General features: G+C 41.2%; 5 protein-coding genes across 10 annotated transcripts; 3 read left to right on the top strand and 2 right to left on the bottom strand.

Moving 5' to 3' along the window:
• Window positions 1-54621: 54621 nt before the first annotated feature.
• Window positions 54622-88172, top strand: nmu (neuromedin U). 5 transcript variants are annotated; one of them, XM_072579702.1, is made up of 10 exons: window positions 54622-54994; window positions 56781-56839; window positions 58655-58702; window positions 58787-58846; window positions 69166-69195; window positions 69298-69348; window positions 73824-73893; window positions 75464-75517; window positions 79643-79681; window positions 87682-88172. In XM_072579702.1, exons 1-8 carry the CDS (start codon window positions 54736-54738, stop codon window positions 75514-75516), a joined length of 630 nt encoding a protein of 209 aa, XP_072435803.1. In that variant the 5' UTR covers window positions 54622-54735; the 3' UTR covers window position 75517; window positions 79643-79681; window positions 87682-88172. The 5 variants fall into 5 exon arrangements, with proteins under 5 accessions (XP_072435803.1, XP_072435783.1, XP_072435813.1 ...); XM_072579682.1 differs by having other exon boundaries at window positions 73824-73898; XM_072579712.1 differs by lacking the exon at window positions 58655-58702 and having other exon boundaries at window positions 73824-73898.
• Window positions 88173-95741: 7569 nt separating this feature from the next.
• LOC140478730 (phosducin-like protein 2) lies at window positions 95742-125331 on the top strand. Its single transcript, XM_072572045.1, has 7 exons — window positions 95742-95795; window positions 98000-98026; window positions 102262-102382; window positions 108306-108396; window positions 113152-113295; window positions 118746-118951; window positions 125186-125331. Exons 1-7 carry the CDS (start codon window positions 95742-95744, stop codon window positions 125329-125331), a joined length of 789 nt encoding a protein of 262 aa, XP_072428146.1.
• A 5968-nt stretch (window positions 125332-131299) lies between these two features.
• Window positions 131300-274847, top strand: clocka (clock circadian regulator a). Of its 2 annotated transcripts, XM_072569528.1 has the most exons (21): window positions 131569-132114; window positions 147474-147567; window positions 148947-149006; window positions 153252-153400; window positions 162694-162785; window positions 166161-166250; window positions 167082-167202; window positions 167901-167931; window positions 187401-187570; window positions 194281-194394; window positions 203800-203909; window positions 204032-204114; window positions 206779-206885; window positions 229433-229580; window positions 232925-233000; window positions 237794-237932; window positions 244555-244658; window positions 254955-255101; window positions 262024-262220; window positions 263470-263704; window positions 268859-274847. In XM_072569528.1, exons 2-21 carry the CDS (start codon window positions 147545-147547, stop codon window positions 269003-269005), a joined length of 2343 nt encoding a protein of 780 aa, XP_072425629.1. In that variant the 5' UTR covers window positions 131569-132114; window positions 147474-147544; the 3' UTR covers window positions 269006-274847. The 2 variants fall into 2 exon arrangements, with proteins under 2 accessions (XP_072425630.1, XP_072425629.1); XM_072569529.1 differs by lacking the exons at window positions 131569-132114; window positions 167901-167931; window positions 187401-187570 and adding an exon at window positions 131300-131520.
• A 78-nt stretch (window positions 274848-274925) lies between these two features.
• tmem165 (transmembrane protein 165) lies at window positions 274926-305636 on the bottom strand. The gene is made up of 6 exons (XM_072569533.1): window positions 305400-305636; window positions 290393-290618; window positions 283632-283807; window positions 279296-279478; window positions 278209-278314; window positions 274926-277925 (listed from the first exon to the last, which is right to left on the bottom strand). Exons 1-6 carry the CDS (start codon window positions 305511-305513, stop codon window positions 277849-277851), a joined length of 882 nt encoding a protein of 293 aa, XP_072425634.1. The 5' UTR covers window positions 305514-305636; the 3' UTR covers window positions 274926-277848.
• A 6347-nt stretch (window positions 305637-311983) lies between these two features.
• srd5a3 (steroid 5 alpha-reductase 3) lies at window positions 311984-320943 on the bottom strand. The gene is made up of 5 exons (XM_072569526.1): window positions 320713-320943; window positions 320077-320228; window positions 315371-315562; window positions 314674-314805; window positions 311984-313577 (listed from the first exon to the last, which is right to left on the bottom strand). The coding sequence occupies exons 1-5, from the start codon at window positions 320916-320918 to the stop codon at window positions 313318-313320; spliced, it is 942 nt and encodes a 313-aa protein (XP_072425627.1). The 5' UTR covers window positions 320919-320943; the 3' UTR covers window positions 311984-313317.
• Between the last annotated feature and the right edge of the window lie 219044 nt (window positions 320944-539987).

Raw genomic sequence — 539987 nt, 5'->3', positions numbered from 1 at the left:
TATGACTCCAACCCCCATAGAGTTTGCCCCTGAAACCCATTCTTTCCAGTTTTGCCAAGGTTCCTTGGCGCCACACTTGAATGCAGCCTTGATGTCAAAGGCTGTCACGCTCACCTCACCTTTGGAATTCAGCTCTTTTGTCCATGATTAGACCAAGGCTGTAACGAGGTCTGGAGCTAAGTGGCCCTGGCAGAACCCAAACTGGGAGACACTGGGCAGATTATTGCTGAGCAAGTGCTGCTTGATAGCACTGTTGATGACACCTTGCATCATGTTCCTGATGATTGAGAGTAGACTGATAAGGCGGTAATTGTCTGGGTTGGATTTGTTCTGGTTTTTATGTGTTCTACAAGCTTCCCTCAGTATATTTGAGGCCTGCTGCTTGTGACTAAATTCAGACCACATCCGATCATTTATCTCCCTGTGCTAACTGACCTGCATGGACTCCTTCAATGAGCCCAGCCAGCCCCAATGGGACAAGTGAATGCCTCATGATCTTTTCAGCTCATCTTAACCCAGTACACCCCAGTCATCAGTACACATGGCACAGCTCTAGAAGCAATTGCTAGACCAAAAAGGAATTCCAGACTGGATCTGTCATTGCCTCATATCACAAAGAGAGAGACAAGCTGATTCTTCTTGGTGATTTCAATGCCAGAGGTGGGAGGAACACAAATGTCTCAAAAGACATAACAGGAAAGGAAGGCAAGTGGGTAGGTAAACACCAGTAGTGATCTCCTCCTGACAAAGTGCCTACAATGTGGCTTGGTTTTAATAAACAGTAAAAGTCATTGTAAACATCCTCCTCAATGACGTCCTCCCAGTGTCTGAGTCCCATTGTGACTGGAGTCACAAGGCAGATTCAGTCCATTGGGAGGCACAGTGGACATGATCTTCATACCAAGTTCAATTCAAAGAAGTGCAGAGAACAGCAGCTACCTCTAAACATGACCTTCTTTGACATCACAAAGCCCTTCAACTCGAGCAAACCAGGAGTATAGTGTGTCCATCTTAAATGTGTTTATATGCCGAAATTCATCACTATCCTTTGCCTGCTGGACATCAGTGTTCAAGCCATGACCCTCACAAATGGATCCAGTTCAGACCTAACAGATACTATAAATTGGAATCACCCCAAGCTCTGGTGTCATACCACCTGTCTCTTCTCCACCTTCTTTGCTGCAACATTCCATGAGGTTTCCGGCTGCTGTGAAGCCAACATATGGGACAAATGGGTTCAACCTGCGTCACTTCTGGCCCAAAACAAACCACTCTCACCTCTATCACTGAGCTTCAGTGTTTAGATCACACTTAAACGGTACATTCTCAGTCTCCATGAAATCACTTCCCACCCAGAGTGGAATTTGGGGTTTTGAATTTTCTACCAGAGAAGACATCACGGTTGTCTGTGAGATCCTTGACATTGGTATCTGTAACCAGCACAGCAGTAGTCCAAGCTGCCATGCCAGCAAGCTGACCTTGCATGACAACAAACAGCTCATTCTGAGTTTGCAGCCCTGGATGCTTTGTGTCATATCATCCACCCTGCTCTTCAGATGAGTAACTGATCCTCTCCAGTGGTAAGTGCCTACGTTCTTCAGTTGTGGGTGAATTTGTTCCTCAAACAGTGAAATAGAAGGATTGAGTGTGATTACAGGAGGTCCAGGATCATTTTATGAGAATATCATGCCAATTCCTGAGCCCTCCCCAGTCAGTGCATTGCCCTGGAAGAGTTACAACCTTGATAGCATAAAGTGGCTGTTACCTCTTCAGTGCACATTATTCATGAGGTGCTGAGCTTACACATGATTGCCCCATGTGACAGACCTCTGCACTGGCACATTAGACTGACTGATGACCCAATTTTATACGTTATTTACATTAGGAAGATGGTGCCACTTACTCTTGTGGAGGCAGGAGATTGTCGGCTCAATTTCTGCACTGAATCCTGTTCTGTGACCATGCTGCAGGATACCTGGGTCTGTTGGTAAGGCTTCCTGCTGTCTCAGGGGAAGAGAATCTCATTTCTCTTATGGATGATCCTCTAGTGTGGCACCAGTAGACCATACAGCTGGTTTCTGCTTGGTGTGAGGAGAAAGGGGGCATCCATCACAGGTTCCAGAAATGGTGCGAGCTTGCAGCAAGGAAAGGGCTGCTGAGTATTGATTAAGTCTGCACCCGTAACTTTACCACAAAAGGTCATGGTAGTGGCAAGGGCTTCCTGGTCACCCCCCTACCACTGGTAAGAATTGCTCTGACCCTAAGCACAAATAACAACATCTAACATGCCTCTTGCCATACTTGGATTCCAAAATGGAAGATTCTACCCAAAAGTCAAAGTGAGTAGTGATGATACATCTTCATCAGACCTTGCTCACACCCTTCAGGATGAGGTTTTAATAGCTGACCAGATGAGACTCCCTGTATCTAAAAGCAAATGCGCAGGAGAGAAGGTGGGTTACTGGGAAGTTACAAATTCATGGTCACGTCATCTGGATGCTGTCGGCAATGTCGGTTGCAGTACCCAAAGCTACTGCTGAGGTAGGAATTCACAGCATCATCTTCCCCAAGGGGCTCAGGAGATGTCAGTTAATGTCTGCACCTGTCAGGTCTCTGCTGCTGTCCATGGTTGTGTGACTTTGTCCTGCATCAGGGAGTGTGGTCACATGGGGCAATCATGTGTAAACTCGGCACCACATGAATAATGTGTTTGGGTGATGTCTGTGTCATAACTGAACAGTTGCAAGTATGTGGGGTGTGAAAATGGGGGTGTGAGGCTGGCAGCATTGGTAAGTGTGTACGGGTGTTTTGGAGTATATGAGGAATAGATATAAGTTTTGATTGCTGACTGATGGGATGTTGGGTACAGTACAGATTGAGAGATTTGTTTTGAAGTTCAGATATGGTGTTTAAGATGAATCTATATACATACACTTTAATTTTATGATTTTTTTTCCCTATCTGGTTTGAAAGCAACAATGTTTTGTATGAAGTCAACAAAATTTGAAATCCAAATCACTTGCTAAAAGCCACAAAATTTCACGTTTTATAAAAGAAAATTCAGCATGCAAGAGTCTACAAATCAAATACTGGTGTTTAAGGAAACATCATTGAACATTTCACAGCACCATAAGGAGAGTCTATGGGCCACTTGGAGGGCTTCATGTTCTCCCATGGGAACACTGGCTTTCTTCTTCTTTCCAACTCCGGGAATAAGGCACCTAGCATGTGTCAGAGAACCTTGAATCTCTCTCTGGCTTACTGCTTTATTAAATCATCTCATTCCTTCTCTGAAACACTGTCACAAGCTGAATTTCAAAGAATGAATGCACCTTAGTTGTTCAGGCTGCCTAAAAGGAGTATACACTTGATTTATTTCATGTTAGTCACGTACGCCCCTGGGTTCCTGCTGAATGTGCAGCCAGTCACCAGCATGTTTAGTGGTAGACTGCACACCGCAATCATGCTGATAAGCAGCAGCACAAAGCTTTTGTGTTATCGCGACCTGATGTAGAATAATCACATTATGAGCCCCGTGCAATGAAACGGGTATTATTGAATTTTTAGCTCCCTGTTTCTTTTTGAATAGTAACAGTGAATCACTAGCATCCTCTGATGTGAATGAACAGTTTCTCAGTTTATTATCTAAGTTGAAGCAAGAGCAACCTGAATAAATTAATTCTCATTGCAGGGTTTTTCAAATGTTAGCAACTTAAAATAGTAAAGTCACATTTTTTCAAAGCTTTTTTTGTGAATAAAGTTACTTCATTACTATCAAAATGTTTTGTCTTTGCTTACCCACTACTGCATGAAATGCATCTCTCCAAGTGCTTGTGCTCCTTGCATCTGTAAGACATAACGGGGGGCAAAGCTCTCTGGAGTTGCTGAGGCCGGAGTTGCTGAGGCCAGGTGAGTTCAACAGCTGCACATCTTTTGCTGCCTGAACAAGTTGATTTCTGGAAAGCAATAATTGTCACAGATGCTGGTTGTCCTTTGCTGCCAGTTTAGAATGATCTGTGTTGGCTCCCTGTTTACAGGACTGGCGTCTGTTTTGGAGCTTCTGAAACAACAAATCATTGTAGTGGCAAACTGCTGTCTATAGTTGTCATATGTTGCAGTACCAACCACGGGTGACCCGTGACCTTGGGTAGAGTGATGCCACTAATCTTCTTCTATTTTAGAGTTTAAAAAAAAACTCAGTTTTGAAAACAGCTCCTAAGGACTACTGCAGTAAAAATTAAAATTTCAGAGGAAACTTAACAGATTTAAATAGGAATTGGCCATTCAGCCCATTGAAGCGGAAGTGAGGACTACAGATGCTGGAGATTAGAGACAAAATTAGAGTGGTGCTGGAATGCTCAACAGGTCAGACAGCATCTGAGGAGCAGGAAAATCGATGCTTCAGGCAGGAGCCTTTCATCAAGAATCATCAGGAGCCCATTAAGCCTGCCTTGCCAGTCAAGATCATGGCTGATCCAATCCCCATATTTCTTTAAGTCATTGGTAATCAGAAATCCATTCATCTCTACCTTAAAACATACTCAAAGCTTGAGCTTCCCCATCCCTTAAGCCGAGAATTTCAAAACTCTCTGAGTAAAATTATTGGTACTCATCTCAGAACTAAGTGGCATCCTCCTTATTTTTAAATTGTGCTCCCTGATTCTAGGGGAAACGTTTTATCTTTATCTACCCTGCCTATCCTTTTAAGTGTTCTATAGATTTCAATGAGATCACCTCTCATTGTTTGAAACATTAGACAGTACAGGCCTGGTTTGCCCAATCTCACTTCATAGGACCGTTCCGTCATCCCAGGAACAAGCTCCCAAATGTCAGCCACTAATCCTAATGTGGGCCAGGGCAGGGGGGAGCTCTGGACTGAGGTGACCATGTCTTAAATGTAAATCAGGGCCTGACAATAGACAGGTTTCTCTAATAATAACTTATGAAGAATGGCTCAGTCTACAAACAGGAGCTGCATCATCATTGAAACCTGTGGCCAGCAGAAAGAAATATGTTGCCAGGGCACACCATCCAGGAAACTTGATGTAAAGGCATTGCTACAGACTTTCTGAATACTGAAAGTTGTCATTTTGGCAAAGGCCTGACCACCCTCCCAAGCCAGAAACTCAGAACTTAAGCAGTGACACAGTGCTGCCTTTGGTGCCAGAAGCAATCTGTATGGATCTTTGTGGCAACATCTTTGGGATGAATCAAAATGACCAATAAGTGCAATCATATGTTTACGACCAACACTCTACCCATGCAGGTCAACACTTTGAGTTGCCCTGTTTAGCAGATTAGACAAGTGGTAACCTTAGCCACCAACTCTTGCCAATTTGTCATCCAGGATTCTTCAGCTGAGCTAAATTAGACTCCCAAGTAGAGGAAATGGTTGGTGTTCTTGGCATTAGCCCTGAACTTCTCTGGCAGGGAGTCCACCTGTCACCGACTGACCAGGAGTATGGAACATTTTCTCTAATTGATCCTTGCAGGGTATATTTCTTCACAATCTTACATGCTCCATAAATAGCAGTGTTTGTGAACCTGGTGAGTACGTCATCAAGGTAAGACCTAAGAACTACCTCCAATCCTGGGCCACAGAGAGCCAAATCCAACAGTGTCCTTACAAGAGCCACACAAATGGCTTCACATAAATTGAATATGATGTGGAGATGCCAGTTTTTGGACTGGAGTTGGACAAAATTTAAAATCACACAACACCAGGTTATAGTCCAACAGGTTTATTTGGAAGTACTAGCTTTCAGAGCTCTGTTCTTTCATCAGGTAACTAGTGGGGCAGGATCATAAGAAACTGAATTTATAGCAATAGATCGCAGTGTAATGCCATTAAAATTATATATTGAACAAACCTAAATTGTGTTAAGTCTTCCATCTTTTGGAATGGGTTGCAGCTTGCGTTTCATTAACGTGTAAATCCCAGAATTTTTTTAAAGTCACATTCTCGAGATAGCTTGAGGTTTTATTTGAAAAAGGTGACATCTCAGATCAGACGATCTATTAAAGGTGTGAGGTTAGAGTCTGTCAGCATCTCAATCTTGAGTCAGACTGGTTCTATTTCCAAAGTAGGAATTTACAAAATGTTACGTAGATTGACTGCCTGCAGGTTGTGTGCTTTTTGAGCAAAAACAGAATGCATCTGCAAAAACAATTCTGCAAATGCAAATTCACTCCATAGTGTGTGTGTGTGTGTGTGTGTGTAGGTAAGAGAGAGAGAGAGAGAGAGAGTGTGTCAGTAAATTGATTAAAATAGGCCAGATAAGGATAGTCCTGTCACACTCCTCACCAAAACAAAAGTGTATCATTAAGGATCTGTTATCCTTCATTAGGTGCTCTGTGGCAGTGTACATGTACTTGATTCAGGTGACAAACTGCATCACACACCCATACATTTGGCAGATTACCAAATAAATGTTCCTGATTCACCCTGTTGAAACCTTTTTCATGATTAAGGGACAGGAAGATGAGTATGGAGCAGTCCACTGGGAAAGGTGGGTCAAGCTCCAGAGAAGCTGGGTGATATCCATTACAGTTTGGCCTGGAACCAAAAGAGAAAATGCTGGAAAATTTCAGCAGGTCTCGCAGCATCTGTAAGGAGAGAAAAGAGTTTTCGTTTTGAGTCTAACTGATCCTTTGTCAAAGCTCTGGCCTGGGACAGTTTAGGACCGATGGAGTGGACCATGTGGTACAACACCATGTCAAGCCAAGGAGACATTGGCCTGGGCAACATTTTGTAATCTGTACTGAGGAGGGAGACCTGGCGCCTTGTTAAAGAAGGCAGAGATCAGCCTACTTTAGTAGAAAAGTTAAAATGACCCAGCGACATGAGAGGGCCTTAAGCATTTCTCCAGCACCCATGCAAAGTCATTCCTCAGAACGGTCCAGAACATCCTATGAAAATCCATGGTCAGCCTGTAAAGTCCTAGGGATTTGTGTCTCAAGAGTTGGTTGAGGGTACGAATGGGCTTTTTCAGACTAAATGAAGACCTAGGTGCAATAGGATCTCCCACAGAACTCTGTCGGCATGCTCACTGGGCAGAGTCTGAAAGAACAGAGCAATGCAATTGTTACAATGAAACCCTGGGAGAGGTTTCCCAATTGTTACCGTTCCAGAGTAGGATAGCTCAAACTGTTAAGCTCCTGCATGAGGAGGGGTGAACTAACTTCTGTTCCTTATTCACGCATCCCTCAGTTGGTCACAAGTTAATTTTAAAAGGTTCCCTTATCTTGAGGACATCTTTTTCTCAGATCTAAAGTAACTGTTTTAAAAGAAACTAATTTAACCAGGCTTTCTTGACTTAATAGAAACGGTGAATTTATTATTTACTAAACACAAGAACACATAGTAACATAAGACGTGTGAACACAGAGATAAATCCTAAGCTAAAAACAAATAAATTGACCAATTTAGAATTCTTCATGTAGAAAAAACAGTTGAATATCAGGTTCATTCCTCATTCCACCCCCTCCCCCCCCACCAATATACAGATGAAACAAACCTCATTGCTTGGTCCTGTGGGTTAGTTTGTTGTTTCCCTACCTGTTTTGCTATTCAGACAAAATTGTCAAATGCCTTTCTCTGTTCATGGTCTGAGCTCAATGTGAAGTGACAGGTTGACTGCTATGACAGATCCAAGCTAGCAGACGCTGCTGATTGGTTGCAGTGATGTGCTGGTTGTATGAGTACAGGTGGAGATACATAACATGGTTCAATAACTAGAGTTGTTCTTAATCTGTTGGTATGATGAATATGACATTGGCATGGGATAGACAATCCATGAGCTTTTGGAAGTGACCTTCTGTTGAGACAACAAGTGCAACTTCAGGACATGCTACAACTGTGTTTTCCTTCGCAGCCTTTGGTTGAGACATTTCCCATCTGCGTATGTTTGAAAGTACACTCCTTCCATTTAGACAGGCAACACAGGTCAGTATGCCCAGGATAAAGAGAAAGACACCAAACAAAGTCAGGGTTAATATACAGCTTCATTTCATGCCATTTTTTGATCTCAAAATGGTCAGAGATGCTTGAATGGGATATGCATGTTCTCATGGAAGGATCTTCTGAGACTGAAGTTTCAGGAGAATAGCTGATTTTCCTGAGTGTCTGGTAGAAATCCATCCTGCTCATAGTGTCACATATTTTGTGAGATCCGCAGAGCAAGGTGCAATGGTATTTGCTGTTCTCTGCACTTGCCTTAAAGCTAATGTGAGGAAAAGTTAATGTCAATCTTTGATCTGCCTGCTATCAATGGAGCCTCATTAGAATAATTCTGTCAAAGGCCTTCCCACTGATGTGTCAGTACAATCCCTTTGATCACTTTATTCTTTTATCGCATGAGCCTATTTGTGTTACCTGCATCTTATGAGGCAGAATGTTTCTCCAGAACAGGAATATAAGGCAATAGAGGTGTAGTAGCAGGTTAGACATTTTATACCTAAATAGGTCAGATGGTATTGTGTCCTTACTGGGTGGTTTCCTTGCTTTTAGAGAGTCAATAACCTTTTGAGTAATGAGGGCTTTGCATCCAGCCCCTACATGACAGAGATCCGCATAAGATCATCAGATATTAGCGAACAGAGATATCCAACTCACGTGATTACATCTTAGAGTAGTAGCGAGTTTTGAGAAGATTTGTAGCTCAGGTTGAGGTTCTGGATGTAGGTTTGCTTGTTGAGCTGGAAGGTTCATTTCCAGAAGTTTCATCACCCTACTAGGTAACATCTTCAGTGGACTCCAGGCGAAGCACTGCTGATAATTCCTGCCTTCTATTTATATGCTTGTATTTCTTTGGGTTGGTGACATCATTTCCTGTTATATCCAGAATCTCAGAGTAGTGCTCTATCTGACATTTTGCTTATTATTATCAGGGAGTACTTTCCAATTCCAAAGGAGCAACTTGGTGGGGTCAAATACTCTTTTGGTGTCACCATAGATAAAACAAATGTTAGTATTGCCACTAACAATTTGTACCTTTGGGTGGCACAGTGGTTAACAGTGCTTCCTCACAGCGCCAGAGACCCAGGTTCAATTCCTGCCTCAGGAAACTGTCTGTATGGAATTTGCATATTCTCTGCATGGATCTCCTCTGGGTGCTCCAGCTTCCTCCCACAGTCCAAAAATGTGCAGGTTAGGTGAATTGGCCATTCTAAATTGCCTATAGTGTTAGGTGTAGGGGAATGGGTCTGGGTGAGTTGCTCTTTGGAGGATTGGTGTGGACTTATTGGGCTGAAGGGCCTGTTTCCACACTATAATCTTAAATCTTTTCACATAAATTGTCTAGATATTTGTTGGCATGATACTTTATTGTCTACCTTATAACTGCCTGCTAGCATGAGATAGTTATGGTCTTAAGGGTTAGATAATAAGTAATAATCCAGGGGAGCTGTACTCTTTACTTTAGTGACAGGAGCTATTTCTGCAAAACTTTTGGTTGTTTCTTCCTTTGCCAAACTGGTTCCTGCAGCTACATAGGTGATTGATTAAGAAGGTTTCCATACTTTGTCAAAGGAGGAAGGCACTGTCCAAGAGCTTCTGAGAACTTCTGACATTTGTCATCTTTTCTCATATTTGGAATGTTGATGCATGAAATGCCAGTGAGTTTGCACTTGTATATTTCCATGTTTGGAACTTCACCATGTTATTGACAAGTGACTGATTAGAATTGCAGTCTGCACTGTGAACATTGTGGTACAAAGAACACTAGACAGATCACAACTTAAATTCATAGAGATATACAGCACAGAAACAGACCCTTCGGTCCAACCTGTCTATGCTGACCAGATATCCCAACCTAATTTAGTCCCTCTGGCCAGCACCTGGCACATATCCCCCCAAACCTTTGCTATTCATATACCCATCCAGATGCCTTTTAAATGTTGTAATTGTACCAGCCTCCACCACATCCTCTGGCAGCTCATTCCATACACGTACCACCCTCTGTGAGAAAGTTGCCCCATAGGTCTCTTTTATATCTTTCCCATCTCACCCTAAACCTATGCCCTTCTGGTTCTGGATTTCCCCACCCCAGGGAAAAGACTTTGTCGATTTATCCTATCTATGCCTCTCATGATTTTATAAACCTCCATAAAGTCACCCGCAGCCTCCGACGCTCAAGGGAAAACAGCCCCAGCCTATTCAACCTCTCCCTATAGTGATTATCGAGTCAGGTTGGTGTCAGTGCCTAGATTTTAGTTGGCATCATGGCACCTTCTGCCAATGTTTGCCCTGGAAGAAGTTAAAAATCACACAACACCAGGTTATAGTCCAACAGGTTTATTTGGAAGCACTAGCTATCGGAGCACTGCTCCTTTGTCAGGTGGTTATGGAGAATAATCCTGATGAAGGAGCAGCGCTACGAAAGCTAGTGCTTCCAAATAAACCTGTTGGACTATAACCTGTTGCTGTGAGATTTTTAACTTTGTCCACCCCAGTCCAACACTGGCTCTTCCACATCCTGGAAGAAGTTGGTATTGAAGCAAAGTCCAAGATGTGCCCCCCACCACTTTCTCTCATACGCCTAACCCATTTGCCAAGTAACTATCTTAAAAATTGAAAGAGCTTTACTAAGTGCACAGTTTTAGATACAATGCAGGCATACTGTCAATCACCATTCCATATGAATGCATCCACAAAACTTACTTAAATCAAAATTCTTTAAGCCTGAGTTTTGTTATTTGCATTTCCAATGGTCTGTGCAGACATTGATCTGAAGGTGCAATTGGAAACATGAAAATGTCAGCGTTGATCAAAAGAATGCCATTTGACAGTTGCTTAATTGAACTCTCTAGTTCAAATACTTTGATGAGTGGATAGTGACATCAACAAATTTTACTTGTTTAAAGTTAATCCAGTCATACATAGCCAATTTCTCAGCAATAAACAAAACATTGAAAATAATGTAAAGCAGTCAAAGTTGATAAAATCATGAAGGGCATGCATAGATTAATCGACAAGGTCTTTTCCCTGGTTTGGGGGAGTGCAGAATTAGAGGGCATAGGTTTAGGATGAGGGGGGGAGAAATTTAAAAGGGATCCAAGAGGCAATTTTTTTTTTACACAAAGGATGGGGCGAAAATGGAATGAGCTGCTGGAGGAAATGGTGGAGGCTGGTACAATTACAGCATTTAAAAGGTATCTGAATGGGTAAATGAATAGGAAGAGTTTAGAGGGATATGGGCCAAGTGCTGGTGAATGGGACTAGGTTAGGTTAGGGCATCTGGTCAGCATGAATGAGTCGGACTGAAGGGTCTGTTTCCGTGCTGCACATCATTGTAACTCTATGACTCTAAAAAATATATTGGAGATAATGGTCATCAATTACATTAATGATAGACTTTTCTTCATGGCCCAGAATACAGGAAAAATCTTTTAACTCAAGACCTGGTCTGATTTCTAAGTCTCTTTAACAGAATAGTAGTATATTCCTTTTCAAACTCATCTTCAATATGCTAAAATAAGCACCTTGTGTGATCAGTCTCTGGAAGGTGAATAGATCATAGTGTGGAATCAGGCCATTCAGCCCAACATGTCCACACTAAATCTCCACAGAACAGATTCACCTCCCATAAGTCTTCATCCCCTTTACAGTCAAAAACCTATTTATCTCCATCTTAAATATACTCAATGACCTGGCCTCCACAGCCTTCTATGGCAGTGAATTTCATAGATTCACCACTCTGGCTGAAGAAGGTTCTCTATCTCTGCTCTAAAAGGTGTTTGCTTTACTCTAAGGCAGTTCCCTCAGGTCCAAGTCTCTCCTAACAATAGAGACATCTTCCCAGCATCCACACTCTCTAAGCCATTCAGCATTCTATAAATGTCAAATAGATCAACCCTCATCCTTCTAAACTCCAACGAGTATAGACCTAGAATCTGCAAATGTTGCTCTTATGTTAAACGGTTCATTCCTGAGACCATTCTCGTGAATCTCCTCTGAACACACTCCAGGACCAGTACATCCTTCCTGAGATATGGGACCCAAACTGCATACAATATTCCAAATGTGTCCTGACCAGAGACTTACACAGCCTCAGAAGTACACCCCTGCTTTTATATTCAAGTCCTCTCAAAATAAATGCCATCATTGCATTTGCCTTCCAAACTACTATTTACAGTACAACCTACAGGTTTTACCTTGGGAGAATCTTGGAATAGAACTCCCAAGTCTCTTTGCACTTCAGTCTTCTGAATTTTCTCCCCATTTAGAAAATAGTCCATGCCTCTATTCTTCCAACCAAGGTGCATGACCTCACACTTTCCCATATTGTATTCCATCTGCCACTTCTTTGGTCACTCTCCTAATCTGTCCAAAATCTTTTGCAGCCTCCCTTCAATGCTACTTATCCCTCTACCTATCTTTGTATCATCTGCAAACTTAGCCAGAATGCCCTCAGTTCCTTCATCACAATTGTTAAGGTCTAAAGTGAAAAGTTGTGGTCCCAACACTGAACTTTGCAGAACACCGCTTGTCACCAGCTGCCACTCTGAGAAGGATCCTTTATCCCATTGTCTGCCTTGTCAGATTGGAGGCAACACACTGATCAAGGCACCTGTCTACTGCTTACACAAAGATCAAGCAACCATATATACAGGCAATAAAACAATTTTGTGCTGCATTGTTAAGCCAGTCATTTATGATGGTTCACCTATTAGTATATGCAAATTTTTCCCTTTTGCTTTGCTCATATTGGTAATCATGCTGATAACACTAATGATTAGGCAGGCTGAGGCTGCATTGAGGTATCATTAATAATGTTTGGTGGTCAAAACCCTGTTTCCTGACCACCATCCTTTGTTTCTTCATGGGTGGATTGGCTTTAGAAATAAGTAACTGGTGATTAAAAACTTCCTTCATCAGATACTAATACAATTTCATCCAGTTGATCACATTTCAAATTTAAATGGAATGAAATAATATTAAACAACAAGTCACCAAATTCTTATTAGAATTAGAATGAAGTTTATTGTCATGTGCACTCAAGTACAGGGATACAGGAGTATAGTGAAAAGTGTACAAAGTTGCCATTCCTGATACTAAGGTATCTAGTTACAAAATCTTAGATGTAAAGTAGAAAAGTAAAGAAATAATTTAAAAGTTAGACATTACAGTACTTCTTATATGCTTGAAGTTATAAAAGCAAAAAGTTTGAAAAATGTGAATAAAAACGATCACATATTTCAGAGAGTTTTGTATATTCTATAGAATTTTGTACCATACAGCATTTTGTTGAACTAGACCACATTTCAGGCAGGATAAAATCTTGGATAGACTCCGAACAGGTTTGTCACCTGTAATGCATCTAATACTCACAGGAATTATTTGGAAATCGTCAGGGAATCACTATGGGTTGACTTGCTGAGTGGGATATCCTTCAGAGAAGCCAGTTTGGACTTGATGGGCTGAATGGCCTGCTTCCACACTGTAGGGATTCTATGATCTTATTAGAACCTGTTAGTGGCAATGGAGGGGAACTTCCTCTAACCTTCTCTTCTCCTAGCCAGTGACAATCCCTGTGCTCCCATCCTGCTCTCACTGACCTGTGGCCTGAGTCTCTTGCTGATCTTAGACCTCTGTGAGGCACAATGCTGGCAGGTACCACCACTTCCATTGCCAATGACTGTAATGAGGAAATCTCAGTGCACTAGGACTTCTGCCCTTGAGCTTCTTGATCTTGGGCCATCTAAGTGCTGGACTAAGGTCTTCCTCATGGGCGATAACTCGAGGTCTTGCCAGCATTCCAGCCAGTCAGCGAGGTCCCTGTTCCCTGGAAATCGAAAACGTCCAATGTTTTACAGCAAGAAATACTAATGAATTAAATTACCAAGTTAAGCGAAGACAAGCAACCTGGCTTCAGTTCAGGTGACAATGTTTACATTTGTTCAGATTTATCAAGATTAATTTAGAATAAAGTAAACAGTCTGTTTCCTCAATGAGGTGAACTCAATGTTTCCAAAAGCAGAGATGTATCAAACAGTGATTAGGTTAATGAGGTGAACTATAAATGTCACATTAATGTTGTTCAGATGAGATGAGTTAATCGTTCACTTTTGATACTCACTTGTTTTCATCTCCATGTTGAGAAAGGGCATGACATTTTAAGGTTCAGTCTCATGTTCTAGATGTCTCTGACGCAATGATATGATTTTGAAATATCAATATACACTTGGCAAGGACAGTTAATTGAAAAATAGTTCTTAAAATAGCTTATAGACAATAGGAATCTGCCTTCAATTGTTCCTTTCACAAATGTAATAAATACCTTTTAAAAAGAAAAAAAGTAATATTTTTATGAGAAACACAAATGAATATGTTTTGCATTTAAACAGTCTTATCATTCAGCATTTCTCACTGTCTGAGAATGGTGAGTAGTTTTTATGTGTGAGAAGCACGTTATAGGGCATTATGTTTAACAAAATGAAGGGGACAAAATTTCAAAGATTAAGGCAGGTCTTTTAACCAGTCCACTTTGACACTTGACAAATACTTTTGTTGCCTCAGGTTTGCGTCCAAGGGAATGTTAGGATCATCTCCATCCTGTACCTACCCCTCTGGAAAGTAACACGCACAATTCAGGGCACTTTCTTTCCAAAGTGAGTGAGGTGAGTTGAAAATGTTCCCAGTTCTGTTTGGGAGAGAAAATTGGGCCATTAAGCCCATTTCTCTCTCCACAGAAATAGGTGACCTGCTGGACCTTTAGCACGGTATGTTTCTCCAATTCAGACCTTTCCCAGAGTTGGTGAATATACTTTCAAAGGCCAAAAGGGTCTCAGATCTGCAATTGTCTCCCTCACATCTCTTCACCACTCTGATCTTCTTTAAGGAATATAAAGATTGTGTCAAATTTGAATAGTCTGTGAATCAAGCTGATCTTGTACATTTTGGCCAACTTTTCAACTTGACAATTCGCATTTTTTGAGCTGAATGTAGTGGTTTAGTGGTGTTCCTAATTACCATTCCCAGATAGTGAGGTCTATGATGCTGTGAGCCAGCAGTGCTAACCACTAAGCCACCATGCTAACCTTCAAAGGGATTGGAATACAAAAGTAAACAAGCCTTACTAGAGCAATTTAGTGAATTCACATGCTGGACTACTGAGAGCAGAGTTGGTCATCATATTTAAGAAAAGTTCACTTAAATGAGAAAACTAGAAATATAATTGTAACAGAGGGAGAAACTAAGGGAATTGAGTGTAAGTTTAAAACGATACAGTCAAAAAAGGAGAGAATATCCTGGTTCCAGGAAGCCAAATTGGAATATAACTTGTTGTCTTTACCAGGAGTAGTCAGGATCGTTAAGATATTTTCTGTGCATAGAATTGATTTACTCTTGTGGAATGACTTCACAGGAGTCTTGTCTATAGTTATGAAGGTCCAGAGGAGGTAAAAGAGACGCAGCACAAAATCAAGTCACAGAAAAGTTTCCATCACAAACTGTGACCAGAGCATTGGCCACCAAAGGTCACCACAAACAAATGTTAGGGAAGGTGAAACTCTATTTAAGAATAATGATAATTCAAAAGCATGTTTGGCATGTCTTTATCATTAAGTCTCAGGAAGCAGATTCAAAGTTAAATAAGTTAGTACAGACAGCTCACACTAAACCTGAGGCCAAAGAAGTTCTGGAGTGCTATTATATTCAAACAGAATTCTGATGAAGTCGGGATATCCTTATTGACTTGTGAATGATTGTTTATCAAATAGTGGTATGACTCATATAAGGAAATGTTGATTTTTATTTATTTGTTCACTTGTAGGACATGGACATCACTGGCTGGCCAGCATTTTTGTTGTCCATCCCTAATTGCTCTTGAGAAGGAGGTGCTGAGCTGCCTTCTTGAACTGTTTCAGTCCACATGCTGTACGTTGACCCACAAAGCCATTAAGGAGGGAATTTCAAGAATTTGACCTAATGAACATCCCCACTTATGAGTTTATGATGAAGGGAAGGTCATTGATGAAGCAACCGAAGATGGATGGAACGAGGACACTACGGAGGAGAAAGTGAGGACTGCAGATGCTGGAGATCAGAGTCAAAAAGTGTGGTGCTGGTAAAGCACAGCAGGCCAGGCAGCATCCTGATGAAGGACTTATGCCCAAAATGTCGACTCTTCTGCTCTGAGGACACTATGCTGAGAAACACCTGTAGATATGCCCCGGAGCTGAGATAACTGACCTCCAGCAACCACAACCATCTTTCTATGTGCTAAGTATGATTGTAACCAGTGGAGCATTTTCCCCTGATAGCCATTGATTCCCATTTTGCTAGGGCTCCTTGATGCCATATTCGGTCAAATGTGGCCTCGGTGTCAAGAATTGTTACTCTCACCTTACCTGTGGAATTCAGCTCTTTTGTCCATGTTTGAACCAAGGCTATAATGAGGTCAGGAGCTGAATGGCCTGGTGGAACCCAAACTGGGTGACACTGCGCAGGGTATGCTGAGTGGATTCTGCTTGATAGTACTGTTGATGACACCCTCCATCACTTTACTGATGATTAAGAGAAGATTGATGGAGCGGTAATTGGCTAGGTTGGATTTGTCCTGCTTTTTGTGCACAGGATATACTTGGGCAGTTTTCCAAATTGTTGGGTAGATATCAGTGCTATAACTGTACTGGAACAGCTTGGTCTATTAAAATTGATCAGGGAAACATTTTTGAACCAAATAGACAAATCCTAAGTGTTACGTTATGTGTCCAAGTTTCAAAAAAGACTCAAAGACATGTACGAAGTATCACTACAGCATTTGAAAGTTTCAAAAGCAAAACTGATAGAATGCACAGATAAATATTGCACAACGTAAAGTTTTCAAGCATTAGTTTGAAGCATTAGTGTTCTTGCCTTTGCGAGGTGAACCTCTGAAAACAAAATGCAGTGGCCTAAACAAATGCATTAGGAGAGTTGGAAAAGTTACTTATCTGTTAAATACTCCTGATCATAGGAAGAAAAAAAAGTTATGTCACATAAACATGTGGAAAAGCAATCATTGTAGAGAGGAGAATAAGGAGGAATATGTTTGTTGAGTAGCAAGCATAGTCCAAAATAACAGACAACAAAAGTGAGGTAAAAAGATGGCTAGACTGTTCTCAAAGCAAACCTTCTAAAATTCAACTAACTAACAGAAATAGTGGGATACTAAGTTCTCACATTTGGATAAGGCAGAGTGGGAGGATATTAATAGGCTACTTAGAAAACATTAGATCTGTAGAGATATATCTGGCTGTATTACTGTATATTGCTTAGACATGCTGTGAACATAGGACATCAGAATTTGTAATACCAATGTTGAATGATTCCATTTGAATTAAAGAAGATCTAGAAACTTATGAATTAAGTTATAGCTGGTAGCTATGACTGTGGAGTTTATTTCAATGATATAGAATATATTGGAATACGTGGGAAGAACATATGAGGCAACTAGAAATAATTACAGTTAGCTGGCTTAGTAATACATTCAGCCAAAAACATTATGTTAGGCACATTGTGAGACAAGGACAATTGTTGACAAGGACAGAGAAAGGGCAAGCTTCAATAGAATTTCCTGTGCCTAAGACTAAATACAAATTTTTTATATTTTGAGAATTGTGTTGGTTTTGCCAGAGGTTTGCGTTTTACATTTGTCAAACAAACAAAAGTCGTATATGCAGTGATTGTAACAAGGTCAACCAGGTGGATATCATAGAATATGGGTTCCCTGATTGGGGCTGTTAATCTGGTCCATTCAGAGAGTCCTGGCTGACAGAGAAAAAGGAGTATCAGAGGTTCTGCTCACTGACAGCAGACTCTGAGGAAGCTGGACCAGTGTCAAGTACTATGCATCTGTAAATAATGGGAGACTTAGTAGTGGGATTCTGGCTTCTGTGGAGTGTTTTCAGTGGCAATAGGAGAAAAAAAATACGATCCAGAAGAAATTTGCTAGCAACAATTATCTTTGAGTTGGGGTATGTATTCCTGGCATCATGCCGTTATTTGGGAAGTTTACTGATTGGGCAGATTTGGTTAAGGAACACTACGACCCCAAGCCTCCTCTAATTCTGAGATGCTATCAGGTTTACCCGGCAGTTCAAGAACCAGGGGTATCCATGTCAGGATTTTTGATGAGGTTAAGACGACTGGCAGAGGCAAACAGGCACCACAACTGGCTTTGTCATTAGAAAATGTGACAAGTACAGCAGGATATGCCGATGGAGGTAGATACTCACGCCAGGCTGACTGAGCTTGGGGGACACCACTTAAATGAAGACAACTGCAAAGCCTCACTTAGGATGTATTTTATACAGACTCTTGGTCAGCACAGAGCAAAGCCCCAACACAAAGCCTTGCCTCAGCCAAATGTTTAACATTTACTTCAGGAGCCGGGCCGGCAAGCCATTGTAGTTGCTGCCAATATGAGGACTTGAGACAACAAAAGAGTCTCACTGAACCTAAATTGAGTAAGAAAACTTAGCCTAGTATCTAGGACAGTGCACACCATGGAAAGTACACCTCAATCTGGTTTGGGACAGTTAATTTGCTTAGCAACATCTAAATTAGAACCAATCAAAATAAACATTGGGATAAATGGTCACTCGGTTCTAATGGATGTCAATACTAGCGTGGCCATACCAGTTTTCGCAGAAGCAATTTTTAACAAAGTCAGTTCTGGACCCCAACCCTTAAGTTTGCACAAGGCCTTGGCTAGACTGAATCTTCACCAGGGAACCTTTCCAGATTAAGATTCCAGTCTCTTATCAGAAGCAGCTGGTTCAGCTACTGCAAATTGTTGTAAAAGACTTGGGCTCAAACATGATAAGGTGTAATTAAGACTGATTCATTTAGACTCAATATTTTTCCATTATATAATGGCTCCCTGAATGAAGTCCTAATTAAGTACCCAGAAGATTTTCAGAAAGGTCTTTGGACTATCAAAAAAGGCAAGGCATTTTGACTAGGAAGCAATTCCATGGTTCTGCAAGTGCCATTTGCCTTATGGGCTAAGGTAGAGGCAGAAATCAGGAGGGTGGGAAGTGACAGAATTATCAAACCAGAAAGTCTGTTGAATGGGCAGCACTGGTCATACTGATTTTTAAGCTCAATGGATTGGTTTGCCTTTATGGGGATTTTAAATGATAAACCGCTTCTTGCAGCTACATGAATACCTAATCCCTCTCAGAGGATTTATATGCAAAACTGGTGGGAGGGTTGTCCTTTAGGAAGCTGGACATGAGGCATGAATATTGCATTTGTGGCCAGTTGAGGATTCCCAAATGCATGCTACAATTAATACCTGTAAGGTTTGTACCAATATACGAAACTACCATTTGGGATATCATCAGCTTGTGCCATTTTTCAGCGGATGGTGGAGAACATTTTACAAGGTATACCCCAAGTTGCCATTTATCTGGATGATATGATAATAACAGGGAAGACAAATAAAGAGCATTTATGGAACTTGGATGTAGTCCTTAGAATTATCTCCAAGTCAGACAGATACCTTAGAACGGAAAAATGTGTGTTCCAGGCACCCCAAGTGACCTACCTGACCTACACAGTCCACAAGACTAGGTTACATCCATTGGTAGATAAACTGAGGATGATCAAAGGTGCCCTGGCTCCCATGTCTGTACCAGGGCTTAGGTAAATTATTGGATCGGTAAATTATTACAGAAATGTCATATATAACCTGGCCTCAATCCTGGCACCTTTATATCTACTATTGACAAAGGGTCAGCCTTGGAAATGGTCTCATAACCATGATGTAGCCTGTAGGGAAGTGAAGAATCAGTATCATGATTGTAGGTGTGGCACACTGATCCCAAGCAAGATCTACTTATTTTATGCTTTACCTCCCCATATGGTAACTTGGTAATTTTGGTTCATATGTGGCCCTATGGAGAACTTTGCCTGCAGGGTGCAAATACACCTATAATAAAGGAAGGAAGGTTTGGCGGTCATCTTTGGCATGAGAAAGTTCTACCACTACTGCTATGGGTGTAAATTTGTAAAAGCACAAATCCCTGCTAGTGCTACTCAAAGAGGACAAGCTGTGCTGCCTGTAGTTTTAGGTTGAATTCAGTAGTGGGCTCTCATTCTAAGTCCCTACAATTACAAGTTGGAACACCGTCTGAGGCCAAGTCACAAATGCAGATGCCTTGAGTTGTCTCCCGCTGGCAGATACACTACCAATGGTGCTTGCACTGGAAAAGTCCATTCTGGTTTTACAATTTTTGGACACCTTTCTGTTCACAACTGACAATATCAGGCTACTGACACAAAAAGAGCTGGTCTTGGCAAAATTTAACTGGCTGGTGGCGATGGGAGAAACAAAAAGGCCATCACAACCAGAAATGAAACCTTTCTGGACCATGCCAGATCAGATCACTGTCGAGGATGGAATTTTATTTTGTGGAGTAAGAGTGCTTGCCCTGCATAGAGTTCATTTGTCAAACAGGAGGACAATAGAAAAGCTATGAGCATCTTTTCCAATATACTGACTCCTGGAAGTGGCAGTCACAGACATCATTTACCAGCAGGGAATTTGAGTATTTTCTAAAGTCGAATTGCATTCAGCATATAAGGACTGCTCCATACCATCCATAATCCAATTGTCTGTTGGAAAGAGCAGTCCAAACGTTGAAGGCAAACTTAAACAGCCTACAGCTTTACCACCAGATTGATGGCTCCTTCTTAATTAATGGATGACACCTCATGCAACTACAGTGATAGTTCCAGCAGATTTGCTAATGGGGAGAAGACTTTGCACCAGGTTAAATTTGATCTTCCCAGACATGGGATGGGGGTGAAATGGCATCAGGAATGCCAATGTCAGATGCAAGATGCTTCCAAGTGACAGAGACAGTTTATTTCAGGGGACGATGTTTCGTGGAAAAACCATGGAAATGGCCCTGCGTTGGTAAGAGATCAATGAGAATTCACGTCCCATGATGTACAAAGTTCAGGAGGTGAGATGGTTATGAACAAGCACATGCACCACAAACTCACAAACTGGGCAGGAGTAAGACATAGCCAGCCACAAAGAGCAGCTAGAAAGTCTACCAGAACCTGTAGGTTCTCCCACCTCCATCTAGCATCAAAAAAACCTTGGAAGTCTGAGATGGACATGACAGATGTTGCAGCCTCAATGCCCTCATCACCTTTACCATTTCTTCTGAGATGCTCCAGTGACAAGCAGTGGGCTATGGTCTAGTAAATGCAGCCCATATCCAAGGCTGAGTTGGAGGAATTAGACTTGATGCAAAAATGCCCTACAAGAGAGAGACTACAAGAAAAAGAACAGGCCTGTGTTCCCAGAGTTAAAGGGGGATAGATGTGGTGATAATAAGACAGTCAGCCAGGTGGACTTGATGGAAGATGAGTTCTCTAATTGAGGCTGTTAACCTGATTCAATCAGGGAGCCTTGGTTGACAGCAATAAACAGTAGTATTTACAATTAGAGCACGGGTGTCCTTGGGGAAGGAGCACGCGGTGTCCACCGACACCCTGGAGTTGTTCAGGGAGAGGTGGGCACCACAGGGACTGGAGTGCATTATTTCCCCCTCCAACTCCATTTTGATTTAGTCCCTGCCCTCCCCTTTACTGTTTGATCACACAGCATTGCCCTTTGATGGAAAGGGCACTGCTTGTCACTGGCCACTCGGGTGTTTTCCCTATTGAGAGTTGATCAGTGAGAGTGTGAGTGTGCATGTGTAAGGACTCTCCTCCTTGAAGGGGTCTGTCCCTGGACCAGCTGCCCCACATCGAGAGAGCTGAAGGAAGGAAGAGGAGGAAGAAGGAAGAAGGAGAAGAAGGAGGAGGAGGAGGCAGAAGCAGAAGGAGGCAGGAGCTTGAGTGTCTGGGGCCTACTTTTGGAGCTGCAACCTGGACCTCACCCAGGTCAAGGGAGTGTTGCTGCTGACCTGGGGCCCACTCCCACTGCTGGTCTCTGGGACCTCGCCTGGACCTGCCTCAGCTGTTGCTGCTTGGGGCCTGCCTCACTGCTGCTGCCTGGAACTTGCCTTGGAGCCTCTCCCAGGACCTCCATCACTGCCGCTGTTAGAGGCCCACCTCCACTGCTGCTGCCTGGGACTCAATTTTCAGGCTACCTGGAACTTGCCTTGGGGACCTTCCCCAACAGGTCTTCCCCCACCGCTGCGACCAAGGGCCTACCTGGGACTTGTCCGAGGTCTGCCTCCACCGCTGCTGTTGCCTGAGGCCGGTCTGCACTGTCGCTGCCTGGGACTCGCCTTGGGCACCTCCCCAGGACTTCCGCCACTGCTGCTACCAGAGGCCCACCTCCACGGCTGCTGCCTGAGGCCTATTAACATTCAGCAGCAGAGTATGGCGAGCCTGAAGGTCACAGGGCCCAGCTGCAGTTACACCAGGGTAGCCGCTGCCTTAGGCTCGGCTGTCCCAACCCCGGCCGCAACCGCAACCCCCTTCAGAAACCTAACTAAACGCCTGGGGGTAAAGGCCTATCCCTACCCCAATATGACCATAGAGGCCTGCAGCAAGGTCATGGCTAGTGTGGTCGGCCAACTGGCCATTGTCGCTGTGGCCCAGATGTATGGGAAGGCCGTCTTTTTCCTGAAGACAGAGCAGGCGGTCCACCTGGCCATGGAGAGGGGGCTCACTGTGGGTGGGACACATTTGCCCATCAACCCTCTGGAGGCTACAGCCCACCCTTCATTGCCAGCGAGCTCCTTCTCCCCTACCTCACCACCCTGGGGGAGATCCAGTCGGGTGTCCAACCACTCCTACTCGGTCTTAAGGACCCCACACTCCAACACAAATACTCCTTCCGACACCAGGTGTTCATTCACCCTCCTCCACGAGGGCGCAGCCTACCACACCTTCTGGACAGCAGACAGCGTGCAGTGCCACCTGTGCTGCAAGGTGGGGCACATTAGAAAGAACTGCCCCACCAAGAAGGCTGCCCAGCCCACACCAACAGCTGATGGTGGTGCCACCACACCCATTCTCACTCCCCTGAAATCAACACCACAAGCCCCAACACCAGGCACTAAGCCGGAGACTTCCAATGCTTCAGCCTCTGGCAGGGAGGGGATGAACATCCAACCGGCCAGAAGGTGCTCAGGAAGATGCAACGCATCAGGCCCGCCCACAGGGAGACCACCCTATCCCCTTCCACAACAATGCCCCTGCAGCCGTGCCAGCGTTGCCCCAGCACAGGAACCCTGACCCCCAAACCTGTACCTGATCCTGGCCCCACTAACCCCACACTGAACCACCATCCCTATACAGAAACCCCTGGGGCTTCAGCCCCTACCCCTGGCACTGCAACACCTCACCCAGGGGCGCCTGAGCACCGCACCGCACCGCACCACACCCTAGCATGAACCTGGGGGAAACCACCACTGCAGCAGCAACCATGTCCCTCCTCCCTGGTGAAGGAAGTGGCCCCCTACCCACCATCACCTGATAAACTAGGGTCAGGGCAGGAAGTGACACAGCTGACCTGCCCCACCCTGGCCACGCCCCCTGTCTTCCCCCAGCCAATCGTATTCTGGGAAAGGCTGGGGGGGAAGAGAACCTCAGGCCCCATGACCACCAAGGTGGGCGGGGAGGGGAAGGCCCATAAATTTCCCCCATCCCCCTTGGAGGGGAGAGACACTCCAGTAGTGCTGCCCCTTGCCTGTCCCACATTGCAGCCTGACCTACCAAATCCCCAGGGGCTACAGCAGGACTGCCTGCTGCCTCAACTCCCTGGCCCCTGGGGAGGACTTTAATAAGCATATGGGCTGTTGTGCGGGTGACAATGGAGGACCCTCTGCTGGGTTGTTGAGCAGGGGAGGGGAGGAAGGTGTTATCCTTGCTTGTCCCTCCCAGACTGTTTTTCTGGGGGTCTTGGCCCTGGGGGAGGACCTTTCCCCTGAGGAGTTGGGCATCCCAGTGTCGGGAGAGGAGCGGGGCCCTGAGCCTCTGCTGCTTGATGACCTGAACTCGGGGTGTGCTGAGGAAGGTACTGCTGGTGACCCTGGGGGTGGGGTCGCTGGGGGTTTGAGGCCAGTTGGTGGTGCTGGACCAGCCCCCATCCCCTCGGTGGGGGAGGGGTCGGTGACTGAGGGTGACCTCCCAGAGGAGGGTTTGGGATCGGTGGAGGACACAGGGGATGACGCAGACTCTGTTTGCAATGACATTTGAGTCCCAGGTGCCCCCTCCCCCACTGGGAACTCCTGGGAGTTTGTTGAGGAAACTCTAAATCGCCGGGATAGAGCCCAACTAGCGCTCGACAGCTGGAGCTCATTCGGAACAGTTTACTGGTCGGCCCATGCTGCTACCTGGGCTCGATGTGAACGAGTGAAAACGAGTCAGGAACTTCCTGGGGGCACTCCTGGTGAGGGTGAGGGACTTCTGTGCCCCTCCCTTATCCTCCCAGTAAATGTGTATATAGGTATTAACTGTACTGGTGGTAGTTGCACAATGCTTCTGATATGGAGACGACTATAGCCAGCCTCAACATCAACGGCAGCAGGGAGTCACAGCTCAGATTCCAGACCCCCTCGGTCCTTCGGGACGGGAGGTATGCGGTGTGCTTCCTGCAAGAAACCCACACTACCCCGGGAGACGAAGCCACCTGGCTCCTGGAGTGGCGAGGGAGGGGTCTACATGAGTCACCTCACCCGCAGATCTGGCGGGGTGGCTATCTTGTGGCCCCACATTTTCAGCCGGAGATCTTGGGGGGGGGGGGGTGGTCAGGGAGCCCATGCCAGGCCGTTTGCTTCACCGGACGGTTCGGCTGGGGGGGCGCAGTGCTTCACTTGGTGAACGTCTACGCTCCCCTGGCCGGGCCGAGGCAAGCGAGCTTCTTCGAAGAAGTGTCCGCTCATCTCGCTTCCATCGACGAGAACCAGTGCGTCGTCCTCGGGGGGAGATTTTAACTGTGTCCTCGAGGGCAGGGACCACGGCGGTGCCCGCACTGGCTGTGCGTCGGGGAAGAGGTTGGGGGACTTGGTCAAGTCCTTCGACCTAGTGGACGTCTGGCAGAATCTCCATCCCGACTCCATCGCCTTCACCTTCGTGAGGCCTGGGGTCGGAGTGTCCAGAATCGGCCGCCTGTACGTTTCGCGGGCGTACGCCTCCTGTTTTCCGAAGGCCTCCACGCGGCAGGTGTCGTGCACGGACCATCACCTGGTGTGGGCGGAATTCCTTCCGTTCGGTGCCAGGCTCGGCTCCATGTACTGGCACTTTAACAACCTGCTGCTGGAGGACGAGCGGTTCCGGGACTCGTTTCGTTGTTTCTGGGCCGGCTGGAGAAGGAAGCGGGGAAGCTTCCCCTCCCTGAGGCTATGGTGGGACGTGGGCAAGACTCACGTTCACGTCTTCTGTCAGGAGTACGCGAGGGGGTCGACCAAGAGGCGGAAATCCAGGATCGTGGAGTTGGAGAGGGAGATGCTCGACCTGGAGTCGTGCCTCGGTCAGCCCGACACGGACCCAGCCCTGCGCGGGGTGTACGAAGAGAAGGACGTGCTCAGGAACCTGCAGCTCGTCGGGGCTCGGGGCGCGTACGTGAGGTCGTGGATCCAGCTCCTCCAGGACCTGGACCGCAGCTCCCCCTTCTACTCGCTTGGAAAAAAGGCGTGGCACCCGTCAGCAGCTCCTTGTGCTGCTGGCCGACAACGGGTCCTTCATCTCAGATCCAGAGGGGATCAGAGCCCACGTCCGAAACTATTACACGGCTCTGTTCTCTCTGGATCCGTCCAGCGAGGATGCTCGCAGAGTTCTCTGGGAGGACATGCCGCAGCTCAGCCTGGAGGACGCCGGAAGGCTTGGCGTTCCCATCACTTTACAGGAGCTGACTGGTGCCCTCGACCAGCTCTCGGGGGGGGCAAAACCCTGGGGCTAGACGGGCTGACTGTGGAGTCCGCCTCAGCCCGTACCACAAAATCTTCGCCAGGGTGTTGTCGTCTTGCCTGGCCTCCATGCTGGCCCACATGATTCACCCGGACCAGTCCTACACACTCCCGGGCCGGAGAATACACGACAACGTCCACCTGGTCCGGGACCTGATCCATTTCTGTCGACTGGCTGGTCTGCCGAGCGCCTTCCTGTCTCTCGACCAGGAGAAGGCGTTCGACAGGGTCGATCACGAGTGCCTGCTCGGGACTCTGCGGACATTCAGGTTCGGGACGCAGTTCGTCGCCCGGATCCGACTTTTGTACACCGCCGCAGAGTGTCTGGTTAAAGTTAACGGGTCCCTGACGGTGCCCCTTCGCTTCGGGAGAGGAGTGTGTCAAGGCTGCCCCTGTCCGGCCGGCTGTATTCCCTGTGCGTGGAGCCTTTCCTGTGCCTCTTGCGGAGGAGGTTGTTGAGGCTGGTTCTGTGTGGTGCGGGCACGGGGATGGTCCCCTCAGCCTACACCGACAACATGCTCCTCACTTTCACCGACCCGGCTGACCTGGGGAGGATGTGCGAGTGCCAGGCCGTGTACTCAGCAGCGTCTTCCGCCAGGATCAACTGGGCCAAGTGTTCCAGACTAGTCGGTCCGTGGCGGGTGGACTCTCTGCCGGAGGAGTTACGGGGGTTCAGCTGGAGTACCACCCATCTCGTCTAGCTGGGGGTCTACCTCAGCCCGGCTGAGGAATCCTGGCCGGCCAACTGGCAGGAGCTGGAGGCCAAAGTCTCGGCTCGCCTAGGCCGCTGGACAGGACTGCTCCAAGTGCTATCTTACAGGAGTCGAGTGCTGGTCATAAACCAGCTGGTGGCCGCTATGCTGTGGTACCGGCTGCTCACTTTGGTCCCCCCTCCTGGCTTTGTCGCTGACATCCAGAGAAAGTTGGTTGACTTCTTCTGGGACAAAAATGCACTGGGTCGCTGCACAAGTTGAGTCTCCCTATTGAGGAGGGCGGTCAGTCGCTGGTGTGCGTCCGCACCCAGGTTGCGACGTTCCACCTTCAGATCTTGCGGCGATACCTTTACGTCGAGCCTCCTCCTAGGTGGTGCACCCTGGCGACGTATTTTTTCCGCCAGGTGCGTAACCTCAACTACGACACGCAGCTCTTGTTCGTCAACCGTGACGGTTTGGAGGTCGCCCTCAAGACGCTGCCTGTCTTTTACCAGGACCTGATCACTGTTTGGAACATGGTCGAATCGCGTCGCACCTACCCTCCGGCTGGAGTAGCAGCTGTCATCAGGGAGCCGTTGCTCAGGAATCTGCACCTCCGTACTCGCGGGTTCGAGTAGCTGTCGGAGGGGAGGGCCGTGGCGGCGAGGGTGACCAGGGTCAGGGACGTGCTTGGTTTCGGGGGCCTGGGCTGGACGCTGCCACAGGACATAGCTAGCAGGGCAGCAGTAGACGTCCGGTACGTGGCCACCGCCATCTGACGCCTTAAAACGGCGGTGCTCGGACCCGACGTAGTGCACCAGTTGGAGGACGCTCAGGTGTGCGGTGGGATCCCGTCCGCGCTCACCCCGGCCCGGACGGAATTTCACATTGGCCCCAAGGTCCCGTACTTCCCGCGGGAGCCTGTGCCCCACAACCTGAGCCGCCTCCGGAATTTTTGTTTTGTTCCTTTCAAAGATATAAAAAGGAGGGCCCTGTATCGACTGCTGCTGCACACCGTCCACCTCTTCTCCCTCATCCACCGTCCGGACACGCCTTGGCGTGCCCATTTGCCACCGGGCGGTGGAGATCCCCAGTGGAGGGCTCTCTACGCGGGAGTCCTCCCCCTTTCTCTCGGGGATCTGGGGTGGAGGGTGCTGCACGCAGCAGTCCCCTGCAACCGCAGATTGCGGTGGTTCACGGACTCCCAGCCCAACTGCTTGTTCTGTGGCGCTGTGGAGTCCGTGGACCATGTCTATATTGGGTGTGGGCGTTTGCACTCCCTTTTTGATTTTCTTAAGAACCTTCTCCTCTGTTTCTGGCTGCACTTCAGTCCCACGCTCCTGATCTTCGGGCACCCGGTACGGAGGAGGGAGGGCAGGTCCGAGGACCTCCTCGTGGGTCTGCTCCTGGGCCTGGCCAAACTGGCCATCAACAGGTCCAGGCAGCGGGCCGTGGAGGGGGTCGTTAGGGCCGACTGCCTGCCCCTCTTCCGGGGTTACATTAGAGCCCGGGTGTCCTTGGAGAAGGAGCACGCGGTGTCCACCAACACCCTGGAGTCGTTCAGGGAGAGGTGGGCGCCGCAGGGAGTGGAGTGCATTATTTCCCCCTCCAACTCTATTTTGATTTAGTCCCTACCCTCCCCTTCACTGTTTTGATCACACAGCATTGCCCTTTGATGTGAAGGGCAGTGCTTGTCACTGGCCACTCGGGTGTTATTCATATCTTCCTGGTGGTGGAAATTGAATAAAGATTCGCGCACTTTGTGTCTTTCACTGTGTTTTACACCTGCACACACACACACCACGGGTGCTGGGGAATAAAAATAAGCACTAAAAAAAATTAAAAAAAATAAATAAATAAAGATTCGTACACTTTGTGTCTTTCACTGTGTCTCACACCTGCACACACACACACCATGGGTGCTGGGGAAAAAATAAACACTACCGCAGTTAGGCGGTAGTGTGGGGGTTAAATTTAAAAGAAAAAAAAAGAAATAGGAGTGTTCCGGGAAAAAAAAAATAGACTGCTGCTGCACACCGTCCACCTCTTCTTCCTCATCCACTGACTGGACACGCCTTGGCGTGCCCATTTGTCACCGGGCGGTGGGGATCCCCAGTGGAGGCCTCTCTCTCTACACAGGAGTCCTCCCCCTTTCTCTCGGGGATCTGGGGTGGAGGGTGCTGCACACAGCAGTCCCCTGCAACCGCAGATTGCGGTGGTTCACGGACTCCCAGCCCAACTGCTTGTTCTGTGGCACTGTGGAGTCCGTGGACCATGTCTATATTGGGTGTGGGCGTTTTGCACTCCCTTTTTTGATTTTCTTAACCTCCTCCTCTGCTGTTGGATGCACTTCAGTCCCACGCTCCTGATCTTCGGGCACCCGGTACGGAGGAGGGAGGGCAGGTCCGAGGACCTCCTCGTGGGTCTGCTCCTGGGCCTGGCCAAACTGGCCATCAACAGGTCCAGGCAGCGGGCCGTGGAGGGGGTCGTTAGGGCCGACTGCCTGCCCCTCTTCCGGGGTTACATTAGAGCCCGGGTGTCCTTGGAGAAGGAGCACGCGGTGTCCACCAACACCCTGGAGTCGTTCAGGGAGAGGTGGGCGCTACAGGGAGTGGAGTGTATTATTTCCCCCTCCAAATCTCTTTTGATTTAGTCCCTACCCTCTCCTTCACTGTTTTGATCACACAGCAGTACCCTTTGTGAAGGGCACTGCTTGTCACTGGCCACTTAAGTGTTTTCCTATCTTCTTGGTGGGAATTGAATAAAGATTCATGCACCTTATGTCTCTCAGTGTGTCTCACACCTGCACGTACACAACATGGGTGCTGGGGGAAAAATAAGCACTACTTCAGTTAGGTGGTATTTTGCGTTTATATAATTTAACAACTCCTGGTTATATTTTTTAAAATTATATAAACCCAAAATACCACCTAACTGCAGTAGTGCTTATTTTTCCCCCAGCACCCATGTTGTGTACGTGCTGGTGTGAAACACAGTGAGAGACAAGGTACATGAATCTTTATTCAATTCCCACCACCAGGAAGAAATACTACTTTATTTTTTAGTGCCCTTCACAAAACAACTCCTGGTTATTTTTTTTTGTGAAGGGCACTAAAACAAAACAGTAGTATTTCTTCCTGGTGGTGGGAATTGAATAAAGATTCATACACCTTGTGTCTTTCACAGTGTCTCACACCTGCACACACAAGATGGGTGCTGGGGAAAGAATAAGCACTACTGCAGTTAGGTGGTAGTGTGGGGGTTAAAAAAAAACAGAAGGAAAAAAAAAAGAACAGGTGTGTCAGAGGTTCTATTCACTCTGAGATCTGGCTCTGAGGGAGCTGGATCAGTGTCAAGAATTCTCTATGTGCAAATAAATTGGGGAAAAAAAAATAACAGGAGTATTGGCCAAACTGGCCATAAACAGGTCCAGGCAGTCGACTGTGGAGGGGGTCGTTAAGGCCGACTGCTCCCTCTTCCTGGGTGTTTCTGGAAAAGGAGCTCACGGTATCCACCAACTCCCTGGAGTTGTTCAGGGAGAGGAGTGCATTATTTCACACCCCCCCCCCCCCAACTCTATTTTAATTTAATCCCTACCCTCCCCTTCACTGTTTGATGTGAAGGGCACTGCTTGTCACTGGCCACTCGGCTGTTTCTTTTCTTCCTGGCGGCAGAAATTAGAATAAAGATTCGTGCACTTTATGTCTTTCACTGTGTCTCACACCTGCACACACACAACATGGGTGCTGGGGAAAAAAATAAGCACTACCGCAGTTAGACGGTAGTGTGGGGGTTAAATAAAGAACAGGAGTCTCAGACATTCTCTTCTCTCTGAGAGTTGGCTCTGAGGGAGCTTGATCAGTGTGAGTGAAGGACTTTCCTCTTGATTGTGTCAGAGGAAAAAAAAACAGGAGTATCAGACATCTTATTCACTCTGATAGCCCATATCCCTCCAAACCCTTTCTATTCTGGAACAGTCCATCTTCTGCAGCTACACTGGCACCACATTTTCCTCCGCTACATTGATGACTGTATTGGTGCTGCCTCGTGCTGCCACAAGAAGGTTGAACAGTTCATCCACTTTACCAACACCTTCCACCCCGACCTCAAATTTACCTGGATCGTCTCAGACTCCTCCCTCCCCTTCTTGGACCTCTCCATTTCCATCTTGGGCGACCGAATCAACACGGACATTTACTATAAACCGACTGACTCCCACAGCTACCTAGACTACACCTCCTCCCATCCTGCCCCCTGTAAAAACACCATCCCATATTCCCAATTCCTTCGTCTCCGCTGCATCTGCTTCCAGGAGGACCAGTTCCAATACCGTACAACCCAGATGGCCTCCTTCTTCAAAGATCGCAATTTCTCCCCAGACATGATCAACGATGCTCTCCACCGCATCTCCTCCACTTCCCGCTCCTCCGCCCTTGAGCCCCGCCCCTCCAATCGCCACCAGGACAGAACCCCACTGGTCTTCACCTACCACCCCACCAACCTCCATATGCATCATACGTCGTCATTTCCGCCACCTCCAAACAGACCCCACCACCAGGGATATATTTCCCTCCCCTCCCCTATCAGCGTTCCAAAAAGACCACTCCTTCAGTGACTCCCTCGTCAGGTCCACACCCCCCACCAATCCAACCTCCACTCCTGGCACCTTCCCCTGCAACCGCAAGAAATGCAAAACTTGCGCCCACACCTCCCCCCTTACTTCCCTCCATGGCCCCAAGGGATCCTTCCATATCCATCACAACTTCACCTGTACCTCCACACACATCATTTACTGCATCCACTGCACCCGATGTGGCCTCCTCTATATTGGGGAGACAGGCCGCCTACTTGCGGAACGTTTCAGAGAACACCTCTGGGACACCCGGACCAACCAACCCAACCACCCCGTGGCTCAACACTTCAACTCCCCCTCCCACTCCACCAAGGACATGCAGGTCCTTGGACTCATCCATTGCCAGACCATAGCAACACGACGGCTGGAGGAAGAGCGCCTCATCTTCCACCTAGGAACCCTACAACTACAAGGGATGAACTCAGATTTCTCCAGTTTCCTCATTTCCCCTCCCCCCACCTTGTCTCAGTCCCAACCCTTGAACTCAGCACCACCTTCCTAACCTGCAATCTTCTTCCTGACCTCTCCGCCCCCACCCCCACTCCGGCCTATCACCCTCACCTTAACCTCCTTCTACCTATCGCATTTCCAACACCCCTCCCCCAAGTCCCTCCTCCCTACCTTTTATCTTAGCTTGCTTAGCACACTCTCCTCATTCCTGAAGAAGGGCTCATGCCCGAAATGTCGATTCTCCTGTTCCTTGGATGCTGCCCGACCTGCTGCGCTTTTCCAGCAACAAATTTTCAGCTCTGATCTCCAGCATCTGTAGTCCTCACGTTCTCCTATTCATATACCCATCCAAGTGCCTCTTAAATATTGCAATAGGACCAGCCTCCATCACTTCCTCTGGCAGCTCATTCCATACACACACCACTCTCTGTGTGAAAAAGTTGCCCCGTAGGTCTTTTTTATATCTTTCCCCTCTCACCCTAAACCTATGCCCTCTAGTTCTGGACTCCCTGACCCCAGGGAAAAGACTTTGCCTATTTACCCTATCCATGCCCCTCATAATTTTGTAAACTTCTATAAGGTCACCCCTCGGCCTCCAACACTCCAGGGAAAACAGCACCAGCCTGTTCAGCCTCTCCCTATAGCTCAAATCCTCCAACTCTGGTAACATCCTTGTAAATCTTTTCTGAACCCTTTCAAGTCTCATAACATCTTTCCCATAGGAAGGAGACCAGAATGGCACACAATATTCCAACAGTGGCCTAACCAATGTCCTGTATAGCCACAATATGACCTCCCAACTCCTGTACTCTATACTCTGACCAACAAAGGAAAGCATCCTAAATGCCTTCTTCACTATCTTATCTACCTGCGACTCCACTTTCAAGGAGCTATGAACCTGCACTCCAAGGCCTCTTTGTTCATGAACACTCCTTAGGACCTTACCATTAAGTGTATAAGTCCTGCTAAGATTTGCTTTCCCAAAATGCAGCTGTGGCTTTTAAGCCAGGGACTTTATAATTTGTGAGTCTGTCATTCTGTGCCTCCTGCAAGGAAGTGAAAGTATCTGGAGAAGAATGATTGAGGGTCAGAAGTCCTGGCCAGCTATAATGATTAACTCAGTGAACCCTAGGGTCAGGGCCCATTGAACCTCCTTCATAGTTGTTTGCTTCCACCCATAATACCAATTGTTGTGTGTGTCTGAGTGTGGTTATCTGGATGTATGTGAATGAGGAGTTTAAAAATGAGTTGGAGTCCGAACTAATTGAGTTATATATCAACAATCCTTAGTTGTTTACCAATAACAGTACCTGTTTATTTGCAATAGTCATTCTTATAAAATACAGAAATAGGTCCATCCTTTCTGTTAACCTGGGTATGAAAAGATAAGTAAATTGGAGGAGTTTCATGAACTTTAATTTTTGTAATGACTCTGGAACTAGTGGGGCTTGATTTTCAGTGCACTACTCCAGTGGGGTGTGAAAATTCCAAATGGAAGAAATGACTGTCTACAGGCCATGTAAGTGTAGCTATACTGAAGGACAGAAGATAATGAAGGCATGTGAAAAGGCACTGTAGGGGATTCACAATTTATAAACGTCCGGCTTATGAATGATCGTACTTACAAATGCAACTCTATAGATGGTTGTAATTTTAAAGACCCAGCATATGAACATTTTCTGTACTTATGAACAACAGCTTTAAAATGCTCTGCATTATGTTCTGACTTGTAATTTGATTTGTGAACAGAATCCACAACAGAACCTGTTTGCAACCTGAGGACTATCCATACCTTAATCATGAGTGACTTTAATCTTCATGTAGATTTGGAAAATTAAACTGACAGAAGTAGCTGTATTTGAGACAGTTTCCTGGAACAATTTGTTGCAGCTCTGATCAAAAATTAGGCTATTTTGGATCTGGTCATTTGTAATGTGGCAGGTTTAATATGATATCAGAGCACAAAATCCCCTTGGAAATAATGGCCAGAACGTGGTAGAATTTAGCATTCAGTTTGAGAATAAGGAACTTGGCTTAAACGACAGTGTTAAACTTAAATAGGTAGAAATATAGAAAGAATGAGAACAGAATTGGCTGGAGTGGATTGGGAAAGGAGGTTAGCAAAAAAGACAGTTGATATTCATTACTCATAACAAAGAAAGATTCCAACAAGGAAGATGAACCAACCATGGTTAACCAAGGAAGTTAAGAGAACAAAACTGAATTGGAAACATTCAACATGGTTAGTGACAAAGATTAGTGGCAACCCAGGAGATTGGGAATGTTTTAAAAGCCAACAAAAGATGACAAAAAAAGGTAAAAAATAAACTTTGAGGGCAAATAAGCTAGTAAGACAAACATGGATACAAAAAGTTTCTTTAAAGATATAAAAACAAGAGAGAGATCAGAGAGAACATAAGCCCCTGAGAGAATGAGACTGGGGAAGTAATAATGAGAAACCAGAAAAACGGGCGAGAAGTTGAAAAAATACTTTGCATCAGTCTTCACAGTAGGGGATACTCTTAGAATTCTAAACAATAAAAGGGAAAAAGCAGGGATCGAAAATAAAAACAGTAACTATCCCTAAAGAAAAATTATTAAGGAACCTAATGTGGTGAAATGCTGCTAAGTCCCTGGAGATGATGGGTGAATACTAATGGAAGCAGCTACAGTGATAAAGGATGCACTGGTAGAAATCTTCCAATAATCCTGAGATTCTAGAAAAGTTCTAGAGGAATGCAAAACTGCAAAATGTAACAAACTTATTCAATAAGGGAAGGAGACAAAAATAGGTTACTTCAAGCCATTTAACTTGGCATCTACTATTGGGAAAAAATTAGTTTATTACTATGAATGTCAACACAGAGTAGTTAGACATAGGTAATATAATCAAGTAGAGTCAGCATGACTTCATGAAGGGGAATTGTGCCTGACAAATTTATTAGAATTCTTTGAAGAGTTAACAAGCAGAACAGATAATTATAAGCAGTAGGTGTGATATTTTGGATTTCCAAAAGGTGTTAATTTAGGTACCACATATGAGACTACTTCATAAAATAGAATTCCTGGTGTTAATATACTAGCTTGATTAGAGGATTAGCTAACTAATATGGACAGATGGCAACTGAGACTTAGTGGAGCAACACAGGCATCAGCGCAAGGGCACAAATATTTACAATATATGTCGATGACTTAGATGAAGGAAGTGAATGTACAACAGCTAAGTTTGACACAAAAATAGATAGGAATACATATAGTGCAAGCGCAACAAGCAGTTTGCAGAGGGGTATAGATAGGTTAAGTGAGTGGGTTGGTAAACAAAATAAAATATGGGAACATGTGAGGTTTTGCACTTTGGCAGGAAGAATAGAGGAGTTGAATACTATTTAAACGGAGAAAGCTGCAGCACAGAGGAATTTGGGGGTCACTGTACATAAATTACAATAACCTAGCATATAGACTCATTCAGAAATAGGGCAAGCAATGCCAATCACAACAACATTACAAATAGTAGCAAGAGGGCGTCATTCAACCCTTTGAACATGCTCCACCATTCAATAGGATCATAATTCTGGAGTCATAGAGATGTACAGCATGGAAACAAACCCTTCAGTCCAACCCATCCATGCTGACCAGATATCCTAACCCAATCTAGTCCCACCACCAGCACCCGGCCCAAATCCCTCCAAACTCATGCTATTCATATACCCATCCAAATGCCTCTTAAATGTTGCAATTGTACCAGCCTCCACCACATCCAGCTCATTCTATACACATACCACCCTCTGTATGAAAAAGTTGCCCCTTAGGTCTCCTTTATACCTTTCCCCTCTCACCCTAAACCTATGCCGTCTAGTTCTGGACTCCCCAACCCCAAGGAAAAGACTTTGTCTATTTATCCTATCCATGCCCCTCATAATTTTGTAAACTTCTATAAGGTCACCCCTCAGCCTCCGACACTCCAGGGAAAACAGCCCCAGCCTGTTCAGCCTCTCCCTGTAGCTCAGATCCTCCAACTCTGGCAACATCCTTGTAAATCTTTTCTGAACCCTTTCAACTTTCACAACATCTTTCCAAATTGCATGCAATATTCCAACAGTGGCCTAACCAATGTCCTGTAAAGCCGCAACATGACCTCCCAACTCCTGTACTCAATACTCTGACCAACAAAGGAAAGCATACCAAATGCCGCCTTCACTATCCTATCTACCTGTGACTCCTCTTTCAAGGAGTTATGAACCTGCACTCCAAGGTCTCTTTGTTCAGCAACATTCCCTCGGACCTTACCATTAATTATATAACTCCTGCTAAGATTTACTTTCCCAAAATGCAGCACCTCGCATTTGTCTGAATTAAACTCCATCTGCCACTTCTCAGCCCATTGGCCCATCTGGTCCAGATCCTATTGTAATCTGAGGTAACCCTCTTCGCTGTCCACTACACCTCCAGTTTTGGTGTCAACTGCAAATTTACTAGCTGTACCTCTTATGCTCGCATCCAAATAATTGATTCAACATTCCTCACATCCACTTTCCTTTTCCCTGTAACCCTTGGTTCTCATACTGATCAAGGATCTATCTATCTCAGCCTTAAATTGACACAAGAACTTTGCCCCCACAGCTCTCTGGCAAGGAGTTCAAAGGAATCCTTATCCTCTGAGAGAAGCACTCCTCACCTCAGTCTTAAATTGGCACCGCTTTGTTCTTAAACTGTGCCCTCTGGTCCTGGACTCTTCTGTAAGGGGAAACAATGTCTCAGTGTTTACTCTGTCAAGCCCCTTTACGATTATTTATGATTGTAAATATTTTAATGAAATCACCTCTCGTTCTCCTGAACTACAGTAGAGTCTCAACCTGTTTATTTTTGCTCGTAAGACAATCCCTCCATACCAGGATCATCTTAGTGAATCTTCTCTGAACTGCATCTAATGGAGGAATACCTTTCCTCAAATGAGGTGACCAAAACTACACACAGTATTCCAGATTTGGTCTCAGCAGCAGCTTGCAGAGTAAGAGTTCCTTATTCTTATTATCCAACCCTTTGAAATACAGGCCAACATTCCATTAGTCTTCCTGATTAAGTGCTGCACCCGGGGTGCTAACTTTCTGTGTTTCAATTCTGGTCTTCCTGCTACAGGAAGGATGTTGTGAAACTTGAACAGACTCAGAAAAAACATTTACAAGGATCTTCACGAGGGTTTGAGCTATAGGAAGAGGCTGACTAGGCCATGGCTGCTTTTCCTGGAGCTTTGGAAGCTGAGGGGTAACCTCATGGAAGTTTATAAAATCATGAGGGGAATGGGTAGGGTGAATACTCGAGGTCTTTTCCCCAGGGTAGACGAGTACAAAACTAGAGGACATAGTTTTAAGTTGAGATGGTGGTACATGTATGGAATGAGCTGCCAGAGGAGATGGGGGAGTCTGATACGATTACAACATTTAAAAGACATTAGATGAGTACATGAATAGGAAAGCTTTACAGGAATATTGGCCAAATGCTGGCAAATGGGATTGGATTAATTTAGAATATCTGGTCAACATGGACGAGTTGCACTGAAGGGTCTGTTTCCATGCTGTGCATATCTATGACTCTAAGTCACTTTGTGTTAAATCTTTCTACAATTTTTCTTCAATTAAATAATATTCAGTTATTTTGCTCCCCCTTCTAAATGAACAATTTTACATTTTCCAACATTATACTCAATTTGCCAAAGTTTTGTCCACTTACTTAACCTATCAATATCTCTTTGTAAATTGTTTGTTATCCTCTTGCAAGTTTTACACCTCTTTGTGTCATCTGAAAATTTGGCAACAGTATATCCGCTACTTTCCTCCATGTCACTAATATATATAATAAACTATCAGCACTGATCCTTATGGAACTTCCTGTGGTTGTCGGAGTAACCTGAAAAAGAGTCCCTTGTTCCCCCCCGCCCTCCCCCCTCCCCATTTCCTGCCCATTAGTTAATTCTGTATCCACGTCAATGTACTACCTTCAACACCATAGTCTCTTATTTTTATGATTTCATCTTCTGTGAGGTAACTTGTCAAATGCTTTCTAGAAATTAAAATACAACACATCTACTAGTTCCTCCCTATCCACTCTGCTTGAGACTTCCTCAAAAATCTATCGTAAATTAGTCAGACGTGATTTCCCTTTTTATGAAGCCATGTTGACATAGCATGGGCCATTGGCTTTATTTTTAAAGGAAACAGAGCATAAAAAGCAGAAATTCTTGCTAATAGTGTCAAAGGCACTAGTCAGTTCACATTGAGAACATTGTACAATTTTGTTCCCCTTGTCTGAGTCAAGATACACTGACATTAGAATCAGTCGAAAGAAGGTTCATCAGATTGATCTCAGGTATGGAGAGATTTTCTTATAAAGAAAAATTGAATAGACTAGGCTTATACTTATTGGAATTTAGGAGAAAGGGAGATGGCCTTATTGTAACATGCAATATTCTTAGGGGGCTTGGCAGGTTACATATGGAGAGAGTGTTTCCCCTGTTGGAGAGTCTGGGACAAAAAGGCATAATCTCAAAGTATGTGACACTCCATTTAAGAAAGATATGAGAAGAATTTTCTTCTCTGAGGGTAATGAATGTGTAGAGTTCTTTACTGCAGAGCTGCTAATGCTGAGTTATTGAGTCATAGGGTCATAAGGCACAGAAACAACTTTGGTCCAACTAGTCTACACTGACAATAATCCCAAACTAAACTTGTCCCACCTGCTTGCATTTGGCCCATATCCCTCCAAACATTTCTTATTCATGTACTTATCCAAGTATCTTTTAAACTTTGTAACTGTACCCGCGTAAAGCACTTCCTCTAGAAGTTCATTCCATACTCAAACTCTGTTAAAAAAAGCCCCATGCCTTTTATAAAATCTTTCTCCTCTCACCTTAAAAATATGCCTTCCAGTCTTGAAATCCTCTACCCTAGGGAAAATACAACTGTCATTCATCTTATCTGCACCCCTCTTGAATTTATAAACCTCTATCAGGTCACCCCTCAAATTCCTGCACTCTCGTGAAGAAACGTTCTTGCCTATCCAACTTCTCCTTATAACTCAAACCCTCAATTCACAGCATCAACCTGGAAAATTTCTTCTGACCCCTCTCCAGCATTATAATAGCCTTCCTCTAACAGGGCAACAAGAACTAGATACAGTACTCCAGAAGAGGTCACACGAATGTCTTGTACAACCTTAACATAATGTTATTAAGTATATTCAAGGCTGAGACAGATTTTTAGATAAAATGAAGAACTGTGGATGCTAGAGATCTGAAACAAAATAAATCGTTGGAGAAACTCAACAGGTCTGGCAGCATCTGTGTAGAGAAAAACAAAGTTAACATTTTGAGTCCAGTGGTCCTTCTTCAGAACTGAACAGATGTAGACTGATTTTTAATCTGTAAGCGAATCAAGGATTATGGGCAAAGGAAGGAAAGTGGAGTTGAAGTTGATCAGACCTGGCATGGTCTCATTGAATGGCTGAGCAGATTCATTGGGCTGAATGGCTTCCTTATGCTTTTATGTCTTCTGTTTTTAAGCTTTCCAAAATTTCCTTGGTTCTGGAAAGGTCCCATTGGAAAACAGTAAAAATAACTGGTCTGTACAGGAAAGGAAGGAAACAAAAAATCAGGAATCTACGGAACAGTTAGCCTAACATCTGTGGTAGGGATAGACTGGAAACCATTATTAATGAAGATAAAGCAGGACATTCAGATAATCTCAATTCAACCAGGCAGAGTTGTCATTGTTTCATAAAATGGAAATTATGTTTAGCCAATTTATTAGAGTACCAGATTTAAGCTCTTCAGTACTGTCACATTCAGTCATGAATGATGGTGGACAATTAAACAATGGACAGGAAGTGAGGATCTACAAGTATCTCCATCCTCATTGAGAGGAGAGCCTAACACACCAGTGCAAAAGACAAGGTTGAAGAAACATCTTCAGTCAGAAATGTCAGGTACATGATTCATCTTGGCCTTCTTCTGAGGTCTGCAACATCACAGATGCCAGCTTTCAACCAATTCGATGTACAGTGTACACTGTGTGATATCAAGAAACAGCTAATGGCATTGGATACTGAAAGGATACAGGATTTGATAACTGCCAAACATCCTGAAGGCTTGTGGTCCAGAATTAGCTGCTCTTCCTACCTGAGCCATTCTCATATAACTGCACTGTGGAAAATTTCCCAGGTATGTTCTGTGCACAAAATTGAGGATAAGTCTAACCCAGCCAATTACCATGTTACCAGCCTACTCTCAAACACCACAAAGTAAAGGAAAGAGTCAACAGTGCTATGAAGTGGCACTTACACAGTAATAATCTGCTCACTGTTAATTATTTAAGTTCCACAAGCACCACTCAGCTTCTAACCTGACTGCCACCTTAGTTGAAACACAGAAAAAAAGCTGAAATCCAGAGGTGAGATGAAAATGACATAAAGGCACTCGTCAACAAAGTGTGACACCAAGGAACTTTAGCAAACATGAGGTCATTGGAAATGAGGGGAAAACTCTGGACTGATAGGAATCATACTTAGAACAAAGGAAAATTGTTGTGGTTGTTAAAGATCAATAGTCTCAATTCCAGAACATTACTGTAGGATTTCAACAGGAGAGTGCCCCAGGCACATCTTCACATGTTTCATTAATAATCTTCCCTTGATCATAACGTCAGAAGTGGGGATGTTTACTGATCGTGCAATGTTCAGCATCATTCACAAATCCTCAGATACTGAAGCAGTCCATGTCTAAATGCAGCAAGATATAGATATAATATGAAATAAAGAACTGCAGGTGCTGGAAATCTAAAGGAGGGTCACTGAACTCAAAACATTAACTCTGCTTTATTTCCACAGATGCTGCCAGACCTGCTGAGTTTCTCCAGCAATTTCTGTTAAAGATCTGGATATATACAGGCTCGGGCTAATGAGTGGTAAGTAACATAAATGCCACACGTGTCGGGGAACGACCACCTACGTTGATCTCTTTAATAATAAATGGAATTCCCTCACTGAATATCTTATCATCAACATCCTGAGTTTACCATTGGCCAGGTACCAAACTGAATACTATGGTGACAGTGCTAGGTTAGAGGCTATGAATTCTGCAGTGAGTTGTTCAACACCCTTCTCCCTAATGCCTGTTCACTATCTACAAGGCACAAGTCAGGAATTTGATGAAATACATTTCACTTGCCTGGGTGCCTGATCAACAACATTTGAAAATTGTGACATTATCCAGGGCAAAGCAACTTGCTTGATTGGCACACTATCCACTACTTTCACTCCCTCAAGTAATGATGCACCTCGGAAGCAATGTACACTATCTACAAGATGCCCTGCAATAACTCACCCAGCCTCCTGCAAAAATATTGTACAAACCTATGGTTTTCCCATCTAGAAAGACAAGGGCAACAGGTGCATGGGAACACCACTACCTGAAAGTTCGCCTCCAAGCCCACACCTCTTCCTGACTTGGAACTATATCATGGGTTGAAATCCTAGAACTCCCTTCCTAACTGCCCTGTGTACCTATGATACATGGATTGCAGCAGTTCAAGAAGATGGCTCACTACCGCCATCTCCAGGGCAATTAGGGATATACAACAAATGTTGTCCTAACCAATAATGTGCATATCCTGTGAAAGAACAAAGCAAAAATAAACGTTAGCAAATGTTAGAGCCTGTCCATTCCACTCTAAGTTGATTTTTAATGATGTAATAAGTCTTAAATACTGCCAAACAGCTTCACCAATGTATCTATAATTTTACGATTTTGCTGAAAATTAACATTTACAAATGTGAAATCTCATTCATTCATACTTCAATGTGTTTGGGAGATTTTCTAATCCAAAAATGTTTTGACAGTTTTGCTTATCTTTTATTTTTTGGACCTTTTATCTCTCTCTCTCTATCTCAATACCATTCGATTTCTTTATGACACTTTCTGAATCTGATTGGACATAAGTATTTGTATTGATACTTCTTCGTTCTGACCCTTTGCTGCTTGTTAATAATACTTCATCTGATTGGTGAAAGAAGTACACAGTTACTTGCCCTGTTCATAAAAATCCCAGATTCTCTGCAGAGAATGGCCTGATGTAATGAATGACTCACATAATTAATTCACTACGGAGAACTCATTATTCTTGATTCTCCATCTCAGCAATAGAAGATGTATATAGCAGCTCTGGATTTACTTCAAGTAGCTTCTTGTGACAATGAAAAGAATCACAGCAGTGTACTTATTTCTGAAAACTAAACAGTGGCAAGACAAAGTACTCCAATTATGGCACAGACATGCAGCCACACAGTTTAAATTATTTTGTTTCGCTAGATAATACAATGTGTATATAAATTTTAATCACACTGCAAGGATTAAATATTTTTAACCACAGGAATTGTAAGAAATATGCTTTCTACAAGTGTTGGAAGTTCTATTATATTTTTAAATATGGATGATGTTGCTGATATTTGAACTGAAAGACAGTGCAAGAAGTTAACAATTTTCATATTATTTTGTAAATATCATCTACTTGTAATGAGAGGCTGAGTGTTGTAAAGGAAGATATTAAACCTTATTGGTAAACCATTGGTTAAATCATGCAAACCTTTGATACATTTACTTCATAATTACAGATTGGGATTAACATTTAATTTATCTTAATCACTCTACTCAGACAGCTAAGAGTGGGAGCTGATTAAGTTGGCACATTGCACTCCAGAATGGGAATGGGAGATCAGCTTATGTTATTAGACAATAACAAAAGTTGATTCTGGATTAGTGGTGCTGGAAGAGCACAGCAGTTCAGGCAGCATCCGCTGCTCGTTGGATGCTGCCTGAACTGCTGTGCTCTTCCAGCACCACTAATCCAGAATTTGGTTTCCAGCATCTGCAGTCATTGTTTTTACCTCAATAACAAAAGTTGAGCCAGTTTCTTGGATTGCCTGTGGCAATCAGGTCAAGTAATGCCAGCAGGGGGACCAGGCAAAAAGCTGGCATTTTCCTGCCATTAATTTCACAAGCTTATGAGATGGAAATGGCCATATCCTGAACACCCATGTTATTCAGCTATTTCATTCTGACACAACAGTATTCAGCTAATATTTTGTCCAGACCCAGCACCACCTACTCATGGGTCTGCTATAAGCCGTTAAACGCTCTGTTAGCCTGACTACAGCAATTCTACATTTGTGCTTTTTGGCTCTAATAAAGGCAAGATATTTCAATCTCCTTTTTTAAAACATTCTTAAGCTAGAAAGGAAATTTTTAGGCATAAAAATACAAAACAAAAAGCCAAAGTAAGTGGTTTTACTTTGATTTTGAGATTAAGAACGTTCAACGGCATTAGCTAACATAGTCCAAATCAGATTTTCCTTCATTAGTTTAGTCAAATAATACATATTTAAAAACGAAACTAAAACTTCAGAATGGGAGGGTGTTATTCAAGTTGCAATACTGAGGAACAGCTGAAATCAATCTTGTTTATTTGGTATAAGTACATTTAAACATTAATATCCATTTTTCACAGTAATTTTCAAGTACCAGGAACTTGCAGTAGCACCACAAACTGTACTTTGGAATAACAGTGAAGAATTTGTAGAAAGGAGACTATTTAGTTACGTGTGTCAAGATGTACTGCTATTGTGATCCCACTACGAATTCCCTGCAAACTGTTTATGGTTTAACAGATTTCACATGTGTTGTTCTTCCAATTCCACTTTGAAAGTTATTGAATATGCTTCAATTATACTTTCTTACAATGCATAGATAGGTTAAAGAACATCAATTTATCAATCCTTGGAACTTTCAGAAAAGACAGGATCCTAGAAAGTCAACATAATAACACTAGCAACTAGCGTCTTAATTTCTCTGAATATCTTCAAGAGCCTATTAATCCTACTACAAAATAAAACACTCAAAAATATTTCTGCTTTAAGCTTGATGTGGGAAAGATGAATGATGTCTTGAAGTAGAACTTCCCAACAACTGCACAGCAGAATAAACACAAAATCAGAAATTGCTGGAGAAATTCAACAGGTCTTTCATTGGAGAGAAAACAGAGTTAATGTTTTGAATCCGGTGCACATACCTGCTGAGGGTAGAACAGGGAATAAGGCAAGCTAAAGGGATAACAATTTCCATCCTCTAAATACTTCATAAACTCTCATCTCCTTAGAGATGCATGACCAAAAAAGTGGTCACACCTTCCAATCCACACACAAGTTATTCACTCTGGATACTGTTGTAAGAGGTCACAAAGTACACAGTCAATCTCACATAGACATGTGCATTAGAACTAGCATGTGAGCTCCCCCAACTCGCTTACTTGGATTGCAAAATGGGCAAAGATCTCATTACTCCACAGCAGTTTGGCATTCTGTCTGTGGGAGGCAGTGCACAGCTATAATGTCACTAGACAAATAATCCAGTAAACCTAGCCTAATATACAGGAAATATTGACTCAAATCCTATCACAGAAGCTAGTGGAATTTAACTTGATTAAGTAATCCAGAATTTAAAACAAAATGGTGACTATGAAATCATTGTTGTAAAAACCTTACTGGTTCAGGAAGGCACATCTGTGGTGGTCTGGTCCACATATGATTCCAGACCACAGCAATATAGTTGACTCAACTAGCAAAAGCTCCATTGAAACTACAAAGTCCTCCTTACTGAGATCTGGATGCTTGTGCTTTACCAAATTGGGAAAGCTGTCTTACAGACAAGGAAAAAGTGAGGACTGCAGATGCTGGAGATCAGAACTTAAAAATGTGTTGCTGGAAAAGCGCAGCAGGTCAGACAGCATCAAAGGAACAGGAGAATCGACATTTCAGGCATAAGTTCCTCAAGAAGGGCTTATGCCTGAAACGTCAATTCTCCTGTTCCTTTGATGCTGTCTTACAGACAAGTCATGCAACTGCCTGACAAGGGCATACGTAACATCAAACTTACGTACAGAGGAGTAAGGAGTCTTGCAGTTCACCCAGAGTCTTTGGAAGGACTCAAGGGGAAGCTTAATTGGCCATGAGGCCAAACTTCAGATTACCATCTGCCATGACCAGGGCCTCCAGGCCCTACATTCCTTCCTCTCCCGACGTCCCTACCAGCACCTTTCCACTGACACTCGTATTCGTTTGGCTGAACTGGCCCTCACCTTCAACAATTTCTCCTTCAAATCCTTCCACTTCCTCCAGACGAAAGGGGTAGCCATGGGCACTCGCATGGGCCCCAGCTATGCCTGTCTTTTTGTTGGCTACATAGAACAGTCTATCTTCTGCAGTTACACTGGCATCACTCCCTACCTTTTCCTTTGTTACACTGATGACTGCATCAGCACCACCTCGTGCTCCCACGAGGATGTTGAACAGTTCATCGACTTCACCATCACATTCCACCCCATCCTTAAATTCACCTGGACCATCTCTGACACCTTTCTCCCCTTATTGGGCCTCTCCATCTCCATCAACAGTGACCGACTCAACACTGACATTTTCCTCAAACCCACCAACTCCCACAAGTACCTAGATTACAACTCCTCTCACCCTGCCTCCTGCAAAAATGCTTGCCTCCTATTCCCAATTCCTCCGCCTCCGCTGCATCTGCTCCCAGGAGGACCAGTTCCACCACAGAACACACCAGATGGCCTCCTTTTTTAAAGACCGCAATTTCCCCTCCCACGTGGTTTAAGATACCCTCCAAAGCATCTCATCACACACCCCCCACCTTCGCCCTTGAGCCCCACCCATCTAACCACAACAAGGAAAGAACCCTCCTAGTCCTCATCTTCCACCCTACCAACCTCCATATAAATTGCATCATCCGCTGACATTTCCACCACCTACAAATGGATCCCACCAACAGAGATATATTTCCCTCCCCACCCCATCCGCTTTCCGCAAAGACTATTCCCTCCATGACTATCTGGTCAGGTCCCCGCCCCCCCAACATCCCACCCTCTCCTGCCGGCACCTTCCCCTGCCATTGCAGGAATTGAAAAACTTGCACCCCACACCTCTCCCCTTATCTCCATCCAAGGCCCCAAAGGAGCCTTCTACATCCATCAAAGTTTCACCTGCACTTCCACACATGTCATTTACTGTATCCGTTGCTCCCGATGTGACACCTACTCATAGAGCACTTCAGAGAACATCTCCAGGACACCCACACCAATCAACCACACCGCCCAGTGGCCGAACATTTCAACTCCCTGTCCCACTCTGTTGAGGGCATGCAGGTCCTGGGCCTCCTCCATCGCCACTCCCTTACCACCCAACGCCTGGAGGAAGAATGCCTCATCTTCTGCCTTGGGACCCTTCAACACCAGGGCATCAATGTGGACTTCACCAGTTTCCTCATTTCCCCTCCTCCCCCCCCCCCCCCCCCCCACTTTACCCTAGTTCCAAAGACCTTATGACCTGTTCCACCTGTCAATCTTCCTCCCCACCTATCCGGACCATCCTCCTCTCTGATCTATCACCTTTACCCCACTCCATCTGCCTATTGCACTCTCAGCTACCTTCCCTGAACCCAACATCCCCTCACTCACCCGAGACTCCCAGCCTCATTCCTGATGAAGGTCTTTTGCCCGAAACATTGATTTTCCTGCTCTTCAGATGCTGCCTGAGCTGCTGTGCTTTTCCAGCACTACTCTAATCTTAACTCTAATCTCCAGCATCTGCAGTACCCACTTTCACCTTCAGATTACCAATATCAAGCTAAAGCTTTGGAACCAAGTTGTCAGAAACTTTTAGACAGCCTTCTTGATCATAATAGTCAGGAAACTCTTTTGCACCTATCAGCATATCACAAATATTCATTAGCACCCAGCCCACTGGAATTACTGTAATCTTATTAGTTAATAGCAAGTACAACACGCGTTTACATATCTTACTATGGTTGTAGTTGTTGGAATTCAATCTCCTCACCTCCAGGAACTCTCTGCAGGCATCCATGGGAATATAGTCTTAATTGCAACCATCTTCAACTACTTCATCAATTAACTTCCTTCTGTCATAATGTTTGAAGTGGGAAAGTTTGCTAATGTTTACACAATGTTCAGCAGATACTGATCCAACCAATCTTATCCAACCAGTCTTATCCAACCAATCTTATCCAACCAGTCTTATCCAACCAGTCTTATCCAACCAATCTTACCCAACCAGTCTTATCCAACCAGTCTTATCCAACCAATCTTATCCAACCAGTCTTATCCAACCAGTCTTATCTGCAACAGAGCCTGGACAACCTTCAGATTAGGGATTTTTTTAAACTTCACTTGTGTGGACAAAGTAAGACCTTGGCATACTGCTGCATGATAGGATACTTGACCAAGGTAGAAGGTGACCTGGCTCTCAGGCTTGCAGCTGTATTGGAAAAATACTGCTGAGATAAAGACTGAGGTTGAGGAATTATAGTTTGATGAAATATAGAGTGTATCTTCAGCTTGTTAGTCTCTCTGTCCTTGAACAACATTGGGAACAAAGGGAGTAGCTACACTGTGCTTTTCTTTATCTTGAATTATTGTATTTAGCATTACTTGAGTGCTGAATGTAATCTAAGTAAAACAAGCAAAGTTTTTGTATTATTGCATAAATATAGGCTGACTGTTTGGCTCGGGAGAGTGCTGTGAGACAGTGAAGACTATGGCATCCTCTCTGTGAATTCACAAAAAATAAGACTTCTTGAAAACAAGACTTGAAGTCTCACACTAAGTAATTTTCTCAACAACTTGTGCTATATGGACATCACGGGCTGGCCAGCATTTTTATTGGCCTTCTCTAGTTGCTTTTGAGAAGGTGGTGGTTAGCTGCTTTCTTGAACATTGCAGTTCACAAGCTGTAGGTTTACCCACAATGCCCTTAGGGATCAAATTCTAGAATTTTGACCCGGCCACAGTGAAAGAACAGTGATATATTTCCAAGTCAGGAGGATGAATGGCTTGGAGGGGAACTTGCAAGTGGTGATGTTCCCATGTATCTGTTGCACTTCTCTTTCTAGACAAAAGAGGTCATTGGGTTTGGAAGGTGCTGTCTGAGGATCATTGGTGAATTTCTGCATTGCATCATATAGATAGTTCATACTGCTGCTATTAAATGTCAGTGGTAGAGGGAGTGGATTTTTCTGGATGTGGAGCCAATCAGGCTGCTTTGTCCTGGATAGTGTCAATTTTCTTGAATGTTGTTGGAGCTGTATCCATTCAGGTAAGTGGGGAGTATTCCATCACACTCCTGACTTGTGCTGTCTAGATCGTGAACAAGCTTTTCACCGCAGTATTCCAGGCCTCATGATAAGGATGATAAGTGGCAAGTAACATTTTGCTTTTGTCTTCACTTTCTAGGATACCAAGTAAAATTCCAGTAAAGTTATAAATAAGTAAGTAGAAGAGTGAGTGGAACTTAGCGAAAATACAAATCCTTAGAGAAGTGGTACTGAGCAAACTAATCAAACTGTGAGCTAACAAGTTCCTATATCCACAGGGATTTCATCTTAGGCCCTTAAAAGAAGTGACTAATGAAATAGTAGATGCATTTGTGCTAATGTTCCAACATTTACAAAATTTTAGAATGTGCCATCAGATTGGAAAGTAACAAATATAATCCCTCAGTTCAAGAAGGGAAGGACACAAAAAAATCATTTAGTTTTCTATTCATTGTGGAGATAGCATTAGAATTGATCATAAATGAGGTTGTAACAGTACGTTCAAAAAATCAAGGTATTATGGTGGAGTCAGCATAGATTTGTGAAACAAAAATCATGTTTAACCAATTTCTTGGAGTTATTTGGACGTGTTCTACAGACAATAACAAGTGTTTGGATGTACTGTAGTTAGATTTCTAGGAGGCATTTATCAAAGTGCCATAGAAAATGTTATTTCACAAAGCAGGAACTCGTAGTGTAGGGTGTAGCAAGTTAGTGTGGATAGAAAATTAGCTGGCTCACAAAAAACAGACAGCACTCATAAATGAGTGTTTTTTCAGATTGGCAGGATCCGACAAGTGGAATCCCACATGTTATGGCCTCAGCTTTCACAATTTATATTAATGACTTTCATGAAAGACAGAAAGAAATGGTTGCTAAACTTACAGATGACAAAAGGTCGGGAGATATATTCTTAGGAGGAAATAGTGAGGATGCAGTTGGATATAAATATGTTGAGTGAATGGATAAAAGACTAATGGATGGACTGTAATGTGAGAATATGTGAAGTTGTTCTCTTTTTACTTAAAGAGAGAATGCGTTACAAGATCTAGTATGTGAATTACAAGAAGTTAGTATGCAGACACAGCAAGTAGCGAAGGCTAATGGAATTCTATTCTTTATTACGAGAGGAAGTGAACATATAAATAAGGATGTTGCTTTAGTTTTATAGGGCACCGCACAGACTACAATTCAAACACTGTATACTGTTTTAGTCTCCTTATTTGATGAAGGATGCATTGGAGGTAGCTCAGAGGAGGTTTATTAGATTGATACCTGGAATGTGCAGTTTTATGTGGATATTTGGACAAACCACTGAAATTTAGAAGAGCGAGGGGTGACAAGTATATTCAATCCAGAATGATTTGACAAGATAGAGATGGAAAGGATGTTTCCTCTTGTGTGTGAATTCAGAACAGGGGGCCATAATTTGAAAATTATGTGACATCTTCTTAGGACATAGAAAGGATTGTTTTTCTGTCAAATGGTTTGGAGTACTGCCTCAGAAGGTGGTGGAGGCAGGATCATTTGAAGGTAAGGGAATTGTTGATCATGGGGTGAACTGAGTGCGATAGATGGGAAGGCAGAGTTCAGAGCACAGAGAAGCCATGAACTTATTAAATGTCAAATAGGCTTGAGTGGCTGATAGCCTATTTATGCTCCTAATTTGTGTGTTTGTCAAGTCTCTTTTGACAGGTACTGACAGAAGACAAGTGCATAAGATAAGTGAGGGGGTAAGTTGCCAGGAGGGTGGAATATAAGTTATAAGTTGGATTATAGGTTCATATGCCAGGTAGGAGAGAAATATCAGGTGTGCAGGGAAGAAGTATGCCAAGTGGGTGTCAAATAAATAGGGGATAGGGTGACACATGAGTGCACAGTGTCGTTGCCAGTTTAGGTGAGGGTACAAATGACAGGTAGGTGTGAGATTAAAGTGATGGGTAAGTAGGATAAGGTTAGGATACACCAGGGAAGCTAGATTGAGGAGATTGGGGCTGTGGGGTCTGGGCAGATGGGGTACCAATGCAGGAGTTGGGTTATTGAGATATGAGAGCTGGAAATCAGTCCTGTTGGGGTAGGAAGGGAAAAGTAGTGAATGGATCTGGCAGTATCTCAGTGGTGAATCCAGCATTCAGGAGGGTAGTCCGGAGAATAGTTGTGAATGGGAGTCAGTAGTGAGTCAGAGGGTGTTGGAGAGAAGGGTTTATTGTGACAGTTCTCTTTGGAGAGAAGAGGGCTAAGAATAAATCATAAGTGGATTGGATAGAGTAGGTAGGGAGAAGCAGTTCAGGCTGCTTGGAAAAGGAGCAAGAATAAGAGGGCATAGATTTAAAGTGATATGCAAAAGAAGCAAAGGTCATGCGAGAGAAAAAAATCTGTTCTGCTCAGAGAGTAGACAAGGTAAGGAATGCTGTGCCTGGAAAGTGGTGGAGGCAGGTTCAATTGAAATATTCAAGAGGGCTTTAGATGATTTCTGGATAGAAATAGTATGCAGGTTATGGGGAAAGTGTGGGAGATTGCCGGTAGGTAATGATGCTCATTTCAGAGCTGGCGTAGGCATGATGGGCTGAATGGTTTCCTTTTGCATCATGACAATTCTGTGTTCCTGTAATTCTACAACTACTGTCTTCTATCTGAACCCGTGGTCAACAGTTGAACAATATTGGTGGTGACAGCAAAGAAGCTGGAACCTTGAGGGTTACACTTCAAGGGATTTTTGGAAAAAGGAGTTAATGCGTCAGTTTAAAGCAGATGTGAGAAACCAGTGAGAAACTGTCTTGTGTATTCTTTAATCCATAACTCTGTTCAGCATTCGTGGGGAGATTAGAACAAAAGAGAACAAAAAAGAAGTACAGCACAGGAAAAGACCCTTTAGCCTTCCCAGCCTGTGCTAATCATCCTAACTAAATTAAAAACAAACATGTACCCTTATTTGGTCTGTATCCCTCTATTCCCTCCTTATTCATGTGACCATCCAGATGCCAATGTGTCTGCTTCCACCACCTCTTCTGGCAGTGTGTTCCAGGCTCCTACCACTCTCTGCATGAAAAAAACTTCCCTTCCATATCTCCCTCAAACTTTCCCCCTTCACCTTGAACCAGTGTCCCCATTGTATCTGAAACTTCAACCCTGGGGAAAAAACCTATCTACTCCTGTCATAATTTTGTAGACCTCTATCATGTCTCCTCTCAGCTGCCATCTTTCTAGTGAAAACAATCGTAGTCTTTTTAACCTTTCCTCATAGCCAATGCCTCAAGACTAGGCAACATCCTCATGAGTCTTCTCCACACTCACTCCAAAACTTCCACATCCTTCTAGCAATGTGGTGACAAAAACTGTACCCAATACTCCAAAGGCAGCCTAACAAGGGTTTTAAATAGCTGCAAGATGTTTTGCCAACTCTTGTACTCCATGCCCTGGCTGATGAAGGCAAACATGTCATATGCCACCTTAATCAATTTGGCTATCTGTGTTGCCACTTTTAGGGAACTGTGAACCTGCATGCCCAGATACGCCTGTATGTTAATGTTCCTAATATTCTGCCATTTACAGCACAATTCACACCTTTGATCCTCCAAATGCATCACCTTGCATTTGTCTGGATTAAATTCCATCTGCTATTTCTGTGCCCACGTCACCAATCTACCCATATCCTGTTGTATCCTTTCACAGTTGTTGGCACTATCAGCAACTCCACAAATCTTTGTGTTATCTGCAAACTTACTAATCAGACAACTCACATTTTCCTCCAGATCATTTATATATATTACAAACAACAGAGGACCTAAGACTGATTCCTGTGGAACACCACTAGTTAGTAGTCTCCATTCTGAAAAGCATCATTCCACTGCTACCCTCTGTTTTCTATGACCAAGCTAGTTCTGTATCCATCTAGCCAGCATATCCAGAATCCCATGTGATTTTAGATTTTATACCAGTCTGCCATGTTGGACTTTGTCAAATGGCTTACTAAAGTCCATATATGCTACGTCCACAGCCCTTCCCTCGTCAATTATCTTGGTCACCTCTTCAAAATATTCAATCAGGTTGGTGAGACATGACCTTCCCTGGACAAAACCATGCTGCCTGCCACTAACTATTCCATTTCCTTCCAAATGTGCACATATCTTGTCCCTCAGTATCTTCTCCAAGAGCTTTCCCATTATAGACATCAGACTAACAGGCCTATAATTTCCTGCATTATCCCTGCTTCCTTTCTCAATCAAGGGAACAACATTGGCTAATCTTCAGACCTCTGGAACTTCACCTATGGTCAAAGAGGATGTGAAGAAATTTGTTAATGACCCGGCTATTTCTTCTGTTGCCTCTCGCAGTAGCCTAGGATAAATCCCATCAGGCCCTGGGGACTTGTTTACCTTAAAGCAATTTAGGATACCCAAGACCACCTTTTTCAATATATTGACATTCTTCATAGTGTGCACACATTCATCCCAGGCCTCAACCATCAGTCATGTCCTTCTCCTTGGTGAATACTGAAACAAAGTACTCATTAAGGACCTCTTCCACTTAGAAAATAGAACCTTACAGCGCAGTACAGCCCTTTGGCCCTCGATGTTGCATTGACCTGTGGAACCAATCTGAAGCCCATCTACCCTACACTATTCCATTCTCGTCCATATGTCTATCCAATGACCATTTAAATGTGCTTAAAGTTGGCAAGTCTACTACTATTGCAGGCATTGCGTTCCATGCTTCTTCTACTCACTGAGTAAAGAAATTACCTCTAACATCTGTCCTATATCTATCAACCCGTAAGTTAAATCTATGTCTCCTAGTGCTAACCATTGCTATCTGAGGAAAAAGGCTCTCACTGTCCAAACTATCTAACCCTCTGACTATCTTATATATCTCAATTAAGTCACTTCTCAACCTTCTTCTTTCTAACAAAAAACAGCCTCAAGTCCCTCAGTCTTTCCTCGTAAGACCTTCCCTCCATACGTAAGACCTTCCCTCCATACCAGGCAACATCCTTGTAAATCTCCTCTGAACCCTTTCCAAACCTTCCACATAATTCCAATAATATGGTGACCAGAACTGTACGTAATACTTCAACTGCGGCCACACCAGAGTTTTGTACAGCTGCAGTATAATCTCATGGTTCCAAAACTCAATCACTCTACCAATAAAAGCTAACACACCGTATGCTCTCTTAACAACCCTATCAACCTGGCTGGCAACTTTCAAGGATCTATGTACCTGGGCACTGAGATCTCTCTGCTCATCTACACTACCAAGAATCTTACAATTAGCCCAGTACTCTGCATTCCTGTTGTTCCTTCCAAAGTGAATCACCTCACACTTTTCGGCATTAAACTCCATTTGCCACCTCTCAGCCCAGCTCTGCAGCTTATCTATGTCTCTCTGTAAACGATAACATGCTTCATCAATTTCCACAACTCTACCGACCTTAGTGTCATCTGCAAATTTACTAACCCATCCTTCTATGCCCTCATCCAGATCATTTATAAAAATGACAAACAACAGTGGACCCAAATCAGATCCTTGCAGTACCCCACCAGTAACTGAGCTCCAGGATGAATATTTCACATCAAGCACCACCGTCCATCTTTTTTCAGATAGCCAATTTCTAATTCAAACCGCTATATCACCCTTAATCCTGTGCTCTGTATCTTATGCAACAGCCAACCATGGAGAACCTTATCAAATGCCTTACTGAAATCCATATAAACCACATCAACCACGTTATCCTCATACACCTGTTTGGTCACCTTTTCAAAGAACCCTGAAGTTTGTGAGGCACGTCACAAAACCGTGTTGGACTATCCCGAATCAACTTATTCCTTTCCAGATGATTATAACTCCTATCTCTTATAACTCTTTCCAACACTTTACCCGCAACCGAAGTAAGGCTCACAAGTCTAGAATTTCCAGCAGCTTCCTGTGGCTCCCCGCATAACATCCCTTCTTTGTCTTTGAGTGGGCCTACTCTTTCCCTTGCTGCCTTCTTTCTTCTTATATATGTATAAAAGGCCTTGGGGTTCTCCTTGAACCTGTTTGCTAATGACATTTCATGGCCTCTTTTAACCTTCCTAATTCTGTGTTTAAATGCCTTCCCAGTTTATCTATATTCCTCAAAGGCTTCATCAATTTGTAGATGCCTAGACCTATTGAATGCTTCATTTTTCCTTTTGACTAAGCTTAAAATTTTCCTTGTCATCCATGGTTCCTCAATCCTGCCATTCCTATCCTTCAGTTTTGCGGGGACATGCATGCCCTGTACTTGAATCAACTGGTCATTAAAAGCCTCCCAGGCATGCCAGACGTGGATTTGCCCCCAAACAACTGTTCCCAATCCACATTCCCCAGTTCCTGTCTAATTTGGATGTAATTGACCTCTGCCCAATTAACAACCCTCACTCGAGGGCCACTTTTGGCCTATCTACTCGACATCGCATGGTATGTGAGTCTCCAAGCAACTGAAGGTAAAAGCGCAGGAACGCTGGCTGTGCAGAATTGAGTTAAAAATCACACAACACCAGGTTATAGTCCAACAGGTTTAATTGGAAGCACAGAATTGAGCAGAGTAACTGCCCCAGGAAATAGCAAGCCAACCCAACTTTAATAGCTGAGCGGACTTTGGACAACAAGAAGATGGATGGGTCCGATTTGAACTCTGCGTTAGTGGGTGGCTTTTGAATGAGACAAAGCTTCGCCCACCTACAGGGCTGCCTCAAATATCCTCCCGAGCTATCGGGTTGAAGGAGAGGGCTGCTGCTTTTGAGTAGAAACAAAAGATTCCCCCCAGAAAGAAAAGGGGTGCTGGTTAGACCGGAACTTCTTCAAAGTCAGATTTGAGAGTGGATGCCAGCACATAGTGTGTTTGTCTCACCATGTCCTCAGGACACATGACGTTCGGACATGTCGATACTGACGTGGGGGATGTTTTTTTTAAGAGTGGAGATGCACAAGCAGTGAAAGTCCACCAGGATCTGAATTGTCGAGTTGAGATCGTGTGGACCAGCATGCTGGGTTTCAATCTGTGTCAGTGCCGAGGAGAGGAAAGACCGCCGCGGAAGATCAGTATGAGGCACCCTCCCTGCATACTCGCACTGTCCCTGTTCCTGCTCTCCTGCTCCTGTGTCTCGCAAGGTACCAGTGTTACTTTCCACCTCTCCGCCTCCTCTTCTCCTTTGTTCTTTTCTAATTATATTTCTGACAGCATTGTCTTACTTGGTTCCATTCAAAGTGTTTTTTTTTCAATTCCTTTAAACTTCAGTCTTTCTATTCTTTTTAAATCGTTTCTAGTTTTATTCCGTTACAAAAAAAACACCGTCTATTACCGTTGATTTCACTCTTAAGTTTTAGAGAAAGCCTTTGATTTGTTTATGCAATAAACAACGCGTACCTCGGCATAAGTAGTATTGCTTAACAAGGTGCAATATTGTACAATATCAATGATTAGTACTTAGTTATAACATAAAAGTAGCATGCAAAAAACACACTATTCAACTAACTTATTTGATGTAGTCTTGAAGGAGAGGAAAACAAATCACTAAATTCCAGGAAAGGACCATGTTTCTTTCGGTGTGAAATCTCATTGTTACATGCTTCAGGAGAGAACTACATTTAGTGTATTCGTTCTAACTAAAATCTGGTTTACAGTTTTGGTTTCAAATTCATAAAATATAATACTATTTTTGTAAGACATATTTTTGTGATAACATATTTTTTTAAATCTGCATTTGAGTAGTAAACCTAACACTGGATTTCAAGTTGAAGCAATTGTAAATTCAATCTGTAATCTAAACTAACATTTGAGTTTGGTCACCCTGTTTTGCCACTTTACAGACAGATGGGAGTACAATGTGGCAACAGGATTCTTCAGGTCAGAGAACTGAAAGTGCAACATTTACTATCTTAATGATAGTAACTATAGACAATATACAGGATCAATAGCCAGAGGCAAATATACAATAACAGTTATAATTCTCAAATCAGCCTTTCAGTATGGTGTACATTCCTTTGTAGTCAGTTTTTCTTTAATGCAAACATATTATAATAGTTCTACTCATGGAAGTAAAATGTTCTCACCTTGAGAATGTTATATGTTGTATCCTCAATTCACAATGTTTTCTGAGGACGTTTTTCACATAACTTAGAAGAAGGCAAACCCTTAGCTATCTATGGTTAAACAGAAAAAAACCTGATAGTTCTAGTTTGTCTAGCTCACCTATTTCTTGAAATTAATAATCAAAATAAACGTGCTAAAAGCCAAATTCATAATCTGTTTTATTATAAGTCACTTATCCAAAGTTTATAGTCTAATGGTAACAATTTTTAGTAACAACTGTTTCTTATAGATTTCTTTGATAGATTTCTCCAAAGAATGAATTGCATTAATGCCTATATGAGATTACACTAAATCTCTGTTTCTCCACCTCTCTGCTATTCTCCAAAATGGAATTATAATTTACTTCTTTATCTGAACTTCTTAACAAGTGTCAAGGGTCCTAATGATTCCATCTTTGATTCAGTGTCATTTTTTGTCTGATTATATATTTTCAAAGTGTTTTCTAATATTTTACCAAACTAGAGGCGTTAAAGCAAGATGTTATTATTTTTGAATCAATGCTGGTTAGTAGCAAGAAGCAAAAAATGTTTTGGGATAATTTTAACTTTCTCTGGCAATATTAAACTGGTGATAGCAAACCAGTACCCTTATTACATCTCACCTTTTATTTACATTATTGTCATTTGCTATTGGCTGCTTTATCCTATCACACGGAAGCTAAAATTACTTCATTATTCTTAAAAATAATAATAAAAATTGAGTTAAAACCAAGTATTAAATTTTGTTGTATCAGCTATTGTATGACATTTGTAGTTTCTGGTATATTGTTGGTGTACACAATCTTATGTCTAACTTATTTTGCAGATGTTCTTGCATCACCCCAACGGTTTCCAGCAGAACAAGAGCTACGTCTGCGGAGTGAGGTAATTGTAGCCAAACTGAAATTGAATGAATCAATGAACCAAACCCAGTTCTATTAATGAAAATGAGGAAGCAAGGGGTTAAAAAATGTGTTGTGTGGCACACTGCAAGTAGTGAAAACTGTTGATATGGAAGATGTGATTATCTGGGAATTATGTCCTACTGGATTTGCCAGATTGAAGAACCACATCTATAATGCATTTGTTCACAGTTCTTGGACAATAAACAATGTAGTCCTCCTGTAAATATCACAGATATGCCAACTCCATCAAACACTTCATGAGTTTTAGCAGCTATTTTACAAAAAATGTAAATGCTTTAAAAAGTAATCATTATTTTGCATTTTAATAAATGTGATTAAGGCACATCTTAAGTATTGAATATTCTGAGAGATCAAGAGAAATACAACAATCAATGTAAATGTAAAAGTTGTACTCTATACATATCCTCTCATTTTGTATTTATCAACATTATATTTGCTTAAAGTCATAGAGATGTACAGCACAGAAACAAACACTTGGTTCCAACTCGCCCATGACAAACAGTTATCCCAACCTAATCTAGTTCCACCTGCCAGCACCTGGTCAATATCCCTCCAAACCCTTCCTATTCATATATCCATCCAAATGCCTTTTAAATGTTGTAATTGTACCAGCCTCCACCACTTCCTCTGGCAGCTCATTCCATACATGCACCACCTTCTGTGTGGAAAAGTTGCCCCTTAGGTCCCTTTTATATCGTTCCCCTCTCACTCTAAACCTATGCCCTCTTATTCTGAACTCCCCCACCCCAGGGAAAAGACTTTGTCTATTTATCCTACCCATTCCCCTCATGATTTTATAAACCTCTATAAGGTCATCCCTCAGCCTCCAACACTCCAGGGAAAACAGCCCCAACCTATTCAGTCCCTCTCTATAGCTCAAATCCTCCAATCCTGGCAACATCCTTGTAAATCTTTTCTGAATCCCTTCAGGTATCACAACATCCATTCGATAGGAAGGAGACTAGCATTGCACATGGGACAATTAAAAAATCCCACTGACCATCTACAAATTGAATGAGTAACTACAATCAGTATACAAATAAAATCCCACATATATTCATTAAAAGCATAATAATCACAAGGTGAGTTCTTTTACACCTTCAAGTTAAATAAAATCTATCAAGGTTAGTTCTTTTTTTGCATTTTAACATTCTTTGTATCTCCGTGGACTTCTTCTATTTTCATAGTCATAGAGATTTACAGGACAGATACGGGCCCAACTTGTCAATACGGATCACGTTTCTTAAACTGAACTAATCCTATTTGCCTACAATGTAGCCCATGTCCCTCTAAGCCTTTCCTACCCATATACCTGTCCAAATATCTTTTAACTGTTGTAATTATATCTGTTTCTTTCTCTTCCTCTGGCAGTTTGTTCCACATGTGCATTACCCTATTAGTGAAAAAGTTACCCCTCAGGTCCCCTTAAAATCTTTCTCATCTCACCTTAAACCTGTGCCCTCTAGTTTTGGACTCCCCACCCCTGAGAAAAAGACCTTGACTATTCACCTTTTTTGATGCTTCTCAAATTTTGTAAACCTTTATAAGTTCACCCTTATATGCTATGTTAAGATCTTTTTTGTTATATTGTGTGCAATATATTTATAACCTAACGTTGCATAGATCCAAGTAGCTTCATCCTGTTTCTCTTTTAGAAATTCTCTGCCTATTTCTTGTTGTAGTGCTTTTGGAATGTTGCTAAGCTGAATTAAGCAAAGTTCTAGTAGAGGCATGCCTTATTTGCCAATGCTAATATCTCAACTATTTCTTTTAGATAGATGACCTGTGTTCTTCCTTTCTTTCTGCAGTTCCTCAGTCACAGGTGAGAACCAATGTGTCAGTCCAATCATACTTACAGAAGAGTTAATGAAACTGTTTCTGAAAAATTTTCCCTTTGTTTTTTCAGCCATCCAGTACACTCAAAGAACTGTGTTATATGGCCTTGACAATCCTGGAGCGGCCTCAGGTAGTTATTTCTTTATATCAATGTGGCAGGAATTTTGTGAAATAAAATGTAAGGAATTTGAACTTATTGTATACTTACCATTGACCCAATTGATGCTTTTAATTTTAGAAACAAGCAACAAAGAGGTCACTTAAATGGACAATTGGGAAAAACGATTTATATGATTATCCTTCTCTGTCAAAAAGGCCCTACCAAATATTTGCAGATCCAGACTACTACTGTATCCAGTTTTAGAATGTTGTGCCATTGGGAAGATTGTAAAACCATAAGAAATAGGAACAGGAGTAATTCACCTGCTCCCTCGAGCTTGCTCTGCCATTAGGTCCATGGTTGTTATGCAATTCCTCACATCCACTTTCCAGGCCCTACTCTGTAACCCTTGTTTCCCCTACTGAGCAAGAATCTATTTCAGCTGTAAATATATACAAAGATTTTGTCCCTACAGCTCTCTGTGGCAAATGATTCAAAGACTGCCAACACTCAGAGAAGAAATTCCTCCTCATCTCAGTTTTAAACTGGCACTCCTTTATTCTGAGACTACACCCTCTGGTCCTACACTGTTACAAGAAAAGAAATATCCTCTCCATATTTAACCTGCCAAGACCCTTAAGGATCCTATATGTTTTATGAGGTCACTTCCCATTCTTCTAAACTCCAATGAGTAGAATCCCAACCTATTTAGCCCTTGCTTATAAGACAATTCCCCATACTGGATATCATCCTATCAACCTTCTCTGAACTGCCTCCAATGTAAAGAATCATTCCCTAAATGAGGGGACCATAACTGCTCACAATATTCCAGTTGTGATCTCACCATCACCTTTAGACAGTAGCAATAAGACTTCCCAACTCTTACACTCCAACTCCCTTGAAATAAGGGCTAACATTACATGAACCTTCCTGGTTACCTGCTGCATCTGGGTGCTAGCTTTCTGCGTTTCATGCACAAGTACCCCCAAGTCCCTTTGTGTTGCAGCTTTCTGCAGTTTTCTCCAATGAAATAATACTCTATTTTTGTGTTCTCCCTTGCAAATTTAATTTATTTGAAATCACTAGCTTTTGAAGCGCTGCTTCTTCATCAGGTGGTTAAGTGGCATTTTGAAAGCTATTGATTCCAAATAAACCTGTTGGACTATAACCTGGTGTTGTGTGATTTTTAACTTTGTCCACCCTAGTCCAACACCAGCACTTCTAAATCTGTGTAAATTGTTTGTAAACTGTCTGTATCCCTCTCATAACCTGCCTTTCCACCTATTTTTGTGCCATTTACAAATTTGGCTACAGTACATTTACTTCCTTCCTCCAGGTCATTAATATATATTATAAACAGCTGCAATTCCAGCTCTGATCCCTCTGGAACCCCACATTTTGCAAACTGTAAAAGAACCCATTATCCCCATTCGCTGTTTCCTGCCCACTAACTAATTCTCTATCCATACAATATACTACTTTGAAGACTATGGGCTCATATGATTTATCCTTTCGTGAGGTACCTTGTTGAAAGCCCTCTGGAAGATCAAATACAACACATCAACAAGTCCCCCTCTATTCATTTTGGTTGAGAATTACTCAAAAAATTCTAATAAATTCGTCAGGCACGACTTCCCTTTCATGAAGCCATGCTGACTCTGCTTGATTAGATTATGATTTTCTGAATGTTCTGCTTTTACTTCCTTAATAATTGATTCCAATACTTTTCCAACAATAGATGTTAGCTAATTGGTCAATTGCCAATTGACCTTTCTGAATATGAGTATCACATCAGTAGTTTTCCAATCCTTTGTACTTCTCCAGACTCCTGTGAGTTTTGAAAGAATGCAGTCAATGAATTTACTATTTTAGGACCCCAGGAGGAAACCATCAGGGCCAGGGGACTCATCTGCCTTTAGCCTCATTAGTTTGCCAATACTACTTGTTTAGTGATTGTGATGGTACTTAATTCCTCCCCTATATTCTTTAATATTAGTAGGATTTTGAAGTATCTTTCATCATAAAGTTTTTATATTCCTTGCTAGTGTGCCCTCGTATTTTATTTTCTCTGTCTTTATTATCTTCTTTGACTTCCTTTGCTAAATTCTGAATCTATCCCAGTCTTTCCTTTCACTCTTTCAGGAATATACTTTATCTGGATTCTTGTTATCTCATTTCTGAAGGCTTCCCATTTTCCAGCCGTCCCTTTACCTGTGAACATCTGCCCCCAATTAGCTTTTGAAAGTTCTTGCCTAATACCGTCAAAATTGGCCTAAATCCAATTTAGAGCTTCAACTTTTAGATCTGGTCTATCCTTTTCCATCACTATTTAAAATCTAACAGAATTATGGTCACTGGCCCCAAAGTGCTCCCCCACTGACACCTCGATCACCTGCCCTGCTTATTTCCCAAGAGTTGGTCAAGTTTTGCACCATCTCTAGTAGGTACAGCCATACATATTCCGCCTCACTTGACCTGATTTAACATTAAACAGGCACTTAGCTGGTTGACAAATGGGTCCTTGGCAGCTGCAGTAGACTGAGACTGAAGATCACTGCGGGAGCTCTGGACAAATAATAGGTGAGAAAGAATTACTAGGACCAGCTAGAGCAGCCCTGATGGAATGTGGGGCAAGAAATCTTCACATGTGCAGTCCTTGCCACTGGCTGCTGTTTTATTTATTGAGCACAAGCCACAGGCTTGCTTTACTGGAGGCCTGTCACATTCAGAAATTCAGAAGAGGCAGAATAAACCCTGAAGTGGACCTTTTGGGGCAAAAGGCACACCAGAAATAATTGGTCATGAGTGGAAGTGTGATGGGGTCTCCACTCTTACCTTCCTGCCAAACTATATGATTCCCCCTTCCAGATGTCCTTCAGAGGAACACTATGTTTAGTCATTGTGTCAATACTAGTGGAGAAATAGCCATCCAGACTCAGCCTATCTTCCTGCTTCTGCTATGAAGGGCTGGGGATTTCAGCATTTGAGGGAGACAGTCATGTATCATAGAATCCCTGCAGTGTGGAAGCAGCCCATTCAGTCCATTGAGTCCACACTGAGCATCCCACCCAGCCCCTCCCCATCCCTGGATCTATCATGGCCAATCCACCTAGCCTGCACTTCCCTGGTTACAATGGACAATTTAGCCTGGCTAATCCACCTAACCTACACATCTTTGCACTGTGGGAGGAAACTGGATCAACTGGAGCAAACTCTACACAGAAAGTCACTCATGTTCCTGGCACTGAGGCAGTAGTGTTAACCACTGGACCATCATGCTGGATGTTTTAAGTATAAAGCATATGTTTTAAATGTATTGAAAGTTTCTACTTCTAACACCCTGTCAGGCATTGAGTTCCAGATCCACGATCTTATGACGATGATCACTGCTTAAGTGCCAAGTTTATGGTCATAAATTAGACCTCCATAAATTACATATTTCCTCCACCATATGTAGTAAATTTTAAGTTTTAAGTAAGTTCCTCTTTAAAACACGACTCCAAGATTTTTGGTCAAGAGTCACACATCACCAGGTTATAGTCTAAGAGGTTTATTTGAAATCACAAGCTTTTGTGATGAAATAAAATTATGCATTAACATGTATACGTTTTTAAAATTTTAATTTGCTTTTATGTTTTTTTTTTGCTTACATTGTGCTTTAAGATGGAATATGTTTTAGTTGAAAATACCAAAATAATAGATAAGTATTTTGGAACTTTGCTCAGTGTTACTTGACAACAAGGGTGTGCTGGTATTTATACAGAATTTTGCTTAAGCAATCCACCTGTTTCAGTTGTGGTCTATCATAGATTTGGTCATGCAGTGCTATAGAGTCATATAGCATGGAAATAGGCCCTTTGGCCCAACTCATCCATGCCAGTCAGGTTTTCTAAACTGAACTTGTTCCATTTGCCGACATATGGTCCATTTCCCTCTAAACCTTTCCGATCCATTCATCTGTCCAAATGTCTGTTGGAACAGTACCTGCCTCTACCACTTCCTCTGGTAGCTCATGCCATACGTACACCATGTGAAACATTTGCTCCTCAAATCCCTTTCAAATCTTTTCCCTCTCACTTTACACCTATGCCGTCTTGTTTCAGACTCCCTGCCCTTGAAAAGACCTTGGCTATTCATCCTATCCATGCCACTCATTATTTTATAAACCTATATAAGGTCACCCCGATGGAAAAATGTCCCAGCCTTTTCAGCCTCTCCTTATAATTCAAGCCTTCCAGTCTCAGTAACATCCTTGCAAATCTTTTCTGTATCTTTTCCAGTTTAATAACATCCTTCCTCTAGCAGCATGAACAGAATTGTATGCAGTATTCCAAAAGTAGCCTTACCAATGTCTTGTACAGCTGTAAAACATAGATTCATGCAACACACAAAAAGCCCATCGAGTCTGCACCAATATAGCTACCACTAAAGGTACACTCATCCCAATTGTCCCATGTTCTTACATGTTGCTGCATTTGAAGTGCTCATCCAAATATTTTTTAAAGCTTATTAAGGTTTCCAGCCTACACTACATTCCCAGGCAGTACATTCCAGATTCCCATTGTCTGCTGAGTGAATTTTTTTTTCCAAAATCCCCACTGAATTTCCTGCCCCTTACTCTAAACCTATGCTCTCTTGTGATTGACCCATCATCTAAAGGAAACAGTTGTTTTCTATTTACCCTGTCCAGACCTGTCATAATCTTACACAGTTCAATCATGTCTCTCCTCAGTTTTCTCTGCTTTAAAGAAAACAATCCAAGCCTATCTGGTCTCTCATTATAGCTCCAGTTCTCCATCCTAGGCAACATCCTGGTGAACCTTCTTTGTACCCCCTCACGCTTTCACATGTAGTGAGGCAATCAGAAATGCACACAATACTCCAGTTGTGGCTTGACCAAGGCTCTGTACAACTACAACATTATCTCCTTGCTTGTACACTCAATGCCACAGCTGATGAAACCAAGTATCCCATCTGCTGCCTTACCTATCTCATTCATGTGCTCTGCTGACTTCAGGGATCTGCAAATAATTACTGAAAGATCCCTCCGTTCCTCTAAGCTACTCAGTATGCTGGCATTTATTAAATAATCCCTTATCTTGTTTCTTCTTCCAAAGTGCATCACCTCACACTTATCATGGTTAAATACTATCTGCCACTGGTCTGCCCATTTGACAAACCTATCGATATCTTCCTGCAAGGTATTTCTTCACTATTAACCACTCTACCAATCTTGGTGTTGCCTGCAAATTTGCTTAACATTCCCCGAATGTTTTCAGTTGTATCGTTTGTTAAAAAAACAAACAATAAGGTCCCAGTACTGATCCTTGTGGTACACTGCTGTCGCTCAAACAGCCTTCTACTACTACCCTTTGTGTCTTATTACTGAGTCAGTTTCTGACCCATCTCGCCAAGTTTCCCTCAGTTCAATGTGCTTTAACCTTCTCAATCAATCTCCCATGTGGAACCTTATCAAAAGCATTGGTAAAATCCATATAAACTACACCAATAAAACTTCCCTCATCCACACACTTGATCATGTTTTCGAAAAACTCTAACAAATTTGTTAGGCATGACCTCCATCTTACAATCCCTACTTAACTCTTACCTTTCCAAGTGGGTATTAATTCACTGCTCCAGAATTTTCCCCAATAATTTCTCGACCAGTAATGTGAGACTTACCAATCTGTAATTTTCTGGTTCATTTCTATCATCCTTCCTGAAAAGTGAAACCACATTACCCTTCCTCCCAACTCCTCTATTCAATGCTCTGATTGATGAAGTTAAAAATCACACAACATCAAGTTATAGTCCAACAGGTTTATTTAGAAGTACAAGCTTGCAGAGCGCTGTTCCTTCGTCAGGTAGCTAATATGGTAGGGTCATAGGACACAGAATTTATAGCAAAAGCCTCCACGTCCTGATTGATGAAGGCCAGCATGTCAACTGCCTTTTTCACCACCCTGTTTACTTGTGACCCCACTTGTAAGGAACTATGTATCTGCACTCCTAGGTCTCTCTAACCAAAAAAAGAGAAAATGCTGTAAAATCTCAGCAAGTCTGGCAGCATCTGTAAGGAGAGAAAAGAGCTGACGTTTCGAGTCTAACTGACACTTTGTCAAAGCTCGGAAGAGAAAAGAACTGATGTTTCGAGTCTAACTGACCCTTTGTCAAAGCTGAGGAGCTTTGCAGATGCTGCCAGACTTGTTGAGATTTTCCAGCATTTTCTCTTTTTCCAGCATCCGCAGTAATTTGCTTTTACCCCGAGGTTTCTCTGTTTGACAACACTCCTGGGGCCCTACCATTAATTGTGTAAGTCCTGTCCTGGTTTGGCTCATCAAAATGCAGGTGACGTAATTACAAGCTATGGAAATGTTTTGTTTCCATGCCTATCAAAACTGATTAAATAATGATGAATTGGACTACTCAAAACAGAACAAGAACCAGTGTGGGGCATTAGAACATGGAACATAGAACAGTACAGCACTGAACAGGCCCTTCAGCCCACAATGTTGTGCCAACCATTGATCCTCATGTGAGGTAAACCTAATGTACGAACCCTCAAATTTCTGTGACCATATACATGTCCAGCAGTCTCTTAAATATCCCCAATGACCTCGCTTCCACAACTGCTGCTGGCAACGCATGCCATGCTTCCACAACTCTCTGCGTAAAGAACCCGCCTCTGACATCCCCTCCATACTTTCCGCCAAACAGCTTAAAACTATGACCCCTCGTGCTAACAATTTCTGCCCTGGGAAAAAGTCTCTGGCTATCAACTCTATCTATGCCTCTCATTATCTTGTACACCTCAATTAGGTCCCCTCTCTTCCTTCTTTTTTCCAACGAAAAAAGTCTGAGCTCAGTCGACCTCAGTAAGATAAGCCCTCCATTCCAGGCAGCATCCTGGTAAACCTCCTCTGAACCCTCTCCAAAGCATTCACATCTTTCCTATAATAGGGCGACCAGAATTGGACACAGTATTCCAAGTGTGGTCTAACCAAAGTTTTATAGAGCTGCAATAAGACCTTACAGCTCTTAAACTCAATCCCCCGTTAATGAAAGCCAAAACACCATATGCTTTCTTAACAACCCTGTCCATTTGGGTGGCAATTTTAAGGGATCTATGTACCTGCACACCAAGATCCCGCTGTTCCTCCACACTGCCAAGAATCCTGTCTTTAATCCTGTACTCAACTTTAAAGTTCGACCTTCCAAAATGCATCACTTCGCATTTATCCAGGTTGAACTCCATCTGACACCTCTCAGCCCATCTCTGCATCCTGTCAATGTCACGCTGCAGCCTACAACAGTCCTCTATACTGTCAACAACATCTCCAAACTTTGTGTCATCTGCAAACTTGCTGACCCATCCTTCAATCTCCTCATCCAAGTCATTAATAAAAATTACAAAGAGTAGAGGCCCAAGAACAGAGCCCTGTGGAACACCACTCACCACTGACTTCCAGGCAGAATACTTTCCTTCCACAACCACTCGCTGTCTTCTGTTGACCAGCCAATTCTGTATCCATTCCCTGCATCCCATTCCTCCTGACCTTCTGAACGAGCCTACCATGTGGAACCTTATCAAATGCCTTGCTGAAGTCCATATACACCACATCCACTGCTCGACCCTCACCAACTTGTCTAGTAACATCCTCAAAGAACTGTTTTTAAATTTTATGTCTTCCATTAATAAATTAGTAATGAGAATCTTGTTCAACTTATATATTATTCTGGCTGAATTAATATGCGCCAAGAGTCGTGTTCTTGGATACTATTGAGTATTTCATTTCTGATGCTATGATTTTCTGATGTCATAGTGTTTGTGCATTGTTCAATGTATCCACCATGTGGCCTCATTCTATAAATATCTATGAATCTATGAATATATTTGGATTTCTGAAAGGCATTAGTTAAGGTACGTTACATAAGGCTCCTTAATAAGATAAGAGCCCATGGTTTTGGTGGTGATGTATGAACATGTATAGTGGTTCGGTTTAACTCATAGGCGACACAGAGTAGACAGATAGGGCACTTTCGAGATGACACCTTGTAAATAATGAGTAACACAGGGATCAGTGCTGGGGCCAGAATTATTTACAATTATATTAATGACTTGGATCAGAGAAGTGAATGTAATACCTCAAGTTGGTCGTCATACAAAAATAGGTGGGAAGGCAAGAGGTGAGGACAACACAAAGACTTTACAGAGGGAAATAGATAAGTTAAGTGAGTGGGTGAAACTCAGCAGATGGAATGTAATGTGGGAAAATACGACCTAATGCACGTTGGAAGGAGCTGAAATAATTTAAATGGAGAAAGATTGCAGAAATCTGTAGCATAGAGGGTTGGGGATCCTCATGCATAAATCTCAAAAGGCTAGCATCCAAGTTCAGTAGGTAATAGGGAAAGCAAATGGACTTAAGATGCAGAGAAACAAGCTGAGCTTGAGTGACTTCAGAGTCATGTAACTGCAACACTAAGATGTTGGCTTTCCACTATATGTGATGAAGTAGAAACTGAGACATTGGCTATCTGATGTTGAATCATGCATTTATTCACATGAAGTAGGCCATCACTTTGAGAAAAAAAGGATGAAGCTAAAGCTCTGTGCAATGCCCTTTGCCAGGTTCATCCTGATACATCCATGCTTTTTGGTAGCAGAATTTCTGACAGCCCTGTCAAGACACCGCACATTTCTATGTGCAATTCCATCAGGCTTTTCATACAATCTGTCCCATTGAAATCCTCATCTGAGTGTTCAGCAGAAGATCTCTTGTGCAGTGTCACCTTCCATTGATCTGCCATCTCCATTGCCCTTTTCCTCTAACATAGCTGCAGGCTACTTGTGTCTCATGATTAAGCTAATACTCATTTCAGCTCTATGCTATCTTCTGAAGTATGAATGATATCTGAGGTGATGGATACAGGTATAAGGTTGAGTGGAGTGTTTCATCACTATTAGTCTCTTTTTCCTCTTTTACTTCTCTCCTGTACCACTTTCTGATCAGCTGGCAGGTTTTGGATACCTGGAGACAGAAAGGTTGCTATGGCTTAAAAATTGCAGCGACCAGGAAAGGATGATTTGGCTAGGTCTGTTGACCTTAGAACTGAAGATGCTGAGGGTTAACATTCTGACATCTTTCAGCCCATTCCTTGCCCATAGCTTCAGTCAGTATGGTTACAATGATCTTGAGAATTGTCTCTTCCATTACGATGAAGATATGCAACTGTTCCCATTTCCCTCCAGTTAGCTACCCCTGCCTTCATACTGCAGTGGAAAGGAGTGTGCATCAGTGAGTACACTGCAATGGGCTTGGGTCATGTCTCTGTCATGATTAGGTATGATAGGAGATAAGAGATATGGGTGAGCTGAAGCTATGCATATTAGGTATGAGTTATGATTGACAGATTGTGACATGGTAGTTCAGTGGTTAGCTGCCACATAGCGCAGGGACCCTCAGGTGACTATCTGTGTGAAGTTTGTACATTCTCCCTGTGTCTGCGGGGTTTCCTCCAGGTGCTCCGGTTTCCTTGCATAGTCCAAAGATGTACAGATTAAGTGGATTGGCCATGCTAAATTGCCTTAGTGTCCAAGGATGTGCTGGCTGGGTGGATTAGCAATGGTTACAAATATAGAGAAGGGGGATGCATCAGAGCGGGCTGCTCTTCAGAGGGTCAGTATGGACTCAATGGGCTGAATGGTCTGTGTCCACACTGTAGGGGTTCTATGGTTGTTGCTAGGTGAATGGTGTCGGTGTGGTGAAGTGTATGAGACTAACGTGCAGTTGGTAAGATATGGCATTTGAAGGTGTATTGACTGACCTTGATTACTTGCGTGAAGTTCATTGAAATTTCAGCATTGCCATTACCCCTAAGGGCAACATTGCTAACATTGCCTTCTCAGAGTTGGTTTGGTGGATCTCCTGCCTCCCTGCGGAGATAAGACCTCTTACTTTTTCTATTGATACACAGCACTAATACTTTCAGTAGTATGTAAAAGAATCTTGGAACCTCCTCTCTGCCATGATGGGCCATTGTCATCTCTTTTCCAGCTCCAAGTCATTGGTGTGATGAACCCCAGCACTTGCTGCAGCCAAAACTTACCATCACTCATTGCATGCTTTGTACCAGCTGGATGTTACAAAGATAGAGATGAATACATAACCACAGAGTCTACCTGCTGCTTACTTTGGAATATCAGGGACTGGTTACCTGCATCCATTTTCAAGCCTTGTCCAATCTTTCTACCTATGTATTACTTTCTATGGATTGTCTTGCTTGATAGATTATAAATTTAAGTATAACTAGTGGTCCAACATTAATACCAGGCAATCTATTTACAGGATTCACAAGACAAGGGTGAAAACAAAAGGGTAAGCATTATAAATTGCAGACTTTAAAACAGAGTATGTATATATGAGTAGTCTTAAGTAATTAATATATTTGACGATAAAATACTTCTTTTTTTTGTGCAGTTCTTATTTCATTATTCTAAGACCCATGACACAGGCAACTCTAATTTTATGGTAAGTGATGTGGAGGACATCTTAAACTGTCTGGTAAGATTGTGTTAAAGCCTAACTTTCACTCCACTCTAGACATTAACTTCCAAGTTAGTGATCATTAAACCATACCACCAAGGCTTAAGGTTATTATTTTTCTGTTTATTGCAGAAGCTATTGTCACTACATTATTACAGCTTTGCTGGCTCAATCGGTGAGAGGAGATTTGATATTGCTTTTTAGAATTCCTAGCTGTAATTCCAGAAGAACATAACATTAACTCAGCATTCTGCATCCTCTGAAGATGCTAGCTTTTAATTTCTTCATCACAATAATGAATATTGAATGTGGGAACACATATAATTAAAACATCAGAAACTAATTATATTCAGACAAGCCTAGAGACCTTTTTTATTATTTTTCTTAAGGCAATAGTCTTGTGACAACACTTATCACAATGAAGTCCAGCTGCTCTACTTCAGAAGTTGCCTTGGTCCCAGTGGTGGCTACTGCTTGAATTTGGTGCTGTTGGGACTGCTGGCTAATGTTGACAGCCCACTGAGCATTAAATAGCTGCAGGTAGCTCATATTTGCAGGGATAGATTCCCTGACAAATCTTCAGAGGGAAGTATAGGAAATCCTGTCATCTGAAAAGTCTGACAATGTGTGTTTATAAGATTCAGAAACATTCTCTCACTTTGCAAATGCTGGGAATATTAAAGGAGTCATATCACATTTGCTTCTTCTGACTTGAATTTAGGAACTTACAAGCGTATGTCAATCTCTAAATGTTGTCAGGGTTTGTATATTTACAGTAATTAATTATTGTAACATAGAGGCAAGAGGTGAGAAATTGGGCTCACTATAACTGTTTTTTGATTGCTACATGTGACTTTCAAGCTCAGACATGATGCTGCTGGCACAGATCTATAGGATCATGCTGGACATCTTTGCCATGATGACAAGAGTCTGAGCTTCCACTTCAGCATCCAGTCATAAGTTAACTGCTGCAATGTGATGAAGCATACGGCATCAGCATTTATCCCCAAGTGTGCGAATTGCGTTGGTTACCATTTCAGTGTTGATAAAAATGGAATTTAAGTTGAGTGCAAAACTCTGTTCTAAGTTGATAATGGAACACACCTTGATAGTGATTGTAAGATTTTTGTCCAGTTTCCTAATGTATCACCTACCTTTTGGTCCATACCCATCAACATTATTCTGCGGATTGTCTCATCAATGTTCATATCTGAGTCTTCTGCAGTAGAAGTTGTTTGCAGCATGATACTCCAGAACCTGCACTGACTCCTCTGGCGGTCTATGGCTAGTGTATGATCACATGTTGATCTGTTCCTATGTTCTATTCAGATACATTTAGTGTCAATATCTGAGCTAGTAGCTGTGAGCACAAAATGTCTATGATGCAGTCGGAGAGATGAAGAAGGAATGGGAATAGGAAAGAATTATGTATGAGGAATTATATATGAGGAAACCAGCAATGATGGTTTTAGCCCTGCCATTGTCCATTCCCTAATTATTGGGCATTCTATTAATACTTAGCATCATCACTTCCATTGTTGGGTTAGGATCCACACGTGCACTTATTCCCTCCGGTTAGCTCCTGCTGCTTCCAGCAGTGTGTGACCTTTTGCTCTGAAAGAGAGCAAAGTGTATGTAAAGTCACTGTTATTGTTGAACAGCTTGAAGTGTTTGCAATCTGTGAGAAGTGGGTGTGAAGTTTATAGCAATGCTAAATGTGTGAGGATGATTTAAACTAATGTCAATTATGATGGATAGAAAGAATTGGCAAGTGAGTGGTGGGGCTGGTGTGATTTGATCAGTATATAACACGAGTGATGCAGTTGGCGGGGTATGACATTGAAAATTGACTTTAAACCTCTGGCATTGTCACAATATTAGTCCCCTGCTGAAGTGTCCAGTTACTGAACAACATGGTTATTCTGGCTGAATGCTGAGGTCATGGTAATGACCAGGTAGCTCAAAGGTTTGTACTGCAAATGTTGCAACTAACAGCATGAATGAATTGTGCATTGTGATTCCCATGTTTGTTTTCAGAAAGTATCCAAATTAACCTAAGATGCAATTGTGCTTAATTCTAATTAATTTCATGATAGTAATGTCTTCTCCATTATTGTCAATGATGACAGATTATGGTTCGTCACCAATTTATGTATTTTGTGAATTCAGTTCTCATGAAGAATTATTCTCTGCACATATTATCGTACTGACCTGGTAACAATCTAGTAAATCTTCTCTGAATGACCTCCAATGCATTTACATCTATTCTTAAATAAGGAGACCAAACATTCTCACAGTATTCAATGTATGGTCTCACTAATGCCCTATTTAGCTGAGTATACCATCCTTAATTTTATGTTCAATACCTCTCATGATAAAGGATAATTTTCCATTCATCATTGTACTTACTTTCCAACTTGCTAAATTACTAAATTTATGCGACTCATGCACCAGAACAATTAGATCCCTGTACACATTGTTCTCCATTTAAGTAAGTCTTTCAAATGTCTGACTGGCTTTAAATAATTTACGGTTCACTTGACCATCTAAGAGGAAGTGAGGACTGCCGATGCTGGAGATCAGAGCTGAAAATGTGTTGCTGGAAAAGCACAGCAGGTCAGGCAGCATCCAAGGAGCAGGAGAATCGATGTTTCGGGCATGAGCACTTCTTCAGGAATGAGGAAAGTGTGTCCAGCAGGCTCAGATAAAAGTAGGGAGAAGGGACTTGGGGGAGGGGCGTTGGAAATGCGATAGGTGGAAGGAGGTCAAGGTGAGGGTCCCAGGACATGGTATTTCCTTGGCAACTCAACTGGTCCACTGTAGGCAGCATAATATGGGTAGTATGTAATGTGTTCATAGAGCAGGCTTCTATATATATCTTTTGCCTTTTTCAGTCTGATAGGGGCAGGACAAATATCATATAAGCATCTGAAAAATGTTGCATGATGACTTGGAAACCCTCTTCTATTCAACTGTGGCACAGTCCTCAGAGCTGTCAAATAGCTTCTAGTTAGCATGTTCCCAGTGCAGGAGAGATTATATAATTTTTCCATATCTTGAAGCAAATATATTCTCCTTTATTCAAGATTGTAAAGCATACATCAGCATTGAAGTAAACAAGGTATTAAACAAAAACAAAATGCAGTTACTGGAAATCTGAACTAAAAATGGAACATATTGTCAGTAGTTAGCAGGTCAGGTAAAATCTATGGAAGAAAAAGCCAAGTTAACTTTTCAGTTTAAAGAGATTTCGTCAAAACTGTAAAAAGTTAGAGCTGCAACAGATTTTTTTTAAGCACTAAAACAGGGAAGGGCAAGGGGTTGGGGAGGAGGCAAACAACAAAGGTACAGTATCCTATAGGGTTTAATGTCTAAGATATCAAATGGCAAAAGGGATGATGGTGCAAGTTAATGGACAAGTAAATGCATAAAATATGTGTCCACAGGAAGCATAATGATAATGTCAGCATCATCACAAACAGTTGTGCAATAAAATAGGAAATGTGGCGATGATCTGAAATGTTTTGAACTGAGTTTTGAATCTGGAAAAATGTAAAGAGCCTAAACATAAAAAGAAGGGTTTTGATACTTGAGTCTGCTCTTAGCTTCACTGAAATGTTGTATAAGTATGAGGACAGAGAGGTCAGAATTGGAGTGGAGTGGAGAATTAAACTGGTAGCTGATTGTTATGCATGCAGACTAAACAGACATGTTCCACAGAATGAGTACCCAACCTGTATTTATCTCCCAGTGTATAGGAAACTGCATTGTGAGTAGCAAATACAATACACTAAACTGGAAGAAGTACAATTCTTTGATTAAAGACAAAATACTGCACATGCTGGAAATCTGAAACAAACAGAGAAAGCTGAAGAAACTCAGCAGATCTGATGGCATCTGTGGAGAGAGAAACAGAGTTAATGCTTCAAGTCCAGTATGACTGCTCTTCAGAACTCAGTTTCTCCAGCATTCTCTGTGATAGTTACAAGTCCTTGATATTTTACCTGAAAGAATTTTCTGGGGCTGTATGCAGTGAGAAGGGATGAAGTAAAACAGCAGTTATTTAATCTCTTGTGTTTGTTCAGGGAGGGACTGTGAGAATGAAGATGTGGTGTGAGGTGATTGAAGCATGGATCAGGGTGTTTGAAAGAAACTTTAAACAGATGATATGAGTCTTTTCTACTTCAATCTTTCAAAAATCAATCAAAGAATATTAAATTTTTGGTATTGCATTCTCATTGTATGTGTCACTTTAAAAGAAATCTCTGCTGCTCGTCAGTAACAGATTTATAATCTGCAGGAAATTTTTATGAAAGTGAATTTTCAGCAAGAATCATTTCAGCTTGTCTGTTCTGTTTTGTTCCACATCATGTCGACATGGTTTTCTTTGAAAATGTACTGTTGTGTCACATGATCAGTTGATCATTGTTCCTCATATGTCCTTGTTCATGTCCTCTCAGTCCTCTGTTCTGCATCCTTTGCTGCAACTTGTCCCTGAGCTTCATGAGAGAAGAATGAAGAAAGGCAGAGGTGATGTACGTAATTCTTTAGTAATCCTGCCAGCACTGTCTTGTGACATTAACCTTTGTTTATTTTTCCAAGGAGAGATGGTCATTTGGGCCAATGAACAGCTGTAAGTGTGAATAGGTTGACATCAAATGATGAAGCCATTGTCAGGTGGTTTCTGCTTTCGTGAATTCAGACAAACTAGTGTTTGCCCTAAATTTGTCATTTGCAATGTTTAAGGAGTCCAATAGTCAATTTTCAAATTTTGTGCTTAAAAATTGTTCAGTGTTTTCTAACTTTAAGATCATAGCTATTCTTCAACCTTACTTCCATACACTTATTAAAAATGAACTCTAGGCTATGGCTAAACTCCAATTAGTACATCCATGTGTAGGTAGTTCTTTATGAGTTAAATGATTTGATTGTACTAAACTTATGACGTGGAGTGTTAAGCATGATAGGACTCTCTGTGGGAAATGAAAGGGAAAGTTCAGGACTGCTGTATCTGATCTTCCAACTATCAGTTTAAGTAGGCGAGAAGCTAGAGGCTACAATATCCTACCCAGTATTCTCTGTCAGCGTCGTACCTCCCTGAAAAGGATCCAATCGGGTACTATATTTTTTATTAACGATAGGTATACATCAATACATCAAGAAAGATTCTTCAAATTTCTCTAAGCTGAGATATTACTTAGATGAATCTGTGAACGGAATAAATATGTGATATCAACATTGCTTTCTCTCAATGAAAGACTTTGCAATATTCTAAGGTTGTAAAAGACATTAAATAAATGCAAGTTTATTCTATTACAATAAATGGATGAGACTTCTGTAACTTAGTGAGATGTGACAGTTAAGTACATTTAATGACTGCTTTTACGACAGTTAAGAATTAAGATGGTGTAATTGATTAATTCCTTCAAATCCCTATTATGTGCAGACATATTTTACAATCTTCTGCATTTTGGGACACTACAGATTAATATATTGATAATGGATAAGTACAGAGTAATACTCTATTAAATTATTCTTTGTCTGACCTATATTAAAATTCTCACACACCATTAAAGTGCTGACTCACTTGACTGCCAAAGCACATTACTGCTGCATTAAATGCTTCATTTTAAAAGTACTTTGTAGAAAATCCAATTAGACCTTTTGTTTAGGAAATGTTGCAACTAAACTGTGACATTCCTATATTAAACAGAAAGAATTTGAGATTTGTATTTTCCAGCCTTTCATAACTATTTCCATGACTAGATACTAAAGCTAGACCCCAATCATCGAGGATATAATATCTACCTTATGGGGTATCGGTTACATGGATCTCAAGATAATATCAAATTAAGACTGAACATTAATAATAAGGACCTTGTTGTAATCTTTTTCTCAATAACTTCCTGCTTGTCACTATTGGTAACAATCAATGGATAAGTTCTAATCATCAACATTGGTGCAGATTGTTACTTTCATATATTTCACAGGATAAACTACAGTGCCATTTTAACCATTGTCTGGAAAAAGTGCAACTGACTAGAAATACATATCTCATTCATATTATGGATTAATTCAATTCTTTTTGTTCTTGTTTTAGGAAGAATTTCAAGGACCAGGTGGAATTCAAAGTCGAGGCTTTTTTATGTTTAGGGTATGTGCCACAATCTGTAAACTCACATAACAATTCTGCAAACCTCTCAGCATTTGCATCCAAACTTAGATACATTAAATGGCCAGGATATGCTCAGTGGGGGACTTGGATTGGAATGGGGCATGGGCTGAAAACAAGGTTATGATGCAGCAACATAACTATGTTAATTCATCTGAACTTTCATTGAAAAGAAATTGATCAAAGTATCTGTACAATAGGTTTTCTGATAATTCTGCTATTAAAGTTCTTATAATTGGCATAATTCATCAAAGTTTGAGCTTATTGGTGTATATTAATGGGCTTGATGTAAGTTTGCTCACTGAGCTGGAAGGTTTGTTTTCAGATGTTTCATCACCATGCTAGGTAGCATCATCAGTGAGCCTCTGGTGAAGCACTGGTGGTATGGCCCGCTTTTTATGTATGTGTTTAGGTTTCCTTGGGTTGGTGACATCATTCCCTATGGTGATGTCATTTCCTGTTCATTGACTACAGTTCAGCCTTCAACACTATTATCCCCTCGAGACTGATTACTAAACTTACTGATCTCGAACTAAGCCCCACACTCTGCAACTGATCCTCAGTTTCCAGACATACAGGCCTCATTCAGTGAAGATTGGGGACAATATTTCATCCTCACTAACACTCAACACTGGGGTGCATACTCAACCCCCTACTGTACTCACTGTATACCCATTACTGCATCACTAAATACCAGTGGAATGCCATTTACAAGTTTGCTGATGCCACCAAAATAGTCAGTCAAATCTCAGATAGCAATGAAACAGACTACAGACAGGAGGTGGAAGACCTGGAAAAATGGTGCACTGAGAACAACCTAGCTCTCAATGCTGGCAAAGCCAAGGAACCCATTATTGACTTTCGGTGGGATGTTACTCATGCCCCCGACACATTAACAGCACAGTCGTGGAATGAGTGGAGAGAGTGTCAAGCTCCTGGAGTGGTCATCCAAAACAAGCTTTTTTGGACTCCTCATGTGGACAAATTGGTTCCAAAGGCCCAACAATGTCTCTTCTTCCTCAGACAGCTAAGGAAATTTGACATGATGGCGAATATCTTTGTCAACTTTTATAGGTGCGCCATCGAGAACATTCTGTCTGGATATATCACTACCTGGTACGGCAACTGTACCATTCAAGGTCGGAGACAGTTACAGAGAGTGGTGAACTCAGCCCAGTCAAACGCAAAGGCCAACCTCCCATCTCTTGAATCTATCTACCAGGCCCGTTGTCAAGGAAAGGCAGCCAGCATTCTCAAAGATCCATTCCACCTTGGCAAATGTTTTTCTACCACCTCTACCATCGAGGCGAAGGTGCAGAAGCCTGAACATATGCACCAGCCGCTTTTAAAACAGTGTCTACCCTACTGTTGTTAGAGTACTGAATGGACTCACAAACTCTTTACATTCGCCCGGACCTATGTTTTTGTTTTTGCCACTGTTTACTTATTTACTTATCTATGCTACTGAACTATGTGATCTGCCTGTATTGCTCTCAAGACAAAGCTTTTCCCTGTGCCTCAGTACACATGACAATAAATTCAATTAAATTTTTCTCAGTGGGTGGTAAATGGGATCCAAGATTTTTGATAGAGTTCGGTTGGAATGCCATGCTTCAAGGAATTCTCATGCGCGTCTCTGTTTGGCTTGTCCGAGGATGGATGTGTTGTCCCAGTCAAAGTGTTATCCTTCCTCAATGGTATATAAGGATACTAGTGAGAGTGGCTCATGTCTTTTTATGGCTAGTTGATGTTCATGTATCCTGGTGGCTAGTTTTCTGCCTGTTTGTCCAATGTAGTGTTTGTTACAGTTCTTGCAAGGTATTTTGTAAATGACATTAGTTTTGCTTGTTGTCTGTGTAGGGTCTTTCAAGTTCATTAGCTGCTGTTTTAGTGTGTTGGTGGGTATGTGGACTACCGTTATGCCATCTGATACCTGAAAAAGTCATCTTAGTGAGAGGATTAAATTACAACTTCCAGGATGTGGACAAGAAAGATTTCTTAGCAACAATAGAAACAACACTGAAAGACAACAAACTCACAGAAGAAATTCAGGATACCATCGGACAGATAATCACACCAACATTAAGCAGGAAAAAGGAGGGAAACATATTCAATACACAAGAAAGGAAAGCACTAGACAGACTAAAGAATGATAAAAAAAATTGTTATCCTACCTGCAGACATAGGATGCTTGACAGTCATTTTAAATCAAAGAGACTACATTTAGAAAGCAAATGCACTGCTTGCAAATACCAACACTTCCCAACAAGTGATATAGATCCGACCCCACAACTGGAGAACTGAATCACAGCCCTACTCAAAAGACTTCAGAAATCTGGAGAAATAAATAAAACTGACTTCCAAAAAGTGAAACCAGATGGATCCAACACACCACTCTTCTATGGATTACCCAAAATTCACAAACCAGGAGCCCCCTCAGACCCATAGTCTCGCCACCCAGAACACCAACTTACAGATTAACCAAAGAGCTATACCACATACTAAAACACTTAGGAGAAGACTAATGCCACTCCATCCACACCACCAATGAATTTCTGAAGACCATCAAAGACAGCAAGGTAGAAGAGAATGAAATAATGGTCTCCTTTGATGTAACAGCCCTATTCACATCCATCAACATCAATCTGGCCAAGGAAATACTGGCTACACTATTAGAAAAACCAAAGACACAGACACCAAACACCACCAGCTTCATCAGCAAGGACAATATCAAGTTAGTGGATCTATGCCTTACCATCCACTTTATCTTCAACAACAAAACCTACAGACAAACCAACAGAACATCCATGAGATTTCCAGTATCATGGTTCTTAGTAGAGACAGTTATGCAGAGACTCGAACAAGCAGCTCTGCCAACCATTCAGCCCAACCTTTGGGTCCGCTATGTGGATAACACCTTTGTCATCATTAAACAAAACAAATTAGAGGAGGAAACGTTCAAGACCATCAACAATACCCTTACTGGCATAAAATTCACTAAAGAGGAGGAAAACAACAACAAACTGCCATTCCTATATGTTGTACTACAGCAAACAGCCAATGAGGAACTTCAAACCAGCGTCTACAGGAAAACAACACATATAGAAGCAATCATCTTAACATCCACAAACGAAGCTGCATTAGAACATTATTTCAACAAGCCACCACACACTACAGCACAGAGGAACTACACAGAGCAGAGGAATTTCATCTATACAGTATATTCATGAACGGGTACCCAATGAACACAGTCTGCCGATTTCTCAGCAACAAACCGAAACAAGTAGACATAACGTATCCAGAAACCCAGGCCACTGTATCCTACATCAAAAACATCTCGGAAATGACTGCCAGATTAATCAGGCCTCTTGGCATCATGGTAACCCACAAATCCACCAATACTCTAAGGCAGCAGCTAATGAACTTGAAAGACCCTATACAGGCAACAAGCAAAACTAATGTCATTTACAAAATATGCAACACTACATTGGACAAACAGGCAGAAAACTAGCTACCAGGTTACATGAACATCAACTAGGCACAAAAAGACATGAACCACTCTCACTAGTAACTTTCACACGTAGGTGAGGAACGATACCACTTTGAGTGGGACAACACATCCACCCTCGGACAAGCCAAACAGAGACATGTATGAAAATTCCTAGAAGCGTGGCATTCCAACCGGAACTCTATCAACAAACACATTGACTTCGATCCCATTTACCACTGCCTGAGAAAAAATAGCAGGAAATGACATCACCACAGGAAATGACATCACCAACCCAAGGAAACCTAAACACATAAGTAAAAAGCGGGCCATTCCACCAGTACTTCACCGGAGGCTCATTGATCATGTTACCCCGTATGGTGATGAAATGTCTGAAAACAAATCTTCCAGCTCAGTGAGCAAACTTATATCCAGAACCTCAACCTGAACTACAAATCTTCTCAAAACTCATTAATGTATCTTAATACAGATTATTAGTGTTGAGTCTGACTGTCTTTGACTAACACTATGACAGGCAATCTCAGGGGCCCTATGGTTACAGTTTCAAAAGCTCAATTTTCCATAGATAATTCATTATTTGTTTTATATACTTTCTCTAGCCACGCAACGGAAGAAGATCATCTAGTTTTCGCTAGCAGGTACTTTTCTTCAAATCAGTAATCTAATCTCACGTGTTGGAATGATAGTTACAAAGTGATCATTTGAATCATTTACAAAATTTATTTGTCAAGATCTAATTATTCTGTTTACTTTATTGCCATTTTCTAGTGCAGTCTAATGATTTTTTTCCGTAATTCAGGATATGTATTTTGTTTTCACTGCGAGCTTTGTTTTCTGTTGGTGATAAAATTTGAAGTTGATTTCTGTTTATGGATTCATAGCAACTTCCAGTTGTATTAAGCTTTAATATCTGATATTGTGCTGTGTCTAAGTTAGGATCACTGGTCCGTTCCATTCAATCATAGAAAATAATTCAGTTCCTTCTGCTATCTACCGGCAATGATTCTATTGGGAATAAGTTTGACATTATATTATCGTATAATTTTTTAATCACTCATGGATGTCGGCATCATTGGCTAGCCAGCATTTATTGCCTGTCCCTAGTTGCCTTCGAGAAGGTGGTAGTGAGCTGTCTTTTTGAACTCTTGCAGTCCATGTGCTGGAAGTAGACACACAATTCTCTTAGGGAGCAAATTACTTGGGTGAATCTTGCTGTTGTTTTATATTCTTCCTGATATTTATTTCCCTTCTTTTGGACAGAGAAATTTTGACCAATGTCAAATAGGCTGTTTATTCGCTACCATTCTTTTACAATATCATACCAAGTAAATTTTATCTACAATTAGATTTTAGAAGATGCAAATCCAGAGCAAACTAAACAGTAATGGAAAAGTCCTGGGGAAAATTGATATACAGAGAGATCTGGATGTTCAAGTCCATTATTTCCTGAAGGTGGCAACGCAGGTCAGTAGAGTGGTCAAGAAGGCATACGGTATGCTTTCCTTCATCGGGTGGGGTATTGAGTACAAGAGTTGGCAGGTCATGTTACAGTTGTAGAAGACTTTGGTTCAGCCAAATTTGGAATACTGCATACAGTTCTGGTTGCCACATTACCAAGAGGATGTGGGTGCTTAGGAGAGGGTGCACATGTGGTTCGCCAGGATGTTGCCTGGTATGGAGGGTGTTAGCTATGAGGAGAGGTTGAGTAGATTAGAATCATTTTCATTGGAAAGAAGGAAGTTGAGGGGGTACCTGATTGAGGCCTACAAAATCATGAGAGGTGTAGACAGGTGGATAGCAAGAAGCTTTTTCCCAGAGTGGACGACTCAATTACTAGGGATCACAAGTTCAAAGTGAGAGGGGAAACGGTTAGGGGAGACATACATGGAAAGTTCTTCACACCGAGGGTGGTGGGTGCCTGGAATGCGTTGCCAGTGGAGGTGGTGGGGCGGGAACCATAATGTCATTTAAGATGTATCTAGACAGATACATGAATGGGCAGGGAAAAAAGGGATACAGATGCTTAGAAAATAGGTGGCAGATTTAGATAGAGGATATGGATTAGCACAGGCCGAAGCGCCTGTTTCTGTGCTGTAATGTTCTTTTGTTCTTTGTTCCAATCTCTTTCAAAACTCTCACATTTACTCCTTAGCTTAATTTATTGTGTATTCTCATCCCTAAATATGACCTCTGCACAACTTATTTCACTCCTGAACTTTTAAACTCTTTTCTCACTATTATTTCATTCTTTAATATGATATTTATTTTCACATTTACTTCAATCATTCTACTCATATATTATCTCTTGTTTCTTACTTTTATACCACAAGAAAGCTAATGAATGTTGCCCTTTATGTTTAAAAGATTGGAGTACAAAGACACGAGAGTTATACAAAACTCTAGTTAGATCACACTTGCGGTATTGTTAGCAGATCTGGGCACCACATTTAAGGAAGGATATATTGGCCTTGGAGAGAGTTATGTAGGTTTACAAGAATAATACTTGGACTTCAGGTGTTAAGAGAAGAGATTACACAAACTAGGTCTGTTTTCTCTAGAATTTAAAAAGTTAAGGGTGATCTGATCAAAGTTTTCAGGATATTAAAAGGATAATACACGGTAGTTTAAGATAAATTATTTCCACTGGTTGAGGATTCTAAAACTGGAAGTCATTGACTGAGAATTAGGGCTAGACTGTTCAGGAGAGATATTGAGGAAGCACTTCTACACACAAAGGATGGTAGATGTTTCAAACTTTCTTGCACAAATAGCTGTGGATGCTGGATCAGATCTGCGATGGACACATTTTCTAAAGCAAAGGAATTAGGGGATATCAGCCAGGTATATGGAGTTAGGCCACAGATCAGCCATGATCTCACTGAATGGGAAACAGGTTGATGGGGAGGCATGGCTTACTCTTGATCCTATGTTCCACTTCATTTTATGCAGTTGCCCCATTTGAGCAATAAACTGAACATTTAGAGCAGTGAACAGGTAAAAATCTCTTTTTATACAGAACTTCAAGGCTGTGAATTTTACATTTATGGATACTGGTATCTGATGGGAATGCCATTTACAGCAAGAATATCAAACTTATGCTTCTTTCCCATGGACATAAGGAATAAGATCATAATATCCTCTGAAGTAGAAGCAGGTATAGATTATTGGTCCTGAGCTGCCATTGAATGTGGTCTTTCTCTACTTGGTGCCTGCCTGCCACAGACTATAAACTCTTTATGCATCAAGAATCTATCCAACTTAGCACAGAATATAAATTGGAATATTGATGAACAACCTCAGGAAGTCTGGCAGAATCTATGGAGAGAAAGCAGAATTAACGTTTCAGGTCCAGTGACCTTTCTTCAGAATGTTCTGGAAATTTTTTTTTGAAAAATAATCAATGGAACCCAAAATTGATACGACTGTAGCAGTGATAACATTTCTGTTTTCCAGACACCAGACCATGTTTCCAGGATTCTGAATTAACGACCTAAATGCACAAATACTGATGGGTTTACATCAAATTAAATAGAAGGCACATTACCTAATTAATTTGCAGGGATGGCCAGTGGCAGGTAAACTAATCCACAAATCCCTTCAATGCAATCAGGACTTTACATACATTGTTTATTTGAGTAAAGGATTGATCTGATAGTTTCATAGATTGAAACACCAAATAACCCCAGATTAAATTATTGATAACATTATCTTCAATATAATACATAATCCTCTTTTAGCCCCTTATTCCCATAACAATTATTTTCCATTTGTCTACCATGAACCAATGTGAATTGCATTCACTATGTATTAAACATGGTATCTACCAAATTCTTAAGAAGAAACATTCAATAGACTGCCTCTTGTTGCTGCAATGTGACTGCTTTATATTCTCAATCCCTCTGCTGGCATATTGCACATGCTTCTTCAGATCAGTATAGAGGGCTGAAATGAACAATAAAAAACATTGCATCCTTCCCCTTCTTTAGCAATGATATGCATATTTTCTTTACCTTGAATCAATAAACTAAATAAATTGCATTGAAAGTAGAAGTCAAACATAATTTAAACATTCAACTTCACCAATGTATTATATCAATAATTTTTTCACCATTTCCTTTTCTTAACATTAATATGTGGTACAGAATTTATGCTTAGTCATGTAGAATGAGATAAAAGATTTGCTAGGATTGAAAGTAATTTACTTTGCAGCAAAGTAGCTAAAGCAGGATGGATGTAGGAATTGAGTCTAGCATCAGGGGTTGTCTCACGTTCTCCATGTGCGTTGTTGATATTTAAATCAGATTCCATGCTCATGAATGGTGTTTTCAGTGCTTTGAAGAATGATATATTCTTGGTGATGACTTGTGAATCATACATAGCAATGATCATTGATCCCTTTCCATTGACCACAACAAACGACTGGATGTCACACAAGATTATTTGCTTTCCAACATGACCCACTATGTTGCACAAACACTCTACCTTCTGGCTTTAGTGGTACAACTTTGACTTTCATCTTATACTGTGTTAACTTTCATGTGATCCTTCTGTACGTAGTCATGCCTGTTTGCCTATTGATCATTAGTTATGGGAGATAGCTGTGGGAAGATGTGTGAGTGTTGGATGTGTGATGTTGAGCGTAGCTGGACACTTCCAGAAGTCACAAGGAGGCTTGCTTGCAAAGTCATAATTGCAAAGAAAATAATCCAACCTCAGCTTCCACAGTTTACTCACAGCACTTGTATGCGCTGTGTGTATGAATGTCTTGAGTTATCCATTATTTCTCGGCCAGCAGGGTGCGATTTTTCAATGAGTGCACTCCACATGGTTTGTGAAGTTGCTGAACACAGCTCTGTTAAGTGGGAGTTTATTGTCACTTCTCACTGTCTAAGGGATTCCAAATAAAGTGAAAATCTGATCAAGCTTTGGAATTACTACCTTCATTGAGATAGACATAACTATTTCCACAACTGTGAATCATCAGTGATAACAAACAAGCATTTGCCCATGAGAAAATCTGTGAAGTCAACACGAACTTCACTCCATTGGTGAGCAAGTTGACATGTTGAATGAATCATGAAGATTTAACATTTAATTGTTTGACATGGTGAATGCCAAACTAAGTTTTTGGTCAAATCCAGGAACCATACCCTATCCTGAAGGAATTGTTTGGTTTTGACAATTCCCCAGTGATCTTCATGTACTATATCTACACCATATTCCCTCCAGGATAGTAGATTGTCAGTGCTATTGCTTTGTAACACAAGACTGGTGAGCTCATTTCAAATATTGTGAAGATCTTGTCTGTGAGAGGCTTTGCTTGTAAACAGGCTATCAGTAGCTATAATATATAGTTGGGATAACTCATCTTGTTTTATTGACGCTGTGACATCAGCTAGTTTTAGTGACTTTGACCCCACATTTAGGCCTACATTGTTAGGATGTTGTTCAGTAATCTTTTCCACATTACTGGAACTGACAGTGGATATTGTGAAGGGCATCTAACTGGCTTGAGTGTGCCTGGCTGACACTCAAAATGAAATTCATGCTCTTACAGTTGAAAAATCCAATGCTCTATTAGAGTGGATGATTTCCTACAAGAGTTGTTAAACAAGACTGTTGTCTGTAATCAATTATAACTTTATACTCACTTCCATAAAAATGTGAAATACTGAAGCGATTGACAACACCTCTCTCTAGTTGCAAATATTCCTCTACAACTTTAGTGGTTAGTTGATATTGTGGCAATTGATGTGTTTCCAGCTTTGTCTCTCTGCACAAACACTGCACCTAAACCCACTGGGCTCACAGCCTGGGTATTTTCTTTTGGACCATTGGAGGCATTTGTGCAACTTGCTCATAACCACTGGTTTATCCAATGTGCAGCCTATTTGAACAATTTAGTCAACTCCAACTTTGCGAGTTCTTTCATTAGATCGCAGGTGGAAACAGACAACATAAAAAGGTCAGGATTGAAATGACCCCTAACAGGCTCTGGACTTTCTGCACAATCACAGGATTTGCAAATTTGCAATAATTTCAATTTGATCAGTTGATAATCCACTGAACGCTATGATCAACAGTGCTGTTTCTGGTTTCATTCAAAAAGCACTTATTTTCGTACAGTGTATGGTGAAATTTCCCAAGACATTGTAAACATGTATGCAAGTGTGTTGGAACTTCACTTTCAGTTTGACTTTAGATGAGAATGTCATCATTAGTATTCAGCGTGCCTTCAAGTCCTTGGAATGCAGACTGAATTTGTGCAGAAAAACTCAGCTACTGAATTGACTTCAAAGTTGAGCTTCTTGTTTAAACAAATTTTTCATTGCGAATAGAGACCACTGATTTCCTTCATTCAGTGACAGTTCATGTGCCAGCTCAGCTTTGACACACCGTGCCTGCAAAATGATACATGTGCAACCACTGGAATAATGCAGTAAGGGAAGTCTGCAATCTCTGTAACACCAATCAACCTAAATATGTCTGGCAAGAAAAGACAACAATATATAGTTCGCTCTCTATGAATGGGAAGTCTCAGTCACCCCCTCATGTAACATTGGATAGTAAACTGTATGACATTGCAAATATCTCCAATTCCAGACTGAAAGGAGCCTGATGCTTAAAACCTCAGTGCCAAGTCAAAGATATTGGGACCCTGAATGCCCAGTGATGGGTAGCATTATTGTCAAAGGCTATGTGAATAAAGGGTAATTGTGTGTGTGTGTGTGTTTCTTTATTTGTTACATGACAAATCTGGCTGCCTTGTTTTGACATTGAGCTAAATTTGACAATCTCACCTCCACTTTTAAATTCAAAGCTTTTCTGACCAGTGGAGGAGTCGGACATGACAGGAATCAGATCACCCCTCCTAACTGGGTTATAACAGGAACAACCAGTACAAACCCATTAGTCACTGACCCATAAATAGTTGATGATCCCTTTCAGTAGAGTTAGTGGGAACCTTTTCTGCTGAGTGTGTGTTCAGCCATGTGTCATTATTGGATGTACTGAACCAATGCATTGAACTGCAAAATGGCAGAACCAGGGTCAACAGTATTGCAGTGAATCAATGTCATGATCTGTTTGCGCTGCATGATCATTTCAGGTCTCACCAATATAGAAACTCACACAAGTATTCACACAGGAGTATTCTTCCACTGAAAATGCCATCTGCTCCTTCAAAATCCTTCCTGGGATTCAAAATGTCCAAGCAACCCAGTGCTATGGATGCACATTTTCACTGATAATATGACTAGGTGTATCATCATCTAACCTACTTAGACTCATACAACATGGAAATAGGCTCTTTGGCCCAACTCATCCATCTCAACCAGGTTTCCTAAACTGACCTAGTTTAATTTGCTTGCATTTGGCCCATATCCCTTGAAACATTTCCCTCTAAACATTTCCAATTCATGTACCTGTCAAAATGTCTTTTACATCTGCCTCTACTACTTTCTATGGCAGCTCGTTCCATATACGCACCATCCTTTTGTATGAAAAAGTTGCCCCTCAGGAAGATGTTCAGCCATGATCTCATTTGAATGGTGCAGTAGACTCAAATGGCTGAATAGCCTGCTCCAGTTCATATTACTTATGTTGTTGTGAGATGGAGCTCCTGTTTCATGTCTTCTGTGCTCTGATTTTGCACAAATGATCCAGTATGTTTTTTTTTAGAAAGGGGCAACAGACCTTTGTTGATGACATTCTAATTCTTCTACATGACGTCCCTGAATTTGAAGCCAAGCTTTATGGGAGTTTAAATCCTGCTGTCCCACAGTGAAGGACAATAAGGAGTGTAGTGGAACAGAGGATTCTTGAAATTAAGGTTCACAGTTCTCTGGAAGTGGAGTCACAAGTCGACAGGGCAGCGAAGAAGGTTTTTGGCACACTGGCCTTTATTAATCAGGTCATTGAATATAGAAGTTGGGAAGTTATGTTGCAGTTATACAGGATATTGGTGAGGCTGCACTCGAAATATTGTGTTCAGTTTTTGTCACCTTGTTATAGGAAGGATGTTATTAAACTGGAAAGAGTGTAGAAGAAATTTACAAGGATGTTGCCTGAACGCAATGGTCTGAGTTATATGTAGAGGTTGGACAAGCTAGGACGTTTTTCTTTCAAACTTAGGAGACGGAGGGGGGAACTGTGTTGTGGTGTATGAGATCATGAGAGGCATGGATAGGGTGAATGCACTCAGTTTTTTTCCCAAGGGTTGGGGAATTGAGGACAAGAGGGCATCAGTTTAAGATTAGAGGGGAAAGAGTAAAGAGGAACCTGAGGGGCAACTTTTTTTTGCAGAGGGTGGTATGTATATGGAAGTGGTATAGGCGGGTACATTAACAACATTGAAAAGGCATTTGGACAAATACATGGATAGAAAAGGATATGGACTAAGTGCAGGGAAATGGGGTCAGCATGGATGGACATTTTGGTTGGCATGGACCAGTTTGGACCAAAGGGCCTATCTTCGTGCCGTAGGACTCTATGACTCCCTAACAGTGTTATGCCAGTGAATACCATTTTCAATTCTGTGGAGTTGTAATTAATTTAAATGGTTTAGGTAATTTGAAAACTAATCTCCAGTGAAAGAGATTATTTACTGTGTAACTATTACAATAATTTCATTTTGCAGGAAGACGAATACCTGTAGCAATGATTGACATACATGATGATATTGGTGTGCAGACAGCAATGTACAAGCAGCCATGTATACGCCCTTCTACACTGGCCTGTTTAATTGCTTAGTTTTGTCTTTCAAGTACTGCGCATGCTAACTTAATGTGCTTTGTTAAAAAAAATTGTTGTTTTCCTTATGAGATCATGAGAGGCATGGATAGGGTGAATGCACTCAGTTTTTTTTCCCAAGGGTTGGGGAATTGAGGACTAGAGGGCATCAGTTTAAGATTAGAGGGGAAAGACTATGAATTGTACCAGTAGAATTGAAAGTAAATCAGTGAAATGTTACAGTGTATTTTAGTAAATTATGGCTTAACTATAATTAGTGTGTAAATACCACTTTAAGGCCAAACATTGATGTAATATGCTGCATGTTACTATATTCCATTCTCTGTTTACAATGCCATCACTACATGTACAAGTTAAATTAAAATTCTTAATAACGATTTTGTTTGTCTTTATCTTAAGAAATTCCCCGATTTGATGATTTATTCTTTAAAAGTGCTGTGAAATACCTGCAGTGTTTTATTCTATGCCACCATACTATTTTTTTGCAATTAAGAAATTATGAGGATAGTTCTCTCATTCACCCCATCTGTGGCTGTCCTCCAATTGCAACAGGTGCCAGTCTTGCAATGAGATCTTGGGTCATCTACAAAAACTTTGGTTCTTTTCTCCATGATAAATTTCAATCCCTAGTTACACCATTCCTCAAACAGCTGTAAGAAGGCTAGTTACAGTGGACAAATATAAACTCTCCTCCTATGCACTTTCCTCCACTCCCATCTATTAAAACTCAACCCCATATACTTTATGATGGAGAGGCAATGTTATGACAACTTCTGGATTGCTGCCAATTACTGATATTTCCAAACAGATTGCAAGTTGGTTTCTTTTATCAAATTGCACTGCTTATTAACTATATATCAATTGGGTATTTCATTGCATTAAATATGGTGGACATCACCTGTGCATATATATATATTACAGGCTAAAACTATGTTGGACATGCACAATATGTAATGTGTTTCTTTGTTAATAAACGCTTGTAAGTGTGTAATGATGATGCTATAGTTCTGTCCTCCACTGCCTAGACATCTGATTTCTAATTATGTTAAACTCACCAGTTTGTAGTTACTTTAAAATACAGCAAAGACAAATGGCAGGTGGTTTCTTCATTATTTGATTATGTTGACTTCTTCAGTGGGATTGTTAGTTTTTGTTGCAAAAGATGAGAAATCTAGAGCTTACTCTTTAAATGATCCTAACATTATGCTCATCAAGTATTTTGCAAATCCTGAAATGCTCAAATACCAGCTAACGGCATTAAGCCAGTTTCGGGAATCAGAAACTAGGAAATTAAATAGATCAGTATATTTTTGCAGCTCAAGTGATTGACACTGCTGTCCCGTCAGGTTTCCAACTTCATCATCGTTGGCTTTAGTAACATTTCAATACAAATGTATTGAGGAGGGAGAATGATCAATTATTAAGATTGAATTGAATAATTTATTGTCACTTCTTGTGCTCTGCTTGACATTGGTGGGGTGGTCTCGACAATGGGCTCCAATCCCACCAACACCACCAACTCACAGTCTATTCCAGGAGTATCACACCAAGCTACTGCGTTGCCATCAATGCAACCAGTGCAAATGCTAAGCAAGAAAAATATATCTGCAAACGTTTATGCTATGTGGCACATTTGAGCTAAATGCCTGAACTGTCCCTTGGACGGGGATTCTGACTTCATGTATTCCAACCAAGTGGTGCCCTTTCCTTGAGGAAATTCTTTGAAAGGGTGGAATGTAGAAGAGATTAAGTACCAAGAGAGATGATAGTGAAAGGCAAAAGAAGACAAGTAGCAAAGCAAAAGGTAGGTCAACAGCAGGTTTAACATATGTAAAAAGTTTCAAAATAGCAGTAGAAGTAGACCATGTGGCCCATCGACCCTGCTCTGGGCATTTGATAAGATCGTGGCTGATGTATCTGTGTTCTGATACCTGTCGAAAAAGGTGATACAAAGAAGAACAAAGAACAGTCCAGAACACATACAGGCCTTTCGGCCCAGCAAAACTGCACCAACACCTGATACCTTTCTAAAAGTAAAAAATCTTTTACCTCTAGTATCTCTCTATTTCCTATCTATTCATGTATCTGTAAAAATGCTTCTTAAATGTTGCTATTGTATTCGCCTCCACCATCTCCTCTGGCAGACACTCCAGGTACTTACCACCCTCTGTGTAAAAGCCTTGCCTCTTACATCTCTTTCAAACTTTGCCAATTCCTCAAAAAACTCAATCAAGTTTGAGACATGACTTTTACCGTACAAACCCCACTGCCAAATGCTAATATGTTCATATTTTTCCATATGTAAGTAAATCCTGTCACTAAGAATTTTCCCTATCACTGACGTAAGGCCTGTAATTTCCCAGATTATTCTTGTTGCTCTTCTTAAACAAAGGAATAACATTGGCTATCCTCCAGTCTGCTGGAATCTCTTCTGTGAATAAAGAGCATACAAAGATTTCGGACAAGGTTCCAGCAATTTCCTCACCTACCTCCCTCAGCATTTTGGAATAGATCCCATCAGGTCCTGGGGAATTGTATACCTTAATGATTTTCAAAACACCCAACACCACCTCCTTGATATTGACATGCTGAGAATATCAACATACTCCTGTCAAGACTCATCATCCACCATGTCTTTCTCCTTTGTGAATACCCACTTCCTCAGGCTCCACACAGATTCCCTCCTTTGTTCTTAAGTGGATCTATTCTTTCCCTAGTTACCCTCTTGCTCCTTGTGTATGTATAAAATGCCTTGGAATTTTCTTCAATTCTGTTTGCCAGAGACATTTCATAGTTCCTTTAACTCTCCTAAATCCTTGTCTGAGTTCTTTCCTGGTATCTTTATATTTTTCAAGGGCTCTGTCTCTCTTCAGTTTCCTAAACCTTATGCAATCTTTTTGACTAAGCTCTCAATTTCTTTTGCCATTCAATGTTCTGAATCCTGCCACCCTTATCCTTCACTTTCAAAGGAACATGCTGGTTCGGAACTCTAATCAACTTGGCTTTAATAGATTCCCAAGTGAAAATTTGGATTTACCGTCAAACACCTGCCCCCGATCTATATTTCCTAGTTCTGAACTAGTATTGTAGTAGTTAGCCTTCCCTAGTTTAGTACTTTCATCCAAGGATTACTCATCCATATCCATTAGTAGTTTAAAATTTACAGAATTATGGTCACTGTTCCTGAACTGCTCCCCCACTGAAACATGGATCACCTGGCCAATACAGGTTTGATATGGCTCCTTCCCTAGTTGAATTATTTACATATTGCATCAACAAATCCTCCTGGACATATCTAACAAACTAGCCCCCACTCCTACTCCATCCAAGCTCTTGACAACAGTAGATTCCCAATAAATATATGGAAATTAAAGTCACCTATCACAACAACCCTGTTGCTTTTACATTTTTCCATAACCCAGTACACATACCTATTCCTCTATTACAACACTGGCTGTTGTGAGGGCTGCAGTACAACTCCATCAAAGCGATTGAACCCTTCCAATTCCTGAGTTCTATCCATGAAGCCTTGCTCGATGAGCCCTTCAAGGTGTGCTCCCTCAGTATAGCTGTGGTATTCTGCTTTATCAACTAAGGCAACTCCGCCATCTCTTTTATATCCTCTCTACTTCGCCTGAAACATCTAAATCCTGGAATGTTTACATCAGCTTTCAGAAGGCTTTTGATGACATTTCACACAAGAGATGTAGGTTGTGTTCTGACATGGATAGAGAACCTCAGTTACTCACAATAGGTACTCATGGTTTAGATGAGGGAACTACATAAATAAAAACCAAAAGAACTGTGGATGCTGGAAATCAGAAGCAAAAACAGAAATTGCTGGAAAAGCTCAGCAGATCTGGCAGTATCTGTGGAGAGAAATCAGAATTAACATTTTGGGTCCAGTGTCCCTTCTTCAGAACTAAATGTAATATCACTAAGCTTGCAGATAACACAACGCTGAGTGGGTGGGTCAACTATGACGAGGATGCAGAGGAGTTTCAGTCTGATTTCTACAGCCAAGAGAAAACTTGGACAATACAAGTCAGATATGAGAGGTTAATGCATGGCTCAAAGACTGGCATGGGAAAGGACTGTTCCAGTTCAGGGACACTGACACCTGCACTGGGGAAAGTGGCATCTATACTGTCTTGGAGCCTATATTCTTAACAACCACATGACTAGAGAAGTAGAGAAGCTTTTAAATCAAATAGTGAAGGCAAAGAATCAAATTGGGGAAACTGGTAATCCAAAGAATCAAGGCCAAAGAGAAAGATACTAACAGTGGAAAGGTAACCTAATTGTAACAGGAAGAGATAGAATACAAATCTAAAACTCAACCAACAGATAAGACTAGAAATTACAAAGAGTAAAAGGATAAAATTAAATCTAAATGACAAAATGTTTGAAAAAAAAATGAAGTGAGAGTGAAAATAAAAATAAATAAGTATGATCTAGCACCCAGTACAGAGACATGGCTGTAGGATAGCATGTATTAGGACCCGAATCTTGAAGAGTACAAGACATTATGAATAGCAGGAGATTAGGAAAAAGTGGAAGGGTGGCTCTCTTAGCTAAAGGTTGTATTGGTACAATAGAGAGAAACAACTTGAAGTTTAAGAAACGGTGGAAACAGTTTAGATAAAAATGAGACATAATAAAAGCAACAGTCACTTGTAGGAATGGTGCAGAGGCCACGAACAGTAACCACATGTTCGGGCAGAGCATAAAGGAAGAAATAATGAAAATGTAACAAAAAGGCCCAGTCATAACTATGGGAGAGTTTATTGTATATATCAACTGGATAAATCAAATAGGCAAGGGTAACCTCAATAAAGAGCTCATAGGATACTTTTGGGAATACTTTTTTCTTAAAACAACAGTGAAACATAAAAGAAAGGAATAGGAGTATGACATTCAGCCCTTTGAGCCTATTCTACCATTCAATGTGATCATGGTTGATTATCCAGGTCAACAATCAGTTCCCACTTTGCCCCCATATCCTTTGATTTCTTTAGCCCCAAGTGCTTAATCTAACTCCTTCAATATTTTGGCCCCATTGCTTTCTGTGGTAGCAAATTCTTCACGGTCTGAGTGGTGTTTTGAGGGCAATCATACAGCAAACATCAGTAGACCTGATGTAGAGTCATAGAGATGAACAGTAAGGAGACATACCCTTCAGTCCAACTCGTCCATGCCGATCTGATATCCTAAATTAGTCTAGTTCCATTTACCAGCATTTGGCCCATATCCCCCTAAACCCTTCCTATTCATATACTCATCCTGACGTCTTTTAAATGTCTGAATTTAAGATGATTTTAAGGTCAGAGGGAGAGATTAAAAATGGACTTAAAGGGCAACTTTTTTCATGTGGAGGGCGGTGCATGTATGGAATGAGCTGCTGGACAAAATGGTGGAGGCTTGTATAATTACAAGTGAAAAGGCATCTGGATGAGTATATGAATAGGAAGGATTTAGAGGGATGTGGTACAAATGCTGGTAAATACTCTAGTTTTGGACTTGCCCAATCCAGGGAAAAGCCCTAGTCTCTTTAGCCTATCCATGCTCCTCATGATTTTATAAACCTCTATAAAGTCACCCCTCAGCCTCCGTGCTCCAGGGAAAATAGCCCCAACCTACTCAGCCTCTCCCTTTAGCTCAAAGCCTCTAACCCTGGCAACATCCTTGTAACTCTGAGCTGTTTCAAGTTTCACAACATCCTTACAAAGCAAGAAGACCAGAATTGCATGCAGTATTCCAAAAATGGCCTTACAATATCCTGTACAGGCGCAACTTGACCTCCCAACTCCTATATTCAATGCATTGACCAATAAAGGCAAGAATGTCAAATGCCTTCTTCACTATCCTATCTACCTGCGACTTCACTTTCAAGGAACTATGTGCCTGCACTCCAAGGCCTCTTTGTTCAACAACACTTCCCCAAGACCTCACCATTAATTGTATAAGTACTGCCCTGATTTGCCTTTCCAAAATGTAGCACTTCATATTTATCTAAATTAAACTCCACCTGTCACTCCTCGGCCCATCCTGTTGTACACTGATGTAATTTTCTTCACTGTCCAGTACACCTCCAATTTTGGTGTAATCTACAAACTTACTAATCATACCTCCTATGTTCACATTCAAATCATCTTGAAAAGTGTCCATATTACAGAAGAGTAGGTGCTGGACGTCTTAAAATGCATAAAGGCGGATAATTCCACGGGACCAGACCAGACACACTACACAACTCCACATGATGCCAGGGAAGCGACCATTGGCCACTCCCTGCTGAGAAGTGCTTAATGGGATAGAATTAACTAATGATCATAGTGGAGACACTCCTTATGTAGCAGCAATCATTATACAGTTGAACTTTACATTTTGTGTGAGGGAGAGAGAAGGCTTAAGACCACTTTTTAAAAAAAAAATTGAATAAGAGAAATTGTGAACGGCATGACAGCAGAGTGAATTTGCAAAAGAGGTTAAAGGATAGGTCAATAGCAATGCAGTGGCAGACATTTAATGGGATAACTCAGAGTATACAGAATAAATACATTCAAGCAAGCAAGAAAAATTTCAAGGGACAGACAGAGTATCCATGTTTAACCAGAAATGTTAAAGATCCTGTCAAAGTAAATGAAAAAGCCCATCAATGTGCAAAGACAGGTGGCAAGCCAAAAGTTGAATGGAATTGTAGCAACCTCCTGGCTGCTGAATCACAGATAGATTGCTAACTTGGCCAAACTGCAATGGATGCTGGTTACATACGCCAAGTAAAACTGAAATCACGAAACCCATACAGTAGACACACTACAAACACAGCAGCCAAATGCTAATGACATTAGTATAATGTAAAAAGCAACAGTTATTCTGGACAGACATATCCCCCAACAACTTATCCACTAAATAAAGGAATGCCCAGACAGAAATACACTGGGTCCTGCTACACAAAGAAGCTAACAGTACGTTGCCATCTAAGTGATTGGCTCTTGTTTCAAACTATTAAGTGTATTTCCCTGATTGGTCAGAACTATAGAACGTTCCAGAAAACCATCGAAAAGGTATAAAAACAGAGTTTACCTGTCGACCTCTGTCTTGGGACTCTCTTGAATCGTCTGAGGCCTTCTCAGGAGAACAGCATGGCAAGAGGCAGAGACCAGGTGACCATCCAGAGAGAGGAAGAAAGCAGCTTTGCAGACCCAGAAACTGAGCCATAGAGAGACCGACTGCATAACTTTACAATGACTCCAGAAGTATTGTAACCTTAAGGGGCCAAATTAGAATAGGGATAGTATGTTTGATATTAAAGATTATTGTAATTTTATTCCTAATAAAATGGACTGTTTTACTTTAGTACCAGCTTGTGTTTGTATTGATTTGGGCGCTTTGGTATTGTGGGACACCTGGGCAAATTCATTCATAACATTCTGGTTGGAGTTGTCTGTAACTTGTTTCAAGAGGAACCAGACAACAGAATATTAAAAACAGCAAAGAATGACCAAAAAAGTAAATAAAGCCAAAAATTAGAGTTGTATGAAAGCTGGCCAGAACTGAAGAAACAGAACATGAGTTTCTGTAAATACTTAAAAACAAAGAGTTAACAAAGTGAGTGGTGAACCAATAACAAGTGAAACTAGATAATTAATAACAGAAAATAAAGAAATAGCAAATGAATTGAACCATCAGTCTTCATTATAGAGGATACAAACAACATCCAAAACCAGTGATAATTCAGGAAATGGAAGGGAGGGAGGAACACAGGAAATTGACAACCAGGGTCCTTAAAATAGTGGCCAATGAGCTAGTTGATGCATTGGTTTTTATTGTCAAAAACTCCCTTGATTCTGGAAAAATCCCATTAGATTGGAAGAGAGTGAATTAAACTCCTTTATTCAAAAGAAAAGGGAGACAGAAAGCTAGTTCAAAAATATCTATCATGGGGAAATGTCAGAAAGTATTATTAAAGAAATTATAGCAGGGCACTTGGATAAGCTCAAGGTAATTCAGCAGAGTCATGTAAAAGGGAAAATCATGTTTGACCAATATATTGGAGTTCTTTGAGGGTGTAACACTTCTTTGAGATAGAAGAACTGGTGGATGCATTATACTTCTGCTTTCCAGAAAGGTTCTTGCAGAAAATAAAAACTCGTGCCATAGGGGTTAGGATATTAGCACGGATAGAAAATTGGCTGGCTTTACTAGGAAGCAAAGAATTGGCATAAATCAATCCTTTTCAAATTGGCAAGCTGTAATGAAGCAGGAAGCAGAGGGTGATGTTTTTCTAACTGGAATCTGGAGTCCAGTGGGGTCCCATAGGGATCAGTGCTGGGGCTCTTCCTATTTGTGGTATGCACTTGGGCAGGACAATCAAGGTAAGGGAATACATGATGAATGGTAGGAATGTTCGAGGGACCAAGGATCAGAGATGCATTGGCATGCATGTCCACAGGGCCTTTAAGGCAGTGGGATAGGTAGAAATAATAGTTAAGAAAGCATATGGGATACTTGCTGTGGGATATAGATAAAGCAATGTTGCTTCTGAAGTTATAAATGCTTCTGCAAGGTAATGAACTAACTTACACAATTGTATAATTGTTTCAGCAAAGATCTGGGTTAGCTAAACTTGCATGCAAAGATGAAACTATATGAAGGGAGTCAGTTTAAATTAGGATGAGCAACAATGGAATATGTTACGGACAAGTAGATAAGGAGGATAGTAGGAGTGAAAGGACACTGAGCCATGGCAGCTCAGCAGATTGCCTTCACGTAGGCACCAGAACGAGCCAAGTTAGTTGCAAATAAGGGATTAAACAAACAAGAGTAAGGGGCGCCAGGCTTAGAGTAGTGGGAGAAGTAAACACGGGCGGAGCGCAGCTAGTCAGGGGTGGAATACAATAGGGAATAGTGCTAGGTTTGACACATAATATGTTAGGCCAATGAAGTTAAATGGGGAAGTACCAAGAGAGACTCAATTAAACTGTATAAATTGTGAAGTAATTTTTGGACCGGTGTGCCTTCTTGTTAGACACCCGTCTTGCAAGAACGTTTCAATAAAATTTGCTGCTTCAGAATTTGACTTGAACTGAAATTTATTGATACGTGAGCTTTGTTTCTCACACTTGCCTTTATTAGCTGAAGCATAGAGCTTAAGGGCAAGGAGGTGATGCTGGAACTGCAAAGAATGTTGTTCAGACCACTATTAGAGTATTGCGTGCTGTTCACAACTCAGGAGATTTGATACAATCAGGACAGGCCAGGAAAGCTTTATTTTTATCTTCAGAGTGTTTTGCTAGAATTAATACTAAGCTTTTGGTGTAGCAGTTAAAAATAGACCTTGAATCCAAACGTACATATGCCGCAGAACTTACCGGACAATTGCCCAGTTAATATTCAGCTCAACTAGACAAGTCTGTGAGCACTACACAGAATTTCTTTGCGTTGGCATGCCTTAAGCAATTATTCAGTCATTGGAGAAACTAACCAGCCATCAGATGTTTAGAACACCAGTGCCAATGCAGTTGCACCTGCTTTGGAAGGAGGCAAGTACATTTTTAAGATAAACCATCACTTCTTAAATGTAACTGCTTACAGTGTATAACACATATAGCAGACATATCATGAAGATAATGATAACTTTCCAAAGGTGATTTAGACACATGCTTGTAAAGGAAAAATGTGCACAGATATGGGGTAATCAAGGGAGTGAGACTAATTGAATAATTATTCGAAGGAAGCACAGATACAATAGGAACAATGACTTTCTTCTGTATCCTAATATTCTATGATTCTCAAAAATAGCTCTGGGTGTTTTTGAGGTGATTTCTGTCAGGTAATTATTCATCAGAGGGATTATTTTGCCTCAATAGTTGTAACACTGTCACCATAATATATTGTGACATCATCGGGTAAGTATAAATTCAAACCAGGATTGTTGTGATTGCAGAGATCTAGGATTGGAATGTTTCATTGTGATGTACCGTATTTATTTACAGTTATCGGACAGTTACTTGACAACTTAATCATTTGATGAAAAGGTTTCAGTGGCTCAAGTACTATTGCTTTCCAGTGATTTTAGTACTTTTGAAATGGATTGCATTTTGTTTAAAGACTGTTTCTGTCTCTAGCCAAAACTATTTTTACACAATTGCATAAGTTTTCACACTGATTCTTTAATAATTTTCTGCTGTGGATAAATCTTTCAGGAAGAAGAAAGGGAAAATACAATGCAGGTAACAAAATGAATTGAATTGTCTAAAAACACGTTATGTGCACTGGAGTACAGCACTATCCATTAATCCCTCAAACCTTTAGTAGAGTGAAAAATGTCCTTTTCTATATGCATTCTAATTGAATTATTTGGTGTCATCCAAAATCTGATTGTCACATTTGAGTGGTTCGTAAATAAGAAATACCAACTGGATGGTATTGGTGAAGAATTGTTTATATGGTTCAGTCAGATTGCAATTATTAAATCAAAGGCGTGATTTCAATTCTGCCCACCTGTCAAAACTGGGAATGTGGGCTGTTACGCTTGCCTGTCGTACTTAACTATGCTCATATTTTCTTTCTGGCTTTCTGATTTGGTGGTGGTAGAGGGTTGTTTTTTAGACAGGAAGCCTGTGACCAGTGGAGTGCCACAAGGATTGGTGCTGGGTCCTCTACTTTTTGTCATTTATATGAATGATTTGGATGTGAACGTAAGAGGTAGAGTTAGTAAGTTTGAACATGACATCAAAATTGGAGGTGTAGTGGACATCAAAGAAGGTCACCTCAGATTACAACAGGATCTTGATCAGATGGGTCAATGGGCTGAGAAGTGGCAGATGGAGTTTAATTCAGATAAATGTGAGGTGCTGCATTTTGGGGAACAAATCTTAGCAGGACTTATACACTTAATGGTAAGGTCCTAGGGAGTGTTGCTGAACAAAGAGACCATGGAGTGCAGGTTCATAGCTCCTTGAAAGTAGATTGCAGGTGGATAGGATAGTGAAGAAGGCGTTTGGTATGTTTTCCTTTATTGGTCAGAGTGTTGAGTACGGGAGTTGGGAGGTCATGTTGCAGCCGTACAGGACATTGATTAGGCCATTATTGGAATATTGCATGCAATTCTGGTCTCCTTCCTATCGGAAAGATGTTGTGAAACTTGAAAAGGTTCAGAAAGGATTTGCAAGGATGTTGTCAGGGTTGGAGGATTTGAGCTATAGGGAGAGGCTGAACAGGCTGGGGCTGTTTTCCCTGGAGCGTCGGAGGCTGAGGGGTGACCTTATAGAGGTTTACAAAATCATGAGAGGCATGTATAGGGTAAATAGACAAAGTCTTTTCTCTCAAGTGGGGGAGTCCAGAACTAGAAGGCATAGGTTTAGGGTGAGAGAGAAAAGACATAAAAGGGACCTAATGGGCAACTTTTTCAGGCAGAAGGTGGTACGTGTATGGAATGAGCTGTCAGAGGAAGTGGTAGAGGCTAGTACAATTGCAACATTTAAAAGGCATCTGGATGGGTATATGAATAGGAAGGGTTTGGAGGGATATGGGCCAGATTCTGGCAGGTGGGACTAGATTGGGTTGGGATAACTGGTTGGCATGGACGGGTTGGACCGAAGGGTCTGATTCCGTGCTGTACATCTCTATGACTCTATGACTCTAATTGGCAACCACTCGAAACCTGAGAGGTACAGATCAGGCTCCGATGATGTGATAAATGCCCAAATACTTTTTCATTTCAAGTCCTGCATGTGAAAGCTATTATAGTTTCTCTTCCAGTTCCATCATGAGAGACTATGTTCAGGAGAAGCTGTAAAAGATAAGCACTTTTCCTTGTTTTGTCAGGGAAGAAGGGGTGCCCAGTAGTGGCCTCCTGCTGCCTAACACTATTTGTTTGTCCACTATACATCTGCTCCTTCCTGATCTCATGGTAGGACTGTGATGGAGCCCATGCTCAGGAATGCTGCAAGAGGCTCATTAATAATATTAACAGAAAACAGCAGTTTTTGTGTGTTTGCAAGCATTTGTTTTGACAATTAATGTAGAAATCTTGACACCAATGGTCTTTGCTATGTAGATTCCAAAAAAGTTGACAAAACTATCCATGGATTTTAAGAATCTGATAAATAAGAGCCTTGATTTCTGTAAGATCCTGCCAACAAAGCTTTTATATCCTCACCATAGTGCCACAAGTTGCCACACGTCCTGTTTTCTATCATGGTCTTTACAACACAAAAGCTGCTCCAGGTATTGTTTTCAAACTCTAATGATGCGCTGTAAAATTAGATTACTGTTATTTTGTATAAAATTGAAGAAGAATTGCGTATTTTAAAAATAAAAAAACTGAATTGGATCATATGTGAACTCTGTGTCTATTACAATCCTATAGTGCATTTTAAAGTATTTTCTTTGTTTATCATTTTTGGGTTTTTTTTGTCCTACACGGCATACTCTTGAGAAATTATTGAAAATTTAACTGAGGAACAGTTTCTTGCAGTAGCATAGTGGTTCACTGGTTAGTACTGCTGCCTCACAGCAGGGGACCTGAGTTTGATTCTACCCTTTGGTGGCTGTCTGTGTGGAGCTTGCACATTCTCCTCATGTCTGTGTGGGCTTCCTCCAGGTGCTTGGTTTCCTCCCACTGTCCAAAGATATATAGATTAGGTGGATTGGCCATGGAAATGTGGTATTACAGGGATAGGGGTAGAGGTGTGGGTCTGGGTGGGATACCCTATGGAAGGTTGGTGTGGACTTGATGGGCTGAATGGCCTGCTTCCGCACTGTAGGGAATTTATGATTCTAATTATCCTTATGTGCACACTTCAGACACAGGAATAATCTGTTACATAACTCAAAGCAGTAGGCAAAGGGATATTTGCCAAATTAGCTGTGAACTAATGAATGCCATTCCTCTATCACTTCTCTCTGTATTCTGGATCAGTTTCTAGAAGTTGTTCAAATACAAAGTACTTAATCCTGAGCGGCAGTAGCGTTCAGTAAATTTGTGATTTTGCACAAAAACTGCTGAACTCTCATGGCACAGTTCTACAGGGTAATTATGGAGCAGTGATCCTGTTTTTTGGATGAAAGAAATTTGAAAATAGCATTACAATGCTGTCATACAATATTACATATTATGTAGGTTTCCAAATTGAGCTGTTAGTTCTTGACTCATTGCCAGATCATGAAATGCATCTCGGAGGAAAGGATGATGTGAGCACACTGTTTGGTCCAAAGGAGCTCCATTTGGACACTGGCATCAACATTTCAGGGATGTTCCATGGGCACCAGCCACATGCACCCTACGTTCACGGACTTTGGCATCAGACTTTTGCAAGTCGCTAAGAACCCTCCTCTCTGGTCCACTTACAAAATGCTCTTGTTCTTCAACGCTGTATCTTGGGTTGCTGTAGCAATAATCATTATAATGCTAATGCAAGGAAACTGTGCACACAGGCCATGGACCCAGCTTGTAGACTGGACCATGCCACATCTCCAGGCATCCCCTTGCTTTTATCGCACTCACTCACTCACTCTGAGCCAACCTGGATGTCTACAGCATCCCAGTCTTGCATTGTCTAACCTTACTTTTTTACCACTGCGGTAGATATGATCTAATTAACCTATTCGGAGGTGTTCTTAAACAGCTCTAAAGCAGGTGGATCCTAACCTCCTGGCTCAGAGGTAGGGACACTACATTGCTGTGTTCTTTAGTGCAGCCTCAAAATTAGGAAGCTTGTCATGATTATGAGCAGTCCTCAGTCAAGGGATAGTCTTTGCTGAGGACTTGGCACAGTACATCAACGACAGCCCCCGATACCAGTCACTTGCCAGTCAGTCAGCCACTTAACAGATAGAGTCAACATGCCCACGAAAGGGGTGAGGAGCTGAGTGCCAGATAGCTCACCACCCGTCTTAACTCTCTCTGCCCCATTGTGAGCTCTTTTCTCCTTACAATGAGAGAAAGGCAGGCATTGAAGGAGATGCAAGTGCATGGCTAAGCAATTTCTGTTGGTGCAGGTAGGGAGGCGTCCCAAGTGAGTGAGTACACAGTGCGCAGTACATGCAGTGTTAGTGGTGTCTGGGGTTAGGATGGGTAACAGGGAGTGAGGAAAGATGTTGCAGGTAATAGAGACAGTGGTAGAGCATGAGCCGTGGAGGGAGGTGGACGCTGTTGCAAAAATAGACATATAGAGACATGAGCGCTTAAGCTGGCAGAGTGTGAAAAGCCATTGACCTTCCTCCTACATTGCCGGGTATTCCTCCTGATAACTAAGACTATACTGATCTAGATGGCAATCTCAGACAAGGTTGGCATAATCTAGTGGTTTGCCTTCCTCCATTGGTCCTAGTAGAAGAGGATTACTTACAAGTGATTGTTTAGTGTACACTTCATAGAAAAATGTAAACTTGGTCTGACAAGTATTACTATTAACAATTTTAAAACAAAATAACCCTATAATTTAGTTTACTTTTGCTCTAGGATCCCAATGAAGATACAGAGTGGAATGATGCCTTACGAAGTTTTGGCATTATTCCTCCAAAAGAAAAACCAAGGGATGAGGTTGAAGAAATAGTCTTGCGTTTAAAGGAAGAAGCTAAAGGTGAAAGTTTAATTTTGTCTAAAGGTGCACTTGAAAACAGTATGTTTTAATAATTGAGATAAGGACTGAAATCCATGACGTTATGATCTCAGCTGATGTCACTAATAAACAAGTCAAATCCCAGAATCAAATCTGGCTTGATGGATCATATTTTGTTTTTATTAATTTGATGTAGAAGAATTTCACTTAAACATAACGTGCCAAGTTGCAGATTTGGCTTTCACAATAAAACAGAAATTTATTACGCAAAAGAAATAAAAATAAACTAAAACAAAACAAGCTATCGACATGTAATGCTACTTAATTCTTTTTCCGCTACTTAACTTTTTTTTCCAAAACCTGGCAAAGCAAAATGTAATCTATTCTTTAGAATCTAGATAAGTTTTTCTTCCATATTTAAATTTGTAGCTTTGGCTTAACCACTTCTTCTCTCACTTCATTTCCTGTGAGCTCCGATATCTTTTATTTGAATCCTCATATCACTGAGATCTCAGAATCCCTCAGTTTTGAGTAACCAATTCAGATTTCTAACCAAACCCTTCCAGTCTTAAATGCAGTGTTAATGCATTTCTACCATTGCTTTTAAACATGCTACTTATACATACCTATTACAGTAAAGAATGATGGGACACTAAGTAAATCTTTCACATCATGTGTACTTTGTCTAAATGCTAATCTTTGCTCATAATCTGATAATACTTCAGCCTGAGCTGTTTTCTCCACTCTCAGGGGCTGGACAAGGATGCAGGTCTCAAGCTGGAGCAGGAATTGAATTGGGGTTGTCATTGGCATTATTCTCAATTACATGCCAGACATCTATGCTAACTGCTCCTCTATTGGATAAATATGCCAAGAGTATTCCACAGAACTAAACAATTCAGTTTCAAGCTCTGCCAGGGCAGTAGTCAGAATTGTCAAATTTGGTGTTTGTGTCAATGACATATGATCGTATTCCACTTAATTACAGTTTTAGGGCTCTGCTGAGCAATAGGGAACAGAGGTTGGCTGTGATGGTTATCATGACTGTGTAGACTGCTGACACCTGCTGCATATTTATTACCTGCTGTAGTCACACTGTATCTTGATACCTTCTTGGATTCAGTGCCGTCAACTGTTCCCAAAAGAAGTCTGAACATTTTATGTTTGTAGGAATTGGCTCAGCTAGCCCCTTATCTATTTGCTCAGTGCTAAATCCTAAGAGTGTAAAGATAGAATTGCTTTGTTACCTGAACCAGACTTATTTCCCTGAGAAGTTTATGATTTGCATTTCTCTAATGTGAGATCAAGAGATATAGATCATTAGCTGTTTTATTTTACAATGTAGTGAATGTACAAAGCAACAGTTAAAAATAGGATCACTGGTTTCAGTCACAATTGTCTGTGTGTAATAATTCAAATTTATAAGCATACAAGGCTTCCACACATCCATGGATTTTTTTTTTTGTTCTCTTCAGGATGCTTTTCTATGCCTGGCATATTCCTGCATCTCTGTGTGCCTTATTTCCTTTTGTAGTTCATTACCAGAAAGGATTCAAAAACTTTATGACACATTTGCTGGCAAATGAGCAATTGCTAATTGTAACCAGCTCATTAGCATCCTAACTATAATGCCAGGGTTGTTGAAAACCTGCAAGATGTACTCTGGAAGGGGAATTATTTTGCACCCAGAACAATGGACAGAAGGAGATGGGTAGCCTGGCAAAATGACAGGAGAGCACTTGGGCTGAAAGCTTTTAAGGTTTGGCCATTGTTGAAAGCTTACTAGAGCTACCTGTATTGCCAGGTGTACACCATAATTATCGGCTGCAGGAAGGCAAATTGATCCTCTTTGAGACCCAAGTCACAGATATTTTCCAGACTTTTCCAGAATTTTCTATGGGCACATATAAAGAATGGAGCTCTAGAGCTTTGACAGAGCTAAAGAGATGAGAGCTCAGCAACAAGCCAGTATTGCTACAGATGGTAATCCTTGCAAGGAACAACATTGAATTAGCTGGAGGTTGAGATTGAATGAAATGCCTGTAAGAAAAGCTGTAGGCTGCACTAACTCGATGAATATATCGGAGCTATGGAGACTAATGGGCCTATCCGAGATGGATCTCACCTATGCAGAATTAGGGAATTTTGAAAACCTAACAGGTGAAGTCTGCAAGTAACATTGGATTTCATCTCCTCCAGCTCTGTGTGGCCTCCCTTTCAGAGCCTTTGACTTGCACTACCAAACTGCTGTGAGCTGCCTCCCCTTGAATTACAGCATCTGCTTCTCAAATATCAAGAACTGCTCAAACTGCTGGATTGGCTCCCATGCCTGCTGGCCATTAGTTGGATGGCCCTTATAAAAAGCAAAAGTGGCATATTGGTAATGTCACTGGGCCTAGTGATTTAGGGACCCAAGCCCGAGCAGGATATGGGTTCAAAACCTACCATTTAATCAAGTTAATTTATTGAAATGACAGATCTGGAATTGAAAGCTAGTCCCAGCAACAGTGACCATGAAATTATCATTGATTGTTGTAAAAGCTCAGCTACTGTAGATCACTACTGCGCTTTAGAAATGTCAAATGCAGCCTGTATTAGTCTAGTGTATTGACTCCAGACCCATAGCAATCTGAGTCACATTTAACTGCACTCTGAAAAGCTGAGCAAGACACTATACTATATAAAACTGCTCATTCCTGAGGGACTGCAGCGGTTCAAGAAGACCACCTTCTCAACAGTAATTAGGGATAAGCAAGAAATACGAGTTTTGTCAGTGACATTTGTATCCCATGATTAAATAAAAAATGCATTTCCTCTTCCACTGCCCACCCATGTGACTGCTCCATCTCACTTTGGACACTTTAAGTGTAACATTGTTTCGGAATCACTGTTTCAAAGTTTACTCCTTGTTCCAAAACCTATTTGTTCGGAAAATTGTTCAAAAGATCAAAGTGTCAATTTCAGGGAGGTTCATGGAGGGTTTCTCTCCAGGAGCTCTAACAAATATCCTCGCACAATCTTACAATGCTCAGCTCATTAAGCGTGCACAATGTCTCCATGGCACCACTCTCGCACAATCATGCACTTTCCAATGTCAGAATTTCTCACTGTTGCTAGGGCCTTCTGAGTTCTCCGATGCTAGATCCATCTTTACAGACCAGCTATGAACCAGGTCAAACCCTGTTGGCCAGAAAATGGACTTTACAGTTTCATCATGTGAAAAATTGCAACAGAAATAGTCAATAAAGGTAAACTGGCATCCTGCTTTGCTGATGAGAACTTGGAAGTCCTGGTAGGAGGGGTGGTAGACTGGAAGGCTGTCCTCAGGACCACCAGTAAAAAGCATGACATCAGTCCCAGCAGCATGACCCAAAGTAATACAGAAGAGGATGAATGATTTTCTGTGCTCTAAAGTGGAAAATGCACTATTTTTTCTCAGATTCACTAACTTTCCCACTGCACATACCTCCCACCAAGGCTCTTGGTATCCCATTCCCACTGTTGAATGCAACATCTTCCCTCAATCACCCGAGCTCCAAGCTACTAACCCTTCCTGCCATCTACATATCCTATTCATTCACTTGGGACAGCCTTCACCAATTGCAGCAACACTAACAGGTGTGCCAGGCATATTAATCTCACTCAATCCCTGCCTTTGTCTCATTCCAGTATAAAAAGACACACAATATGACAGATATCACCAAGAGAGCTGATGGGGCACTCGACATTCATCTGCTCATTCCCTTTGTAAACAGAATCCTTGCCTTTCTGGGAGAGATCACAACTACTTATATTTTGTTTCGACAAACAACTGTTGTCAAGTACTGCACTACTCTTTCATTGCCACTACTTTAAATATATTCTTAACATACGCAAGTATTCTACCCCTATTTTGCAGATTATTCTCTTGCTTGTCTTCTACAGGCACAAGTATCCTGCACGCAGCCTCTGCCATGAAGAGACCAGCCTCTCCAGCTAACATCTCCTCTTCTACCTCTGAGGAAGAGGACATAAATCAATCAAGGAAGCATCAACAAGGCTGCCTCCTCCATTGGCTCAGATACTGATTCTTTAGTGGGTATTTTAGACAGATTAAAGTTGAGAGTGCATTCTGATAAACACATTGGTGGCACATCACCGTAGCTTGCAGAGGAAGAAATGTCCCAGACTGCTGGCACTCAGTGGGCTGCCGAAGATGAAGCAACCACTCAGTCTGAGGTAAAGGAAGATCCTGTGCTGCTGGCCATTAATTACTTCCTTGAATTGGAGTTCTTGCAAACGCCTTGATGAATGCAAGATGAAACGTTTTGACAGAATAATTTTTTTTCCCACCAATACTGTTTGAAAGTCTTAACAATGCACTTAGAAAATCATAACATGATCAGATAGAGTCAACATGATTTACAAAAAGGGAATCAACATTTGATAAATTAATTAGATTTTCTTGAGGATGTAAGTAATAGTGTAGATAAAGGGAAATTAGGAGGTGTAAAACATTTTGATTTCCAAAAGACATTCAATGCGGTACCACGCAAAATGTTAATTGTCAAACTAAATGCTCATGGAATTGGGATAACAGACTAATATGGATAGAAGGGGTAAAAACAATAACTGCAGATGCTGAAAACCAAATACTGGATTAGTGGTGCTGGAAGAGCACAGCAGTTCATGATGAAGGGCTTTTGCCCGAAACGTCGATTTCGCTGCTCCTTGGATGCTGCCTGAACTGCTGTGCTCTTCCAGCACCACTAATCCAGTGATATGGATAGAAGGTTGGTAAAGATTAGAAAACACCAAATAGGGATAAAAAGGGCAATTTCAAGTTGGCAGATTGTAACTGAGAAGTGAGGTAAGGAACAGTGCAATCAATGCTTAGGAATTTATCCCTGACTCAGATGATGAGACTGAGAGTAATGTATTGATTTTGTTATTGGTACAAAGCTAAGGGAGAATGTAAGCTTGTGTGAGAATGACACAAAGAGGCAACTCAAAAAGGTGACAAAGGGCTATAGATGTTAGCTTAATAGGCTACAAGGAGATGGACAGAGCATAATGGGGGGGAAGGTAAGGTTGTTCGCTTTGGTAGTAAGCATTGAAAAGGAGAATATATTATAAAAGGTGTGAAACTTCCTGATGAAGGGCTTTTGCCCGAAACGTTGACTTTCCTGCTCCTTGGATGCTGCCTGACCTGCTGTGCTTTTCCAGCACCACTCTAATCTAGACCTTATTGCCAGGATATAGAGTATAAAAATAAGACAGTCTTGATATAATTGTATGCTTTGTTGGGGTCATGCCTGGACTACTGTGTACAGTTTTAACTGAGGGTATACTTTCAATGGGAGCAGCACAGCAAAGGTTCACTATATTGGTTCGTGGGATGAAATTGTTATTCAGTGATGACAGGCTGAGTAAATATGGTTTATATTCTCTGCAGTTCAGACAAAGGAGTTGCTAAGATACAGTGTTTCTCCCAAATACACAGACTCAGAATAAGAGGTCAATAAGAGGTGAAATGAGAAGATTCAATAAGAGGTGAAATGAGAAGAAACCCCTCACCAGAAGGGTAATAATCTTTGGAGTTCTCTACCCCAGGCTTGTAGATGCTCCATACTTTATTATATTTAAAGCTGAGATAGTCAAATCTTGGTTTCTTAGGCTATCAATGGAGATTTAGAATGGGAAGAGGACAAAGAGAGATGAGGTTGATGGTCAACCATGATCAAGTTGAATGGAGAACAGCTTGAGTGGCCATATGGTGTTCTCCAGTTCCTATTTCTCATGATCTTATATTCTTTTGTCGCATGCTCACGCACATAGATTCTTGTAATGCTTCTGACAAAGTTACAGGGACACTGAGCAAAGTTCTAACATTGGGCATCATCAATACATTAGTCATTTTGAGTCCAATGTCAAAAAACTACATAGAAGCTTTTGCTTTTCACAGTTAAACCCTATGAACGGATGAACCTTGCAGAGTTAAAAGAAGCAGAGGATGAGTTTGATGGGGAGGATGAACGTGCTGTTGAAATGTACAGGTTAGTGCAAAGAAGTCTTTTTCTACAACAATAAAATAGCACACAGGAAGGATCTGTTTCAATTGATTCACTGAGCCTTCAGATTGTAAAGTGGAGACCTAGTTTTGTACATTTTAATTTCAGATATATTGTAATTGATGAGCAATGATATTTCTATACATACACAAAAAATTGAAATTATTTTGCAGGAAATTAATACACTAAATATTATAGACTGTATATAAAATCTTAGATACTCAAATGCAATTAATGCAGCATCTGCAAATTCTTCTCCATAAGTATATGGGGAATACTGAGTAAGTACTACAGTGAGGGTAAGGATGTGTTCCTGCTACTTCTTGAACTGGTTCTGTGATTCCATGGGTCCTTTTAAGGAAAAGCTCTTGTCTTGCCTCAAACAATAACGTCATTGACTAAGGAGTAGACAGCTGTGATTGTCAAAGCTCACTCATTCTCAATATCTCTACCCATTCAAGGTGCATGTAAAGATTTGTAGCTCGGGTGCTGGTTGGCGTAATTGTGGGTATGTTTGCTGAGCTGGGAAGTTGATTTGCAGATATTTTGTCCACTGTCTTGGTGACATCTTCAGTGCTTTGGAACGTCCTGTGAAGCGCTGCTGTACTGTGTCTTCGTGAATTTATTTGGTTCCATTCCTGTTGCTTCTGGTTACCGGTTCTGGCTGTTCGTTGTAGTGGTCGGTATATTGGGCCTAGGTCTATGTGTCTGGACAGATGCCTATCAACCTCAACACCAAAGAGAAAGAAGCCCTAAAAATACTCAAAAATGACAGGAACATAATCATAGTACCAGCAGGTAAAGGCAGAATGACAGTTATTATGGATAAGACCAAATATATTCGGAAAACAGAGAAACTACTTGCAGATACTAATGCCTACCAACAGAGGGAGTGTGACCCCATGCCACAGCTAACCAATAGAATAAACAATACATTATGGAACTAACAAAAAAAATGGACTGATAACCAGGATTGACCAACAAAGAATGAAACCAGAAACCAGAACCTAGACTCCAAGATTTTACGGACTACCAAAGGTACATAAACCAGAAAAACCACTTAGACCCATTGTTGCACTTTCAGGAACTCCATCACAGAAACAGGCAAAAGAACATCAGCAAAAACTGAAACATCTTATCAGCTGATCCAAAATCCATACAATCATCACAGGAATCCCTGGACAACATCAAGAACATAAACATAGGCAAGGACGAAGCAATAGTCTCTTTCAATATAATGGCACTGTTCACTTCAGTTGACAAAATTCTAGACAGAGAGACAGTAGCCAACCTCCTGGACAAACAGAACAGATGACACGATGGGGAACCTATAAACAAGGACTGCATAATCAAACTACTAGACCTGTGCATGACGGCGCACCTCAAGTTAAACAACCAAATATACGAACAGATCAATGGGACACCTATGGGCTCACTCATCTCCAGGCTCATAGCAGAAGCAGTGATGCAAACACTGGAACAAACAGCCCTCCTACAAATCTGATCCAAACTCCGGATCAGATATGTGGACGTCACTTTTGTAATTATTAAAAGAACTGAAATCGAGAATAAACATGGGATCATCAACACTATACTCACAAATCTGACAACCTCTACACCAAAGACAGAGATGCCCTAAAAACACTCAAAAATGCCAAGAACATAATCATAGTACTAGCGGATACAGGCAGAATGACGGTTATTATGGACAAGACCGAATATATTCGCAGAGCAGCAAAACTACTTGCAGATACCGATTTATGAGAGAGGAGGAAACCAACAATCAACTCCCATTCCTAGATGTGATGGTAGAAAGAACACAGATTGGTGAATGCACTACAACAGTGTGCAGGAAAGCCACACACACCAACCAGATCCTGAGCGACATCAGCAACCACCCAAACGCACACAAGGGACACACTGCAGCAGTCCCAACCTGTGAAGAGAAGAAGAAGAACAGCTCTACAGAGTCTTCGCCAAGAACGGATTTCCCCACAACTTCATCCGCAGATGCCGAACAGACAAACAACGCGGTGAGGACATGCCACAACAGTATACACTAACCACTCTACCTTATGTAAAAAATGTCTTGGAACTGACAGCCAGACTTCTCCGACCACTTGGGTTCATGACAGCCCATAAACCAACAGCCAAGCTCAGATAACAACTCATCAGGACAAAAGACCCTATACCCATCACGTTCAAGACAAAAGTAATTTACATGATTCCATGCAAAGACACCACAAAACATTATACAGGACAAACAGGCAGACAACTGGCAATCCACATCCATGGATACCAACTAGCCACTAAAAGCCAGAAGCAGCTGTCCCTAGTAGCCATATGCGCAGATGACAAGGACCACACATTCGCCTGGGGCTACACAACAATCATAGGACAAGCTAAACAGAGGACAGCCAGAGAATTTCTAGAGACATGGCATTCATCCATGGACTCCATCAACAAACACATAGACCAAGACCCAACATATCAGCTGCTACAATGAACAACCAGAAGCAACAGGAAAGGAACCAAATAAATTCCAGAAGACATAGTATAGCAGCGCTTCACAGGAGGCTCCAAAGCATTGAAGACAGGGGACGAAACGACTGCATATCATCTTCCCAGCTCGGCAAACATACCCACAATTACGGCATCTCTACCCATTTCTTTACTAAAAGATATTTCCAGAAGGGGAAGAGAAGGCAATGCATTTCCTTAATCCACTATATCGTACATGTCTAACTTTTTCATATGAAGGGCCACTTCTCAATTCTTTTTCATTCAGAGGGTCATAGACCAAATTTTGGAAATGAATTTCACTTTTGTTAAAAATAATCAAAAAATACTTTCTCATAAAAATGTGCCCTTACCTCTTTTCTTCCCTTTCAAAATGCCAATAGGATCCCCCTGGTCCTCACCTACCATTTCACCAGCATCCATCTTCAAAGGATCATAGATCGCCATTTCCACCACCTCCAGTGAGATGTCACTACCAGACACATATTCTCTTTCCCTCTCTTGTCAGCCTTTCATAGGACTGTTTCCTCTGGAACACCCTGGTCCACTCTTCCTCCATTCCCAACACAGTCCCACACTCCCAAGGCACCTTCCCCTGCAATTGCAGGTGTAAATCCTGTCTGTTTACTTCCTCCCTCTTCACGATCCAAGGGTCCAGACACACCTTTCAGGTGAAGTAGTGATTTACCTGCACTTCACTCAATCTAATCTGCTGTATTCATTGCTCATAGTGTGGTCTCTTCTGCACTGGTGAGATGAAACACAAACTGGATGATCGCTTTGCAAAACACCTGTCCACAAAATGATTCTGAGCTTCCCGTTGCCTTTTGAAAAGGCAAAACACTGCCTTGAAGCCAGGGTGCACCTGACTATGGATAAACTCACTTCCCCATTTCTTTCCATCACAGATCCAGGTGCATCACTCCATGATGCCCAGCACCAAATAGTACCTCAGATGATGGCCAGCCATTACAAGCTGCATACATCCCTCATCCATGGATATTGATATCTGACATTTGCAAACTCCCATGACCATCATGCCACCTCTCCAATCCTTGCTCAGGGAGCATAGACTTGTACTTCAGGGCACACAGCAATGAGCATCAAAGGGCTGCTGCAAAGACACCATGTCTTGATATGTCAGTTAGTGTGTTTATAAAATAAGAAGCCTGCTTTGCTGGTCAGCAATCCTAAGTAAGGGGGTGGGCTTCTTGCTGTATGGTAGTGTTGCGATCAGTCTCATTTGCAGCCTTTTCCTGTCACCAGCAAAGAAAGTCAGACATTCACTTCCTTGCAGCTTCTTCCATCCAGGAATCTTTCCCCACTCCATCTAAACTCACTATCACTTCCAACATCAAGGCTAAGGCTGAATGTGGCCACTCATCATTGCTCACTGATCCTCCCATCATAAGCTGTTTCGGTCCTGTGTTTGCTTGTGAGCTAATCAATAGCAAAGCACAAGAGAGAAAAAGTCTGTGATTGGAAGAACAGATACTACCAGACTCTGTCACTTCCATTTGTGAGTATTTTGAAAATTGGTGGTGGCCCAGATGGAAGCACAGAGTGGGCTGGATTCTGGCCTGTGGGCTGCATATTGGACAAGTCCAATAAATTGAGGCAAATTTCTCTGCAACTCAAATTCTGCCCAGCAGGGCCTTAACAGAAATCCTAAAGAACTGAAGTTAATCTATGTAGGAGGGTTTGGGCTAAAAATGACTACTTTTCAGAGCCAAAAAAGTGTGTGTACATTTTCTCTGGCACAAAATAAAATCTCAATGGTATTTATGATGTGTTAGCTATGCCCTAGTCCATCTTACAAGAGCACATCATCCTCGGCATTGCTGCAGAGTCCTTGTAAGCACCTTTCACAAAAATCACTCTCAAACTTTTGCGACTAGTTCAGGCTTGATGTCAGGATAGATGAGTACTTCAATTACTGCAGCACAATGGGACCTCATGCATTCAGTTCTTGAAGAATGAAAGAAATGAAAATATGGGAAAAAGAGAAAGGGAATTGTAGAAAAGAGTTTCAGTTTGGAGTTATCACTGGGGAGCCACAGAGGGATAACAATCCTCCTTCCATAGACATTTCTAATTGTAAATACAGGAACAATGTTTTCTGATTGATAGGTATTCAGATGTGAATTCAAGAGCCATCTTTGAAACGAACATTTAAGCAGACCACTGCCATATTGAAAGTGACTCATGTTTGTGTTTTAGGCGCAAGCGTCTGGCAGAATGGCAGGCTTTACAAAGAAAAAGTAAGTTTGGTGAGTTGGCTGAACTCCAAGGAGATGAGTATGTAAAGCAAATTACTTATGCGGGAAACGAAATATGGGTCGTACTTCACCTTTATAGACCTGGGTATGTAGCTAATCCATTTCACAGACATAACAGACTTTTTAGTTGTGTTATTAACTTCAGTGTTTCAACTTGCAGCAATGATAAAATCAATATTTAAGACCATAGCATCTTGCATCATATTTATTACCAATGGATTTTTTTTTACACTCGGGAAAATTTACTAGTATTATTGAAATGTTTTAAATTGCAGTATAGTGCCAAGAGAACAAAATTAATGGTCTTGGTTTTGTCCATATTACAAAGTCCTTAACTTGGAAGTTTCTGGAAGCCATCTAAATATATAAAACATGTGACTGGTTACAAAGTTCTATAGGAATTAATCAAATCATTGAGTAGAGCTGAATTCACAAAACAACCAAGATCTAAGGCAAAAATCTATGGTGAGAGAATTAGAAAAGGAATGTCTCAGGCTTTACAATTCCAAAAAATATTACTAAATCTATTTTTCACTAAGTAATATTTTTAATAAAGTATACATTGAGATACTCATGAGACAAACAGAAGATACAAGCGCACTGTTAATGCATATTCTTGGAATACTAATTAATTTAAAAGATGGTTCTGACCAGAAAGCCATCCTGAAGGTTCTAAAAAATTAATACTAAAACTTTAAATCCAGTTTTGGAAATGAATTTTTGCCTCCCACCCAATATGTTTCCCTGTCTGCTCTGCTAAGAGCTCTGATTGGGTCGGAGCTGTTACGATGCAGAATTCAAGTGACATACATGGTATTAGGATGTTGTGGTAGAGTCCTTACTTTTGGGCCAGGTAGGCACAGGTGTAAGTTCCACTGGCTCTGGAGATGTGTCATAGCATATCTGAACAAGTTGATTAGAATATTACACATGTCCATTTATTAGTCGTGACACATGGATCTTGCTGCTTATCCAAATATTTACACACCCCTGTGGGATATACATAGTCGTTCAATGTTAACTTGTATAGCGAAGTGGATATGGAAGCCTAAACATGACAGGTTTTCAGGATTAGTGGTACTCAATGCAGTACACTAGGCAGTGGTTTATTGTCCTCATCAAACACTGATTCAATAGAAGAAAGCATTTAATGTGAACACATTAATCAGTTTGCAAAAGATATGCAGTACAAAATGAAAATTTGTGCATCCACCAGATTAATAAAATAAAAATCCAATTTTTGTGGCAAATCGTCATTGAGGAGTTCAAATTACGAGTAATTAACTTTTACATAAAAAATTAACGGCTTCAAGTTCTACAATTGAATTTTATGATTCAATCTCACAATATCAGCAAAAACATCTGAAATCCATATAATTTAAAAGGAATTTGGTTTAACATTGGATTTTTGTCTATGCTTAATTAAGCCCATACATCATGAAATAACATTTTATACGTTCTGTATTTCTTTTCAACTGTAACAGCCCACCAACTAATATTATTGTTTCACACTGCTGGAATTAGTTCAATCAACAATCTTGGCTACTAAATGTATTATTTTGCTTAGAACACCATCTTGTGGTTAGGCTTCTCTCAGGTGCCAAGGAACAAATTACTGCAGATAGAGTTATAGCACAGGAACAGACCTGTCGGTTCAACTCATCCATACCAACCAGATATGCTAAATTAATCTAGTCCCATTTTCCAGCGTTTGGCCCATATCCCTCCAAACCCTTCCTATTTATGTACCCATCCAGATGCTTTTAAATGTTGTACTTATACCAGGCTCCACCACTTCCTCTGGCAGCTCATTCCATACATGCACTTCCCTCTGCATGAAAATGTTGCCCCTTAGGTCTCTTTTAAATCTTTCCCCTTCACCCTAAACTTATGCCTTCTACTTTTGGACTCCACTACCCTGGGGAAAAGAACTTGTCTATTTACCATATTTATGCCCCTCATGATTTTATACACTTCTATAAGGTCACCCCTCATATTCTGATGGTCCAAGGAAAATAGCCCCAGCCTATTTAGCCTCTCCCTTTAGCTCAAGCCCTCCAACCCTGGCAACCTTCTTGTAAATTTTTTCTGAAACCTTTCAAGTTTCACAACACCCTTCCCATAGCAGGGTGACTAAAAGTGAATGCAGTATTCCAAACATGGCCCAACCAATATCCTACACAGTTGCAAAATGACATGCCAACTCCGATACTCAATGCATTGACCAATAAGGGCAAGCATACCAAATGGCTTCTTTACTGAGCTAAGCTTTGTAGCATCCCCACTTCCCCACTCCACCCCCACCCACCCTCTCCACTCTCCCTCTTCTCATTCTGGGGAGCTTCACCTGTCATGCACACTCTCTCCCCGTCACAGAAGACCTGTTCAAAATCATGCTTACGTCTCTAACTTGTCACACGAGCATGTGACATCACTGCATAGAAATGCATAGTTTCCAACATCTCTGTCATCAAATACTGCCTTAAAAATAAGGGTCTCCCACTTAAGATGAATGTTAGGACAAATTTCTTTACTCTAGTGGGTCATTGGTGCATAAAAACAAGGCGGGGAAGGTTGTTCATGCCCTCACGCTGCTCCCTCATTTAGTAGGATCATGTCTGCTCTGATTAAAACCTCAAATCCATATTAACAATTACCTGTGAAAACGCTTCATCCACTTGCTTAAGAGTCAATTCATCTTTGCCTTAAAAATATTCAAGGATTCTGCTGCTACCACCTTTTTAGGAGTTCAAAGACTCTCAAACCAAAAACTTTTGCCTCATCTGCCTTAAATGAACAATCCCTTATTTTTAAACAGTGACACTTAGTTCTTGATTCTTCCACAAGAAGAAACATCCTCTCCATATCCACCCTGTCAAGAATCCACAGGATTTTATATGTTTCAATCAAGTCACTCTTAATCTTTGAAGCTCCAGCACATCCAAGATTAGCCTGTCCAACTTTTCCTCATAACACAACCCACCTATTCCAGTTAAGCCTGGTAACTTTCTATAAGATGTTTCCAACACATTGAATTCTTAAGTAAGGTAACCATTATAGTGGTTAGGACTTAAAACATGGTCTCACCGGTGAGCTGTATTTTTTTTGTTCACTTTTGGGACATGAGCATCGCTGGCTGGGTCAACATTTATTGCCCATCCATAGTTGCTCTTGAGAAGATATTGGGGAGCTGCCTTCTTGAACCGTTGCAGTCCAAGTGCTGCAGGTAGACTCTCAATACCCTTAGAGAGGGAATTCTAGGATTTTCAACCAGAAACAGTGAAGGAACAATTCTCTTGCAGCCACCATGTTATTTGGCGAGTCCGGTTGAGACTGTACTGAAAAAAACCAATGCTCGAGATCACAGCAGGTCAAATAGCATTCAAGTCTAGATGACTCTTCAGCAGAGCTGCTATCTCCCCATGGATGCTATGTGACCTGCTATGATCTCCAGCATTGGTTGTTTTCAAGCAAGTGCTGAAGATTTGTCACTGAACTGAGGACACTAACTAATCTAAACTGGAAAGAAACCTCATGAGATTAATTGAATGGTAACCTGTGAAATAAAGACTAAAATAAATAACATCTTTACGCTGAGGCACATGAATATGGATGAGAAAAATTGCTTTCACTTATACAATACATACAATATAATAAATATTTCAAAGAAGGCATTTGTCACAGAATGTCATAAAAAAGAAACAGAACAATAGCAAAAGAATTAAGGATGTGATCATAAGAGAAAGCACAATGGGAACCTATCGGGACGTGTCACTAGAGGAGGATAGTAGATGTATGCTGCAAACATAATAGAACAGAAAAAATTCTTACTTTTAAGATAAAACCAAGACATATAGGATGAAACTTTCCCCTCTCAGGTGTGGTGTGGGTAATAGCCAAAAGAGTGGGAAAATATGGTGAGAATGCAAAAATCAAATTCCTAAGAATAAGAAAGATTTTCCAAATTTTCCTCTCAACCCTCAAGTGGCAACTTCAGAATATTGCCACTGAGCATTACCTACTTTATTTCCACACATTTGAATCTCATTAAAGCCCAAAATCACGTCATTTCTATGCCACTCTCAATTTTCCTCTCCCTCACCTGGACACTAGGTGACATAAATTCCTAGCAAGCAAATGTGAATGGGTATCTGACAAATGCAGCTTGCTGAATGCTTGTCTTGGCAACATTGCAACTGCTTCTTTTGACATCCTGTGTGATCCATGACCACGATCCTCTTTCGTCCATGTAAGTTGTATTGGCCTACCATCGGACCCTTGGACCACTGCAGACACCACTTCAGCCCTTCACTGCTTTACCTTAGGGCTCAAGAATACTTAGAACTTGCATGTTGTTCCAAGGTCAGTTTGAACACAGGGATGCACGCATCTCATGCATCTGCACAGGATGCATCTATGACTCCTAGCTTACTTTCTTAGTGCTCTAACTTTACTCTTGCTTAGAGTCTATCTGTGTACTTCATTTGCTTTCTCAGCACACACTCACTGACTTCAGCACTAACTTTATAAGCCACAACCTCTATACCCCTTGAATTGCTTTCTTAGTGCACAGGGTCTTTAAAGTTCTCAGTTACAGACTGCTGGTCTCTGTGCCTTGCATTTCTTTTTAATACAGATGTTGAGGCAGGCAGATTATAACCATGGGGAGCACTAACCAGTCAATATACCAGTCAGGTAAAGGGTAAACATGTTACTGTGCAGCATTATGCGATATCAATGTCACACCTGCAGCATGAGAAAGCAGTTTAAATGGCAAACATACTGCATGTGCTTCAAGCAAATGCACAAGCAGCAGAGTTGCTTCGTATCCCCGGTGAATGAGTAGGAAGAGCAGAGAGCAGGAAGGGTTCATTGTTTGGAAGAATGAGATGGGTAGGAACTGTTGAATGGACATGATGCATGAAGTAGTAAGAATAGCAATTTTATGATATGTCTGTTAAGTGGCAGATTTAGAGTGAGTGGTGCCCTGTGAGTGTAAGAACCACTTCTGACTCTCCTACCACATAATTCTCCTGAGAAAGGTTCCTGAGGACATGGTTATATAATTTATAGGGTGAAGACATTGAGGAAAGTCACTCTGAGCCATGGCAGACTAGACACTGTGAATCTCACTCAACAAAATACTTAAATTGAAAATGCGAAAAGTTTACCTTTAAATCATAAGTATAATCCCTTTCAAGCACGGTTGTTACACTGTTAATAGTTAATACTTTGTATGTATTGGAAACATTTTAAGGAAAATACGAGTTTGCTTTAATTCTTTAGTCTCACCACATTCGAGGTTTTTCAAAATGAAGACAACTGCAGGTATTAGGAGTGAGTTACATCAGGATTCTGTTATTTGTCTTTATAATTTGAATAATTTTCCAGATGTTTTCCTAGCTCTTCTACTGACACTCGGATGGATGAACTGGATGACTCCTCTGGAGAATTACTCAACAGTTCAGCTTTGTTAATTTAAATGCAAAAATTAAGCCAAACTATAATTTGTTCCTTTCTTTATTACAACAACAGCATACCAATGTGCATTTTGATCAATCATCATTTGAGTCAACTAGCTAAGAAGTATCCAGAAACAAAATTCATGAAGGCCATTGCAAACATTTGTATTCCTAACTATCCAGATAAATATTTGCCAACAATTTTTGTGTATTTTGAGGGCCAAATGAAGAGCAGGTTCATTGGAATGGAGTGTGGAGCTCCAGATCTGAAGTTGGAAGGTAAATTATTTGAAGTACTGCTTATAGTTACAACATTTTGTGTTGGTATCATCAATTTGATATAATAAAAATATGATGATGTTGGCAATTTTTGAGAAGTTTTGAAGCTCAGGTTGATGATAAGTATATAAGTTAGCTCGCTGAGCTTGAAGGTTTGTTTTCAGACGTTTTGTCACTATACTAGGCAACATCATCAGTGAGAGTATGCAGTGAAGTGCTAGTGGTATGTCCCACCTCTCTATTTATACATCTTGGTTCCTTAAGGTGGGTGAATCATTTCCTGTTTTTTTTCTTTTCAGGGAAGGTAGATAGGATCTAAATCAACGTGTTTATTGATGGAGTTCTGGTTAGAATGCCATGCCTCTAAGAATTCTCATGCGTGTTTTTGTTTCGCCTGTCCTAAGATGTGTGTGTTGTCCCAGTCAAAGTGGTGTCTTTCTTTGTCTGTATGTATAGAAACTAGTGATAATGGATCGTGTCTTTTGGTGACCAGTTGGTGTTCACCTGTATGTTCTCTTCGCCCTGACTTTCTGTTCTTCTTTAAAAACACAAACGTTTTGTTGGGATACAGTGTTATTAACACTGGTTGACATCTAATATGTCAGCTGAGTGAACCTTTTTCATATGTGAGTCCTGGTGATGCATTTACAAGCTGTTGAAACCTGGGACATTATGGTTAAATCCATCGTGCCATACTTTTATAAGCTCATTGACTTGTATGTACAGCCAAACAGTACACACATATACATGCTCACCTATTCAGAGTCATACAGCATGGAAAAAGACGCATTTGTCCAACTTATTCACGCTGACCATATTCCCAAACCAAACTAGTCCCACTTGCCTGCATTTGACCCATATCCCTCCAAACCTTTCCTGTTCACATGCTTTTTAAATGCTGTTCAAAAATAATTTAAAATGATTTTTTCTGCTATATAAAAAAAAACAGACACATACAATTTATCAGCAGCCCATTAATATCTCATTAAAGTGCCTTCATGTGTGAGGCCAGATAATGAAGAACTGATTTGATGAACATATGCTATTGATCAGAAAATTCTGGCAGATACGAGTCTCAATTACTTCATCTAATTTATTGATATACATCGTGAAAATCTATATATCTTTAGTTGTTGAGGGAGAAGCACCCCAGTGTAATTATCAAAATAAGTAACAGAGTACCAGGAGTAAGCAAGTATCCAAATAAAATATTATTGTTATTTTGTCTCTCAAATGGCCTTTAAAAATTCAAGTCATTTGCTTTCAAAAATTCAGTGCTTGTTGGTTTAAAAATATACATCACATTAATCTCCAACACGATATTTAATACCTACAAAACATCAAACTGAATTTGTGTTCATTGAAAAAACATTCACCCTATTCCTGCAGGATCTCAGTGTCAGTCCCACAGATTTGTTGAGATCAAGATTTGTTAATTTATTTTTGCGAGATGCACACAACAAATACGCACTTACCTGTAGCTCATGAGTTTTCAACCTCAAAAGGTGCATACAATTGCAAGAAGAATCTGTAAGTCACTGATATGTGTGGTGAAATGTTGATATGCTACTGCATTTTCCAAACTTTGCCAATCTGGGGATGATCCCTTTATCCCCTTCTGTACCCAATCAAGTACCAATCCACGTCATAGTTTGTCATTGTATTTCACTCAATTGAAATCACATGAGCAACCTTATCAAATGGCCTTTGAAACGCAATACAAACAACCTACAAGTCCATAAGACCATAAGACATAGGAGTGGAAGTAAGGCTATTCGGCTCATCGAGTCTACTCCACCATTCAATCATGACTGATGGGCATTTCAATGCCACTTACCCGCACTTTCCCCGTATCCCTTAATTCCTTGCAAGATTAAGAATTTATCAATCTCTGCCTTGAAGATATTTAATGTCCCAGCCTCCACTGCGTTCCGTTGCAATGAATTCCACAGGCTCACCACTCTCTGGCTGAAAAAATGTCTCCTCATTTCCGTTCTAAATTGACCCCCTCTAATTCTAAGGCTGTGCCTACAGGTCCTAGTAACCCCACCTGACGGAAACAAATACCTAGCATCCACCCTTTCTAAGTCATACATTATCTTGTAAGTTTCTATTAGATCTCCCCTCAACATTCTAAACTCTAATGAATACAATCCCAGGATCCTTGGCCGTTCATCATACGTTAGGCCTAAATGTAGGCTCACTCTAGCCTTCACATTCTTGATCATCTCAAAATGTTCAACCAGATCAGTCAGACATGACTTAATTTTCATAAACATATGTTTACTTTCTTTGCTCTGCCAGTCATGCTGTCTGATGATATTTTTCCTTTAGTCTGTGTTAAACTAATAGGTCTCGATTATCTATTTTTTTCTCTTTTCTTTGTTTGCAAACTTCATAATCAAAATTTCTTCCCTCTTTTAAGCACACAGGTGAAATACTTTTGATGTTAGAAAATGTCAAGTCTCATTATTTTCTAATACAATTTTTAAAGTTCATATTAAATACAAAAGTTTCTCCCCTTTACCTATTTTAAGTTCTCTTGTTGGACTGATATTTAGCTCTCTTCCTCTGTTATAAAAACTCATATTTTGGCCCAGTTCTTCTGAGCAGCATCTGAAGCGTTTGATGTTGTTTAGTCAGAAAAGCATAACTGTTTACATTTAAAATTGTTAACCTCCAAGCAGTATCCATGGAATGATTAACATAAAAATTCAGAAGTTGCTGCCAACTTCTGAGGGAGTGTTAGTGAGACATTTTCCAGCATGTAATCACTGGAAATTAATGAAGTTGTTGACAATGTGGACTTTCATCTAAACTATACAAGTTTTTGAAAAATAATACATTGTTGAATGAGATTTAAATTGGTATGCAATGATGGATTAACTTAATATAATTACTAATGTACACACTGATATTCTGATTTTATATTTGTGGAATGTCAAATTTTACTATAGCTATATAAAAATCACACCACATTTTGTCTTATATTTAAAAATATTTGTTTTTTGTTACCTTCTATCTTCATCCAAACAAAAAAATCATTTATTTTGCCATCTGAAATTTTAAATTAGAAAGGAAGGATAATTAATTGCTTTTTACATCACGATTTGCTATTTATTAGAATACTTCAATGTGATTGGTTGCTTACATGTTGGCTGTTAACGTTGCTGCAGATTAATACATCCTTTCGATTTCGCATCAGATTTAACTTGATGTTATTAAAGGGGAAAACCATGTCACAGTGCTGAACAACCTTGAAAATAAAATCTGGGTCTTTAGCACTGTTTTACTCTTCTATATGTTTGCCAGTCTATTTCTAAAATTTATATTCAAGATTTGTAGCATCTAAGATTTGCAAAGTGACAGCATGAGCACCTGAAACGCTATAGCATACGAGGCTATGGGTGAAGAGCTGGAAAATGGGATTAGAATAGATAGATGCTTAATGACTGGCACAGACATGATGGGCCAAAAGGTCTCTTCTCTTCTGTAAAAACTCCGTGACTCTCAAGTAAAAAATCTGCACACATTTTGACAATCATATTTCAGATCGCTTCTGAAAAGCCAGACATTTTAACAAAACTTTAAACAGACAATACACCTCGCTTTTTGAGCTTCATTGCAATGCTGATCTACTGGACTTTCCAGATAATGGAATATCAATAATCATTGACAGTGAATGATACCTCACAAAATGTTTTGTTTATCTTTAGAATATTATAGGAAGTTACGGATATTAGTTTGACATATGCAGAATATAAGATGAAAGAGAAACGAGTGTAGAAAAACTAACCAGAACAAAACAAAACAATTTTGAGTTCTTAGTTATACTGCGTAGAAGGCAGGAAATAAAACATGATTATTTGAATAATAGTAAAAAAAACCTCATTTTCAGCTATACTACATTTTAAATATTTTTCAGGTCAATCTCATAGAAAAAAATCGAGTCCCTGTTTGGAACCATAAGAAACAATTAGCCCAGATAATTGTAGCCTCCATACATGTATACATACCACCCTCTGCCTGAAAAAGTTGCCCCTTAGGTCCCTTTTATATCTTTCCCCTCTCACCATAAACCTATGCCCTCTAGTTCTGGACTCCCCCACTCCAGGGAAAAGACTTTGTCTATTTGTCCTATCCATGCCCCTCATGATTTTGTAAACCTCTCTAAAGTCACCCCTCAGCCTCCGACACTCCAGGGAAAACAGCCCCAGCCTGTTCAGCCTCTCCCTATAGCTCAAATCCTCCAACCCTGGCAACATCCTTGTAAATCCTTTCTGAACCCTTTCAAGTTTCACAACATCTTTCCAATAGGAAGGAGACCAGAATTACATGCAATATTCCAACAGTGGCCTAACCAATGTCCTGTACAGATGCAACATGACCTCCCAACTCCTGTATTCAATACTCTGACCAATAAAGGAAAGCATACCAAACACCTTCTTCACTATCCTATCTACCTGCGACTCCACTTTCATGGAGCACTTCCAAGGTCTCTTTATTTAGCAACACTCCCTAGGACCTTACCATTAAATGTATAAGTCCGATTAAGATTTGCTTTCCCAAAATGCAGCATCTTATATTTATCTAAATTAAACTCCATCTTCCATTTCTCTGCCCCATTGGCTCATCTGATCAAGATCCCATTATAATCTGAGATAACCTTCTTTGCTGTCCACTATAGCTCCAATTTTGGTGTCATCTGCAAACTTACTAACTATACCTCTTATGCTCACATCCGAATAATTTATATAAATGAAAAGTAGTGGACCCAGCACCGATCTTTGTGGCACTCCACTGGTCACAGGCCTCCAGTCTGAAAAACAACTCTCCACCACCACCCTCTGTCTTCTACCTTTGAGCCAGTTCTGTATCTAAATGGCTAGTTCTCTCCCTGTATTCCATGAGATCTAATGTTGCTAATCAGTCTCCCTTGGGGAACCTTGCCGAATGCCTTACTAAAGTCCATATAGACCACATCTACCACTCTGCTCTCATCAATCCTCTTTGTTAATTCTTCAGAAAACTCAATCAATTTTATGAGATATGATTTCCCACACACAAAGTCATGTTGACTATCCCTAATCAGTCCTTGCCTTTCCAAATACATATACATCCTGTCCCTCAGGATTCCCTCCAACAACTTGCCCACCACTGAGGTCAGGCTCACTGGTCTATAGTTCCCTGGTTTGTCCATATCACCTTTCTTAAATAGTGACACTATGTTAGCCAACCTCCAGTCTTTCAGCACCTCACCTGTGAGTATGGATGATACAAATATTTCAGTAAGGGGCCCAGCAATCACTTCCTTCACTTCCCACAGAGTTCTAGAGTACACCTGATCAGGTCCTGGGGATTTATCCACTTTTATGTGTTTCAAAACATCCAGCACTTCCTCCTCTGTAATATGGACCTTTTTCAAGTTGTCACCATCTATTTCCCTATCGTTTATATCTTCCATGTCCTTTTCCACAGTAAATACTGATGCCAAATACTCGTTTAGTATCTCCCCATCTCCTGCGGCTCCACACAAAGGGCGCCTTGCTGATCAGGGCCCTATTATTTCCCTAGTTACCCTTTTGTCCTTAATATATTTGTAAGAACCCTTTGAATTCTCCTTAACTCTATTTGCCAAAGCTATGTCATGCATTTCCACTCAGCATCTCCAGAGATGCTGACAGAACTGCTGAGCTTTTCCAGCAATTTCTGTTTTTGTTTCTGCTTTATAGCATCCACGGCTCTTTTGGTTTTTATTGACTTTGTTTCTTGTTGCAGAAAGCCCATCACATCTCATTCCCACTGTTGCTAAAATTCCCCGAAGGTAGGGCATGTTGAAGCTCCAATTTAGTATGGTTAATTGTAATTTTACCAAAACCCCTCCTTCTGGCCTTGACTCACCTTGCGTTGGTTAGTAAAGTTCTCCCCTACATGCGCATCAGCGAAACTATATTGCATTTCTGATTTTAAAATGAGAGAATAATGTCTTCGTATTGTACACAGACACTTAAGATTGAGCTGCTTACAATTTTTGGATATGCAACCTTCTGTTTCCAATTATTTACACCAAAGATCTTCTATAACGATAGAATAAAAAATTAGTCACACCACATTAATTTAAAACATAAAAACTCTGAATTATCAAATAGTGATTTTAATTTCCAAAGCCAAATGGAAAACTGCAAGATATGGCTAACATCCAAGATAATGCAAAGCACTCTAATTTATTTTCAGAGCTGGAATGGAAACTAGCAAACACTGGTGCAATAAAGACCAATTTAGAAGAGAATCCCAAAAAAAAGGTTGTGGACATGATGACATCATCAATTCGAGATTGTTCTGTTCAACATTGTAAAGAAAGTGACACCGAACAAACTTGATATTAACAATAAATATCACAACCTCAACTGTACTGATTAAAAATGTTTTATATATAAGCAGTTTGACTTTCATTTCTACTTTGCTATAAACCATGGTTTGAGTGTTAGCTTTATTATGTCTGATAGGTCATTCAAATACAGAATTCGATACAATTTCAGATGAGATTATGTGAAGTCTATGGAGTAATCACACCTGAATTTACAACCTTTTTTCTTAGAGGGAAGAATCTTACCACTGAACCACTGTTGACATCCAAATAACACCATGAGTAGAATCTTCTGAGGCACTGAACCATGCATGCATTGGTGAGAAAGTTGGGAAAATCATATGAGGTGTCCAGCAAGGAACTTCTCAATGTTGAGAGCAAAATATCTCATTTTCCAACTGTGTTGAAATTTGAGATGGAATTCTCATCAGTGAATGACACGAGGACTATTATCATTATTAGTTAATCTTGTCTCATTAATATGTGGTTTTGCACCATCACAGATCTATATAAAAACAAGATAGCGTCAGTTCCTGATATGAAAGTCAAAACATTACCCGGCGACTTCAGCTCACCACCTCTCCTACAGACCTCCATCTTGGGACACCAGTCACAAAGCATCTCAAAGCACATTTCCTGGATGTTAGTGCCTGCATTTCCACATTCACAGACATAGGCATTGGACATGCACCAGCATCACCAAAACATTATGGTGCATTTCTGATGCACGTAAAATAAAGTTCAGCATTTCAATGTTGCACTTTGGAGTGTACCAATACCTTTCACTGCAATGCTACCACCAGGACACATTGCATGCAGGTACAAACACTCAACTCATGGATTTGACAAAGATACATCTCAAGGTTTCTCACTTGTTCTCTTAGCACTTACTCACTTCTGTGCCTACTTGGATGCTCACTACATCTATCTTGCATCCCTTCCATTTTTGCACTTTGCTTGCTCAGCCAGAAGCTCATAATACCTCTGCTTTGATTTGCCTTTTAGCACACACATAAAGCCAGGCATCTTGTCAAAGGTTATTAGCAGCCATTAGACAAAAGTGGTGCACATTTCTTTTGTTATTGATTCACGTGGTCAGTGCTGGTTCAGCCAGAAGTTATTGCCTTTCCTAGTTGCTCTCAAGAAAGTGGTGGTGAGCTGCCTTCTTAAAAGCTGGCAAACCATTTATTGCAGGTAGATCCAGAATGCTATTAGGGAGGATGTCAAATATCAGGCACCAAATCTCTAGTATGTTAACCCTGTGACACTAAAGGAAGAGTGATATATTTCTAACACAGGATACTTGGTTTGGAGGGGAACTTGCAGCTAAGTTTACCTGTGCTTCTACTGCCTTTGTCCCTCTCGGTATGAGGGTTGGTTTTGGAAGGTTCGGTCTGAGGAGTTTTAGTGAATGTTGCTGTATGTCAATCTCACACCTGCACAATGTGCCAGCAGTGTCTGTGGCAAACACACTGTACGTGAAAAACCAAATGGCCATATCTCAAAATGTAAGGGGAATAGTTCTCAGTCAAGTCAGACAGTCTTCAAACAGAAGATCCTGGCACATGAAATCAATAACAGTCTCCAATGTCACAGAGGTGGGGAGTCATTAGGTTTTAGAGTATTTGGGATTCTATACTGAATGTGGGGAAAGTACAGAAGATGTTGCAGGAGGCATATCAGCTCTATTTAAGTAGGGATAGAATCACGTAAGGACAGTTTCAGAGAGCTGTATAATGCAGGAAAGGCATTGTAGGTGGATGCCCATATCGAATACTCTGGAATGAATGTGGACAAAACAGAGCAACAGTGAACTGAAAGAATATGAACATATTTGAATGCTGCATGAACATACATTTACAATGAGATGTATGCTAATGCTTGACTTTTTGCATATAATTTTGGCAACTGGGTTTTAAAATTTATTTAACTTTGTTTTCAGAAGACAATCCATGAAAACAAGTAACTGTAGAAAATAGATCCTTAACTTCACAAAACTAATCCCATGTAAAAAAGAAACTAAAAGATTCTGCAAAGGGATGGGGTGAAGGGTCGTGGTTAAAGGTTGCTCTTGTCATTCTATCCTTAAAAATTGTGGAAATATTCACAGGGAACTTCAGTGGCAAAAGTTTCATGTCAATGACCAGTCATCAAAACATGGAAACTTGGAAACAAATATCAATATTGATTATTAATATAAAGAGATGTAAAAAGCAGTGAGGGAGGTGAACAAGATGAAAGGGATTGATATTTTAATTTTTCATAGTATTTCAGCTGGCACGGCAACTGCATCTCAATGTACTAATCTTTATTTCAAATCCAATAAAATTATTAAACATGAATTCTAATCCATTCTTTTTACTTCCTGTTTGCATCTGAGGATTCTTTAACCTCTTTGAAAACTGGGTTGAAAACTCGATTGTTCTTGGATCCCAGAGATTGCTTGATAAAGGCACCCAGTTAAAAGTCATAGTAATATGGAAGAAATTAATACAGTGGTATCTCAGTGGGCAGCTTTATTCAAGATCAGCAGTAAGAGCTAGCCTTCACTGTTCACCACAGAATCCAGGCCAGTTGCAGGAGAGAAGAATGTAAGAAATAGGAGCAGGAGTAAGCCACCTGGCCCCTTGAGACTGGTCCTCCATTCAATAAGATCATGGCTGATTTTTCTGTGGACTCAGCTCCACGTACCCACCCACTCACCATAACCCTTAATTCCTTTACTGTTCATAAATCTATCTACCCTTGCTATAAAAACATTTGATGAGGTAGCCTCGACTGCTTCACTGGGCAGGGAATTCCACAGATTCACAACCCTTTGGGTGAAGAAGTTCCTCCTAAACTCAGTCCTAAATCTGCTCCACCTTATTTTGAGGCTATGACCCCTAGTTCTAGTTTCCTGGCAGCGGAAAAACCCTCTCTGCTTTTATCTTACCTGTTCCCTTCATAATTGTATTTGGTTCTATAAGACCCCCTCATTCTTCTAAATTCCAACGAGTCGAGTCCAAGTCTACTCAATCTCTCCTCACAATCCAACCCTCTCAACTCCAAGTCAACCTAGTGCCAGTTCATTCTTTCTCACGTAAGGAGACCAAAACTGGACACAGTACTCCAGGTGTGGTCTCACCAGAACTTTGTATAGCTGCAGCATAACCCCCTTTGTAAAATCCATTCCTCTTAACAGTGAAAGGTATTATTCAATTTGCTTTCTTAATTATCTGCTGCATATGCAAACCAACTTTTTGTGATTCATGCACAAGGAGACCCAGGTCCCTCTGCACAGCAGCATGCTGCAATTTTTCACCATTTAAACAACAGCCAATTTTGCTGTTATTCCCATCAAAATGGTTGACTTCATATTTACCAACATTGTACTCCATCTGCCAGACCCTTGCCCACTACTATATTCCTTTGCAGACTTTCAATGTCTTCTGCACACTTTGCTCTATCACTCATCTTAGCGTCATCTACAAACTTTGACACACTTCACTTGGTCCCCAACTCTAAATCACCTATGTAAATTGTAGACAACTGCAGTCCCAACACTGATCCCTGAGGCACAGCACTAGCCTCTGATCACCAACCAGAAAAACACCCATTTATCCTGATTCTTTGCTTTCTGTTAGTTAACAAATCCACTATCCATACTAAAAATTTCCCACAACTCTATGCACCTTTATCTTATGCTTCAGTTTTTTGTGGGGCACCTTGTTGAATACCTTATTGAAATCCAGAGACACTACATCCAAATGTCCTCAAAGAATTCCAGTAAATTAGTTATACGTGACCTGCCTTTAATGAACCCGTGAAGAAAGTGAGGACTGCAGATGCTGGACAGTTAGAATCCAAAAGTATGGCACTGGAAAAGGCAGAGCATGTCAGGCAGTATCTGAGCAGCAGGAGAGTTGAAGATTCGGGTGTAAGCCCTGATGAAGGGCTTATGCCTGAAACGTCAACACTCCTGCTCCTTGGATGCTGCCTGACCTGCTGTGCTTTTTCCAGCGTCACACTTTTTTTCTCATTCATGAATCCATGATGTGTCTGCCTGATTGAACAATTTCTACCCAGAAAGAAGTCAGATCTCTGAAAAAACAATTCACCTAATGTCTTTCCATGCTTTTTCCCTGTAAAAGTACCCCATTTGTCCTTTTCAGATAATGCCATAGGTCATGGCAGATTTGGCACTTCTGGTTTCTATTTTGTTTGTTTGTTATTGTTTCAGTTAGTGAGCTAGTACTATTGCCTTCGCATGCTCTGTGGTTTTCACTAGAATGGTTTTCAAACCGTTCTATTCCACAGTTATATTTCTGGGCATATCAAAATTTACACACCTTTCATCCCTGTTGCCAGTGTGACATAATAAAACATGTTTTTTTTGGCTCTGTCTGATGATGAATAGTTGGAAATCGGTTAGTTTTACTTTGTGCTCTTTTGGTATCTTAGTGGTCTTTTGCCTCAACATTAAGCATTTCCATTGCATGAAGTGGCCACACCAATAAGCTATTGTTTGGAAATCTTTGCTGGACTCAGTTTGATTTGGTGTACTTAAATGCCTACATGTTGCATTTCTAGTGAAAATGAAACCAAAGATACAATTTTTTGAAACTCCAAACTTGAAATATTCTTTGAGATATGGTCAGTGAGCTGTACTGTTCTCAAGGTATATTTGGTCTTCAGTATCTTCGGGTGTTTCTCACTGCAATAAGTTCCCCAGCTGCAGCAGAGGTTCACACATGTTGTAATTTTTTTCTTGAAACGAGCTTTCCACTTCATTCTGTTTGCTGGAAGCTCTCTTCTTGTTACTCATTTGCTATCCATGGTGTGTTCTGCGTAGGCTCATATCTTGGAATGTGAAACATCATGATTGCTTGATCTCATACAAGGTGAGCACTATTAGCAGAAATGGAGTTTCCACTGCATTGTCTGGCAGTGCTTTTCAAATCCCAACTATTCAATGCTGAAAATGCTTTAAATGTGGTTCATGCTTCTTTGCGAATTACCATAAATATATGCCCACTGATTCTTGATCGTTTCACCAAAACGATTTGATTTGTCTAAATTCTTCAGATTTTGAATACCTCAATTGAACTGCCTCACAGCGTTCACTGCTCCAAAACTTGCAATTTCTCCAATACATATGTAGCTGAAATTTCTTACTCGTGGAACCATTCTTGTGAGTTTTCTGCACTCTCTTCAATGTCTTCACATTCTTCTTGAAGCTTGGTATTTATACTTCAGTTGGCTGCAGCATTATTTTATACAGTTAAACAAAACACTTTCATTTTTGTACTAAGAATATGGCCCAGATGTTGTAGACTTTGTTAATGATTCTCTCAACCTTAAATTATGTATACAAATTTACATTTTGATCCCTCTGCTCCTTCATTCACTTTAGAATTGTCCCCTATATTTTCTATTGTCTTTCCACATTCTTCCAACAAGAATTAATCAATTCACTCCTCTTCATTAAATTACATCTGTCACTTGTCTCATTTCTCCATCTTGTTTATATCACAATTCTACACTATTCTCCTCATAATTCACAGTATATCTAAGTCTTCATCCTCTATCAACTGCTTTCTTCATATGTCCTGCCACTTTTCGGTGATTTGTGCAGGTGTATATAAGGTCCCTCTACTCCTACATCCCCTTGCATTGAATTGAATCTCGTGGTTTACATTGTCTCTCAACCTTCTTCCACCAAAGTGCATCACCTCAGGCTTGAATGTCACCAGCCACCTATCCTCCTAACTTGTCAATGTCCTTTTGGAGTTTCACACTGTACAATTTCTCAATGTTGACAGCCATCTGCAAACTGTGAACTTCCAACCTGCATAGCAGCATCCAGATTGTTAACATAACCTACATCAACAAAGACCACGGCAAGAATTGGGTCAGTGGGACTGTCTGTGCAGCCAGTGGCCCCGCCTCTCCCACAATCACAACAATGGAGAGAATTGGGTCAGTGGGACTCTCCCAGCGAACCTCGCGCACGGGGCCTGCGCAAGGAGATCGCGCTGAGCTCGAGCAACGTTGGCAGTTATTGCAGGAAGGAAAAAATGCTCGCGACTGATGGATGACCGGTAAATTAAATCATGTAAATTATTACAGAGGCCCAACCTCCGTTTCAGATACCTTCCTGATAAATCAGGGTAGGAGAAAAAAAACCAGGACATTTCCAACAGCAACATTGCATCGTTATGTAAGTGTTGGATGAAAATTATATTCTATATGGAAAGCAGTGCGCAGTATCCTGTTTCTTTTAGAAAATCTGCCGCGTTTTACAGATTGCAGTTCATTTTAATTTTAATCGGCTTGAGCATTGATGATTTTGTTTCGAGGATAGCACTTTTTTTTGAAAAAAAACAAAACGGATCGGTGTGATTTAGTGCAGCCCCGCAGACGCGGTGTTGACTGGCTGCCCGAGCTGTCTATCACCACGGCCGCCGAGGATGGACAGTCGCGGCTCGGACAGAACGTTTGATTGCCAGCAGGATTTTAAAAAAACCCAAAGAACTGCGGATGTTGGAAATCAGAAACAAAATATCCCCCACCCCCCCCACTTCTTCTGCCCCGGAAACTGCCGTGTAAGCTGAGCTGGTCTGGCAGTCTCTGTGGAGAGAAATCAGAGTTCAGGTTTCGGCTCCGGTGACCCTCCCTCAGAACTGGGGTGATCCCTAACGGTCTCTGGGCATCAGTTTATTCGTTAGAATGAAGAAGAAATGAGGGGGTGGGGGTAACAGCCTGTATGTGTTGTGTGGTGGTGCAGGCGAAGAGAGAGAGAAATTAAATAAAGGTAGGTATTTAAATGGGATATGGAGTCCTTTATTTCAAGTTTATATTATTTGTTTGTTCAGTGTTTTGTCCTCAAGTACTTGCCTGACTTGGGGCTATCGCGTACTGCCCATTCTGTCTCTTGTTGTTGAGGCTCCGCACTGCGCATGTGTGGAGCGATGGTTCCTCCTCCTCCTCCTCCTCCTGGGGGGGGGGGGGGGGGGGCAGTTGTTATTTTCACCGCATTGTTTTTCAGTCTTTTATTCCTCGTGTGCAGTTTCGCGAACATATGAAAGGGTTTTTCTTTTCTTAGCAATGGTATTAATTACTCTTAAAAAGAATTACTCTTCGATGTCTGGAGGTTTCGTTCCCGACTTAATAAATTGCTTGCATGCATCCATCCAAACAAAACAACGTAAATTAATGTATTTCTTTCAGTATTGTGTAATTGATTTTAAGCTTCCCCAGTTCGAAGAACTTAACGACACCAATTTATCAGCAGTATTGCCAAATGTCTAGATAAGAATAGTGCTGGAAAAGCACAACAGGTCAGGCAGCATCCAGGAAAATCGACGTTTCAGGCAAAAGCCCTTCGTCAGGAATGCCTAGTATTGCCAAATATGCTGAATTGATTTAAGAAAAATACTCATTCAAGGATGTGGACAGCATTTATTGCCCCCATGTTCCCTCGAAAAGAGATGGCGTGAGCTTCATGAACCATCACAGTCCATGCGGTGAAACGGCATCCACATTGCTGTTATGAAAGGTATAAATTTCCAGGTTTGGGCTATTTGGAGGGGAACATGTAGGGTGATGTTCCAAAGTATCTACTTCCCTTGTCACTGGTTTCGAAGGTGCCACCAAAGGATATTACATATTCTACTTTAAATTGTCATAAACAGGGGTTCATCTATATACGCAGTTCACTAGCTGATCATGTTGGATCTCGTGTACATACTTTTTAAATCAAACTTGCATCAATCAATTTACATTTTTCATTTGTAGATGTGCACCAAACATCCTAATTGGATCTGACATGTGAAGTGGTACATGTAGGATAGATATGTGACATTGATGTAGGTTGACTTTTACAATCATGGTTGCTATATCACTCATCTTCGTTGTGGCGCACATGATGGCTAATGTCTCCGAAGTGAAAATCGATATTTTGTCCTTTATTTTGTAGTTGCAAGCTGTAATGATTTTAATGAGGTCAGCCAGGTGGACCTCATAGAATATGAGTTCCCTGATTGGAGGTGTTAATCTGATCCACTCAGGGAGCTCAGGCTGACAGATAAGTGCTGCAATTTAGGAAATTGAATTGTAGCAGGACTTGTATACTTAATGGTAAGGTCCTAGGGAGTGTTGCTGAACAAAGAGCCCTTGGAGTGCAGGTTCATAGCTCCTTGAAAATAGAGTCGCAGGTAGGTAGGATGGTGAAGAATATGTTTGGTATGCTTTCCTTTATTGGTCAGAGTATTGAGTACAGGAGTTGGAGGTCATGTTGCGTGGCTGCACAGGATGTTGGTTAGGCCAGTTTTGGAATGTTGTGTGCAATTCTGGTCTCCTTCCTATCAGAAGGATGTTGTGAAACTTTAAAGGGTTCAGAAAAGATTTACAAGGATGTTGCCAGGGTTGGAGGATTTGAGCTATAGGGAGAGGCTGAACAGGCTAGGGCTGTTTTCCCTGGAGCTTCGGAAACTGAGGGGTGACCTTATAGAGGTTTATAAAATCATGAGAGGCATGGATCAGGTAAATAGACAAAGTCTTTTCCCTAGAGTCTGGGAGTCCAGAACTAGAGGGCATAGGTTTAGGGTGTGAGGGGAAAGATATAAAAGAGACCTAAAGGGCAACCTTTTCACGCGGAGGGTGGTGCGTGTGTGGAATGAGCTGCTAAAGGAAGTGTTGGAGGCTAGTAAAATTGCAGCATTTAAAAGAAATCTGGATGGGTACATGAATAGGAAGTGTTTGGAGGGATATGGGTCAAGTGCTGGCAGGTGGGACCAGATTGGGTTGGGGTATCTGGTCGGCATGGACGAGTTGGACTGAATGGTCTGTTTCCGTGATGTACGTCTCTGATTCTGAGTCTCAGTAGGGCAATGCTTGTCATTGGCCCCTTGGGTGTTTCCTTTCTTCTTGGTGGTGGACGCCGAATAAAGTTTTATGCATTCGTTCATTTACTGTGTCTTATACCTGTACACACGCAACGTAGGTGCTGCGGTAAACTAAATGGTTGTAAGCAAGGTCAGCCGGGTTGACCTGATAGAATGAGTTCCCTGATTGGGGCTGTTAATCTGGTTGAATCAATGGGCCCTGTGAACAATTGATTATAGTGTAGAAAATCCAGACATTCACAGCTTTTAGGCTAAGTTTTGAAACAAAACTGATCGGAGTTGGGCACATATATAGTTTCTCTTCTAGTCTGACCTATAGGTAAGTCAGACTAACTGCATTATGGTTGATGTTTAATTGCTCTGCAGGCAATTAGGGATGGCCTGTGAATGCTAGTTCAGCCAGCAATGCCCAAATCATGTGAATGAACACTTTTTTAAAAAAAAAGGACAATGCAGAGAAAGCATAGTTGCCTTGGTGTAAAAGTTTACCTTGTGAAATGTTCAGACCAGGAGGATTTTGTTTGAAAGTAGCAAAAGACTTCACACTTTACAGATAGTACTGGGAAGAAGCATGTGATAAAATGTGATATAGAAAGGCAATTAATCAAGATTTGAAAAGCTTTAAAGTTTTGGATAGATGAGATAGTTTGTGTTTTGAGATTTTTCAAACTGTGTTCTATATTCAGCTTGTCTTTTTTCCATTTTCATATACAAAACAACTAATAGATTTAAACATTGCTAGAAGAAGACAAGATTTTGAAGCTTTTTGCTTTGTACTCATCAGAACAAGGCTGCAAGAAGGAGATTTGAAAATGGCCTGTGATTTTATACAGCATGAGAAGAGGATGCTGATTTGTTTGGCCTGTTTATGCTGACAAAAGGAGCTTTTCGTACTTTGAGCCTTATTTTTTACACAAAACGAATGATTGGGATGATCCTCATGATAATAGCCTTAACAAACAATATACCTTCCTGGTCTGAAAATTAAGATAGGCAGTTAATTCTTCTTGCTGTATCATCATATCAATGATGGCATAACCAATCAGCGCATCTTTTTATAAAATTGGGTCCTTTTTCTTGTGTCCTGGTTCTAGTGAATACAAGATGAAATGCTTCAGCTTGTTTCCTTCTGGCAAAATTTATTTTTTGTACTACTAAGAAATTATTTTTATTGTTAGGTATACATAGCTGAAGGTTTTCTTATATCTGGGATTTGATTTGTCCAGTAGCATAATCAGTTGGGTTCATAACATCTCTCTGCAGTGATGTGAGTTTAAATCAATGTAAGTGTTTCAGTTATGGTGTTCTTCAAATAAGGCAAAAGTGTTACAGGAAAGTGACTCACTGTCTCCTTAGGGCAGTGTGAAGCAAAAGTGGTATTAGTGAGGGAGTGTCAGTGTAGAAAGCAGGGACGCTTGAAGGGTGTGGCATTGTCCATCCAAGGGTACAATAGTGGACATGGCATCATGTCTGTCCTGTTCTGGGTCATTCAGGCTGACAGCAGGTCATTATGTACTGGAGAGTTTGGTCTTTATGGAGTGGGTAGTGATATTGGACTTTTGTCTGGTGTTCTAAATGGTGATACTGTGCACTAGAGAGCTTAGTTGCAGTCAGGTGGAGGAGTTTGAAGTGATTGGGTGAGGTCACAGATAAGTATTGCATTGTTCCACAGAGGTTGACATGAAAAGTTGGGGGTGGCACAGTGGCTCAGTGGCTAGCACTGCTGCCTCACAGCGCCAGGGTCCCAGGTTCGAGTCCAGCCTCGGACGACTGTCTGTGTGGAGTTTGCACATTCTCCCCGTGTCTGCGTGGGTTTCCTCCGGGTGCTCCGGTTTCCTCCCACAGTCCAAAGATGTGCAGGTCAGGTGAATTGGCCATGGTAAATTGACCACAGTTGTCAGGAGCATTAGTCATAAGGGGGTGGGTTACTCTTCGGAGGGTCGGTGTGGACTTGTTGGGCCGAAGGGCCTGTTTCCACACTGTAGGGAATCTAATCTAAAAAAGTTAAGGTGCAGGGCAGTTTAAAAGTGATGGATCAGGAAGGGCTTGAGATGTATATCATAATTGGCTTGAGGAAGAGTAGGAAAATCGACATAGAAAATGATGGGATTAGTGGAAACATGTGAGTTAAGGGCTAATGAGCAAAAAATCACAGTGGTGTCAGTGAAGGATGATGGGTGGTGTGGTGACATTGATGGATTGCAACGCACAGGTGAACATTGGTCAAAGGGAACCATCTTTTCAGAACAAACACCATCACTTCAGAACCGACAGCGTTGTGTTACAATGAGGTCCCATAAAGGCAAGGAGCTACAATACCTTGTGGGCTGATTGGCATCTCCTGATGTTCAAGGTCTAGACTGGCATCTTTCGATGTTTGAGATGTGAATAAAATCATAGAGGGAAAGAGAGAACTATACACCTTAAGGAACCTAGCCGGAGGAAGTAACAGGCTCCAGAACAAGAACTTCCATTTTCCAGCTAGAAGCTTATGACAGACAGGATATCTTCTATTCAAAACAATGTACTGTAGATCAGTGGTGCTCTATTTTGAAAAAGCCTGGGAATTTGAGAGTTTTACTTTACACTGCCCACACTCTCTGCATCCAATTTGCTGCATTAGCACGTTTGCCATCAGGGAAGGTGCAATAGATTGCATACAAATTTCTGTCACAGCTCCCTGGGATCAGTAAGCTGTCTTTCTCATCAGCAAAAGGTTCTACTCCCTGAATGTGCAGCTATTGTGGGACTACACTGATTGAATACTGCCAAATTTATGCATAGTATCCAGTCAACATTCATGATTCCTACATCTGGATCATGAATTAATGTTTTCAGTGCCCCTCAATGGTTACAGGGCTGTCTGCTGCTCTGACCCCCCACCCTCACTCAACAAAGTGTGAATGCCTGTGAAGAGGAAGAGTTGGAGGACCATGATGTCTCCTCCAATCAGGAAGGAAATAGTATTGGTCATGACATGGACCAGGAGGTTTGTTGTGAAGAAGAAAAAATCCAGGCAAAGCTTAAATGAGGTATATGTGCTGATTAAAGAAAAAAATGTGACTAGATTCCAGGCTGAATGATGAGTGGATACCTGTTTTTTTTGGTTGTGCTTCTTAAAAATCTGCTTCCTGCTTGAGACATACACAATTTACTTATTTTGAGGTACGCTTTGATTAAGTACAGCATCCTGTTCTATTTCTACTACGTAGTGTGATCCCTCGTCTATATCAAACTCAAGAGAGAAACATAGCCACTAGGCTAATCATGGGCAACAGTACCTACAAGGCACTATCTGCTCATGGATGGGAATATACTATATACCTAACCTTGAGCAAGCCCATATGCTGCCCTTCCTCAGCGTGTTGACTCATGTCGTCCTGGTACCTGCTCCAAATGAGAATTATGCCTTCTTGAGAACTTTGCAAGGCTAATGTAAGAACATGAGAGAGGAAAGACAAGCGTGATTGGGCCAATTGGACTGCTATTTTGATTCTGGAGCATGCTCTGCTGTCTCTAAATCATTTTTGATGTAACTCATTGCCTTGTTTCCTCACTATCCCTTTAACACTGGAGAGCTTTGTCTTCTATAGCTCTTAAGGTTGCTTTTGCTAAGAATATTTGATGGCTGTACTTCCACTGCCCTATGGCCAACACGATGCCAAACACTTCACTTCATCTCCTGAAAAAAATTAAGACTGTCATCTCTCTGTCGTGTATTGTCCACTTTTTCTAAGGATGGTCTATCTGATTGTAGAGATCCTAAAAGGGGGATATTAGTCTTTCTTCCAATCCACAGAGCTCTGTCTCATTTCTTTATTCCTTATGTCAGTTGTTTCTCTGTTCGCTGCAATGAGTGAATACAAACTTGTTATCTTCACTTTTTCAGTTCATTCAACATTATATTGTCCCTGAAATTGGTCTGCCAACCTTGGCTGCAATCCACAAATGATAGATCTAGTTTTCCCTCGGTACTAAGAACAACATGTGGCGTAAACATGGCAGATGAAGTGATAAATGCGCTATCAATGGAAGATTGCCTTGCATTTTGATGTGGCAATGCTCCACTTCTTTTGCTGCAGCAAACTATATCAGCAACTAGTGGTGTAATGAAACTGTGACAGTCCTGTATGCACTGCAAATAAAAATATGTTTACACAAGTGTACATTGTAGGCATTGACCATTGTGGCACCCTTGTAACCTCAAAATGTTGTCTTTGTCTTTGTCTATGTTCAGGTGTTGCCAGGATATCCAGAGCTGAGATGGAGACAGCCTACTACCTGCTATGACCTGTTAACTGTGCTGAGTTTGCTGGGTGTACTTTGTGAATTTGAATCCGGCCTGGATGGCTATAGTAATGCTGAGGTTCTCCTGTGCAGATGCACCCTCCTTGGTCTGACTTGCTGGAGGCATTAGGCTCACACAGAGAGTAAGCTGGGTAGCTGTTAATAAAACATAATAGTCAGCAGGACATTTCTGGAGTGTTTTGAGATGGGGAGTCATGACAATGCACTGAACCCAGATGGACTCCTCCAACCTGCACTCTTAAGTCTCTATTACTGCTATGATGCATGAATGCTTCATGAGGTGCAAATGCATGTTTAATTCTGAGCCCTTGCATTGCATTGTCTAGGAAGTGGTAGAATTTTAATAGCATGAGTTGGTGTCCTACAGCCAGTGCAGATATTCTGTGTGGTGCTGAGGCTTATACGCTATTATCTTAGGAACATAGGCCAGGAGAAGACCATTCACCCCACCAAGCCTGCCCCGCCATTCATGGCTGACTGACCACTTCAAAGTTTTTTACCCACCCTCCAATGGCCATAATCCTTTATGCCACTGGTAACCCATAAAAAGTTAATGCCTCTTGTAAACATGCTCAAAAGAATGAACTTCCACAGTTGACTAGTAGAGAATTTTGAAAGCTCATAATCCTCCAAGTAAAGAAATTTCTCCTCATCTTGTCCATAAGTGGCATTCTCCTCATCATTAAATTGTGCTCCATGGTTCTAGATTCCCCAGCTAGGGGAAATTTCTTGCCTGCATCTAGTGTGTTCATCCCTTTAAGTGTTTCGTAAATTTCAATGATTTTATCTGTCATTCTTTGAATGTTTAGAGAATACGGGCTCAGTTTGTCCATTATTTCTTCAAAGTTGAGGGCCACCATCTGTGGTGAACTTTAGTTGCACTCCCTTGACAGCAATAATATCCTTCTATGGTAAAGAGATCAAAACTGCGCACAATATCCGGTTGCAGTCTAACTAAGCTCCTATGGAACTGAAGGAAAACTTAATTACTTCTGTACTTCAATCCACTCACAAGAAATGGCAACATTCCATTAGTCGTCTTAATAACATGTTGCATTTGCACAGTAACCTTCAGTGACTTATTAACAAGGACAACTGGGTCCCTTTGAGCATCTACATTTTCCAATGTCTTACCATTTAAGAAGTACTTTCCGTTTCCAGATAACCTCACATTTTTCCAAATGCATGTTCTAGCTCAAATCTGTCCAACTCCCCTGAAGCCGATTTATACCTTCCTCATAAGCCACGTTCCTACTTTGATTTGTATCATCCGCAAATTTGGAGATATTACATTTTGTTCCCATCTCCAAATTATCAATATATATTGTCAACTGGGGCTCAAGTACTGACCCTTACAGTACCCCTCTACTCTCCGTACTCTCACTACTCTATCTCCAGTCTCACTCTCGTAAAGTCTACCTCGCTCTGACCACATGGCTCACTATCTGTTCTATTTGGTATCCCTTTAAACTATTTTAGTTGGACCAAGTGTGGCCTCAAAGAAGGTAAGTTTACATTGAGTAAATGAGGCCATTTCCCGTTATAGTGCTTCCCTGTGCTGCTATATTAGTCAAGGGTGCACTGGTCCAATGGTAGGGCTGCCTCCTGTCAGCTTTGGGGAAGAGATCCTCTTGTTTTCTTTAGATAGCTTGGCTCAGAACCCCGAGTGAGGTGTTGCTCAACTGCATCGCTGACTTCTGCTTGGAGCTACCCATCTTTTGCAGTATGGGAGTGACCAATAAATGTTCTCATAATGTTTCTGGTTTACAATGAGTGAATCTTTGTCTGCACGGCCTTTAAATATGTCATTGAGACCTTCAACTTCGGAAAGCCCCATTGGGGAAAGCTTTTTGCCCAAACTGGTCTCTAAAATTCAACATTGTAATCATGCAAAAGCCCCATGGATTATATAATCAGCTGAGAGCTGATGGATTGCCTAAGAAATTCTAATCCTCTCCAGTGCTGTAATTACTGATTTGTTCAATATTGCTAGTACTCCTTTCTTCTTTTCATACATATATTCATTAGCTTTAAGCAGAAATATTAGTTATTACATCTTTGAGTTAGCTTTGTTGCCACTGTATCATTGCTCTTTCTGATGATTTATGCATGTTTATGTCTAATTTCCTTTGACATGCTCTATGCATTTGTGCACAAAGGTGGCGTGGTGGCTTAGTGGTTAGCACTGCTGCCTCACAGCACCAGGGTCCCAGGTTCGTTTCCAGGGTCGGGCGACTGTGTGGAATTTGCACATTCTCCCCGTGTCTGTGTGGATTTCCTTCGGGTACTCCGATTTCCTCCCACAGTCCAAAGATGTGCAGGTCAGGTGAATTGGCCATGCTGAATTGCCTGTAATGTTAGGTGCTTTAGTCAGAGGGAAATAGGTCTGGGTGGGTTACTCTTCGCAGGGTTGGTGTGGACTTGTTGGGCTGAAGGACCTGTTTCCATACTGTAGAGAATCTAATCTAATCGAATATCAAATGCTATTTCTCTTTTGCCTTGTCTTACCCTTGAATTTTTTTTTATTCCAGTGCTGTTTGTCACTCCGTTATTTTATGCATTTTGTCTTTCCCACCCTGGAGGTCATACCCTCACACATTGGTTTAAATTTCACCATCACTTGTTAGCCTTCCTACAAGGAAGTTTGTTTTTAGTTCTCTGGAGGTACAACCCACACAGGTCACTTTTGCTATATGTGAAATCTTCTTGCCTCCACCATTTCTTCAGCTGTGTTGTAAATTGTTTTCTATTTTTTCTGTGTTTATTAGTGTGTGACACTGGGATAATCCAGAGATTTTTTTTGAGGTCTTTTAATTTCCTTCTATAATTTCCTCCTAAGATCCTGAAGTGCTGCAGGACTGTATAACTCATTTTATTTCTATGTAATTGGTTCCCACATGGACCATGACTTGTAGCTGTTTCTATTCATCTTCACTCACCACCATCACCACCACCCAATTCAAACTGCTGTGCATCTTTGTGGTGTCCTTTTGTCATAATATCAAAAAGGCAATATACTGATGTGGGATTTACATTGGTGCTTTCACCTGTTCTTTGTTAAATTCATGTATTAAAAAAAAAGTACATTTCCTGCACCCTTTGTACAGTTACTGCCCTGTAGTGCCATGGATTTACACCAGATTGAATAACCCTAGATGGTTCCCCCTGACATTCTCATCCTTACTGTGTTGTTCAGAATTGTATTAGCTGAGTTGAAAGTACCATACTACTGGAGATTTCATTCATGTGCTGATTTCTTGTACTCTGCATGGCTAATCACTTATTCTGTTTAACTTATTGGTGGTAGGGTGACCATTTCCTGAAGCTTATGCTTGAGGGAGGTTTCCAGTTTGCTGTGTAGTGATTCCTGTCTCTCAAGTTCAGAAATCTTGAACTCTCACTTATACTATTTCCATAGCTATTCCTGGCACTATGTTTTTACTTCTGTCAGAATTGTTTAAGGTATGGTAAAGCTTGAAATTATAAACTTGTTACCTTTATAAAAAATTAACCGAATTGTCCAGTCCAATTAAGCAGAAAGATTCTGAAACAAACAAGAACGGAAAATTGCTAGAGAAACTAAGCAAATCTGGTAGCATCTGTGGAGAGAAAACAGAGGTTAATATCTTGAGTCCTCTGTGACCTTTCTTCAGAACCAGAAGCAGCTAGGAAAACATGGTATTTATGCCAGTGACTGGGGAGGGGGAGAGGAGTGAGTGGATAGGTGGGGCTGAAGCTCAGAGTGAGAGAAATATAGATATGCAGGAAGATGGATTATTGACAGTAAACTCGGGAGGAAGTTAAACTATATAGGTGATAATGGATACCGAGTACAAATAGTTGAAAATAGTCCATTTCATGCCAGATCCTGTGATTGTGTGAACAGTTAATGGACAACAATTCTCTGAAATTGTTAAAACTCTATGTTGAGTTCTGAAAGCTATGAGGCACCTAAGCAGAAGATGAAGTGTTGTTCCTCCAGCTTGCATTGATCTTCACTGGAGCAGTAGGCCGGAGAAAAAAATGTTGGCCTGGGGACAGAGTAGTGTGTTGAAGTGGCAGGCAGCAGGAGACTTGGGGTCACTTTTATTGACAGAACATGAATTATATACAAAATGGTCACCCAATCTGCATTTATTTTCCCTAGTACAGAGGAGACTATATTGTAAGTAACAAATACACAGGAATAGGAGTAGGACGTTCAGTCCCTTGAGCCTGTTTAACCATTCAGCGAGATCATGGCTGGTTGGAAGCCGAATGCCGTATACCTGCCTTTGACCCATATCCCTTAATACCTTTGCTCAACAAAATTGTATCTGTCTCAGACTTAAAATTAGAAACAGATCCAATATCTACGGCTGTTTGAGGAAGAGAGTTCCAAACAGCTACCACCCCTTATGTGGAGAAGTGCTGTCTAACATATCTTCTGAATGGTCTGGCCCTAATTCTCCGACTGTGGCCCCTTGTTCTAGAATTCCCAAACAGTAGAAATACTTTATCTTTGTCTACCCTGTCTTTTCCTATTAATATTTTGAAGACTTTGATCAGGTCACCTCTTTATCTTCTAAATTCTAGAGAAAACAGGCGTAATTTGTGTAATCTCTCCTCATACCTGGATTTCAAGAATTAAGTTAACATTCTTGTAAACTCACATTGTATACCCTCCAAGGCCAATATATCCTTCAGCAGCCTCGATTGAATGAACTGCAGGAAATTGCTTCACCAGCAGATTGTGTCTGGAATCTTGAATGGTGAGGAGATAAATGAGTAAATCTGCATCGCATAGGAAGGTACTATGGGTTGTGGGGAGGTGTTGCAGTGGACCACGGTTTCCCAGAGGAAATGGTTGTTGCTGAATGCTGACAATGGATGGGAGAGGAATATGTGGTGGCATCCCAATGGACGTGGTGCAAATAGTGGCTTATGACCTCTTGGTTACAGAGGTTGGTGGGGTGGGAAGTGAGAAGGGTAACCCCCTCATTGTTCTGGGGGGGAAGGGAAGGGAAGGGCTGATGGCAGAACTGCAGGAAGTGGGTTGGACACATTTTAAGGACCTGTCATCCAAGGTAGCAGGAAACCTTCCAATGAGGGGAAAAAAGAGTGACCATATTTGGGGCCCCTCTGCGGAAGATTGTGTCGTCAGAGCAAATACAGTGGAAACAGAGAAACTGGGAAAATGGAATAAGTCCTTACAGGAAGCAGGGTATGAGCATATAGAGGTAACTGTGGGAGAGAGATTCTGAATCTGTTCTTTATTTTGTCTCTGAATGAGCATGATATGAGCAATTTGATGTGCAGTTAAAACAGCATTCCAATAGTTAGTTTTATTTTACCAATATTTAAATCTTGGAGATTATAATCGAATTATACATGTTCTTTTGAAAAAAAATTACTCATGGAATGTGGCTCCCTCTGGCTAGGCCAGCATTTATTTCCATTCTTAACTGCCCTCTGGGCAATTATGTGTCAACCACATTGCTGTGGGTCTGGAGTCATATGTAGGCTAAATCAGGTAAGAATGACAGATTTCCTTCCCTAAAGGGCATTAGTGAACCATATGGGTTTTCTGACAATCAACAACGGCTTCATGATTCTAATTAGACCCTTAGTTCTAAATTCTTTATTGAATTCAAATTCCACCATCTGCCATGGCGAGATTTGAACCTGGGTCCTCAGAACGTTAGCTGAGTTTCTGGATTAGTAATCTGGTGATAATACCATTAGGCCATTGCCGCCTCTATAAGCCTTTTTAGACCTGACTTTTAAAATCAAATTTTAAGGAATGGTAATTGTGGGCAAAACTTTATATTTTTCATACCAGTTATGCTTGACTTGTATTCTTCTCGTTTAGTTTTGATCTGCATGAACTGTTACAAGAATTATTATAGCTCAAATTTGGGCTGATGGTGAGCAGTGTTTCATGATGGACTTTTGTGTAGAAATAAACAATGAATGTGCAGATGACAGTTAACTAAAATAGTTAACTTCTTCACTACAGTGGAATGAAACAGTCTGGAGATGCTCTTGAAGGTTTTTTGAGCATGGTTTTGTGTTCCAAGTTACAACTTCGGCAGTAAATCCACAAACTGGTTCTGAAATTGTTTTTAGAAGTGGAGATACTTGAACCCCTCCCCTGTACAGCACCTGTTGTGTACAAGCCAGTTGATGCTAAGGTTGCATGGCAACCCCTGAGCCTTACTCATACTGAATTGATTCTGCTTTTTGTGGTCTGGTGGAACGGAAGATGGATTTTGTCAGTACACTGATGTCTTACAATCATATATAAGATACGCCCATTCTTGCACAGGAAAATAGTGAATATTAAGACCATAAGACATAGGAGTGGAAGTAGAGCCATTTGGCCCATCGAGTCCACTCTGCCATTCAATCATGGCTGATGGGCATTTCAATACCACTTACCCGCACTCTCCCTGTAACGCTTAATTCCTTGTGAGATTAAGAATTTATTAATCCCTGCCTTGAACACATTTAAAGTCCTATCCTCCACTGCGCTCCGTGACAATGAATTCCACAGGCCCACCACTCTCTGGCTGAAGAAATATTTCCTCATTTCTGTTCTAAATTGACCCCCTCTAAGTCTAAGTCTGTGCCCATGGGTCCTAATATCCCCGCCTGATGGAAATAAATTCCCAGCGTCCGCCCTTTCTAAACCGTGCATTATCTCGTAAGTTTTTATTAGATCGCCCCTCAACCTTCTAAACCCTAATGAATACAATCCCAAGATCCTCAGTCATTCATCGCATGTTAGGCCTACCATTCCAGAGATCATCCATGTGAATATCTGCTGGACACGCTCCAGTGCCAGTATGTCCTTCCTGAGGTGTGGGGCCCAAAACTGGACACAGTGTTCTAAATGGGGCCTAACCAGAGCTTTATAAAGTCTCAGAGTATTGATTAACAAAGTCTGAAGCTTGCTCCTTCGATGCATTTGAGACAACGTTTTGACTTGAATTACTGCTGTGTGTCTCGTGAGGATAGAAAAGATGATGCCAAATGACCTGGCAAAAGAATGTTCAACTTTACAAATGGAAACTGAACTATACCATTGATTGAGGATACTGCAATAGTGGGAACACTTATAAAGCCCTGGCATATGTGAGGGAAAATGATTTGTCTCATTTCAAAATAAACTGAGGTCCTGGAGTATAATAGCATTTTCTCTTTCATTCCCTTATAAATATCTCACAAGTTAGCCTTTCATTCTACAAATCAGGAATGGTGTGATATGTAGTCGAAGTTATCTTGTAATAATTCAAATGGCAGGCTAAAGGTATGTAGATTGGATACCGAAATAAGCTGGACCTTTTTAATCAATTTTTTAATCAATTTAATTGAAATATCTTTTTGACTTAATTGAGGCCTTCAAAATGGTATTGGGTTACTATCTGAAGGCAAAAAAAACATACAAGGGTCTGGAAAAAAGATAAATGAGCCTGGCTAGGAGATTTATTCCTGCAACGAGCCAGTATGGATATAATGAACTTTTTGACCTCTTTCCATGCCATAACCATTGTATATCGCTTTCCTAGTAAACTGATCAGCAAAGCAGCCCAAAACCCTTTGAGGAACTGAAAATGGGATAAATAAAATGAGAGCCGGAAAACATTTTGCTCTTTATATGATGGAGGTTTAAATAGAGTACTATTTTTATTTAATTTTTTTCTGAAATAAGTTGTGGTCTGCTGTTTGGATCAACATCTGAGTATTGCTTGTAAGCAGTTGACCATTTTAAAACATGGTTTATAATACCTAAGCTCCCAGTGGGCATTCATGCCCTCCTGCTGACACAAATAGAGTTAGAATTTGCATATAAGATTATCATAACATACTGTTCAGCATCAAGAAAGCACTCACTCTACTATTCATAGTCATAAATGCAAACAGAGCCTTGTTCATATCCAGCTGAAAGAAAGGCTTGCCCTCATCTTCTGAATATATATGTTCATCCTTAATTATTCCTGACTGATGTAACTGCATCATTTTATGACTGTATAATCCCCAACTGGTCATTTCATCTATTAAACCTGCAATAATGTTTTATTTACATGAGCCATGTATTTTCACAGTTAAGACCCTTTTTAAAGTATTAAAATCTTCACATTATTTATAAACTCTACCTCAGTAATGATTTGTGGCAGTGAATTCAGAATTCTAACCATGTTTACGTAAAGTTTTTTGTTTCTTTGGTCTTAACCGTGTGTAAGATTTTAATGTCCTATAATAATTGAAGCTATGGGGGGGAATGAAGCTGAAGAAACAGTTGAGCAAAATCTTCAGTAATTGACAAATTGGATCCAGAGAGTTCAATGGATGCACAAGAATTTTAACATCAAAAAGAGATCCAAGATTCTTGTGGGAATTGGAGTCCTGACCTTGAAAAAACTCCTAAACCCTATTATGTTATGTCTTATCTGACTCCTCAATTGGTAATCCAGTACTACAATAACCTGAATCTGGCTCAGATATTGGAGCAGTAATAGGAGAAACACATTAAGAAAAATTGTCAGATGTTATTTTTTCCTAAAGCATGTAAACCTTAGTCACTGGGAAAGAGGTATTTTGGCAGATAAAATAATAACGGAAAAAGTGGAAGACGAATTTAGTGAGAGTCCATTGGATCATTTTATGTTAAAGCTGAAGTAGAGCTGAAAAGGATCCAATTATCGTTATTGCATAATGTGAAATCTTTCAAACTCGACTTTGGTCCATAAGACAATAAAGAGTTGTTAGACCTATTAATATTGATCAATGAAATTTTTTAGCAGACGCCATAAATATTTTTAAAGGTAGAATGGTTACTTTTGAGGCATAATTTGGCTTAAACATGGTGCATACAATTTTTGATTTCATCATTTTTAAAATGTCTACAATGCTTTTCAGTTTTGATCTTTGTAAGTTCCAAGTAAAGATGCATTTTTCATTTTTTTTTCCTTTGTAGGCAGTTGACAAAATATCTATTATAACATGAAGTATCTCTGCCAGCCTAAACTACCATAAAAAGGGAACAAAATGAACTTGAGCTGTGCTGACAGGTAAGAGATTTATATTTTAATTTTAAGTTATTTTGTTTATCACTGAGTAAAATTAACCAATAGTAATGTATTTTATAACCTAGAACATACTTTAGAGAAATAAACCATTAGGCCTGACCAATCTACGGTAGCACTTTGCTATCAAATCTCCTCCCAGTTTCCTTCATCTAACTTTATTAACACAGTCGTCTATTTACTTTTACCTCATGCTTATCTAGATTCCCCATTAAACTCAACTATACCTTTTGTATGTATTGGAGGAAAACTTCCAGATGGTGATGTTTCCATGCACCTGCTGCCTCTGTCTTTCTAAGTGATAGAGGTCATAGATTTAGAAGGAGCCTCAGTGAGTTTCTGCAGTGCCCTTTGTGGATGGTAAAAACTAATGCCATGTTGCATTAGTGGTAAAGGAAGTGAATGTTTAAATTAGGTAGATAAGTTAAAGTAGGTAGTCAGTTGCCTGTTTCGTTTGGATGGCAATAAGCTTCTTGAGTGTTGCAAGGTACTTAGCAAGTATGTGAAGAGATGTGTCTGTTAAACGGTGGACAGGCTTTGAGGAGTCATGAGGGTGGTTACTCTTCTGCCCCTTTTCCCCCTCATCCTCGAAAGCAAATATAAGAAGCTTATGAATTTCTTTCCTATTAAGACTAAGACTATTTAATAAATTGATTCTGTCACATTCCTCAGTTTCATCAATCAACCTGGCTGAACTTCCTACCACTGGCTGTGAGCTCTCATCTTTCTCTAGTTTCTCTGCTATGTCCTTTCACACCCTCACTGTGCTCATCCTGCTCGTGAGGCCCACCTCCTTCCCATAATCATGTTCCCATGTAACAGCTGATCACTGAACTTTCCTGCTGCCAGCTATGTTAGCTGTCATTGTAAATAATTATTGCTCATCAGTTCCCTCTATTTAAAATTGCTTTCTTGGAAAATGTAATTTTCCATTTGTTCCATTAGTTGTTAATTTTGAAAGAAAATTGTCACCTTTTCTTTTTTAGTACAGACTGAAATAAGGAGGAAATGCAAATTTATTTGATCCTTGTGTCTGTATACATACGTGCTCCTAGATTAATTGGCTCCAGAAGAAGCTAATTCAAAACTAAAATACTGTTGATGCTGGGAATCTGAAATAAAAACAATCAATGTTAAAAATACCAGGTCAGGCAGCACCTGTGGAGAGGGAAACAAGTGTAAATGTCAGGTCGCTGATGTTTCATCAGAATTAACAGAAAATCATTTCAGTTCAGAGTATTCAAACCTTTAGTTTTGTAGTAAAAGTGTCTGTAAGACCTTTTACAAATCCAGTTTTGTTATTTTTTCGAAGATGAGAGGATGATTTTAAGAGGCCATAATTTTTAAAAATCTTGTGTTATCAGAGATGACAGTAGCATTTTTGATGGGGTAATGGATGAAGATGACAAGGACAAAGCAAAAAGGTGAGTTGACAAATTAAGGTTTTAAAAATATAGCTGTGATTGAGGTATAATTAAATAAACAATTCTGAAAATTTTCTTTATATTCTTTTCAAGTGCTAAAAAGAAAACAATAATATTATTGTTTCAGCAGAAACTTTTGTATAGCTGGATGCACCAAAGAAAATGACAAAACAGTTAAATTAGTAGCCTAAGAGTATACTTTTCCTTGCCCAGTACCAGCTGATTCATTAAATTCATTCTTAAATAAAATCATGAGATGCAAGATTCAAATCACCCCCTGCCTTAAATTTAGAGAAATCTTTGCGTCCATCCATCTGTCAGAGATGATGAGCTTGCAGCAAACAATCCATGTTGGATGGGGTGTCCTCATATGGTACACCTTTGAGTTTTAAAGCTTGGAACAAGGCCTTTTGATACATTGTCTCTTGACTGGTCATTAAACGCTTGTCCACTTTATCCGCTGACAAGCCTCCTCACTATCCACAACTGCTCCAATCTTTGTATCATCTGCAAACATACTCATTAGACCAGCTCCATTTTCCTCCAAATCAATTATGTAGACCATGAATGTCAGAGATCCAAGCACCGATTGCTGTGGAGCACCACTTGTCACAACCCTCCATTCCAAAAAACACACTTCCACCTCTACCCTCTGTCTTCTATGACAGAGTCAGTTGTGTATCCATCTTGCCAGTTCACCACTGATACCATGTGACTTCACTTTTTATACCAGTCTGCCATTAGGGATCTTGTCAAAGGCTTTTCTGCAGTCCATGTAGCCAACATCAACCGCTTTTCCCTCATCAATTGTTTTCTTCACCACCTCAAAAAACTTGGTCAAGCTAGTGAGACATGACCTCGCCTGCACAAAACTATGCAGTTTATCACTAATAAGTCCATTTGCTTCTATATAGATCTTGACCCTGAGAATCTTTTCCAATAATTTCCCTACCACTGACAATGGGACAACTTTGGCTATTCTCCAGTCCTCTTGGCCTTCACCTGTGGCCAAAGAGGATACAAATATGTCTGTCAATATTTCAGCAATTTGTTCTTTTGCCTGCCTCAATATTCTGAGATAGATTCTATCAGGACCCTTGGACTTAGCTACTTTTAATACCTTTTAAGACTCACAACACCTCTTCCTTTTAATAGCAACTTAGCTTGGAAATTTCACATTCCCTTCCCTGAGATCATCCTTCACCAATTCCTTCTCTTTGTTGAATACTGACACAAAGTATTTGTTTAGGACCTTACCTACTTGTTCTGACTCGACACATAGATTCCCTCATTTGTCCTTGAGTGGGCCAACGTCTTTCCCTGGCTACCCTCTTGCTTTTTATATATGTATGAAAAGCCTTGAGGGTCTCCTTAATCCTGTTTGTTAATGACCCCTTTTAGCCCTTCTAATTCCTTGTTTAAGTTCTTTTCTACTTTCCTTATATGCTTCAAGGGCTTTGGCACTTCCCATCCTCCTAGACCTTATGTGACCTTTTTCTTTCTGACTAAGGTCATAATATCCCTGGTCATCCAAGGTTCACGTAACTTGCCATACCTATTCTTCATTTTCTCAGGCGTGTGCTGTTCCGGAACTCTTATCAACTGCCGTTTGAAATACTCCCACGTGTCCAATGTGAATTTCCCCTCAAACAGCCAACTCCAGTTATCCTTCTCTAGTTCCTGTCTAATATTGTTGTAGTTTACCTTCCCCCAATATAACACCTTCACCCGAGGACTGCTGTTATCCATAGCCTTGAGTATCTTAAAACTCACTACATTATGATCACTACTCTTGAAATGTTTCCCCACTGAAACTCCACACACCTGGCCAGGCTCATTTGCCAAAACCAGGTCCAGTATAATCCCTTCCCTGGTTAGACTGTTTACACTTGTGCTGCTTTTTTCTGTGCAAAATACCCATGCAGTTTTTCACAATGCCAGGTAAATGCCAGTGTTGTAGCTGTAATGGAACAGCTTGTCTACAGGGGGCTGGCTAATTCTGGAGCACTCATTTTCAGTACTGATGGTGGAATGTTGTCTGGGTCATTGCCTCTGCAGGATTCAATACTTTTTAATTGTTTCTTGATGTCATGTTTAGTGAATCAAATTGGCTAAAGATTGACATCTGTGATGTAGGGGACTTCAGGAGAAGTCTTATGATTGTGGTAAATATACACAATTTTGACTTTAATCTTCTGACTTTTTTCCATACCTGGGGTCTTTTATGCATGAATCTGATTTTAAAAAAAGGAAAGCCACTGAAGTTGAATGGCCACAGTGCTAATCTGACAATAGGTTGAGATAGTTCATGAAACCATCTCCAAACAAGATCTGGTTTGCACTGAAATTAACTTCATCAAAATGACTGAATGCAGTACCTCAATTCTGTACCTGCTGTTTCATTTACATCTTTCTGGAACTTTCACATATTCAATTGAAAGTCACCTGCAGAATATACAGCTGAGGGGAAAGGAACTAACAAAACCAGACATCGGAATACAAAAAACAATTTATTTCTGTTGAATACTTTTGATCAGAGCGGAGAGAGAAGGAAATAACTTTGTCCAGCAAGACTGGAAAGCGTGCTCTCAGTCTCTTTATTCTCTCAGCCTGTCACAAATTGGAGTAACTTCACTTCTTCAAAGATTTAAGCATATGCAGAAATGTCACCATTGCTGAGGATAGAAAATATCAATTAAACAACTTTGGTCTTGACTTAAAACTAATGCTTTCAATGCTGTAAGGATTTTTTTTCAAGTAGTGTCATGACTGATATGGGAGGAGTGCACTGTTTCTTTTTGGTCTCACTACTCCATAAGATCATGACATAGATTTAATTGTCATGATTTGGAGATGCTGGTGTTGGACTGGGGTGTACAAAGTTAAAAATCACACAACACCAGGTTATAGTCCAACAGGTTCAATTGGAAGCACACTAGCTTTCGGAGTGATGCTCCTTCATCAGATTTAATTGTGTTAGACTGGTACCCAATAGGGCCTATTGTGTGTTTTTCCTTCACATCTAAAATAAAATGGGCAATCAACTAGTTTTGTTTAATGAATACAGAGTTGTTGATTTATTGTAAACTAACCTATTACATGAATGTGCAAAACTGATTACACCTTCAGTTCAGGAAAGTATCAATGTTTACCACTTTAGATATCCTACAATACTTACAAGTACAGCCAGGCACACTGGAAAAGGATAAGTCATTTTTGATGCAGAGATTCATATTTTTAAAAAGACACAGCTTTTAAGTCTTCGTTCTTGAAGGCTAAGATGATAAGGCTTGAGATGTTCTGGTGCACAAAGATTGATGTCACTGAACAACTGCAGGTGTTCAGGAAATATCGACTAAATCTTCCAGAGGCCTTTCTTACAAAAGCATCTAGAACAAGAGCCTGCAAATATTTCACTAGACCCACATTAAGGATTTTTTTTTACCAAAAACTGGAGACCTGAGTTGGGAAGCTTATTTCTTCAACAGGCTTTTCCCAAACTGCTCCGAACAGCATCCAAAGCAGAAACTAGAACCTGACAGGAGATCTCCAGTTTTTTCAGAAAAAAGCGGTTCTCAGGAAACGTTTCTACCAATCAACACCTTGTTAACAAAAAAGTTGTTCCAATGTTCTTTCATTGATCTCTTTTGAAAAAAGCAATAAAGTCCATAATCCTTTAAACTCAAGGCAATAGAAATTATTAATCTGAAGCATTCATAAAACTGCCTATTATTGATTTTTCTTTCTGTATTTTATCCTCTTTCCTTTTCCAATTTATACCTTTTGTGTGTGTTTGATGTTGCATTCTGTTATTCTCACATTTTATTCTTCTTCTTAGTAAATAATTTCCCTCTTTATGCAAGAAACTTGTAATAGACTTTGTTTTACTTCTAGTGCTATGACATCTGATTTGGCTGTATGCTTTTTAAAAAACCTTTGTTCTGGCTAATTGAGGGCATTTGAAAGAAGGAAGCTGATTAATTCCTCTCTATCAAAACATAAACAAAGCAGATTATCAACCCAGCGCTTCTAGCTAAAGATGGATCCAAATGCGGTGAATAGAGATAGTGGGCTTCAGTAAACGAGTGTGACCTTTGAACAGATTTCTTTTCATTACAAAATTACTTACACACAATGTCGCAATCCAAATTCAGGTAATTACTTGCATACATTTTTAAGGCCTAAAATGTAAAATTTGTTAGAATCGTGGATGTCATCTTTTCATTTATTTACTTGTGTCTTTAGGGTGTCAAGGAACAAATCTGAGAAGAAAAGACGAGATCAGTTCAATGTGCTCATTAAAGAGCTTGGTTCCATGCTACCTGGTAATACTCGGAAAATGGATAAATCAACAATATTACAGAAAACAATTGATTTTTTACAGAAGCACAAAGGTAGTTAATGTGTTCTATGCCAACAAAACCTTGTTTTGATTTTATAAAATAATTGTGCTAATTTTATTGGGGAGGGAGAAGTGGAAATTGAGGCATTCATTATTTCATGCAAGTAATTTGGGGGTTTTACTTTTAATTTTTTAATTGGTCAAGATCATAAAGGTAAATTTTATTATTGTATTATTGTTTCAATAGCTGGGTTTACCAATGAGCCAAGGACCAGGATGAAACCACATGACCAACAGACCAGGCAGAATCATGCTATAAGACGACACATGCTTAGTTATCTGGATTTGCAAATTGTAGTCTGAGCTATTAAATAAACCTGTATGAGATTTTCAAGATGCACCTTCCCTGTGTTGGTATATTTGAAATGAAATGCAGTTATGGCAATTCAATATTTTTTGCTAGTAGACATGAATGGATGGCCGGGAATGTTTGAATCTCAATATTGTGACAGTCCATGGGATCACCAAGAAACCGATTGCAAAAGAAGAGATGAAGAACACGCTCATTGAACAATGTACCCAGACAGATTGAACTCTATAGAAAACTTGATTGCTCCTTGGAAATGGCATGATTTCATCAATAGTCCACTCCGTAGTAACCTGGAGGAGCAGTTCATATAATACTATTGAAAGGGTTTCTTAGAACAGCAACTCTGACCAGAAATCAAGCTATACTAGACTTGTATTTGTGTAATGTTGTAGAATTAATGACTGCACAATAATGTCACATCTAGGTAGTAGATATGAGTGAATTTTGCATCCAATTTATAAGAGAGACGATAAGGTCTGGGTTTAGTGTTTTACATAAATAATGGATACTATGTGGGCGTGAAAGCTGAGCTTGGTTAAATGAACTGAAATACCAGGCGCTAGGGCACAGTGGCGGAGATTTACAAGGATAGTTCAGAATACACAGAATAAATATATTCCTACAATAAAATACAATTCTAAAGGGTGGACTCACCATCCGTGGTTAAGTAAAGATGTTAGTGAAGCATCAAACCTATGGAATATAACATATAATTAAATAAAGATGAATAGCATCTTCAATGATTGGTGAGAAGGTAAAGAACAGCAGAGAACGACTAAAAGGTTAATCAGGAGGAAGAAATTAGAGTATGGGCAGAAGGTGGCTAAGAATGTAAAACAAAATAGAAAATGTTTCTACATTTATTTAAAAATGAAAAGAGGAATTAAATTATTATTTGTCTAGAGAGTGAGAATAGGACATTAATAGTCAATACCAAGGAAATGGCAGATGGAATGGACAAATAGTTTGCTTCTGCCATTACCATAAGTGATAAAAATAAAGCATTTCAGGAATGAGCGGAGTTGAGGACATGGATTATAATCACCAGGGAAGTGGTACTAAGCAAACTGATGGAGCTGTGGACTGACAAGTATCTAGGTCCAGATGTATTTCATCCTAAGATCTTAGGTTGCAAAGAGGCTGTTAAGTTTCCAGAATTCCCAAGATACAGGCAAAGTTCCATCTGACTGAAGAGTAGCAATTGAAGTCCCTTTGTTCAAGATGCTAGGTAAGAAACAGGAAACTATAGCTCAGCTATGTAGTTTGAGCCTAAGGGAAGACACATTTAAAACAGAGATGAGAAGGAATTACTGCTCTCAAAGGGTGATGAATTTGTGCAATTCACTACCAGAGAGTACCGTGGATGCCAGGGCACCAAATACAATTCAAGGAGGAGATAGACTGAAGAAATTTGCCAAAGATAGCACCTTCCAAACCTACATCACTATCATCTCAAAAGACAAGGGCAGCACCTACATGGGAACACACACCTCAACAAGTCAAATTGCAGGTGTTATAGTTTGTAATGTTGTAGAATGGCAGACAAATCACCTGAGTGGACCCTTCTTTGGAAAGTCATGGATCCATTTCAGATCTTTGACTAATACATTTGCAGTCAATACCATTTGCTGTTAAAGCTTGAACTCTGGTTCCAATCCTGAGTTGCAGCTGGAATAACTGTATTGCAGCTGTGAGGCAAAGAATTAAATCCTACCCATTTAACATTTAGTTGCCATTAAAGAGCCATGCTTACATGAAGATTGTGGCTTGGAATTGAATATTTATGGATATTTGTCATTTCAGAAAGATAGTTAGAAGGGGAACAAAGAAGGCAGTTGCACTGTTAATAATGGATGGGATCAGTATGTTTGTGAAAAGTAATCTTGGATCAAAGGGTCAAGATAGGTAGTGTTAATAAACACCAAGGGGCAACAAACATTGATGGAATTGCAATGTTGGGCACAGTTTAAATTAGGAAATTAGAGCTCTATCTAACATGCAGTAATATCATAGTAATAGGAAACTTCAGTTTACACACAAAGTGGGTGAACTTAATTAGCACTATTGCTGTGGAGGATGAATTCCTTTAGTATGTATGAGGTAGGTTTCCAGAGCACTAGATTAAGGATCCAATTGGGTATCAGGCTGTTTTAGGTTTAGTTTAAAAAAAACTGTCCTACAGCAGCTGTTTGGAAATGGTGACCATAATGTAACATAATTTTAGATTTTTAAAAATGATACAGTTTAGTTTTGAAAGTAGGATGTGCCCTAAATCTAAACAAAGCCAACTATAAAGGGATGGGGGACAGTTAGTTTATGATGGATTGGGAAAGTACCTTATAAAAGATTGCCAGTTGACAGGCAATGTGAAGGAATTTAAGGAAGTACTGCATTGTCTACAACAGTCATCCATTCCTCTAATCATCAGAATATCCAGGAACGATGAATCAGTCATGACTATCAAAATAATTTGGAAAATGAATTAAATCAAAGAAAGTCCTTAATAAGGTTGCCAGGAAAGATGGTAAACCTTTGGATTGTAAACCGTTTCCAATCCTGCAAAGGACCAAGAAACAAATGCAGGGCAAAGTATGAATGCAAGCTAGCAAGAAACGTAAGGCTGGACTGTGGAAGTTTCTTTTGGTATGTGAAAAGTAGAAGATTAGCGAGGAAAAATATGAGCCCATTACAAGTGGAGACAGGAGAAGTAAAGCAATTATTTTGAGGCTGTGTTCATGAAGGAAAAGCAGAACCTCGAGAAATACTTGGGGTTTGATAATTCTTTTAAAACTGATGAACTGAAACAAATTAGTATTAAGTGAGAGCTAATACTCAAAACTTAATTGGGTTGAATGTTGATAAATCCCCAAAGACCAGATGAAGTATATTCAGGCGTATTGAAGGAGCTGATGTTTGCATTAGTAGTTATCTATCATAATTCAGTAGATTCTGGAAAGACTTTACAGACTGTTAAAGTAACAAATGTTAACCAGTTATTTAAAATGGGAGAGAGAGAGAAAACGAAGAACTATAGACCTTAGTTAGTTTGATAGCAGTAGCCATGCCAATGTTAGAATCAATAACAAAGGATGTGGTAACTGGGTATTCAGAAAACTATAATATAAATAGGCAGAGTAAATATGGATTTATGAAAGGAAAATAATGTTTGACAAACCTGTTGAAGATGTTACTTGTAGTGAAGGTGAGAGGAGACCAATGGATGTGGTGTGTTTGGATTTTCAGAAGGCTTTCAATAAGATCCCACACAAGCGGAGTAGTAAACAAAAGTAGAGCACATGGTATTGTGAGTAATACACTAGCATAGATGCAGAATTGCTTCACAGGAAGTGAAGAAGAATAGTGGATTATTCTAAGGATGGCAGGCTATTGTCAGTGGGTTACCTCAAGAATTACTGCTGGCTTCAAATGTTCACAATATAGATAAATGAGTTAGATATGGAGACAAAAATGCAATGTTAAGTTTGTGAATTGTGAATTTCTATTTGGCTAAACCTTCTTTCTGGAAACTTTCAATCCCATCTAAAGCTTTGCTGTCAGTTCAGGGCAGCACGGTGGCTCAGTGGTTGGATTGCAGTCTCACAGCGCCAGGGACCCGGAATCGATTCGAATCTCTGGCGACTGAGTGGAGTTTACACATGTCTGCCTGGGTTTCCTCCAGGTGCTCCGGTCTCCCCTCACAATCCAAAAGATATGCAGGTTAGGTGCATTAGTCAGAGGGAGATGGGTCTGGGTGGGTTGCTCTTGTTGGGCCAAAGGGCCTGTTTCCATACTGTGGGGAATCTAGTCTAATTATTTAATTTATTATTGTTACATCTACCTGAGTAGAACAAAAGTTTTGTTTTGCAAGCAGTACAGGCAGGTCAATACATAGAAGGACATACAGATCATGGGATGTTTAGACAGAGCAAGGCATACAAAGTTAAACAAAGCGAGTTGAGAATGCAAGTTATAGTGAGGATGCAAAGAAGCTTTGAGGGAATGTGGGCAGACTAAATGAATGAGCAAAAGCACTGTGGATGGTATATAAATTCATTTTATTTTTTGTGCACATACAAGATGCAGACTATTCTGGCTAGGTCAGTATTTATTGCCCATCCTTAATTACCCTTAAGAAGGGTAATTCTTAATGATGAGCTGCCTCTTGAACTACTGAAGTCTATGTGCTCTAGACACATCCAAAGTCTGTTTATGATGGAGTTCCAGTATGTTGACCTAGCAACAGTGATGTAGTTCCAAGTTAAAATGGTAAGTGGCTTAGAGGGGGATTTGGAAGTGGTGGTGTTCCCATGCATCTGATTTCTTTGACTTCTAGTTCGTAGAAGTTATGGATTTGGAAAATGCTGTCAGAGAAACTGTGGTGCATTTCTACAGTGCATTTGTAAATGGTATACACCAGTAAAATCCGGTGTACTTGTCTCAGCTTGTGGATTGCTCAATCTCCAGCTCTTCCTTATTCTCCCCCATTCCCTCTTGTCCCATTGCTCATTCTCTTGCTTACCCTTTCTCCATTGGTGTCAACCCTTCCTCTTGCTTTGTGCTCTCTGTCTCTGCAGTCAGTATGTTGCCACTCCTGTGCTACCCTCATTCAATCTTGCTATTATCCCTTTTGCTGATCTGCTAACTCTCTCATTGCTTTGCCTTGCCCTCTCACTTTTACCTCCACTCTCCTCTCTTCCCTGTTCTCTTGTCCACTCTTTGTTTTTACCTCTTTCTCTTGTCAGCTGTCCCTTTCTCAACCCCTCTCAAACTATTCCACCATTATCTTTTCTCACTTTCTCTCACATGCTTTCCCTCTGTCTGCACTTTGTCCTTCTTACTTGCAGACTGAATCCATGTGCAATTCTTGGTTGTATTTTAGGACAAACTTGCAACCCCAATCTACAGTGGCTACCTGTAGACTCTTTGCCTCCTCAAAGTCCATCTCTATGTCAATGTCATATGAGTTTTGGATCCAGCTACATATATTAATTAGCTATCCTCCACATAGTCTAAAATAGAACAAAGAACCATGGATGGTGGAAATGTGGATCAAAACAGAAACTGAAAAACACAACAGTTCTGAAAAAGGGCCACTGGACGTGAAAAAGTTAACTCTGCTTTCTCTCCAAAGATGCTGCCAAACCTACTGAGTTTCTCCAGCAATTTTTGTTTTGCTCCAGAAGGTTTATTTCATTCCAGATATTTTAACTGACCTATTTAGATATGTGATGACATATATTTGGCACATTTGGGACTTGAACAGGGACCGTCTGGCCCAGAGGTGCTGTTTTGGATGAGGCCAGACCCCCTCAAAATATTTTAAGAAGCTAGTGTAGACCCTAACATTTTCTTATTTTAAAGGCAGATGTGAAGAGCATGTTCCAGGTGAGATGCAACTGGTCAAGTCACTCCGTTTTAAGCAAAACAGAATTTATTTAAACACTGCAGTTGAAACATGAAACAAAAGATGGAATTTAGAGTAACTTAACTACTGGAAACCTTAACCAACCCAATACAGTAACTTAATTAATTAACTGTTCTAAGATTTGGAGGTGCCAGTGTTGGACTGGGTGGACAAAGTTAAAAGTCAGACAACACCTGGTTATAATCCAACAGGTTTATTTGGAAGCATTAGCTTTCGAGGCACTGTCTCTTTATCAGGTGCTTGGGGAATAGGACCATTAGAGACAGAATTTATAGCAAAAGGGTTACAGTGTCATGGAGTTGCAATGGTATGTTAATTAAGTTTAGATTAGATTACATTCCCTACAGTGTGGAAACAGGCCCTTCGGCCCAACAAGCCCACTCTGACCCTCCGAAGAGTAACCCACCCAGATCCATTTCTCTCTGACTAATGCACCTAACAAGATGGGCAATTTAGAATGGCCAATTCACCTAACCTGCACATCTTTGGACTGTGGGAGGAAACCGGCGCACCCGGAGGAAACCCACGCAGACACGGGGAGAATGTGCTAACTCCACACAGACAGACATCTAACGCTGGATTTGAACTTGGGTCCCTGGTGTTGTGAGGCTGCAGTGCTAGCCATTGAGCGAATAAGTCTTTCATCTTTTAGAATGAGATGTGTTAGTTTCAGTTCTTTAAATGTAAATCTTAGAACTACATTTAAGTTACATTCTCAAGATAGCTTCAGCTTTTCTAACAATAGGTGCCATCTCAGCTCCAACAACACATTAAAGGTTAATGAGGTTAATAGAACATAGAACATAGAACAATACAGCACAGAACAGGCCCTTCGGCCCACGATGTTGTGCCGAACTTCTAACCTAGATTAAGCACCCATCCATGTACCTATCCAAATGCCTCTTAAAGGTCGCCAATGATTCTGACTCTACCACTCCCACGGGCAGCGCATTCCATGCCCCCACCACTCTCTGGGTAAAGAACCCACCCCTGACATCTCCCCTATACCTTCCACCCTTCACCTTAAATTTATGTCCCCTTGTAACACACTGTTGTACCCGGGGAAAAAGTTTCTGACTGTCTACTCTATCTATTCCTCTGATCATCTTATAAACCTCTATCAAGTCACCCCTCATCCTTCGCCGTTCCAACGAGAAAAGGCCGAGAACTCTCAACCTATCCTCGTACGACCTACTCTCCATTCCAGGCAACATCCTGGTAAATCTTCTCTGCACCCTCTCCAAAGCTTCCACATCTTTCCTAAAGTGAGGCGACCAGAACTGCACACAGTACTCCAACTGTGGCCTAACCAAAGTCCTGTACAGCTGCAACATCACTTCACGACTCTTGAATTCAATCCCTCTGCTAATGAACGATAATACTCCATAGGCCTTCTTACAAACTCTATCCACCTGAGTGGCAACCTTCAAAGATCTATGTACATAGACCCCAAGATCCCTCTGTTCCTCCACCTGACTAAGAACCCTACCATTAACCCTGTATTCCGCATTCTTATTTGTTCTTCCGAAATGGACAACCTCACACTTGGCAGGGTTGAACTCCATCTGCCACTCCTCAGCCCAGTTCTGCATCATATCTAAGTCCCTCTGCATCCGACAACAGCCCTCCTCACTGTCCACAACTCCACCTATCTTCGTATCATCTGCAAATTTACTGACCCACCCTTCGACTCCCTCATCTAAGTCATTAATAAAAATTACAAACAGCAGAGGACCCAGAACTGAACCCTGCGGAACTCCACTTGTAACTAGGTTAAAGTCTGTCTCCGTACCAGTGTTGAGTCAGACTGGTTCTATTCCAGCCTTGGGCGACTGTCTGTGTGGAGTTTGCACGTTCTCCCCATGTCTGCGTCGGTTTCCTCTGGGTGCTCCAGTTTCCTCCCACAATCCAAAGATGTGCAGATCAGGTGAATTGGCCATGCTAAATTGCTCCTGATGTTAAGTGCATTAGTCAGAGGGAAATGGGCCTAGGTGGGTTACTCTTCGGAGGCTCGGTGTGGACTTGTTGGGCCGAAGGGACTGTTTCCACACTGGGGAATCTAATTAATCTATTTCTAAAGTGGGACTCACAGAATCTTACATGAATTTGTACTGTTTTGAGCAAAATAAAATGTAATTGTGCAAATACAAATTCACCCCATAAACTTTTGTGTGTGCATACAGGAGAGACAGAATGAGGGTGTGCATGTGAGTGTGTGCGTGCGTGAGTATCTGCAGAACATTTAAAAATTACATTCTCAAGTGAACTTTAATAGTTGCTGTCATGTTGGTCCAGATAATGCATTTAAGGCGCACAGAGTCCCACACAGGGCAGCTCACTCCTTAAATGCATTATTTGGGCCGACATGACACCAATTGTTAAAGTTCACTTGAGAATGTAACATTTTAAATGTTCTGCGATTTAGATATGAAAGAACTGAAACCAACATGTTCATTCTAAAAAATGAGAGACTTAACAAACAATCCAGGTGTTTTTCAATACAGAGGAACCCGATCATCTGAACGAGATGGGGGAGCACTATTTTGTTCGGATAATTGATTATTCGGCGAATTGATTCAATGCCTTTCCTCTGGGGCTTGGAGTTTTCTGAAGTTTCCTTTTTCCTTGCTCTGCCTACCTTGCTGCCTCTCTCTCTGTCACAGGGTTTGGTTCTGAGCAGCTATAAGTTTGTGTGTAAGGGACCTGCAACATTGTTGAAGTTTCTCTCTTCCCCCCCCCAATCAGTTTGATGAGATTGAGATTGACACAGCGAGCACTTGCTAAGTCCCCCCCCCCCACACCCCCCATTCAGTAGACTAGGCAGCAGCACACTGCGCATGTGAGCCCCCACCCACCCAACCCCATCCAACACTGTGCCACCATTCCTGGGGGCAGCCGAGTAAGACTGCTGCCGCCTTTGGGGGTGAGTTTCAAAATACTGTGCACACATGCAACCACACGCACAACATTTTACTGCAACCTTTTGAGAAGCTCCACCTTTGCCCTGTGCAGAGCAATGTTGGAGAGATTATTGGGCAAGGGAGGTTTAGGGTACACCCCTGTATAGAACTCCAGGGAAAGTGTGGGGAGAGAGAGAGAGGTGGTCAGTTATTTGGAGGCGGTGCCTAGACTCCCATCAATGGCCAGGACTGTTCTCAGCAACTGTACAGAGAGCTGAATTCATTTTTAATCATTGTAAACAAAAGATGCAATCAGTGTTGAAACAGCTCTTTGATGTAATGTTTCTATCGGGACGTTGAGATCTTCTTCGGATAATCTGAAATTCGGATAATTGATATTTGGATAATCGAGGTTCCTCTGTATGTAATTGCAGTTATATGGCACTGTAAACATTTGCTATAAATTGTGTCTTACAATCCTATACTCCACAACCACCTGATGAAGGAGCAGCGCTCCGAAAGCTTGTGCTTCCAAATAAAGCTATTGCACTATACCCTCTGTATGCTAGTTGTTCTCATTTAAAGAAGATAAACTATTGTGGGCGTCAATTGTCCCGTGTGTTCTTATTTAAATATGCTTTCTGTTATAGAAATCACAGCACAATCAGATGCTACTGAAATACGACAAGACTGGAAGCCTACATTCCTTAGTAATGAAGAGTTTACTCAGCTCATGTTAGAGGTGTGTTATTTTGTTCAGAATCACTATTGTACAGCCAGAAATAGCTGTAACAAGATCAGTGTTTTATAATAAATGGGAGTGTTATCTCATGGAACAAACAATTTTCTAAGAGCCATTTATTTACTGTGATTAATTTTGAAATCTTGTTTTCACTGCATGGTATTCTGGGACTTGTGGGAATGTTTCAGATGATGTACAAAAACTGTCCTAGCTTGTGCTCTTTCTTCTCTCTTTGTTCTGTTCTTTCACTTTGCTTGCTCATGGGCTCTCATTCTATTGCTAACATGCTGTCCTCCTCTCATTCTCTCTATTTCTCTGATCTCTCTCCCTCTATCTTGTTATATTATTCAACACAGGTATTACTCTTGCTTGTTGCAGCATGACACAGGTGTTGTTCAAGAAAAGTGCCACAAAGGTATGTCAAATTTGTGACACAGGGAGAAAGTATGACAATAGAAAGTGAACTTTAAAAATACTTTTAGTACATGTATTATATATGGAAGGTGGAGACCTAATGATATTCTCACTGGCCTAATCATCAGGAGACCCAGGGTCTGGGACACAGGTTCATGTCCCACCATGCATCAGACGAAATTTAAATTCAATTCATAAACTTGGCATTTAAAAGCTAATTTTGGTAATAATGACCATAAAAATATGATTAATTGTAATTTTTAAAAATTCATGTAGTTGACTAATGTCTTTTGGTGAAAGAAATCTGCCACCTTACATGTGACTGCTTACCTACAGCTTTGTGGTTGACTTAACCAGTCTTTGACATAGCCTAGAAAGCCACTCAGTTCAAAAGTGGTTAGGGATGAACAACAAATGCTGACTTTGCCATTCATGATGGAATTTTTAAAAAGTAATTCAAAACTTCTACTGTCACCGTGCTCATTCAAAGCTATATATGGGCTTTTTTCATTAACTGTCCTTGTTCTTGTTCTTTGATCTATATTGTTACTTGCTTTCAATTACATTTCACATAGTTTTTATAATAAATCCAGGAAGACTATTCCCATCTGTTTTACTCTCAGTTATTTGCAATTTATATTAACTGTAATTCAAATAATAATGCCAACTCTGAAATTAAATGCATGTATTTGTATGCTGTTGTATGTGTTCTTACTTGAAAGGTATATGGCAAGGCCACTAATTGTTGCTTATCCCTAATTGGTGGTGAATTGCCACCACCTTCAACTATTGCAGTTCATAACAACATCAGAATAGGAGCTGGAGTAGGCAATTCAGCCCTTCAAACCTGCTCCACCATTTGATATAATGGGTGATTTCATCTCATCCTCAACTCCACTTTCTTTCTTGTCCTCTAGAACCATTTAACCCATTACTACTTAAAAAGCAGTCTATCTCCTCTTGAAATTTACTCAATGATCCAGCATTCATTGCACTGTGGAATAGTGAAGGCACACCTACAGAACTCTTAGGAAGGGAGTTCCTGGTGTAATGACCCAATGAAAATGAAGGAACAGTCATGAATTTCCAAGTCAGGATGTTGTGAACTTTCAGGTGGTGGTGTTCACTTGCATCTCCAACTCTTGTCCTTCCAGGCGATAGAGTGTACAGGTTTGGAAAATACTGTGTGTTGATGTTTGAGGGAGTAAGCCTTTCTTTTAGGTAGTGATAGAGGATGCCAATCAAGTTTTACTCTGATGGCATCAAGCTTCTTCAGTTGTATTGGAGAAGTGCTAATCAAGACATGGAGAGTATTGCATCACACTCCTGACTTGAGCCCTTAGATGTTAAAACACCACATTCATGACTTGTAGCCTGCAAATGATGGACAGGCTTTAGGGAGTTGGAAAGTGAGTTAGTTGCTGCAAAACTCCCAGCTGCTAATCTGTTCTTGTAGCCACAATATTTATGTGGATAGTCCATTTGGGGTTCTGGTGAATGGTAACTTCCCCATCCACCCTAAGATGTTGATGGCATGGATAGGGGAACTCAGCAATCTCAAAGGAACAAGGATAGATTCTGCTAGAGTTCATTATTGCACTTGTGCAGTGCAAATATTTCTTGCTATTTATCAGACTAAACTAGAATGTTGTGTCCAGGTCAGCAAATCAGCCTGACTTGGTACTAAAGTGCTGAAACTCTAGAAAGTGTAGTGGTCTAACTATATCTGTCATCAGTTATGAATTGGATTTCCTAATAAATTTCCTAATCTTCAAACTTCCTAATTTGAAAAGTCTCAAATCTCTGATTTGTAACTGTGTTCTGCTGTAAGTTGAAAAATATTCTATTCTGACTTCAAACTGTTTCTAATGACATTTTTATCAACCTTCTTTGATCTTGGTGCATTCATTATAGTAGAAAAATAAAGTAATGGAATAAAAATAGGAATAGGTAAGAATAAATGAATTATTTGCAATTATATATGTCGATAGCTCCATGTTAAACTCACATCTCCGTTGTTTGCCAGTTTTAGACAGTGAAAAAAAGGCAATCTTAAAATTTAGGATGGATATGGTGGGCCTCCAAAAAAGTGTTATTCGGCAAAATTTAAAGCAACTGCCCTTAATTCACCTTAGCGTTAAGTTCCACTCATTGTACTGGGACTATAACAAGTGAATTGATTTCAAGTAATGTGAACTTATGAATTGTTGTTAATACCATCTGATAACTTTGTTCATTACAAGCATATTTCTTAACCATAAGAAGTTTTGCACTGATTCGTGTTTAGATTAGGTGACAGGACACTCTGTATATGGCTCCACAAACCTACATTCCCGAAATAATTTCCTTATCTCTGAATCGTACATTCCATTCTTGAAACTATCAATTTTTCAGTGTAACGTCATCTAGAATCTTAAATATGTATAGTGATGAAGAAAGAGAAATTATTCATATTCTGGGTTTAGTTTTAGTACTTCAGCTTGCATCCTTTGGATGCCTCATGCACCTCTCACCAATATTATTGTCATTTTCTGAATAATTAAGATATATATGCATTTATCTGATATTATTTACATGATTTATTGTGGTTACTTACTCCAGTTTCTGAATTTCCATTTAAAATTGAATTTCTATTGAAAAATTCATGCTACTGAAAAGGCAAGTGACACAGAAACACATATGACTGGAACTAGATTGTTGACTTTTGCAGTTCTTTGCAGTTCCTTGCAGTTGTATGTTCACTTATGTAGGAGTGCTCTGATCACCAGTATCAATATGCTGATTATATTTGCTGTGAAAATTTGGTATTACCAATACTAACAACTAAATAGAGTATAGTTTATAAAGTTCTATCGTGGAAACTGCAAAGTTCAAATCATGTGAAATTAGTCTCTCTTCCATTTTAAGAATACAAGTGCTTGACTGACTTCTTATCACTTAAGCACCTTTTCTTTGTTGCAGGCATTAGATGGATTTTTTATAGCCATAACGACTGATGGAAGCATAATACATGTGTCAGAAAATGTGACTCCTTTACTTGAACATTTACCGGTAAGTATATTTTCATGTTAAACCTGTATGCACAGTGGGTTTTTAAATTGAGACTTCTATGCAGTTTTAAAAGTGCATTGTTCAAAATATTGCATGTTTTGATTGGTGCTATAAAAAACGATGCCAAGCATTTAGTTTGCTTAATAAGGAAAATGTTTGAATAGCACAGTACAAAATTTTAGAAATGAAAGTATTAGCACATAACATGGCTCCCCAGCATCTTGCTTCTCGGCGCCACAGGTGTCAGTTTGTCCATGAAACCATTCAGCAGTGTGTTTAACATTGGCTAAACAAAACTATCATGCAGATCAACAGGCATCAGAGGTTGGCTTGCCATCTGTACTAGATGTAGTGGGTACAGTGAGTGATGTATTCTGCTAACCACACCCAATTTTGGACCCTGTACAATTTTGTCGCTTACATTATGGGTCAGCATCGTGGCTCAGCGGTTAATACTGTTGCCCCACAGCGCCAGGGATCAGGGTTGCATTCTGGTCTTAGTTGACTGTCTGTGTGGAGTTTGCAAGTTTTCCCTATGTTTGTGTGGGTTTCTTCTGGATGTTTCGGTTTCCTCCCACAGTGTAAAAATGTGCATGATAGATGGATTGGCCTCGCTAAATTGCTGTGGTGCCTAGGGTGGGTTAGCCATGCGAAGTGCAGGGTTACAGGGATAGGGTATGAGGATGGAATGCTGTTCTGGGGGGGCAGTGTGGACTTGATATGTCGAACGGCCTGCTTCCACATTACAGGGATTCTATGATTCTATATCATCAAGGGATTTGAATTATAACATTGTGCATTTTATTTATTGTGTCTCATTTTTCTTCATAGTCTGATCTTCAGGACCAAAATTTATTGAATTTTCTGCCAGAGATGGAACATGCAGATGTTTATAAATTCCTGTCTGCTCAAGTATTGGAAAGCAATTCTTTGGTCCCAGATTATTTAAACTGTAAGTGATAGATAATATACTAATTTCCAGTGCTTAAAAATATCCCTGTTGAAATTGGCCAATATGTGATAAATAAAGGTTTACCAAAAAAACCCTGAAGTAGAAACTAATTCTGATGTTGTACTGGCTTCTGTTTTTTTAGCTTGAGCATTGGTAAAGATTGCCAAACTAGTTGTGAGATTTTGAAAAATATGTTGGCAGTTTTTTAAAAATTAGGATTGTAAATTCAGTATAAAATGTATTTATATTATGGCTTTTGCATGTAGCAAATAACCATTATTGCTATGTTAAAATTAAGCATATATGAACTGCCCAGAATCCTGCATTTTCCTTTTTAATTACATCATTCTACAAAAAACTTTTTGGTCTGATGAAAGAGATGTTTCGTTTCAAAAACAAAGTTATTTGACTTAAAAATTTAGTTTGGGATAGATTCTGTTTTTTAAATGGTCTTCTTATATTTCTACAATGTATCTTTCTAAGACGGTATCCTGTTTTCACTCAGTTGAAGAATAATTCAGTTGAATGGCAAATATTTTACACAGATATTTATTGGTCATGGAATACCTTGATAAAAGAATATTGGTTTGTTCAGAAACAGTAAATTATTCTTTTGTGTATTTCATCATGTGTTGCTTTTCAAGATGAATGAAATGATATGCAGAGCAAATATAACCAGATCTATGTTTCTCCTTCAGTTCAGGTCTTCCACACACAGACCCTCAAGGGGTAAGGTCTGCACATGTGAAGATTGAAAAATCTTGCATGCCTTTTTGTGTCTTCTGCAGTCAGTGCCCATTCTATATTAATGCTACATAAAAGCCGTTGACTGTTATTTCTATTCAACCTTGCAGATAGTGGTTGACATATTATGCTACCTATTACACATTCGACTATCTTTAAACAACTTTGAAAGATTGTACTTGTTTGCTGTAATGCTGTGTTCTATATTATGCTTAGGAACTCCCCATGATCCTTATAGGGAATACATTTATACTTTGCAGACTGCTACCTGGTAGAGATACTTGTTACAGAGCTCAAACAAAAGAAAAGCGATAGAAGATTTCACAGCCTTGAATCTCTATCTTGAAACACTCAGAATAGGGATTTCAGCATAATAGTTACCTAACCAGGACTGGAATTTTATTGCCAGATTTTGGACATGACATATGTCCAATTTAGGCCAAAGAATGCAGCAGTGAAATTTCCAGTGGGTATGTACCATGGCCATGTACTTGGCTCAGCATTTTAGACTCATCACCAAACTGAGTCATCTTCCTGCCTAGTATATACATGTCCACTATGTAAGAATGATGAGAAAAGTATGGAATTAATTCTTTTGCAATGGACTTAGCATAAATAATCAATCCTAAACTCACGAGCTTGATAGGGATTGGTTGGTCAACATAGTTTGCAGAAAACTGTTAGTACAGCAATGCTCAGCTGTATCAAGCTATATTGTTCAAGTGCCCTAATCCTTATAACTGACAAAAACCAAATGATTCTCCCCACCATTCAGGTTAGCAGAATTATATAACAGAAAAGCCATGAAATTTAATCTTTCCCCTTATTCTTTCAGAGTCAGATTTTGAGATGCTTTCAAACAATTAGCGTTGTCTGGTTCTGCCCATTCTCTGTGCAGGAATATGTCTGAGTGAAGATTTATGGGGCTCCGCTATGGAAAAGCAGCAGATTGCATCTTACTGTGCAGTTACTTTATAAACCGTCTAAGAGGAGCTTAGGAAAATTTGGAGGTGAGAGAAGGTAGTAGTAGAAGTTAATTGGGCAAAAGAAAAATTTTGGATTGTTAGTAGAAATAATTTACTCAAGTAATGCTATCTTGCAAAAGTTTGACATTACATTTTTCTAATCAATATTGAATTCAAAGATAACCATGAAGAATTTACTGAAGTTGTTAAATTTGAGGGGAAAAAGATTGGGCATGTTTCAGCAAAATAAGTTTTACAAAGCTCTGGGGAAAAGAAGATTAGGGAAAGAAACCATACCCCTCTAGCATTTTGGAGCAATGGTTTGTTTTTAGAGTAGCATTCAGTGCTAAGTAAGACTGATGTGTTTGGATTTTATAAGAAGCAGTTTAGAGATTAGGGTTCATATTCAGATCTCTTATTCATAAACTTTAATATACAAGACGGTGGCACTGTAGCAGGGCTGTGTTTGGGCTCCTATGCCTGGGGCTCATCTGCTTCTGTCTGCCTTTTTATTTTTGTTTTTGCTCTTACTCTTTTTGTTTTTTCCTCCTTTCATTTTCTTTTATTTGAAGACATTTGCATGGGGTCGTCAGCATTGGCATGGCAGCTAAAGTAGGTTGCATGCAGAGTGGTGGCAACCTCCCAGCAGTAAGAGGTGGTTGCGACTCCTCCTGGGGCTCAGGGGCAGCAGCAGAGCGGCAGTAAGTTCACGTCTCCCCCTGGTATTTAGAGGCAGTGGCAGCAACAGCAATGGCAGCAAGATTGTGACTCCTAGCAATCTCGTCGGTGGCTGTAGTAACAGCAAAGGCAGCAGTAGTGCAAAGATTGTCTCAAACCTGTGTTGGGGCAGCAGCAGCAAGAATGAGGCTACTCACAGGCTGATTGAGCATTCCGTACACCTTTTTGAAGATGCGACTTCAAAAAGATCTGGGTGTTTTTCATTAAAGTCTGAACATGTCCTTTCCTTGTGGTTCTGTTTCTTTTATTTCTGTTGTTTTAATTCTGCTCTTGTAATCAAGATGGCGCTAGAGAATGGCAACTTTGTGCACTTCTCACTGAACTCTCATTCCTATACTGTACTCTCGACAGTAAAATCTAATTCTAATATATAGTAGATAATTCAGCTATGTGATCAAGAAATATTCATCAACAGTTAATTCGTATTTGGTCAGCTCAGTGCAGCATTTGAATTACTTCCATAGTTACTTGCTACCTTTCCTTTACAATCCTGCCTTACCCAGTTTATTTCTCCTGAATTTGTTCTCCTTCTCTCTCTCATTATTCCAACATCAGCATATTGTTAACAAAATTGCTTCAAGTTGAATAGGGAAACATTTTAGTTCCTAAGGAAAGCAAAATACTGTGAATGTTGGAGATCTGCATTGTGGGTCTGTGCTTGTGTCCCTACCCTGAACTGAGAGATACTGTTTCAAATCCCACCTGCTGCAAAGGTGTTTAATAACATCTCTGAACAAGTTGATTATAAAAAGAGGTTAAAAATATCAAGTGCTAGGGAGACTCATTGGGTCTGCTAGCATCGGTTGAGAGAGAAATAGAGCTAACGTTTCAAGTCCAGTGACTGACCTTCAGAATACAACTGGCATTAAATGATGCTGCTTATTCTCTTTTTTTAAAATCTCTTCAACTTGAAAAGGGTCAGCAAATTTCTGATGGCTTACTTTATATTCTGATTACAAAACTGTTATTTTCAAAACTTTTGCAAGATGGCTTTACCAGTGAAAATTATTTTCCTGTTTCTTTTCATTTGCTTCACAGATGTAAATTATTCTGAATTTAGAGTGTGATTCAGTTTCATTTATTGTTAATGCTGTTCTAAGTTCTTGGCACTGATCTGTACATGGTTGTTTATCATGTAGCTTTTAATAAACTATTTCAGTAGGCTGCATTTATTTCATTTGAATCAGTGAGAAAACCTAATTTTTCTAGTACCACGGTTTTTTCAACACCTGGGTAAGAAATCTCTTCATAGAAGTTGGCAAAAATCAAAGAAGTCTAATTTATCTGCATAAGACCACCAAGATCAGAGGGAGCACCTAAAATTCACATATATGCATACTTAGTAAATCACCTCACATGCCATTTTTATTCTTTTGCTGAATAACTGAAGGTGACTTCAATTTTGAGCAGAGATTTGGCATACATTTGCAGTCATTCCTCCGCGTCCATTCCTGAGAAATTTGGGAGTGTAAAGCTCATTAAAAGTAGGTTAAAAATCACGGAAACATGATTTTTGCCTGCATGCAATGATTGTTTTTAATTATTTTTTGGCATAGACAACTTTGTGATTTTGGGGATACAGAGGATTTACTGTATTTAGTATACGTAGACATCATGATAATCTCAGCATCAGATACTAAATAGATCTCAAGCTCTCAACTCTGCTATTTCCAGTCCACTTGAAACCATAGATTTATGCTGGAATGGCTACTCTATCTGATGCAGGTAATGAGTGGTGATGATTTAAGAACCAACTCCCTCCTCTCAGCTTTGCAACATAAGATTGATGAGAAATATCTATTCTGTTTAAATTGACATTTATTCTCTTTATTTTAACCTGTAACCTGAGAATGGGAAGAGGAAATGTTTTATTTTCTGTTAGCCCTTTTGTCTCATAGAATCTCTGCAGTGCAGTAGAGTCTGCAGCCTTCAAAGAGTATATACTACCCAAACGCAGCCTCCTACCCTATCCCTGTAACTGAGTATTTACCATGGCTAGTCCAGTTAGCTTGCAGTTCCTGAGACAGTATGGACAATCTAGCATGGCCAATCCACCTAACTTGCACATCTTTGGACTGTGGAACAAAACTGGAGCACCTGGGGAAACCCACGCAGACATGGGGTAAACATGCAAACTTCACACAGACAGTTGCCCAAGGCTGGCATTGAACCTGGGTCTAATGCTGTCAGGCAGCAATGCTAACCATTGAGCCACAGTGCCATCTCTAAACAATGTATTTCAAAAGCTAATGGATAGATTTCAGTGATAATTTAGATATAAATTGATAATGGCCCAAGGAAGAAAATATTTATTTTTGACCAATGTATAGAACTGTATGAACATTGGAAGATCAACCAAATTGCCTGTTTTTCCAAAATGTTGTGGGTTGTTAAATTTAAAATGTTATGGATGTCTCACCTACCGTGGTGCAGTTTGTTATAACTATTAATCAGCAAACAGAATATCTATAACAGGTTGTTGGATGTGGATTGCCCTGAAGCATCCATTGTGAAGCAAATATTCTTAATGAAAAGATTTCTTTTCTCAGCTTATAATTACAGATTTTCAACCAGGTAAAAACCTTGAGGAATTGAGTAATTGTAATGTTGAGTTACCCACAAATGCCTCTTGTAGATGTGCAGATTTTATACATACATTTTAATGTGGTCAACTTATCACATCAACGTATCAACTGCAGTATTCAAAATAAAGCACAAAAGTAAATTTAGGTATTTCCATAAATGTTCTAGTTCATTTAGAATCATCTTGTAAAATAAAGGCTGTTATGACCATATTTATAATCATAGAATTAACAGTACTTACCATTATTTAACATGGTACTGCTTATGTTTTATCTTTGACTTCAATAATGTCTTTAATTAGTGCAATATTAGATATCTTGTGTCCTGTTTTGGTCACAGGGCTATTTCATTTTTGATAGAAATCCAAAACATTTGTCTACTTGATACAGACATTGATAGTGCCTTAAGTGTTATAATTTGAAATCTCTCTCTTTCTTTCAAGATCGGATGTTTTAAATTCTTTGTTTTAAAATTGGAAGGATCAATGTACTCTGAGACACATAAGGGACATATAAGTAGCACTCTTAAGTCATTGCAGAAAATTATCAAGTCAAAAATTTGATTGCTGGAAACATCATAACAGGAATACCCCCATATCATATCTTTAATTCAATGCTGAGAAAATTCAAATTTGGAAACTCTTGTAAGTGTCGTCTGGATAATGTGATATCAAAGGAAATCAAAACCTTTGCAGCAAGTATTTTGTCAAGTTTATGATGCAGTTCTTGAAACATTCTGATTTTATTTCATAAAAACAACTTTAAATACAAAGTTAAATGAACTCCTAGGCAAGATTGCAATGCTTTGAGAGGTTAAACTTCAAAGTAATGGTTTATCATGTGTACTTGGATCTCCTATTGAGGTCCTCCAGCATCACAGATCCCAGTGTGATATCAAGAAATGACTGACGATAGTTGACACTGCAAAGGCTATTGGTTCTGCCAACATTTTGGGAATGGTTCTGAAGATGTACACCAAAACCAGCGGTGCCTCTAACTACAATATTCACGTCTGTGTGACAATTTGGAATACTGCTCACATATGTCCTGTGCACAAAAAGCAAAACAAATCAAACTTGGGTAATAACCACCCTATCAGTCTATTCTCAATCATCAGCAAAGTGATAGAAAATGTCGAGGCAAAAGTGAGGACTGCAGATGCTGGAAACCAGAGTTTAGATCAGAGTGGTGCTGGAAAAGCACAGCAGGTCAGGCAGCATCTGAGGAGCAGGAAAATTGACGTTTCTGGCAAAATCCCTTCATCAGGAGTAAAATGTCATCAGCAATGCTAGCAAATGCCATATGTAAAGGAATAACCTGCTGACTGATGCTCAATTGGTTTCTGAAGGGCCACTCACAACCTGACCTCATTACAGCCTTGGTCCAAACACGGACAAAAGTGCTGAACTTCAGATCAGAGGGTAAGAGTGATAGCCCTTGACATCAAGGCAGCATTTGACTGAGTATGGTGTTAAGGAGTCCTAGCAAAACTGTAATTAATGGGGATCATATAAAAAGGTTTCCTCTGGTTTAGTCATACCCAGTGCAAAGTAAGATGATTGAGGAAGATTATTATTACTGCAGGAATTCATCAAAATTGTGTCTTAGGCCAACCCATCTCCAGCTGCTTCACCAGTGACCTTTGTTTTTTGATGAAGTCAGAGATGGGGATGTTCACTGATGATGACACAATCTTCAAGGCCCATTTTTGACTCCTCAGGTACTGATGCAGTCTGTGTCCATATGCGGCTTAGACCTAAATAACAATCAAACTTGGGCTGATAAGTGGCAAGAATCATTGACATTGTGCAAATGTCAGGTAATGATGCTCATTCCACACAAGTACCACATTATAACCTCCACCAACAAAAGAGAATCTAACCTTCATCCCTTGACATTCGTTGGCATTGTCATAATTGAATCCCCCACCATTACTATCCTGAGCGTTACTGTAGACCTGAAGCTGAACTCAACCAACCATGTACATACTGTAGATTAGAGCTGGTCAGAGGCTAGGAATTCTGTGGTGAATAATTATGCTCCTGACTCCCCAGTGCCTGTGCACTGTGTACAAGGCACAAGTCAGCAATGTGATAGAATGCTGTCCACTTTCCTGAATGAGTGTAGTTCAATAGCACTGATGCTTGACACTGTCCAAGACAAAGTTGTTCACTTGATTGACAACCCATCCATCATCATTAACATTCCATTGCTGCACATTGGCACCGTGACAGCTGTGTATTGTCTACAAGTTTCACTGCAGTATTTCAGCGAGACCTCTTTTGCATCATCCAAGCCTGCGTCCTGAAACACAGAAAGACAAAGTTAACTGCATCCTCTGAATACCATCACCTGTAAGTTCCTTAAGTCACACACTGTTCTGACTTAGAACCATGTTGTCCACAATGTACCAATAAGGAGAAAAATGGTCTCTCAATTTCAGCTACTTGATTCTGAATTAAGCATCATTGCCCATACTTATTAATGCGGTTTACATTTTAGTTGTGTGGCAGTATAGGATTTGATATTTCTGAAAGAAATAGCCATCGTGTCAAAGCTTTTTGTCTGCTGTCATCAGGATAATCTATAAGGAATATCAAAGTAAAGGGAACAGAAAGATTATACTATATGAGGGGAACAGTGCTGATTGATTGTCAAGTGAACTCTGGAAGAGACATGACCATGATAAATTCTCCAATTAATCAAGACTGAAAGTTAACTTGCAAAATTGTGTTTGCAAATAGGAAAGGATTATGGGATGAGAAGGGTGGGGAGATGTCTGAGAGGATTGTATATAGGATTCCTTTATCTTTGGTTTCAGCCCTGTCACTGTGCAGGGCCTGAGTTACAGCTGCTCCAATAACAGCAAGCACTGACTCTTCCTTTGGAGCAAAGACATGCAGCTGAGACTGTAGGTCCAGTCAGGTGGTGTTACCTGCAGTCTTGTCCTCTAAGAAAGTGTAGCATATCAGTGAGTGTAATGTAACTTGTTTAAGTGATGTGGCTGTCATGGTTGGACAGCTGATCATGTACACACTGTGAAATGTGTGTGAGCTTGAAGCAGTGCTTGAGAAAGTATTTATTACTATTAGTCATGGTTAATGAAGATTGATTGGAGAGTGATGTGATTGTTCTGCATTGAGGAATGTGTAAAGCTGACAGTGCAGTGGCTGTGATATGAGATTTGAAGCCAGATTTGCTGTCTTTTTCCACTTGTGAGATACAGATAGTTCTTCTATAATGCAGCAGTTGCATTCCCATGTGACACAGTGTTATAGAAAATTGTGCAATATCAATAATGGGGCCTATGGGGAAAAAAACAGGGTTGGGGGCAAACCACCAAAGATATTAGTAAAAATCGAAACAAAAATTATAGTTAGCTTAGCACAAACGATAGCATAGTCTAAGTAAATCTTTAAATCATATCTTTTAATGAAATAGTACAGTAAATTTAACGCTTTAAAATAATTGACTACAGCACTGTACCTTTCACGGAGCTCTTCATAAAATGTGCAAGCTGATTGGCCATGTGATGCCCATGCAGAAATCCAGTCCTTAAAGATTCTCCCCTGGTTTGAAATAAAGTTCCTTCTAAATGTAGACTGCAGTTCCCAAGTTTCAAGGCTAGCAAAACTGATTGCATTCCTGTTTAGCTGAATACACTGAACTTGCATTTTGCAGACAGAGGGTCCTGAGGCCGGGGTTCGCTGTTGCCGCGGATGGAATTGCTTAACAGCGAATGGGAACAGCTTTATTAAAAAAAGGTCTGCAATTCACAAATCACATTACATCCAAATTGAGTTTCCTAAGCACATGTTATAGGAGAATTACCTGTAATTGAACTTTTTGCGTGGCATCCAGATCCTCTGATCTAGTCTCCTCATATTCCCCAACATGGCTATCTAATCCCACTGACCTCACTGAGTTTGTCATATATCTCCTCCTCTTCTTTCACCAAAGCCTGAAAAGTCTTGGAGCCTGTTCTTTTCCACATTGCATCATTCTGATGTCTTTCCCTGCTCAGAATCAGCTGCAGAATGGCTTCCAACACCTTCCCCGACTGCAACACCCTTTCTCTTTAAGAGGTGCAAGTAGAATGTAAGTTACGTAGTCCAACTCCTAACTTTTCCTGATCTTGTAATGCATACTCATGAGCAGCAATTCAAAACCATATTTGGGGCTACAATCATTAAATTAGCAAGGATCATAAAGTTGTTGGCTGCCTACATTAAACACCATAATAATAAATGTTGGGTAATCTTGCTTCATGATATCTGCAGCTGTTTATAGGTCTTTTCAAATTTCACAGTGGCTAAGTTATCCTAGTCTTTGCACTTTAAATCTCTTTTATGCAAGAAGAGCAATTGTATGGCTTGACTTTATGTACATTTGAATACATGAAGGGCAAGAATATAATTTTCCTGGCACACATTCTGCAAATGTTAATTTACCTTTGCTAGTGGCCATGAAATATCACAAGAGATGTCTCCAACTAATCAGTAGGTTTTGTTGTAATTTGTTTTGGAAATTCTTTTAAATGGTATCTTTTGTGCATTTGGCTGTCTCCTGTGCGGAAGACCTGATCTGAATGAGACCGCATTCTGTATTTCTCCAAAGCACATTCTTCCAAGTTCATGTCTTGTACCCATTTTTCAATTCTCTGTTGTTGATTTACTTTGGTTTGCTGGTTCTTAACCACTTGTTGCAAAGTGCTCTTAATCCTGTTTGACCAGGTTTGTATGCTGTGCAGTAATGTTCTTTTGAGCGCAGAATTTTTTAATCTATTGGTGAGTTCTGTATGTAGACTTAGCTTAAAGCAGAAGAATACAAAACCTGCTTCATGAGTGGCTGTGTATGGAAGACCCTCATTCACATTATGAGAAAATTTGTAATAAGTAAGTGCTTGTCTATAATACTTAGTGTGTTTTCTTTAATTCACTCATGGGATGTGGGTGTCACTGGCTAGACCAGCATTTATTGCCCATCACTAATTGCCCTGACGGTAGTTAAGAGTCAGCCACATTGCTGTGGGTCTGGAGTCACATGCGCTGTGTCCTTGTAACAAACGGGATGAAAGAATTGTTGTTTTGTACTCCTTATCTTAAAGAACAATGATGGGTGACCATTATTAACTTTATTTCAAGTAAATGTTAGGATTATTTGTTGCTTAAAGAGTGCTGATAATTTGGTGTCCTGCTTTTGAAATAATAATGTTCAAGGAAGCTTTGGAATGGAGTAACTTTGAAGAATGATATTCCCATCTCACTTAACCCTCAACCCAAAATTTAACATTATGTGCAATCCTGTATTTAACTGTTCCATTAAAAACATTATGTACAAGAAGCCACAGGTATTACTCAACAAGGCATTTACGTAATTTATATTTGCAAGTTTTGCATTTGATTAAATAAGACATAAGCTGTGGATCTGAAGCTATTATTTCCTTCATTTATTCAGCTTAGGCAGAGGGTGCCACATGTATGTATGCAAGAGGGAGTAGTGGAGGTGGGTACAAATATAACATTTAAAAGGCTTTTGTGACCATGCCACCTTGTTTTCATGTTTCCTGTTTGAGTTGGGCTTGCCTCTGGGAGATGTAGTCAACTAGATTAAAAAAAAGGTCCACTTCCATTTGCTGAGACAACAGTTCGTTTTTAAAATATTTTTATTAATTCATGGAATGTGGGTGTTCCTGGCTGCTCTGCAGATCAGTGATTTGGAGGAACCAGTGTTGGATTGGTGTGGACAAAGTTAAAAATCGCACAACACCAGCTTATAGTCTTAACAGGTTTATGTTGAAGACCACCTGATGAAGAAGCAGTGCTTCAAAATAAACCTGTTGCACTATAACCTGGTGTTGTGTGATTTTTAACTCTGCAGATCAGCGTAAGTTCTTTCTTCAACCTCCTTCAAGCTTTTTCGTCCTGTCCATCCCCTTTTCCCCTTTACCCACTCCCTGTATATAGAGAATTTACATGTCTGTTAGAATATTTGCAGGCTTTGGAGGAGCTCATAAAGCTAAGCAAAAGTGTAGACTGCAGATGCAGGAGATTAGAGTCGAGAGTGTGGTGCTGGAAAAGCACAGCAGGTCAGGCAGCATCCAAGGAGCAGGGGGTTCGACGTTTCAGGATGAAGGGCCTTTGGCTGAAACGTGGACTCTCCTAGTTCTTGGATGCTGCCTGACCTGCTATGCTTTTCCAGCACCACACTTTAGAGCTCATAAAGCTGTCAGCTGTACAGGCAAACCCTACAGTGCTGATCTAATTGTGGTTTAGAACACAGCTGAGCTATTGAATAGGCATGTACACAGCTCTGCTTTGGTTAAAAAAGACACTCTGTGGTACAGAATCCATTAGTGCTTTTGAAAGAAAGCTTTGATGTAACCTAAAAAAATTCTGTGTGATATCCTTGAAAAATGCATGAAAGCCATCTAAAGAAAGCTTGAAATAGCAAGTGCAATGTGAGATCAATAACTATTCTTTCAATCGAATAAGTTGTAGGATAATACTTTATTCAATAGTGATCTAATTTTGCAAATCTGGAGAATTTTCCATTGTAGTATGCAGTTTTTTCACCTGACAATGTGTCACTTGTCAGAATTAACAATCTGGCAACAACAATATTACAACTCACTTTTTTAGAAATTGAGATAGAACTCATACCACCCCATTTTGTGATTAACTGTAAAAGGGGCAACATTATTTTTTTCTCATTTTTATATTCTTAACATCTCTGATCCAAGTTCACACTACCATACATCGTATATGATTCAGAAAGACTTCCAAACTCTGGCTGCTTGCATAACAATTGCAGAGATACTGAAATGCCTACTTCCAGAATGGTACTAACAAAGTCTGAACAGTAATATATATATATTTCCAACCCTTTTTACACCGTTGGAAACTTTGTGTGGGATTTCTAGATCTGTGCTCCAGCTGCCTGATCCAGCCCAATCTGTCAAACAGGAAGAATAATTAATGAATGGATTGAAACAACTACCTTACGCAAAAAAAATGTTTCTCGGTATACTTATTAATTGATGTAATACAAGAATGATGTCTATTTGAGTGTATCACTATGTGCGAATTTAATTGCTAGTAACTAAATTATAGATTTACTAAATAGCATCTTGCCAATCTTTAACTTATTAATAATTTATAATTATTTAGTGGACTCTTTGACAGTTTGTCGCAGTTCCCAACTCTACCCCAGTCCTGAAAGATTGCATATAGTTCCATAGGTCACCTGGAAATGTCCCTTCATATAAGTTGTGGAATAATGTTAGCTAGGAATCTGAGAGGTAGAAAATGGGAGCCATGGTTAGACCATTTGATTCTTCCATTGCTCTTCAAATTACGATGAGGGCAATTTTATGTCTATCTGACAATTTAGATGTAGCATTGGTTTAAACATTTCTTTCAAATGGGATAGAATTTCCTTGTTGGCATAATTGGAAAATAGGGCACAAATTGCAATATTTAGGTGACGGTGAGGTGCAGTTCCATGATGCATGGAGCAGCATGATCAATGTTATAAAAAGTCATTGATATTTCTCCCCTTTTAATTTAAAAAAACTTTATGTATTTAAGAGTGTTTACTTGGTATAGTTTTAATATATCAGCTTAAAATGGCAACAATAGCTTTTTCACTAAGTGTCTAGTCATCCAACTTTGGTAAATTGATTTGTTTTTAATTGGAAAAATGGTTTCAAAAAAACCACACTGAACCATTTACTACCTTGAAATATTTGATGTTATCTGTCTACCTCTTCGCCTTGCACAATGAACTGAACACCAAACATTATCCATTGTTTGCAAGTTCAGCACTGACCTCATGTTCTCTGAATATCAACCCTGTGTGACCTTCAGCTGCTTTGACCCGAACTCTAGAAATCCCATGTTTGGTTTTTGAGGTGCAGGGAGAGTGTCCCTACCTCTGAATAAGGAGGCTTAGGCTCAAATCCTAGCTGTTCCAGAGGTGTACAGTAATATCTCTGAACAGGTTGATTAGAAAATATCTTTAATGCCCACATCTATCAATTTGCCATACAGACAAATAGGATTATACTGGTAGGTCTTTCTAGCAAAGCATGTCTTGCCCCATGGAATTTATAATTCTTCTGGTTACGCCCTGTCCCCCTTTTTTTAAACAGGTTCCATTTTCTTGGTGTTAACTGTGTCCTTTCATCATGGTCATCCAAATCCTGTATACCTTCATCCATCACCCTTTTGGCCTAAGGCCGCCTTCACTCCAGTGAAGCCAAACTAATCACTATCCTCCAGTACTGTCTTCTGTATGGCTGAACTAGATTAGCCATAATCATATTGAATAGCTGAGAAAGTTGTCAGGCAGAATGGCCCACTTTTGCCTCTATATGAGCATAGGCAATAGGTGCAGAATAGAGTCATGGAGATATACAGCATGGAAACAGACCCTTCAGTCCATCCCGTCCATGCCGAGCAGATATCCCAACCCAATCTAGTCCCACCTGACAGCACCCGGCCCATATCCCTCCAAACCCTTCTTATTCATCTACCCATCCAAATGCCTTTTAAATGTTGCAATTGTATCAGCCTCCGCCACTTCCTCTGGCAGCTCATTCCATACACGTACCACCCTCTGTGTGAAGAAGTTCCCCTTAGGTCTCTTTTATATCTTTTCCCTCTCACCCTAAAATTATGCCCTCTATCTGCACTCCCCGACCCCAGGAAAAAGACTTTGTCTGTATATCCTATCCATACCCCTCATGATTTTGTAAACCTCTATAAGGTCACCCCTCAACCTCTGATGCTCCAGGGAAAACAGTCCCAGCCTGTTCAGTCTCTCCCCATAGCTCAAATCCTCCAACCCTGGCAACATCCTTGTAAATCTTTTCTGAACCCTTTCAAGTTTCACAACGTCCTTCTGATAGGAAGGAGACCAGAATTGCATGCGATATTCCAACAGTGGCCTAACAAATTTCCTGTACAGCCACAACATGACCTCCCAACTCCTGTACTCAATACTCTGACCAATAAAAGAAAGCGTACCAAATGCCTCCTTCACTATCCTATCTATCTGCGACTCCACTTTCAAGGAGTTATGAACCTGCACTCCAAGGTCTCTTTGTTCAGCAACACTCCCTCGGACCTTACCATTAAGTGTATAAGTCCTGCTAAGATTTGCTTTCCCAAAATGCAGCACGTCACATTTATCTGAATTAAAGTCCATCTGCCACTTCTCAGCTCATTGGCCCACCTGGTCAAGGTCCTGTTGTAATCTGAAGTAACCTTGGTCACTGTCCACTACATCTCTAATTTTGGTGTCATCTGCAAACTTACTAACTATACCTCTTATGCTCACATCCAAATCATTTATATAAATGAAAAAAGCAGTGGACCCAGCACCGATCCTTGTGGCACTCCATTTTGAAAAACAGTGGGCGGCACGGTGGCACAGTGGTTAGCACTGCTGCCTCACAGCGCCTGAGACCCGGGTTCTACTCCCGCCTCAGGCGAGTGACTGTGTGGAGTTTGCACGTTCTCCCCGTGTCTGCGTGGGTTTCCTCCGGGTGCTCCGGTTTCCTCCCACAGTCCAAAGATGTGCAGGCCAGGTGAATTGGCCATGCTAAATTGCCCATAGTGTTAGGTAAGGGGTAAATGTAGATGTAGGGGTATGGGTGGGTTACGCTTCGGCGGGGCGGTGTGGACTTGTTGGGCCGAAGGGCCTGTTTCCACACTGTAAGTAATCTAATCTAATCTAATCTAATCAACCCTCCACCATCACCCTCTGTCTTCTACCTTTGAGCCAGCTCTGTATCCAAATGGCTAGTTCTCCCTGTATTCCATGAGATTGTGGGCGGCACGGTGGCACAGTGGTTAGCACTGCTGCCTCACAGCGCCTGAGACCCGGGTTCAATTCCCGCCCCAGGCCACTGACTGTGTGGAGTTTGCATGTTCTCCCCGTGTCTGCGTGGGTTTCCTCCGGGTGCTCTGGTTTCCTCCCACAGTCCAAAGATGTGCACCTTAGGTGAATTGGCCATGCTCAATTGCCTGTAGTGTTAGGTAAGGTGGTAAATGTAGGGGCATGGGTGGGTTACGCTTCGGTGGGTCGGTGTGGACTAGTTGGGCCGAAAGGCCTGTTTCCACGCTGTAATCTAATCTAATCTAATCAAACCTTGCTAACCAGTCTCGCATTGGGAACCTTGTCGAGTGCCTTACTGAAGTCCATATAGATCACATCTACCACTCTGCCCTCACCAATCCTCTGACTTTTTTGAAGGAGTAACAATCAAGTTTGTGAGACATGATTTTCCACACACAAAGCCATGTTGACTATCCCTAATCAGTCCTTGCCTTTCCAAATACATACATCCTGTCCCTCAGGATTCTTGTCAACAACTTGCCCACCACCGACGTCAGGCTCACTGGTCTATAGTTCCCTGGCTTATCCTTACCACCCTTAAACAGTGGCACCACGTTAGCCAACCTCCAGTCTTCCGGCACCTCACCTGTGACAATCGATGATACAAATATCTCAGCAAGAGGCCCAGCAATCACTTCTCTAGCTTCCCACAGAGTTCTTGGGTACACCTGATCAGGTCCTGGGGATTTATCCACCTTTACCTGTTTCAAGACATTCAGCACTTCCTCCTCTGTAATATAGACATTTTGCAAGGTGTCACCATCTATTTCCCTACTGTCTATATCTTCCATATCCTTTTTCACAGTAAATACTGATGCAAAATACTCATTTGGTATTTCTGTGGCTCCACACAAAGGCTGCCTTGCTTATCTTTGAGGGGCCCTATTCTCTCCCTAGTTACCCTTTTGTCCTAAATGTATTTGTAAAAATCCTTTGGAAAAAGGCTATTTGACCTTGATTAACTTGATTAAATCATGGCTGATTTGTTTGTCTTTCAAATTACATTCTCCCTTTTCCAACCAACAATTTCCATACTTCTGCCTTAAAAATACTCAGTAATTCCATCTCCACTGCCTTCTGAGGTACAGAGTTTCAAAGTTACACAAGCCTTTGAGAGAAGAAGCTCTTCTTGTGTCTGTGCTAAACCTGACCTCTAAACCAGTGCTTCTAAATGGCTTTTCATGTCCACCATTTAAGATCTTTGAGGACTGTATAAACATGAGCCACGTTACCCGTAATTCTTTGAAATTCCAATGGAAAAAGCCTAGCCTGTCCTATCTCTTGAAAAGGCAAGCTACTTATTCGAGGTGTCAGTCTAGTTTCCTTTGAACTACCTCAAATGCATTTACATTTGCCCTTAAATAAGGGCACCACAACTGCACCCAGCATTCAAGTCACCAATAACTTATATAACTGAAGCATAACATTCTTATTTTTATGTTCAACTTTTCTTGTCATAAATCAAGAGCAACTTTAGTTGTCTTGATTTCATGCTGTACCTGCATGATAACCATTTGTGATTTATCTGCTGCTCTTCAAATTTCAGTAGTCTTTCTCCATGAACTAATATTCTACTTTATCATTCTTTCTGCCAAAGTAACAACTAAACATTTCATACATTACACACCATCTGCTCAACCTTTGCTCACTCATTCAATCTATCTATATGCATCTGCAAACTTTCTTATGTCTTCTTCATAACACACTTTCTTATCTTGGTTCATCTGCAAATTTTGTGACCATGTCTTTTCTTTCCTCTGCATCATTGATATAAATTGTAAAAAAGTTGAGACCCCAGCACAGACCTTTGCGGGACTCCTTGTTGCGTTCTACCATCAGGCAAGACTCACTTATGCATACTCTCCATTTTCTGCTAGCCAGTCAATCTTCTGTCCATGTTATTATCCTACCCCTTATGGCATGAGGTTTTATTTTCCACAATAAGCTTTTATGTGGCATAAATGTTGTATGCAAATCCACGTACAGTGTGTCTACAGGCTCCCTCTTAATCAGTGTATTTCACTCCCTCAAAGAATTCCAATAAATTGGTAAAGCATGATTTACCAATAAGCGATGTAGGCCTTTAACCTCGGCCTTATGCTCCGAGCTGCTCTGTTGCAGCTCCCGCTGGCTTTCCAACTCCCAAAGTAAATGCTTTCCACCTTTGCATAGTTTCGTATTGGAACCATAAAAATGATGCAGCACAGATGGAGGCCATTTGGCTCATCTTGTCCATGCAGCCAGAGACACTAGATGACCTTTCTAATCCCATCTTCCTGAACCCAGACTACAGCCCTGCAGCTTACAACACTTAAGGTGCAGATCCAAGCATTTTGCAGTCTCTGCCTCCATCACCAACTCCTAAGTGAATTCCAGACACCCGCCATCCTTCGCAGAAAAAGGTTTTTCCTCACATCCCCTCTAATCTTTCTGCCACTTAGCTTGAATCTATGACTCCTGGTTTTTGAACTCTCTGCCACAGTAAACCAGTTCCTTGTGTCTATTCTGTCTCTACCCCCCACAATTTTGTATACCTCAATCATGTCACCCGTCAGCCTTCTCTGTCATGAGCAAAACAATCCCAAACTCTCCAATCTCTCCTCAAAACTACAATTCTCCAACCTTTGCCATCTTCCAGTACATTTTCTCTGCACTCTTTCCAGAGCAATTACATCCTTCCTGTAATGCGATCACCAGAAGGGCTCATGCCCGAAACGTCGATTCTCCTGCTTCTTGGATGCTGCCTGACCTGCTGCGCTTTTCCAGCAACACATTTTCAGTTCACTAGAATGACACACAGTACTCCAGTTGTAGCTTCATCAGTGTTTTATGCAGTTTCATCATCATTATATCCCTACTTTGTATTCTATACTTCTGTCAATGAAGGATAGCATTCTATATGCCTTCTTATCACTTGCACACCAAGATCTCTCTTTTCATTTACCCTTCTCAATATATTCCTGCTTATTGCATATTCCCTCTTGCGGTTTGACCCCCCCTAATTGCATTACCTCAGACTTATGAGAGTTGAATTCCATCTGTCGCCTTGTTGCCCACTTCACCGCCCCATCTGTATAATTTCAAAGTTTATGGCTATTCTCTACACAACCAATTTTTGTGTCATCCGCAAATTTCCCAATTTCCCCCATGTTCAAATTCAACTTGTTAATCGGTAAAACAAATAGGGATCCTAACACCAAGGCCTCTGCACACCGTGTCAAGAGCAGCCATCGACCATTACCCTTGTTTCCTGTTACTGTCTAACTTTCCATTCTATTTGACACATTACCCTGTATTCCCATGGGCATTTACTTTTTTGCCCAGTCTGTCATGTGGGATCTTGTCAAATGTCTTACTAAAATTCATGAAGACGACGTCCACTGCACTACTCTTATCGATCCTCCTTGTCACTTCATCAAAGACTTTAATCAAAATTATAAAGCATGACCTTCCCTTAACAAAGCCTTTCTGACTAGTCCATGCATTTTTAATTGACAGTTTATCTGATCTTTCAGAATTGATTCTAACAATTTGCACACCACAGAAAAAAAACTACCCTGGCCTATAATTGTTTGGAATTTCCTTTGTACCCTTGCTAAACAACAGGACCACATTTGTATTCCTTAGTCCTTAGTTCTTCACCTGTGCATGTACATGTTGGAAAGTAATCCTCAGAACATCTGCTGTTTACTCCCTGAACACGTTCTTCATTCTAAGGAGCAATCCATCCAGCCCTGGTGACTCATTTACTGCAGAGGATTTCAACTCTTTTAACACTTGCTGTCTCATTGTAATTATTTTGTCTAATATTTCACATTGTTCCTCTTGGATTGCTATATCAACATAATCCTTTTCCTTTGTGAATATAGAGACAAAAAAATAATTTAAATTTCTTCCCACTGCCAATTGACATGCCTCTCAGTCATGTACAACCCATTTGGTGAATTTCTGCTCTCACTCCTTCTCTTCCCTCCCACAACAACAGTAGTGTCCTCCTGGATCTCATTTTCCAGCCCATCTGCCTCCGCATTCTAAAAAATCATAAGCCATCATTTTTGCAACCTGCACTGAGATTCCACAATCACACACACATTCCCCTTCTCTCTCCTGCCTTGTCGCCATTAATGCTTCCTTCTTTGTCTATTACCTACCTCCACAACCCCAGGTCCTGTCATGAAATGGGTTGCTTTCAGCACACCCAACCCATGTTCAACTTCTCATATTCTCATTATCACCTATCTAACTTCTCCTCTTGCCTGGCTTACTATCAACAATCCCTTTGTCTGCCTCTCCTTTTTTGCTTCCACTCTGGGCTCTGTCTCTACCTATCTGCGCATTCCTTTCACTCACCAGCCTCCATCTTCAGCATAAATATTAGCTTTTTCTAGCTATTATAGTTCTGATGAAGGATTTGAAAGGTTAAGTAAGTTTCTGTCCACAGATGCAGCCAGATCTGCTGGGTTTCTGTAGCAATTTTTGTTTCTGTTTGTTTGTACCACCTGTTTGTCTTTTAGTATGTAACATCTTGCACCTGGTTAATTTTATCTGACTTAGTTGTGCAAAGTTGCAAATTTGCCTCGGATCATATGTCTCTCGGACCATATGTGTGTGTGGACACATGCGTCTCCATCAAGGATGGACACCTCAGCACCACACTCTAACACAAACCCACAGACAACCTCACAATGCTACACTTCTCCAGCTTCCACCCAAAGCATATTAAAACAGCCATCCCCTATGGACAAGCCCTACGCATACACCAGATCTGCTCAGATGAGGAGGAACGTGATGGACGCCTGGAAGTACTCAAGGATGCCCTCACAAGAACGGGGTACGATGCTCAACTCATTGACCGCCAGTTCCAATGTGCCACAGCAAGGAACAGTAATGACCTCCTCAGGAGACAGACACATGCTGCAACTGACAGGGTACCCTTCGTTGTTCAGTATTTCCTAGGAGATGAAAAATTATGCCATGTTCTTCATGACCTGCAACACATTATCAATGACGATGAGCACCTCACCAAGACCTTCCCCACACCTCCACTACTTGCCTTTAAACAACCGCCAAACCTCAAACAGATCGTTGTTCGTAGCAAGCTGCCCGGCTCTCAGGACAACTCCATACAACTCTGACACGGTAGACGCTGCAAGATGTGTCAGAGTGTGGACATAGATACCACCATTACGCGTGGGGACACCTCCCACCTTGTACATGGCAGGTACTCATGTGACTCAGCCAACGTTGTCTATCTTGTACGTTGCAGGCAAGGATGCCCGGAGGCATGGTACATTGGGGAAACCGAGCAAAGGCTACGACAACGGATGAATGGGCACCGCACAACAATCAACAGACAGGAGGGTTCCCTCCCAGTTGGGGAAAACTTCAGCGATCCAGGACATTCAGCCTCGGATCTTCGGGTGACCATCCTCCAAGGTGGACTTCGGGACAGGCAGCAGAGAAAAGTGGCCGAGCAGAGGCTGATAGCTAAGTTTGGTACCCATAGGGAGGGCCTCAACCGGAACCTTGGGTTCATGTTACATTACAAGTGACCACTATTGCACAATATACACACACACAGATACTCCTAAACGCAAACACTCTCACACACACACACAGGCACTTCTATACACACATACACACAGACACCCACACACTCACACATGCACCCCCTCACAGACTTAAGACACTCTGCACTCACTACACACACACATACACTTTTCTCACACTCACAACCCCCAACCCAGACAGACAGACACACACAGACATACAAAGACCCACATGCACACACATATTTTGTGGGGTGAATTTGTACTTGTAGGGTTACATTGCACTTTGCTCAAAAACTGCATGCATTCATGTAGAACTCTGAGCTCAAAGGTTGCATGAATTTATGTAAAACTCCGTTATCTCACTTTTTAGATTAGAATCAATCTAAACATCATGGCATAGACAGAGAACACAGGGGGCTAACACCTTCAACATATTGTCTAGCTGTCACCATTGTTAACAGCTAACCCGAGAATGCAACTTTTTTTAAAAAAAGGTTTTGTGATTTACATATGAAAGAAGTGAAACTGTCATGGTTTCTAACAGATGAAAGGCTTAACAGACAATCAATTTTCAATGTATAATTTCAGTTACATCACACTGTAAATTTTTGCTATAAATTCTGTGTGTTAGGATTGAGCCCTCCACTACCACCTGATGAAGGAGCGTCGCTCCGAAAGCTAGTGTGCTTCTAATTAAACCTGTTGGACTATAACCTGCGTTGTGTGATTTTTAACTTAATTCCTAACTGCTTCTATTTTTTAACTAATTCCTTTATACGCTAAGAATTATCGAGCATATCCATTACATTGAGCTTATGTTTCAGTCCTTAACATTTTGAATAGCTTTCATTACCTGGGGTGACGTTCCCTTAAAAAAAAGGTCAAGGGAGTTGGAATTTGTTCTCTGAAATATTGAATATTGTAAGAATGCTCTCTGCTAGATATCTTAGAGAATTAATTCTAAACAATTTCTTCTTACAGAGCTTTATTAAAACCCTGAAACTTGTATATTATTGCATTCAGCCTACAGCAATGACTGGTTGAATCTGAAGTTTTCTGGTTCACTGAACTTAGAAAATTAAAGTCCATGGAATTTTATTAAGCTCACTTCCCACTTGCTGGTATTGCAAAACCAGCTGATTTTTTTTTCTTTGAGTTGCTTTATTAGTAAACAGAAGTGTAGAATATTTTAGTTTCAGTTTGACAAGACGCTTTTTACATAAACCCTAGAAGTAACTTCTTGCAGCAGATGTTTAGTTCAAACCTAATAAACAATGCAATGCAGAAATATCTCAGGCTATATTATGAAAAGAATGGTGTGTTTTCTCTAAATGAATTGGGAAGAGAATTTAAAAATGAGGGTAGTGATTTTAATGATCTTGGTTTCCAAACAATCATGATTTTTCTGAAGAACACTCTGAAGGTGATACTGCTTTGTATAATTTCTAGGATCCATGGTTAGATTCCTACCTCACCATTGTCAAACTTGTATATATTTTCATACGCGGGTCAGACAAACTAGAGGAATAAATTTTACATTCATTTTCTAGTTGGCTTATTGAATGGCTTATCTCTCGACTTTGTTTCTTGGATCATTCACACAAAAGGCTTTAAAGTAGTTGATGTCCTGTAATAACAGCATGAAAATCACTGATACTGCACATTTTGGAATCTGCAGTGTGGGAAAGTGTGAGGTCATGCACTTTGGTAGGAAGAATAGAACCATGGACTGTTTTCGAAATGGGGAGAAAACTCAGAAGTCTGAAGTGCAAAGAGACTTGGGAGTTCTAGTCTAGGATTCTCTCAAAGTAAACCTGTAGGTTGAGTCAGTAGTTAGGAAGGCAAATGTAATGATGGCATTTATTTTGAGAGAACTTGAATATACAAGCAGAGATATACTTCTGAGACTCTAAGATTCTGGTCAGACCACATTTGGAGTACTGTGTGCAGTTTTGGGCCCCATATCTTAGGAAGGATGGACTGGCCCTGGATTGTGTTCAGCAGAGGTTCACGAGAATGGTCCCAGGAATGAAAAGCTTAACATGTGAGGAACGTTTGACAACTCTGGGTCTGTACTCGATGGAATTTAGAAGGCTGAGGGAGGAAACTAATTCAAACTTACAGAATACTGAATGGCCTGGATAGAGTGGATGTTGGGAAAATGTTTCCATTATTAGGAGAGACTTGAACCCGAACTTAGACTAAAGGGAAAACCTTTTAGACCGGTGATAAGGAGAAAGTTCTTTAGCCAGAGAGTGGTGAATCAATGGAATTCACTGCCACAGATGGCTGTGGAAGCCAGGTCATTGAGTATATTTAAGACTGAGATATATAGGTTCTTGGTTGAAAAGGGGATCAAGGGTTATGGGGAGAAAGCGGGAGAATGGTGTTGAGAAACTTACCAGCCATGATTTAATGGCTAAGCAGACTGAATGGTCTGAGTGGCCTAATTTCTGCTCCTATACCTTATGATCTTCTGAATGAAAATGAGAGTGCTTTCATAGCTTGATTTGAAATGAAGCTCTGTGGCATTCATGGGTTGTTTAATGTTTTGTTAATAGTCATCCAGCAAGCATTGAAAATTATGAAATGAATTTGGTAGACTGAAGCCATTAGATTTCCTTTGGTGCTTGTGTGGATTTTATATCCAATTTTTATTGTAGGTTGTTATATCCACAGTTTTGGATTATTTTGATATTTAAATCCTGGCATGGAAAGTAAATTTGCTGCTTCGTATTTTTGGTTCAGATTACAATGACTTCCTGACAATCATCCTTGATTAATTGCTCGAAAGTTTACCTTGAGAATAAATTTGTTTAATTATTTCATTTTAGTTATTCCTTAAACAAATGATTCCTCAAGTAATCACACTTACAGTCACAAAGTCATACAGCACGGAAACAGACATTTCAGTCCAACCAGTCCATGCCGAACATAATCCTAAACTAAACGAGTCCCACCTGTCTACTCCTGGCCCATGTCCCTCCAAATCATTCCTATTCATGTACTTATCCAAATGTCTTTTAAATGTTGCGATTGCACCCACATCTACCACTTCCTCCTTCCACCACCACCTTTCTAAATCTCTCTTTCGCCTTAAAAATATGCCCCCAGTCTTCAAATCCCCCATCCTGGAGAAACGACTGCCATTAACTCTATCTATTATTCTCCATGTGACAATGTGGACTTCAACAGCTTCCTCATTTCCCCTTCCCCCACCTCATCCTAGTTTCAAACTTCCAGCTCAGCACACTCTCCTTGACTGGTCTGGACTTGTCGAACCTGCCTATCTCCTTTTCCACCTATCCACTCCACCCTCTCCTCCTTGACCTATCACCTTCATCTCCTCCCCCACTCACCCATTGTACTCTATGCTACTCTCTCCCCACCCCCACCCTCCTCTAGCTTATCTCTCCATGCTTCAGGCTCACTGCCTTTATTCCTGATGAAGGGCTTTTGCCCGAAACGTCGATTTCGCTGCTCGTTGGATGCTGCCTGAACTGCTGTGCTCTTCCAGCACCACTAATCCAGTATTATTTGTATAAGCCTACCCTTGTTTGTTGTACCAAATACAGCACCTCACATTTATCCAGATTGAACTCTATTTTGCCATTTTTCAGCCTGTTGACCCATCTGATCAAGTTCCTTTTGTAATCCTGGAAAACCTTCTTCACTGTCTACTATGCCACCAATTTTGGTGTCTCTTACAAGCTGACTAACCATGCCTTTCTCATCCAAATAATTGATATAACTGATAAACAAAAATGACCCAGAACTGATCCCTGATGAACATCTCTTGTGACAGGCCTCCAATCTAAGAAGTAGCCCTCCACCACCACATGCTGTCACCTGCCGTTAAGCCAATTATGTACCCAATTGGATACAAAGGTTGACTGGAATCCCTGTGATGTAACTTTACTAATTAGTCTACCATGTGGAGCCTTGTGGAAGGCTTTACTAAAGTCCAAGTAAACAACGTCAACTGCTCTGTCCTCTTCAATCTTTTTTGGTAACTTCCTCAAAAAACTCAAGTTTGTGAGATATGATTTCCTCCTTCAAAATCATGCTGACAGTCCTTAATCAAGTTTTGCCTCTTCAAATGTTCATAAATCCTATCATTGATAATTGCCTCCAATAATTTACCCACAACCAATGTCAAACTCACAGGTCTGTAGTTCCATGTTTTCTCCTTACAATCTTTCTTAACAAAAACACAGTATTAACCACCCTGCAGACGTCAGGCACCTCATGCGTAGTTATAGATGATGCAAATATTTCTGCAAGAGGTCTTGGAATTTCCTCCTTTACTTTCCACAATGTTCTGTGAGATATTAAATCACATCCCAGAGTTTTATCCACCTTTGTATTCTCTAATCCCTCCCAAATTTCCTTTTCTGTAATGTTAATGGTTTCTAAAACATCAAAATTTGTTTCTCTGCATTCTCTAGACTCCATTTCCTTCTCCACACTAAAAACTGATGTGAAATATTCGCTTAGTATCTCTCCCATCTCTTGGGGTTCAACAGAAAGATGACCTCCTTGATCTTTAAGAGGCCCTACCTCTGTCTAGTTTCTTGCTCTTAATGTATTTATAGAATCTTTTTGGATTATCCTTAACCTTATTTGCCAATGCAAACTCATATCCTCTCTTTGCCTTCCTTAAAAATGCCCTTGCACTCTTTATATTGATTCAGTTGAACTAAGTAGTCCACATCTAAAATAAGATTCTCTGTTTTTTCTTGACTAGAACCTCAAATCTTTATTCATCCATTGTTGCTTAATCTTATCAGTTGTACCCTGCACCCCAACAGGAACATAATGCCTCTGAACTCTTGTTATCACACTCTTGAAAGCTTCCCACTTGTCAGTCATCTTTTTACTTGCCAACAGTCTACTCCAGTCAATTTTTAAAAGTTCTTGTCTCATACCATTAAGATTTGCGTTACTCTAATTAAAAAATGTTAACTTTTCTGGAAGGCTTATCTTTTTCCATAACCATTTTGAAACTAATAGAATTATGATCACTAAACCCAAAGGCACAACTAGTTTGTTGCTTATTTTACATGCAGCATTCACACTTGTAGGCCATTCACCACCTATGCTAGTAAAATAATAAGTGATCTACCATACTTTGCAAATATTAAGAGGCAGTTGGCATTTACAGGTCAAAGTTCTATTTCAACCTTAAACAGTTTAATTTAAATAGCATCTGTAAAATTATCATAAAATTACCAATTTTTGGGAAGATTTGTAGTTCAGGTTGATGATATGTATGTAAGTTAGCTGGCTGAGCTGGAAGGTTTGTTTCAAATGTTTCATCACCATGACGAGGTACCATCATCAGTGAGAGTCTGGTGAAGCACTTGTGGTATGTCCCACCTCTCTATTTATAGGTCTTGGTTCCTTAAGGTGGGTGATGTAATTTCCGTTTTTTTTCAATGGAAGGTAGATGGGATCTAAGTCGAGGTGTTTATTGATGGAGTTCTGGTTAGAATGCCATGCCTCTAAGAAGTCACATGTGTGTTTTTGTTTCACATGTTTTAGGATGTGTGTGTTGTCCCAGTCAAAGTGGTGCCCTTCTTTGTCTGTATGTATGGAAAGTAATGATAGTGGGTAGTGTGTTTTGGTGTTCATGTATCCTGGTGGCAAGTTTCCTGCTTGTAGTGTTATTTTAAACAGTTCTTGCATGGTATTTTGTAAATGACGTTAGTTTTGCTGATAGTATCTAATGGATCCCTTAGGTTCATCAGTCGCTGTTTAAGTGTGTTGGTAGGTTTCTGAGCTACCATGTTGCCAAGAGCTCTGAGTAGTCTGCAAGTCATTTCTAATATGTCTTTAATGTAAGGTGAAACAAAGACATGCACGAGAATTCTTACAGGCATGGCATTCTAACCAGAACTCCATCAATAAACGCATCGCCTTGGATCCCTTCTACCTTCCTTTGAAAAAAAGTCTCTGAAATGACATCACCTACCTGAAGAAACCAAGACCTATAAATAGAGAGGTGAGACATACCACCAGTGCCTCACTGGAGACTCTCATTGGTGATGCTACCCAGTCATGGTGACAAAACGTCTGAAAACAAACCTTCCAGCTCAACGAGCCGGCTAACTTATGATCATAAAATGCTTATATCCATTTCTCATGTTTCATGAAGCCCGATACTGAAGAATTACATTTTAATTATTTCTAGTTTGCAACCAGATATTCCATCCTGCCCAAAAGTATTACATTTCTGTGAAGACATTAGTTAACTTAGAGTCGTGATGTGTTTAGACTCTTGTAACGGGAAGAACTTGTTTTATTCCCAGCTGAGTAGGATTACCTTCGATCTTAAAAACGAGACATCTTCCACACGCCTGTAGAATAAACACATTCTTTTTTTTTGAAAAATCTGTTATGTACATTGTTACTACCGTATTTATTACAATTTGTTACTCTTACTAAGTGGAGGATGTTTCCATTCTAAAAATGAAGCTTTCCCTGCAGGACAGACAGTTTGATTTTAGGAGATTTTTCACTTCTGTCGATAATTTCACTAATTTCCTTTTATGTTCTGAGACTGAGGTTGGAATTTTCACTTTGTCTTTATAGCAAACAATCAGTTAGAATTCTGTTGCCACATGCTAAGAGGAACAGTAGACCCTGAAGAACCTCCTGTATATGAATATGTAAAATTCATAGGGAACTTAAAGTCACTGAATAGCGGTAAGTTGTTTTCTCACATTAATTTGTATATTTGATTTTCTATGCAATGTTTACTTCAATCTTTACTTCTGTGTTTTTGAAAATGCTAATAAATAGAGATTTATAACTTTTTGAGACTTGATCTGGATTTATGTTGTTAGTCAATATTTTCACTTGTCATGTACTTTATTGTCAGTGCTATTGCATATGACACTGGAGGTTTCATTGTTCATGTGTGTACTTTGTACAACTTCCTGATTACTTGAATTTAAAAGATATTTAATTGACAAAATGCAAACTGATCAATAATGTTGATTTTCATTTTACTGTCATTTTGTATTTGTCAATGAGATTTCAGGTTGTTGAAATTAGATGAAAGGTTTTAAATATTGAACTATGTGCAGGAGTTAAATCCAATAACACAATTCTGCAGTATCGTAACAACATTCAACTGTTTGGTTCACTTCCTAAATTAATTCAGCAGATTGTTTTAGCCATTTACTCAATGTTATCAGAGGGTGAGCGTGATTTTTAAAACTGATGGAATACATTCCCACATGTGAAAAGCAACTTGATTCTTCAGACTCTGGATTAGTGGTGCTGGAAGAGCACAGCAGTTCAGGCAGCATCCAAGTTGATTCTTCTGACTGTTGAGTAGCAGTATGTGCCTAAATTTCTGGAGTGGGGAATGGAGCCAAAGAACAATACAGCGCAGTACAGGCCCTTTGGCCCTCGATGTTGTGCCGATCCAAGCCCACCTAACCTACACTAGCCCACTATCCTCCATATGCCTATCCAATGCCCGTTTAAATGCCCATAAAGAGGGATAGTCCACCACTGCTACTGGCAGGGCATTCCATGAACTCCCGACTCGCTGAGTAAAGAATCTACCCCTAACATCTGTCCTATACCTACCACCCCTTAATTTAAAGCTATGCCCCCTCGTAATAGCTGACTCCATACGTGGAAAAAGGTTCTCATGGTCAACCCTATCAAAACCCCTAATCATCTTGTACACCTCTATCAAGTCACCCCTAAACCTTCTTTTCTCCAATGAAAAGAGCCCCAAGTGCCTCAGCCTTACCTCATACGATCTTCCTACCATACCAGGCAACATCCTGGTAAACCTCCTCTGCACCCGTTCCAGTGCCTCCACATCCTTCCTATAGTATGGCGACCAAAACTGCACACAATACTCCAGATGCGGCCGCACCAGAGTCTTATACAACTGCAACATGACCTCAGGACTCCGGAACTCAATTCCTCTACCAATAAAAGCCAGTACGCCATATGCCTTCTTCACAGCACTATTTACCTGGGTGGCAACTTTCAGAGATCTGTGTACATGGACACCAAGATCCCTCTGCTCATCCACACTACCAAGTATCCGACCATTAGCCCAGTACCCCATCTTTTTGTTACTCATACCAAAGTGAATCACCTCACACTTACCCACATTGAATTCCATTTGCCACCTTTCTGCCCAACTCTGCAGCTTATCTATATCCCGCTGTAACCTGACACATCCTTCCTCACTGTCAACAACTCCATCGACTTTCGTATCATCCGCAAACTTGCTCACCCAACCTTCTAGCCCCTCCTCCAGGTCATTTATAAAAATGACAAACAGCAATGGTCCCAAAACAGATCCTTGCGTAACACCGCTAGTAACTGCACTCCAAGATGAACCTTTACCATCAACTACTACCCTCTGTCTTCTTCCAGCCAGCCAATTCCTAATCCAAACCTCCAACTCACCCTCAATGCCATACCTCCGTATTTTTTGCAGTAGCCTACCATGGGGAACCTTATCAAACGCCTTACTAAAATTCATATACACCACATCTACCGCTTTACCCTCGTCCACTTCCTTAGTCACCTTCTCAAAGAATTCAATAAGGTTTGTGAGGCACGACCTGCCCTTCACAAAACCATGCTGACTATCCTTGATCACATCATTCCTATCCAGATGTTCATAAATCCTATCCCTTACAATTCTCTCTGAGACTTTGCCCACAACAGAAGTGAGACTCACTGGCCTATAGTTACTAGGGTTATCCCTACTCCCCTTCTTGAACAAGGGAACCACATTTGCTAGCCTCCAGTCTTCTGGCACTATTCCTGTAGAAAACGAGGACATAAAAATCAAAGCCAATGGCTCTGCAATCTCCTCCCTTGCTTCCCAGAGAACCCTAGGATAAATGCCATCAGGCCCAGGGGACTTATCTATTTTCACCCTTTCCAGAATTTCCAACACCTCTTCCCTACATACCTCAAAGCCATCCATTCTAATTAATTGTGACTCAGTATTCACATTGGCAACAATGTCCTGTTCCTGAGTGAATACTGACGAAAAGTATTCATTCAGTGTCTCCCCAATCTCTTCAGCCTCCACATGCAACTGCCCACTACTATCCTTGACTGGACCTATTCCTACCCTAGTCATTCTTTTATTCCTGACATACCTATAGAAAGCCTTTGGGTTTTCCCTAATCCTACCAACTAAGGACTTTTCATGTCCCCTCCTTGCTGCTCTTAGCTCTCTCTTCAGATCCTCCCTGGCTACCTTATAACTCTCAATCGTCCCAATTGAACCTTCACGCCTCATCTTTATATAGGCCGCCCTCTTCCCTTTAACAAGGGATTCCAATTCCTTATTAAACCACGGCTCCCTCACACGACCCTTTCCTCCCTGCCTGACAGGTACATATTTATCAAGGACACTCAATAGTTGCTCCTTGAAATAGCTCCACATATCAATTGCGCCCTTCCCTTGAAGCCTACTTTTCCAAGCTACGCATCCTAAGTCGTGCCTCACCGCATCATAATTTCCCTGCCCCCAGCTATAACTCTTGCCCTGCAGTGCACACGTATCCCTCTCCAACACTAGAGTAAAAGTCACCGAATTGTGGTCACTGTCCCCAAAGTGCTCATCTTTTTTAGGAGCCAGACAAAGTACTGATTGGAAGGTGAATATGCCACCACTCAGCGCAGGGAATATGGTGAGATAGATGGTACAGAGGTTGGATAAGTAGTTCAAAGGTAGGGATAGTAATGGAAGTGAGTGATGGTAGTGAGGCAGTAATAGAAGCAGGAGATGATAGTAGAAAAACAAAGGTAAAAGAAGTTCTGTAGAAGAGACATGAAGGCGAAGAGCACAAGTGATGGTGAAAGTGGATATGAAAGGAGCTAATGATGGCTAGCTCATTTAGAAAATGCAACGCACAAATCTGAGTTCAATCTCAGATTTCTCCAGTTTCCTCATTTCCCCTCCCCCCACCTTGCCTCAGTCAAATCCTTCAAACTCAGCACCGCCTTCCTCACCTGCAATCTTCTTCCTGACCTCTCCGCGCCCACCCCACTCCGGCCTATCACCCTCACCTTGACCTCCCTCCACCTATCGCATTCCCAACGCCCCTCCCCGAAGTCCCTCCTCCCTACCTTTTATCTTAGCCTGCTGGACACACTTTCCTCATTCCTGAAGAAGGGCTTATGCCCGAAACGTCGATTCTCCTGTTCCTTGGATGCTGCCTGACCCACTCCCACATTGTGCCAGGTTGGCAAGTGCCAAAGTCAGCAGTCCATCAACCATGTTATAAATGAATAATTAGAGGTCAATTTGGCTTATTCATGAGCGCCTTTACCTGAACATTACACTGGCCACTCCGTAATATGGTTGGAATTGGCAGTTAGATGAGAGAGGACAGTCTGTTCTTTTTTAAAAATCTGGGCAGCAAAAGGTGAGTACTGTCTTGCAGGAGTTGATCTTTGAGCACCAGGGAACTTCCACTGAAGGTGGCACTCTGATCTCCCTCATTTTATGTGCTTTTCTAGCTGCTACCTAACAACCCACTCCATTCGAATTAACATGACCAAGCCTTTCCCTCTCAATACCCCCATTTACCTCACTCCAGAATCCATTGGGCCTTTTTCATAGTATAGAGTCCCAGCATGCCCCACTACTGAGCTCTTGTTGCTGGTGAGCTTACTGGAGCTGTTGGCCAATTGGATCCTCTCCACTGTTTAGCTCACCCACAGGGTGTTATGGTGCCAAACATGCTTTTTAGTTTGTTGGCTGCCCACAAGATGTCTTTCTTGGGATGGGGCATACCATATCTTGTTAAATTCCATCGTATGTTGAAGAAGGTTAACTAAGGTTACAAAGTGATCTTGATCAATTGGGCTAATGTGCCAAGGAATGGCAGATGTAGTTTAATTTGGATAAGTGCGAGGTGTTGCATTTTGGTAAGTCAAACAAGGCAGGATCTATACAGTTAACAGTAGGGTACTGGGCTGTGTTGTTGAACAGGTGCACACTTCTTTGTAAGTTGCATGACAGGTAGGCAGGGTGGTAAAGAAGGCATTTGACACACTTGCATTCATTATTCATTGAGTATAGGAGGTCGGACATCATGTTGCAGTTGTAGAGGACATTGGGTTACTGTATACAGTTCTGGTCGCCCTGCTATAGGGAGGATATTATTAAATTGGAGAGGGTGCAGAAAAGATTTATGAGAAAGTTTCTGGGAAGATGCTGGATAGGCTTGGACTTTGTTCACTGGAGAGTAAGAGGTTGAGGGGTGACCTTAGAGATTTATAAAATGATGAGTGGCATTTATAAGGTGCATAGCAAAGGTCTTTACCCTAGAGTAGCAGAGCTCAAAACTAGAGAACATATTTTTTAAAGTGAGAAGAGAAAGATTTAGAAGGGACCTGAGGAGCAATCACTCACACAGAGTAGTTGATATGTGGAATGAATTGCCAGTGGAAGTGGTAGATACAGGTAGGTTACAGCATTCAAAAGATATTTGGATGAATACATGAATAGGAAAAGTGTGGAGGGAATGGGTCCAACACAGCTAAATGGGGCTATTTAGTTTGGGAAAATTGGTCAGCATGGATATATTGGACCAAAGGGTCTGTTCCGTGGTGTATGATTCTGTGACTCTATCACCCTGTTACAAACTGTCATTCTTGAGGGTGGGAAGTTTTGAAATGGTTCTAGACAATAGACAATAGACAATAGGTGCAGGAGTAGGCCATTCTGCCCTTCAAGCCAGCACCACCATTCATTATGATCATCGCTGATCATCCTCAATCAGTATCCTGTTCCTGCCTTATCCCCATAACCCTTGATTCCATTATCCTTAAGAGCTCTATCCACTCTTTCTTGAAAGTGTCCAGAGGCTTGGCCTCCACAGCCTTCTGGGGCAGAGCATTCCATACTCTTTGGGTGAAGAAGTTTCTCCTCAACTCTGTTCTAAGTGGCCTACCCCTTATTTTTAAACTGTGTCCTCTGGCTCGGGACTCACCCATCAGCGGAAACATGCTTCCTGCCTCCAGAGTGTCCAATCCTTTAATAATCGTATACGTCTCAATCAGATCCCCTCTCAGCCTTCTAAATTCAAGTGTACACAAGCACAGTCACTCCAATCTTTCAGCATAAGATAGTCCCGCCATTCCAGGAATAGACCTCGTGAAATGACTCCCTCAATAGCCAGAATGTCTTTCCTCAAATTTGGAGACCAGAACTGCACACAGTACTCCAGGTGTGGTCTCACCAGGGTCCTGTACAGCTGCAGAAGGACCTCTTTGCTTCTATACTCAATCCCTCTTGTTATGAAGGCCAGCATGCTATTAGCTTTCTCCATTGCCTGCTGTACCTGCATGCTTGCTTTCATTGACTGATGTACAAGAACACCTAGATCTCGTTGTACTGCCCCTTTACCTAAATTGACTCCATTTAGGTAGTAATCTACCTGCCTGTTCTTGCCACCAAAGTGGATAACCATACATTTATCCACATTAAACTGCATCTGCCATGCATCCGTCCACTCACCTAGCTTGACCAGGTCACCCTGTATTCTCCTAACATCCTCCTCACATTTCACCCTGCCATCCAGCTTTGTGTCATCAGCAAATTTGCTAATATTACTTTTAATACCTATATCATTAATGTACATTATAAAAAGCTGCAGTCCCAGCATTGATCCCTGCGGCACACCACTGGTCACCTCCTGCCATTCCGAAAGGGAGCCGTTTATCACTACTCTTTGTTTCCTGTCAGCCAACCAATTTTCAATCCATGTCAGTATTTTGCCCCTAATACCATGTGCCCTAATTTTGCTCACTAACCTCCTATGTGGGACTTTATCAAAGGCTTTCTGAAAGTCCAGGTATACTACATCCACTGGATCTCCCTTGTCCATCTTCAGAATTATATCCTCAAAAAATTCCAGAAGATTAGTCAAGCATGATTTCCCCTTCATAAATCCATGCTGACTTTGACCTATCCTGTTACTGCTATCCAGATGTGTCGTAATTTCATCCTTTATAATTGACTCCAGCATTTTCCCCACCACTGAGGTCAGACTAACTGGTCTATAATTCTCTGTTTTCTCTCTCCCTCCTTTCTTAAAAAGTGGGACAACATTAGCCACCCTCCAATCTGCAGGAACTGATCCTGAACTTATAGAACATTGGAAAATGATCACCAATGCATCCATGATTTCTAGAGCCACCTCATTCAGTACCCTGGGATGCAGACCATCAGGTCCCGGGGACTTATCAGCCTTCAGACCTAACAATCTCCCCAACACCATTTCCTTCCTAATATAAATTCCCTTCAGTCCAGGTCTTTCAGCCCCTATTACATCTGGGAGATTGCTGGTGTCTTCCCCAGTGAAGACAGATCTAAAGTACCAATTCAACTCTTCTGCCATTTCTTTGTTCCCCATAATAAATTCACCCATTTCTGTCTTCAAGGGCCCAATTTTAGTCTTAACCATTTTTTTTCTTCTTTTCACATACCTAAAAAAGCCTTTACTACCCTCCTTTATATTTTTGGCCAGTTTACCTTCGTACTTTATTTTTTCTTTGCATATTTCCTTTTTAGTTATCCTCTGTTCTTTAAAAGCTTCCCAGTCCTCTGATTTCCCACTCATCTTAGCTATGTTATACTTTTTCTCTTTTGTCTTTATATGGTCCTAAACTTCCCTTGTCAGCCACGGCCAGCCCTGCCTCCCCTTAGGATCTTTCTTCCTTTTTGGAATGCACTGATCCTGCATCTTCTGCATTATACCCAGAAATACCTGCTATTGTTGTTCCACAGTCATCCCTGCTAGGGTATTGCACCATTGAACTTAGGCCAGCTCCTCCCTCATAGCTCCATAGTTCCCCTTATTCAACTGAAATATTGTCACTTCCAATTCTACCCTCTCCCTTTCAAACTACAGATTAAAACTTATTGTATTACCTCCTAATGGCTCCTTTACTTCGAGGTCCTTGATTAAATCCGGTTCATTGCACAACACCAGATCCAGAATTGCCTTCTCCCTGGTAGGCTCCAGCACCAGCTGTTCTAAGAATCCATCTTGGAGGCACTCCATAAACTCCCTTTCTTGGGGTCCAGTACCATCCTGATTCTCCCAGTGTACCTGCATGTTGAAATCCCCCATAACAACTGTAGTAATATCTTTGCAACAGACCAATTTCAGCTCCTTATTCAACTTACACACTACATCCAGGCTACTGTTTGGGGGCCTGTGGATAACTCCCATTAGGGTCTTTCTATCCTTAGAATTTCTCAGCTCTATCCACACTGACTCTACATCCCCTGATTTTAGATCCTCCCGCGCAAGGGACTGAATATCATTCCTTACCAACAGGGCCACCCCACCCCCTCTGCTAGTCAGTCTGTCTTTACGATAGCACGTATAGCCTTGAATATTCATTTCCCAGGCCCTGTTCACTTGAAGCCATGTCTCAGTTATCCTCAGAACATCGTAACTGCCAATTTCCAAATGAGCCTCCAGCTCATCCACCTTATTTCTAATGCTTTGTGCATTCATATATAATATTTTTAATTTGTTACTCCCCTCACCCTTCCTATCAATCCCTATTTCACTTGACCTTATGGCATGATCCTTTTTTGAGTTTTCTGCTCCACTGATTCTGTTGTCTTTCTTGACTTCTCTTCTCTTGTTCTAGCTTTCCCTTTAACTTCCTTCTTAAACTTCCAGTTTGTCCCCTCACCTCCCCCCCCATTATTTAGTTTAAATGCAGCTTTTAAACCTACCTTTCAGAATGCTGGTCCCCCAACTATTGAGGTGCAACCCGTCCCTCTTGTATAATTTATCCTTACCGCTAAACATGCCCCAGTAATCCAAGAATTTAAATCCTTGCTTCCTGTACCAGTTCCCCAGCCACTCATTCAGGTCCAGTATCTCCCTGTTGCTGTCCTCTCTAGCCCGAGGAACTGGAAGCAAACCGGAGATAACCACCCTGATGTCCTGCTTTTCAGCCTTCTTCCGAGTTCTCCGAAGTCCCACTGTAGAATGTCCCTCCTCTTCTTCCCGACATCATTTGTGCCGACATGCATCACCATGTCTGACTCTTCACCTTTGCCCTTGAGGATTTCCTGCACTCTGTCTGCGATGTCCTTAATCCTGTCACCAGGAAGGCAACACACTATCCTCAAATTCCTCAGATAATGGACCTGTTGTCGCAGAAACCCCTTTCAGTCCCTATCACTATGGAGTCCCCTATTACCACGGCTCTGTATAATGTCTGACTCCTTGACTCTGCCTCCACGCCAATTTCTGATTGGCAGACCTGACTGCCTCTCGGACTGGCAGTGACTTCTGTCTCTACGGTTTCCAAGATATTCAACCTGTTCCTGACAGGAACTTCCCTCAGAGTCTCTTGCACTTGTCTCATCTCTGCCTTTCCAATCGTCTTCTGCCTTCTACTCTCTTCTGATATCCTCGGTGTAATAACCTGCTGAAGGTCCTGTCCAGAAAGATCTTGTTCTCTCGGATGAGCCTGAGGTCATCTTGTTCTTTCTTCAGTGCTGCAATATGCTCTGTCAGAAGCTGAATGTGTACACACTTTCCACAGTTATACAAGCCATCTACACCAGAGTCCCTGACCTCCCACATCATGCACACAGTACACTGAATCAGCTTGGTAGTCATGTCTTCACCTTCTTCAACTGTGGCGTAATCACACCTACTTAAATAATACTCACCCAGTTACCCAACAGCCTCTGTGCTCCAACTTCACTTCCGCCCAGCTCCCGCCGCTCTCTGCTTTATTCTCTGTTCATTGTTAATTGTCTTCCTATATCTGCATTTTCTATATCTCTTAATCTTTTAAAAATTTAAGTAATATCCTCATTTCTTCAGTTGAAAGCAATTAAATGCAAGTCTCTGGATAATTTTCTCACTGTTCTCCCAAATACATTTACTCCCTTCAGCTGCTTGAAATTGTGGACAATAATAAATGAAAATTTTTTATTAACCTGTTTTCAAAAGTGATCTTCATTGTGAGATGTCTTAACATTATGTTTCTAAATTTACTATCTTGTCTGATATTTCTCTGTTATTCTTAAAACTGTCAAGTTATGACTGTGTTTATTTCATTCAGTGCCTAGTTCTGCACGAAATGGATTTGAAGGAGTTAAACTAAAGCCAACCTATGAAAAAAGAGTATGCTTTGTAGCAACTGTCAGATTAGCCACACCGCAATTTATTAAGGTACAATCATAGTTGTTTAAAAATCTTCAAATTTTGTTTGCTTGCCAGTCTTATGTATGCACTAATGCTTTTAGCTGCTTTTTTTTGCAGAAGACAATTTTTCTCTTTCTCTTTATTTGTAGGAAATGTGCACTATTGAAGAACCAAATGAAGAATTTACATCAAGGCACAGTTTGGAATGGAAGTTTTTGTTCCTTGATCATAGGTGTGTCCCCTAATTTTGTTTAAAATAAATCCTTTCGACAGAGTGTGAGAAATAGTTTTAAAAGCATACTTATCTGTTGCTTTTAACAAGGCAAAATTCATAAGCAACTTTATAGAAAAAAGGATTGGTGAGATTGTGTTGAAGTAAAGATTGAGGCAGGGTGAGTGGTGACCAAAAGCTTTGTCAAAGATTTATATTTTGAATGATGACACAAGGGTTTACAAAGGAAATTCCTGAGATTTGGATTTGTGGTTGAAGATGCCAGTGATGTGGTGTTAGTTGGGCTTGGACTATGCACATGATTCCAGAATCAAAAAGTTGAAGAATTTTGGCTGGGGGAGAGATACTATTACGTACAAAGGACAGGCAAGGTCAAAAGAATAGTCGCACTCAAACAGAAGGACGGAAGTATCAAATTTCCATTGTTGGCTAGTGGTTTTAGTTGTGAAGAAAGAGCCAATATAGATCTGCAAACATAGGGCTTGAAGGGCTGATAGATGAATGAAACCTAATATGCATCAGGGTGCCACTATCACAGTTTGAATGTGCTGCTTTATTGATGCTGGCTGGTAAAACATTAAAGTAATCAAGTAATGAGGATTTGAACTTCGGAAAAACTGAAGGACAAATAGGTGTAGATTATTTGGAGAATTAAGGGTTGGGGTTAGCCAAGATTAGCCAAGATTATTATATGGAGAACTATATTGGAATCTTAGTTCAGTTTTGAAATTACAGGTAGCCTGATTCAGCCTGAGGTGGTGGTGAGAAATTTGTTGAAGTGTGGTAGTTATTCTGCAATACTACATTAACTGTGAAGTAGAGTTAACTATGTATAAGACACATTGTGGATATATGTTCAGACTGTAGAGCTTTTTGATCGACAGGGCATACATGTAATTATTTGTTGCCTCCATTGTTAACCAGTAACTGAACCACTTGAGGTCAGAGGTCAGAAAGTATTCAAGATCGGGAACAAAATAATCTAAACTGGGAATAAAACATGGAAGATATTAGAAGTTGGTTGAAATATTATGACAAATATGAAAGGGCATAAAATTGAAAAAATGCTCTGGCAACTTAATCCCCCAAATTCGTTCAAGTGCGTATTCTAAGATTGATATACTGACTAAATGTATGCTGCAACTTGTTATCTCTTTGTAGACTAACAGAGTGTATTACTTTTAATGAACATCTGAATTATAGAGATGTTGTTTAGTAAGGCATAAAATATACTTGAAGGGCAAAGTAGTTTAAATTTGCAGCATCTGGAATAAAAACAAAAAAATGCCCTGCCAGTATGTTAGCATATGTGGAGTTACTAGTCACAACCTGAAACAATACTATTCTGTTTGACATTTATTAATTTAAAAACAAACCATTCAGGATATGCATTGATCAAATATTAGTCACATCAACAAATATTAATTCAGATTTTGCATTAGGAAATTAATGTCGTACTTTATCAAATGTCTTAAATCTAATAATCTGCTCAAAAATAATTGATGTTTATGGAGATCATGTTTTAATTAGTATGTTAATTGCTGAGTGTTAAGCACATTTGCAGAAACTTAGAAAATAGGTTCAGAAATAGACTATCCAGCCATTTAACCTACTCTGGCACAGTATGATCATTGCCAGTCACCCAACCCTGATTCTACCTGTCTCCATACTTTTGATCCCTTTAACCTTAAGAACTACATCTAACCTCTTCTTGAAATATTCAATGTTTTGGTCTCAACTGTTTTCTATGGGAGAGAATTCTACAGGCTCAACATTCCCTGGGTGAAAAGAGTTCTCCTTATCTTAGTTCAGAGTGGCCAACCCTTTAGATTTTCACCCCTAGTTCTGGACTTCCCAGCCATTGAGAATATTCTTTGTGGGATGACTCAGTCTAGTCATTTTAGAATTTATAGGTTTCTAAGAGACGCCCTCCCCTCTCATTCTTCTAAGCTCCAGTGACATAATCCTAACTAATCTAGTCTCTCTTCATACATCAGTCTTGCCATCCCAGGAATCAGTCTGATAAACCTTACATTCCCTCTATATCCTTCCTCTCAGCTAAGGAGACTAAAACTGTAAACAATACTCGAGGATTGGTATATAATTGCATCATCCCTGCTCTACTCAAATTCTCTGACTATGAAGGCCGCTTGGAGAAAAAAACTTTTTATTCCTACTGTTTGTTTCCTGTCTGTCAAATATGTTGATACTCTTCCAAATGCTTTAAATGTATATGCTAACCTTTTTATGTGACCTTATGGAAAGCCTTATGAAAATCCAAGTAAGCTAATCCACCAGCTCCTCTCTGTCAATTTTGAGGAAGCCATTTTTGTAAAGATGAAATAAAACGTACATGTCAGGATGTAGAGATAAGATAAAAACTGAAAGAATTGTGGATGTTGTAAATCAGAAACAAAAACAGAAATTGCTGGAAAAGCTCAGCAGATCAGGCAGCATTTGTGAAGAGAAAGCAGAGTTAAAGTTTCAGGTCAAAGGGACCTTTCCTGAGAACAGTTCTGAGGAAGAGTCACTCAACCCAAAACGCTAACTCTGATTTTTCTCCACAGATGCTGCCAGACCTGCTGAGCCTTTTCAGCAGTTTCTGTAGAAATAACATATGTGAAATGTTAAAAGTATTTTTTTTGATTTTTGAACTTAATCTAGGGCACCTCCAATAATAGGTTATTTACCATTTGAAGTGTTGGGCACATCTGGCTATGATTACTACCATGTGGATGACTTGGAAAAATTGGCAAAATGCCATGAGCACTGTAAGTACTTGTTGATTGTTAATAATGGATAATTTTCTCAATATTTCAGAAATCTGTACAGAAAACTTTTACTGTTAATTGTGTTAAACAAAATAATGTACCATCTGTCTTATAGAACATGGTAGGTTAAAATGGTGGAACAGTTTGTTTTGGAATTGATGCTATTCCACTCAGAATATTAATTAAAAATCAGATTTCTAAGAAGTGTTATCAGGTACATTGATAAGTGCAGTGGGAATTAGTTGGCAACAGTTCTGCTGCCAAGATTATTTTGCTATGAATTGTATAATGTTTGAGTTAAAATGAAAGTTATAGGATAGTCGTATAGGGTTTGAATGACGCGCTCTGGCGAGAAACGTGGCAGAATCACATGAGAAATCCAGTGAGGCCTATCTCAATATTGGAAACAACTCACTGCATCTTATAACTAATTTCCAAACATTGAAGTGAGATTCTCCCTAGGCAGCAGTGAGTTACCTGTTAAGGGGAAGTTTTCCTTATTACCTGCAGATCTCACCTCATTAATATACAGTTTTCGAGTATACCACCCACCATGTGTAAACTAGATGCTGAGAATTTTTGACATGTTACTCAGAATAGGTACATGGTGACCTCAGCTTATTGCTCGCTCCGCACATCCTCTATGTTTGATACCAAGAACCAGCATTTCAGGGCATGCCCCAGGGAAACCAGCCACATGCACCCCTTGTCCATGGAGACTGACATTCAACATGTGTTCAAGGGGAGTGGTCTTCAGTCAGGATGTCTTGGCACAATCAGTCAAGACAGCTTCTGATACCAGTCCCATGTTGTTGAATGTGGTAAGTCAGCAGTTCTGGGGGTTGGAGGGAGGGGAGGGCATCAGAGTCAGGATCCTCTACTCATTAGTGGTGAAGAGCCGAACCAGACAAAACACCACCTGTCTTGACTCTCCTGCCCTATCATGGGTTGCTTTCCTCCTGGAATGAGCTGGTAATTTTGGTGGAGGTAGGGACTTGTGTTGTGTGAATGAGTAGATAGCACACAGGATGCAGGGTAAGTGTTGTTTGCTTGGAGTGGGTGAGAGCAAGTGAGACAAGATGTTGCAAGCAATAGTGAAATTCTTAAGGGCATGAACCTTGAAGGGAAGTGAGTACAGTAGCAAAGAAAGAGTGAGTTTGAGGTATTGGAGAGAACTGTGTGGCACTTAGACTAACAGAGTAAAGGTCATTGACTTCTTCCTACATTGCTGTGCACTCCTCCAGACAGCTGAGATGACACTGATCAGGGTGACAACCTCCGAACAGACTGACCTATTCTGGTGTTGTGGCCTCCACTTGCAGGTGTTGGCGAAGGAGGATGTCCTGCCTCTGCAAAACCTTATCCAGCAAAACCCCAGGTGCTTACCCACAAAGTAGGACATCAATTTCCCCTTCCATGTCTGGGGCAAATATCAGAAACCTCACAGGACAGCTCTGGACTAAAAACACTGTTCTGTGTGCATAGCAGTCTTTTAAATCTATACAAACACCTAGTCAGACCCCACTTGGAGTACTGTGAGCAAATCTGGACGCACCTTAAGGAGGGTGTATTTGTCTTGGAGATACTACAATGTAGATTTATAAGAATGCTACCTTGACTTAGTAATAGAGTTACACAGCAAGGAAACAGACTCTCGGTCCAACTCTTCCGTGCTGACCAGACATCCCAATCTGAACGCATCCCATTTGCCAGCATTTGGCACATATCCCTCTTAAAATCCACCCACCCCCCAGTTCATATACAGGTACAGCATTGTAACTGTACCTACCTCCATACAGCTTGCTGCATACACGCACCACCCTTTGCATGAAAACGTTACCCCTTGGGTCCTTTTTAAATCTTACCCTTTTCATCTTTAATCTATGCCCTCTAGATTTTGACTTCCCCCTCCTAGGCAAAGACCTTGGCTATTCACCCTATCCATGCCCCACATGATCTTAGAAACTTTTATAAGGTTACCCCTCAGCCCTCGACGCTCCAAAGAAAATAGCCCAAGACTATTCAGCCTCTCCCTATAACTCAAACCCTCCAATTCCAGCAATATCCTTGTAAGTCTTTACTGTACTCTCTCAAGTTTAACAACATCCTTCCTGTAGAAGGGTGATCAGATTTGTATGCAGCATTCTAAAAGTGGCCTCACCAATGTCCTGTACAGCTGCAACATGACAAACCAATTCCTATACTCAGTATTCTGACCAATGTAGGCAAGCCTGACAAACTCCTCCTTCACACCCTGTCTACCTACGTCTGCACTTAACTATGACCCGCACCCCGAGGTTTCTTTGTTCAGCAGCACTCTCCAGGGCCCTGTTATTAACTGTATACACCCTACCCTGGTTTGCCTTATCAAAATGTAATACGTCACGTTTATTCAAATTAATCTTCATCTGCCACTCCTCAGCCTATTAGCCAATCTGATTAAAGTTCCATTGTACTCTTTCTCACTGGCCAATACACCATCTATTTTGGTGTCATCTGTAAACTTACTTACCATGCCTCCTATATCCAAATCCAGTTCATTTACATAAATGATGAAAAGCAGTGGACCTAGCAGCAGTCCTCGTGGCACACAGCTGGTCAAGTGCCTCCAGTTTGAAAAGCAACTCTGTACCACGACCCTCTATCTTCTACCTGCAAGTCAGTATTACATCCAATTGTCTAGCTCCCCTTGGATCCTACGCAATCTATCCTTACCAATCTACCATGTGGAACCTTATCAAAAGTTTTACTTCATATAGACAACATCCCCTTCTCTGTCTTCATCAATCTTTTTTGTCATTGAATCAACTTAGTGAAACATGATTTCCCATCTATCCCTAATCAGTTCTTGCCTTTCCAAATATGTGTGAACCCTGTCCCTCAGAATCCCTTTCAACAACTTACCCACCACTGACATAAGGCTAACTGGGCAGTGAAGGAGGCTTTTGGTGAGGCTGCACATTGGAGTATTGTGTTCAGTTTTGTTCACCTTGTTATATAAAGGATGTTATTAAACTGGAAAGAGTGCAGAAGAAATATACAAGGATATTGCCAGAACTCAATGGCCTGAGTTTATAGGGTGAGGTTGGACAAACTAGGACTTTTTATCTTTAGAGTATAGGAGACTGAAAGGGGAGCTGATAGAAGTGTATAATATTGTATGAAGAAGGGGTATGGCATGCTTGCCTTCATTGGTCAGCCTTTTTCCCCAGGGTTGGGGAATTGAGGATGAGAGAGCATCAGTTTAAGGTGAGTGGGGAAAGAATGAAAGGGAACCTGAGGGTCCTCTGGCTTTATAGCTTTCCTTAAACAATGGCACCACACTAGCCAACCTTTGGTCTTCCAGCACCTCACCTCTGACTGTCTGTTGTACAAATATCTCAGTAAGGGGACTAGCAGTTGCTTCCTTAGCTTTGCACGAAGTTTGAAGAAATACCTGATCAGCTCCTGGGGATTTATCTGCCTTTTATGCATTTTAAGACCTCCAGCACGACTTCTGTAGTATGTACACTTTTCAAGACACCACTCTTTTTTTTCCCCCAAATTCCCAAGTTTCCATGTCATCCACGTCAGTAAATATTTACACAAAATATTCATTTAGTATTTCACCCATAGAACATTACAGTGCTGTACAGGCGCTTCGACCCTCAATGTTGCGCCGCCCTGCGAAACCAATCTGAAGCCCATCTACTCTACACTATTCTATTCTCGTCCACATGTCTATCCAATGACTACTTAAATGCCCGTAAAGTTGGCAAGTCTACAACTGTTGCAGGCAGTGCATTCCATGCCCCTACTACTCTCTGAGTAAAGAAACTGCCTCTGACATCTATCCTCTATCTATCACCCCTTTAAAGGTATGATCTCTCATGCTAGCCATCACCATCTTAGGAAAAAGGCTGTCACTGTCCACCTTATCTAACTCTCTGATTATCTTGTATGTCTCAATTAAGTCACACCTCAACCTTCCTCTGTCTGACGAAAACAGTCTCAAGTACCTCAACCTTACCTCATAAGACTTTTCCTCCATACCAGGTAACGTCCTAGTAAATCTCCTCTGAACCCTTTCTAAAGTGTCCACATCCTTCCTATAATGTGGTGACCAGAACTGCACGCAATACTCCAACTGCGGCCACACTAGAGTTTTATACAGCTGCAGCATGACCTCGTCGTTCCGAAACTCGATCCCTCTACTAAAAAAAGCTTACACACCATGTGCCTTCTTAACAGCCCTATCAACTTGGGTGGCAACTTTGAAGGATCTGTATGCATGGACACCAAGATCTCTGCTCATCTGCGCTACCAAGAAACTTACCATGAGCCCATACTCTGCATTCTTGTTACTCCTTCCAAAGTGAATCATCTCTCACTTTTCTGCACTACATTCCATTTGCCACCTCTCAGCCCAGCTCTGCAGCCTATCTATGTCCCTCTGTAACCTACAACATCCTTCGACACTATCCACAACTGTACCGACCTTAGTGTCATCTGCAAATTTACTAAGCCATCCTTCTACGCTCTCATTGGGGTTGTTTATAAAAATGACAAACAGCGGTGGCTCCAAAACAGATCCTTGCGGAATACCACTAGCAACTGAACTCCAGGATGAATATTTCCAATCAACCACCACCACCTGTTTTCTTTCAAATGGCCAAGTTCTGATCCAAACCACTAAATCGCCCTCAATCCCATGCCTCCATATTTTGTGCAGTAACCTACCATGGGGAACCTTACTAAACGGCTTACTGAAATCCATATACACCACATCAGTGGCTTTACCCTCATCCACCTGTCTAGTCACCTTCTCAGAGAATTCACTAAGGTTTGTGAAGCGTGACCTACCCTTCACAAGATCGTGCTGACTATCCCTAATCAACTTATTCCTCTCTAGATGATTATAAATCCTATCTCTTATAACCTTTTCCAGCACTTTACCCACAACCAAAGTAAGACTCACTGGTCTTTAATTACAAGGGTTGTCTCTACTCTCCTTGAACAAGGGAACAACATTTGTTATTCTCCAGTCTTCTGGTACAATTCCTGTAGTCAATGAAGACATAAAGATCAAAGCCAAAGGCTTAGCAATCTCCTCCCTGGCTTCCCAGAGAATCCCAGAATAAATCTCATCTGGCCCAGAGGATTTATCTATTTTCACACTTTCGAGAATTTCTAATGCTTCTTTCTTGTGAACCTCAATCCCATAGCGTCTCGAAGCTTGTTTCTCAGTATTCTCCTCAACAAGACCTGATCTAAAAGTTGAAGTTCTAAATTGGAGGAAGGCTAATTTTGACAATATTAGGCAAGAACTACCAAAAGTTGATTGGGGGCAGATGTTTGCAGGTAAAGGGACGGCTAGAAAAATGGGAAGCCTTCAGAAATGAGATAACGAGAGTCCAGAGACAATATAATCCTGTTAGGGTGAGAGGAAAGGCTGGTAGGTGTAGGGAATGCTGGATGACTAAAGAAATTAAGGGTTTGGTCAAGAAAAAGAAGGAAGCATATGTCAGGTATAGACAAGATAGATCAAGTGAATCCTGAGAAGAGTATCAAGGCAGTAGGAGTATACTTAAGAGGGAAATCAGGAGGGCAAAAAGGGGACATGAGATAGCTTTGGCAAATAGAATTAAGGAGAATCCAGGGGGTTTTCACAAATACATTAAGGACAAAGGGTAACTAGGGAGAGAAAAGGGCCCCTCAAAGATCAGCAAGACGGCCTTTGTGTGGAGTCGCAGGAGATAGGAGAGATACTAAATAAGTATTTTGCATCAGTGTTTGCTGTGGAAAAGGGCATCAAAGATATAGAATGTAGGAAATAGATGGTGACACCATGCAAAATGTCCATATGATGGGGAAGGAAGTGCTGGATGTCTTGCAATTCATAAAAGTGGATAAATCCCCAGGACCTGATCAGGTGGTACCCTAGAACTCTGTGGGAAGATAGGGAAACTAGGCCCCTTGCTGAGATATTTGTATCATAGATAGTCACAGGTGAGGTGCCAGAAGACTGGAGGTTGGCTAACGTAGTGCGCTGTTTAAGAAAGGTGGTAAGGATAAGCTAGAGAACTATAAACCAGTGAACCTGACGTCTGTGGTGGGCAAGTTGTTGAAGGGAATCCTGAGGGACAGGATGTACATGTATTTGGAAAGCCAAGGACTGATTAGGGATAGTCAACATGGCTTGTGCATGAGAAATCATATGTCACAAACGTGATTGAGTTTTTTGAAGAAGTAACAAAGAGGATTGAGGAGGGCAGAGCAGTGGATGTGATCTATATGGACTTCAGTAAGGCATTTGACAAGGATCCCCAAGGGAGACTGGTTGGCAAGGTTAGATCTCATGGACTACAGGGAGAACTAGCCATTTGGATACAGAACTGGCTCAAAGGTAGAAGACAGAGGGTGGTGGTGGAGGGTTGTTTTTCAGACTGGAGGCCTGTGACCAGTGGAGTGTCACAAGGATCGGTGCTGGCTCCATTACTTTTCGTCATTTATATAAATGATTTGGATGTGAGCATAAGAGGTATAGTTAGTAAGTTTGCAGATGACGCCAAAATTGGAGGTGTAGTGGTCAGTGAAGGAGGATACCTCAGATTACAATGGGATCTTGATCAGATGGGCCAATGAGCTGAGAAGTGACAGATGGTGTTTAATTTAGATAAATGCGAAGTGCATTTTGGGAAAGCAAATCTTAGCAGGACTTATACACTTAATGGTAAGGTCCTAGGGAGTGTTGCTGAACAAAGAGACCTTGGAGTGCAGGTGCATAGCTCCTTGAAAATAGATCGCAGGTGGATAGAATAGCGAAGAAGGCGTTTGGTATGCTTTCCTTTATTGGTCAGAGTATTGAGTACAGGAGTTGGGGAGGTCATGTTGCGGCTGTATAGGACATTGATTAGGCCACATTTGGAATATTGCAGGCAATTCTGGTCTCCTTTCTATCAAAATGACGTTGTGAAACTTGAAAGGGTTCAGAAAAGATGAACAAGGATGTTGGTCAGGGTTGGAGGATTTGAGCTGTGGGGAGAGGTAGAATAGGCTGGGGCTGTTTTCCCTGGAGCTTCAGAGGCTGAGGGGTGACCTAATAGAGGTTTATAAAATCATGAGGGGCATGAATAAGATAAATAAAGTCTTTTCCCTCAAGTAGTGGAGTCCAGAACTAGAGGGCATATGTTTAGAGTGAGAGGGGAAAGATATAAAAGAGACCTAATAGGCAACTTTTTCATGCAGAGGATGGTGCATGTATGGAATGAGCTGCCAGAGGACGTGGTGCAGATTGGTACAATTGCAACATTTAAAAGGCACCTGGATGTCGTATGTGAATAGGAAGAGTTTGGAGGGATATGGACCGGGTGCCGGTAGGTGGGACTAGATTGGATTGGGATATCTGGTCGGCACGGATGAGTTGGACCGAAGGGTCTGTTTCTGTGGTGTATATTTCTATGACTCTATAATATTGTATTTTTCCAGTGTGAATACTGACGAAATAGCTTCCCCTATCTCCTTTGACTGCATGCACAACTTCCCACTACTGTCCTTGATTGGCCCTAATCTGACTCTAGTCATTCTTTTATTCCTGATACATCTATAGAAAGCTTTAGGGTTTTCCCTGATCCTATCTACCAACAACTTCTCATGTCCCCTTCTCGCTCATCTTAGCTCTCTGTTTAGGTCTTTCACGACTATCTGGTAACCCTCAATCTCCCTAACTGAGCCTTTACATCTCATTCTAACATAAGCCTTCTTCTTTCTCTTGACAAGAGATTCAACTTGCTTTGTAAACCATGGCTCCTGCGCTTGATAGCTTCCTTCCTGTCTGACAGGTGCATACTTATCAAGGACACACAGTAACTGTTCCTTCAATGAGCTCCACATTTTCTATTGTGCCCTTTCCCTGCAGTTTCATCCCCCATCCGATGCATTGTAAATCTTGCCTAATCACATCGTAATTGCCTTTCCCCCAGCTGTAGCTCTTGCCCTGCAGTGTAAAGTATCCCTTTCCATCGCTAAAGTAAACATAATTGAATTATAGTCACTATCACCAAAGTGCTCGACTACCTCCAAATCTAACACCTGGCAGGTTCATTACCCAGTACCAAATCTAATAACTCCTATGGTTCCACACACAGATGGCCACGTTGATCTTTAAGGAGCCCTCTTCTCTTAGTTACTCTTAATATAATGATAGAATCTCTTTGAATTCTTCTTCACTCTATTTACCAAAGCTATTTCATGTCCCCTTTTTGCCCTCCTGATTTTCTTCTTTCTACTGCCCAAGAATTAAATTTTGAGGGGAGATTGTAAAAATTTGACCCATTTCGTTTAGAATTTAGAAGTTTAAACGGTGATCTGATTGAGGTTTTCAAGATATTAACAGGCAATGACAACGCAGTTAAAGTTAAAGCATTTCCACAGTTGGAGATTCTAGAACTAGTGGGCAGAGTCTGAAAATTATGGCCAGACTAGATGTTAGGGAGCACTTCCATCTACAACGAGTGGTAGAGGCTTGGAACTCTCTTTCAGAAACAGCAGTTGATAGAGTCATAGAGTCCTACAGCACAGAGACTGGCCTTTTGGCCCAAACGGTTCCATGTTGATCAAAGTACCATACACGCTAACCCTATTTCCCTGCACTTGGCCTGTAGCATTCTAATCCTTTCTGATCCATGTATTTGTCCAAATGCCTTTTAAATGTTGTTAATTAACCCACCTCAACTATTTCCACTGGCAGCTCATTCCATATGTGCACCACCCTATGTGTAAAAAAAAAATGCCCTTCAGGTTCCCTTTTATTCCCCCCCACCTTAAACTGATGCTCTCTAGTCCTCAATTCCCCAATCCTGGGAAAAAGGCTCAGTGCATTCACCCTATCCATGCCTCTCATGATCTTATACGTTTCTTTAAGATCGCCACTTGGTCTCCTATGTTCTAAAGAAAAAAAATTTCCTGGCTTGTCCAGCCTCTCCCTATAACTCGGACCATTGAGTCCTGGCAGCATCCTTGTAAATTTATTATGCACTCTTTCCAGTTTAATAATGTCTTTTGTATAACAAGGTGACCAAAACTCAACACAATACTCCAAGTGCAGCCTCTCAAAATCCCTGTACAACTGTAACATTATGTCCCAATTTCTATACTCTATGCCCAGACTGATGAAGGCCAGTTGTGCCAAATGTCGCCTTCACTGCCCTGTCTACCTGTTACTCCACTTTCAGAGAACCATGCACCTGAACTCCAATGTTTTAAGGCTCAATCGTTCACCATGAAACTCCGACCTTGATGTTATTTTCCAAAATGCAAGACCTCACACTTATCTATATTAAATTCCATTTGCCCATTTCTCAGTCCACTTCCTCAGCTGATCACGGTCCTGCTGCATTTTCTGAGAACATTCCTCACTATCCATGACACTGCCTGTTTTAGTGTCTTTAGTAAACTTACTAATGATACCTTGTACATTCTCATCCAAATTATTGATATAGATAACAAACAGCAATGGGCCCAGCACCTGAGGAACACCAGTAGTCACGGGGCTCCAGTCCGACAAGCATTATTCCATGATGCCAGATCATTTGTCAATTTTAAAACTGAGATAAATAAATCTTTGTTAAGTGAATGTATTAAGGGGCATGGACTAAAGGCAGATATGTGGTGTTAGGCCATGATCTCATTGAATGGCGGACAAAGCTCGAGAGGCTGAATAGCCTATGTTCCTATGTTAAAGTCAGCACCGGTGCCAGGGATGTAGGTCCATTCCAGGATATCCTGGCAGTAATAAATTGTTCAGGGTACAGCGAGTGGCAGAATGGTGCTGAGGTGGAGATGTTCGAGAGCATCAAGTTTTTAGGAGTGAGGATCATCAACAATCTGTCCTGGTTAGATTGCCACTACAATTAAGAAAGCAGACAATGTCTCTTCTACTTCAGGGGTCTAAGGAAGTTCAGCATGCCCATAAAGACACTTACAAATTTGTATCGATGTACCATCGAAAGCATCCTGTCTGGATGCATCGTAGTGTGGTAAGGCGACTGCTCTTCCCAACTCTGTAAGAAACTGCAGAGTTGTGAACACAGCCCAGCCCATCACGCAAACCAGCCTCACATCAGTTGACTTCATCTATATCTCCTGCCACATCGAGAAAGCAACTAAATAACCAAAGACTCCTCCCACCTCGGTTGTACACTCTTCCATCCTCTTCCATTGGGCAGAAGCTGTAAAATTTTGTATACATGTTCTAACAACTTCAAGAACAGCTTCTTCCAGGCTGTTATCAGACTTTTTAATAGAACTCTTTAATGTTAATGTTGATCTCTCACTGCACCTTTGCAGCTGTAACATTGTATAATGCACTCTGTTCTGTAACCCTGATGCACTTGTACAGTACATTTAGGTTTCAAAGCATGCAAGACAACACTTCTCAGGAGTAAATTATTGCAGATGCTGGAATCTGTATTGAAACAAAAAATGCTGGAAATCACAGCCGGTCAGGCAGCATCCATGTGGAGAGAGCAAGCGAATGGTTCAAGTCTAGTTGACGCTTCATCAGAGCTGACATGAAGTATGGAGAGGACAGTATTTATGCTATAGTGTGGGGGTGGAGTACAGGGAGAAAGGTTGCTGATAGTGCAGATTAAGTGATTGGAATGTGAGAATGGCAGAGCAATGGTGTGTTCACCTGCCAAACTGGAAAGAGTAGATGGTCCCACTGGAGTGAGGGAAGCGGAGCAAGGACATGGTGACAGAGAATATAATAAGTAAAGAAAGTGAAGGAATGGGAGTGAGTTCACAATCTGAAGGTGCTGAACTAAGTCCAGAACGTGGTACAGTGTTTAACCTGAAAATGACATGTTCTTCCAGTTTGCACTGGATTCACTGGAACATTGCAGCATGCCAAGTCCAGACAAGTGGGCATGCGAGCAGGATGCTGTGTTAAAATGACTAGCTATAGGAAGGTCAGGGACTTGTGCGCGGACCAGAGGTGTTCTACAAAGCGATCACCCACTGTCTTTGGTTTCTCCAATGTAGAGTCGACCATATTGGATGCAGAGAATGTAGTAGACCAAATTGGAGGAGATACAGGTGAAATGCTGCTTCACCTGGCAAAACTGTCATAGGTCCTGGGATTGTGAGCAGGTAGGTGGTGAAGGGGCAGATCCCTTCCATGCAGTTACATGGGAAGGTGCATTGGGAAGGGGGGTTCATGTTGGTGATCATTGAGGAGCAGACTAGAGTGTCCTAGAGAGAACAGTCCATGCAGAATGCAGACAGGGGGACTGAGGGAAAGATGTGGTGGTGTTCTGCTGGATTTGTCTGAAATGGTGGTGAAAGATTCTTTGAATGCAGAAGCTATTGGAATGAAAGTGGAGGGCAAGGGTATCCAATCATGCTGTTGTGAGTGATGGAAAGGGGCAAGGGCGGAAGCTCAGGTGATTAGGTTGGATGCGGCTGCCGGCTGTGTCAACCACAGTGGGCATGAAACCACGGTTATGGAAGAAGGAAGCCATATCAGCAGCACTGTTTTGGACGGTGACATTCCCCCAACAAATACAACATTGACAAAAGAACTGGGAGAATGGGATGGAATCCTTACCGGATGTGGGGTGTGAAGAGCTGTAATCAAGGTAGCTATGGGAGTCATTGGCTTTGTAGTGGATTGCAGTGGACAGTTTATTGCCCGAAATGGAGATGGAGGGTAAGGAAAGGAAGGGAAGAGTCGAGATGGACTATGTGAAAGTTATAGAGGGGTGGAAATAGGATGCAAAATTAGCAAATCTTTCAAAGTACAGGCAGGAGCATGAGGCAGCACCAAAACAGTCATCGATGTACTATAAAAAGAGTTGTAGGAGGGGTCTAGTGTAGGACTGGAATAAAGATTGTTCCACATACCCCATAAATAGGCATAACTGGGACCCATGTGATGCCCATAGCCATTCCTTTGGCTTGGCAGAAGTGAGATAAATTCAAGGCGAAATTGTTCAATGAAAGAACAAGTTCAGCCAAGCAGAGGAGAGTGATGATGGATAGGGATTGTTCAAGTCTCTGACTGAGAGCTTTCAGGCACTCAGCGTGTGGAATGGGGGTATAAAAGGAATTGGACATCATGGTGAATATTTTTCACTGTACCTTGGCACATGGACAGTAATAACTCAAATCAAAAAAATGGGGCCCCAATCGGACAAGAAGGGTGGGTTGGGTAGTTACTGAGGAAAATTTGGTAAAACGCAGTGAGAAAATTCACTCAGCCTTGCAGAGAAAACCCCTTAACAAAACTGACATTTAATGAAAAATACTAAAATTTAATTTTTAGGAACAGAAGTGATTTTCTAATTTTCTGTGTCTATTCGTTGGAATAAAATGTAAAATATAGATATATTAATCTGAATAGTATGATGTTCTGGAAGAATAAGACATACTGGAAGATGCTGATTGCATTTTAATTTGTGTTGTGGATGTTAAGATGATGGATTCTTCTGTCACTTCAATGGATGGGCATTCAGCAAGCCAGGAAAAAATGGCCAGTTTTCAATCTTGATTTTTATATTTTGATGACTAATTTTTTATTAGATTGTATTTAAAATTATTTTACATTGATGGAATTGATTTTTAGAAACAGCTTTGGTTTGCTGTTGCTTACTTTGACAGGCAAACCATCTCACTGAATAGGTTTTTAAGGATGAAATGGTTTGTCATACATATGTCATTTTCTTACATTAAAGACAGTTGAACAGATTCCCTTTTTATGCTGCCATGATTTGCAATATGAACATTATAGTGGTGAAGTTGGAATAATGCCTGACATTCTTTTATTCCTACACTTGAGCATTTTAGCTTTTATTTGATAACTATGTTTGAATCAAAAACGTAATTTGAACTAAACTGAAAATGTGATATAAATTTTATGCTACAACCATTTTTGAAGTGTGATTAATGTTATATGCAGAATGGTTCATCACACAAATAAAATGCCTCCTTTTCAGTCAGATTATATTAGGAAACAAGGAAGAATTTATAGTGGATTGGACTTGAATGTGGGAATCAACCAGAAGGAGTGAGATCACAGGCTGAATTTTAATTCTAAGAATAAAACACAGTAAAGAATACAGCAATATGTTGAAAGATGTGCAGATTAGTGGATTAGCCATGCTAAATTCCCCCACAATATCCAGGTGGATTAGTTGTGGTAAATGCAAGGTTACAGAGATGGGGTGGGAGCTGGGTCTAGTTCCCCATAGTGTTGTTCGGAGAGTCAGTGCAGATTCAATGGACTGATTAGCCTCTATCTGCGCTTGAGGGATTCTATGATTCTATATTACTGAAGTAGCGAAAGCACTGAAATGGAAGACTTTGATATTTAGAGGAAATGCTTGATTGTTATGATTGCTTTTTCTTGTGCCCACTGTGGGATTATGAGAAAGACTTTAGCTTTAAGAATTGTTGGTGCAAAGGAGAAACAAAACTTGTTAGAAGTGGTTATAGTTTTTGATGAAATATAGGAATTTCAATCAAAACTAGCAGAGGTGAGGCCCAGAATATTTGTAAACGAAGACAAGATAGTTAGTGAATACAGTGATTAATCTGGAATTGACTAATGAATGGAGTCGATCATTCATGAATTAGAATATCCTTTATTGTCACATATACTCAAGTACAAGAGTATAGTGAAAAGTTTTACAAATCTACCTCTTATGGCACCATCTTAGATACAAATACCTAGGTACAAGTCTTAGACACAAAGAGGTATAAACAAGAGAAGTGGTTACATTACTTTACAGTGATTCATTGTATAAGTTAGAAAGAAAACATAGTTAAAAGGTTAGACATTATAATCAGATAAACATAATACAAATAAACACAGCGTGGGGCCTTTCGCATGTGATCTGACCACCCGCGCCAGACCCCAGTCCAGCGACCCCAGTCCTGCTCTGCTCCAAGCCATTAGTCTGCTCTGCACCGACTGTCAGCTGCTCCAAGATAGGTTTTCTCTGGAACTCTCTTCCTGTGTCAGCCTCAGCCCAGGACTGCTTCCCTATGCTGGTCTCCGCTCCGGGACTGCTTCCCCGTGCCGGCCTCCGCCCTGGGACAGCTTCCCTGTGCCGGTCTCCGCTCCGGGACTGCTTCCCCGTGCCGGCCTCCGCTCTGGGACAGCTTCCCTGTGCCGGTCTCCGCTCCGGGACTAACACCTTCCCCAAGCCGGTCTCTGAACTAAGACTGTTTCCCCTTTCTGGTCCGCACTCCGGGACTGCTTCCCTTTGCCGTTATCCACTCCAGGAATGCTTCCCCGTGCCGGTCTCCTCTCCGGGACTGTTTCCCCGTGCCGGTCTCCTCTCCGGGACTGTTTCCCCGTGCCGGTCTCCCCTCCGGGACTGTTTCCCCGTGCCGGTCTCCTCTCCGGGACTGCTTCCCTATTATGGTCACCGCTCCGGGACTGTTTTCCCTCTCTGGTCTCCTCTCCGGGACTGCTTCCCCTTGCCGGTCTCCTCTCCGGGACTGCTTCCCCTTGCCGGTCTCCTCTCCGAGACTGCTTCCCTGTGCCGGTCTCTGCACCGGGACTGTTTCCCCGTGCTGGTCTCCTCTCCAGGACTGCTTCCCCTCTCTGGTCTCTGCTCCGGGACTGCTTCCCCTCTCTGGTCTCCACTCCGGGACTGCTTCCCCTCTCTGGTCTCCACTCCGGGACTGCTTCCCCGTGCCGGTCTACGCTCCGGGACTGCTTCCCCGTGCCGGTCTATGCTCCGGGACTGCTTCCTCGTGCCGGTCTATGCTCCGGGACTGCTTCCCTGTGCTGGTCCCCCCTCCAGGACTGCTTCCCCTCTCTGGTCTCTGCTCTGGGACTGCTTCCCCGTGCCGGTCTACGCTCCGGGACTGCTTCCACGTGGCATTCTCCGCTGCGGGACTGCTTACTTGTGCTGGTCTCTGCTCCGGGATTGCTTCCCCGTGCCGGTCTCTGCTCCGGGACTGCTTCCCCGTGCCGGTCTCTGCTCCGGGACTGCTTCCCCTTGCCGGTCTCTGCTCCGGGACTGCTTCCCCGTGCCGGTCTCTGCTCCGGGACTGCTTCCCCGTGCCAATCTCCGTTCGAGGACTGCTTCCCCGTGCCGGCCTCCACTCCGGGTCTGCTTCCCCTCTCTGGTCTCCTCTCCGGGACTGCTTCCCTGTGCCAGTCTCTGTTCCGGGGCTGCTTCCCCGTGCCGGTCTACGCTCCGGGACTGCTTCCCCGTGCCTGACTCTGCTCCGGGACTGCTTCCCCTCTCCGGTCTCCGCTCCGGGACTGCTTCCCCTCTCCGGTCTCTGCTCCGGGACTGCTTCCCTGTGCTGGTCTCCGCTCCGGTACTGTTTCCCCTCTCTGGTCCCCGCTCCGGGACTGCTTCCCCATGCCGTTCGCTGCACCCGGACTGCTTCCCCGTGCCCGTCTCTGCTCCGGGACTGCTTCCCTGTGCCGTTCTCTGCACCAGGAATGCTTCCCCGTGCCGGTCTCTGCACCAGGAATGCTTCCCCTCTCTGGTCTCCGCTCTGGGACTGCTTCTCTGTGCCGGTCTCCGCTCCGGGATTGCTTCCCCGTGCCGGTCTCCATTCCGGGACTGCTTCCCCGTGCCGGCCTCCGCCCTGGGACAGCTTCCCTGTGCCGGTCTCCATTCCGGGACTGCTTCCCCGTGCCGGCCTCCGCTCTGGGACAGCTTCCCTGTGCCGGTCTCCGCTCCGGGACTAACACCTTCCCCAAGCCGGTCTCTGAACTAAGACTGTTTCCCCTTTCTGGTCCGCACTCCGGGACTGCTTCCCTTTGCCGTTATCCGCTCCAGGAATGCTTCCCCGTGCCGGTCTCCGCTTCGGGACTGTTTCCCCATGCCGGTCTCCTCTCCGGGACTGTTTCCCCGTGCCGGTCTCCCCTCCGGGACTGTTTCCCCGTGCCGGTCTCCTCTCCGGGACTGCTTCCCTATTATGGTCACCGCTCCGGGACTGTTTTCCCTCTCTGGTCTCCTCTCCGGGACTGCTTCCCCTTGCCGGTCTCCTCTCCGGGACTGCTTCCCCTTGCCGGTCTCCTCTCCGAGACTGCTTCCCTGTGCCGGTCTCTGCACCGGGACTGCTTCCCCGTGCTGGTCTCCTCTCCAGGACTGCTTCCCCTCTCTGGTCTCTGCTCCGGGACTGCTTCCCCTCTCTGGTCTCCACTCCGGGACTGCTTCCCCGTGCCGGTCTACACTCCGGGACTGCTTCCCCTCTCTGGTCTCCACTCCGGGACTGCTTCCCCGTGCCGGTCTACGCTCCGGGACTGCTTCCCCGTGCCGGTCTATGCTCCGGGACTGCTTCCTCGTGCCGGTCTATGCTCCAGGACTGCTTCCCTGTGCTGGTCCCCCCTCCAGGACTGCTTCCCCTCTCTGGTCTCTGCTCTGGGACTGCTTCCCCGTGCCGGTCTACGCTCCGGGACTGCTTCCACGTGGCATTCTCCGCTGCGGGACTGCTTACTTGTGCTGGTCTCTGCTCCGGGATTGCTTCCCTGTGCCGGTCTCCGCTCCGGGACTGCTTCCCCTTTTTGGTATCCGCTCCGGGACTGCTTCCCCGCGCCAGTCTCTGCTCCGGGACTGCTTCCCCTCTCCGGTCTCCGCTCTGGGACTGCTTCCCCTCTCCGGTCTCCGCTCCGGGACTGCTTCCCCTTTCCGGTCTCCTCTCCGGGACTGCTTCCCCGTGCCGGTCTCTGCACCGGGACTGCTTCCCCTCTCCGGTCTGCGATCCGGGACTGCTTCCCCTCTCCGGTCTCCGCTCCGGGACTGCTTCCCCTCTCCGGTCTCCGCTCCGGGACTGCTTCCCCTCTCTGGTCTCCGCTCCGGGACTGCTTCCCCGTGCCGGTCTCCGCTCCGGGACTGCTTCCCCGTGCCGGTCTCTGCTCCGGGACTGCTTCCCCGTGCCGGTCTCTGCTCCGGGACTGCTTCCCCGTGCCGGTCTCTGCTCCGGGACTGCTTCCCCGTGCCGGTCTCTGCTCCGGGACTGCTTCCCCGTGCCGGTCTCTGCTCCGGGACTGCTTCCCCGTGCCGGTCTCTGCTCCGGGACTGCTTCCCCGTGCCGGTCTCTGCTCCGGGACTGCTTCCCCGTGCCGGTCTCTGCTCCGGGACTGCTTCCCCGTGCCGGTCTATGCTCCGGGACTGCTTCCCCGTGCCGGTCTATGCTCCGGGACTGCTTCCCTGTGCCGGTCTCTGCTCCGGGACTGCTTCCCTGTGCTGATCCCCGCCCCGGGACTGCATCTCTGTGCTGGTCTCCCCTCCAGGACTGCTTCCCCTTTCTGGTCTCTGCTCTGGGACTGCTTCCCCGTGCCGGTCTACGCTCCGGGACTGCTTCCGCGTGCCAGTCTCTGCTCCGGGACTGCTTCCACATGCTGTTCTGTGCTCCTGGTCTGCTTCCCCGTGCCGGTCTACGCTCCGGGACTGCTTCCACGTGGCATTCTCCGCTGCGGGACTGCTTACTTGTGCTGGTCTCTGCTCCGGGATTGCTTCCCTGTGCCGGTCTCCGCTCCGGGACTGCTTCCCCTTTTTGGTATCCGCTCCGGGACTGCTTCCCCGCGCCAGTCTCTGCTCCGGGACTGCTTCCCCTCTCCGGTCTCCGCTCTGGGACTGCTTCCCCTCTCCGGTCTCCGCTCCGGGACTGCTTCCCCTTTCCGGTCTCCTCTCCGGGACTGCTTCCCCGTGCCGGTCTCTGCACTGGGACTGCTTCCCCTCTCCGGTCTGCGATCCGGGACTGCTTCCCCTCTCCGGTCTCCGCTCCGGGACTGCTTCCCCTCTCCGGTCTCCGCTCCGGGACTGCTTCCCCTCTCTGGTCTCCGCTCCGGGACTGCTTCCCCGTGCCGGTCTCTGCTCCGGGACTGCTTCCCCGTGCCGGTCTCTGCTCCGGGACTGCTTCCCCGTGCCGGTCTCTGCTCCGGGACTGCTTCCCCGTGCCGGTCTCTGCTCCGGGACTGCTTCCCCGTGCCGGTCTCTGCTCCGGGACTGCTTCCCCGTGCCGGTCTCTGCTCCGGGACTGCTTCCCCGTGCCGGTCTCTGCTCCGGGACTGCTTCCCCGTGCCGGTCTCTGCTCCGGGACTGCTTCCCCGTGCCGGTCTCTGCTCCGGGACTGCTTCCCCGTGCCGGTCTCTGCTCCGGGACTGCTTCCCCGTGCCGGTCTATGCTCCGGGACTGCTTCCCTGTGCCGGTCTCTGCTCCGGGACTGCTTCCCTGTGCTGATCCCCGCCCCGGGACTGCATCTCTGTGCTGGTCTCCCCTCCAGGACTGCTTCCCCTTTCTGGTCTCTGCTCTGGGACTGCTTCCCCGTGCCGGTCTACGCTCCGGGACTGCTTCCGCGTGCCAGTCTCTGCTCCGGGACTGCTTCCACATGCTGTTCTGTGCTCCTGGTCTGCTTCCCCGTGCCGGTCTACGCTCCGGGACTGCTTCCGCGTGCCGGTCTATGCTCCGGGACTGCTTCCCTGTGCTGGTCTCTGCTCCGGGATTGCTTCCCTGTTCCGGTCTCCGTTCCAGGACTGCTTCCACCTGCCGGTCTCTGCTCTGGGACTGCTTCCTCGTGCTAATCTCCGCTCTTGGGCTGTATCCCCTCACTGGTCTCAGCTCCGGGACTGCTTCCCCTTTTTGGTATCCGCTCCGAGACTGCTTCCCCGTGCCAGTTCTCTGTTCCAGGACTGCTTCCTCCTTCCGGTCTCCGCTCCAGGACTGCTTCCTCGTGCCAATCTCCGCTCTGGGGCTGTATCCCCTCACTGGTCCCCGCTCTGGGACTGCTTCCCCTCTCCGGTCTCAGCTCAGAGACTGCTTCCCCGTGGCGTTCTCCGCTCCAGGATTGCATCCCTGTGCTGGTCTCCCCTCCAGGACTGTTTCCCCTCTCCAGTCTCCGCTCCGGGACTGCTTCCCCTTTCCGGTCTCCGCTCCGGGACTGCTTCCCCTTTCCGGTCTCCGCTCCAGAACTGCTTCCCGATACCGGTCTCTGCACCGGGACTGCTTCCCCTCTCCGGTCTGCGCTCCGGGACTGCTTCCCCTCTCCGGTCTCCACTCCGGGACTGCTTCCCCTCTCTGGTCTCCGCTCCGGGACTGCTTCCACATGCTGTTCTCTGCTCCTGGTCTGCTTCCCCGTGCCGGTCTCTGCTTCAGGACTGCTTCCCTGTGCCGGTCTCCGCTGCGGGACTGCTTCCCTGTGCCGGTCTCCACTCCGGGACTGCTTCCCTGTGCCGGTCTCCGCTCCGGGACTGCTTCCCTGTGCCGGTCTCCGCTCCGGGACTGCTTCCCTGTGCCGGTTTTTCACTCCGGGACTGCTTCCCTGTGCCGGTCTCCGCTCTAGGACTGATTCCCTGTGCCGGTCTCCGCTCCGGGACTGCTTCCCTATGCCGGTCTCTGCTCTAGGACTGCTTCCTCGTGCCAATTTCCGCTCTGGGGCTGTATCCCCTCACTGGTCTCCGCTCCGGGACTGCTTCCCCATGCCAACTGGCACTCTGGGACTACTTCCCCACACCGGCCGTGTTCATGGATTTGCCTCCGGCTTTCCAGTTCCTCGATCCCCTCTAGGTAAGTCCAAGTTGTTAGTTGGAAAAAGAAACTTGAAAGGGAAAAAAAAGAGAAAAACATTTTTAAAGAAAGGTTCATTTGTGTTCTCAACAAGACTAAAATCATTGCACAGTGTGCACTTAAATTTTTTTTTGAGAAGGAACTTCCTTGGAGGAAAGGGAAAAATCTAAACCTGCCTGAGTAGCTGGCTTAAGCCAGAGTTACAATAACTTAGGGACTGTTAACATTTTAAAAAGAAATCCCAATATGTCTTCTTAGCTAATTATCCACAATCCAGCTTCCATTCTCTCAAAAAATTCAAATTAACATTAGGGTTCATTGTATTCTGTGTGGCTAATAAAGTTAGTGTTTTACTCCGTATACGTTGCAGGTCTACTTAACTGCCAGTTATTTTGGCTAGTTTCTCACAGTGACTTCATCCTTACCAATCTGCCAGCTGTAGGTGCGTCTGTGCATGACAGTATTGGTAAGGACAACCATTGCACAGTCCTTATGGAGACAAACTCCTACCTTCAAATTGAGAATCATGTTTTGTGGCACTATCACCGTGCGAAATGGGACAGACTTCAATCAGATCTAGCAACTCAAAACTGGACATTCAAGAGGTGCTGTGAGCCATTAGCAGCAGCAGAATTGTGCTCCAGCACAATCTGTAATCTCATGGCCTGGCATATCCCCCACTCAAGCATTATCATCAATGCTGCTTCGATAGAAATTGCAGGAGGGCACACTAAGAGCAGCACCTGAAAATGAGGTGTCAAACTGGTGAAGCCACCCGAGCAGGAATACTTGCGTGCCAAACAGCATAAGCAGCAAGTAATAGACAGAGCTGTCATCCCACAACCAATGGGGTCAGCTCAAAGCTCTGTAGTCTTGTCACATCCAGTCGTGGACAATTAAATAACTCACTGGAAGAGGAGCTCCACAAATATCTCCATTCTCAATGATGGAAGAGCCCAATACAGTGCAAAAGGCTGAAGCTTTCGCAGCAATCTCCAGCCAAAAGTGCCTCCTCCATGGGTCAATACACAATGCCATGATGGAGGGAATTCCAGGATTTTGACACAGTAACAGTGATGGGACAGCGAAATATTTTCAAGTCCGCGTTAGTAATTCAGTGTCTCATGGCAACTTCAGGGATGTGGGTTCAATTTCAACCATGGCATATTGTAAAATTTGGATTTTAAATAAGGTCATAATAGGTGATTTGGTGGCAGTTTAGGGGCAGCATGATTGCTCAGTGATTAGCGCTACTGCTTTACAACACCAGCGTTCGATTCCAGCCTTGGGTAACTGTGTAGAGTTTGCACATTCTCCCCATGTCTGTATGCATTTCCCACACTGCCAAGATGTACAGGTTAGGTGGATTAGCTGTGCTAAATTGCACTGTTGTGTCCAAGGATGCGCAGGCGAAGTGGATTAGCCATGGTTAATGCAGGCTGATGGGGATAGGGTGGAGTTCTGAGTGGGATGCTGTTCAGAAGGTCAGTGCAGACCAGGTGGACTGAATGCTGTCTTTCTGTACTGTAGAGATTCTCTGATTCTAAGAGATGAGCAGTGGTGAATTGCATGAGATGACTGCCTAGAACTCAAGTGGAGGAACCTTCGTGAAACTCCCCCAAATTAACCCATTGCCAATTTGTGGGATTATTCAGCCCAAATTCCTGAAGTTAAAATGTATAGACTAAAAGATGATCCATTAACTAGAAATGACAGAAGTGACTAATAATAGCACAGGTTTAGAAATACATAATGAATTGTCTATGTATTTAGGGCTAAAATGAGAGTAATGATTACACTATTTTTGATAATTGTTAGTATTTGTGACAGCAGCGGAAAGTGAAGTGTCCTTTTCGCACTGTGAAACGTCTGTACAATTCTGCATGAAGCCAGTGTGTTGCTTGGATCTAAGGAGCATTGCATTTGATAGGCAAAGATCTACAGAACTGATAGCACAGACAATTAGAGATCCCCTTCATATGTTATTTTGTGATAAAGTTGAGATCTGAAGTAATAATGAAGAGAATGAGAGTTCAAATTCCATTGTGGCACTTTGAAAATATTTAATTTAGTAAAAATCTAAATGCAAAACATTGGTTTCAATGAATTGCCACGAAAAGCCAACTGATTAATGAACATCCTGTAATTATTATCTGGCTTCACTTGTATTTAACTCCAGTCCTATCTCATTGTAGTTGACTCAGAATAATACAAGGGCTAAAATGGTTGATTTGTACACATAGGTTGCATGGGCAATTGTATTAAGTTGAATATAGAATATTGAAAAATGTTTCACCGAAGGTATTTAAAAGGACTAAAGGGTGGTTAGGTTAAATGGAGAGAAATACTGCTCTTCTGAACAAACAAGTATAACCTTAAATTTAGAGCTGAACTATTGATGGTAAATTAAGTTAGCAAGTATTTTTGGAATTCTGTCCCTCAAATAAATATGAAAATTAGGGCAGTTGAAAATTTCAGAACTGAGATTGATTCATTTCTGTTCAGTAAAGGTTTTCAGCATAAGCAAACCCAGAGGGTAGAGTTAAATTGTATATGAGCCATGATCTAATTTATTGAGAGAGTGGGGCTATTGTTGTCTATTATTATTTCTATTGTTTGTTTTCCAGTGCTGCCTAACATGGTATTCAGTTGTGGCAAGCTAGAAAATTAGGAATGAGAGTCACATCCTGATTTTTAAAAAAAATAAGCTTAACCTTCCTTCCTTTTAGCGTTGGCGCATCAGAACAGCTATTGCTTGTTTTGGGCACAAAAACGAAAGTGGCCTGTTTACATTGATTTTTCTGTGTCAGCCAGTAGTATAAGTTCATTTGAAATTTAGATCTAAAGAGCACTTGGGATTGGTTAAAAATAGTTATAACTGACTGAAATTCTAACATTGTCTCAAATAATTTAATTTTGCATTGTACATATAAACGTTGAATAATCACAAAGCTGATGCATGGATACTGTGGCTATAATAAATTTTCAGTATGAATGTATAATGATATATCAACCTATTTTTCATTTTAGTAATGCAGTATGGAAAGGGCAAATCCTGCCACTATAGATTTCTTACAAAAGGGCAACAGTGGATGTGGCTTCAGACTCACTATTATATTACTTATCATCAGTGGAACTCCAGGCCAGAATTCATTGTCTGTACTCATACTGTTGTAAGGTATGTTCTGATACATTTAGTCTACTTCAGTATGTACTATCATTCTTATTTGTACTCAAATCTACCAGTTAAAATTTGTGCCACCCTAATTACTTGTAACATTTAGCCAATTAAATTTTAAGACCCATATAAAATGGTAACCAAAGAGGAAGAAATGTCTGTTGAGAGTTCTTGAGGGAAACACTTCCCATTTTTCTTGACAGAAAATTATCCTCTTATTTTCAATATTTTTTAATGTGTTAGAACTTAGGATTTAGATGCTTCCTCAAAATGTTACTTTCCATTATGCAAGTGTTAAGCAACACATCAATATACCTGAACTTCCAGAGATTATCCAGCCTTAAAATTCTGAACTTCCAAGAATTATATATCCATATTTTAAAGATCTCCGCAAGAAAGACATGCACTTAAGCAGTGTCTTTCGTGACCACTGGATGATGGCTTAAACTGCTTTTTCTAACAAATGAAGTAATTTGAAGTCTCAATGCTGTTAGAGTTCAGGAAACACGACAGCCAATTTGCTCACAGTGAGCTGCTACAAACTGCAAAACAATGCAAACCAAATAATTTGTTTCTGGAAATATTGTTTGTAAGAATAAGTAATAGCAGGCCGCCAGGAGTTACATCTGTGTTCATTGTCAAAATAATGCCATGAGAGTTTTTGCATCCACCTGAGAGAGCAAGTATTCAGTGGCTCATCTGAACTATGATACCTCTGACATGCATTGCACCCACCAAGTGCTGAAATGGATCATGAATTCACCATAGCAGTTATTCCTCCAAAGTATTTGTATTTCCATTCTTTGACATAATTTCTCACATCAGACAGCTCTTAAACCAATAAAGTTTCATGACTCCTGCTTTGCATGTATTCCATAATGTTTTCTTTAAGTAATTATAAAGTTTAACTTCATACTGAGGATTCGCTACTTCATATTTAAATAAGGAAACCATAAAAGCAGTATGCCATTAACAAAATGGCAGTTCTGCTAATATATTTATAAATGACTGAGAAAGAAGCAGTAGCTCTGTGGTCATTTTCTTTGCATGGATTCTCACCTGCTCTCAGTGTTTAGTGTCTGCCTGTCTTAGACCAGTCAAAATAAAACAGCCACAATTCTGGCATCTGGCTAACCATGGGAAAATTGCCCATTTATGCACTGTGCATAAAGAGCAGGACAAATCCATCCCAATTAATTATTGCCCTGTAAAAATATTCTCAGTTATCACCAAGTAATATATGGTTGACATTGCTGGCATTTACTCACCAGTAACTGGTTTACTGATGCTCAGATAAAATCAAAGTACCGCAGATGCTAGATATCAGGAACATGAAGAGTTATATTAGTCTCAACGTGTTATCTCTTTTTTTGCACAGATGCTGCCAGACCTACTGAGTTTCTGGAGTGTTTTCAGTTTTTATCATTGATACTCAAATTGGGTTCTGCCAGGGCCACTTGTCTGTATGCTTCATTAAAATTTGACCCACACTCAGGACCAAAGAGCAGACTTTCTGAGGTGGGGTGGGAGTTACTGCTTTTGATATCAAGGCAGAATTTGACTGAGTTGATATCTAGCATCCATAGTAGACTTTCTTCTTTCATGGGATATAGGCATTGGAGGCTAGGCCAGCATTTATTGCCCATCCCAATAGCTCAGAGGGCATTTAAGAGTTAACCACATTATTCTGGGTCTGGAACATACCAGGTAAGGACAGTAGTAGGGCATTAGTGAACCAAATGGGTGCAACAGCTTCATGGTCCTCATTAGACGACTTAATCCAGATTTCATTGAATTCAAATTCCACCATCTGCCATGGCAACGTTGAAACCTAGGACCCAGAACATTACCTCGGTCTCTGGATTAATATTACAATGAAAATATCACTAGGCTTCTGCCTTCCCTGAACAACATTCCACAATCTGAACAATATTGGACTGTTACATATGTAACCAAAATTAATACCTTACAATTATGAGTCAGTGATCATATTCAATGAGAAAAACCACCCAATCTCCTTCCACTGATATTGTCATTGTTAAATGCTCCATTATCAACATCGTAGGTGTCGCCATAGACTAGAAACTTAACTGGACCAACCAAGTGTACATTATGGTTACGGGAGCAGGTCAGATACTAGGAATTCTGTGATGATTAACTCACCTCCTGACTCCCCAGTTGCCTCAATCAGTACAGCTTCAACAATATTTACAACCCCTAAATCCAGGACAAAGCAACTGCGTGATTCGCATCCAAGCACCAATTTAAACATTTACTCCCTCCACCAAAGGCATGCTGTGGCTTTAATTTGTTCTATGAAAAAGGTGCATTGCAGCAACTCACTAAGGTTCCTTCAGTAGAATCTTCCAAACCCACCATCTCTACCACTCTGAAAGCGGTTCAACAGCTACAAATTGCATTTCAAGTCATGTATCACAATGACTTGGAACTATATCACTGTTTTATTACTATTACTCGGTCAAAATTAAGGGCGGCACGGTGGCACAGTGGTTAGCACTGCTGCCTCACAGCGCCAGAGACCCGGGTTCAATTCCCGCCTCAGGCGACTCTCTGTGTGGAGTTTGCACATTCTCCCCGTGTCTGCGTGGGTTTCCTCCGGGTGCTCCGGTTTCCTCCCACACTCCAAAGATGTGCAGGTCAGGTGAATTGGCCATACTAAATTGCCTGTAGTGTTAGGTAAGGGGTAGACGTAGGGGTATGGGTGGGTTGCGCTTCGGCGGGGCGGTGTGGACTTGTTGGGCCGAAGGGCCTGTTTCCACATTGTAAGTAATCTAATCCAAAACAGTACAATGGGTATAGGTGCACAGCATGAATTGCAGCAGATCAAGAGTAGGTCACCAGCACCTTCTTCAAGGCAATTTGGATGGACAATATTGCTCATATCCCATGAATAGAAAATGATCATGATTGAACACATTTATGAAAGAAGATTACAATATTGCAAAAGATCACATTCTGATTGCAGTAGGAGATTTTTAAAAACATTTTTTAAAATACAAGCATCAAGAAGTCAGAAAAAAAATACTAATCCATCTAACTTGCAACTTAAACGAATTCTCCTGAACCTCTCAGGTCACGGGCAAATTTTAAAAGAGCATGACAACTAGGGAAATAACATGGAAATTCATCTCTGACCCTTTTAAGTGACTGAAACTAGTTCATGAAGATCGCATTCAGTGTGCAATGACCTACTGTAGATTGCTTTTAAGTTTAGAAGTTATCCTTAAGCTAGCTTAGGGAAGTGCCACAAAGGCAGTGTACATTAAAGTTGAAATGTAATGTGGATATCATGACATTATTGCAGATTTTCATATCTTACACAGCTACGCAGAAGTACGTGCAGAGAGAAGAGGAAAGCTTGGAATAGAAGAGTCCCCACCAGATATTATTGCTGACCGGGTAAAGTACAGTAATGTATGTGTGTAAGTTAGCGTGCTGAACTTGAAGGTTTGTTTTTGGATGTTTCGTCACCATGATTAGGTAACATCATCAGTTAAAGTCGCTGGTGAAGTGCTGGTGGTATGTCCCAACTCTCTGTTTATAGGTTGTGGTTTCTTTAGGTGGGTAATGTCATTTCTGGTTCTTTTTCTCAAGGAAAGGTAGATACAATCTAAGTCGATTTAAACACATAGACTTAGATCCTATTTACCTTTCCGTGAAAGAAAAAAGAACTGGAAATGACATCACCCACCTTAAGAAACCGAGATCTATAAATAGAGAGATGGGACATACCACCAGCACTTCACCAGAGGCTCTCACTGATGATGTTATCTAGTATGGTGACTAAACGTCTAAAAACAAAACTTCAGGCTCAGCGAGCTAACTTACAGACTTATCATCAACCTGGGTTACTGATCTTCTCAAAAATCATTTGCAGTAATGTATACTGATTAGATTCCCTACAGTGTGGAAACAGGTCCTTTGGCCCAACAAGTCCATATCAACCCTCTGAAGAGTAGTCCACTCAGACCCATTTCCCTCCGACTAATGCACCTCACACTATGAGCAATTTAGCATGGCCAATTCACCTAACCTGCACATCTTTGGATTGTGGGAGGAAACTGGAGCACCCGGAGGAAACCCACGCAGACACTGGAAGAATGTGCAAACTCCACACAGATAGTCACCCAGAGCTGGAATCGAACCTGGGACCCTGGTGTGTGAGGCAGCAATGCTAATCACTGAGCCACTGTGCCACCCACATGAGTGTTCTGAGTAAATAATGGGCACTCAGTGGTCTAATTTAAGGGAGGAATGGAAATCATTGATTTTATTAGCTTAAGACCAATAAATTGTTTTTCTTCAAACTATATGCCAAAATGACCATTTGTAGAAGAATTAACAGTGTGGCAAAAAGATGATCTTCCTACTAATTAAGAACAATAGGCATACATTGCTAGATATACCATGATAAAATAGGTTAAAAACGTATACATTTGAAGAAAATGTGTCATGTTTGTTTTACAATACTTTGAATATGTTTGGAAAACCTAGTGTTTAATTTAGGGTTTAAAGAAGCACAAATCCATAGGCGCAAAGTGTACAGTTATAAAACTGTAGACCAAAGAATTCAGTGGTCCTGCACTAGTTTTTTCAGATATATCCTGTTTTGGGGGAAAGCGAAGGTGTCCATTCTCATTCATTAATGGAAGTGTCCAATTAAAAATCAAATTAGGCTGCTCTCTGGTATCCAGAGTTCATGCTTCAGTACTTGACTAGCCATATGCTGTATTCATGATGTTAACAAGGATACTTCACGATCACTATTCAAAGGTCTAAACCACTGCATATACCCTAGTTAGGGGATCAGTTAACTCAGTCGCCTGGACAGCTGGTTTGCAATGCAAAGTGATGCCAACAGTACATGAAATGTTAGTGTGGGAGCAAGGAGGGATTATTGAAATGGTAAGCAATTGAAAGATTAGGTCATTCCTATGAACAGAGGTGACCTGCAAGATGGTCACCCAGTGTGCATATGGTCTCACCACTGTAAAAGAGACCATATGCTAAGTAGCAAATATAGTAGACAATAGACAATAGAAGCAGGAGTAGGCCATTCTGCCCTTCGAGCCTGCACCGCCATTCAATATGATCATGGCTGATCATTCCTAATCAGTATCCTGTTCCAGCCTTATCTCCATACCCCTTGACTCCACTATCTTTAAGAGCTCTATCCAATTCTTTCTTAAAAGAATCCAGAGACTGGGCCTCCACTGCCCTCTGGGGCAGAGCATTCCACACAGCCACCACTCTCTGGGTGAAGTAGTTTCTCCTCATCTCTGTCCTAAATGGTCTACCCCGTATTTTTAAGTTGTGTCCTCTGGTTCGGCACTCCCCCATCAACGGAAATATGTTCCCTCCTGCCAGAGTGTCCAGTCCTTTCATAATCCTATACGTTTCAATCAGATCCCCTCTCAGTCTTCTAAACTCAAGGGTATACAAGCCCAGTCGCTTCAGTCTTTCCGTGTAAGGCAATCCTGCCATTCCAGGAATTGACCTCGTGAACCTACGCTGCACTCCCTCAATAGCCAGAATGTCTTTCCTCAAATTTGGAGACCAGAACTGTACACAGTACTCCAGGTGTGGTCTCACCAGGGCCCTGTACAGCTGCAGAAGCACCTCTTTGCTTCTATACTCAATCCCTCTTGTTATGAAGGCCAGCATGCTATTAGCCTTCTTCACGACCTGCTGTACCTGCATGCTTGCCTTCATTGACTGGTGGACAAGAACACCCAGATCTCTCTGAACAGCCCCTTTACCTAATTTGATACCATTGAGGTAGTAATCTGCCTTCCTGTTCTTGCCACCAAAGTGGATAACCAGACATTTATCCACATTAAACTGCATCTGCCATGCATCTGCCCACTCACCTAACTTGTCCAGGTCACCCTGTAATCCCCTAACATCCTCATCACATTTCACCCTACCACCTAGCTTTGTGTCATCAGCAAATTTGCTAATGTTATTGCTGATACCATCTTCTATATCATTTACATATATTGTAAAAAGCTGCGGTCCCAGCACGGATCCCTGCGGTACCCCACTGGTCACTGCCTGCCATTTCGAAATAGAGCCGTTAATCACTACCCTTTGTTTCCTATTAGCCAACCAATTCTCTATCCAATCTAGTACTTTGCCCCCAATCCCGTGCGCCCTAATATTACTCACTAACCTCTTGTGTGGGACTTTATCAAAAGCTTTCTGAAAGTCCAGGTACACTACATCCACTGGATTTCCCTCGTCCATCTTCCGAGTTACATCCTCAAAAAATTCAAGAAGATTAGTCAAGCATGATTTCCCCTTCATAAATCCATGCTGACTCTGTCCTATCCTGTTACTATTATCCAGATGTGCCGTAATTTCATCCTTTATAATAGACTCCAGCATCTTTCCCACCACTGAGGTCAGACTAACTGGTCTATAATTTCCTGCTTTCTCCCGCCCACCCTTCTTAAAAAGTGGCACAACATTAGCCGCCCTCCAATCCTCAGGAACCAACCCCGATTCTATTGAACTCTGGAAAATAATCACCAGCGCATCCACGATTTCCCGAGCCACCTCCTTCAGTACCCTGGGATGCAGGCCATCAGGTCCCGGAGACTTATCAACCTTCAGACCTAACAGTCTCTCCAACACCAAATCCTGGCAAATAGAAATTCCCTTAAGTTCAGGTCCTTCAGCCACTGTTACCTCAGGGAGATTGCTTGTGTCTTCCCCAGTGAACACAGATCTGAAGTACCCATTTAATTCCTCTGCCATTTCTTCGTTCCCAGTAATATATTCCCCTGCTTCTGTCTTCAAGGGCCCAATTTTTGTAGATTCGATGGACGAAAGTACAAGTATTATAATGCTTCACCTGAAAGGTATTTGGGCCTAGGGCAATGAAGTGGTGAGTGGGTATTTGTTACACTTTCTGCAATTGCATGGGAATTAACTATGGAAAAATTAGGAATTTGTAGTAATCGAGAAGTGGATCAGTGTGTCACAGAGATAACGGTTCCTGTATAATACTGACAGTGAAGAGGAGCCACAAATGTGCTTGGGTAATGGCATTCTGTTGGAGGAACAGAAATAGTCAAGGATGGCCCTTTGAATGCGGAGACTAGTGAGTGAAAAGTGAAGACAAAGGGAATCAACATTCTTCTGTGAAAAAGGGGAAGGAATGAGGGTAGAAGTGTGAGAAATAGCTCAAATACAGCGCGAGCCTTGTCAGCCACAGTGGGGAAGTCCTCAGTTTGGGGCAATGGCCACATGGAAACACAATCACTTCTGAATTTCCTTCCAAGACACACATCTCAACTTTGCCATATGTTACCCTTTTCTCTTTATCATTGAATTAAAATTTGGATCATTTTACCTATCTTATGAAAACCTTTTACCACTTGAAACTTTATAAATAAGGCAACTAAGGATTGTCAATAGATGTCTGCTTTGCCAGTAACACTCTCATCCCAAAAGCTACAGAACCCATCTAGCAGCTTAAAGGGCATGAAATAACTGGATCAACAAAGGAAGCAAGTAGAAGGGATGTGACACGTAGTGACCATTTTCAAAATTTGACAAGATGAAAGAATTCTAATAGTATTTTCTATGTTGATTGGGCACATCAATTTTGCCAATAAAGCTGTGAAGAAATGTCTGCATTTCATTGTAGCTTTCGATGTATTCTCATGCTCATCAATGTAAGACTACAGCAAATGCTTCCCTCTCTAGTAAATTGCTCTCCTCTTTTTGTTTAAATTATGCTGTAGTAAAATGGATAAGATATACTGAATCACGAGTAATAAACAAGCTCAGGTTTACAGTTGATCTGAAACTGAACTGGATTATCCATATACATTTTTTGAATTGTAAAAGCAAGTCAAAAGAATTATGAGGTAAGTAACTTACACGTGACTGCCCAGAGCCTCTTTAAAAACAAAAATGCACATCAGGAGTGTGATGGAATATTGTCCACATGCCTGGATGAGTGCGATTTCAACAGTCAAAAAGCTTGAGACCATCTAGGACAAATTACCCTCACAAACTAATTATTGTCATCACAGTACGGTGGGAGATACCACTGTAATATTTTGAGTTTTTATGCTAAGTGCTTGGAGATTTAGCTTGTTTTTAATCAAGTTCAAATTTATGATTATTTGATTTGAGAACAAGTTTTTTTTACCTCCTATTTCCCTACCTTTTGTCACCAGGATTCAGGATCAGACACTAAGCCAGATGCAGTCAGTGTAAGGGAGGCATTGGAAAGATTTGATCACAGCCATACACCATCTGCTTCTTCGAGGAGCTCAAAGAAGTCGTCTTCACAAACTGCAGTGTCTGATCCAACCTGTAAGTTTCAGGAATAAAACTATTTTATGGTATAATTCATTTCACTGACAATATTGTTAATATTTAGTTAATTTAGTAAAACTCCAAAGTAGTTTCTGACTGACAGTAAGATTATTTGTATAATATAATTCACCAAGTATACATCATTAGTGATGTAATCACTTGATCAATCTGTATAAAATACATGTAAAGACTAGTGTTTTATTTTCATGTTTTTTTTAACTGTGGATGGAAATAAACAAAGAACTGTTTTAAGACCAGGCATTGTATGGATTGCGACATGATTTGAAAGTAAATATACTCATTGTTAATGCTATTTGTACAACTATGGGTGATAGCAATATTCTGATGAACTGGAGCCAAATGGTTGTGTACAAATGCAAGTGTGGTTGGCAAAAAGTAATACGCTGTAACAAAGGTCTTCTGCCAGCCAACAATTGTGTGATTGGTTCTCTGGTAGTTGAACAGTTTGGAACTGTGAACAAGTTGCAGAGAAGCCTTTAAACCATTACTAGCTCAGAAGCACTCTCTGTTCTCGGCAGTATGTCATTTTAAGCCTGAAGAAAATCAGTTTAATTTTCATTCAGCATTACTATGAACCTTGAGTTTTAATCAGTAATGCAAAGACTTCAGATCGGTGAACCAGCCACCCTGTGTCTCTTACAGAGCAGTGGGAAAATGTGAAAAAGGACAACTGAGAAGCAATATTCTGACCAGCACAAGAATTAGAATAATCATCTCAATAACCCTTGTGAATATGAACCGCTTACCTATTTGCTCTTTTTTTTCCCACCATCCATAACCCATGTTTGTTTCCTATTGGTGTATGTGTAACGAGGTTGAGAGTATTTGAGTTTACTTCTGACAGCTTATTACAGTTTACCTGTCTAATTAAAGTCAGGACTGTGATGGAATACTCCCTAGTTACCTGGCTGAGTACAACCCCAACGGCACTCAAGAATCTTGACACTATCTCCCTAGATAATTTGTATAATGGTAGCTATCTGCCTATCTTCTGGCTCAACAGCTCCACTTACCAAATCATTAAGCATATATACTAATGCCACAGCTAACTCTTCCCTTAATTCTTTCAAAATGTACCAATCTAATTCCACGTTTATTCTCTGCAAGTTTGACTAATTTATTTAATAGTTATTTTAATCACATATTGCAGTTCTAATCTTATTCATGGTCAAATATAACTGAAGCAAAGTAATTTAATTGTTGCCATTTCTTTATTGTTACGCGATAGTAAACTGTCTACAATTAACTCCTTATTCCTATCCTGACTTTATTTGTGTGCCTGTGAAACAATTTGCTATTTAAGTTTTGGGTTAATTTCATAGTTGCCTTTTATCTTCCTTTATTAAAATAATTCTTCTAATTTATCTAAATTCTTTTCATGCATTTTCTGCTTTCTGTGTATCTCTCTAATATGTCTGTGTCCTTACTCTCAATTTTTCCTCATCACTTTATCCAGAGTTTCTCATTAGTGTTTTGTCATGCCCATTAAAGACATATCATATTCATAATTGTTAAAATTCATAACCTTTTCAATGAGAATCTTTGTTGACTTTTAAAAAAAATTAATGTGATTGAACAGGCTAGTTGCCGGAAATCAGATGACCTCATCTGTGTGTTCAATGTACTAACGAAGGAAGTGACTCCTTGGCTTAAAGACAAACAAATAGGTGTAAAAGTTTAACTACTCATCTCTTGAAAACCATTAAATTGTTAATGAAACAGTAGAAGGTCTAGTGTCTACAATAAGCTAACCAATAATTTAATCATTGAAAGTATAATGGAGATGGACTATGAGTTTTATATCTCAAACCATATTTAATAATGACAAAAGAGAGCTGTGTTGACCGTGTGACAGCAACCATCTTGCAGAAACATTTTAATAAGGCATGCTTAAGAGAAAATAGGAGCAGCAGTAAGATTTGTACCAGGAAAGGATCTGAAGTCTGGAACATAACGCATTCAAACCTATGCAATTTTGGGTTCATCAAAATAGCTATATGATCCATCCTGGTAATGAGACCACAAGACATTGACTTTGTTTCTGACTTGTTCCATCACTTCAAGAAAAACTTGCAACGACTTCTGCATGTTGCTTTGACTATTAAACTTGCACACTGAAAATGTGTTGCTGGAAAAGCGCAGCAGGTCAGGCAGCATCCAAGGAGCAGGAGAATCGACGTTTAGGGCATGAGCCCTTCTTCAGGATGCTGTGCTTTTCCAGCAACACATTTTCAGCTCTGATCTCCAGCATCTGCAGTCCTCACTTTCTCCTCTTAAGTATGCTTGGGTGCAAGTTTAATAAGTGCTAAAGATTACTGTAAGTAATCTAATCTAATCTAATCTAATATAATCTATCTAATCTAATCTAATCTAATCTAAAGTAATCTAATCTAAAATATTGCTAAATACCCATTTTACCTACCTCATAGTGAATTAATATAAGAGTAGTTGAAATCTTCCATGATAATTTCTAAGTTTTTAAAATTTATTTCTGCAATTTACTATGGACAATGACTGCATTACTGCACGAGCAACCTAACCCTTTTAGTGGTTGTCCCCCTCACTTTATTTCTGCCCATCTTTTATACACCGTTCCGTAATTGTATTTGTCCCCCACTACCTATGTTCCACTTTGTTTACTCTTTCTAGTGCTTTGTTTTCTTGTTTATTTATATTTGAGTTGATTTTGTTTTCTGTACATCCCTTGCTTTCTTACTAATTGAAGCCTCTGCTGCCTCCCTATTTACCTCTTCTGCTTTAGAATATCCTGTTCTGAGGGAGGATATTCTCGGAAATACATCCAGGAAAGTTATTTGTGTGAAACTGAGAAATAAGAAAGGGATGACCACCTTATTAGGATTATCTTATAGACCCCCCAATAGTCAGAGGGAAATTGAAAAACAAATTTGTAAGGAGATCTCAGCTGTCTGTAAGAATAATTGGGTGATTATGGTAGGGGATTTTAACTTTCCAAACATAGACTGGGACTGCCATAGTGTTAAGGGTTTAGATGGAGAGGAATTTGTTAAGTGTGTGCAAGAAAATTTTCTAATTCAGTATGTGGATGTATCTACTAGAGAAGGTGCAAAACTTGACCTACTCTTGGGAAAGAAGTCCCTCTTGGCAGGTGACTGAGGTGTCATTGGGGGAGCACTTTGGGGCCAGCGACCATAATTCTGTTCGTTTTAAAATAGTGATGGAAAAGGATAGACCAGATCTAAAAGCTGAAGTTCTAAATTGGAGAAAGGCCAATTTTAATGGTATTCGGCAAGAACTTTCAAAAGTTGATTGGGGGCAGATGTTTGCAGGTAAAGGGATGGCTGGAAAATGGGAAGCCTTCAGAAATGAGATGACGAGAATCCAGAGAAAGTATATTCCTGTTGGGTGAATGGAAAGGCTGGTAGGTATAGGGAATGCTGGATGACTAAAGAAATTGAGTGTTTGGTTAAGAAAAAGACCGAAGCATGTGTCAGGTATAGAGAGGATAGATCAAGTGAATCCTTAGAATAGTATAAAGGAAGTAGGAGTATACTTAAGATGGAAATCAGGAGGGCAAAAAGGGGACATGAGATAGCTTTGGCAAATAGAATTAAGGAGAATCCAAAGGGGCTTTACAAATACATTAAGGACAAAAGGGTAACTAGGAGAGAATAGGGCCCCTCACAGATCAGCAAGGCGGTCTTTGTGTGGAGCCGCAGAAGATGGGGGAGATACTAAATGAGTTTTTTGCATCAGTATTTACTGTGGCAAAGGATATGGAAGATATAGAATGTAAGGAAATAGATGGGCGGCACGGTGGCACAGTGGTTAGCACTGCTGCCTCACAGCGCCAGAGATCCGGGTTCAATTCCCGCCTCAGGCGACTAACTGTGTGGAGTTTGCACGTTCTCCCCGTGTCTGCGTGGGTTTCCTCCGGGTGCTCCGGTTTCCTCCCACAGTCCAAAGATGTGCACGTCAGGTGAATTGGCCATGCTAAATTGCCCGTAGTGTTAGGTAAGGGGTAAAGGTAGGGGTATGGGTGGGTTGCGCTTCGGCGGGGCGGTGTGGACTTGTTGGGCCGAAGGGCCTGTTTCCACACTGTAAGTAATCTAATCTAATCTAATCTAAATGAAGATGGTGACATCTTTAAAAATGTCTATATTACAGAAGAGGAAGTGCTCGATGTCTTAAATGCATAAAGGTGGATAAATCCCCAGGACCTGATCAGGTGTATCCTAGAATTCTGTGGGAAGCTAGGGATCTGATTGCTGTGCCTCTTGCTGAGATATTTGTATCATCGAGAGTCACAGGTGAGGTGCCGGAAGACTGGAGGTTGGCTAACGTGGTGCCATTGTTTAAGAAAGGTGGTAAGAACAAGCCAGGAAACTATAAACCAGTGAACCTGAAGTCGGTGGTGGACAATTTGTTGAAGGGAATCCTGAGAGACAGGATGTTCATGTATTTGGAAAGGCAAGGACTGATTAGGGGTCGTCAACATGACTTTGTGCTTGGGAAATCATGTGTCACAAACTTGATTGAGTTTTTTGAATAAGTAACAAAGAGGATTGGTGAGGGCAGAGTGGTAGATGTGATCTATATGGACTTCAATAAGGCGTTTGACAAGGTTCACCATGGGAGACTGGTTAGCAAGGTTAGATCTCATGGAATAAAGGGAGAACTAGCTCAAAGGTAGAAGACAGAGGGTGATGGTGGAGGGTTGTTTTTCAGACTGAAGGCCTGTGACCAGTGGAGTGCCACAAGGATGGGTCCACTACTTTTTGTCATTTATACAAATGATTTGGATGTGAGCATAAGAGGTATAGTTAGTAAGTTGGCAGATGACACCAAAATTGGAGGTGTAGTGGACAGCGAAGAAGGTTACTTCAGATTACAACAGGATCTTGATCACATTGGCCAATGGGCTGAGAAGTGGCAGATGGAGTTTAATTCAGATAAATGCGAGGAGCTGCATTTTGGGCAAGCAAATCTTAGCAGGACTTAAACACTTAATGATAAGGTCCTAGGGAGTGTTGCTGAACAAAGAGACCTTGGAGTGCAGGTTCATAGCTCCTTGAAAGTGGAGTTGCAGGTAGATAGGATAGTGAAGAAGGCATTTGGTATGCTTTCCTTTATTGGTCAGAGTATTGAGTACAGGAATTGGGAGGTCATGTTGCAGCTGTACAGGACATTAGTTAAGCCACTGTTGGAATATTGTGTGCGGTTCTGGTCTCCTTCCTATCGGAAAGATTTTGTGAAACTTGAAAGGGTTCAGAAAAGATTTACAAGGATGTTGCCAGGATTGGAGGATTTGAGCGATAGGGAGAGGCTGAACAGGCTGGGGCTGTTTTCCCTGGAGTGTCGGAGGCTGAGGGGTGACCTTACAGAGGTTTACAAAATCATGAGGGGCATGGATAGGATAATAGACAAAGTCTATTCCCTGGGGTCGGGGAGTCCAGAACTAGAGGGCATAGGTTTAGGGTGAGAGGGGAAAGATATAAAAGAGACCTAAGGGGCAACGTTTTCACATAGAGGGTGATACGTGTATGGAATGAGCTGCCAGAGGATGTGGTGGAGGCTGGTACAATTGCAACATTAAAGAGGCATTTGGATGGGTATATGAACAGGAAGGGTTTGGAGGGATATGGACCGGGTGCTGGCAGGTGGGACTAGATTTGGTTGGGATATCTGGTCGGCATGGACTGGATGGACCAAAGGATCTGTTTCCATGCTATACATCTCTATGACTCTATAATTGTTAGTACATTTAAAACTTACAGTTTGTTGTGTTTCAAATGTTTTGGGACCTATTAAGAATAGTGCTATTAATGTAAAAATAATTTCTTGTTTTAAATCAAATTTGGGAAATCAAACTCAGGATTAAAAGAGTTAAGCTGTGAAAAAGTTTTCAAGGACTAGACCTGTATTTCCATAAATGAAGAAGAATTAAGATTAAGGATGATCAGCCATTCTGCTCGAAGGGCAGAATGGCCTACTCCTGCACCTATTGTCTATTGTATAAGAGGTAATCTGGTTGAGGAATTAAAAGGTGAAAAAAAGTGAACCTATTTCCTGTAATAGCAGGGTCCAGAACAAGGTGCTCAAAATTAGAAATAGGCTATTCAGTAGTGTAGCCAGAAATAAGTGTCCTCTTACAAATATCAATAGAAATTTCAATCATTGTACCTCAAAAAACCTTTTGCAGCTTAGTTGAAACAAAACCTGCATTATATTGGTTTTGTTAATTCGAGCAATTATGGAGCAACAGTTGGTAAGTAGAATTCCAGGTACAGATGAGCCATAACTTCATTAAATAGGTTAATTTCCCTATGTTCTCACTCTTCACTAACACCTTTCCAGCCCTGATTCTGGCTAGGGTCATGACAATATCCTTTATCTCCCTTGTAAGTGATGGTCCAGAGATCTGTTAATATTTTTGACAATGAAAATCAACCAAAAAATCCATTGATTTATTTTTCTCAATGAAAACAATAGAAAAAAGATTTTAATTGTGTTTCTTTTATATGCTTTACTCATGAGTACTAATTTTTGAACCATTAAATCATTCTACTTGTTTCTTCTTTTTTGATTCTGAATGCTTTTAATTTTATAATTTTAACAGCAACACCCACAAACCAACTTACTGATACAAGCACTCCTCCACTACCGAAAGTGATATATGGTCATGAAATAACCACCCAGAGAAGAGCATCACTGAGCAGCCAGGTAAGATTGAAAGTTTTTTTTTTAAATAAAACATTTCTTTCTTGATGGAACATTAGAAAGCTTTTCAAGACCCCTGTAAGTCTCTTTTTTTTAATATCACTATTATATGGTTGATTTTTCTTCACTTGCTTATGCCCCACAGCAGTCGATTTTCAAATCAGGCACATTTCAAAACGACAAAACTGGATGTTGTAAAATGAATCCTCACCACAGCTCAACCAAATCTGAAAGGAACATGGGCCCTAATGAAAATATTTTTTAAAATTTGGGTGTTGTAGGACTAATACTGTGATTTAAATTTTAAAATAAGTGGGTCGCCAGTCTAGGAGATTCTCAGTCGTTAATCTGAGGAGAATGTTTGATGTTCCAAAGTTATGTAACTCTTTCAACTCCTTTTGAGTGAAGAGGAGCAGGAACCTGAACAGGTAATCCCTAAGAACGTAACAACACAAGACCATTTGGTTAAACAAAATTGGATCTGTGATGTTCCTGCATAGCTGTCTGACCCAGCAGTGAATCTGCACAGCTTTCTGCCACTGCTGTTTGATTTCCAGTATCGCTGGACATCGGAGTTCATCTAAGAAAAATAAACAAAACCTGCACCCACAGCTCCCCGCTCACATCTGTCCAAGGCCCCAAAGGAGCCTTCCACTTCCGTCAAAGTTTCACCTGCACTTCCACACATTGTCATTTACTGTATCCATCACTCCCAATGCAGTCTCCTCTACATTGGCGAGACAGGATGCCTACTCGCAGAGAGCTTCAGAGAACTTCTCCAGGGCACCCGTACCAATCAACCCCACTGCCCCGTGGTCGAACACTTCAACTCCCCCTCCCACTCTGCCGAGGGCATGCAGACCCTGGGCCTCTTCCATCGCCACTCCCTAACCACCCAACGCCTAGAGGAGGAACGCCTCATCTTCTGCCTCGGGACCCTTCAACCCCAAGGCATCAATGTGGATTTCACCAGTTTTCCCCTCCCCCCACCTTACCCTAGTTCCAACCTTTCAGCTCAGCACCGTCTTCATGACATGTCCCATCTGTCAATCTTACTTCCCACCTATCCGCTCCACCCTCCCCTCTGACCTATCACCTTTACCCCCATCTCCATTAATCTATTGCACTCAGCTACCTTCCCCCCCCCACCCCCCTCCAATCCCACTCCCCTCCCATTTATCTCTCCAGCTCCCAAAGCTCCCAGCTTTTGCCCGAAACATCGATTTTCCTGCTTCTCGGATGCTGCTTAACCTGCTGTGCTTTTCCAGCACTACACTCTTGAAGCATAATTCACAGCTGACCTTGAAGAAATCTGTGTGGGAGAGCTCAGAACAGGGGAGCAGCTAAGTGGCTAGTTCTAAAGTGTACACTAATATTTTTTGGTAAATCTACAATAGGGTAGAGTGGGTTATTTTTTGATTTATATTTTTTATTGAGATCTGTTTCTTGACTGAACTTTAAACATAAAATCAAAAATACTAAATTAGCCTGGAGCACTGTTTTTAGAGCAGTAAGACTGCTATTTTCTGGGTCTGTAAATTTTAAAGGGGCAAAGATGGCCTTTATTTGACTGATGTCCACTTCCTGATTGATGTGGGAGATGATGGAGAGTTTCCATGTCATGAAGATTATGTCTGGAGGAAGTGTGTTTGGTTGCAAATTCTATCGGATCACAAGGTTCATTTGAAGCAGCAGATAGAGGTGATAAGGAATTTGCAGGAGATATGGCAGTTGCAGAAAGGAGAATGGATTACCTGCAGGAAGGATAGGAGAGGGAGGCAAGTCATGCAGGAGTTTCCTGTGGCTATCCTCATCTCCAGGTATGCTGTTTTGGAAAATGCAAAGGGTGATGGCCTCTTGGGGCAATGTAGCACTGAGTGCCAGATTTCTGGTACTGAGACTGACTGATGTAATGAGGGGTACATCAGGTTTCAAGTGATCGATTGTGATAGGGAACTCTCTAGTCACAGACACAGACAGACATTTCCGCAGTCAATAGCAAGACATCAGAATGGCGTGTTGCCTCCCTTGTGCCAGGATCAAGGATATCTTGGAGAGGGTGCAGAATATTCTGAAAAAAGGAGAGGGACCAGCAGGAGGTAGTTGTACACATTGGAACTAATGACATAGGAAAAGAAAAGGATGCGATTCTGAAAAGACAGTATAGGAAGTTAGGGAGAAATTTACGAAGGAGGTCCTTAAGGGTAGTAATATCTAGATTACGTCTAGTGCCACAAGCTTGTGAGGGTAGGAATAAGAGGATTGAGCAGATAATTGCGTCGCTGAGGAACTGGTGCAGGTGAGGATGATTTTTATTCTTGGATCATTGGAATGTCTTCTAGGGTAGAAGTAACTTGGATAAGAAGGATGGGTTGCACCTGAATTGGAAAGGGACTAATATACTGGTGGGAAGATATGCTAGAGCTGCTCAGGAAGATTTAAACTAGTAAGGGTGGGATGGGGAGAGGTGTTGGTGGGACCCAGGGCAATAGTGAGGAAAGGGATCATTCTGAGACTGGTATATTTAGGAAAAGGAGCAAGTGAAATAGTCAGGGCAGGCAGGCACAAAACAGTGAACGAGGTAGGACTGATTAAACTGCATTTATTTCAATGCATGAGGCCTAACAAATAAGGCAGATTAACTCAACTCATGGTGAGGACATGGGACTGGGATATCATAGCAATTAGAGACACATGGCTGAGGAATGGCAGGTTAATGTTCCAAGGTATATATGCTATAGGAAGTTTAGAAAGGTGGGCAAAAGAGGAGGGGGGAGTGGCATTTTTGAGTAGGCATAAAATTGTGGCTGTACTTAGGGAGCATATTCCTAGGAATATGTCAGGGAAGTTATTTGGGTGGAACTGAGAAATAAGAAAGGGGTGGTCACTTTATTTGAATGGTACTACAGGAGTGTAAAAAAGGGGCACGTGATAGCTCTAGCAAATAGGGTTAAGGAGAATCCAAAGAGGTTTGATAAATACATTAAGGACAAAAGGGTAACTAGGGAGAGAATAGTGCCCCTTAAAGATCAGCAAGGCCGCCTATGTGTGGAACTGCAAGAGATGAGGAAGATACTATATGAGTATTTTGCATCAGTGTTTACTATGGAGAAGAATATGAAAGATAGAGAACATGGGGAAATAAACAGCGACAGCTTGAAAAATGTCAATATTACAGAGGAGGAATTGCTGGATGTCTTAAAACACATGAAGGTAGATAAATTCCTGGAACCTGATCAGGTGCACCTTAGAACTCTGTGGGAAGCTAGTGAAGTGATTGCTGGACACCTTGTTGAGATATTTGTATCATTGACAGCCACACGTGAGGCGCTGGAAGACTGGAAGTTGGCTCATGTGGATCCACTATTTTAGGAAGGTGGTAAGGAAAGGCCAGTAAACTCTCGATCAGTGAGTCTGACATCAATGGTGGGCAAGCTGTGGGAGGGAGTCCTGAGGGAGAGGATTTACATGTATTTGGAAAGGCAAGGACTGAATAGGGATAATGATGTGGAGGTAAAAACAAGGACTGTAGATGCTGGAAACCAGATTCTAGATTAGAGTGGTGCTGGAAAAGCACAGCAGTTCAGGCAGCATCCGAGGAGCAGGAAAATTGACGTTTCGTGCAAAAGCCCTTCATCAGGAATAGAGGCAGAGTCCCTGCAGGGTGGAGAGATAATTGAGAGGAGGGTGGGGGTGGGGAGAAAGTAGTGTAGAGTACAGTAGATGAATGGGGATGGGAATGAGGGTGATAGATCAGAGAGGAGGGTGGAGTGGATAGGTGGAAAGGAAGATCGGCAGGTAGGACAAGTCATGGGGACAGTGCTGAGCTGGAAGTTTGGAACTGGGGTGAGGTGGGGGAAGGGGAAATGAGGAAACTAGTAAAGTCCACATTGATGCCCTGGGGTTGAAGTGTTCCGAGGTGGAAGATGAGGTGTTCTTCCTCCAGGTGTCGGGTGGTGAGGGAGCAGCAGTGAAATAGGCCCAGGACCTCCATGTCCTCGGCAGAGTGGGAGGGGGAGTTGAACTGTTGGGCCACGGGGCGGTGTGGTTGATTGGTGCGGGTGTCCCAGAGATGTTCCCTAAAGCATTCTGCTAGGAGGCGCCTAGTCTCCCCAATGTAGAGGAGATCGCATCGGGAGTAACGGATACAATAAATGATATTGGTGGATGTGCAGGTAAAACTTTGATGGATGTGGAAGGCTCCTTTAGGGCCTTGGATGGAGGTAAGGGAGGAGGTGTGGGCGCGGGTTTTGCAATTCCTGCGGTGGCAGGGGAATATGCCAGGATGGGAGGATGGGTTGTTGGTGGGCATGGACCTGACCAGGTAGTCATGGAGGGAACAGTCTTTGCGGAAAGTGGAAAAGGGTGGGGAGGTAAATATATCCCTGGTGGTGGGGTCTTTTTGGAGGTGGCGGAAATGTCATTGGATGATTTGGTTTATGCAAAGGTTGGTAGGGTGGAAGCTGAGCACCAGGGGATTCTGTTCTTGTTACGGTTGGAAGGGTGGGGTAGGAGGGCGGAGGTGTGGGATGTGGACGAGATGGCATCTTTAACCACGTGGGAAGGGAAATTGCAGTCTCTAAAGAAGGAGCCCATCTGGTGTCTTCTGTGGTGGAACTGGTCCTCTTGGGAGCAGATACAGCGGAGGCGGAGGAATTGGGAATACAGGATGGCATTTTTGCAGGAGGTAGGGTGGGAAGAAGTGTAATCCAGGTAGCTGTGGGAGTCAGTGGGTTTGTAAAAAATGTCGGTGTCAAGTCAGTCATCATTAATGGAGATGGGGAGGGAGGTGTCAGAGATGGGCCAGGTAAATTTAAGGTCAGGGTGGAATGTGTTGGTGAAGTTGATGAATTGCTCAATCTCCTCGCGGGAGCACGAGGTGACACCGATGCAGTCATCAGTGTAGTGGAGGAAGAGGTGGGGAGTGGTGCCTGTGTAACTACGGAAGATAGACTGTTCTATGTAGCCAACAAAGAGACAGGCATAGCTGGGGCCCATATGGGTGCCGATGGCTACCCCTTTGGTCTGGAGGAAGTGGGAGGAATCGAAGGAGAAATTGTTAAGGGCGAGGACCAGTTCGGCCAAACGAATGAGAGTGTCGGTGGAAGGGTACTGTTGGGGATGTCGGGAGAGGAAGAAACGGAGGGCTTGGAGGCCCTGGTCATAGCGGTTGGAGATGTAGAGGGATTAGATATCCATGGTAAAGATGAGGCGTTGGGGGCCGGGAAAATGGAAGTCTTGGAGGAGGTGGAAGGCATGGGTGGTGTCTTGAAAATACGTGGGGAGTTCCTGGACTAGTGGGGATAGGACAGTGTCGAGGTAGGTGGAGATGAGTTCACTGGGGCAGGAGCATGCTGAGACAATGGGTCGGCCAGGGTGGTCAGGCTTGTGGATCTTGGGAAGGAGGTAGAATCGGGCAGTGCGGGGTTCCCAGACTATGAGGTTGGAAGCTGTAGGTGGGAGATCTTCTGAGGTGATGAGGTTCTGTATGGTCTGGGAGATGATGGCTTGATGATGGGGGGGTGGGGTCATGGTCGAGGGGGCGGTAGGAGGAGGTGTCTTTGAGTTGGCGTCTGGCTTCAGCAGTGTAGAGGTCAGTGCACCAGACTACCACTGCACCCCCTTTATCTGCTGGCTTGATGATGAGGATGGAATTGGAGCAGAGGGAGTGGAGGGCTGCATGTTGTGAGGGTGAGAGGTTGGAGTGGGGGAAGGGGGGTAGACAGGTTGAGGTGGTTAATGTCCCGGCGGCAGTTGGAAATGAAGAGGTTGAGGGCGGGTAATAGGCCAGCACGGGGTGTCCAGGTGGATGGAGTATGTTGGAGACGGGCGAACGGGTCCTCGGAAGGTGGGCGGGAGTCCTGATTGTACGAAATGTTGATTTTCCTGCTCCTCAGATGCTGCCTGAACTGCTGTGCTTTTCCAGCACCATTCTAATCTAATGATTTGGAGACTGGGGTGTTGGACTGGGGTGTACAAAGTTAAAAATTGCACAACACCAGGTTATATTCCAACAGGTTTATTTGGAAGCACTAGCTTTCGGAGCGCTGCTCCTTCATCAGGTGATTGTGGAGAATAAGATTGTAAGATAGCAAAAGTTTAGTGTGATGTAACGGAAATTATTTATTGAAAAAGACCCAGATTGTTTCTTTCATAATGTAAATCGCAAAACTTTTTTAAAAGTAACATTCTCAAGTGCACTTTAACAATTGGTGTCATGTCGGCCCAGATAAGGTATTGAAGGTATTAGCTCCCTGTGAGGCTGTCTGTGTCACAATGGTCAGACTGATTCTAAAATAAAAAATGGATTTACAGAATCTTATATGGATTCATGCAATATTTGAGCAAAGTGAAATGTAATTCTGCAAGTGCAAATTCATCCCACAAACTATGGTGGGGAGGTTTTGGGGGGTTATGAGTGTCTGTGAGAGGGCGTGTGTGTGTGTGAGAGAGAGAGAGAGAGAGAGAGAGAGCATAGGCTGATAACCAAGTTCGGTACCCGTGGCAATGGCCTCAACCAGGACCTTATGTTCATGTCACACGACAGGTGACCCCATTACATACATACATACATACACACACACACACACACACACACACACACTCTCTCCCCACATTCATACACACACACACACACTCTCTGCACATGCACTCCCACACACACTCTCTCTCTCTCTCTCTCTCTCTTCATATGCATTCCAACACACACTCTCTCTCCACATGCACTCCCACACACACCCTCTCACAGACTTAAACACCTTTACACTCACACATACACACATCCTCTCACAGACACTCATAACCTCCCCCCACCCCCCCCCTCTCTCTCTCTCTCTCTCTCTCTCTCTCACACACACACACACACACACACACACACACACACACACACACACACACACACATATGTTTGTGGAGTGAATTTGTACTTGCAGAATTACATTTTACTTTGTTCAAAAACTGCATGAATCCATGTAAGATTCTGTAAATAGGTTTTTTAGATTATAATCAGTCTGACCATTGTGACACAGATAGCCTCACAGGGAGTTAACACCTTCAATACCTTATCTGGGCCAACATGACATCAATTATTAAAGTGCACTTGAGAATGTAACTTTTTTAAAAAGTTTGCAATTTACATACAAAAGAAATAATCCAGGTCTCTTTCAATATATAATTTCTGTTACATCACACTGTAAACTTTTGCTATAAATTCTGTGTCTTACAATCTTATTCTCCACAACTACCTGATGAAGGAGCAGTGCTCCGAAGCTAATGCTTCCAAACAGACCTTTTGGACATAACCTGGTGTTGTGTGATTTTTAACTTTAATTAGGGATAGTCAATGTGGCTTTGTGCACAAGAGATCATGTCTCACTAACTTGATTGAGTGTTTGAAGAAGTGACGAAGAGGATTGATGGCAGAGTGGTGGGCCTGATCTAGATGGGTCAGGAAGGAGAAAATGAGGACTGCAGATATTGGAGATCAGAGTTGAGAGTGTGATGCTTGAAAAGCAGAGCAGGTCAGGCAGCATCCAAGGAGCAGGAGAATCGACATTTCGGGCATAAGTCCTTTATTAGGAATGAGACTTGTGGGCTGGGGGGCTGAGAGATAAATGAGAGAGAGGTGGGTTTGAGGGGGAAGGTAGCTGAGAAAGCGATAGGTAGATGAAGGTGGGGGACAAGATGATACATAAGAGCGGAGGGTGGAGCGGATAGATGGGAAAGGTGATGGACAGGTCAGGATGGCGGTGCCGAGTTGGTGGCTTGGGACTGGAATAATGTTGGGGGAGGGAAAATGAGGAAACTGTTGAAATCCACAATGATCCCATGTGGTTAAAGGGTACCAAGGCGAAATATGAGACGTTCTTCCTCCAGACGTTGGGTGGGTACATTTTGGCGATGGAGGAAGCCCAGGACCCGCATGTCCTTGGTAGAGTGGGATGGGGAGTTGAAATGTTCAGCCATGGGACGGTGGGGTTGATTAGTACAGGTGGCCTAGAGATGTTCTCTGAAACAATCTGCAAGTTGGCATCCAGTTTCCCTGGTGTAGAGGAGACCACACCCGGTGCAACAGATACAGTAGATGACATTGGTGGTGGTACAGGTAAATTTCTATCGGATGTGGAAGGATCCTTTGGGGCCTTGGATGGAGGTGAGGGGAGTGGTGTGGGCGCAGGTTTTGCACTTCCTGCAGTGGCAGGGGAAGGTGCTGGGAATGGGGTGTGAGCTGGTGGGGGGGGGGGGGGGACATGGACCCGACGAGGGAGTCGAGGTAATGGTCTCTCCATGATCTCTGATAGGGGTGGGGTGGGAAATATGTCTCTGGTGATGGGGTCCGTTTGTAGGTGGCGGAAGTGGCAGAGGATGATGCGATGTACGTGGAGGTTGGTGGGTTGGAAGGTGAGGACCAGGGAATTCTGTCCTTGTTGCGTTGGAACGGGTGGGGTTCAAGGGCGGTGGTGCGGGAAATAAAGGAGATGCGGTGGAGGGAAGGGAAATTGCGATCTCGGAAGAAGGATGTCATCTGGGATTTTCTAAGGTGAACTATACGGACTATATGCATTCAACAATGTTCCTCATGGTAGGCTGGTTAGCAAGGTTAGATCATATGGAACACAAGGAGAACTAGCCATTTGGGTACAAGGGTAGTTTGAAGGTAGAAGACGGGGAGTGGTGGTAGAGTATGCTTTTTAGACTGGAGCCCTGTGATCAGCACTGTGCCACAAGGATCGGTACTGGGTCCACTATTTTTTGTCATTATATAAATGATTTGGATATGAACATAGGAGGTATGGTTAGTGGTTGTGCAGATGAAGGAGCAGTGCTCTGAAAGCCAGTGCTTCCAATTAAACCTGTTGGACTATAACCTGGTTTTGTGTGATTTTTAACTTTGTACACCCCAGTCCAACACCGGCATCTCTAAATACAGGAATGTTCCCAAGGTTTTGAGGGTTTGAGCTATAAAGAGAGGATGGGGCTATTTTTCCTGGAGTGTTGGAGGCTGAGGTGATCTTATAGAGGTTTATAAAATTGAGAGGCATGGATGCGGTAAATAGACAAGGTCTTCTCCCCAGAAGGAGATGTCCAGAACCTGAGGGTTCAAGGGCGGTGGTGCGAGAGGAAAATTTAATAAGATACCTAAAGGGCAACCTTTTCACACAGAGGGTGCTGCATGAATGGAATGAGCTGCCAGAAGTTATGGCAGTTGGTGCGATTACAACATTTAAAAGGAATCTGAATGGGTATATGATTATAACAGTTGAGAGGGATACAGGCCAAATACCTGCAAATGGGACTAATCATTTTAGGATATCTGGTTGGCATGGGCAACTTGGACTGAAGGGTCTGTTTCCGTGCTGTATATCTCTGATTCTGTTGCTGACTGTCTCAAGGTCAGAAGTCATACAACACCAGGTTACAGTTCAAAAGGTTTATTTGACATCACAGACTTTTGAAGCGCTGCTGCTTCATCAGGTGAAGTTGTTCTCAGGCATGCAAATGTGAGCATGACTGACAATCCTAAATTGGTTATCTGCATAATGCTTTGCACACTCAATTATCCAGCAAATGTTGTTCAATTACAGGATCACGTTTAATGATGAACAATGTATGGCAAGTTTTGAAAAGAATAAGCAAGATGCATACTGTCTTTGGGACCCCAGCTTTCAAACTGTCAATACACCAGCAATATAATTTGTATAGTGTTGGTATATCAAACAGCATATCCCTTCGGTAGTCAGTCTAATCAGAGTCAACCAGCTGAGTTTAAAATTGAAACAGGTTAACTGTAGCTCAGCATTAATGAGTGCAATCTCCCTGTCAATGCTTCTACCAATCAGAGTCCATTTCAGTCAGCACTGTACAGTCTCGCACAGTAAATGTTAGTTTTCCCAAGAATTAGTATTCTTGTGATATGTCCTATGAGTGAAAGAAACTTCCGCAAAATGTTTTTTTTTCCATCATTGTTGACTGGTGGAGTGTAAATGAAGAACTACTGATTTTCCTTTTACTTTCCTACATAACCTACTCTCAAGCACTAGTTAATTTTTAATTCTGCCCTTTGAACCTCCTCTGGACCGGCCATCTAAAGAGTGAAAATGCGAAGTGAAATGACTGACATAGTTTAAATCATAATGAATATAACGTTCTTCTTTCTCACTGTTCGTACTCAGCCATCTAGAAAGTTCTGAAATGTTTGTAACTTTTGATACGTCAAGTATGTTTACTATAAGTACTTAGAAATATATAACCTGAGTTGCTTGACTTAGAGTGCATATGAAATGGTATGTTATGTCTCAGTTCTCAGTACAGCTAGGGGCTATGCAACACCTAAAGGAGCAGTTAGAACAGAGGACACAGATTTTGGAAGCAAATATTCAGCGTCAGCAAGAAGAACTTCGGAAAATCCAACAGCAACTTCACCTTGTCCAAGGACAGGGGCTTCAGGTAGGTCAAACAGAACAGATGATAATTAAGCAGAACTTTTTTATGGTAAAGTTAGGGTCACTCATCCCAATATATCATAACTTGATGCTAGATCATTCCTGTACTTCAGTGTGAGGGTTTTTTATGTGATGGGCATCATTGGCAATGCCAACATTTCATTCATTTCTAATTGCACTGAGTGACTGATAGACATGTTCAGGAGAAGCTTAAGAGTGGACCACATTAGTATGCATTATGAGTCATGTGTACGCCAAACAAGGTAAGAACAATAGATTCCTAAAGAACAATTGTGGACAGTTGGGTTTTTACATCAATTAACACTAGTTTGATAGGCACTATTACTGAGACTAGTTTTCTATTTGATAATTATTACCTGAAATTAAATTTCACCAGTTATTGTGATGTATTTTGAACCTGCTTTTCCAAGGCATTAGTGATATTTACTTCTACTCCACCATGTCCTCCTCTTGACCTTCCATTGAACCTCCTATGCTGAAACTGGGAGTTTTGACAACTTAGAGTCCCATATGCATAAAGCAGCTTTTCGGTTCATGACTCAACTGTATGCTCTGATTTTAGAATCTGAATAGTGACGTAGGTGTGTTGTTGGTCCACAGAGAATGCAAGACCAAAACTGATATTTTTCCATCATAATTCAACCTTAACAAGCTGTCACTGAAGTGTTGTAAGAAGTAGGAAGGAACCTTAGTTAATTTTTACAACTTGAAGGAAGCTTGTCTGAGAACACACCTGAAAAGTGATACATCTCTATCTTATGCTCTTGCTTTGAAAATGAACAACTTCACATTTTGCCACATATATTCCATTTGTCAACTTTTTTGCCTACTTACTTAATCTAGCAATATATTTTTGTAAACTGTTTGTATCCCTTTCATAAGTTGTCTTTCCACCTATTTTTGTGTCAACTGCAAATTTGGCTGCACGACATTTGCTTCTTTCTTCCAAGTCATGAATATATGTTGGAAACAATTATGGTCCCAGCACTCATCCCTGTGGAACCTCACTGGTTACAGGTTACTCACTTGTAAACGTATTGTGAAAAAAAATGTTGCAAGACTTGTAAACCACATAATCTACAGAATGAAGTGGAAGAACTCCTGAACTGAGGCAGTCTTCAATGTTTTAACTTTGGATTGAGTAAGCATTTGCAGAGCAGAAACTTCCTTTTCCCAAGGTGGTTGTAGTTGTGAGAAGTTATTTGTATAAGTTAGATTTACATCCAGCAAGGAAGCTTGATTATGTAGACTGCTAATGAACATTTTATTTCTGTAACGTAGATTGAAATACATGGGGCTGAATCGTACATTTTTTTTGGCTAAATCAGAATTAAGTAATTTTTTTGGGGAGGGTTGTTGCAACAAGGCCCTCCAGGTTTTCTTATCCTTTTTTTTAACCAAACTTTCCTCCTTATTTACCTGTGTCATCCTGCTCCATGTTATCTTTCACATCCAAATTCCACATCATTTATCTTGAAGACACCAAGAGAGTTCCCTTCTCCATCACATCTACAGGTCTGACTTAACAGTTTTTATCAATTCCTGGTCTTGATAGCCTTTTCATAAGAACATTCCATTCCCTTGACAACTCACCAGTCAGCAGATAGTCAGGTAAAGACTGAAGTCTCTTGCACATGCATCATCTTTAAATCTATGTCCCCATACAGGCACTGGCATTCCAGAGCTTCCCTGTTCAATTAAGAATGTGTGCACAAGATGTCAGAGGAAGATGTTATTACATTTCTCTGATAGGGTCTTGCAGATCCTGGTGGATTGGAACCAGCTGTGTAGACACTAAATGCACTTTCCCATCATTCAGCCTGATACTTGGCGGATAATGATCTGCAAGACTACTGCACTATCTACATTCAGGAGGAATAATGTGTGCACATTGCATTGGGTCCTTGTTCAACATCCGTAATGATTGGCGCTCTCTATGAGCAAAATTGTAAATGTCAAATAGTGTCCAGCAGTGAAAATGCCGGAGAGTAGGGAAACTGCTTTACCTTTGATGGATCTGTGATAAATGTTGTTTCATTCAAAAGCCCTTTGGGCGTGTGCTGCAGCCATCTCCCTCACAGGCAAGTCAGTAACCCTTCTCACTGTGTAATTTTCTTTCCATTGCACATTTTCAAGCTCCAGCACAATATTAGGTGACAAAGCTCCTTTTTCTAGTGGCTTCCAAACTCATCCTACCCATGCCAGTGAGACCTCAAGTATCCACATCCCCTCACTAGTAATCCATATTGTTCACCCCACTTCTCGAAATCCCCATGCAACCTGTCTATATGCACCTTCACTTGTCTACCCTTCCCAGCCAGACTCTGGCATATGAGATGACCAGTCCTGGTGTGATCATTCACTAGCCCCTTCTCTTGAAACCAAGGTGTCTCCACTTTGCATTACACGCTTCCCAGCATACCTTTTAGCATGTCACCCCAATCCTTGCCCCCCCCCCGCCCCGGCCCCACCCCCACCAGAAAATCCTCTGCGATTCACAGTTGTACTTTACCTTGCACGAAGCCTGGAGTCCCTTATTCCAATGAATAAATTTCTGAGAATCATGGTCTCACTTGCTATTGCTGCACTTGTTTCCCCCTCCCCCAAAGCATTTCCCCTTAGTTTCTGTGGATGGACCTGACATGCTGAATACCTCTTCAACTGATGTAAGTGGATAGCTCTGCACAAGATGTGCCAAGAGCTCTCTCAGATCTCTCTAAATCTCCTTGACCTCATTAACCTTATTGCCCAGACTTGTTGCTACAAGCCAGTGGACTGACCATGGCCTACTTCATGGAGCTGTGGATGCATAGGGTCTCATGATTGAGAACTCCACCCACCCAAATTTAGATAGAAATCAGACAGCAAATTCTCCTTGTTTGTTTATGATTCTGCAATGTTCAGCACTATTCATGACTTCTCCGATACTGGTGCATTCCAAATGTAACAAAACCTGAACAGCATTCAGATTGTTCTGATTATGTAATATTTTGTTACACAAGTACCCGGTAATACGTCATTGGCAATCACACACTAACGAGTATGATTTTCCGCCTAGGAAATTCCGTGACACTGGTCAAAATACCATCTTCAACAAAAAATAATCCAACAAGCTCGCCATGACATTTAGTGTGGCATTATCAGTCTATCAACATCCTGTAGGTCACTGTTGACAAGAAACTGAACTGGACCAGCCAATGAAAGATCATGGCTACAAGAATAGTTCAGAACATTGGAAATCTGCAGTGAGTAACTCACCATCTATCTCCCTAAAACCTGTCCATCATCTACAGGGCACAATCAGTGATGAACACTCTCCACATGACTGAAAGAGCGCATTTCCAATGATCATCTAGAAACTTGATATGATCTAAAACAAAGGCGGGCAAACACATGGGAACATCACAACTTTCAAGTTCCTCTCAAGGCCATCCACCATCCTGACTTAGAATTGCATCTCTGTTACTGGTTCAAAATCTTGGAACTTCTTTCCTAACAGGACTGAGAGTGTACTATCCCCTATGGAATGCAATGATTAAAGAATATATGAATTAGGACTAGAAATAGGCCTCTTGAGTCACTTCACATTCCTGTCTCCCCTTGATATCCTTTTATCCACCTTGTTTATCAAGAATCTGTGGACCTCTGCCTTAAAAATATTCAAAGACTCTGCTTCCAAATACTTTTGAGGGAGAGTTCCAAAGCCTTGTGATCCTCTGGGAGAAAAGATTTCTCTTCATTTCTGTCTTAAGTTGGCAAACCCTTACTTTTAAACAGTCACTTCTAGGTCTAGGAGGAAACATTCTTTTTGTATGCACCCTGTCAAGATCTTTTCGCATCTTATATATTACAGTCAAGTCAACTCTCTCCCTTTTAAACTCAAGTGGATATTAGCCTAGCCTGTCCAACCTTTCCTCAAAAGAGAATTATTTTCAGAATTACTCTAGGAAATGTTTTATGAACTACTTCCAATGCACTGGGGAGGCAATGGTCTAATGATATTAGTGTTAGATTATTAATCCAGAAAGTCAGCTAATGTTCGGGGGATCCGGGTTCGAATCCTGCCACAACACATGGTGGAATTTGAATTCAATTACAAATAGCTGGAATTAAGAATCTACTGATGACCACAAAACCACTGTCAATTTTCAAAAAAGCTCACTGATTCCCTTCTGGGAAGGAAATCCACCATCCTCACCTGGTCTGGCCTACATGTGACTCCAGACCCACAGACTCTCAACTGCCCAGTAGTTAATTACGGATGGGCAATGAGTCCTTGCTTACTCAGTGACACACTCATCCTGTGAATAAATTTTTAAAAATTGTATCCTTCCTAAATAAGAAGACCATTATTGTATTCCTTGCGCTAGACTTGGTGTCAACAACTGAAATATAACCTCCATTCCATTCCCCTTGGATATAATTCTGTTAGCTTTTCTAATTATTTGCTGTAAATGCATAATAGCCATACAGTTCATGGACTGAGATATCCTTGCATTTCAGAGCTTTGCACTCTCTTGCCACTTAGGTATGTTGTTTTATACATCTTGGCAAAATGGACAATATCATACTTTCCCGTGCTCACTTAACCTATCAATGTCCATTGATATCTTAGCCACTTATTTTCCAATCATCCTTTGCTTCATCAGCAAATTTAATAAAAATACCTTTGCTCCTTGATCCAACTCATTTACGTAAATTGTCAAGTATCAAAGTCATGCACTGAACCCTGTGGTAGAACCCTCATCACATCTTGTTGATCAGGAAATGACCCACTTGTGCCATTCTGTTTCCTGTTAGCTAGCTAATTTTCAATTAGTGCCAATATGTTATCCCCTACTCCATAAACTTCAATATTCCACAATAAAGCTTTTGTCCTCTTTCTCATTGTACTTTGCTGCTTCAAATTTGTTAAATTGATTAGAATTTCACACAGGCAGATTGACTCTGCCTGCTTTCTTTGAATTTTTGCAAGTACCCCTCTAACATCTTTAATAGCTTTTAACATCTTTCCTGTAACAGATTTCAAGTTAACTGGCCTGTAGTTTCCTGCTTTCTGTCTCCTTTTTTTAAATAGAATGGTACATTGTTATTTTACAATCTAATGGAACTTTCCCTGAATCCAGAACAACTAGCTCACCAGCTTCTTTTAAGAATGAAGAAGATCAGTACCTGAGAACCCATCAGCTTGCAGCTCCAATGATTTGTTCAGTACCACTTCCCTGTTTGTAATTTTGTTGAGGTCCTCCATCCCTTCCTTTCCTGATTACTGTGATTCCTGATGCAAAAATGGTGAGAAGGGAAGATATAAAAGATACCACAGGGGCAACTTTTTCACGCAGAGGGTGATACATGTATGGAATAAGCTGCTGGAGAAAGTGGTGGAGGCTGCGTACAATTGCAACATTTAAGAGGCATTTGGATGGGTATATGAATAGGAAGGGTTTAGAGGGATATGGGCTGGGTGCTGGCAGGTGGGACTAGATTGGGTTGGGATATCTGGTCGGCATGGACAGGTTGGACCGAAGGGTCTGTTTCCATGCTGTACATCTCTATGACTCTAAAATACCTGTTCATCTGCCATCTCTTTATTTTCCATTAATTCTCTGACTCATTTCCTACAGAATTAATATTTCTTATACTCTAACCTTCTCTCTTTATCAGTCTTTTAGTCATTCTTGCTGAGTTTTATATTGTACACATTCTTTTGACCTGCCATCCATTTTTGCCAAATCACGTGCTTTTTCTTTAAGTTTGACACTATCTTTAAATTTTTTTTAGCTAACTGTGGATTGTAGGTTATACCCTTGAAAATGTCCTTACTCATTGGATTGTATTTGCAAATATCCCCAAAATATCTACCACAGCATTGCTAATGACTTATCCCTTATGCTAATTTGCCAGTTTGTTTTAGCTAGCTTGCTTTCATGCTGTCATAATTGCCCTGATTTAAGTCTAAAATGCAAGTCTAGGACCCGCTTTTTCTCCCCCTTAAATCAAATGGAAAATCCAATCATATTATGATCCTTGCTATCTAGGAATACTGTCATTATGAGGTTATTATTTAATCCTGTTTCATTGCACATACCAAGTCTAGTACAGTCTGTTTTCTGATGCACTCCAGACATGCTGTTTTAAGAGACTACCCTGAAAACTTTCTTTGAATGTCTCATCTAGGCTACCTTTACCTATCGGATTTCTTTTCCATTCAATATGTAGATTCAAATGCCCTATTATGATTATCACCATACCTTATTGGCAAACTCACATTAGTTTTTTCCCTTAAACTCTGTCCTACCGTGTGTTGACTATTAGGTATCCTGGACACCATTCTTACTTGTGACTTCTTAGCTTTATCATTTCTCATCTCAATCCAAATCACTTGTATATTGAGATCTCTTCAACATAGGTCATTGCTCTCTATTGGACTAATATCTTCTTATTGTTAGTTTTATTATTAATAGACTTTTATTAACAAACCAACCACTCCATTTTATCCTACATTCCTGTCCTTCCTAAATGTCATGTACCCTTCAAAGTTCAGGTCCCAATCTGTATCATCCTATAGCCTTGTCTCTGTAATGGCTATCAGATCACTTGTATTTATTTCTATTTACAGTATTAGTTCATCTATTTTGTTTTGACTGCTTCATGCATTACGATAGAGGTTTTAGTTTTGAACTTTTTTTAAATTGCTAGTCTTATCCATTGATTTAATCTTAGATTTGTATTCTCTATTTCTGTCATTTTCAGTTTATCATTTCCCATTTTACTTTCTCACTCACCTTGTCTCTACTGTGGTTCACTACATTTTTCTAAATTTGATCCCTTACCCCCAGCATTATTTAACCTAACCTTTTTATTTCAAATGTTTAAAAAAAATTAAGAATGTTTTCCTTTTACAGGTTCAGCAGACTTTGCAAACTAACCACAGGCAACAGACTTCAATTTCCAGACAGGATATTCTCTCAACCTCCCAATATAACACGATGATAAATTCCCAACCCACAACAGCCAATGTTGGGCAGCTTACTCCTACTTTATTCCAAAATTCTAATCAAAGCTGCGCAGTTACCCCTCTTGCTCCTGACAGGTTTCTCCGGTAAGTGTCTGGTTGTATATGAAGTGTTTGTGCATTAAATCTGTCTCTCAGACCCCAGCCCTTCCAAAAGGTATGGATTGTCTGGAAACTAGATTAAAAATGAATTAGAAATTTTACAAAGAATCTTTAAAAGCATTTATTGTTTTAAAATAAAGATTAATACATAATTTGAGGTATTAGACTTTTTTAAAAAATGCAATTTAAATGACATCTTATTTACATCTGTAGTCGTCAATATTCCTGCTGTCATATCGGCACACAGGATCTTTCTGCTCATGATACATGGTAGTAAAGACGTATTATATATGTGGGTAAATAGAATTTCTCTTAAAGCTTAATTTTCATTATTTATAAATAATGTATACTGGATATAATCTTTTTCTCAGTTAAGACGTGAGAAAATAGTTTTAAAGTCCGATGACTATTTTAAAGAATAAAATGTTTGTAAAGATATAAATTACCTTTGATCTGATAGTGCAGCAGGTATATCTGGGAAGATCCAGGATTAATCCTCTTATTTAATATGAAATTAACTCAATTTGAATTAATGCAAGAATTGTTAGTGCACTACATCTTGAGTTATCAATCGGGGGAGAAACATCACCTATGTTCCCAGCCTTGATCACTATTGAGACACTTCACAATGCATGTATGAATGGATTTAACTGTGAAACCCACTACAGTTACATAAGCAACTAGCATTCCCTGTCTCATATGATAGTGACTTGGAAAAAATAATTCAAGGAATGTGGACATCATTGCTGGGCCAGCATTTATTGCCAATCCCTAACTGCATTTGAATTGAATAGTTTATTAGGCAGTTAAGCATCGATCTGGGTCTGGTGTAACATGTAGGCCACACAAAGTTATAATGGCAGATTTCCTCCCTAAAAGATGTTCGTAAACCAAATGGCTATTTGCAACAATTGACAAAGGTTACATGGTTGCCATTAGACTAGCTATTAATTCTAGACTTTTTTAAAACAGAGTTTGAATTTCATCATCTATCGTGGTGGAATTTGAAACCTTACATCCGGAATATTCAACTGGAGGCTCTGAATTACTAGTCCAGTGACAGTACCCGACGCTATTACCTCCCCCAGATTAAATCCATATTCAAATCATATCCAAGGATACAGCAAAGCAGGGGAAATTAAATAATATTTTAAAAAGTCATTTTATCATGTTCATCTTTAAGTTTTGAAAACATACAGTAAAAGTTGAATACTTTTTTTATTCCTAACACTAGATTTCAAAAAGGCCAGCAACTTGTGACAAAGCTGGTAACTGCTCCCATGGGGTGCAGCACAGTTATGGTTCCGACAACTATGTTTATGGGTCAAGTGGTGACAACCCATCCCACTTTCACCACTCAGCAGCAACATGTTCAGACTTCACCATTAACACAAAGTCAGCATGAAGAAACTACAATAGTTCCACCACAGTCTCAAAAACCTACCCAGCAGCTACTGCAATGTCCACAGGTATGATGACTTGATGAAGATTAAGTTTAGAATTTGAATCAAATACCACTTCTGTCCACTAATTTATCACATTTGAAACTATGATATAAAATGTTGCCAGAAAATCATCTTTAGAAATCATGATTACCACAATATTTTTGATACAATCTTCATGCTATAGAGACTTGAGTCATACAGCTTTGAAACAGACCCTTTTGGTCCAACCAGTCTACATCGATAATGTTCCCAATCTAAAATAGTCCGACCTACTGCCCTTAGCCCATATCCTTCCAAACCTTTCCTATTCACAAACTTATCCAAATGTCTTTTAAACGCTGTAACTGTACCTGCATCTCTACTTACTCGGGCAGTTTGTTCCACCATGAATCACTCTCTGCAAACAGAAATTGATCGCTTATCCTTTTTAAATCTTTCTCCTCTCACCTTAAAAATATACTCCCTAGTTTTGAACTCCCCTGACCTAAGGAAAAGACCCTTGACATTATATACCTTTCATGATTTTATAAATCTAAATAAGGTCACCCCTCAAACTTCTATGCTCCAGTGGAAAAGGTCCCACTCATACTGTCCATTCCAAGCAATATTCTGGTAAATCTTTTCTGAACCCTCTCTAGCTTAATAGTCATGATTTGGAGATGCCAGTGTTGGACTAGGGTGTACAAAGTTAAAAATCTCACAATACCAGGTTATAGTCCAACAGGTTTAATTGGAAGCACACTAGCTTTTGGAGCATCACTCCTTCATCAGGTGGTAGTGGAGGGCTCAATCCTCACACACAGAATTTATAGCAAAAATTTACAGTGCGATGTAACTGAAATTATACATTGAAAAATTGATTGTCTGTTAAGCCTTTCATCTCTAAGAATACTATGACAGTTTCACTTCTTTCATATGTAAATCACAAAACCTTTTTATTAAAAAAGTTGCATTCTCGGGTTAGCTGTTAACAATGATGATAGCTAGACAATATGTTGAAGACGTTAGCCCCCTGTGTTCTCTGTCTATGCCATGATGTTTAGACTGATTCTAATCTAAAAAGTGAGATAACGGAGTTTTACATGAATTCATGCAGGTTTTGAGCAAAGTACAATGTAACCCTGCAAGTACAGATTCACCCCACAAAATATATGTGTGCATGGGGGTCTTTGTCAGTGTGTGTCTGTCTGGGTTGGGGGTTGTGAGTGTGAGAATGTGTGTGTGTGTGTGTGTGTGTGTGTGTGTGTGTGTGTGTGTAGTGAGTGCAGAGTGTCTAAGTCTGTGAGGGGGTGCGTGTGGGAGTGTGTGTGTCTGTAAGGGTGTGTGTGGGTGTCTGTGTGCGCGTCTATGTATATGTGTGTCCGTGTGTATGTGTGTGTATAGGAGGTCTTATGTGTGTGTATGTGTAGGAGTATCTGTGTGTGTATTGCAATGGTGGTCACCTGTAATGTGACACGAACCCAAAGTCCCAACCCCCTCACAGACTCACTCTGCACTCACTACACACACATACACTTTCTCACACTCACAACCCCCCAACCCAGATAGACACATACACAGACAGACAAAAACCCACATGCACACACATACATTTTGTGGGGTGAATTTGTACTTGCAGGGTTACATTGTACTTTGCTCAAAAACTGCATGAATTCATGTAAAACTCCGTTATCTTACTTTTTAGATTAGAATCAATCTAAACATCATGGCATAGACAGAGAACACAGGGGGCTAACACCTTCAACATATTGTCTAGCCATCACCATTGTTAACAGCTAACCTGAGAATGCAACTTTTCAATAAAAAAGATTTTGTGATTTACACACGAAAGAAGTGAAACTGTCATGGTATTTTAACAGATGAAAGGCTTAACAGACAATCAATTTTTCAATGTATAATTTCAGTTACATCACACTGTAAATTTTTGCTATTAAATTCTGTGTGGTAGGATTGAGCCCTCCACTACCACCTAATGAAGGAGTGAAAGCTAGCGTGCTTTCAATTAAACCTGTTGGATTATAACCTGGCGTTGTGTGATTTTTGACTTAATTTAGTAGTCATAGAGATGTACAGCATGGAAACATGATCCAACCCAATCTAATCCGGCACCACCCGGCCAATATCCCTCCAAACTCTTCCTATTCATATACCCATCCAAATGTCTTTTAAATGTTGCAATTGTACCAGCCTCCACTACTTCCTCTGGCAGCTCATTCCATTCAGTACCACCCTTAGGTCTCTTTTATATCTTTCCCCTCTCACCCTAAACTTATGCTGTCTAGTTCTGGACTCCCCCACCCCAGGGAAACGACTTTGTCTATTTATCCTATGCATGCCCCTCATAATTTTGTAAACCTCTATAAGGTCACCCCTCAACCTCTGACGCTCCAGGGAAAACAGCCCCAGATTGTTCAGCCTCCCCTTATTGCTGAATTCCTCCAACCCTGGCAACATCCTTGTAAATCTTTTCTGAACCCTTTCAAGTTTCACAACATCTTTCCGATAAGGAGACCAGAATTGCACGCAATATTCCAACTGTGGCCTAACCAATGTCCTGTACAGCCGCAACATGACCTCCCAACTCCTGTACTCAATACTCGGACCAATAAAGCATACCAAACGCCTTCTTCACGATCCTATCTACCTGCAACTCCACTTTCAAGGAGCTATGAACCTGCACTCCAAGGTCTCTTTGTTCAGCAACACTCCCTAGGACCTTACCATTAAGTGTATAAGTCCTGCTAAGATTTGCTTTCCCAAAATGCAGCACCTCGCATTTACCTGAATTAAACTCCATCTGCCACTTCTCAGCCCCTTGGCCCATCTGATCAAGATCCTGTTGTAATCCGAGGTAACCCTCTTCGCTGTCCACTACACCTCCAATTTTGGTGTCATCTGCAAACTTACTAACTAAACCTCTTATGCTCGCATCCAAATAATTTATATAAATGACGAAATGTAAAGGACCCAGCACTGATCCTTGTGGTACTCCACTGGTCACAGGCCTCCAGTCTGAAAAACTGTCTGAAACCACCCTCTGTCTTCTACCTTTGAGCCAGTTCTGTATCCAAATGGCTAGTTCTCCTTGTATTCAAGGAGATCTGACCTTGCTAAGCAGTCTCACATGGGGAGCCTTACTAAAGTCCATGTAGATCACATATACCGCTCTGCCCTCATCAATCCTCTTTGTTACTTCTTCAAAAAACTCAATCAAGTTTGTGAGACAAGATCTCCCACGCACAAAGCCATGTTGACTATCCCCAATTACTCCTTGCCTTTCCAAATACATGTACATCCTTCCCTCAGGATTCCCTCCAACAATAGTGTTCTTCCTAAAACAGGATGACCAGAACTGTTCACAGTATTCCAGAAGAAGCCTCCCCAAATGCCCTGTGCAACCCCAACATGACTTCCCAACTCCTATACAAAGGCCTGAGCAATGAAGGCAAGCGTGCAAGACATCTTCTTAACCACTCCACTCTGTCTACCTGTGATGCAAATTTCAAAAGAATTATGTACCTGAACCTATAGGTCTGTCTGTTTTAAAATACCACCCAGGGCCCTACCATTAATTGCATAAGTCCCATCCTTGTGTCTATTACCAAAATGTCAGCCCATTGACCCAATTGATCAAGATCCCTTCGTAATCTTAGATAACCTTTTTCACTGCCCACTATACCACTTATTTTGGTGTCATTTGCAAACTTACAAACCATGCCTCCTAAATTCTCATTTAAATCATTTATTTAAATGACAAACAAAGTGATCCCATTACCTATCCCTGTAGAACAGCGCTGGTCACAGGCCTCCGGTCTGAAAACAACCCAGCACCATAACTCTGTCTCTTACCATAAAACCAATTCTGTGTCCATTTAGCAAGCTCACCCTGAATTCCATGTTATCTAACTTTACTAATTAATCTATCATGTGAAACCTTGTCAAAGGCTTTACTAAAATTCAAGTAAAAAATGTCTACTGCTCTATCCTCAACAATCAGTTTGGTTACTTCCTCAAAAAAGTCAATCAAATCAATCCTTGCTTCTCCAAATGCATGAAATTCCTATCTGTCAGAATCACCTCCAACATCTTACCCACCACTGATGTCAAATTTAAAAGTCTTCTTACAGCCTTTCTTAATAAAAGGCACAACATTAGTGGCCCTCCAGTACTTCACTCATTTTATAACATGCACACAAGGAATTGTTGTCAAATATAATAATTTGCATATTGACTCAAATTTAATTAGTTCTGCATTTTTACTGATGTTCCAGCACTTTAAATGATGTGTTGCTTTTTGAGAAAAAAGTTTAAAGGAGATGATCGTTTGGGGCCTTATGAATATTTTTAATATAATTCTTTCTTCATTTAATTTTAAATACTTTTTTTTATTTACATAACTTCCTGTTTTGTAAGATTATTTCCAATGTAGTTCCTCTAATTCAGTTGAGTTTCTGCTGAGTGCTCCAGTTAATACCAATCATAGGACTGGTCAGTGACCATCTTTATAGGATTAATACTCTGCCACTGGTGTTGTGAAAACCTGAAGGGTAACTTTAGTCCTGGCAAGGTTCATTCATCAGATGTGGGGGCCACTGGCCAGACCAGAATCCATTGCCTTGCCCTAACTGCCCAGAGAGTGGTCAACAGACAATCACACTGATGTAGTCCGAACTTGCATGTTGATGAGATTAACATGCCATTCCTAAAAGGTCATAAGTGTACCTGATGGGCTTTTCCAACATTTGTCATTCACCATTTTTTAAAATTGAATTCTAATTTTCACCATGGTGGAATTCAAACCTACGTTTCCAGAACATGAGCTTGTGCTTCTGGATTACTCGTCCAGTGATTATACCACTGTACCACAAATGATCTGAAAAGGTATAAGATTTTCCTAATTGATTTTTAAAACTCACCTAAATATAGTTATGTGACTTTCTGAATATTAGATGGTATTTTCCCACTTCCTTCCTCTACAGCAGGTACATCTCCAAGAATCAGAGTCAAAAATAATTTAGTCGATGAGTCAGTTTGTTTGCAATCATAATTTGTTGTGTTAATTGTCAACCGGCCCTTATTTTCTGCTTCAACAGATTGCTATTGAAATTCTGCATGTTTCTAGTACTTAAAATGCTTTGTTTTAACTGTAAAATTATATTTGTTTTTCTTTTAATTTAGACCTCTAGATTGCTTCACAGTAATCAGTCTACCCAGTTTATTCTATCAGCTACTTTCCCTCTACAACAGAACACTATCACTCATCAGCAGCCATCTCAGCACAGGACTCGCAGTTTATCGGATCCTTCTAAATCACAGTCACAGTAACCTGTAATCATTTTTAAAAAGCAACAGGAGACATTGACTGTAACAGGATTTACATAAAATCAGCTTTGCAATGTAATTCATTATTAAAAGAATGTGGTGTTTTGAAGTCAGCTGCTAACTTTGAAAGAAAGCTGGTGTATTCAAAGTTGAAAAGCACATAAGGTGCTTACAGAGCTTCACTATTATCACAAGTTGATGCAGCAGAAAAAAAAATGTACTGTACAGGTTTTTGATTTAAAGGATCGTTATGAGCTTCTTAATACTTGATTTGTGGTCAGCAGTTCTATCTGCTATAATCTGAAACTGCACTGCCCACTATTTACAGTACAAACATTTGTCAGTTTCAGTAAAATGGAAGCATTAATGTATTGACAATTGTGTTTATAAACATAAGCTGCTGCTTTGAATTGTATAGAATATGATATTTATTGGACTGCTATCTCTACAGTATTTCATTTTTTCCAACCATTCTAATGAGAATTGAAGGGATAGTTTAATGTGTTAGATATTTTGTGTTCTTTATTGTACAAATTCTGTTAAATATTGTGTAAATAACCAGGAAATGTTGAGAGAATTTTTATGTTGCATGAAAGTGTAATCTATTTGTAAGGTTTCAACATTTTAACTTTTATTGTGTAAAGGGGCAAAGATTAGTTTGCCTTTTACTCTCTCATTCACTCAAGTACAGTACATCTACATGTTGACTTTTTCAGGTGCTAACGTGTCAGTTTATTTACTATTGCCTAATGGGATAAAATGGGCACGAATTGTGTTATACTTAATCAAATTATTCAAAAGGCTGCTTTTCTGTTTTATGAATACAGCACACCTGAAGATTCTTGTTTTCTTCTCATTCATCTTAATTCACAACTGAATTGGTCAAACTACTGCAATATAATATTGTTTCATTTTATGTTAAACTGTACAACATAATGGTTTATTTACAGAAAGTGTATATTTCACGTACAGTATTCTTCTACAGATCTTGCATGGGTTTGTATTACTTAAGACATTTGTTTAAATGTTGACATTGATTCAATATTAATTCAATATTTTATTAATTTAATTTTTCATTATTTCCTAAACTAGACTTTTAACCAAAATATATAAAATCAGTAACAAGAAAATCTTTGGCCCCTTCCATATTTCTAAAATATAATGTAATCTAAGAGGGAGGAAATCTTCAGTATGATATTGTCAAGGAATTTTGTAAAAATTCTAAACATTAGACCTTGCAAATTCCAGATTGACACCATAATGTGCCATTAAATGTGACTTTCTCAGATGATAACCTTTAGCTGTGTTTTCATGAGACATAGAATACAGCAGCTATAATAAAAAGTTCCAAGGAACTTTAGAAATGCTATTTTCCTTAACCAAAGATTCGCTATTAGCATTTATAATGTGGAATTCAGTGGCTAAGCAGTTAGCACTGCTGCCCAACAGTGTCAGGAACCCAGATTTGATTTGAGCCTTGGTTAATTGTCTATGTGGATTTTTGCTAGGTGTTCAAGTTTCTTCCTACAGAACAGAGATGTGCAGGTAAGGTGGTTGTGGCATGCTCTTCATTGGATTGGTGAGACCCAATGAGCCAAATGGCCTTTTTCCACCCTGTAGGAATTCTATGATTCTAAATGTTAAATTACAATTTTGTAAAGGTAATACTGGCATTTTAATTTGAAAGAAATAATCAGTGATTTAATGACTTTAAATCCTAATCTTAATTCAAAATAAATTTATACTGTTTTTGAACAGCCTTTCAAATGGTCAAATTAGAAATTAAGATTAAACACAACTTGGAGGAAGAGTACTAACAGACACAATCTAGACAGTGTCGAGGCAAAAATGCTGTGCTTTAAGATATAAAGATTAACATTGATTCAAGTGCTTAATTTGATTGGCAGGGTCAAAAATACATTCTTGGATCATATAAATGAGAGTGTGATAAATTTAATAGTATTAAAATCTAAAATGATAATTATAAATAAAACAAAATCTTTGTGGTACACTGCTGTGAAAACTAAATGAGTTTTTTTTTATCATCTACATCTTGCAGACTCCAAAATTGGTGACATTAACACAGCACATTTTATAAACCCTGCCTGAATGATACCCATAATCATGCTTCCCAAACCAAGCAACTAAGAAATTGAGGAGGAAATTGGTTTTGTCGAGTGCAGAGTGCCACAGTTTTCACTTTTTGGTAACACCTGAGAGTTTAGGAACAGGCTAAACTATAGAAATACCAAGTATGTGTTGTACTGCAGCCTTGTGAAGTTTCAAATTTTGTTCAGCTGGAACAATCCTAAAGGCAAAGAATTGATTGCACAGGTAACTGAAACAGACTAGAATGTATTCACTTTGGATCTTATAATTTGCTGGCCAGTTAAACTCATTAATCGTTCTGGTGCTAAAATATTATGTTGCCTTGCTCTGATGAGAGTTTGCCATGGAGGATCAATCTTCTGTTTCCTGCTCTGTAATCTGGTGTCCTTAACAACACAGGTTATTCAGCTTATTGAGCCGACACCAGCCTTCCTAATCAGCAATTCCCCTGCCTTGTTCCTGTAATCGTGCACATTCATTCATTTCAGGTCATGGTCTAATTTTTTTTTCTGAATGCCTGAATTGAACCTTCTTTTGCCACACATTCATGCACTGTATTTCAGACCTTAATATCATGTGAGGTCTTTCTTGACACTCATTCAATCCACAACTGGGAACAATTTCTCTATCTGCTTAGATCAGTCATGATTTTGAATACCTTTATCAAATGTTGTGTTTTCTGTTCTCCAAAGGAAACTGTCTCACTAGGACAGACCCAGCAGAGGTAGTGGCACAGTATGTACAGTTAGGAAGGACTTGCCTTGGGAATCTTCAGCATTGCTTCCAGACCCTATTAAATCTAATGCAACAAGTAAACCATGGGCGAAGCACTGAGGGTGGCAAAGTTCACTGTTTACCACCAAGAGTCACTCAGTAACACCACTACTAACCAAGCTGGTCAAGTCCTAAAGGATGCAGCTGGCTTTGCAGATTAGAGAGTTACATTCTTGACCTCATCCTAACGTCTGCCTACTGTAGATGCAGCTGAATATGGCACCGTTTGGAGTGACTACAGCACAGTCCTGTGGAGATTCAGCCCTACCTTTACATTGAGGCCACACTTGTCATATCACACGTCACTTATACTGAACTAAATGTCAGACTTCACACAGAGCTAGCAACACAAAACTGGGCAATTGTGGAGACATCAGTACTACAACCAACTGATCAGATCAAAGTTCTGCCCTATCCAGTTATGAATTGTGGTGTGCAGTTAAATATCCTCAATGAGGGGGAGCTGAGCACTTTTAAGAGTGAAGCAGAAACAAATATCACTCCCTCTACTCACCAATACTCCATACCAGCAGTGTATGCTTATCCACCAATAGATGCTTTGCAGAAATTCACCATGGCTACTTACACAGCATCTTCCAAACACTTTATCTAGAAGGACAAGGGGAGCAAATACATCAGAACATCATCACATGAAAGTTCCCCTCCAACACACTCACCATCCTGACTTGGAAATCTCCTACCATTACTCCAGTGTCACTAGGTCAAAATCCTGGAATTTTCTCCCTATCATCATCATAGGTCTACCTACCCAAATACACTGCAATAGTTCATGGAGACAGCTCATCACCAACTTCTCAAGGCCAATTATGGATGGACAATAAATGCTGGCCTAACCAGTAAAGCATGAAGTCACTAAAAACTAGCATGCCACCGCAGAAAGCATATTAATCCCTAGATGCTGTAATTATGATCAGAAATTTAGGATTCTGCATCTGTATTCTCTAGAATTTTGAAGACTTTGGTGACCTTATTGAAATTTCTATGGTGTGACAGGCTGGATGTAAATCGAATTGTTCCCCTGGATATTGACCCTATGTCCCCTTTTTCTAATTTCAGATTTATGCAGATTAAAAGCAGGAATTTCAGAGGTTAGGGAGTCTTTGAAATTGTGGCAATGATGGTCATCCTCTTTTTGCATGGATCAGCAAAGGAAATAACTACCTTGTTCCAAATAGCCACCAGGGTCATTACAGTGTCCAACACACTGCAAAAGGTTAACAAGGTTCTGCACTCTGTAAGGTTTATGTTTTATCTCTGCCACCTCATACACACAATCTGTAACTGTACACCTCCCACCAAGGCTAATGGTCTACCAAGCTCACCACTCAATGCAGCATCTTTACTTAAAGGTTCTCTAATCTTTCACATCTACTAAGCACTCTGCACTTCCTACTCACTCAGAATGCCTCTATTTTGGTACACACACACCATCAATAGTCCTGCCAGATGGCAAACAGGCATGGAGATGGCAAGAGGTAGATTATTATAGAAACCCTAGCGCCTCACCTGCTGTTATAAACACAGTACTTGCATGCTAGTCCAGTTTAGTTTCTGGTCAACAGAAACATCCAGGAAATTGATAATTGAGATTCAGCAATGTTAATGCCACTGAACATCAAGGAACTAGAGTTAGATTCTGTCAGGTCATTGGCACTTGTCAGCCCAAGCCTGAATGTGGTCCAGGTCTTACCACATACAGTACAATTTGCTTTAGTCCCTGAGAAGCAATTGGTGTTGAATATTACAGAATCATCAACATCCCCATGTATGACCATATGTCATTGAAACAGCATCTGAAGATGGTTAGCCTTAGGATACCACTGAGGAGTTCTTAAGAGTAATGACCTTGAACTGACAGGATGTAACCAACAATGGCTTTTTGCATTTAGTATGGCTCCAACTAGCAGACAGTTTCGCACTCCCTTCACCCCCTCAATTTCCATCAACTCCAATCTCACTCATGCTCCTTGATGCCACATTGTCAAATGTAGCCTTAATGTCAGGGACAGTTACTCATCTCACTTCTAGTTCAACTCAAAGTCACACCAATAATAATTACTACATTGATATTTAACTTATCAAGATGGCAGCCCTGACATAATAGGTAGAATTCAGGCTCATCGGAGCCCGTCTGCTCCAGGCCAGCTTTTCTTTACAGTCTTTTTCTTTCTTCATCTTGGAGGCAGAAGTGGTCAGATCAATGTTAGCAGGCCTGGAGTCTAGATTCTTGATGGTGGAGGTGCCAGTGGAGATGCCTGGTGACAGTAGGCTCAGAACCTTACTGCTGCCGTGACACAGAGTTGAGAGCTGGGGCATCAGTATTGCTGTTGCTGGAGCAGAACTCCTTAAGGACTGGGACAGCTACAATAACTTTGAGAAGCCATGGAGTCATGCTTGAGACCCAGTTTGAACAAATGATGATCTCTTTTTTACGTAATTTATTTTTATAGCTCAATGATGCTGGATTGTGGAAACAAAACACTTTTCACTATCTTCCAGATATATGTAACAATAAATCCATTCATACTTGTGCTTTTTTACTATCAAGCTGCTGTTCAAGTGAACACTTACATGGGAGACCAAAAAGATTAAATGCAGAATATCTTTCCCCATAGTTACATCTCATAATTTAACCATAGAATGGTGTTAGATTAGATTACTTAGTGTGGAAACAGGTCCTTCGGCCTAACAAGTCCACACTGACCCTCTGAAGAGCAACCCACCCAGACCCATTCCCCTACATTTACCCATTCACCTAACCTGCACATTATTTTTGGACTGTGGGAGGAAACCAGAGCACCCGGAGGAAACCCACGCAGATATGGGGAGAATCGAACCTGGGTCTCTGGCGCAGTAAGGCAGCAATGCTAACCACTTTTCCACCGTGCTACATCAGATTTAGCTCTTTTGAGGTACTGAAAATTTTAAAAAGAAAGAGATTTTGCTGCATTGTGTCAAATGCACCACAATTTATGGCTTTATTACTAGTGATGTATATATTAAAAAAAAGAAAAAGCTCTATGATGTAAAACTTTTTTATTTCTTTACGAATTGCACAAAATGTGAGCCCACTATGAACTGTACCTCCAAGATTTAATTCATGGTGCTAAAAATAAAAGTAAATCTGCACCCAAATTGCATATACATTGTTTCAAAACACAACGATTGGGGAGGGATAAAAGGGTGAAAGATTTGGGGGTGAGGCAAGAGGAGGAGCGAGAATAACTGCTGAAACAATATGCAATGACTTTTAGAAATAAAAAAGTGACCTTGAAGATTTTCCTTTTATACTTTAAATAAAAGTACAGCCACGGATAATAGCAATATGTACAAATCTAATCTGTACAATCAAGTCTTGGTTTCTTATAATTTTGTATTTTACCAAGAAAGTGTTCTGCACAATTTTGCAAACTAGTGTTCACAAAAACATTTCAGCATACAGATTGTATAAACTAATCCAACAGTGCAATGAAGTATTTACTTTCACTTCTGTGAACCAACTAATTTGTATAACTTAGCAGAATGTTGGGAGTTCAAAAATTAAGACATTTAGGACCATAGTTGAAACTAAAGAAAGCACTGCATCTAAAGTTACAAGTATGTTTGCACCACCAGAACTTAAATCAATAGTAAACATGATTATATCATTTTCATCAGATGCATAATTTTTGCATGAGATTTTGCTTGCAAGTCATTTTAGGAAGACTCTGCTAGGACTTGGACAGAGTCTGTTAATGGTAGAACACATCAAGGCCTGAGGAGGACCCCCAAGTGACAAAACTAAATGTTCAAATTTCATTTATTGCAAAAGCTCAGAATTACTCTGTATGGATAAAGATAAATTAGATGAGAACCTGTTTGTGCCAAGCTCCACTTGTCAAAAACACTATTTGACATTCACTGCATTAACTCCACAAAACAGAACTGGAAATTCAAGTTCCAGTATTTATCAAACATTATTCAGTTGCTGCAGAGATAAGTACCATAGTGAATGTTTTAAAAAATAAAGTTATTCAAAATGACTCTATAATGAGTAAAATTATTGATCTCAGCACTGAATTGAATTCTAAAAATGTAGGGCCACCACTAGAACATAAAACAATAGGATACATAATTAAATCATGAGAGTTTTGATTATTGTTGTAACACTAGCACCAATCCTCTGAAATGTATTCCTTGAAACTGTAATGTATTAAGATGCTGGTGTTAAAATTTTCCCTTTCCAATTTCCATTGTATCAATTCCCTCATGGACCACAGCATAAGCTACCAAATAAGGAATTCTTTTCTGTGGGTTTGCATTTTTTCTGTGGGCCAGTGGTACAAAAAACAGCATTTGTACAAATAGTCCTTTCATATAATATAGCCAATGAACCTTAAATCAGTCCAAAGTAAACACTGTTCCACATTACCAATCCTTGTGCATTAAGGCATTTTTCTTATGCAAAAACTGAAAATGTTCACATTATAGAAATAATTATTTCCAGTATAAACTGTTTTCGTTGAAATATTTCCACATGCAAGTGCATATCTAGGAAGTTAAAATCCAAGAGAAAAGTAATCCTAGCTTTCAGTTCCAATCTTAATTATTTCAAAATGTCTTGCCAGTATAGAGCATATTGCATTGAGACTATTTACATGTGAAACAGTTAAAGACCTTAATGCAAAATTAAAAATAAACTCAAAAGATAGCAAGAGGAGTACAAAATGGAGACTGACCCAGGATATGCATTTTTAAAAGTATGCTGTACATTTTGGATGTTAAACTGCATGCCTGACACTAGCATTCATGTAATTGTGTCTTGTAAACTAAAGATAATTTAATAGTACTTTTTTTTTTTACACAACTGCAATGCTATCAAGTTTTTACTTAAAATCAGGTAATAACTATGGAGTACTTATGCAATTTATATTCATTAATTATACATCCTCATTTTCAAGCCATCTCTGCTTTTAAATAAATCGGAAGATGATAGGAATTTGCTATTTGGCAGAATTTGATGAATTAATCTCAGAGAACAATGCTATGCAATAACAAAAACAGAGCAGAGAAATTCAGAAGGTCTGGCAGCATATGTTAAAGGAAAAGCAGAGTTCACGTTTGGAATCCAGTGACTCTTTGTTGTTCGTCGTTCTGAAGAAGGGTCACAGCACTTAAAGTATTAACTGTTTTTCTCTCAACTGAGGTTGCCAGACCTACAGCTCAGCATTGACAACAGAAGAGCATTAATTTGCATAATCATCACAAGTGCAATTTAAATGATTACTAATAACAATCTTCTCACAAACCTAGTTATCCAAATTCTAAAACAATTCTAATAATTACAAGTTAGTGTCACCAAGGCATTAAAATGCCCTTTTAAACCTGACCCAATAGTATTTACTTATTGGCAAGGCATCAGCAGTTATACAAGATTCCTTAAAAAAATAACATTTGCAATCGAGAATACAATGATCCCTACAATTAATGTAATGGAGGCCCAGTTTTTGGAGAGAAACAGCATCACAGAATGTTTTTAACTACTTTTTTTTAAACATGAAGAAAAATGGACAAATTGAGACAAAGGGAGTCCTCCAAACAGAGTAGTTGAGATTTTTTTTGAAAAGAAAAGATTGTACTGCAATATGGTTTACTTCACTGTAGAAAACCACTGTAAAGAAAGGATTTCTTTAGTGTCAGAGTGTCCAAAGCTCCGACATTTTAAAAATCATTTATATATTTTATCTGGTGAGGCACCTACATATTGAAATAATTATACAGAAACTGAAACATACAGAGTGAGGTCATTTGGGTTGAACAATTCAAGACTTGCCTTCAGAATCTAAAAGACGTAAACTATACAAGAGGCACAGGTCCTCTGCAGTTACACTGTACATTGATAAATATCAGAATTCATGTCTGGAAATGGATGATACTGGTCAGCACTCCTGAAAGACTTCTTGTTAGAACCCGCTGTCTGGACTGATGAACAAGGCAGACAGTGCAAATGCCAGGAAAACTATTCCACCAATGATGGTCACTAAAAAGAGAATTAAACCACATATTATGTTTATGTCATGAATAAATCTAGATTTCCTCTGCATTATACAATCTACAAAACGTACAAATTAATTTTCATTTACCTCATGAAAATTAAGACAAGCCCCTCACAAGCTATTACCATCTATCACACAACCTTCACTTGATCAAAATCTAGATCATTTCTAAACTTTAGTAGCTCCAAAACAAGAGCACACGTCATGAACCTTCATTAACAGATAAAATTGCTAAATAGATTCTAAGAAACCAGTTTTGATTCTCACCTGTTCTAACTGAGATTTTCTGGGCAACCATTCTCCCTCCAACAACTGCCAATCCAGTACAAAGGCAGTGCCCTAATGTTCCACCCACAGCAACGCCAAAAGGATCCTAGAGGAAAACAGTGCACCATAAGATCAAAGAATTACAGAACCCTTCACAATGCAGGAATTTGCTGTTAGGTTCTTTGAGGATGATGAGCAGCCACCAATTCTAAGCCCATCTTCCTGCACTTGGTATATAGCCCTGCAGGTTATAGCTCATCAAGTATCACTTATTAGAATGGCAATATACAAATTCTCTGAATTCTCATGTTAGTCTGCTAAATTAACATAGTAAGCATTTCTGGTTGAACCTGCTCACTTATTCTACAGCTGTTATAAAAACATTCAAAAGGAAAGAAAGATAATATCTACAATGCCTCCTCTAGTCTAAGTTAAAATAGATTTTGTTTTGCTTTGGACCAGGATGTGGGAAATTTCAAGCATATTTTGTGAAAATATTCAATTGTCGCTATTTTCTTGGTTTTGCCACATTACAGCAAATTTGGAGTCAAAGGGATTCCTTTTCAAAACTTGCTTGTATTACAAAAAACTTTACAAACCACAATCAATACCACCAAGACAGACAAGATCAACAGAAAATGGCAACATCACTGGTCCCAACTCTCACACCTCGCGATCCATGAAGATATAATCACTTGCTACCGCCTGTAACTCCTGACCTAACACTGTGGAAGTGCCCATATAGACAGGACCAGTGCAAGCTCGTGGCTCACCAGCACATTGTCAATATCAATTAGAAATGGACGTCAAATGCTGATCATGGCAGCAACACTCAGAACCCATGAATAAATAAAACGCAGCATACAAATACTCAATTTCATGTTAAAACTAAAATCTAAAAACTATAAACTTTAAGACAGCCTCAAACTTGTACTCAGAAGGGTCAGAAAAGTGGTGTTATAGTGTAGTCATCCTTCACCTTCTGAAAGTAAAAATACCACCAACCCATTCTCCATGTCCCAAAAGAAAAGTACACAACCTAGAAAAATGAATCTTTCAGGCTCAAATGAAAAGCTGAATAACTCACCTCCCTAGCAGCTAATACAATAGTAGTTAGTTGTGATCGATCTCCCCATTCTGCCAAAAATGTGAGGGTAAATGCCTGAATGAAAATTGGAGAAATACAAGGCATTCGCCTCTTTTGTGACAGGTGCGTTGATGATCCCGATTCAATATCCTGTGGACCGTTTGCAGTTTTTGATCGCTGAAACTAAAATATAGAGAATAGGTTTTAAAAACAATTTGATATAGGAATACTTTCAATGTCTCTCACTGCATCAGAAAATAGGTGGACCAAATAAATCTCAAAATAGGAGGTATCAACCAGTTCCAAAATATCACAACTTCTTGGGCTGCTTCTGGTGAATCAAAGCAGACATTAGTTAACCTGTTCTGAAGTCATTGACTCAAAATATTAATGCTGCTTTCTCTGAACAGATGCTGCCAGATCTGCTGAGTTTTGCCAAGAATTTCTGTTTTTGTTAGTTAATCTTTGCTATTCCAATTATTGTGCTCATTATTAAACAAATACAGCAGGAGAAAAAAAATTCTGGTGTCACATGCAATTTCTTCTCACACTACGTTTAGATTTTGTGTATTTGGGACACCTCAGAGAATAGTTGAGTAGAAACAGCAAAGGGAATATTTCCAGCCAGATTTCTCTCTCCAAATGCCTGCTTTATTCTAGCAGCATAAAGCCATGCGAATGAGATGTGAAGATGGTCAACATTGTTTCCCAGTAGTCTGGGTTAGTCACTGATGGCCATGATCTCTCGAGGCTGGCTCTTTTTTTGGGGATGTGTTGGTGGAGGCATGGGAAGAAGCAAACAGATCCAACAGGCTCTGTTGGACAAGAGGAGGGTCCAGAGAAAAGATCAAATCCTGCACCTTCTCAGGCTGCAAAAGCTACCTCAGGAGTTCCAGAGTCACACCATGCAACACTTGGCGTAGCCGAATGCCCATCACAACACAACTATTGTCATTGAAGATGGAGGTCTGCTTATTGACTACTAAACAATTACATTTTATAATCAGCTGGATAGTAACATTCAAGAGTAATAACTTCAGCACTTCACTTAAAAGAAAGCTCTCTGTTGCATGACTGAATGCTCTGTTACTGCTGACCAGGCCCTGGAGTTCTAAAATTCCTCCCCGACCCTTTTTTCCTTCCTTTAATTCACTCCTGAAAACTTACTCCTGTAGCCAAGTATTCTAGTTTTTCATCTTCCCCAACTGTTAATCTGGCTTGGTGTCAAATGTTGCCTTATAATCGCTTCTATAAAGAGCCTGTAATATTTTGCTTTCAAAGACCCTGCAGCTTACCAGAACTTTAACAGTCAGAGGCAGAGGGGAGTATAGTGGCCATTAATAGACAGGGGGTCAGGAAGCTGAAAGGTCTGAATAAATCACCCTGACTGGACAGACTACACCCCATAGCTCCGAAGTAGATAGCTGAGGAGATTGTACAGACATTAGCATATTTCAGAAATCATGGGAGTCAGGGACAGAGGTAGAAGACAGGAAGCTATAGGCCAGTTCGCCTGACCTAAGCTGCTCATAGGATTTTAAGAGTCCATTATTAAGGATGAGATTGCAGAGAATTTGGAAGTGCATGGTAAAACGGGTGAGAGTCAGCACAGTTTCATCAAAGGGAGGCCATTTTAGAATTCTTCGAGGAGGTTAACAAGCACGATTGACAAAGGAGAGACAGTGGGCGTGATCTATTTGGATTTCCAAAATGCCTTTGACAAGGTGCTGCACAGGAGGCTGCTAAATAAGATAACAGCGCATGGTATTAAGGGCAAGGTACTGGCACAGATAAGAGGACTGGCTGACTGGCAGAGAGTGGGATTAAGGGGTTATTGTCAAGATGGCAGCCAGTGACTAGTGGAGTTCTACAGGGGTCAGTGTTCACATTATACATTAACGATCTGCATGAAGGAACTGAAATTTGCTAACTTTACAGATGACACCGAGATACGTGGAGGGACAGGCAGTGTTGAAGCAGTAGGACTTGGATGGAATAGGTGAGTGGACAAAGAATTGGCAGATGGAATGCAATGTGGGAAAGAGTGAGGGTATGCATTTTGGTAGGAAGAATAGATGCATAGACTATTTTCTTAACAGGGAAAGTCTTTGGAATCTGAAGCACAAAGGGACTTCAGAGTCCTAGTGCAATATTCTGTTAAGGTTGACATACAGACTGACTAGGCAGTTACGAAGGTAAGTGCAATGCTAGCATTCATTTCAAGAGAGATAGAACACGAGCAGAAATGTACTGCTGAGGCTGTACAAGGATCACATTTGAAATACTGAGTGTAGTTTTGGCCTCCATATCCAAGGAAAGATGTGCAGCATTGGAGGGGGTCCAGAGGAGGTTTACAAGAATGATCCTGGGAGTGAGCGGCTTTTCATGAGGAACGGTTGAGAACTCTGGGTCTGTACTCTATGGAATTTAGAAGGAGGGAGGAAGGAGGAAGCTGATTGAAATTTACAGAATATCAAGAAACCTTAGTTAAATGGACATGGAGATGATGTTTCAACTAGTAGGAGAGATTAGGATCCAGGGTCACAGCCTCAGTGACGGGATGACCCTTTAGAATTGTGATAAGGAAGAGTTCCTTCAGCAAGAACGTAAATAATCTGTGAAATTCATTGCCACAGAGGGCTGTGGAGACCAAGTCATTAAGGGCATTTAAAACAGTGTTAGGTAGGTTCTACACTGAAGGTGATCAATGGTTACAGGGAAAGGCAGGAGAGTTGAGTTGAGAAACACATCATCCATGATCAGATGGCAGAGCAAATTCAATGGGCTGCTCCTATATCTTATGTGGTATATTAGCATAAATTCTTAAATTTTTAAATTTAATAACCACCCTAATCATTATTACCATGTCCTCTAACATGTGTAAATGTCTTTTCCTGATTTGCTCATGCATCACAACCATATTTGTCACTATTGTTTTTTCAGATATTCGAACAAAACAATCCCCATCTGATTCTACAACCACTGATTTAGAAACATTGGTATAATTGCAAGCCTTGAATAAGAATCTCAATCTATTCTCAGTTTGTGATGCAGACAACCTGCTCGAAGTGTTCCCATTAAAACAAAACCCTCCCATTTAAAATGGGAAGTCCTTTCTGCAATGGAGCAGAGGATCCATTATGTAGTCATGTTAGCCAATTCAATCCAAGCAGTCAGATCTAATAATGCTTAAAATAAGAAATTTCTGGATATGGAAAACTATCAAATGCTGATACCTTATAAGAAATTTGTTCTTTGTGCCTGCTATGCCAACACAGCAAGATGACTTTCTACCTCAAGTCCGCTTTGCTATCCAATTTCCATATCCCTACAGCCACTGAGAAATCAAAAATCTAGCAAACTCAGCCTTGAATATTTTCAACAGTATAGTATCCCCAATCCTGTAGTATAGAGAATTCCAAAGATTCACTATTCTGAGTGCACAAATTTCACTTCTTCACAGTCCTAAACAATCAGTCTACTATCCTAAGACTATATCTACACATTCTACAAAACCAGGGGAAACAATTAGTTTCAGTATTTACCCTGTCAAGTCCCTTCAGAAGTTTGTACATTTCAAAACCCCTCCATTTTCTAAATTCCAGAGGGTATAGGCCCATTTCTTCTAAAAAAAAAGAACTCTTTCATAACAGGAACCAAACCAGTGACCTTTCACTGTGCCAATTAAATATAGCCTTAAGTAGAAGGGGTGGCATGGTGGCTCAGTGGTTAGCACTGCTGCCTCACAGCGCCAGGTACTCGGGTTCAATTCCCATCTTGGGTAACTGCCTGTGTGGAGTTTGCACATTCTCCCAGCATCTGTGTGGGTTTCCTCCAGGTGCTCCAGTTTCCTCCCACAGTCCAAAGATGTGCAGATTAGGTGAACTGTCCATGCTAAATTGCCCATAGTGCATTAGTTAGGGGAATGGGTCTGGGTGGGTTGCTCTTCGGAGGGTCGGTGTGGACTTGTTGGGCCAAAGGTTCTGTTTGCACACTGTAGGGAATCTAATCTAATCTAATTCTAATCATAATCATCTGCAGATAATTATAAAAACCATTGGTACTTTTCTCAGCAGGTCAGGCCAGATCTGTAGAGAACAAAACAGTTAATACCTTTTACCATAACTAACTATTTCTCTTTCCACAAACGCTGCTTGACCTGCTAAGCATTTCTGGTTCTGTTAATCTTTCAGATTTTCAGCACCTTGAGTGCCTTTGCAACACCTTTCAAATTCTGGCCAAGGAAACCAGTTAAGAACCAAATCAAATTGAGAATCAAAGTTACAATCGAATAGTTTGAAAATGCGTATTGCTGTTTATCAATAATCATACATACAGCTTCATCCTTTTTTTTGATTTCCGCCTGTACTTCTTCCAGTTCCTCCTGACCTTCATCAGGACTCATCTTCAAGCCTTCCCAAAGCATCCGGAAACCAAATATTGCAAAAAGTGCCGTTGATACATAATATGTATACTTCCGGGGAATTATTGTAGTCGCATAGCCAAACAGAACTGAAAAATAGAATAAAACATAAGACCACGGTGCTATTTCAAATTAGTGTCATCTTATTTCTGCTGTCCACTCCCTCCAGTCAACATGAAGATTATGGAGTCACATCTGAAGGTAGACCAATTAAAATTTCAAAATTGACAACTCTTTCGAGCTACTTCAGAAACATAACTTTAAACAATAAGACATAGCAGAAGCAGGCCACTCTGCTCATCACGTCTACTCTGCCATTCAATTACAGCAAGATTGTAATTTGTCTCTCAAATCTGTCTAAACTTTGGATCTTTCAGTCACAGAAGTACTGATTTATTCAGGTCAGTTTTAATTAAGACACTGGGTGTGATTTTATATCCTTCCAATAGTTCTGTCATGATGGGGATTTTATTTTTGATTGTTAACAAAGTATGTCATTCTGCTATAACGTGCGTTTCATTAACACAAATTTGCTGTAACACAATTGACAAACTGGGGACATTGCTCCTAAAGTGCAAATTTTTAAAATGTGTGTTGGCTATAACATGCTTGCCTAGTTGATTTTAACCCTACTGCAAATCCTCTTGCAAGGATGCCTGCCTTGAAGAAGTTTTCCTCCTCTCTCTACAAGAATCTCAGGGAGTCCCTCTCCCACAGCAACTCCCAGGTCATTTCCTCTGCCCTGAAGCTCTTCAACCATGTCCTGAAACAGACTCGCCACCTATCCACTTCACCCACCTTCATCCCTTCCCCCACTCACCTATTGTACTCTATGCTACTTTCTCCCCACCCCCACCCTCCTCTCATTTATCTCTCCACCCTTCAGGCTCTCTGCCTGTATTCCTGATGAAGGGCTTTTGCCCAAAACATCGATTTTACTGCTCATCGGATGCTGCGCTTTTCTAGCACCACTAATCCAGAATCTGGTTTCCAGTGTCTGCAGTCATTGTTTTTACCCTGTAACATCACCAACACTAAGTGCTATTTCTAAAGGACAATTTCTCTACAATGCAGGGTGCACAAGAACACAACCATCAACGTGCGGGGAGTTGAAGCCGTACAGAACGGAAAGTGTGCTAGCTGAACGTGATCTGATGCATGTCTAGCCCTTTAAATGTATCAATTCAGAGGTAACTGATTAAAACAGGTCCTGGCAGAAATTTTGCTCCAAGCATAAATTAAAGGAGTAAGCTCCTCTGAGTAACAAAACCATGGCTGAGCTTCTCTATTCTACTTTTCGAGCACATCCCTCAATTCCTTTCATGGCCCCAGAATCTAGGGATTGCTGAACATTCAGAACAGTTTACAATACAGCTGTTTTATCAGGTTACGAACAGCAGAATTTAACAGTAAAATTACACTATGAACTCCATCACAAGCAACATGGAGGATAAGTGGTGCAAAAAGAAAAAAGACGACTTCCATTTCTATAGCACTTCTCCTAACCACCAGATATTTCAGTGTTTTATAGTCAAGAAAGTGTTTTTGAAGTGTAGTAACTGTTTTATAATGAAGCAAACTGGCAGCTGGCACACAGCATAAACCACAAACACCGTAGAGCAAGACTGGCCAGACAATACTTGCGATAGTCCAAAAATGTGCACATTAGATGGATTGACCTTGTTAAATTGCACATAGTACCCAGGGATGTCTCATTCAAATCATTCATATAAATGACAGAAGAGGACCCTGTGGAACACCACTGGTCACAGGCCTCCAGTCCAAAAAGCAAACCCCCACCAATACTGTCTTCTGCCATTAAGCCAATTAAATATCCAACTGGCAAGCTCACCCTGAATCCCACATGACCTGCATTTAATTATTAAGTCAAAAGCATTACTAAAATCCACATAAATGTCTACTGCACTGCCCTCAATCTTTTTGGTAACTTCCTGAAAAAACTCAATCAAGTTTGTGAGACACCATCTTCCTCACAAAAAAAAACCATGATGACTATCCCTAATCAATTTTTACCTCTGTAAATGCCCATAAATCCTATCTTTTATAATCATCTCCAACATTTTACCCACAACTAAAGTCTGACTCACAGGTCTGTTGTTCCCTAGTTTCTCCTTACAGTCTTATTTAAACAAAGGTATAACATTAGCTATCCTCCTTACCCATAGTAATGGATAATGCAAGTATTTCTGCAAGGGATCTCACAATTTCTTCTCTTACTTCCCACAACATTCTGGGATACATTAGATCAGGTCTTGGAGATTTATCCACCATTATATTCTTTAAGACCTCCCAAACTTCCTCTTCTGTAATGTGAAGTGTTTTAAAACATCAAAATTTATTTCTCTGCATTCTCTAGACTCTGTTTCTGTCTCCCAGTCAAAACTTACGTGAAATATTCATTTAGTATCTCTCCCATTTCCTGCGGTTCAACACAAAGACAATCTCCTTAGACTGTAAGAAGGTCCTACCCTCTCTCTAGTTCTTAAACATAGTGTCACAGAATCTTTTCCATCCACCAGACAGACTGGGTTGGGGTGCTCTCTCATCCGAAAGATGGAAGTGTCATAATACTAACTAAGGCATTGTCAACACACATGGCGCACCGGTTTTGCTGTGCAGAGGTTTATTCCAAGAAGCACTCCATTGGAGAACCAGACTTCTAGGAAGGCAGAAGGTATGGTGAAATGGCTGAAATGTATTAACAAAAAGGAAGCTATTAATCTAGATCAAACAGTGGAAAACTATATATTGAAAAATATATAAATAGCAGGGTCATAATGAGGGATTTTACTTCCCAAAGATAATATGTAATAAAGTAACAAATGAAGTAATAGGGAAGCAATTTCAACAATTTATCCAGAACTGTTTCATACATCAGTATATCTACACTTGAATGAAGCAGGTCAAGTAGGTAACATAGGGATCAACTCAAACAACAAAATAACTTAATTCAAATGAAAAAACGTTGAAAAATCTAAAACCCTTATTTGCAAATTAAGTATCTAGTCCAAAGACAGTGGCAGATACAAAAGCAGGGAAATAATGAACAGTTTTCAAACAGGGGATCATACTGGTATAGGGGAGCAGGAAAAATTTAAGTTCTTTTGACAAATTGAAAATCAATGACTTTTGTCAAATTATCTTAAAGATAATTGCCTCTGAGTACCAAAATAAGAGGCAACAATAAAAATTAGAATGACAAAGCAGGGGGTAAAAATAGCAAGGAAATTAGTGTAGAGATGGTTAGAGACAAAACAGGAATATAACATCTTCCTTCCTTCCAGCATGTAAAGCACATAACTCTCACACCTGCCCCTTGACACCCTTCCTTCTCTTCATCCAAGGACTCAATCACTCCTCCCAAGTGAAACTATATAACTTCTCCAGGTTTACTTACAATTTAGTTTACTGCGTTCACTGCTCACAATCTAATTTCTTCTACAGTGGGAAGACTAAACATAGGATGCATAATCACTTTCTGGGACACGAGTCCATAATTCTGTTATTTTAATTCTCTGACTTGGTTTACTTTGATATTTTGTGTCCTTATCATGCTACAATGTTCCAATAATGTTAAAGGACTATTCATGTATCTCATCTTTCAACTGAACACAACCTGCTAAAATCAGTGTTCTACAAATTTAAAATTGTAACCTCTACTGGTGATTTAGCTTTTCTTTACTGATTAGTTTTATTGATATCCTTCGCTAACAGACAGCTGCTGTTCAGGATTCTCCCATTAACCTTTAGACAAATGTTTTGAAGTTCCATTGGTGTTGCACCTTTTGTAATTTAGTCTCTTCTGTTCTTCATATTGTTACAAGCCTCCCCTTTTCATCTTCTGTCCCACTTACTGAAAACACATTTTATTTTGAAGTTTTCCCATTCCTGAAGGATCATACTGTGTGCTAATATCTAACTGTTCTTTTCTTCACAAATGTGGCCAGACCTAAGTATTTGTTGACCCTTCCATTTTCATCACAGGTAAATGTGGTAACATGAAATTAAAAGCTACCACGACGAGGATTTTAAAAGTCTGCAAAAACAAGAAAAAAGGAGGTTGGAGGTTAAGGAGACATACTTTAGGGTGGGAGTGCTATGGATTTACAGGGTAACAGTTTTCATTCAGGAGAATTAAATTGTACACCAACCTTCCTCTATGGAGATTCCTGCAGATATCATGGAAGCTGCAATCATCACTGCCTTCAAGAAAGGAGCCAATGTGGATTGTGGGAACTACAAGGAATTTGCCTACTCTCCATCTACAGAAAGGTCATTCCACCCTTCCTTGGGACCAGCGCCCAGTCTCAGAGGAAATCCTTCCTGAAAGCCAGTATGGCTTCTGACCTTTGGAACTATGGACATGATTTTCACTTTTCATCAACTCCAAGAGAAATGCCAGGAACAACAATGCTGCAATGCCTTCATTGACCTAACCAAGACTTCAGTCAATTAGGAAATGCAATGGAACACCCTGTCAAAGCTGGCCATCCAGCAAAATTCATCAACATCCTGCGTCTCCTTCATGTCAAGATACTGGCAACAAGAATGGCCATATGACAGATTCCTTCCACGTGAAGCCAGGGGTCAAGCAGGGATGTGTCATCACCCACACCCTTGTCTCCACCTCCTTCACCACCATTTCTCATGTCGTCAAGAACAAATATCCCAGTGGCATAGACATAGCCTACAGGAAAACTTTTCAACCTCAACCAGTTGAAATCCAACAATAAAAGCAATACCAACCTCACTTGTTGAACCTCAGTATGCTGATGTCAATGACCTCTCTGCTCCATTGAAAGACAGTCTTCAAGCCTTGCGGAACCATACCATAGAATTGATCACAGCCTCAAAAAGGCTCAAATACTCTACTGTATCCCAGGACAAGATCTGGTCCACCTCTCCATTAAGATCAATGAAGAAACCCTCCCAAATGTGGTAGATTCCCCCTAGTTGGGAAACTACATCCCATCTAAAGTTGACATCAATTCAAAGATCTAACACTGCATCCAATCTGAGCAATGCTTTTGGACACCTAAGCATGAGAGTCTTCAACAACCATGACATCTACATTGATACCAAGATCATTGTGTATAAGGCAGTCCTCCTCCTGACTCACTTGTAGGGTTCTGAAATTCAGACAAAGGATAGACGCCACCTCAAGACCCTTGAGAAGTACCATCAACTGGCAGAACAGGCATACTAACATCAGCATCTTGGAAGCAGCTTACAGCACCAGCATCAAGGCCATGGTCACCCAGTACCCCTACTCCAGTGGGCTGGACAAAGCAAATCACATTTACCCAATTAAAGGGTGACATTCAGATGAGGGGAGGACAAAGTAAGTGTTTCAAAGACTCACTGGAGGCTTCCCTCAAGAAATGCAACATATCTCAACCATGTTCAGAAGAAACCAATTTGGAGGAAACTCCTGTAAGAAGGGCCGTGATTCTTCGGGAACATCCACTGCCAAGAGGAATCACAAAAAAGGAACCAGAGAAATTGCTGAAGAATGCAGCAGTAAGTTGAGCATCCAACTTTGCTATAGTCTTTAAAAGGTAAGATTTTAATATTCAGAAAAAAAATCCAAACACAATTAATGATTGCACAGCATTGTAAATATGTGATTAAGTTATTAACTTATGGCTACACTGACCTTAAAATGCCCTGAAAGTCTTAGTAACAAGCATTATACCTGGTCACCATGCTAACCCTCAGTTTTGACTCAAATAGCATTCTCTGGTGAAGTAATTATTTTTTTTTTTGCAAAGAAAAAGTATTAAGTAGTCATTTAGCCAATTGGTTCAAATTCTTCCGTAGTCAGAATTTGGCCCTTTATGGACTCCAATGTCATAAAGTGGACAAATAAACAACCAATGATTAATTCCCACATACTAAAGGGTATTCAAGAGATCTCCCAGATAGACCCAAGGTTTACTAACTCTATTCTGTCTATTCTATGCCAGGGCCACCTGGACCAACAACTAAATAGTCTCAGATACAGGATCAGAAAATACGAATAGAGATAGCAACAGGTACAAGTGCTGAGTATAACCAAATATGTGTGGTCAACTTATTCTTCTAAAGTTTCAGGCTGACTTTGATGCCAAAGAGTCACAGCTTTGAAATGAAACAGGGAAAAAAATGATTACTGCAGCTGCAACTTGGAGCCTTGATTTAACTTCTACATTTCCATAAAGTTGATAGACTAATGTGGGGAGACAGAGAGGAAGCGAATGGGGAACACAGTGGGACTATTATAATACTAGGAAGACTGGCAGAGTTTAGTCTGGGAAACATTAAAGACCCAGAGAGAAGGCTGGAGATAGAGAGTGAGACCAATGTGTCAGATAACAATAAGATAAACAGGATGGAAATGGAGGAACTAAACAGAGAGACAGAAGAGATTGTTGCAGCAAGCCGATCACTTCCCATCTGCCCTTACAACCTTTTGACTTTGAGCAACACCATAAGAATAAATACTCAATCTATTTTGCAGATTGGACGCACAGTTTGAATGTGATAATAGCAAATTATATAACAGTAACCATCAGACTTGCTGGTTTAATGTGAAATAATTTGTACATTACTGGCAAATTAAAAAGTACAAGCAGTACAAAAAGTACATTTTAGTTAAGTTTTAAGTCACCAACCAGATAGACAGGTCATCAATCCCAAAGCCAGCATAGCTCCAGCGAGCACAGTGAGGCGATTGTAGCGCATGGCCATGATAGCTGCTATGAAGAATGTCTTGTCACCCAGCTCAGAGACGATAATGACCGATATGGAAGCAACAAAGGCATGTATGAAACCCAGGTTTGTTTTAGTAACTGACTGATCGCTTACAACATTAGCCATAGGATGTGGTGAAGATATTTTCTGCATAAAAAGAAAGTGTCAGGTATTAATATTACATAAAATAAATTCAGAACTTGGAAGACATTAATTATCACTATACCTTTTGTTTATTAATCCACATTCTGCTAACTTGTTGAATATTATATTAACTAGAGAGGTTGTATTATTTACTGTTTTAACATGCCTATTTTCTCTTTTGGTGACCTTCCTGGATCCGTATAGAGTCAGATGTCATCCAAGTTTTGACACTGGGCTCCTAACTGATCGGCAGATGATCCTGATTTTCAAAAGCATTGTGGGTTTGATGATTTTCCTATTACATAGATCTGTAGTTTACTAATCACATTGGTAATGGTGAGTGTGAAACTGTGCATGTTTCACCTTTATTCCACACTATAGCAGGCTTTGTCCAGAGTTACTTAAATAAGATGTTTGTACTTGTATTGAGCATGGCTAAATTTTAATCTCAATGTTGTGGCGAGGATTCTTTCACTGTGCTAATGAAATAGATTAAGAGAATTACTCTCACCACAGACTTCCGGATAGACACCATGTTACAGAGTGATTATGGTGGTGAAATCTTGCAGTTTCTCATTGATGACAAGCAGCCTCTGGTGTAATACTTGGTCTGTATGCTTTGGAAAATTTCCACAAACCTTATACAAGGTATTATGCCAAATGAGACTGTTGCACAAACATCTACCTTCATGCTGAACACCTACAACCGCTAAATTATTTGCACAGAATTATAGATTCTCTGCAGGTCAGAAGAAAGGAGGAAATTCAACCCATTGTACCTGTGCTGACTCTGACGGTTTAAGTCAGTCCCAATTTCTTTACTCATGAAAAAGGAACAAATATGTACACTATTAAGCATTTATCAGTTCCCATCTCAAAATTACTACCGAGTCTGCGATTCTTCCAAAATAACCTAAATCTGTGTTTAATACTAACGTTTTGTTTTAAAAAGGATATAGATTCTCCTTACTTTATTTAAAACATTATCAAATCTTTTGTGTACAAAAGGTTAAGAAGAGAGTACCTCAATGTCGCCCATTTCTCCACATCGCTGGCCCCATTCTAGTAAATCTCATTTGCATTCTCTGAAAGTCTTTCTTAAGGTGCAGTACCCAGCATTGAACATGGTGTCTCAGTATATTAAAAGAATCTTGCCTTTTGTATTGAAACTATTAATAAATGCACCCCCAGTTTCAGCAGCCTTCAAACTTATACCACTCAGTATATACTACTTTGCTTCATTCTTCAAACCAAAATGCATTATTTCACACTCTGTCCTTATAATTCAACTACCACCAGTCCATTGCAGCACCAGTTGATGTTCTTAGGTGAATTATCCTTCTTTTCATTGTAAACCATATTGGGTTTTCTATCACCTGCAACCTTTGAAATTTGGTCATCATGATGTAGCAAAGTGAGCAGTGATCTTAATATCGTCCAGTTCCAGCATTTTTATCCACTAACTGAAGGATTGACAATATAGTTCCAAAATGACAATTCGGAAGGGAACTTGCAAGTGATGGCATTTATATGAATCTGCAGCTATTGATGTTTTAGTTGATAGCAATCACAGGTTCGGAAGGTATTGTCAAAGGAAGCATGATTGCATCACCCCTTTTACATGGTACACAATATGCCACTGTGTTGATGGTGGGGTGGAATCAATATTCAAGTTGGTGGAAGGGGTACCAAATGAGCTGCTTTGCTGAGGTTTTATTGAGCTCCTTGAATATTGTCACTTTAAACCCATGCAGGCAGAGGGAGCATTGCCAACTTTTTCTTGTGGAGAACAGACAACCAGGCCTTGGGGAGTCAGGAGGATAGTACACAGCAGAATTTCCAACTCTTGTAAATATTGTGATTACATGGCTGGTCCAGTGAAATCAATGGAAATTTCCAGGGTAGTTTTTAAGGGGTTACAACATCCTGATTGGTTAAATTGCAAATCCACTGACTGCCTTATCATGCTCCAAATACTTGCACCTTTTTCATGGGCTTACTCATTGTATAGTTCTCTCACTGTTTAGGGCACTGACGCTGCTAAAGGGCTTACTCTAGCTATTATACGAGGAGTTATCCATCTCTAACGATCTCAAAAATATTATTCCTACCAAACTGAACACTAGCAGTTTTACAATCCTTAACTCCTTTTGCACGGTCATCATTAGAGAATCCAGATGACCATTTCATCCAATCTGTTCACATACTGTCAACATGCAATTATTATCCATCATAACAGTTGATTAAGTCAAGTTAACACTGAGGACTAAAATTGTGGTACCAATACAGTTCATTCATTTCCCAACCTGTCTTAATTTTGTAAATACTGTAGCCTCCCACCTCCGTACCGGCAGGGATATATTCCAAGACCTACTATGGAAGCCTGAAAACACGGATAGGTGCCAACCCATTCATTTAAATGGGAAACATACCTTCCGGCAGCCTCCTGGACCCTGGTTCTGGAACTATTGTTTGGTTCTTGGGACAAGACTTACTCTTACAATCAGATGTCTGCTTCCTCGAAACACATCCTGGGAAACTGTTATTTCTTGTAGTCTTGACGGAATGAATGGGACATGGTGCAAATGGTGGAGGATTGGATTGCAAATTTTCTGGAATGTTCCCCATAATATGTTCGGGCCATGGTAAACCACAGGTAACTGAAACCATGGAAACTAGACTCGTGGATATAGGGAGTTGCCCTGTATTTGAGACCACTGCCTTTCTCCACTGGACAATTTATTGCATAATAATACTTGCATCATGTATGAAACTGTTCCCTGATATTCCTGGAAATTCAATTATTACTGTACAAATTTTGTCTCTTGCTCTAATAACCAGAAGCAAAGGTGTTTCCATTCTCATTCTACCTGATCAGCGTACTGATGCATATATTGCCCCGTTTCCCCCTCAGTCAAAGCAAAACGCTCAGAGACACAGTATAGTTTTACCTCCTTCACCTTTATTCTGGGCCTTGGAGGGAGACAGCACAATCGCCTATGTGCACAGAGACAGGAGTTCACAGTCTTCTTTGGAAGAGCAATTTCTCAATGAACTATATTGTCATTTTACAGGGAGAAGTATCCAGATAAAGCAACATACACATTAATTGACCGTTCCAATCAATGAGTATCAATAGCAGAGACCAAGCCCTTTACTGTTATACAATGAATGTTCTTAACCTTGTAACTGGATTCATATTGTTAAATGGCTCTACACAATGACTGCTTTTCCACCTTGTTAACCCATTGCCCTTACCTCCAGCATCCTATTGTTAACTGTAAAGCTCTTATCTGATCTGAGTCATGCTCAACTGAACCTCTTATTTCACAAAACTCAGAACTTAACTCTTCCCCTGTCTGCTTATGCCCTATCAGGTATCTGGAAAATTGCAAATTTTGCAATCCAATCCTCCACCATTTGCACCATGTCCCATTCATTCCGTCAAGACTACAAGAAATAACAGTTTCCCAGGATGTGTTTCGAGGAAGCAGACATCTGATTGTAAGAGTAAGTCTTGCCCCAAGAACCAAACAATAGTTAAAACCAGGAGCCAGCTAGGTGTGTTGTTTCAGCTCAGTCCACATTTTGAAGGCCACTGAACCAGGGATACTAAACATGAATTTTCTCAAACCTTTCTGTAACCTGATCAAGCCCATATGCCCCTTCAGTGAATAAAGTTTTCCAAAGACCATCCACAGCTGACAATAGCCATCGCAAATTTCATCCAAGAATTCTATCTAGAGATCCAAACCTTCAGCCTAACAGGTGTGTCACTCTCAAGATATCTGCTGTTGCCAATGGTAAGTAAGAACAGTTCCACAGGCACAAATTGTTTCATCTTTGATAGGCAAGTAATCCAAAATGTTCAAATATCTAATTAATTCATCCACTGGTTACCTGGTTCAAACTCGGAACAATACAAATAATCATACTTCAACATTTACACAGTCAGTCACTTTCTTTCATCTATAAGGCTACAAGGGTATAGTTCTTTTTCTGCTCAGAATGCAGTCCGTATCAACCATCCTTCATACCATGCTTTGCTCCAGAAAGTCAATGGATAAAAAATAGTGGGTGGTCCGAAAGCTAGTGCTTCCAAATGAACCTGTTGGACTATAAACTGGTGCTGTGTGATTTTTAACATTGCCTACCCCAGTCCAACACTGGCACCTCGGAGTTAATCTTTACTTAGTCGTATATAATTATTTATAGAGTGTCATGTTACAAACATGCACCTTCTAACTTAAGCTTTCCAGTTTCATTAAATGTCAAATGAAACTCTACCTGCATAATCATGAGCTGATTTATTGGAAGATAATTTGCACCAATTTACTATTAGATAATGTCATTCATTACAAGACAAAAAAAATACAATCACTTCATTGAATCTTGCTTTAACTTTAGCTTTCTGAAAGTTAGTAATGACAATAAATTTAACTGGATCAACTATAACTTACTTTAAGGGCATTTAAATCGTCATTGGATAAACATCTGGATGATAATGGAATACTGTAGGTTAGATGGGCTTCAGATTGGTTTCACAGGTCAGCGCAACATCAAGGGCTGAAGGGCCTGTACTGCCCTGAATAGGTGATATCAACATTAATAACTTAAGGACAGAACAGAGGTCAGGTGATACAGTATTTGGATTTCCAAAAGGCATTTGATGAGGTGTCACATAAAATGTTACTACACAAGCAAACAGCATGTGATAGAATATTACAATGCTGGCAGCTCATTCCATATGCATACCACCCTCTGTGTAAACAAAAAAGATCCTCCTCAGGTTCTCTTTTATTCTTTCCCCTCTCACCTTAAACTGATGCTCTCTAGTCCTCGATTCCCAACCCTGGGAAGATAACTGAGTGCATTCACCCTATCCATGCTTTTCATGATCTTATACATCTCTATCAGGCTGCCCCTTCAGTCTCCTATACGCTAAAGAAAAAAGTCCTAGCTTGAACAACCTCTCCCTATCTCAGACCATCGAGTCCAGACAACATCCTAGTAAATTCCTTCTGCACTCTTTCCAGTTTAACAACATCCTTCCTAAAGCAAGGTGAGCAAAACTGAACACAATACTCCATGTACGGCCTCACCAACATCCTGTATAACGGTGGCATAACTTACCAACTTATATACTCAATCCCTGACTGAAGAAAACCAGTGTGCCAAAAGCCTTCTCCATTGCCCTGTCTACCTGCGACTCCACTTTCAGAGCACAGTGAACCTGAACGCCAAGGTCCCTCTGCTCCAATACACTCCTTAAGGCCCCACCATTCACCATGAAACTCCTACCTTGACTTAACTTTCCAAAATGCAAGACTTCACAGTCATCTATATTAAACTCCATTTGCCATATCTCGACTCACTTCCCCAGCTGATCGAGGTCCTGCTGCAGTTTCTGAAAACCTTCCTCACTGCCCACGATACCACCTATTGAAGTGTCATCAGCAAACTTACTAATCATGCCTTGCACATTCTCATCCAAGTCATCAATATCGATAACAAACTATTGCCAGGAGGTAAAAGAAGGGAAGTTTTGCTACAACTGTAAATGATGCTTGAGTTAACTCCTAGAATACAATTTCATGTTTTGGTCACCTTATTTGAGGGACATTCCTACATTGGAAGCAGTTCAGAGAAGGTTCCATTAGGTGATTCCTGGGGTTGTGTACAGTCTTGTCTGGGAAGGCCAATCCCCATTAGAAGATGGAGAAGTGATTTTTTTTTTATTGTTCGTTCATTGGATGTGAATGCCATTGGCTATGCTGCACTGTTCCCCATCCCCAATTATTCAGAAGCTATTTAAGAGTGGCAAGTGGTAAATAGGATAACAATGGAGACGGGACAGGACAGAGATGAGAGATCAGGAAGGAGGACCTTTGTGTGAGAGTAGCCACAGTCTTACCAGATCACAGGGCTGTTCTCTCATTAGACAGAGATAACTGGCAGTGGTTTAACCTGAGAGCCACCATACCTGAGGCGTGGGAAGAGGTTGAGGAGAGTCCTTTATGGTAACCTCATCCGGTGTGGGGATTGAACCCACGCTGTTGGCATCACACTGCTTCACAAACTAACCGCCCAGCCAACTCAGAGCTGTAGCACAGAAACAAACCCTTTGGTCCAACTCGTCCATACCGACCAGATATCCTAAATTAATCTAGTCCCATTTTCCAGCATTTGGCCCATATCCCTCTAAACCCTTCCTATTCATGAACCCATCCAGAAGTCTTTTAAAGGTTGTAATTGTACCCACCTCCGCTACTCCCTCTTGCAGCTCGTTCCATACATGCACCACCCTCTGCCTAAGCTGAATAAATTAAGACAGTAATAGCTTTAGATCTTTCCTCTCTCATCTTAAACCACTGCCGTCTGGTTTGTACTCCCCTACTCTGGGGAAAAGACCTTGGCTATTCATTCTACTCATGTCCCTCATGATTTTATAAACGTCCATAAGGTCAACTCTCATCCTCTGACGCTCCAGGAAGAGTAGTGTGCTACAAATATTTCCAGCACATTTTCTCCCCATTTCTGATATCCAGCATTTGCACTGATTTGCCTTGGGAGTCTCTCTGGGTCCTAGCCAAACTTACCCTCTCAGTAAATCTCTCCAAAACAGGTAAGCCAGCCTTGTTACTTGTAGGAAGCTATTGTGTAGAAGATGCTTGCCCCATTTATTTACATTAAATAATTACAATTTAATAGAAAATTGATGTATTCAAACATTGTACAAGAATGCACCAACATCCATTCAAGTTTTTTTTTGCTACCTGCCCTGGATCTCTCTGGATGTGAGAATCCAATTTGAAAGAAGATTGGGATGCCTAACCTGATTTATAGTAACAAAGGGAAAAATGCACATAATAGATTATAGAGATTTACTTGTCTGTGGTTAAATTAGTGTCACATTTAGACAGAATTTCAGCAAAACTGCCTTCACAAAGCACCACATTGACCTCTGCTTAAATACTGAAGTATCAAAAGTAGAATAAGTTTTTTTTTCCATGTCATCCTCCACAATGAAGATTGATGAACCATTAAATCCAATATATGGAAGCCAAATACCATCATGCATCAAGCATTATTTGTAACCACAATGTATTCAAGAGTGAAAAAGCAGTGAATTAAGTTCATAGATTTAAACATCTCTGAAATGCTGCAATTTTATGGTGTCCATTCCCACATTGCATGCCCACACCAGAGATGGAATGGCACAATGGTGGTGGGAAAGAGATGCGAATGGAGAAGGCAGGAACAGGATACTGATTAAGGATGATCAGCCATGATCGTATTTAATGGTGGTGCAGGCTCGAAGGGCAGAATGGCTTACTCCTGCACCTATTGTCTACTGAAGTCTAACATTTGACATCATGGTCACTAAAGGGCTCCTTCCCATCATCACAAGAATTGTACCTGCTCCAAAGTTACATCCCCTGTACCCATTTGAAGCTCATCTGAGGACGTTCTCCCATCCTGGGTCCACACAGCCCCTCATTACTCGAGTTTATAGAACATTACAGCTCAGTTCAGGCCCTTCAGCCCTCAATGTTGCGCTGCCCTGTCATACTAATCTGAAGCCCATCCCACCTACACTATTCCATGTACGTCCATTTGCCCGTCCAATGACGACTTAAATGCACTTAAACTTGGCGAATCTACTACCGATGCAGGCAAAACATTCCATACCCTTACTACTCTGAGTAAAGAAACTACCTCTGACATCTGTCTTATATCTATCTCCCTTCACTTTAAAGTTGTGTCCCCTCGTGTTTGCCGTCCCCATACTTGGAAAAAGACTCTCCCTGTCCACCCTATCTAACCCTCTGATTATCTTGCCAGTGTACACTTGGCAACATCCCAAATTTATCTTTAAGTTTAGGCTTAATCACCATTTTCTCTTTGGCACTGTTCTGACAAGGTGGGCTGGCCACCTGATTTTTTTTTATAATTTACCTTTTTATAAATCTCAGAACAGTCAGAATGTAGGGTGGTTAAAAGAAGTTAGTTTCCAAGAAACACTCTGCTTTACTGCGGACAAGAGAGAAAAGTTTACTTGTAGAAGATTTTGTGACATCATCACGAAGTCAACAATGCCCTTTGTCAAACTGTCTCAAAATATTGCACTTTCATTTATTCATAGGATGAGGGCATCACTGGCTGGGCCAGCATTAAATGCCCATTCCTTGCCCAGAGGGCAGCTAAGAGTTAACCACAAGGGTACTAATACAAAAGAAAAGAAATACCTGCCAGTACACAATTAAACAATTTTCTATAGTTATTTAAATTCAAGAAAAGTTCCATTGGAAATAGAGAATGCACGACTTTTATTCAAAAAGGGATGGATACAAAAAAGGTGAGTAAAAGCTGGTGCAGCAGTCTTGATCAAAGATACCATCATAGACCTGGAATAAGATTCAGTTTTTGAGTACATGAGTTGGGATGTTATGTTGCTGCTGTACAGGACACAGACAAGGCTTCCAGCTCTGGTTGCCCTTCTTATAGAAGGATGTTGAGACCGTGGTGCTGGAAAAGTACATGTCAGGCAGCATCCAAGGAGCAGGAAAATCAACTTTTCAGGCACAAAACATTGATTCTCCTGCTCCTCAGGTGCTGTCTGATCTGCTGTGCTTTTCCAACACCACACTCTCGATACTGATCTCCAGCAGTTGCAGTCCTCACTTTCTTCTATAGGAAGGATATGGTTAAACTTGAGAGGGTGCAGAAATGATTTACAAGAATGTTGCCAGGACTGGAAGGATCGAGTTATAGGGAGTGGCTGAATAGGCTGGGGATTTTTTCCTTGGTGCATGAGAGACTGAGGGTGGCCTAGCAGAGGTTTATAAAATCATGAGGGGCATAGGCAAGCTGAATAACCAAGTTCTTTTTCTAGGTTGTGGGGGTGGGGGGGGCGCAGGGGAAAGCATCCAAAACTGGAGGGCATGAGTTTAAGGTGAGAGGGGAAAGATTTAAAAAGGATCTGAGACGTAACATTTTCATACATGAGAGGATGCTGTATGCATAGAAAGCTGCCAGAAGTAGTGCTGGAGGCATGTACAATTACAACATTTAAAAGGCTTCTGGATGGGTACATGAATAGGAAGAGTTTAGAGCGATATGCACCAAATGCTGTTAAATTGAACTGAGTCAGATTTATAGATCTGGTTGCTGTGGACACGTTTGACACAAGCGTGTTTCTGTATGACTCTATACGGTTAGAGGTAAGAAAAGGAAGGGAGCAGTGATCTTTTTGGTTAATAATGTATATCTCCAAGTAGTGAGGAGAAAGTAGAAGAGAGTATTTGTAGGCAGATTATGGAAACCTGCAGGACAAGTAGGGTTATGACAGTTGGTGATCTCACTTCTCTGAACAGGATTACTCCCACAGGACTGGAGGGTTAAAAGTGTGACACCATTGTTTAAAGTTAAAAATGAACACCAGGTTATGGTCCAAAAGGTTTACTCGGAAGTACAAGCTTTCAGAGTGCTGCTGCTTCATTAGGTAGCTAGTGAGTCAGATCATAGGACACAGAATTTATAGCAAAAGATCACAGTGTCATACACTGATGTGATATATTGAACAAGCCTCGATTGCTGTGAAGTCTTTCATCTTTTAGAATGGGCTGCAGGTTTTGATTCATTAATATTCAGTCATTATTTTCTATAATCCACGTGACATTTTATAAGTTCCTACTTTGGAAACTGAACCAGTCAGACTCAAGACTGGAATACATACAGACTCTAACCTCATACCTTTAATGCATTGTCTGAATCGAGATGTCACTTTTTTAAAAAAGAAAATCTTAAGTTATCACGGGAATTTGGTTTGAAAGAAGTTGGGGGGGTTTACATATTAAAGAATCGAAACCTACAGCCCATTCTAAAAAATGAAAGACTTAACAGCAATCCAGGTTTGTTCAGTATATCGCATCCATGTATGCCACTGTGATCTTTTGCTATAAATTCTGTGTCCTATGATCCTACTCCACTAGTTACCTGATGAAAGAGTAGCACTCTGACAGCTTGTACTTCCAAATAAACCTGTTGGACTATAACCTGATGACGTGCGATTTTTAACTTTGTCCCCACCAGTCCAACACCGGCACATCCACATCATGGCTACCATTGTTTAAGAAAGGGACAAAGGGTAACAAAGACGACTACAGATGTCAGCTTGACATTGGTAGTGTGAAAACTAACGAAGACCATAATAAGGCGTGAGGTAAATATACGCAAAGAAAAATGAGTTAACACTGGATAATCAACATGGTTTGTTCAAGGGCAGGTCGTGTTTGACAAACATATTTGAGTTATTTGACAAGGTGACACAGGCAGAGGAGAAGGGCACTGCTGTGGATATTGTTTTTTTTAAACTTCAGAAAGAACTTAATATAGGGCCATATGGCAGGACTGTTAGCAAATTAGAAATGTTGGGGATTGATAGGACCTTAGCAAAAAGGATTAGAGGTTGGCTAAAATGTAAGAAACAGAGGGCACTTCTCAGACTGGAGACAAGTTCAAAATGGTGCTCCCTAGGGCTTGGTGTTGGGGCCTTTGCTTTTTATGATTTATATACACAATCTGGAGATGAATGTGGAGGGCAAAATCTCTAAATTTGCAGATGATACTAAGCTAGAAAGAAGGGTGAATTGTGAGGATGACACTCAACGACTCCAAAAAACAAAGTTGGCCAAATGGGCAGAGCATCTTGCAGATGAATTTCAATGCAGAAAAATGTGAGCTAATGCATTTTGGTAGAAGAAATAGGAATAGATAATACAGGCTCATTGGAACAACTTTGAGAGAAGTAAAATTGCAGAGGGATCTCAGAATTCAACTGTATAATTCTCTGAATGTGACCAGGCAAGTTAAGACAGTTGTTAAGGATCCTTGAGTTTATAAATAGATACAGTATAAAAGCAAGGAAGAGGCTTAGGTTTAGGGTGAGTGGGGAAAGATTTAAAAGGGACCTAAGGAACAACATTTTCACGCAAAGGATGGGCCATGTATGGCATGAGCTGCCAGAGGAAGTGGAGAAGACTGGTACAATGAGAACATTTAAAAGGCATTTGGATGGGTGTATGAATACGAAGGGTTTTGAGGGATACGGGTCAAGTACTGGCCAATGGGACTACATTTAGGATATCTGATCGGCATGGACAAGTTGGACTGAAGATTCTGTTTCCATGCTGTACATCTCTGATTCTATGATGCTTCACCTCTACAAATCATTAGTCAGACCACATGCAGAGTACTGAGTTCAGATGGATGTTAAAAGGTCTGGAGAGTATACAAAGATGATTCATTGGGAATTAAGGATTTTAGATACAAAGAAAGATTAGAGATAGTAAGTGGAACAGAGAAGATTAAGAGGCTTTTTTTAAAGTGCATGAACTATTTTGGCAGGGTAAATTCATTGATAGATCAGTAATTAGGGATCACAATTTAAAGACTGTCAACATGAAAGCTAGGAGGGAAATGAGGAGAAACTTCTTTATTCAAATTGCTGTTAAGATTTGGAATGTACTGCCAGGGGATTCCATAGAAGAGAGCTGAATATATATTTGAAAATGATGATTTTAGAAATCTCAGGTGATATGGCTGGAGAATGGAACTAGCTGGGTAGCTCTTTCAGTACTCAGTACAATGAGCAGAATAACCTCCTTCTGTGCTTAAAAGTATATGATTCTAAAAGAGGAAACTACGGGTTCGTTAAAAAATAGGTATTAGGGAAGATGATATTATGAAATGGATGTTAGCAAAGCATTTCAAAAAATTATGCAATCAAGCAGAGTCAATGTAATTCTGTGGAAGGGAAATCATATTTAACCAATTTATTAAAACTCTCTGAAGAAATAATATGTAACGTGGGACATAGGGGAACTGGTGGATGTACTAAGATTTCCAGAAGCTATTCAACAAGGTTAAAATTTTATAATGTACAAGGACAGAACGCCCCTGGTGCTCACCTTCCACCCTACAAACCTTCGCATCAACCAAATCATCCACCGACATTTCCGCCACCTCCAAAAAGACCCCACCACCAGGGACATATTTCCCTCCCCACCCCTTTCCGCCTTCCGCAAAGACCGTTCCCTCCGTGACTACCTGGTCAGGTCCACACCCCCCTAGGACCCACCCTCCCATTCTGGCACTTTCCCCTGCCACCGCAGGAACTGTAAAACCTGTGCCCATACCTCCTCCCTCACCTCTATCCAAGGCCCTAAAGGAGCCTTCCACATCCATCAAAGTTTCACCTGCACATCCACCAATATCATTTATTGTATCCGTTGCTCCCGATGTGGTCTCCTCTACATTGGGGAGACTGGGCGCCTCCTAGCAGAGCGCTTTAGGGAACATAGAACATAGAAGAATACAGCGCAGTACAGGCCCTTCGGCCCTCGATGTTGCGCCGATCAAAGCCCACCTAACCTACACTAACCCACTATCCTCCATATACCTATCCAATGCCCGCTTAAATACCCATAAAGAGGGAGAGTCCACTACTGCTACTGGCAGGGCATTCCATGAACTTACGACTCGCTGAGTGAAGAACCTACCCCTAACATCAGTCCTATATCTACCCCCCCTTAATTTAAAGCTATGCCCCCTTGTCATAGCTGACTCCATACGTGGAAAAAGGTTCTCACTGTCAACCCTATCTAACCTCCTAATCATCTTGTACACCTCTATCAAATCACCCCTAAACCTTCTTTTCTCCAATGAAAACAACCCCAAGTGCCTCAGCCTTTCCTCATAGGATCTTCCTACCATACCAGGCAACATCCTGGTAAACCTCCTCTGCACCCGTTCCAGTGCCTCCACATCCTTCCTATAGTATGGCGACCAAAACTGCACACAATATTCCAGATGCGGCCGCACCAGAGTCTTATACAACTGCAGCATGACCTCAGGACTCCGGAACTCAATTCCTCTACCAATAAAAGCCAGTACGCCATATGCCTTCTTCACTGCACTATTTACCTGGGTGGCAACTTTCAGAGATCTGTGTACATGGACACCAAGATCCCTCTGCTCTTCCACACTACCAAGTAGTCTACCATTAGCCCAGTAATCCATCTTTTTATTACTCTTACCAAAGTGAATCACTTCACACTTAGCTACATTGAACTCCATTTGCCACCTATCTGCCCAGCTCTGCAGCTTTTCTATATCCCGCTGTAACCTGCCATATCCTTCCTCACTGTCTACAACTCCTCCGACTTTCGTATCATCCGCAAACTTGCTCACCCATCCTTCTAACCCTTCCTCCAGGTCATTTATAAAAATGACGAACAGCAATGGTCCCAAAAGAGATCCTTGCGGAACACCGCTAGTGACGGCACTCCAAGATGAACCTTTGCCATCAACTACTACCCTCTGTCTTCTTCCAGAGAGCCAATTCCTAATCCAAACCTCCAACTCACCCTCAATGCCATATCTCTGTATTTTCTGCAGTAGCCTACCATGGGGGACCTTATCAAACGCCTTACTAAAATCCATATATACCACATCTACCGCTTTCCCCTCATCTACCTCCTTAGTCACCTTCTCAAAGAATTCAATAAGGTTTGTGAGGCACGACCTGCCCTTCACAAAACCATGCTGACTATCCTTGATCACATTATTCCTATCCAAATGTTCATAAATCCTATCCCTTACAATTCTCTCTAAGACTTTGCCCACAACAGAAGTGAGACTCACTGGCCTATAGTTACTAGGATTATCCCTACTCCCCTTCTTGAACAAGGGAACCACGTTTGCTAGCCTCCAGTCCTCTCCGAGACACCCGCACCAATCAACCAAACCGCCCCGTGGCCCAACATTTCAACTCCCCCTCCCACTCTGCCGAGGACATGGAGGTCCTGGGCCTCCTTCACCGCCGCTCCCTCACCACCAGACGCCTGGAGGAAGAACGCCTCATCTTCCGCCTCGGAACACTTCAACCCCAGGGCATCAATGTGGACTTCACCAATTTCCTCATTTCTTCTCCCCCCACCTCACCCCTGTTACAATCTTCCAGCTCAGCACCATCCTCATGACCCGTCCTACCTGTTAATCCCTCCCCTCCCTGACCTATCACCTTCATCTCCTCCCCTACTAACCCATTGTACTCTATGCTACTCTCTCCCCACCCCCACCCTCCTCTAGCTTATCTCTCCATGCTTCAGGCTCACTGCCTTTATTCCTGATGAAGGGCTTTTGCGCGAAACGTCGATTTCGCTGCTCGTTGGATGCTGCCTGAACTGCTGTGCTCTTCCAGCACCACTAATCCAGTAGGAGGCTGGAAGAACACAGCCAGCCAGGCATCAGGAAACGGAGAAGTTAATGTTTCGGGTGTAACCCTTCTTCAGGTCTGTGAGCGTAGGGAGAGCTGCAGATAAAGGGGGAAGAGAGAGAGAGAGAGAGAGGTGGTGAAGATAAAAGATCGGCTCGCTAACAAGGGCACTCCCCTTGAATTCTGCTCTATATTTAAATATTTATGCTAATGAAAATCCAGCAGTTTGACTGAACAACATTTACAATGTGAATTCAGTAAACCCTATTGCCCTATAACCTAACTTGTGTCAGCACTTTATAATAAGATTCTCTTTTTCAACAAGGGGCTGACTGCTGATACAGATTTGGCTGATCCGGATTGTTGCCGGACACTAACCGGGCGGCAATGGGGCTGAGACCACACATCCTTTGCGGTTTACGAGAGGAACCCAGGCCCGTACTGTCACAAGCGCCTTCATGGTGCGTCCCGGGCCCGCGGCGCGAGAGCCCCCACGGCCTCACCTGCTGCCCGGTCTCCGCTTTAGCCGCTTCATCCTTTTCTTGCAGCTCGGCTGCCGCCGCCATGTAACAGAGACTGAGGCAGAAAACAGCGGCAGCCCGGCACCATGCAGACATGATCGCGGGGAATAGGGGGGGAAGAAACCGTCACCACGGAATAGGAGGCCGAAGCCAAGATCCCCTCAACAGAACCTTAGCGATCGGCGGCTGCCATGGCGGAAGCACAACCTTCACTTCCTCCTCGCCCGACACGCGGAACGAGCCGGCCCGCCCTCTCATTGGCCCCTGGTTCGTCTTGCCGACACCTGATTGGAACATTCCCCCACGACCCACCCCCCGTTGTGACGTTGTCCCACATCCACCAGTCCCGTCTACGTATGGGCCACATTAGGTCAATTCCTCCTCGCATTCGCCCATCCCGCAAAGTGGCTCAATGTCTGCGCATGAGCAACAGCTGCAGAATCCTTCAAATGGCAATGGTGGCTGGACTTGAGTGGACAAGGTCAGAAGTCACACAACACAAGGTTATAGTCCAACAAGTTTATTTGAAATCACAAGCTTTCGGAGCATTGCACCGGTGAGGGAAGCACATAGGCATAAGATGTGTTGGCAGAGATCCAAAGACCTTACAAATACTATGAATTGGAATGTCCACAGGCTGAATAAAAGGTCTTTACACACACTGTCTGACATTTTTGCTGCAAAGTGTCAACGGCTGACCCATAATCTGATTAAATTAGACAGATAATTACAACAATTTTAAAATAAGGTGATGCTGGAGACAAACCAAATGACTGCAATAACATGAAAGGTATAAGAGTCACATGCTGAGAGTCTAACCAGAGTGTTGTGCTTGAGAAACATTGCACTATCTTGCAAGTGCAGCATTAATGCATTTCCTGATGGCATAAGCATACATGTCAAGCCTATTGCAGTGATCTTCTGGTTCAATTCTTTCTACTTTAGTCGCTACACTGCAGCTCTCTCTTAACGACTACCAGTTTGTTGGTTGTCTCATTTGGCTCACTGCTGACATCTGGAGCCTCATTTACCTGATGAATTCCTTTGTGTCTGCTATGAGACCAATGGGGTCCATTTTGGTAGTGGGGCAGTAACTGAGCCAGTCAGCTAAGCCCTGCACATACACATGATCTGCTCAGATCTGGAGGAACACGACAGACACCCGAAGATTTTGAAGAAAGCCGTCATAAGGTTGGAATACGATGCTCAACTCATTGATATCCAGTTCCGACATGCCACAGAGAAAAACTGCAACAACCCCCTCAGAAGACAGACATAGGATACGACCGAAAGATTAACCTTTATCGTCCTGTACTTCCCTGCAGCTGAGAAGCTATGCCATGTTGTTCACAGCCTTCAACGTCAATGACGATAAGCACCTCGCCATGATAATCTTTTCACCCCCAAACAATCGCCAAACCTTAGATCATTATTTGCAACAAACTATCCAGCCTTCAAGACAACATCAACCTCAACACCACACAAGCCTGCCACAGCAACCTCTGTAAAACATATCAGGTCATTGATACGAGATGGATACTACTATCACACCTGAGAATACCACCCACCATGTACACAGCAGATACTCATGTTACTCAGCCAATGTTGACTATTGCATACAACGCAGGCAAGGATGCCCTAAGGCATGGTATATTGGCGAGACCATGGAGAAGCTACGACAATGGATGAATGAGTGCAACAATCACCAGATAGGAATGTTCCCTCCCAGTTGAGGAACACTTAGCGGTAAAGGACGTTCTGCCTCCAATCTTTGGGTAAGCGCCCTCCAAGGCAGCCTTTGAGATTCACAATAATGCAAGATCACCGAACAGAAACTGATAGTCAAGTTCCGTACCCATGAAGATTGCCTCAACCGTGATCTTGGGTTCATGTTGTGCTATGTAACCCCACAAACTGTTTTGTATCTGTAAAATTTTCCTTGCTGTCCTGATTTGACACCATTACGGTGACAAATTGTTATGATCTCTTTAACGTTAGTTTACATAGTTTTGCATTACTTATTTCTCTGGCTAGACCTTAGGCATGCGACTCTTATACTTACCATGTTATTCAAATTATTTGGTTTGTCACCAGCACCTTATTTTTAAATTTTTTGTAATATCTCTCTGCTTCTTTTCATCAGATTATAGGTCATCCTTTCGCTTGTTATTCAGCTGCTGACACTTTACTCACACCAACTGACACTCGATCACCTGCAAAGACCTATTATTTGGCCTGTCGACACTCCATTTTGTATGATCTTTTGATCTCTCTGCCTATAAATTCTGTGCCTGTGTGCTTCTTTCTCACTTCACCTGAAGCAATGCTCCAAAAGCTTGTGATTTCAAATAAACCTGTTGGACTATAATCCGGTGTTGTCTGACTTCTGATCTTGGCAATCCTGATACATTTGGAAACAGACTCAGCCCCCATGATGGATCTTTTAACCTGATACTGCAAAACACTGGACCACAGAAACATTTCAAAAAAAGTAATAGGCCCTTCAGTCCATCAAGCCAGCTCAGCCATTCAGTATGATCAGTGTTGATCATCCAACTCAATATCTTGTTCCCACTTTCTCCCCATTTTCTTTGATCATTTCAGCCCTAAGAACAATATCTCACTCCTTCTTGAAATAGAACATAGAATGTACAGCACAGAACAGGCCCTTCAGCCCATGATGTTGTGCCGACCTCATGTATGCACCCTCAAAGTTCTGTGACCATATGCATGTTCAGGAGTCTCTTAAATGTCCCCAATGACCCTGCCTCCACAACTGCTGCTGGCAACGCATTCCATGCTCTCACAACTCTCTGTGTAAAGAACCCGCCTCTGATATCCCCTCTATACATTCCTCCAACCAGCTTAAAACTATGACCCCTCGTGTTAGTTATTTCTGCCCTGGGAAATAGTCTCTGGCTATCAACTCTATCTATGCCTCTCATTATCTTGTATACCTCATTTAGGTCCCCTCTTCTCCTCCTTTTCTCCAATGAAAAAAGTCAGAGCTCAGTCAACCTCTCCTCATAAGATAAGCCCTCCAGTCCAGGCAGCATCCTGGTAAACCTCCTCTGAACCCTCTCCAAAGCATCCACATCTTTCTTATAATAGGAAGACCAGAACTGGACGCAGTATTCCAAGTGTGGTCTAACCAAAGTTTTATAGAGCTGCAACAAGATCTCACAACTCTTAAACTCAATACCCCTGTTAATGAAAGCCAAAACACTTTCTTAACAACCCTGTCCACTTGGGTGGCCATTTTAAGGGATCTATGTACCTGCACCCCAAGATCCCTCTGTTCCTCCACACTGCCAAGAATCCTATCCTTAATCCTGTACTCAGCTTTCAAATTCGACCTTCCAAAATGCATCACCTCGCATTTATCCAGGTTGAACTCCATCTGCCACCTCTCAACCCATCTCTGCATCCTGTCAATGTGCTGCTGCAGCCTACAACAGCCCTCTATACTGTCAACGACACCTCCAACCTTTGTGTTATCTGCAAACTTGCTGACCCATCCTTCAATCCCCTCATCCAAGTCATCAATAAAAATTACAAACAATAGAGGCCCAAGGACTGAGCCCTGTGGAACACCACTCACCACAGACTTCCAGGCAGAATACTTTCCTTGCACTACCACTCGCTGTCTTGTGTTGGCCAGCCACTTCTGTATCCAGACAGCTATGTTCCCGATTCCCATTCCTCCTGACCTTCTGGGGTACCTTATCAAATGCCTTGCTGAAGTCCATATACACCACATCCACAGCTTAACCCTCATCAAACTTTCTAGTCACAACCTCAAAGAACTCGATTAGGTTTGTGAGGCATGACCTGCCCCTCACAAAGCCGTGTTGACTGCATTTAATCAAGCCATGCTCTTCCAGATGGTCATAAATCCTATCCCTCAGAATCCTTTCTAACACCTTGCAGATGACAGACGTGAGACTTACTGGTCTGTAATTGCCGGAGATTTCCCTATTTCCTTTCTTGAAGAGAGGAATTACATTTGCCTCTCTCCAGTCCTCAGGTACGACGCCAATGGAGAGCGAGGATGAAAAGATATTCGCAAGTGGCGAAGCAATTACATTTCTCAATTCCCAAAGCAGCCGAGGACAAATCTGGTCTGGGCCTGGCAACTTGTCAATCTTAATGTTTGACAAAATTTTCAGCACATCAGCTTCCTCTATCTCTATCCATTTCAGCATGCACACCTGCTCTTCAAAGGTTTCATTCACTACAAAGTTTGTTTCTTTCATAAAGACAGAAGCAAAAAACTCATTTAGGGCTTCCCCTACCTCCTCAGACTCCACACACAAATTCCCTATGCTATCCTTGATCAGCCCTACTCTTTCTTTGACCATTCTCTTATTCCTCACATAAGTGTAAAATGCCTTTGTGTTCTCCCTAATCCGTTCTGCCAAGTCTTTCTCATGCCCCCTCCTGGCTCTCCTCAGACCATTTTTAAGTTCCTTCCTCGCCTGCCTGTAATCCTGTAGAGCTGAGCTTGACCCTAGCTTTCTCCACCTTATGTAAGCTACCTTTTTCCTTTTGACGAGAAGCTCCACCGCTCTCGTCATCCAAGGTTCCTTTATCTGACCACTTCTTGCCTGTCTCAGAGGGACATATTTATTCATCACTTGCAACAACTGTTCCTTAAACAATCTCCTTAAAATGATCTAATGTTTTGGCTCACCACCCTGGGTGAAGAAATTTCTCATCTCAGTCCTAACTGGCCTTTCTTGTATTCTTAGACTGTGACCCTAAGAACATTCACACTTTTATCTGATTAGTGATAAGTATTCATCCCACACATATGCCAGACAGTGATCATCTCAAACAAGAGCAAATATAAACATTTTCTCTTGATATTACTAGCACTGAATTCCCACAATCAAAATCTTAGGGTTGCCCTTGATCAAAACCAAATTGGACATACCACATATATACTGCAAGAAGAGATCGGTGCTTGGGAATTCACCAACATGTAATTCACCTCCTGAAACCACCCATGCCTGTCCATCCATCTATAAAGCTAAAATTCCCTCCCTAAAAGCATTAAAGGTCTACTTAGAGTGCAATGATTCACTAACATCTTCTCAAAGGCTACAGGGGATGGGCAATAAATGCCATTCCAGACATCGGCACCCACATTCTACAAATGCATTAAAAAAGTCAGCAGGTTAATGGAACACCATGCAATTGCCTGGACATGTGCAGCTCCAACATGGAATATGATATAATTGAGAAAGAATCGGCCAAGTTAATCAGCTCCCCATCAAAAACCTTAATATTAACTCCCTCAGCTACTAGGTAACTAGTAGAGTTTACCATTTACAAGATACATTGCAGAAACTCACCAAGGCTTATTTAGCAGCATCTCTTAAAACCCATACTTCTACAACCTGACAAAGACACTAGTTTCACAGAAACAACAACTCCTGTCAGCTCCCCCTCAATTTATACTCTATTCTGACTTGGAAATATATCACAATTCCTTCACTGTTCTTCATCAAAATGTTAGAACTCACTTCCTAACAGCACTGGCTCTGACTCATGGACTGTTTTCAAGAAGACAGGTTACAGTCACCCTTTCAAGAGCCATTGGGGATAGGCAATAAATGTTGGGTTTATTAATAACTGCTATTCCTTTGAATAAATGAAAATCTTCAGTCTTCCTTTGCAAAGTGTCTTCAACGTGTTGTTGACTCTCATTTCCCTCTTGGTATTTGAAACATTTGTGTCTCCAAATGTTTTGTTTCCTAATGTCTTTTTCAAGTTTGCTTTTATCATACCCCCGGCCAATCAGCTTACAAAATGACTAAGCTACCTTATGAATTGTGAACTAGACGCTCACAATTCTCTGTACAACTCAAATTTAATTTGTAACATTGAAAATAACAATGAAGTACAGAAAAAGGCTAATGATGCAAATGTCCTTATTGATAATGATTCAGATCCAAGGTAAAATCCAATGACTTGGTTTTTAATCTTCTAAAAATAAATTGCATCATATTCATCTATAGCAATTCAGAAGCATATTTTTAATGCTATTTACCCTCGAGAGTATTCTGATCACATACTAGAACATGCCTTTTCAAATTTGCTCTTTGCAGGAGTAAGCTGGAAACTGTTATTGGTAATAGAAGCAGATAGTTGGAAGTGGAAAGGAAAACCACCGCATGATTGTTTTAGGGACAGAAAAAAAAAAGGCATCAATTAGATAGACAGCAATGGAGTGACAAAGAAGGGCACTTCACAGACTGCAACTAGTTAAGTTTGGGATACCTGATCGATATGGATAAGTTGCATCATAGGGTCTGTTTCTATGTTGTATCACTTTATGCCCTCGAAGTAGTGAATTGGAATTACCAGGCATAATAGAGCTCAGGTTAATGGTATAGTAGAGTGCACAGTATAATTGTACAAATGTAGTATAGCACTGGGAATTCAGAATGGGGGAACAGTATTGAGACAGAAAGTGATACAAATAAGTATTACTCAAAACATTTAGGAGAATTCTAACATTTATTTTCTAGAAATATAGCTATTACAATCACAAACTTAATAACTAAAGTGATAATCATACAGATATTCTAATATAAACTAACTGGAGCATTTAGATGATATATTGACAAATTGCATTGTTGTAATCATGTTACAAAAATTAATGTATAGAACAACAGTTAACAATGATCTAAAAGATCAGACATGATTCCCAAGATGATGATGAGCAGTTGTAATTCTTTACTTGCCTTTGGTTACAGCATCATATAAAAGTAAAACTGGCACTTATAACAAGAAGACTCATTTGAAAGTATCTTAACATAGTTAGAAGTTCAAATAAAATTATTTATTTCGAAGATATGTCTTCGTGAAAGGTTGGCTTGTCCAATATTGAAAAGGATGCTTTCTTTTATATCTGACTATTGCATAAATTCAGGCACTTTGAAAAATCCAATTCACTGATGACAATATTCTACTTTAGAACGGAGGTGTGGCACATAGAGCTTAATTTAGATAAATGCAAGGTATTGCACTTTGGCAAGGCAAATCAGGGCGGGAATTAGACACTTATTGGCATAGTTCTGGGGAGTGTTGCTGAACAAAGAGACCTTCATAGTTACTTGAAGGTGGAGTCACAGGTAGACAGGGCAGTGAAGAGGCATTTGGTACACTTGCCTTTATTGGTCAGTAAATTGAGAATGGGGTTGGGACGTCATGTTGCAACTGTATAGGACACTAGTTTAAAATACAGTGTACCATTTCCCTTCTATAGGAAAAATGTTGTTAAACTTGAAAGGGTGCAGAAAAAATTTACAAATATGTAGCTGGGATTGGAGGGTTTGAGCTCCAGGCTGGGACTAATTTCCCTGGAGTGTTGGAGGCTGATGAGTGACCTTATAGAGGTTGTTAAAAATCATGATGGCATGGATACAGTGAATAGCCAAGGTCTTTTCCCAGGGTAGGATAGTCCAAAACCAGGGCATAAGTTTAAGGTGACAGGGGAAAGATTTAAAAGAGACCTAGGTGGCAACATTTTCACACAGAGGGTGGTGCATGTATGGAATGATCTGCCAGAGGAAGTGGTGGAGGCTGGTACAATTACAAAATCTAAAAGTCATCTGGATGGGTCCACGAATAGGAAAGGTTTAGAGGGATATGGGCCAAATGCTGGCAAATGTGACTAGAATAATTTGGGATATCTAGTTGCATGGATGAGTTGGACCAAAGGGTCTGTTCCACGCTGTACAGCTCTATGATTCTAGAAAAGGATGATCTCCAAGAAGAAACATTTGTTAGGTTTTATAATTGCTATTGGTAAATTTTAAACCAGAAAATAGAACAAAATAACAGGTAAGCATCAAAGTCTGTAAGCTACAATAACATATTCAAAACTGGGTTAAAATATAAAAGGTATAAATGCCTTCCGTATTTTTGGGTAGTTATTAAACTTCTTCACGTAGAATTCATGACACAGAATAGCCATCATTGCATGGCTGAAAAACACATATAATATTACAAACCACCAGGTAAGGTGTCGTCCTTCAAAGGTCACACTGATAGCAAGGTAGATCAACAGTTCAGCTAAGTAATGTGGACAGGAAACTACTTCAAACCAGTCACCATATGGGATGCTATGCTTGAAGTGAATCACTTCACCTATATACAATAAACATAAACAGTTCATTATGTTAGTGAAATACATCAATGAAACCTCTTAGCACAGCACATTGTTTAGTATGCACTCCAATTTGAAGATTATCCTAACAAACTAGATAATCGTTTCCCACCTTAAACCGATCAGAGGGAGAAATAAAGAAAGATAAACACAAATTGAAATAATAACTGCAAATTTCAATGACTAATATAACTCTCTCTTTACTGCACAGAACCGACTTTTAATAAATCACCTCGTAGAATCATATTGCCTTTCAATGTTTCCAATAACTGGTCACCAACTACAAGCACTTTATCCTTCCACAATAGGTAGTCGAACGTGGCCTTTCATCTATGGTTTCGTGAGCACTGTTTTTTTTTAATATAGCCACACCATTAGTAGAAAATACACAGTGGAAGTTGGACATTTTCACATCAATTTAAGGGGGAATCAGATATCATAAAGCGACAAGCTCAATCAATCCAAGCACTCTCTTTGCTGCCGAATGTTTAGGGTTACACACAAAGAATGGCGCATGAGCTATCTCCTTTTTTTTGGAGGGAAATAAAGAGGATGAAGGAAAGAGACATGAAACTGTGTTACAGTATGAATCAGTGAATGCTTTCAATGAAGAGATGAGGTTACTGAGAAAATTATTCTTGAAGGTAATAACTGCAATTAAATTTTCAATCACCTGTTGGTCTGCCAGGTCAAATGAATAATTATTACAAGAATCACTGCAACAAAACGTGTGCTAACTTAAATGGCTCTCTGTGTAATATACTTAAGTGATATGCGAACATATTAAATATAACAAAACAAAGAATGCAGATCCTGGAAATGTGAAACAAAAACAGAAATTTCTGGAGAAACTCAGCAGGTCTGATACTGTCTATGGAGAGAAAATTGAGTTCTGAAGGGTCACTGGACTCAAAACATTAACTCTGCTTTCTCCCCATGACATGTGAATATTTGAGATTAAGTCAATCATTGCTGAATTAACAGAATTCAAAACAGCTTTGCTCGAAATGTTATAGATGTGTCAGCAGTTTCACATACAAACTTCCTATTTGCAGAAATATTGTGTAGCATTCTTACCCATTTTGTTCTTCCTAAGACTGGCCAATATCACATGACTCCTGTGGTGATGTATTGTTGCCCACAAAAACAGCATTATTCCAGCTGCATGGTACCACTTCCCTTGTGCAAATAGGTCTCGAATCGCATACACTACACAAGATAAAATAGTGACTAAAATATCAAACATTTTATACTATACTTCAGCAACTAAATATACTCATTCTACTTGCACACAATCAAACGGCTCCACTGCCAATGCAAATAGCTCTTTAACATTAAAACTTTGAAGGAGAAGTTTATAAAGCACCCATACTTTGTACATTTGAATGTCAGCTATCACCAGGGCAAACTCAAATCTTTTGTTAAATGGTTTTCTGAAAGGATTCATAAGGCTTGGATTTAGTATACCTCAATCAGGAAATACTCTGAAGTTATGTTACACTTGCATTTAACTGTCCAGCCAAAATTGAAGTAGCAGCATAACATCATTGTTTTTATTTCGACACTGTACTTCACATCCCGATTTCTGGCTTTAACGATGTATAACGAAAGCAGGTTATACAGCGATAACATCACAGAATGATAAAGCACAGAAAATGTCATTCAGCTCAATCTACTTGTGCTGGCTCTTTGGTAAAGTGGGCGCATGGCAGACAAAATTCAGCATAGTAAAGTTATCCACCTATATACGTAAATCATGTGGAAAAAAACCTACCTTTGGTCCCAAGAACTGGTCCTTCACAATGCACTGTTAAACCAACAAGCACATAATAAACCAAACCCCAGCAATACTGTACTGGATGAATGACTCCACTTGAAAACACAGAGGTGAAAAGGCATTCTGTAAGGCGTCGAACAGCTTGTACACATAACATTATTTGAACTAACAGAATGGATAGTTCATCACCTGAAAAAGAAATAGAAAGATATTAAAAACATTTAAAATATCTATCAGTAACTATCCTTAGCTGTGTTCATATTTTTCCAATACTAATGTTTGCCTTGGTTCAGTACCAGTGTTGTCTCTTATACAAAAGCCACTTGAGGTTTCAGCACTACATTCACGTGCAATTGAGAGACTGCTATACTGTCAGTGATCCCAAGCAGACATAAAAGATTCCATGTACAAATCAAAGTTCAGTATTTCCCACTGCACCTGGCCTCAATCATAATTACTCTAATTGATCTTCAAAACATTTGTATAATTACTGTTGATGCGACCTTGCTTTGCACCACTGAGTGTCCACATTTTTCTACATTACATCAGTCAAAACATTTGAGCAGTATTTCAATGCTTGGAAGTATGTTGCAAGGTTATGAAAGACATAATTACAAAGTTCCTTTTTTATGGCAAACTACATGGTTTGCAAGTTGGTTGCAAGACTCAGTGTTATCACAGTTCAGGACTGGTATCATACACAGACATTTATCTATTCCAAATAAGTAAGCCAAAATAAAACAGAACTGCAGATACTGGAAATCTGAAACAAAAATAGAGAACACTGGAGAAATATAGCTGGTTGAGCAGCAGCTGTGGAGGATAAGAACTAGAGTTAATGCTTTGAATCCAGTGACCAAACATCACAACTTTCTTAAAAATCACATAACACCAGGTTATAGTCCAAAAGGATTAATTGGAAGCACTAACTTTTGGAGCGCTACTCCTTCATCAGGTGATTGTAGAGTACACAGTTGTAAGACACAGAACTTATAGCAAAAGTTTACAGTGTGATGTAACCGAAATTATATATTGAAAAATACCTTGATTGTTTGTTAAGTCTCTCATCTGTTAGAATGACCATGTTAGTTTCACTTCTTTCATATGCAATATCCATTCTCAGGTTAACTTTAACAACTGGTGTCAGCCCAGATAATGTGTTGAAGGTGTTAGCCCCCTGCATGCTGCTGTCTGTGCTATAATGTTTAGACTGTTTCTAATCTAAAAAATGAATTAACAGAATCTTATATGGATTCATGCAGTTTTTGAGCAAAGTACAGATGAGAGACTTAAACAAACAAGGTATTTTCAATGTACAATTTCAGTTACATCACATTGTAAACTTTTGCTATAAATTCTGTGTCTAACAATTGTGTACTCCACAACCACCTGATGAAGGAGCAGTGCTCCGAAAGCTAGTGCTTCCAATTAAACCTGTTGGACTATAATCTGGTGTTGTGTGATTTTTAACTTTGTACACCCCAGTCCAACACCGGCATCTCCAAATCATGACTACCATTGACACCACTAACTGCCAGCTTAAAGTGGAGAGGATCTCCAAAAAGATTGCACATATCGGCATAGACATCAAATTTCTACAGAAATGCAGGCAAGCAGGAAAGATCCCAAAAGGATTACGGATCACAAACCCATTCACGTCAACCTACAACACAGACTACGCAGAGAGACTTTGACGCCGCACCTCTCACAAACTTCTCAATCATCTCGTGCACCAGCTCTACAGCAGATGCCACAACTTTGAAATTCAGACGGAACCTACTCTCAGCCTGCACTCAGGATAAAGCAGTACAATTACATGACATTGCCAAACAGACAAGGCGACAAAACTACACGTACATGCACACCAAGAACAAAAAAACTAGAGAAACTTGGTATTTTCACCAGTAGTAGTGAAGCCCACCCTGGCACCACAATGGATAACATTATCACTGCAGGGAAGTCTATTGTCAACTTATCGGATCACACCCTGCGACTGGAAGAGACTGAAGTCCTGAACAGGGGTTTTAATTTCTGCCCCACCACCAAAATGGACAGCTTGGTTCTGGCAGCAGACACGGAGGAATTTATCAGACAAGTGAGACTCCGGGAATTCTTTCAAGGTGCCAGAAGTGATCCCAATGAGCTCACCGACGAACCGGAACAGTCATCGGGGGATCCATAGAGAAGCGACCAAAGGAGGAGTCAACTTGGACCCCACTGAAAGGCCGCTGTCCTGGGCTTGATACGTATATTCAAACTGTCAGGAAATATATAAATGCCAGATTCATCAGCCGTACCCATAAAGTAAAGCAAAATATCACCCGTTCACAATGCAATGCCATCCAGGCTCTCAAAACCAATCACAACATTGTCATCAAACCAGCAGATAAAGGAGGAGCCATTGTCATTCAGAATAGAACAGATTACTGCAAGGAAGTGTACCGACAACTGAACAACCAGGAACACTACAGGCAGCTACCAGCTGATCCGACCAAAGCACACACCCATGAACTAAACACATTGATCAGGACTTTGGATCCAGTCCCTTAGAGTTCCCTACATGCCCTCATCTCACGTACTTCTCACGTAGACGACTTCAACTGCCTTCCAAAAATACACAAAGCCAATATACTAGGACATCCCATCGTATCGGGCAATGGGACCCTGTGTGAGAACCTCTCTGGTTATGTTGAAGGCATCTTGAAACCCCTTCTACAGGGTATCCCCAGCTTCTGTCATGACACTATGGATTTCTTACAGAAACTCAGCACTCACGGACTAATCAAACCAGGAACATTCCTTGACACAATGGATGTTTCAGCACTCTACACCAGCATCCCCCACAATGACAGCATCACAGCAACAGCCTCAGTACTCAACACCAACAACTGCCAATCTCCGGAACACTAATCTACAACTCATCCACTTTATCCTTGATCACAACATCCTCATCTTTGACAACCAGTTCTTCATCCAAACACAAGGAACAGCCATGGGGACGAAATTTGTACCCCAATATGCCAAATCTTCATGCACAGGTTCGAACAAGACTTCTTCTCTACGCAGGACCTCCAACCAACACTATACACCAGGTACATTGACAACACTTTCTTCCTCTGGACCCATGGCAAGGAGTCACTGATAAAACTACACAGTGATATCAACAAGTTTCATCCCACCGTCAAACGCACCACAGACTACTCTCTACTATCTGTCTCATTCTTGGACACATGCATCTAATCAAGGATTGGCACCTCAGCATCTCACTCTACCGCAAACCCATAGATAACCTCACAATGCTACACTTCTCCAGCTTCCACCCAAAAACATATTAAAACAAACATCCCCTACGGACAAGCCCTACGCGTACACCAGATCTGTTCAGATGATGAGGAACGTGATGGGCACTTGGAAGTACCCAGGGATGTCCTCATAAGATCGGGGCACGATGCTCAACTCATCGACCGCCAGTTCCGATGTGCCACAGCAAGGAACTGTAACGACCTCCTCAGGAGACAGACACGTGCTTCAACCGACAGGGTTTCCTTTGCTGTCCAGTACTTCACAGGAACCGAAAAACTACGCCATGTTCTTTGCAGCCTGCAACACATTATCAATGAGGATGAGCTTCTTGCCAAGACCTTCCCCACACCTCCACTTCTTGCCTTTAAACAGCCACCAAACCTCAAACAGATCATTGTTCGTAGCAAACTACCCGGCTTCAGGACAACTCCACAAAACCCTGTCACGATAGACACTGCAAGATGTGTCAGAATGTGGACATGGATACCACCATTACACGTGAGGACATCTCCCATCATGTATGTGGCAAGTACTCATGCGACTCAGCCAACTTTGTCTATTTCATACACTGCAGGCTGGGATGCCCTGAGGCATGGTAATTGCAGAGTTACATTGTACTTTGCTCAAAAACTGCATGAATCCATGTAACATTCTGTTAGTTCATTTTTTAAGATTAGAATGAGTCTGACCATTGTGGCACAGACAGCAGCACACAGGGGGCTAACATCTTCAACACATTAGCTGGGCTGACACCAATTATTAAAATTAACCTGAGAATGTAATTCTAAAAAATGTTTTGTGATTTTCATATGAAAGAAGTGAAATTAACATGGCCATTCTAACAGATGTGAGACTGAACAAACAATCACGGTATTTTTCAATGTATAATTTCAGTTACATCATATTGTAAACCTTTGCTGTAAATTCTGTGTCTTACAATTGTGTACTCCACAACCACCTGATGAAGGAGCAGCGCTCCAAAAGCTAGTGCTTCCAATTAAACCTGTTGGACTATAGCCTGATGTTGTGTGGATTTTAACTTTGTACACCCCAGTCCAACACTGGCATCTCCAAATCATCACAACTTTCTGTTTTTGTTTAAGCCAAAATGTTTGCTTAAAATATAACTCTGTTGAAATTACACTGCGTCCTAAGGATACACTTCTTCAATGAGCATTGAATAAATTATACTAATTTCTAGTAAGTTTCCAATTCCAATGATAAATTCGATTGAATAATTTCAGAACAGGTTTCCCCTTTTCTTCTGATTTCCTATGAACAAGAATTGAACTCTTATTTACACAACAGTTTAACTTATTATTTACTGCAAATACACTGCCCCATTTTTAAACATCCCTGTACTGTTTAATTTGTGCAGTAAAGACTACTTTAATACTTACCAGATGTTAAATGTAATACATTCCCACAAAGCAAGTTTAGTACTCTTTGAAGCCACATTGGATATGGATGCCTCAAAAAGAGACTTCGACAAGTGATTCCAAGTAGAACAGCATTCCAAGTTACTGAAACTATGTAAAAATGAGTAAACCATCTGTAGAACAGGTAGAAAAGCAATGTTAGACAGTTAACTAACTACAACCAAAAACAATTTTTTGTATAAATGTCTGTGCTTGCATTGTAACAAGAGACAGCAATGAAACATGTAATATCAGCATCAGTTCAGATTACTGCTTCTGGCCGACCCAGCCCCTCCACCTGCTGGCCCTGGACAGCGGGAGACCATTCAGCCCCTCCACCTGCTGGCCCTGGACAGCGGGAGACCATTCAGCCCCTCCAGCTGCTGGCCCTGGACAGCGGGAGACCATTCAGCCCCTCCAGCTGCTGGCCCTGGACAGCGGGAGACCATTCAGTCCCTCCAGCTGCTGGCCCTGGGCAGCGGGAGACCATTCAGTCCCTCCAGCTGCTGGCCCTGGGCAGTGGGAGACCACTTGGCCCCTCTAGGTTGCTGGCCATGGGTAGGAGACCGCTCAGCCCCTCCTACTGCTAGCCCTGGCCATCACTTTCCTTCTCTTTACCTTTTCGGGAGGTCCAGGCGCTGCAGCCACGCCGGCCGCTGGAAGAAATACTGTTTACTTTTACCGTAACGCATGAAATCCTGGAATAACAGCGCGAAAATTCCCGAACCTGACCACACATTGTGAAAGATCACGCAGAATAAGAAAATCGCGGCGAAAACTAGCCAAACAACACCGATTACACTCAGTTCAGAGACTGACAACATCCTCAATAGGGAACGAGCGTGCGCAGATCCGGGCCCGGCGATGAGCGTGCGCAGACCCTGACCCCGGAACGAGAGCGTGCGCAGACTCGGGCCCGGGAACGGGCATGCGCGGACTCGGGCCCGGGAATGAGTGTGCGCAGACCCGGGTCCGGAAACGAGCGTGCGCAGAGTTTGCCTCCCAATTCTGTCAATTCCCATTCATTATGACCTTATCTCATACAAGGTTAAAAATCACACAACACCAGGTTATAGTCCAACAGGTTTAATTGGAAGCACACTAGCTTTCGGAGCGTTGCTCCTTCACCAGGTGACTATCACCTGGTCCAGATCGATGTGCTTATTGATTGAATCTGTGGATGAGTGCCATGCCTCTAGGAATTCCCTGGCTGTTCTCTGTTTGGCTTGTCCTATAATAGTAGTGTTGTCCCAGTCGAATTCATATTGCTTGTCATCTGTGTGTGTGGAAAATAAGGACAGCTGGTCGTGTCGTTTCTTGGCTAGTTGGTGTTCATGGATGCGGATCGTTAGCTGTCTTCCTGTTTGTCCTATGTAGTGTTTTGTACAGTCCTTGCATGGGATTTTGTGCACTACATTGGTACTAGGACTCATAACAGCACACAAACCAACAGCCACTCTCAGACAACTCACCAGAACGAAGGACCCGATACCCAGCATGAGCAAAATCAATGTAGTGTACAAAATCCCATGAAAGGACTGTATAAAACACTACATAGGACAAATAGGAAGACAGCTAATGATCCGGACCCAATATACCGACCACTGCAACGGACAGCTGGAACTCACAACAGGAAACGGCAGATTCAAACCACTACAATTGCCGGAGGAAAGATCACAGAAGCGCTTCACAGGAGGCTCCCAAGCACTGAGGATGTCACCTAGACAAGGGGACGAAACGTCTGCAACACAAATTCCCAGCTCGGCAAACAGAACCACAACAACAAGCACCCAAGCTACAAATCTTCTCCCAAACTTTGAATTAAAGATATATATAGCTAGTATATCTCACTTGTATTCAGATATAATGACACAATTATAATGATTAACATTTTAATGATATTAACTTTTGGATTTATTGTGAACAAAGTGCGATAAGTATCGATAGTACTGGTGTGAATGAATGAATGAATCAAAATGTGCCTTAGTAAACCAAGTGGACTACCGGTAAGTAGAGTTATGAATGAATTGATGAATGAATAGAGAGGCGGCATATTAAACAAAGAGTGATGAGTAGACTTACCAGTATGAATCACAGAGTCATAGAGATGTACAGCACAAAAACAGACCCTTTGGTCCAACTCATCTCTGCCAACCAGATATCCCAACCCAATCTAGTCCCACCTGCCAGCAACTAGCCCATATCCCTCCAAACCCTTCATATTCATATACCCATCCAGATGCCTTTTAAATGTTGCAATTGTACCAGCCTCCACCACTTCCTCTGGCAGCTCATTCCATACACATACCACTCTCTGCATGAAAAAGTTGCCCCTTAGGTCTCTTTTATATCTTTCCCTCTCACCCAAAACCTATGCCCTCTAGTTCTGGACTCCCCACCCCAGGGAAAAGGCATTGTCTATTTATCCTATCCATGCCCCTCATGATTTTATAAACCCCCATAAGGTCACTCCTCAGCCTCTGACGCTCCAGGGAAAACAATCCCAGCCTATTCAACCTCTCCCCGTAGCTCAAATCCTCCAACCCTGGCAACATCCTTGTAAATCTTTTCTGAACCCTTTCAAATTTCACGACATCTTTCCGACAAAAAGGATTCCTGAATTGCACACAATATTCCAAAAGTGGCCTAACTAATGTCCTGTACAGCCGCAACATGACGTCCCAACTCCTGTACTCAATACTCTAACCAATAAAGGAAAGCAAACCAAAATGCCTTCTTCACTAGCCTATCTACCTGCGACTCCACTTTCAAGGAGCTATGAACCTGCACTCCAAGGTCTCTTTGTTCAGCAACACTCTGAAGGACCTTACCGTTAAATGTATAAGTCCAGCTAAGATTTGCTTTCCCAAAATGAATGAATTCAATTTTGTTTAAGTAGGTTAATGGGAACATGCAGTTTCCTTTGTAAGAGGTTTATACTGCGATATAGTCGGATCAACGTTTACACGAGATATATGCCCAAAAATAAATGATCGACTCTTACATGCTTTTACACGAGTATATTCGATAACATAAAGAACAGTGATACAGTTGCAAGTCAGGATGGTGTGTGACTTGGATGGGAAGTTTCAAGTGGTGGTGTTTGCATCCATCTGCTTCTCCTGGTGGTAGAGGTCAAAGGAGCTTTAATGAGTTACTGCAATGCATCTTGTAAAGGGTATACAGCACACTGCTGCCATTCTGCATCAATGGTGAAGGGAATGAATGCTGAAAGTGATGTTTGTAGATGAGGTACCAATCAGGAAAGCTACCTTGTCTTGGATAGTCTTAAAAGTTTTGTTGGGAATGCACACAAATTGGCATGAATCCTCCCACTTCCTCCAGACCAAAGGGTGGCCATGGGCACCCATATGGGCCCCAGCTATGCCTGTCTCTTTGTTGGCTACGTAGATCAGTCGATCTTCTGTAATTACACCAGCACCACTCCCCACCTCTTCCTCCGCTACATTGATGACTGCATTGGTGCCACCTCGTGCTCCCACGAGGAGGTTGAGCAATTCATCAACTTCACCAACACATTCCACCCTAACCTTAAATTTACTTGGACCATCTCTGACACCTCCCTCCCCTTCCTGGATCTCTCCATCTCCATTAATGACGACTGACTTGACATCGACATTTTTTACAAACCCACCGACTCCCACAGCTACCTGGATTACACCTCTTCCCACCCTACCTCGTGCAAAAATGCCATCCCGTATTCCCAATTCCTCCAACTCCGCTGTATCTGCTCCCAGGAGGACCAGTTCCACCACAGAACACACCAGATGGCCCCCTTCTTTAGACACCGCAATTTCCCTTCCCACATGGTTAAAGATGCCCTCCAATGCATCTCGTCTATATCCCGCACCTCCACCTTCAGACCCCACCCCTCCAACCATAATAAGGACAGAATGCCCCTGGTGCTCTCCTTCCACCCTACCAACCTTTGCATAAGAAGGTTCCTGAAGAAGGGCTTATGCCCGAAATGTCGATTCTCCTGCTCTTTGGATGCTGCCTGACTTGCTGCGCTTTTCCAGCAACACATTTTTCAACCTTCGCATAAACCAAATCATCCGCCAACATTTCTGCCACCTCCAAACAGACCCCACCACCAGGGATATATTTCCCTCCCCACCCCTTTCCACCTTCCGCCTTCCGCAAAGACCGTTCCCTCCGTGACTAGTCAGGTCAGTACTACGCCCCCCTCCAACCCACCCTCCAATCCTGGTACCTTCCCCTGCCACCGCAGGAATTGCAAAACCTGCGCCCACAGCTCCTCCCTCACCTCCATCCAAGGCCCTAAAGGAGCCTTCCACATCCATCAAAGTTTTACCTGCACATCCACCAATATCATTTATTGTATCCGTTGCTCCCGATGCAGTCTCCTCTACATTGGGGAGACTGGACGCCTCCTAGCAGAGCGCTTTAGGGAACATCTCCAGGACACCCGCACCAATCAACCACACCGCCCCGTGGCCCAACATTTCAACTCTCCCTCCCACTCTGCCGAGGACATGGAGGTCCTGGGTCTCCTTCACCGCCGCTCCCTCACCACCAGACACCTGGAGGAAGAACACCTCATCTTCCGCCTCAGAACACTTCAACCCCAGGGCATCAATGTGGACTTCAACAGCTTCCTCATTTCCCCTTCCCCCACCTCACCCCAGTCCCAAACTTCCAGCTCAGCACCATCCCTCAGCACCTACCTGTCTATCTTCTTTTCCACCTATCCACTCCACCTTCCCCCCCGACCTATCACCTTCATCCCCTCTCCTACTCACCTATTGTACTCTATGCTACTTTCTCCCCACCCCCAGCCTCCTCTAACTTATCTCTCCACCCTTCAGGCTCTTTGCCTGTATTACTGATGAAGGGCTTTTGCCCGAAACGTTGATTTTACTGCTCCGCGGATGCTGCCTTAACTGCTGTACTCTTCCAGCACCACTAATCCAAAATCTGGTTTCCAGCATCTGAAGTCATTGTCTTTACCATTACCAAACCACCAGCCTCACCACAGCATTATAGCTGTTTTCAGATCAACTCACACATCACTCCAGTCACTCAATGCTTCACTTTGAAGCTCAGAAATACTTACGATTCGCGTGCTTCTGCCACCTCTGTTCATAAGTTCATAAGAAGCAGAAATAGGCTATTCAGCTCTTTGAGTCTGCTCCACCATTCAATCATGGCTGATTTGCTCCTCGCCTTAATTTTCCTGCCTTTTCCCCATAACCCTTCAACCCATTACTAATAAAAAGTCTGTCTAATTCCTCGTTAACTTCACTCACTGTCCCAGCATCCATTGCACTTTGAGGTAGTGAATTCCACAAATTCACAACCCTTTGGAAAAGCTAGTTTCTCCTCAACTCTGTTTTAAGTTTGCTATCCCATTATCCTAAGACCATGACCTCTCATCCTGGAATGCTCCAAAAGAGGAAGCATCCGCTCCATGTCTATTTTATCCACACCTTTTATCATCTTGAATATCTCAATTTGATCTCCCTTCATTCTTCTAAATTCCAGAGAGTATGGCCTAAACTGATCAATCTCTCTTCATACGATAAACCCCTCACCGCTGGGATCAATGCAGCGAACCTCCTCTGAACTGCTCCCGATGCCACTACATCTTTCCTTAAATAAGGGGACCAAAGCTGCACACAATACTCCAGGTGTGGTCTCACCAATGCTTTGTATAGTTGCAACCATACTTCCTTTACCTTTATAGCTATTCCTTTAGCTAAAGAAGCCAACATTCTATTCGCTTTCTTTATTGTCTTCTGCACCTACATGCTAGTTTTCCATGACTTATGAACAAGGACACCCAGATCCCTCTGCAAGCACAGACACCTCATAAATCTAAATATGACGCATCTTTTTTTTTGTTTTACTTTGTTAAAGCTCACTTACCTTGCACTGGCCTAATGGGGGTTCACACAATTACCCATACTCATACAAGGCATGGCATTTCACAAAACCATGGGCTCAGGGTTTAACTGAAGAACATAAACTGTATTACAAAGGGGCTAAATAGAAATAGCGAAAGACTGAATGGTCATCAGAGTTATAGGACAGTAAGATAAAAGGAAACATGAGGGATTCAACATTAGTTTCAGGTGGAGTTTGCAATTTACTGGTGAGGACACAAAGTTGAAATCCTTCCACTTTTTTCACCAAACTTAACTTTTCAATAAGGAGACAAAATGGCCCCACAAACACAGTGGGCAAAATTATTGTATATTTCTCTTCAGAGTTATATTGCAATTATTTGCATTTGAAGCCTGATGAAAGCAACTCATTAATTATGATTTCACAGAGTCTGAATGGCATACATCTGCCATCAAATTACATTCAGTTGAAAGGTCATTCTTTTGGCAACAATTAACATTACAAATTAAGGCCTCAAACAATCATGACTGCTCTATACTTTTCATTATTTGGCCCTAGTTGGATCAGTACGCAAACTTAAAAGTTTCACTAGGCTTTGCCATTTCTGCACAACCCTTCATCCATTACACTAGAACACAGACTGGAGAGTTTTCTGTTTGCACTGCCACCTCAGCCTCCAATGGCTAAGATTGTCTGGCCGTTCAGCCAGGCAACCTTTCTCCTCCAGCTGCTCTGTCTCCCTGACCTCAATGTGCCTCTAGGAAACCACTGGGGAAGCTATTGCCTTTGATTTTGGCAAGTAATCACTGAGAAGTAAGTCCATCCTGTACATAGGCGAAATCAGAAGTCAGACGAGTTAGAGTCCAATAGGTTTATTTGAAATCATAAGCTTTCAGAGTGTTGCTCCTTCATCAGGTGAAGTTGGAAGGAAGCACACCGTCACAGAGTATATAGGCGGAGAGATCATTGCAAGATAATTCCAGATAATAAAGAGTGTCAACAGATTAGTACAAATAGTGTGAGTGGAGTGTTGACAAGTCTTTGCAGGTGATCTAAAGTGTCAACAGCTGAATAACAAGTGAAAGGATGACTATGAACCAATTAGTTAAAGCAGAGAAACAATTACAAAAAGTCAAAAATAAGGTGGTACTAAAGACAAACCAAATAGCTGGAATAATATTATAGGTATCAGAGCTGCATGATGAGGGTCTAACCAAAGTAACAAATAATCCTAAATTGCACAAACCAATTAAGGTAAAGAGATAATAACAAATTATCAAGGTGATGGTGTCAAACAACATTAGGGAAGATTTTACAAAGACAGAACAGTGGGGTGGGGTTACATGCAGTGTTACATGAACCCAAGATCGTGGCTGAGGCTGTCCTTTGGGTACAGAACATGGCTATCAGTTTCTGCTCGACGATTCTGTATTGTTGTGTATCTCAAAGGCTGCCTTGGAGTTCACAGGCTTGTTCACAGGCAAACTGGAGATGATTCTCACAGTCGCTGGACTCAGCACAAGATCAAGGGATTTGTGTGCTGTCCTTGTTACATGCTTCTCTCTTCTCCAGATTAATACATATTCTACATTATTTCTACTATTTATTTGGTGGTCTATAAATAACTCCATCCAATGTCAGCTGCCCCTTGCTGTTTCTTAGTTTCACACAAATTGATTCCACATATTGTTCTCCCAATTAAAGATTCACCCTTACTAATGTACTGATCCCAGCTCATGCTAATAGTGCAACTTCACCTGTTTTATCTGTTTGTCTGTCCTTCCTAAACGTTGATAATCCTCAAAAGTTCAATTCAATCCTGGTCATTAGATTATAGCTATTCATCTCTATTTGTGCCTTTAGTTCATTTATCTTATTGTGAATGCTTTTAAATAGAGTGCCCTTAACCTTGTTTTGTTTTTGCATAATTCCACATTCAAAGCACACTCAATGCTTGGCTTTTTGTTTACCCTGTCTTCTCATCTGCCTTGCAATTTTTCTGTTACCAGTTTAACTCCCTAAGCAATTCAGGTTCTCATCCCCTTAACAAGAAGGATTCCGCAGGTGATTACGCAGACCTGGGGAAGCTTGTAATCTGAGTAAATCCCATGCCCTATTTCCAGTTTTCTGTGGGAATTCAATGAAATTGTCTGTTTTACCAAAGATGCTCATTAATATACCTCCTTAATGAAAGTTACACATGTAAAGGTTTTCCGAAATGGCCAATTATCCTGTAGTGGCTTAGAAGATTGTTAGGAAAAATGACTTTGTGATCTTGACTGCAAGGTATTGCCATGCCAACTGTGAAACCTGAATACAGATTTTATTGCAGAAAGTGTTACAGGTTTATAAAAGCTTTCTTGGGGACTTCTGAAATGGCCTAATAAACCACTCAACCATGTCAAGCTGCTACCTTAAGGCAACCAGCAGTGGCTAATAAATATAAGTATTGTCAGGGATCTGAGAATTAGATCATAAAATAGGCAGGGCATCACTGAATGGTGAAACAGGGTTGAAGGGCTAATTGGCTTCCTCCCGTTCCTATGCTCCAATCACTTCTCATTCTTCTAAATCCCAGAAAATAAATGCTATTCTACTCAAATTCTCAACATAGAATCATCCTGTTATCCCATACATCTAGTGAACACATAATGCAAGTATAACACTCCTTAGGTAAAGAGACCCAAAGCTGTACACAGTACACAAGTCTGATCTCACCAAAGCCCTACATAATTGCAGCTAGACTGCCTTCCTTTTATACTCTAAACCCCTTACAATAAAGGCTAACATACCATTTGTTTTTCCAATTGCTTATTGTTGCTGCTTGCTAATTTTTAGTTATTCATGTTCAAGGAAACCTAAATCCCTCTGAATCTCAACTTTTACTAATCTATCACAATTTAGTTTGACCATGGCTGATCTGTACACCAAACCAGTTTTCTTTTTAGAAAGCAAATAATGAGTTGAGTTTGAGACATAATAACTACAGAAACAGTGAACTGAGCAACTTCTAGGGACAATAACATTATTTGTGCTTTAATCATATGTAATGAAAATATTTTTATAGTGCTCAGGTTAAATAATATAAAACAAATCATGCAAAGGCACAAAGCAATTGTTTTATTTTGAAAGTAACACTCAGCTCATATGTATCGCAGACATTTGTTTTCCTCCTGGATGTAATGTAGGTTTAGAGCTCCCCCAATTGGCAGTACTGTGTTATCTTTCCGTGGAGGTCAACTGGTTGCTATGATCGTATCAGGGCATGTATGATTACAGTCATACAGTCATAGAGTCATGCAGCATAGAAGAGGCCCTACAGGGCATCAATTCTGTGCCAACCTATCTACATAATCCCCCTTTACAACTCTTGGCCCATGGCCTTGAATGGATTTAATATAAAATGTAAAGTAATTTTGCTTGCAGTTCTGGCAGGTGGGACTAGATTGGGTTGGGATATCTGGTCGGCATGGATGGGTTGGACCGAAGGGTCTGTTTCCATGCTGTACATCTCTATGACTCTATGACTCTAATGTGATATACAATAGCAGAGTCAGATAACATAATATTTTGATTTTATACCTTTTGAAGTCCTAAAGGCTGACCTATAGGGATATCACTACCAAAGGGGCTGCAATGGTTCAGGAAGGCACCTCACTACCATCTTCTCATGGGCAACTAGGGACAGGCCATAAAAATGCTGGTTTATTTGGGGATACATTTCGATTTTGTTCAAAAAAGTCCACAACTTGTAGTCACGGTCAGTCAGTTTGGAATAAGACCAGCCTGATTTTATTCTGAGACAGACACAGATTCTGAACGAGGCCTCGCACTTACAATTCAGTGTCTGACCTGAGACGTTACCTTTTGTATCTCTGCCTAATTAAAGTTTGGAAAGTTAGGCAGACACTGATTAAACCTTTAATTGTCTTGGGGCAGTGACTTGAAACTGAGTCTGAATTTGCATCTCGATCAATTGAAATTTATATCTCTTTTCTAACAAAGTTCTCCATCAGCCATTTTAAGTTTGTTCACTCAACTTACACCAGTTGTATGATTCTTTGATCTCTCTGTCTATAAACTCTGTGGTGGTGTGCCCTTTCTCACTGCACTCGACAAAGGACCATCGCCCTGAAAGTTTGTAATTTCAAATAAATCTGTTGGACTATAACCTGGTGTTGTGTCATTCTTTACTTGGTTCAGCCAACGATGCCCATCATTTGAATGAAAAAGAATTCACAAAAGCATCCCGGAAAAGCAGGCAACTCAATTCTAGGGATGGTTTTTACTGCACTGGTTTACAGAGGGAATGATGACTGATAAAAGGGAGAGCAATTGGAGACAGTGAAATCAAATAGTGAATAGGATGAAATTGGAAGCCCTGGAAGATGACCTTATAAAGATGACTTAAACATGCCCTTATAAGTCTGACCTCTGCATGGAGAGGATGTAGGCCAAACAAGGGCATGGCATCCCTTCCAAGATCCTGAACTGTGGAGAGAAAGTCTTGACATTGTCAGTTATATAAACAGGATCAATGGAAATGGAAGGAAGGCCAAAACGTCAGCGGAGCCACGTGGATAGCAAATCAAAAGGGAACATGTAGTATGGGGGCAATTTTGTACATGACAGGTGAACCCTGCAGGTCATTCACACTGAGATGATGTTGGAATCTTGCCATATCAGATTGAGCGTTAATTGTGCAAGAATAAAATAGATGAGGGCAGAGCGGTACAGGTTCTTTACATGGATTTTAGTAAGGTCTTTGACAAGGTTCCATGTGGTAGATGGGTTGGTAAAGTTAGATCAAATGGGATTCAGGCAGATTTTGCCAATTGGATACAAAATTAGCAATGGCTGATACTGCATGCAGAGTGGTCAGAGTTGTCTGTTTCTTGTTTTTTAGGGCAGAGTAAAACTTTTAGGATTTAAGGCACTGATAGAAGCAATTGACGGAATCCACTCAATAGTGATATCAGCCACTTTGGTACTTCTTTGTCAGATTTTTGAAGAATGTATATTAAGAATTATTACTTCATGCAACCACAGGCGTGACCTCATTCCAGGTGCCTCTTTTTGTCAGGAAGACAGGGTAGTGCCAGCAGCCATCCAGGAGGGGCAAAGACAGGACCCCCAGAAACCTCCTTTCAGGACACTTCAGTGGAGCTCAGTTCCTCCACACTCCCCTGCCTAAGAATCCTGAACCTGCAGCAGTTCAAGTCCAGGGAGGGTGAAGCTGCATCCAAGCAGGAGACTCCAAGTAGACCTGGACTCTCCAAGCCCAAAAAACACCAGGGTATGACAGCACAAGACTTCTCAGTCAACAAGGCAAAAGTAAGGACTGCAGATGCAGGAGATCAGAGTCTAGATTAGAGTGGTGCTGGAAAAGCACAGCAGGTCAGGCAGCATCTGAGGAGCAGGAAAATCGACGTTTCAGGCAAAAGCCCTTCATCAGAGTTTCTTCTCAGTCATAGTCATAGAGTCATGTGGATGTACAGCATGGAAACAGACCCTTTGGTCCAATCCCTCCAGACACAGCATATGGGGCATGAAGGATAGGCATCAAAATAAGCATGGGGGTGTTGGAGGGGCATACATTGGCATGAAAGTATGAGGAGCCAAAGGCATTGTTTGGGGGGGGGAGGGGAATGAGGTATATTAGGTGATGAGTGAGTGTGAGGGGATGTATGGAGGGGAAGGTGAGCTGCCTTTCTGCTATGGGATAAAGTCCCACTGCACCAAGGCAGGCTTTTTATACATAGCCTGTGCACCCAGAAGTCTCTGTGGTTGACTTTGAACATGCATAGAGATCAGCTGGTTTGACAAAAGCTTATACCAGCTTCCCCAAACTGCCTCCCACTATGTGAACATCTCTTAGTCTGAAAGTATTTTTGTGAGGTGGGCAGATTAAGTTCGAATCAGGAATTTTTTCAACTCCCAATATCTTGCCTGACAGAGGAAAATCCAGGCCTCATTGAACTGTTGAGATTATGGATTTTGGGAATGCTGTTTGAGCTGGAATTGAATGAAGTGCTCTTGGATAGCTTGTCTGTATTAAAGCTATACTGTCTGCTTCCTTTCCTTCTTCTCCTCCTCCTCAGTCTGTAATGGCGAGCCATGTTCTGTAATGATGGTTTGGATGTGGCAGACAGAATGATTGACACACCTTTTGCTGTCAATGCAATAGCTGTTCTCCAGAATGGGTGAGGTCACACAATTTTCTCTTCAGTCCTTCACTGCTCAATAATATCAATCATAAGACCATAAGAACTCGGAGCAGGAGTAGGCCGTCTGGCCCTTCCTGCCACTCTGCCACTCAATAAGATCATGGCTGATCTTTTCATGGCCTCAGCTCCACTTACCCACCCTCTCACCATAACCCTTAATTCCTTTACTGTTCAAAAAATTATCTACCTTAGCTTTAAAAACATTTATTGAGGAAGTCTCAACTACTTCACTGGGCAGGGAATTCCATAGATTCACAACCCTTGGGGTGAAGAAGTTCTTTCTCAATTCAGTCCTAAATCTGCTTCCTCTAATTTTGAGGCTATGCCCTCTTGTCCTAGCTTCACCCGCCAGTGGAAACATCCTCTCTACTTCTATCTTATCTATTCCATTCATAATTTTATATGTTTCTATAAGACCCCCCCCCCCCCATTCTTCTAAATTCCAGTGAATATAATCCCAGTCCACTCAGTCCCTCCTCATAAGATAACCCCCTCCACTCGGCAATCAACCTAGTGAACCTCCTCTGCACCGCCTCCAGTGCCAGTATATTCTTTCTCAAGTAAGGAGATTAAAACTGCATGCAGTACTCCGGGTCTGGCCTCACCAGTACCCTATATAGCTGCACTATAACCTTTCTGCTTTTAAACTCAAACCCTTTAGCAATGAAGGACAAAATTCCATTTGCCTTCTTAATGATCTGTTTCACCTGCAGACCAACCTTCTGTGATTCATAGCAGCACACCTCTCATTGTACTCACCATGACTGTGTGAGGTCAAGTTCAGGAGTGGATTTGCTGAATAAGCCAGAGTGCAAAGAATTATGTTGACAACTATTTTAGGATTGTTAGTTGGGCTCAAAATATAGTACACCTTTGTGTATTTGCAGCTACATATATTAACACAGAAGGCCGTGTACTTTACAGACATGTTCACTTTCTGCACTGGGTTCCATTCAACAACAGAGATGGCAGCCATTCCTTAAGGTAATGCCTTGACCAATCAGAGTCAAATTTCCTGGTCTAAAATTTAAGGAAAGCTTGACAGTTAACTGTCAGTCATCAAATAACTGGTTTCTTTTCATGGCAATGTCAACTGCCAATCACTTGCCAAACAAAACATTCTTCTCACACAAGACAAATACTGCTTTTTTTTCCTTTGTATTTCTTGTGAATTACCTTAATGAGTGCAAGGCACAAAGCTTCGACCAAATGTTACGTTTCTTCAGCAAAACTAAAGGACATTAATTCAAACACAAAGTCCAAAATGACAGGTCTGGAATTAGATGGTGACTGACAGCAGTCTGTGCTTAGTCTGCCCACTTGTGCTCACGCTTGTAAAGCATGAGTTAACATTCTCACTAAGATGGTGGTTTACTTTTGGCCAAGCAAGAACTGAACAGAAGCAGTGTAGATATTATTTTAGCATTAAATGGCACCTGCCAGAAGTAACAGTGCTACAGGAGCCAAGTTAATGTATAAGGAAGGAGTTTCCACTGTTACATAACACAGTGGAAATTTTTGCAACGTAATTAGTTAAGTGGAAAAAACAAATTTCTCGTCTGTATTCAAGTGGGAGTACCAAAATAGAAAATCATGTTTAGGGTTAACAGAAAATGTCAAACATACACTTAAAATAGGTTTTCTTTAATAGGAAGGAAATGCATCACCTAAGAACCATAATTGGTATCTGGGAAAACAGATGCTTTTGATCATATATGTCCACCTGGCAAGATGTCTTAAATTGCCCTTGTATGACCTGAGAAAAAGGAGAGCTGATAAAGTAGCCTAAACTATTTGCAGAAATCCCAGATATTCAACCTCACTAATGCACTTCAGTGGACTCAGTTAGAACTAAAGATAACAGAATTAAGGACTGAAAGCATTTGCTTGTCAATGTTGACTATCAGTGAGTCTAGGTTTAATAATGTGTAAGGTGCAGATAAAGGTGCTCCAAACAGTTTGACAGGAGTGGACATTTGCAAAGAGTGGATCTGTTTCATATGGCTTTTAACCTATTTTCCTTGGTATAATGCATTTAACTTGGATCAAAGTCCTGGAGCTAGCTTATGATAACAAACTGTGAAATTACATCCAGCAGAAATCAGACGGGTGGGCCGGAAAATCAATGGCTGTATCACTCACCAATGCCCCACAATGATCGCACTCTCTAGTTTTAGGAAGGACTTGAACAAGGTATGAGAGTGGGCAAAGAAGTGACAGATGCAATACAATGTGAGAAAAATGTGAGAAGAAAGGTGTAAACTATTTTCTAATTGGGGAAAGGTTTCAGAAATCTGAAGCACAAAGGGACTTAGGAGGCCTAGTTCAGGTTAACACGCAGGTTCAGTTGGCTGTTATGAAGGGAAATACAATATTAGCATTCATTTCAAGAGGGCTAGAAAACAAGAGTAGAAATGTACTGCTGAGGATGTGTAAGGCTTTGGTCAGACCACATTTGAAATATTGTGAGCAGTTTTGGTCTGGCATTGGAGGGGGTCCAGAGGAGATTTACAAAAATAATCCTAGTGATGAAAGACTTGTCATTATGAGGAACAGTTCAGGACTCTGGGTCTGTACTCAATAGAGTTACAAGGATGAGAGGGCAATCTGATCAACACAGGAAACGGAGAGGCCTGGAAAAGATGTTTCTACTATAAGGAGAGACTAGGACCAAGAGCTTACCTTCAGAATGAAATGATGACTGCTTAGAACTGAGATGAGGAGGAATCTCATCAGCTGGAGCATGGTGATTCTGTGGAACTCATTGTCACAGAGGGCTGTGGAGGTCAAGTCATTGAGTCTATTTAAGATGTAAATATATAGGTTCTTGATGAGTAAGGGGACCAGAGGTTGTGGGGAGAAGGCAGGAGAATGAGGTAGAGAACATATCAACCAAAATCGAATGATGGAGCAGACTTAATGGGTGAAATGGGCTAACTTTGCTTCTATGTCTTCTGGTCTTACAGGCTTATAAACATGAGCTGATGACAAAGGATTTCACCTAAGCTGGTGTGAGCCATTGCTAAATATGCAGATTGGGCTCGAATTCCTCCCCAGGTAAAGACAATGGGAAGAGGAACTGGGATCAGAAGAGGTCGTTTTGTTTTATTTATTTTCCTTGATAGACCAGGAGGAGGAAAAGTGACCAGTATTCAAAGTCCAATACCTGCGGAGGTGCCAATCCTATGGAAATCTCCCAGGATGGAGGATTGATCTCTCAGGCCCTATGGACAGCAAACTGCGTGGAAATTACTTCATATCAACAATTTGCATCTTTACATAGTGATTTTTAAAAAAAATATTAACATACGTTATAAGTAACAGCTTCCAAAATGATACGGACAAATAAATTTTGTTACAGTTTGAAATATGAAAATGTTAGTGATGGACTTGTCATGTTGTTCCATAAGAAATTATTTTAATAATTATATTTTTGAATTAACATGACTGCTATGATCATCCTCTGCTCAGTTGACACACTCCTTAAGCCAATGCCCTGTAATTATTAATATAATAGTTGACACGGTTGCTAAATTCAAAGTCTCCCCCTCTCTAGCTGCTCACCATTTGGCCATCAGCTCAATAGAGCAGATTTAATAAAGGATCTCAGAGTAAAAGATTTAATAGGAAACAGTGGCTATAACATAGGATTCAGTTTGTGAGTAAGAAAACAAATCAGAAGCAACTGTGGAAAATTTAAATAGTGGTGAGAAGGATACAAAGGGTTTACAGACGGAAATAGGAAGGTTAGGCAAATTGAAAAAGAAAACTTAGCAGATGAAATATAATGTGGGAAAATGTGAGGTTATGCAGTTTAGTAACAAGAATAGAGGAGTTGCATATTATTTAAATAGAGAAAGACTGATGAAGCACAAATGGTTGTGGGAGTCCTCATGTATAAATTACAAAAAGCTAACATACAAGCTCATCAGGTTTTAGGGAAGGGAAATGGAATGTTGGCCTTTATTTCAAATGGGATATATTCTTAAAAAAAGGAAAGTATTGCTAAAACTATGCAGGGCACGAGTTAGACTACACTTGGAATACTGTGAACAGTTCAGGTCCCTTACTTAAGGAGAAATATACGGCTTTGAAAGCCATCCAGAGAAGGTTCACTAGGCTGATCTTGAATATGGAGGTTTTTTCTTCTGAGGAGATGTTGCGTAGGTTGGGCTCAAACTCATTGGAGTTTAGAAGAATAAGATGTGATCTTAATGAAACATACCACAGTCTTAGAGGACTTGAAAGATTGTCTCACATTGGCTTTATAGAATTGGGGTGGCATGGTAGCTCAGTGGTTAGCACTGCTGCCTCACAGCACCAGGGTCCCAGGTTCAATTCTACGGGGCAACTGTCTGAGTGGAGTTTGCACATTCTCCCCATGGCTGTGTCGGTTTCCTCCCACAGTCCAAAGATGTGCAGGTTAGGTGAATTAGCCATGTTAAATTGCCATGCTAGGTGCATCAATTAGAGGAAACTGGGTCTGGGTGGGTTATTCTTCAGAGGGTCGGTGTTGATTGGTTGGGCCAAAGGGCACTGTAGGGAATCTAATTCTCTTGAGAGCACAGATCCTCAAACTGAGTGGCACGGTGGCACAATGGTTAGCACTGCTGCCTCACAGCGCCAGAGACCCAGGTTCAATTCCCACCTCAGGCGACTGATTGTGTGGAGTTTGCACGTTCTCCCCGTGTCTGCGTGGGTTTCCTCCGGGTGCTCCGGTTTCCTCCCACAGTCCAAAGATGTGCAGGTCAGGTGAATTGGCCATGCTAAATTGCCTGTAGTGTTAGGTAAGGGGTATGAGTGGGTTGTGCTTCGGCAGGGCAGTGTGGACTTGTTAGGCCGTAGAGCCTGTTTCCACACTGTAAGTAATATGGGCGGCACGGTGGCACAGTGGTTAGCACTGCTGCCTCACAGCGCCAGAGACCCGAGTTCAATTCCCGCCTCAGGTGACTCTCTGTGTGGAATTTGCACTTTCTCCCCGTGTCTGCGTGGGTTTCCTCCGGGTGCTCCGGTTTCCTCCCACACTCCAAAGATGTGCAGGTCAGGTGAATTGGCCATGCTAAATTGCCCGTAGTGTTAGGTAAGGGGTAGATGTAGGGGTATGGGTGGGTTGCGCTTCGGCGGGGCGGTGTGTACTTGTTGGGCCGAAGGGCCTGTTTCCACACTGTAAGTAATCTAAGAGTAATATGTGCCTTACATGAACCATCTCTCAATTGCCATATCTTAGTGAATCATAAGGAATTAATTTTCCTTAACATGCATCTTGTGTATAAATGCCAACATGGAAACACATGTCAGTGGCATTGTCAATTGCAACAATTACCTTCACTTTTATACAATCAAGAGACTGTAGATAATTTGATGCACAGATATTGTTCCGTTAAGTACTAAGATATTCTTTCCAGCTCTGTTTAATAACAGTGATGAAGTGTCTGTGGTTTCTGCCAGAATATTGGTACAATTAAAGGCATTGAACAATGAGGAAGATAATGGAATATATGTAGTGAATCAATGGATAACAATTCAAGGATTACTTGACAAAAGACCATAAGAAAAGTGGGCAAGTGTAGGCCTTCATTTGTTGCATCATTTCATTAAATTATGTTGACTTTCTATCTCAAATCAACTTATGGCTTGACTTCCTTGGTGTGTAAAAATCTATCAATCTTTGTCTTGAAAATACACGTTGACCAGGTATCCAAAGTATTCAAAATGTTCAAGTCTAAAGGAAAAGAGCAGAACAGTTGGACTAATTGATAGTTCTTTTAGAAGAAATATGATGGACTGGGTATTCTCTTTTGTAGCGTTTGGTTAATTGAATCCATAAAAAATGTGATACTATGAAACGTATTCTTTGTTTTTATTTTGACCACTGTGAACAGAGTCAATGCCTAAAGCAGTCCACAATACTGTTAGTGTTTTGGGTTATCTGAAGTGGAATGAATTGGTTTATCCTCAAATTTACAAAATGAAAAAGTCATAAATGTTTGGAAAAGATGAGTTTTTGAAAGAATAGTAAGTAACCTTCCAAAGATAGAAAAGGTCCCAACTAATTTGTTTCACTTAGTGATTAATGTTTAATGTACAATGCTTCATCAAAGCTTTGTTTCATCTTCGTGATAAGAAGTAAATATTTCAAGACAAGCATTTTGCTTGTGCCTTTGGATTTACATTGACTCTGTTTTTAAGACTAAGATCTTCACATGACACACAAGATGAAAAGTCATAGAGGTCTAATAGTGTAAACTGACACTATCCTCATTTCACAAAGCAGTGATATAATAACAGACATTGTTGTAATATCCATTTATTTTACTGTTCCCCATGGGAAAAATTGACTGCTATTAGGCTGACTAAATGTGTGATTCGACATGGTTTAAAATGGCCAGAGTACTTACTTAAAGAGGACAGAAACAGGGTTGGAGTGCAGTGCAATGAAACATGAATCCAGAAACACTCTTTGTAGTCTTCTAATTATTGGCTGTTGTGGCTACATGCTTCATGGCCTGTCACATTATCAGAACAGCAATTGTTACATTAAAGGATTGCTGAAATCTGTGGAGGTATGACAGTGTTCTTGAGGGAGTTCTGTATCTTTTGTTTACATCTAACCTGTCCTACTTGACTGAAAGAAGTCAAACTATATTGGTATTTTGAAAATAGGAGAATTACCCATAGAATGGAGTGAAGATGAAGCATTCCCAGACATACAATAACCTACAGGGGCTGTCAACACATACAAATAAGACACTGTTTACTGGGGTCAGTGCTGTTGGCATAGACAGGCATGATCTCTCAAATCTAAGACCGAAAGGCAACTTCAGTTGATCATGACACACCCTGTACTAGAAAGTGCAGAAAAACTCAACAAGTTTAGTAGCATATGTGGAGACAGAAACAATTAATCATCTGTGACTCATGTAACTGCAGAAGAAGAGCTGGTCTTGTAATATTAGCTCTGTTTCTCTTTCACAAATGCCACCACGCCCTTTTGAGTTCTTGCAGCACTTTCTATTTTTATATCAGATTTTATATTGCTTTCATATTTTAGCACTCACCTGGTTCAGGGTTCTTCCTTTCTGTTTCAGGAAAAGTGTGGAGTGGTCCTGTAGGTGTACCCATTGCCTGTGAAAGATATAGAAATTGTGACAGATTGGGCAGAATCTTACAAGGTCGGTAAATGGATTACTTCCCTTTTCCCCCACCCCTACCCTAGAAGGAGTCAGGCCTGGAAAACGAAGCATTCCCTACAGCCATAATGGGCCACTTGTGGGTTCAATTGGTGCAGACCGAGTAAGATTTCTGCCTCTCAGTGGGGGGTGGTGCCACACTCCTGGAGCTGCAGGTTTATGTGATTGGCTGGTAACTCCAGCAGAGTGGCATGAACTGCCCTCAATAGTGGGCACTACCAAGACTGTAACCAGTGCCAGAAAGAAGGGCCAATGGATCACTGAATCCAGCGAAGGTGTGGGCATTTGGCAGGAAGGGTTTGTTGATCTTAAGTAGGGGACTGGAGAGATGGGTTTTAACATTTTGGCAGGGAGGAAAGGAGAAGGGTTTTACCTTTGGCAAGGTTGACCCCTGTGCACAAAAGGCACACTATGAAGATTGTTCTTCCAATACCTTTGTGAACTTTTAAAAACTAGTGGAAAAAGAAAGGTGCAAAATGCAGCCTGCCTGCCAATGCCAGGGATTTATGGTGTGGGCAGGATAATACTGGGATCAATTGAACTTTTAGCATGCTCAATTGGCGCTTAATTATATATTAACATAGGCTAAGTGAGCTGCTGATTTTAATCTCCATGTACCTTCTGTACTATGAGGGTCATCTTGTGGGTGAGATGGAAAGGTGGTGCTCTGGACAGTTCCCTCAGTATATGGGGCCAATCCCCACCTAAACATTTTCTGATGGGGACATGTAAGATCCAGTCGAATGCTGCAGATGAAATATGTTGCTCTCTGGAACTTTACAGTCATTTTGCCTTTCAACCCTTGAGCAGATGGACAGTTTGTGATGCAAAACTTCCTCATCCATGTGGATGCGCCATAATTATCTTACACAGGGACTCAGTGGATTAGAAATATGTAAGTATATACCTAAAGTAGCTTTAAACTAAGGTTCTCACTGAACTCCTTGAGTACCTGACCGTGTAATGTCCAGAAATGTACTGCACAGGCATTACTCTGTGATGCGTACTAAGACCACTTGACCAGTGAGCAGAAGTAGGCCATTCAGCCCATTGCATCTTTTCTGATCACTCAACAAGATCATGATCAGATCATGGATCTGATATTGCTCAATTCCACTTTCCTGCCTTTTCCCCATAATTTCCTTACTGATTAAAAATCTATCTCTCTCTCTCTGCCTTGAACAACACAACCTCTGCCATAAAGAATTCTACAGATTCACTTCCTCTGAGACAAGAAATTCTTCCTGGGCAGAAAAGTTTAAAGAGACTAGCAACTGAAGAATATTACCACACATAACAACTACAATTAAGGGAGCTTTAAATTAAGCTTAAGATGGGATCTCAAATGTAGTCTTGTTATTGGTGGAACTTAGACAAGAGACAATAGACAATAGGTGCAGGAGTAGGCCATTCTGCCCTTCGAGCCTGCACCACCATTCAATATGATCATGGCTGATCATCCTTATTCAGTATCCTGTTCCTGCCTTATCTCCATAACCATTGATTCCACTATCCTTGAGAGCTCTATTAGATTAGATTAGATTAGATTACTTACAGTGTGGAAACAGGCCCTTCGGCCCAACAAGTCCACACCAACCCACCGAAGCGCACCCACCCAGACCCATTCCCCTACATTTACCCCTTCACCTAACACTGCGGGCAATTTAGCATGGCCAATTCACCTATCCAACTATTTTTTAAATGAATCCAGAGACTGGGACTCCACTGCCCTCTGGGGCAGAGCATTCCACACAGTAATCACTCTCTAGGTGAAAAGGTTTCTCCTCATCTCTGTCCTAAATGGTCTACCCCATATTTTTAAGCTGTGTCCTCTGGTTCAGCACTCACCCATCAGCGGTAACATGTTTCCTGCCTCCAGAGTGTCCAATCCTTTAATAATCTTATATGTCTCAATCAGATCCCCTCTCAGTCTTCTAAACTCAAGGGTATACAAGCCCAGTCACTCCAGTCTTTCAGCATAAGGTAGTCCCGCCATTCCAGGAATTGACCTTGTGAACCTACGCTGCACTCCCTCAATAGCCAGAATGTCTTTCCTCAAATTTGGAGACCAGAACTGCACACAGTACTCCAGGTGTGGTCTCACCAGGGCCCTGTACAGCTGCAGAAGAACCTCTTTGCTTCTATACTCAATCCCTCTTGTTATGAAGGCCAGCATGCTATTAGCCTTCTTCACTACCTGCTGTACCTGCATGCTTACCTTCATTGACTGGTGTACAAGAACACCCAGATCTCTCTGTACTGCCCCTTTACCTAAATTGATTCCATTGAGGTAGAACATAGAACATAGAACATAGAACAATACAGCACAGAACAGGCCCTTCGGCCCACAATGTTGTGCCGAACTTCTATCCTAGATTAAGCACCCATCCATGTACCTATCCAAATGCCGCTTAAAGGTCGCCAATGAATCTGACTCTACCACTCCCTCGGGCAGCGCATTCCATGCCCCCACCACTCTCTGGGTAAAGAACCCACCCCTGACATCTCCCCTATACCTTCCACCCTTCACCTTAAATTTATGTCCCCTTGTAAAACTCTGTTGTACCCGGGGAAAAAGTTTCTGACTGTCTACTCTATCTATTCCTCTGATCATCTTATAAACCTCTATCAAGTCACCCCTCATCCTTCGCCGTTCCAACGAGAAAAGGCCGAGAACTCTCAACCTATCCTCGTACGACCTACTCTCCATTCCAGGCAACATCCTGGTAAATCTTCTCTGCACCCTCTCCAAAGCTTCCACATCTTTCCTAAAGTGAGGCGACCAGAACTGCACACAGTACTCCAAATGTGGCCTAACCAAAGTCCTGTACAGCTGCAACATCACCTCACGACTCTTGAATTCAATCCCTCTGCTAATGAACGATAATACTCCATAGGCCTTCTTACAAACTCTATCCACCTGAGTGGCAACCTTCAAAGATCTATGTACATAGACCCCAAGATCCCTCTGTTCCTCCACCTGACCAAGAACCCTACCATTAACCCTGTATTCCGCATTCTTATTTGTTCTTCCAAAATGGACAACCTCACACTTGGCAGGGTTGAACTCCATCTGCCACTCCTCAGCCCAGCTCTGCATCATATCTAAGTCCCTCTGCAGCCGACAACAGCCCTCCTCACTGTCCACAACTCCACCTATCTTCGTATCATCTGCAAATTTACTGACCCACCCTTCGACTCCCTCATCTAAGTCATTAATAAAAATTACAAACAGCAGAGGACCCAGAACTGATCCCTGCGGAACTCCACTTGTAACTGGACTCCATGCTGAATATTTACCATCTATCACCACTCTCTGACTTCGACCGGTTAGCCAGTTTTCTATCCAATTGGTCAAATTTCCCTCTATCCCATGCCTCCTGACTTTCCGCATAAGCCTACCATGGGGAACCTTATCAAATGCCTTACTAAAATCCATGTACACTACATCCACTGCTCTACCCTCATCCACATGCTTGGTCACCTCCTCGAAGAATTCAATAAGACTTGTAAGGCAAGACCTACCCTTCACAAATCCGTGCTGGCTGTCCCTAATCAAGCAGTGTCTTTCCAGATACTTGTAAATCCTATCCCTCAGTACCCTTTCCATTACTTTGCCTACCACAGAAGTAAGACTAACTGGCCTGTAATTCCCGGGGTTATCCCTATTCCCTTTTTTGAACAGGGGCACAACATTCGCTACTCTCCAGTCCCCTGGTACCACCCCAGTTGCCAGTGAAGACGAGAAGATCATTGCCAACGGTACTGCAATTTCCTCTCTTGCTTCCCACATAATCCTAGGATATATCCCGTCAGGCCCGGGGGACTTGTCTATCCTCAAGTTGTTCAAAATGTCCAACACATCTTCCTTCCTAACAGGTATCTCTTCTAGCTTATCAGTCCGTTTCACACTCTCCTCTTCAACAATACGGTCCCTCTCGTTCGTAAATACTGAAGAGAAGTACTTGTTCAAGACCTCTCCTATCTCTTCCGACTCAATACACAGTCTCCCACCACTGTCCTTGATCGGACCTACCCTCGTTCTCGTCATTCTCAGGTTTCTCACATACGCATAGAATGCCTTGGGGTTATCCTTGATCCTATCCGCCAGGGATTTTTCATGCCCTCTCTTAGCTCTCCTAATCCCTTTCTTCAGGTCCCTTCTGGCTATCCTGTATCCCTCCACTGCTCTGTCTGAACCTTGTTTCCTCATCCTTATGTAATCCGCCTTCCTGTTCTTGCCACCAAAGCGGATAACCATACATTTATCCACATTAAACTGCATCTGCCATCATCTGACCACTCACCTAACCTGTCCAGGTCACCCTGTAATCTCCTAACATCCTCCTCAAATTTCACCCTGCCACCCAGCTTAGTATCATCAGCAAATTTGCTAATGTTATTACTAATACCATCTTCTATATCATTAACATATATTGTAAAAAGCTGCGGTCCCAGCATTGATCCCTGTGGTACCCCACTGGTCACTGCCTGCCATTTCAAAATGGAGCCGTTTATCACTACTCTTTGTTTCCTGTCAGCCAACCAACTTTCAATCCAAATTAGTACTTTGCCCCCAATACCATGCGCCCTAATTTTGCTCACTAACCTCCTATGTGGGACTTTATCAAAAGCTTTCTGAAAGTCCACGTACACTACATCTACTGGATCTCCCTCATCCATCTTCAGAGTCACATCCTCAAAAAATTCCAGAAGGTTAGTCAAGCATGATTTCCCCCTCATAAATCCGTGCTGACTCTGACCAATCCTGTTACTGCTATCCAGATGTGTTATAATTTCATCCTTTATAATAGACTCCAGCATCTTTCCCACCACTGAGGTCAGACTAACTGGTCCAAAATTCCCTGCTTTCTCTCTCCCACCTTTCTTCACTGGAATCTATAAAGGTAAATGGTACCTGCTACAATATTCCTAAGGGCTTGGACCAGAAGTTTGGACTTCTTATACAAGGCATTTCTGTTTCCTGAATCTGGTGAATGTCTCGAAGCAGCTTGCCTTCAGATGACCCATATCAGGAACACAAAGATTGAATTGTTAACTTAGTTTTCTCCCCATAGATGTTGCCAGACCTGTTGCTTTCTCTGTTTTTGTTACTCTGGGTGAAGCCTGGGAAACAAATATTCTATTTTGTTCTATCTTTATGAGACTTACAGATGGTTGAAATAGTATCATAGAGAATACTTACAGTATAGGAGCAGGCCATTCAGCCCATGGAATCTACCTCGACTCTCTGAACAGCAACCCACACCCCGACCCTATCTCTGTAACCCTGCATTTCCAATGGCCAGTCCACCTAACCAGAATACCCAGAGGAAACCCATGCAGACATGGGGAGAATGTGCAAACTCCACACAGACAGTCTTCTAGCACCAGCAAAACATTCCTCCCCCCTCCCCAGAAGGGGCTGACACCAAATTCCCAGCCAGTAGGATGTCAGTTAGACTCATTATTTATTTAATTGACACCCATCATTCTAGCACAGCTCAGTTTAGTGGTGGCTCAAGGATTAGATGGAAATTGAATGGCTTTCATGTTCATTGACATTAAGCAATAGGCCACCCAGAAAACCATGTTTGTCAGTGCTTTCTACTGTAATCGAGCCTTCAGTGCCCAATCAAGGGATCTGACACAAAGAGAAAGCCACTCCCTGCCCTTGCCTCTGACTCCCTCCCTACCTCACCCTGATTCCATCCTGCTCTCATTCACCTTTGGCCTGGGGTTCCAAGATGATCCCAGCTTTAGTGGGAACAGTGCCACCCACTTGCATCACTTCCACTAGTATCGATGATGTGCTGCTGTCTTCTGATGTTGGGAACCTCAATCTTGAGATAGACAATGTTGCTCCCTTAACAATCTGAAAGACATTTCATATGGTCAGGCCTCCCCTGAGAACTGATTGGGGCGGGGGGCTGGGGAGGTGGGAGGCTCAAGTGCTTCATTAACCGGTGGGTAATAAGGATCAACTCTTTTTTATCAAGACATACTTTTTGAGTTTCAGGGACTCGTTTTGTGTTTTCATGTGAGGAGTTCAGAATTCTATCCTTCCTTCGATTTTTTTTTAGTATCTTTTCGCAACATTTGATTCTAAATACAATTTCAATTTTACAATAATAAACTAAAACTGAAATCAACTCAAATTTTAATTTGGTGTCATACAGTAGTTGCAGGGCATAACTGTACAGGTAAAAAAAGGTTTCACGTGAAAAATGAAATATTTTGCATTGCAATGAAGCAATTCAAAGGTACACCAATTGAGTAATCTCAAGATTGTTTTTGTTTATTATTGTTTGCAATTGCAATCTGATTCTGGTTTATGGAACTGGTCCGAAATGTAAGCTCAAGTTATTAAGTTACTGACCAGAATCTGATAAAAGACCACAAGATAATTGATCTATCACCTCTTTTCAGGCAACACTTCTGTGGGAAGGGAGGGAGACATGTACAGCTGCCCACCAGTGCCAGCCAGTCCCAAGATGCAAATCAACCTCAGTTATTGCTCAGCCCAGACTCAGCTACAGGCGAATCCCCAAGGTCTTAGCCAGCCTCTGCCAGCAGGGGAACAAGTGCAGGACAGAGACAGTACAGGTCATGTGGCTCTTCCTTGACAGCAAGTAGTCCTGGCAGTTGGTCCTTTCTCAGGCTGAGGGTACAACTGACTCCTCCATAGCAAGAGTCCAGTTTCTGGTCAGCCAATTCCAGTCAGCCAGTTAATGGGCAATACACAAAAGCGATTACACCGAGATTGTGGGGGCCAGATTCCCCACCTACCTGCCCGCCAGTGAGATCCTGGAGCTGGCTGGCAGCATGGCCCAGGAGAAAGCTGCAACCACCCCCCGCCATCTCAGGATCACCATCAGCAACATTGAGGAGCTCAACAAGGTCCTGGGAGGATTCACCTTGCCCCAGGGCAGGGTGAAGTGCTGTTTAACAACCAAACTCTGCTGCTGTCCTAGAAACCTGGCCATGGAATGTGAAGGGATTGGAGGAGGGGAGGAACAACATGAAAGCGACAGAATTTGGGAAGTGCAACTCCTCACAGATCATGCCTCTCGTGCTTGGTGCTCTTCTGAAAATAAAAAGGGGTGACCTTTCATGAATATTTTGCACCTTTCATTGAGTTGTTGGGGAGCCTGTTTGTGAGGTTTTCAGGGTAGATGTGCCTTCCTGGTAGGCAACAACCCTGTCAATCTAATAAATCCTGGGAATTTCCCACTCCCACTGCTGACAGATTTCCTGATTTTAAGTAGTAGCTTAGATTTGAAATTTCTTGAGACACAGGAACAGCAGGAGGCCATTTAGCTCCTCAGTCCTGCTCTATCATTCAAGTAGATCCCAAATCCTTCAGTATCACACATCCACTAACACAACTCTTCATTCTGTTACCCACCAAAATCTACCAATGTTGGTCTTTCATGTCTCAAACTGTTTAGACTGCTCAGCCTTTTGAAGGACAGCATGGCTAAAACAAAACTTCTTTACATCCCTTCTAAATATCCTTTCTTCCCTTATTCTTGATACCCCAGCAGAAGAGAATCCTAACAAATTTTAACATGTCAAGCTGTGCTGCAGACTGTTGATTTTTCTTCATAACAAATTATGTTAAATGTATGTTTTACTGGGGAGCTGTTAGTCTGTAAAATTAGTTTTAAAAATATGGCTATCGTATAAAGGATGCAGGTTAGTGATTTCTCAGTTTATTACCTGTTTTGTTTTGTTGTTGTCTCGGGATTCTGCTCGTTGTCTTAAACTGCTCAGAGGATTCTCAAGATGTTTTAACAGGCTGTCAAAACAAAGCTGAATCTGATCCTGACAGATTACATTCCAAAGCAGGAAATCAGGAATGTTTTGGAAACTTTGCTAATGGCATTGTTATTATTATTTTTTTTTTAAATTGTTTCTTTCCAGTTCACCAGGTTGATAGATCTTTAACACTTGCATCTGGCAAAGGATCCCTTTGAGAATTACAGTGGCATTCCTGTATCCAATCAGCACGTCTTAAGATTATTGCTTCCTGGAAAACTGCACTATTTTAGTGGAAACGTATTTCATGTTGTAGAATGGTAAATGTTCACATCATATTAACTAGGAGGTGGTTTCCACATTTTACTGGACCAGAGGAGGGAGGCACAAGACTGGGAACAAAGGATAAAAAATGAGATTGTCCCATAAAACAAGCAATTAATCCATGCCCATTCAGTGTAACAAAAGCAGTGTGTAAACTTTACGGTTCTGCTAATTCCTGCTGCCAAGTTTCTTTTGTGTACAGTTCTGGTCACCACACTATGGAAGAATGTGGAGACTTTGGAGAGGGTGGAAAAGAGATTTACCAGGATGTTGCCTGGATTGGAGTGTATTATCTATAAGGAATGGTCGGACAAACTTGGTTTGTTTTTGCTAGAGTATCTGAGGCTGAGGGTGTTCTGATGGAAGTCTATAAATTTTGAGAGGCACATTCTTTATGCAGAGAGCGGAGGGTGCCAGGAATGTACTGCCAGGGAAGGCAGTAGAAACAGATACGATAACATTTGAGAGGTGTTTAGATAGATACTTGAAAGGGAATAGAGGAATACTGACCATATACAGGCAGACGAGATTAGTTTAGATTGGATTGTGGTCAGCACAGACATAGAACATAGAGCATAGAAAAGTACAGCACAGAACAGGCCCTTTGGCCCACGATGTTGTGCCAAGGTTTAATCCTAATGTAAAATATAGTAACTTAACCTACGCATCCCTCAACTCACTGCTATCCATGTGCATGTCCAGCAGTCCCTTAAATGTCCTCAATGACTCTGCTTCCACCACCACAGCTGGCAACGCATTCCATACATTCACAACTCTCTGCATAAAGAACCTACCTCTGGCATCTCCTCCATACCTTCCTCCTAATATCTTCAAACAATGACTCCTCGTACCAGTCAATCCTGCCCTGGGGAAAAATCTCTGGCTATTGACTCTATCTATACCTCTCATTATTTTGGACACCTCGATCAGGTCTCCTCTCTTCCTCCTTCTCTCCAGAGAGAAAGTTCCGAGCTTATTCAACCTTTCTTCGTAAGGCAAGCCCTCCAGTCCTAGCAGCATTCTGGTAAACCTTCTTTGCACCCTCTCCAAAGCCTCTGTATCTTTCCTATAGTAGGGCGACCAGAACTATACACAATATTCCAAGTGTGGTCTCACCAGGGACTTGTAGAGCTGCAGCAAAACCTCACGGCTCTTAAACTCAATTCCCCTGTTAATGAAAGCCAAAGCACCATATGCTTTCTGAACAACCCTATCCACTTGGGTGGCAACTTTGAAGGATCTATGTACTTGCACACCCAGATCCCTCTGTTCCTCCACACTGCCAAGAACCCTGTCTTTAATCCTATATTCAGCATTCGAGTTCGACCTTCCAAGATGCATCACTCTGCATTTATCCAGGTTGAACTCCATCTGCCATTTCTCACCCCAGCTCTACATTCTGTCTATGTCACATGGTGGGCCAAAGGGCCATTCTACATGCTGCATGCGTCCACATGTAGGGTTGGTCCATATTCATGAGAGGCTAATGTCAATTAAAACTAGCCAGCACTATTTAAAGATGCACTGCACTTTTTTTAAAGCAGAGTGCATTCTGGATACAATAGGTGCTGGAAATTTTAGTGGAAAGCTTAAGAGTAGAAGGAGCAGGGTTCTTGTGGTGCAGCTGCAGTGTTCCAACCTCTGGGCCAGAGGTCCTGGTTCAAGTCCCACTTGCTGGAGTTCTGAAAAGGTTGATTGAAATAGCTATGAGCAGAAGAACTAGACCCCAGTGCTGCAGTGGTAGTGTCCTTAGCACTGAGCCTGGAGACCCAGATTAAAGTACCACTTCTTCCAGGTTGTTTAGAAAATATCAATGACCAGAAGGAGGCATGGAAATGCCCCAACAGTGCAGAATGCCTGATTCTAGGTACCACAGTGCAGATGCTGTACAGGTGGAGAGAGGGTGATAAGAGGCTTACCAGACAAAAACCATGAAAAAAGTGAAAATGGGTAGCTGTAGTGATCAATGCCAATAGTAGTGCCACAGAAAATGCAGTGACCACATGCACGTGGTCAAAGTTGGTGAATGCCTGTTGTTATGCTACTTCATCCTCATCATTAAAGCATTAGCCCTGCACACTGCCTAATTTGCCACTGCTCCCACCCATATTACTCACCTTCCAACAGCATGGACAACTGACAGCCAACATGTACTGGTTACCTCATCCTCACAGCGATGCTCCAACCTACATACCTCCATTTTATAGCTTGCACTGTGAGCTTGTGGCAGCTACATCAATCAAGTGCAAAATACATGCTCATTGACCTATGCCCTCTTTTCCAAAGGGGAAGATAACACAAAATGAAAGCAAAAACACTTAAAAAGCAGACTGAATGTGGAGACAATTCTGGCGATCAATGGTGTGGCCTTGGAGTAGGCTGTGCCAGCATTGGGCTGAATCAAGAGAGCATGTTGATATGTTTCCACCTAATTATCTGCACAAATCCCACATTGCCATCATCCAATATATTCAATTTTTTTCTTTTACACATCATGTTATCTCCCAAGTCTCAGCCATCATGGTTTAAATTTGTCAGGCGCCTTCGCAATTCCCCCTACTTGTGTTCTTGTCAGATTCAGAAGGATAGTGGTCTTTCTTTGAATTCTTGTTTTTGGTTTGGATGATCGTCATTGCAGTTTGTAGGATTGTAACAGGTTCTGCTGCAGTTTCAGATTCAATGCCTGATTTGTCCAACCTGATTGATGTCTTTGATGGATGGAGATAAGATGTATCTTATAATACCTTTTGAAGCTTATTCAACTAAGTCTGTTAAACATCATCTTTTGAAAGATTAGCTTTTTGCTTTGGCCTAGTATTCATACTCTTTGTCCTTTTATCAATTTGGGCACATTCCTAGTATGCTGTTTCCTATTACAGTTAGAAGCTTGTTGATTTCATTCAAAATTTTCTCAATCTTGCACTCTCTGATACTTTTAGCTCAGAAAGTAACATTTTGGGTAGAATGGGAGGTTGTGTTCTGAGCTTTCTTCCATTAATATTCTTGGTGGTGTTAATCCACCTTGCAACGGATTAGATTTTGAATCTGTGAGAATGAATATCTTCGTTCTTTTTTTAATAGCACCTTGATAGTCCTGACTCCTCTTCCAGCTACACCATTGAATAGAGGTTATCAAGGAAAATTTGCATGATTTACAAATCCAGTTTTCTGGGAAGTGTGTGAAGTACTCATTCTAATATTGTGGAGCATTATCAAAGATAACCTGGTCAGAAATTCCAAATGTGGCAAAGATTTCCATTAAAGCTCTCATGATAGTTTCAGAAGTCATTATATATAAGTGCTTGACCTCCATCCACTTGGCAAAATGGTCAAAGACAATCAGACGTGATTTCCAATTAAATATGAATAGATCTAGTCACAGACATGCTCTGGATTGTGAGCCCACCAATGAACATCAGGCTATTGTGTCCATGACAGTCACTAATCTCTTCTTGGGGCTCTTTCCCTGACAGTCTCAAAGCTCACAGTCTTCCCAACCCCATACAGCTGGCTTATACCTTCTTCGCAAAATCCACAAACAGGACTGCATGGGCAAACCCATTGTTTCTGCCTCCTCCTGCCACATGGAACTTATTTCTTGCTCCCCTGATTTGATTCTTTTCTCCCTTTGTCCAGTCTCTTCCCACTTACACCCATGGTTCTTCTTATGCAATACGCTAGTTTCAGAATTTCCAGTTCAAGGAAGGATGTGGACATTTTGGAGGCTCCTTATCAAAGTTGGCATTATCAGAACAAATGTAACGGAGACAGAGGAATTAAGAGAATGGAATGGAGTCTTTACAGGAACCAGGGTGTGAGGATGTGCAGACAAGGTATCTGTGGGACCCAGCCTATCCCCAGAAATAGAATCAGCGGAGGGAAGGGAAAAGTCAGAGAGGGACCAGGAGAAGGTGAGAGCATGATGGAAATTGGAAGCCAAATCGATAAACTTTTCCAATTCCAGATGACAGAGGAAAGCAGCAGGAATGATGTCATCAATGCACTGTAGAAAGACTTGTGTGTGAGAGCTGGAATAGGACTGGAATACATAATGTTCCACGTACTTCATAAAAGACAGGCATAACTGGGGCCCATGTGGGTACCCATGGTCAACCTTTGATATGAAGAGTTAGAAAATAAGTTGCTCAGGGTGATATGAGCTCAGCCACGCAGAGGATGGAGGTGGTTGATGGGGATGGTTCAGGCCTTTTCCCAGCAAGATACTGACACAGTGAGACCATCGTAATGGGGGATGGATGTGTAAAGGGAATGTATGTCAATGGTGAAGAGGAAATGGCTAAATCCTGTGAACTGGAAATTCTGAAACTGATTGGCATAGTGACTCAGCGGTTAGCACTGCTGCCTCGCAATGACAGGGATCTGAATTCAATTCCACCCTTGGGCGACTGTCTCTGTTTGCACGTTGTCCCCGTGTCTGCATGGGTTTTTCTCCAAGTGCTCCAGTTTTCTCCCACAGTCCAAAGATGTGCAGCTCAGAGTGGATTGACCATGCTAACTTGCCCATAGTGTCCAGGGTTGTACAGGCTGGGTGGATGAGCTATGGGAAGTGCAGAGCTCCAGGAAATGGGGTGGGTCTGGGTGTGATGTTCTTCACAGGGTTGGTGTGAATTCATAGAGCCATAGAGTCATAGAGATGTACAGCCTGTCCATGCCGACCAGATATCCCAACCCAATCCAATCTAGTCCCACCTTCCAGCACCCGGCCCATATTCCTCCAAACCTTTCTTATTCATATACCCATCCAAATGCCTCTTAAATGTTGCAATTGTACCAGCCTCCACCACATCCTCTGGCAGCTCATTCCATACATGTACCACCCTCTGTGTGAAAACGTTGCCCCGTAGGTCTCTTTTATATCTTTCCCCTCTCACCCTAATCCTATGCCCTCGAGTTCTGGACTCCCCAATCCCAGGGAAAAGACTTTGTCTATTTACCCCATCCATGCCCCTCATAATTTTGTAAACCTCTATAAGGTCACCCCTCAGCCTCCGACGCTCCAGTGAAAACAGCCCCAGCCTGTTCAGCTTCTCCCTATAGCTCAAATCCTCCAACCCTGGCAACATCCTTGGAAATCTTGTCTGAACCCTTTCAAGTTTCACAACATCTTTCCGATAGGAAGGAAACCAGAATATTCCAACAGTGGCCTAACCAATGTCCTGGTATTCCTGATGAAGGGTTTTTGCCCAAAACGTCGATTTTACTGCTCCTCAGATGCTGCCTGAACTGCTGTGCTCTTCCAGCACCACTAATCCAGAATCTGGTTTCCAGCATCTGCAGTCATTGTTTTTACCTAACCAATGTCCTGTACAGCCGCAACATGACCTCCTAACTCCTGTACTCAATACTCTGACCAATAATGGAAAGCATACCAAACACCTTCTTCACTATCCTATCTACCTGTGACTCCACTTTCAAGGAGCTACGAATCTGCACTCCAAGGTCTCTTTGTTCAGCAACACACCCTAGGACCTTACCATTAAGTGTATAAGCCCTGTTAAGATTTGCTTTCCCAAAATGCATCACCTCGCATTTATCTGAATTAAACTCATCTGCCACTTCTCAGCCCATTGGCCCATCTGGTCCAGATCCTGTTGTAATCTAAGGTAACCCTCTTTGCTGTCCATTACACCTCCAATTTTGGTGTCATCTGCAAACTTACTAACTGTATCTCTTATGCTCACATCCAAATCATTTATGTAAATGACAAAAAGTAGAGGACCCAGCACCAATCCTTGTGGCACTCCACTGGTCACAGGCCTCCAGTCTGAAAAACAACCCTCCACCACCACCCTCTATCTTCTACCTTTGAGCCAGTTCTGTATGCAAATGGCTAGTTCTCCCTTTATTCCACGAGATCTAACCTTGCTAATCAGTCTCCCATGAGGAACCTTGTCAAATGCCTTACTGAAGTCCATATATATCACATCTACTACTCTGCCCTCATCAATCTTCTTTGTTACTTCTTCAAAAAACTCAATCAAGTTTGTGAGACATGATTTCCCACACACAAAGCCATGTTGACTATCCCTAGTCAGTCCTTGCCTTTCTAAATACATGTACATCCTGTCCCTCAGGATTCCCTCCAACAACTTGCCCACCACTGAGGTCAGGCTCAACGGGCTAAATGGTCTGCTTCCACACTGCCGGGTTTCTATGATCTTAGGATATAAAGCACCACTTGAATCACAGATGCATGTGGGAGGGGACTGGACAAGGGGAGAAAACAAATGAGAGTTGAGGGATGAAGAGCTGTGTTCTGTGGGGTAGGAGCAGGCCGAAGCAATAGGTGTGCCCAGGACAGTCCTGTTTGTGGATTTTGGGAAAGAAGCAGAAGCAGGCATTGTGGGGTTGGGAGATTATGAGCTTGGAGGCAATGGAAGGGAGATCACCTGATGAAATGAGGTTAGTGACAATTGTGGACAATGTGGCTTGGTGTTTCATTGTGGGGTCACAGTCCGGGGGAGGAAGGAGGTATCTGAGAGCTGGCGCTCAGCCTCTGCAACATAGAGGTCATTCTGCCGGACAACAGCACCACCCTTATCAACAGACTTAATTACAAAATCAGAGTTGGATCTGAGAGCACAGAGTGCTGTCGGTTCAGAGGGAGATGGGTGAGAATGGGACTAATATCACGTGGGCAGTTCTCAATGAACAGGTTCAGTGCAGGTAAAAGGCTATCAGGGAGGGGGTCCAGTTAGAGGGAGAATGTTGAAGATAGGCGAAGGGGTCTGTGAGACAGGGAGAGGACTCTTGTCCAAAGAAAATGGGCACAGAGTCCAAGCAACAGAAGAAGAGTTCAACGTCATGTCATGCCTGAAATTCATTGAGGTAGAGATGCAGAAGGATTAAACTGAGACCTTTGCTGAGTGCAGAATGTTCAGCATGAGAAAGCAGAAGGTCAGGAGGGACAGTGAATACAAGACAGAAGGTGGGATTGGGAGAGTGGATGGAGTCAGAGGGATCGGTAGAGTAGGAAAGTTCCAGACGGAAATGGGTATCTCTGAGTTTTTGCACCTTCTGTTTCTTAATGCCTGAAAGGAAAACAAACATTTCTTGTTAGAATGTGAAATGAGCCAGAGGATGAAGTGAAAGTGAGGAACAGTGCAGCTCTGAGCCAGTGTGAGGCAGTGCTGATGGGGAGACAGGTCAAGATTGTGCATATGGCTCTGCATGTCACTGAGTGTGGATCTCAGGATGTGGTGAGAACAGCTCGCTGAGAAACATTGTACACACAGACATACTTGTGATCCTGGAGGGATTCAAAACATGAAGGATGAAACTTCAGTTGTAATCCACATGGGGTCAGTCTGAACAAGAAGTGGTCACTGAGGAATGTAATGTGGCTGTGGAAGCAAATTTTGGCAAACACCTTGTCAAACACCAGGAACAACAGTGAAATTAATGACAGTAAACAAGAAAAAGAGAAAAGATTGAAACTGAAATCCTGTCAGAGAGAGGCGCAGAACTTCTTCAAGATGGACGTATATGGAAGAGATGTGGCCGTGAGTTAAACACTAGATCAGAAAAACCAAAAGAACTGCAATGCTGAAAATCTGAAATAAAAACAGAAATTGCTGGAAAATCTCAACAGGTCTGGCAGCATCTGTGGAGAGAAATTAGAGTTTAATGTTTCGAGTCCAGTGACCCTTCTTCAGAACTCCTGGGTTTACTGGACCTGAAACGTTAACTCTGATTTCTCTCCACAGATGCTGCCAAACCTACTGAGATTTTCCAGCAACTCTATTCTTGTTTATGATCTATTTCTATAACAACCTTGTTGGAGTTGCTCATGGCTGAAAAGAGTTGTGAGTTGAGGCAGCAGTTTCCACAGTCAGAATCGTAGCCTTTTTATTCATGGCTCCTTGATAAGATATTGAAGTGCCTCATAGAAATCTTTGTGGGAAAGAGAAAACTAGTTATTTAATAAAGTGTGGAAGGGAAAGTCCGATCCCACCATAATCAAAGGCTTTTTAAATAATTGCTATTGTGTATTATACATGTAGGTATACTGAAATTATAAGCACAACTAACAAATTAACTTTAAGGAATTTAGCTGAATTCCTTTAGAAAAATGGATGTAGATCGTAGAGAGAAATGCCCACCCCATCAGGAGGGGAGACTGAAGGACAAATGGTATTAACCCCAAGGACTGAATGGGATATAATGAAGGGTAACCTTGTGAAAGGAAACCAGAAAACAGATAGCATTGTTCTGGGGAATTTGCAAGATATTACTTCGTCATTATGACCTCAGGAAAATAAAACAGTCAGTTTCACAAGGTAACAAACAGCACCCACTCAGTATGATGCAGGTGGCAAATATCTGGGGAAGGGATCAGGGTCAGAGGGAAGGTGGTAAGCGTTGATGTCAATGTTGCATGCAATCATGTGGAATGTAATGGATCTTGTAGTTTATTGGGAGAGGGAGAATATCTTGGAGTCTGTCCAGTGATATCTTCCAAGCTGGGTTAGTAAAGAGCTAAGAATAAAGTTCGATTTGTGCACCTGAATGTGGGGCTGAGACTCCTCTTTAAAATCCCTCTCCAACCCACCTTCAAACCATTAATGTAATCTGAGAAATTTTTCAAGCTCATATGTGTGACCATACACCTCAGGCAATGTTCCAGGTGCATAAATCTATCTACTATATTAATGTAGCTGTCCTTGAAAAAGAACAAAACTCACCCTTGTAGATGAGGTGTCTCCTGCAATTGTGGTTTTGCAGTGAGGAGGGAAAATGTACTAAGATATCTGGGGGTAAACTTTCATTAATCTTTAATTAAGCCTTTAAAATGTCTGTTCCTGATGTGGATTTTGACACCATGCTTGCGCTTTTCTTAAGAGTTGTCTTAAGATATTAATTGCCCGCAATAGATTGGACAGAAGGTTTGCCAGTTCATTAACCATTGCAAGGAATTAGTGAAGATCTTAGACAAAGTAAGAATTTGGAAATTCAATTAAGGATCTTGTCTTTAGGGGATCTGCCATTAAGCCCTAACTATGTGTCCGAAGAAATGAATACATGTTTTCAGGAATTTTTTTGTGAAGTATCAAGCCTTCTTGCAAAGGATTTAAAACTATTCTAAATCCTCAGGCCAGATTCTTCATGAGATTCATGGACTGATATTGTCCATATGGTACATTACTTGTTTTAGGTCCTGTAGAATACATAACATAATTCTTTGCAAAGTTTCTGTGTTAATGGTATAAAGAAGAGGAAATTAGTAAAAGAAATCTTCTGAAAGGAGTGATGGAAGTTGTCAGTATTCTTGTCCTGTTATCAAAAGGGACTCACCAAAAGGCATTGATCATGTCAAGCTTTGTGGATATGATACATTTGGACAATTTTGCCAGGCTTTCATTTATTGAGGACATTGGTTGAATTTGTCTTGCAACAGCCTTAGTAAGTTGTTTTAAATTTTCACAAATGGGAAGAGCACTGTTAAGATTAGGCACTGGAAACATTCTAGAGCACAAGCTGTAAGCTTAGTGAGAGGCAAGATAACTCACGTCATGATCATCTCTTTGAGCTGAAGGTGGATTGTTTTATTGTGGGGTGAAGTATTCTAGGTATGAAAAGACATACAGGTTTATCCTAGTTTAGAAACATAGAAAATAGGTGTAGGAGTAGGGCATTTGGCCCTTTGAGTTTGCAGTACCATTCAATATGATCATGGCTGATCATGCAATCTCAGTATCCCACTCCTGCTTTCCGTCTATAACCCTTGATCCCTTTAAGGGCAATGTCCAACTCTCTCTTAAATATATATAACAAACTGGACCAACAGCTTTCTGTGGGAGAGAATTCCACAGGTTCATAACTCTGAGTGAAGAATTCTTCTTCATCTCCCCCTCAACGGCTTGCCCTTTATTCTGTGACACCTAGTTCTGGACTTCGCTACATTAGGAGCATTCTTCTCATATCCAGCCTGTCCAGTGGCATCTGGATTTTACATGTTTCAATGAGCTCCCCACTCAGACTTTTAAATTCCAGCGAGTACAAGCCCAGTCTATCCAGTTTTTCCTCATATGGTAGTCCTGCCATTTCGGGAATCATCTGGTGACCTTCTCTGGACTCCCTCAATAGCAACAGTGTTCTTCCTCAGACTAGGAGACCAAAACTACACACAATACTCAAGGTGTAGCCTCACTAAGGCCCTGTATAACTGAAGCAAGAGATCCCTACTTATATACTCAACTCCTCTCACTGTACTATATTCAGTATTCCTAGACCATAAAATAATTTTGGAAAGCCTTTTTTCTGAAGTGACTCTTGGATTCCCGCAACTTCTTCCACCTTCCTGATAAGATTAACAGCTACATAACTTCTACTTAATTAAGAAACTTCGTGGTTTTGTAGATTAGAACAATATCTGCTTTATCTCAAATTGGACTGTTGCTTGTAGCTTTTTTTTGACTTTTGCTTCAATCCCTTCAGACTATGTAACTGAGTTTCTGTTGGTTGTAGGCAATGTGTTGTTAACTATGGTTCATTGTCTGATAAACTGTTACTCTTATTCTAATTTAGATATGGTGACGTATCTCTTGGCATATCTACCTAAGTTCCATAATGCATGATGAGGGTCATTGATTTCAACAAGGAAGCTTTTTTTTTTGGTTTCTCTTCTAATGGAGATTCTTAGCTTCATCAATAGCCCAATATGTAAAGACTTTTTTTTATATCCTGTGCAAGAAGCACATGGTGAGGTCAGTACAGGAGAGAGAGAGAGAGAGAGAGAGAAAGAAACTGACACAGTACTGAACCTGCACAGTTACTGCCTTTGCTGTTTGAATTCATGTATCATTGGACATTGGAGTGCATCTGGGAAAATTAGCAAACAGTGAAATTCACAACTGATCTTAGAAGAACTGTTTGGGTGAAGTTCACAGCACAGAAGCAGATAAGTGTATTGTTTTTAAGTGGGACCTACAGAAACTCTGCAGTAGTGAGTAGAGCGGGTTCTTTCTTGATTATATGTTTTTGGAGATATGTCTCTTGATTAAACTTAAAATATAAGCCATAACTATTAATTTAACTGGGGCACTGTTTTGTAGAGGAAAAGACGGCATTATTTTCTGGGTCTGTAGATTGTGAAGAAGCAAAAATGGCCTTTAGTGGAGCGATATGTGCTTCCTCTCAGACGTGGGAATTTAAAGAGAGTTTAAGGGTTACTGCAGATTATATCTGCACTAAAAGCTGTTGGTTGCGAATCTTATCAGATCGAATGGATCAGTTGGAGAGACAGTTAGAAGCAATGAGGAATTTGCAACAGCAACAGTATGTGATGGATGGCAGTTATAGGAAGGGGGGAAAGTCTCAGATACTGTCATATTGATAGGTTAACTCCAGGAAAGGTAAGAGAGGTAGGCAGCTAGTGCAGGAGCCTTCTGTGGCTATGTGCATTTCAAACAAGTATGCTGTTATAGAAAATGTAGGGGGTGATGGATTCTATGGGGAACGTAGCACGAACAGCCAAGTTTCTGGTATTGAGACTGGCTCTAATGCAATGAGGGGTACATCGGGTTCCAAGAGATCAATTGTGTTAGGGGATTCTGTAGACCGAGGTACAGACAGACGTTTCTGTGGCCAGCAGTGAAAAAGCAGAATGGTGTATTGCTTCCCTGGTGCTAGGATCAAGGATGTCTCAGAGAGGGTGCAGAAAGTTCTCAAGGAGGAGAGGGACCAGCAAGAGGCCATTGTCCACATTGGAACCAACGACATAGGAAGGGAAAAGGTTGAGATTCTGAAGAGAGATTACAGAGATTTTGGCAGGAATTTAAAAAGGAGGTCCTCAAGAGTAGTAATATCTGGATTACTCCCAGTGCTACAAGCTAGTGAGGGCAGGAATAGGAGGATAGAGAAGATGAATACATGGCTGAGGAGCTGGTGTGTGGGAGAAGGATTCACATTTTTGGATCACTGGAATCTCTTTTAGGATAGAAGTGACCTGTACAAGTAGGATGGTTTGCACCTAAATTGGAAGGGGACTAATATACTGGCAGGGAGCTGCTCGGGAGCATTTAAATTAGTAAGGTGGGGGAATGGGACCCAGGGAGATAGGGAGGAAAGAGATCAATCTGAGACTGGTGCAGTTGAGAACAGAAGTGAGTCAAACAGTCAGGGCAGACATGGACAAGGTAGGATGAAGAAATTAAATTGCATTTATTTCAATGCAAGGAGCCTAACAGATTAACTCAGGGCATGGTTATGAATATGGGACTGGGATATCATAGCAATTATCATAGAAATATGGCAAATGGTTGGGCAGGACTGGCAGCTTAATGTTCCAGGATACAACTGCTACAGGAAAGATAGAAAGGGAGGCAAGAGAGGAGAGTGAGTGGCATTTTTGATAAGGGATAGCATTACAGCTGTGCTGAGGGAGGATATTACTGGAAATACATCCAGGGAAGTTATTTGGGTGGAACTGCGAAATAAGAAAGGGATGATCACCTTATTGGGATTGTATTATAGACCCCCCAATAGTTGGAGAGAAATTGAGAAACAAACTTGTAAGGAGATCTCAGCTATCCATAAAAATAATAGGGTGGCTATGGTAGGGGATTTTAACTTTCCAACATAGACTGGGACTGCAATAGTGTTAAGGGTTTAGATGGAGAGGAATTTGTTAAGTGTGTACAAGAAAATTTTCTGATTCAGTACGTGGATGTACTACTAGAGAAGGTGCAAAACTTGACCTACTCTTAGGAAATAAGGCAGGGCAGGTGACTGGGGTGTCAGTGGGGGAGCACTTTGGGGCCAGCGACCATAATTCTATTAGATTTAAAATAGTGATGGAAAAGGATAGACCAGAATAAAAGCTGAAGTTCTAAATTGGAAAAAGGCCAATTTTGACGGTATTAGGCAAGAACTTTCAAAAGCTGATTGGGGGCAGATGTTCGCAGGTAAAGGGACAGCTGGAAAATGGAAAGCCTTCAGAAATGAGATAACAAGAATCCAGAGAAAGTATATTCCTGTAAGGATGAAGGAAAAGGCTGGTAGGTATAGGGAATGCTGGATGACTAAAGAAATTGAGGGGTCGGTTAAGAAAAAGAAGGAAACATATGTCAGATATAGACGGAATAGATCTAGTGAATCCTTAGAAGAGTATAAAGGAAGTAGGAGTATACTTTAGAGGGAAATCGGGAGGGCAAAAAGGGGACATGAAATAGCTTTAGCAAATAGAATTAAGGAGAATCCAAAGGGTTTTACAAATACATTAAGGACAAAAGGATAACTAGGGAGAGAATAGGGCCCCTCCAAGATCAGGAAGGCAGCCTTTATGTGGAGTCGCAGGAGATGGAGAGATACAAAATGAGTATGTTGCATCAGTATTTAATGTGGAAAAGGATATGGAAGATATAGAAAGTAATGAAATAGATGGTGATACTTTGCAAAATGTTCATATTACAGTGGATGAAGTGCCGGATGTCTTGAAACGGTTAAAAGTGGATAAATCCCCAGGACCTGATCAGGTGTACCCTAGAACTCTGTGGGAAGCCAGAGAAGTGATTGCTGAGCCTCTTGCTGAGATATTTGTATCATTGATAGTCACAGGTGAGGTGCCGGAAGACTGGAGGTTGGCTAATGTGATGCCCCTCTTTAAGAAGCCAGGATAAGCCAGGGAACTATAGACCAGTGAGCCTGACGTCGGTGGTGGGCATGTTGTTGGAGGGAATCCTGAGGGACAGGATGTACATGTATTTGGAAAGGCAAGGACTGATTATGGATGACTTTGTGCGTGGGAAATCATGTCTCATAAACTTGATTGAGTTTTTTGAGAAAGTAACAAACAGGGTTTATGAGGGCAGAACGGTAGATGTGATATATATTGACTTCAGTAAGGCATTTGACAAGGTTCCCCATGGGAGACTGGTTAGCAAGGTTAGATCTCACGGAATAAAGGGAGAACTAGCCATTTGGGTACAGAACTGGCTCAAAGGGAGAAGACAGAGAGAGGTGGTGGAGGGTTGTTTTTCAGACTGGAGGCCTGTGACCAGTGGAGTGCCACAAAGATCGGTGCTGGGTCCTCTACATTTTGTCATTTACATACACGATTTGAATGCAAGCATAAGAGGAACAGTTAGTAAGTTTGCAGATGACACCAAAATTGGAGGTGTAGTGTACAGCGAAGAAGTTTACCTCAGATTACAACAAGATCTTGATCAGATGGGCCAATGGGCCAAGAAGTGGCAGATGGAGTTTAATTCAGATAAATGCGAGGTGCTGCATTTTGGGCAAACAAATCTTAGCAGGACTTATACAATTAATGGTAAGGTCTGAGAAAATGTTGCTAAACAAAGAGACCTTGGAGTGCAGGTTCATAGCTCCTTGAAAGTGGAGTCGCAGATAGATAGGTTGTGAAGAAGGCGTTTGGTATGCTTTCTTTTATTGGTCAGAGTATTGAATACAGGAGTTGGGAGGTCATGTTGCGGCTGTACAGGACATTGATTGGACCACTGTTGGAATATTGCGTGCAATTCTGGTGTCCTTCCTATTGGAAAGATGTTGTGAAACCTGAAAGAGTTCAGAAAAGGTTTACAAGGATGTTGCCAGGGTTGGAGGATTCGAGCTACAGCAAGAGGCTGAACAGGCTGGGGCTGTTTTCCCTGGAGCGTCAGAGGCTGAGGCGTGACCTTATCGAGCTTTACAAAATTATGTGGGGCATAGATAGGATAAATAGTCAAAGTCTTTTCCCTGGGGTCAGGGAGTCCAGAACTAGAGGACATAGGTTTTGGGTGAGAGGGGAAAGATATAAAGAGACCTAAGGGGAAACCTTTTCACACAGAGGGTGGTACGTGTATGGAATGAGCTGCCAAAGGAAGTTGTGTAGGCTTGTATAATTGCAACATTTAGAAAGTATTTGATTGGGTATATGAATAGGAAAGGTTTGGAGGGATATGGGCCGGATGCTGGCAGGTGGGACTAGATTGGGTTGGGACATCTGCTCGGCATGGACGGGTTGGACCAAAGGGTCTGTTTCCATGCTGTACATCGCTATGATTCTATGACTCTAAGTAGAAGCTTTATGACATGGAGTCATACAGCACAGAAACAGACCTCTTGGTCCAAACAGTCCAGACCAAACATAATCCCAAACTAAACTGGTCCCACCTGCCTGCTCCTGGCCCATATCCCTCCAAAGCTTTCTTAGTTATGCACTTATCTAAGTGTCCACATCCACCATTTCCTCAAGATGTTCATTCCACTGCAAACCACCCTGTGTGTAAACAAATTGCCCCTCAGGTCTTTTTTTCTAAATCCCTCTCCTCTCACCTCAAACATATGCTCCCTAGACTTGAAATTCCCATACTAGGGAAAAGAAATGGACCATTAACCCTATCTATATCCCTCATGATTTTATATGAGGTCACCTCACAATCTCCTAAATTCCAGCGAAAAACATCCTGGCCTATCCAGCCTTTCTTTATAACTCAAACCTTCCATACCTGACAACATCCAGGTAAATCTCTTCTGGACCTTCTCTAGCTTAATCTTATCCTTCCTATACCTAGGCAACCACAACTGGACGCAGTATTCCAGATGAGGCCTCACCAATGTCCTGTACAACCTCAACATGAAGTCCCAACTCCAAAACTCAAAGGACTGAGCAGTGTATTTCCAAACGGCCAACTTTCTTGCCAAGAAAGGATACTGTTTTGTTTACAGAATATTGTTTGTGTCTGAGTCCTTTTGGAACAGCAGCTCTGGCAGAGCTTGATGGCATTGTGCACTTTCCCTCATGGTTGTACTTTATTTTCTGATGTTTCCTTTAGAGTCCTGTGTCTAATGAACTGCAGCACTCCTGGAGGGTTCCTGAATTTTTTTTTCTTTACCTGTCAGAATCACACTGTACTGCTTTCAGATCACTGCTCATCTCATTAGATATATTCATTTTTCAAGGATGATATCTTTGTTACACTGTAATAAGTCTGATGTGGTTTCATCAACAACACTTACCACAATGTAATCATAGATTAATGCTACTTTTAGGATGCCATTGACTCATCCTTCAACCAACCTGTAAATGTTACTAAAACATTAGCAGCGTGCCACAAGGATCAGTGCTGAGTCCCCAATGAGTTGCATATGAACATAGGAGGTATATTTCGTAATTTTACAGATGACACCAAAATTGGAAGTGTAAGGGACAGCAAAGAAGATTACTTCAGAGTACAATGGGAGTACAGATGGGCCAGTGGGCTGAGGAGTGGCAGATGGAGGTTTAATTTAGATAAATGTCAGGTACTACATTTTGGAAAGATAAATCAGGGCAGGACTTATACACTTAATGGTAAGGTCTTGGGGAGTGTTGCTGAACAAAGAGACCTTGGAGTGCAGGTTCATAGCTCCTTGAAAGTAAAGTCGCAGATAGATAAGAAAGTGAAGAAGAAATTTGGTACGCTTTCCTTTATTGGTCAGTGCAATGAGTAGAGGAGTTGGGAGGTCATGTTGCAGCTGAATAGGGCATTCTTTTGACCATTTTGGAATACTGCGTTCAATCTGGGTCTCCCTGCTATAGGAAGTTTATTGTGAAACTTGAAAGGGTTCAGAAAAGGTTTACAAGGATGTAATGAAGGTTTCGAGTGGTTGAGCTACAGAGAGAGGCTGAATAGACTGGGGCTATTTTACGTGGAGCATCAAAGGCTGGGGAGTGACCTCATAGAAGTTTATAAATTCATGAGGAGCATGGATAGGGAAAATATCAAGATCTTTTTCCTGGGGTGTGGGAGTCCAAAACATGAAGGCATAGGTTTAAGGTGAGAGGGGAAAGATTTAAAAAGGACCTAAGGGGCAACTGTTTCATGCAGAGGGTGGTGCTTGTATGGAGTGGATTGCCAGAGGAAGTGGTAGAGGTTGGTACAATTACTGCATTTAAAAGGCATCTGGAGGAGTATGTGAATAGGAAGGGTTTAGAGGGATATGGGCCAAATGCTGGTAAATATGATAAGATTAATTTATGTTTGGATGAGTTGGATTGAAGTGTCTGTTTCTGTACTAAACAGCTCTATGACTCTATGACTCTAAAAGCATTTAGTAATTCACCCTATTGAACTGGATTCCTTCTAGATCATTCCTAGGTTATCAGACTTTTAAGATTGTTTCATATTTATTTGGTGATTCATGAATGCCTTGTTTTGCAATAACATGATCTGCACCTGGTGCTATGGAATAAGGTGCAGTGCAATACTTCAGTCTGTCCATTTTTGAAGAAATTCTACACCTCAAAAGTCTTATTGTCTTAAGTGTTCTAGTAAAGTAAATTTCCAATCATTGGCTTTTTCTAAGTTTTCCAAATAGTTTACTTGCTGTGAGAAATTTTCATCGAGTGTTGGAAGTTGTACTGTTAATCCTCATGCTGATTCTTTCGGCAATCCTCTTTTTCAGAATCTTTGTATTTCTTTACTTAATTCATGCAAAACCATTGAAAACCGCTTTATTTCACTTTAGTTTAATAATCTCTTTACCCTCTGTTCTCAGTGCATCAAATATTTGCAGACACGTTTTGGTTTCACTTTCCTTTCTACTTTGCAGTCCTCATGCGTAATGACATCAAACTCAGATTGGATCTGCCTGATATTTTTTTACATATACTTACTATTGAAAAATAGCTGTTTTAGTATTACAACAAATGCAATTCAAAACAATGTAAAGGAGGAACACCAAGCAAAAATGTAAAAAAACCCAAACCACCCAAATATGTATTTTTAAAAAACCCAACTACTTAACTGAACAAATAATAACTAACAACAATCTAATAAATAATAATCAGACAGCTCAGACAAACTAAACACTAACTCTCGAATACAGAGCATTAACTTTTACCTATTCATACATTCGCAGTTCCCCCTATCTGGATATTTGACTCATAAAGCACAATCGTTACGGCTATTTAAAAGCCCTTATTAGTGTGGCAGACAAATCTGTGTCCAGGTATTCCATGTCTTTTATAAATTCTCAGTTTTGTGGTGTACCATGCTTGTGAGAAAATCCAAGGAGATATGCTCCATAACAATCTTCCACCAACTCGACAAGCCCGGGTGTTTTTCGGACACCCAACCTAACAAGATGTTCGTTCTTGCGCAGAGAGTGAGGATGTTGAAAAGATTTTTTTCTTATGCACATCTATGGGGAACACACTGGGCAGGCCAAGGAGAGGAGAGATTGGGTCCTTCTGTACTCTTAAACCCAAACTCCCCTCCATTGTAACTGTCACAGTGCTCCAGTATATTTGAAGCCTATCACAGGACCAGACACAATGGGTAAGAGTGCCCACACCAACTTTACACTTGGGACATGTTGAAGATACCCCTGGTTTAAATTTGGACAAATGCATCATAGCCAAGTGGACCCTGTGGAAAACCATCAACTGTAAAACATGGGTCCTATTGCAAATTGATATCTTTCTTGCATTTTCCCAAATATCTTCCCATGCTCCTGAGGAGACCTCAATGCCTGGCTCTCTTTCCCCCACACACTGCAGAGTCGTTTGAACTCATCTGAGGGGCAGCCCTCCCCCCCCCCCCCAATTGATGATATAAAATGCTGACAGAAAGTGTTAGCACTGATCACCCTCCTCTCTATGTTGGATTTGTAGGCATCAGTCAAAAGTGTAGTCTTTTTTTGAATAAAATCCCTGGTAGATGTTCGGATGAGTATTTCCGTGCTAACTAATCAAAAGACATCATTGTGTTTCCCTCAAATAAATCACTCATGCAAGACACACCCCTAGCTGCCCAATGTTTGAATCCTGAATCCATAATCCCTGGTTGAAAACCCAGCAGACCCACTGTAGGTGTAAGAAAAGATGATTTGCCAATATTACCTTACCCCTGCTGAATTGCCTTCCATGCTTGAACAGTATTGATAACTATTGGGTTATGGCATAATTCCTTAATGTTTCTCATTTTGTCCAAATACAGCAAACTAGTAAGGGGGTACCCTGCCTAAGAGATTTCGATACCTGACCATAGTGAAAGAGGGTCCCCACAAGCTCAATCATTCACATAAGATATTAGATTACTTACAGTACAGAAACAGGTCCTTCGGCCCAACAAGTCCATGCTGACCTGTCGAAACGCAACCCACCCAGACCCATTCCCCTACAGCTAACACTATGGGCAATTCAGCATGGCTAATTCACCTAACCTGCACATTTTGGACTGTGGGAGGAAACCGGAGCAAACCCACGCAGACACGGGGAGAATGTACAAACTCCACACAGTGAGTCACCTGAGGCGGGAATTGAACCTGGGTCTCTGGCGCTGTGAGGCAGCAGTGCTAACCACCGTGCCACCCACTAATATAAGAAAGCTTAGTTGATAGTTTTTAATGTCCAGGAGAGCCACTCCCTCCAGTCTGTGAGGCAATTGCAGTTTAGCTAATTTAATAGGGGGCCACTTACAATGCCAAATAAAAGAGCTGAACCAACAGTTCAGTCTCCTGAACAATTCCTTATCAAAAATCAGGGGGAGCGTCCATATAAGGTACAACAAATGGGGGAGAATATTAATCTTATTAAGAGCTATCCAACCTAACCATGAGACCAGAAGCGCCTCCCATCTTTGAAAGTCTCATTTGACTTTGTCAAATAATTGAACAAAATTAGGTTTAATCAACCAATCAAGAACTGGAGTAATGAATATGCCCAAATACACAAAACCCCCGTGACCACTTAAATGGGAATCGAGATTAGCCCTCAAGACCTAGCACCTTCATAAGACCATCCATAGGCATAGCCTCTGACTTTGCAAAATGAATCTTGTCTCCTGAAAAGATGCCAACTGAAATTGCTGGATTTGACAAAGAAATGAGGATATCATCCATGTGCAATGAAATATTTTGTGTGCAATGAAATCTTTTCAGGAGCCAATATATTAGGATCCCTCCAAATGGCCTCCACCAATGGTTCAATCACCAACGTAAAAAGCAGTACCGAAAGGGAACAGCCCTGCCGGCTGCCCCTAAAAATGTTAAAATTGCTTGACCATACCCCATTGGTGATGACTGCAGTGAGATGGTCACTGTAGAGAACCTATGCCCATTATATAAAGGCTTCGCCCAAGCCAAACCGTTCCAGAGTATAAAAAAGGTACGGCCACTCAACTCAGTCAAATGTCTTCTCTGCACCTAGAGAAATCACCAGTATTGACTGTTGTTGACATGTTTGAATTACACTAAGCAGCCTCCTAACATTATTGGAGGATCTTTTATGAAGCCCGCTGGTCCTCTTTAACAGTAGAAGATAACACAGTCTCCAGATATAATGCAAGAGTCTTAGAGAGGATTTTAAAGTCCATATTTAAGAGTGAAATGGGCCTATAAGAAGCACAGTCCTCTGGGACCATCCCTTTTCTAAGAATAAGCGAAATATTGGCCTCTCTTGGAGATGGTGGGAGACAATCATGACTGTACAAGTCTTTGAATATGTTGAGCATCAGGCCTGACAATATATTTATAAATTCCTTACAAAATTTGCTAGCAAGTCCATCAGGCCTGGCCGCCTTTCCACTCTGAAGTTGCTTCACAGGCTCCTGCACCTCTTGCTTCGATAAGGGGACATTGAGAAAAGACTCTTGTTCGGCGGTCAAACCCGGGAGATTCAGATCCTTGAAAAAGGACTCCATCTTGGCCCACTCCTCCTCACAACCCTCAGATTGGTATAACTCAGAGTAAAATCTCTAGAATACCACATTAATCTTTTTGGAATCACATGTTCCCTATTTGACGTAATGGCTAGGGGGCACTCCTTTTCCTGGCAAGATATGTTCGGTACTTGCCCGGCTTGTCACCATGCTCACATAACCTTTGTTTTGCAAAAGTAAGCTCCTTCTTTGCTGGCTGTGTGAGCACAGAATTCAATGCAGACTGCAGTGCCATAATCTTCTGTAGCTTGGCCAAAGAGGGCCTGTCAAAATAAGCCTACTCAGCTGCCTTCAACCATGTTTCGAGAAGACATTGCTGCTCGCCCATCTGCCGCTTCCAACTGGTAGAGTAGGAGATAACTAACCCATGGCATAGGCTTTGGCAGTTTCCCAAAGGACAGACAGGCTACTAACCGAGCCTGAGTTAATAGATCAGAGATCATAGAATCCCTACATTGTGGAAACAGGCCCTTCAGCCCAAAAAGTCCACACCGACCCTCCAAAGAATAATCCACCCAGACCCATTCCCCTACCCTATATATCTACCCTTTACTAATGCACCTAACCTACACATCACTACAACACTATAGGCAATTTAGCACGGCCGATTCACCTAACCTGCGCATCTTTAGACTGTGGGAGGAAACCGAAGCACCCAGGGGAAACCGACGCAGACACAGGGAGAATGTGCAAACTCTGCACAGACAGTTGCCCAAGGGTGGAATCAAACCCAGCTCCCTGGCGCTGTGAGGCAGCAGTGCTAACCACTGAACCACAGGAATGACCTAAATTCCTTAGAGACATACTCCACAAACTTGTCATCCTTAAGGATAAAGAGATCCATTCGCTAGTGCCTCGGGAAAACTATAGCGTCCTTAATCTTAACCAACAGGTACACTGGAATGTGATCAGAGATAGTAAATATTACCAATCTGACAAGATGCCGCCAAGTCCAAGGTTGCCACGGGGATAGAAAAAAATCCATTCTGCTATAGTTTCAAATGTTCCCTATCATCCAAGTGTGTCTCCTGTAATAAAGCAATGTTCACCTTTTCCTTTCTAAGACTCAAAGGTACCTTCTTCCTCTTAATTGGGGAGTGACTCCCCTTGTTGTTCCAGGTACATCATTTAATCAAATCATGAGCCATAACCTTTTGCAGTAACATTTAGATCCCAGAGAGGAGGAACTTGAATTACAAATCACCAAGCCGGATCTCTGCCACTGAGACATCCAGAAGAACATGATCTTAGAGCCCTCATAGACTAGGGCATTTGGATCCTTCCCCGGATTCTGGAAGCTTCCACGATTCTCTCCTTATTTCTATGGTGATGAAACCGCATCAAGATAGGACAAGGACGTTGGTTCAGACCTGTACTCTGCGCCATGACCCGGAGAGCCCTCTCAATCTTCAAGCCTCTCATTCCAGTCACCAAGTTAAGGAATTTCGGCAACCAGGCCTCAATAAATTCCACCGGCCGCTCACCTTTTTTACCCTCCTGCAAACCAACGATCCGAATATTTTTCCTCCTGCACGTTCTTGAGGTCATTAACCTGGTCAAGCACATTACGGACCTGCGTCTCCAGGGCCTGGATCCTATCCTTGGAGGAACCAGTATCAGCTTCCACCAAGTCTCTGTGTTCTACATCATCCATCCTTTTCTCCAGGTCTCCCAGTTGCTGTTCTTGCTTCTGCAGCATGATAGAGATCAGGGCCAACATCTCTTCAATCTGATTCCCCAACATCTCGTGAGATTTTGTGAGCTCCTTCACCAGGACCTGGTAAGAAATCGAGTCCATAGATCCTGTAGCCTGGGCCAGAGGCCAGGCCTCAGACGTACCTCCTCCCTTCTTCAGCATCCCTGGACTGTTTCCTGGGACGCTACGACCTTTCCAGAGTCCCAGGATATCACAGTGGTCTGGATAGGGCAGGCTAGGACTTCATCCCACTTGTGATACGGTGCAGAGCTCTACAATGCAATCTTCCTAGATCACCGCCATCTTGGATCCCTCACCTGATTTTATTTTATTTTAATGGAAGCCATCCTTTCTGATGTGGTCAGGTGGCCAACAGGAGAAATGGCATGAGATTGAGTTACATTCAAGCACAATCAAACATTGGTCAAGCTAGTTTATATACTGACCTAGGTTAAAACTGTAGCCAGAACATATTGGACAGCCTGCAAACTGTAACCTGCAGTTTCCTGTATTGACCAAACTAGGAGGTGTCATAGTCATCTGCAAGACATTACCTTACATGGAGTATGGTGTGTGGCTCTTTACAACTTGGCATAAATATTTTGGAGTTGTTTATCAGTAAACTTTATTGGCAGGGATCAAACATTGTGATCAGGTTTGGCCAATTCATTGTCTGAGTGCCTGAGAACCTTCTACAAGGATGAGTACACTTTTGGATAAAAGTTAGTAGAAGAAAGAATTTTGCAGGTGTGCCTTTGAGACCAACATTTCAGAAACATGTACCCTGAAGGTATCTTCAGAGAAGACAAAGCACCATGAGGCAAGATTTGCACTGAGAGCAAAATTGGCCACTTCACTTGAATAGGAGTAATATTTGTTTCAAGGCAAACTTATAGAGTTAGAGGTAGATGTGAATGAAGCTAAAGTAAGGTAAAGTGTTGTTAAATATAATGTGAGTTAAAGCTGATGTTAAGTTGGATGAAGTAAGAAGTAAATGTTGTAATGAACATATATTTTATATTGCATGTTGGTTCTGAAAGGGTTAAATAAAGAAGAGTTTGTTTAATTAAAGTCTGAGTTGATTCCCTGACTTTTGTCTGTCACACAAGGGAAGAACACCTGGGTAAAAGGTTTGAGTACTCCTTTTAAGAAACAGCACCAAACCACAATGTCCCAGTATTGTCAGTCAAAAATGCCACTTTTAAAAAAAATCTTGTTAAGGGTTGCTTGGCCTCTGTTTGGTTCATTGGCTGCTTGTGTCCTGTCGCAATTTTCTTTTTGACTCTGTGTCTCAACTTCGTCTATAGGTTTGAAATTGTTCCCAGTTATTTGCCAAGTTCTGCAGAGTTTCTGTACCAGTTTTTGAGGTCTGACTTCTTTAAAGTTGTTTCTCAAAATTTTCTGGGATTTTCACAATCTCTCTTTCATGGTGTAAAACAAGAGAAGTTGAAACTGCAGCAATGACTAGGACAGTGGTCTGACCTGGAATCCTAACATCACAACCAACGTCTGTTGACAAGCAGCACCGCTCCTCTGGGATAGAAAATCCCAAATGTTCCAACGAACTTCAAATTCCCACCTGAATAAAGAAATTTATCCTCATTTGCGTCCTAAGTGATTGCTCTCAGTCCTCACTTATCCTGAGGCAGTGTCACTTTGCTCTAGATTTCCCTGCCAGGGGAAACAACTTTGCAAAGTCTATCCTGTTAATTACTTTCAGGCATTTACTCACTTCACTCATACCACAACTGCGGAGAGCTACAACTGTATTTTACAAACTAGATGAGAATCCATTGTAGATTAGTGCTGATGACCTCTACAGCAGAACTGTGAATATTCAATGCAAGCAACTAATCATCCCATAGTATAAAAAACAGCCCAGGCCAGAAGAGACCCACAGGGGTAGGTTTTTATAGTTTCTTTGTCAAAATAGAAGGAACAAGAATTTTTAGCAAATTAACTGTGAAACCAACACTAATGTACACTCTTCCTCTTAACAAATGTAGGTGAGACAGCCTTCGAATCTAAACACACTTTATACCTGGTGTTGACAGTAGATCTCTGCTGTGCATGATTTTATGTGTTTTACATTGACCAGTGGGATTCAAATAAGGGTTAGAAGCTAAGTCAAGTCAGACCTCAATACAGGTAGTTTCCATTCCACCTTTCCACCAATTGTGCAAATTCTATCTGGTGTTGGACCAGGGACTCAGTGGCTCCTAGAACCCATCCTGCTCAGATAATAATCTCTTTTTGTAAGCACATGAGATCAGAATCTCAGACACTGCAGCTGTGGAAGGGATTGCAATGGCCTTCACTAACTCAAGTATGTGTCTCTTATCTATAAATATCTTGCGCTCATCTTCAATATTAACTGTGATTCATCCACTGCTACTCCCTTAAACTCATTAATTACATCCTTCATGCGGTGTGTTATCTGGCACATTGACTTTTTTTGGCAAACAGTTGCTCAAGCATCCAATAACAGCACAGGGTATAATATCAAATTTCTGTTTCAGCTATTCCATGAACAATTCTTGCATCACAATATACTCCAGGGAATGTGTTGAAGTGGAGCTTAAACTGCATCCCAGTGCCTAGGTGATGTACAAAACCAGTGAAAACCGGGATGGCCCCAAACCTCTGGCTTCACCTTCAACCCATTTCTTGGTGGTACAATGGCTAATAATGTCTAAAGAGGGAAACATTAATACACCATGGAATGAATGTGTAATTGTCAAATGACTTCCAAAATAGATGAGTGTGAGATGGTACATTTTGATAGGAAGAGTGAAATGACATTCACTTGGGAAAAAAATTGTTCATGAAGATTAGAAGAACTTAAGAATTTGGGCATATAGATACATAAATCAACAAAAAGAGCGATGCAGATTAATAAATCAATGTAAATAAGTTGATAAAGTATAAAATAAAAAAAGTGCTGTGTTGTAATTCTCGAAGGTTAGGACTTAAAAGCAGTAAAGTGACCTTTAACCTTATATAAAACTGATAGGACTACACTTGGAGTGTGTACTGGGATCAGTTCTGTTTCCCGTATTCTAAAAAAGGACATAGGGGCATTGGCTAGTTTACAGTACAGGAAAGATTGGGCTCCGTTTTCTCCATGTAAATAGGGACCAAGACAGACTTGAGGATGAAAAGGTTTTTCCACTTGCAGCTGAGACCAGGATTAGGGATCATAAATGTCATATTGTCATTAATCTATTAGGGAATTCAGAACAAATTTGTTACAAATAAAAAGTTGTTAGAATTGGAAAATTACTGGCATACAAACTTGTTGAAGTCACAAATTGTGAGGCAATCTGAAAAACAGTTCATAATAAGGAAATAGAGGGTTTTGTTCATGGAGTTAGTGAAAAGGGTGGGAACAAAGATGCTTTTTAAAATTAACTCAGAAGGTGCGGTAAAGCTGATTGGGTTTGCATTATTGTCTGTCCCAAATTGTTCTTGTGAAGGTAGTGGTGAGCTGCCTCTCGAACCACTGCAGTGCAATTCCTGTAGGTGGACCCACAGTGCTACTGGGGGAGGGTGTTGCTGGATTTTGACCCAGTATGATGGGTGGCTTAGAGGGGAATTTCCAAGTGGTCGTTTCAAATCTGCTGCCCTTGTCCTTCTAGATGATAGTTATTATGGGTTTGAAAGGTACTGTCTAAGCAGCCTTTGGTGTGTTTCTGTAGTGCATCTTGTAGATAGTATACACGGCTGTGACTGAGCATCAGTGGTGGAGGGAGTGGATGTTTGTGGATGTAGTGCTAATCGAGTGGGCTGCTTTGTCCTGGATGGTGTCAAGCTTCTTCAGTGTTACTGGAGCTGCACCCATCCTCACAGGTGGGGAGTATTCCATCACAGTCTTGACTTGTGCCTTGTAGGTAATGAGAAGTCTTTGGGAGTTAGTAGGTGAGTTGCTCATTGTAGCATTCATAGCCTCTGATCTGTTTTTTGTAGCTATAGTATTTTTTGAATTGATTGAATTGAATTGAATTTATTGTCATGTGTAACGAGGCACAGTGAAAAGCTTTGTCTTGAGAGCAGTACAGGCAGATCGCATAGTTAAATAGCATAGATAGTAACTAATAGATAAACAGCAAAAACAAAAACACAGGTACAAGCAAACGTTAAAAGTTTGTGAGTCCATTCGGTATTCTAACAACAGTAGGGTAGAAACTGTTTCGAGACTGGCTGGTGCGTGTGTTCAGGCTTCTGTACCTTCTCCATGATGGTAGAATTTGTAGAAAAATATTGCCAGGGTGAGATAGATCTTTGAGAATGCTGGTGGCCTTTCCTTGACAGCGGACCTGGTAGATAGATTCTATAGATGGAGATTGGCCGATGTGGTTGCCTGGGCCAAGCTCACGACTCTCTATAACCGTCTCCGATCTTGAATAGTACAGTTGCCATACCAGGTAGTGATACAACCAGACAGACATCAAGTGCACTTGATGGCACACCTATAAAGTTGGCAAGGGTATTCACCGTAATGCCAAATTTCCTCAACTGCCTGAGGAAGAAGAGACATTGATGGGCCTTTGTAACCAGTGTGTACACATGAAGAGCCCAAGAAAGCTTGTTGTGGATGACCACTCCAACAAGCTTGACACTCTCCACTTGTTCCACCTCTGTGCTGTTAATGTGTAGGGGGGCATGAGTAACATCCCGCCGAAAGTCAATAATGACTTCCTTGGTTTTGCCGACATTGAGAATTAGGTTGTTCTCAGTGCACCATTTTTCCAGGTCTTTCACCTCCCATCTGTAGTCTGTTTTGTCGCCATCTGAGATTTGATCGACTATGGTGGTGTCATCAGTGAACTTGTAAATGGCATTAGTCTGGTATTTGGTGACGCAGTCATGGGTATACAGTGAGTACACTAGTGGGCTGAGTACGCACCCCTGGGGGGGCTCCAGCTTTGAGTGTTAGTGACAATGAATTATTGTCCCCAATCTTCACTGACTGTGGCCTTTGGGTTAGGAAACTGAGGATCCAATTGCAGAGAGTGGGGCTTAGTCTGAGATCACTAAGTTTAGTAATCAGTCTTGAGGGGATAATAGTGTTGAAGGCTGAACTGTAGTCAATGAGTAGGATTCTTATGTAGCTGTTCTTGGTGTGAAGGGCAAATGACATGGCATCTGATGTGGATCTGTTGGTCTGATAAGCAAATTGGAGTGGGTCAACAGTAGTGGGGAGGCTGAAGTTGATTAATGCCATGACCAGCCTTTATACTGGTCCATATTGGCACCAATGACATAGGTAGGAAGAGGGCTGAGGATGTTAGGCAGGCTTTCAGGGAGCTAGGTTGGAAGCTCAGAGTTAGAACAAACAGAGTTGTTGTCTCTGGTTTGTTACCCGTGCCACGTGATAGAGAGTTGAGGATTAGGGAGAGAGAACAGTTAAATGCGTGGCTACAGGGATGGTGCAGGAGGGAGGGATTCCGGTTTCTGGATAACTGGGGTTCTTTCTGGGAAAGATGGGACCTCTATAAACAGGATGGTCTACACCTGAACCTGAGGGACACCAGTATCCTTGGGGGGAGGTTTGCTAGTGTTCTTTGGGGGGTTTAAACTAACTCTGCAGGGGCATGGGAACCTAGACTGTAGCTTTAGGGTGCAGGACCTGGAGTGTAGGGAGGTTAGGAACATGGCATCAATCTCAAAGGAGGGTGCCTGTAAACAGGAAAGTGGCTTGAAGTGTGTATACTTCAATGCAAGAAGTATACGAAATAAGGTAGGTGAACTTGCAGCGTGGGTTGGTACCTGGGATTTCGATGTTGTGGCTATTACGGAGACATGGGTAGAACAGGGACAGGATTGGCTGTTGCAGGATCCAGGGTTTAAATGTTTTAGTAGGGTCAGAGGTGAAGGTATAAGAGGGGGAGGTGTGGCATTGCTTGTCAAGATAGTATTACAGCGGTGGAAAGGACGATGGATGAAGACTCGCTATCTGAGGTAGTTTGGGCTGAAGTTAGGAATAGGAAAGGTGAGGCCACCCTGTTAGGAGTTTTCTACAGGCCTCCTAATAGTCCTAGACATAGAAGAAAGGATTGCGAGGATGATTCAGGCGAAGAGTGAAAGTAATAGGGTGGTTGTTATGGGGAACTTTAACTTTCCAGATATTGACTGGGAAAGCTCTAGCTTGAGTTCGTTAGATGGGTCGGTGTTTGTCTAATGTGTGCAGGAGGGTTTCCTGACACAATATGTAGACAGGCCAACAAGAGGTGGGGCCATACTGGATTTGGTTCTGGGTAACGAACCAGGCCAGATGTTAGAATTGGAGGTAGGTGAGCACCTTGGGGACAGTGACCACAATTCGGTGACTTTTACTCTAGTGATGGAGAGGAATAAGTGTGCACTGCAGAGCAAGAGTTATAGCTGGGGGCAGGGAAATTATGATGCGGTGAGGCATGACTTAGGATGCGTGGCTTGGAAAAGTAGGCTTCAATGCAAGGGCGCAATTGATATGTGGAGCTTGTTCAAGGAGCAACTATTGAGTGTCCTTGATAAGTAGTATGTACCTGTCAGGCAGGGAGGAAAGGGTCGTGTGAGGGAGCAGTGGTTGAATAAGGAATTGAAATCCCTTGTTAAAGGGAAGAGGGCGGCCTATGTAAAGATGAGGCGTGAAGGTTCAATTGGGGCGATTGAGAGTTATAAGGTAGCCAGGAAGGATCTGAAGAGAGAGCTAAGAGCAGCAAGGAGGGGACATGAAAAATCCTTAGTTGGTAGGATTAGGGAAAACCCAAAGGCTTTCTATAGGTATGTCAGGAATAAAAGAATAACTAGGGTAGGAATAGGTCCAGTCAAGGATAGTAGTGGGCAGTTGCATGTGGAGGCTGAAGAGATTGGGGAGACACTGAATGAATACTTTTCGTCAGTATTCACTCAGGAACAGGACATTGTTGCCGATGTGAATACTGAGTCACAATTAATTAGAATGGATGGCTTTGAGGTATGTAGGGAAGAGGTGTTAGAAATTCTGGAAAGGGTGAAAATAGATAAGTCCCCAGGGCCTGATGGCATTTATCCTAGGATTCTCTGGGAAGCAAGGGAGGAGATTTCAGAGCCATTGGCCTTGATTTTTATGTCCTCATTGTCTACAGGAATAGTGCCAGAAGACTGGAGGCTAGCAAATGTGGTTCCCTTGTTCAAGAAGGGGAGTAGGGATAACCCTAGTAACTATAGGCCAGTGAGTCTCACTTCTGTTGTGGGCAAAGTCTTAGAGAGAATTGTAAGGGATAGGATTTATGAACATCTGGATAGGAATAATGTGATCAAGGATAGTCAGCATGGTTTTGTGAAGGGCAGGTCGTGCCTCACAAACCTTATTGAATTCTTTGAGAAGGTGACTAAGGAGGTGGACGAGGGGAAAGCAGTAGATGTGGTGTATATGGATTTTAGTAAGGTGTTTGATAAGGTTTCCCATGGTAGGCTACTGCAAAAGATACGGAGATATGGCATTGAGGGTGAGTTGGAGGTTTGGATTAGGAATTGGCTGGCTGGAAGAAGACAGAGGGTAGTAGTTGATGGTAAAGTTTCATCTTGGAGTGCAGTTACTAGCGGTGTTCCGCAAGGATCTATTTTGGGACCATTGCTGTTTGTCATTTTTATAAATGACCTGGAGGAGGGGTTAAAAGGTTGGGTGAGCAAGTTTGCAGATGATACAAAAGTCGGTGGAGTTGTTGACAGTGAGGAAGGATGTGTCAGGTTACAGCGGGATATAGATAAGCTGCAGAGCTGGGCAGAAAGGTGGCAAATGGAGTTCAATGTAGGAAAGTGTGAAGTGATTCACTTTGGTAAGAGTAACAGGAAGATGGGGTTCTGGGCTAATGGTCGGATACTTGGTTGTGTGGATGAGCAGAGGGATCTTGGTGTCCATGTACACAGATCTCTGAAAGTTGCCACCCAGGTAAATAGTGCTGTGAAGAAGGCATATGGCGTACTGGCTTTTATTGGTAGAGGAATTGAGTTCCGGAGTCCTGAGGTCATGTTGCAGTTGTATAATATTCTGGTGCAGCCGCATCTGGAGTATTGTGTGCAGTTTTGGTCGCCATACTATAGGAAGGATGTGGAGGCACTGGAACGGGTGCAGAGGAGGCTTACCAGGATGTTGCCTGGTATGGTAGGAAGATCGTATGAGGAAAGGCTAAGATACTTGGGGCTGTTTTCATTGGAGAAAAGAAGGTTTAGGGGTGACTTGATAGAGGTGTACAAGATGATTAGGGGTTTAGATAGGGTTGACCATGAGAACCTTTTTCCACGTATGGAGTCAGCTATTACAAGGGGGCATAGCTTTAAATTAAGGGGTGGTAGGTATAGGACAGATGTTAGGGGTAGATTCTTTACTCAGCGAGTCGGGAGTTCATGGAATGCCCTGCCAGTAGCAGTGGTGGACTCTCCCTCTTTATGGGCATTTAAACGGGCATATGGAGGATAGTGGGCTAGTGTAGGTTAGGTGGGCTTGGATTGGCGCAGCATCGAGGGCCAAAGGGCCTATACTGCGCTATATTTTTCTATGTTCTACTGTTAGTCCAGTTCAGTTTCTGAACAATAGCAATCCTAAGAATGCTGATAGTATGGGATTCAGCAATGGTAATGCCACACTCAAGAGGCGATGGTTAGTTTTTCTTTTGTTGAGGGTGGTCATTTATTTTTGGTTGTGTGACATTAATGTTATTTGCCACTTTCCAGCTGAAATCTTGTTATTGTCGAGGTCTTGTTGCATTTGGACAAGGACTCCTCAATACCTGAGGAGTCACTAATGGTGCTGACCAATGTGCAGGCATTAGCAAACATTCCTACTTCTGACTTTATAATGGAGGGAAGATCATTGAAGCAGCTGAAGGTAGCTGGGCCTAGGACATTCATCATAGGAAGTCCTGCAGAGATGTCCTGGAGCTGGGATGACCACAACTACCTTCCTTTGTGCCAGGTATGACTGACACCATCAGAGAAATTCCTCCAATTTTAATTGACTCCAGTTTATCTAAGGCTCTTTAACTCTGCACTTGGTCAAATGATACCTAGAGGTTATGTGGACTATATCACCTCACCTCTGGAATTCAGCTCTTTTGTCCATATTTGAAGTAAGGCTGTGATGAGGTCAGCAGCTAAATGGCCTTTACAAAAGTAAAAATGAGAATCAATGAGCAGGTTATTGCTAAAGCAAGTGCTACTTCCATCAATTTACTGATGATCAAAAATAGACTGATGGGGCAGTAATTGGCCTGATTGAATTTGTTTAACCTTTGCCAATAAGACAATCATTTCTGATTGTCCAACCAGAGGGGAGGCCATATTGGATTTGGTACTCGGTAACGAACCGGGACAGGTGGTGGGCTTGTTAGTGGGTGAACATTTTGGTGATGGCGACCACAATTCTGTGACTTTCACCTTGGTTATGGAGAGAGATAGGTACGCACAACAAGGAAGTTTTTACAATTGGGGGAAGGGAAATTACGATGCTGTAAGACAGGATTTGAGGAGCATACGTTGGGAGCATAGGCTGTCAGGGAAGGATGTGGTGGAAATGTGGGACTTTTTCAAGGAGCAGATACGACGTGTCCTTGATATGTATGTACCGATCAGGCAGGAAAGAAATGGTCGTGTGAGGGAGCCTTGGTTGACGAGGGAGGTTGAATGTCTAGTAAAGAGGAAGAAGGAGGCTTACATAAGGTTGAGGAAACAAGGTTCAGACAGAGCAGTGGAGGGATACAGGATAGCCAGAAGGGACCTGAAGAAAGGGATTAGGAGAGCTAAGAGAGGACATGAAAAATCCCTGGCGGATAGGATCAAGGATAACCCCAAGGCATTCTATGCGTATGTGAGAAACCTGAGAATGACGAGAACGAGGGTAGGTCCGATCAAGGACAGTGGTGGGAGACTGTGTATTGAGTCGGAAGAGATAGGAGAGGTCTTGAACAAGTACTTCTCTTCAGTATTTACGAACGAGAGGGACCGTATTGTTGAAGAGGAGAGTGTGAAACGGACTGATAAGCTAGAAGAGATACCTGTTAGGAAGGAAGATGTGTTGGACATTTTGAACAACTTGAGGGTAGACAAGTCCCCCGGGCCTGACGGGATATATCCTAGGATTATGTGGGAAGCAAGAGAGGAAATTGCAGTACCGTTGGCAATGATCTTCTCGTCTTCACTGGCAACTGGGGTGGTACCAGGGGACTGGAGAGTAGCGAATGTTGTGCCCCTGTTCAAAAAAGGGAATAGGGATAACCCCGGGAATTACAGGCCAGTTAGTCTTACTTCGGTGGTAGGCAAAGTAATGGAAAGGGTACTGAGGGATAGGATTTACGAGTATCTGGAAGGACACTGCTTGATTAGGGACAGCCAGCACGGATTTGTGAAGGGTAGGTCTTGCCTTACAAGTCTTATTGAATTCTTCGAGGAGGTGACCAAGCATGTGGATGAGGGTAGAGCAGTGGATGTAGTGTACATGGATTTTAGTAAGGCATTTGATAAGGTTCCCCATGGTAGGCTTATGCGGAAAATCAGGAGGCATGGGATAGAGGGAAATTTGGCCAATTGGATAGAAAACTGGCTAACCGGTCGAAGTCAGAGAGTGGTGGTAGATGGTAAATATTCAGCATGGAGTCCAGTTACAAGTGGAGTTCCGCAGGGATCAGTTCTGGGTCCTCTGCTGTTTGTAATTTTTATTAATGACTTAGAGGAGGGAGTCGAAGGGTGGGTCAGTAAATTTGCAGATGATACAAAGATAGGTGGAGTTGTGGACAGTGAGGAGGGCTGTCGTCGGCTGCAGAGGGACTTAGATATGATGCAGAGCTGGGCTGAGGAGTGGCAGATGGAGTTCAACCCTGCCAAGTGTGAGGTTGTCCATTTTGGAAGAACAAATAAGAATGCGGAATACAGGGTTAATGGTAGGGTTCTTGGTCAGGTGGAGGAACAGAGGGATCTTGGGGTCTATGTACATAGATCTTTGAAGGTTGCCACTCAGGTGGATAGAGTTTGTAAGAAGGCCTATGGAGTATTATCGTTCATTAGCAGAGGGATTGAATTCAAGAGTCGTGAGGTGATGTTGCAGCTGTACAGGACTTTGGTTAGGCCACATTTGGAGTACTGTGTGCAGTTCTGGTCGCCTCACTTTAGGAAAGATGTGGAAGCTTTGGAGAGGGTGCAGAGAAGATTTACCAGGATGTTGCCTGGAATGGAGAGTAGGTCGTACGAGGATAGGTTGAGAGTTCTCGGCCTTTTCTCGTTGGAACGGCGAAGGATGAGGGGTGACTTGATAGAGGTTTATAAGATGATCAGAGGAATAGATAGAGTAGACAGTCAGAAACTTTTTCCCCGGGTACAACAGAGTTTTACAAGGGGACATAAATTTAAGGTGAAGGGTGGAAGGTATAGGGGAGATGTCAGGGGTGGGTTCTTTACCCAGAGAGTGGTGGGGGCATGGAATGCGCTGCCCGAGGGAGTGGTAGAGTCAGATTCATTGGCGACCTTTAAGCGGCATTTGGATAGGTACATGGATGGGTGCTTAATCTGGGATAGAAGTTCGGCACAACATCGTGGGCCGAAGGGCCTGTTCTGTGCTGTATTGTTCTATGTTCTATACCAGGGAGCATCCTAAAATCTTTTCTGAACTGCCGCCAATTAAATACAGCAAGCTTTGTTTTAACGTGCACCTAATGAACTGGCACTGCTGATAAACTGGCGAAAATGGTATACCAATTACAGGGGAAGTTTACTGTATTATAGCAAGTTCAACAATGTCCGAGCTGTCAGTTAAGGGTGTGAATGAGAAGACCCTCTGCCAGTCAGTTTTATTTAAGGGACTTACACTGCAAACAATATTTCATGTACAAGTATCTTTGTGTACAGCTTCTGCAGTTTCTCTTCATTTAAATAGCACCATATAGGTATACAGCATGGAAACAGACCCTTTTGTCCAACTTGTCCATGCTGACCAGATATCCTAAACTAATCATAGAATCCCTACAGTGTGGAAACAGGCCATTTGGCCCAACAAGTCCACACCAACCCTCTGGAGAGTAACCACCCAGAACCATTCCCCTATCATATTGTTCTACATTTACCCCTAAATAATGCATCTAACCTACGCATCCCTGAACACAATGGATGGCTAACTCGCAGAACCTGCGCATTTTTTTTTGGATTGTGGGAAGAAACCAGAGCACCCTGAGGAAACCCACATAGAATGTCCAAACAGCACACAGACAATTGCCCAAGGCTGGAATTGAACCCAGGTCCCTGGTGCTGTGAGATAGCAGTGCTAACCAATAAGCCACCATGCCATCCCATCTACCAGCATTTCGCCCATATCCCTCTAACACCTTCCTATTCATATACGCTTCCCATGCCTTTTAAATGTAATCATATCAGCCTCCACCACTTCCTCTGGTAGCTCATTCCATGCACGCACAACCCCTTAAAATAATAGTTTTTTTTATTGTCCCTTCTAAAATGAATAACTTCATATTTTTCCACATTATACTCCATTCACTGACCCTTTACCCACTTACTTAAACTATCAATATCTCTCTGCAAACTGTAATCCTTTTGAAACTTACTTTTTCCATATATTTTTGCTTGATCTGCAAATTTGGCTATAGCACATTCACTTCCTTCCTCTAAATCATTAATATATATTGTAAACAGTTGCGGTCCCAGCAGTGATCACTGTGGAACCCCACTAGTTCCCAACCTGAAAAAAACACTTCATCCCGATTTGCTGTTTCCTGCCCATTCTCTGTCTACACCAATATGCTATCTCCAACATTATGGTCTCTTATTTAATCTTCTGTGAGGTATCTTGTTGCCATAAATGGTATCCTTTATTCTCTTATTTCTCCAGTCCATAGCTGCAGTTCCCCATCATTGCTACTCTGAAGTTCATGCATATTTTTATAATTTGCCAATAAACATGTTCCTTGCACTCATTCCCACTATATGGTAGTCTATAGTGTACTCCCAGCAGCATAGTAGCTCCTGTGTTATTCTTTAATTCTGACCACATAAATTCTGCCTGAGAATTCTTAAGTACATTAACCCCTTGTTAGTGATCCTTGATCAATAATGGCATTTTACCTTATTTCTCCCTCACCTATATATCTTGAATACTTGTTGCCATGAATATCAAACCTACTTTGTCTTTATTGGTCCAGATCTCTGATCTTGCCACCATTGCATAACCTTAATTTGTCATATATGCCTCCAGCTCACTAACCTAACTTACTGAATTCTGGCCATTTTTGCACACAGCCTCTCAACCTATCTTCGTCTGCCTCAACTATACCCCTGTCCTGTCAGATCCTTCTTATTCTGCTGGGAGTCCAAGGTGTTGCCTTTGTACCATCTTAATCACCAATTTCTGGAAAAACTTAGACGTGCTAAATCAAAGATTCCTTTTAAAAGTAAAAGGTTTAATTTGGTACTGCAGCTGCAATGTGTATAAATTTAATTGATTTCATTATTGTTCATTTAATATTATTATTCATTTAAAAATCATTGTACCACCACAGTTCATCAGTATTAAACTAAAATAGCATTTTGTTAGGGGTATCCATAAGAAAAGATCACTTTAAGACATGTCAGTTGCAGTGGTAACTTTATCCACTAGCATCTGCAGTTCATTTACTAGGAGCCTGAGTGCAGAATTTTCCAGACTTATCAAAAACCTAAGGAGGAACTGACACGGCATTCTGTCATTCTCTGACACCTCGTAAGGGTCAGAGGGGTTAGTTAAACAACTGGCTGCAGCTGGCAGCACATCTGGCACACGACCAGTGCAGACTGAGAGTGTGCAGCCACAAGGTAAACACAATCCATCGGCTTGAAAGGAGCATTAGGAACTGCTGGGTTCAGTTTGAACTTGACCTACCAAAAAAATAAATAAACTGATCAGTACAAAACCACTGAACAAAATAACTGTCAGCTGAACCTCTTTTTCAATTTCTGGTGTAGAGATTCAACAGAAATCATCTGTTTTCAGATAAAAAGTTAAAGGTCCATCTGAAACATTCCAGTTATCTCTCACCATCCTAGCAGGCTCAGAATACAGGCAATCCGTAATATCTACTTCTGCATAGTTAAAGATACCATTAAGGTAATTATTTCTTGGAGAGCAGATACCTTTAGAATAAAACAAAGGAACTCTTCACTCAACAGCACCATTACTTTCTGTACAAACAACCTTTTACATCTATTGATTAATTGCCAAGCAACGTACACTGATACAATCCAGTTTAGGTCATGTGATAAGCATTTCACTACCAACTATACTGACATCTCTCTGCTGATTCTCATATTACACACAGCCATGTTTCTCGAGGATTTCCTTTTGGTCTTTACCTTTACTACATATATTACTTTTATATTTTGCAGTCTTCTTACTGTTTGCTCTCAATCACAAGAACAATCCTAAAGAAAGCAGCAAGGAAATAGAGAAAAGTATGAGATAGATTTTCCGCAGGACGACTCAATTCCCCTCTACAACCTTGGCAGAAATTATGCTGAGATTATGTTAACTGGTGTTTAGGCACATTTTTGCATTAGTGGTGCTATGTGAATGCAGGTTGTTCTTGTGTCATATTGTTCGGAAGAACTGACAGAAACCACTGCGGTATGGCTAAAAATGCCTCAGAGAACAATTTACAGTGAGACAACCAGTGAGACAACCAGTGACAACCAGGAAATGATTGCAAACCAAATAAAAGAAGTAGTATTATTTTCCCATTGTAATTTAAGTAGCAAACACAAGTTCAATGATGCATTACTCACAGCCAATCAGATCAGATGGTCAAACTTTGATAAGACAGAGACAGTGAATGACGTGAACACTGAGTAATGACTTTGTGATGGATTATTGGGAAAGTTAAGGCAATCCTTAAGAAAGGTTTTAGGTTATGAATAAATCATACATATCAACAATTATCTGCACACATTTGTACATAATCTACAGTACAGAATAAACCATTTGGCCCTATTGGTCAATGCTGGGGTTTAGGTCCTATGTTCCCTTTCACTGATGGAGCTGCATTCCATAGAAGGAAAGGAGCATGGATCTCTCATCTCCAACTCCTCCAGAAGGGCTTACTGAAGAAAGCCTGTCACATAGCCATAATGTGCTGCAAAAAGGATGAATTGCTACAGAGGGGGTCTTCAACCTGAGTAGTTGGCAGCTCCAGTAATCCTGGTAGCGCCAAAGGGTTTGATAGTGGATGGTAGCAGTACTGCAAGAAGAGCACAGAAAAGAGAAATGATCTAATCGATCTCTGATATAAAATAAGTCAGTGGCATCAGGTGGGAAGGGTTTGGCCAGTGAAAGAAGGGGAGGAGGAGGAGGGGAAGGTGGTCAAGGTGGGCTTTTGGAAGCAGGTGATTTAAGAAGGATATAATGAGGTCAGCCGGGTGGACCTCATAGAATCTGAGCTCACTGATTGGGGCGGTTAATCTGGCCCATCAGGGAGTCCTGGCTGACAGATATGAAGCGGGAAGTCAGGGGCTATGTTCACTCTGAGAGCTGGCTCTGAGGGAGCTGGATTAGTGGCAAGGACTCTCCACATGTAAGTCAAAGGTAAATAAATGACAGATACCTGTCTCAAGCTTTTTCAGGTCACACAAAGGATCCCTCCAAAACATTATCCTCCTTCTTTTTCATTTTAATTTTTTGTTAAAGACAAGCTATCCACTCTGCTTGTCCACACTGACCATATTGTGGGCGTAAGCTCTTCATCAGGAAGAGCTGAAACATCGATTCACCTGCTCCTCAGATGCTGCCTGACCTGCTGTGCTTTTCCCACACCACATTCTCGAGACTGATCTCCAGCATCGGCAGTCCTCACTTTCTCCTACCTAACCATATTATGGCTTAGGTAGTGTATCCTTGGGGTCAGTTGGCTTAGTAACAAGCTCAATGAACACTTAAATATTTAATTATAGTGTCCTACCTACTGTGCTCTGTCCTATTGTATGTGTACCCTTCCAAAAACCAGTAATATCCAGATTGCTGTTTCCTCCAAGTATCCTCTATTGTCATCCTAATTTATACATGAAGCCTCCCCTTTATTTATTTTAACCATTCCATTTAGCAATAAGATCCATATTCTCACTATTCACTAGGTAATGAAAATCCTGAATTTTAAAATTTGACCTGTGAGTGAATGTCTTATTCCACACACCCTGTTTATTGCCCAACCTCAAAATAAAGTTGTTTCTCTACAAGCATCTTCATAATTTTGAGTTCCTTCAGTGAGTCTTATTGTAGTTTTCTCCAAGTTCAAATAAATAGACCCTTGCACACTAATTTTCTCCTGATAGCTGCATCCCTGCAATTTTGCTAACTCCTTTGCAAATCTTATATTCGCTCGTGCCAATGTTTCAATAGCCAGTCAATTGCATGGAAACTAGAATTGCATACAGAACTCCAATTATTGTCTAACCAGAAATCTGTATAAGTTAACAATATCTTCATTATGACATTATGATACACACAGAATGCAATGATTATTACCAGCAAATTTTCTGTGGAATTAGGAGTGATCTGGGTTCTGGTTGCTGCATTTAGTTTTAATCTGGTTTGTTCCTTTAAGAAAACTACTCATATATTCCATGAGGGGAAGTGATATAAATAATCCTGAGAACAATTTAAGACTCATTATTGTTTGCTGAAACTTCTTCCTACATTTGAACGTACAAATTGAGAAGCAGGAGTAGACCATTTGTCCCTTTGAGACTGCTTTGCCCACAATGAAATAATGGCCCAATCTCCGCATTCCTACCTAGCCCAATAACGTCAAAATCCCTTGTTCGTCAAGAAACCATCTTCCTCTCCATTAAAAATATTCAACATTCCTCCCTGCTGACTGTGGAAGAGAGTTCCAAATAGTCATGATTGTCTGACAAGAAAAGGGTATTGATGATCTTACCAATGTCACTTCCATTCACGTCCTGACCAATTGTCTAAAACATCAGTCATTTATGGGAACATTCTTTTTCATTTCCCTGTTAAGATATTAAGTTTATAGATCTTAACATTTAAAAGACATTTGGATAGGTACATGAATCGGAAATATTTAGAGAGATATGGGCCGAATGGAAACAAGAGGGACAAGTTTAGTTTGGGAAACTTGGTCAGCACGGACAAGTGAGACCAACTGGTCTGTTTCCGGACTGCATGACTCTATCACCATCTCAAATGGGAGATCCCTTATTTTAAACAGTATCCCTTTCCTCTAGACTCTCCCATAAGAGAAGCTTCCTTTCAACATACACTGTGTCAAGTCCTCTAGGATTTTATATGTCCCAATAAGACAATCTCTTGTTCTTCCAAACTCCAATGGATATAGGCCTAGCCCCATAATGCATCACTTCCTATCTCATCTCTGATTTGCTTCTAGTGCACTCATGAGAACATTAGAAATAGCAGTCGACTAATCAGCCCTTCAAGCCTGCATTCTGGCATTCGACGGGATCATGGCTGATCTCCTTCAACACTATTTCCCTGTACTATCCCTAATCCCTTGATGTTTTTGATATGTAGAGTCATACAGCAGGGAACAGACACTTCCGTCCAACAAGTCCATGAAGACCATGCTCCCAAACTAAACTCATCCCACTTGTCTGCATTTGACCCATATCCTTCCAAACCTTTCCTATTCATGTACTGATCTAAATGGTGTAACTGTACCTGCATCCACCAATTCCCCTGGCAATTCATTCCACACACAAACCACCCTCTATGTTAAAAAAAAGTGTCCCTCATGTCTTTTTAAAATTATATCCTCTCACCTTAAAAATATGCACCCTAGTTTTGAACTCCCCCACCCTATGGAAGAGACCCTTGTTATTCATCTTAACTACGTCCCTCATGATTTAATAAACCTCTATAAAATCACTACTCAACCTCCTACACTCCAGTGAAAAAAGTTCCAGGCTATCTTTATAACTCAAACACTCTGTTCCCAGCAACATCCTGGTAAATCTTTTCTGAATCCTCTCAGATTTAATAATATCCTTCCTATAGCAAGGTGACCAGAATTGGACACAGTTCTCAAATTGATAAATCTTAGTCTTGAACATTGTCAACAACTGAGCCTCCGTAATCGTCTGAGGCAGAGAATTTCAAAGATTCATGCTCTCTGAATGAAGAAATTCCTTCTTATCTCAGTCTGAAATAGTTATGTCCCTTATTTTGAGACTGAGTTCCCTTGTTGCGGAACACCCCAGCAAAGGGAAACATCCCTTCAACATCTGCCTATCAATGTCTGTAATAATTTTGTATGTTTCAATGAATACACCTTCCATTCTTCTCAACTTCATAGTTTAACCCTTCCACCCAAGAATGAGCTTGCTGAACCTCTGATGAAGGGCTTTTGCCTGAAACATCGATTTTACTGCTCCTCGAAAGCTGCCTGAACTGCTGTGCTTTTCCAGCACCTCTAATCCAGAAATTGCACTCTCTCAATGGCAAGCATATGTTTCCTTAGATAAGAAAACCAAGACTTCACACAATACTCAGTATGGTCTAACCAACGACTCTACATAATTATGAGAAATTAAGGACTGCAGATGCTGAAACATTGACTCTACTTAATTATGGCAAGACAACTTTTCCCCATCCTGAAATCCTCTTTAAACAATGGTCAACCAACAAATGTAGAAGATTCATGGCTGTTAAAACAAGTAGATTGCCAACTTGGCCAAACAGCAAAGATGCTGGGAATGGGACATGTTGGTCAAGTAAAGCTCTGCAAATTGCAAATCTCTAAACTAGACACAGTACAAACAGAGCAGCAGCCAGGTGCTGATGATATCAGCACTGTGGAAAAGGACACATCTCATCAACAGTTCAATCAAACAAGGAGGAATGCATATTTTCAACCAAAAACCAAACAGAATGACTCTCCTGCACAAAGAAACAAACATTAAACGAGATTCCCTGATTGAGAAGAATGATGGAAAGTTCCAGAAAATTATCGAAGAAAGTATCAAAACAGGGTTTACCTGCAGATCTTACCTCTGGCACATTCTGAAGACAAAGAAGAAGTAGCAAGTGTGGCAAAGGTAAAGACCAACTGATCATCCAGAGAGAGAGGGAGCACAGTGATTATATGAACCCGACTAAAGTTCCAACAGACTTTGGGAAGTATCGTCACAACTAAAAAGATCAGGCAGGTTTAGGAATAATATTGTTAGTATTAAAGTTTTACTGTTACTGATTCCTTAGTAAAATTGCAACAGTTTGCATTTTTGCAGGTACCAGCTTGTGGCTGTTGTGATTTGACTGTTTTGGTATTGTGGGATTCTTGGGTAAATTCATTTATAACCTGATAGGTCCTAAAGGACTCTGTTTGCTGTCTTCATGTTTTTACTGTATCTGCATGTTAACTTTCAGTCATTCATGAACAAGGACATCCACATCCCCTTTAACATCCCATCCTCCCACTATTTAAGAAGTAAGCCTATTATTCATTTTTCCTATCAAAGCAATTAATCTCAATTTTTGCCAAAATTTTGCCAACTTAGCCATTCCAAGTCCATTTGAACCATATTTGCATCATCCTCACAACCCTCACTTTCACCTATTTTTGTATCATCTGCAAACTTTGAAATACAGAGCATTCTGCTATAACGAGCATTTCGTGAACACAAATTCACTATAACATGATTGATGAATTGGGTATACTGTTTCTAAAGTGCGAAGTTTTAAACTATGCATTGGTTATAACACGATTCTGGCCCCAATAGTTTAAATGGTGCTGCTATCACACAACTTTTTTATAACACGGGATGCACAAGAATGAAACTACTGCGTTATAGCAGAACTGACTGTGCTACATTTAATCTGTACCAAATCAATGATATGGATTGTGAATATCTGGGACCTAAGGTCTAATCCTTGCAGTGTCTCATTAGTCGCAGTCTGTCAATCAAACCTTTCTTAAAGAAGGGGAGTTCAGATTGGTAGCTGTTTGTCTTCTCTCTTTACCACCTCAACAACCTCTCCATTAATCCAATATTAAAAAAGGATGAAATTACTGGACTTTTATATTTTGTGTAAACCTTTTGTAAACACTGTTAGTTTGTGATCTGTTGATATTTTTATGAGGTGGAGTATCCAGAATTTGATTCTGAAGTTTAATGTCTGGATTGTGACAGACACACACAAAATACTTGTAAAAAATTGTTGTGTTTGGATTTAATTGTGATTGTAGATAATAAACATTTGAAATGCTATTAAACAGTTAATGCTAGGCATGACATTGCATAAATCAAATGTAATGTATTTAAATATATGGTTTTGCATTAAAAGGTGTTTTTCTTTCATAAATGACTCCTTTACCGATGAAAATCTAATTGGCCAAAGCAGTCTAATCTGTACTGTTTCTACATTAAAATTAATAGCTTGAATTCGATGAGAGTAGTCTTGTGCTAATGGAACACATAGGTCTCATTCCTTGGGAGCAAACTTTCAAAGAGCAACAATTACAAACCAAAGTTATTCTTTTGAACTGATTTGCATTCAGCAAATTCCATCTTTTAGATGTTCCTATGCTCTGCTACAGGATTGTTTAATTGTCTGCACATATATCAGTACAAAAAAGGAATAGTCATTGTTTCTGCTGTATTATCTTTTGCTCCTGTTATACCTGATCAATTTCTTTATGCAACGCATTTTAGTACTCAAACATTACTTTGCAAATAACGGAAGATCTGTTAATGTTTCTTAAAATATTAAGGCTAGTTTTATTTTCTAAAAATAATTTCTCAAAAACACCAAATCTTTCCAAGGGTGTAGCCCCAGGTTTGGCCTGGAGGGGGCAACTTGCAATATACAAGCAGAAAATGAAATATAGTACTTATTTCTCATCTTCATTTGAATGCCTTAGACCATTCCATAATGCAGAGCATTCCAATTTTAAAATAACAATTGCTGGAATCATGCATTGATTATTAAACAATTGAGAATATGTCAATTATAACCAGACCGTTGTAACAGCACAACCCAATGGTGCACAAATTTTGCTGCTGAGACTTCTATCTTCTGCATCCCATCCAATTTTGTTTGCATTCAGTGACAGGCTTCTACTCAGTTCAGACTCATCATGGCATAAATGCAGAGCGACTGCAGTGAATCCTTTTATGACAGAGAGAAGACATTTCTCTGTCAGAACAGTAGACAACTTTGAAACTGTCTCAGAAAGCGGGGTTAGTGAATATGTTTAAAGCGGAACTGAATAGATTGTTGTTGTATAGGGGAACTGATGATTATGGGCGAATTTGAACACAAACAGACCAGCCATGATCTTATTTAATTGTGGAACAGGCTCGGGGGGCCGAACGGTCCACTCCAGTTCCTAACTGCTACATCCCCATCTAACTCTAATCCTCTTGAGTGCCAGAGATTGTATTGGTCACATCTTGCTGGATGTGTTGAAGATGTTACACACTCACTGTGACATAAATACTAATAAAACTGTTCCAAATTCAGATTTTTTTCTCCAAATTAATTTGAGTGGCTTCTTTGTGGTGAATTTTAATTCAGTATTGGAAGTTGCAAAGTCCTCTAGTTTATTACCTAGACTTTACAAACATGGATGAATCACAAACAATGAGAGCCTTAAATCCTTTCGTATTGCACTGGAGACACTCTTAACAGTTTTAATGTGGTTGAGTTTCATCCTGTTTTTATAATGTTAAATAAATTGACTTATTTGTCATGAATGCACGGTTACAATATCTAATGTTTGTGATCTAAATAGTTAATACCGTATGATGAGAGGCCTTTAAGGGGGAATATTTCTCATTGTCACCTTCATTCCTACTTAATCTCACTTTGCAGGTTCCCATCCTACAACCTGGCAGGAAGTGATGCTGAGAATTCCTGACATGTAAGTCATAGTGGGTACCTGGTAACTCCAGTTCACTGCCTACTCCAGACCTCTACCATGGACACCCAGAACCAATGTACCAGGCATGCTCCAGAGTATTGACTGCATGTACCCCAACATTCATGGATACTGGTATTCAACACATGCCAGTCTCTCTGCACCATCATGGCATATCTTCAATCCACTGTACGCTTCTGTACTTCAATACAGCACTTTGGAGCACACCAGCATTTTTCATTGCAACCCTGCAGAATATGGATCCTGCTCACAGACTGCACTAGGAATCCTTGCTAACTCACTTAGCAGTTATTCATGTCGCACCTACCTGGGCACCCACAGCATCCTGGCCTTGTCATGCTTTTGAGCACATTGCCAGCAGCTGTACTTTAAAAGCTCAAAGTATTTCTATCTTTCCTTGCTGCTTAACAGCTTGTCATGATTGTCAGCAGTCACCAGTCAAGGGGGTGGACATGTTGCTGAATGGCACAGTGTTATATTAATCTCACACTTACAGGATGTGCCAGCAGTCTGTGCAGAAAACACATGTTCATCAGCCACATGGTCAGGTCTCAAAGCCAAAGGGGAGGAGTCTTCACTCCTACCAGTCAAAGGGTCCCAACATAGTCAGTGAAGAACAGCTACTTTGATCAGTCCAGGGAGTTGGGCACCATCAGACTTCTGCTTGTAATGGTCTCCCTCATCAGTCCATCTGACTACAGTCTGGGAAGTGAGCTATGGTGAATCCTGTAGAACCAGTTCAACTAGTGAGGATTAATGGATCATCAGTCCAGGAAATGCATGGGATTGGTTGAGGGTCTGGTCAGCCTTAGTTAGGTCTGTACTTTCAATTCAGGTGAAGGACCCCAACCCCAACCCTAACCCTAACTCTTCGAAACACTAAGGGTAAAAAGACCCTCATGGGAGTCATCTACAGGCCCCCAAACAGTAGTCTGGATGTTGGAGGTAAGTTGAATCAGGAGCTGAAATTGGCTTGTCGCAAAGATGTTACTACAGTTGTTATGGGGGATTTTAACATGCAGGTAGACTGGGAGAATCAGGATGGTATCGGGCCTCAAGAAAGAGACTTTGTGGAGTGCCTCAGAGATGGATTTTTAGTGCAGCTGGTGCTGGAGCCGACCAGGGATAAGGCGATTCTGGATCTGGTATTGTGTAACGAACCAGAATTGGTCAGTGACATCGAAGTGAAGGAGCCATTGGGAAGTAGTGACCATAATACAATAAGCTTCAATCTGCAATTTGAGAGGGAGTGGGTACAATCTGAAGTGACAATATTTCAGTTGAATAAAGGGAAATATGGAGCTATGAGGGAGCAACTGGCCAAAGTTCAATGGTTTAATACCTTAACAGGGAAGACCGTGGAGGAACAATGGCAGATATTTCTGTGTATAATGCAGAAGATGCAGGATCAGTTCATTCCTAAAAGGAAGAAAGATCCCAGGAGGAGACATGGGCGGCCGTGGCTGACAAGGGAAGTAAAGAAACATATAAGGTTAAAAGAGAAAAAGTATAACTTAGCGAAGATAAGCGGGAAAACGGAGGACTGGGAAGCTTTTAAAGAACAACAGAGGATTAGTAAGAAGGAAATACGCAGAGAAAAAATGAGGTACGAAGGTAAACTGGCCAAGAATATAAAGGAGGATAGTAAAAGCTTTTTTAGGTATGTCCAAGGCAAAAAAATGGTTAGGACAAAAATTGGGCCCTTGAAGACAGAAGCAGGGGAATATATTACTGGGAACGAAGAAATGGCAGAGGAATTAAATGGGTACTTCAGATCTGTGTTCACTGGGGAAGACACAAGCAATCTCCCTGAGGTAACAGTGGCTGAAGGACCTGAACTTAAGGGAATTTCTATTTGCCAGGATTTGGTGTTGGAGAGACTGTTAGGTCTGAAGGTTGATAAGTCTCCGGGACCTGATGGCCTGCATCCCAGGGTACTGAAGGAGGTGGCTCGGGAAATCGTGGATGCGCTGGTGATTATTTTCCAGAGTTCAATAGAATCGGGGTTGGTTCCTGAGGATTGGAGGGCGGCTAATGTTGTGCCACTTTTTAAGAAGGGTGGGCGGGAGAAAGCAGGAAATTATAGACCAGTTAGTCTGACCTCAGTGGTGGGAAAGATGCTGGAGTCTATTATAAAGGATGAAATTACGGCACATCTGGATAATAGTAACAGGATAGGACAGAGTCAGCATGGATTTATGAAGGGGAAATCATGCTTGACTAATCTTCTTGAATTTTTTGAGGATGTAACTCGGAAGATGGACGAGGGAGATCCAGTGGATGTAGTGTACCTGGACTTTCAGAAAGCTTTTGATAAAGTCCCACACAAGAGGTTAGTGAGTAAAATTAGGGCGCACGGGATTGGGGGCAAAGTACTAGATTGGATAGAGAATTGGTTGGCTAATAGGAAACAAAGGATAGTGATTAACGGCTCCATTTCGAAATGGCAGGCAGTGACCAGTGGGGTACCGCAGGGATCCGTGCTGGGACCGCAGCTTTTTACAATATATGTAAATGATATAGAAGATGGTATCAGCAATAACATTAGCAAATTTGCTGATGACACAAAGCTAGGTGGTAGGGTGAAATGTGATGAGGATGTTAGGGGATTACAGGGTGACCTGGACAAGTTAGGTGAGTGGGCAGATGCATGGCAGATGCAGTTTAATGTGGATAAATGTCTGGTTATCCACTTTGGTGGCAAGAACAGGAAGGCAGATTACTACCTCAATGGTATCAAATTAGGTAAAGGGGCTGTTCAGAGAGATCTGGGTGTTCTTGTCCACCAGTCAATGAAGGCAAGCATGCAGGTACAGCAGGTCGTGAAGAAGGCTAATAGCATGCTGGCCTTCATAACAAGAGGGATTGAGTATAGAAGCAAAGAGGTGCTTCTGCAGCTGTACAGGGCCCTGGTGAGACCACACCTGGAGTACTGTGTACAGTTCTGGTCTCCAAATTTGAGGAAAGACATTCTGGCTATTGAGGGAGTGCAGCGTAGGTTCACGAGGTCAATTCCTGGAATGGCAGGATTGCCTTACACGGAAAGACTGAAGCGACTGGGCTTGTATACCCTTGAGTTTAGAAGACTGAGAGGGGATCTGATTGAAACGTATAGGCTTATGAAAGGATTGGACACTCTGGCAGGAGGGAACATATTTCCGTTGATGGGGGAGTGCCAAACCAGAGGACACAACTTAAAAATACGGGGTAGACCATTTAGGACAGAGATGAGGAGAAACTACTTCACACAGAGAGTGGTGGCTGTGTGGAATGCTCTGCCCCAGAGGGCAGTGGAGGCCCAGTCTCTGGATTCTTTTAAGAAAGAATTGGATAGAGCTCTTAAAGATAGTGGAGTCAAGGGGTATGGAGATAAGGCTGGAACAGGATACTAATTAGGAATGATCAGCCATGATCATATTGAATGGCGGTGCAGGCTCGAAGGGCAGAATGGCCTACTCCTGCATCTATTGTCTATTGTCTATTGTCTATTGGTTAGTCCTGGGGTCAACAGAATGAAAATCATGGGCAAATATCTGGGGATACCTGTGACAGCAAGGCGGGTGGGATGGGGGAGGGCAATCTGATTGGAGAAAGCAATCTGGGGTGCAAAGGGTAGAGGACAGTGAAGGTGATATTTGATGTATGGGGGCAAGATATGGGGAGAAAAGACAAGCTGTGTGATAATTGGCATTGGATAAGAGGGATTATTGGCACTCCCTGTGACCATGGATGGTGGACTGTGCAGCAATATGGTACGCATGACCAATCTGTAGTGCTGGGGCTCAGGGGGAAAGGTTGCGAGTCAGCATCATAGTTCACAGAAGTGGATGGTAAGATATGGAAGTTCAGTACAGATAGGTAATACAGAGAGAGGATGTGGAAGTTCTGACGTGGGATACCTGGCAACCAGACTGTGTCTCGTGCTTGTAGTGTCGATTGTGTCCTGCACTGTTTTCCATGATCAGTTAAGGCTAAAACACCCGATACATGGAAAACGGCCACACCTGGAGTGGGCTAGGTCAGTGCCTGTTTTATATCCAAAATTTCAGGCTCTACTTCTGAGCAAAGGGGGGACCTTCAAAGGGCAATTGCATCAATTGTGCAAATCAACTGTATTCCACAAGTAAGAGCATTTAGAAAATAAAGATAAAATTGGGTAGAGCCAGCTTTGGTTTATGAAGGAGAAATTACGTTTGCTAAACTTATCGAGTTATTTTTTGATGATACTACTTACAGTCATAGAGTCATAGAGATATACCGCATGGAAACAGACCCTTTGGTCCAACTCGACCAGATATCCCAACCCAATCTAGTCCACTTGCCAGCCCCCGGCCCATATCCCTCCAAACCCTTCCCATTCATACACCCATCCAGATGCCTCTTAAATGTTGCAATTGTACCAGCCTCTACCACTTCCTCTGGCAGCTCATTCCATACACGTACTACTCTCTGCGTAAAAACATTGCCCCTTAGGTCCATTTTATATCTTTCCTCTCTCAACCTAAACCTATGTCCTCTAGTTCTGGACTTCCCCACCCCAGGGAAAAGACTTTGTCTATTTATCCTATCCATGCCCTTCATGATTTTATAAACCTCTATGAGGTCACTCCTCAGCCTTCGATGCTCTAGGGAAAACAGCCCCGGCCTATTCAGCCTCTCTCTATAGTTCAAATCCTCCAACCCTGGCAACATCCTTGTAAATCATTTCTGAAAGCTTTCAAGTTTCACAACATCTTTTTTAGATTACATTACATTACAGTGTGGAAACAGGCCCTTCGGCCCAACAAGTCCACACCGACCCGCCGAAGCGCAACCCACCCATACCCCTACATTTACCCCTTACCTAACACTACGGGCAATTTAGTATGGCCAATTCACCTGACCCAGCACATCTTTGGACTCTGGGAGGAAACCGGAGCACCCGGAGGAAACCCACGCAGACACGGGATGAATGTGCAAACTCCACACAGTCAGTCGCCTGAGGTGGGAATTGAACCCGGGTCTTTGGCGCTGTGAGGCAGCAGTGCTAACCACTGTGCCGTGCTGCCCACAAATTCCCACCTCAGGTGACTGACTGTGTGGAGTTTGCACGTTCTCCCTGCGTCTGCGTGGGTTTCCTCCGGGTGCTCCGGTTTCCTCCCACAGTCCAAAGATGTGCAGGTCAGGTGAATTGGCCATGCTAAATTGCCCGTAGTGTTAGGTAAGGGGTAAATGTAGGGGTATGGGTGGGTTGCGCTTTGGCGGGGCAGTGTGGGCTTGTTGGGCCGAAGGGCCTGTTTCTACACTGTAAGTAATCTAATCTTTCTGGTAGGAAGGAGACCAGAATTGCATGCACTATTCCAAAAGTGGTCTAACCAATGTCCTGTACAGTCGCAACATGACCTCCCAACTCCTATAGTCAATGCACTGACCAATAACGGAAAGCATACCAAATGCCTTCTTCACTATCCTATCTACCTGTGACTCCACTTTCAAGAAGCTATGAACCTGCACTCCAAGGTCTCTTTGTTCAGCAACACTCCCGAGGATCTTACCATTAAGTGTATAAGTCCTACAAAGATTTGCTTTTCCAAAATGCATCACCTCGCATTTACCTGAATTAAACTTTATCTGCAACTCCTCAGCCCATTTGGCCATCTGATCGAGATCCCATTGTAATCTAAGGTAACCTTCTTCACTGTCCACTACACTTCCAATTTTGGTGTCATCTACCACCTTACTAACTATACCTCCTATGTTCACATCCAAATCATTTACATAAATGACAAAAAAGTATTGGACCCAGCACCAATCCTTGTGGCACTCCACTGGTCACAGGTCTCCAGTTTGAAAAATAACTCTCCACCACTACCCTCTGTCTTCTACCTTCAAGCCAGTTCTATATTCAAATGGCTAGTTCCCCCTGTATTCCATGAGATATAACCTTGTTAACCAGTCTCCCATGGGGAACCTTGTCAAACACCTTACTGAAGCCCAGATAGATCACATCCACTGCTTGTTATACAAAGATTTTAAATAAGTGCCATTCAAGAACTTACTAAATACAATTAGATCAAATGAAAGTTGAGAATATACTAGAATGGATTGGGAATTGGTTAACATACAGAAAACAGAAAATAGAAATAAATAGATGATTCTCAAATGGTAACTGTTACTAGTTGGATACTACATGGATCAGTGCTAGATCTGCACCTCTTCACAATCTATATAAATGATTTGGCTATGAGGACCAATTGTAAAATTCCCAAATTAGCCGATTATACCAGACTGGGTGGAGATATAAGTTTTAAGGAGTATACAAAGCGGCTTTAGGAGGACTTGTTTTGGCTATGTGAATGGACTAGGATGCAATAAGTGAAATGTCAAACAAATAAGTATAAGATTATTCACTTTGTAAGAAATAAACAGAAAGGCAGAATATTTTTTCAATGGTGAGTGTTTGGTGAGTGGAGATGTCCAAAGGGATCCGGATGTTAGTGTCTATGACAACTAATATGGTGGTGCAGCAAACAATTCAGAAAGGAAATAGTATGTTGGCATTCAATTCATTTTGTTCAGTTGTTTTTAATCCATGGTCATTTTCACTGTTCCTCCCTGAGTCGGGGCACAATGGATTTTGAAGTGATCTGTCTGTTGCCTGTATTGCCTTAATTATTTGAAGTGTATTAGCTCGTGCTGAGCAATTCAGGTAATTGCGCAGAGACAAGTGTCTTACCACATTTAACTTTTCATATTCTTCCTCATCCTCTAGCTCCCTGTCATCTTCCATTGCCTTCCCCTCTCTCAGCTCTTCCTCCATCTCCACTAGCTCCTGCTCCTTCGCTATGCAGACTTCATTATCTTCTTTCTCAGGGGAGTTAGTCCTGCTGTGCAGTGTTGTTCAAGCCACAGCAGATGACAATCAATCTGGGAACCCTTGCAGGTGCATTCTGAGCAGTGTCCCATGATCTGTCCAAACATGACTATCACATCTTCAACAACGTAATGCCTGCTGCCTCACAGTTCCAGAGACCCGGGTTCAGTTCCCGCCTCAGGCGACTGACTGTGTGGAGTTTGCACATTCTCCCCGTGTCTGTGTGGGTTTCCTCCGGGTGCTCCGGTTTCCTCCCACAGTCCAAAGATGTGCAGGTTAGGTGAATTGGCTATGCTAAATTGCCCATAGTGTTAAGTAAGGGGTAAATGTAGGAGTATGGGTGGGTTGCGCTTCGGCGGGTCAGTGTGGACTTGTTGTGCCGAAGGGCCTGTTTCCACACTGTAAGTAATCTAATCTAATCTTTCTCAGTTACACCTCCTATGCTAAAATGGCTTCTGATCTATCTTTGTACCGTGCGTGGTGTTCTCAAATTTTGTCTGGTTCCAGGCAGAATACACTAAATCATTAAGTTCGTAAAGGGTTAATTGTCTCCTCTTCATTATTCACCCTTTCCCTAGATTGGTTGCAATAAAGTTAATTTAAATGATCCCTTCCCTTATGAATGCTCTACTCCTGTTTCCAAAAGAAATTTATATTACTGACTGTAAAATATTCCAAAATTATATGAAGGGAAAAGAATTAGCAAAGACAAATGTCGGTCCCTTACAATTCAAAACTATAATGGGGAACAAAGAAATGGCAGAAGAATTGAAACTTCATTTTGGCCTGTCTTCATAGAAAAAAGCACAAATAATTTCACAGAAATGTTAGGGAACTAAGGGTCTATTGAGAAAGAGGAATTGAAAAGAAACCAGTATCAGTAAGTAAAATGGTGCTCAAGAAATTAATGGGGTTGAAGGCTGATGAATTCTCAGAACATAATAATTTATAGTCGCGAGTACGAAAGCAAGTGGCCTTGGAAATAATGGATGCATTTATTGTCCTCTTCTAAATCTCTACAAATTCTGGAGCAGTTCCTACAGTCTGGAAGGTGGCAAATGTTACCTCACTATTTTAAAATAAAGGATGGAGAGAAAAACAGAATTACAGACCTGTTAAATTCATGTCAGTAGATGCTAGAGCTTATTACAAAAGAAATGCCAACAGAAAACTGGGAAAGCATTAACAGAATTAGATAAAGTCCCCATGGGTTTATGTAAGGGAAATCATGTTTAGCTTATCTACTGGAGTTTTTTGAGATTGTAACAAATAGAATTGATGAGGGAGAACCAGTGAATGTGATGTAATTGGTTTTAAAGAAGACTTTTGATATGGTCGCATATTAGAGGCTCATGCACAAATTTAAAACTCATGAGATTGGTTGTAATATCCTGACAGGGATTGGCTGTACTGTCCCAGCAAGGATTGGGTGTAATATCCCAACAGGGATCAGGTGTTAATATCCTGAAAGGGATTGGGTGTAATGTCCTGACGAGGATTTGGAGTAATCTCCCAGCAGAGATTGGGTGTAATTAGATTAGATTCCCTACAGTGTGAAAACAGGCTCTTCGGCCCAACAGGTCCACATCGACCCTCCGAAGAGCAATCCACCCAGACCCATTCCCCTACATTTACCCCTGACTAATGCACCTAACACTACGGGCAATTCAGCATGGCCAATTCACCTAACCTGCACATCTTTGGACTGTGGGAGAAAGCCGGGGCACTCAGAGGAAACCCACGCAGACACAGGGAGAATGTGCAAACTCCACACAGACAGTTGCCCGAGGCAGAAATTGAACCCGGGTCCCTGGCGGTGTGGGGCAGCAGTGCTAACCACTGAGCCACCATGCTGCGCCGAGATTGGGCATAATCTCCCGACAGGGATTGGGTATAATCTCCTGGCAGGAATTAGGAGTAATGTCCCGATAGGGATTGGGTGTAATGTCCCGATAGGGATTGGGGGTAATATCCTGACAGGGAGTGGGTGTAATATCCTGACAGGGATTGGGTGTAATATCCTGACAGGGATTGGGTGTAATCTCCCAGCAGAGACTGGGGGTAATGTTCCGGCAGGGTAGGGTGTAATCTCCCTGCAGAGATTGTGTGTAATCTCCTGGTAGGGATTGGGTACAAAATCCCAGCAGGGATCAGGTGTAATATCCTGGCAGGGATCGGGTGTAATATCCCGGTAGGGATCGGGTGTAATATCCCAGCAGGGATCAGGTGCAATCTCCAGGCGGGCTTTGAGAATTGATTATCAGACCTGTAACTCATCACCCTCTCCTTTCAGAATGCCCTGCCACAGAAACGCCTATCTGCTCCCCTGACTAAAGAATACCCTTATCACTATTGCTTTTCCTTTCTACTTCCTCCTCCCCACTCCCATCCCAATCCTAGTACAGTCAAGCTGCTCATGATGCCAGGAGCTTGGATCTGACTGCATTCCTCTGGATTTCCAGTAGCCTCATCAGCTTCCAAAGTGGAATCTTGGTTAGTGAGTGCGACCCAAGGGGACTCCTGCACTACCTGCCAGTTCCTTATGGACTGTCTGGTGGTCACCCATTCCCTTCCATCCTTTAGTCCCTTGAGCTGCAGTGTGACCATCTCTCTAAATGTGCAATCCACATGCTATCGGAGATGTGGAGCTCCAGCTTCTGCAGCCGGGAGTAATTCCTGCACATGTGGTCGTCTAGGATACTGGCAGCACCCAGGACTCCCCACATCCAACAAGCTACACAGTCAGCTCAGCCAGCCTCTCCCAACATCTGTTAACCTTACAATTAATGCCTCAGACTAGAATTATTAGCCCTATATAATTAGATTTCCTGTTCTATTACAAAGATTATGAAAAGGTTATCTGTAACCAAATTCCCACTGCTCTAAATCTGTAAGTTAAGGAAGGGTTGTTTAGTGATTGTCAGATGCCCAGTACTCACCAATTCAGAGCCTCTCACTTTTGAAGTTATAGTATGAACAGGAGTCACACTGAAGATTCTCGTGGTGTTCCCAGCTTTGTGGTTAGTGTGTCCCTCTCCTCCTACTGGCTGCTGCCCAAGTTAATGGCCCTGTAAAGACTAGGCTCAAATCCACACCATGCTAGATTTATAGGCTTACCCTGGTTGAGGAATGTAGACCAGGTCTCACAGTCTCAGGATTTGGAGTTGAGCATTTAGGACTGAGATGAAGAAGCACTTCTTCAGACAGAGACTGGCCAATCTGTGGAATTTACTATCCTAGAAGGTTGTGGAGCCCTGATCACTGAGTATGTTCAAGAAAAAAAATTGATAATTTTATTTTATATTTTAAAGGGATATGGGGAGAAACAGGAATATGGTGCAGAAATAAAGCGCCAGACATGATCACACTGAATGGTGGAGCAGGTTCAAATGCCTACTCCTGATCCTATGTGTGAATTCTCAATATTGACTGTTCCAAAGGGGAAACGAAGGAACGTACATCCATACTAATCTGTGGGGAAGGAAAACCTTTATGATGCTCTAGTGCATGAGTCACATAATGTTTGTAATCAAGAAGGTGAATGACATTTTATTATTTATTACAAGAACATTTACGATTGATGATAAAAGTAAATTACATAAAAGTAAGAATGCCATGCTTCAGTTATACAGGATTAGACCACATCTTGAATACCATGTGTAGTTTTGTTTTTCTCATTTAAGTAAGGATGTAAATGAACTGGGGGCAGTTTAGAAGAGTTTGATTAGATTGATACCTGGAATAACTGGGTTGTTTCAGGAAAACCAAAAGATCTTAAGATATAGCAATAGAATTAGGTCATTTGGCTGAAAGACTCTGCTCCATCATTCAATCATAGCTGACATGTTTCTCAACTGCATTCTCCTACCTTCTCCCATAACCCTTGCTCCTCTGATTAATCAAAAACGTACCTGTCTCTGCCTTAAATACGCTCAATGACTTGGCTGTATAAGGGTCTGGTCTTAGCCTCCACAGCCTTCTGTGGCAATTAGCTCCACAGATTCACCACCCCCACCCTGACTGAAGAAATTCTTCATCATTTCAGTTCTAATGCATCATCCCTTCACTCGGAGGCTGTGTTCTTGGGTCCCCTCTCCTATTCGTGAAAATATCTTCTGTACATCCAATCTATCCAGACCTCTCAGTATTCTGTAAGTTTCAATGAGATCACCCCCTCATCCTTCTAAATGCTGTTGAGTACAGAACCAGAGTCCTCAATCGCTCCTCATGACTAGCCCTTCATTCCTGGAATCATTCTTGCTCCGCTGGGTCCCTCCAATACCAGCAACTTGGGTGCTTAGGCATGGGACCCAAAACCGCTAACAATGTTCCAAAGAGTCTGACCAGACCCTTACACAGCTTTAGCAGTACATCTTTGCTCTTGTATTCTAGCACTCATGAAATGAATGCTTACATTGCATTTGCCTTCCTAACAGTCAAATGAGCCTACATGCTAACCTGAAAAGAATCCTGAACTAAAACTCCTAAATCCTTTTGTGATTCATATTTCTGAAGCCTTTGCCCATTTAGAAAATAACCTCTATTTTTCCTACCAAAGAACAAACTTTGCACTTTACCATATTGTATTCCTCAGCCACTTCTTTACCCACTCCTCTAACCTGTTCAAGCCATTCTTCAGTCTCCCACTTCCTGTTCTTCTACCCATCTTTGTTGCTAAGTTTGTAGATGGCACAATGACCTCCGTTCCTTCGTCCAGATCGTTGATGTTTAACATGAATAGTTGTGGTCCCAATTCTGACCCTTGTAGAAGACCAGTAACCATCAGCTGCCATCCTGAAAGAGACTCCTTTAACCCTATTCTTTGCCTTTGCCAGTCAGTTAATTCTCTATGCATGTGTACCTTGCCCTTAACCCCTGGGCTCTTAGCTTATTTAGCAGCATCCTGTTAGGGACCTTGTCAAAGGCTTTGAAGGACTGGATAGACTGGGCATATTTTCACTGACTTTATATGAGTGCAGGGTGACGATTGAAATATAGAAGATCCTGAATTAACAAGGCAGATGCAGAAAGAATGTTTTCTCTTATAGGTATGAGTCCAGAACTGGGGGAGCACTGCTTTAAAATTCATGGTTACCCTTTCAGGACAGGGATACAGTCAGAGAGATGTATAGCATGGAAGTACCCCTTGGTCCAACTCGTCCATGCCGACCAGATAGCCTAAATTTATCTAGTCCCATTTTCCAGCATTTGGCCCATTTCCCTCTCAACCCTTCCTGTTCACATACCTATCCAAATGCCTCTTAAATGTTGGAATTGTGTACAAGCCTCCACCACTTCCTCGGGCAGCTCATTCCAAACACGCACCACCCTTTGCATGAAGGTCCCTTTTAAATATTTCCCCTCTCACTTTAAACCTATGCCATCTAGTTTTGGCCTCCCTTACCCCGGAGAAAAGACCTTGGCTATTCACCCTCATGATTTTATAAACCTCTATAAGGTCACCCCTCAGACTCCGCTCCAGGGAAAACAGCCCCGACCTTTTCAGCCTCTCCCTATAGCTTAAAGTCTCCAACCCTGGCAACACCCTTGTAAATCTTTTCTGAACTCTTTCAATTTTCATAAAATCCTTCCGATAGGAGGGAGAGCAAATTGAACACAGTATTCCAAAAGTGGCCTAACCAATGTCCTGTACAGCCATAACATGGCCTCCCAACTCCTTTGCTCAGTGGACTGACCAATAAAGGCAAGCAAACCAAAGAGAACATTTTTTCTCAGAAAGCAGTGGAGGTGGAGGTCATTAATATTATTTAAGATAGAGGTAGATTGATTGTTCACATGTAAGGGAAGCAAAATTTTTAAGGGTAGGTAGGAATATAGAATTTGGAACACAAAAATGATTTAATTGAATGGCAGAACAGGCTTGAGAGGCTGAATGGTCTATTTCTGATCTTAATATTTTTGTCTTGTATGTATGACATTGCGCCTCCTGAGTGAAACATGGCCCTCAGGTTGCAGAGATTTCCGTGCATTTTTTCAGCATTTTTTCATTCTAGTCTCTGAGGCCAAGTACATTGTATATTTTAACTCGAAACGATTCTACAGTATTCAAGTATTTCAGAACCTTTAAATCACAGGTTTTACTGCACAAAGTGAAGCAAATTCAAATTCTTTGTGGAAGCAAAAGTGTCAAAGTATATGGTTTTCTACCATAGAAGGTTGTTGGGGATCACCAATAAACTGAGGTTTGATTGGTTTCCACTGAAACCATAATTCACCCAGCAGTGCTTTCCTCCAAACATGACTCTTTGATCAGCAGGGCAGAAAGATATAAACCATGTGTTGGACTGATGTCTATCAGTCTCCCCATATGTTTTCACGAGATTATGTAGATACCAGAAATAATTGAAAGATTTGAGGTTTAATCTGAATTTACGTTGTTTTTGTTTGTCATTAGTTACTTGAAAGGGACACCAGAAATTTAAGCTTTAGATGTAGATATGGGCTAATCAAAAACAGTGATAAGCAGATCACATGCCATGTGCTTCATTATTTTTACAGAAACTAAGGATAGCCCAGTAAAAATCAAAATAATATAGATACTGAAATTAAAACAATAGAGAATCTTGAAATACAGACAACATTTGATCAGCATTTGTGGAGAGAACAAACAAGTCGATATTTTAGATGCAGATACTTTTTACTTGTTGTGAGTTTCATAGAACATAGAACATAGAATCCCTACAGTGTGGAAACAGGCCCTTTGGCCCCGCAAGTCCACACCGACCTTCCGAAGAATATCCCACCTAGACCCACTCCCCCATTATCCCACATTTCCCCCTGACTAATGCACCTAACTTACACATCCGTGGAGACAATGGGCAATTTAGCATGGCCAATTCACCTAACCTGCACATCTTTGGTCTGTGGGAGGAAACTGGAGCACCTGGAGGAAATCCACGCAGACACGGGGAGAATGTGCAAACTCAAGATGTTCCTGTTATTCCTAACTACAGTATTCAGTTTACCCACATAATATTTCAGTTCACATTGTGGAACTTGCCTGTCATTTACATTTCTGGCTTCAAAATTTACAGGGCTATCAATTTTCTTTCTGAACTGTTTTGATACTGACTATTCCATTTTGCAAGTAGGTTAATGGGGGATTCGGGAAGAGGCAGGGAGCAATTGTCAGGGCTAATTCTGCCTGACATGAGCAAATCCCCTTCCACATCATTTTTTTTAATTGTACTTAGTTTATCTAGTGTTAATCTTCTTGTTGAAAAGGAGACACAACGGCCTGGATGGAATGTATAAGACAGGAAAGAGCCTTCCAGCACCTGATAACAGGGAACTTTGACATATTGCAGTTCAATGGAAAAGGAGTTGCTCTGATAAACCCTATGATATCTCAGCCAGTGTGTTTTCCAGGGTTGGACAATCTTTCAAGCATGCAAGTTATCTCCTCAAGACATCTAAGGAGAGTGACAGACTACTGTTTTGTACATGGCCTCTATCTTTCAAGTCTGGTGATTTAAGAGTTTTATTTATGGTGAAGCGCAGCTGGAAGAAGTTAGATTACTCTTAGACGACACATTACATTGGTGTGGTCCCATCACCTTGGGCACTTGTGCTACGCCACAAAGTCAGGATTGATCCAATGCTGAAAAAAGATGTAAATTACTGATTTCAGATTGACCTAGTTTTATTCAGTACCTTTTTAAGGTTTACTGTGTGAACTGAAATCATGATTAATTTGCTGCTGTTAGAGTTTTTGTTTATCCTTACTAGTCAAAAATTATTTCAACCTTGGTCAACTATATCTATGTAAAGTTTAAACTCATGGTGATTCCTAATGTGGAAAAAGGTGAAACTTAATCTAGGTTCAAATCTTTCCTATCAGACACCTATCTGGGGCTCATTTCAGCACTTGGGAACATATGTCACTGGCAAAATATTGATAAAGACTGAGTAAGCTGGGACAGTGAAACCCAGAGCAGCAAGAAAACTATCCAAAAGCAATGGATCAGGTATCACAAAGCTAACACTCGCACAAACAAATGTTTTACACTGACTGGTTGCACTGATTCTCTTGCTTTCTTTAGATGCCCTTTTGAACTATGATAAAATTCCATGAAGTATTTTACCAGATTATATGAGTTTGACAGATCTTGTATCACTTCCATTTCAACTTGGAACTCTATCTAAAGAAACATTTGCTATTTTCTAAAGGAATAATCAAACTTTGGCCATTTTGTAAAATTTAAGCATGTTAACTTTGTTCAGATATTTTGGGGAATGTGTTTGCCTATACTTTATTAACAGAGATTATTTTCCTCAAATTATTTCAATATGTTGGTCTTTCTACTTGGCTTAAATGTATGATTCTATGGTAGAAGATCAAAATGTTTAAAGAAAGTGTGTCACGAAGAATCTCCCCTCCCAAAAAAATCAATAGCTTGTCCTTGCAGAGTGTCTATAATGCAGAAAAATGTGACAAGGTACTTCACAGAGATGTCAAGAAAGGAGCTTTATTTCAAACAAAGATTATGAAAGCTGACCAATGACTTTGACAGAATAGTACTTTTAAACAGAGTTTTAGGGAGAAGGAACAGGCAAGGAGGTAAATGGGTTTAAGGAGGGAATTTTGGAGAGAGGTCTAAACATCTGAAGGCTCAGCTATCAATTGGAAGGCTCAATGAAGGAATGCATTAAAAACCAGAATCAGGGATTGATAGAGGAAATTGTGGAAGAAGTAAATATTGAGCAAGAACATAGTTATTGAATTTGAAGTGGGAAGACATATTCAGGATGGGCAAGTAAACTGGAGAGAAATGTTGGGCTTTTTTATCCATTCATGGGATGTGAGATCACTGGCAAAGCAAATATTTATTGCCTATCCCTAACTGCCCAGAAGGCAGCTAAAAGCCAACCACGTCACTGTGGATCTGGAGTCACATGTAGGCCAGGCCAGCTAAGGATGGCAGATTTCCTTCCTTAAAAGGGTAATCGTGAAACAGATGGGTTTTTTGCAGCAATTGAAAATGGTTACATAGTCACTATTAGGCTAGTTTTTCATTCCAGATTCTTACTGAATTCAAATTTCACCACCTGCCATGGTAGGATTCAAGCCCATGTCCCCAAAGCATTGCCCTGGATTACTAGTCAAAGTGCATCACAACTATATCACCACCTCCCCGGGAGGATTTTTTTTATTATTGAGGTGTTAATAGTGGTGATTTTGAAAGGAAGAAAACCAATGTTAGAGAGAGAAACCAATTATGAATATCAGTTGGCAGGGAGGTTGGGTTGTTCAAAGTCAAGTGGAAATAGAGCAGATGGACAGGATGTGAGCAAAGTAAGTTTGAAAAAGATGGGAGATAACAGGAGAGAGACCAGGGAGAAAACATTTCAGGCCTATGTTGGGAGAGAAAATTAAGCAGATGGTTGGCTTAAAGGGAAGGGAAGATGATATTTGTTGTATTATTTCTCACAGTCAGGTTGACAGTGTATCTTTAACATCCTCATAACATCATTACTGTGCCATGCCATGTGAGGGAAGGATATAAACGTCTCAGACTCCAAATTAACTTGGACCAATTCAAGCATAACATGCTGATAGGTGCATATTACTGTCTGTAACTGATTACCTACCAGAGGGACCAGAGGGTGGTAGATACATAGAATGTGCTGCCTGAGAGGGTAGTGGAGGCAGTTACTCTCACAAAATTTAAGAAGCATCTGGACAAACACTTAAAATACCAAAGTATCACAGGTGATGGACCAAATGTAGGCAGAAGGGATTAATGTAATTTGGTCAGCATAGATATGGTGAGTCAAAGGGTGTGTTTGTGAACGGAAAATTTGTAAATGTTAGTGAGCTGTTAAAAAAAGGTCTGTTGAATCATTCAATATCATGTTACCCATTAATGTTACATGGGATAACATGAGCATTGCCACATCATTGCCACTCTGCTTGATGGCAAATGTATATCAATAATCTCTTATCACTTGAGAGTCAGGTTTTGGAGAAACCAGGATGTTAATATGAGCATCCATATATGCATCCTCTTTCATATGCCTTTCTAAAACTTCTATAGTAGTGGTGTACTGCACATTGCCAAATCACAACTTGATTTCCATCCCACCCTCTTGCCAAACTCTCTCGGTTTCTTTACTTCAACCTATTGCCTCACCTATAAGTGAAATTCAGACAAAGATAATGATGCTGTCCCATTAGCAGGGTTGAGGAGCGAAAGGAAAGTGAGGTGAGTGGATCAGGTTATAAATTGGAGAGATTAACTGCCAATCCAACATGAACGGTGGATGGGAGAGTTGCTGTTGATACTCCCAGGTGGCAATGATCATGGATGATTGGTCTTACAAAGAATTCCAAGGGAGATACAGATTAGCCTTGGCTTTGTTCAGAGTGATTCAAAGCCTAGACTAGTGGCAGGAAAGAAGAAAGTCCAATGGGTAGTGCTGGGTTGGTGTCGGCAGGGAAGTTGGATAGAATGAGACAATGGTTTGGCAAGGCTTTAAGAGGAATAGAGAACTGAAAACTTAGTGAAAGGAATTGGAAGGGTTAAAAATGATTGTCTCAGGTGTGGAGCAGTAGAAAAGATACAAACACAAACTGCTACCTCCCCCTGATGTTCCTGATAATTTGGTCTTTTTCTAATTATGCTTGTTTTTTGTAGCAAGCAGTTCCCAGTGAGGTTTCCCAACTCATTACGGTTTGAGTAAGGGACCACAAATCAGTAAGCTTTTGAGTGAAGAAGGCCAAATTGGCTCTCCATCTTTGTTTGCTCATCCCTTGGTTGATTACAATAAGGTTCAGTTAAAAATGATCCCTTCCCTTATTGATACTTTTCTCCCAGACCAACGCAATCCAGGTTTTAAAAACAGCCAATTCAACAAGGTGTTTTTATGTTAACAAAAGAATAAGTCTATTGTTTACTCAATGAGACAAGTAATCATGACAATAATAAACACATACTCTGAATAAGGAGTGAGTTCAAAACTAGATATATGTTATCAAAAGAAAATATACATATGTAGATATACATTAATAAAAAATGTGTAAAACGTGTGAAAAACTTGCTTCGCACATATCTTTTAAACATCCAATCCCACCACCTCACAACTTGAACCTGTGTCCCCGAGTAACTGATCCCTCCACTCTGGGGAAAAGCCTAATACTTTCCACTCTATCCATGCCATTTACAATCTCATAAACTTGTATCAGGTCACCCTCAACCTCCTGTGTTCCAGTGAAAATAAACCCAGTCTATCCAACCTTTCCTCATAGCTAAAATTCCCCATAACAGGCAACATGCTGGTAAACCTTTTCTGCACCATCTCAAAAGCATCCACATCCTTCTAGTAGTATGGTGACCAGAACTGTCTGCAATATTCGAAGTGTGGCATAACTAAACTTCTACAAATCTGTAGCATAATGTGCCTATCAATATACTCAATGCTCTTTCCAGTGAATGCCTTAGGCCTTTTTTTACTACCTTATCTACCAGCACTGCCAGCTTCAGTGATCAATAAATCTGCATGCCCAGATCCCTCTGCATATCAATACTCCTAAGGATTCTGCCATTCACTGTGTAACTTCCACTTGTACTTGACGTTCCAAAATGCATCACCTCACATTTGTCTGTATTAAACTTCATCTGTCAGTTTTCTGACCATACCTCCAACTGGCAGCATGGTGGCTCAGTGGTTAGCACTGCTACCTCAGAGCGTCAGGGACCAAGGTTCGATTCCAGTTTCGGACAACTGTCTGCATGGAGTTTGTATGTTCTTCCTCTGTCTGTGTAGTTTCCTCCCACAGTCCAAAGATGTGCAAGTTAGGTGGATTGGCCATGTTAAGTTACCTATAGTGTTCAAGGATGTGTAAGTTATGAGTACATTAGCCTTGGGAAATGCAGGATTATAGGTATGGGGATGGGTTTGGATGGGATACTCTTTGGAGGCTTGGTGTGGACTTGTTGGCCGAAATGGCCTGTTTCCATACTGTTGGTATTCTATGGCATAAGCTGTATCCTCTGGCAATCCTCCTCACTATCTGCAACTCCACCAATCTTTGTATCATAAGCAAGCCTACTAATTAGATCAGCCATGTTTTCTTCCAAATCATTTATGTAGACTACAAACAGCAGAAGTCCCAGCTCTGATCCCTGTGGAACACCACTAGTCACAACCCTCCATTCCAGAGAGTAACCTTCCACCGTTACCCTCTGTCTCCTTTGACGAAGCCAGTTCTGTATCCATCTTTCCAGTTCACCACTCATACCACGTGACATCACGTTTTGTATCAGTCTGCCATGTGGGACCTTGTCAAAGGCTTTACTGAAGCCCATGTAGACCAATTCAACCACTTTTTCTGCATCAATCATCTTCGCCACCTCCTCAAAAAACTCGATCAAGTTAGTGAGGCCCGACTTCCCTGGCTAAAAATCATGCAATCTATCACAATTAAGTCCATTTGCTTTTAAATGCATATAGGTCTTGTCCCTGAGGATTTTTTCCAATAATTTCCATACCATCAATCTGAGGGTCACTAGCCTGTAATTCCCTGGACTAACTCTGCTACCCTTCTTAAACAATGGGACAACATTGGCTATTCTAAAATTGTTCAGGTTCCACTTGATGGTGGCTGGCTGACCACACTCGGAGTGAGTAGGTGTCTTTTTTCTTTCTTTACATGCAATACATGTTCTTAAGCTGTGACTTTCACAGCATCCTAGTCCAAACACTTGAACATCAGTCCACTGACACACAAACCCTAGAGTTCTGAGAGAGGTGGCTGAGGAAATAGCAGAGGCATTGGTTGAGATCTTTCAAGAGTCACTGGAGTCAGGAAAGGTCCCGGATGATTGGAAGATGGCTGTTGTAACCCCCTTGTTCAAGAAAGGATCAAGGCAAAAGATGGAAAATTATAGGCCAATCAGCTTAACCTCGGTTGTTGGTAAAATTCTAGAATCCATCATTAAGGATGAGGTTTCTAAATTCTTGGAAGAGCAGAGTCTGATTAGAACAAGTCAACATGGATTTAGTAAAGGGAGGTCATGCCTGACAAACCTGTTGGATTTTTTTGAAGAGGTAACAAGTAGGTTAGACCAGGGAAACCCAGTGGATGTGGTCTATCTAGACTTTCAAAAGGCCTTTGATAAGGTGCCACACGGGAGGCTGCTGAGCAAGGTGAGGGCCATGGTGTTCGAGGTGAGCTGCTGGGATGGATTGAGGATTGGCTGTCTAACAGAAGGCAGAGAGTTGGGATAAAAGGTTCTTTTTCAGAATGGCAGCCAGTGACGAGCGGTGTCCCGCAGGGTTCGGTGCTGGGGCCACAGCTGTTCGCATTATATATTAATGATTTGGATGAGGGAACCGGGGGCATTCTAGCGAAGTTTGCCGATGATACGAAGTTAGGTGGACAGGCAGGTAGTACTGAGGAAGTGGGGAGGCTACAGAAGGATCTGGACAGGTTGGGAGAGTGGTCCAGGAAATGGCTGATGGAATTTAACGTGAGCAAGTGCGAGGTCTTGCACTTTGGCAAAAAGAATAAAAGCATGGACTACTTTCTAAATGGTGAGAAAATTAATAAAGCCAAAGCACAAAGGGATCTGGGAGTGCTAGTCGAGGATTCTCTAAAGGTAAACATGCAGGTTGAGTCCGTGATTAAGAAAGCGAATGCAATGTTGTCTCTTATCTCAAGAGGGTTGGAATATAAAAGCAGAGATGTACTACTAAGACTTTATAAAGCTCTGGTTAGGCCCCATTTGGAGTACTGTGTCCAGTTTTGGTCCCCACACCTCAGGAAGGACATACTGGCACTGGAACGTGTCCAGCGGAGATTCACACGGATGATCCCTGGAATGACAGGTCTAGCATATGAGGAACGGCTGAGGATACTGGGATTGTATTCGTTGGAGTTTAGAAGATTAAGGGGAGACTTAATAGAGACGTACAAAATAATACATGGCTTGGAAAAGGTGGATGCTAGGAAATTGTTTCTGTTAGGCGAGGAGACTAGGACCCGTGGACACAGCCTTAGAATTAGAGGGGGTCATTTCGGAACAGAAACGCGGAGACATTTCTTCAGCCAGAGAGAGGTGGGCCTGTGGAATTCATTGCCACGGAGTGCAGTGGAAGCCGGGACGCTAAATGTCTTCAAGGCCGAGATTGATAGATTCTTGTTGTCTAGAGGAATTAAGGGCTACGGGGAGAACGCTGGTAAGTGGAGCTGAAATGCGCATCAGCCATGATTGAATGGCGGAGTGGACTCGATGGGCCGAATGGCCTTACTTCCACTCCTATGTCTTATGGTCTTATGGTCTTAAACACCAGGAGCAACGGTCAGTTTTAATCCTGATAGGATAAAATGTGAACATATCTGCAGGAGATGGCTTCTAGCTGAGAGGGTGTTTGGTCATCAGCCTCTTCCATTTTAGTCCTTCTGTTTGCAATTCCCCCGTTTCTGTACAGATCTCACCTTCTATGCAGCCACAAAGACAGTTACTGAATGCCAGAGAGTTACTGAATGTAAATCCCCATCCATCTTTTGACTGTAATTGAAAATTTGAAATTTCCAAAAATACTTTGGGATTCTGATCCATCATTATGATATTGTATATCTGATCCATCATTATGATATTGTATATGTCGAATTTTGAAGACTTTTTTAAAGCTGTGATTAGGAGGTTGACTAATACATGGGCACATGTTTTGAAGGGCTGAAATTAAAATAATTAAATGTTTAATGATATTAACTTTTGCATGTATAGTGAACAAAGTGTGATAAGTACCGATAGTCTTAGTACTGGTCTGAATGAATGAATCAAAATGTGATTGAATTAAACCAAGTGTGGTAAATAGCGTTATGAATGAATGAATAGAGATGCAATATAGTAAACAAAGAGCAGTGAATAGAATTACTGGCATGAATGAATGAATGTGATTTAATGCAATAATGTAAGGTTGACATATACACAATATATTTAGAAAATACAAGACTTCAAAATAAGGGGTCAACTTATACATGAAATTGACCGATACATGAGTATATGTGGTACTTTATCACTCTCTGTCTCTTATTCTTTCTTAAGTTAAGTCTTACTGGTTAATTTTGTTGTTCTCCCTTGTTTTCTCTTATTCTTCTCTATTGCTAGTCCACTCTGACTACATTCAGAAGGAAGGTGAAGGAGTCCACAGTGCCAACACTTTGCAAATATGCAGGAAGGGAAAAATTGGGAGTGGAGACTGGCTACAGCTAACAAAAGAAAGGATCAGCAAGAACAGAGTCAGCAGCATGAATTCTTGAATCACCTATTTTTGTTCTAAGTGTATGCCTTCTCAGAATGGAAAATACACTTACAATGTATTCGAGGGTGTAATAACAAACCTGGCCAGGAAGGAAGAAGAAGCTTGTTAAATAGTCAAATACATTTTACAGGCAACATTAATACACTACACGCTTTCACCACCTGCTTTAACAAGACTCAGTCTGCCATTGCCTTAAAACACTCAAGGACCCTGCTCCCACATGCTTTTCAAAGGAGACCTCCAAAGAATCTCAACCCTCAGAGAAGAACATTTGCCGAATCACTATTAAAATGTAAAGTTAAAGTACATAGGTTTGGGTTTTGGATAGACAGGAAATAGTCAAAATAAACAATAGGTATAATCTCACCTCTGAATTCAATTCCCCTCAAAATAATTGATAATATTTTACTAGCTTTTGGGATTACTTGCTATACTCGGATATTAACCCTTTGTGATTCATGTATAAGGACACCCAGATCTGCATTTCAGAGGTCTGCAGACTCTGACTATTTGGGTAATATGTTTATTTTTTATTCTTCCTGCCAAAATTGACAATTTTGCATTTTCCCACATTATACTCCATTTGCTATTAACCTAAACTATCAAAATATTTTTGTAACCTCTTTATGCCCAATTCATGCTTTCATTCCTTCATAATTCCCCTTTTTTTTAAACACAGTGTCAGACCCATTCCTCATCCCCTCAAGCTGAATGTAAAATTCAATCATATTACTATTGCTGCAATCTAGAGATGGATTCACACTGAGTTCATTCATTTATCCTATCTTATTGCATAATACCAGACCAGGCATACCCTTCTCTCTGATTGGCTTCAGAACATGCTGCTCTAAGAAACTATCTCAATAATATTCTATGAACTTTTCACCTCGTTTATCCTTTTCTTTCCAGACTTGTGCCTTTTCGACACTCTCTCATTATTTCTTCCTTTATGCTCCACAATATGGTTACAAGAGGACTGTATAATCCTCAAATGTATGACTTTTTACCTTACCATTTCTCATATCTACCCAAACTGTTTCACCACTTCATTTGCTGAATTTTGGGCACCCCACTTTATTGTGCTAAAAGCATCTTTAACTAACAGAGCCACCACTACACATTCTCTTAGTTCCCTGTCATTCCAGAGTGCCCTCTATTTTTCCAGATTCACACCCCAATCCATGTCCTCCTACAGTCACATCTTTGTAATGGCTACCAGATCATACTTATTCATTTGTATATGTGCTCTCCATTCATTTGTTCTGTTTTGAATGCTAACTGAATGCAGACACAAAGCCTTTAGCTTTATCCTTTTACCCTGTGTAAATTCTTTGTTCACTGATAGATTCACACTGTTGTTCCCTTCTTGTCATGATGGGTTTATTATTTGCCATATTAAACATTTATTATTGGTCTTTGATTTAGCATGTCACCTCAAATTTGATTTTTTACCTCCACTCTTCTATTTAAAATTCTCTCCACTTACCCAGTTATGCTGTTGCAAAGAACACTCGTCCCAGCACAGGTTATGTGGAGACTATTCCATTGATACAGATCTCACTTGGCCCCATATTGATGCCATTGCCCAAGGAACCAAAACCCACTTTTCCCATACTAGCTTTTGAGCCATACTTGTTGTGCTGCTGCCCTCTGACCCCTCTTACCTACTTCATTCACAGTAATACCCTCCTATCCCTGAACACTGACTAAAATCAGATGATCCAACCCAAAGAGGTGTGACTGTCTCCTGATAGAAAGGATCCATGTAACCTCTCACCTCTTCAATGCATTGGTGTGACCATAGTTCAGACTTGAGCTTATAAAACCTGAGCTCAAGCTACCCAAACTTCAAACACTTGCTGCAGATATCTTTATATTGGACCAACTAGCATCCAAAAACTGCCACTGTGACATATCATCTTTCCTGACATCCTAACTTGATTTAATGAACTATTTAATTCAGCTATAAATTTATGTTTTAATATATTTTTATTAATCCTCCCATTAATTGCTATAAAATGTTGAATTTTGGCAATAGAATTGATCTTAGTACAAAACCTGGTCCAAAACTAGAGGGCATATGTTTAAGGTGAGAGGGGAAAGATTTAAAAGGAGCTAATTGGCAACTTTTTCATGCAGAGGGTAGTGTGTGTATGGAATGAGCTGCCAGATGAAATGGTGGTGACTGGTACAGTTGCAATATTTAAAAGGGTATATGAACAGGAAGAGCTTAGGGGAATATGGGTCAAATGCTGGGAAATGGGACTAGATTAATTTAGAATATATAGTTTGCATGGACGAGTTGGATCACAGGGTTTGTTTCCATGCTATACAGCTCTAATGACTATAGTGTTACAGTCACTCAGCAAATAATCAGGTTCTTTTCCTGTGGCAGAATAACAGTCAATGTCTCAGACTGAAAAAGTTTACAAAAAACAAAAACAGAGGAACACATTTTCCCTTCTACTCTTTGATTCCCTCAATCAGTAAACTCTGATATTCTATTCTGAGTTGCCCTAACGTAGCCAGTTTTATCTGCGCTTTAAAGCAGAAAGAAAGCTGAGCTGACTCATTGATGGGAATTAAGTTTCAGCTGGTTCTTAACTTATCTATTACTTCAATGGAAGTCTTTTTAAAACTCTGTTTAAGATTGTCCATGACAGAATTTAACTGTACGTTTTAATCAGAGCCAAAAATATTGTTACAGCATGCATTAGTCACAACTGGAAATACTCACAACAGGCAAAACAGACACAAAAGAGAAAGCAAACACAGCAGCCACTATAGGACAACTGAGACTACAGATGTAGCCGACAGTACGATCACAACAAGCAGTATGATCAAAACAAACACTATGATCACAATGGTCAACGGCAAACCTTACAGCAACAACAAAGACTATAGTCAAAATAAATGTTTCAGACATTGCAATGTCAACAAAAAAAATGCAGCAACACACCTTGCAGTTGCACCAAACCTCTGGTCATAACTGATAACAGCAACAATAGTTTCCATTAGCAGAAATACAGTCACAATGTTCACTGCAAACATACAAATGTTGGTTAATTCTTTCACAGAAATATCTTTCCTGCAATTTGAAAAATAATACTGGTCTTGAAAAACACAAATAGAATTAAAATAGTTGTGCCTGAATAAAACAAAGAACCCAAGTACGAAAATATCAAAAAATGGTGTTGTATGGATACTAAATGATTATCGAAGTGAGAAAATATATTTCGGATAAGATATTTGAGTTTATATTTTCTTTCATTTTGAATATAATGTCCTTCATCTCAGATCTCATAATAAAGTTGCTTGATTAGTTCACTTCCTACTTGGTAATAGGTTTGTGCAGAGAGTGCAGTGATAGGAAATAGCTTGTAAGGATCATCTCCTAGATGTTGTTGCATTTACCATCAGGTTTCCATTAAGTAGCTTGTTATTTTTGCATATGAGTATACATTTTGAATGGAAAAAAATATATACCTTATTTATTTGCAGTAGTTTAACTGGCATTTATTGTCTGAATCTAGATAACAGAACTGCAATCCATAGATAATAAGCATACTGACTTCCATTGATACAACAATTTTAATATAAGAGGAAAACATCCCAGGGTGTTTCACAAAGCAAAATGCGGAGGCAAAGAAGATGGTATTGGTGGTGTCGATTAAGGTGTGTTTTAATTAGTAAGATCATGTGCTCTTGAACTGAAGGCCAGGCTGTCAATCAGGTAGAATAAGAAGTCAGAGGAACGGAGACTTCTGGAAAAATTGTCAGACTGAAGGAGATAATGGACGTTGCCAGGGACTAGTAATAGATTTAAATATGAGGATGAATATTTCAATTGTTGGTGTTTGAATACCATGTGGTACAGAGGTCAGCAAGGACAGTAGTAATGAACAAATGAAACTTAATACAGGATATGCTTTGGCAATTAGGAATCTATAATTAATTTTAAGGAACTTAATTATTCGTACATGTGTTGCACCCTGTTTTAAAATACTTTCTTGCTTGTGAAAGATTCCCTGTGCCAAGAATTAGCTATTACATATTGCAGACTGAGGCATGCTGTCAGGTTTAGTAAGACGCATTAAACAAGATTTTTTTTAACTTTAATTCCCCAAAATGTCAAAATTGATTGTCTTCCAGAATTTTCTGCCATACCTTCCATCAGGAGAAAATCAATATTTATTTTCAAAATATATTTTTTGGAGATTTATTTATGTTCAAAATGAGTGATAACAATTCTGCGAATCAGGATTCTTTTTCATTTTGGAACTGACAATGGGTGGTACGCGTATGGAATGAGCTGCCAGTGGAAGTGGTTGAGGCGGGTACATTAACGACATTTGAAAGGCATTTGTACAGATACATGGATAGGAAAGGTTTAGAAGGATATGGGCCAAGTACAGGAAGATGGGGTTAGCGTTGCTGGACCTTTTGATCGACATGGACCAGTTTTGGCCACAGGGCCTGTCCCTGTGCTGTAGGATTCTATGACTCTATGACAGTACTTCAAACTTCATTCTGACCTTGTTCCAAAGTCTTTCTGCGAAATGTTTGTAAAGATACATTGGGCAGTATCTTCCCAATCCCTGAACCATGTGGCTCATTGTGAGCAAATTGAGTAAAACAGGCGAGAAGTCCCTCATTCATACTTAACCTTGCCTTTTTAGTGTGCACTCTCCCATTCTTCCACCTGTTGAATAAAAATTAGATGCAAGGGGAATTCTCAACAGCTCACTGCTTGTTCCTCCATCTTGGGCACTAAGATCTCAAAGCACACTCCATGGGCACCAACAGGGCACACACTCTGTTATCCATGCTGGGATTGGACACCTATAAGCCATAAAACATCTCTGATCCATTTACATGGTTCTACACTTGAATGTTGCACTTTGGAAAGCCAAAGTACCTCCCATTGAAATGCTGTCTGAAGAACACTTTATCCTAAAAAACGTGAGATGATGCATGCTGACAAGACTAATGAGACAAGTGACTACGCATTGAATAGTAAGACCCTAGGAATCAGAGAGGACCAGGTGGACCTTGATGTGCATGTCTACAGATCCTTGAAGGCAGCAGTACAAGTAGATAAGGTAGTTTAGAAAGTATATCAGATACTTGTGTTTATTAGTCAGGGAATTGAATACAAGAGCAAGTAAGTTAGAATGGAGCTATGTAAGATGTTAGGTCACAGCTTGAGTACTATCTAACTCAGCCTTAAATATAGATAAGGACTCTGCTCCCACAGCTCTCTGTGGCAAGGAGTTCCAGAGATTCACAACCCTCTGAGAGAGGAAATTCCTCCTGATCTCTGTCTTAAATTGGCATCTCTGTATTTTGAGATTGGGTACTCTAATTTTAGATTCTCTCATGAGAGGAAACAACCTCTCAGCATTTACCCTACTGACTCTTTTTAAGAATCCTATGTGTCAATGAGATCACCTCTCATTCTTCTAAACTCCAGTGAGTAGAATCCTAACCTGTTTAGCCTTTGCTTGTAAGACAATCCCTCTATGCCAGGGATCATCCTAGTGAACCATCTCCAGACCGTCTCCAATTAAATGATATCTTTTCTTAAATGAGGAGACCAAAATAGCTCATAATACTCCAGATGTAGTCTCACCAGCACCTTTTACAGTTGCAGTAAGAATTCACTACTCTTGTACTCCAACCCCCTTGAAATAAGAACCAACATTCCATTAGCCTTCCTGAGTACCTGGTGCACCTGGGTGTTAGAATTCTGCATTTCCTGCACAAGTATTCCCAAGTCCCGTTCTGTTACAGCTTTCTGCAGTTTTTCTCCAAACAAATAAATTTTTTTAATCTCCCTTCCAACATGAACAACTTTGTATTTTCCCACATTGTACTCCATTTGCTGCCACATTTTCCATTTGCTTGATGTCTCAATATCTCTCTGTAAACTATTTGTGTCCCTTGCACAACCTTCCTTTCCACCTATTTGTGTGTTGTCTGTAAATTTGGCTACAGTATATTCACTTCCTTCCTCCAAGTCATTAATATATTGTGAACAGTTGTGGTCCCAGCAGTGATCACTGTGGAACATCACTGGTTACAGGTCACCAACCTGAAAAAGAACCCATTATCCCAGTTTGCTGTTTCCTGTCGACTAGTCAATTTTCTATCCATGCCAACACCGTGGACTTTTATCTTATGACTTAATCTTTTGTCAAATGCTTTGTGTAAGTTCAAATGCAAGACTAGGTGAGATTTTAGACTAGATGGGATTGACATTCATGAGGAGGTGTTAGAATTCTGGAAAACATGAAAATAGATAAGTCCCCTGGACTGGCTAGGATTTATTCTAGGATTCTCTGGGAAGCCAGGGAGGAGATTGCAGAGCCTTTGGCCTTGGTCTTTCTGTCATCATTGTCTACATGAATAGTGCCAGAAGACTGGAGGATAGAAAATGTTGTCCCTTTATTAAGGAAGGGGAGTATAGACCAGTGAGCCTTACTTCAGTTATGTGTAAATTATGGAAAAGGTTATCAGAGATAGGATTTATAATCATCTAGAGAGGAATAAGTTGATTAGGGATAGTCAACACAGTTTTGTGAAGGGTAGGTCGTGCCTCACAAACCTTATTGAGTTCTTTGAGAAGGTGACCAACCAGGTGGATGAGGTTAAAGCGGTTGATGTGGTGTATGGATTTCAGTAAGCCATTTGATAAGGTTCCCTACGGTAGGCTATTGCACAAAATACAGAGGCATGGGATTGAGGGTGATTTAGCAGTTTGGATCAGAAGTTGGCTAGCTGAAAGAAGACAGAGGGTGATGGTTGATGGGAAATGTTAATCCTGGAGTTCAATTCCTACTGGTGTACCACAATGATCTGTTTTGGGGCTACTGCTGTTTGTCATTTTTATAAATGACCTAGATGAGTGTGTAGTAGAATGGGTTAGTAAATTTGCGGATGACACTAAGGTCGGTGGAGTTGTTGATAGTGCTGAAGAATGTCACAGGTTACAAAGGGACATAGATAAGCTGCAGAGCTGGGGTGACACATGGCAAATGGAGTTTAATGCAGAAAGGTGTGAGATGATTCACTTTGGAAGGAGCAACAAGAATGCAGAGTACTGGGCTAATGGTAAGATTCTTGGTCGTATCGATGAGTAGAGAGATCTTGGTGTCCATGTCCATTGATCCCTGAAAGTTGCCACCCAGGTTGATAGGGTTGTTAAGAATGCACACGGTGTGTTAGCTTTTATTGGTAGAGGATTGAGTTTTGGAAACACGATGTCATGCTGCAGCTGTACAAAACTCTGGTGAGACTGCACTTGGAATGTTGCGTACAGTTCTGGTCACTGCATTATTGGAAGGATGTGGAAGCTTTGAAAAGGATTCAGAGGAGATTTACCAGGATGTTGCCTGGTATGGAGGGAAGGTCTTATGAGGAAAGGCTGAGGGACTTGAAGCAGTTTTCGTCCGAGAGAAGAAGGTTGAGAGGTGACTTAATGGAGAGATACAAGATAATCAGAGGGTTAGATAGGGTGGACAGTGAGAGCCTTTTTCCTTGGATGGTGATGGCTAGCACGAGGGGACATAGTTTTAAATTAAGGTGTGATAGATATAAGACAGATGTCAGAGGTAGTTTCTTTACTCAGAGAGTAGAAGGGGCTTGGAACACACTGCCTGTAACAGCAGTAGACTCACCAATTTTAAGGGCATTTAAATGGTCATTGGATAAACATATGGATGAAAATGGAATAGTGTAGAACAGATAGGCTTCAGATTGTTTCCACAGGTCAGCGCAACATTAAGGGCCAAGGGGCCTATACAACGCTGTAATTTTCTATGTTCTACAACACACCTACTGGTTCCCTTCTATCCACTCTGATTGAGACTTCCTCAAAAAACTCTAATAAATTAATTGATTAAGATTTTCCAAATGATCTGTTTTTACTTCCTTAATAATTAATACCAACACTTTTCCAATTACAGATATTGGGTGAATTGGTCTATAGTTATCCACTTTTTGCCTTCCTCCCTTTTTGAATAGGGGTGTCACATTAGCAATTTTCAAATATTCTGGTACTTCTCCAGAATCTAACAATTTTTGAAAAATAAAATTACACCCATTATCTGTAGCTTTTAGGATCCTAGGATGCATGTCATCAGGGCCAGAGCCCCATTAGCTTGACTAATACTACTATTTTCATTCCTCTCCCATATTCTTCATAAATGGAATGTTCAAAATGCCTTCTACTGTAAAGACTGATGCAAAATATTTGTTTAACTCCTCCACTCAAAACTGCCTATCCAAGGGGCCTTTGTTCACTTCAACCTCTCTCTTTTTTACATATTTAAAGAAGCTCTTATTGTCAGTTTTTTTTATATTCCTCATTAGTTTGTCCTTGTAGTTTACTTTCTTAGTCTTTATTAAATTTCTTAGTCCTCTTTTGGTGGATTCAGAATTTATCTCAATTTTCAGGGCTATCACTGACATTGGCCTCTCTATATACTTTTTCTTTCAATATAATATTTTCCTTAGACAGTCTTTCTTAGAGCAGAAGAGGCCAAGGGGAACCTGAGTGAAGTGTATAAAGATCTGAGGAGTATAGATAGGTAGATTGCAAGAAACGTTTCCCTTTCGTGGAGAGTTCAATCGTCCGTGGGGGGGGGCACAATTTTAAGATAAGGAGCAGGAGGGTTGGAAGGGCATCTGGAATTCAGTGCATAAAATGGTGGTAAGACATCTAAGAACTATTTACTTGATCACATGAAACACCATAGCATAAAGGCTACAAGCCAAGTGCTGGAAATTGGGATTAGAATAGATTGATATTTGATGACCTGCATGGGCTGAAGGGTCTTTTTCCAAGTTATAAAAACATTTTGACTTTATAGATGTTGGTCTTTGATACTGACGTAACTAAAGCAGAAACATTATTTGCTCAGTTGCCAGAGTGAAAAAAGCATTTTTCATAAGACACAATGTATGTATTAGAGATGCTTCTCTTCCTCTTTACATGAGGTAATTTATTTTAGTAGTAAGCTTGTGTCCACACATGCCAAATGAGCTCTGAAGCATCTTTTTCTGGAAGTAACTGAGTATTATGTTACAGCATTTGAAAGTGAATACTTATTTTAATGTTGCCACTTTATCCAAAAACAGTAAACATTTAAATACTTTTCCACGCAAACTATGATAACTTTGTCTGAAAGAATAATTTTGTTGTTTATCATTAGATAGTAATCAATTATCAACAAGTCATTTTGCCAGTGCTTTAATAAAAAATATTGCTAGAGTGGATAAAAAGTAATAACAAAATGATTGTTTCTCCTTTCCTTGACCTCTCGCATCTATTGCAAGTACTTACCCTAGAATAAACAAAAAAACAGTGTCTGCTTTAGTACTGTCACCAAGTCAAATATCATCACTTCCTCAGCAGGGGTTGGAGGGCCACTCTCATGGTTATGTGTTTCTTCTGATGTTTGCTTATACTCATCTTCTTGCAGGCTTGCAATTTGCCTTTGTTACAAATTTGCAGCCGTTCCGAATGTACTCTGCAATGAAACTGGACTTGTTTACTCCAATGTTATTTTGGAGTTAAGGCATTTGCTGTCTGATATTTGATGATAAATCAAAGCACATTGATTTAATTAGAGATCATTGAAGTAGACTGATTAAGAACCCCAATGCCCATGAGATTGATCACATATAAAGTAATGGAAGTATTCGCAGATGTGCGGACAAACTCAAATCGACTTTGAGTATAATCATTAAAACCAGTCTGAACAATCTGAGCGATTTATGAAATTTTATCTCTCCTGTTTGACCAGAAAGGTTACGCTCTTGGTCCACTTGGTCATGGAAACTGCTCTTGCTCCACAATAACTAGCAATGATGGAACATTGACCAGTGGCTCTATGACACTGTTCTGGTTTTCCTTTCATTCTTCTACTATTCTCTCGCGTTTTGCTGCAGCCCTGTATTGTACAGTTACTCCCTTGGCCAGAATGTTAAAGTGAATCAGAGGAGAAGAACATTGTAAATTGTTGGCTTGTGAGAAGGTATACTAATAGGAAAACACAATATTGTGAAGGGAGTTAATAGCAGTGTGAGAATTTTGAACTGAAAGCACTACCACAGAAAGGTATCTTGCTGTGACCACTGAAATATTGTATATTCAGAGAGGGTGGATTATGGAGTGATATTTGAATCCCTGCTGATTTCCAGCAATAGACATGGACTATCAGAGCGGTCCTGGTCCATAATAGATGCTCCGATATGTCCAATAAAGGCTAAATAAAAATGCTGACATCAGGGACAAACACAGAAAACATTGGAGACACTTAGCATGTCTGGCAGCATCTGTGGAGCAAGAAATAGAGATAATATTTTGAGACTGGTATGATTCTTCTACAGAGCTGATAGATATTATTCAAGGTTATACTGGTGATTCTCATACTCTGTCAGCTCCCCTCAGCAGTTTGAGAAACTCTGCTTTCATGCTTTAAATTTCCAATCTTTTATTCATTTAAAAAATGTGGGCATTGCTAGCTAAGGTAGCATTTCTTGCCAGAGGTCAGTTAAGAGTCAACAAAATCGTTGTGGGCCTGGAGTCACATGTAGGCCAGACCAGGTAAGAATTTCATTCAGAAGAGGAGAAACCTCTCAGGGACCAGTTGGGATTTTACAACAATCAGCAGTGGTTACGTGGTCATCATAGGCAAGCAATTCAATTCAAATTTCCCCATTTATTATGTCATCAGAATGCTAGCCTGAAGCTTTGAATGGCTAATCCATTGACATTACCATTACATTATCACCTCCCCAGGACTAATATACACATTTTGGATGTTTGTCTCTGTATTACCTGAGTAAAAAGAGGGTATATTTTTCTGTGCCTGTGAATTCTGAGACCATTCAGGTACAGTGGACACAATTGGAAAGGCGCTCATGTGTGATATGGAGTCTACACTTTTTCTCATTCATTTAAATAGTGGTGTTAAAACTGATCCAAAGTGTAAGAAGGCAATATTTTTTCAGCGCAAGAAGTCCGGCTTAGGCCTGAACTGGCATATATGTTATAATTCCCCTTAGTCAGCAATGAAATAACCCCACAGAGGCTGGTATCCTGTCACCAAGTCACCCTTTAATTACATGTAATGAGTCCTAGACACTGATCCAGCTCCTTCAGAGCCAGCTCTCAGAGTGATCAGAACCTCTGACACTCCTCTTTACATCTGTCAGCCAGGGCTCCCAGATCGGACCAAGTTAAAAGCCCCAGTCAGGGATCTCATGTACTAATGGGTCCACCTGGCTGACCTGATTACAATGACTGTATCCTTCTACCTCTGAGGCTGAGGGCGTGGGTCAATTCTATTTTTATAGCTCCTCCTAGGGCGCTTTAGCACTAGTTCAGGTTCCTCTGCTCTGCCTCTGACACGGGCTGCGGGTAACGCACAGTAGCTTGTTTCTTCCACCCAGAGTGTCTCAGAAGAAGTTAATTCTCCTCTTCAGGTGCAAAGGGCATTAAGGCAATAACGTCTGCCATGTCCATCTCAGATTCCAAAGTACTTTCAATGCTTGATGGAGAGGGAGAACACTGGAACAGTTGGAGAGGCTGTTGAGGAGCTGGGCATGTTTTGCTTCCACACTGTTTGTGAGTTTGCAGCTTTCAAATGGTCCACATACTTGTTCAGGATCATCACACCTACCCCAACTTTATCCATTACTGGTCTTGACCTTGTGTCAACATGTCTTTCACCCATGCAGGGCGATTCTTATGGTTTCTTTACTAAACCGCGCCCTGTGAAATAAACTGTCACTCTCACTTACTGGAGTCTTGTATCCATCATTAGTGCTCTTGATACCATTTCACCCTCCCCCACCCCCACCCCCACCTCCTGGAAGATCTGATTTAATCTGGTGCAGAGTCTTCTCCATTAGCAACTTTGCTGGAGATGTCCCATGGTTGCATGAGGTGTGGTCGGTAATCAAATAGGAACCGGGACAGTTTGACATCTAGTGAAGCTGTAGGCTATGTCTTTAAGCCTGCCTTCAAAGTTTGGACAACTTTTTCCATCAGACCATTGGATGATGGATGGTTTGGAGTTGTCCTTATATGTCCACCATTCAACTTTAGGAAATACTCAAATTCCCGGCTGGTAAACAATGGTCTGTCATCTGTGACTAACACTTCTGGGAGTCTGTGTTTTGCAAAAGATTTCTGTAGATTTTCAATCAGTGTCCCTGTGTTTGACGAATGAACTCTATGCATGTCCAGTCATTTTGAGAGGATGTCTACAATGACCAAGTACATTGAGCCCTTGAAAGAACCTGCATAGTCGATGTGTAACCAAGTCCAAGATTTATCTGGCCATTCTCACAGAGATGGGGGACCTGCTGGCGGTCCCTTTTATCCACATTGGCACTCTGTGCACTGCCCCACCACAGTCCCTTTTGTCCTTGTTGGCACACTGTGCCCTGCCCCACTGCGGTCCCTTTTGTCCTTGTTGGCACACTGTGCATTGCCACACCGCAGTCTCTTCTGTCCACGTTGGCACTCTGTGCACTGCCCCATCAACACAGCTATGTTTGCATCTAGTCCTGGCCACCAAACATAACATCTCGCCAACATCTTCATTTTGGAAATCTCTGGATAACCCTGCTGCAGTTCAGCCAGTATCTGGCAGCGGCCTTTACTTGGGACAATCACTTTTGTTCCCCATAATAATATGTCATCCTCTACCATGATCTGGTCTCTCTGGGTCCAAAGAGGTTTTAATTCTGATTGTGACGGTTGTTTGGTTTCTCCCATTACCACGACTGGACCTTTCTGCCTCCAAAATCTGATATTGTCAACTGTGACTAGAGGTGTGTCCAGAACGTTTTAAACTATTATAGACTCTTTCAGTGAAGGTACTACCAGTGAAGTATCTGCCAGCAGGAGGCATCCCATTGCATTCACATTTGCAATTTGGCTTTCCAGATGATGTTCCACTTGTAATTATACGCACTTAGTACTAGAGCCCTCTGCTGAATTCAGCCTGAAGCTATGGGCGGTACTGCGCTGTCCTCTTTCAGTAGACCTATTAGGGGTTTGTGGTCCATTTTTATTGCAATTTTCCATTTGTAAAGGTGCTGGTGGAACTTCCTGACTTCAAATATGACCACCAAACCTTATTTCACTACCTGGACATACTTACACTCTGCATGAGCCAAATCCTGGATGCAAACACAGTTGGGTGTTCCTCTCCATTGGGCCACCAATGAGCCAATACTACTCTGATGTTGCATGGGGAGGCATTGCATGTCAATACCAGATCTCACTTGGGATCTTACTGTGCCAACACATCAGAGGATGCCAGCTGTTTCTTCACTTTCCTGAAAGCTATGGCTTCACTATGCAACCATTTCCAAGGCTGACTATTTTAACAGTTGATGCAGAGGAACTAGGATGGAGGCCTGGTTATGTATGAACTTTCCATTATAATTCACCAGCCCAAGGAAAGACCTAAACTCCGCTACAAATATGGGAGCTGGGTCACCTTTGATCATCCTTACGTTATCTTCCAACAGGTGTAACCCGGTCTCATTGACTCTGGAACCCACATAGATACTTGGGTGCCTGGAACACACATTTTTCTTTTCTAAGGCATTTTTCTCACCTGGGTGAAAAATCTAAGGACTATGCCCAAATTCTCTAAATGTTCCTTATTGGTCTTCCCTGCTGTTAGGACATCATCTAAGTAAATGGTGCCCTGGGATAAACCTCATAAAATGCTTTTAATCATCCAATGAAATATTGCAAAGGTTGATGATAAGCCAAATGGCAGTCTCATATAATGGTATTAACTGTAGCATACTTCTGGAACCCTCATCTAACTGCAATTGCAAGTACACATGATTCATGCCCAGCTTTGTGAAGGTCAGTCCCCCTGCCAGCTTTAAATCCTCTACATGAGGGATTGGGTATTTATCCAGCTGTAAAAATCGGTTTACCATTTGTTTAAAATCTCCTCAAAGGTTCCCCAACCTACTGGGTTTCACAATAGCTATGACCAATGCTGCCCATTCACAAACTGGACTAGTTGGATGATTCTGTCGCTTTCCAGCTTCCTGATTTCTGCTTCTATTTTTGCCCATAAGGCAAATGACACTGGGCGGACCTTACAGAATTTCTTCCCAGCTAACATACAAGGTGACCTTGGCTTGTTTGATAGTGCCTAGACCTTCCTGAGAACCTTCCAGGTATTTTATTACGACTTCATTGAGGCAGACATTTTGATATTGAAAATTTTGAGCCAATCAAAGTGAATGTTTCTCAAACAATTTTGCCCTATTTTGCCTGGCCCCAAGTTTTTTTACTATAATCAGCTGATTGTAACTGAACCAGCTGCTTCTCTACAGTTGAGACTGGGAAAGTTAGGTTCCTAATAGCTGAAAAAGCTGCAGATCCACAAGCTGTCAGGAGAATTCCTCATTGCTTTTCATCTGCCCCAATGTTATTTACCCAGAAAAAAAACACATTCTTTTCACATACTGGCCCCAGACATTGATGGCAGGATCAAACAAGTGAAGCTTCCAAAACAACGACATAATGCCAGAAGTGCTTACCCCAACTTGAGGACAATTGTTGCAAGCAAGTTCCTTCAGGAGCTTGCTTTTCTCTTGTCGCCACTGAAATAAGAGGCCAGTATCATGTCATCAAGTCACCCTTTATTTACACATGGAGAGTCCTTGACATTGATCCAGCTTCCTCAGTGCCAGCTCTCAGAGTGACCAGGATGTCTGACATTCCTATTTCTTTTTTCTTTTTTTTTATTTTCTTGACATGCCTGTTCTTTTTCTTTTTTTTTATCCTTCTTTTAAAACCCGCACACTACCGCCTAACTGCAGTAGTGCTTATTTTTCCCCAGCACCAATGTTGTATGTGTACAGGTGTGAGACACAGCGAAGACACAAGGTGTACAAATCTTTATTCAATTTCCACCACCAGGAAGAAAGGAAACACCCAAGTAGCCAGTGACAAGCAGTGCCTTTCACATCAAAGGGCAATGCTGTGTGATCAAACAGTGAAGGGGAGGATAGGGATTAAATCCAAATAGAGTTGGAGGGGCAAATAATGCACTCCACTCCCTGCGGCGCCCACCTCTCCCTGAATGGTTCAAGGGTGTTGGTGGACACTGCATGCTTCTTCTCCAGAGACACCCAGGCTCTAACGTAACCGCGGAAGTGGGACAAGCAGTCGGCCCTAACGACCCCCTCCACACTGCCTGGACCTGTTTAAGGCCAGTTTGGCCAGGCCCAGGAGCAGACCCACGAGGAGGTCCTCAGACCTGTCCTCCTCCCTCTATACCAGGTCCCCAAAGATCAGGAGTGTGGGACTGATGTGTAACCAAAAATGGAGAAGGTTTTTTAGAAAATCAAAAGGGGACTGCAAGCGGCCACACCCAATATACACATGGTCCATGGACTCCACAGCACCACAGAACAAGCAGTTGGGCTGGGAGTCTGTGAACCACCGCAATCTGCAGTTGCAGGGGACCGCTGCATGCAGCACCCTCCACCCCAGAGAAAGGGGAGGACTCCCGCGTAGAGAGCCCTCCACGGAGGATCTTCACCACCCGGTGGCAAATGGGCACACCAAGGTGTGTCCAGGCGGTGGATGAGGGAGGACATTCCTGTTTATATCTGTTAGCCAGGACTCTCTGATTTGACCAGATCAATATCCCCAATCAGAAAACTCATATTCTATGAGCTTCACCTCACTAACCTCATTATAATCACCACAGGTAACTTGCTACTACCTAGCAAGAAACTTGCCCTGCTGCTGAGCAGATGCTGCAAAAATGCACCAAATTGGTCCTGATGTTGGAATAGGCCTAGGTGGACTTCCAACATGATTCTGCTACAGATGTTGTTATAGTCCACACTGTTCAGGCCCATATGATATCCTGCTCTATGTGACTTATTGCAATATCTTTGCCCATTCTGCACCAGATTTGCAAGATTCTTTTAATTTCTTTGATACCATATGCAAGAAACTGAGTTTCTCTCTACACATCTTTTACACAGAGGGTGGTTCACATGTGGAATGAACTTCCCGAGGAACTGCTGGATGTGATTACAATTACAAATTTTAAATGACTTTTGGATGAGTACACGAATAGGAAAGGTTTGAAGGGATATAGGCCAGGAGCAGGCAGGTGGGAGTAGTTTAGTTTGGGATTATGTTTGGCATGGACTGGTTGGACCGAAGGGTCTGCTTCCATGTTTGTATGACTCTCTGACTCCCTGACATATGAATCAGAAACATAATTAGGCCACTCTATCCTTTAGACCTACTCCATCATTCAATAAGAGCATGGCTAACCTGATTATTGCATGTTCTCACTACTTCCAATAACAGTTCATCCCTTTGATCATCAGAGATCTATCTATCCTGCCTTAAAAATATTCAAGACTTTGCTTCCATTGCCATTTTGAGAAAGAGAGTTCCAAATACTTGTGATCCACTGTAATGAAAAAGTCTCCCCATCTCTTTCTTAAATGGGCAACCCTTTGTTTTGAATAGTGACCCCAGGTCTGGAATCAGCCATTAGACTAAACACCCTTTCCAAATGCACACTGTCAAAACCTCCAGGAACTTATGCTTCATTCACTTGTACTCTTTTCAGCTCCAGCTCCTTAGCCTGTCCAAACTTTCCACATTAAAAAAGCCAAACATTCCAGGCATTAGTCTATTAAAAACTCTGTAAACTGCATCCAATGTATTTACATTCTTAAACTTTTATAAGGAAGCCAATACTGCACTCAGAATTCGAGATGTTGTCTTGCCAATGTCATGCATAACTGAGGATAACTTCCTTGTTTTTGCACTATGATTATGACTCTATTCACTTCTCCTTGCAATAAATGAAACCAAAATCAAAATCCATGTGCCAGTGTAGGCCTGGTCACCTCAAATGTTCCACCTTCCCCATGAGAGTGATCCCATGGAAAGTGACTGGCCCAGTGGAGACCCCGGCCATGCACTCAAATCCTGCATGGACCAACTGGCGGAGTATTCGCAGACATCTTTAACATCTCCTTACTACAATGTGAGGATCCCAGCTACTTCACAAAAACCACTATCATCCTGGTGCCAAAACCAAAATCAAGCAACATGCCTTAATGACTACCACACAGTGGCTCTGACATCCATCACCACAAAGTTCTTTGCGAGGTTACTAATGGTATACCAACCTCCCAGATCGCCTTGATCCACCACAATTCACTCCAATATGTCCATGGCAGATGCCAACTCCCTGGCCTAACACTCATCTCTGGAACAAAGATACCTACTTCAGATTCTTACTTATTGACTCCATGTTCAACACCATTATTCCAACCAAATCCATCTCCAAACTCCAAGACCTGGGACTCTGCTCCCCACTCTGCAACTAGATCCTCAACTTCCTGAAATGCAGTCTTATCTATGAATAAAAGGATATGAGACAACACTTCCACCAGGATAATCCTCAACACTAGTGCCATGCAAGGCTACATAATCAGCCCCTTACTATACTCCCTGTATATTCACAACTGTGTGGCCAAATTCAGCTCTAACATTAAACAATGATGAGACAGAGTACAGGAAGGAGATAGACAGCTCAGTCGCATGGTGTAAAGACATCAATCTCTCCCTCAACATTGGCAAAACAAAGGAGCTGGTCATCAACTTCAGGAAGCGGAGTGGAGGGCATGCCATGGAGATGGTTGAAAGCTTCAAGTTCCTGGGATAAATATCACCAATAATCTGTCCTGGTTCATCCATGTTGAAGCTACAGTCAAGAAAGCAAATTCCTAATGTACAGAAAGTTGTCATCACCACACTTCTCTACTGCCTCAGATGTTGAAGGAAATTTGACATATCCACAATGACTCTTATCAATTTTTCTACATGCACCATAGAAAGCATCCTATCTGGATACATCACAGGTTGGTATGGCAACTGCAAGAAATTACAGAGAGTTGTGAATGCAGCCAAGTCCATTACAAAAAGCAGCCTTCAGTCCATTGACTCCATCGGTACTCCCCACTACCTCGGCAAAGCAGCCAACATAATCAAAGGCCCGTCCCACCCCAGTTATACTCTCTTCCATCTTCGTCCATTGGATAGAGAATACAGAAGTTTGAAAACATGTACCAATAGATTCAAGAGCAGCTCCTTCCCCGCTGTCATCAGACTTCTGAATGGACCTCTCACATTTTGGGTTGATCTTTCTCTGCACCTTCTCTGTAGCTGTAACACTATATTCTGCATTCTGTTCTATTAGCCTGATATATTTAGGTAAGGTATGATTTGCCTAGATAGCACACAATACAATACTTTTCTGTGTCTCCCGATATATGTGATAATAAATCAAATCAAATCAAAATTCTGCTCTCTCAAAGGAGAGTCTGGAACACGTTGAGCCCTTCCCATATCTTGGCAGCCATGTCTCTCGAAAGGTGACTATTGAACAGATAATTCAATGCCAAATCAACTGTTCCAGCTCATCCTTCTACAAACTATGGCAGTGACTACTTGACAACAAAGACGTCTACAAGTCAGCACATTCCCAATGTACACAAACTTGTCATCACACACTTCTGTACGTGACATTACATGGCAATGGGTGGATGGATGAAGATAAAGTTATTAGTTCATAATGCGTGGAATGAACATCCTGGTGGTCTACCCAAATAATGCAGTTTATTAATATGGGACATGTTCAGAACCCATCTGACTGCTGAGATCAAGAGAGACCTGGAAAGAAATAACAACCAGATGTTGATTAACCCAAGAGGTCTAAGATCTCAAGTTCAATCTTTGAATGTGTGCCTCAATAAGCCATTCTGGGATCATGTCCAGTTTATTATAGTTTCAGATGGGATACTGAAATAATCAAGCTCCCAGATGGAGAGGGAAAAACTGGCGCCTTCTCCCTCCCTCCCTCCCTTCTTGGTAGGTCACAAAAGATCTGAGTTGATAAGGATCCCTTCCTTTGTAGATGCCTTTTTCCCAGCCTAAATGAATTGATGTTTTGAAAGAATCCAATTTTAAAAGGCTTTATTGATTTATCAGAAGAGTGAGTTTATTAATTATTACACGAGAAGAAATAATGACGCCATACATTTAGACATAGAAATAAGAGATGAGTCCAAAAATGATAAAATGATAAAAATGTAAGGATATAGGGAGCAACAAAACAAGGTGTTGGCCTAATGGTATTATCATTAGACTACTAATTGAGAGACCCAAGTGCTGTCCTGGAGACCTGGGTTTGAATCACACCATGGCAGATAGTGAAGTCGGAATGAAATACATAAACTGGAATTAAGAATCTAATGATGACCATGAAGTCATTGTCAATTATCAGCAAAAACCCATTTGGTTCACCAACTTCCTTTGAGAAAGGAAATCTGCCATCCTTACCTGGTCTGGCCTACATGTGACTCCAGACAGCCATGCGGTTGACTCTTAACTACCCTCTGGTAAATTAAGGGTGAGTAATAAATGCTGGCCTAGCTAACGACATTCATATCCCATGAAAGAAGCTTTTAAAAGTCTCTAAATTCATGAAAAGTAGACAGTGGGACATTGCTCCATTTTTGTAGCTCAGATGACGGTAGGTGAGTAGTTGATTTCAAGATACTTAGATTTGCACAGCAACTGAAAGGCTTTCATCCTGTTTCTTTTTGATTACAGTTTCACATGATTTCTGGCTTCCAGTAAAGAGAGAGAGAGTTCCTTTATTTTTCTTTTTAGTTCAGGGATGACCTTCACCCACTATCAGACACAGACCAGGCTGGAAACTGGCTTGTAACACCTGGATCTGCATACTCTTGAAAAGAGAGAACATGTCTTTTGAAAACAAGATCTCTCAAGCAAATTGCTCTGTTTTCTTCCATCATGCTTACAGTCAGAGAGAACTCACAAAAGTTTGAAGTTCCATCTTCTGTGCATTTCTCTCTTTAAAGTCATTCTCTTTGAAGCTGCCTTGACATCCTTCAGTTGTAATATTCCTTGGTCTCCCTCCAGGTTGAAAATGCCTCACATGGATTTTCCAGAAAGTCATGAATTCCATCCTTAGAACTTACATTCTCTGTTTATTCTTGTCTGAATATCCTTTTTTTATATAAAGAAGACACATTGAATTAAAAATTCAGGTAGTCCATTGGTGATCTGAGGTTTAGCCCCTTGTTGTAACAATGCTTTAAGTACAATTGTTGATTAATTAAAACCCGTGAGAAAGAATGGAAATATGCATGTAGTTCTGACTGATACCTGTGTGGAAGGTTATTTGTTCTCAAACTGGCATCAGATTGTTCAAAAGTGCAACTCAGTAAATGATGGGGAAGGTAATTTGTTGCACAGAGATGCTTGTGAAACTGAAAGCATCAAAGTTGATTCTGATCTCTTTACAATGATGATATAGTTGAAGTAACTTAATGAATTTGATGAAAACTGCATTGTGTGTCAAAGACAAATAAATCTGGTGTTTTTTAATTTATTTTTGTTGCAGTTGAAGATATATATTTAGAATTAATTTAGCCAATAAATATGTCATATCGACTTAAAATGAATTTCTAGTTTTTTTTTTGCAATTTTCAAAATGGTGACCATCTGTGCCAATAGTTTACAATTTTTGATCAGCATATAAATTGAGGGCAGTTTTTGGAAGAATTTTTCAAAATTTTAATTGTTGATGTATTTGCTGTAAGGAAAGTTATATTTAATTATATATCTCTGCCTGAAGCAGTTACTGGCTTGTTGATAAGCAATGCCAATTGAATGCTGAAATATGTTTTGTTCACTTGCTTTTCAAATGATACATTTCTTTTACATTCTCAGTGTATTTTACTGTTATGTATTGCTGTGTAGTCCTAGTCAACTCTAATCATGGGATCAATGTATTACTCCAACAGCCCAATAGTTGTTAAGCAGTACAACCAAAGATAAAACATTTAACATCAACTTATCTCTTGTTAGAAAACCTACATATCTTATAATTTAAAATGTAGCTAGATGGCCTGAGTGTTGTGCATAATAATACCAACTGTGAAAATGCCGTGTTCTGAAGAGGAGACATATTGGACTTGAAATATTAACTCGGTTTCTCTCTCTGCACATGTTGCCAGACTTACTTGTTTTCTCCAGTATTTTTTGTTTTAAAAGATTTAATCCATTGGCCAGCTACAGTAGTTCATGGAGGGCTCCCACCTTGGTTTGCTCCATGTTATAGGCAGAGTGGTGCCATTAAACAGTTATGTCGTTTGAACAAAAGAGATGTCTATGGTCCTTGTAGACTGTCAAAATACCTCACCTTTATTAGGTTAATACAATACAGAACAGGCCAAGCAGTCCACACCAGCATTTTGACTTTTCTTGAACCACCTCGTATCTTTCACAGGAACATTGCAACATAGGAATTGGAGTAAGCCATTCAACCCTGCTCCATCATTTTAGATTATAAATGATTATTTATTGCAATGCCAATTTCCACATTATCCCCATTGCCATGATGTTATTAGTATTTAGAAACCTTCTAACTTAAATATTACCAATTACTTTGTTTCCACAGCCTTTCATGGCATACAATTCAAAACATTTATTACCTTTTGATTGAAGAAAGTCCTCATCGTCCTATTATATTATCTGCCTCTAATCCTGAGATTTGGACCCTCTAGACCCTCCACCAAAGTGAAATATCCTTTCTGTATCTAATGTGTCTAGCCCTTTAAGAACTTTGTAAATTTCCTCTGCTAAATCTTGAGAAACTCTCTGTTAAATTCTTCCATTTAAATTCATCTAACCTTCATCACATCTGTGCCACATGTTTCTACCATTCACCAAGGGAGCAAGTTCCACATTCTCATCAAACTTTGAGTATAAAATTAATACACCTGAAGATTCATTTTTGTTGAAATCTTTTCCACATCAATAATTTAAAATACAAAAGTAATGAAAATTGCTTCAATTATTTCCAGCCCATCATTATCTGCAAATTCTTTCCATGGTCATTTTTTTGACTCAGTGTCGGTAGAACTAAAGAACTGATCATTGACTATAGTAAGAAAGGAGTAGAACTCATAACCAACTATATCAATGGAACTTAGGTAGAGAGTGGGAAAGTGTCATGTTCCTCGGTGTGATGATAACCGACAGCCTGTCCTGGATTTTCCACGTAGGTGTGACGGTCAAGAAAGCACAGCATCTCTTCTTCCTCAGGGGGCTCAGGAAATTTGACATGTCCATACTTAACAGATGCACCATAGAGAGCACACTGTCAGGATGCATAACGGCCTGGTATGGAAATTATTCTGTAGTTTCATAGGAAACTACAGAAAGTGTTCTGCACAGCCCAGACTGTAACAGGAGCCAACGTTCCATCCATGGACTCTATTTACATGACTCTCTGCCTCAGAAAGGATGCCAACATCATCAAAGACCCTTTGCACCCCGATAATGATTTCCTATAACCCCTTCCATCAGGCAGAAGCCTGAACACACACACTCCTTCAGGTTCAGCGACAGCTTATTCCCAGATGTTGCAAAACTGTTGAAATGACTCTCTAGCCTTAAATAATGCTGATATTGATAACGTTGACCTCTCTTGTACACCCTGTGCAATATTACCTGTACACTCCATCTAAATCTTTTGATATGAACATCCTTGCTTACTATGATCTACCTCTAAATAAAGCTTTTCACTGTACTTCGGTACATGTGACAATAAATAAATAAATAAATAGAGAAAAAACAATCCATGCAAAGGGCTAAATGTTGACTTCTGACATAATAGATGTGACATAATTTTGATGTTTTCCCTGAAAATTATAAAATCACATTAAACTGTTTTCTTCTGTTACAGGCTGCAGAAAGGCACTAAATATGGAATAGGAGTTTCGGTGTATAACTACTGCTGCTATTCTACTTCATTTGTCAAATTAACCTGGATCAAAGGAATGAAGAAATCTGAGTCATGGCAGGCCCTGGCTTTAGGACTGTGTAAACTATTCAGGTTAGTTGAAAATCAAGTTGGGGATGTTGCAGTCAATGTTGCCTGAGATAAAGATGCTTTACATGTCAAAGTGCCTCTAACGTGAAGTCTTATCTCTTTGAGAACTGACTCTCTGCTTATCATCTCACTTCTATAAACAATTGGTAACTTGTGTAATACTACACACTCCACAATCAAGCTCATAATTGGAGTAATTAAACATGCCGGAGCCAATTTTCCTCGGTCATTCTTATGGACTAGCAAGCTAACTCTGCTGGGAGTCCAACAGATTACCTTGAAAACACTGGGGCTCAGCTGCACAATGTCCTGACTTCAGTTAGGAACTGTCATTTGGTTTTCTCTTGTGGCTATCCTTTCAAAGTTTAATCATGTGAGGCAGAGTGAGAGTTCTCTGTATTCCCCATCTGGAAGTTTCTTCCCCTGTAAATCATAGGTGACTCGATGTAAGACTGGAAGCTGGTATATCAGGTCATTTGAGGTTTGGTGGTTGACAGAACAATGGCAATGGGCCTCACCTGGAACATTGAAATTAAAAATGTAGGGAGAATTAAAACTCAAATTGCATGAAGCCCTTCAGAATGTGTTGGGTTGGAATTGGATGTTTGAGAAGGGAAATCATGAACACCTCCCCTGATAACAAGTGGGCACCAGAGCTCCTGGCCACATGGGCCAGATGGGAGTCTGAGATGCATCTGTACTATTTCAGATGCATGATGGTCCCATGCTACTGAGGTATGAATATACTGATGTTGTGACCGCTGGGCAAAAGTCAACACTGGAAGGCATCAAAGGCTGTGATACCTGTCAATGTTTGAGGCCACTCCCCATGGATCTTCAGCCCCACCCTCCATAAGTGGTATGATGGAAAAAGCTTAATCTTCTACTTGAATTTGCAATTAATTCAAAGTATGAGAAGGTTCAATAGCATTTTAAATGTGGACTGATAGCTCCAGTTGCCCTCCTGGTTAGCTGTTAGAATAGTGATCCCATCAAACTACCTGTCTTTCAATAAAGCAGAAGTCTTTCCTGTCACTAGCAAAATGCAAGGAGGGCCTTTAAATATCCAAGCTGGCCTTGTTCAGTGGGCAGGTACTTTATGCCCAGTCATGCCACTTGGCAGCCTCCACAGTACAGGACAGTATCTTCCTTTGAGACATATTTGCTCACCCCAATCCTGACCTCTTGAGCATCCCTGATTTTATTTGTTCCACAATTGGAGGCTGTGTTTTTAGCTGCCAAGGCTCCAAGAATACTGCTGCTACGACTCTCTTCCTCACCTTCCTCCTTAAATCTTCCAATGAAGTGGTTTGGGATATTTTATTGTGCAACGTAAATATATGTTACATGGTATTGCTGTAATCTTAATGGTCTTGTGGATGGTTAGAATGAACTATGCAGTACAAATTCACTCATTCTGTGTTAGATCGATTATAGTAATGGTTATTGTGCATGGTGACACTGTTTCCAGTACGAGGGGCTTAGCCGGTGTCAACACAGGTGATGGTACCTCAGAATGCCAATGAAACTGCAATTGTCTCCTGCAGAAGCCTGGATGTTAGAAAATTTACATTCAGGCTAACCACACAGATGCAGAACAAACAGAATTTTTGTTCCATCACTGAGACACCCCATCTCATTTTGGCAGATGACACTTAACAAGATTTGAAAGAAGCAGGTCTGTTAGTGACATTTACATAAATGATTTGGATGCGAGCATAAGAGGTACAGTTAGTAAGTTTGCAGATGACACCAAAATTGGAGGTGTAGTGGGCAGCAAAGAGGGTTACCTCAGGTTACAACAGGATCTTGACCAGATGGGCCAATGGGCTGAGAAGTGACAGATGGACTTTAATTTAGCTAAATGCGAGGTGCTGCATTTTGGGAAAGCAAATCTTAGTAGAACTTATACACTTAATGGTAAGGTCCTAGGGAGTGTTGCTGAACAAAGAGACCTTGGAGTGCAGGTTCATCGCTCCTTGAAAGAAGAATCACAGGTGGATAAGATAGTGAAGAAGGCATTTGGTATGCTTTCTTTTATTGGTCAGAGTATTGAATACAGGAGTTGGGAGGTCATGTTGTGGCTGTACAAGACTTTGGTTAGGCCGCTGTTGGAATATTGCAACCTTACCATTAAGTGTATAAGTCCTGCTAAGATTTGCATTCCCAAAATGCAGCACCTCACATTTATCTGAATTAAACTCCATCTGCCACTTCTCAGCCCATGGTTGATCTGATCAAGATCCCGTTGTAATCTGAGGTAACCTTCTTTGCTGTTCACTACACCTCCAATTTTGGTGCCATCTGCAAACTTACTAACTATACCTCTTATGTTCACATCCAAATCATTTATATAAATGACGAAAAGTAGTGGACCCAGCACTGATCCTTGTGGCACTCCATTGGTCACAGGCTTCCAGCCTGAAAAACAACCCTCCACCACCACCTTCTGCCTTCTACCTTTCATCCAGTTCTGTATCAAAATGGCTAGTTCTCCCTGTATTTCATGAGATCTAACCTTGCTACCCAATCTCCATGTGGAACCTTGTCAAATGCCTTACAGAAGTCCATATAGATCGCATCCACCACTCTGCCCTCATTGATCCTTTTTGATACCTCTTCAAAAAACACCATTCCTGATGAAGAACTTATGCTCGAAATGTCGAATCTCCTGCTCCTCGGATGCTGCTTGACTGGCTGTGCTTTTCCAGCACTATATGTTTTGATTTTAATGCCTTCAGGTCCCAAACAGGCCTCTGAATGCCCATGTGAGTCTGTTTCATTCTCCTCCCCTTCATCTGTTTTTTTACCTGCCTGAAAAAGGTGTGCTGCTTCTCTGCTTCTCCTTATTAAGCTCCTAAACAAGATCTTCTCCAATCTGATACACCCTTCAGGAACTTACTGGCAATCCCACTTATAGTGTCAGGCACTGGATCTGCACCTTCAGAAGGTCAATAGCCTGCTTTTTAGTGACCTTTGCTGAGATAGCAGTATTTGTAACATCTTTGTGTCCTCGACAAATGGTTGTGTTTAGATGTTAGTGGCCATATCTCTTCAGTAGATAGCACTTGTGCCCCAGTAATCCTCCAAATAATCTACCCAGTGGTATGAACAACTTTGTAACCTACAATTGCTGCAGAAAGACGGAACCATAGCAGCTGCTGAAATACAGCAAACAGCTCTGGAACAAACATCTTTGGTGAAACAATTGTTGAGAGAATGGAACCCTTGCTGTTCTTGAATGTGCTTGATCCCTCTTTCAGTGTCTTGATAGTCACATGGTGTGGTTTCCAACACCCTGCACCTGACAGTCTCCAGTGATACAGCCAAATCCATTGACCACTGTTCCAACGTGCCTCCCGTACTGATGAACTCTATGTGACTTGATACTCTCTCTGGGTATCACTTTACCTATAAAGGAATGGATACATCCTTCAGTAACAATACTCTGCTGGATTAAAGGTGCAAATTCATTGTCAACAATATGCTATGCGGAATATATGCCCAGCTCCATGTCCAACACCTGTTGGTGCCTTGCAAGCTTTGGCTCTCAGTTATGGTAAGAAAGTCTGCTTCTCATTGCTGTTTGTCCACTTTTCTGAATAGCTCAGCTCCATTTCAAAATTGGACCTCCTTTGTCTTCAGAAGTCAGGCTGTGACTGCCTGGCCCCTGCCCTTGCTATACCCTGTGGTACCATTCCCCCAAAACCTCTTCAATGCCTACTGAGTTAGCCCAATGTCTTTATAGCTTTTCACCCTCTGGCAGCTGGGAGCCCAATGTTCCCTTGTGGGGATGGCCATTGCATTGTCATTTTGTATTGTTATTTGATAACCAGCAAAAAAGAATCAATGAGGAAATGATTATTATTATAAAATGCAACAAGGTGTAACGATCTGAGATGGTACTAGAAGCATTTTTCTAAAAATATTGGTTAAATATTTGAAAAGGAATCAAAATTGCAGGTTGGAAGGGAAAGAGGACGGGGTTAACCTAATAAGATAACTCTTTCAACATGCCGACACAAAGTAAATGGTTCGAATGATCTCATTCTGTGCTGTATAATTTAATGATGAACATATACAAGTACACATGGTGAGCTTCCTTACTCTTCTGATGCAATTTTCCTGCAGTAACTGCATTGGAAGGATTTTTTTGCAAGAACATTTGGATCAAAGCAATTTTTGTGTTAAGTGTTTTCCTTGAATCATTTGTGTTTTCTTTGTGATCTGAGAATTGAATTATCATTGATCTCATTTGAGTATGCTGCACTAAAAGCAATAGGGTTAAGCCTCTGAGTGTGCTGAATTTAGATTGCAGGTGTACCCAGTTCAAATTGCACTCAGTTTCATGAAGAGCAGTAATTCCCTAACCCAGCTGTTCAAGTTAGAAGTGGAAATATTTAAATTCAAATTTCTGAAGATAAAAAATAATTTTTTTTTACAGGTTTTCCCATTTCTCTTTTAGAAATTGTCACTGCTTTTTTCCTCACTGAATCAGATTATTGAGAGATTTTGGAATGCCCATCATTTTTTATTGCATGGTTGAAGCCATATTATTGGTTTGGGTTCTTTGCAGATTGATTGAGGAATATGCAAATTCAAGAACTGTTTTCAGGCTTAAATTTCAAAGTCACCCTATTTTCTATACAATAGTAATAAATAGTGTGGTGTATGGTTGTGATACTTATATTGGGCCACAAATTATAGTTACTTTCAGTAAGGACTAATTGTTTGTCTTTGCATGTTCAAATCAATGTTGTAGTCTGATTTGGAGCAGAGCTCCAGTGTTCCTCCTAGTGTGCTTTAATTCTGCTCACGCTGTCCCCTTGTACTCAGTGATGTGCAACACTGTTTCTTCAGGGTTCCATTGGCCTTCCACCTCTTTACAATTAGGGTTTCTCAGGGGCAAATGGAAAGTAGTGAGGACTACAAGAACCTTGGTACCTTTAAGGTAACCAGTCAGAGTGATGTAGTGGTTAAGAAGGCATATGGGCTTCTTGCCTTTATTAGCTGAAGCATAGAGTTTAGGAGCAGGAAGTTGATGCTGGAGTGTATAAAAATTTAATTAGGCTACAGTGAGAGTATTGTATGTATTCTGGAAGCGACAGTATGTGATTACACTGGAGAAGGTGCAGAGGAGATTTACCAGAATGTTGGCTGGGCTGGAGAGTTATAGTTATGAAGAGAGATTAAATGTTTTCCTTGGAGAAGAGTAGACTGAAGGGGAGCATCATTGAGATGTAAAAAAAATTGCAAGTGACATAGGCAGGCAAGACAACAAATAACCTCTCCCCTTGGTGGAGGGGTCAGTGAACAGGGAGCATAGGTTTAAGAGACTGGAGGTTTAAAGGGAATGTGAGGAAAATTATTTTCACCCAGAGGATGGTGGACAAATGGAACACACTGCCTATAAGGGTGGTAACAACAAAAACCTTCATAATATTTAAGAAGTATTTAGATTTGCATTTCTAATGCCAGGGCAAACAAGGCTGCAGGTCAAGTTCTGGAAAGTGAGATTAAAATTGTTAGGCGCTTGTTTTTGACTAAGGCATGTTCAATGGGCCGAAGAATCTTTTTCTGCACTGCAGATATTTATGACTGTACGACTGTAGTTTGGAATAAACTATGTGCTACAATCACAGTTCTTTCATCAGTTTCTGCTCAAGGTTTAAGGAACTGAAATGACTCTTGTTTTGTGCCAGCGAGCTGTTGGGGTTCTTAGTGCCATCTCACTGACTTTCTTGGTTCCACTTAGAACCCTGACATGCATTACAGTCCTGAGAGTTCAGACAGTACCAGGCAAAGGTCACTCCTGGTGGCTTGGTCATCATCATTGTCTTCACCAGAACTATCAACACCATGATCCTTTTCCTGTCACACCCACTGTGATGGCAGACCTCCACAGGAGGAGGGTAACTCCCTTACTGCTTCATTAGATGAGTGCCCCAAGATCTACTCTCCTTGGATATTAGATTTTTTGCATTTTGTTAGTTGGAGTTTCCAACTGTTTAAAGTATAATTTGATTCAGCAATTGAAATGAAAACCAATTTACCTGGTCTACTTTATTCTATACTATTTACAGATATATTCTTTAAGTCATAGTTGACTTCTGATATTTGTACTATTATAAGGTGAGTGAAGCACAGCAAATACAGACCTCTTAACTGAGCACGAATATAATACAAATAAATAAATCTCTCATTGCATTGGCTGTGAAAAAAAATTGCCAAAACTGAGTGTCTGTACATATGTAGGCATTAGGAATCTCAGACAGGAGATCATAAGCCTTATGAAACTCCATCTAGTGTACAGATACAGGAGTGCCTATACGTCATAGTGAAGGTGACCACTTAAGGAATGTGAGATACAAAGTTAAAATATTGCAGACATAGACTCACCTACCTCATCATGCATTTATTGAAAAAGCTAGATGTAATGAAACATTTACTGAGAGAAGCACACTCTATTTACTAGTGTCATTTAAAAAAAAATAAACAATTAAAATTCTACTCTCGATATTCCTGCAGCAGGCTCAAAGTTTTCTTTAGAGATCATAAATTAGATCACTGAACCCTCACCTCCAGAGGGTGTATCTTGGACTGTATGCATTCTACCAAATTGCATTGGTGACTTTGGCATATTTGGAGTTTGAATATTTCATTGAGGCTCCTGCCAGTTTCCAGTGGGAGGTCTGGTTGCCTAAATCAAAGCCTGTTCAGAAATCAAATTGGGTGTGCTAGATGAATATAACATTATCATACAAACTTGCATTGTGTTACTGCTCTATTCATTTTGAAAGCAAAGATGGCAGTAGGATGATGGAAGTTTCAATACTAGTGTTACACTTGTTGATAGTAAGAAGGAGATATTGGGAGTCTTGAAAACATTAAGTTAGATAGGTCTCCAGGGTCTGATGGGATCGATTCCAGGAAACAAAGGGAGAAAGTTGTTGGGACTTTGATGGAGATCCTTGTATCCTCTTTAGCTACAGGTGAGGTCCCAGAAAACTTGAGAATGGTCAATATTGTTCCTTTGTTCAAGTAGGGAAACAGAGGTAATCAGGCAAATAACAGGCCAGTGAGTCTTACATCAGTGGTAGGGAAATTATTAGAGAAAGTCCTTAGGGACAGGATTTATTTGCATTTGGAGAAGATTGGACTTATTAAGGATAATCAATATGGCTTTATTCAGGGTGTGTCTTGTCTCAAAAACTTGACTGAGTTTTGAGGAAGTGAGGAAGATGGTTGATGAGAGTAAGGCAGTGGATGTTGACTACAAGGATTTTACTAAAGCATTTGATAGATGTCTAGTTATCAATGGCATAAAGGATTATGGGGATTGTATGTGTAAAAGACATTGAAATGTTCAATTTAACCATGATTGTATTAAATGGCAAGGCAGGCTTGGGCTGAATGGCTTACTCCTGTTCCTATATTTCTAGCGATGATTAAAATCCTAAACACGGCTTATGTTTAGAAAGCAAGTGCAAAGACAATGCCTACCACCAACTATCTAACCATTTTGTGACACAGAGCATTCTTCTTCGAGGGCAGATGAAAATGAAAGTGATAAACTACAAGTGAGCAAGTAGAGAAGTACTACCAGGGTGCACAGGGCAGACAGTGTAAGTCCAAAATACAAAGAGAGACACTTGACTGCTAGTAATGAATTTTAGAATATGCAAGCAAGCCAGAACATACAAACTGATTATTGGACATGGTGCTACATTCTTAATGAACAAAAACCAACTCAGGAATCTAATACATGGCACTCATGCTTAAAGAGAATAAGAAAGAAATTTCTAATAATGATGACTGTGTGATGTTGTGTGATGACCATCAGCAGCAAGATCAACCACAAGCAGATGTGTATATGATAAGCAGGTCAGGATGAGTTATCAAACTTCCAGTGTGTTCCATCAATGTTGAATTGTTAACTCTGTTTGCATAACTATCAAATTGGCAGGTACCTGTGTACAATCATGCAGATAACGCGCTGAGAGAGGTGACGGGGTGTAATCCAAATGGAGCACAGTGCACATGGACTGAGTGCTAAAGGCTGTAAAGTGGAAAATGAGGTGCTGTTCCTCCAGTTTGTATTGAACTTCACTGGAACACTGCAGCCAGCTTCCAACTAAAAACTTTGTGTGGGAGCAAAGATGGCGTATTGAAATAGCAAGTGACTGGAAGATCAGGATCATTCTTACAGACAGACTGAAAGTGTTCTGCAAAGTAGTCATTCAGTCTGCAATTGGTCTTACCATTGTAAAGGAGACTGAGATATAAGCAGTGAATTTAGTAGACTAGATTAAAAGAAGTACAAGTAAATGCTGATTCACCTGGAAGGTGTGTATGGGGCCTTGAAGAGTAAGGAGGTAAAAGAGCAGCTGTTACAGCTTCTGCAATTGTATGAGAACCTGCTATGGGCAGGGGCTGGGGGAGATGTTTGAAGTGATGGAGAAGTGGATCAGCATGTTGCAGAGGAACGGTCTCTGCGGAATATCCTCCAATGATTTGCTAACATTCTGCGAGAGGAGGTGAAACAGGCTTCATTTTGGTCTCTTCCTGCAACTTCTGGCCCCTCACTGCCTCAATCAGAAATCTGTCCTCCCCAAGTTTCTCACATCCTCCCTGAATTTTTCTCATAATCCCTAATTTCTTGGTCCCTCATCCCTCCGTATATGTAGTCCCCTGCCTCTAATTTCCTCGCCTGGTCACCATGGATTGTCAAAATAAAATGATAATGAAGTTTAGTAATTAAATGTGTCAGGACTTCCACTTTCCTGATTAAGTAGAATGTTGCTGAACTTGCATCATAACATCCTATCACAACCATGAATATTATTGGCAATTCAACTGCAGGCAATGTTCAGGCTTTGTGGTATGGGCAGCAAGCCTTAGTGGTATATGCTTGAATTTCCAATAGACTCTCTACCCCAACTGTAAGGTATAAACTGGGTAACTAAAACATTTTACACAGTCTTCAAAGTACCTACAAAAAAGGAGTATTATAATCTGAAGGGACACAGCTGAAACATCTCTTCTGTTTACATAACTAATCACTTCCATATGGTGACTGTTGACCAGAGGCTGGGTGTTGTGTTTACTGTGAGGACATCCTGCATGCTCAGGATTTGAGAACTCCCATTAATTAGTTTCACCCAGCAAGAGACTCAGGATTTTCACTGAAGATGGCACAATTTGGGTCTCAGCTTTCATTCTTTCTACACCTTTCCGTGCAACTGGAAACATTTATACATGGACTTTTCCATTTACTTATAAGTTGAAAAGTGCCATTATATTCAAATGTCCCTTTATTGAATATACGTCTGCACACATGGTCATGGTTATGCCAGACAGTCATAAGGGTAAATGATTTATATTTTGGGATCAACTTCTCATGTCTCAGTGTTTTCAAAATTGATCCAATAGGATAGAATGACCATAGTGTGGGACAAAAAAAAGCAAAATAATCATACCAGAATTTAGGCTACAGTGAATTGACGATGGTGCTACATCTCGGGCAATATTGACAATGCAAAACTTTTTTAATGGGATTGTACTAGCCTGGTCAATTGCTCCTCAGACATAACATGGCCTGATACCAAAGCCAAATTTCAATCTCTCTTAGTTACAGTGTGTGAATTCAGTTTGATTCATAAGAAGCTTTAATACAAATGGTCAACTCTGCAATTGGCAGTGCACAACCTTAATATCCCTTGCAAACAGACAAGCATACTGAATGGTAACAGAATTAGGCCATTCAACCCCAATCCCTGCTCCACCATTCAATAAGAACATGACTGATCTATTAGTGCTTCAATTCCACATTCTGTTCTACTCCTGGTTAACTTTTGATTCCCTTGCCAAACATAAATCAATCTACATTTCTGGTCCATTCTGGAGCCCAAACATGAAACTCTGCTTTCTGTCCAGATGTGCTTCCAGACCTGCTAGTTTTCTAGCAATTTCTGTTTTCATTTCACATTACCACTGTTTGCAGTTCTAAGTTTTAATATTATATAAATCTACCTGTCTCGGTATTAAAAATAATCAATGATCCTGCTTCCAATGACCTTTGAGGGATAGAATTCCAAAGTCACAATTTTTTGGGAGGAAAGAAATCTTTGCATCTTTGGTCTAAAAGGGAAACCACTAATTTTAAAATAGAACTCTCTGGTTCTAAGTTCCTTCACAAGAGGAAACCTAATTTCCATGTCCATCTTATCAGGACCAGTCAGTATATTATACACTTCAGACAAGCATTAGAAGTAGGAGCATGCCCTGACATTTGATAAGATCATGGCTAATCTGCTGATACCTCAATTCTTATTTTGTGCCAGATCATATCCGTCAACCCTTTGATCCTTCAAAAATTTATCTACCTCCCCTTTAAATACCTTCAGTGACCTAGCCTCCATTGCTCTCAATGGTAGAGACTTCCAAACATTCACGAGAGAGAAGAAATCCTTTTGCATCTCAGTGTTAAATGAGAATCTCCTTATTTGATAACTATATTCTTTAGCCCAAGATTCCTCCACCAGTTGAAGCACCTCCTCAACATCTACCCCAAGGAGAAAGTGAGGACTGCAGATGCTGGAAATCAGAGTCAAGAGTGTGGTGCTGGAAAAGCACAGCAGGTAAGGCAGCATCCGAAGAACAGAAAAACCGATCTTTCGGGCACAAGCCCTTCATCAGGACATTCATTCCTGATGAAGGGCTTATGCCCGAAACATCGATTCTCCTACTTCTTGGACGCTGCCTGACCTGCTGTGCTTTTTCAGTAACACACTCTCACCTCAACATCTACCCCGTCAAACCCCCTCAAAATCTCATATCATTCTTCTAAACTTTAATAAATAAAGGCCTAACTTATTTAGCCATTCTTGCTAAGTCAACCTCTTTATCCTATGAATCAGCCTAATGAATCTCATTGGATTAACCTTCAATGCCACTATATATATATTTACTTGCTTAAATACACAGACAAAAATACTTTGTACTCTTTAGGTTTTGATTGGATATTCTCCTTGAGCACCTTTGTTAATTATGGGTGATCAACATGGAGCTCATCACAACCAGCAGTGAGCTGATGTCACCAGGTACCCACTCTTACTTCCACGATGAGATTTAGAGTCATAGAGTCATAGAGAAGTACAGCATCTTCAGTCCAACTCATCCATGCCAACCAGATATCCTAAGTTAATCTAGTCCCATTTGCTCGCACTTGGCCCATATCCGGCTGAACCCTTCCTATTCACGTACCCATTGATATGTCTTGTAAATGTAGTAATTGTACCAACTTCCACCACTTCCTCTGGCAGCTCATTCCATGCATGCACCACCCTTTGCATGAAAATATTGCCCCTGAGGTCCCTTTTAAATCTTTCCCCTCTCACCCTAAACTTATACCCTCCAGTTCTGGACTCACCCAACTAGGGAAAGGACCTTGCCTATTTACCCTTCCATGCCCCTCATGATTTTATAAACCTCTATAATGTCACCCCTCAGCCTTTGACGCTCTCATGAAATTAGCCCCAGCCTATTCAGGCTCTCCCTGTAGCTCAAACTCTCCAACCCTGGCAACAGCCTTGTAAATCTTTTCTGAACCCTTTCAAGTTTCATAACATTGTTCTGATAGGAAGGAGACCAGAATTGCACTCCATATTCCAAAAGTGACCTCATCAATGTCCTGTACAACTGCAACATGACCTCCCACATCCTATCCTCAGTGCTCTGACCAATCTTACTAACGAAAAGCTTACGAAACACCCTTTTCACTATCCTATCTATCTGCAACTCCACTTTCAAGGAACTATGAACCCACACTCTAAGGTCTCTTTGTTCAGCAACACTCCCTAGGACTTTACCATCATTTCTCAGCGTCCAGTGTGCTGATAGTGGATGGAGGATAGAACGCTGCATTAGCTCAGATGAGCAGTTACAAAGTAACATTAACAAGTAATAATTCTGTTTAATAGACTACTTACCACTCTCTAATGAGAATCTCGCCTGAACGCCCTGAGCTTAGTTAATGCAGCATATTGTACCCAGCGTAGAAATCAGCTTTGCTGGACTTCTGTCACATTTCTCTGCATAGACCACGTCATTCTGACCCCTGTGAGTTTGCACCTATAATCATCATACTACCATACCAAATCATTAAGAACTAAGAAATACAACAGAAGTCCAAATTGTCAGTGAAGGAGGCTTACAGTTGAAGTTGAGTGATTACATCATCTATTTATATATTTATGATACAATGAATATTGAACAAATTTGTGTGATAGTAACAGAGGATTGTATGAAAATATTAACACAAGTCTGCTTTACTTGGAACAAGTGGCAATATTCAGAAGGCAGTTGCAGCCATATCAGAATGATATGGCACACACAGAGCTTCATGATTTAATCAGTGAAATTTGTTTGTGAACTAAATTAAGATTACTTGATTTTGTTCTTGACATTTTCTGTGATGTTTACATGTATTTATGACACGAGAGCATATTTGTTGGAACCTGTAGATACATGTAAAATTAAAGATAAAATTTAGCTTTTCATGTCTGCGTCAGAAAGGGATCTAATTACTAACTCCACTGTTACCCCAATGCATCACAGGTTCCCACTGCACGAGTCTCCACCTCTGTAATGAATCTCCTCTTGAGAAGTATAAAAGGGTATGTGACCTATAAATGACTAAATTTCCTCAATGTCTTGTGCCCTTTGTTTAATAGAAAACCAAATCTGTATCTGACTGGTGACCAAATGCTTCAGGGTAAAAAATCTTTAGCTTTGCTAATACCTTCTGCTTACTTTTTTCAAAGAGTACAACGCTTTCAAAACATTGTTCTCAATGTAAAAAGAATTTACAGTATGTATTGGAGCAATGCTGGAATATTTAATCTTTGGGGACTTTGGAAAGGTGATAGATGAAGGTTTCTGTGTTTTGTTCCAACTCAAACTGCTTCAGCCACTTTAGTAGAGTAATTTGTATTTGCATGAGATACTAGTTATGCTCAATGTCTATGAATTTATGTGTGTGTTGTCATCAAAGTGAAATTTTTCTGAGATTGTTTAGTTATGGATGCCATCGTAAATTGTCTCCTTCAAAAACAAAAGGGAGTAAAGAAACATTTTAATTCAAAGGAAACATGTTCACGGATGAGTTACTTGTATATGTCATTGTTGTGATAATGGATATCGACAAATACTATTTAATTGACAGTGTGCTTTTTATTTGTGACTTATGCTGTCGGCTCCACCATTCTGACCAATGAAGTTAGATAAAGAAAGGTGAGTGGAGACCAAGTGAAGTGGATATACTGGACCAAATTACCTGTTTCTGGGCTTCATACTACTTGTATGTTTTAACTGACCTCAGTGTGTAAGCTCTAATTAGAGGTGCCTCAGAAGGCATTCTCGTAGACACACCAAATGGACTGTAGCTCTCTCAAAGTGCTTCAACACCACCTACTCAAGGTCAAGATTAGAGTGGTGCTGGCAAAGCACAGCAGGTAAGCCAGCATCCGAGGAGCAGGAAAATCGACATTTTGGGCAAAAGCCCTTCATCAGGAATCTGCACCACCTACTCAAGGCTAATTAAGAATGGGAAAGAAACTCTAGTCTTGCCAGTGAAGCCGACATGAATGAAGGAATAAAAGAAACACAATAGTGTTAGTAAGCTATTTGTGTTTTAAAGAAAAAAGCATTTTTAAAAACATTCAGTAGATTTATGAAACCCTAAGCATTCAGTTCAGTGACCAAATAAGAAAACACCAATCAAATCGGAGAAAGTCTCCCAATTTAACATGAAATCTAATATCACAGCCATATGGGTGGGTGAAGGGGATAGAAAGATAAAGAAATCAATTCAAGTTTGCTTATACCTGACACCACAGGGTTCATTAGATAAGGACCTCAGGCACACTGACTACTGCCTCAGGAATTACATAGCTCCTCAGCACCATTGGAAATACTAATGCCCGTCTAATCACTCTTCCCACTAATCCAAACAGTAAACTATCTACAAATACTCGCAGTACATCACAATATATAAAAAAACACCCACTGATGAAAATTATGATGTCTCCTGCTTCTAACATGAAGTGGAACAGAGTACCACCTATTGATCACCCCATCTCATTTAGATCAGAAATAACCCATAGTTGCTAAACCTTAAAACAGATCAAAATTCAATCACGTTCCTGCAGTGTCAAGAGGAAGGACAGAAGGCTGATCGAAAACTGTGGTTAGTTGGTTTGCCCTTCTCTGACGATATCAGATATGATGATAAAGAAGAAGACAAAGAACTGTTGTAATGAGCTCCTATTAAAACTTGCATAGTAAAACGTGATTCCATTTCTTAAATCACTACAGTGCCAATGCTTCAGTAGGACCAGAAGAAGGATGTGGTGGTTCTCCAGTAAACTGGATTGCATTTTCCAGGATTTGCCAATCAACAATGATTTATTTCTAGTCTCGCAGCACTTGCACATTCAAAGCTTTGCTCTATTACACTAGCAGTAGCAGATTTAATTTGTTAAGACATTTAAAAATGTACTGGAGTTATTGAGGCTCTTGCTGTCAGAACAGCACTGACAGGACAGCACTTTCAGAGCACAGTCCCATTGGTTTCTGCTGAAATTTATAATTACCAGTGTTTCTAAAACAGAGAACTGAGCTCTAGGAGAAATAAGAAATAAAGGCACAGATTTTTGAATGGCCAGATAGTCATTAATTCAGTCCAGCTGGATATTGCACATGCGGACCCTATAGAATTCTCATCTGAGTAAACTCCAAAGGAATTCCCAAACGGAATTTTCTGCTACACAATGCCTCTACACCTGTAAGTTCCCCCAAAATTCTCATTAAAATTGGAGATTTCAGATGCTTGCAATGAAATAAAGTACAATAGTGACTCAGAAAAAAATAGACTATTAAATCCATACTCTAACTCCTGAGTAACTTTTAAACATACTTACCTCCAAGAGACCACCTTCGCCCTACAGACCCTGAACTAACATCCCGAGGACCTGACACATCCTTTTCACAATCTGAAACACACCATGCCAGGACCCAAACCCCTCCAAGACCTAACATTTCCCTGAGGACTTGACACTGGACCCAACCCCTACCATCCTCCACATTTTTTGTTTTCCTTGAAGTCTTGACCTTCTCATTTGCTGTGCCAGTGGTTAGTTGGTCTCCTCTCTATCCTTGAACATTATTGTTGGAATTTACTTCTGAACAGACTCTAACTCTAAGATTTGCTGCTCTTTGTTGAGCATGCTGTGAATCTCATTTTCATGGATCTGTCATTCCCTCCAGCATTGCTTTAAACTAAAGCTCATGTTATTGTGGCTTTTTCTGCTGAGCTAGATTTGTTTTATGTGCAAATTACTCTGGATTTTCCTGTTCACCAACAGTTCATTGGATTTGTAATTATTTTAAAATATCACTCATGGGATGTGGGCATCTCTGGCACCAAGTGGCTTTCTACAATATATACAGAGAATGCTGGAGAAACTCAGTAGGTCTGGCCACATCTGTGGAAGAAGGAACAGAAGTTAACATTTTGACTCTTGCTCAGAACTCAGTAGCTTGTTCAGTCATTTCAGAGGGAAGCAAAGAGTCAACAACATTGCTTTGTGTCTGGAGTCACATGTAGGCAAGACCAGGTAAGGATGGTAGCTGCCTTCCCTTAAGGATGTTAGCGAACAAGATGGGCTTTTACAACAATCAACAATGTTTTCATGGTCATTATTAGACTTGTAGACGTAGATGATCTCCAGCTTGCTTCCTTCCTTTCTCTTTCAGCTCTTCATTCATCCTGGTGAGCTGAACAGAGTTATCCCCCAAAAAAACTTCATGATCTCAGAGATTGTAATCTCGTGTTTGGAATTATCCTGAGCTAGATAGTCAGTCATTTCCTCTTGATCTTTTATTTATCTTCTCATAGCAGAGAGCTGAGGTTTTAGCTCCACCAATTCAAAAAGCAGCCATCTGCTCTTTCATTTGCAGTTCTGTGAGTTTTCCTCCAACAGTCTGCTGCTGTTTCTGTTGTGTTTCTGATGTCTCACTGATTTCATGCTTTGTAAATAGTGTGAGATTACAAAATGCTGATAAATCTGCAATGTAGAACATCAGTGATGTCCAGAGAGAGTAGTTATACCTTCATGGAATTGGTGAACTGTTGTGTGCTGACAGTTTTGTCATGGCATCCAACGACGTCAGTTGAATTCTTTTCCCAAGTAGTTGCAGAATATTGGCATTTGTCTCTATGTCGAACTTAGCTGATTGTGAATAGTTACATGTTTGCTGAAACTCGAATTTTTGCAAGCCCTTTGAATGGTGTGATCACGTGATATTTTCCAAGAAATCGATGCTGTGAATGCATTTACTGCCCTTCGTCTCATCATGCACATCTTTTGTCAATCACTTCCTGAATGCAGCTCTGCCAGGAAACTGGATTGTATTGATTGTAGCTTGAAGGTGCACTTTGTGTGTGGTCTAGGAGAAAGTGAGGACTGCAGATGCTGGAGATCAGAGCTGAAAAATTTGTTGCTGGAAAAGCGCAACAGGTCAGGCAGCATCAAAGGAACAGGAGAATCGACATTTCGGGTTCAGTTTGTTGCATAGTTCTTTGCAGCTGCAGCAGACTGGGCTCGAATGCAATGATTTATCAATGGCTTTTCTGCCACGTCTTGCAAAATTGATTTAAAGCTGATAATTTTCTTGGTAAATGCAGATGTCTGCACCATCCTTTTTATGTGGTGTTCCATTGAGTGTGCCAATTGTTGAGTTTGTACTTAGTACTTAATTGCAAGCTTCATCGAACTATGAGGATTGCTTTGTCCTTACATCCATCCTTGAACAGCTTTGCAATTGTCAACCAATTCATTGGTTGATCTGACAAATCTTTATGGAAAGCTTCCATGGGGATGTATGTGATCACTAGCTCAAAAATTGTGATTGTTAGCTCCCCATCCGAAAAACTATGTAATGAGCCCTTTTCTCTGCATCCGCTCACTAAGTGGTGGGTGAAAGCGAGGACTGCAGATGCTGAAGATCAGAGTCAAGAATGTGGTGCTGGAAAAGCACAGCAAGTCAGACAGCATCTGAGGAGGAGGAGAATTGACGTTTTGGGCATAAGCCCTTCATCAGGACATTCAAGTGGTGTATGGATTCGGCATGCTTCTGTCTAAGTGATATGAATTCCTCTTGATGAATATGGAAGTCTAATCTGTCTCTGAATTAGTCTAATAACATGATTAAAATCTTCTGGGGATATTGTTATAGCGCTTCAGTTATTAGTTCTGAGGTCTGTTAAACATTTGTTTCCTATTGCTAAGCAAATCTTAATGGCTTGCTTTTCTGCATCAGGTGTCTAGAAACCATAGCTCTGAATACTTTCTGAAAATATTAATTGGTATGCTTTCCTTAATTGGTCAGAGTATTGAGTACAGGATTTGGGAGGTCAAGTTGCGGTTGTACAGAACATTGGTTAGGCCACTTTTGGAATATTGTGTGCAGTTCTGGTCTCCTTCCTATTGGAAGGATGTTGTGATTTTCAAGTATGTTGTCAGGGTTGGAGGATTTGAGCTATAGGGAGAGGTTGAATAGGCTGGGGTTGTTTTCCCTGGAGCATCGGAGGCTGAGTGGTGATCTTATACAGGTTTATAAAATCATGAGTGGGGGACTCCAGAACTAGATGGCATAGGTTTAGTATGAGAGGGGAAAGATATAAAAAGGGCAACTTTTTCACGCAAAGAGTGATGCGTGCATGGAATGGGCTGCCAAAGGAAGTGGAAATGGGTATATGAATAGGAAGGGTTTGAAGGGATATGGGACAGGTGCTGGCAGATGGGACTAGATTGGGTTGGGATATCTGGTCGGCGTGGACGAGTTGGACTAAAGGGTCTGTTTTCGTGCTGTACATCTCTATGACTCTATGTTAGGAAGTCTGCTGTGTTCTACTTTTAACATATGGACATTCTGGCAATATGTTTTTGACACGCCCTTGCCAGCTACCAACTTAGCACACACTAGTCATTTAACTTTCTCAAGTGATTTAAAATGACTTCTCCTTAGAGACTTTTTTATTTACCAACAAACTGTACTTCAAAAACTCTGATGCTATGATGAACGAAGACTTTGAGCATGATAGACTGTATTATCACAATGTTTTCCACCATTGTTCATCATATCATGTTAATGATGGTCTAATAATTTATCATCAGGGATTAATTAATTTGTTTCTATTAATAAAACAGTAAAACACATTTCAGTTCTAAAGCATAGATTACTGCAGTTCACTGGCTTCTCTGCATGTGTAATGCACACACGTTCCAGACTAACTGGCAGGCAGAGTCACAATATTGCATCACACAGCAGTTACAGAGCACAGCATCAGGGAGGCAGGCTCTGGCAACTGGGCAATGGGAAGAATGATCAGCATTGGTGGTGCTGTTGTCTCAAATCAAATCACTGCCATAGGGAATGGTGGATTCTGCTTGGACAATGCAGTGACCATAAAGGGGAAACACTCACTCAACCAGTGCCCATTTCAAAGCCAACAGGTTTCCACCAACTTAGTTACAGTCACTTGTGCAGGCAACATGTCCATGGAGATTGAAGTAGCCCTTAATTTGTCAATTAAATGGCTCAGTTGTATTCCTGACAAGTGTCCAAGCTGATAGCTTTTCCACTGCTGGCAATACTTTGAGTTGACAGCTAAACATGAGGCTTCCCTCCCAGTAATTCCCCTTACTGCTTTACCTACCTATCTGCAAAGACCTGGGAGCATCAGCTGAAGCTCTCTGTGTGGATTCTGCACATGTAACTTCATTTTGCAAAGAGTTACTGAATGAAGAAAATTGTGACAATACAAAGATTTAGAAAAGTGTTTTTATAAATACACCAGTATTTTCTTGCTTGCAGTACACAGCTAAAACTGTTAAGAGAAAAAGCAATGTATGATTTACATTGTCCCAGATAAAATTCATGTCACTTCAGCGGTGATTGGCAGTGATTTAAAAATGGATTTCCTTATATGTAAACTAATTGTATGTAAAATCAAAGTTTCACACTTTTTTAAAATAGACTTTACGAGTGGCAAAAACGAAACCTTGCATTTTTACGGCTAACATCACACATCTTTTATTGTAAAATGTACCAGTTCAAGATTCCAGCTCTTTTAGCAGCCTTTAATGCTACACTGATATTCACAAAGACATTATTACTAGTGCTTTGGAAGACAATCTCCTGAAAACCATCATTCCCCGTTGAGCTTGAAAAAGAAACCACAGCTGAAGGCAGGAAGTTGTCACTTGGTGTATTTTGATAAAAAGATATTTAAAACCACAATCATTTATCTGAAACCACAAATCACCGACTGTTTATTATTTTAGTGTTGCAGGAAAGCTTAAACGTCAAAATGTTTGGCCGTCAAAAACGTACGATCGTGTGCTTTGCTAACTCAAATGTTTAATTTGACATCCATTTGATTTAATATGATGCATGTGGGGTTCAAGTAACCATGGCCATTAAATAACAGTCTATCAGCAATTAGTCATGAACATTTCTCTGAGTTTTATATTTTGACTAACTTATTACAAAATAAATTTAGCCTGATAAGTCATATTGATCTCAAGAAAAACACCTACATTCCTGATTGTTCCCATTGGCTTCATACATAATGCCAAGCTTGCTGAAATATTCACAAAGAACCCAAAGATAAAAGAGTGAAGAAATTCAAGGTTAGTTAAAATTATATGGACGGTAAGAGCTTTCATCATTTAAATTCTTAGAAAATTAATTTTAGAATGAATGCTAGTGAAATCTTCCCATATGCGCAGTAAATTGTTAATTTAAAGACAACAAGCCTGATTTTTATGAAAAAGAAATAGCATGAACAACAGATACTGTCATTAATGCACAATTCAAGCAACTTGTGGCAAAAAAAGACACACTCAGTGATCACAAATTGCTGGACAATTGTAAGCTCCAGCATGTCTCACCCTGAATCTTTCCATGTTTTCATGAAGTTGCTACACCAACATGCTAATTATCTAATGGCCTATTCACTAGCTGTAATAATGCCTTCTCATTACCTATGACAATTGTAAAAGATCACAAATGAATCGCTTGTCAGAAAATAATCATTATTAGTGTGGCATCTCATATCTTCTGATGTTAAAATGTTTTTGAAAATTATAAATATTTTACATTTTGATCTTCCTTCTATTTCTCTCTCTCTCTGTCAATTAAGTCATTCTTTTCTTACCTGATTTCTCCTGATTTGACATTGAATTCATCCATTTTAATTCACTCACATTCTCAGGCCATTCACTGCATATTTTCAATCTTCAATCTTATTGATTACAGAAGTAACCATGTTACAAACTGGATTTCTTCAAGGTCCCAGATGCCTGGTTGCCTGCCTTTGTCAGTTTTCACTTTCAAAAACATTGTATGCATTTTAAGACCAAAACATGCATAAACAGATTAACTATTTGGACATGCAGCAAAATGCTCAGCCTCAGTGAAATCTGATGCAGCATAAACATACTACGGCTTATTTTAAAAGATTTATTTATTGTGCATATGGTGTATGTATGTTGAGAGTTGGAGGAACTTATTTGGTGCATGATGTAACAAATGCAAAAGTCGTGAAGAGCTCACATACAAAATCAGAAAATAAGATGAAGCAGTAAAATATTTTTAAAGATTAAGTAGATTTGACACATAAGAGCTCTTAAAATATTTGAATTACATGACTGAAAAGTTTTACTAAAATTAGATGACGTTGAAATGTGTGTATTTTTGCTATGAGATATTTTGCTGCCGACGTTATTAGATTCAAGGGGGGTAAGATACATATGCTCAACAATGGTACCAAAAACAAGTCATTAAAATCTATTAATGTCTTGTGCATGGCTTCCTGCCAAACACATTGCTATGACAGCCATGACTAATTCTCTTCTACATCTTCTTCAATTTTACAAGTAATACCAGCAACAATTGAAGCTCAATCCCCTCATCCCTGTCCACAATACAATGGCAGGAAATTTAATTGTATTACTGTTCTCCCCAGAGTTCAGTACAGGATAACATAAAAAGAGAAATAAAAAATAACACACAATCAGGGTATTGCAAAGTCAGTACTCCATTTTGGAAAGTGTAAGCAGAATTAAGTGCAATTGAAGTCATCAACTTATTAGTAAACTTGTGGATTTTTTTTATATATGTTTAGGGCATGGATGGATATTTGCTTTATTTATTTATTCACAGGGATGTGGACGTCACTGGATGGGCCAACCTGTATTGCCTGTCCTTTGTTGCCCTTGAGAAAGTGAGGTGACCTGCCTTGGTGTACTGCTGCAGTCCATGTCCATTCATATTTACCTAATCTTCACATTTCAATGTACTCAATAAAAGAAGCAAAAGATGTTATTGCCAAAAAAAGACAGAGTTCTAATTGGTCAGAAAGTGGCCTCAGGTAGTAGTGTAGCCATGGAGAAGCATCAGTTAATGATGACTTACAGTTACTGTTATGCTCTGTTTAAATTTTAAACTGGGCTGGTTGACTCTGATTGGTTAAAGTATTACCCTGTGAAATGTGTCAGAGAATGGTTGCCACCTACTTTGTTGCGATGAAACAGGGGCAGTGTGTGTTAAGTATTTTTTCTGTCTGCAAAGAGCAGTGTCCTCTGTTTTAATATATGAAATTTTCAGTTCATACAAATATACAATGCAAGCATAGCAGACAGTTCCAAATAGTTGTCAACATAATTCTTTGCACACTCAAAAGATTGTTTCGCAAATGTTGTCTAATCACAGAATCATGTCTAATGTTAGACACCATGTTATGATATGTGAAAGCACAGACTAGTTGGAAACGTCAGTGCCTTGCTTGTCGTGAACATCTAATACGAGGTAAAAACAATAACTGCAGATGCTGGAAAGCAAATACTGGATTAGTGGTGCTGGAAGAGCACAGCAGTTCAGGCAGCATCCAATGAGCAGCGAAATCGACGTTTCGGGCAAAAGCCCGATTCCTGATGAAGGGCTTTTGCCCGAAACGTCGATTTCGCTGCTCGTTGGATGCTGCCTGAACTGCTGTGCTCTTCCAGCACCACTAATCCAGTATCTATAGAGATACGCTCGTTGATGTGATCTGACTTACCAAATATCACTTTCATCTGGGGAGGTGATGGCCTTGCAGTATAATCATAAAACTATTAATCCAGAGACCAAGTGATGTTCCATGGCACTGGGCTTGAATCCCAATATGACAGATGGCGGAATTTGAATAGACCTGTGGAATTAAGTGTCCAATGATGACCATGGAATCATGGTCAATTGTCAGAAAAGCCCATCTGATTCGCTGATGTCCCTTTTCTCATGTGATTCCGGACCTACAGCAATGCATTTGACTCAGGACTGTCCTCTGAAATAGCCCAGCAAGACATTTAGTTAAAACAATCTGTGGCTTCAACCTAGGCACTGGAAAAGCAGTAGCAAAAACAGCGCTGTCAACACTGCAAAGTCTTCCTTACTACTGTACAGTGGTTACTGCTAAAATTGAGAGAACTGTCTCACAGACTAGTCAATCAACAGCCTCCCAGTCATACTCTCGGAATCAAATCTTACATACAATGTCCCTGACAGCACCATCACCGCCCCTACGTGTGTTGTTTCCCACAAGCAGGACTGACCCAGAAGAGGTGGTGGCACAGTGGTATATGGTCAGGACAGAGCTGTGTTGGGAGTCCTCAGTATTAATTGTGGACACCATGCCATCAGGTCAAACAAGGGTAAGGAAACCTCCTGCTGATTATCACATTCCATCCTCATTAAGTGAATGTATCCTGTGGTTTTCCTGTTGAAATAAATGGGAAAAGCACTACTGCTTGCAGTAGGCTATATTTGCACTTACCAGAAAAACATATTTAGCTTTTCTATTCAGTTTGCAGATACTCAGCATCATTAGTAGTGGAAAATAGCATGCTGATTAGATTAGATTCCTGACAGTATGGAAACAGGCCTTTCAGCCCAACAAGTCCACACCAACCCTCCAAAGAATAACACACCCAGACCCATTCCCCTACATTTATCCCTGACTTGGCAACTTAGCATGGCCAAATTCACATGATGTGTACATCCTTGGATTGTGGGTGGAAACCAGAGCACCTGGAGGAAATCCACACAGACACAGGGAGAATGCGCAAATGCCACACAGACAGTCACTCAAGGCAGGTATCAAATCCAGGCCCCTGGCTCTGTGAGGCAGTAGTGCTCACCATTGAGCCACCACGCCACCCTCTCTGGACAAAAAAAATCTTCAGAGCTACTAGGCTTTGGGAGTACAGAGTATTCTAGATGATACTCGAGGTGCCTCCCCACAGTCAGTTCACAGAATTCATTTGGCGGTATCTATATATTCTGTCTAAGGACTTTTCAGAGGTCGTTATATTGCTGAGGAAATTGAGACAAAGTCAAGTCAGCAGCATTCCACCGGCTGCTGGTGCGACAGAATCCCCTGGATAATTATACAATTTGTGTGCCTTCATCTGTAGGTGTGGAGACCAATCAGCAAGGAAGGACAGCTTTGGGGAGTACAGCCTAGGGCTGAGTAATATTACATTCTATAACAAATTAATCGCAGATCAATCTCACTCATGAGTCTTTTCCTTTGCTATGACATTTTTAGGCATAAACTGTCCATTACAAGCCATGGGACATCCTAATTGCATTCAAAAATTACCACCTCAGTCCTGTTCTACCTAGCATATTGAACTCAAGGAACCTAAAAACAGATGGTGGAGGTCAACACTTGAAAAATATATTCACCATTCTTCACAAGGGTGCACTCAGTTTTAGCACATTCATCAGAAATTGCATATTTTTGTTTCATCTAGTTTCAGCCATCAATTCATGAGAAGACTAGAAAATAGAATGGCTATGGCATTGAGTTGAATACCTTGGGGAGAAGAATACAAATTCTTTACATTATGGAGTTAATGAACAAACATAAATAATCTCCTGTCTAAACAGAAACTCCACTTCAGCTTTCATAAGTACTTAGCCACATCATTACATTGCATTTATTTAAAAGAAAAACGTTCTTTGCATTTCAGTTCTCTATTGCTACATTTTTTTTTCCCCTGAATAAAGCCTGTGTCTTACTTCCAGCTCAAAGAAATAGGCTGACAGATGCACAGCTCCAGCTTGGCTTGTGGCATTTATTTACTGGTCATGGGGTTACTGTGTCAAGGGAAATGAAATGGACACCCAGTGGATGATGATTCCATAATGGAGTCAAGTCAATAATCTTGCTGACAATAAAACTGACCTTTGCCATTTGAAACAGCAGGTCAATGCATACTTTTTTTTTACTGTTTATGATGGTGGATAATGAAAAAGCAAATCAGTTCTATAAATGATGCAATGAACCTATTTCTGATAGCCTATCAGCCAAGAGTGATGTGTTTCTGTAAAATCCTGGCTTCAATCCTCGCATTGCTTCTTAGTGCGTGTTGAGTTCTTGCTGGGCACAAATAATTGGCTTCAAAGTGACTTTACGCCAGGACTCAGCTCATGACTGCTGCTTGATCAATATTGGCTGGAGAATCCACTGCTGCATGGTTGGTCAGACCAAAACCCGACTGGTGACCCCACAGTTGAGAAACCTGTCACCAGGTTCTGTACTCAGGTCAATGATGGAAAATCAAATAATTTGGGTGCAATATAGACTAATGCTAGTGTAACATGAATCTCTGCTATCAAGACTACAAAAACATAGAAGAGAAGTTTGAAAGCACAAATTCAGCTGCTTAAAAACCTTATAAACATATGCAAACAGCGACAATAGACATTTCAAACTTTTCAAATTCTACTCCTTACTAGTGGAAAGAAAGTACAAGTGCCCCTGGAACATGAAAATGCACAGATGTTGTCACTACTGTTATGTTCATTATCAAGGACTGGCATTCACCATTATACAAAATACCAAGGTGGTAGAGGTATATAAATATATATATATATATAAAAATAGTATGAGATTCCTGCAATTGGCTTTAAATGATGAGGAGTTTTGTCTTTATAGATCACCCTCTGCAATTCCAAGTATGAAGTGTACACAATGAAAGATTAGTTCTTGGACCCATGCTTCCCCAAGCTACAATATTAACAGTGTGTGAGAACATAGCTATACCATCATTATTAAAGCACAATGACAAGTTAATCTTTTCCAAATCAGCCTTCTAATTGGTTCCTCCAAATCATTCTAATTCCTCCAATGAGAAAATATATTGAGGCAAAATAAAGTACTTAAAGGTAGTGCATTCATATATAATAGCTTGTAGACTGAGCAAAGCATGAGCTAATTTAACAAAAATTGAGATTATTAACCTTTAATGACCAACTTATAAACTAAACTTCATGTAATCTTGCTTCAGTAAGAGCAGCAAATATTTTGAACATTTAGAGTTCAATGCTTTTTTGGATCAGTGTTCTGTTAGTTAAAGAATAAGCTTGACTCCACCAGAGATAACTGACTTTAGCACATATTTCATTCTCATTATTTGATTCACTAGAGTTTTCTATCCATATCACTTATAAGTGCACAAAGAGGGAGAACTGCCTCAGCACTAAAATTAGAAATAATCACATTTATGGGAAAATGTACTGTAAGTGGATTTGTACCATTTCCTGCTCTCACTTCTGTCCAGATTCTGAGACAAAACAAATATACATGTCATGGTTTAGAAAATAGACTGCAATATAAAAAAGAAATGACAAGAATAGTTAAGTGTTTTGAACGATGAAGTACAGTTTAGGAGAAGGGGTGGACTGGGGTGTAGGGAAGTGTTGGACACTGGTGCATGCTGTTACCAAACTGCTTACTTTAAACATATAAAAATTACAACTTATTCAAATATTGTACAGGGATCCTTTAGAGGCAATGTTATTCCGGATGAGGACAGTGGAATTCAGTATACCGCCTGGCTGTTATCAAAGGTACTGTAACAATATGACAGGAGCATATCTTTAGGTATCTTTATTGGCTGGACCTCTAATCTAGATCTTCTGCACACTCAGAGCCCACAGGTTTATAGCCATAAAAGATACACCATGTAATGGTTTATTTTTAAAATGGAGAAAGGTTTATAATGGGATTGACAAGGGATCAGTATTAAGATTCCTGCTCTACCAAAAATGTATTGATGATTGAGACTTCGTGTACAAGGCAAATTTTCAAAACTTAAAAATGACACAAAAATTGGCAGTATTGTGAATTGTAACGAGGATCAGAAGAACTTCAAAAGGACATGGATGGGTTGGTGAAATGAACAGACAAATTTGTCATGTTCGTCATGGCATCATGTTCAGCACAAATCGTGTGCCAAAGGGCCTGTTCTTGTGCTGTTCTGTTCTATGTTATAAGTTGTAGATTTAGTTTATAAAGAAAAATGTAAAGTGATTTATTTTAGTAGGGAAAAAACATGGCAAACAATATAAAATAAAGGTTACAATTCTAAAGGGAGTCCAGGATTTGTGTTTTGATGCACTAATCATTAAAGGTGGCAGAACAGATTGAGAGAGCCGTTCATTAAACACCCAGAATCCTGGCCTTTATTAATAGGAGCATTGAGGATAAAAGTAAGGAAGTTATGATAAACTTGTGCAAAACACTGATTCAGCTTTAACTTGAGTACTGCATTCAGTTCAGAGTGTCACAATTTAGGAAGAATATGAAGGCATTAGAACAGATACAGGACAGATTCCTGAGAATGATTCCAGGGATACAATTATTGAAAAAGGGACTTTTCTCTTTGAAGGAAAGAAACTTGAGAGGAGGCCTCATGGAGGTGTTCAAAATCACAAAGGGTCTGGCCAGAGAAGATAGGAAAATAGTGGTCCCTTGGTAGGAGACTTGAGAATCAGATGCAATAGTGACTAGAGGAAAATCACTTTAACAGCATATGGTTAGGATCTGGAATGCACTTCCTGACATGATAATGAGAGCAGGTTCAACTGAGGTTTCTAAAAGGTAATTGAATCATTGCAGTAAAGGGAAAAAAGAAATGCAGGGCTAGAGGGAAAAAGCACAATGTTGCACTGGGGGAATTGTCCCTGTAGAGAAGCAGATTAGACAGGACAGGCAAAATATTCTCCTTTCAGCTTTAACCATTCTATGTATGTATGGTTCTAACATTACAAATTGTAATGCTCACTCTGCATATTATTGTTCCTGTTAAATCTCCAACAAAGGAAACAGCAGGGGTTAAACTGTGAACAGGAAAAGAAGGCATAAATCTTTAACTACGGTTTTGTGTTGATTACAAAAACTAGCAAATCTTGACCAACTTCAAAAAAGTTGACAGACAACCAAAATAACTGAGGAGACAGGAACTGGCCTTATTTGAAAACAAATAGTAGATGGGCATTGTAGATTAAGGATTGTAAATTGTACAATGGTTCTTCACTTGGTTTGGGAGCAATAAAATCCCTCAGTACGCGAATACCTGAAGAGAGTATCAAAACGTAAAGTTTTTGGGTCAGTCTGGAGCTTTAGGAAGGGTGGAGGCAGGGGGAGACAAATATTCAGTTTCCCTACATCAGGTTAAAGTTTTATTCTTAAATTCTCAGGAACTTGTAGGTGAGTTCAGGTTTTCTGAACGTTCTCATGAGGAACCTGTTCATTAATCACATTAATGTCATAATTACCCCAGATCTCTGAAATTATACTCACAGGCACAACTTGTTAGCCAAAAGTAGGAAGCATGTGGTTCCCAAATTAGATTTTATATATGGGGCATTTACATAGGTGGAGGTGGAGGGGGGTGGGTGACTGCTACTCCCAAGCTCCAATAAATATAAACTTCTTTAATAAGTTGGATTCTTTATTGGAGGCAGTACAGAGAAGGTTCACTAGAGTGGACGGATTGTCTTATGAGGAAAGACTAAACAGGTTGGGACTCTACGCACTAGAGTTTAGGCAAATGAGGTGTGATTTCATTGAAACATATTTGATTCTTAAGAGGCTTGACAAGGTAAATGCTGAGAGGATATTTTCCCCTCGTGGAAGAGGGGTGCCAATTTAAGACTGAGATGAGGAAGAATTTCTCCTCTCGATAGGGTTGTAAGTCTTTGGAATTCATTACCACAGAGAACCATGGAGGCAGAGTCCTCATATATATTTAAGTCTGTGGTAGATAGATTCATGATCAGTTGGGCAATTAAAAGTTATGGGGAAAAGGCAGGAAAGTGGATGTGAGGAATGTTGAGTCATGATCCTATTGAATGGTGGAGCAGGCTCGAGGGGCCAAATGGCCTTCGCCTGTTCCAATTTCTCATGGTCTTATATTCTAAATATACACTGTAAGGAGTGAAGCTTCACAAAGTCAACCAGTCATATGCAGTCTGCCTTCTTGTAGCTGAATGCTTACAGTGTTTGGAGTGTGGGTGGACTGGGCCCACTAGCCTGCCCAGGTCAGGCAGCTACACTGGCTGGTTCCACCAAATCTAAATAGGACAGGCAACTGGGACTTAACATAAAATAAGATTGAATTTAAGAGGGGGATTAATACAAAGGGGAGACAGATATCTGGGTGGGTGGTAAGGAAAGCTTAGGAATGCAACTTAAAGGACATGTTTGTCCAGGACACTGAGTTACAATGAGACCCTGGGAGAGGTTCCCCAATTTCATACAGTTCCAGACTGGATACCCCAAGTTGTTAAGCTTCCAGGTGAGGGAGGATGAACTGACTTGCTATCTTCATTCACCCACCCGCCTGGACAGTTGTAATTTAAAGAGGACCCTTTCCCTTGTAGATACCTTTCTGCCAGACCACATGAACATATGTCTTCAAAGAAGCCAATTTAACCAGAGGTCCTTAAATTAACAAACTGGATGAGTTTATTATTTACTACACATAAGAATGAAAAGTTTTGAAACACACGTACATGCAAATTAGATATAAGAGGTGAATTTATAAAGGTTTCAATTTAAAAAAGAAAATACAGAACAGTCTCTGACTTGTTGGCTAAGAGCAGAAGATGAACAGTGGATCATTGCAATGGGAGAAACTGCCAGCATTAATGCTGTTTTGTGGTTGATTGAGTTTCTATCATTCTTATTGTTTTGACCAAGATTAAATAAGAGTGTTCTTTTCTTGTCCCATTTTCTTTTGGCTGGTTGCTAGCTCACTAATCTCTTGCACTCAGAGTGAAAAAGTCCCTTTACCTGCAACACAGGAGTGCCTAGGGGATAGTTCTTCAATGATGGCCTTCGCAGCACACTAATGCCCAAACTCAGGTTAGTACATATGAGAGCCTCAGTTCCACTAACACACTCCAGTAAAATTGAAACTTTTTTTTTCACCTCTGCCATTGTGTATTCTTCTAAAGGGACAAACACAAAATGTTTCTGCAGTTTGGGACAGTCAGTCCCTCATTATTTTCATAATCACAACACATCATAGTCTTTGATTTACTTATTACACTCTTTTAAGGGCTGCTGTTTGCAGCTCCCTTTATAGTTATGGAAATGATATTTTGTGGATCTCTCTGTCTCTGTCTAGACAGGCACTTAATTTATATCTATAGCCATTTTGTCTGTAACTGCCACCATTTAAAACCAACAAATTCAGACTTATGAGTTAAACATATCCACAGTGTTTTAGGGTCTGATACAGGGTTATGAAAACTGGAAGTACCCTGGGCAATGGAGGAAGCCATCTTGGATGCAGAGGACAGAGTAACAGCAATGGGGCATGCAGTGAAATAATCAGATGTTCTGGAGATGGAGGGAGAAATGGAACTGAATAAGGCAATGTGTAAGGGTGAGGTTAAGTAAAGGGATGTCAATGGGAGTAGGATTGAGGGGGAAAGCAGGAATAGTCAGGAAGATAGTGAAAGGGCTGATAATCACAAAGGGACATTGAAGAAGGCTGGAGGAGACGGAAGAGTAAAGTTAAAGACCATCAACTTGGGAGAAAGTGATTCCCAATATGATGATCCTCAGATGCCTCAGCAAAAGGGAGGGAGCATAGATCTCCTTGCACATGTTAATGCAGAGCACAAGCACACCCAAATGAGGTAATCAAAACCGAAAGTGGAAAATCCTAGTACCCAATCTCTCTTTTAAGGCCTTTGCAATGAGAGGTGACCTGCTGATTGCTTTGCTGCCTTGCTTTAAATGACTTTAGTAGGTGCTTTCTGTAGGACCAACCCCAGAGGGCTCTGATCTGCTCGGGATCCTTTGCACAAAATGCAAGTTCCTGACCTGATAGATGTGTTTGGGTCCTGGCAGAGCAGCTGGAGTGGCACAGCACCTCTGAAATGTCATCAGATGTTAGTTTCGGGGTTCCTGTCTGTTGGTCCTCTTTCTCTTTGTCAGTGTGCAATGGCACCACCCTCATCCCTTGAGGGAATAGGGCACCTGGAGGAAAATTGAGCCTGTGGGCCCCATTCTCCCTCACCTAGCCAGTGATGGAGCATAGGTCCAAGCACTTGTTCGCTAATCCTCTGCAATGCAAGCTCATACTCATAGGGCCATTGAGTAGATTGTAACACTTACTCAGTGGTGCTCAGTAGATCATTCATCCTATTGTATCCACTGTAGTAGTCTCTCCTATGGTTCCCACCTTGATCCAGGTTGCCTTAATCCCTCAGGGTAGCCTCATATCGCCCTGAAAAGGCCTGGACAGAGCTCATGTAGCTCATCACTGAAACATAGAGTCAACCTCTGGTGTGTAATCAACATCTCCTGTTGAGTGTGATAAGCTGAGCTCCACTGATGGTCCTGGGTTGCACAGTGAGATGCTGCCTTTTAAATATGGTGTCTAGGGAAACCCATTGAAGGCCAGAAATTCCAGCTGCCTGTCCACAAAAGTTTGGTATTTTACCTGCACATGACTGTATAATGAGCACGAGGATGTTCCCTACATTGAAAAGATGTCTGTCTTGCATTTAGGCTCTGCTGTACAATTAACCTCCAAAAGACAAAGTTCGGCCTCACTACAGAATGTATGACACTAAATGTGCACTTCAAGACTTTGCTCTCCTGGGATGATCCCCAGAAAACTGAGTTCTCAGTAAATCTGTGACCTAATCAAACATCACAATAACTAATCAGAAAAAACGCACTCGTTCAGTTTGCTGTGTCTCGATTTTATAATGTTGACCCAGTCCTCAAGGAATTGAGTTTCATCAACAGCAACTTATTAGAGAAGTTGTCAAAGAGTAGAAGGGGCCTCAAAAACAGAAGTTGCTGGAAAAGCTCAGGAGGTCTGGCAGCATCTGTGAAGAGAAATCAAAGGTAACATTTCAGATCCTGGTGACCCTTCCTCAGAAGCAATAGCAACAGCCTGATGCTCCTGCTCATTGCTACCTTATAGATTTTGTACTTATTGGTTTAAAAAGGGCATTTGAAAACAATGTATTTTTATTTCATTTCCATAGGTAATATCAAACTAAATAGTATTAGAACACGTCGTCATGTTACCATTGCATTATGCCCAGCTTTTCTCTAACTCCAAAACAAAAAAAAGTGAAGCACTTTTAGATTAAAATATTACTCCTTTAAATTGCAAATATTCAGGGAAAGCTGCAATATTTTAAATTAATTTTACTTTTGTGACTAACTTTAGACTATCTATATTGATATAGAAGCTACAAATTTGCACACTATGGATGCAGTTGTCCTCAAAACCCATTGAAAAAGATCTCCTCAAATGTGTGATTGACATTGTCATTATTATTTTAAACAATAGAAATAAATTGCAATAGAAAAGAACTCCAAAAGAAATGCATTAATGTTCTAGTAACAAATGTTATATTCTTTCAGTTGTCTGATATTGTGTAATATATATACACAAACACTCACCTCTTTAAGTATGGTAGATTTAATTGGTCTTTTTTTCTTCTTGAATGTTCATTGTGAAAGATAGCGGTGAGAAATTGTGGCACATGTCTGGACTACATCAAGGCCATGGTTTACACCCTGTCTGGAGCTCAAATCCTCAATTTAATTTTTATTTGGCTCAAATCCAGCTGAGATAAGAAGATGATTGCTAATGATGAACTTGAGCTTGGCTGCCAAACAGCAAGCATTCGAGTCTTCAGGAAACTGCTAGAAGCAAATGACAGGCTAAAGATGAATGATCAACCTCTCAAATTAATATATTTTAAAAATACTTTAAGGGCATTCAAATGATTGTTCAATAAATAAATGTCTAGAACTGCAAAACAAACTGTTGGTGCCAGTTAACATTTATGTAAATTATCATGCACCATCAAAAATTGCAACTTACTGAATTCATAATTAGCCTGCACTCCACAGAGTTCCGCAATCTTATGCACAATAGCTTTTCTTTTACAGATAAGCTATTTCTGATTTTAACATTTTATTTCAATTTCTTTTTGGATATTAATGTCAACCAGTGCTGCTGCAACTTATAACTATCTGGAGGCTTTTCTGTAATTATATCTTGCTGAGGTATTTGCTACTTAAATCTTTGGGAATGAGTGAAGTAATGGTACCCTGTGATAGAGATCAACCTCACCACACCCAAAAAAATTAGCACTTGTCCTTTCCACATTAAATACATTTTAATCAACACCTTGGATAGAACTGTCTAAGGGTCTGAGCGATGTGAGCCATGGTGAGATGTGTGGGAGAATCAGGACAGAAGTCCAATGAGGTCCATCTTGATGTCAAGATCATCTTACTCCATTTTCTACACTTCTCACAAGTGGTGTGGTGAGATTCTCACCAGGCATTGTCAGGGATTAACACTTACTAAGCTCCTTCCTAATGGCCCTTTGACTTGGCTCTGCCCTCTACAACTGGATCCTCAGCTTTCTGACTCATAAACCACAACCAGTGAAGATAGTTAACTGCACCTCCTCCAAAATACCACTGGAGACCCCAAAGATGAGCCCTCAGCCCCCTACTGTACCCCTTGTCCACCCACCACAGTGTGACCAAATTCTAAATGAATGCATCTACAAGTTCACTGATGACCATCACCACCACATAATGGGAAGGGTATCTAACAACAACGAGTCAAAATACAGATGGCTAGTGTGATGGTGCAATGGGAACAACCTCTCTCTCAACATCGGCTAAACTAAAGAACTGATCAATGACTTCAGAAAGAAAGGAGGAGAACATCCCCCCCCCCCCCCCCCCCCCAAATTTTATATCTATCAAACTGAGGTTAAGAGAGTGGAGTGTGCCAGTTTCCTCAGAGTGACGATAACCGACAACCTATCCTGGAATTCCCGCAGTCAAAAAGGCACAAGAACGCCTCTTCTTCCTCAGGCGGCTCAGGAAATTTGGCATGTCCATAAGGACCCTCACTAACATTTACAGCTGCACCACTGAGAGCATACTGTCCAAGTGCATAATGGTCTGGTACAGCAACTGCTCTGACCAAGACCATAAGAAACTACAGAAGATGGTATGCACAGCTCAGACTATCAAGGAAGCCATTCTCCCATCCATGGATTCCACTTACATGGTTTGCTACTGCGTAAAGGCTGCCAACATCATCAAAGACCCATTGCACGCCGGTAATAATCTCCTACATTCTCTTCCATCAGGCAGAAGTTACAGAAGCTTGAATGCTCACACCAGCAGGTTCAGGAACAGCTTCTTCCCGGATGTTATTAGACAAATGAATGGACTGTCTAGCCTCAAATAATTCTCATCTTGTTAATGCTGATCTTGCCTAGCACACGCCCTGTACAATGTAACCTGTATGCCTCTGCCTAAGTCTTTTTGATCTGTACATTTGTGCTTACTATGAACTGCCTGTATTGCTCATAAACAAAGCTTTTCACTGTACCTCAGTACACATGAGAATAAATCAATCAATCAGTCAACTGGTCTCATTAATATTCCTATTATGATCTTACCAAATATGCAAATATGCCAACCATTGGGAAAGCCTGATATGAAAACCAGAGCAGGCATTTGGTGTCTTTATCCTGCAAGCTCCTTTGAACAACCTCCATCTTGCCCATAACCAATCTACAGAGTAGCACACGACCGATAAGCACCGACCACATGTACCCTTCCATCACATACACTGCCACGCAACTTTCAGGAAGCCATTTCCACATCCTGGCATCTCTCCAAAACATGGGCAGGGCACCTTGCAAGCCTAGACTTATCTAGCAAGATACACTGGCAACCAGCAGTTCATGGCTGCACTGGGTACAGTTACCATACAGGGAGAGGCATGCAGTTCACACCATGGGTCAGGCTGCCTACAAGGGCTGCTCCCTTCCTCTGCATGGCATGTCCGTAGCATATGGACATCTTTCCTAGCCTTGCCTGGTCCTGCCATGCCTTGTAGTAGCAATTAGCACAGTCACACAACTAGGCAGGTAGCAGAGCTGTTCATCAAACCTGGCTCAAGAATGACAACATCTGTCTAGCACTGAACCACATGGCACTAGTTTTCACACCAATCACTCAGCTTCTGCAGGAGGTAGTGGGAAACTTCTAAAAGTCTTAGAGGACTGGTCCCCAGTGAAGTCTATGCAGATTGCAGTCAGTCAGGGAGGCCTGGCACAGTTAGTCAAGGGCAGCCTCCTATACCAGTCGCAGGCTTTGGCCACGGTCAGGCGCCCAGTTGAGTTGCTTTGCTCAGCAGCCCATGTCTGTCTGCTGCAGGGAGCAGGTCACTGTCAGCCCTTTGGCTCCATATGGACCACTCCAAAAGGCACATCTGCAGTTGAGGACATAAGTGACCACCAGTCAAGAGTTTGGACCAGTGCTGGCACATCAGGAGATTTGAGGGGTTGGGACCTGATCATCTGACACCTTTATTGACTAAGATTAAGGAGAAGGGGTGTGGAGTTTGGGGTGGAGGTCGAGAGAAGTAGGCAGGTGTAGTCAAATGTACATGCCTCCGGGTGACGTTCTGGGGCAGTCATGAAGCTGTCCTGCAGCATGGACCATCAGTGTGTGTGTATTTCCCCTCCCCAGCACTGTCACTGTTGGGGAACTGCCTGAGACACACAGCGCTATGCACACAGCCAGCTGAAGGGTAGGCATTATTGAGAATGCCACGTACACACATTGCTACCCGTGCTGCCACATGATATCATGCGTGCGAAATCATGTCTCACAAACTTGATTGAGTTTTTTGAAGAAGTAACAAAGAGGATTGATGAGGGCAGAGCAGTAGATGTGATCTATATGGACTTCAGTAAGGCATTCAACAAGGTTCCCCACGGGAGACTGGTTCGCAAGGTTAGATCTCACTGAATACAGGGAGAACTAGCCATTTGGATACAGGTGGTGGTGGAGGGTTGTTTTTCAGACTGGAGGCTTGTGATCAGTGGAGTGCCACAAGGATTGGTGCTGGGTCCACTACATTTCGTCATTTATATAAATGATTTGGATGCGAACATAGGCCACTGTTGGAATATTGCGCGCAATTCTGGTGTCCTTTCTATTGGAAGGATGTTGTGAAACTTGAAAGGGTTCAGAAAAGATTTACAAGGATGTTGCCAGGGTTGGAGGATTTGAGCTATAGGGAGAGGCTGAACAGGCTGGGGTTGTTTTCCCTGGAGTGTCAGAGGCTGAGGGGTGACCTTATAGAGGATTACAAAATTATGAGGGGCATGGATAGGATAAATAGGCAAAGTCTTTTCCCTGGGGTCAGGGAGTCTAGAACTAGAGGGCATAGGTTTAGGGTGAGAGGGGAAAGGTATAAAAGAGACCTAAGGGGCAACTTTTTCATGCAGAGGGTGGTACATGTATGGAATGAGCTGCCAGAGGAAGTGGTGGAGGCTGGTACAATTGCAATATTTAAAAGGCATTTGGATGGGTATATAAATACGAAGGGCTTGGAGGGATATGGGCCGGGTGCTGGCAGGTGGGACTAGATTGGGTTGGGATATCTGTTCGGCATGGACAGGTTGGACTGAAGGGCTGTTTCCATGCTGTACATCTCTATAACGCTCCAGGGATGCGTCCAAATTCTACTCGAGGAGATGAATACATAATCTAGGCTGTTTTGACCATACTGAGAGTGCATTGCTATACCAGACGTTCGATCTTTTTGAAAATGATATAAACGAAGTCCCCATCTGAGCCATGCAATGATTTGAAATATAGTAAAATAGTAATTTGAGACATGATATGTGTTAAGTGCAGTAGGAGAACCAGGTGACTTGTATCAGTGGTTCTCAATGTTTTCTATCACTCATTAATGGATGATCTCTGAGCTTGGCTTTCCATTGGAAACTTGCACTCAGCATCTGAACCTAGGAGGTTAAAGTCTGCTATATTTATCATAACAAACAAAATCAATACTTACATAATATATACCACCTCAATTAAAATATCCACTGCAATGATGGCAGCGATTCCAAAACACACCTTAATAAGAATGCAAAGTACCTAAATAAGAATTTATAACAGTAGCAAAAGAAAATCTAGATGAATGATTTTGTTGCAAAGGCAAGTTCGTACAATGAAATTAGTGTTGACTTTGTTTCTTAAGATCAATGTCTTACAAATACGAAGTCAAATGTCATCCATTAGATGTGGGCTATAACTTATCCTGAACATGTCATGCATCCAGAGGTAATGAATGGAACAAGATGAAGTCACAGCTGTTTTATGTACATTATTTTTAAACAGAAGCCATTAAACAGTTATCCAGCACTTCAAAAATACTAGTTTAATCTATGACCATATGTTGTTTTGCAATTGCATTGCAATGAAACTGTTGTTTATGTTCTGCATCTGAGAAACTATCTGGCTTTATAATTTTCTCTCAGAAAGCCTTATCTATTTTGAAGTTGATGATCCATTAGAAAATTCTTTCTCCTCAAGGTTCTGGGGATTTCTCAAGGTTCTCTTCTAATCCCCATTATATTACTTTGTTAATAACAAGGTTGCCTCTACTCATCATCAAAAGTACTTTGCATTTTGCTGAGAATTCCACTCTGTATTTATCTATGACCTCCCAACTACATGCTTTCAGTGTGCATAATCCTCTAATCCTCTTGCATTACAATCATGATATCTTGATCAGTTTCATGGTACATACAAGGGTACACAAAAACCAGCCACTTTCAGAAATCTATTTCTTTATGTCCGTCACCTACCAAACTAACAGCTTCCACCTGTTGTTGGGTCTACACTTGGTCTGTCAATATTGTGGGTCTCAAAACCTCCACTGAACTAAAGGGCAGCTTGCACATTTCCTTTATTGCTAGAACTGTGTCTCCAAAAGGCCCTGTTTATTCTTGCACGCCAAACATACCTTTCTCTTCAACAACTTAATAAAGTCCAAGTCCATTCACACAAAGACAATATTCTGATTTTCAGAAGGGTCTTTCAATACACGTCTGCGTGGGTCCAAAAAATGAAAGGCAATCTCTCTATCATTCACACTCTTGTAATCTTAAAGTGTAGAGCTTCAGTTTCAGTGGCTTATAAAATAATTATTTAAGTGTATAATAAGATTAAGCTAGTTAACAGATGAATTTCAAGAATGTGAAACAAGCAAAAACAGAAATTGCTGGAGAAACTCAACAAGATCTAACAGCATTAGAAAGAAACAGGGTTAATGTTTCAAAGAAGTGACCTCCAGGTTCAGTGCTGGAGAATGGGATCAGAATAGATGAGAAAATACAGAGAATGCTGGGTCACAACCAACATGAAACAGTAATTCTCTTTCTCTCTCCACAGATTCCCAGAACTGCTGAGTTTCTCCACCATGCTGTGTGTTTGTTTTGGATTTCCAGGATCCACAGTATCTTGCTTTTATTAGACTAGATGGATGGCACAGACACAATTATCTTTGCTGTAAAAAATCTATGACTCTCCACAGATGCTACCACATACATTCTGTCTTTATTTCAGATTTCCAGCCTCCACAGTATTATACTTCTATTTGACAAATTCATTTAGTTTGATGTGACAGTAAGATAGGACCAAACGTTTTATAACATTTCTGGGTTCCCAAATGTGTAGGCAGCAAAAGATAACAGCCACATAGCATTGCAATCTCCAACCATTAATTACCCACAACCTTCTTAAATTAGGAGCAACCAGGTGTCATCTCCCATACTGGAAATGGCAGTACAATGGATGGAATATTTCAGCAGTAAAGACAAAACAACAATGGAATGTCCCTACAATCTTTCAGGCCTTTATTTTATTTTTGTGAAACAGCTCTACACTTAACTTTGTACATTATTCAGTTTTCCCAGGTAACCTGTCCTTTTCTGTATCTTTGCTTTTTTTTGTTTCTTGAACTCTTTTTTATTCACTGGTGTTGCTGGCTGGCCAGTATTTATTACTTATCCTTAATGCCTTAAATCAAGTGGCACCCTAGGCTATTTCAGAGGGCATTTGAGAGTCAATCACGTTGGTGTGGGTCTGGAGTCACATGTAGGCCAGACCAGGTGAGGATGACAGATTTCCTTTGCTGAAAAACATTTTTATGATAATTCATGGATATCCATTCTGATGAAGGGTCACTCAACCCGAAATGTTAACTCTGATTTCTCTACACAGATGCTGCTGAGTTTTTCCAGTTATTTCTGTTTTAGATTTCTGAGAGAGGTTGTTACCGAGTTGTGTAAATTAGTGTGGGATGATTGGCAGGCAAAATTGGGAAGAACAATGGTTTCACAGAAGGTAGCATATCTGCAGTACAATGCTTTCCACTGTCAGGCCTTCCTAAGCCATCACCTGCCACACTGAAATCGCACATTGATTCATCAAGTGAAAAATAGGTTTGAATGTAACTCCATTTCTTTCCCTGATGGAGGAGCAACAGCCAGACCCAACATAGGTCTTTCACCTACTGGCAGGTTCCCTCAAGAGAGGACGAGAAATGTCTTTCAAGGAAGGAAATCTGTCATTCTCATCTGTCATCCTCACCTGGTCTGGCTGACATGTGACTCCAGATCCACACCAATGTGATTGACTCTCAAATGCTCTCTTCAAAGGCCTAGGATGCCACTCAGCTTAAGGGCAGTTAGGGACAAGTAATAAATGCTGGCCAGCCAGCTACACTCGCGTCCCAAACTGAATAAAGAAAGAGAGTTCAAGAACCAAAAAAATGCAAAGATACAGAAAAGGACAGACTACCTGGGAAGACTGAATAATGCACAGAGTTAAATGCAAAGCTGTTTCACAATAAGAAAATAAAGGCCTGTAAGTTGTAGGGATGTTCCACTGTTCTCTTAGTGTTCTTTCGCCTTAAGCTCCCTAATCAAGTCTGCCCCATCATACATCACCAGAATTCCTATTTTGTATTGGGCTATACCATAAGCCACTCCAGAAACCATCTCATAGACATTCCATGAATTCTTATTCATGAGATCCACGATTATCCTGATTTCCCCACTCCACCTATATGTTAATGACCCCAGGATTATTGTAATAGTATCTCAATTACAATGTCTTTTCTATCTCCTGATTTTCCCCCACACCCTGACTACTGTAATGAGTAACTTCTGAAATAACTTCTACAATTTGTAACCTCCTGATTCCCTGAAGCCTGTCCACCATCTACAAGGCACAAGTCAAGAGTGTGATGGAATACTGTCCACTTGCTTGGACAAGTGCAACTCCAACAGCACTCAGGATGAATGGTACCATCCAACACAAAGCAGCCCTCTTGATCGGCACCATATCCACTTTGTCCACCACTGATACTGAGTAGCGGCAGTGTGTACTATCTACAAGGTGCACTGAAAGAATTCAACAAAGATCCTCAGACAGTACTTTCCAAACCCATGACCACCTTCATCTCAAAGGATAGGAACAGCAGATACATGGGATACCACCACTCACATGTTCACCTCCAAGCCACTCACCATCTTGATTTGGAAATATATTGCTGTTCCTTTGTTGTTGTCTTGTCAAAATCACAGAATTCCCTTCCTAATGACATTGTGGGTTAACTCAGAGCAAATGCACTGCAGCAATTGAAGAAAGCAGTCTACCACCACGTTCTCAAGGGCAATTAGGGCAATACATTCATGAATAGTGTGCATATCCCATGAATAAATCCTATAGGTTGTGTACTCAGGGGTAGATTTTAATCCTGCGTATTTAAATGTAAAGTAACTTTTTGTACATCAGGCAGAGAAAATTATTAGTCTATAAACAACACTACCTGATTTTCAATTTACTTTAAGTAAACAGAAAATCAGACTGGCTTCATTCCGGACACCACCCTATTTTCCTTTTCATGGTTTGTCCAGGCAATGACTTTATAAGCAAATAAAAAAAGAGGAAAATCCTGCTGGTTGTCATCTTCTGATATAAATTTAGGCTCAGTCACTTTTCCTGTTGATTTCCTTGATCATGTCATTATCACCAATCAACCAAAAGTATTCAAGAACTCAACAAAATATAAATAAGCAAAAATACATTGAAGAAAATTATAATTCAACACAACTACCTAAAAGCTAATCTGATGAGAATGCTTCTTTAAAACAAACACAAACAATTTATAATAATGACTCCTATATAGAGTCATAGAGTCATAGGGATGTAAAGCATGGAAACAGACACTTCGGTCCAACCCGTCCATGCCGACCAGATATCCCAACCCAATCTAGTCCCACCTGCCAGCATCTGGCCCATATCCCTCCAAGCCCTTCCTATTCATATACTCATCCAAACGCCTTTTAAATGTTGCAATTGTACCAGCCTCCACCACTTCCTCTGGCAGCTCATTCCATACACATACCACCCTCTGTGTGAGAAAGTTGCCCCTTAGGTCCCTTTTATATCTTTCCCCTCTCACCCAAAACCTATGCCCTCTAGTTCTGGACTCCCCACCCCAGGGAAAAGACTTTGTCTATTTATCCTATCCATGCCCCTCATAATTTTGCAGACATTTATAAGGTCACCCCTCAGCCTCTGACGCTCCAGGGAAAACAGCCCCAGCCTGTTCAGCCTCTCCCTATAGCTCAAATCCTCCAACCCTGGCAACATCCTTGTAAATCTTTTCTGAGCTCTTTCAAGTTTCACAACATCTTTCCAATAGGAAGGACACCAGAATTGCACACAATATTCAACAGTGCCCTAACCAATGTCCTGTACAGCCGCAACATATACTCCTATACTCAATACTTTGACCAATACAAGAAAGCATACCAAACGCCTTCTTCATTATCCTATCTAGCTGCGACTGCACTTTCAAGGAGCTATGAACCTTGGTGCTCTGACCGGTCCTGTAACGGTGGAAGACGTTGATCGTGCCGTAAAGGCGATGGATGTGAAAACCGCTGCAGGACCGGATAGGGTAACGCTAAGGGATATAATTAAAATATTTAATAAGGACAATCTACTACTACCGAGACTATACACCATTTGGATTAAAACCGGTAAAATTCCAGATCAATTAAAAATTAGTAGAACGGTTCTATTCCCTAAAGACTGTGATTCCAAGGTCTGTGATTCCTGTGTTAGCAACAGCAGCATTAATACACATCTCATGGCACTCTGAAGGAACTTTATCAAATAAAATTTGATACAGAATCAAATAAGAAAGCAAAGCTGGTATCAAATCTTAGTCAAAGCTGATGGTTTCAAAGTAGCACCCTTAAGATAAAGAGAGGTGTGGAAAGCTGGAGCGTTTTAAGGAGGGAATTAGGCAGCTGAAAGCCAACGGTGGCATTACAAAACTTTACTGCTAATGTGTATTAAAAGTTTTGTTTTTAATTACATTGCTATTTTAACAACTTAATAACTCTCATCAAAATCTTCCAAATATGCCATTCTTTTTGTTCACCACTGCAGTATTGCTAATTACAAATGTTTTAAATGGCTGAAAATTTATAACAAAACTATAGCACATAAAAATATGGAGCGTTCAAAATTGAGACACAAAGGTGAGTGTTTAACATCTAATTACTGTGCAAAGGAAAACACGTAATCCATTTGCAATTGATTTACTCACCTTTAGGAAATTCAGACATATAATTTTGAGTAAAAGCATTGAAAAGTAACTGGCATCATAAGAATTTAAATGGGTAAGATTATTGGAACAAATTAATTTACAGGACTAGAAAACATTAATCTGGCTGGTAGAGATCATATCATACAATATGTATCATATCCTTCAATCATTTTTTTTCTCCAGACACCTATTCAACTTCTCCTAAAATTTGTTTTTTCCTCACTGCCTTCACAACCAATCCAACACATACATTCACCAATCCCAGTATAAAGTAAACCTAACCTGTCCCTCTCCCCTTCCCGATTCTATTTTTTTCTTTCTTGTGTAAGATTATGATAAACATAATAGGGCAGATTTTCTTGTCCCTCTGCCTGGGAAATGCTCAATTCTCAGGTGGAATGAAGAGGAAAAAGGATGGCAAACCCATAACATTGTCTCGGGAAATAACAAATAAAATGCAAAATTGGCCGCATATTTTGAAAATTAATGAATGCTGATATTGTGCATGTATTATAAAAATATTATAGTTGTACATTGCACGTGCTCTACCTTTCAATGTGCTTTCATTTGTTCATTTATTATGTATGCATGAATTTATAAAGAAACAAAATAATCCCAGGTCTCAATCATTACATGTGGTAATCTTTTAAGAACAGAAATTAAACAGAACTAATGCATTAAATTCTGAATATATCAGTGATCACAAATCACAAGGTCATTCAAATATCATCAAGAATACATTGGAAAAATTTTATATCAATTACTAAGAAGCATAAACACGTGTATAGAAGTTAAAAAAAAAACTGAAAACTGAAATTAACAAAGTGCAGGCCATGACTGAAGACAGGATGCTTTGTGTAATGCTCCTGTATCCTGTTGAAGGAAGTTTGACCTTGTTTCCTTTAATGAGAACAGCCCATCACCAGCATTGAACTTCATCCAGTTCACTTCAAGGATAGTTATTTGATGCCCTATTGTCTGTCAAACATTGTTGTAATTTTAATTTTTTTTTGCATGTTTATGCAGCCATTCCTGTTTTACTTGGCAGCCCAGTTTCTCCTGTCCTGTACTTTGCCTTGCCTTATCAAGCAGATGAGGTGAATGCTTCAGGTGATCAGAGGTCAGCTGGTAGAATAATCAGAGATTTTATTCTTATTAAAGAACATACAATAGAAGGACAATAACTATAAAAGGAAAAGAATTGAAGTTTTTCCAAGATCTTCGGTGTAAAGACATCTGTGTAACGAATTACTTGAAAATTATGAATGGTTAAACATGGTGTTTTCAGGACTCTTTAAAACTATTTTTTGAATTTGTAACTTCCTTTATAGAATTTAGTTTTGCTCTGTTCTTCCTTTCATAGCTTATACTATACTATGATGTGTTGGGAAAGGGGACCCTACACTACATTTTTAAAATATTGTCAATGGGCTATAAGCATTACTACAAAACTAGCAACTATTTCATTGCAAATGTCCCCCAAAAAAGGGTGGTGAATTGCCTTTTCGAATGATTGCCACCAATATAGTGCAGGTAAACCCAATGTTATGACGGAAAGGGTTGCAGAATTTTGATTCAATGACAGGGAAGGAATAGTGTATAATTCCAAATTAGAATGCTATGTGACTTTGAAAGAAATGCAGGTGGTGGTATTTCCAAATGCCTGTTGCCCATGATCATCTGATTGGTGAGGGTGCAGGTTTTGGTAAGTCTATATAGTCATGAGGTGCCAGTTGGCTGAGATGGTTTGGGAAATAAAATAAAAGGCATGACTTATTTTTATTCACTGTGACATTGCTGGTTGGACCAGCATTTTATTATCTATCCCTAGTTTCCCTTGAGAAGGTGGTAATGAGTTGGATGGAGTTATACCTAACACACAGGAAGATGGCTGTGGATATTGGACGTCAATCATCTCAGCTCCATGGAATCTCTGCAGGTCATTCAATGGTGTTAGCATCACTGAATCACCCATTGTCCACATCTCGTGAGTTTACTATTGACCAGAAAATATATGGGACTTGCTTAAGAAGAACTGTGGCTACATTGAATGTCAAGAAGTGGTGGTTAAGCTGTCTCTTATTAAAGATGGTCATTGCCTGAAATTTTGCAGCATAAATATTACTTGCCACTTGTCAGCCCAAGCCTGGACATTATCCAGATCTCAGTGAATTTTAACATGAACTGCTTTGGTATCTGAGGAGTTTCGAATGGTAATGAGCATTGTATAACCATCAGCAAACATCCCCATTTCCGATCTTATGATGGACAGAAGGTCATTGATGAAGCAGCTGAAAATGGTTGGGCCTAGTACACTATACCAAGGAACTCCTGCAGAGATGATCTGGAGTTGAGGTGACTGACCTCCAACAACTACAACCATCTTCCTAAGTGCCAGGTATGACTCCAGCCAGTAGACAGTTGTCCCATGATTCCAGTTTTTCTCAGGCTCCTTGATCCCAAACTCAGTCAAATGTGGGCTTGATGTCAAGAGGTGTCACTTACCTCCCTCTGGAATTCAGCTCTTTTATCCATGTTTGAGTCAACGCTGTAATGAAGCAATGGGCAGATTTTAATGCAATAACTATTTTATGATTTACAACTATACAGTCTTTGAAGGAGCAAAACCTTAAAAAATGTGATGAGTTAACTATGTCTAGCAAGGCAGTTCAGCATGTCTATACTCTTGACTATTGAGTATTCTGAGCTGTGGCACGCTGCCTGCCTCCCTTTCTGCATTAAAGGATAATGTTGGCTGGAGTTTCTGATAGCCTCCAAAGCAGTGCAAAGTGAGTGAGCACTTAGAAAGTAACCCAAAAGGTATATGATGGATCAGGTATAGATGCATGCACTGCATGTACTTGTGTGGGTGTTCTTGTGCTCAAGGTGACCAAGCAGTAGAAGAAAATCATATGCATTTCTGAGCTTCAAGTTCAGATCTGAGCAACTGACATGATGTATGAGTTGGCAAGATGATGCGTTGAAGTTGGTGATTTGATGATGTGTAGATGAAGCATGGAAGCAAACAGTATCCATGGAGCATGTAGGAAGAGATGTAACTGCCAATAGTGGAGCTGGATGAAGGTCTGGAGTTGTGCTATCTCCCAGCTGGTTTCTCCCACATGCAGGGTACTATAGAGTGGACACTCATTACATTGGAAGTGCTAAATAATAGTGTGACTAAATTTATCAAGAGAAAAGGGTTCCATTTCTTCAATGCACAACTCACCTGTCATCATCGGTACCATTTAGAAATCTACACCTGGTATCATGGGAGCTGCCATGATGCCAACTCTTATGTTCTTGTTTGATATGAAGGGCCAGATGCCTTTCAAGGATTGTTACTTGGAGATAAGGACCACCCTTGATAACAATGGCAGAAGACTTTGATACTCAACCCAAGTCAGGTATCGATACAATGTAGGCAAAAGTGAGGACTGCAGATGCTGGAAACCAGAGTTTAGATCAGAGTGGTGCTGGAAAAGCACAGCAGGTCAGGCAGCATCCGAGGAGCAAGAAAATCAACATTTTGGGCAAAAGCCCTTCATCAGGAATAGAGGCAGGGAGACTCCAGGGTGAAGCGCTGCTCCCTCATCACCCGACGCCTGGAGGAAGAATGCCTCATCTTCCGCCTTGGAACACTTCAACCCCAGGGCATCAATGTGGACTTCACCAGTTTCCTCATTTCCCCTCCCCCCCACCTTATCCCAGTTACAACCTTCCAGCTCAGTACTGTCCTCATGACCTGTCCCTACCTGCCAATCTCCCTTTTCACCTATCCATTCCACCCTCCCCTCTGACCTGACACCTCCATCCAGACCCCCACTCACGTATTGTACTCCTTGCTACCTTGTCCTCAGCCCCACACCACCCCCCCCACCCTCCACCACCCCCCCCCCCCCCCCCCCCCCCCATTTATCTCTCCACCCTGGCGGCTTCCTGCCTCTATTCCTGATGAAGGGCTTTTGCCGGAAATGTCGATTTTCCTGCTCCTCAGATGCTGCCTGACCTGCTGTGCTTTTCCAGCACCACTCTGATCTAAACTATAGATACAATGTAGCCTATTCTTCCACCTCGTCAACTGTGGAACCTCTGGGAGATGCGGTTCCAATGCTTGGTTCAGCCTGAGGAATCCTCCTTTTGCAGGCCTAAATGAGCTGCAAAATCGTTGTATGCACAACTTGAGCAAGCACCAAGGGGATGTAATGGATGCTGAAGAAATGGAAGATTACTAGCAGTCTTCAGAGAAGGAGGATGAAGTCATTGAGGAGGAGCAATAGTACCTTCACCATGATAGAGTGGTGTACAATTATGCATAATGAAGGATATACCTTCTAATAGATGTTCATTAGGTGAAGCAATGATTCATTGATTGTAAATTTATTTTGTTCAAAAGGTAGCAGCTCTATTTATTCTCAGAAGCAAATGTAGGTTTTCTTTTGTTTTTCCTTTTGTTCCCTAAGAGTGAATGTTTTCAGCTGTTTGAAGGCTTTTCATCATGTGATGTTCCCACATTGAACAAAGGCACAATGATACGCTGCACTGGATGTTAGGGAAAGTGTAAACAGGGTTCTAACATGGTATGTCAATAAGAGTGGTAGCCTCTGTAGTTTCTTTCTTCTTGTAATAGTTACAATGGCAGTTGATCAGATAGGTAATGGCGTAACATAGCAATACATTTACAAATGTGAGCTTCTGTTTCCAGTGAAGAATCATCTGTATTACCGAAGCTTTTTCCATTGCCTCTTGCTCTGTACTCCGTGGAGACCTGGTGCACAGCCAGTGGAAGACTGGAATGTCACAGGAGCAGCAAGGACTCCTGCTGCTGATAGGCTCACAATAGCATGAGGACAGTACCTTAGAGCATGATGTGTACATAGTTAAGTGAGCAGTGGAGATAACATATTAGAGCTCATAGAGAAACCTCCATGAAAATCCCTGAAATTAACATTTAGCTACTTCTCAGTAAATTTCATCTCCTTGTTTGTAAACTTTCATCAGAATAGCATGGTTTATATTATTGATACAGGCAGTGCAAATTTCACATCATTATAGCAACTAAGCATAACGTTGCAGGTTTGGGCATATGGGCAGTGGTGGGCAAGCTGATTTTATTACCAAGGATGGAAGGAAAAGGGATCCACCTCAGTTGGGGGTAAGTGGTGGGGTGTTCTCTGCATGCATTGAGGGTGCACAACTCAAGATTTCAAATTGCCCTTCCTTCTGCACCAACTACCCTTCAACATCTTGGCCAATACCCTCCTCTTCCTCTCTTCCTGGGCTCCTGGATTCTACCTTAAACATGGGACTTAGCTCTTTGAGCAGCCATCATATACTTCATGCTGCTCCTTGCAGTCCCTGCACTGCCCATTACTGAGCTCTGGCACTGCTAGTAATGCTGGAGTTTTCAAGTAGTCTTATTGGCCATCCAGCCCTGACAGAGGGGATTACTCCGATTTAACAGTGGAAGTCCTACTTGCAGCCATTTTAGCCTTGCCTCCAACGTGCTGTTGGATGGACTCTGTCCGAGTGTGTCAGCTTCTGGTTGATTTCCTTCTGGGGGAGCAAGTAATCTGCTTTGTATAAACCACAGCCTTATGTATATAAGTGTCAATATCCAAGCTGTGTTGGATATTGGAGTAGGGAGCAATTAACCGTGAAAGAAAATATAACTGAAACATTGACTTCCCTTTTTGCAAGGTTTCCAGTCAGTTTATTTACCTTAATTATCATATTTTGCCATTCGGCTTTGACTTTATTAATCACCAGAGCAGAATTCCATTTGACAACAAGGTGACCAGTACCAAAACCATACACACTGGTGATTGCAGGTTAAACAAGAACTCTCAAAGATTCTCTCAAAGTGATTTACTGATTGCCTGATAAGGTGAGAGAAAAATTGTACTGCAGCTAATATTTATGTTGCTGCATTCAATTAAAGCCAAATAAACTAAATAGTAGGTTAGACACTTTTGAAGTCTTTTGATAGGATCAAATGGATTTTGTCTCAGAAATCTGAAAGAAGTATTTGTTGAAGGGGAAGTACGATGGGAGATCTGCCAGGTAGGATTGAAGTGAAAGGAAGCAAATTGTGGAAATAGGAAATAAGGTTTATGGGCAAACAATGTGGCATATGACACAGTAACCTCTGCCCCATCACCACCACTGTTCCATGCCTGAATGTACTGGAAAAATAAGACAACTACTAGAAAGCTGTCCTGTCGCATTCTCCAAGGAACATCACCACAAGCAGTCTTACAACTAAACTAGGATCATACACATTTTGATACATCAACTGATTTGGATCCTTTAGCTGTCTTGCTAGTTGCCACACTGAAATGTTTTATAATATTTGGAGCCTAATACTTGCTGCCATTTCCAAATTCTACTGTTATTTAAGCCAGGAGCTATTGAATATCTGGACTGCTATTGGAGTTTCTCAGGAGCAGAGATACCCAGCAGAGTCACTTTAATCTCAAGTGTTTTGAGAAAATTGTTGCAAGCTTTCAATTTACTTAACACTGAGGAGTTACATTCTACACCTGTAATTTTCTTCCCACTGGAATAAAAGCCATAGCAACTCGAAACTGACTTGAACAATCATGCAAAACAGGCAATAACAAATCAGCAGCTAATTTAATCTCTCCCAAGCTCTCTAATTGAGGTTAGTGCAAACCCATATTATAATATTTGCAAAGAGTATTTTCACCCCATTATGTTTTATATAGTGTGTACATGTCTATCCTTATCACCTTCAGTATAAGTATACATACAGTTGTTTAAAGGAATTAATCAATGTAGCATTATCTGCTTTTCCTGACTTTTGACTCGTGCACTACTGTGTGGAAAAAGCTCTAATCTTTATTTTTGTTTGTGTGTTGCTTATCTTGCCTTCATGCTCCCAAGGTCTTTAATCACAGTTGAAAGTTAAATAGCCTACTTATATCTTTAATATATATGTTTTCCATCATTTTAAAGACCTTAATTATGTCGCTGTTCTAATCTCAATTCTCTGAATCACTTCAAAACACAAGGCACTGGAATTCCCTCACATACGTCTATACAAACTTTCCCCAGTATTTCAAAGTCCTTTTCAGTATAAAATATTATACTTAATATTCTAAATGTGAAATTCTGTGCCAATTCACTAATTAATTTACATCCACATGGATTTGTATCTAAGAACTAGACAGACTATGTTATACTTTTAAGCTGGTGAGAGAGAAAGAAATGAAAACTAGAAAGGATAAGGCTTTATCTCTATCCACTGTTCAGCATTGGGCAGTGGATATTGTTTGATGAAAAGCATTATTATATTCAGTTTATTTTTATTTCCAGAAGTTTTGGCTAAGCAATTAACTGTAAGATTAAACATAACTGTTTGAATGGCATTGCTTATTACAGAGTAAGGCAGATGCATTGTCAACGGAAGTTAGGTTCACACAGATACTAACACTCCCTGCATTAATGATTATACCTAATCATTATTGAGTCAACATTTCCAATTACTTCAGTGACACTCAACTAAGTGCTGTAGAAGAACAGGAATTTATAGAGCAACTTTCACTTCAGTTAAATAAGTTAGGTAGTGAGATTTTTTTGAAGTGAAACTACCATTGCAATATACATATCGAACATAGGACAGTACAGCACAGTAATGTAAGAAGAATACAGCTAACATGCAAGTAACCAGGTCCAATACACAACGAATGTGATGGGTTAGTTCGGAGATAAATATTGACAAGGACAACAAGGGCGAGCATCTTTAAATTATGCCAATTGATATTTCCAACAGATGGGAGCATAGTATAAAGCTTCAGTTGGTAACACTTCCAATAATGCAGCACCCCCTTTGTGCAATATAGTTGAAATTTTATGCTCAGGAGTTTGGAGCAGGACCTGAATCCACAATCTTCTGATTAAAGGCTAAAAGTGGGCAAAGGCTGAGCCCATAAATTCCATGCAGTTTTTACTGTTATTTCCAGAGGTTACCATAAAAAAATTAACTGAAATAGTGCCAGCATTGCCTGAGCACAGTTTATATTCCAACTGCTTGTATCATTCATCTTAACTGACAAAAGTAATAGTGAGTTTCTGATGTATTTTACCAAATTGCAAAGTGAAACCGAAATATAAGTAGAAACCAAAGCACAGTCATAATCTGCTCAACAAACCAAATGAGGATCTCAGCTGTGTCATTGTAGTTCAGTGTCTTGGGATGTTTTACAATGTTAAAGGTGGTGCATAAACATAAGTTCTACTTTTTGTTGAGATTGATTCCATACACAGATGGTCTGAAAAAAATATTTTTAGTTAGGAAAATTTAAATACAACTATAAGTAATTCTAGAGAGACAAATATCAAATGAAATATTTTAAAAAACAAGGGACAAAAATTGCAACAGTGCACCAACTACTAAATGATGTGGATTTTAAAATCTATGAAATACCTAATTTATGTACAATGAGACTATCTACTCATATTTTGGAAAATTTTAGCTATTTGTCACAGTTCAACTGAAAGGTGTTCAGTTCAGATGCAGTGCTTTTGGTACTTGAGTAGCAATACTAAATCCTAGGCTTACATTCTGGAACATGTGTTCTAATCCTGCCCTGACCAATAGTAACATTTGAATCCAACATAATGGCAATCACATAACCACTGTCAATTGCTGCAAAAATTGGCTCATTAATGTCCTACATGGAAGGAAATCTGCCATCCTTACCCTGGCTGGTCCATATGTGATTTCAGACTCATCAACAATCATATGAATGATTTTTTTTTAAATCTTGGTTTGCTTGAATGCAGTGGCAATTTTTGCAAAGTATTCATCATGTACCATGAACAATTCCTGCAGAGGGAGTAGAAGATAAACAACTGAATCCAGACAGAATGCATAATTGTAATACATTGCAGAGACAACATAGCACATCAGCACATTCACTATGCCTGCAGCTAGATTTGGGAAATGTACTTGGAGGAAGCAGTTAATCAGGTAAATTGCAAGGGCCAAGGAAATCTGATAGCTATAATGTTTCTCGTCTGCCTCGTGGCTAAATGACAGAAGTAATTTCATAACCAGCAGTCACCTTTGGGAGAATGTCTCACTAGTTTATTACTATGTCTCTTATTCAAGGTTGCTTGCTCTGTGGATGCGAAATCCTTACAAAGCAACACAATTGATCCGTAATCAGGATTAAACTTTATAAAGAGAACTAATACAAAACTTGACATTTATTTAAATAGAACTGGAGGAGGCTAGGGTAGAAAAGCTCTGATTGAGGGCAAAATATTCAGAAGAATCTCATTTGTAAAAGTTCATTTTTATAGCTTTGAGTGCTTAATGGTCATGAAAAATTGCAGTTTTGTAAAAAAAGAAGTGTCATACTTAAGAACTACCTTTCATTATATCTGTGTGAAATTATCTGACATCAATTCCCTATCATGTGGAGAGAAACTGAATTTTTAGCTGGGGAGATACAAAAGTATTTTGTACAATTTAACATATACATTTCAAACTAAAATGTTTTGGGTAATGTATATATTGTATGGTGGAACACTGAATATTGGATATATGTTTACGATACATAACAAATCCACACATTTAAGGAGACATATGCAATGATTATTAGAAGATGCATTGATAAAAACAAGTATATATCCATGGCATTTATGAGATGGAGAATAGGTTGGCATTAACATTGGTGTTAACATGACTCAACATTTGGCTTAATAATATGTGGAAGCCATTCAGTTTCAGGAATTAAAGATCAGAATGAGACTGATCCGGCACAATACGAAATGTGTTATTCTTGTATATGCATCATCTCGATAGGTCACCCAAGTAACAAGGAAGAACAGAGGTTCACACAGCAAGGTGAATGCTGTTTTGACTCTAAACTGGAGAGTACTATCTATACCCATGTAATTATCAATCTTGAGTAACAACTGACCTGATCTTTGGTAAAAGATTTCATATTTTTTCATATTTCACGCTTAAGTCAATAACCAACTTTTGGTCATAAAAATCCAAACACTTTCTGCCTGCCACCCACTCACCACTGAAGTTGAACACATCTTCATGCAAACCAATTCATTTAAAGGAGGCTGTTCAGTTCCTTGTGCCTACTCAGATTAAATATTTCCTCCTTCCTATTCTGCTCGTTTTGGGGGATAGGGCTGGCTGAATGATCTGTGATCGTCTTGTGTACCATCGTAAACAGCTGGGTAGTGAGATCAGGGAGGGGTTGGAATTCAAATCCTCAGAAATACCACTCATGTATGAATCAATTGCTCTATTTTCACTGAAAGGCTAATGTCAGAATCTCTACTTTTACATCAGTAAATATAGTATATATTTAGCAGGCACATTTTTATAGCCTATTAGTTTGGCTGCTACGTACAATGGAAATTTCAGTTGAAGTAGTTTTGCTCCAAGGTCACACCTCATTCAACTCATGAACAATTAGTAGACAATATGCATTCATAGACAAGTCAACTTGATCACCTACTGGTAGATCATTATTGTTTCTCCTATATGGTCACCTCCAATTAAATTGAATTCATCCGGCTGGCTCCAACATCTACTTCCTGCTCCTTGGCTTCAGTGACCTTTGCACTGACATCTAGCTACTAATTGATGGATCATCCCAACATGGACACATCCCATTCCTTGAGAGGTCAATCATCTAATGGTTTAGCCTTCCATAAACAACAACAGGAAACAAAACAGCAAAAATGATCCTGTTCCTTGACATACCATAAATAAGTCAACATAAAAACAGACTTGACTTCAATTTAAACTTGCCAGTGTGGAGATTCTGCTGACTGTACGTGTATTAATTTATGAACAATTGCGTGCTGACTGTCATGTTTTTCTTAATTAAAGCATATAAATATTTTGACAAGCTTTATTTTTAATAGTAAGTAGACATGAATGACATTTGTAAATGGTTCAATCATATAAAGAACAATGAAATAAATAAGTGTAAAGAAAGTTTATAATATTTTATTATTTGAGAACTAATAACTTAAAGTGGAGAAAAGTTTATTTATTTTTAATTCTGAGTAAATCAGACCCTTTTTAAGATCAGAAAGTCATTTTGAAAATTGAGTTCAAATAGCATTTACACAAAGTCATGTGGTTTCAGCAAAATTACCAGCAAACCACCTGATGAGGTAATTTACTGACTTGGGTTTTACTAACCAGAAAGCATGAGACTAGCCCAAACAGCTTCATTTGGAGAGATGTGTCCTTAACAGCAGAGCTGTTGTTATTTGAGGTCTCCCAGCAGAGAAAGAGCAACTTAAGATAAAATTCAATAAAGCAGAGTACAGAGTCAATGAACCCAAGTCAGAACTGGTAAAAAAAATAGTGCAACAGCAAATGAAAGCCAGAAGCCACATGATTGTAGGAATGGTCTTAAGTTGAGGACCAGTCAGAGAGTGAATGGATGCTGGAGGCTCCATGAGTAAAGTTGAAATCCCTGGTGGAACTCTTAAATACATTGCAGTTACTGCCTGAGAAAGATACAAAAACAGTTACAATTCAGAGCAAATGTCATTACCATAGTGAGCTGGGACCACAAGGCATAGCTCCAGTAAGTGTAATCAAGGGCCATGGGATTGATTTAAAAACATTTCTAGCCTGTACTGCTGTTCAGTTAGATTCTGCACAAGCTGCATCTTAATTCTACCCACACGCTGTGGGTCCCCAATTGGCTTGTCTAGGTAAAATCTGTCAGTCTCAGATTTCAAAATACTAATTAAGTTAGCATTTATTTACTATTGTCAGGGATATTTCCACACTTTTCATGGTATGAGAAAATGTTCTGTCCAAAATAACCTGGCTCTCATTTTCAAGTGACATCTTGTGTGATAAATTCTTTCCATCATTGGAAAGGAAAATCTTTTCCTTTGCTTCATTAATTTCTTTCAAAACCCTAAAATTGTCAACAAAGGGTATTGTCAGCATATGGCCTCTGTACCTCTAAACTCTTCATGTTCATATACCCATCCAGATGTCTATTAAATGGAAGTATTCCGAACTCCCCTGATCTCCTCTGGAATCTCATTCCACACACGCACCACCCTCTATGTGAAAACATTGCCCCTTGGATCCCTTTTAAATCTTTTCCTTCTCACCTTAAACCTATGCCCTCTAGCTTGGACTCCCATACACTGGTAAAAAAAAAACTTGGCTCTTCGCCCTGTCCATACCTCTCATGATATTACAATCCTTTATAATGTCACCCCAAATGTAACACTTTAAATGTTGCATCTTCACTGGATTGTTGACAAGGGAGAGATAAGAGTCTTTTGACAAGTGCTGGACGGAGAAGGCTGGGCAGATCACATTTTCTAGAACGATCATGCCAGAATTTAAAGGCAATCATGCAGCCATTTTGGTGTGCTCTTATGCACAGGCACACAGACAGGCTGCTTGTCATAGAATTCCCACAGTGTGTAAACAGGCTATTCAGCTCATTGGATCCACACTGACCCTCCAAGAGCACCCTACCCACACCCACTCCCCTATCTTATATCTCTGTCTTACCCATGGCTAATCCACCTGGCTTAAACATCTTTGTACTGTGGGATGAAACTGGAGCACACAGAAAACCCTTGCAGGCATGGGGAGAATGTACAAACTGCACACTGGCAGTCACCTAAGGGTGGAATCGAGCCCAGGTCTCTGGTGCTGTGAGGTAGCCGTGCTAACCACTGAGCTACTGTGCTGCCCAGTCAGCAGGAATGAATGTAGAGTGAGGTGAAATCTTGCTGTATAACATACCCAGCTGTCAGTTTAACACCTCCAGGATGTGCAGCTCGGAGAGTGGGCAACAGTCAATCCTGTTGCACCAGCAGCAGCAATCAGGGGAATCACATAACGTCACTCGGGAGCTACAAATATAACAGTCAGAGTCTTGTCAGTCTTATTTAGGGAGGAGAAAGTGAGGACTGCAGATGCTGGAGATCAGAGTCGAGAGGTGGTAACTTGGAGAAAGTGAGGACTGCAGATGTTGGAGATCAGAGTCGAGAGGTGGTAACTTGGAGAAAGTGAGGACTGCAGATGTTGGAGCTAGGAGAAAGGAGAAAGCTGCTGCCTGACCAGCTTTGCTTTTCCAGCCCTTGGATGCTGCCTGATCGACTGTGCTTTTCCAGCACCACACTCTCGAGACTTATTTAGGTACTGCATGTCAACGTTGGCCAGAGGTCTGGGGTGAATACAGTCCTTGATGAGCACCTGCTGATCATTAAGGAGGGGCAAAGAGGTGATCACTGCCAAGGCTGGAGGGTAGTGGAAAGCAGAGGCATTTGTGGAGGTGGGAACTACGATGGTGATGGGAGGGCATCCAACTGGTGCATGGTGGGGGCTTTGCAGAACAATATTCTAGAGCCTGGTAGATAACTGGAAGGTGTTGGTGGTGGAGTGTGGGGCAAGTTATTGGCGATGGCCACCACCATGGTCTCTACTGGGGGCCCATAAGAGAACAGGGAGAGAATCATTAAGGTGTAATATCAGGTCTGTGAAGCAGCGGGGACAATTGAAGTTCAATGTGGTGGGTTTCTGTATGAAGGGGGGAATGGAGGGAAATAGGATGTTGGCACAGTGCAAAGTAAAAGGGGACACACAGGCTGTGGAGGGTGGGAACCCAGCATTGACAGTGTCCACTCACCGTTCTCTGGATATGAAAAGCTCCTGGAAAATAACTGAGCAAAGCTCAAGGTGGACAGAATCAGAGTCTGTTCCACGTGTGAATGTGCAGCCCACATATTCGCTGGACAGTCAGATATTGATGGGACAAATACATGAAACATCTATTTTTGAACTCCAGCTCCATTTCATTTGCAAATGTTCCTTCACAAATGTACAATTCATGCAAAGTGAATATGCTTATGTTGGTCAAAGGCAGATTATTCCATGCCTTTGGTGTTAGCCAATCTAACATTGTCATCTCAGTCATGCAGAAGGTGACAACAACAGCTTAAAAGGAGGAGAATGCTGGGCCCATCATTTGTGTCACTTCCAGGAGTAAAGTGAGATAAGGAGACTATCGCTGAGTCACCTATCATGTAAGGCTGATGATGGAGTTCAATGAACACATTGGAAAGTGGAATGGTTGACATGCATCTAGGATGGAAATGGGGGTCAGAGCACAGCAACTGCTCTCTTTTGGATATAATGTGTCGGTCACTCAGCCACTGCGAAACCTTCCCCAAGGTCGTGACATGCTGCAACCAAGGCTGTAATGGGGCAGATGGCAGAGCTGCTAAAGGTATGGTTGCACAGCTTAGAGCTGTCAGGGTATGGGGGGATTCCAGTATTGTCTGGACAGAATCTGCAGCATCATCCTGGTGTGCTGGGTTCTGTACAGTTGGAGCAGCCAGTGAGGAGATTTGTTAGATGCTGAGCAGCAGAAACAGTCATCTGAAGAGAAGGATGAGAACGTTGAGCTAGAGGATGATCTCTTTGTCCATGACAGAGCTCAGCTGCATCGGCCTCCAGAAGGCAGACAGGACTGGATTGACACCTGCTTCCAGTAGGTCAGAGCTTGGTGCAGAAGACCATCATGGACTGTCAAGGTCAAGCTGCCAGCCTTTGGCTAGCATTGTGAGTATGAACTCCATTCAGCCTGTATTTGTTTCCCTTCTGTTCTGTGTTGTTGGCTGTCAACAAAAGCTCAAGTTTGTACTTTTCCCTCATTAAGAAGACAACACCAAACCATGCCAGCCTGGCCTGAGGTTTCCACTCAGGTCAATGCACTCTCTGATGTCTGAAAGCACACCTAGCAATGCCCTTCTCCGCTCCATCTGGGTATGTGCTACTATCTTGAATCCAATACTTCACATTTACTCTATCTCTGCTACTGTAACAGCTCCCAACAATGCTCAAGCTCTACCACTCTCACTAGGAGGAGAAAGTGAAGACTGCAGATCCTGGAGATCAGAGTTGAAAATGTGTTGCTGGAAAAGTGCAGCAGGTCAGGCAGCATCCAAGGAACAGGAGAATCGACGTTTCGGGCATCAGCCCTTCTTCAGGGCTCCACTCTCCACTCTCACTAGGACACAAGGGCACAGACTTGATAGGCTGAATGGCCTAATTTCTGCTCCTATGTCTAATGATCTTATGTTTTTATTGTCTCAAATCTTCCCCGCCTCGCTCTCACCAGCCCCAAGCTATAACCCTGCATGCACTCTGTACTGCCTACTCACTCATTTGGGACACCTCCCTAAAAGTAACAAATTTGCAATCCACTTCCATCTCCCACTCATTCCTGAAAGAAAGCAGCATTAAGGCAGAAAGAGTCAAGACAAGTAATGGGCAGCCCAACAGCCCGAATCGTTCCTCACTCCTTACATGGAGAGTCTCCTGACTCTGACCGCCCCAAGTCCGTGACAGACTATGCCCAATCTCTGGACTGGTGTCCTGGCTGCCCTTGACTTACTGTGTTGGGACTCCTGGATAGAAGGCTATAGCTGAGGACTGCTGACAACCATGATAAGTTTCCTGACTTTGTAAATGTGCTAAATGGGCAAAGTAATACACAACTAATCTGCTCCTGACATCTCTGGCTGAGTGAGCAAAGTGCAAATAGGCAAGGCAAGGTAATGCACAGCAGGGATGCTGTGGGCATCCACATAGGATCAGAGTGAGTGAGCAAGCAAATATACTGGAGATGCAGTCCATGATCTGAGTGTGTGTGTCCTTGAATGCACAGACTCCTCGCTGCTGCATTGTAATGATAGTAGCTGGAGCAGCCCTGGGTGCAGCTTTGAAGTACAGAAGAGGAGTGCAAGTGGATCAGAGATGTATCTTGAGGATTCGTAAAACTAATACGTGTTGGATACAAAGTCTGTGAACATGGGGTTCATGCATGTGAGAGGTACGTATGAAACATCTCTGAAGATGTTGATGCCCCGTGTCCAGAACAGAGGCCTTTTGGAGCAAGCAGTGAGCTGAAGTGAACCAGTATCCTCTCTGACCAGTAAGATGTGTAGAAGCAAGAACAGAACGAAAAGACTCTGCCTAACCTTGAATTGGAATTGAATCATGGTCAAAAGGAATCAGAACCACAGAATCTCAACCAATCGGCAAAACTAAGGATCATCAAATCAACTGCTCACCTCCCAATGTCAAAGTTACAATAATCTCCGCTTCAACTATCCATTCCTCACAAACAATTTAAAGATCAATCCGCATATCCTTTATTGATATTTTTCTAATAACTCTCTTTTTTTAAATTCAAGTAAGAATGGTCAAATTGGCTCATTTTAAAATATAAACTCATTTGGGTCCAGGAGAAAGATATCCACGAAGGAAAGGATCCTTTTTTAAATTATTCATGTTTCAACTAACTGAGGGGATAGGTGAGTGAAGAAGGGTGCAACTTTATCCTTCCTTACCCGGAAGCTGAAGTGTTTAAGTATTCCATCTGATACTGTAATAAATTGGGGACCCTCTCCCGAGCTCTGGGTATAACATCCCCAAACAATTTTGATCCTAAAGTGTTCTTTGTAATTCAACATGTTAAAAATTAGATCAAAAAAGTGACTATAAAAATCAGGCCAGTGACTGCAAAAACAGAGTAGCTATGATATTCCTTACAAATGTTGTCTTGAACCTAGAATTGAAATTACAATCTCCCAACAATCCATTATTTCGTAATGATGCAAGCTTTGGGGTTTTGGTTCCTTTCTTTTGCTGACAGTAATGGTTGTTTGGATTAAGAACAACGTTTGGTTTGAGTATGGAGAACTGGTGATGACAGACACACTAAAGGATTGACTGCTGGACTATTGCTGCAAATTTATCAGGTGATATTTGCAAGATAAGAGTTCATTTTAAGCCATTCAGGTGATATAATAGACGATAGAACGAAGCTGGTGTAAGAGTCTGAGATAAGACAGTTCCTGGACAGACAGCCAATATTCACATTGTCAGCTCAGCTGTCTCTAGTTACTGTGCCATTGTGTGAAATAGGCAGTGAATTCTGTGGAATCAGGACACAAAGAATATTTCATTCGACATACAATGTGACAAGATGGTCAATAAATGTTAGCCTAACCAGTGATGCCTACATCTCGTGAGTGAATAAAGAAAATAATCTTTTAGTTTAACTCATTTTATGGAGTCATATGTTACCATATATTTATCCATCTTTCCTCAGCTGTCAGCCATTAATTTAATCTACCATCCCTACCTGAATGCTGCTTTCACTCAGTTTGATGTGTAAAACACTGTGCTTAGGCGGTTGCTACATGATCTTTGGCAGACTTGGCTCAGTGATAGCATTCTAGCCTCTGAGTTTGAAAGTCACTGATTTAAGTTTCTCTCCAGGAATTTGAACACATAGTCAAAACTGACGCTTCAGGTTACTGTCAAATGGGTAATGTCAGAGATGTTGGGCTTTCAGAGGGCTTTCAAACCTGAGAACCCTCAAGGCTGGTACAGTGGCTCAGTGGTTAGCACTGCTGCCTCACAGTGCCAGGATCCCAGGTTTGATTCCAGCCTTGGGTGACTGTCTGTGTGCAGTTTGTACATTCTCCCTGTATCTGTGTGGGTTTCCTCTGGATGCTCTGGTTTTCTCCCACAATCCAAAGATATGCAGGTTAGGTGAATTGGCCATGCTAAATTGCCCATAGTATTAGGGGCATTAGTTCAAGGGAAATGGGTCTGGGTGGGTTACTCTTTGGAGGGTTGGTGTGGGCTTGTTGGGCCGAAGGGCCTGTTTCCACACTGTAGGGAATCTCATGGAATCTAACCCACAACATTAGCTGAGGTTTGGATTAATAGTCCAGTGATTATGCCACTAGACAATTGCCTCCTGAGATGCAAAGAAATTTCTTCTCTTGGAAGGTTATGAATATCGCGCTAAATCACAGAAGGTATTTAAAGAGATAGTAGAAAGAGTTTTAAAATATTGTGAGGGGTTTACGGCACTAAGGAGGTGAGATGAATGAGCAGTTAAGGGCAGATCAATCATAATCTTTCTGACTGATGGGGCAGGCTTGAAGGGCTGAATTGCGTACTCCTGCTCCTATTCCTAATGTTTTATTTCAAACTCCCTTGATTTGGGGCTGGTCCCATTAGTTTGGAACATGGCAAACACAGCACTTTTATTAAAAAAGAGCAGGCAGAAAGCAGGAAACTTCAGGCCAGCAAGCTACTGTGGGCTGAAGGGTCTGTCCTGTGCAGTACAGTTCTATGATTTATCATGGGGAAAATGGTAGCAACTATTCCTGAAGAATTTATAACAGGATAGGTTAAACGCAATCAGGCACAGTCAACATGGTTTTGTGTAAAGGTAATCATGTTTGACTAATCTACTAGACTTCCTGGAAAAGGTAGCATGCTGTGGGGAAAGGAGAACTGATGGATATTCTGTACATAGGTTTTGAGAAAGTATTTAGATAAGATTAAAGGTAGGAGATAGAATGTGGTGGAGGCGGGGCTTTTTTTAAGGCTGGAAACTGGTGACCTGCAGTGTTCCATAAGGATTGGTGCTGGGCCCACTGCTTTTTGTCATTTATATAAATGATTTGGATGCGATTATAAGAGGAATAATAAGTAAATTTGCAGGTGACACCAAAATTTCAGCTTTACTGCAGGACTTTTTCGTACTGTCTGAACATATCAACAACCACTCAAAGTTTTTCCAACTTTTTTTAGGATTTAAGTTATTCTGAGTGCAGTTCTTTTAATGGCCACTGCATTCACTTATCATATATTATTGATTGATTGCAATGGTGGTGCTGTTGAGCCATCCACGAAACTGGCATTTGGGCACAAAAATAGAATTGGCTTAAAGGGCATGTGAAATAACAAGAGAAGTTTCTTTTAATAACAACGTTTAGCCATTACAATATTCATGGATTGATTCTTCTTCCCAGCCCCGTCTGCTGTATTTAGCTTCAGCAGCAATGAATTCTCCTAACTCTGGAGTTTTGCACAGTGAGACCGGACCTGCCATCTATAGTTTAATCTTCGTTGACTCATAAACGTTATAACAAATAGAATTTACCTGTTAAACTCTTCCAATTTTGAACAGTCTTGTCACAACCTGATTGCTTAGAATGAGGTACAATCAATAAGATGAAGGTATGTATTTAGAATCCCGACAAATGGTTTGCACTGCTGCCGTAGAGCACCGGGGATGCTGGTTCAGTTCTAGCCTTGGCCAACTGTCTGCGTGGAGTTTGCATGTTTTCCCTCTGTGTGAACTTCCTCCTGGTGCTCCGGTTTCCTCCCATAGTCCAAAGATGTGCAGGCTAGCTGGATTAGCCATGTAAATGCAGGGTTACAGGGATGGGCTTGGGTGGATGCTCTTCAGGGGATTGGTGCTGACTCAATGGGCCAAATGGTGTCTTATCCCCTGTAGGAATTCTATGATTCAAACTAGATAATTAATTGCATGTGTTTAATAGTTCTTTTAATTTCACACCAGCTCTATTCTTCTTATTGTATGTGATAGAATTAAGCTTTTACGTTCTGCTCAGTCAAATCTTCAAAGTGTTGCTGCCAGCATGCTATAGATTTTGTACTTTAAAAAAAAAAAAAAATCAAAGATGTAAGGCATCATACCACAGCAGGGAGCGGGGACAGCCAGTGTTCCTGCTCTAGTTGTTATTCAGTGATACATACTAGAAAGTTTGTACAGTGAATTCCTATGATCCTCTGTAGTTAAGTAGTTTATATTTTTCACCATATAGGTTGACATGGGAATAATTGGTGTGGTGACAAGGTACTGGAGAGCTGCTGAAAGCTGAGAAAATGTATCCCAATATGAATTACCCCTTTCTGAGGAGAGAAAATTGGAAAATAAAACTCAGCCAACTTAAGTAGATAGTGATGTGCACTACCAATCCTGACCCTATGCCCTGTTTAAGTGCTGTACAGATTAGACTACTGAATTTGCAGCAAGTTCTAATGAAGGGTGTGTGTGTAGTAGTGGTTTGCTGGCTTTCATACAGATGTTGTTATTCCGGATGCTGCAATTTCCTCGTTCTAATTACGGATGTGAATAGCCTTGATCAAATCAAAGGCAGGACCATAGTAAATCCACAATCTGGGTAAGATCCAAGTTTCAACTATTTATTACTTTCTGCGTCCCAGTGGTCAACTGAATGACTCTTCAGGTGCAAGCTTTTGTTAAACCATTGGAGCCCCTGATGACTAGACACTTAACAGACCACATCGTTGATTCACTCTCTTAATTCACTCTCTCAGAGATCCTGTGCTGGGCTAAGCTGCAAAGTGGGAACTTAAAAGTGGCTGTGGTGGGAATCAGGATGAGATTTTCATGGAGGTAACCACTTCACAGGCCATTTTCAGCATTGCTGTCTAATGAGTTACATTGTGTTCCTTGGCTTCGTGGACTCAATACCTGTTGCATAAAATGCAAATCCTAAGTTTGGAGCTCAGCAGTTGGAGAAAGGGGAGAAATTTCTTGTAAGGCAGTGATAAGGTCCATGAAGCCAGGGGGCAAGTCCCAAAGCAGGTTGTGTAAGAATAATTGCATAGCTTCAAAGATCAATGGGACCTAAAGATAGCTCACAGACACAGGTGGACACTACTGCTGTTGATTGGGAACATTGTGGGAACCTCAACAAGTAGACATATTCCTAACACTCGTAAGTGGTACAAAGCATGTCTTGGAAAATCTTTCAGAGAGAAACTCCTTCACAGGATAACTGGTGAATTTAGCCCTCACAGCCTGGTGTCTTTGGGCTGGGCTGTCTTGCTGGCTGAGCCTATGATGTCCCTGTTACAATCTCCAGCCAAATAGCAGGAAAGGAGAATTTGGATAATTCCAATGGTGCATGAAAAGTGCCTACAGTCAACACTTTGCAAACACATTCCTCAAAACCTGTTTGTCCTGAGGGATAGAAATTATGCCTCTTTCTCCTTAATAACTCTTGAGAGCTCATTCAAAACCACAGATCTACCTGATGCAGCATAACACTATAGAGGAAACTTTGGACTCATGCAGATAAAGCAATTAGCCAACTTATTGTAACAAAGTTGAAAGATAAGATATCCACTGGGACTTGCTGTTAGCTTTCTGTTGTTGATGAATGAATTTATTAACTTAAAATGATTGAATCATTTATTAGGTTGGAAGAAATGTATTGTTCCAAAATTATTACTGTTCAAGCAAATGAGCTCCCTTTCCTTTGAGTCATTTATTGAAATTTGTATTCTGTTCAGAAGGCTCTTCCTGATTCTAAGGCAAATGTTTTTTGAGATAAGTTTTTGATATTATTTGGTAACAATTCTTTGCATTAAAAGTGCCACACTGAACAGAAAATATTGTTTTTGGCATTTCTTGGCTGGAAAGGATATAAATTCTTTATGGTTCAATTCCCGCCTCAGGCAACTGTCTGTTTGGAGTTTGCACATTCTCCCTGTGTCTGTGTGGGTTTCCTCCCACAGTCCAAAAATGTGCAGGTTAGGTGAATTGCCCATAGTGTTAGGTGAAGGGGTAAATGTAGGAGAATGGGTCTGGGTGGGTTGCTGTTCGGAGGGTTGGTGTGGACTTATTGGGCCGAAGGGCCTGTTGCCACACTGTAAGTAATCTAATCTAATGCCTTCTGTCCAAGCAAAAGTCCAAACAGCCATCAAAGATGCCTACTGCTCCATATCCCATCCACAGTTTGGAAAATCAGATGACAACGCGATGCCCCTCTTCCCGGCTTACAAGCAGAAGTTGAAATGTGAGGACCCAGTACAGAAAGTACCAAGGTGCTGCTCTGAGGCAACGGAAGAGCTTCTATGGGACTGCTTAGAGTGAGTGGATTGGTCCATAATTCAAGAACTCAGCAGCCAACCTAAATGGGTATGCGATTACCTTTATCGATCTCATTAGTAAGTGTGTAAAAGACTGTGTGCTAATGAAGTTAATCCGAATGTTCCCCAACTGGAAACCATGGATGAATCCGGTGATGCATTGCTGCTGAAGTCCAAGCATGAGGTAGAAGCAAATTACAGAAGATTCTGGAATCTGAACTGAAAACAAAAATTGCTGGAGGTCACAGCGGTTCAGGAACCTCCTTTGAGAGAGACCACTGTTGTACGCTGTATCTCCAACAACGATGAGACAGAGTACAGGAAAGACAGAGAGTGCTCAGTGGCATGGTGTAAAGATAACAATCTCTCCCTCAATGTCAGCAAAATGAAGGAGCTAGTCATTGATTTCAGGAAGAGGTATAGAGTGCATGCCCCTGTCTGCATCGATGGTGCTGAGGTGGAGATGGTTGAAAGCATCAAGTTCTCAGGAGTGATGATCATCAACAATCTGTCCTGGTCCACCCAAATTGACACTATGGTCAAGAAAGCACAGTGATGTCTCTATTTCATCAGGAGACTAAGGAAATTCCGCATGTCCATAAAGACTCTAACCAATTTTTGTGGATGCACCATAGAAAACATTCTATCCAGATGCAAAACAGTTTGGTATGGCAACTGCTCTTCCCAGGACTATAAGTAACTACAGAGAGTTGTGAACACAGCCCAGTCCATCATGCAAGCCAACCTTTCAACCATTGACTCTATCTAAACTTCTCGCTGCCTCAGGAAGGCAGCCAACATCATCAAAAACTCTTCCTCCTCCAGTTATAATCTCTTCCAACCTCTTCCATTAGGTAGAAGATACAAAAGCTTATACATCCATCACAAAACAGTGGTCCAGTGGTTGGGCAGTACAGTGCCTCAATGGCTAGCACTGCTCCCTCAAAGCATCTGGGATCTGGCCTTGAGCGACTGTCTGTGTGGAGTTTGCTTGTGTCTGTATGGGTTTCCTCCAGGTGCTCTGATTTTCTCCCTTCGTGATAGGTGAGTTGGCCATGCTAAATTGACCAGAATGTCTCAGGATGTCCAGGATTGGGGGATTAGCCAAGGGAAATGCAGGGTTATGGGGTGGGTCTGGGTGGGATATTTTTTGGATGGTTGGTATTGCTCTCACATTGAAGGGATTCTTTGATTCACATGTACCAACAGATTCAATAATAGCTTCTTCCCTGCTGTTAATTAGACTTCTGAACAGACCTCTTAAATTGTAAGTTGAATATTGATCACGCTCTTTGTGCACCTTTTCTGCAGCTGAAACAATGTATTCTTTGCTCTGTTCTATTGCCGTAATGCAATTTGTATGGTATGATCTGTCTGTACTGCACATAAAACAAAACTTTTCACTGTATCTGGGTACATGTGACAATACTAAATCAAATCAAATCAAACATAGGAACAGGAACTGGCCAATCAGCCCCGTTGAGCCTGTTCCACCATTCAGAAGATCGTGGTTGATCAGTGGCCTAACTCCATTTATCAGCCTTTGACCTCGGGTCCCTTACCTTCGTTTAACAAAATTTATCTATCTCAGATTTAAAATCACAACTGATCTAACATTCATTGCTGCTTGTAGAAGAGAGTTCCAAATATCTAACAGTATTTGTGTGCAACATCTCTCCTGAATGGTCTGGCCCTAATTCTCACACTATATGTCAATAAAAATAGTTTATCTTTATCTACCCTGTCATTTCCTCTTAAAATCTTGAAGACTTCAATCAGATCACCTTCTTTAACCTTCTAAATTCTAGAGAAAACAGACCTAATTTATATAAAAACCAAAAGAACTGCATATGTTGTAAATTCGAAGCAAAAACAGAAAATGCTGGAAAAGCTCAGCATGTCTGGCAGCATCTGAGGAGAGAAATCTGAGTTAACATTTCAGTTTGAGTGATCCTTCCTTAGAACTGCAGTTCTGATTAACTGAAAATTTCAAAGGTGTTCAGTTACCCCGTCTTTGATTCTGGACTCCTACAATTTCTCCTCCGCAAATATTAGGTTAACTGGTCTGTAATTCCCTTGTTTTCCTGTTTTGTCCTTCTTAAAATGTGGAATGACATGCAATTTTCCAATCCAGAATGATGACTCTGGTATATTGGGGACTCTGAAAGATTATAGGGCATCTACAGTGTGCTCACTTCCTTCTTTAACATCCTTCGATGAATACTGTCAGGTCCTAGGGGTTTGTTACTCTTTCATTCCATCAATTTTCTCATTAATGATGTTTTATTTACATTCATTTTATTCAGTCTCTGTTCCCGAGGTCTTCTGGCAAGCTATCTTCCTTTTCCACTGTAGACACTGAGGCAAAGTAACTATTCGATACATCTGCCATTTCCCCAGAGTCGCTGACATTGTCCCCACTTTCAGTGTTTACTGGGCCAACATTGTTCCTGACTACCTGCTGACCATCCTGCTTCATTAGATCAATAGGTAAATGCATTCATTTATTTGATCGCATTCAGAAGCTATAGTCCATATTCATCTCCCTAAAGTTGGGCATAAATTTACCAGAACATTTCATTTTATTTTGAACACTATAAGCTTTAGTAAACAATAATCTATTTCATATTTCATTCCTGGGCTTGACAGAATTAATGCTCATTGCAGGCCTCAATTTCTTTGCTTTCCAGCAGCCTATTTCATTGGCATCTCTCACAGTCTATGCCACTCGACTCCATCAGTACTTCTGCTATCAAGATTTTAAACTCTTGAAAACTACGAAGCTAAAATAGTCAGATAATAATCCCTTAAAGGGGCAGCTTTCACTCTTAATACTCTTTGAAACAACTCTAATGCACTCCAAAGAAAGAAACCAAATCATACCAACTTGGCCCAGAGACAAACAGACAAGCCATTTCTCTCAGCTATCCATGGAGGCTTCAAAGATATTTAGCACTTTGCAATATATACAAAAATAGCAGCAAATCTCAAAATTAAATTGAAAGAAACAAATACTAAGTAAAATGTAGATATTCTGAATGAAAAATTACAAATACCTTTTAGACATAAATTACAATAAATGATGTATAAATATATTAAATTATGCATTATTTTTAATATTATGAACTAAATAGAAATAGATTTTCCATGGTGTTGCATGTGTAACTTGTGAAATGTGGCTTGAGGTACATTAGAGTTGCAGATAAAAATGAAAGGGGGAAAGTTGAAGGCTGTGGATGCGTACTTTATGTTAGAAATTACTTGCTCAAAATTGAGAAACATATCCAAGAATGTAAGAACTTATAGAAACTTCAAAAAGATAAGGTGTGACACGGCTATGTGGATTCTTAAGTGGCTGTGCTGAAAACCAAAGCTTCTGGCAGATGGAAAGTAAAAACAGCCACAAGTTACCTCTTTGCTTGGGTCATGACAGCCTTATTGCTGACTGAGCCCTTCAGAAATCAGACCTATGGTAACTCCAATCGGAGTGTAACAGAGTGCCAGAGATGGACTGAAAAAGAGATGCGTTGACTTTCCGTACAAAGGCCAACACCATATTTGGGAGCAGGGCTGTAGTCTTCATGTGGGGAGTTACCTTTTCCCAGAGATGATGGAAGATTGTCATCAATACCTCCTTCAAATGGACAGGATTATGCAGCAGGTCAGGACCAATGTGAAGCAGAACTGGAGGAGTAAGAAGCAATTTGGTATCTCTGAAGGAGATGGCATCACAGTGGAGCAGATCAAGAGGAATATGAAGCAGGTCAGGATCAATGTAAACAGATCAAGAGGAGAGAGCAGGTCAGGATCACTGTGAAGCAGATAAGGAGAAGTATCAAACAGGTCAGGATCACTGCGATGCAGAAATAAAAATGGAAATCACTGCAAAAGCTCAGAAGTTTTGGCAACATCTGCAGAGAGAAAGGAGAATTACCATTTCAGGCCCAATGACCCTTCCTCAGAACACCTTTTCTATGAAAGAAGTGTTATTGTATATCTCTGGAGCAAGTGGGTCTTGAACCCATATCCCCTGACTCAGAGGTAGGGACACTATCACTGCTCCCCAAAGGCCCCCATTGTGAAGAAGGGCCAAAAAACATTAAATCTACTTTCTCTCAACAGAGGCTCCCAGACCTGCTGAGCTTTTTCAGTGATTAATGATTTGTTTCTGGTTTATAGCATTCACAGTTCTTTGGTTTTGTTTGGGATTTTTCAATGTGAAGCAGAGTGGGAGCAATGTGAAGCAGAGCAGGATCTCTGTGAACCAGACTGGGAGCAGTGTGAAGCAGAGCAGGATCTCTGTGAACCAGACTGGGAGCAATGTGAAGCAGAGCAGGATCTCTGTGAACCAGACTGGGAGCAGTGTGAAGCAGAGCAGGATCTCTGTGAACCAGACTGGGAGCAATGTGAAGCAGAGCAGGATCTCTGTGAACCAGATTGGGAGCAGTGTGAAGCAGAGCAGGATCTCTGTGAACTAGACCGGGAGCAGTGTGGCATAGTTAAGGATCAATAAAAGTAAGAAATAAAAAGTACTATATATCAGAGGAAAGACATATGAGGCTGATGAGCTTTGACATTTTATATCTCTTTCTCCAAAATTAGGAAATTAGTCTCAAGAGCTGAGAAACTTACATATCCCTATATTTAAGGGACAATAGAAGAAGAGAAATAAGTACTTGGTGAGTCCTCAATTTTTAAGCAGTAAATTTTATTATCCAATTGGCAGAGGAATGGCAGGGCAGTTGACACTCCTGGAATGCTTGTACGTCCTATTCCATCTGGGAACTGTAGGATACTTCATGTGTTAGAGATAACCACACAGTCTAGCATGGTTATGTCTAACTTCAAGTTCTCCAGCACTTTCTGCTTTTATTCAAAACTAGATCATTCTTGGGTTGTAAAAATTCCAACAATTGCTTTCATATTGTTAGCTAAGCAAATATTAACAATTTTCATAACTTGATGAACAATAGTCTTGTAACAGTTCCATTTACTTGCCCAGGATGAGACTATCTTATTAGATAAGAACAATTGGAGTTTTGTACTGATTTGCCAAATACTATTTGTAATATATTTTATTCATGTATTGTTCTCCGAAGCCCTCTTCCTCCAATCAAAAATATTTCCGTTTCCAAACACTTAGCAAAATCCTATCACAAAAATAAAATTTTGAGTTTTTTATTTGTACTTAGTGAAAAGAAACAGCTTTAACTTTAAGTCATCAGTTGCTGCTGCTTTAAAGTCTGCATGAGCCAAAGACAAAAGTTCCTTTCTTTGCTGCAATCAGAAGTCCAGACTGGTGGGGCTGCATTTAACAGACAGACTGGAGGATGGCTGTTACAAAGTGTGCCAAATTCATCCGCAACAAACCTTTCAAACCACTCTGCCGTTGTTGTTTATTTGAAGAGAGTTTCACTTAACAGTAGAAATTGCTGATGTCATTTCAATTTCTTTCTGACAGGAAGCAAATGCAATTCATTTCCCATGGCTGTTTTCCTGTTGGGTCCAGTGGCCTCCTCCTTCTAGGTGATATGTTCTTAAGCTCTAAAATTGCAAATAAGCAAAAAAGAATTTTATCTGAAATATCTATAGATTTACTTTATTTTAATATGTGCCATAGTAAATAATGGTCCTAGTCACAGGTAAATCTTGACAATATAGAAATGTTAGACAACAAAAGTACAATGATTTTACAAGGGCAGACTCAGGAATTTAATCAAGATTGAAGTTTTATAAAGCAGCTGAAAATAAAGTACTTTGTTTCTTATCCATTTATGATATTAGTAACAAGTTCTAGTTTTAATTTCATAAATTCATAGAATTCACTCAGGAGGAATCTATTTAGCCCCCTTTCTTTCTTAGCCCCCTTTTCTTCAGCCCCATTACTTTTTTCTTATACATTTAAAATATTAGTGACACATTCTAATTCTAGTTTCATAGATTCACAGAATCCACTCAGGAGGAATGTATTTCACCCCCTTTGAGTCTGTCAGCTCTTTTCAAGGCTCATAGTATCATTCCAATATTCTTTAACTTAAAATCTGTATTTTATTTCTTCCAATATCCTTCCAAGCAGTGCATTCTACACTGTAACAACTGACTGCATAAAAATATATCTGTATCTTGGATACCATGGATCTTCTGGAATGTTGTTGAGCTGCACTCATTCAGGCAAATAGAAAATATTCCAACATACACTGTATGGAATCTAATCAAATACTCCTGACTTTGTAGATAGTTGAAAGGCATTAAATAAATAGGAAGTGAGTCACTTATCACAGAACACCCAATCTTGTACTTATAGAATTCAAATGCACTGTAACTCCTGTCCCCAGACTGAAATAGGAGGTTGGTGCCACTGATGTCATCATTGTGCACCCACTGAAACTAATATGGGTGCTGCTGACATTATTATAATGTGCCTATTTTTGCTACCTCCTACTTTCCACCCTGCTCTCTGCTCTCTTCCTCTCCCTATGCCTCACTCACCATACCACTCTGGTCACTATTCCACTTGTGACCTCACTCTCTGCTTCATTTGCTGCTCCCCTCACTGCCCAGCTCCATGCCTGGCTCAGTGTTCTACATGGGGATAAGGAAAATGAGTGGGATAGCAGGAAAAGCAATGAATGCTCAGGGATCGCAATTGGGGCAGTGAGAGAGTTGAAAGGAAGGTAGTGAGTGGGAGGAGTATAAGGTGTAGTATGTCCAGTATGGTATGTGGAGGTGATGGTTCAATGGTATTATTGCTAGACTATTAATCTAGAGAACCAGGTAATGTCATAGCGATACAGGTTTGAATCCTGCCATGGCAGAATAAAAAAGGAAGTCTTGAATTAAGAGTCTAATGATGACCATGAAACAGTTGGGAAAAACCCATCTTGTTCACAAATGCCCTTTATGGAAGGATACTGCCATGCTTAGTCAAGTTCAAGGGCCTGAGCACCTAACCTTAACCCCCAAATACCAGGCCTTCTCATCACATGGTCCTCCCAGGCAGACTTTTACTCTTTCCTTTGTCTGCCCAACTATTGTTCTCTGTCTCTGAGTTCTATCTCCACCTATCCTTTACTCCTTCCCTTCCTCCATCACTTCCCACTAGCCCCAACATCTTCCTCCCCACCCCTACCACCCACCCCACCTTGAGCATATGTACTAACCTTTCCCTAGCTTTAATTCAGGAGAAGGGTCACTGGAGTTGAAGTGCTTTGTCTCCACAGTGGCTGCCTGAACTGTTGAGCTTTTCAAACAATTTCTATATGTGCTGCCATCCTTACCTGGTCTAACCCACATGTTACTCCATATCCATAGTGTCATGGTTGACTCTCAACTGCCCTCTGGGCAATTAGGGATGGAGAATAAATACTAGCCAGCAACATCCATATTCACCGACTTAAAAGGCAAGTCTTATCAGAAGGAAAGTATGTTTTTCTTGGTATACCACTTTTCCGTTCCAGCCTTTCTCCTTTACTATAGTTGTATCCGACAATTTGCTCCCTAAAACTAACAAATTTTCTATCTTCAGGATTTCTATTCTTTCAATTACATTGTGGATTCTATATGACCATTTCCAATATGTAATGTCTGTGAGATATTAGAGACAACTTCCAGAAATGCTGCTTCTTGAACCTTTGACGCTTGTGTTACGATACGGAGTAAATTCGACCCCTGCCGCCACCTCCCCCCCCTACCTCCCCCCCCCCCAAAAGTTCAATTTTTCCTGGTCTTATACCTCCAAATCATCAGATTGTGTTAATGGCCTTTAAGATTGTCAATATACTCAGTTCAAACTCGATTGGAATTTGGTATTTTCGGGATATCATTTAAACTGATTGGCTGAATTCAAACTTTTTTTTGTCTCATAGCAACTCAGCCAGTGCTATCTGTTCTGAACCAAATATTACATTGTATCTTATTGAGAACACTTGGTACTGTTACTGCTAGCTTTTAGCTCTCTTAAAGGTACATTATATCCACATCTTCATAACACCTCTCCCCTTAAGAAACAAATGAACCATCATAATGAAAAGATGGCTTGTTGTTTTTCTATTCTGTAAACACATTACCAGAATATACAAATAACTTTAATATACGTTCATATTAATATATAAACATTAAATAAATACAAATCTTGGTTCGATTATGTCCTTGTCGAGCATGGCCTCCACCTCCTTCTGGATCTGTCTGGCTTTGAAAGGACTTAGCCGATAGGGATGTTATTTTATTGGAGCAGTCCCCTACGTCTACTTCATGTACAGAACCAAATATTCCATTGTGTCTTATTGAGAACACTTGGTGCTGTTACTGCTAGCTTTTAACTCTCTTAAAGGCACAGTACCCCCACATCTTCATAACACTTGATACTCTTCCAAATAAGTCCTAGGTTTATTGGAACTCTATCTGAGAATCCTTCCATAATAATGATTTCTGAACTCAATTCAAATACTAGTGGCCCCTGGTCTATTTTCTATGATGTTATAAAAGTTCAACATTGTAAACATTTTGTCAATTAACAGCATAGGTATCCTGCTAGGCATTTAACTGAAGTCAAATGCTTTCTTGAAAATTATATAGTCACTTTCCTAAATGACTTTCTGACCTCTTAAAAGAAAAATTATTACTTTCATAGATTAAAACCTACTGAAATGTAATGAGATTTGATGACTCACTATGCCATTAATATCTGGGGAAATTACTGTGAATGCCATGTAATCTGCCTTGACCACTGTGCAGAATGTAATAATCAATCACACTCTGTTACCCATTTATCACATGCCAATTCTGGATGTTAGAATATAAGTTGTATGTGCATTGTGGATAATATTATTGTTCGAACATTATGTAGTAAATTTAAGTGTCATTGTTCAAAGTCTTGGAATCTCATTGCTTTGTACTCTTAGTAAATACCCTGGATATCACACTTCATCTATTTTAACAAAAGGGTTATTGATCCCTAGCCAGATGATATAATAATTTAGTGATCTGGTCTAAGATCATATCATGGGAGATAAGGACAGCAAGCAAGAAAGCAGAGCTATCAGCCATGATCTAGTTGAAACCTAATGGATTGAGTGGCCTATATATGTTCCTACTTGTTACTTGTTGTGTTAGTATCAAATTCAACAGTAAAGAAGTCTTACTACAATAATCTAGTGCATTGGTGAGGCCATACCTAGAGTCTCCCGACCATTTTTGGGGCCACATACCTGATCACAGCAGCAGTGGGGCTGTCTCTGCAGTGTTTCCAATGGTAACTGATAAGGACATGCCTCTGGATTAATTAGGGAAAGCACACAGGGTGAGAAATAAGGAAGGTGATTCTGCATGCAGGATGGCAAGGGCAGCTGGCATTATGTCTGCAGTGAAGATGTTGTTCTCTGAGGTGAATCAAATTAAGGTGGGACAAAATCGAGGAGCAAAGAGTTGGAAGAAACGGTAGCCAGTTCTCAATACAAACACTTTCTGTGACATCAGTCTACAGGAGACCATGATCTAATGACACACCTTTTCTGCAGGCTTATCAGTTTGCACATTTAGTGTGAGATTGCATACTCTTCCTGGTGGTCCAACCTCCTGCAGTTCATTCACCCTCTGTGAGGTGACGTGGTGAATTCACAGTGACGTCTGCTGGTAAAATTCTCTTGGATTATTGAAATTCCTGAGCTAATTGAATTAAGGTACAGATCAACCAGGATCTAACACAATGGTGCAACGGACTGAAGGTATGGCTTGACTTATTCCGGTTTCTATACAGGCAAGATATCAATAGCGCACTCAAATCCCATGATGAAAACTGGTCAGCAAGAGGACCAAACAAATTGGCCCTCTCATGGCTTCAGAAAACAACTAATGATTTGGACACAGCTATTCTCAGTGCTGGGGGGAAAGAGACAGAGAGTGATGGTCTAATGATGACTGAAAGTGGTCCCTTTGTTTTAATGTAGAACTGGAGTTTTTAAAAAAAGAGCCTTTTTGATGGCAGTCTCCAGTAGTTCCTTTTCTCAGACTTTCCATTTTCTTTTGTAGTTTAATTGAGGTTACATGTTGAACACATAACCGATTTAATTTTAGGTTTTCACTTATGGAGGTGTACAGAAATATACATGAAAGCTAATTCCATGATGCCTACTATAAAAACGTACACAGCTAAAACATATTCTCTTCTTCTGAAGATGAGTCATACTGCACTTGAAATGTTAACTCTTTCAACAGATACTACTAACGCTTTCTGTTTTTGTTTAAGATATACAGCCTATGCAGTAGTTTGCTTTTCTTTTAAAGGATATTTTCACTGTGTTGGGGACCTTGAAATACGTGGAATTAGTGGATTAAACAGAATCAAAACTTTCACTCAAAGTTGGCAGAGTTGATGGTTATGTTTTAGTGCTGTGAGACATCTATAGAATTATGTGTCCTGTAGGTGAAGTTACATGCTAGAAAAAAATAGTTGGAACCATAGATGTCAGAAAAAGATTACTCTTGCCATCATGTCTACCCCAGTCCTTTCCTCATGGATATTAACTCTCAGGATGTGGGCAGCATTGGTAAAACCAACATTTGGCACCCACCCCTATTTATTTTAAGAAGAGGATGGTAAAATTTCTCCTCAAGTCACTGTGCACTGGTTGGTAATGGGTCTTCTACAACATTTTTAAATAGGAAATTCCAAGAAATTAGGCCTACCCATGATAAAATGAAGAGAGAATAGGTCTAATTTACGATGCCTGTGTGACTTAGAGGGGAAATTCCCATTTTCGAGTTCCCATGTCTTTCAACATAGTCGAGTTCACAAATTTGGGAGATGCTGCTAAAGAATGTTTTGTTATACTGCATCCTGATGCAAGTACTCAGTCTTGCAATGGTATGCCTGTGATGGAGAGGATGCATGCCTGGATAGTGGATGGTCTGCCAATCAAGATGACTGCTTTGTCCTGTGTTGTATCAAGCTTCTTGAGTGTTGTTTCAGCTGCACTGATTTAGGCAAGTGGTAAGTGTTTATTGCGTTCCTGTCTTGCAAAGGTGAGATACTTACTGCAGAATACTCAGTCTCTGACCTGCTCTCGCATCAATGCTATTTCCCTGGCTGCTTCAGTAAAGTCTCAAATCTGTGGTAACTGCAGGATGTGATGGTGGGGTCCTCAATGACAATATCACGGTTGAATGTTGAGACAAGTGGTTAAGTCCTGTCTGGTTAGAGATGGTTTTTACCTGACTACTATAAAGTGCAAAGGTTACTTGCATATCGCAGGCCTATACGTGCCCCTGAGCCCGGGGATCGTCCATTTCTGTCTGCTTTCCGTTTACATTTTTCACCTTTTTTTGTTTTCTTTTTCTTTAAAGTGTTTTCTGGTGGGTTAATCAATGACTTCAGCAAGGCAGTAGTGGACGTAGTTTCTCCCAGGCTCCTCCCAGCCACCAACGGTGGACATAGCTCCTCCCGGCACTCAGGGCTGGCTGTAGCAGCAGCGGCAGCAAAAACACAGCTCCTCCCGGTGATCGATGTGAGACTCAGAGGCTGACCGAGATTTCAGGCATGCCAGGCCTGGGTGCCTGCATTCCAAACACTTGAGAGAAGACTTTAAGATCTATATGTTTTCCTCACCTTCTGGCTTTCTTTTATCCTTGATTTTTAAAAAAAATTATGGTTTTGTAACCAAGATGGTGACAGAACATGGCGACTTTGTAACTTTTCACTGTCCTCATGTATTCCTATTCTTGAGTACACATGACAGTAAAACCAAATCTACTTCTGATTTTTGCAGATTGCAAGCACTAGTTGTCACAATACCTGAAGAATTGTGAATGGAGCTAAGCACTGTGTAATTATTAGCAAATAATTGACTTTGGGCCTACGATGGAGGGGTGGATACACAGCTTCCAATAACCCAACCATTTTCCTTTGGGCCATGTTCCATTCTAACCAGTCACATTCACAGTTAGTCCTGTTGGCTTCACTTTTGCTAAAGATCCTTTTTGCCATGTTTTGTCAAACGTCACCTTGATATCAAGGTCAGTCATTTTCACATTATCTCTTGACTATAACTTTTGTCACCATGTTTGGACCAAAGTTGTGATGAGATGTGGTCAATGAAGACCTTGATCAATCAGAACCAACCTGCTCAGTTTAAATTTTACACAAACGTGGCAGTTAGCTGTCAGTCATCATCTAATTAGTGCATTCTCCACAGCAATGCCTGTACCAGTCAGAATCAATTGGCCAATCAATCAGCCCTCTCACCTCCTACAGTATGAGAAGATTGTTTTCTCTTTGCATTAGTATTACTAATTAACTTTCCTGGGGGACAAGGCAATAGCCTTTGACACAATGCATTGTTTTTTTTAGCAATGATATCCAAATCTCTTTGCAGTCTCCTTATGTCTTCTTTACAATTATTTCCTACTTATTTTTGCATAATTATCAAATTTAACAGTCATGCATTTCTTTAATCCAAGTTATGAATACAAATCATTAACATTTAAGATGCCAATATTCATTCCTGGAGCACATCATTGTCACATTTTGCCTCTGTTTCAATTTAAGAACAAAACTAATAATGAAATAATTTCCATTTTCCCTTCTGCTAATGTATAATGAGTAATTAAGGGAAGTACTCAAGAGTTGTTTTAAAAAAAATTATGTTTTCAAAATTAAGCTAAAGTTGGCATAGTCCCAAAATTACAGCACGTTACACAGACTCTCAAAAATCGCTAACTCCCTAACAGTGGTTAGTCACCAATTAATCAATACTATCATATTTTTTATCAACCCAGTATTCCTCCAAGTCCAGTCTCTGCATGGTATTCTGGGTAGTTGTGTTTCATGATGCATGGAAGAAGAGGATGCTCAAGATGCTGCTGGTTTTCCGAATTGGTGCTTGCATCCAACTGCTCCACATAAACAAAGTGTCCTTCAATTTATCCTGGAAGGTTCATCTGGAATCACAGTCCTCTGAACTCAGGATTTCTTTTATCTAGTGTAGCATTAAGAGTTTCAAATGTATTTTTGATATTTCCTGAGTACATGACAGGGCATAATATTAATGTAAGATTAGTCTTTCCTACTTGTTTTGTGTGGGGGCATTACCTCTAAGCCTTTTTTGCTTGAAATTGAAGTCGTTACATCAAGTTATGTGATTGGGAAATTACAACTAACAACAGTTTTGTCAGCAGAAATGTTGCAGCAGTTTCCTGCTTTCACCATAACTGCAGCAGAAGATAAGTAGACACACTCAATTAATATCCCTTAATTGTAAATCTTGTGGCCCCAAAGTTGTTGAAAAAAATAACAGCTGTATTAATATACAAAAGGACTAGCTACTTGTGACAAGAACAAACACCTCATCAAATACAGATTACCACAAGTGGTTGGGTGATTTATGCTGTTCCACTATTAAATATATGTCCTTAACCTGTCCTTGAGTTTCATGAAGAGTTTTACATTAATTACCCAGTAAACCTATAGTAGAAACATAAATATAGCATAAAAATAATATATTTTCAATGTTTTGAGTATTTTAATCACCTACTATCAACCTCCGTGGCCTAGAAAATGATCAAGTTAAAATGTGGCATTTATTCCTTTTGGAGATTTTAAGAGATTTCAGAGACCTTTTTCTTAAATGACAATTTTTAAATGTATATCTATTTTTGTTTCTTACTTTTATTGTTGGCTCTTTTCTCATGCGCACAATCTAATCTTTCTTTTCATCTCTTTATTACTTTCTGTCCCTGATGTGACACTGAATCCACTGAATCCATAAATTCACCTTGTTTTCATTCATTCTGCTTTTTTAAACATCAGGAAGACTTGCATTTATATCACACCTTTCATGGCCTTAGGATGTCTTAAGTGATTTTGAGAGAATTAAGTATCTTTGAAGTGTACTCATTGTTGTGTAGTGGGCTCCAAATGTAGTCTCAATCCTTAATCCTCCTTGGTGGACCTACCCATATAATTGGTCTAACACAGCATGCAGTGAGAAGTCCTATTCTAACAAATTCAGAGCCAATGTATTTTTCAGACTTAGACCAATGTTTATTATATCCTAAAATCTTTACACATATCAGATTGGTGTCAACAACACAGAGTTTAATTCCTGCTTCAGCTGGGCTGGATTCAGCTCTACCCATAGTGCAAATTTGGTACAATTGATAGCTCCTGCCTTTGGACAGAGAACTCAAGAAAAAGAGTTCTCACAACTCACAGCCTCTTTCCAGTCAAAACTAATCAGACCAAGTATTGTAATTGCTACATCCTTTGAGACATAGACATTACTACTTCTATACTTAATGAGGAACTGTGCCTTTCAAATGAATATTTGATTGTTAAAGCTGTCTGCTGAGGAGACCAGCAGGATGTCATAATGTTAATGGGACTAAAGTGCAGGTGGCAACTCTTCTAACAAGAGGATGCCAGGGTCAGGAAACATGTGGAGAGGGAGGCTGTGATCATGCAATTTATTCTGAAATTATGATCAGATAAAGGAAAATTAAAAGCTGTCTAAACTCACTTTCATGAACTTTAATTGCAGAATAAATCTACAGTACCTTATCTACATTCTGCAGGGATAATGACCACAATAATAGGCTGTGAGTTCAGGGCACAGCTTGTTGTAGTAGAAAATACTAACTAGGGGAATGTTACTTATGGGGCTTAAAAGGAAGAAGTTGAGTTCAAAAATGATTCTAGCCTTAACCTAAGAACATTTGCTTCTGTGAAGTCATAAATTATATTGTATTTTACATTCCCCTTATGTCAGTTACGTTAAAGGTGCCAAACTTCAAGTCAATTTCTTGCCTTTTGATTGCAGTTTAATCACAAAACAAAGCTGGCTTAACCCTAAACAAGTCAAAGACATTGAATATATTACAGTTCATTGTATTGGTCGTGCATTGCTTACATTCATTTACACGTTTCTCATAATTGTATTGCCAAGTTATAGTTTAGTAAATATTCACTGAATGGTCTGAGCAATTTATCAAAGCTCCAGTGCCAACGTCAGCAGCAGCAAAATTACAAACAGCAGAGAGCCAGGAATGTACTGTAGATGGGCATAATGATGCACCTTATTCAAAGGAGTTGATTAAGTTTCTTGAAGCTGCATGGTCAGTCATCAAAAGCATTTTGAGTCTTAAAATTAATATGAATAAAGAATGACCAATACTTGTGGCCGTTTTGAGCAACAGCGCTGAGTTCAGTTAACTTGATCACAATCTTCACAGTCTTTTATTCCCTTGACATGGCTTCTTGATTTTGAAAAATACACCCAGAATTTGTTTCAGCCACAATATCTTTGTATTTTCCCTCTCCCCCTAATATTCTCCTTCACGACTAATGACTATAGTTACAATTCAACTTGTAGTAAACAAAATGGCAAGCATGAGAAACCTTATGGAGGCTAAAACAACTCATGTTCTTCATGAGAAAATTGGGGATGAACAATAGCAGGTTTAAAATGCCTGATGCATAATGACCTTATCTTGCTTATCACGGATAGGAGGTGGGGTGCAGAGGATTGGTGGTGCAATCAGAACAGTCTTCCATTTTGATTATATAGTCCAGCCGATATTGCACTTAGTATTGAAAGTATTCAGCAAGCAACTTTTCATCATAGGGAACACCAAATACTAGTAAACCTAAATGTTCTCCACAACCTCAAGAGATTGATCTCAATCAAAAGATGGAAAAGGTTAAAGAAAAATGGTCAAGAGAAAAAGGAGGAAATGTTGCTGGGTTCTGTAGGCTCATGGTGAACCAAAATAAATAATGGAATTTCCTGAAGCTCGTTATTGTGGAGTGAAGAAATTGTTTCACATCATCAAAGAGAAGGAAAGGGGTGACCATAGTGATTTGGCTGCAATGCTTTCCATTGCTGTGAAAACTGAAGAGTGTTCAGGATACAAAAGGCAACAATGTTCAAAATGAAACGCAAATAAAGAGGCAACAATTTCACCATCTAAACCATTCATGAGATAATAGAATGGTAGACAGACACTATTTGGATTCCATCAGATTGAAACCCAGCAAAGAGAACAACTATTTATGATAAATTTAAGACTGTCGTTAGGTGAAAGGTGATTAAGAAGAGACAAGTTTGATTAAAATATTCACTCCTAAGAAGAAATCCTCCACACCAATAAAAGGTATCACATCAAGTCAGAATGAATCTCCAGGAAACCCATTTGAGAAAGTCAACAAACTGTTTTCACCAATAATTCAAACCCTGAGAGGGAAGGAGAAAGTTCAAAATATTCAATGTGATTTTTTTAGATTAGATTACTTACAATGTGGAACTAGGCCCTTCGGCCCAACAAGTCCTCACCAACCCGCCGAAGCGCACCCACCCAGACCCATTCCCCTACATTTACCCCTGCACCTAACACTACAGGTAATTCAGCATGGCCAATTCACCAAACTGCACATTTTTGGATTGTGGAAGGAAACCGGAGCACCCAGAGGAAACCTACGCAGACATGGGGAGAACGTGCAAACTCCACACAGTCATCTGAGGCAGGAATTGAACCCGGGTCTCTGGCGCTGTGAGGCAGCAGTGCTAACCACTGTGCCACCGTGCTGCCCACAAAGTGGTGTGAAGAAAAATATTAATTTTTAAAGCTGGAACAACACCAACAACTATAAAGAACAGATATACATTACCAAAATCCTCTGCAAAATGAATATGAGGTTAAAGACCCTCCAGATCAAGGGAGCAACACAGACATCAGATTGTCATGAAGAAATTCCAAGTCAACTACTTCCTACCTAACACAGAACTATTCTTCAAAATCTAAATTAGGAACACATTTGGGGAGAATAATGAAACTTTCAGATCATCTTAACTAATAAAGTGGAAGATACGAAATGAAAAGTAAATATAAATGCAAACAAGTAATGACATCATAACTATAGAGGAAGACAATATTTGGGATAATGTTGTATTTTGGTCTGAAATGATTACCACTTGATTGAGTGTAGTACGCATCACATACTGTGATGTTGCTAATGTACTAAATGTCACATCATTTACTGAACAAAACTGTAAGTTGGATCAGAAAGACAGATATTCAACTCCAAGTAGACCACTTGACGAAACCAAGAAACCAACCACACTCTACAGGCTATTCCTCGGAGACTATTGACACTTTAACCAAGTAAAGACAATCTCAAAATGGGCCGAAGGGCCTGTACTGTACTGTTCTATGTTCTATGAATAATTGGACCACAACCAGAATATAATCTAACAATAAATACCTACATAGTAAATAAACCCTTTAAATGGTGATGGGAAGTTAATGGGAAATGTATCGATTTGTACAAGATTAAGGTAGAACATTGACTGGAGTATGGTGTTTGAAAATAGCAGCATTGGAATCAAATTAGCTTTACACCCTGATTGGATTGCATGTTGCTGTTAGTTACACACACACAAGCTGCTTTTGTATGCTTGACTGTGGAGCACTTCCTACGGAATTATGCATACATATATCAAAACCCGGTTTTGAACATTAGTTGTCTGTGTAGCATCTCAACAAAATGGGATGTTAAATTGCCAATATAGTCTACATTGTCTCTTACATGCAAATCAATTTCCAACCGAAGTCAAAGACTACGTTCATTTCTGTGCACTATTTTGTGTGGCATCCCATGAACAATGATAAATTAAATTTGATCTAAATTTAGCCAAGCTTAAAGCAGAAATGAGCCACTTGACCTTTGGTGACCAGCACAGGAATAGCTTCCTGTAAGAATGAAGGGAAGTGTCATATAAAGAAGTAAAATAGAAGTTTTATGAAAGAATAACATAACTAGTCATGTGATTTTAAAAATTGCAAGAGTTTGGAAAGTAAGGGTGATTTCCAGGTCCTGAATGATGTGGGCTATGGCAAGAAGTTTGGGAGAATCACGTGAGAAGTTGAGTGAGACCTTCTCTACATCAAGACCGACAAGTTGCTTTTTCAAACTAAGTTCTGGCCATCAACAGGAGATTCTCAAAATAAAACTACCTCTCAATAACACATCATTATAACTCAATCTCACTTCACAAATATATTTTGACCTATTCTACTTCCCATCGGATAGAAATTAAATACCAAGAACTCCCAACATGAAAGCCCGGTGACTACAGCTCAGCATTTGGGCCTCCAGATCTCCACCTTGGGCATGGGGCACCAGTATCTCACTAGCTTCTTTGTATTGCCATGGTATAGTCTTGATCCACTTAAAGTAAACTTCTGCTCTGCCCATGCTGCACTTTACAGTGAGCACCTACCATTGCAATGCTGTTGCAAGTGTACTCAGTGTGCAGGGCCTGGTTTCCAATTTGTAAGACCATAAGACCATAGGAGTAGAAATTAGGCCATTCAGCCCATTGATTCTGCTCCACCATTCAAACATGGCTGATAAGTTTCCCAACCCCATTCTCCTGTTTTCTCCCTGTAACCCCTTGATCCCCTTTACAATCAAGAACCTACCTATCTCAGTCTTAAATATACTCAATGACCTGACCTCGACAGCCTTCTGTGGCAGTGAACTCCATAGATTCACTGCTCTCTGGCTGAAGAAGTTTTTCCTTATCTCTGTTCCAAAAGGTCTTACCTTTACTCTAAGGCTGTGTCCTCAGGTCCTAGTTTCTCCTACCAATGGAAACATCTTCCCAAATCCATTCTGTCCTGGCCATTCAGTATTCTGTAAATTTCAATTAGATACCCCGCCCCTCCCCCCATCCTTCTAAACTCCATCGAATGTACACCCTGAGTCCTCAAATGTTCCTCATACGTTAAGCTTTTTAATCCTGGGACCATTCTTGTGATTCTCTCTGAACATGCTCATGGGCCAGGACATCCTTCCTGAGATAAGGCGCCCAAAGCAGCGCATACTACTTCAAATGTGGTCTGACCAGACCCTGATAGAGCCTCAGAAGTACATCCCTGCTTTTATACTCAAGTAGTCTCAAAATAAATGCCATCATTGCATTTGCCTTCCTAACTACTGTCTCAATCTGCAAGTTCACCTTGAGAGAATCCTGGACTAGAACTCTAAAGTCTCTTTGCTCTTGTAAATTTTCTCCCCATTTAGAAAATAGTCCATGCCTCTATTCTGCCCATCAAGGTGCATGACCTCACACTTTCCCATGTTGTACTCCATCTGCCACTTCTTTGCCCACTCTCCTAGCCTGTCCAAATCTTTCTGCAGCCTTCCCAGCTCCTCAATGCTATCTATCTCAATCTTTGTATCATCTGCAAACTTAGCCAGAATGCTTCCAGTTCCTTCATCTAGTTGATCAATGTATAATGTGAAAAGTTGTGGTCCCAACATTGAGCCTTGCATAACATCACTTGTCACCAGCTCCCACCCTGACAAGAACCCTTTTATCCCCACTCTCTCCTTTCTGCCAGACAACTAAACTTCTATCCATGCTAGCAGCATGCATCTAATGCCATGGGCCCTTACCTTACTCAGTAGCCTCCTATGTGGCACCTTGTCAAAGGCCTTCTTGAAGTCCAGGTAGATAACATCCATTGGTTCTCCTCAGTCTAATCTGCTCATTACTTCTTCAATGCATTCTAGTAGATTTGTTAGGTATGATGTCCCCTTGATAAACCATGCTGACTCCGTTCTACTTTACTATAAACTTCCAAGTATTCAGAAATCTCATCCATCACGATGGATTTCAAGATCTTACCCACAACCGAGGTTAGGCTAATTAGTCTGTAATTTTCTGTCATCTACCTTGCTCCCTTTTTAAACAGGAGTGTTACATTAGCGATTTTCCAGTCTTCTGGGACCCTCCCTAATTCTAGTAATACTTGGAAGATTACCACTAACACCTCCATTATCTCTTCAGCAATCTCCCTTAGAACTCTGGGTGAAGTCCATCTGGTCCAGGTAATTTATCCACCATTAGACCATTCAGTTTCTCTAGGACCTTCTCCTGGTGATGGCCACCATACTCAGCTCTGCCCCCTCACTCTCCTGAATGTTTTGGGAAATTACTCGTGTCTTCCACTATGAAGACTGGTGCGAAGTAATTATTGAGCTCTTCGGCCATTTGCTTGTTCCCCACTACTATCTCTCCAGCATTATTTTTCAGTGGCCCAATGTCGACTTTTGCTTCTCTTTTGCACTTTATATATCTAAAGAAACTCTTCCAGTCTTCTCTTATATTACTGGCTAGCATACCCTCATATTTAATCTTCTCCCCCCTTTTTTTGTTATCTTCTATAGGTGTTTGTAGGCTTCCCAATCCTTTGGTTTCCCACTGCCCCTCACCGCAATGTATGCTTTCTCTTTTGCTTTTATGCTATCTTTGACTTTCCTAGTCAGCCATGGTTGCCTCATCCTCCCTGTGCCATGCTTCTTTTTCTTTGGGATGAATCTCTGCTATGTCTCCTGAATTACTCTCAGAAACTCCTGCCATTGCTGTTCCACTATCTTTCCTGCTAGATTCCTCTCCCAGTCAATTCTACCCAGCTCCTCCCTTAAGCCTCTGTAATTGCCCTTATTGAGCTGAAATACCATTACCTTTGATTCTATATTCTCCTTCTCAAATTGCAGAGGAGATTCTATCATATTATGATCACTGCCTACAAAGAGTTTCTTCACCGTAAACTGCCTTATCAAGTCTGCATCATTGCACAACACAAAAACCAGTATTGCCTATTCGCTCGTGGGTTCCACCACAAGCTCCAAAAAGCCATCTTGCAGACATTTCACAAATTCTTTTTCTTACAATCCACTACCATCCTGATTTACCTAGTTTACCTACATATTGAAATCCCCCATGTTCACAGTAACTTTGGCTTCCCTGCATGTATTCTCTATATCCTGGTGTATATTGTGCCCCAGCTCCTGACCACTATTTGGAGGCCTATATATGACTCCAATTATGATATTTTTCACCTTTGCAGTTCCTCAATTCTACCCACAAAGATGCCACACTATCTGACCCTACTTTGTTTATTACATTGATTTAATTCCATTTCTCACTAATTGAGCAACCCACCCCATCTGCCCACCTGCCTATCTTTTCCATAGGCGGTATATCCTTGAATATTCAGCTCTCAGTCCTGATCCCCTTGCAGCGACGTCTCCATGATGCCCACCACATCATACCTGCCAATTTTGATCTGTGCTACAAGCTCATTTCCCTTATTTTTTTACACTGCATGCATTCAGAAGTAACAATATTAGTCCTATATTAGCCGTCCCTCTTCTCATTGCCAGTCATTTTTTTCAGTGTCCTTGAAGTTTGATTGCTAACCCTTTCCAGATACTCTGTCCTATTTGTGTCTGTGCTGGAGACTTCAATAACTTCTCCTGAGTTCTGCCCTCTTACCTCCTCTTTTCATTCAGGTTTGTTAATTTCCCCTATAACTGAACCCTCCCCCTCCCATTTAGTTCAAAGCCCTGTCTCAACCCTAGTTATGCGATTCTCGATGACACTGGTCTCAGCACAGTTCAGATGTAGACCGTTCCATTAGAACAGGTCCTTTCTTCTCCAGTACTCGTGCAAATGTCCCTTGAATTCGAACCCATTTCTCTCACACTAATCTTTGAGACACGCAGCTACCTGCTTAATCTCATTGACCCTGTGTCAATTAGCCCATGGCTCAGGTAGTCATAGAGTCATAGAGATATACAGCACGTAAACATACCCTTCGGTCCAATTCGTCCATGCTGACCAGATATCCCAATCCAATCTAATCCCACCTGCCAACACCTGGCCCATATCCCTCCAAACCCTTCCTATTCATATACCCATCCAGGTGCCTTTTAAAAGTTGCAATTGTACTAGCCTCCATCACTTCCTCTGGCAGCTCATTCCATGCACACACCACCCTCTGCATGAAAAAAGTTGCCCCTTAGGTCTCTTTTATATCTTTCCCCTCTCAGCCTAAACCTATGCCTTCTGGTTTGGACTCCCCAACTCCAGGGAAAAGACTTTGTCTATTTATCCTATCCATGCCCCTCATGATTTTATAAACCTCTATAACGTCACTCCTCAGCCTCTGATGCTCCAGGGAAAACAGCCCTAGTCTATTCAACCTCTCTGTACAGCTCAGATCCTCCAACCCTGGCAACATTGCTTGTAAATCCTTTCTGAACCCTTTGAAGTTTCACAACATTCTTTTGATAGGAAGGAGACCAGAATTCCACACAATATTCCAACTGTGGCCTAACCAATGTCCTGTCCGGCCGCAACATGATGTTCAAACTCCTGTACTCAGTAAAGGAAACATACCAAACGCCTTTTTCACGATCCTACCTACCTGCAACTTCACTTTCAAGGAGCTAAGGCCTCTTTGTTCAGCAACACTCCCTAGGACCTCACCATTAAGTCTGTAAGTCTTGCTAAGATTTGCTTTCCCAAAATGCAGCACCTCACATTTATCTAAATTCCATCTGCCACTTCTCAGCCCATTGGCCCATCTGATCAAGATCCCATTGTAATCTGAGATAACCTTCTTTGCTGTCCATTGCACCTCCAATTTTGGTGTCATCTGCGAACTTACTAACTGTACCTCTTATGCTGATGTCCAAATCATTCATATAAATGATGAAAAATAGTGGACCCAGCACCGATCCTTGTGGCATTCCACTAGTCACAGTCCTCCAGTCAGAAAAACAACCCTCCACCATCATCTTCTGTCTTCTACCTTTGAGCCAGATCTGTATCCAAATGGTTAGTTCTCCCTCTATTCCATGTGATCTAATCTTGCTAACCAGTCTACCATGAGGAACTTTGTCGAATGCCTTACTGAAGTCCATATAGATCACACTCACCGCTCTACCGTCATCAATCCTCTTTGTTGCTTCTTCAAAAAACTCAAACAAGTTTGTGAGACATGATTTCCCACGCAGCAAGCCATGTTGACTATTCATAGTCAGTGCTGAAAATGTGTTGCTGGAAAAGCGCAGCAGGTCAGGCAGCATCCAAGGAGCAGGAGAATTGTCGTTTCGGGCATAAGCCCTTCTTCAGGAAGACTTTCTCCTATTCATAGTCAGTCCTTGCCTTTCCAAATACATGTACATCCTGTCCCTTAGGATTCCTTCAAACAACTTGCCCATCACCGATGTCAGGGTCACTGGTCTATAGTTCCCTGGCTTGTCCTTACCACCCTTCTTAAACAGTGGTACCACGTTAGCTAACCTCCAGTCTTCTGGCACCGCACCTATGACTCTCAATTATACAAAGGCAAGGACTGATTATGAATAGTCAACATGGCTTTGTGCATGAGAAATTATGGATCACAAACTTGATTGAATTTTTTGAAGAAGTAACAAAGAGGATTGATGAGGGCAGAGCGTTAGATGTCATCAATATGGACTTCAGTAAGGCGTTCCACAAGGTTCCCCATGGGAGACTGATTAGCAAGGTTAGATCTCATGGAATAGCCAGTTGGATACAGAACTGGCTCAAAGGTAGAAGACAGAGGGTGATGGTGGAGGGTTGTTTTTCAGACTGGAGGCCTGTGACCAGTGGAGTGCCACAAGGATCGGTGCTGGGTCCTCTACTCTTTGTCATTTACATAAATGATTTGGATGTGAGCATAAGAGGTACAGTTAATAAGTTTGCAGATGACACTAAAATTGGAGGTGTAATGGACAGCGAAGAGGGTTATCTCAGATTATAACAGGATCTTGACCAGATGGGCCAATGGGCTGAGAAGTGTCAGATGGAGTTTAATTCAGATAAATGCGAGGTGTTACATTTTAGGAAAGCAAATCTTAACAAGACTCATACACTTAATGATAACATCCTCGGGAGTGTTGCTGAACAAAGAGACCTTGGAGTGCAGGTTCATAGCTCCTTGAAAGTGGAGTCGCAGGTAGATATGATAGTGAAGAAGGCGTTTGGTATGCTTTCCTTTACTGGTCAGAGCATTGAGTACAGGAGTCGGGAGGTCATGTTGCGGCTGTACAGGACATTGGTTAGGCCACTGTTGGAATATTGCGTGCGATTCTGGTCTCCTTCCTATTGGAAAGATGTTGTGAAACTTGAAAGGGTTCAGAAAAGATTTACAAGGATGTTGCCATGGTTGGAGGATTTGAGCTATATGGAAAGGCTGAAAAGGCTGGGGCTGTTTTCCCTGGAGTGTCGGAGGCTGAGGGGTGACCTTATAGAGGTTTACAAAATTATGAGGGGTATGGATAGGGTAAATAGGCAAAGTCTTTTCCCTGGGGTTGGGGAGTCCAGAACTAGAGGGCATAGGTTTCGGGTGAGAGGGGAATGATATAAAAGAGAACTAAGGGGCAACCTTTTCACGCAGAGGGTGGTATGTGTATGGAATGAGCTGCCAGAGGAAATGGTGGAGGCTGGTACAATTGCAACATTTAAGAGGCATTTGGATGGGTATATGAATAGGAAGGGTTTGGAGGGATATGGGCCGGGTGCTGGCAGGTGGGACTAGATTAGGTTGGAATATCTGGTCAGTATGGGTGGGTTGGACCAAAGGGTCTGTTTCCATGCTGTACATCTCTATGACTCTAAATATCTCAGCAAGAGGCCCAGCAATCACTTCCCTAGCTTCCCACAGAGTTCAAGGATACACCTGATCAGGTCCTGGGGATTTATCCACTTTTATGCACTTCAAGACATCCAGCACTTCCTTCTCTGTAATCTGGACATTTTTCAAGATGTCACCATCTATTTCCCTACATTCTATATCTTCCATGTCCTTCTCCACAGATGCCAAATATTCGTTTAGTATCTCACCCATCTCCTGCAGATCCACACAAAGGCTGCCTTGCTAATCTTTGAAGGGCCTTATTCGTGGCCGAGTTACCCTTTTGTCCTTAATGTATTTGTAAAAACCCTTTGGATTCTCCTTAACTCTATTTGCCAATGCTATCTCATGTCCCCTTTTTGCCCTCCTGGTTTCCCTCTGAACTATACTTCTACTGCCCTTATACTCTTCTAAGGATTTACTCGATCTATCCTGTCTATCCCTGACATATGCTTCCTTCTTTTTCTTAACCAAAACCTCAATTTCTTTAGTCATCCAGCATTCCCTATACCTACCAGCCTTTCCTCTCACCCAACAGGAATATACTTTCTGTGGACCCTCGTTATCTCATTTCTGAAGTCTTCCCACTTTCCAGCTGTCCTTTTATCTGAGAACATCTGTGTCCAATCAGTTTTTGAAAGTTCTTGCCTAATACTGTCAAAATTGGCCTTCCTCCAATTTAGAACTTCAACTTTTAGATCTGGTCTATCCTTTTCCATCACTATTTTAAATCTAATAGAATTATGGTCGCTGGCCCCAAAGTGCTCCCCCACTGACACCTCAGTCACCTGCCCTGCCTTATTTCCCAAGAGTAGGTCAAGTTTTGCACCTTCTCTAGTAGGTACATCCACATACTGAATCAGAAAATTTTCTTGTAAACACTTAACAAATTCCTCTCCATCTAAACACTAAGGTCGTCGCAGTCTGTGTTTGAAAAGTTAAAATCCCCTACCATAACCACCCTATTATTCTTCCAGATAACTGAGATCTCCTTACAAATTAGTTTCTCAATTTCTCTCTGACTATTAGGGACTATTATCTATAATACAATCCCAATAAGATGATCATCCCTTTCTTATTTCTCAGTTCTACCCAAATAACTTCCCTCGATGTATTTCTGGGAATATCCTCCCTCAGCACAGCTGTAATGCTATCCCTTATCAAAAACACCATGTCCCCTCCTCTCTTGCTTCCCTTTCCATCCTTGCTGTGGCATTGGTATCCTGGAACATTAAGCTGCCAGTCCTGTCCATCCCTGAGCCATGTTTCTGTAATTGCTATGATCTGCCAGTCCCATGTTCCTAACCATGCCCTAATCCAGAGATCATTACCTTTTTGGTTCTGCTTTTTAATTCAGCTCCCACCTGCTCATATTCCCTTAGCAGAACCTCTGGCCTGGTTTTATCTATGTCATTGGTACCTACGTGGACCATGGCCACCGGATCTTTACCCTCCCACTCCAAGCTCCTCTGCAGCCCAGATGAAATATCCCAAACCCGAGCACCAGGCGGAGAATACACCCTTCGGGACTCTCGATCCTGGTCGCAGAGAACAGTGTCTATGCCCCTAACTATAGTATCCCCAATTACAACATTTCTCTTCTCTCATCTCACTTGAATGGCTCCCTATACCACAGTGCTGTGGTCAGTTGGCTCATCCTTTGTGCAGACCCATCCAATCCACACAGGGAGCAAAATGCTTGATCTGGTTAGACAAAGCTAAGGGCTGAAGGTCCTGCAACTCTACCTCCTGGATCACTCTATCTGCCTCACTCACAGCCACACCCTGCTGTTTCCTGATTACTGGCTGAATTCAAGTGAGTTAGTCTAAGGGGTGTGACTGTCTCCTGAAACACAGCATCCAGGTAACTCTCCCCCTCCCTGAGGTGCCGCAATGGTTGAAGCTCAAACTCCAGTTCATCAACTCTGAGCTGGAGTTCTTCCAGCAACCAAGATTTAAAACAGACTTGGTCATTGGGAACCACAATGGGGTCCACCAGCTCCCACATCATGAAGAAACAACACATCACCTGACTCTCCATCCTCATTTTATTTAATCAGTCTTGAATTTTTAAAAAATTTTTAACTGCTTTTGTATCCCTGCTTATGTAAGTTGTAACCAATAAATAGGTTTCAACCAACAAATAAATTGTATTCAATAAATTAACAAGATTCAATTTAACACAGATTCAAATTTAGCAGACCTATTATTAGCCAATCAAATCACAGCCCTCCTGTGATGTCACCTTTCAGATTTCCCCCATCAGATTCAGAAACAGAGTCACCCACTTTCCCAGGCTGCTCTCTGCTTGGCTCCTCTCCTGAAGTCAAAGCCCTAAGTCTACACTGTAAGTTTACAGATTGGATCAGGCTGTATCTCAGGATTTGCTTGCTGTCTTAGTGCACACTAACTTTGAGCCTTCCTGAATGCTCACTGAACCTCTGTCTCGATGACAAAGCCGAACAAGTTTAACATGCTTGTCAGCAGTGAATCATTGACAGGATCGCTTTGACAATATCATGTGCCAGCCAAATGTATGGTAAACCTGCTGCAAGTGCATCAATTGAATGGCCTTGTCTCAAAGTCTCAGGGGAGTAGTCCTAAGTTGAGGGAAACATCCTTTGGTCAGGGAGTCCAACACAGTAAATCAGGCAGCCGTTGACATCAGTCCAGGGCCTTGGGCACTGTCAGGTAGTAGGTCAGGATGGACAATGACAGAGGATCCATACCTCTACAGTGTAGGGTGTGGGTCATAGTCAACTATGGGCCCGGTGCAATCAGTGTGGAGAATCATGAGAAGGCAGCCAGTGAGCTGTATGAATACCAGTTAGCGGTTTGGACTTTCACTATTTGGAGCTGTCCAGCAAAGTCACTTAGGATTGGGCCAAAAGCAGTCCTGGGAATTTGTCCACTAAATGACAAGGGAGAGGTATATCAACAGCTAATGCATTGTGGGAGGCTGGGAACTCGATTGTGGGGATTGGAGTCAGAATGCTGGGATGCAGAGGCGATTACAACAATGAAAAAGGCAATTTAACATATAAGGATGTGGACACTATCAATCATGAGAGAGAACATTATCATACGGGAAGGATGGAGGTTGTCTGCTGTAAACAGCACATTGCTTTCCGTGAGGGAGAGTTCACAAATGGATCGGGCATCTTTACATGATCTGCCTGGGACTGAGGTGATAAAGTGGGCAGATGGAGATCCTAACTTGGGACTTAGGGAAATGTAATGTCTATGGGGTAAATGGGGATTGACGACTGGAAAGAGAATTGTTTATGTTTGAAGATTTACCAAGATGGAGACACTGTGCCAAAGACACACTGTTTTGGGGGGGGGGGGGGGGGGGGGGAAGGGGGGAAGGGGGGCTACTGCTGTTGTCTTCCATTATGCAATAAATAGCAAATACACAATGGAGATGAAAATGGCTGTGACCAAATCCAGAGTTGGGGGGAGTGATGTAAGGTCCTTCAAAGGGCAGCAGCATTACACAGACACCCAGACACTGAAGCTGAAAGACTCCTCTGATGCTTTGTGACCCTTAAGCATTAACTTCATGTGTACTGTACAGTCCAAATCCTGGCTGTAAGCTCCCATGGCCACCTCATACAGGACAATGAATGAATCTGTACGATGGCTGTGATGTAATAGCAATGTTTGCTGACCAAGAATCTTCAAGACCCCAAGCCAAAGTAGCAATCGCCTGCCATTTACTCATTGCCTGATTGTGGTGTAGGAGATACGGCTAGGATCTGGGCCTCCAAAATTGTATTTGCAGCTACACAGAGATTTGCATACATAGCTGATGGTGAAAAGTGAACACATTTTATGTATATGAAATCTTGTTTACATTGTTGCCTTACTAATGCCACTAAGATGCCCTTGGGTCTTCATTTTCTCCCTACCCCTACCCCGCCATGCATTCCTGAGTTCTACAGCAGGGGTGAAGGGAGCCTGCCTGACAGTGGAACCCATTGGCTGTGGAGATTTGGTTGGGTGACACTGGAGGTATTTTCTTCTAGAAAACTTAGCCATACTGAATGTTTCCACTCAGAGACATGTGCACCTTCCTCAGCTCGACCTCTCACAGGCCTGAGTGAGGCAGACAGGGTGGAGCTGGGAAGCATGGCCCCCTCTGGAGTGGCCTAAGAGGAGACTTCTGAGGGACCTGTGTGGGTTTCCTCCTTTGGCTGGTTGTCTCCTGGCACTACCTTGTAAACACTCTCCAACTCTCATTGTGAGGACAGGGACACCTAGAATCCTTCGTCACTGTTGCCCTGCTGAACACCAATGATTGAATAGTGGAGTGCAGGTCTGTGGGTATATCCAGCAGGTCAGCTGGACCTGGATCTCCATAGCAGCCACCAACATGCCCAGGAGACAGCTACACAATTGCATGCCTGAGGCAGCAAGTTCCTAATTATGGTGTTGCAATCCTGCAGCCACTGTGTCAAACTGACCAGTGCCTGGCAAGCCTGATTGCTGCTCCTGTTTCTGTTTGTGTCTTTGTATAAAGTCCATAATTGCCTACACTATGATGTCCTCTCTTGCCTGGAGCTTACCATATCCCAGGTATCCAGCAATCCTCTGATTGTCAGCAACTTGGGGCATGTATCCCTCAGCCATTTGCAGAAATGTAGCAGCAAAGTGCTCATCAGCAGGTACCCCGACTCTAATCTAGCTGACATACCCAGCGAGGGCTTGGTATCTGAGCTGATGGTTGGTGCAGGAAGCAGCCTTGCTAATGTGTCCTCCGAGCCCACTCTCTCCCTCGGAGGTAGAGGAAGGGATGTCTTTCAGGGTGACCTCTTTACCCTGGCCACCACTGTCATCCCACTCATACCTGCAAGAGAGAAAGTGTTGGGCCCAAGGTGTAGAAGTTCTGGCATGTTAGCAATAAATCCACCAGGGGGGTGGTGGGAGAGTCTCCACAAGACAACTCCTGGTCTTCACCAATCAGGACCACATAAGGGGTGAACATGTCCAACCAACTTCCCAAACCTGGCTCTTTCAGCCCTACTGTGGGTCATTTACTCCTGTAATAAGAGAAACCATATGATTGAGTGGGTGGCGGAGATATAGGAATAGCAGTTGTGCGTATATGTGTGTGTGTGTGTGTGTGTGTGTGTGTGTGTGTGCATGTGTGTGTGTGGTAACTCGAAGTTCATTCAATTTTTAAACATTTCAGAATTCCAAGAAAAAAAATGCGAGAGAATGAATGACAACTATGCTGTAGTTCTAGATAACTTTTCAATTTTCTGTATGCACACAGATTATTTCCATGACTAATCCATATTCTCTGTGGATCAGGATTTTCTGTGGAAACTCTTCTGCTATATCATGCCCAGGTCAATCATTGAATATTTTTATTATTACTGGATACTGTCTAGAGAGTTCCATTCCAATATTTTTATTCACTCTCAGGATATTGATGCTTCTTTTAAGATGTGTATATAATGTTTATTCATGGTTTCCTTTGGGAAGGCAGTGATGATTTTTCTTCCTGAACCACTACACTCTGTGGGTGATGCATGTACACTCACAGTGCTGTGAGGTAGGGAACTCCAGGATTTTAATCCAATGACAATGACAGCAGAGCAATATAATACTGGAGTATGACTTGTTTCACAAACTGGATAATATCAGTTATGCAGGACACTTTGGCAACACTTTGAACTAACAAAGTGGGTTCACCTCTAGAGCCGTTTACAGAGCCATTTATCAGCTCGAAAACAGAATGGATGCAATTCACATGGCGCTAAAAAGATAATCTCAAGACCTGAGATTCTTTTAAAATTTCAATACTGGGCATAAGATAAAACAAATACGTTCAAGGCAAGATAGCAATCAGATTCCCTAAAAGACTGGTAGAATGCAAAGGTTGCAGGAATGTCTGAAGTATATTTAAAGACATGTGTTCCACCTCAGAACAAAATGAAATTGAACTGAAGCCCAAAATGTGTACGATTTTTATCCCAGCAAAAATTCTTTGAAGAAGGGACTGATGTTTGAGGTGGAATGTAAAAATACTATTTCATCCATCTATATTTTTAATGGCACCCGAATCAAACATGCATCCTTCTGAATTGGGTGAAGTGACTCTTATTTCTCAATGCTTTTGATTCACCACGCACACATGGTGTTGGTTACATGAGTTAACTAGGTGGCTGCTTTTTGATGTTAACAGTATGGTTCAGTTCCCACACTGGTTGAAGTTACCACAAAGGAGTCTCTTTCTTGACCTTCTTTCCTTGCCTCATCCTCAAGTTAAACCATCATCAGACGTCCCTCAATCTAATGAGGGGTTGGGACTATTGAAATTTTGCCTTTTATAATAAGGAGTCTGAAATTTGTTGCCACTGTTGCAGGTTTAAGGCAGAGCATGGGTACAAACTCCTTGAAAGGTATTCATTCTCCACTAGAAGTCAAATCTGCTGCATTTTGGGATTGCATGACAGTTGCTGTTGGTCCTAATAAAGACATGTCATGATGATAGATTGGAACCCTGAGTGCTCTGGATACTTTTTAAACTTTTAATTCCACAATGTGCTTTTTCTTAAAAAAAGAGGATGACCAGAAACAAAAGGAAAAGACTGCAAGATCTACATTCAGTGTGTTCTTGCAAAGTCTTTTATGGGACTCATGGAATGTTGACGGGTGTCAATTAACATTAAACTGAAAGATTTCAGATAGAGAAAACAAGGGAGCTATCTCCCTTCTCTCAGCAGAAAGCTACCTCTTGCAGACATTTTTGGGTTTTGTTCCTCCAGGAAGGTAGAAACGAGTTAAATATTGATCATAGCAGGAGAAGGGATGTTATTAAAAGTAGGTGGGGTAGTGAACTGAGTTAATGTACTCCAGCCTGGATTCAAGCAATTGTATGCTATGGAGGTCATTGTCAAACTAGTCACACTTGCTATATACGTAAAAATACTCTCTAATGGGGAAGTGCTAGAAACCAACTTGCGAGTAAGCCAATCAGAGGGAACAGTACAAAAGAATTTCAACTGATCTGCAAAAGCCAGGAATCTCAAAACTGACTGTCCATCTATCAATGTTTTACTACCTACTGTTCACAAGCTACCTAGAAAGACTGTTTTACATAACTTCTAATATTTTTTGGACTCAATTCTTATTCATAATCTGTCTGTATATGTGTTGAATTATTATTTATTTCCAATTTAATAAAGAGTAACTCTTATATTAACTCAAGAGAGCTTGAGTTAAGCTCCTTCTTAAATATAAATTTATTTGATCTTGGAGAAAGGTATTCAAAGGGAGAGATATCGTTCTTAAATAAAACAAGGGGACTGAATGGATCAAGACGAGGAGCCTATTCATCCCTCCTCACCCAGGAGCTTGGGAGTTTGGGGTATCCATTAGGACCCAGAATAACTTGGAGAGCTTCATGTGGGATTAGTTGTGTCAGGCATGGCCCCCATCCACCTTCATACAGGCCCCCACGAGAAAAGATGGTGATATCAAAAATGGGGATACCTTCAGCTTATACATTCCAAGTCCTAACCCCGTAAGGAAATTTAATAGAATGTCAGAACTAGACTCCTGCCCAATGGAAATGAGTGCTAACTGAGGATAACAGATGATTTTTAATGCAAATTTTTATTTTAAAAAAAACTATTTAACTGCAAGCCCTGTGCAACGGACGCCATTTGCTGGTGATTTTCCATGCTTTGCGGAGGCCACAACATCACTCCACTCGGACTTGGCATGACCGATTCTGTAACAGCTTGAAGCAATAACATATTCATCCACATCTTAGACAATGTGTGTCTATGGTATTCAGTTTTGTTTGGCACCAGAAATGGCTGAGGTTAAAGAGTTTTCCATCTAGGCAGTAGTATTGAGACCAGAGGGCCAGTTAATCTTTAATGAGATGAATATCTACTGTCAGGTAATTGTGAATAGCATGGGTTCTATCACAAAGCCTTGCATAAAACCTGCCATGATTTTGAAGGAGTCTCTTTTAAGATAGGTGTGTCATATCACCTATGAAGCAGCTGCAAGATTGTTGTGAAGTTCTTTGGACATTCAAATCTTCCAAATGATCCAAATAGTCCAAATTCAATTGATTTACTGGATCAAGTACTTTGATAATTTTGACGAAAGCAATGCAGAGTTCCTGGTGTTGTTCTCAATAATTTTCTTGGCTTTACCTGAGAACAAAGACTGTTAAATGTGCCTTTGGAAGGTTCAAACTGTGTGTCTAGGAGGATTCCTTAGCCACATGATGAAGGCATTTCAGGAGAATGCATGTCAGGATCTTCTCTGCTGGGGACAACAGGACTGCAATAATTTCCACATCATGATTTATCTATCTTCTTGAAGGTAGTTCTAACTGTTACATTCCTAAAACCAGGTGAGTAAATTGCAGGATGGGAGAACGGACCTTGATGCGATTAAAGGTCCAACAGCTGGAGGATCATCATGGCAAAAGTGAGAACTGCAGATGCTGAAAATCAGAGTCTAGATTAGAGTGGAGCTGGAAAAGCTCAGCCAGTCAGGCAGAATCTGAGGAGCAGGAAAATTGACGTTTCAGGCAAAAGCCCTTCATCAGAACTTCATCATGGTGACAGTCGTTGAGAGTTGCATACCTCTCATTGGCAAATGTCCACCCAGGAACTCTCCAGCACATTGTACATAATGTTAATATTGCTGTATGATTTGACTGTAACTTTCATATTGATCTCCAAAGCTACTGATGTCCCTCGATATGGTCAATCAATGTTATGTATGTACCAGGCCAGAGGTCCTCAAAATATTTTAAGAGGGTAGCCTAGACTCTAACTTACTCTTATTTTAAAGATAGACGTGAAGTGGATGTCCCAGGTGCAATGCAACTTGTCAAACCACTTGGCTTTAAGCAAAAAAGAGATTATTTAAACACTGCAGTTGAAACACAAAATAAAGAAAACAGAATTTAGAATAACTTAACTATTGGAAAACTTAACTGACCCAATACAGTAACTATTACTAATTAACTGTTCCAATATAATAATGCGCTATAAATACACCTCTTGGCAAAAAGGTAAATTCAAACACAGATTCTTACAGGCAGGAGGGACCAATGTCCAGAAAGAGATTTCCGAAGGAGTCAGTGGAATCCTTTTCTGAAACTAACAACTCTCCTGCACGCATATATCTTGTGACTGCTACAGCTAAAAGAAAACTGGACAAAACCTAAGCTGGGAGAACTGGCCGCTCCCCTTCCATTGTTAAACTGTTAAACTTCATAGATTCCTCAGCATCTCTCTGCCTTTATGATCTCTATTCGAAAAAACCAAGGGCAAAATAACCTTTTTAAAGTGATAGCATCATCACATCTGAATGACCAAAATTATGATAATTAGCAACCAATAAAATCAGATCATTTTATTGCAACCATTATTCCATTCCCTAAATACATGTGACTTCAATCCAATGTTTGCTGTTTTATTTTAACAACCTTTCTCCAACAAAATAGCATAAACTCCTTGAAATTGTCATATAAAGAAGCATGATTCAGCAAAACACTGTCCTTCAGCTACTGCCACAGCAAAAAAAATCCCGTTCATTCACAAGCTTCAGGTTGGTCATTTCCAGCTGTTTAGCTGGTGCGAAAATTGCACTGCAGCCAATTGGGTGGTAATTACCACATCATTGCCAAAGGAAATAATCTCAATATCACAAACAGTATGATGCCACCCATCATTTTCAGAGGCTGGATGAATGAAGGCCAACTACTCCTAGACAAATATAATATAACAACATTTAACACAACTCTTCTCAGAATGAAAATCCAAATTACTTTGTGTTTGATTCTGAAACAGGGAAATAATTGTGCCTGTTGATTTCGACAGTAACAGAATAGACACTCTTTTTATTTTCTCAATGCATTAACAATATCACTAAAAATAGCAACCAGACTATCTCTTCTCTTCAAAATCAACAAAACAACAGATATCCCTGAGGGCCACCATTCCAGGATGTGTGTGCAATTAATGACCGCTGATGATGTCACTCCACTGGTAATCCAGTGCCCCAGCCTAAGGCTCAATAAAAATCTGAAATTAAAAACTAGTTTAATAATAGTCAATCTTTTAAATGCCCAACTGTACACGGATATCCATCAGGAAAGGAAAACTACCCAAAGCAAAGTGATTGACTATTAACTCCCCTCTGCAGTTTCTCAGTTCAAGGGTAATTAAAAATGTCTATATCCCATAGTTTTGTTTTTAAAACATATGACTGCCATCTTCGCTCCTGATCACAGGAAAATATTGAGGACTTTTTTTCAATGGGTTCCTGCACCATCCTAGGGGTTTTATGTTTTGGATAGTCTCTCTAAACCCCCGTGTAAATATGAACCCATCTCCACTTAGCCAGCTCCCTCCCATTTTTTGGAGGGCAGCTCATTAATTCTTTAAGGATGATGTTTGGCTGACTCCATGAGGGAATCCTGTCTCAGAGAGGTGCTGGCCAATCCAAGCCTAGCAACTACACGTTTGCAGTACCAAGGCAGTGCAGTGCCCAATACATGTAGGGAAGGAGGTGATGTTCAGCAATATAACTGGACATTGAGCTGAGACCTCTGCAGGCCAAGCCAATGGGCCAAAGTGAGGAGAAGGTAAGGGGGTGGTGCATATTAGCAGGCTGGAGCAGGTGGGACTTGAACATGGGCCCTCTAGTCCATGGTTAGGGACTACCATTGCATTACAAGAAGCCCTATCCATTATATTGGAGCAATAGGATGTGGCCTTTAATTGAGCAGTCTTTGTCTACTTAAGGCTCTCAACTGAGTCATAAGCAGGTGACTCATCTAACCTTATATCTTCAACATGTGTTAGGGGTGGGGGGCAGTTGAACCAGGGTATGATGGTGATAGCACATGCCTTTATTACCAGATCTAACTGCATATTTCCCTGCTCATGGGAGGGTCGAGTGTATCTTGGGCTCCTACAATAGCTTATGAAGGCTTATGCAATGTGGCTTGATTGACAGACAACTGACTATACATTTAAACTAAGATTGTCACCCTCCTACAAGTAATATGTATGATTTCAAAAGTGCCAGCAAGATTATTTCAAAAGCAGAAACTCTGCAGGGATTTGCCAGAATCTTCTTTACCTGCAGGCATTTAGATTAATAAAAATTGGCAAAGAACAGTTGCTGCTGCGTGCCAACTAGTATTTTCTTTTATCAAACACAGAAAATTCAGGAGAAACTTGGCAGGTCTGGCAGCATCTGTGGAGAGAGAAACAGTTAATGTTCAAGTCTGGTGTGACTCTTCTTTAGAACTCAAAGGTGTTGGAAATAAGTTATACTTTTGACAAGAGGCAGAGGAGAAGGATGAGGGCAGATTGTGTTGCAGTGCTCTGAAAAAGACAAAGAGGTTGTTAATAATGGAGAAAGAAAAAGTGAAGTAAAATTGTGTGAATTAAGTATTTTCCTTAAAAGCATTTTTTTTTGGAAGCTTGTGTGTTGTCTAATTTACCCAATTGGCTAGGCACAATAAATGATAAGAAAATTTTAGCATTAATTTTAATGTTATTAGCATAGATTTTTCACATATCATAATAAAACACCTTTCTCCCATCTCAGATGTATGGAACAAAATAAAAAATATTGTTTTTTGTCTTGATTATGGAGGCGACTTTACATATATTTTAACTTTTTGATCTGTATCAAATTTTGTCCACTGCATCAAAAAGTAACATTTGCGCCACACAAATGGCATACCATGATCATAACCAGTAAAAAACAAGCTAACTATTGACATTCATTGGTGTTACCATCACAGAATCTCCCACTATCAACATCCTGGGGATTACCATTGACCCGAAACTCAACTGGACCTGCCACACAAACACAATAGCTACAAGAGCAGGTCAGAAGCTAGGAATACTGTAGCAAGCAATTCACCTCCTGACTCCCCAAAGTCTGTCCCGTCATCTACAAGACACAAATCAGGAATGTAATGGAATACACAACACCTGCCTGGATGGGTGCAGCTCCAACAACACTCAAGAAGCTTTATGCCATCTATGACAAAGCAGCCCAATTGATTGGCACTACATCCACTACCGATGTTCAGTAGCAGCAGTGTGTACTATCTACAAGATGCACTGCAGAAATTCACCCAAGACTCTTGGAAAGCACCTTCCTAAACTTATGATAATTTCCATCTATAAGGACAAGGACACCAGGTACATGGGAACACCATCACCTTCAAGTTCCCATCCAAGCTTGGAAATATAGTGCATTTCCATCACTGTTGCTGGGTCAATATCCTGGAATTCCATACCTAATACCATTGTGGGTCAAACCACTGCTGGTAGACTGCAGCAGTTCAAAAAGGCAGCACACCACCACCTTCTCAAGGGCAACTGGGATTGGGCAATAAATGCTGGCCCAGCCAGCAATGCCTGCATCTCATCAAAATGATTTTTTTTTAAAAATGTATGACTAATAATTACAGCATCCTGTACTGTTTGCTGAGTCATGGGTTCAAGTCACATACCAGAAGCTTACAAGTCTCTCCAGGATAATTCACGGTGATTCTGAAATCATAGATATTGTTGAATATACTGTTGTAATGTTAAAATTTTTAAACTAGCATATTCCCTGTCATAACAATTTTTATTTGACTCTTTTTTTTAAATTTCTGTGGCCTAATGTAGATGTTGGAGCAGTCAGATTGATCCCTGGGAAGGTTCATGCTGCAGCAGACTGGCAAGATGTAACCTGTCATTGTTGGTTCTGTAACTTTCTGTCTCACTGGTAATTGGTGCCTGGCTGTAATCATGACTGCAGCGCATACTACCGCAATAACAAATGGGTTATCAATTTGAATTCTATTGCAATGTAAACAAATATGGAAAGATGGCTACTTACTCAGAAAATCAAAAATGTTTTGTGCTGCTGTGTGCAATTCTGGTCTCCTTCCTATCAGAAAGATGTTGTGAAACTTGAAAGGGTTCAGAAAAGATTTACAAGTATGTTACCACGGTTGGAGGATTTGAGTTATAGGGAGAGGTAGAATAGGCTAGGGCTGTTTTCCCCAGAGCGTCGGAGGCTGAGGGGTGACCTTTTAGAGGTTTATAAAATCATGAGGGGCATGGATAGGATAAATAGACAAAGTCTTTTCCCTGGGTTTGGGGAGTCCCGAACTAGAAGGCATAGGTTTAGGGTGAGAAGGGAAAGATATAAAAGAGACCTAAGGGGAAACTTTTTCATGCAGAGGGTGGTACATGTATGTATAAGCTGCCAGATGAAGTGGTGGAGGCTAGTATAATTGCAATATTTAAATGGCATATTGATGGGTATATGAATATGAAGTGTTTGGAGGGATATGGGCCGCGTGCTGGCAGGAGGTAATAGATTTGGTTGGGATAGCTGGTCAGCATGGACAAGTTGGACTTAAGGGTCTGTTTCCGTGCTGTACATCTCTATGACTCTATGACTCGACATGGTGGATGTGGAAATGATGTTTACTCTTGTGCAAGAATCTAAAACTAAAATCTAAAACAGGGGTCACTGTTTAAAAAATAAGGAGTCACTCATTTAAAATAGAGAGGACAAAAAGTTATGAAACTTTTCCTCGAAAGATGGTGAAAGTAGAGTTGTTGAATATTTCTAAGTGAAGATAAATAGATTCTTCATAAGCAAAAGAGTGAAAGGTTATCTCAGGTAAGCAGGAATATGGATAATCAGATCAATGTGATCTTATTAAATCTGGAGCAGGTGTGAGGGGCTGAGTGGCCTAGACATGCTCCTAATTCAAACCTTTGTATGTTGATGAGAAGTAGTCCCACCATTATACTAAGGGTACCCTCAAGTATGATGCGACAGGCATGCGAGTGGGAGAGATTTAGAAGAGATCTAGCTGCTTAACTTAGGGCATTTATAAAGTTCTGTGACAATCAGCAGCAACAGAAATGTAAAATATAACCAAATATCCTGATATCTTCATATGAACATATGAATAGGGAGCAGCAGTAGGCCATTCAGCCTCTTGAGCCTGTTCTATATTTCAATATGTCGCTGGATAGCCAGCATTTTACTGCCTGTGCCCTAGTTGTTCTTGAGCTGGTGATAGTGAGCTGTCTTCATGAACCACTGCAGTCTGTGATTTTTAAACAGTCACCCTTAATTCTAGATTCTCCCATAAGTGGAAACATTTTCTCCACATCTGCTCTATCAATATGTCTTAGGATTTTATATTTTTCAATCAAGTCACTCTTCTAAATTGCAGCAGATACCAATCTGCTCAAAGTTTCTCATAACCTAACCTACTCATTCCAGATATCAGTTAAGGATGCTTTCACTCAGCTGCTTTCAATGTAGTTATATCCTTTCTTAAATAAGGAGACCAATGTTGCGCACAATGCTCCAGATGCAATCTCATCAGTATAATTGAAGAATAGCCTCCACACTTTGTATTCAATTCCTGTCATAATAAATGACAAAATTCTATTAACTTTCCTAATTGCTTGTAGTTGCATACTAGCCTTTTGTGATTCATGAACAAGGCCACCCTTTACATTTTAGGGCTTTACAATCTCACGCCATTAAAATAATATGCAGCTTTTTTATGTTTCCTGCCAAAATTGACAAGTTCAGTTTTCCAGGGTATATCTCATTCATCACATCTTTTGCCACTCACCTGGCCTACCTACGTCCCTCAGCAGTGTCCTTTTGAACTTACTTTCCTATCTATTTTTGTATCATCAGCAAATTTGGCAACCGTATCTTCTGTCCCTTCATCCAAGTTGTTTCTATAAATTATTAACAGTTCA

Source organism: Chiloscyllium punctatum, chromosome 1 (assembly GCF_047496795.1).
Source record: "Chiloscyllium punctatum isolate Juve2018m chromosome 1, sChiPun1.3, whole genome shotgun sequence".
Classification (NCBI taxonomy): domain Eukaryota; kingdom Metazoa; phylum Chordata; class Chondrichthyes; order Orectolobiformes; family Hemiscylliidae; genus Chiloscyllium; species Chiloscyllium punctatum.
Note: the sequence above shows the minus strand (reverse complement) of the source record. Positions and strands in the feature narration are given on the sequence as shown.

What these genes read in the sequence shown, in the direction of transcription:
- nmu (XM_072579682.1), top strand. Translation starts at nt 54,736, where the DNA reads ATGTCCTCAGGACACATGACGTTCGGACATGTCGATACTGACGTGGGG. An exon ending in ACAAGGGTGAAAACAAAAGG is followed by an intron (nt 69,196 to 69,297) that starts GTAAGCATTATA and finishes TTTTTTGTGCAG; the next exon opens with TTCTTATTTCATTATTCTAA. An exon ending in GAGGCTTTTTTATGTTTAGG is followed by an intron (nt 75,518 to 79,642) that starts GTATGTGCCACA and finishes TACTTTCTCTAG; the next exon opens with CCACGCAACGGAAGAAGATC.
- LOC140478730 (XM_072572045.1), top strand. Translation starts at nt 95,742, where the DNA reads ATGTCAGAAAGTATTATTAAAGAAATTATAGCAGGGCACTTGGATAAG. An exon ending in CGTGCTGTTGAAATGTACAG is followed by an intron (nt 108,397 to 113,151) that starts GTTAGTGCAAAG and finishes TTTGTGTTTTAG; the next exon opens with GCGCAAGCGTCTGGCAGAAT. An exon ending in TCCAGATCTGAAGTTGGAAG is followed by an intron (nt 118,952 to 125,185) that starts GTAAATTATTTG and finishes ATTTATTTTCAG; the next exon opens with AGCTGGAATGGAAACTAGCA.
- clocka (XM_072569528.1), top strand. Translation starts at nt 147,545, where the DNA reads ATGAACTTGAGCTGTGCTGACAG. An exon ending in TTTTTTACAGAAGCACAAAG is followed by an intron (nt 153,401 to 162,693) that starts GTAGTTAATGTG and finishes TTTCTGTTATAG; the next exon opens with AAATCACAGCACAATCAGAT. An exon ending in TCGGGTGACCATCCTCCAAG is followed by an intron (nt 187,571 to 194,280) that starts GTGGACTTCGGG and finishes TTGTCTTTATAG; the next exon opens with CAAACAATCAGTTAGAATTC.
- tmem165 (XM_072569533.1), bottom strand. Translation starts at nt 305,513, where the DNA reads ATGTCTGCATGGTGCCGGGCTGCCGCTGTTTTCTGCCTCAGTCTCTGT. An exon ending in AAGCGGAGACCGGGCAGCAG is followed by an intron (nt 290,619 to 305,399) that starts GTGAGGCCGTGG and finishes CTTTTTATGCAG; the next exon opens with AAAATATCTTCACCACATCC. An exon ending in TCAAAAAAAAGGATGAAGCT is followed by an intron (nt 279,479 to 283,631) that starts GTATGTATGATT and finishes TCTATATTTTAG; the next exon opens with TTTCAGCGATCAAAAACTGC.
- srd5a3 (XM_072569526.1), bottom strand. Translation starts at nt 320,918, where the DNA reads ATGTTGTCAGTCTCTGAACTGAGTGTAATCGGTGTTGTTTGGCTAGTT. An exon ending in TGTATTACATTTAACATCTG is followed by an intron (nt 315,563 to 320,076) that starts GTAAGTATTAAA and finishes TTTCTTTTTCAG; the next exon opens with GTGATGAACTATCCATTCTG. An exon ending in ACCAGTTCTTGGGACCAAAG is followed by an intron (nt 314,806 to 315,370) that starts GTAGGTTTTTTT and finishes TATCTTGTGTAG; the next exon opens with TGTATGCGATTCGAGACCTA.